Raw genomic sequence first — 506397 nt, 5'->3', positions numbered from 1 at the left:
AGAGAGGGAGAGAGACAGAGAAGGGGGAGAGAGGGAGAGAGACAGAGTGGGTGGGAGAGAGAGAAGGGGAGAGAGGGGGGAGAGAGGGGAGAGTGGGGAGGGGGAAGAGAGGAGACAGAGAAAGCAGGGAGAAGGAAAGAGAGAAAGGGGGAGAGTTGAGCTAATGGCATATCCAGTATTTTAATTTTTATCTGTTTTTTTCATGTCCCAGAATTCTTGGCCCTACAGATTTAGTTGTGGCAAGAGAGAATGCTACTCATCTGAACCTATTACTGAAGGAAGATTTTCAGAATTGTGTTGATCCTAAAGCAAGGCAAAACCAGTCAAACTCATATGCTCTGAAAAGGTTCTGTGAACATTTTTATCTTCTATAAAGCTAGCATTTGGGGGCTGGGGGTATTACATTTCCATTGATAGAGATTTGAAGTATTCAAAGGTGGCAGGTTCTCCAACCTTCAAAGTAGTTCTAGGGGAAGGTTTTACAATCTTCCACATGTCTTTGAGACAGAGAGAAAAAGCTATCTCTCTGAAGGAGCATCTCAGTCCCACTATTCTTTAACACCTTACCTTCATCTTAAAATTAGGGCATTGAATAAGTTAGGGTGGGTTTTTTTGTTTGTTTTTGTTTTTGTTTTTTTAATTTTTATACAGTTGTAGCCAGGAGAGTCTACAGCTGTGTGTTCCTTTCCCACAAAATTATTTCCTTGAGTTTTAATGTTTCTTTCACTCTTTTTCCACTTGAAAAAATACTTTGAGCAAGACTTAAAAGCAAATGGAATATGAGTCAGAGGCCTCTTCTTTCTCTTGAGAATTTGAGAGGCTTTACTTGGCAACTTCAGGTGGAGAAGAAAGGTGAGCCATTTCCTCATCTTCAAAGTCTAGCCAACTGTACTTAGGATTGTAAATCCTCTGGGTATTTTGTCCAAATACCCAGAGGTTTTATGAATGGATGCATTTTCAGAACCAAACAAAGTAACAAAAGTAAAACACACAGAACTTCCTGGGGGGTGGAGGGGGGGAGACTCTGAACTGTTTTCTTGATTTCAGCTGCTATGACACCCTTTTATTACAACTTGAACCAAAGTATTAATTCTTGAACTGAAACACACTTCCTTGTTTATCTCCTCACACAAATGCTTGTGTAATTTTGTCTTGCACGTAATCTTTCCCTGCAATTTTTATAGTAACTGAAAGTAATTTCCAGAATTACTTTGAAAGTCAAATGATGCCTCATGATATTTCTATGAGAAGTATTTGAAGAGGAGTTAGAATACTTGTTTTCAAACAAGAGTAAAGGCAAAGAAGGATGAGGCAATCGGTTAAGACTACACAGTGAATTATTATTTGTATTAGATTAGAATTTAGTTCATTCAGTAAATACTCAATAATATTCCCATTATCAAGCTAGTTTTTTTTTTTTTTAAGATTTTGTTTTTTTTATTTGACAGAGATCACAAGTAGGCAGCGAGGCAGGCAGAGAGGGCGCAGGAAGCAGGCTCCTCACTGAGCAGAGAGCCCGATGGAGGGCTCAATCCCAGGACCCTGAGATCATGACCTAAGCTGAAGGCAGAGGCTTAACCAGGTGCCTCCAAGCTAGTTATTCTTATAGTAGGATATATTTCTTGTGTTTTTGTCTTATATACCATGTGCCATCTTTTTTCTTAAGCAGAATAATTTTATTGTCTCACAGAAGTCTGAGATCAAGACATTGGTAGAGTTGGTTCCTTCTGAGAGTTGTTTGATTGTTCCAGGCTTCTCCCCAGGTTCTGGTGGTTTGCTGGTAATTTTTGACATCACCTTACTTGTAGAAGCGTCACCTGCGTCTCTGCCTTGTTTTTCTTATAGCATTCTCCCTATACGAGTATCTGTCTCCAAATTTCCTCTTTTTTAAGAACACCAGTCATACTGGATTAGGATCCACCCTAATTACCTCTTTTTAACTCTGTAAAAACTCTGTCTCCAAATAAGGTCATATTCTGAGGTACCAGGGTTAGGACTTCAATATACAAATTTTGGAGGGGTGTGAGGAGAAAAGCCTAAACCAAATAACGTGTAGTATAAGAGCAAAAACATGTGTTTCTTATTAATTTAAAGATATTTACAGAGCATACATTATATGCAAAACACTATACTAATATGCTTTTATAGGGATAATTTTGCCCTAATATTTTCCTACTCTTCCCAGCATATATTCCAAACTCACACAATCACATTATCAGGCGGGAATCTTTGCTACTACTCTGAATCAAAAAGAAAGAAGAGAGAAGAGCTAAGGAAAGCAGAAAAATTAACATAAGCCCAAGAAAGCACACTAAAATGATTTTTATCCTTTGGCTGTAATAGAGAAAAATGAAAGATTTCCCAAAACAGGACCAGGATTTTCCACTGCCAACATTTAACAATGACCTTTACACAAAACCTTCTGTGAAATTTCTCATTGTGTAACTCCTGATTCAGAAAAATCCTTGGTGTTAAAGACTGGGTAACTTCAGAAGATTAAGACCTTATTATAGCTAAAGTATCTATTTTAGAGAGAGTACAGTACTCTCCTGTATAAATTAAGAGGATGAAAAATTGCTTGAGCTATAAAGGACTCCTGAGAACATCTGCTTTAGGTAGGTAGTTTCCATCCTATGTTGTTTTAAAATAGGCTTATTGTTATTTAGATATGGTAGGGCCAACAGATCTGGAGACAGCTGCCACTAAAAGGGTAGTTTTTAATATTCCTAGATCCCAAGAGAAGGGATATGTGATGCCATGGGGGAGAGGGCTTTATCCCTCTGCTGGGAAAAAAGCTGTGATAACTTTTCCCAGAGGAAGCACTGAGGTTGGGCAGGAGAGAGAGGGGAGAAGTGTGGATAAGAACTGCAGGAAGAAACAGCAAGGCAGGGTAAGCAGGTTTAGGATTGACTAGTTTGAATAATTTCAGCAGAGTCTAGGGATTTAAGCACTATTCTTAGTTGTCTGGTACCTGGTCCTAGGGTGATTAGGACAGGTGGAGAGTGGCTCAGTGTGGCAGCCTGATGAAAGAGGTGATTTTGGTGTAGGCTTTATATTGGTTGGTTTGCATTTGAAAAGTGTGCTCCTGGACAAGTTGTTTCCTGTTTCTAGGAACTGACTAACCTTGAGAGGGGCAGTCCCTCCAGGGCCAGCAAGGCCCAAACATCAAAGTATCAGAACACATAAAATAAAAGATCTAATTAACATACATGTGTCGCTTCTAGTTAAGTGATAGGGATGTCCTAGATGGGATGTTGCTAAGGATCCTGAGATCATATATGGGTTCAGAAAAAGAGTTATGTTTGATTTTCAATGTCTGCCATGGACACTGGGGTAAGATGTGACCTTGTATTGATTGTCACCATGTAATCCAACTCTTCCTTATAAAGATGATGCAAATGGGGTTGAGTGAGGTAGACTGACTTGCCTAAAGTCACGTTGTTAGTTATTCACGGGCATGGAAATACAACCCAGCTCTTTTGACCCCTGAAGCAATATTCTCTGCTAGGCATGCTGGCTATAAACTACCCACAAAGCAGAGGTATTAGGTGTAGACCACAGCATAATTCCAGCACAGCCTCCCACAACATCCCCACCTCACCCATAATTTTTAAAGAGAGACCTCTTGTTTGGGTCCTATCGTTAGTTCATTATTCCCAGGATGTTTGCTGCAAGTTCTTCTGTAAGCTGTGACATCCTTAAAGGTCTGTATAGTTTTTCACGATGATCATGCATACCCTTCTTAGTTGATGAAACTCCAGGCCTAGTCAGAGACCCTCCAACTCATCCAGAGTAGTGGCTTTTCTTCCACGCCACCTGGACAGCATGAGCAGAGTACTGGAGAGTCTACCCTCCTGTTATAATTAGTTGACTGGTTCTTTTTTTTTTTTTTAAGATTTTATTTATTCATTTGACAGAGATCACAGTGGACAGAGAGGTAGGCAGAGAGAAAGGGAAGCAGGCTCCCTGCTGAGCAGAGAATCCTGATGTGCGGCTCCATCCCAGGACCCTGAGGTCATGACCTGAGCCCAAGGCAGAGGCTTTAACCCACTGAGCCACCCAGATGCCCCTGACTGGTTCTTTTATCAGACTTTCTCCTGATTTTCAGCTCTTGACATCAGTTTCTCCTCTTGAGATGCCTTGTCCTGGCTGCCTTATTAGTCTCCTCCATGGTCAAAGTGATCCTGAGATATATTGTGACTTCTTGAAGAAAAGCATTTGTCAGTTTTCTAGAACAACACCCAATGTTCGAAAGACAGAATTATGAATATTCAGCACTATTTATTCATTTACTGTCTGTTAGGCAAACATGCAGTAGTGAGCATGGACTATATATAAGGTACTTCTATAAATATTCTGGGAGATTTGAAAATGGGTGAAAAATGGTCCTTATTACTAAAATTAATCAAAAGGGGAAGATCAAATAAATAGTGGCAGAACTAAGATTATGGCAAGGACTGTCTAGCTGGCCACCCAACCTATTTCTTTTTCTTCCCTGATACAGTGTTTAATTAAATTTCTCAGGCTCCCATATAGTTAGCTGTAGCCAGAGTTTTGAGTTCTAGTCAAAGGAATGGTGAGCCAAACTTCTATGCATCCCTTTCAGATCTGGCCAATAAAAACTAACTTTAAAAAGCAAAAAATTGGGGTCCTGTGTGGCTCAGTCAGTTAAGTGGCCAACTCTTGATTTTAGCTCAGGTCATGATCTCAGGGTATGAGATCAAGCCCTGCACCAAGGAGTCTGTACTCTGCAGGGAGTCTACCTGAGGTTCTCTCTCTTCTCTTCCTCTACCCCTCTCCCCAATGCTTGCTCACACACTCTTTCTCTTAAATAAACAAATCTTTAAAAAATTAAATAAAAGGGACACCCAGGTGGCTCAGTCATTAAGCATCTGCCTTTGGGTCCTGGGATCGAGCCCAACATCGGGCTCCCTGCTGAGCAGGAATTCTGCTTCTCCCACTCCTCCTGCTTATGTTCCATTTCTCCCTGTCAAATAAATAGTCTTTAAAAAAATAATTAAAAATTAAATAAGTTAAAAAATTCTCTTTTGCTCTTTCCTTTTAGCTTGATACTGATGAACCTAGCAATCTTGGAATCCACATCTTAAAGATGGCAGAGCCACAGGATACCAGGATCCTAGGTCCTTGTATCACCACTTGGAAGAGAGCAGCACATCAATCAAGGAAGCACATTCAGATTTTCCTCAATGAGAAGTAAGATTCTATTGTATTCAAGCCTTTGTAGATTAGGAATGGGTACAGAGGATAACATCATCTCAATTAGATAGGCTAGAATCTAAGTCTTCTGACTCCTAGTTCAGTTCTATTCTCCCCAAACCACAAATCCACATGAAATAATTTGGTAATGCCCAGATTTTGACCCTATATAAAAGTCACATTCTAAGTCATTTAAGAGACTATGTGAAGAGTCAAATAAATTAGTATTAAGAGGGATACCTGCAAAGAATGAGGGTCTGTGTGAAACAATGGAGGAACAAACCCAGTGTCCAGTTTATTATACAAAGTTAGTACTTGAGGCATTGATCGGTCATTGATGGATTCCAAGGTTTAGCAGAGTATTCTTAAAATTATAAAAGGAGGTTTCCCTTGGTCGATCTGGATATGGAACACTACAAACTCCTCTTCCAAGGCTCATTGTTTCTACCTCTTGAAATCCCATGTTAAATCACCAAGTGCTAGTGAGTCCCATGGTATGGGACAAACTATTTAGACATAAGGCTGACCCTAACTGCCTTCTCAAGTACAACTGATGAACACTAAAACCGATCACACAGATCATGGGCCAGAAGCAAAGGAAAATCTATATGTGGACATAATTTTTCTTCAATATATTAACATTTTACTTTTAGAAACCTTCCCCACACTTCTCATACTTTCTGGAACATGCATTCTGTTAACTAGATGCCCAGGGTCCCCAGATTCAGCCTTTTCACTGGCCCTCCCTTTTTGAGTGTTACTGCCCACCTCATCTTTTATTCTGCCGTTGAAAAAACCTACCCAAATCATGAACTTAAAGAAACAACAACAACAAGGTGAGTGTGGGAGTGTCAGCTAGGTTATACATGTTACATTGCCTTGAAGAGAATCTACTCCATTAGGTTACATCTGTCTACAATGAACTGGATAACCCCAATTAGCTGGGTCCAAAAGGAGGTGATACAACTCAGAATTGTCAATGGAATAGGAATAGGAATAGGAATGCAGAGACCTCTAGGTAACCATGTCCCTGGCTGCTTGGGGGTATGTTGCTGGGAAAAGGGCTGTGATAACTTATCCCAGAGAATGTCTTGCAAAAGAGAAGTGAGAAAGTGTTACAGCAAATATTGCCTGTTCTGCTCAAGAACAGACCTGACTTTATGACCTCTTTTCCCCAAGAAAACATGTGTAGGCAAACAGTAAACTGTACACACCCAAGAGAATTGAACAGATAATCTACTTTGCACAATGCAAGTTTAAAAATGCCAAAGTTCATTCTTATGCTGTAATATTTAGCATCAATAGTTAAGAATGCCCTTGGTAGGTTATTTGCCTGACTGAAGAAAGAGCATCCTGTTTTTTATAAATATTTCGAGGGGATGGAAATAATGGCTTTTGTCATTTTGTCTTGTTTTTATAGGATTCTGTTTGAGACTAGCTTATGAATTTGGGCTTGTTCTGATTTATAAGTGACCTTTGGATGAGTCTGCAGTTGTTCCTGGAATTTATACCACAGGGATTCCCTTTCTGTCCTCCTTAGTTAATTATTCAGCCTATCACACATAAATGCAATGAGAAGGCAGACAAACATTTAAATTACTTTCAAGAGGAAGCTTATGTTGGAAAATATTTGAGCTACATCCATCTTGTGGATTTCTTTTGTCTAATTCAAGCATTCTTTCATAATTCAGACTTCCTGATAAATTATTACTCAAAAGCATTTAAGCTTATTGTTCTTTCTTCAGAGTACTGGTGGTAACCCAACACTCATTCAGACATTTCCTCTGACTTCAAGGTTTGGTAACCTCACCACACTATTTAATGAAACGCTTTGTGTAAAATGTCACCGTTAAGATTGCAATTCCTGAGAGGGAAAAATTTCCTATTCTGCTGACAAGTTAGTTTCTAAGATCCAGAATGGCAACTTGTGTCCTTTCTTTGCATGGAAAACTTCAGAAATAAGAATTGCAGAGAAGATGATGCTTCTAGAAGCCATGGAAATTTGTCCCTTTGGTGACCTTAATGACAAATCTGGGTAGGACAGGCAATGGGAAAGTGATCTGCCTGCCAGAATATCAGCAGATGTCCTCCTGGATGCCTCATCTGTATTGTACTAAAAACACATGGAAGTTGTTTTCTACAGAGGCAGAGCTCTGCCCCAAACTTGGCACCAGATCAGCTCCATACTGGGTAATTACTGGGAAAGTTTTTCCCTTCAATACCACTGTCATTATACCACTTCCTTGCTTTAAAATATCCCATAGTGTGGTGGTGCTATTGTCTGAATATTTGTGTTACCCGTTCCCCTCCAAATTCATGTGAATCCTAACCCCCAATGTGATGGTATTAGGAGGTGGGCTTCTGTGAAGTGATTAGAGAAGAATCCTCATAGGTAGGATTAGTGCCCTTATAGAAGAGGCCTGAGAGAACTCCCTTGCCCCTCCACCAGGTGAAAACAGAATGAGAAAGCACCGGCCGAGAACCAGGAAGTGGATCCTCAATGAAACACCATCGTGCCAGCACTCTGACCTTGGACAGCCTCCAGAACTGTGAGAAATGAATTTCTGTTGTTTATGAACCACTCATCTATGCTATTTTGTGACAGCAGCCCCAACAGATCATCACAGGTAGGCAGAATTATGGTCCCTAAAAAAATGGTAATGTTCTACTCCCTAGAACCTGTGAAGTTGTTGCTTTACATGGCACAAGGGCCTTTGTGGTTGTGATTGAGGTGAAGAACCTTGAGATGGGAGATTAGTGTGGATATCCAGGTGGACCCAATATAATTATAGGAATCCTTAAAAGCAGATAACCTTTTCTAGCTGTGATCAGAGAGAAAGTGAGAAAGAGAAGAAATGTGGTAACAGAAGAAGGGTCAGAGAGGTGAGGTGGAAGGAGAGAGTTGAAGTATAAAAGAGACTCTCACTGCTTTACTCACCGTCCTCCAAACTTACCCTGACTATTCCTACTACTACTCCTCTGCTTCTCCCATTTGAGTCTTAGCAACTTGTGGGCTATGTGCCATTCTGGAACAAAGCCAGTCCAACCTATAAGGTTTCTCAATTTTGTGCTCCGGCACCACTTACTGCTTTATTGCATTGTACACCTAATTCAGAAATTCTCAAACTTATTAGTCTAAGCATTTTACTTTCTTAAGAATTACTAAGGATTTCAAGGATCTTCAATTTATGTGAGTTATATTTATAACATTTATTGTATTAGGAACTAAAATTTTTTAAACCATTATTAACTTATTTAAACATAACAATAGCTCCATTTCATGCTAACCTAAGTAACATATTTTAATAAACATAGCTGTGTTTTCCTAAAGAAGAGAAGTTAATGAAAAGCGTGGCACTGCTTCAGTTTTACAAATCTCTTTGATGTCTCGCTTGAAAGAAAATAGCTGGATACTCTATCTATTGCTATATATCATTTTGGTTAAAATATTGGGGGAAAATCTGGCCTCAAACTGATTGCACTTGCAAAAGGGAAATTACTTGAAAAGCATTTCCAGATAAGTCTAGATATTCTTCTTTGATATTACACCAAAACTCAATAAGTAGCAGTTTCTTAAAGATTAACTGCAATATAGAATATGAAACTATATCAATAAACCAATTAATACTCTATTACATTAAAATCCATTGATTTTCCTTGCACTTTGAATGGAGATTTTCCCCATGCATGATTTTATAGCATACATGATTGGTCATTTGGAAAATATCGGTTTATTCAGTTATGTAAATCTTAACAAGTGTTGACACAATTTATTATGCAATATCAAAAAATTGTGTTTATTAAAATCACCACCAGTCTCATCAGAAAAGTATTTATGTATTGAGAAGCTGTCAAGTTCACAGTGGTGGGTACAAGATTTCAAAAGTTCTAATTTTCTCTTGAAAGCTTAAATTTTATTGTTGTCAACAAATATTGTCAGTTATTTTGCTTGATGTGACAGCTCATTTCATTCATTTTTGAGAAAAAAATTCTGCCAAATATCACAGTCTGAAAGCCCAAACTGACCTAATTTGTCAGTCCTTATTTCATGAAAAAAGTGGCAAGTCCAGCTTACAAGTCAAACTGCAATGAGGGAAGTCATTGACATCCAATGAAAGCCATGAAATGCTTAGATCTAGAACAGATTTCCCTACAAGTTTCAAGGAGCCTGGTCAGTGTTCCTTAACTTAAGAGTAGTCACATTCACACAGGCATGTGCCAACCCAGGAGAAGTGGGGAATGTTCCCATAGAGATCATGCTTGGCACAAGAGAGTAGGGAAGCAGAGTTGTAGGCAAAGTCATGGTGATCTCCCATTTTTTTCTACATCTTCTCCATTGGAGTGATAGAGATCAAGAGGTAAGGGGGTGGGGCTATCTCATGAGCCAGTTCAACTTCTTGATGGCTAAGACTGAATAAAGGGAAGATGAGATCTGGAGAGGAGTTCCAGTAGAACCAACTGAACTGAAACTATGGGCTTCCTAAATTCATCCCCATCTCTTCCCATTCTGTTCTATAAGGATACTGGGCCCCAACCAGAGAGATCTAATCATCAGAAAAGAACCAACATAAAACAGAGGCCAGAGAGAAAGCAGAGTGGGGATGGGGAGAAAGGAAGGGAAGATTAAAAAGAAGGTAAAGATAAATTTAAAGAAAAAGATAAAAAATAAATAATTCAAACTTGGTTAGACTTTCAAAGAAATTTAAAACTTAAACAGGCTCAATAAGAGATAATAAGAGATTACAAAACAATGGAACATGATAAGCAAATTCATAGAGCAAGTTGGAAAAGAAAATATTACATATAGAGACATCAATGAAATAAAAGTAGAATAAGTACAATTTGAAGTGAAATTGAGAGTATAAAACATCCTGTAGAGAGATATACAGAGCAAATGAAGGAAAATCACAAAAGTATCTATAATTTATAGAGAAGACAATTATGTGTAAATTATATAGAATACTTCATGTTCCTAAGGAACACAGGGGGAAAAAAAGAAGGAAAAGTATTCAAAAATCTACCAGAAGGAATTTCCTTCAAATAAAGATTTGTAGAAAGAAAAAGTATGCCTGGTGCCAAGAAAAATTAATACAAAAAATTACTGTGACACATTCTGGTGAGATTCCTTAACTTTAAGGATAAAGAAATAGTACAATCATTCAAGCAGGAAAAAAAGTGTAGCGTTAAAGGGGAAAATTGGGTCTTCGTCAAACTTGTCCATAGTAGCAATTCTTACTACCAGAAAATAATGGAGCAGTGTTTATAAAACTGAAGGGAAGTATGACCAAGGAATTTTATGCCCAGGTAACTTGTTTTTCAAATACAAATGCACCAGGCATCCTCAAACATGCAAAAACCCATGGACTAAAGCACCCATAATTTGTTCTTCAGGAAAAGAACAGCTTCTTAAAAATGAAACCAGACTAGGATATGAAGCAAAATTTAAAACTTGGAAATAGAGTCCATGGTTAAAAAAAAAAATTGTGGTATGTAGTAAACAAATTTTAATCTAGAATTAGGGCTAAATAATTATAAAAATATGGTTATAGTAAAAATAAGCTGTTACAAATCTTTACATTACAAAAATAATATAACAAAGGTCAGAAACTAGAGAGAGGGTAAGTTGGAATAAGACGGAAGTGCGCTGATTTTCTGTTCTCTGATAGCAAGGGACCAAAAGATGAAGCCTGCCTCTGTATGGCATATTTCCTTCACAGGACAGTGCATTTGATTGGTTTCTGAGGATATTATCAACAAATCTATTGACCAGCAGTAGTAACTTTGTGGGCAGGAGAAAAACAAGTTATCTTCCCACTTCCATCTCCACAGTTAAGGGCAAAAAAGACTTGAAGAGCAGAGATAACCAGGCTTCATCCCAAGAAATGGATCTGTTCAGAGGCAAATCCATGGTTAATAGGATTTTAATATTTTCTTCATCTAAGAAAGGATGTGTATAGATGAAGAAAATGTTTCATGTTCTTCTTTGATTACTAGGTTTTGTAAGGGCTGTCAGCAAAATGCTTGCAAGTTTTTTCTTTCTGATTTTGTTTATGGTTTTAAGAAGAGTAACCATGTTGTCTAGGCCAACTTTACAATTGGTGGTCATTTTTTCCTGTCTCACAGTGTTATAATTGGATACATGAGAGTGATTCATATGACCACACTTATATGACAGCAAAAGCAGAAAAATAGTACATGAGTACATGTGGTATAACTTGGCTAGAGAAATGTATAAATATAAAATTACAAAGGAAGATGAAATTTCCAGTGAGTAAACAATTTTTCATAACATGTCCTGACATATAGATAACTCAGAGGAAGCACAAATAGAAGACGGACTTGCACATTTGGTTAGATTTCACTTTAGAAATATAGCAGAGCTAAAAGCACATGGGCACTAGCATCACAGATGTCTGATTCTAAAACCCGGTATTACTCTCATTGACTGAATATGTTTGGACAAATTAGGCAATAGTTTCCTCATTTATAAAATAACCTGACCTACCACGAGGTTGTTGTAAAAACTGGTAAAATCATAGATGTGGTGAACTCTATATACCTCAATAATGGCAGGTGGATATGGCCAATTAGGAAAGAAAAAAAAAATGAAATGCTTTGATCTAGAAAGCAGTTCTGGAAATGTTTTTAACTAGCTGGAAAAGACCCATCATTTGCCTTTCCGTTCACATTGCACAAACTGTCAACTGGACAGGAGTCACGTTCTAACCCTAAAGCCTCCACTGATGCTCTGTATGGCCTTGGACAAATCATTTATCTTCTTTCATCCTTAGCTTCTTTGGCTGTATGATAGGGAATCACTACTTCCTGATATGTTGTTAGAGCCAAAAGAAATTTAGAAGGCATACGAACTCTGAGAAATACGGCATTGTATACCAAGGTGAGAAGACAGGAACAATTATGTTTTAATTTCTACTTTTTCTCTTCATTTCCCTTTGTTATTCTTTCCCTTGAACTAAGGAACTAAGAAGCTCTGTGCTTTAGGATTGGGGCATTTTCATGTCTCTGTGCCCCCCCCCACCCCAAAGATTGATGAAATGGAATATCCTTCCCCTGTTGCACAAAAGTCCTTCTTTATCCCTCAGGGTTCAGCTTAAACAGTCACTGTTCTTTGAACTCCTCCTAACTATCCCTTATCTGTGTTCTCATAGTATACTGTCACTTTTGCAACTCTTATTACATTGTCTGGTGGTTATTTCTTTATAGCTCTGCTTCGCAGTACCATATAGCAACTAGAACATGAGTTGCTTATAGTACAGACTTTTTCTATCACCATCCTCTAACAGTGTGAGTGGCTTAGAGAAGCATCTCAATAAATGTTTGTGGGGAGAGACAAAGCTAGAAGTACAGAGGAAATGACCAGTTACTGAGTATCTAGTAAGTTTCAGGCATGAACCAAACCCTTTGTATACAGTATCTTATTTAATTCTTCTATCACTGACATTTTGTATTCACTCATTTAACAAATATTTATTGAGCCCTATACTATGTGTCAGTCACTGTTCCAGATGTTGGGAATATAGCTACTCTTACATGCTTAGTTCCAAGTGAGGAAAGATAGAAAACAAATTAGCAAAACTGTTAAATGGTGATATATTCTGTGCAAAAAAAAACTGGATAAGAAAACAAGGTTATGGAGGTTGGGATAATGTTCTGTTTCAAACTGAGGACCAAGGAGACAGTTTGTGATAAGGTGACTTTTAAACAAAGAACTGAATGAAGTAAACTGATGAGCTATAAGTACCTGGAAAGTGAGTGTTCCCTAAAGAGGGCTAGCCAGTGCAAAAGCCCTGAGGCAGAAGCACATGTTGTGTTTGAGGGCCAATATGAAAGCTGCGGAGAAGAGTGGTCACAGAGCTAAAGGTTTGTGAGGTCAGAGAGATAATAGAAGTATGTCACATAAACCCTTATGGGGAGATCATGAGAAGACTTCATAATTTTATTCTCCATGACCAGGGAAAAGGTGGGAAAATTTTGACCAGAGAAGTGATCTCCTGGATGCTGTGGGAAGAGATTATGGAGGAGCAAGGTGGCTGGGATATTCCTTTATTGCAATTGTCAAGGAGAGAGGTGATAGCAGATAAGGTTAGAGTGATAGCAGTAATGACCAGGTACTGAATACAGTTTAAGGTAGGGCCAAGAGATAGGCTGATGGATTGGAAGTGTGCAGTGAGAAAAAGAGGCGTTGGGCCAGAAAAACTAGACAAGTGAAGAGGCTACATACTGAGATTGGGAAGGTTGTGGAAAGATTAAGTATGGAGAAGAAAATGAGGAGTTTGGTTTGGACATACTAAGTTTGGGATGTCTATTACATACCTAAGTGGAGTTGTTGAGTTGGCAATTTGATTCTGGAGTTTAGGTTTCAGGGGAAAGTTTATGGCTGGAGATACAAGCTTTTGTGAGTCCTGAACATGAAAGTGGTACTTTCAGTCAACCAACTGGATGAAATTACCTAGGAAATCAGATTAAAGAGGTGAGAAAAGAATTCTGAGGGCTAAGTCCTAGACACTCCAAAAACTCAAAGTTGGGAAGGTAAAAAGAAATTTGAAAATGAGGCTGAAGGAAAAAAGAATTTTGAAAATGAGGCACCTGGGTGGCTCAGTGGGTTAAGCCTCTGCCTTCGGCTCCAGTCATGATCTCAGGGTCCTGGGATCGAGCCCTGCATCGGGCTCTCTGCTCGGCAGGGAGCCTGCTTCTCCCTCTCTCTCTGTCTGCTGGCTCTGTCTACTTGTGATTTCTCTCTCTGTCAAATAAATAAATAAAATCTTGAAGAAAAAAAAAAAGAAAACTGTACTGTTGGAATTGGCCATTTTAATAAGTAGCCATCTTTATCCCTCTTTGTTGAGGTTCGAAAGGATTTAAGGGGCATCTGGCTGGCTTAGTAGGTAGAGTGTGCAACTCTTGATATCCAGGTTCTGAGTTTGAGTCCTGTACATTGGGTGCAGAGGGTTACTTAATATCTTTTATAAATGAGTGAATGAATGAATGAAGTCTTAAAAAAAAAAAAAGATTTAAGCAACTTGCCCAAGTTTAGACAGGTAGAAAGTGAGAGTTATGGCTGAAACACAAATCTGCCCTCTTGGAAGCTAGTATTCTTTTTCCTCCTCTGGTCACAGTTATGCAGGTTGTGTCCTGCACAAGGCACCTAGCTGCAGGGGCAACAACGGACTGAAATCTAGCCTGTGCTCTGCTCACCAAACCCAGTGCCCTGAGCCTGGGGAGCAATCTGACTTGGGGAAATCTCTTTCAACAGAGGCAGGAGAAACTTGGGCATTGGTAAGAAGAGTGATAAGAAGTTGGTCATGTCAAATGAAAAAGATAAAAATTAACTTAATAAAGCAAATCTGAGAATTGGCTATGTATCAAGATTATCTATGGATATTTAAAAATGTACAGATGCTTAGGCTCCACTCCAGACTTATGAAATCAGAATCTCCAAAAATGAGCACCCTAGGACTTACAAGTAGATTGTACATTCCAATATCAAAAGACTTGAAGAGCTTTTCACACTGAAATGGTGTCCAGAAAATTGTGGCTCTTTAAACTTGAGTGGAATTTCCAGCCCACGCAATAACCCAGACCAGTAGAGAGTCTGGAATGGATTTTCTCACTCTATTCTGGATATCCCTACTCCTGTCCCCTCCAGTATAATCCAGGTATCCACTCTGGTGGTCCCATATGCCAACCCCTGTGATCAGCAGAAAACTTCTTTGGGCTTTCTTTTTCCTTTTCCCTCTCCCAAGGCTCTTCAGATTATATACCTGGCCCACCCTCCTTCACCTCTCATCAAAATCTAATCATTTATATCTGGTTGAGCTCTGGATTCTGTGAGAGGAGTGGAGAAAAAAAAAGTATGCTCTAAAGCATTCATTCTCTAGTCTAACGTCATGGTGATTATTTAAAAGGCTATAAGACCTTTCACATAGAGTTAACTACCTACAAGAATAGCTCCCATATAGTATGCTCAAGGAATGTGTCTCTCCTTTCGTCATCCTAGCTCAGAGTGTGCCAAACCCCAGAAAGGTTGTGGGATGGTGGGGACTGGAAGAGGATGCAGAGAAATAAATCTGAACCATCATATTTAAATTTTTCAAAATCTTCAAAAGTGAAGATGTTGGGAATTAGATTTGATAACAACTGATAGGATCTAACTCCCTCCCTGACTCCCATCTCCTTATAGGTATAGAAGTTGAAGCCTGTGAGATTTAAGTGACTTAGGCAATGTAATATTGCAAGTTTAGTGGCAAATCAAGGGTTAGGAGTCAGGACATCCAATTCTCAGTCTGGAATAGGACAAAGATGAATATAATCTAGTGGAAGTGTAGTACTGTTGGTAAGTTCTTGTTACCTAGGACACTGCCCTAATACCTGGCCCCACCAGAGATTTTGTTATAATAGCATGGAATGGGGCCTAGGAATCACAAAACCTTTCTGATGCTCAGCCAGGTCCAGGGAACTAAGATACAAAGTGATCAGTTGCAATCAATCCTGTGAGCTTAGATTCCTCTAGTTGGAATTTTCTAGAAAAAAAAAAATCCTCATAAACTGAAAGTAAAATCAGTGTAAATAGAGACTGAGTGGTATAAAGGGACAATGAGCAGGATGTAGGTAGGGGAAGAGAATAACAGATTTGACTCAACCTTTTCAAGCTCAGTCTCCTTTTGAAGCTTGACTGAAGACTTTGGGTTTTATGGGTTATCTCTATTTAGGAATTATCAAGTGAAACTGCATAGCAGAAATGAGATGACACCAGAGGACAGTGAAAGGACATGGAATTTTGGTTTCTTGAGTCTCTGGCATGCATCTAGCTCAGGCTGGCAGGCACCACAAGTCATTAGCATGAATTGAATTTCCTGTGGTCATAGTGAGCTCAGACCTGGACTCTCTCCAGTTCCTGGGAGACCAGCATCTCAACTAGCACTAAGGGTCTTGGAAGGGTTCTGAAAGGGCCAATCAAGAGGGGACCATACGGGCTTTCTGCTCCTGATTTGGAGAAGAAGTATCCCTGGAATCAATGAAGATTGACAACCCCTCAATACAGGGTTTCTGCTTTGTCTTTCACTTTCCATAGATTATGCAGCTGCCTTTTCAATTTTCTTCCAAATAGCAAGAAGTGATTTAATATGGCTCCTAATACAAATATACCCTGTTCTTAAGATCACTCTATTTTCTTTTTACTTAAATGAGTTATTAAGCCCCCAGCTCCTGACATAGTGTCTAAATAAAGGTTGTTTGCATAACCTTTTTGTATGGGAGTAACTGAAACTTGAAACCTACACAAACTAGTGGGACCCCATGCCAAGGTGTTAGAGTGCAGTCAGGGCCAGCAACAAGCAGACCAAGAAAGATAAACCTATCCTTCAGGATGCCACATCAGCAGTGGGACCATCTCAGGTCAATGTGCCACCGTCACTGGCCAAAGCTCCAGTAGATAGCTTTAGAAGATGGAATTCTCTCCCAGAGCTATCTGGAGCTAGCAGAGAAACAACAGCAGAGTTGTCTCTGTATTTTCCATGTTGCTATAGTGAGCCAGTTCTGGCTTTCCTGAATGTGATTGTGGCCCACCTTGTCCATTCGTGAGGTAAGAATCAGACCTGCCTAAGATAGGATAAGTAATTGCTGCACAGTTAGGAATAGGACCTAAAGAAATCTGACCTCACCAATAATATCTCTCCCCATGGTCCTCCCAAAACTTTGTATCCATAGGACTACCTCAGAATCATTCGTAGAACTTGTAAAAAAAAAAAAAAAAATGCAAATGGTAGGACTCTATGCAAAGATCCTGTGGCTTAGTGAGCCTGGGGTTGGGCCAGCCAAGCTGAAGAACCACCACCCTTAATCGGCCTTCATCTACCTCACTTTTTTTTTTTTTTCCTTTTTATGATGTCAGCTGTCTGAATGGCTTTTCCTTACAAACACTTTTCACTTAGAAAGATAGTCTGGTCTCCCTCATTGGTCTTCTAAGCTGAGAATAGAATAAAGCAGTAATAGTAGATTCAAATGAGAAAAACCTTCCTGAGGTAAATTAGGCAATCCATCTCCCAGGCCTGAGCCTAAAAGGAGGAGAGCAGGATTTCTTGAAGTGGTTCAGTTACCAGTGGTTGAAACCCTGACTCTTCCTGACCCCTATTGTCTTTAGGCCTTAGAATTCTGTCAGTCTCTGAAAATATGTAAATAAGTATCCAAGGAAAGACAAATTTGAAGTAAGAGATGCTTGTAAAATGGGAGCTCTTTGTGCCTTATTAGTAGTGGCAGAGTATGACTGGTATCATGGGGAGTGGGCCAGATCAATCAAAAAACCCAGCTCCAGAGCCTTTCTAACAACACAACCATGCTGAATGCCTATCAGAGATAGGAATGGGAAGGGGGTTAACAAGGAAGATTTGTAAGGGATATCTCTTCTTATTCCCCAAACACTTTGATGATATTTAATATTTTTACTGACTTGAATCTGCTCAGTGTCTGAAAGGATACAAATCTGAAAACATTTCAGCATGTAGTTTGTATCAGACCCTAATTGGTCCAATATTTGAACCAGTTTGGATTTTCATTTAATGAATTCCTTATCCAGACCCAAAGGATTCTGGAATCATTTCCAAGCTTGAATTGATTCAAACTGTGACTATTTCTGAATGATGTCAGGCTGGTTGGTTATTTCATGGAGCCCTGTGGAGCTATGTGGGAGGGCCGGGACAGGAGCAGCCACAGGGATCCTTTCACATGGATCTCTCAGCAGCTAAAGGGTTCTGTAGCTGGATGATACAGTACCCCTAAGCCAGAGAGCACAGAACTATCACTTGCCCCATTGTGGAGCCTGCCACTGCTGTGACACATAGTAAAATATCCTGACTCCTCCATCCCCTACTCCCTCTTATCGCCCTCCCTCCACAAAGAGAAAATAAGGCCAGTTTGTCTCCAAAGCTCTCCTTATATTTTTCATTTGTAGGAGGAAAACAAATCCAGGCCTGGGGTTATGTTTGCATGAAAGAGAATCATGTAAAAGCCAGATCCCACATTCAGAAGAGATTAGAACAAGTAGAATATCACAGGCTGGTGATAATCAATGTTGCTCAAAGAATGCAACCAATGACTTTGACCCTGTAGAACAGGTTGTTTTCTACAGAAATAATCAACTCTCAAGGACAACAGAAACAACTTTGGAGAAGATACATGATTTTTTGGAATCCTGAGATTATAGACAACTTGGACATAGATATTTAGATAAAACTTTTGTCTAAAGACTTGTTTCCATAAGAGAAGATGATGCACCCATTCTCATGTCTAGAATGTGAGCCACTTAATTACTCAATAAGACATCAAAAATGTAAAAGTAATAGTTGCCATCTTAGGGCTTATGAGCAATATCCAAGTGAATTATGTGAACTTCTTAAGCCAAAAGAACCAACTGGTATCATGTGTTGCTTTATACTTCTGTATATGCTTAGTAGGATTCTGATGAGAACCGTAGGATCATGATCAAATAATTTTGTTTTTCCTCACAATTGTGGCCCTGGGTGAAGGTCAAAAGTGAACCGGCAATGTTGCTTTATGTATTTAGCCAACACATAACAATATTTATTCTCCCTGTTCAGTTCACTTTCAGTAAAAAACAAGACAAGTTTATAGCTTTAGTGATTTGCATAGAAAACATTTTCTCTGATGAGTATACAATTTTGTTTAAACTTCTTTAAACTTTTCTTGTCACTATTTGAAATTTTCTAAGAGTATTGATCAAATTAAACTACAAATTCATATTTTCCTTTAGTTACTAAGCTATCTGAACCAAGGCAGAAGCTATCATGATTTCTTTATGTTCTTCAGATGGTAGGCCTCAAATCTAGTAGGTTTTTTCACTGGTTTCTAAATATGTTGTAGGTATCTTCACAAAAATTGAAGGCCAATTGCTGGTATCTTTTCTTTATTCCCTTAAAAAATATTCATGTAAATCTCAGGTCTCAGGGAAGTCCTACCCAGCATTTAAGTCTGACTTTATAAAACATAAAGATAAGAGCACCACCTTTGATATCTCTTCAACATGTTCTAATTCATTATGAAGATCTTATAAAAGGACTTTGCTGGGAGTTTCCATGTTCTATACTACAATTGTTAGCATCCATACTAAACAGGTTTCAATACTTGTGGTAACACCTGGGGCTTTTAAATTCCTTTTTCTCGCTGGAGTCCTGAGAGAGACTTAATTTGGCTGGAAATACTCAAATAAGAACTACAGTGGATAAAATGCACTGATTTCTTCAAAAGTCACTTTTCTGCCACCACCTACAGCAACAAGTTTATTTAGTTGGTGGAACACTAAATCTTGAATTCCTACTGGTATGAACTACAGCAAATCTTAAGTAGTACTTGTGCGAGAACTTTGGAGAACACACAGGATGCTGTCTCATCTTTTCCTTTCTATTCTGCTGAATTTATCTTGTAAAAATGAGCTTGATCCTAATTCTCCATGCCTCAGTATTCATATCTGGAAAATATGGCTTATTTATCCCCTAAGGCTCCTGGGTGTGAATATAGCATTAAAAAATAAATGCAAAAAAGTAGGGAATTGTTCACTTATAAACAGCATGAGGAATCTTCACTACAAAGCAGTCCAGCTTCAGATTTCATTTACTTAGCAGAGTTTGGACTATCCACAAATTTAAGATATGATGATAGTGATTTATTCCATAGATTTTTTTGTCCAGGTCTTCTGGTCTTATCTCTTTGACTAGCATAAAAATAAATCCATAGAGAAGCAGATCTTGGGGGTGGGGAGGGTCAACATCTCCTTTTAAAGTATTTGTTAGTATCTATAAGGATTTTCTAAAATGATCAAGAATGTGCGCTTAATTGAAGTAGATCTAGGTGACGACAAAAAAGAAAGCAAAAAATAAAACAAATTAAAAAAATAGTTTCCTGGAGCACCTGGGTGGCTCACTTGTTAAGCGTCTGCCTTTGGCTCGGGTCATGATCCCAGGGTCCTGGGATCAAGCCCCACATCGAGCTCTCTGCTCAGTGGGAAACCTGCTTCCTCCTCTCCCGCTCCCCCTGCTTGTGTTCCCTCTCTCGCTCACTGTAAAAAAAAAAAAAAAGGTTCCTCACCAAGGAGGTAGCAGTGTTTTTAAATACTAGGCATTCTAGTATTTAATAAATGTTTGAGTCAAATCTAATAAAAATATCTCATATAGGCATCTATCCTATCTCTCAAAATTTGGAGTGGGGTTTGAGTAATGTTTGAGTCAAATCTAACAAAAGTATCTCATATAGGCATCTATCCTTTCTCTCAAAATTTGGAGTGGGGTTCAAAGCTCAAAACAATTCTGCCTGTCTAGCTATTTGAATATTAAACCTGATAAAGGAAGAACAAACAGTGAAATAAGAATTAAGTATCTAATAGGAAACAGGGAGATAATCTATATGAACTCTCAATGTGACTATGAAAATTATATAGATAGTAGTCCATTAGCCTGTTAATTGCATAGATGAATTAAATGCAAGAGATTGTTTACTTGATGCAAAGAAATTAGTCAATTAAAAGAAAAACTCCAAAGCAATATTTTTTGTTTAACTAGATTGAATACATTTTTTGGTTAAACACAGGTGCTAAGAGAAGGTTGGAAAACAGAAAGAATTAAGATTTGGGTTTTTTTTTTTGATGGATGCATAGTGTTTCATTGTATATATATACCACATCTTCTTTATCAATTCATCTGTTGATGAACATCTAGGTTCTTTCCATAGTTTGGCTATTGTAGACATTGCTGCTATAAACATTCGGGTGCCTGTGCCCCTTCAGATCACTACATTTGTATCTTTAGGGTAAATACCCAGTAGTGCAATTGCTGGGTAATAAAAACTTTTTGAGGAACCTCCATACCGTTTTCCAGAGTGGCTGCACCAGCTTGCATTCCCACCAACAGTGTGGGAGGGTTCCCCTTTCTCTGCATCCTCTCCAACATCTGTTTTCCTGACTTGTTAATTTTAGCCATTCTGACTGGTGTGAGGTGGTATCTTACTGTGGCTTTGATTTGAGTGATGCTGAGCAATTTTGCATGTATCTGTTGGCCATTTGGATGTCTTCTTTGCAGAAATGTCTGTTCATGTCTTCTTTCCATTTCATGATTGGATTATTTGTTCATTGGGTATTGAGTTTGGTAAGTTCTTTATAGATTTTGGATACTAGCCCTTTATCTGATATGTCATTTGCAAATATCTTCTCCCATTCCGTCGGTTGTCTTTTGGTTTTGTTGACTGTTTCCTTTGCTGTGCATATGCTATGGTGAGTGCTGTGAATTCTGTAAGAATGAGGATTCACAGACCTGTACCCCTGAAGCAAATAACACATTATAAGTTAATTTAAAAAAAGAATGCAGTCTTAGTTAATACAATGAAATAACTAGAACCATAAGTATTTTCAAGGATCCCAAAGTAGGGAATTTTAATGATTTTAAATGTACATAAGCGTTAACAAAATTAGAGTCCATTAGACTGAGGGGGTTCTAATGCATTGGCAGCCTAAGTAAACAAACTGAAATTTAAGCCAAAATCAATTCCTGTAAATGTACCAAGGTTAAGAAATCAAAACTTAAGAACAACCAATCACAGCCAACTAACCTTTCCCAAATAAGGCAATGACTTAAGCTACAGCCAATCAAATAATTCCCTTGCTTTGCTTCTGCATCTGTTCTATAAAAACCTTTCCTCAGGCCCTGTTGCTAAAGAGCTCCTACACATTTGTGGTTTGGCACTGCACAATTCAAATCAATGTTTGCTTAGACAAGCTCTTCAGAATTTTAATACACTACAGTTGGCCTTTTATGAAGAGGATTTTTTTTTCCCCCAATGGGAACCAATCTCAAGAATTAGAATACATTTCAGTGGATAAATATAATCTAATATACAAATATTTGCTTTAAAAACAACATATTTGGGGCACCTGGGTGGCTTAGTCATTAAGTGTCTGCTTTTGGCTCAGTTCATGATCCCAGAGTCCTGGGATCAAGTCCCACATTAGGCTCCTAGCTCAGTGGGGAGCCTGTTCTCCCTCTGCACCTGCTCTCTCCCTGCTTGTGCTCGCTTGCTCTCTCTCTCTCTCTCTCTCTCTGACAAATAAATAAATAAAATATTTTAAAAATATATTTAAAATTTACTCATTCAGTTGGCTGGATGATAGTGGTCAGAAAATAGTGTATCTCCAAAAGACTAGTCACATAGACTTTTGTGGGTTAGACCAGAAGACTTAAGTACTTAGAGGTTTTACATCTTGCTAAGGAAGTGTCTTTGCAGGGTTGCATTAGTAACAGAGGAATCACTAGAAGAAAGTATTAGGTTTAGCATCATCTCCAAGGCAAAAATACAGAGTAGTAGTCAGGCAAGAGATTAGGTAAATATACCTAAAGGCTGATGGTCAAGAAGGATCAGGAAGACTAAAGTGGTGATTCAACTTAAAAGTTCTTTAAGATATCTGCACTGGAAAAACTTAATGAGTATAAAAAATAATTGAGGAAAGGACTTCACAGAGTCTGAATTCAAGGCCAGGTAGCTGCTCAGATTGGGCAAAAAGATAAAAAAAAAAAAAAAAAAGTACATGATTCCAAACACAAAGATCATAGTTGAAATCCCTAGAAAGAAGGCAAGAAATAGTTCCACCATATGAAATGTGCCAGGTGGTACTCTCCATACTTGAACAAAAAAATCTGGACAGCCAATATGAAGCTCTGCAATCCTAACAACTTCTATCTCATTTCACTTCCTGCTATAACAGTCAGTTCCAGGACATAACTAATTCAGAGTCTTCAGGCTATAGCAGATAAATCAACTCAAAACAAGTATCTTGGGTGAACTGGGGATTATGAGAGCAATTCAGTGAGCATGGACACTTTAATTAGTTCATTTATTCACCCATTCAAAAACACATACTATGAATGTCAATAAAAATGGAGAAAGAACATCTAAAAAACCTTGATATGTGGAATTTAAGAAACAAAAGATCATAGGGGAAGAGAGGAAAAAAACAAAATAAAACAAGACAAAACCAGACAGGGAGACAAACCCTAAGAGACTCTTAATCATAGGAAACAAACTGTGGGTTGCTGGAGGGGAAAGGTGTGGTGGGATGGGGCAACAGGGTGATGGACATTAAGGAGGGCATGTGATGTAATAAGCACTGGGTGTTATATAAGACTCATGAATCACAGGCCTATACCTCTGAAACCAGTAATACATTATATGTTAATTAACTGAATTTATATTTTTAAAATGTTTAAAAATTTTTAAAAAATAACTTTTTTTTTGAAAGTTAAAAGAACATTGGCAATAACACAACAGAATTATCAAAATCAACTTTTTTAGAAGTCTGGAAACTAATCAAAGGTTTGGCACAATCTGGGGAGCATTCATTAAAGGAAAATAGCTTAATCCTGAAAAGCAAACTCCGTGGTAATTTAATTTGTCCTGTTCTCACCCCAACCTTCCCATTGCTCCTAGCTTTGTGATAGCCTTAAAACCCAGCAGCCTGCAATCATTATGAAATCCAGCCACCTGGTAGCTAGTGGAAGAGACAGAATGGGATTGGAACTTCTACAAAGCCACCTTCCCAAAATATCATTATTTGACCTATCTGGTGGTTCCATGAAAGACCCCATTTTAAGTCTGCCTTTATTTGACTTGACACAGAATTTGCCCTCTTCCAGTGGGGATTTGTCAAAAACAATCACAGGTTATTGTGGCTACCTGAAGCAGTGGGTAACATTTAGGACAGACAATGAGCTATTTACAAATCATACATCTGATAAACATCTAATATCCACAATATATAAAGAAATTTCACAACTCAACAATAAGAACCAAATTTTAAAATAAGCAAATGATTTGAATATACATTTCTCCAAAGAAATATACATTTCTCCAAAGATTTCAACTATGATGCAATTCTTATTGAATGGCCAATAAGCATATGAAGAGGTGCTCAACATCATTATTTATTACATAAATGCAGATCAAAGTCACCATGAGGAAGGTGGGGGTAGGCAAAATGGGTGCAGGGTGTCAAAATATAAAAATTTCTAGTTATAAAATAAGTCATGTAAGTATGGTGATTATAGTTAATAATACTGTGTTGCATATTTGAAAGTTGCTAAGACAGTAGATCTTAAAAGTTCTCTTCACAAGAAAAAAATTTTTGTAACCTACGATAACAGACATTAATGATTTATTGCGGTGATTGATATGGTTTTGGAATATAGGAGAGGTGTGGTGGCGTGGGGTCCAGAGCTGATGGCCAAGAAGGAATTCTTGAGATGTCTTTGGTGCAGAAGGTTTTATTAAAGCACAGGAACAGGACTTATGGACAGAAAAAGCTGCTGCACCTGGGTGGCTGATTATATGCTTTGGTGTTGGGAGAGGTAAGAAAAAGGGAGATTTCAAAAAGGATTTTCATATGTTAAAGACGACTCACAGGATATTGGAGACCATGCTGTTGTCAGGTTAAGGTTGTTTTTCCCTCTAGCAAGACATTAACATTAAGATAGTTGGGAGCTTCCTGGAAGAATGTCCTACATTTCCCACCCAGGAGTGGGGGTTGGGGGTGGAGGTTGCAGGGTGTCATCTTGTGCTTTGTCCTTAGCTAGACTTCTGCTCCCTCATCAGTGATCATTTTGCAAGGTATACAAATACCAGATCATTATGGTGTGCTATTTACAGATCAGATGTATGATTTGTAAATAGCACCTGAAACTAATATAATGTATGTTAATTAGGCCTCAATTAAAAAAACAAAAACCTGAGACCCACTAGGATAGCTACAATAAATAAGACAGATAATAATAAGTCTTGGAAAGGATTTTGAGACACTGGAACCCTCATACACTGTAGGGAGGAATGTAAAATGGTACAGCAACTATGGAAAACAGTTCGGCAGTTCCTTAAAGAGTTAAACATAAAATCTCTAGAGATTATACTCCTATACATCCAAGAAATTTGAAAACATACATCTGTACAAAACCTGTTACATGAATGTTCAGAGATATTATTAATATTAGCCCAAAAGTGGAAACAAGCCTAATGTCCCTTAACTAGACAACCAAATATACTATATCCATACAGTAGAATATTATTCACTCATAAAAGCAATGGAGTGCTGATTCATGCTACAACATGAAAGAACCTTAAAAGTTTTATGATAAGTGAAAGAAACCGGACACAAAAGGCCACCTATTGTATGATTCCATTTATTTGAAATATACAAAATAAGAAAACTTATAGGTATAGAAAATGGATCCGTGGCTGCCAAGGACTGGAGAGCGGGTAAAACGGCAGGTGACTGCTATTGAATATGGGGTTTCTTTTTCAGGGTGAAGAAAGTATGTGATTATATAAGAGTAATGCTCATACAGCTTTGTGAATAAATGAAGGGACCACTGAGCCGTACACTTTAAAAGGGTGAATTTGATATCGTGTGAATTTTGTCCTTAAAAAAAAAAAAAAATGTACTGGGGATCTAACAAGTTGCTATTTGGGGCACTAAAGTTACCAAGAAGACTAATGTATACCTGTACCCTTGTAGGAGTCTAGTGAGGAAGAAAGATGACATAAATAATGTACAATGATAAGCACTACTGTAGAGTACCATGAAACCAGAAGAGGAAGCATGTGATGTTGCTGGGATAATCTAGGAAAAGCTTCACAAAGGAGGTTAATATTTTTGAACACTGAAGCAGTTCACCAGAAAGGCAAAAGGGAGAAGGAGATTCAAGGCATAGAAAAAAAAAAAAAATGTTCAAAGGTCTAGAAACTTGACACAGCAGGCCTCGACAGAAATTCAGTACATAACACAGTGACTTTTTATTTCTAAGTTTACTCTAAGAGAGACACTTAAAAATGAGACAAGGCAATGAAAAATGTAACTGTCTCATCAGTTATGTCATATCCCCAAATAGGAATTCATGTTAAAGAACTGTTTATACCAGTCAAGATTAGCTACATGTATACAGTGAGGCTTTTGTCAAAATTCACTTCTGGGTGACCATCTACATAACAGGCAAAAAAAAAAAAAAAAAAAAAAAAAAAGATTCAGATAAATAAATGAAGTTGTTGGCATACCTTTATATGGACTAAAAATTTGTGAAATTCAGTCCCTGGGATCTCACTAAATATAGACTCAGAGTAGTCTCAAGTTTTGTATGCTTTAGGTGATTTTTTTTTTTTATTCAGACAATGGGTGGGTTAACAGTGAAGAGGAAGAATCAAAGAATTAACTATTTTTCATATAATGAAGTAATTTCACTTATTTATCTTTTCAACATTTATTTTATGTTTACTTTGTGCCAGATGTTGGGCTAGTTGTTTTTCAGTTATCTAAAGCTAGATAAAAAGGAATAAGGATGAGAAGAGGAGTGAGGGTCATACCCTTCTTTATATGTATAAAAATCCACAGACATTGTTAAAGGCACAATAGGATTATGGGAGAAAGGATTACATACATAATTCTGGTACAAAAACTTTTATCAAAGCTTCAAAGATGGGCGCCTGGGTGCCTCAGTGGGTTAAGCCTCTGCCTTCCACTCAGGTCATGATCCCAGAGTCCTGGGATCGAGTCCCAAATTGGGCTCTCTGCTCTGCAGGGAGACTGCTTCCTCCTCTCTCTCTCTCTGCCTGCCACTCTGCCTACTTGTGATCTCTGTCTGTCAAATAAATAAATAAAATTTAAAAAAAAAAATCTTCAAAGATTAAAAGATAAAAGATCTATTTGGAAGGTTTGAATAAAGAATAATTCTAGGAATAATTTATGTTGCCATCCAGGTAGAGGTCAGACCAGACCTCAGGACCAGGTTTTATGTAGAAATCATTGGACTTTCTTTCTAAACAATATACAAATTCCAAATCAATACAACCAGAAAGAATATGCATTTCTACTTCTAACTATGACAGATTGAGAACAATTATAAAAGCTGGACAACATACCCTAAATAAGTACACTCAAAAAGGAAAAACAGAAGTAACTGTTGTGGGAGATACAAACAAATAGTGTTTCAATCAATAATATAATTCTTTGGGTTTTTAAATATGTGTAGAATTTAAATACACAATAACAAAAGCACAAAGAGTAGATAGTTAAGTGGAGTCCTTGAGAGTATTGTGCTAAGTGGAGTAAATCAGATGGAGAAAGGCAAATACTGTATGATCTTACTTATATGTGTAATCTAAAAAAACCAAACTCATAAAACGGAGAACAGAATGATGGTTGTCAAAGGTGGAAGGTGATCATAAGGCACAAACTTCACGTTATAAGTTATCTCTAGTGATACAATGTATAGCATGGGAACTATAGCTAGCTAAACTATATTAAAGTTGCTTTTTAAAAATTATGTTCAGTTAGCAACATATAGTACATCATTACTTTTTGATGTAGCATTCGGTGATTCATTAGTTGCGTATAACACCCAGAGCTCATCACGACACATGCCCTCCTTAATGCCCATCACCTCGTTACCCTCTCCCCCCGCCCCTTCCTCTGTAATCCTCAGTTTGTTTCCTGGAGTCCAGAGTCTCTCATGATTTGTCTTCCTCTCTGATTTCTTCTCATTCAGTTTCCCCTCCCTTCCCCTGTGGTCCTTCATGCTATTGCTTATGTTCTGCATATGAGCGAAACCACATGATAATTGTCTTTCCATATGACTATTGAAGTATTGACTTACTTCACTTAGCATAATCCCCTCCAGCTCCATCCATGTTGATGCAAATGATGGGTATCCATCCTTTTTGATGGCTGAGTAATATTCCATTGTATATATGGACCACATCTTCTTTATCCATTCATCTGTTGAAGGGCATCTCAGCTCCTTCTTAAAAGTTCTCATCATGAGGGAAAAAAATTTGTAGCTATGTGAAGTAACAGATGTTAAATAAACATATTGTAGTTATCATTTCACAATATATACATATATCAAAATCATTATGTTAGACACCTTAAAATAAGACAACATTATATATTTATATCTAAATAAAACTGGAAAAATATTTTTAAAAAATGTTGCAAGTTTCTTTCATGGTCCAGAAAGTTGATAAAATATTAATTTAAAGTAAGTTCTAATCAAAGATGCATGTTGTAATAACAGGATGCAAAGTAGAAGAGTATTAAAAATTAATAGAGGGAAAAATCAGATAATTAAAAATACTTTATTATGCAGTATTACTAGAGATAAAGTAAAATATCTGTATGCAATAATTTTAGAAGAGTTAATTTTGACAAATCCTAAAAGAAGTTTTAATATTTCTAAATATTTTAATATTTAATGTTATTAGATATAATTATTTCATTATTTTGTATTAATAGCAATAAAGGGGGACATTTTGTAGTGATAAAATGGTCAATTCAAAAGAAGATTTAATAACCTAAATATATATACACCTAATAATGTAGCCTTAACAATTCTAAGACACAATGTAACAGAATTAAATGGAGAAATAAATTCATAGTCACACATTCAGTAACTACAGAATACACGATATTTTCAAATGCACATGGAAGACTTACCAAAATTGAGCATATGCTGGATAAGAAAGCAATTTTCAATAAATGATAAATAATTGAAATCATATTTTTCCTGACCGCAGTGGAAATAAACTAGTAACATATAAATAGATTATTCCTAAAATAACTAGAAAATAGTATTTAAGAAGGGCGTTTAGCAATAAATAGACTAGAACATGTTCTTCAATAACATTGGGAAAATGTAAAAACCCTTGGCTCAGTCACTGTCTTTTCATCTGAATTTTTTTTTTTACTTGTCTGTATGCTTCAACTGTACTGCAGTTGTCAAGCTTGATTCTCCCCTCCTTTCAAATGTTGAGTGCTGTCTTGCACAGCAGAGAGAAAAAGCTCTTCTGACTTTTACTGAAAGTCTCCCCATTTTTATACATTTCTACTTAGAGAAAATTTTGTAAGTTTTTAGTGTACATTTGCACGTAAGTGTAAAAAAAAAAAAAAGTCAACTGGACATTGGAAATAAGTTAAACCAGGCTATGTTTAGTAGTTACAATGGACAGATGAGCCCCTGGTTTTCTGGAGAATAAGTCTGACCATACTACAAATTGAGAGGGCCGGTATGACAAAATTTCTGTGAACAACCACACTAGATAATGAATAAATTCAAGAAAACCATGACCAGGAAATCTCTTTTCTTGGATTGTGCCCTGGATGACTTAGTGAATGACAGTACATAATTAGGGTGCAGCATTCTTGAATGAGGAGTCAATGAGTCAAAAATCAAATTTGATTGGATTTTGACTGATTCAACCACCATAACCAGCAAACAGGTTGGGTGGGTACCCATCGCCTCAGTTCTTCCATAGTGTGGAAGAACTTCCTGGCCAGTTCATTTTCTGCAATAGATTGGTCATCAGGCTAAAGAAAAATGTAGGACCTGACTCTACTAGATTATTCAAGGGACCTCTTGGGAAATAATAGGGGTTAATTCTTCACAGAGTTCAGAAAATCTACCATCCCTTCTTGTGAGTCTTGGTTCTTAAGTTCATATGGCTACAACTTCTCCTCCTTCATGGCTCTCTGCCTCTTCTCTTGCTGTTTCCTTTGCCTAGAACCCTCTTCATTTCTCAGCCAAGTGAGATCAAATTGTACATAACCCTTCCTGGCAAAATGAATGTCTACTTCCTCTGGGCTTTACCGTATGTTTTTTGTACGTGTTGATTATTGCACTTTTGTCTTCATGTAATTATCTATCTATTTGAATGATCGCCTTTCCCTTTATACTATGAACTCCATAAAATTAGAGACCATGTTTAAGCAGCCCAGAAATGTATGTCCCCCTTTAGTCTAATCTCTGTGTAATCCCTGGGAGGTTTGTGTTGTCACTGTAGGGAAATACTATTACTCTGGAGTCAATTTTGGTTTTGGCTGATAGTCTCATTTTATGAGGTTTATAACCCTCTTGTGTCATTGGTTGTTTTGTTTTCTATTCTTAGAGGCCTTGCCAATAACAGCATTGCATTGAGATATAGGTACGATGCTGCTTTTCTCTGTCTGTGAAAGGAGGAACCAGAGCAAGTCCCAACAGTGCCTGACAGAGCTTTCTCCTGTAGGGAAAGAGATCAGGGCAACTGAGAGAACTCTCTCAGATCTACTATTCAATCTCACTGCCATGGGCCCATTTGGGAAGAGTGGGAATAATGAGAACAGCCTTTTATTTGGATAGTTTGGATGACTATGGAAACTCACTTTATGCCTGCACCAGGAGTATAAGGATAGGGCTGTCTTCCCAGACAAATGTTCCTCTTAGAGCCTGGGAAAAGGAATGCAAAGCAATTTCAGAGATGCTACCGGCCAATTATTTTTCCCCCTTGCTTTGTCATTTTTTTCCCCTTTCAGTTAAAAACTGGTGCATTGGCTTTCTTTCCCAGAAAAAACAACAACAACAACAACAACAATTCTTCTCCTTGTAATGCCAACCCCTTGGCAGAAGAGAGAATTGATGCAGACACATGCAACTGAAGCAAAATTTTTTTAACTACCATTAATTTCCATTCTTTGATCTAGGTTAAAGAGTGGGGAAAGTTAGGAACTTGTTCCCTTCACTTTTTATGTTACTCTTTTTTTTCTGTGCACATTTCATTCTACATTAATAATCAATGTCTCAGATACATGTTTGGAGTTTTTTCCCACTCACTAATTCACTATGTCCTGACCTCAGGGACTGTGTTCTACATATCATTATTGAAAACAGTTTTCTCTTGCTAATAAATACTCTTCATATGTATGCAATATTGTGAAGCCCCAGGCCTTTGATAGAACTTAGAATATTATGAAATTCAAAAAGAGTGGTTGTTGGGACCCATTCCAACAATTGAATGGAAAGGTTATTGTGGTGGAACTCTGGTTTAAGGCCGAAGGAGTGACTAGGTCCCAGCAACAGGTGCATTAGCTTTCTTCTCTCCTTTGACCCTAATTTAATCAACATGTCATCCCAGCTGCCAATGCCCCCAGTGATGATTGCTCCTCTGCCTCCAATGAATAGAAGTTGAAGGAAAACTATCTTGAGGATCTCTTCCTCTTCATTTGTTATGGAATTACTAGAGGTTTTTAAGTGTCCAGAGTCTGTTGCTCTTAGTTTTTTGACTAAAGCTGTATCCACACTCAGATTTATCCCTGCCGTACCTCCATCTCCCATTATATTTCAAAAGGTCAGTCCCTAGCCCCAGTCATAGGCACTCCACTTTCCTATTGAGTGTGGGTCTCAGTTCCTTATTTTTATAAGCTGGTAATGATACAAATGTCTTCCTAGGCCTGCAACATGCAACGCAAAAATAAGCCATTTAAAGTCTCAGCATTATGGACCCTTTCTGAGCACCAACTAAAGTTGAACAAGGAATTGGCAACAGGCACCCGACCCAAACTTGACAGGCTTAGTGAAAGAAACTGAAGAAAAAATGTCTTTATAAAAGATAAGATTCATCTCATTGGCTGTACCAATGTCTGATGGATTCTATACCAAATATGTTCCTTAACTGGTCTCAAACTTTGACACATAATGCCAGTTAGCAAAAGGAAATAAGAAAGTTCATATGCTGGAGAATGGTAGAGGAGAGGATAAAGGAAAAGTATGGACTCTGGGGTCTGTAAGACCTTATTTGGAAGTTTGGACATCTCCATCATTATTACCTCCATGATCTGAGCAAGCTCCTCAATCTAACTCTGTTTCTTTATCAATGAAGTGGGAATTGTAATAGAAACTCCCTTTCTAATCCTCATCTTTCTCTGTATAAAATGGGAATTATAATGGTTCCTACACTGAAAAACATACAGGATGTACCCTTTAATAACTATTAGCTATCAGCTTTGTTTTGGTTTTGGTTTTTTAAAAGTAAGAAAGCTATCACAAACTCAACCTAGAGCAAAGGTTATTTTGATCAAAGACAATCATATTTCATTAAGAGGTTCATTTCAAAATATCTGTTAGATATTAGCAAAAGTAAAATCCAAATCTCAGAGACTGAAAAAAAAAAAAAAAACAACAACCAAAATGTCCAGTGACTTTCTCTTAGTGATGGGCTTATGGGAACTCTTTTTTTCTTTAAGCATTTGAGAAATTCTAAGTTTTCTACAGTGAGCATATGGTGCTTTCATATAGTCAGGAAAAAATCATTACCTTTTATAAATATAGATATACACAATTATCAGATGGCAGTGCATGGACCTTAGCCTCTCTCCTCAATTTCTCCTACTTAATTGGATACCCAAGGTGGTCTTTGCTGGGTTCTTTGGTTAAATGTGGTACCTAAAGATTGGAGGGTTGATAAAGTGTAAATGTGTGTGTGTGTGTGCATGTGTGCATGCATGAATGGGTGCCTGTATATTAGTCTGATTTCAATTTTTTTTGCTCTATTTCATTTTCAAAATATCAAAACATAAAAATAACCCACTCTCAGTAATGATCAGACATTACCAGTTAGTCCTTTTTGCTTCAGATATTTTGTCTATATAAATAAAATAGAGTATTACAAACAAAATTCAAGTTCCCTTTGTTTCTCTTTCCAAGTTCCATCCCCTTTTCTCTTTTCTAGGGGTGGGTGGCCATTATTATGAGTTTGGAGGATACCACTTCAGTTCATATTTTTGTATTTTAATTGCATGTATGTGTTCTATGAGTAGTAGATAGTATTGCTTTACATGTTTTGTAGGATTTACATATTTCTTCTATATTGTATCTATCATTTTGTAGCTTATTTATTCTAACTCAGATTGTATTTTCTAGATCAGTGATCTCCAGTAAAAATATAATATGAACTATAATGTTATAAATTTTTCTAATATATCAATAAAATGAAAAAAAAAACATAAAATTAAATTTAGTATAAATTTATATAACCCAGTATATCCAAAATATTATTCTAAAATATATCTTTAGCCACATTACAAATGCTCAGTAGCTTTATGTGGTTAGTGACTGTCATGTTGTAGAACATAATTTTAGATCTACTATATGATACATAATCACTTAATTGTTGTAGAGTATGTCACTGTATATATGTAGTATATACATAGTACATACCGCATAGTATATACCATAGTAAATATGTACTCTGTGTGTGTGTATGTGTGTGTGTACCACAATTGATTTACCCATTCACTGATTGATGGACAATTAGGTTTTTCCCTACTGCAAATAATGTTCACTGAGCATTTTTGTCTATGTATCCTGTTGCGTATATATGAGTTTCTCTTAATGAATATCATGGGTGGAATTTCCAGTTCATCTGAATGAGCATCCAATTATAGGCTGTTGCCAAATTGCTCCCCATAGTAGTTGTACCAGTTTCCATTCTTAACAACAGGGGCTGAAAATGCTTTATTCCTACATCTTCACTACAGACTACCAGAGTGGAATCCCACCTCTACTTCTTAACTGGGAGACACACTATTTCACTTCTGTTTATCTGTGAAATGAGGATAATAAAAATAGTATCAATCTTGGGTGGCTCAGCGGGTTAAGCCTCTGCCTTCGGTTCAGGTCATGATCTCAGGGTTCTGGGATCGAGTCCCGCATCGGGCTCTCTGCTCAGCGGGGAGCCTGCTTCCTCCTCTCTCTCTGCCTGCCTCTCTGCCTACTTGTGATCTCTGTCTGTCAAATAAAAAAATAAAAAAAATAGTATCTATCTCACTGTCGTTAGTATTAGATGAGTTAATACATGGAAAAAAGCACTTAGAACAATGCCTGAAATTGGGAATTCCTCAATAAATGTAAGCTATGGTTACTTTGTCATCCTCTCACTTGTTCTTCAAATTGTTCTGTATGGTAAGCAGGACAATATTATTACTACCAAGATAAGAGATTGAATAAGACCCTATCCATGTCTGGGATTTATTAAATGATGTTAAATGTCATAGCTACAAAGCAATAATTTCATCTAATCTTCCTATTGCTTTAGAGAAGAAAAAAAATTGGATTTCCTGGGATTTTAACTAACAACTAAATTCTCCAAGTTGGTTAGAGTATTAGAGTCTAGAATATTAGAGTATTCTTACTCTCAGATATTACTAGTTGTGTAAATCCTTACTTTTCTCCAGAAACATTGGAGAAAACATAAATTGTGTTATGATCAAATGCCAAAGCTCATGGGAAATACCATAGATGTATAATTTATTTTAATTAGAACAAAGATTTATAATACCTTCTTATATCCTTATATTCAGTTAGAATTTCACTTCTGTCTGCCACCACTACCACCACCATCACTAACATCACCACATGACCAATGCCATTTTTACACTCCTCCCCAATGAGATCAGACCTACTTCAGCTGAAATAAATGATGTTGAATAGTTATTGACTGTGCCTCCATAATGTTTAGTGAGTAAATTAGAGCCTCATGCTTAGATAAAAATGCCCAAACCTAGACAGGTAGGAAGGATGCTAGGGTTAGGAGAGCTTTCTCTTTTCTCTCTTAAATTCTATTGTAATTTCTCCTCCTTTTCCATTCATTGTATATATTTTTTCCCCTGTTTTGGAAAAATTTACTATGGCTGTGCAGTTTCTATCACCTGGATCCTCTCAGGGTCAGTTTCTATTTAATGCTTTTTTTTTTTTCCTGAGTATTGTTTATGTTTTCTTTGTACATCCTATGATTTTTGATTGACAGCTGGACATTATGAACTATACAAGGTAGGATTTCTGAATTTTATTAAGGTCTTTGAAGAGTAATTTGTTTTAAAAAGTAATTAATTTGGATAGACTCAAACTCCCAACTCTGTCTTGTGGTGAACAGCAAATGACTTCCTACAGTTCATTCACCTCCCAGCTACTGTTATTTTTCAAGACCCCCTGAGGCCTTCCCTAGAACATGTATAGCAGTCATCCTAGGTTTTAGGCAGATATTTTATATGTTTGTGACTCTTCCTTTGTGTAGTTCTCTCGTTTCCAGTATTATCTTTCTAACTTTCTGCTCTGCTTGCCCCAGACTGTGTCTGATACCTCAAATCAGTAATATGGTGGCTTTCTACTGTTGCAGTTGTATAGGCAAGAGCCTTCAAACCTTCAAATCTCATTCATGGAAATTCTTCTTTCAAGGATAGATTTTCTTCTACTTTTGAATTTGGTTTCTTTCCAATTTAATAATTAAAAAATATATATTATCCAGATTTTATAACTGCCCTCTGAAGGAAAGTTAGTCCAACCCAGATTCTCTTCTATTTCTGAAGGTATAGCACCTGGTAAGTGTCTGTTAACCTAAAATAGTTCCAACTTCGATGCTATTTACTCAACTGAAGAAATCAGATAAGAGTTGAAGGTGGATGAAGGCATTTGTTGTGTTCTCTCTCCTTCTGAAATTGCTTGAATTTTACCTTAATAGAAAATTTAAAATGAAAAGATTACTTCATGAGTGGTACTATATATTTCCTATTATTTGGCAAAAAGAAACATAATATTTTGTTGTTCTACTTTTAACAATATTAAAACTACTCTACCTAGCTGGAGGTTTCAAGCAGTCTAACTGGAAATCAAGATCTAAGGGAGTGTTGAAAGGAGAACATCTCTCAGTGGGATGAATCATTGCATGCACAAGTGTGGGGCCACAAGAAAGAAAACAAACTTTTGATTTGACACATTATTCTCTGCATTGCCTCTGAGAAACCTGTAAACTCAGGTCAGATGAGAAGAGAAACACAGTGATCCAAGAACTAAGAGGAAGTCTGACAAAGACCCGAGAAAGCCCTTATAGAAGAATTGTCAGTAAAATTATGGAGTACTGAGAATCGCTGGAGTTTCATAATGGAAAGGGCCACATAAAGCCACATAGTTCAGTGTCAAGAGCTTCTTGAAGGACATGGTGTTATTTTCCTGTGCTGCCTATTCTTCCCTCTTTGGTAGGATGATATCAATAATCCCAAAGGTGCTGTACATCTCTAATAGTTTGTGATTTTATAATCACCCCATCCCCTCCCAACATTATACTGATAGGGAACGGAGGCCACATCTTGAGTTCATGGCAGAACTAGAATACAACATGAATTTACTCTCTTCCACCAAGTATCATTTCCACAAGAAGAGGGGCTAACATTTATTCAGTGTGCTGAGCATTTTATATATTTATATATATAACTTACTTTATATAGTTATATATATCATACATCACTTAATCTTTACTATAACCTACTCTAAGGTAGGTACTATTACTATCTCCAGTTTTAAAACGATGAAATTAAGACACAGAAAACTAAGCAGTTTGTCAGATACGCCTGCAAAGCACATCTCTAATTCTTCAATTTTTCTCACCAGCACTGTCACTCTCATAGTCCAAACTGATACCAGATGTCACCTAGATTTCTGTAATCTAACTGCTACTTGTCTTACCCCCTATTCCATGCTCTCTCAGCAGCCAAAGGAATCTTCCAAAAATGTAAATCAAATTATGCCATGCTTCTGCTCAAACTCTCCAATGGTTTCTTACTGCACTTAGAATAAAATGTAGACTCCTTATCAAAGCCTTTGAAACCCTCTAGAGCCAGGCTTTTATCTATCCTTCTGACCTTACCTCCTGCCAGCTGTCCTGGAGGGTGCAACTACAATTGCTGTCTTTACATTCCCCAAACGTGCTGCTCTTGTGGGGCTCCAGCTCTTCACATCACCCAGCCTCCTCCTCCCTAGTGTATGTCCATCTCATCATTTGACTTTCAGCTGGAATACAACATCCTCGGAGACATCCTCCCCACTGACGTGAGCTAAAGAACCAAGTGCCTTCTCCCCAACCCCCATCCCTGGCAATCAATCTATACCACTCTGCCATTTTGTTATCTTAAATAATCATCACTATCTGAAATTACCTTATTATTTATGTGTTTATTTTCTTGTCTTCTCCACTAGAATGTATACTCCATATGTTAGTCTAGGTTCCCTAAGAAGCAAACACCAAGATGGGATTAAGTGTGTGCACGGATTTTTAGTATGAGAAATGCCTGAGAGAGAAAATGGGGAGGGAACACCAAGTTTGCAAGAGCCATCAGAACTTGGAGCAAGTCTGACCCTGAGTGAAGGAAAGAAGGCAGCATGGGAAGGAACTAGACCACTGTGCAGTGTAAGGAATGTTCAGCAAGACCATCAGTGAGTTCTCAAGCCATAATCAACCATTTATGAGTACTAGGTCTCCCACAAATGGACTTAGTATCTCTATCAGTCAGTCACTGGTAGAAAGCAGCCCATAGCAAGTGTGGTCTTGTACAAATGGTAGAGTGGATTTCAGAATCTGAGGCCAGGGTGCCACTATAGTTGGCATATTTTCATGCCTGCCACCCTCTATAAGAGCGAGGGCTGTGTTCTCCCCCTCTATTACCAGAACTTTTTGTAATGTCTAACACAGATGATACAAAAGATATACTTGGGCAATGAATGAATTGAATAAACAAAAGAATGAACAACCTTGCCCAAGGTCACATAGGTGGAAGAACAGAATTTGGAAACCAGTTTTCCCAGTTCTAGATAATTAGTGCTACTACTGCCTTTATCTATGCCCACTATATTCTACTGTCTCTGAAACTGTCAGCAAGAAATAATAAAATCAATTATGTATCTTTGACTGGACCTCTGAGGCATATTTACATCCCTTCTGTAACATATTGTCCAAATAGTCTACCTTCAACACACTACCTTTTTTCCCTCATGCCTGACAAAAAAGTTTACCTCCACCATGCAGAAGAAGTAATATTGTGTCCTCCCTCCCTTCAAATATATTGGATATAAAAAGTGTAATCTTTTTCTTCAAGAAAATCACAAAGGGGAGAGAAAAAAACAGAAGAAACAGAAAGAAAAACAGAAAAAACAGAAGCCAGTGCTCTTCCAGAAAGATTAAGAGTGGGCATCAACTCTGCACTCAGCAAATATCACGTAAGGAAGAGCAATATATTTGCATTATCACTGTTTAATACACTAATTAAGTCCGGGATATGTGTATAAAGGAGTTGTTGAGTTTTATCACAAAGGACAAACATCTAACTTGACCATCTTACAAAAATGTTCAAAAACAGAAGAGACTTTTAAAAACAAGCTTCAGTTCATGCAAGGCAGGCAAAATAATAGAAACCACATAAAATTATTTTTAAATGTTATACTTTGAAGCTGATAGCTTGAGATCAAAGACAGTGATGAAGTGCTTATCTGAAATATCTTCTCAGAAATTTGGATGGCAAAAATAAACAGCTTTGCTCTAGGCTTTAATAGTTTTCCCTAAAACCCAAACAGGATAATACTACTTCTCCATACACAGAGTCCAATGTAGTAACCAAATAAAGAAACACCAGTGCCACATAAGAAAACTTGCTACAGTGACTTGTGTGATGCAAAAGAGCTAATCTTCTGTTCATCTTTGTTTTGAAACCCTGGGGCTTCATTCTATGTAGTGAGTTGGATCCTAGAGAAAGAATGTCTTTATGATTAGCCTGAAATCTTTGAGTTGTTTTGACTCAAAAGGGGTTGGAGACAGGTGAGAAGAAGTGAAGTAGAGAGGAATGACTAGTCACAAAAGAAGAGGTGGAATTTGCTTTTGTGGATCACCATGATTTGCATAGATGGAAATTAGGCAAGTGGGAGAGGATTTAATATGGTGTAAAATGGAGAGAGGAGAGCATCCTGATGACGGAAAGTTCTAGTGGAGGCAAGGATGAAAATGTTAATTTTGCCTAATGCTATTGTTTCTAATCTTGATTTATATGTAATTTCCCTGTGCTCCCCCTCAGATTTACTAAATCAAAATCTCTAGGAATGGGAATGAGAAGTAAACCCCCCTCCCTTTTTTTTTAAGATCAAAAAGTAATCTGCATGGTCATTCATGGTCATGGCTGACTGGCTCAATTTGAATTCTAGGTCTCCAGTTATTAGGCAATTAATTTCAGCAAACGTTACCATCAGTATAGATACAGGCAATATACACTTCCGTTTGTACAGCTGAAACCAGTAAGAATACCCATGAGCCTACTGCTTTCATTCCTTTAAGACGTCTTTCTGAGATTTGACAGTGTTGTATTCCTGTCTCCTTATGTGGTGGAAAGGAAGGAGGCTGAAGTCAGACTGGAGATACCACACAGGTATTTCAAAGGCAGATAAAGATGAATAGAGATGATTGCCAAGCCAAAGAAAACAAAACTGATCCACATTTTTAACAGTTTCATTGACATAGAACTGACTTACAAACAAGGGTATATATGGAAAGTGCACACTTCTTTAAGTTTTGATATATGTAAATATAAAATCATCACCATAATCAAAATAAGGAATATATCTATTACTCTCCAAATTTTACTTGAAATCCCTCCCTTCCGTCTTACCCTGTTGCCCTTTCTTGTCTCCAGACAACAATTAATCTGCTTTCTACTAGTTTAGTTATAATTTTCTAGAGTTTTATGTAGGTGGAATCACTGAATGTTCTCTCTTCTGTCTGCTGTCTTTCACTAAGCATAAATAATTTTAGATTATATTCTTATTGTGTCAGTCATTCATTCCTTTCCTTTTCTAAGTCAGATTCCATTGTATGGACACACCAGTTTATCTATTCACCAGACGATGAACATTTGAGTTTCCAGTTTTTAGCTATAACAGATCTAAAGCTACTATACACATTCATGATAAGTCTTTACTATGGACATAATTTCATTTTTGTATAGTAAATACCTAGGACTAAAATAGCTGGATTATATTGTAGGTGTGTGCATTACTTTTCAAGAAACTGTTAAACTGTGCTCCAGAGTGGTTATACTATTTCATATTCTTGCCACCAATGTATGAATGTTCCAGTTCCTCCACAAGCCAAATGACACTTGGTCATAATATACTATCAATTTTTACAAATAGCTGGATTTTGTTTGTTAAAACTTTGTTCAGGATTATTGCATCTATGCTCAGGGGGTATACTGATCTATGGTTATGTTCGTCTGGTTTTGGTGTCAGGATAATGCTGGCCTAATAGAATGAACTGGGAAATATTTTCTCCTATTCAATTTTGTGTAAGAGTTGGTGTAGATTTTGTATTATTTCTCTGTTAAATGTTTAGAAGATTCATCAGTGCAGTCATCTGAGCCTGGTGTTTTCTTTGTCAGAAGTTTTCTTTAACTACAAATTAAATTTCTTTAACAAATAGAAAACTATTTAGGTTATTTCTTCTTGAGTAAACTTTGATGATTTGCATCTTTCAAGGAATTTGTCAACAGTAACTTTGAAAGCCAGAGAACAGTGAAGCAATGTATTAGAAATTCTGATAAAAAGGTATTTTCTATTCGTGGTCAAACAAGCTTGAATTAGAATAGATATTTCAGCCATGCAAGCTCTCATTCTCCAGAAGCTACTGAAGGATATGCCCCCCAAAATAAGAGGTTGAATCTGGAGGAAATGTGAGAACAGGAAAAAAGCTGTTCAGCATAGGAAATATTAGAGTGATGGCTATACCTAGAGAAAACAAGTCCAAATGAGAGCTAAAGAACTTCATGATGGAGACCTCCAAAAATTAATTAGTTTATTAATTATAAATAAATAAACTAATGCTTTTAATAATGCACAAAGTAGAATTGAAAAAACATTTTGGTATTCATTATATTTGGGGAAATTAATAGGTATATTAATATTAATATTTATTAATTATATATAATATAAACATATCAAATTAGAATTATAAAATATAAAATAAAACATATTTTGCAACACTGTCAAATAAAAATGTATTTTATAAAATGATATAATTTTATTTCATATTTTATAATTATAAAATATATGTTAATTTTAATTATATAATTAATAACTAATAAAAATCAAAATTTGTATAAAAAGAAAATATAAAATATGTCTAATAGTGAACTATATATATATAGATATAATAATATAAACACTGAATGTTCATTTAACCAAGAAATATTAAATTGATAATGTCAATTATTAAATTGACAGATTGGGATAAAGGGATATGAGATAGAGAAGAGAAACAGGGAGACAGAAAAATTCTTAACCTGCCATAACATGAAGTCAACAGATAATTTTTAAAGTAGATAAATATAAAGAATATAAATGTTGTATTTATAAATATGAAGATAAATTACAGAACAGAAAGCTAAGAAATAGTACTTACTGGGGCACAAGTAGGTGCATAGCCTGGGACTACATTTTTTTTCTTTTAAGCCTTACAGTACTATTTCATTTCTTAAACCATGTGCATTTTATTATTTTGTTAAAAATAAAATTAATTTTATATAGACTAAAGTTGTCACTATGTTCCACTACAATAATCTTGACAGGAAACTTACTAATGAACCTTCTTTATTATATTACAAAATTTACTAATAGTCTACACTATTTATGGAACAAAGATCCTAAGCTTCTTAGCTATTGCTATTGCTGGCTAATAAACCACCCTTAAATACAGTTGTTTGAAATTATAAGCATTCTCGCAAGTTTATAGGTCAGCTGTGTGTTTATCTTACTACGGCCCACTCATATGGTCCAAGTAGGCAGTTCTGCTAATATAGAAAGCATTCTCTCACAGGACTGGAGATTGCTGGTTCTTGGCTAGTCTAAGATGGCTTTGGCTGGGACAGCTGGGCTCTCTTCCACATGGTCTCTCATCCTTCAGCCCGTTAGCTGGGCTTGTTTACATGACAGCTTCTCAGGGTTCCAAGAGGGTGAAAAGGGGTGCAAGACTCTTTTAAGCCCTAGGCTCAAGAGTGCCACATAATTATTTCTGCTATTTCATTGGTCAGGGCAATTACAAGGCCAGCCCAGATTTAAGAGGTAAGGAAATAGATTTTATCTCTTGATGAGGAGGGCTACAAAGTCACATTGCAAATAGCATGAATATGGGGAGGAGCAGAAAATTGTGGCCATTTTTTGCACTCAGTCTCCCTCAATATTCAAGCTCCCACTTTCCTTCTTATGTGAGTTTCCCAAGTTCGTATACATTGTCTTAGTTCAGGCTGCTTTAACAAAAATTACCGTAGATTGGGTGGCTTAAACAACATTTATTTCTCACATTCTAGAGGCAGGTAAATCTAAAATCAAGGGTCTGGCAGGTCTGATGTGTGGTGAGGACCTGCTTTCTGGCATGTAGACAGTTGTCTTCTCATTGTACCTTACATGGCCAAGAGAGATCATCTCTCTCACGTCTCTTCTTATAGGGGCAGTAATCCCATTCATGAGGGTTCCCCCTCCATGAACTAATTATCTTTCAAAGGTCCCACCTCCATACACCATCATATTAGGGATTAGGGCTTCAGCGTATGAATTGTTGAAGAACACAAATACTCATTTGATAGCATACATGTAGACCTTCATGTTGTCTCATCCAGAGGGCTTTTCCATACATTTTATAAGATATTAAAAATCTCTCCTTCCACTAGGAATCTAGATCAAGTCTCTTTTTCCCTTTTAAGCCTTTCCTGGCCTTTCCAAGCTTTTTGTGATCTTCTATTTGTCACCTAATTAAATTTATCATAGAAATATATTAGCCCTTCCTTGAAACAGGAATTGTATCTTGTAACATTTAAAAAATACTGCCTTTTTCTTGGAAGACTGTCCATAAAGTTTTGACGGATGGATGGACGGACGGAAGGACAATTACGTTACCTCCTCTGACTTGGGAGACTACTGCCTATATTGTATCAGATGGAAAGAAAACTGGATAAGCCTCATACTATATAAAACCATGATTCTAGTGTGTGTAAGCTGAACAATTTCCTGGAATACAAGGGGGAAAAGGAAGAAAGGGAGGGAGGGAGGAAGGAAGGACAGAAGGAAGAAATAGAGACTCCCTCTTTCACCCCCACAAACATACAAAGCACACTAATGTAGGGTCACTGAATCTCCTTCTGTACTATAATTATGAATGTTGCTCCAGGATCTCTTGCTGAGAGTGTCCTACCTATCTCTATTATGTTGGAAAATGCCCTTCTGTCTGGGCTCCACTCTGGGCCATGTGGAAAGGGGGCTGAATAGAGGCATATTGAGAGGCTTTCTTGCCTTTCTCGTGCTCCTTTCTGATGCATTAGTGTCTTGGCCCAAGGCACTTTGGACAGTCTCATAAGAACTAGAGACTAGGCGTCCAACATTTTTTTATTGGTTATTATGAGAAGTTGAGTGCCAGTCTGCAGAGAAATTGGCCTTCCTGCCAACTACTGGCTTCCCTTCAGGACAGAGAGAACCTATTACTGTGTCTCTCAAGCTCTTTTGCCAATCTGCTGTTTTTAAAACCTCCTCTCTTACCCATCTGTATTTGATCTGTAATATATTTTGTTGCTCATTTTCTGGTAAAATATTTTAAAGCTTAGATATTTGTTTTTTAGTGGCTCTTATATGCATTCCATTAATTCCTCTAAAGGTACCATCTTTTCTATTTAACTCGTGGAATTTGCTGCTGGATTGTGCTGTCACCACTAGAGGTTCTGACAATCTTTCTTTTCCAATTTAAACACAGGCTGTCAGCTGCTGAATGGGTTTAAGATTCTTTTGACTAGTAATAAGACCATCCAAATCAACTCCACTCCATAAAATTAGAATTCTCCACAGTGCTGGTCAGTCTGCAGAGCTGGCACCATCTTGGGCCTTTTATCCCCCCTTCTTTGCCACAGAGTTTAAAAGGGACATTGCAGTTTTGTTTAATCCTACATTTTGGGGTGTTTAAAACTAGTTGTAAAAAATCTGATGAAGATTAAAATGTTTTCAAAGTTTAAAATGTTCTACATGTCTCATGAAAGTTCCCTAATTCACAAGTTCAGACATCTCATTGTTTTGATAGTTAAGTATCAGTTGAAAATAAAAAAAGAAGAGAGGTGGGTAGTTGAATTATCCTGGATGGTTTGTATTGCCCATGGTAAAGATGCATATAAAACAAAATATAATTAGTAGAAACCAGAAGGGAGAATAAAATGTAGCTTTAGTCTGGATGTTAACAATCCTTATCTGTCCTTTCAGATTCTGGGTAAGAAAACCACATAAGTAGTCCATGTGGCCCTGGGCACTTCTAGGAATTTTTTTTAAAGAGTATCCTGGTGTTTGAGACCATGTACACGTATGAACTTCTTTCTGAATATTGCACAATACCACCTAGTAAACTCCCAGTAATTCCTCTGTGTTTTATTGGCCTCTTCATATCCCCTTCACTTCTCTCTCACTAACCATTTAGTCTCTCAGCATAGAATCTCTCAGGGTTATATGTCTATTTAGTAGTTAGATGGGAAAAAAAAAATGTAAACTGTCTCAACCAGGGAAGGATTTTCTATAAAGCCAGTGAAGCTTCATCTCAAGATTTCTCCCTTGCATGAGCTTTTCCAAGGCTCTAGACCTAATTTCATATTCATATTATTTTTCTTAAAAATGCTCCCCTAAATCATTTAAAATTCATTTATGCTTCTAGTCATATATGCTCAGATATGCCCTTGTTCTCTTCTCACCCCTGGACTTCTTAACCATTACTCAATTTAAAATCAAAATACAATCAAAGAAATATCAAACTTACTTTCTCTTTGAGTTTCTCCATTAAACAATTCATCAAAAAAAATTTTTAAAGGCATCTTCTCTTTCTTCCTAAATTCTTTCCATAATTACATGCATCATCCTATTTTATTGACTGAAAACTTTTAAACTGAAAACTTTTAGTTTATCCTGTCAGTTCATTATCTTCAAGGTAGAGAGTTAAGTCAGGGTGGGGGACAGCTCTTAGCTTTCCATCATGACTCAGGGTACCTCCAGTTTCCAAAGGGAAGAATGCAGGGAGGTGCCATTTAAGATGTTTGCCTTTGTAAAACGATAAAATTTTTTTAAAAAATTTGAAGATGTATGGGGCGTCGGCTTTCTCAGTCAGTTAAGCATCCACTCTTGATTTTTTGGCTCAGGTCATGATCTCAAGGTCATGAGATGGAGCTCTGCATTGGGCTCCCTGCTGGGCATGGAGCCTGCTTAAGATTCTCTCTCTCTCTCTTCCTCTGCCCTCCCTCCACCTGTCACGAATCCACCCCACCGCCAGCTTACACATGTACACTCCCTCTCTCAAAAAAAAAAAAAAAAAAAAAAAAAGATGTGTGCTTTTGTAGTTCCCAAACAACTGGATACTTTCTACAATGTATCATTTCCTTTCCCTTAGAACTGGGGTTTCAAAGTCCTTTTGAATTCAAATTGAAAATTCTTTTCATTCAAAGGAATGAAAATGAGGTCATGATCCCTAGGGTCAGACTTTCTGCACATAGAAAAGGCCCTAAATCCATAGTTTTGTGATGACTTTTTGCCAATGTTTATTCACAAGCAAGTCTTCACACACCTGAATAATTCATACCAGGCGAGGAAATAAGAATAATGGGAACAGGGAGTCATGACCTGTCACTATTAACTACCTATACTGAGTTTGATAATCAGATAGGCTGGAGTCCAGGGTTGAGCCTGAGGCCCCCTAAGTAAGGCACTCTGAGGATGGGGCAGCAAGGCAAATGAAAGAGGCAGATCCTTACAGCTATATGTGGCCTCCTTCCTCTGAGCAGCCCGTGTCCACTCTTCAGATACCATAACTTGTGCAATGCAGTTCCCATCTTAGAGCTTTTATTTGGCCTTCTGATTTTCACCCCTAGTTTTGTTTTAGGAGCTCTGGATACAACAACTCAAGAATCAGAGTTAGGAACATAGGTTAGGCCATCCTGGGTTTGCTCCTGCCACTCATTTTGGCCTTGGGTAAACCATATGAAGCTGCAGGTTCTTTATGGATAGAATGGGGCTAAAATTAATGTGGTTTTTAGGAATTAAATCTGTAGAGTCCTAAGAAAATGATAAGCATTCAGTAAGTATTAGCTATTGTTTTCATGATTATTTTTTAAGAGTCTCCTAAACAAAGTGAATTGTTAGATATTTGATAGGAAAGAGCCAAGTGATACAAAATCAAAGAAGATGGGAAGACATGCCTATTGCCCACTCACTCTATCCTTTTCCTAGACCACTAGGGTACTGGAGATGGGGGCAGACTGTGGGGGCCATAAATAGATGGAAATAGAAGGAAACACAGAGAACATCAAGTGTGTTGAGAGGATATGAATCCTCAAGGGCTAGAATTTCTGATGACCACTGGAGGAGTATTCTTAATGAATACTGAGAACCTTCCTCTTAGTCGAGAGAGGTTCTTCCTCCAGACAAGTTTGATGAGTCTCAAAATCTGAGAAGGACACCAGAGACAACTGTAGTCTGAAGAATAAGTTCTTCTTTTCTATTGGCAGAAGAGTTCTGGTTAAGTCAATTCAGATAAGATATATCTACTTATTCAAGCTAGCAGGTTTATGACATTTTAAAAGTAGAAATTATCGATCTATTTCATTAAAAAAATTATGAAACCACTTATTAAATTCAATATAGGTGTCACAAACTTGTATGGCTAGAAGGAAATTTAAAGACAATTTGGTTGAATCCTGTTGTTTGTAGGATGATATAACTCAGGTTCGGAAAGGCCAGAGGACTTGCTCATAGTCACGTTGCAATTTTGACCAGATAGCCAAAATAAAAATCAGCTAAGAAAGACAAACAGTTGGCTTGGCTTTTAAATTTTTATTAACTCAGACTTGATCAATCAAATTAGTTTTGAAATGTAAATAGAGATTAAGAAGTACCAGTAAGTAAATGGAAAGAAAATAAAGACTTGGATTGTATTTATACTGCTTTTTTCTTTTCCAAAGGATAATATTTATAAAGACTTGTTTGAGAAGGTAGTTTTACTTTTTACTCCTCAATTTTTTTCTTTTTCTTTGAACATGGGAGAACAACGTGGTAGAACACAGTTTATTTGAGTCCTGTTATTCCCAGACCTCCTCCGCTCCTCTCCTGTCCATCAAAGAGGAGCCTGACCCTCCACACCCTACCTCTAATCAGCTCCCCAAAAGGAGAGTAGTCAATCTAGAGAAACAAAATTGAGTGTAGGTAGAGGAGGAAGAAGAAAAGGCAGAAAAAGTCTTAGTGGTTCTAAAAACAAAGTTCAACTGAGTAAATTTGACAACCCAAGTGGCTTTATTCAATGATTCATGAATCAGGGGACATCCCATCTGGCAAATGGAAAGGCACTCCAAAGGACTAAGAAAGGGAAAGGTTTTTAAAGGCAGGACAAAGAAGTCATAAACAAAACAAAACAAATCATTTCAGGCAAGGTCACCTTCTTTTGGGGGAACTAAAGGGTCTTACCAGGTGTATTTCCTTACCTGGGCTGACTAGGAAATTCCAGACTGACTGATTAAGATTACATTCCTGGAGAAGGTTGAAACTGCAATTAGGTGAGATATGGAGCCCCAGTCTTAGGCCTAGCACAAGAGATTCCATTTTGAGTCTGTGGTTTTATTTTTTTAACAGTGGTTTGAGGGGGAGGAAGACAAATTTTATCAGAGAGTTTGAGTAATCTGTTTGAAACTGTATATTTCAGTCTCCTTCAATAGCCTCTTACAGAATTTCTTTCTGATTACTTTTGCTTTTAAAATCTGCTTGTACCGGGGCGCCTGGGTGGCTCAGTGGGTTAAAATCTGCTTGTACCAAAGAGCACTACTATAAAACTGAACCTCCCTAGAAACCGTTGTGCAGGTTTATGAGGGTTATAAACTAGGTTTACTGAAGCCAGCTTGTGTTTGCTCACAAAAGCAAATTCTGTGCATTTCTTCCAAATAGCATTTAGTGGCTTCTCATTGGTAGCCTGTTATTGGCCATAGTGGGAATATTTACACCACAGAAATTGGCAAACACTGCAAATTAAGATTTGTTTTTCTCCCCCTAGAGAGCCAGTTTACCAGTATACCACTGGACAAAAAAAGCACAATGAGAAAAGAATCCTCCTTCCAATTCTCACATTCAGATTTTTTTTTTTTTTAATCAAGATAGCTGTGTTCTCCTTTGGACTCTCCCCATTTAAAATAAATGCTTCTAAAAATATAGCATTGGGAACTGGAAGATAAGCAATAGAAAGCTAACTTCTCCATTCTTTCAAGTAGTAACGCTAGTGCCATTTGCTGTAGTTAACTCAGTGTGTTAGAATGTGTCACTAACAAAACAGAAAAGTCATTGTATCAATCCTGACAGTCCAGTTTTCTTCATTCCAAGAGAAAAACTAGACTTTTTCCAAGGTCACTTTCCATACACCAGAACATTAGCAGTTAGTTGTTCGTTTCAGGAACACTGAACAAGTGAGATCAAGGAGGAGAGGTTGGGTAATGTCTATAGTTCATTCAAACCCATCCCCCACCATTAAAATCACAGTATGTGCTATAACAATTAATGAATAGCAACTCTTAGCATATGAAAACACTTTTATTTCTTAAATACTTAAATTTATTATTAAATTTATAGCATTCTTCTAGGAGCCTTGGTACCTATAAAATATATGTTTTTTTAAATTTAATTATTAGAGAGCTAGAGATGAGTTGGGGGAGGTGGAGAGCTGCAGGAGAAGAGGACTCCCTGCTGAGCAGGGAGCCCAGCAACTGTGGGGCTCAATCCCAGGACCCCAGGACCATGACCTGAGCCAAGGGCAGACTCTTAACCAACTGAGCCATTCAGGCGCCCCACCTATAAAATATTTTTTAAAAGGATTCTTGTCCTCTTTCTGTCATAAATACCTTTGAAAATAATGAAGTGACATACCCCCAAACTGGAAAAACACATAAAAGTGTGCCTCCAACTTCAGTTAACTCCAGGCTATGAACCCTACCTGTAGGTGAGGTCCCTGTTCTCTAGGCATTTGCAGTCACCTTGGGGGAATGTTTTTGGAGAACTTCTGATCTGAAAGTCCCTTAAAAATCTATTAACACATTTTGTGCATGATTTTAGAAGTTGCATCATTTTCCTCTTGGGTAAATTCAACTTACAAGAAAAAAAAGTGAAAGGCTATTTGGCACCAAAGTTGATAAATCAAGTGGGCAAGGAAATAAATATTACCTTTTTTTTTTTTTGGAAAAAAAAAAGGCAGAGAAAGAGTTAATAGTGCCTTTTCTCTTTCTGACTCATAAACTTGCTCTATCACAGACTCCAAAAGAAGATTTCTGGAAAAAGATCTGGGCAATGTAACGTCATCAGAATAAGTGGGTGTCTTCTACTCATCTCTATAACAAATAGTTATTGGGCAGATGACAAGGGAAATTGCTCATTTGGATGCTTAAGTTCTTAATTCCCATGTCTTTAACTGAAAGAAATCAATCTTATTACTATAGATCCTATTTCTAATAGTTAACATGTATCAAACTTTCATCATAAAGCAGGTACTGTGTTAAATGCTTTCCATGCATTCAGCTAAACTCTGTGAGTTAAATGTATATCACTGTTATCTTTAATTAATAAATGAGAAACCTGAGGCTTTGAGGGGTTAAGTAAGCAGCAGCCTGGAATTTGAGACATGAGTCTTCCTCTCAATCTTGTGCTCTTAAAACCATTAAGAGTGCTTCCTCCTGTCCACATATGAAAATTATTTACCACCTTCCATCACTAAATGAAAAGCTATCACAAAATGAAGCAGGTGAGAACTGAAACAGAAGTTCAAAAAGAAGTAGCCACCTGCCTAGGCTGTGATGTAAGAGATCTGGGTGGAAGAGGCAAAACTTCAGCTCAACAGAATTAGGACAGAGGAAAAGGGACTGGTTGTGGGCAGCAGCGGTAGGAAGGGCAAAGGCTTGAGGGTAGGTACAGCAAGGTGATTTGCTAAGGCAGAACACAAAGGAACAGAATAGAACAAGCAGAATGGCAGCAGGAGAGACAAGTAAATCCTAGTGGTCATGGTAGCTAAGAGAGACAAGGTAGCAATTACAAAACAAAAAAGAGCAGCCATGTTGCCATCTAAACTCAGGAGCAGAAACCAAGAAATCACATCTAAGACAGAGGTTTTTCACTCTAAAGTTTTAGGGAAACTTAAAAAAAAAAAAAATCTCAGTCCTGGGCCCAGATTATACCCCAGATCAATGAATCTGGATTTCTAGAGATGGAGCCCAAGCCTCAGTTTGTTTGGTTCATTTTAAGTTCCCCAAGGATAAAAGTCACTGGTCTAGTACCTTTAGTTAAAGTAGATGAAGTAGAGAAGAACTGAAGTTTCAGTATGTGAAACACAATTTGGCAATCTGAGAAGCAGACCAGGAAGAGGGACATAAACAGAGAGGTAGGATGGACACAAACATGGGCTGGTGCCAAGAGACCAGATGAAGTAGGAGAGCCATGGCAGAAGTGGACCCTATGTGTATACAACAGGTACTTGGATTCAAACCAACTCTGCTCACTCCAAATGGATAGAGAACTTCAGAGAGTACAGACACTTGATTACAAGGAGAAACTCTACCCATGTTAACTATGGGACCCTAGGCAAGTTACTTTTGTAAGCTTCAGTCCTCTCATCTATAAAATGGGAGTGTTAATTATCTCTCCTTCAGGAATATACATGCGTGCAAGGCATAGGAGGAAGAGTATAAGCTGATGGTCCTTTAGCCTCAAGGGGTCAATGGTGGAAAACTGAAGTGAAAAGTGCACATTCCTGAGAATGAGAAGATGGTAATAGAAAAGTAGATTGGTGTCAGGTAGTAGGAGAGCCCACTCACTTTTTTGTAGTAATGATGGGGAAAGAGAAGCACATTTTTGGAAAGCACTGTGGAAAAATACATCACAAGCCAAAAAGATGTTTATACCATTTTATCCAATAATCCCACTCTTGGAATTTATCCTAGAGAAATAAATCAACAAGAAAAAGGAGCTGCAGTGTATAAAGATCTATAATGTAAAAGAATAGAAACAACCTAAACTGCCAAATATAGGTCAATGCCTAAATAAATTGTTACACATCAATTCAATGGAATAGGAATTTCGGGATTAAGCAAACTTATCTGATTCATCTTCTAATTTTTAAAAATTCATCCTTACTTATACAAACAATTCTTAAAAACATTTAAAAATAGAGGAAATGCTGAAAGTCCCCTTGACCAGTATTAGTTTCCTATCTAAAGATGGCCACAGTTGGTATGGACTCTCCCAGACAATTTACATATTTACACACAAACACACCAACTATATATATATATATATATATATATATATATTCTGATATATGCATATACACATATATACTTACATATTTTTTTAACTATCCAGCTATATATTTCGTTCAGAGAGTGTGTGAGGATAATGCTGTCTTGCTGTACTTGTTTTTCTGCAACTTTTTGTTTGCTTGTTTACTTAGCAACAAGACTTGGAAGTATTCCATGTCAGTATTGATCAAAAGATAGAACACATTCTTTCTAAGAATAAATAGATCATAATTTATGTAACATTTCCAAATACTGATGAGCACTTATGTGCTCTTCAATTTGCATGATTACAAATGTTACAGTACACATCCTTGGTTTTGTCTCCTGAAGCACGTAATAGCTGTTTCTTGAAAGTAGATATGGAAAAGTGAAATGGTTGGTGTAGAGGATCTATGCATTTAAAATGTTAATAGTTAAATGCCTATGGGCACCTGGGTGGCTCAGTCACTTAAGTGGCTGTGTTTGGCTCAGGTCATGGTCCCAAGGTCCTGGGATCAAGCCCCATATCGAGCTTCCTACTAAGCAAGGAGTCTCTCTCTGCCCCCCTTTACCCCTGCTCATGTTCACTTGCACTCTCTCTCTTTCTGTCAAATAAATTAATAAAATCTTAAAGAAAAAAAAAAAAAGAATGCCATTCTTTAAAAAAAAAAAAAATAGTTAAATGCCTGCACTGGCTTGCACTTGGCCAGCAAGAGAGGGAAATATTCATTGTCCTACATCTTACTCTAAAGTGGATATTAGCAAACTTTTTACTGTTGCCAATCTGCTAGGTGAAAATAGTAACATTGCTTTAATTTGCATTTCTTGACTTTTTGTTAGGGTAAGCCTCTCTTTTGGCCATTTATATTTCCTCTTTGGTGTGCTTCCTGTTTATCACCTTTGCCAGTTTGTCCATTTTATCATCATTTTGATATCTCTGTCACATAGGACAGTCATTTTTAAATAAGTGCTGAACTATTAAGTGAATTAAATTATACTATTAAAAATTAGAGGTAACGCCTCCATAGAAACAGAGTATTTATGACACAGTGTTACAGTGAAAGGAATATAAATTATGTGCAACATGAAATGACATCCATACATTTGGACATAGGCTGGAAGGGAACACCTAAAATAACAATAAAACCAGAAATAGTTGTTAACATTTGTATAGTGCTTAACACGTGCTAAGCACTAAACAAAATGTTTTACACATATTAATATCTTTATTCCTTACAACAGTCCCTAGTAGATTTCTCTGAACTTGCTAAAGATCACATTTTGCTTAAGTAGAAAAGCCAAGACTTGATAAACCTGGGCACTCTTGTTCCAGAGGCTGCATTCTAAACTACTGCATTACACTAACATAACTTTGTTTTTGATTAAGCAATAATTTTCAGTTTACTAGATGGAACAGACTTGCAACATAGTCTGCATAATATAGCTTTTTAAAAAAATATTTCTTTAGCATTTCATGATATTTTTACAATGGGAAATATCAGTGAGAGGTCAGGGGGCCTTTTCTCTGATGGTTCTTTTCGGTCAGGGTATCTGCACCCTCTGAGAGTCATTGTGGTCCTCTCTTTGGCAAATTCATAAACTCCAACTTGACAGTATATCCATATGGCGAGAGCCCAGGGAACTGAGCCATGTTAACCACACCCACAAGAGACTGACTAATAATCCAGAGCAATATCAATTTTGTTCACTTATATGGAGAGCTTTCATTGCCAAAAGAAATGCAATTTTCATGGTAGTCCAAGCATGTTCTTCTTGCTGGAAAAGTCTAAACTAAAGTCTAAACTAAAAGTCCAAACTAAAGATTAAAAAGTTGTCCCGTGAAAGCAGAGTCAAAGCAAAGGTAACTGAATGAGCTTGGAAATAGAGTCATCATAGAGCAGTTAGAAAGAATCCCAGTCTATCAACACAGGTATATAGGAAGAATGACTCTTTTTTATAATTTATAAAATATATACTCTTCTTCCTGCCACAAAGCTACCAGGAAATCTAATTCCAGCCATTTTCTTGTTTCCCATCCTCTCAGTGATTTCTGGAATCTTATGCAAAGCCATGCCCATGGAGGTGGGGCTGGGTCACATTGCACATCATGAGATCCTCCATCATCAGGCCACCAAAGTCGCCAGTGAGATATCCTCCATCTTTTCCAGCATCTGCTTCTGTGCCATTCCTGGTGTGCCTCTGCTCAGGGCCAAAGCTCCCTGGTATAGTCTAACTGACCATCCCACACAGTCATTCCTGTATATGTCCTCTTGATTAGGGACATGGTAGCCTTCTCTCACTTCCCAAACTAGAAGAACTGCTCTTCTAGGTTGTGGAAAATCCCGTCTTCATGGTTCTGGCCAAACAACTTTTAAATACTGAATCCAGTTCTCTCTCTAGGCTTGTGTACCCAAATCTAAGATGACTATTAGGACAGTTTCTTGTTTTTGTGCTGGTAGACCTCTCCCCTGACATAATGAATACAGAGACAACCGTTGACTTGGAATTGAGGTGGGAAGCTAAAAATACTAAAAATCAAGTACAGATCTATGCAGATTAGATAGGTAGATATGAATAATAACTCAAGTTATGCTGCCACATAATCTCATTTAGGGATGAGAATATCCAAGGATCTCTCTCTCTTTCTTTCTTTCTTTTTCTTTTTTTTTTTTTTTTTAAGATTTCATTTATTTATTTGACAGAGATCACAAGTAGGCAGAAAGGCAGGCAGAGAGAGAGGAGGAAGCAGGCTCCCTGCTGAGCAGAGAGTCCAATGTGGGGTTCAATCCCAGGACCCTGGGATCATGACCTGAACCGAAGGCAAAGGCTTTAACCCACTGAGCCACCCAGGCACACCAAGAATCTCTCTTTCTTGGACACTGTTGGTACAGTTAGGTCTCTAGTAGCCACTGTCTTTTTTTTTCCAAGTTGTACAAATCCTCTGTCCTTCCTTGGCTACTCTGAGACACCTAGTGCATTCATTCTCCATCACATTTTTATTCTGTTGCCGTTCCTGCAGCTATCCCATGGACAACCAGGGCCATCTGCCTACATAACTATTTTTGGGATGTAGGGAAGTCTCATTTGTTCCCCATGACTCAACAAAAGGGTAGCTGGAGTAGCACTATTGGGGTCTTGCTCCCCTAAGGATAGAGCCAACTTCATGCACATGCAACCTATACAGTCACATAGGACACTGCATTTGGTTTAAAGCATTTCTATCATCATCCTTAAATTATTTTTCTTTTTTAAATTTTTTTGTTAAAGATTATTTATTTATTTATTTAACAGAGAGAGAGATCACAGGTAGGCGGAGAGGCAGGCAGAGAGAGCCTGATGCGGGGCTCAATCCCAGGACCTGGGATCATGACCTGAGCCGAAGGCAGAGGCTTTAACCCACTGAGCCACCCAGGCGCCCCTCTTTTTTAAATTTTAATTCCAGTATAGATAATGTACAGTGTCATTTTAGTTTCAGGTGTACAGTATAGTGACTCAGGGTTCATCATGGTAAGTGTATTCTTGTTCCCTTCACCTGTTTCACCCATTTCCACCACCCCACCCCCACCCCCCAAGAATCATTAGTTTTCTATAGTTAGAAATCTGTTTTTTTGTATTTTTTTTCCTCTGTTCATCTTTTTTGTTTCTTATATTCCAAATATAAGTGAAATCGTATGTTATGGTCCTTCTCTGACTGACTTATTTCACTTAACATGGTACCCTCTAGATCCATCCCTATTGGAAATGGCAAGATTTCATTCTTTTTCAAGGCTAAGTAATATATATACATATACATATACATATGTGTTTGTATATATGCATATAAAATCACTTTTTAAAAAGATTTTAGTTTTAAGTAATCTCTAAACCCAACTTGCAGCTAAAATTACCAACCTGAGAGCGGTTGCATGCTCTACTGACTGAGCGAGCCAGTGCCCCTGTGTACTGCTTATTTACCCATTCATCTGTTGATGGACATGTGGGCTGCCTTCATATTTTGACTATTGTAAATAATGTTGACATAAACATAGGGGTGCATGTATCTTTTCAAATTAGTTTTTTTTTCATATTCTGTGGGTAAAAAATAGTAGAATTACTGGGTCATATCGTATTTTTATTTTTAATTTTTTGAGGAATCTCCATACTGTTTTTCAGAATGGCTACACCAGTTTGTGCTCCCACTAACACTGAACAAGGGTTCCTTTTTCTCCATATCCTAGCCAACAATAGTTGTTTCTTGTGTTTTTGGTTTTAGCCAGTCTGACAGGTATAAGGTGATATCTCATTTTGGTTTTCATTTGCACTTCCCTGATGATTGACATTGAGGCTCTTCATGAATCTGTTGGTCATCTGTATGTCTTTTTTGGAGAGGTGTCTGTTTATATCTTCTGCCCACTTTTTAATTGGATTATGTGGGGGGTTTTTTGGTGTTGAGTTGTATAAGTTCTTTATATATTTTAGATACTAAACTTCTATCAGATGTGTCATTTTCAAATATCTTCTCTCATTTAGTAGGCTGTCCTTTAGTTTTATTGATTGCTTCCTTCATGGGTAGAAGCCTGTTATTTTGGTATAGTCCCAATAGTTTATTTTTGCTTTTGTTTCCCTTGCCTCAGTAGACATACCTAGAAAAATGTTGCTATAGCTGATGTCAGAAAAATTACTGCCTGTGCCCTCTTCTAGGACTTTTATGGTTATGGGTCTCACATTTAGGTTCTTGATCCATTTTGATTTTATTTTTGTGTATGGTATGAGAAAGAGGTCTAGTTTCATTCTTTTTCATGTGACTATCCAGTTTTCCCAACACATATGTTAAAGAGACTGTCTTTTTCCCATTGCATATTCTTTCCTTTGTTGGGATACTGATTAACTATATAATTGTGGGTTTATTTCTGGGCTCTCTATTCTGTTCTAATGATCTGTGTGTCTCTTTTGCCAGTACCATACTGTTTTGATTACTACAACTTTGTGGTGTATCTTGAACTATGATACCTCCAGTTTTGTTTTCCTTTTTCAAGATTGTTTTGGCTATTCAGGGTCTATTGTGGTTCCATACAAACTTGAGGATTTTTTTTCCTGTGGAAAATGCTGATGGTTTTTTGATAGGGATTGCATTAAATCTGTAGATTACTTTGGGAAGTATGGACATTTTAACAGTATTCTTCTTACACATGAGCATGGAATATCTTTCCATTTATTTGTGTCAGCTCCGATTTCTTTCATCAGTGTCTTACAGTGTTAAGAGTATAGGTCTTTCACCTCCTTGATTAAGTTTATTTCTAGATTTTATTATTTTTGGTGCAATTGTAAATGGGACTGCTTTGTTAATTTCTACTTCTGCTATTTCATTATTAGTGTATAAAAATGCAATGGATTCCTGTATATTGATTTTGTATCCTATGATGTTACTGAATCCATCTATCTGTTCTGAGTTTCTTGGTGGAGACTTTAGGGTTTCCTGTTTATAGTACCATGTTATTTGCAAAGAGTGAAAATTTTACTTCTTCCCTTACCAATTTGGATGCTTTTTATTTCTTGTCTGATTGCTTTGGCTAGGACTTCTACTGCTATGTTTAATAAAAGTGGTGAGAATGGACATTCTTATTCCTGATCTTAGGGCAAAAGCTCTAGTTTTTCACCATTAAGTATGATGTTACCTATGGGTTTTTCACAAATGGCATTTATTTTGTCAAGGTATGTTCCCTCTAAACCTACTTTGTTGATGGTTTTTTCTTTTTCATGAATTGTACTTTGTCAATTACTTTTTCTGCCACTATTGAAATGATCATGTGACTTTTATTCTTTCTCTTATTGATGTGATGTATCATGTTGATTGAATTATAAACATTGAAGCATTTATTCCAGGAATAAACCCCATTTGATTGTGGTGACTAATTTTTTTCACTGTATTATTGGATTTGGTTTGCTAATATTTTGTTGAGGATTTTTGTAGCTATGGTCATCAGAGATATTAGCCTGTAGCTCTCTTTACTTGTAGTATCTTTATCTGGTTTGGTGTTAAGGTAATTCTGGCCTCATAGAATGGATTTGAAAGCTTGCCTTCCTCTTTGGATTCCTTTTTGGAGTCATTTGAGAAGAATAGGCATTAACTCTTCTTTAAGTGTTTGGTAGAATTCACCTGTGAAACCATCTGGTCCTGGATTTTTTGTTTCTTGGGAGTTTTTTGGTGACTAATTCAATGTCAGTGTTGGTAATTGGTCTGTTCAAATTTCCTATTTCTTCCTGCTTCAGTTTTGGGAGGTTATATAATTCTAGCAATTCACCCATTTCTTCTAAGTTCAATTTGTTGGCCTATAATTTTTCATGATATTCTCTTGTAATCCTTTGTATAACTGTGGTGTTGGTTGTTTCTCCTCTTTCATTTTTTGTTTTATTTACTTGAGTCCTTGCTCTCTTTCTCTCTCTTCTGGGGAGTCTGGCTAAAGGTTTATCAATTTTGTTGATCTTTTCAAAGAACCAGCTCCTGGCTTCTGGTTTCATTGATCTGTTCTATTGTTTTTTGTTGTTGTTTTGTTTTGTTTCTGTTTTTAGTTTCTATTTCATTTATTTCTTCTCTAATCTTTATTATTTCCTTCCTTCTTCTGGTTTTGGATTTTGTTCTTCTTTTTCTAGCTCCTTTGGGGGTTAGGTTATGTTGTTTATTTGAGATTTTTTTCTTATTACTTGAGGTAGGCCTGTATTGCTATAAATTTTCCTCTTAGAACAACCTTTGCTGTATCCCAAAGATTTTAGACCATTGTGTTTTCATGTTCATCTGTCTGCATGTACTTTTTTTAATCTCCGTTTTGATTTCTTGGTTGACCCATTTATTATTTAGTAGCATGTTATTTAGCCTCCATGTATTTGTGTTTTTTTCCAGACTTTTTATTGTGGTTGATTTCTAGTTTCATAGCATTGCAGTTGGAAAAGATGCATGGTATGACTTCAATCTTTTTAAATTGTTGAGTCTTATTTTGTGGCCTAATATGCGATCTGTTTTGGAGAATGTTCCATTTACACTTGAGAAGATTGTGTATTCTATTGTTTTAGGATAGAATGTTCTGAATGTATCTGTTAGATCTGTCTGAATTGATGTTTCATTTAAAGCCACTCTTTCCTTGTTGATTTTCTGTTTGGGATGATCTATCCTTTGATCTAAGTGGGGTGTTAATGTCCCCTACTATTATGGTATTATGGTATTACTATCAATTACTTCCTTTATGTTTATTAGTGGTAGCTTTATGTATTTGGGTGCTCCCATGTTGGATGCATAAATATTTACAATTGTTATAACTTCTTGTTCGATTGCTCCTTTTATTACTATGAAATATCCTTCTTTGTCTCTTGTTACAGTCTTTGTTTTAAAGTCTATTTTGTCCAATATAAGTATTCCTACCCTAGCTTTCTTTTCACTTCCATTTGCATGATAATTGCATTTTCATCCTTCCACTTTGAATTTCGAGGCATTTTTAGGTCCGGAATGAGTCTCCTGTCCATAGCATATGGATAGATCTTGCTCTTTTTATCCATTACATCACCCTATGTCTTTTGATTGGGGCATTTAGTTCCTCTACATTCAGAATAACTATTGACAGTATGTACTTACTATCATTTTGTTACTTGTTTTATGGTGTTTTTTGTAGTCCTTCTCTGTTCCTTTCTTCTCTTGTTCTCTTCTCTCACAGTGGGCTTCACTAAAGAAATACTATCAGTAAAGAAATACTTGGATTCCTTTCTCTTTTTTGCATATCTATTATGAGTTTTTGATTTGTGGTTATCAGTAAGTCTATATAAAATGTCTTATGCATATAGTTGTCTATATTAAGTTGATGGTCACTTAAGTTTGAACCCAATTTCTATTCCTCGTCCTTCCATGTCTTAGGCATATGGTGGCATACTTTAAATTCCTTTGTTTTTTGAATCTCTTGCAACCAAGGGATTTATTTTTTTGAAGGTATACTTAATTTTACTTGAGATTCCTACTTTTTTTACTCCTACTTATGGCTTTTCCTTTCCACTCAAAGAGTACTCTTCCATATTTCTTGTAGGGCTGGTCATGAATTCTTTTAACTGTTATTTGCCTGGAACTCCTTTTTCTCTCCTCTATTCTAAATAATAGTTTTGCTGAATAGAGTATTCTTGGCTACAGAGGTTTTTCTTTCAGCACTTTGAATTTATCATGCCAGTCTCTTCTGGCCTTGAAAATTTTTGCTGAGAAATCAGCAGGTAGCCTTTTTGGGTTTCCCTCATATGTAACTATTTGCTTTTCTCTGCTGCTTTTATATAATTTTTTACTTTTTTATTAACACATAATGTATTATTAGCCCCACAGGTATAGGTCTATGAATCGCCAGGTTTATGCACTTCATAGTATTCACCATAGCACATACCTTCCCCAATGTCCATAACCCCACCTCTCTCTCCCTACCCCCCCCCCACCTGGCAACCCCCAGTTGTTTGATGAGATTCAGTCCCTGATGGTTTGTCTCTCTCCCGATGCCATATTATTTCATTTATTCTTTTCTTACCCCCCAATCCCCCCATGTTGCCTCTCAACTTCCTTATATCAGGGAGATCATACAATAATTGTCTTTCTCTAATTGACTTATTTTGCTAAGCATAATACCTTCTAGTTCCATCCACGTTGTCGCAAATGGCAAGATTTCATTTCTTTTGATGGCTGCATAGTATTCTATTGTATATATATATACCACATCTTCTTTATCCATTCGTCAGTTGATGGACATCTAAGTTCTTTCCGTAGTTTGGCTATTATGGACATTGCTGCTATAAATACTTGGGTTCTCTGCTGCTTTTAAAATTCTCTCTTTATCACTACTTTTTGCTGTTTTAATTACTATGTATCTTGGTGTGGACCTTCTTGGGTTGGTTTTGTGGAGACTCTCTGTGCCTTGTGGATATGAATTTCTGCTTTCTTCCCCAGACACAGTAAGTTTTCAACTATTATTTCTTTAAATAAATTTTCTACACCCTTTTTTCTCTCTTCTCCTTCTGTGAGCCCTATAATCCCAATGTTATTACACTTAATTGTGTTTCTGACTTCAGTTAGCCTCATTTATTATTATTTTCTCTCATAATAACCATTTATTATTATTCTTTTCTCTCTCTCTCTCCTTGTTCAGCTTGATTGCTTTCCATTACTCTGTCCTCCAGGTCAGTAATCTGTTCTCATGCATTCTCTAGTGTACTAATTATTCCATCTGGTATATTTTTAATTTCAGTTATTGTGTTCTTTATCTCTGATTTTTTTAATGTTTTCTATGTCCTTTTTGAGGATCTCATTGGTCCTCCACTCTTTTATAAAGTCCACTGAGTATCTTTATAACCATTTCTTTTTTTTTTTTTTTAACATTGCTTTAAATTGTCTATGAGGCCTATCACATATCTCTGTTTCATTTTGGTCTCTTGCTGTGATTTTGTTCTATTCTTTCACTGTGGCATTTCCTCTGTCTCTTCATTTTATCCAACACTTTGTGTGTTTCTGTGTTTTTGGAAAGTCAGCTATGTCTCCTGCTCTAGAAAGTAGTGTCCTTATGAAGAAGAGGTCCTGTAGTGCCCTATAGTACAATGTCCCCTATTCATCAGAACCTGGTGCTTTAGGGGTGTCTCCTATGTGTGTTGTTGGCACCCTGCTGTTGTGGCTGACCCACTTTTGCCTTCAGTCCAGTCATCTGCAATATCTCTCTTTGCCTGTAGGAGGAGGGTTTGGTTCCTGTCTTACTGGCCAGTCAGGGGGCTGCCTGGACTTGACATTTCCCTAACAGTAGGACTGAACTGTAGGGCAAATGCTGGCGCCACAGTTGGACTGGTGTGGATGGTTATTTTACCCCTCTCCCTGGTGGCAGGAGTCACTTTGGAAAGGTGTTGGTCTCTGTTGAGGCTGCTTTCACACTGCCAGTCCTGTGGCATCACTTGGAGTGGGCTCCAGCCAAGGGATTATCGGAAGGGGCAAGTGGTAGGAGTGTGCAGGGGTGGTGCGCACAATGCCAACAAGATCCACTTTGGTCTACTGTTGAGGGGACCTTCAGTCACCTGCAAAAAAATGTGCTGAGACTTGCCCAGTTGGAGAGGGTGGATCTACAGAAATGGCACAGAGCAGATTGTTAGCAAACTTGGTGGAAAGTATTGGAGCTGCACTGGTTCCCAAAGGCGTCTATGTGTGTAGGCTAGGGTGTGAGGGAGGGAAGTGGGGCTTCCCTACTCTTTTATTCTTGGAGAGGTCTCCCAAAAATCCCTGTCTCTACAGCACAGGTTCTGAGATTAGTAAATAAATCCCCTTCCCATATATCCCAGGGATTTTTCAAACTGCTGCTTCCATGCTATATCCTGAGGGGCTGTTTGTTGTGTTGTCTCTTTAAGGCAATGACTCTGCCCTCCTGGCTTTCCTAGAACTGAGCCTGCTGATTTTTAATGTTCCGGATATTAAGCCCCATTGATTGTTGAATCCCTCTGGCTTTCAAAGCCAAGTGTTACAGGGATCTGTCTCCCCATGCAGGTCTTCCATGCCTAGGGTGCCTGGTATGGGGGTCAGACCCATGGCTTTCCTCCCTTTGTTTGGCTCCCAATGGTGTCTATGCCCTTCCTACCCTCTTCAATGTGTCCTCTTCTCTACGTTTAGCTGTGATGAGTATGTTCTGCCAGTCTTCAGGTCATTTTCTGAGGTATGTACACTGATACAGTTGTTATCTTGTTGTATCTTTGTGGCAAGGTGAGTTTAGGATTTTCCTACTCTACCATCTTCCTTGGAAGTTCCATCTTTAAATTCTCAACAAATTTTTAACAGAGGGTCTATACTTTCATTTTGCAGTGGGCCCCACAAATTTTGTAGCTGACTCTGCCAAAGGGTTATCATTTCAAAAGGGAATTTGCCATGTCTGCATCTGGAGACCTGTGTCCAGGGTTTCTGAGACTGAGAAACTGTGAAGAGAAATATGATTTTGATTGCATTTAAAAATTCAATTAATAGATAATTTTGTTAGGTTTGGTCTTTTTTTTTTCATTTTTCAGGTCATTTTTTTATGTTCAAAACTCTTGAGCTTTTAGAGTGATTTTAGTAATTCTAACAGTTCCATTTGTGAGCTTTCTCTCTTCTTCATTTATGTCATTTCTCTCTTCTTCATTATGTATCCATACTTTCATTTATGGGTGAGACCCTATATATATACAAACTGATTAGAATAATAGAATGTTTGCAGACTGTATGGGGGAATTAATTCAAACAACTATTTTTAGAATGAACAGTGGTTTACTTAGGTGGTGTCTTTCTGCAGCCCAAATGTCCACGGAAGCCTAACTGGACCAAAGCCATGTCAATTAAGTTTCTGTCCCATGCTGACTCATGGATCAATAGGTATCCCTTGACCATAAGCTTCCCATTAGCTGTGGCATTGGCCTGAGACAAGAGCATGACTCCTAAACTTTGGGATCCCTGATAAGGTTCAGAGAAATTGTCAAGAATCTGTTTTATTAGCCAGTCCTGCTCTATTCCATCCTGGTAATAAAACACTCAAAGAGTTGTGTTTAGGAGTTGTGGATAAAATTGTAACTTCATGTCTCCAAGGAGTTATAGTTTTAAAAATCATTTATGTTATTTCCTGTGAATAACTCAGGAATGGAGGCTCCAGATCAACATATTGTTATGTCAGCTTGAGAGAGAAGCCACCCTTTCATCTAATATCTATACTTATGGGAATCAACAGATGATTCTGTCTTCAGATAAGGACCTTTGTAACCTTTCAGAGAACTCAGAATGTCTTTCATCACAGAAGGAAGAAGCTGTAGCCTCACTCCCAAGATGATTTATGGCTCTTGAAGATGAGTTTGGGTGCCCAGCCTTTGGCTGGCATACACTGACTTCTGCAATTAGTGCCATGCTGAATTACAGATGTCAAGGGCATGTATTGGCCACCAAACCAGGAAAGTCCTGTCTTCTCATTCACACTGTTTCTCTTTCTTTATTAAGATTTCTTTTATCTGCCAATAAGGAAATCAGAGGGGTTTTGTTGTGCATGTTTATACAAGCTAGATAGAGATGTGTTATGGTCTAATGAATGCCGTCCAGTGACAAACTCTGAATTAAGGGACTTACAAAGTGGTGGAAAGAATAGTGGGAGCCAGAACTCATGGATTTAAGGATCATTTCCCTTTACCAGCTGTCTATCCCAGGACAAGTTATTTAACCTCTCTGAGAGCTCTAATTTTCAAAAGTATTCAAACTGAGGTTAACATACAAATATGCAAATAATACACAAATTCAGACTGTTTAAAGGGGTTGTTTTGAGGTTTGACATAAATTATTTTGGTGAAAAAGTTTTGTAAATGTTCATCTTGACAACAAATGGTTATCAAAAATTGAGACAGGTATTATGAAGGGCACATATTGCATGGAGCACTGAGTGTGGTGCATAAGCAATGAATTTTGGAACACTGAAAAAAAATAAACAAGAAAAATATTGAAACAGGAATATTGTGTGGGTTTTATTAATTCTTAAGACAGTGGTCCTCAATCTTGTCTGGTTTTAAAATTCCCAATGTCCAACCAGCATCCAAATCAATTAAATCAGAATTTGTGGTATGGAATTCAGAGATCAGTATTTTTTTTATCATATAGTATAATTTTATTTATATAAAAGTTGGAAACTGAGGGAAACTAAATTATACTCTTTAGGGCATATACATAGTCTGCAAAATAATAGACAAGAAAAGTTTTATCACAAAGACAAAGATTACCTGAAGAGATCAGTATTTCTTCAGAAATTCTCTAGGTGACTCCAATATACAGTCAAACTTGAAGACAACACAAGGGGGAACAATAAGTGGGAAAAAAAGCCACTTTCATGGTTTGCTTCATATAGCCTGACCAAGCAATTGGTTATAGGTTCCTTCGAGCACCTGGAAGGCTGCTAAGCAAATTGCAGTTGCTAAAGAAATATTTTTTGATAACTCCTCCAAATGACTATGAAGAGAGGTGAAAACTCTTCACAGTAAGTTGGTATTATTGCAACTCTTTTTTAGCCAGTTATCTGGGGAGAAAAGGGCAGTAGTGCCTGTCAAAAAAATTTAAAGGACTCCACATGAAAAATCGGGTGGCATGTTGACCACAACCACATAGAAAGTAATGAAAGAAAGCAGGAGAGAGAGACTATGCTGCCCCGGGCTCTGGCCAGCATGGGTGTGTATGCAGCTTACTTTGCCAGCATGTGGTGTGCAGTAGGCAGGCTTTGGTATCTGGCTAATCATGAAGGATGCCCAGAGTAGTGTGAAAGCCTTATAAATGTGTCCACTGAACATCACTGACAAGCAACTGGACTCCAGCTCTCCCATCTGTCTCCAGCACCATTGCCATCAGCCTTCCAAGTCTAGAAAAGCAGCTGTGTAATAAATCACTCAGCAGTCTGGGAAAGTCAAGAGTTTTCTCATGGTGGAGAGGTGGTTACCCTCCCAGTGGTGGTTATCTATGGGAGAGGGACAGGTGTCAATGAGCAGTCCCACACAGGAACTAAGTAAAGGCTTAGGAAGGGTCCCCAAAAACCCTAGAAGAAAGATATTGTTGCACTGGGCTTGGAATTTTATATATGTGATCACATTTAATGTTCACAGCAACTTTCAGGTATTTTGTGGTCTCTATTTTGCAGATTCATAACTTAAGGGTCCAAGAACTTAAATCACACTCGGCAGATCACATAGCTAGGAAGTAACAGAGTGGGGGACTTAGCCAAGTTGGCTCTCTACAAATTTGTGACTTCTCTTTCGTAAGGACCAAAGTCACCCAAAGGTGATGCATCAATCAACTCTCTTCACTCAAGCCAAGCAAATCTTTGAGGTCTCTATCCATGCTTATAGCCATCTCCCACCCTTTACCATTATCTATATTCTTTTCATCCCAAAGAGCAAACCAATCTATATGACTGTGTCGTATCACATAAAGCTTTGTTACTTAGAGTGTGATCCAGAAATCATGAGCAACAGCAGTTGGGAGTTTAGTAATGCAGAGCAAATCCTCTGTACTTTAGGGATTTAAAAGTTTAAAAAGTACTGACCTACACCATAGAGTTCTTTATCTGAAAAAGCATTTAGGTCAATAGTTCTCAAATTTGTTTATATTAGAATTACTTGGTGAAAGGGGATAAAAATGCAGATTCCAGATCCTTTGCCCAGGGTTGTTGGGTTTTGGGGAAGTTTGAGGTTTTTTTTTTTTTTTTAATTTATTGATTTGAGAGGGAGAGTGCACATATGCATGCATGAGCAGGGAGGGGAGGGGCAGAGGGAGAGGGAGAGAGCATCCTCACACTGACTCCCCCGAACGTAGAGGCCCACAAGACCTCATACCAGGACCCTGAGATCATGACCTGAGCTGAAATCAAGAGTTGGTCATTAAACCAGCTGAGCCATTCAGGGGTGCCTACCCAGGGGTTTTGAATTTGGGAGCCACAGGGTGGGATCTGGGAAATATGTGTGTTTTAACAAGCAGTTCAGCTGTTTCAGCTAGAGGTGATCTGAGAAGAAGACTATGATTAACATTGTCTCAGGAAGTATAGCTCCTGCCTTCAGTTACAGATAATGAGACTGAGCTCAATGCAGGGGAAGTGATGACAAGATCATGCAATGTTGGTGACAGAACCAAGATGAGGACTTCAGTCCTTGAAGCAGACTAACCACATCTGGTTCAGGACTGTGGGCCTTGGAGAAAATCACTGCCAATGTTCTGCCCCTTTATTCTCTCTAGAGCTTTAGAATTCTTGACCTAATTGCAGTTGATTGACTCCTTGCTGAGAAAGGAACATTCTGCACATTGTGTTGGAGGAAACAGTGGGTGTCACTGGATCTCACTAAGGTCTTTTTCTTCACAGATGTGGTTTTTAAGTGTTGTTTTGTTCTTAGTGAGTTAAGGGGTTGCTTTACCATGGAAGAATTGGGGAGCATAGAGACCTGAGTGAAGCAGTGATACTTGCACTTACATCTGTATGTACTTATGTGTACATTATCTCATTTAACCCCTCAAACAACCCTATGAAGTACACTTTTACAGCCAGTAAACTGCAGTCAGGGATGGAACTCAGCCTTCTGGCTTCAGGGGTTTCTCTGTTGTGCAATTAGCACCTCCTGGGGAAAGTTAGGAAATTCCAACTAGAGAGTATATGAAGTTGGTGGACCATGGTTTGCAAACCCAAGAGACCTAATTAAATTCATGCTTAGATCATTGTTTTAATTTTATTGTCTTTACCATAGAAATTTAATATCATCCCTAGCACTTTACTACATCCCTTAGAAAGGCAAGAAAAAAGAAATCCCATCTGTGGGATGCTTTTATTCAGAAATCATTCTTTTCTTTTGGGGTGTGCCATGACATAATGGAAAAAGCATAATTTTTGGTAAAATCATGCCTCCTCCATTTATTATAAGATACTGGACAAGCTTTTCTCATCTGTAAAGTGTCTCATTGTGAGAATCATGAAGATATTGTTAATATATATTGCAACACAAAGCTTGGGACCTAGTAAGCATTCAGTGTCTCTAAATCATTGCTGAAATGGAACCAAAGAGTTGAGAATTTGTTCTCAATTCTTACTGCCTCACCTTTCATACTCAATGTTGGTCAAGACTATGGATATATAGTAAAAAATTGTGTTCATAAATTTACTTACATTTATGTATTTATTATCGGTATCATGATTTTAAATTTTTTTAATGGTTTATAATTCATCATTGTATTTAAGTATTTTGGTGCTCCAATTATCCCAGGTTTGGCTAGTTGTAATTCTTTTTAGCTAGCACTTTGGTTCTTGTGACAAGACCTCACGATTTTTAAAAAATGCTTTTTTTACATTCTTGAATAAAAACATGTTCCAGACTCATATTTTACTTACTCTGCTCCCTTCCTGGAGTCAGCAATTTATCCAGAGACAGCCTTGGTTACTTTTAGTGGCTAACAGTGTTGGAGACCAAGATTTGGGTTTCAGATAAAATCATTGCTACTGGGGCATCTTTCATTCTTAGTCCTTTCAACAGAGCTAGGAAATAGTTCTATGTATATAACATCCTTCCTTTCTTCCCTCTCCATACAGTGTGGTTATCATATTTATTTGAAATACAGTTTGTTTCTTTCTATTTTCAGGTTTAGGTTCTTCTTTCCTTTCCCTTATTGATTTCATTTTAATTTTTGAATACGTAGAACATTCACATGCTTTACAAAGTCAAAACACTTTTTTCCTATGCAAAAATTAACATACTTTATATGTTCTTTGCTTTTTTTACTTAACGTTATCACCTGGAAATTACATCATATTTGTTCATCCTCATTCATGTTGATAGCTGTACACTACTGTATACTACTATAATATGTAAATGGATCTTTCAACTAAGCTTCTTAGATATCTATGTAGTTTTTTATACTTTGTAATAATGCTACATTGAATAACTTTGTGTATATGTATTTTTGTATTATTGTACATGTATGTCCAGAGCAAATTATTAGAATTAGTATTACTGGTTGAAGGGTAAATGCATAATATAGTTTTATTACATGCCTTGAAATTCTTCCTCATGAGAAAATTTACTGTTTTCCATTCTACCAGCAATGTATGAGAGAGCTTGTTTCTCCACAGCATTTCCAAAAGAGTCAATTTCCAAGCCTTTGAATTTTTGCTAGTCTGATAGGTAAGATTATCAGTATAATTTTTTCTATTTTTTTAAAGTATTTTATTTATTTCTTTGATAGAGATACAGCAAGAGAGGGAACACAAGCAGGGGGAGTGGGAAAGGGAGAAGCAGGCTTCCAGCTGAGCAGGGAGCCCAATGTGTGGCTTGATCCCAGGACCCTGGAATCATGACCTGAGCTGAAGGCAGACACTTAACTGACTGAGCCACCCAGGTGCCCCTATTAATATGATTTTAATTTGCACTTTACATATTATGACTAAAGTTGAACATCCTTTTTGGATGTTTAAGGGCCATTTTCTTTCCTTTTGTGAATTACCTATACATTTTGCCCATTTTCCTATAGCATTTTGTGTTTTTCCTCAATTGTTAAAAGTTCTTTATTTTTTAATATCATTTTATTTCATTGTTTTTCATCATGATAAGTGTACTCTTTAATCCCCATCCCCTATTTCCCCTATCCCCTCACTCACCTCCCCTCTGGTAAACATCAGTTTTTCTCTGCAATTGAGTCTGTTTCTTGGTTTGTCTCTCTTTTTTTTTTCCATTGTTCATTTGTTTCTTAAATTCCACATATGAGTGAGATCATATGGCATTTGTCTTTCTCTGACTTATTTCACATGGCATTATACTCTCTAGCTCTATCTATAGCATTGCAAATGGTAAGCCTTCATTCTTTTTTATGGCTGAATAATATTCCAACACACAACACACACACACACACACACACACACACACACACACACACACACCCCACATCTTCTTTATCCATTTATCAATTAAACACGTCATTTGCTTCCATAGTTTGGCTATTGTAAATAATGCTGCAATAGACATAAGGGTGCATGCATCTCTTTGAATCAGTATGTTTTGTTTTTGTTTTTTGTTTTGTTTTGTTGATAAATATCAAATAGTATGATTCTTGGGTCATAAAAAAATTCTCAATTTTTTGAGGAATCTCCATCCTGTTTGCAACAATAGCTGCACCAATTTGCATTCACAGCAACAGTGCAAGAGGGTTCCTTTTTCTCCACTTCTTCACCCACAGTTGTTTCTTGTGTTTTTGATTTTAGCCAATCTGACAGGTGTGAGGTGATATATCATTATAGTTTTGATTTGCATTTCCCTGCTGATAGTGATGTTGAGCATCTTTTCATGTGTTTATTGACCATCTGGATGTCTTTGGAGAAATGTTTTTTCAAGTCTCCCACCCAATTTTAAATCAGATTATTTATTTTGGGGGATATTGTATTAGTTCTGTATATATTTTGGATACTAGCCCTTTATCAGATATGTCATTTGCAAATATCTTCTCCAATTCAGTAGGTTGCTTTTTAGTTTTGTTGATTATTTCCTTCGCTGTACAGAAGATGTTTATTCTGATGTAGTCCCAATAGTTTATTTTTTGCTTTTGTTTCTCTTACCTTAGGAGACCTATCTAAAGAAATGCTACTTTAGGCAATGTCAGAGAGATTACTGCCTGTGCTCTCTTCTAGGATTTTTATGGTTTCAGGTCTCACATTTAGGTTTTTAAACCATTTTGAGTTTACTTTTATGTATGGTATGAGAAAGTGGTCCAGTTTCATTCTTTTGCATGTGGCTCTCCAGTTTTCTCAGCACCATTTGTTGAAGAGACTGTCTTTTCCCATTATATATTCATTCCTCTGCTGTCAAAGATTAATTGGCTGTATAGTTGTGGGCTTATTTCTGGGCTTTCTGTTCTATTCTATTGATCTATGTGTCTATTTTGATGCCAGTACAATACTGTTTTAATTACTACTACTTTGTAATATAACTTGAAATCTGGGATTGTGATACCTTCAGTTTTGTTTTTCTTTTTCAAGGTTGCTTTGGTTATTTGGAGATTTTTTTTGGTTCCATATGAATTTTAGGATTGTTTGTTCTAGTTTTGTGAAAAATATTATTGGTATTTGGATTGGGATTGCATTAAATGTGTAGATTGCTTTGGGTAGAATGGACATATTAATAATATTTGTTCTTCCAACCCATGAGCATGGAATGTCTTTCCATTTCTTTATGTCATCTTGAATTTCTTTCACCAGTGTTTTATAGTTTTCATAGTACAGGTCTTTCACCTCTCTAGTTAAGTCTGTTCCTAAATATTTTATTGTTCTTACACTTAAAGGAGCTAGAAAAGGAAGAGCAAACAAAACCTAAGCCCATCAAAAGGAAGAAAATAATAAAGATTACAGCAGAAATGGGCACCTGGGTGGCTCAGTGGGTTAAAGCATCTACCTTTGGCTCAGGTCATGATCCTAGGGTCCTGGGATCAAGCCCCACATTGGGCTCTCTGCTCAGTGGGGAGCCTACTTCCCTGCCCCCACCCCCAGCCTGCCTCTCTGCCTACTTGTGATCTCTGTCTGTCAAATAAATAAATAAAATCTTTAAAAGAAAAGAAAAATTACAGCAGAAATAAATGATATAGAAGCTAAAAAAATAATAGAACAAATCAATGAAACCAGGAGCTGGTTCTTTGAAAAGATCAACAAAATTGATAAACCTCTTGCAAGACTCATGAAAGAAAGAAAGAAAGAAAGAAAGAAAGAAAGAAAGAAAGAAAGAAAGAAAGAAAGAAAACAAAAGACCCAAGTAAACAAAATAGTAATGAAAGAGGAGAAATAACAACCAACACCATAGAAATATAAACACTTGCAACAGAATATTATGAAAACATATATGCCAACAAATTGGACAACTTAGAAGAAATGGATACATTCCTAAAAACATACAGTCTTCTAAGACTGAATCAAGAAAAAAATACAAAATGTGAACAGACCAATTACTAGTAAAGAAATTGAATCAGTAATCAAAAAATCAAAAAACTACAAAACTACAAAAGTCCAGTATCAGATGGTTTCTCAGGCAAATTCCACCATTTAAAGATGGTTAATTCTTATTCTTCTCAAACTATTCCCAAAAATGGGAGAGGAAGGAACATTTCCAAATTTGTGCTAGGAGGCCAGCATTACCCTGATACCAAAACCAGATAAAGACACCATAAATAAAGAGAACTACAGGCCAATATCTCTCATGAATATAGATGCAAAAGTAATCAACAAAGTATGAGCAAACCAAAAGCAGCAATACATTTTTAAAAAAATCATACACCACGATGAAGTGAGATTTATTCCTGGATTGCAAGAGTGGTTCAGTATTCACAAATCAATTAACATGATACATCACATCAATAAGAGAAAGGATAAAAACCATACGGTCGTTTCAATAGATGCCAAAACATTTGACAAAACACAACACTCATTCATGATAAAAACCCTCAACAAAGTCTAGAGGGAACATCTCTCAACACAACAAAGGCCATCCTTGAAAAACCCATAGCCAGCATCATACACAATGGTGAAAAACTGAGAGCTTTTCCCTTAATGTCAGGAACAAGACAAGGATGCCCACTCGTACCAGTTTTATCCAACGTAGTACTGGAAGTCCTAGCCATAGCAATTACACAGCATAAAGAAATAAAAGGTATCAGACTGGTAAGGAAGAAGTAAAGCTCTATGTGCAGAAAACATGACACTATTATAGAAAACCCTACAGATTCCACCAAAAAAACCTATCAGAACTGATAAAAGTTATTTAAATATTAGGTATATTAGTCCATTATCTGTGATATTTCACAGTATTTCCTCCCAATTTGTCATTTGTCTTTTACTTGGTTTATGGTGGTATTTTTTGCCATTTAAAACATTTTGATTTTTGTATAGTCAAATATATCTTTTCTTGGATTGCATCAGAATTTTTAATCATAGTTAGAAAGCTTAAGTTTTACTATGTGATTTTAAGGGCTATGGAAATATGCTAAAAACTAGATATATCACAAAGGAAAACAAGGTCTGTCATGGCAGAAAAGGCAAAGTATTTGGGGGCTCTAAGAGTTGCCAAATAAAATAGAGTTTGGCTAGTTAAACTTGAATTTCAGATAAACAATGATTTTTTTTTTTTTAGGTATAAGTATGTCCCAAATATTGCATGGGATATACTTACACTAAAAATTATTTGTTGTTTGAGCTAAAATTCAAATTTACTGGGTGATTTGTATTTTTATAAATCTGGTAATCCTAGTCCTGAGGAAGATAATTCCCTAATCTTGGCATATCTTTGTTGCCCATTTAGGTTCTTAGATCAGTTAAGGGGTGTCTGGGTGGCTTAGTCAATTAAGCATCTGACTTTGGCTCAGGTCTTGTTTTCAGGGTCCTACAATTGAGCCCCACATTAGGTTCATGGCTCAATGGGGAGTCTGCTTGTCTCCCGCCCTTTGCCCTTGCCCCCTGCTTGTGTGCTCTCTCTCACTCTCTCTCAAATAAATAAGTAAAACCTTAAAAAAAAAAATATCAGTCCTCTTGACCAAGTCCTCTTGCATTCCATTGTTCTCTTAAGGACATTGTTTTATCTATGCATCTGCTGTGCCTTCTTTTGTCAGATGATTTCTGGTCCATCACAAAAATAACAATTTTCAGAAGTCAGTAGGATGGAGGGCATAGAGCACAGACCTGGATTTTAATTCTGGCCATATTGCCCTGGAAATGTTATTTATTGCATTTCACCCTCAAATAATACTATGTCATATAACTAAATTAATTAAATAGTGTTTACATATTATAAGTAGTCCATAGTTTTTATCTATTACTATTTGTTAAGTTCATAATTTTGACAAATATAGATAAGATAGGTCTTTTCATCAGCAAAAGGGAGATATAACGTCATAGTATCATAGTTTGTTAGTGAGTATACTCATTTCTCAGATCACACAGCTCATCATCGTGGTTCTGGGGGCAGAGCTCTTCAGTGATGCTTCCGAATGCAAAGATCAGCCCAGCAGTGAGATGGGAGGTGGAGCAATTCTTTGGGGCAACTCGAGATGGAATATGGTATTGGGAAGAGTGAAATGGACACAGGACAGAGTAAGGGAATGGAGGGCAGGAACTGACCAAGAAGTCAAGACAGACAATGGAAAAGATGGAGAGGTAAAGAGAACAAAAGATTAATGAGTAAGGGAAATACTTAAGGAACAGAATAAAAGGACAAAAGCAAGGATGAATGTGAGAGGGAAAAGGAATAAAAACAATTAAGGCCAATAAGAGGGAAAATGAGATTATTTTGGTTGGAATAAACGGTTGGACAAATAAGCGGGTAAATAAGAAATCAGTGAAATGAAGATGACCATGGGGAAAGGGTGGGTTCACATATTATATTTTATAAAGTAACTTTTACCTATAATAATAATCTCCATGGTAACTCTGTGAGCAGTGAGAACTGTGGATATTACTTTTCCCATTTTACCAAGTGAGAAATCCAAGGCTCATGGAAGTAGTTAAATCACTTGCTCAGGATTACCATTTGAATCAATGCAGAGCTGAAATTAGATCCCAGAGCTCCTCCACCCTCCTCCACACTAAACCTTTATCCTTGGGGACTACATACAGTAAGGGAATCGAAAGGCATGAGATCTAAATGAATCCAGAGAATCTAAAGAATGCAGGCATTTGGTATGTTCTACCCAGAGAGGGTAGAGAGAGACTCTACCCATAGAGTCTCCCTTTATGGCATAGACCAGTAGTCAGGTTCTGAATTGTTCCAATCCTTGTAAAAATACAAATGGAATTCTTTCTGGTGCCAAAATGAGGAAGCATACTCCTCCAGATTATTTCTCTTTGATCTAGGCAAGCCTCTACTATTTGCAAAGTGAACCGTAAATTTGGTTTCACTTCACCTCTTCTCAAAACCTGCAGGCTATCCAATTGTCACAGAACCCAGAGAGCAACCTCCCATCTCCAAGCTCATCTTCCAGAGTTTAATCCATGTCCTTTTGACAGGGCCAATGTATTAATTGGCAGACAACCAGAGGAAGCAGAATTTTCCTATATCCATTCTGAATTTCTCCTTTGATGTCCAGTTACAATTCTCTCCACATGCTGCAGTGCATACAATTTCATCTGAATCAAATCTAGCTCTGATAACCCTGGGAAGCTACAATGTTGCCTGGGGAGAAAGATTTATATACATAATTCTTTTCACCCATAAGAAGAAATTGTGGTAGAAAAGATTGTCGTCAAAATAATGGTGCTTCTTTGCAAAAGCTTTCTGCAGTCTGTGTGAGGTAATCTTGTTCTTATTTTGGTCACAGTCTTATCAGCACATGTTCAGAAGAGAGTTAACAAAACAAATAGTCCCTAATGACAATAGGAATACCATATTGGGGTAGCAACAAAATACCCTTGTGATCCCTTATGTGACCTGCACTTCTCTTGACTTTCAAACGTGGCTGGCCTGGGCTCCTGGGTGGTTCAGTTGTTTGAGTGTCCCACTCGTTATTTCTGCTCAGGTGGTGATCTCAGGGTCATGGGATTGAGCCCCACTTTGGGATTTGTACTCAGCAAGGAGTCTGCTTGGGATTCTCTTCCTCTCCCTCTGCCCCTCCCCCCACTCTTTTTTCTCTCTCTCTTTCTTTCTCTCTCCCTCTCTCAATTTCTCTCTAAATATGAATAAAACTTTAAAAAGGTGAGGATAGGGAGCCTGGGTGGTTCAATCTGTTAAGTGACTGTCTTCAGCTCAGGTCGTGATCCCAGGGTCCTGGGATTGAGCTCCATACAGGGCTCCCCACTCAGTTGGGAGCCTGCTTCTCCTTCTCCCTCTGCCTCGCTGGTGCTTGCTTTCTTTCTCTAGTGCTCTCTGTCTCTCTCTCAAATAAACAAAGTATTTTTTTTAAAAGGTGGGGGGAGGCTGGAGAAAAGACCACAGAGGTGGTAAGTAGTGGAGTATGGCAGGAATCTTGTGAGATCCAGGAACAATGGACTTCTCAGTGCTTATGCCTGCTCTCAGAGCATGAGTTTGGTAAGTGTACCTATGTCAAAATTCCGCCTATCTCCTTTGTATCTCTTCCTATCTTTATCACAGTTTTCTCTCTCTGTCTTGATGGTAGTTCCCAAGACAGGACTGAAGCAGAAAGTAATGCTTTATCACAGTATTTCCACTTGAATTTATACCATGTGCAGGACTCTGAGCCATGTTCTTGTTTACCTTGTCTCTTATGCCTACTAATTAGCCTTAACACAACTAACCCTTGAAATGTAAACATAATAATTTTATTCTTCTTTCCAGTTCTAACTGGCACCAGCCATCATAGACTGTGTTAGGCAGTGTCTGAAATATAGTCCCCTCCCCACTATCTATGACTTCTTTGGAATTCTCTCAATTTGAGTGTGGTCTGGATCTAGTAACTTGCTTCTAACTCATGGAATACCACAAAAATTATAAGATGTTACTTCCAAGATGAGGTTACAGGAGGCTGTGATTCCTGTCTTGCTCTTTCTCCTTTAGTTGTACTCTCCTTGCCCTCTCAGTTGCTCACTTTGATGAAGCCAGCTACCTTGTGAACTACCCTGTGAAGAAGCCTTCAAGGCAAGGAACTAAAGGGGGTCCCTGGCTACTAGCCAGTGTGGAACTGAGGCCCTCAGTCCAGTAGCTCATAAGGAACCAAATCCTGCCAACAACCATGTAAGTGAAATTGGAAGTGGACACTTCTCCAGTCACGCCTTCAGATGAGATTTTAACTCCAGCCTTTTGAGGACTCAGAGCAGAGGACCCAACTAAACCATGCCCACCAAAACTGCAAGACAATAAGTGTTGTTTTAAGCCACTAAGTTTTGAGTAATTTGTTATGCAGTAATTGAAAAGTAATAAATAATCTTTTACTCAATTGGGCCACTAGTTGACATTCTAAAACATCAGTTCTATCATCACCTCTACCTGCCTTTCCTCACCCTCATGAGTTAAGCCTATTCCATTCTGTATACCTTGCTTTCTAACAGTATTCAGTTTCCATGTTTGCTTGACCTGCTCCTTTGTCTACTCTGCCATCACCCAATATAATTTCTGCTGTTATCACCTTAATAGCTCATAACATTTTTCTTTCTCCTTATCCTCTGTTAACCTCAGCACATTCTCCCATACTAGATTCTCATTAAATAATTATGTACTGATATAAATGTCAACATTCATTTCAAATAATTCACTAAAAAGATTTATTGAGTTTCTAATACATGCTAGGTACTAAGGAAGAAGTAGTGAATGAATAATAGACATAAGCCCTGCCCTCATGGAGTTTACTCTCTAGAGAGGAAGTCTGATATTGACGCTGGGCAATTACATAGCAAATGTGTTAGGTATTAAGTTCCCTAAAGGAACAGTAAATAAATGTGCAGCAAGAATATGAGAAATAAAAGGATTTTTCTGTAGGGAGGAAAATCAGGAAAGGCTCATTGAAAAAGTGGTAACTGAGGTAAATTCTCAAAAGTGAGTGGGAGTTAATTTGGCAAAAGTGAGCAGGGTATGTGTGGGAGGAGTGAAGGGTGGGAGAAAGCTCCTTCCAGACAAAGGGAAAAATGTGTACAAAGTAGCATCTGTGAAGTACTTCAAGAGAGCCAGTAAGTCTTGAGATTAAAGAGTGAGGAGGGGTACGATGTGAGATGAATGGAGAGGTAGGTGAGGACCAGACCTGATCCTATCATATTCTAAGCCAGCTTTTTAGGAATATCCAGAAAGTTCCTATAACTACTGCATTATCTCAGTGGCATTATAGCCAAGCAGGGGTCAACTATTCTTTGGCCCTATTTTAGGAAGTTGTTTTTGAGACTTGTTTTAACGATACCCTTAAAAGAAATCAGGACCATAAAAGAATGAAAAGACATGGTGCCTGACCACAAAGAGTGTGTATTCTAGCTGGAGATTGCTCATTGAAAACACAACAATCTCTGAGTCACAACTGTACAGTACACATAAATTAATCCCTAACTGCCATAAGAGAACTCACAATTAAATAACCTAGGTACATGGAAAGGGGAGATGAGTGAGGAGTGAACCCCATTTAGTCTTGGATACACCCAAGCCCATTTTCAAGTTTTTTTTTTGGCTAAATAAGGAGTATTTAGCTCCTCATTTGGCTAAATGAGTATCAAGTCTCTTCAAGATACAGCACAGTCTGGATCACGAGAGGAGAGGAAGAGATCTCAAAAAATAAAAATGGAGACCAGGTTCCATAAAACTGGTGGAAAATGGCAAAAGCAGAAGGAACCAAGAATACTTATAGGGAGTTTGTTGCTGAATGGCTTAAAGCAACTATTCTCAAGAATGCTACTGCTATTCTCATTTTATACAGAAATCATAGAGGTGGCAACCACATGTAACTCACAGGCCTGACACAAGTTGATGCTCTGTAGATACTAGTTGGATAGTTTGGGGAAGGGTCATTCATTATACAGGAGACCCTTCATTCACTATGGAGACAGAGGTTTCCACAGACAGAATCACATGGTTTATGAACTGAATGTCCTGGAGCCTTGCTGAGACATCCTATCTCTTTCTCCTCTCCATCTAACTTCAGGATGCAGCCAGACTGTGTGGATGACCCCACAAGACCTCCTATAAGGCTAGGCTACTGCAGCAGCCTTCTGCCATGGATAGAAGTGGTATGTGAATGCATATGTGGAAGTTTGGCTCATGAACTCTGGCCATATGTGCACAGGGACCCACCACCTGAACTCACTCCTGAATACTTGGAATTTCAGTGGATCTTGGGCAAACCTAACAGTCTTCAATGATCCTTACTGCAGGGTTATAGACTCAGATTCAACTGTCAATAAAATAAAAACATGAATAGTAATTATGCCATAATTTTTCAAAAAATTCCCCCTGGAATTTTTAGGCATATGCAGGTTTTCACTGATTAAAAATGGCTGCCATTTGTTAATTACAGTGTTCCTGGAACAGTTTATCTCAGTCCACATACAAAATCTTTAAAGATGGTGCCATTGTCTTCATTTTACAAGTGGAGAAACCAAGGCTCAGACCGGTTAAAATAACTTCTCCAAGATCACAAAGTAGCAGAGGTGGAATTTTAACTTACATGGGTCTGTCTCTGCAAACCAACATCATCTCCTCCTTGAAGCCTTGTGTGATCTCCCCATCCACTATGTCCCATTGGACTTTGAACCCACTTATATTATAAACTGAAAATACTGTCTATTAATTACTTAAAATTTCATGAAATTCTCTTTTGAGGTCATTCCCTAGCACTGTGCCTGACATATACTGCCCCTCTAATATAAAGGTAAATTAAGTCCTTTCTCTAGGAATAAGGCATGGACTAATTTTAGAGAAAAGAATAGCAATTATGCTATAGAGCCAACCAGAGTTGGCTCTATAGCATAATGTCCTCCTCTTCTGACCCCAGAAGAGAACTTTCTTTTTTAAACTGATACCCAGCCTCATCCATAGCTACCAGAGGGCCTTTGAAGCCTCCAGAAAGCTTGAACCCCTCGACCCCACTCCATTCCTCCCCCAGGCCTCTATCAGAACATCCTATTCTGAGCACAGAGCCTGGGGACCTAGGCCCAAATTCTCTCTCTTCTGTAGAAACACCTTTCTCCATGGGGTGAGACCCAAGAATGACTTAGCATGACTCAGTGAGAGCCCAGGGAAAGTGAGGGCTGCTGTGGTTTCTCCTTTCTGTGGAAAGGTCAGCCATTCCTGGGCCTGGGCTCTCCCATGGGGCCAGAGCTGCTAGTCTGACGTCACTGCTCTATTGGCTTGGTCCCAAAACTCTTCCTTCTGTTCCCTCAGGGCCAGGATGATACCTCAGTAGACTCATATCTGAATCACAAAAGGAAGTCTGAGGGAGGAAATGAGAGGCGAGGACACATGTTCCTTCACCAGCTGGGTGAATAGTTCTAGTAGTCATAATAACTGGCAGTCTCTGGCCATGTACGTCACGCCAGCCACTGTGTGAAGGGCTGTAATGCACAATTAATGTTCTTCCTTTTACTGAGTACTTACTCTGTACAGTCACTATTCTAGGAGCTTTACAAGTATTAACTCATTTAATCCTCACAATAGCCCTATGAGGTAGACCCTACTAATCTTATTTTACAGATCAGAAAAGTGAAGCAGAGGAAGAAGAACCATCTTACCCAACAGAGCTGCAATGTGGTAGAGAAGGGTTCAAACCCAGGCAGAGTGGCGTCAGAGCCCACTCATTTATAAGATAATCCTTGTCTCTGCAGTTGCTATACCATTCTTCTCATAGACGAGGAGGCTGAGGTTCTGAGTACATGAAATGATGGGGTTAGATATGAAGCAATGGACTAGATAGGAAGAATTTGTTCTGCTTCCAGAGCCTGAGCTCCTTCTGTGGCACTGTGTTTAACTGAAGCTCAAATGGAGTCTCTAACAAGAAATATTGTTTACAAATCACCAGAAATCCAGGGATTATTCTCTAGATGATTCCAGGGCTGTTACTTTCATCCTTGCAGGATGCCCTATTCTCAGATTGGCTGCTGCTACCACCCATTGACCTGCCAGAGGAGAGGCCCCTCCTCAAAACTCTCACCAGCATGGCAGACAAGCCAGCCTGGCTCCCAGCTCTACCCAACATGCCTCCAGGACCTAGGAAAGAGCTCAAGGACCAGGGCACAGGCCATCTGCACTCCAGCTCCTATCCAGTAAATCCATAATAAGAAGCTAAGATGCCAAATGAAATCCCCCAGGTATATACTACTTTCCTTCTAATTTCCAGCCGCCTCTGCTGTTTATTAAGAGTAAAAATGCATAGCTGCCTTCTAAGGAGGATTAGGGGGCCTAGGCCAAGTTCACAGTGATTTTCAGCTCTGATGTTTGCAATTACTCTACAGGTTTGACCAGTGCCTGGTCCATGGAAGGAGGGGTCATGACTAAGACAAGAAGGTGCCACTTGTGTTTTGCCTCTGGGGTAACTATATTCTCCTTGACTCCTCTCCAGGCATGTGGTTTATGTTACCTTGGCCAGAAACAGCAACTGGGGCCTAGTCTGCACTGTGTGCATAGGAAACTTCACAAAGGTTTACGTATGGAAAGTATTTGGGGCTGTGTCAATCTCGGCTATGGGGACAGGTGGGGTGCAGCCGGCAGCTCTGCTCTCAGCTGCCAGGCTGCAGTGAGAGGCTCTTGCCTCTTTCCACAAGGTGTTTCCAATAAGAAGGGCATATTTCCCTCAATAGAAATAAAACAAACACAGATTGATGATGTTATGGCATTTCTTGGGAAAAGAGGAAAACGGTTTTCAGATGTCCCTGTTGAGCTCCTCTCATGTGCCTGTGGGTAGGGCTGGTAGGGGAAGGAAAGAAGTATATTTATGGGGAAAGCTAGAGGAGCACCCCCACAATTCCACCACTTAGCCTGGCTCCCCAGATGGGGACCACGGGGATGATGCCTGCTGGCTATATCACAGACATCAGGGCTTGTAGAGGAAAGAAAGAGTCCAGCCTCCCTATTTAGCAGATGAGGACACAGAACCTAGGGATGCCAAAGACCACCAGCAATCAGGATAGAGCTATAGGTAGAACCTGCAACTCTTAATCCCAGTCCAGTGTGTTTTCCAGCATATTGCATTCCGTACAACCACCTCAACAATAGAACACCATCTATTCATGTGTAGTTAATGCTCTAGGGAAATGGGTCTCAACCTGGATTTATGTAATAAATGCCTGGGAGGCTTTGCAAAAACACCATTATACCCAGGCTAATACCCTGAGAGTCCTGTGTAATGAGACTGGCATGTGGCCTCAGCATGGGTAGTTTTAAAAGCTCTCTAGGTGATATTCATGGAGTTGAGAGCCATCAGGATTGAAAGCCACTACTAAGGAACAGAAAGATTAAAACAATGTGTTTCCTTTCTTCCAGCAATCCACAGAGTGACAGATGTATATAAATAATTTCCAAGCTCCTGTGCTAGGTGCTATACAATGACCAGGAAAAATTCAAGTGTGATCATAACTATGCTGTCTACACCCAGAGAACCAGTTTGGGTAAACGATACTGTTTATTCCACCTAAGCAAAGCTACTCATTTTTCCAGGTCTATCTCAAATCACCCTTCTTCCATGAAGTCTTTTTAACAAGACCCCAAATATAGTTCATATTCCTCTTCTCTGAATTCGTATACTACCCACAGGCTATAAGCAAACAAAATTTAGCACCAAGTTATATACAGTTTCTGTTGTTAAGCCATATTAATCACAAAGTGAAATCTTTTACTTATTCAGTGCATACTTTGTGCCAGCTACTCTACTTCATGCTTTCTGTCCTTTGCCACCAATTTTCCTAGGAGCTCTACCATGCTCCATCTATACCTGTTATACAGATTAAGAAACTGAGAATCATAGGTGTCAAGTACCTTGCCTGAAACCAGACAACTAGTAAAGACGTATGAATCCAGGTCTGTATACCTCCAAAGTTCTCTTCAATGCCCATCACTTTGTATTAAATATAAACACTATTTCTTCATTGTAGCATGTACTCCTGATATTATTGTACAAGTGGTAAGCTTCTTTGATGTTCATTCTCTTATTTAATCCTGACTGCAGCCGCACTATTAGCTCTATTTGACAAGCAAGGGACTGAAGTCTGAAAAATTAAGTAAAAGGCTCAAGATCCCAGAGCACGGCCAAACCCAGGTGTTCTGATTCCAAGTGCGGATTTATTTCTATTGCTCTCCTGTGCTGAGTGCCAAGCTCTGTTCCTTGTCAACCTGAAGTCCCTTGAGGGTCTAGGCTGTTTCACACTGTTCCTATATTCCCCACAGATACCAGATACGTAGTCTATTGCTTTATTAATTGATTTTCCAAGAAGTAAGAAGAATGTCTTCATGAGGCATTCTGTCCCTCAGGACCTGAAGAACAAAACACAATTCTTTTGGGGCTGGAAAGAACTGCTGAGGAGGCGTGACAGGTTCTTTTTAGTACGATGACTAAGTCACTGTTCTTCAAGAAAAAAAAAAAAAAGCCTTCCAGTCAATATTTTGAAGGTACGATTTTTCAACTATTTACGTCAACTAGAAGAATCAAAGAGTAATGTGAATTAAGTGACCTACCCGGGATCATGGAGTGGACCATGGAAGAGGTCCATCTACCTCCTCCCGAAGTCTCTGATTTGAATTCCATTCACCCACCTAGGACATAGCAGTATTTTTAAAATTTATTTAGTCATATCCCCTCTCATTTTCCAAAGAATTCAAAGTGACTTGCCATATGAATAGATACAATAAATAATGGTAAAATATAAACAAGTAAAGACAACCAAGACTGGGGAAAATGTATATATAAAAATTCAGTTCAAAGGAAAAATACTTTATTAGAGAGAAAACATTTGCCTTAAAGCCCAAAAGACAGCAGTGCATTTGAAATAGATATTCTGTGTGTGGGTGCAGTTGATGAGGTATTTTTAAGGACTTAGTAACTCCTGTGGGCTTTCACTCTATGCCGGATATTGACCAAGAAGAATGATTAAAGCAGAGAAACTATAGAATTTATCCCCAGGATGTGGTCAACACACAATATTCATGCCTCCGTGGTTAAGTGGGAGATATGTTTTCCAAATCTAATGTTGCCAAAAAGACCACGTCAGTGCCTTGTGCAGAACAGAATTTTTATTTTAAAAATAAGTCTGAATCATGACCATTCATTCATTTAGCAAATATTGTGACAATAAATTATCTGCCAAGAACTGTGCAATGCACTTGAAAATTCAAAGGCAAATATGACATGGAAACTTTCCTATAGGACTTCTCTGTCTAGAGGAACAGACATGCTTAAAATATATAATCAGCACAACTATAATAAGTGTGATCCTGCAGATATGTATAGTGGTCAACCATTTCACTGAAGTTGGCTAGTGTATCTTATCTTCTAATCAACACTCATCCAGTCAGAAGAATATCAAGGTTCTGGTGCCATCCTTACTCAAGTGAACATTGGGGGGTTACAGAATAAATGACTTACCTTTGTATCTTGCTAAACATCTCCATACTTGTGACTTGATTGTATGGAGAAATATGGTAAGGAAAAGGCAGCAATGGTGGCCAACAGGAACAGAATGGGGAGATGTGAAGAAATGCTAAAACAATTCTTTTATAATAAACAGATTAGTGAGACTGATTTTTTGGCATGGCATAGACATTTTGTTCTTGGCAATCTTTCATATGGTAAAAGTACCTTCAGAGCAAAAAAAAATCAACTTACTAGCAAATTATGCATCCATTCAAAACACCTATGATCACATATAAAACAGAAATCTAACAACTCAAGAAAGATGAAAAATTGGAGGTTTTCCTGCTAGTGATCAGCGCTAAAAACTAGAAGCCAGTAGCCGAAAGTGACCCAAGTATTTTAACCCTTCAGGGCTCTAGTGCTGATTCAAAAATTTGGAGCAACCTCTTCTGGCTGACCTAGCTAAAGAATACTTTAATGGCCATAAAAAAAAAAAAAAATCGTGTGAGTGCTGAACAATTTACAAAGCTAAATGGGGGAAAGCAACCTGCATATGGAATTTACTGTGATTGATTCCAGTCTTTGTGTCTGGAGAACCCTCAGAGCAGGGCTCCATAGCATAATTGACACATGCCTGGTATTAGCTCAAGGCAGGTATTGACTTTCTATTATAGGAACAAAAGTAGATAAACTTCTAAGGAAAATAACTTCCCCTTTTCTTCCTTATATTGACTCACAGGTTGATAGTTGGGTGGAAAAAAAATGTCAAAAGAAAAAGCTAAGGAATGCCAAATACAGGATATGCTGAGGAATTAGAAAAAATGAAGAGCCTTAATGAGAAGTGTGCACACTTGTGACCCAAAGGTAAGCCACCCAGGAATGAGAAGGATTGAACATATGGTCTAAGTGTATGTGAGAGATGGCATTGGATTAAGAGCACATGAGTAAACCAGACTCCCAGGGTTGATTCCCAGTTCCTCCAGGGACTTCATACCTCTGGGTTTGTTACCTACCCTCTCTGGGGTCTAGTTAGTCCTTTCACTTGAAAACAGGGATAATTATGGTATCTACCTCACTGGGTTGTTATGAGAATTGGATGAGATAATGAATGTGAGGCTTAGTACAATACCCAGTACTTAATAAAGGCTTTAAAAAAATGCCAGCTATGTTATAATCATTCTCTCATGTAATCCTCATTTTCCCAGTGGGGACATGAGCATAGGGACAATAAGTGTCTTTGCTAAATGGTCCCACAGGGGACTTTCTAAGTCATAGCCATATCCTGATTTCTCCTCTCGTCCTTTTCCCAGGAAGCCAGACTGCACATAGTGTAGATGGTCTTTCATGTCTTTCCTAAACCATGCTGTCCCATGGTTTTCTCCCCAGAAACTCCACCACTTCTAAGTCCCCCCACAATCCTTGCATCTCTCCTTTTACTAGGGGAACATTTTCCATGTTGTTGCTGGCTTTTGTTCCTCAACTAATCATATGCCAAGGGCACACAGGACTACCCACACTAAGCAACAGTACCAGTGAAACCCTGTGACTATTTGGAAATCAGCTTGCCAGTCTCTGGAAATGCCTCCAAATATTGCCTTTCCCTTACTTTCTATTTTTCATATTTTGTCAGCCTCAAGGCACTGCCTCCGAAATATAGACAAGGTGCCCTGGAAAGATGAAAATATTTGAGAGATCTGGGGTGATTCCAACTTCTATCATTCTGCAGTCCACTTTAGGATTACAGGCAGTCAATGGAAGATGTGATGTGATAGAGTAGAATGGAGGACAGAGGGAAGAACCCCTGTTTTCTAACAGTCAGGGGGCTGTCATGAGGACAGACTTACTCAGTCTCTTCTCCAAAGGCAGAAACAAGAAAGGGAGTTTACTGATTCAATTTCATTGCTGCTAACTGGCCTTTTCAAATTTTCTACTTCTTCCTGATTCCAGTTTGGGAATATATATGTTTCTAGGAATTTGTCCATTTCTTCTAGGTTGTCTAATTTGCTGACATATAATTTTTCAAAATATTCTCTTACAATCCTATTTCTATGGTGTCCGTTATTTCTCCTCTTTCATTTCTTAAGTCCTCTCTCTCTTTTTCTTTTTTTGATGAGTATGGCTAGAGGTTTGTCAATTCGGATCTTTTCAAGGAACGAGCTCCTGGTTTCATTGATCTATTGTTTTGTTTTGTTTTGTTTTTGTTTGTTTTTTAGTTTCTATTTCATTTATTTATGCCCAGTGTTTATTATTTCCTTCCTTCTTCCGGTTTGAGTGGGTTTTTTTTGTTTTTGTTTTTTGGTTTTTTTTGCTCTTCTTTTCCTAGCTCCCTTGGGGGTAAGTTTAGGTTGTTTGAGGTTTTTCTTGCTTCTTGAGGTAGGCCTATATTGCTATAAACTTCCCTGTTAGAATAGCTTTTGCTGAATCCCAAAGATTTTGAACCACTTTCATCTTCACTTATCTCCACATATTTTTAAATTTCCTTTTTGATTTCTTGGTTGGCCCATTCATGGTTTAGTAGCATGTTGTTTCAAATCCATGTATTTGTGTGTTTTTTCAGGCTTGATTTCTAGTTTCACGGTGTTGTAGTTGGAAAAGGTGAATGGGATGACTTCAATCTTTTTAAATTGTTGAGACTTGTGGTCTTACTATGTGATATGTTCTGCAGAACGTTCCATGTACACTTGAGAAGATTGTGTATTCTGCTGTTTCAGGATGGAATGTTCTGAATATGTCTGTTAGATCCATCTGGTCCAATGTGTCATTCAAAGCTACTGTTTCCTTGTTGATTTCATGTTTGGATCATCTGTCCTATGAGTAAGTGCAGTGTTAAAATCCCCTATTATTATTATACTACTACTGATTACTTGCTTTATATGTGTTATTAGCTGCTTTTTGTACTAGAGTACTCCCATGTTGGGTACATAAATATTTATAACTATACCTTCTTGTTGGATTATTCCCTTTAAGATTATATAGTATCCTTTTCTCTTGTTACAGTCTTTGTTTTTAAAGTCTATTTTTTTAAATGTTTATTTTTTATTAACATATAATGTATTATTAGCCCCAGGGGTACAGGTCTGTGAATCGCCAGGTTTAGTCTTTTGATTGGAGCATTTACTCCCTTTACATTCAAAGTAACTATTGATGGTATATACTTATTGCCATTTTGTTACTTAGGGTAATTTTTGTCGTTCTCTTCTCTCACAGTGGGCTTGGTTTCTTTAGTGACATACCTGGAATCCTTTCTCTCTACTATTTGCATGTCTATTACCAGTTACTAGTTGTTACCATTAGGTTTATATATGACATGCTTATAGCAGTTAAGTTGATGGTCACTTAAGTTTTGGGTTTTTTTTTAAGATTTTATTTATTTGACAGATCACAAGTAGGCAGAGAAGCAGGCAGAGAGAGAGGAGGAAGCAGACTCCCTGCTGAGCAGAGAGTCCAATTCGGGGCTTGATCCCAGGACTCTGGGGATCACGACATAAGCCGAAGGCAGAGGCTTTAACCCACTGAGCCACCCAGGCGCCCCTGGTCACTTAAGTTTAAACCCGTTCTTTACTCCTCTCCTCCCCCCACCCCACTTTTTGGGTTTCACATTTTATATCCTTGTATTTTGTAAATTCCTTCATTTTTTTTTTAAAGATTTTATTTATTATTTGACAGACAGAGATCACAAGTAGGCAGAGAGGCAGGCAGAGAGAGGAAGGGAAGCAGGCTCCCTGCTGAGCAGACAGCCCGATGCGGGGCTTGATCCCAGGGTCCTGGGATCATGACCTGAGCCAAGGCAGAGGCTTTAACCCACTGAGCCATCCAGGCACCCCAAATTCCTTCATTTTTATAGAGACTTAATTTTACCACTTTCATGATTCCTCCTTGTCATATTCCTACTTATGGTCTTTCCTTTCCACTCAAAGTAATCCTTTTAACAATTCTTCTAGGGCTGGTTTAGTGGTGATTAACTTTTGTTTGGGAAACACTTTATTCTCCTTCCACTCTCAATGATAGCCTTGCTGAATAGAGTCTTCTTGGTTGTAGATCTTTTTTCTTTTTTTTGAGATTTTATTTATTTGACAGAAATCACAAGTAGGCAGAGAGGCAGACAGAGAGAGAGGGAAGCAGGCTCCCTGCTGAGCAGAAAGCCAGATGCTGACTCAATTCCTTGACCCAGAGATCATAACCTGAGCTGAAGGGAGAGCTTAACTCACTGAGCCACCCAGGCGCCCCACGTTTTTTTCTTTATATATCATACTTCTCCCTTCTAGTCTGCAAAACTTTTGCTGAAAAAGCAGATAGGCTTGTGGGATTTCCCTTGTATGTACCTGTTTTCTTTTCTCTTGTTGCTTTTAAAATCGTCTGTCACTATGTTTTGCCATTTTAATTACTATGTCTCTTAGTGTGGCCATCCTAACCTGTCAATGCCTCCTGAATCTGGATTTCTGTTTCCTTCCCCAGATTCAGGAAGTTTCCAGCTGTTATTTCTTCAAATAAGTTTTCTGCTCCCCTTTCACTCTCTTCTCCCTCTGGGATCCCTATAATGCAAATGTTATTATGCTTGATGATATTGCTGAGTTCACTTAGTTTATTCTAATTTTTTTTCTCTCTCCTGTTCAGCTTGATTGCTTTGCATTACTCTGTCCTCCAGGTTACTGATCCATTCTTCCACTTCCTCTAGTCTACTATTTATTCCACCTAGTGTGTTTTTAATTTTGGTTATTGCGCTCTTCATCTCTTATTAGTTCTTTTTACATTTTCTATCTCAGTTGAAGCTCTCATTGTGTTCCTCCACTCTTCTCAAGTCCATTGAGTATGACCCACTTTATATTCTCTATCAGGCATATTATCTCTATTTTGTTTAGCACTTTTGCTACGATCTTTGTCATTTTCTTTCATTTGGCATGTATTGCTCTGAATCCTCATTTTGCCTGTTTCTCTGTGTTAGCAAAGTCATCTAAATCTCTTGTTCTTTAAAGTAGTGTCCTTATGAAGAAGAGGTCCTGTAGTGCCCTAGAGTTCAGTGTTCTCTGTTGGCCAAAACCTTGTGCTTTATGGGGTCTCCTATGTGTGTTGTATGTGTCCTACTGTTGTGGCTGAGCTGTGTATGCCTCCAGACCAGTCATTTGCAATGGCTTTTTGCCTATTGTGGGCAGAGTTTAGTCCCTGTGTTATTGGGCCAATCTGGAGCTGCTCTGGGCTTGAATTGAGGCAACCAAGTGTTTGCCAAAGATGTAGTAGCCCTGAACTACAGGGTGCTTCCCCTGTGTTGTCCCCCTCAGGAACCTTGGTGGACAGGGCCTGCTACCAGACCTGATGTCTGCCCCCACCTCAATGCTGGGGCTGCAGTTGGATTGATCTATGTGTGTGATTATCTTCCCCTCCCTAGGGCAGAGGTGCCCTGACTTTGGAGTGGCGCCAGTCCCTGAAGGGGCTGCATGTGTACTGCCAGACTTGTACAAATATATCGGGTGTGCTCCTGCCAAGGACTATTGGGGGCAGCTGGGGGGGGGCGGGGGTTGTCCACAGAAGAACTCACGTGTGGAGTGCTTGGTGTTAGCAAGGTTTATGCAGATCTCCTGTAGGAAATGATCTGGACCAAAGGCCTAGATGGAGGAGCCATGTCCACAGGGTCCACATGGGTGGGGCTGCAGTGTTAACAAGGTTTGGACAGGCCTCCAGTGGGAGACCAGGAGCCAAGGCCTGGCTGGAAGGGGTATGTCTGTAGTAGAATGCAGTGGCAGGGCGTGCTGTTAGGTAGTAAGGGAAATGACACTTGCCAGCTCCTTTGTTCCTGGAGAAGTCTCCCAGGAAGTCTCCCAATACATGCTCTGAGGTTAGCATATAAACCCCTTCCCCACAATTGACTAGGTATTTTTCAAACTGCTGCTTCTCTGCTGTATCTCCACGGCGCTGTTCATTTTGCTCTTTGAGGGCAGGGACTGTGTCCTCTTGCCTTCCAGGCTCTTCCAGAGCTGAGCCTACTGATTTTAAGTTCTAGGTGTTAAGCCCCACTCCTTGTAGGAACTCATGAAATTATGCCTCTCTGGTTTTCAAAGACAAATGTTATGGGGATTCGTCTTCCCTGTGCCTGGAGTTTCTGGTATAAGGATCTGTCTTTACCCTTCTCTGTGCTTGCTGAGTCCCTCCCTACTGCAGACAGTTCCCTGGGTTTATTTAGCTCCCAATAGTGTCTTAGCCCTTCCTACCCTCTCGGACATGGCCTCTTCTCTACATTTAGCTGTGTAAATTCTGTTCTGCCATTCTTTGCATTGTTTTCTGTGTTATTTACATTGATATTGGTGTTATGTAGTTGTATTCCTGGGAAGAGGTGAACTTAGGATCCTCCTACTCCACCATCTCCCCCAGAAGTCCTATTTTAGAGGAAGTCTCCAGGCCATTTGCTAGAAGATCAGGTAGAAAACCCATGTCAAGGGTAAATGGCAGTTATTAAGAGTGAATATCCAATTGGAAATAGCCTTTGGGAGCTTAGACCTGATAACCTTGATTTCAGTCTAGTGGGTAGACTAGACTGAAGTCTAGTAGGAACACTACCACGGTGTGGGTAAAAGGACAGCACAAGAGCCCTACAAGCAGCTTGTATAGACACACATACTTCATTAGACTCCTTCTCTGAATAAGCTGATAATGATAACTATTATATAAAATAGTGAATCAAAGAATTATTTAATGGGTATAGGTTTGCTCCATAGAAGAACGATATAAAAAGTGTCATATTCTTTTACCTTTCTATATCCAATTAGACTAGCTCTGAATCTCCAGTCTCCCTACTCCATCTCATTGTCTCTTAGAAAAATTTCAGGTCTTACCTGGTTCCAGCAACCTTTATTTCCAAGGCCCATGTGTCACTATGCTAATGTCTGGCTCTGCATATCTGGGCATAGCCATGCTCCCAGCTCCATACTGGGCCCAGACTAAGCTGTAGAGGACAGAGGTCATTGCTCTGAATGTCTTAGTGACTATACCCCAGGCACAGAGGTGTTATTTTACTTGCCATCTCTTGGGTCTCTGCAAGGCATTGGGATTAGGGTCTCTACTACTCAAAAGAATACACTATCCCTTCATCTCCCAGGTTTAAGAATTCCACATCTTTCCAGCATTCATTCACTGAGGCTTCTCCTCAACCCCTAGAGTCCCTCCTTCTCTTCAACAATCTACCCCTCTCTAGCTTCTATAAGCCCCAAATTTCAAAACAAAGTTATGTTAAATCTCTGGGCATGTGAAATGCAGCTCTCTGGAGTACAGACCCCCAATTGCTCTTTCTGGCAAAGTGGACAGCTTGTAGTTATTTATTTAGCTTTTTGTGTGAGCTAGGCACTATGACAAGTGTGTTTTGCAATAAGCATGGTCTTATCTGATCCTCACAGGAGCTATATGGGTAGGGAAGATTACTATTCCAGTCATATATGTAAGTGAAACTAAGCCTGAAGTGATAGTGAAGGCACTCGCCTAGAGTGGAGCTAAATCTGAGCTACTCATTCCAGATCCCAGACTCCCAATCGCCACACCACCTGCCTTCCTCTCTAAAATTAATAAGCAGATCTCCTTTTCTCATTCTTCTTGTGAGGATGCTCTAGCAAAAAAATAAGATATAAGTAAATTAGTCAGATTAACTTGCCTAAATGATACCGATTAAATCCTAGAGACTTCAGAGACTACACAGCAGGTTCTAAGAAGGAAATGATGTTCTCTCAGCACTGGGCAAAGCCCATAGTTCCTGTGAAGCTGCCACATAGGTTATTTATCCTATGATGCTGGGAGAGAGTGAGGAGGGGGGCGGTCAGTTGTAGTAGTTCTCTCCTTGTTCTAGGCATCGCCAGTGCTCTGTGTCAAGGCCATCTGTTAGTTTCCCTTGGGAGAATGCCCTCTTGCTCCTGCCTCACCAGGCTCTCCCTTTTCATTGTGCGTTTCTTTTTCCTAAAAGATAAAACTTTTCCTATCCTGAATAACTAGTGAAACTAATAACCCCTTAAAATATCTTAGAATAATAGGTACCATACACTATAGTTTCTCACCAGCCATTTCTCAGTTGCTCCAATGCAACAATTACCATATTTTGTATTTTGATAGCTCTTAAATTAGGAATACAAGCAATAGCAGCTTTACAAAAATAATGGGCAATATTGTTTTTGTTTTCAAGCAATATACAAATTAATAGTGCATCTTTGAAATGAAAGCATCTTGAATTTAATGAACTATGGTAGATGTAAAGGACAGCAGAAAAATTCAAGATTAGAACATCTCCAAGAGCAGGAAAGAGAAACTGTTTCTCCTCCTCGTGTATCTTATCTGCTCCTCTCCCCACACTCTATGCTTATTAGCCCAGTGGTGATGAGTGTTTTAGCACATTTCATCTGAGATGATGAAATTACTGGAAGTAGGCAATATATAAACCTCACATTGTGAGAACCCTGAGGAAGAAACAGAACCGTAAAACAAAACCCTGCCAATCAAAAAGATATTTCCAGTAATCTTTTCCTTCATCAAAAATTTAAACTCCCAAACGATAATTTATAAATGTTTTACTTATAAAACTATTTGATCAATAATATCAGTAATTCATATAGATAAGAAACTATTTGCAATACTAAAGGATATTTGGTCATTAACGTTGTGCAGGTAGAAGCTATTCCTGTTGTTCAAGACCCACCTTACAGCTATTAGAAAACAAACTATTAGCTGGTATAAAGCAATACCAAGAAAATATTTGGACCTTCCCTATAGTATCTATAGATTTCTTGGCTTACAAATCTTGTTTTTATCTGGTTCAGACCAAGTAGGCACCTTATAAAGAAAGATAGGAATTGTTTCCATATGCTACTTGGAATGAGTGCCAGCCACCATTAGCGGTGAGGCAGCAACAGTTATTAATGGCCCACGTCCATTCTTATTGTCAATGTCCCTTATGAACTGATTAATAATTTTAATATCTCCCCAATCACCTAATTATCCCAAACTAATTCTTCTTCAATCATCACTTAATGAAAGTGACATCATCTCAAGAAAATAACAGGAGTTTTATTCAAACATTTTTCTGAGGATGTGCTGGAGTCAGAGAAATTCTTATCTAATCTCTGTACATCAGCTGTATTTATAGATCTCCGTAGTGCTGTACACTGAGAAGTAAAGTCATCAACCATTAAAGAAGTATCCTACTCACTGCTCATATTTACATAGAAGAAGACAGGGAGTATAGAAAAATTTGCAACAAGAATGAAATGACTAGATTTCTCCTTAATCATTACTTTCAAATTAAGTTAACAATCATCTCTCCATGTATCCTGGTTCAATAAAATTTTTTCTGTATAAGCCCAGGGCTGCAGTTTATTAAAAAATTTAAACTTGCCCTTCTAAATCTTACGGGAATCCAAACTGAGATAGCCAGAGATTCTGGCCAAATCATCGTTATTATTTCTTGAACTCTGGACATTTACTTACGCAGCTCCAAACTGATTTGCATTCTGCACCAGTTACAGGAATAGATGTGCCAGGAAGTTTTGAAACACGAGAACAGATAGGCCCCTTTCTTGGTTAAGTCATAGCTCCACACGTACAGATTAACCCAGCCAGCTCCTCCAAATATTTTGCAATGAGCATTTTGAAACACATGGGTCATTTAGTTCTGGTTTCCAGGCAGTTTGGCGAAATGCTTAGTCTGGAGAATTGCAAAAGTTTATGATTTCTCACCAAGGAATGAAATGTGACGCAGTAAAGCAAACTTCAGACATTTAATACCAGATGTTAATGTAAAAATTGAAAAATTATGGCCCCACATGATTTTCTGACCCCTGACCTACTAAAGCCCATCACAGTCTGGAAGCCATCATCATTTCTGGTTTCTTCTACTATTAAACTTTGTATTTAATTTTTTAATGTAAAATAATTGAGGATTTAATGGATATAATTTGGTCATATTAACATTGAGGCATTCTGTGTACACACTAACAGAATAATACAACTCCTTACCATAAAATTCAGAATTACAACCTTTCTGATTTGTGGTACTTCCCAGAAATTTTTAAAAATAGTTTGAGGCATGATTATTTCCCCTGTCTGCACTCCACACCCATTTAACTTCATGAAAGGGGAAAGAAAACAGGGGAGGAAACCTTGCTTATTTGCACTGAGAGAAAAGATAACACCTGAAATATACCTTTCAAAATATGTTGACCTTTGTTTTCCCTTCTTCCCTGAATCTGTACACTTTGAGAAATTGAATTACTACTTTAGAAGGAGGCTGGACTATTTATAAATCCCTTGTCTATGAGGAGATCCTGGGAATGAGGAGTTAAAGCTAAATAACTCTGGATTTAGTGGCTTTTCTGAGTGGATTCTATTTTCTGTGTGCTATTGGATAAAGCACTTAACCTCTCTGTGCATCAATTTCCTCTTCTTAAAAATAGATTTAACATGAACATTCTGGAGGATTTCAGGGGGAGACTGGAGTAGGTGGATTCAAAGCCCCCCTCATCCAATGCATACAACTAGATAATGCCCACATCAGTGTAAATGACCCAGAAAATGACTTCAATGCTAGCAGAACAAGACTCTTCACAGATAAATGTAGAGAAGAGGACACATCAAAGAGGATAGGAAAGATGGAGATGCAGTCAGGAGGTAAACAGACCCAAAAGACTGTGTTGAAGGAAAGGAATCCTGTGGGCACAAAGAGGGTAAAGAAAAAGACCCCCAACCCTAGGTACAGGAAGACAAATCCCTATGACATTGGGCTTTGAAAACCAGAGGGGCCAAATTTTACCAGTTCTTATAATGAGCAGAGCTTAACACCCCAAACTTTAGAATTAGCAGGAGCAGCTTTAGGAGAGCTGGGAGGGCAAAAGGAAAATGAGATCCCACCATTAAAGAAAGAACACAATGAATAGCCCTGTGGAGATAGAGTATAGAAGCAGCAGTTTGAAAACTATCTGGGAAATAGGGAATGAGATTTGTTTACTAACCTCAGAGCATGTACTGGAGGGACAGGGATCCTTGGGAGACTTCTCCAGGAACCAAGGAGCTGGCAAGTACCATTCCTCTCCTCTGTCCCCCGACCTAGACACACCCACACCTGCAGAAACCAAGACTACACCAACACATGCTACCTAACTTGCCAGAAACATTCTATCCCTACAGTATGCTGCAGACACACTGCCTCCATCCAGGCCTTGTCTCCAGGTCCCCTCCCACAGAAGACCTCTCCATACCTTGCTAAAACTGCATGTTCCACCCTGACACTCTCCTATAGACTTTCCCCCTCCAATATCCCCTTTTCTGGGGATCCTAGAGCAGTGCTACAAGACTTGCAATGTGCAAGCAGCCCTTGCAGGGACCAGCACCACTCCAAAGTAACTCCTACCCCAGCGAGAGGGGAAGATAGCAAAACACACCCATCCAACTGGGGCCCCAGGGTGGACTGGGGAAAAATACTTCATTTGACTGCAGGCCCCACACACCAATAACAGCTTCTCAGGGGACAACAGGGAAAATGCCCTGCAGTTCAATGCTACTGTACCTTTGGTAAACAAGTCAAGGTGGCACCAAGAACCAAACCCTGACCACAACAGGTGAATGTGGACTGAAGGCCAGATTAAGGTACACACAATACATATAGGAGATACCCCTGGAGCTCCAGGTTCTTATGAAGAGGAGACATTGCACTGTAGGGCATTTTGGGACCTCTTCTTCATAAGGCCACTACTTTCAAGTACAGGAAATGTAGCTGACTTTCCTAACCCACAGAAACAGAGTTAGACAAAATGAGGAGACAGAGGATATATGCCAAATGAAAGGACAAAATCAGAGCAAGAGTCATAACCAAAATGAAGATAATATATCCAGTAGAGAATTTAAAGTAATGGTCATATGGATACTCCTGAGACTTGAGAAAAGAGTGGACAACCTCTGTGAGACCCATAACAAACAGAAAAAAAAAAAGAGAGATGAAGAACTCAGTAAATGAAATTAAAAACACAGTAGATGGAATGGCCAGTAGACTTCAGGAAGCACAGGCAGAAGACTGGATCATGATCTGGAGGATAGAATAACGGAAAGCAATAATAATGAGTAGACTTAGGGAACTCACACCACCATCAAGCACAGTGACATTCACGCTAGAGGAATCCTAGAATGATAAGAGAGAAAATTTGTTTGAATAAATAACAGCTGAAAATTCCTGAACCTGGGGAAGGAAATAGAAATATAGATCCAGGAGGGACAAAGAACTGGCAACAGTATCAATCCAAGGAGGTCCATACCAAGATACACAATAATTAAAATGGCAAAGAATTTTAAAAGCAACAAATGAAAACCATTATATACAAGGGAAATTTCATTAACTTCCCACTAATTTTTCAGTGGAAACTTTGAAGGCTAGAAGGGAGCAAAATGATATATTCAAAATGCTGAAAGGAAAAACATACAACCAAGAATACTCTATCCATCAAGGCTATCATTGAAAAATAAAAAGCTATCAGAGGGGAAAAAAAAAAAAGGTGGAAGGAGAGAGAGTTTCCTGCACAAACTGAAGTTAAAGGAGTTTGTCACCACCAACCCAGCCTTCCAGAAATGTTAAAGGGGACAGGTGAGTAGGCAGGAAAACCATAAGTAGGACTAAGAAAAGTGGGAAACACAAGAGCAGTAAACTTAATTGTATCTATAAAAATAAGCTAAGGCATTCATAAAGGATGTAAAATGTGACACCATATACCTAAAAGTGAGGATGAGAGGAGTAAAGAATGGATTTAAACTTAAGTGACCATCAACCTAATACCAACCGCTATGAATAAGATGCCATATATAAACTAAATGGTTAACCAAAAATCAAAAACCAATAATATGCAAACAATAAAGAGAAAGGAATCCAATTATATCACTAAAGAAAACCAGCCAACTGTGAGAGAAGACAGCAAGAAAAGAAACAGAAGAACTACAAAACCATCATAAAACAAGTAACAAAACAGCAGTAGTATATACCTATCAACAAGTACTTTGAATGTAAAGGGACTAAGTACTCCAGTGTAAAGACACAGGGTGATGGAATGGATTTTTAAAAAAAAGCAAGATCCACCTATATGCTGCCTACAAGAGACCCATTTCAGACCTAAAAACACATGCAGAATGGAATCTGGGGTAGGAAGACTTCTATTGGACAAAATAGACATTAAAAACAAAGATAGCTTTGTGCCTAATGATTTGGATATCATGAAACTGCTCTTGTACGTATGTGAATCAGGGTAGATTTGTTTTATGCTTGACTTACTTTGGAGGAAAGAACAGCAATGATTGTGAATTGCTTTGATGATTCAAATATGCTTGAAGAGAAACCCATACAGGGATCCTTAGTTTACAGTAATTATTTTTAAAAAGTATAATTTTGAGCCAGATTATTTGTCATTTGTTAACTATTTGATTTGATTAGTTATAACAGTAGATATGATGACTTCATGGCTTCATTTTGAGGACTACTAACATTTTCTCCCCTATTAGATATAAGCATGTAGAGCTGTGTTGAGAAAATTTTTATTTATTTATTTTTCATGAAGCTAAATTAAAAAGAAAATGTTTTGGGGCTAACTAAAAATTATTATTTTTCTAACTATAAATATATGTATTCACTGTAAAATTAAAATATTAAACATACAAATAAAAAACCCACACATTATCTCAAAAAAAAAAGATAGCAACAAGAGACAAGGGACACTCTATAACCACAAAAGGAACAATCCAACAAGAAGAGAAAACAATTGTAAATATTTATGTGCCCAACAAAGGAGCACCCAAATACCTAAAGCCACTAATAGCAAATAGAGGAAGTAATTGATAGTAATAAGTAATAGTAGGGGACTTAAACATCCCACTTACATCAATGGGAAAACATCCAAACAAAATCAATGAGGAAACAGTGACTTTGAATGACACATTGGACCAGATAGAGATAACAGATATATTCAGAACATTGCATCCTAAAACAGCAGGAGACACATTGTTCTCAAGTGCTCATGGAACATTCTCCAAAACAGATCACGTATTAGGCCACAAAATAAGTCTCAGCAAACTAAGAAATATCAAAGTCATGCCATGAAACTTTACTGACTGCACACTATGAAACTAGAAATCAACCACGATAAAAAGTCTAGGGGAAAAAAAAACTACAAAAGGAGGTTAAATAACATGCTACTAAACAATAAGTCAACCAAGAAATCAAAGAGGAAATTTAAAAAAAAAAAAACATGGAGATAAGTGAAAATGAAAACACAGTGGTCCAAAATCAGATTTAGCAAAAGCAGTCTTAAGAGGTAAGTATACCCACCTCAAGAAGCAAGAAAGATCTCATACAACCTAAACTTAAACCTAAGGGAGCGAGTAAAAGTAGAGCAAATAAAACCCAAAACCAGTAAAAGGCAGGAAACAATAAATATTAAAGCAAAAAATAAATAGATGGGGCACCTGGGTGGCTCAGTCCGTTAAGCGTCTGCCTTTGGCTTAGGTAAGGTTCCTGAGGTCTGGGATGGCGCCCCCAATCAAGCCCCATGTTGGGCTCCCTGTTCTACAGGAAGTCTTCTTGTCCCTCTCTCTCTGACTCTCCCCTGCTCTTGCTCTTGACCTCTCAAATAAATAAGTAAAATCTTAAAAAAAAAAAAAGAAATGAAATAGAAACTAAAAAACAAATCAATAGATGAGTGAACCAGGAGGTGGTTCCTTGAAAAGATCAACAGAATCGATAAACCTTTAGCCAGTCTCAAAAACAGAATTTAAATAAAATCAGAAATGAGAGAGGAGAAATGGACACCACACATAAAAGAATATCATGAAAAATTATATGCCAACAAATTAGACAACCTAGAAGGTATGGATAAATTCCTAGAAACATATAACCTCCCAAACCTGAATCAGGAAGAAATAGAAAATTTGGACAGACTGATTTCTAGCAATGAAATTAAATCAGTAATGAAAAAACTCCAAAATAATACAAAAGTTCAGGACCAGACAGCTTCCCAGATGAATTCTATCAAACATTTAAAGAAATATTAATACCTGCTCTTCTCAAACTATTCCAAAAAATAGGAAAGGCAAACTTTCAAATTTATTCTATGAGGCCAGCATTACCCTGATACTGAAACCAGATAAAGACACTACTAAAAAAAGATAACTACACAACACTATCTCTGATGAGCAGAGGTGTAAAAATCCTCAAAATATTAGCAAACCAAATCTAAAAATGCATTTAAAAAATAATTGATCAAGTGGGATTTATTTCTGGGATGCAAGGGTGGTTCAGTATTCACAAATCAATGTGATGCATTGCATCACAAGAGAAAGGATGAAAACCATGTTATCATTTTAATAGAGGAAGAAAAAGCAATCAGCAAAGCACAATATCCATACATGATTTAAAAAAAAAAACAAAGTAGGTTTAAAAGGAACATACGTCAACTTAATAAAGGACATCTATAAAAAATTCACAACTAACATCATACTCCATGGTGAAAAACTGAGAGCTTTTGCCCTAAGATCAGGAACAAGACAAAAATGTCTACTCTCACATTTTTTTTCAACACAGTAATGTAAGTCCTAGCCACAGCAGCCAGAAAACAAAAAAGAAAAGGCTTCCAATGGTAAAGAGGAAGTAAAACTTTAACATCATGCTATATATAGAAAACCCAAAAGATTCTGCCAAAAAACCTATTAGAACTGATAAATTCACTAAGTCATAGGATAAAAATAATCAATGTATAGAAATCTGTTGCATTGGTATGTACTAAAAATTAAGCAACAGAAAGAGAAATTAACAGTCCTATTTACAATTGCACGAGAAATAATAAAGTACCTAGGAATAAACTTAACCAAAGAGGTCAAAGATCTGTACTCTGAAAACTATAAAATGCTGATGAAAAGACATTAAAGAAAATCCAAAGAAATGAAAAGACATTCCATGTTCATGTGTTGGAAGAACAAATAATGTTATAATGTCCACACTACCCAAAGCAACATACAGATTTTATACAATCTCTACCAAAACACAGCTGCATTTTTCACAGAACTAGAACAATCCTAAAATTTGTATGGAATCACAAAAGACGCCAAATACCCAGAGCAATCTTGAAAAACAAAATGGGAGGTATGATAATCTCAGATTTCAAGATATACCGCAAATCTGTAGTAATAAAAACAGATGGTTCTGGCACAAATATAGACCCACAGATCAATGAAACAGAATAGAGGACCCAGAAATAAACCTATGATTATATGGTCAATAAATCAACAAAGGAAGCAAGATTATACAATGTGGGAAGTACAGTCTCTTCAACAAATGACTTTGGGAAAACTGGACAGTCACATGCAAAAGAATGAAACTGGGCCATTTTCTCACACCATACATAAAAATAAACTCAAAATGGATCAAGGACCTAAATGTGAGACCTGAAACAATAAAAATCCTAGACGAGGGCACAAGCAGTAATTTCTCTGACATCAGCTGTAGCAACATTTTTCTTGATAGGTCTACTGAAATAATTGCAACAAAAGCAAAATAAAACTAATGGAACTATATTAAAATAAAAAGCTTCTGAACAACAAAGGAAACAAGAAAACTAAAAGATCGCCTACTGAAAGGGAGAAGGTATCTACAAATGACATATTGGATAAAGGGTTACTATCCAAAATACATAAAGAACTTAAAAAACTCAACACGCAAAAATAAATAACCCAGTTTAAAAATGGGCAGAAGACATACAGAGACATTTCTCCAAAGAAGACATATAGATGTCCAGCAGACACATGAAAACATGCTCAACATCACTTATCATCAGGGAAATGCAAAACAAAACTTCAGTAAGATAGCACCTCATACGTGTCAGAATGGCTAAAACCAAAAACCCAAGAAACAAGTGTTGGTGAGGATGTGGAGAAAAAGCAACCCTCTTCCACGGTTGGGGGAATGTAAATTGGTATAGCCACTGTGGAAAACAGTAGGGAGTTTCCTCAAATATTTAAAAATAAAACTACCCTGCAATCCAATAATTTCCCTACTGGGTATAAATAAATGAAAAATATAAAAACACTAATTCAAAGGGACATACACACCTATGTTTATACCAGTCTTATCTAGAATAGCCAAATGAAAGAAGCAGCCCAAGTATCCATTAGTACATGAATGGATAAAGAAGACGTGGTACACACACACACACACACACACCCCTACTCACCTATAAATATTACTCACCTATAAAAAGAAATCTTGTCATTTGCAATAGTATGGATAGAGCTAGAGTGTAATGCTAAGGGTGATAAGTCAGAGGAAGACAAATACCATATGATTTCACACATACGTAGAATTTAAGAAAACCAGCTAGCAAAGGGATAAAAAGAGAGGAAGAAATAAACTTAACTATAGTGAACAAACCAATGGCTAAAGGAGGGGAGTTAGGAGGGGAATGGGTCAAATAGGTGATGGGGATGAAGGAATGCGCTTGTGATGAGCACCAGGTATTGCATGAAATTGCTAATCACATTATATGCTTGAAACTAATATAGTGCTGTATGCTAACTATACTGGAATTAAAATAAAAATTAATAAAAATAAATAGAATTACCATATAACCCAGTAATTCCACCACTGGGTATTTACCCAAAGTATATGAAAAACTAATCTGAGAAGATACATGCACCCCTATGTTTCTTTACATTATTATTACATTACTTACAATAACCAAACTATGGAATCAGCCCACATGTATATTGATAAATGAATAGAGAGGTGTGTGTATATACACACACACAAAAGAATCTTATTCAGCCATAAAAAAGAATGAAATCTTGCCATTTTCAACACCATGGATGGAGCTAGAGGGTAAAATGTCAAGTCAAATAAGTCAAAGACAAAACACCATATGATTTTACTAATATGTGGAATGCATGAAACTAAAAAAAAAAAAAAAAAAGACAAACCATAAAACAACTCAACTATAGAAACAAATTGATGGTTACCAGAGTGGGGGTGGCAGGGAGGGAGAATGGGTGAAATAGGTGATGGGGGTTAAGAGCACACTTAGGTTGATGAGCACTGAGTAATGTACAGAATTGTTGAATTACTATATTGTACACCTGAAACTAATATAACACTGAGTGTTAAGTATACTACAATTAAAGTAATAAGGAAAACAAAACAAACAAACAAAAGAACCATGAATATCCTGACCACTTCACAGGGTTGTAAGGCTCAAAAAATCCAATTTGTGTAAGTATACAGACTGGTATATAAAGTGAAACATTTCAGCTGGTGCATAAACTTAAAAGTTCTACATAACTATGAAGGAATGTACTCCAGCTCTGTTGTTTTACCTTAAATCGTAAGGAAGCAGAGTCCCAAAGAATCCCCTTTAAGCCTAGGAACAAGGTAGAGGGGACTTTCAAATGGCCCCCTTCTTACTGGGCATGAGTAGTTTACCATGTTTCTGTATACTTTTGATATTTAAAGTGGCAGAGAGGAAAAGTGAGTGTGGTTATAAGATCTTAGTGAATCCTTAGTAAGAAACTGAGTGTGTTCAACTGACCCACGCAAAACACAACTATAGTGTTTAGCACCCCTGTGGTGAACTGACAGAGACCTGAAGACATTAGGACTCCTAGGGCTGTTCTAGAGAAACACGAACCAGTACAAGACCCAAGCCTTGCACTCAAGAGAGTGCAAGAGAGCATCTAGCCTAATCTTTAATCTCTCTCTCTCTCCTCTTTCCAATTAAAAACATTTGCAAATACATTGTAGGCAATACAGGTAAGAACAGGGGCGCCTGGGTGGCTCAGTGGGTTAAAGCCTCTGCCTTCAGCTCAGGTCATGATCCCAGGGTCCTGGGATGGAGCCCCGCACCGGGCTCTCTGCTCAGCAGGGAGCCTGCTTCCCACCAACCCCTCTCTCTGCCTGCTTGTGATCTCTGTCTGTCAAATAAATAAAATCTTTAAAAAAAAAAAAAAAGATTAAAAAAAAAAATACAGGTAAGAACAGCTCATATAGTGGGTGACCATACTGCCCCCTTCGTCCCTTGATGGATTGGGACACTAAGGCCTGGACAAGTCAGGTGGAGTCAGGGGGAAGCCCCACTTCACACAAATCCGTGGTGTTACTGTGAGGAAAAGCCAGAGTTCTTGGCCCCCTTTCAGATAAAATTTTCTTAGTCTCACACCAACTATGAAGGAGGTTTTAGTATTCACTTCTCAATCTCAAATACAATCTAATTTTATTCTCTAAGAAATTAATTTTTCAGAAAGTCATATCACCTTAAGAGGGAAATAACTGGAAACCCTGTTCTCCCTTCCTTCCTCCTTCCCTTCACTCCTTTCTTCCTCTCTTGCTTTATGGCTCTTGTTTTCTTCAACCCTCTCTCTTCTTTCCTTCATAGGTATGTATACCTGTAGGCAGAGGAGAGAGACAATGATAGCAGATTTAAGTCAAGGAAGTATGATTTTCAAGGGCCTATGAGAGCTCAAAACTTGGGACTGAGACTTTAAAACACAAGGTTATCAACTTCAGTCCTGAATCCAGAAAGTTTGTTTTTTCCCAGATAATCTGAAAACATCTATGTAAAATTAAATTTTTATTATTCCCCAGTATATCACCATCATCTCCCACTCCTCAGGCTCTTTATCTTCAGGTTCTAAGTAATCCCTGGCACTTGGAATTGAATGATCTCGTAATGGGTGTGGCAGTTTATTTGGACCTCATGGGGCCAAAGTAAACTGATTATGTGTTTTTCTCACAATCATCCACATTATCTGTTTTTAAACAGCCTTATTTAATTTGAACTGAACTTGCAAACTTGGACCATTCCTAATCTTTCCCATTCCTAACTCAGAGGTCCAATCAGTTCATTTGATTCTTGACCCTGATCCTAAGAATGATATGCATTTTCCTCAGGCATGTAAAGGAGAGGGAAAAAAAAAATCAGTTGACCAATGTGACAAAAAATCTCCCCCATGAGTTCCCAATAAAGAACATACACAACATCAAACACCAATAATGCAAAACATTTATGAATTTGTTCAGATCTTTCAAAAATGTTACAAAAAGCAAGCAAACAGTGAAACTAATGACAAGCTGGACACTGAAAACTAATATCTGGGTAAGTCCATGCAGGCATGTGGGGAAAGGGAACATCTGAGTATTTACTATGATTAGAACACTGTATTAGGGTCTTTTACATATATCTTATTTGATCCCATTCAGGAAAAAATTATCCTAGACTAAGAAAGTATGACCCAAAAAACCCTAACAAAACAAAACAAGAACAACAAAAAGAAAAAACAGATTGTGTCATCATGCTAGCCTGTTATCCATCAAACTCACCCAAGGGCCATCTGACTCTCTTGGGAAAGATAACTTGAGTAATAATTCAACAGAGACCAGATTAGGGTGAAGTTGGAGGTTGACTTACAGAAAATTGATAAAGCATGATGACGTTTTATTTGTATTTTCTGATAGAGAAATTTACCTCCAGGGTGATAGTTTTATTTCTCTGTAGGATGCTAACCAGTTTTAATATCTTACTTTGCAATCTCATTTTATCAAGGTCTTTCCTACTGATCAAATTCCCATTCTTCACATTCTCTTCAAATTGCTGTTATTCTGATGATGAGTTAAGTGGAACTCCATTCATATGAGAATTATATTTTCAATGATTTAAGAATTTATGCTTTGATAATCCTCAAAACAACCACATGAGGTAGGTAGTATATCCTCATTTACAGAGGAAGAAAGGAGTCTCAGAGGAGGCACATTACCTGCCCAAGGTTATAGAGGTAAGAAGTAATAGAGCTAGAGTCTGAACACAAATCTGCCTGAATTCTTTTACAGGAGCTAAACTGGTGACTCACATGTGAACTGAAAATCTGCAGTGGAGCATCTCCAGAAACTAACCTTATCTACATGTGTTTATGTTTGAATTATAAACATGACAGCTAAGTATCAAAAGCAACTAACTAGGAAAGACCTAAGTCTGAGTATTTAAATAGTAATTGAAAAGGTTGTTTATTAATTTGTTAGGTTTCAAATCTAAGCTTTTTAAAATTGGAAATATTGAAAATATTTACCCATAAAATATTTGGAATATTATCATTAAAATGTGAAATTCCAATGCTATGCTGGTTTCATTAACAGTTCTGTGTGATGCAGGGTAAGTTACTCCTGAGGTTGTCATAAAAACCATTGATAAGTGTTTGGAATACTTAATAGAGAGCCTCTCTTGGACATTTCTGAACATGTCCCTGAGAGCTTTGTGAATACATGTCACTAAATTCCCAGCTTATCCCACTGTTAAGATGCTCCAATCTACTTTGTCCATAGGCCACTGAAAAAAATGAGGAACACCAACATGTTTTTCTATTCTTCAGACCATGAAGGTGAAGTGTTGTCCTGGGTAAACACACAGGTATGTAGATACCAAGACTAGAGAGTCACAAGCTGCTCTTAGTCTGAAAGCACCATACTATACGTTGTACATCTTAAAAATGTATCTTGGGAAAGGTTGATCTTACATTTGTTTACTCCATCAAGAGGCATGCTGTTCACAGCTGGGATGTATACCTTCTAAATACCTTCTAATAAATATATACCCTTTTTATCCACTTGAAGATCCATTCAATATATGTGCAGATTTACAAGTTTTTCTCCGTAAATAAGATCCTAAAGTTTAGGTCAGTTGGTACCTAGGCTGATGAAAATTTCTGTATTGTGATGTCTTTGCACAGCAAATCACGACTTAGTGACCATATGGCCTGGTTTCCCATAAAGTGTACCCCTATTTCATGGGTACTGACAGCTGTCTGCCTCAGATTTAAATAAAGTGAGGCAATCTGTCCCACCCCAGCTCCTGACCCCAAACTCTGGAGCCAGATGAATTTCAGCTTCAACTGAAGTGAAAAGTCACTATGTGGTTCAAATCCATCTTGACTCACAGTTTCACTGTTTTATCCTGGCTAAAGCAGCTCACTGTGTCTGTGGTTTTCTTACAGAAATTTTCAATCCAGCTAGTGCTATTATACAGTGTCTTTTCCAACCCTGATGTCAGGGGTGGATTTTTAGCTCGCATATTTTTTCCAGATGTGATAAGCTCTCCGTAGCCCTCTTGGTGAGCAAAAGCATATCCAGATCTTCTTGAGCTTGACCTGCGAGTCTGAGGCCTTCGGCTACGTAAGGGCCTTGTCTTCTTTTGAGCTTTTTGCCTCTGACGGATCTGGAGAGAAAGGAGACACAGAGTGAGATGATACATCCAAATGACACATTATAGGGCCTGGGGTACTTTTTGAAGAGAAAGCTCTTTCAGTAGAAGCATCAACAATAACAAAATACTCACCTTCATTGTAAAAAGAAGCATTTCACAGAAAAAAAAAATTTCCACTCAAAAAATTACACTGAGCCTGGTCAGTTTTTATACTACCAGGAGACTATTAAATAAGAAAGAAGTGTTAAGACAAGTTTCATTACTGTGTTCTTTTTATGCATCCATCTTAAATTAATAGGAACATATTTTTGTACAGAAGGCTTTTCTAATATGCAGCATCCAAACACAGTCAGTATAACAATCTATAGTCCCATTCTCCCAAAATAGGCCTTTTCCCTCTCAAGGGAAATTCTCAAGATCCAAAAAGACTAAGAGAAGATTTAGATAATGAGAGACATGAATTCTCAACTCTTGTGATAGGTCAGTATATCATGATATTTTCAGAGTTTTGATATCTTTTGGATTTTTTTTGTAGCCCTTTGAAGAACTTAACATCATGTGGGTGGGTTTCCAATATTTCTTTCATTTCCTTGTAAAGAATGAAGAGAAAAATATCCAAGGTTTGGTGCAAGCCGCCTTGTTCTCTGATTTGGCTGATCTCTTAGAATCTGACTTTCATGTCTGGAGAAAGCCATTAAAAGCAGAAGATCATGATCTGGAAGAAATGAGCATCATCTTCCTTCCTTCAGCTCATCCATCATTTTCTGGGTTTACATCAGAATGAGCTCATGGAGCCAAAAGGAAAGGACAGACCTAACAGGGGATCTGTGAATCATTTCAGAAGGAATCTTCACATGCTCTGGCCTCAGAATGTGGGAGATATTCTGGTAAGGGAAGTTCTGCCTCAGTCCCTCTCAGTATCATTGGCCTGGTCACTCACCCCACCAGTGTTTGCCCCTTCTTATGATACAACCACAACTGTGCATCTCCCCTTTCTTTCTCCTTTTCTCTATCTGGGTCCTGACCTAACTTGACATTATCTTGCTTCTACTACTCCTCTCATGGGATATGTATTATTAATCCCTTGGCTTAAGAATTTCTACAATCTGTTCTGTTTTCCTTTCGACTTTGTATTTTTCAATCCAGTCATCATATTGCTGTTCCCTTAGATTCTGTTCAGAAGGTAGCATCTCCTTATGTTTCTAAATCTGCTACCACACTTCTATAAAAACTGAGTCCTTCACCCATACCTTGTCTCTCTTTTACTCTATCCTTTACTTGCCCCATCTCAATAACTTTCCTTATATTTTGCCTTTACCTTAGAATAGCTGTCCAAAATGCTACCAGCTTTTTTTTTTTTTAAGATTTTATTTATTTGACAGAGAGAGATCACAAGTAGGCAGAGGGGCAAGCAGAGAGGGGGCGGGGGGGAGGAAGCAGGCTCCCTGCCTAGCAGAGAGCCTGATGCAGGACTCGATCCCAGGACCCTGAGATCATGACCTGAGCTGAAGGCAGAGGCTTAACCCACTGAGCCACCCAGGCAGCCCACTACCAGCTTTTTTTAAAGTCAAGTTTGAGAAATGTTCAACTTAACTTGTAATTCATGACTCCCCACCCACATTTAGTCTAGACATTTACCTTCATTAACATTCATAAAGCTACTATATTCATATATATACTATATGGGCGGTTCCATCTACTGATAAGTGATGCTGTATATTCCTGTGGGTGTTTCCACTGGGAAGTTCACTAATACTTTCCTGGGCTTCCAAATCAAGCAGAGAAGGATATGATTCCAAGACCCAAGAATCAGCCCCTCAAGTACTTACGAGCACTGCAACATACCTGGTCACTCAGGGTTGGGCATAAATCCATCTTCAAAAATCTGACTATCACCACAGGCACAACTGAAGCCACTGTTGTTAAGAGAATAACAAGCCAGATGCACTTCTGAGTCAAAGAATGTCGTACATTTCCTATTATTAAGAAAAAATAGACATAATTATACAAAACATACTGAGTTCTTGAATAGATAGGCTCCTTGTCTATTCCCATAAGGTCTTTTTTGAAATGGTGAGGGTTGGGCTACCTAGGGAGAACCACTAGGTGTCTTCCCCAGAATGTAGTATGTTCAGAGGTAATGAGAAGGCAAGAGTGGTATGATCACCACCCTTGGGAACTGCTTCATGGCACAATCACTTGGAGAGAGCCGATCAGAGCCAAGTATTCTCCAATCCAGACTCAGTCCAGCTTCGCTCATGAAGTAGATTCTCTCATGGGGACTCAAGATTCCTCAACTACAAAGCAGCCCTTATTTTTGAAAAGTACATTTGCTCTTAGAGATTCTTGAATAAAACTGCCATATCAAAACTACACAATATATGTGTGGGGTGCAAGCACAATCTTAATACCTCTGGTGACGGGAGAGCTTTACCTAAAATGGGCCAACCTTAATAATTCAGGCAGCAGCCGCAGAAAACCTGCCTCAAAGGACTTGCTGATCTCTCTGACACTCACTTGGTTCTGAGGAACTCAAGATTCCATGGAGCTCAGAGATGCTCTTGAGTTTGTGAAAAGAGCATTCCTCTCACTGGCAGACTGCAAATGCAGCCATCCAACATGCTAGTGCAATACTGTAGTGAAACTCCTTCCCAAGTCTGAAGCCAGTTTTCTTACTTTATATTCACACCTCATATACTGAGATGTTTGTTTAAACAAAACAATGATGGTCAGTTAAGCACACAGACAAATTCTACAGGAACATGCCAACCCTGTTTATATGCCCCAAATAAACTTTTGTCCCTGTTGGTTTTCTAGGGATTTGCCACAATACCTCCAATTATCTAGGTCCCCTCTCCCAAAGCTGAAGTGTTAACACCATTTAAATGTGTTTTGGGTATGAAGGCTTGGCTACTGATTGGTATGTCTGCATTTTCTAGCTTTGGAAGATAGAATTTGCCCACCAAGAGCAGTAGATTACAGTTGCCTGGGCAGAAACAAACTTGACTCAATAAATTAAATGTCTCTTTGAGCTCCTTGAAGCTTAGTACCCCTAGGCATGGCTGGGAAAACAAGCTTCACTTTAAAACCACACTCCTGCTTGCTGCTGGCTACTAAGGAAAAAAATTTTTTTTTTCTTAAACCCCAATGTTGATCTAACTTTTGAGAATTCTCATTGGAGTTCAGTAATTAATTCCTGGAATGGCATGTGCTTAGCTGGAGAGAGTGGTCCCCACACAAACTACTTTCTCCAGTTGAGGCATTCCAGGCTCATTATGCATGTTAAAATGATCTCTTAGGACTAGAAGTCTTCTGGCCAATGCACTGAACTTTCAGATTTGGAAACCAAAAGAAAAAAAAAACAAAAAAGGAAGAAAATAAAAAGAAAAAAGGAAGGAAAAAAACCCCTAGAAATAGTTAAAGGTCATTCTTTTGTAGTATGCTTATTCTTATTCATAACCATCAAGTTTCTACATGGCTGCAATCTTTTGGCAAATAAAGTATTAATGTTACATATTAAGTAAGAATGGTGCAATTTAAAGATTTCCATGTACATTCAAAGCAAGGCAAAAGATGAAGAACAACATTATCAGGTATATGTATACATTTAATTGGAATTACAATTTCCGGTGTCTTTGCATCAGTGGAAATATATAACCTTGTAGTTGCTCTTATTTTGCCTTCTACATAAGTCAGTTGTCTAAGAATTATTTTTCTGGATTTCTTAGACTAAATTCCTTAACTAGTGGATGCAAATCTCAGTCTCACCTGATAAAGATCAAGAAGGTTATAATGTGCATCTCTCTTGTCCAGTTTGCTGGGATGAACTGAGAAATGCCACTGTTACCAACTTATCTCACACACATTAGAGATTTCAAAACTTCTGAGAAAGTATATTAATAGCCTCATTGTGTGGTAAAGCTCAGTGGCCCTCTGGGAATCATTTTGAAATGTGGAATACAATGATGGTATACTCCATAGATAGACCAGATGTACATTCTTTGTTGTATTATAGAATCTCGGGGTTTTAAGTTATTTTTGGAGTTCCTGTGCTCCCCATCTGCTGTTCAAATCAGTCTGCAGTGTTACCAACCAGTAATCAAGACACAGTTGCTTGAATCATCATCATCATCATCAACATCATTATGGTTACCATTTACTGAAAAAGTACGATGTACCAGGCTACATGCTAAGCATTTTATATGCATTGTCTCATGTAACCCTCACATTTCCTCTGAAAATAGAAACTATTTTCTATTAATATCTCCAGTTTAGAATTTAGACATCAAGACATGAAAAAGAAATCTGCCCAAGGTCACCCAGCACTTAAGTGGCAGAGCTGACATCTGAGCCCTGGCTGTCTAACTACAAAGGCTCCTCTTTGTGCCCCTTATGAACTAATGTCCAGCAATTCTTAGAGTGCTCAAAATTATACGTAATTTCTTTCCTATCTAAATGCAAGTAACTTCTACAGGTGAACTTTGGCAGTGATAGTTGTGATAATGTGGGATCAAAGGAAGAACCCAAGGTTTCTTTCTCTTCCTTCTGTTATACATGAACTCTTTTTTACAGGCCTTCAGGTAGCCCTGATCTATGTGCTATGTCTCGTGTTTGCAAAGGGACGATCTATTACATCTGGGCTGTTGGGAGCCTATAAGCAGCTATCACAGTGATTCTTCTACATCTGACAGGAACAGCAGAAACTAATCTTTTGGAGCTCTTCTCAAGCCTGAAAAACTTCAGATGCCTGGCTCTGTCCATTCCTAGAGAAAAGATTATTATTCATCCCTAGTCCCACCCAACACAGAAAATACACAGAAAAATAAATAACAGCATGATACCAGTCCCCATAGGTAATAGGATGCAACTTACCAACAAATGGAAACTGGTTTGGGAAGATGCCAAAGATGCCATTACTGTGCATCATAAATAAAATGGAGAAATAAGTGGCAACACTGCCCCAGATGAAGACATGATTAATGACAGTCCAGTAACTGGTATCCAAGGCTATCTGTGAATGAAGTCAAATGCAAAGGGGGAGATCTTTGAGGATTAGAAGAAAACCATTTTATGGAGTGATACGCTCCCGGAACTGCTCTGTGAAGAGATGGTTGCACATATCTACCAGCCAACCACAGGTACTCTTACTTCCTGCACTGCACTGGGAACTGACCTGACATTTCTGGTAGACAACTGACTTTAAAAATTACATCTTCAAGCCATTATAGTTACCAAGGTCGAATCAGAATCAGGGGATAAAATGTTAACCTTTTACGTGAGAAATAAGAAAACAGAATGACTTCTACTTTCAAAGTTCCTTTCCTAGAAACCTATAAACTTCCAGGACTTTCCAGGTTGCTCTTAAAGCATTTCTGTTGGGGAAAAAAAAAATCTTCAGTAGTGAGCAAGTGCAACATTTATAATCTGTACGTAAGTTTTCACATGACTATTTTACATGGGCATATTCTGTTTTACATCAATATTCTAACTCATTTTGCTGATGTTTATTCTTAAATTATTTAATAACAAAAAAAAATCCTTAATCCTCTTTTGTCATAGAATTCAGAAGCAAGGATTCATGGTGACCTGGGAGCTTGTTCACAAGCTCTTCTCTCTTCCAATAACTTGTGGCAACACACTAAAAAGGGCCTGCTACCAGGGAATCAAGGGTGCCACTGGCAAATATGAACCCTGAGTTTTCAGAGAAAAACAACTAGGTTCTGGAAACAATATTTGCATCTCTGGGGCCCAAGTGGTCCAAGTGAAGGTTTGCACTTCTAGCAGAGCCTTCTTCAAGACCACAGATTTCTCACCTGCCTGAGGGGGTCTGACTTACACAGTAAATAGACCTTTCTCTGCATAGGGAGACACACTTCCACTTCCCACTTGAAGTTAAGTGTTTTTTAAAATCTTGTCCTATTAAAAAAATGTTGGCAGCCTTGGATATAAACTGCAGGGGTTATAAAAGGACAGCTTTTTTCTCTCATGAGGCCTGAAAACAGACAGCCCTGCCATCTATCCTCAGCAAAGAGATGCTGGAGTTCCAGTTCATTTGGCTGCCAAGACATTAGGCCAAAATCTTCAACTGTACCTTCCACCACCTGTCAATTGATCATCAGCAAGAGATACCAACAGCGTGACCTGTATGGGTATGAGTACAAAAATCACAACCAATTAAACAGGATTCAACTGGAAAAAAGAGAGAGAGAGAGAAGAAAAAGGGCGGGGGGGAAGGTGACTCCTATTGAGGCAGAACTAATGGAAAAGACAGAGAAGCAATATAACCAAAATAATAATAATAATAATAATAATAATGGGAACTCTTAAGGGGATACAATTAGATCACAGAAAAATAAAATGCTGGAATAAAAAAGCATTATTTCTGAATTTAAAAATTCAATAGAGAAACCAAATAAAAATAGTCACTGATGAGAACTGAATTAATATTCTGGAAAAAAACAAATGGAAATAATATCTCACAACACAGAGCAAAAACCTTGAAGAAATGGAAACCATGTGCAAAAAGATATGAGACATGGATGGCAAATCCATAGATTACAAATCCATGGGCCTAACATATAAATAATGGCATCTTAGAGCAAAAGAAAGAAAGAAGTAACAATCAAAGAAATGACAGAAGAAAACTGCTCTGCTATCGTGAAGAAATAGCAAGATTTTCAGATGGAGAGGGCACTCTAAATCCTAGGAAAATTGAAGAAAGAAGTTACATTCTAGTTACATTTGTGAAGCCCCAAGACAAAGAACACAGACTTCCAGAGAGAAAATATATTATTTAGAAAGGAAAAAGGATCAAGCTAAGATCAAACCGCTACAACGAAACTGAGTATAAGCAGAACAACATTTACAAAACACCTAAAGCAAAAGTCTCTAACTGGAGAAGCTCATGCCTACGCAATGTATCATTTAAATGGAAAGGAAAAAAAAAGCTTTGAGCTCAAAAGTATACTCAAAAGTATAACATTTAGACACCCTTTCTGAAGAAATTACTCAAGGAAACTGCTGCAAATAAAAATTCAATTAGGACTAAGACTTCAAAAGCATGGAAGATGAAGAGCATAAAAGTGATGGTGAGCAATGATTCTTAAAATTTGTGGTTGGCTCTAAATGAGTAATAATGTGAAGATGAGCTAGAGTATTAACTTACCAAAAAATCTGCAATGGTCAAAACATATGTTAAAGGAACATTTAATAATACAATGGAACTACAATTCTAGATGATTAACATACAAGAGGGGAATAGGAGCAGGGAGGAAGAAATAAGTAGATACATCTCCAAAACTATTTAACTTGGAAGTGGACAAGGGAAGGTGTGAACAAGATGCAATTTGCTGAAACATTTGGTGAAAGATATAGTTATTATTTAATTTTGGTATATCACTATCGAAATAGAGATTTAAGAGACTATGAAAATGGGAGTAATCACTAGTAAAATGGGAATGTAAATAATAAAACTCGTAAATTATTTATGACAAATGAGATATTTAAAAATCATGATGCATTGAGTATGAAAAGGAAAAAAATGGAAATAAAGAATTTAAAGTAATCATAAAATAACATGAAAGGAGCAAGATAAAATATATGTTACTACAATAAAAATGAGTAGTTTAACTGCCTTATCAAAGGAGAAAACCCAAAAGAATGAGATAAGAAAGCAATGAAAATGAAAGGATGGGTCTAGATTACATCAGGTATATGCAGGCTAAGAAAAGCAACAGAAGTAAAACTAATATTAAAAAATGAAATTTAATTAACATTTTATCATAAAAAAGATTAAAACTATAAATACTACAAATAACAATCCAGAACATCGCATTGCAAATAACATAGCCTCAAATTAAATAAAATCTCTTAAAGTACAAGAACTTGGTAAGAATCGTAAGCACAAGGAAAAAAGTTAATACACTTCTCTCAGTATCTGACAAGCATGGTGGTTCTCTGAAAATCTGTGGCTAACCTGGCATCCAGTCCTCAGTGTGATCAGAGCCAAGCTGTTAAGAGGTAGTAATCATGTTTTCACTACAAAAATGCAACCATATGGCTGGGTGTTGCTCCCAGAGGTGCTATGCTTGGCTGTGGTTCTCCCTGGTTCATTTGTCCTCCTGAAGATTCTGGAGCTTCTGCAACTATAATTCTTTTTGGAAAGTAATATAGCAATATTAATGAAACTTAAAATATACGTATTCTCGGACCTAGCAATAAAAAAAACAAAATACCATTCTTCATCCATCATCTCAGTAAAAGTTAGTTCTGACTCCAGAAATTTCATTTCTAGGAATTTATGTCAGTACATAAAATGTATATTCTAGTATATGCCTTGTAGCACTGTTTCAATAACAGCAACAACAAAAGAAACACCCTGGATGTCTATCAATAGAGGGCTGATGAATAAATTATTATATACCCATATTGTGAAATTCTGTGCAGCTCTTAAAAAGAGTAAGATAGCTCTGAATGTGTTGGTTTGGAAAGCTGTTCAGAGTATCTTGCTAAGTAAGAAAAGCATATTATAGAATAATATGCTAGCTATGCTGCCTTTTTCTTGAATACATATGTGTGTGTCCCAAAGCAAAGAAAAAATATGGAAAGAGTTAAGCTATAGTAATCATAATAGTAGTTAACCAGGGGAACATGGGGAAGAAAAGGAAGGTGGTTCATTTTATTTTAAACACTTCTATAGTGTTTGAAATGTTAAAAGGAGCATTATATGATTCAAATAACAACAACAACAAAAAAAAAACCTGATTTTTTTTTTAAATAGAGACTGCTAAAGTTTGGCCTATGGCATCAGCAGGACACATAAGATTTATAACTGTAATTATAGACCATGGAAATTTTATGGGGGTTGTTACCCCAATGACAAGTCAAGCTTAGACAGCGAGGAAAGGATATTAATGCTGCTGTCAAAGTGAGCTTATTCACAAACTCCTGAAACTTATTATCCTATATATTAAAGACAGAAGTTTCTGCTTGAAGCCAAAATTGCAGAGTTTTCATGGCTATAAACATTTATGAGCTCAGGTCTAAGAATTCTATGGTAAAGCAGACATTTTCAGGGCTTCTGAAAAATATAAGTGGGAGACTAAAATGACACTAACTGGGAATCTACATTCCTCAAGTTGAAGTTTTCACATTGAAAGAAGACCTGTGTGTAGGTGTCCCCTCGTGGAAGACAGAGGTGGACCATGAGTTCCCTGTAGCATCCCACTTCTCCCTATAAAGAAAGGAGGTTCACACAGACTTGGAGTTGGGGACCTGAGATCAGATCTGTGTTCAAATGCTGGCCTGCCACTGTCGGTGTGATTTGAACTCTAACGAGTCTATTTTCTTATCTATAGTAATAGTATTTATGTTTCAGAGGACTGGGAAGAGGATTAAATGAAATAATGGGATTATCTGAGAAATAATTCATTTGTATAGTAAATATGCAATTAATGGGAGCTGTTGTTACTCTGAAAATCAGAAGCCCTGACAGAGGCAAGTAGGCCAAGTTTGCTTTCAGTAACTCTGAGCTCTCTTCTTTATTCTCCCAAAGACTCTCTTTTCCCCAAACCCCAGTGCTTCTAGCTTTAGGACTGCTTGCTTTTCTTTCTTTCTTTTCTCTTTCTTTCTCTTCCTTCCTTCCTCCATCCCCCTTCCTCCTCCTCCTTCTATACAGACAAGAAAGTATCTGATATCTTCCTTTATGTTCAGTCTAATCTTTATTCTCATACGTCCTAAAATTTGCATTTTAACCAGTCTTACTGTAGAGTAAAAGACTTTGCCCCAGACCACATTGGAGTAAGAGAGGTCTGGGTTCCAACCCAGGATCAGGGACTCACTTTGTGACCTCAGGCGAGTCACTTACCCTCTCTGACCTTCATCTGTAAAAGGGGACAATAATACCTACTGAACAGTGACACTGAGAGGATTAAGTATAATTCATGGTATCGTTCATAGTAGTGATGATGACACAGGTTTCTGAAGGCTCCCATCAAGGACAGGCCTGCTTTGGTAAGGGATAAGATGGGCATGTAATTAAGACAGGAGAGATAGTTATGTACCTCAACCAAATTCTTCTCACTTCCTTTCTTCAACTTTCATCTCTCTCTTCATATCTTTCTGCCCTTACATCCATTCAACAAAAACTGATTTGTGTCTGACACTGCAGTTTAAGTTAGAGTACAGCAGTAAACAAAGCATGCCACAACTTGGAAATTGGTGTCCATTCTCACTCATACCTACTCTGCTCCAGACCTCCATCTCCAGCCTGGATCTCTCCTACATTGTCCTCTTGCCAAAAATGTCCTCCATCTCCCAGCTGATTCAGGACCCTCCAGCAGTCAGAATTAATTGCGGAGTGTATGGGTGAGGGAAGGGAGAAATCAGGTGGAGTAGAAATCTCTGGGACAGGAGTATGTGGATAAGATCTAGAGGACATCAATTTGTACATGGCGAAGAGGGAACAGCCACCCATTGGTGAGACCCAGCATCTCATCTTTATGAGTACAATTCTGTGTGTGCATTACTGCTTCCCAAGTGTGCCTAACTAACCCGTAGCCCATAATAATTGTGTTGTAGGAAATGCTTGCCCCACGTTTTTCATGGAACACTCACAAATGCCTTTATTAAAAATCACTGACAGAAAATAAGACTACTGGGTCCTTGTCCTAAACTTGCAATGCAGTCACCATGTGATCTTGGGCAAATCTTGGGCCCCAGTCTGATATATGAACTTTATATTATACTGCTATGGTTTTAACATATGAGAGCCAATTCTTTGAAATTCTGCTAAGAAATGGAGCTTAATTCTCTCCTTGAATGGAGTGGGCTAGATTTAGTGGCTCACTTCTAATGAATAGAGTACAAAAGGGAAACGTGGTTTATAATGGAGAAACCTGAAAATCATCATCTTAACAAGTAATCAAGGTCACTGTCACCAGTAATAAGTCATGCTGATATCACATGATCCCTGACAGGATGTGACAAGAAGGTATATCACCTCTTTGTGATTCTTCCCCCAAATCCCCAATCTCAATCTATTCCTAAGAAAACATTGGACAAAGCCAGAAACATTCTATAGAATACCTGACCACTGTTATTCAAAAGTGTCAAGGCCATGAAAGACAAGGAAAGACTGTAGAAAGTCAACTGCAGGAGACTAAGGAGGCATTACAGCTAAATGCAATGTAGGACCCTGGAACAGACTAACGGTCAGTAATGGAGAAAGTGAGGAAATGTGAATTAAGTCTGTAGTTCAGTTAATAGTATTGTACCAATGCTATGTCTCCTTTTGTGAATAAACAATGTTTTTAAATTAGATTGTTTCTGTGCTCTCTCAATTTGTGAAAAAGGAGAAACGGAACTATGACATCCAACAGCAACTGTGTACTTTATGGGGAAAGAGCTTCTAAATCTAAAATCAGTATAAAAACACAGGACTGGCCTTGCTATGACAGCATATAAGAAAATAAATTATGGACAAAGAAAAAGAGAAAAAGATACATCGGAATATCAACAAGGTTTTTTTTAATTAAAAAGATAATGTTAACCAAAAATTGTAGAATTAATTATGAAAAAGTTTCTCTAAGCATGAATGTCCCTCATATCCTTTCCAGCTAATTTTTTATCCTTACTTATATAGCAGATGATGTTAATGACAGTTTGAAGAATATTTCCCATTTGTTTCTTACTTCAGATATTGGGGTTGTTTTGTTTTTTTTTTTTTTTAAAGATTTTATTCATTTATTTGACAGAGAGAGATCACAAGCAGGCAGAGAGGCAAGCAGAGAGAGAGGAGGAAGCAGGCTCCCCGCTGAGCAGAGAGCCCGACGCGGGGCTCGATCCCAGGACCCTGAGATCATGACCTGAGCCGAAGGCAGCGGCTTAACCCACTGAGCCACCCAGGCGCCCCAGATATTGGGTTTTTTATCTCAGTTACTGCCTTCCAAATGATCTCTTGGAGTACCAAGTAAGAAGCCTATCCTGGTGAATAAGCTGTTACCACTAAAGAGATGTCCCAAAGCAGTCCTCCCCATCAGGAGGAGAATCCAGAGAACAGGAAATGTGCCTTCATGGCGAGGAGTAGATCACCTAATTCTCTAGGCCAGAAATATAACAGTATACACAGTCTGCTCAGTGATCAAAAGGCAAAAAATAAAACACGTTGGAGTGTCTAGTATAACAGTAAGAACTATAAGAAACAATGGAACAATAGCTTCTTGTGAGGTGATATTCACCCTGTCCCAGTAATAGACTATCAGAATGAGTGTCTTAGCGATACAAGATGCTTTCAAGTTACTCCATTATTTCCCTCTCTGCCAGAGAATTAACATAGGGGAACTAGACATGGAGGGTTTGCAAAGCAACAGCATGCTTTATTTAGTTATAAGAGAGACAAACAGAACTTTCTGAGCGGAGAAATCTGGTTCTGTTTTTGGATGCTACCTGTCTGATTCTGAATTATGAACTTCCAAGATGTCAAGTGTTAGATAGCTTTGGTATAGATTTAATAACACTCACTTAGATGGACCAAGGAATAGCAGAAATGTCCTTTAAAAGCAGTATGTTTACATTGGTGGCATTTAATGCAATGTTTATTTTTGAGTCATGAAGAGAAAGTCTGGGGTTTAATGAGATTCTTTTTTGGAAATGACCAGCTAATACTTGTAAAAAAACAGATTGTTTAAAGGATAGAAAAAGGACTGACCAAAGGCAATTTAAACTCTAAAAATGAAGTCCTTGACTGATATTTGCTCCTTCAAAAAAAAGAAAAAAAGAAAAAAACAGGTCATATTGCCTACTGTATCCACCCAGAGATACAAATTTTAATGAATAAGAAAGCTTTTGTGAACTCTAACTCAATATTGAATGGTTTTGCCTACCATTTTCATTAAGAAGGAAATAGAAACACTCAAAAAAGCCCAGTGAGGTCAATGGCTCATCAAAAACATCCCTAGCAGTAGAGCTTCTCTGAATGTAAGGTTCAGATATGTCAAAATATAACACTGAACTTCTTGAATAATTTCACAGATATGTATTACCAAATAAATTTTAACTCTCACTTTAATGCCTGGAAATTATTAAGTGATAGAAATCATGGGAAAGTTTCTCTCTGCTATTGTTGGAAAACTTCTCTTTTCCAAACCCAAGAAAGAAGCAGTAGTGTAATCATTTCTCTTTATATACTACACTCCGTCCCAAGAAGTAATTAATTGTGAGGTTTCTACTAACAGAGAGGTTATATGCTAAATGCTAATTTACCACATCTGGTCATTTACATTAAAGCTTTCTGTTTTTATCTCAAAATGTGTAGTTAGAAAACTCCAAAATTCCTTTAGGGTTATTATTTTTTGCCTCAACAAGTAGACAAAATCAGTCAACAAAGAAAACGAATTTTAAAAGTTGTAAAGCCATCAGGTTAAGACATTTTCAGCAACAGGATTACCTGCACACTGACCACAATGACCAAAGATGTAGCCATGGTAACTGCAAAAGACTGGTAGTCGGCTATGTGCTGCCCATCCTCTCCAGCCGCATTGTAAAAGGCTCCATAGGGGATGAAGAAAAGGGCCAGCGAGGTGTAGATGCCATGTGCCATGCAGATGAAAAACTGATGCTTGTTAAACAGTAGGTTCAGTTGTCCAGGTTTGTAGAGCTGGGGATAGTCCATGCTGTTCTGGTCACTCACATCCTATCAACAGAGTTACTTCAGTGGAAGAGGTTTGAGGAGAAGTTGGAAAGGCCCTGAATTCCCCATCTCAGGAAACAGCAAGTGCATTTCTAAGCATACCTTATAAACATGATTCATTAGCTTGTTTTCATTCCCATGATAACCCAGAAGATAATCAAATGATCCCAATTTTATTGAAGAGGAACTTGAGTCGCCAAGTGATACTCAGGAGAGAGCATATAGCTTTTACAACAGAACCAGAATTTGCACCCAGATCGTTGGCTTCAGAATGAAGCTTCTTTCCTATCCTCTCTTGCAGCTGCACTCATGCTCCCAGGATCCAATACATCATATGCACCCAATGGGGTCCAGGGATTAATTGCCAAGACAGGGAGGGTAGTGGCCAGGAGATGGCAGCAGAGAGCTGCAGAGTTGGACTTGGCCAGTCTGAGTTCCTGTGAGAGGAGGGAGGAGGGGAAGGAGAACAGGGAAAGGAGAAAATTGGAAGTGGGATTCCAGGGGGAAGGAAGCTGAACCTGAAGAGCTGAGTGTTCTACCCAGTGAGAATTCTGATACCAGCTGTTGAAGACATAAAAACTGAAACAATGAGAAGGAAAGTTTGGCCCCAAACAGGGTCCTGGGAGAAACTTAAACAGTGCTTCTCAAACTTAATGTGTATACAAACCACTTGGGGAGAAAATGATGATTCAAAGGTTGGGGTTAGGGTCTGAAACTCAGCATTTCCAACCAGATCCCAAATAATGCTTTGAGCATCAAAGCCAAATGCCCAAACCAAAAGGAGGCAAGGCCTGACCACTGAGGACATCAGAGGACCGGAAGTAGAGGGGAAGCAGCTAAACAAGGAGCAACACAGGTATCAACTCTGGGGACAGACCAAGGTCCACTTCCTGCTTGTGGAATGGCCGTGGTCTTGTTGAATGGGGTCCCATGAAGAACATGACATACCCTGAGTTCAAACCGCAGTTCTGCTGCTTAGCAGGTATATGGTTTTAAACCGGTTATGTAACCTGTCTGAACCTCAGTTTCCTTATCTCCAGACATGCAAACAACAGCCCCTCTCTCATAGGACCACTGTCATGATTAAGTTCATATATTCAGGAGAGTTCTTGCCACTCCATAAGTAATAAATAACAGATGCTTCTATAAATAATAATACATAAATTGATGATGATGATGATAGTAAATAATAATAGTGGTAACAGCAGAGCAATCTCAGAGTCACGTGGCCTGGTACTAGGCTGAATTCTGTCACACACTGGCTGTCTGGCTTTACAGCAATGACTTGAGCCTTGGTTTCCTCTTTATAAAATGAGTGGATCCTAGACAGTCATGGAGGCCTTGCAGCATCACATTCCATGACCGTGTGATCAGTTTAGGGGCCAAAGTTGACAAAGTGGAAAAGGACAGAGGCAGACACTCAACTAGATGGCAAAAAGGGGCCTTATTATATATATTTTTTTGAATTGCACAATAAGCATCTTCTCCCAGAAACAGTCTTATTTTTATTACTCTATTTCACATTCTGGGCAGTTAGGAAGCACCAAGAAAAGAAACACTTATAAACATGGGCACTTGGAAATGAATATGCTTAATCCTTTACATCTACGGTTTTCAAGAGTTCATTACTTTTTTACAGAATTCCACAAAATATGTTGTTCACAAGCTGCCCTTTTTACATATAAGAAGTGAGACAACTAACTAACAGAGGCACAGAATGGGAGAGTGGAATGAGCTCATAACGTGAAGATTTATATTTTGCAAAAGACAGCTAACTTTGGGCCAGAAAAATGAGGCCTAGATAACAGGTCTAACACCAGCCTGGAGAAAATCTGGTCTCCTCAAATATACTTTCAAAAAACTTTTTTTTTTTAAATAATACACTCAAACTGTGCCATGGAAACTCCTCTGGCTATCCTTCCACTTCCCCACAGGATGCCAGACATCTTCCCCCTTCCAGGAAGTACCTTCCAAGGCAATAAGTATGCCAAGGATCCACCATTTTTGTAACTGATCGCCTCCCCTCTCTCTTCCCAAGAATTCTGAGCTAGAAAAAAGACTGTGCCCTTCTCTCCATCACTGTGGGGCTTCATATCTTCCTCTGCCATTGGCAGGGTATTCTATTGGCCTCTAGTTCCCATTCTAAGCTGTGCTGGCCAAGGATATTTCACCACAAATGCGGGCCCTCTGCCTTCCAATGATGAGTTCCATCATTTTCTATCTATCACTGCATGGTTCTCTGTATTCAGGGGCTAGTGCATCATTTCCCAGTGTTTCAACGACAAGGCACTAGTTCTGAGGCATTATTAATAGGTGTTATATAAAAAATACATAAATAGAAGTATAGTCATATAAGCCTGGGAAATGCTAGACTAAAATTAAATTAGAGACCATTTCATGTAGGATATCTCAGAGGCCTTAGGTAAATAATGTAGGGTGTGAATCTCAAAGAAGAGGGTAGCCTAACTTTGATCAGAGAACCATTTGGTGGGAGAAGGATCTGGAAGGGTTTTAGATCCATGCAATACCTGTTAAAACAACTGAACTTCTAGGACTCTTTCCATGATTTGTGCTTTCTCCTTAGAAGCTAAAAGCAACTAAAAAGCATCCAGAGAGCAAAATAAGTTAAAAAAACAGAAAAAATATATACATACCTGGTCAAAAATGCCCATGGCTAAAACAGGCAATGATGTGTAGACAATGTTAAAAAGGGTAATAAACCACTGGTCATAAACAGTCTGAAAAGAAACAATATATCAGTGAGAAACATCATCCACGGAAGAATATTCCTTTTTTAGGTTTTTGGGTTAAATATCTCAATTTCCTGAGATTGGGGAGAGTTTGATATTAGAGACAAACACGAGTTCTCCCCTAGGCTCTCTCTCTTATCAGCTCTGCTGTCTCATTGGAATACCAGATCCTCTAAACTTCAAATTCTTCATCTCTAAAATAAAGCCATACTCTCCAGTTGTAGTGGGATGAAAGGAGACCACATATGCAGAACACCCAACATGACACTAGACACATGGAAGGCCTAAAATCCCGTGGTGGGGTATTTAATTCTTCAGGTCTTCAATGGCTTATATAGTTAATCCAATGATCTGACCTAAGTGACAAACAAAGGATCCACTAAAATCTTCAGAGGGAGATGCAGAAATGAACCTGTCAGCCCAACCCTGTGTTCAAATGGAGAGTTTTTTTGAGGGGGGAATTGATTTAAAGGAAAGTGGGCATGGAGCTAGTTGCTCAATACACTGGTTATAAACAAGTTAGACAATTAAAATATCCCCTAACACTTATTTAGAGTACTTCCTTGCATGAGCCTCACTAAAAGCCAATGAGGCATATGAAACAGTTGTTATATCCCCATTTTGTTGGTAAGCACATACAGATGTAAAACAAAATGTAATAAATATTAGAGAGCTTATGATATTCAAAGGCAAAAACTAAACCCTAGGTCTCTAGCTCCTAACCGACAGTCTGGTCTACCATTCTGTCATCCATTCATCCATCTATTCATTCAGTATTTGTCAAACATCTGTGATGTGCCAGGTACTAGGTTTTAGGCAATGGTAATTCAACATGCTATAATCACGTACAAACTCTTCATAAAATTTGCATTCTGTTGGTGGAAAAAAATAAGCAATTAATAATAAATATTTATATATTTATATTTATATGAGTAAGTAAGTAGATAATAAATACTAGGGAGGAAATGTGGATAGGAAATGTTGGAGGACTGTAATTTTAATAAGGTGACTGGAGAAAAAGCTCACCAAGAAGTGACATTTGGAAAAGATCTACAGGATATAAGGGAACAAATTATCAAATTATGCAGCTTTCTGGGACAGAAGCACTCCATACTGCAAGTAGATCCCAAGAGAAAATCCTGAGGAAAGAAAGCATCTGTTCAGAGGACAGCAGGGCAGCCCAACTGGCTATGTCAAAGGAATAAGGAATTGGATCCTATGTAGGTAACCATGGTTTATTCCCTAAGTGAAATGAGAAGACTCTAGAGAATTTTGAGCAAAGGAACAACCTGATTTATATTTTAGCAGAATCACCCTGGATTCTTGCACTGAGAACAAACAGAAGAGGGGCCATGATGGAAGCTGAGAAACCAATTAGGAGGCTAACACAGTAGCCAGATGGAAGAGAGAGGTGGCTGGGTCAAGTGACCAGCGGGCAGGTGTGCTGAATTCTGAATATATTTGGAAGGACATATTATTCTTAGAAAGGTTCTGAAAGCAATGAGGAACCTTAAATGCAAATGTTCCAAATAGAAACTAAAGGTAGATTCCATATAGTTATATAATTAAGGTAATCCATTAAATTATGTCCTGTGCATGTCGGTTATATCAAAGAGAAAATATTTTGGTGTCTTTATTGCTAAATCTTGATTTGGATTACCCTGTCTTCACTTCATTGTTTATTCTTAAAATGGGTGTATGTTTGTTCAAGGAAAAGGGAAACGAAGGCCAGTTTTCTAATGCCAAATCTCAACCTGGACTGTTCTGTTGAAGTTTCACAGGTGGCTTTATTCAACACTGAATAGACCAGGCACTGTGAAATACACTGATTACTGTATTCTGAGCAAAGTCAGCCCAATGGCAAGAAGTAAGGAAGTAAGGACATTCCTGCTGTCAATCATCATGGGGGGAGTTCAATCTTAGGGCAGGGAAAAAAATGAGAACAGAAAGGGGAAAAGGAAGAATGGGGTAGATGAGATAGGGAAATTGTTTTCTCTTTTGTGTGTCTCAGAACTGAGGTCTGCAATCCACATAAGAAAGATCGGCTCAACATCATTCTCTTTGAGGGTAGGTCAAAGCAAAGCAAAAAAGTTTAATTCTACCACCAATAAATAGCCAAACTAGGATTTAGACAAGGCAGCATCATTAGGGACCATACTGTCAAGAGGAGTGGGCTTACAACTAAAAATAACCACTTCTAATAATCAGTTTTAAAGTTCTCTAATTGATAATTCCCTTTATAATTCTTTGAGTCCTATTAAACTGTATTCTTGGAGTCCATTTGAACTCTGCTGTAAGGGTTTGAAAAGGTATCCTACATCCAGTGATATGTTAGGTATTCAACAACTGGATTTTTTTTTTAAAAAGCCCCTGTATGTAGCATTTGCCAATTTCCATGGTGTAAATATTTCTCCCAAACCTGTTTATGCAGTGATATCACTAAATGTGGAGTTAAGAAGAGATGTGCTACAGTACACCATTACAGAGTACTTCTACCATGTATATTTAATAGATCAAATAATCTCAAGTGCATAAAGAGTAAAACATGGTAAAATAATTAGGAAGTGATATGTGTTGAGTATTTATAAACTCAGTTTCTAATGTAATTTATTTAAATTGTAAGTTGATATAATTCAAAATTTTTTAAAGATTTTATTTATTTATTTGACAGACAGAGATCACAAGTAGGCAGAGAGGCAGGCAGAGAGAGAGAGGAGGAAGCAGGCTCTCTGCTGAGCAGAGAGCCCGACGCGGGGCTTAATCCCAGGACCCTGGGACCATGACCCGAACCGAAGGCAGAGGCTTTAACCCACTGAGCCATCCAGGTGCCCCAATATAATTCAATTTTTAATAATGGTTGTGTTTAAATACTGGTTCCATAATATTTCTCAAAATCAAACAGTCAACTCTTATGAACCAGTATGGGCCAGCTCTAACACACCACAGCCTATGTCCATGATTGGTGCAAAGTAATAGAAAACAGCCACATCCACCTGAAGAATCACAGATTTAACATGGCGAGAGAGAACCTGCAGAAGGGCAGAGTAGTGTCCTAGAATGTCAGGCAACCATGAAGAGAGACTAGAAGGGTCTGTCATCATTCCTTGGGAACCCCCAGGGTAATTTTAGCAGAAGTATATGAAACAAGCCTGCATTTATGGTATTCATATAGGATGGGGCATGTGCCAATTGATTCATACCAACTTCCCACTGAAGAAAAAAAGTTGAGGAAAAAAACAAAGCAGAGCACATCTTCATCAAAGCATCGGTGAACTACTCTCAAAAGATGCTGAAAAAGCATTTCACAAAGTACAGCATCCTTTCTTGATCAAAACTCTTCAAAGTGTAGGGATAGAGGGCACATACCTCAATATCACCAAAGCCATCTATGAAAAACCCACCGCGAATATCATTCTTGATGGGGAAAAACTGAGCGCTTTTCCACTAAAGTCAGGAACATGGCAGGAATGTCCATTATCACCACTGCTATTCAACATAGTACTAGAAGTCCTAGCCTCGGCAATCAGACAACAAAAAGAAATTAAAGGCATCCAAATCGGCAAAGAAGTCAAACTATCACTCTTTGCAAATGATATGATACTATATGTGGAAACCCCAAAAAACTCCACTCCAAATATGCTAGATAGAACTTGTACAGGAATTCAGTAAAGTGTCAGGATATAAAATCAATGCACAGAAATCAGTTGCATTTCTCTACACCACCAAGACAGAAGAAAGATAAAGAGTCAATCCCATTTACAGTTGCACCCAAAACCATAAGATACCTAGGAATAAACCTAACCAAAGAGGCAAAAAATCTATACTCAGAAAACTATAAAGTACTCATGAAAGAAATTGAGGAAGACACAAAGAAATGGAAAAATATTCCATGCTCCTGGATTGGAAGAACAAATATTGTGAAAATGTCTATGCTACCTAAAGCAATCTACACATTTAATGCAATCCCTAGCAAAATCCCATCCAGTCTTTTCAAAGAAGTGGAACAAATAATCCTAAAACTTATATGGAACCAGAAAAGACCTCAAATAGCCAAAGGAATATTGAAAAAGAAAGCCAAAGTGGGTGGCATCACAATTCCAGACTTCAAGCTCTATTACAAAGTGGTCATCATTAAGACAGTATGGCACTGGCACAAAAACAGACACATAGATCAATGGAACAGAATAGAAAGCCCAGAAATAGACCCTCAACTCTATGGTCAACTAATCTTCAACAAAGCAGGAAAGAATGTCCAATGGAAAAAAGACAGTCTCTTCAACAAATGGTGTTGGGAAAATTGGACAGCCACATGCAGAAAAATGAAACTGGACCATTTCCTTACACCACACATGAAAATAGACTCAAAATGGATGAAGGATCTCAATGTGAGAAAGGAATCCATCAAAATCCTTGAGGAGAACACAGGCAGCAACCTCTTCGACCTCAGCCACAGCAACTTCTTCCTAGGAACATCGCCATAGGCAAGGAAGCAAGGGCAAAAATGAACTATTGGGACTTCATCAAGATCAAAAGCTTTTGCACAGCAAAGGAAACAGTTAACAAAACCAAAAGACAACTGACAGAATGGGAGAAGGTATTTGCAAACGACATATCAGATTAAGGGCTAGTATCCAAAATCTATAAAGAACTTATCAAACTCAACACCCAAAGAACAAGTAATCCAATCAAGAAATGGGCAGAGGACATGAACACACATTTCTGCAAAGAAGACATCCAGATGGCCAACAGACACATGAAAAAGTGCTCCACATCACTTGGCATCAGCGAAATACAAATCAAAACCACAATGAGATACCACCTCACACCAGTCAGAATGGCTAAAATTAACAAGTCAGGAAATGACAGATGCTGACGAGGATGTGCAGAAAGGGGAACCCTCCTACACTGTTGGTGGGAATGCAAGCTGGTGCAGCCACTCTTGAAAACAGCATGGAGGTTCCTCAAAAAGTTGAAAATAGAGCTACCCTACGACCCAGGAATTGCACTACTGGGTATTTACCCTAAGGATACAAATGTAGTGATCCGAAAGGGCACATGCACCTGAATGTTTATAGAAGCAATGTCCACAATAGCCAAACTATGGAAAGAACCTAGATGTCCATCAACAGATGAATGGATAAAGAAGATGTGGTGTATATATATACAATGGAATACTATGCAGCCATCAAAAGAAATGAAATCTTGCCATTTATGATGACATGGATGGAACTAGAGGATATTATGCTTAGTGAAATAAGTCAATCGGAGAAAGACAACCATCATATGATCTCCCTGATATGAGGAAGTGGAGATGCAACGTGGAGGGTTTGGAAGGTAGGAAAAGAATAAATGAAACAAGATGGGATCGGGAGGGAGACAAACCATAAGAGACTCTTAATGTCACAAAATAAACTGAACTGAGGGTTGCTGGGGTGGGGTAGGGCGAGGGTGGTGGGGTTATGGACATTGGTGAGGGTATGTGTTATGGTGCGTGCTATGAAGTGTGTAAACCTGGTGATTCACAGACCAGTACCCCTGGGGCTAATAATACATTATATGTTAATAAAAAAATTTTTTCTTTTTAAAAAGCATCAATGAACTAACAATCCAGTGGAAATTTGCCTGTTAAGATTAGAGAGAGAACTGGAACTTAAGAACTACTTCAAGGCCTAGGATAATGTTATCTTTCTCCAGAAACTGTTTACTTCCTTTACCAGCTGCTGAGAATGGAATGAAGGCCTGATGATTTGGGGGCCAGCCAGCTGTCCTGCCATAGCACAGTCCGCCCTATTGTCAAGAGGCTTCCCTTGGGTCTCAGCCCAGAGTGGAATGTTCCATCAGGATCTCTACCCTTGATGGGTGTTGAAACTTGTCCCTCTAGTCCTGGGAAATGACCAAAAGCAGATGATTACAGCCTTCTCTATTGCCTCCTATAGACCATCAACAGTCCCAAGGCCTGTGGCTCAGAGCAGTATAAACTTCCAGGCTCCCAACCCAGAGTAGGAATGATAACAGGGTCCCAGACACCAACTCCTGTCTACCCCAAGAGTCCACCAAAACTGCAGCTTGGACTCTCTTTTCTCTGGACAAGCAACAGTTCCATATCTCAATGTATGTTCAGAATATCTGCCTTCGTGCACCAGGAGACATAAGAAAATGCTCACAGCAGCTCTGGTTGTAAGAGTCCCAAACCAGAAACAACCAAAAACATCCATCAGGAGTGGAATGGAGAAAGACACTGTAGTATATTGATATAATAGAATACAACAGAATAATGAAAAGCAAGGAATTATAAAACCACACGTGAATTAAAAAAAATACATAAGGTTGAGCAAAAAAAGCCAGACAAAGAAGGAAGATTCCATATTAGTAAAATTTTAAAATGTGTCAGACTGATCTGTGTTGTTTAGGGATTCAAGCTTATATGGAAAAATTATAAAACAAAGCCACAGAGTGATTGTAAAATTTCAGGGTGATGGTTACCGCTACACCATTGGAAAAAGAGCATGACTGAGAAAACGTAAGAAGAGCTTTAGGGGTCTGGCAATTATCTGTTTCTTGCAGTCAATTATGGCTACATAGGTGCTCATTTTATAACAATTTGTTAAGCTGACATTTATGTATTTTGTACTCTGTAGATTCATTATATTTTATAATTAAAAAAAGGGAAATATGTGGCCTTCTGTTTTAGTCATTGCCTGGTGAGACTTAGGACACTGGAAGGATTTTTAAAATCCTGAGCCCATATCACACCCCAGGCCAGTTAGTATCTTTTGGGATTGGGATGATCAAGGTATTGATAGTTTAAATTTTTTTTTCAGGTAATTCTGCTATGAAGCCAAGATCAACAATTTCACTTGCCCCTATCCAAAAAGAAAAAGAAAAAAAAAAAAAGCTGACACAAATGTTCAAGAATTTGATGATGGCATCTGACTTTCATTCCTCCAATATATCAATTCATGTCACAATTACAGTTTGGAAAATTTTCTAAGGGAGAAGCCATCCAACTGAAGTCTTGTAGCTCCAAGCAAAACCTGAAGCTATCAAATCACTTCTTCTTCCATCTCCTCCACCATTCAGGGGCCACTTATGGAGAAGAGATGATTTCAGGGATTAGGAAGAAAGAAAGAATCTGGGAAACTATGACATGAGGTGCTAATGGTCTGGCATGAAGTGCCATCATCATCACAAACAAATCAGCATTAAAACCCACAGCTCTTTGGCAGCAGCATCTGCAAGTTGCTCAGATCTGAAACCTCATTTCACAGCTGGAACAAGAGAGGACAGGAAGGGAAAAGTTAGTGAAAATAAAGTTTAAACAAGTTTTTGCAATTCCTTGGAAGAGTTTTTACTGCCACTCAGAATCACAATAACAAAAAGAACACTAGCTGACCCTTACTGAGCACCTACTATGTACCAGGCACCATTTTAATGGCTTAACATATACTGACTCCTTAAACCCTCACAAGAGCCTTCTGGGGTTGGTACTACTAGCAGCCCTCAATATAAAGATGGGGAAACTGATGCCCATCTGACCTGGTCGGAGATTGTCCAATGTCATACCTATAACACAAAGATTTTTGAAGTGTGGCCTGAGGAACTCTCAGGGGATCTGCACATCAAGACTACTTTCACAATGATACTAAACAGTTATTTATATTCCCTTTCTACTCTCGTTCTCCCATGAGTGTCTATGACTTGTGATGTCATAACCAGCTGGATACAGAAGCAGATATCAGAACCCAGCTGTCTCCTACTGTGCCAAATAGTAAGAGATTAAGTATAAAAAAGTGCCACCCTTGGGGGTGCCTGGGTGGCTCAGGCGGTTAAGCATCTACAGCCCAGGTCATAATCTCCAGATCCTGGGATAGAGCAACATCAGGCACTCTGCTCACTGAGGGGTCTGCCTCAATCTCTCTCCCTGTGCCCCTCTCCACTGCTCATTCTCTCTCTCTCTGCTAAATAAATAAATAAATAAAATCTTTTTAAAAAATGTTACTCTTCTCACTTAGTTTTCGTTTTGGAAAATACAATTTTCTTCTCATTAAAAAGTGCCGTTTAGGTAAATATGTCATGGGTTCATTATTTTCTAAAGAATTAATGAAGGAAATATTTCAGTGTTTTCTCCATTTTAATTTTTTATATGAAAAATATTGGTAGATAGGGTCCTAAGGTCATAAAAGTTTGAGAAGCGCTGGCTAAGCAAGTATCAGGACCACGTTCCAGCCTGGTACCCTGACATCAGCATTCATAACACTGACCACTGCATGAAACTTCATCTTTTTAAATTATTAACACTTAAGGTATTATTTATTCCAGGGTTACAGGTCTGTGATTCCTCAGTCTTACACAATTCACAGCACTCATTATAGCACATACCCTCCCCAGTGTCCATCACCCAGCCACCCCATCCCTTATACCCACCTCCAGCAACCTGAAACTGGCTCTCTCAATCAGTGATATCACTTGGCAAGTTTCCTTAAAGGCTGTTTTCTCACATCACTTTATATAGTTGAGAGTATACAATATATACAATTTGTATGCTGGACATTTGATTTAAAATGATACCATTAACACTGACCCAGGCCCAAAGCCTCCAATGGACATGGGATGAAATCCACACTCTACCACAGCCTATAGCATTTCTTGATCCCACACCTGCCCACCTCTTCAGCTTCACTCACTGTCCTCCCTTCCTCCCTTTGCTTCACTGATTATCTTTCTCTAGGTCCAGGCTCATTCCTACCTCAGGAGATTTGCACTTACTATGCCCTTCACCTGGAGTATTTTAACCATATGAAAGTTTCCTCTGAACAATCAGCTCACAGCTCCCATGTTACCTCCTCAAGGAGCCATTTTTTGAGGCCCATTCTTTCTTAATAACAATTCTGAAATTATCTTACTTATTTACTTCTTTATTATCTGCCTTTATCCCACTAGGATATAATCTCCATGAAACAGAGACTTACTCACATCTGTAACTCCAGTGCCTAGAGCAGTGTCAGCCAATAGTAGGTGCTCTATAAATATTTAATTATTTTACACAACTCTTTGTAACTATTACATATTTAACTTGCTACAAGATGCTGTCTTCAGGATGTGCCACCATTCCTCAAACTCAGTATGTCCAGATCCGAACTCTTTCTCATGCTCCTTTAACCAGGCCCTTTTCCTATGTTCCCTATATCAGTTTCTGACTGCTACACTTACCATAGAACCCATGCCAGAAATCTGGTATTTCTCCCTCTCTCCAACACCCCACATCAAATTAATCTCCAAATGGCATCGCAATAACCATGCACGGTAGTTTCTGTTTCTGCCCAGGCCATTTTTACCTCCGTGACTCCTCCTGATGTCTTCCCTGCCAGGAGGCCGATCTTCTTATTTCTTAACTGCTTCACTATGATTGATCCTTGAAAGGTCAACCCAGGGACAGAGCTTCTAGGAAGACTTTCTGAGCCCTGCCCACTCCTACCCTCTAGGCTTGGGTTCTAGGCCACTCCTTGGTGGTCCCATGACGTTCACACCTCACCGCTTCATAATTATCAGCTTGCAATTATTTATGTGCTGGTTTCTAGCCCCATCCCATTAGGATGGGAGCCCCTTGGGAGCATGTTATAGGATTATCCATCTATTGGAGCCCAAGGATCTACCTCAGTGCCTGACACATAGCAAGCATTCCACACAAGGATGCTGGGGTCCTAAGCATAAGGGCACTGGAATCAGAAGACAGAACTGTGTAAGATACTCTATCTCTCTGAGTCTTGGGTTCCTGGGTTATAAAGTGGGGATTTGAGGGAGGCCTTTAGTGTTCAATGAAATGAATAAATGCCAGTACAGCAGCATCTGACAAACAGTGCTCAGTTAGTGAACACCTTTCTTGTGTACAGAAGGCAGGGAAGGAGGGAGAGAGGAAGGAAGAGGCAGGGAAACAGGAGGGAAGTTGGGAGGAAGGAGCATGCAAGGATCCAAGCTTCAAGTGGTAGGTTTAATGGATAAAGAAAAAGGTGTATTTATCCACTAATGATAATTTTTATGGAAAATACAATTCTTTACTGCTATAACTATTTATTTTTATAATAAGATACTATGTTAATGAAATAAGTACAAAATTAGAGAACAAGATTTAAAGAAAACTAAATATCTTGATTTAGTCAAGCATCTTCCTCTTATAAACTTAATCACTCCTTAGCTCTAGTTTTGCCTCACATTGTACCAAAATGTGTTAACCTGAGTCACTCACCTTAAGAAAAAAAAAAAAAAAAAACCACATTCCTGGGTTATGTGCATTGGTTTAATGTAGTTTAGAGGTTTGGGGGCTTCCACAAAAATTAAAGTTACAGGCAGTATTTCTTCTACAACAGACTTCTTCCTCCCCTTGTAAGAGGTTTCTAACTACTCAAATAGTTATCCCACTTCTCCTTAAGGCTTTTATATACCCTCAGAAGGTTTTTTTGTTTTTGTTTTTGTTTTTTTAATTTATTTTTCAGCATAAGAGTATTCATTATTTTTGCACTACACCCAGTGCTCCATGCAATCCGTGCCCTCTACAATACCCACCACCTGGATCCCCCAACCTCCTACCCCCCACCCCTTCAAAACCCTCAGATTGTTTTTCAGAGTCCATAGTCTCTCATGGTTCACCTCCCCTTCCAATTTCCCTCAACTCCCTTGTCCTTTCCATCTCCCCTTGTCCTCCATGCTATTTGTTATACTCCACAAATAAGTGAAACCTATGATAATTGACTTTTTTAAGGTCCCCTCTGGTGACCAGGACCAGCTGGGAGGGGCACACTAGGCCAGATGATGACCCACAAGGAACCTGTCCTGGTTTATCCCCTTCCTGGTATGCTCAAGCTGTCTACCACCTACCTCCACCACCTCCATCTCAAACACACATGCACTTACATGTTGGTTGACCAGATGCCTCAAAGAGACTAGATGGGAAAATGATCCCTCTGGAGCCTCTGCTGTAGAAAGCATTCTGGCTTGAGACTAGACCAGACCAGTCAAATGGTGGCAGCACTCTGACTTTGGGTAACTCAAATGGTGTATATAAACAAAAGCTCTGCAAAAAAGTATTTGTCTACAGCCCTTGTACTCCTAGGAGCAGCCATACCTGCTCCCCCACTTCCAAATTTTCTTTTCCCATCTCCAATATTCTGAATCAGAGAGAAAAGCCATGTTCCTGCAACATACCACTAGTCTGTTTGGAACTGTATAAGTGTCTCTTCACAGATGAGAAAAAAAAGGAAGAGTTCTCCATTTTTCCAACTTTACTGTTTTACCATTTAAGGAAAGCTCCTCCTCGCTCACTTCTCTGTGGGAGTAATTTATCAACCTTATCAACCATTTTAGATAGAGTAAAAATACTCCAGTTACAAATTACAATCCAACAGCTTGAGGAACACACAATCTATGATTTATAGAATGCCACGTTTAAATAGATCTTAAGACTCTTAAACAATTACAAAGGGCTTTCTACTCCGAGACTGTTGGCTTAGCTGCTTGTTCAAATGACAGAATGGACTACCTCTTTGGAGACACATACACCACCCCTTTTGCTGAGTGTTGTAGCAAAAAAATTATATAGTGATATTTCCTTTTGGCCTTAAAAAACATTTGTCATTTAAAGAAAACACATTGTGGAATAAATATGAGGTGCTCAGTCTCAGCACATCTGTTCCTGATTTGTGTAATTAACAGAAACCCACTAGCAGGAGCCAGGAGGAATGGCCCCAGCCTGAGCACCCACCCCTCCCTCGGTTTCCATAGAGCACATCTGGAAGGCAAGGGGGAGAGGAACTGCCATGCCAGGTTGAGAAGGACTCACAGGTACCCACATCCATGAAGTCATCAAAGCCTGGAGATTAGTCGCACTCTTTCACGTCACTTTCCAAATTTTTCATTGTGAGTTTTCTTATATTGTTTGACAGAACTAAAGTTTTTCTGGACTTGACAAGATAATTGTTTCCATATCACAACAGAGTTTGAAAAAAAAATACACAGTCCTGTATCTCACTGACAATGATAAATTGTCATCAGATAATATCATCCCCAAAAGTACACAGTGCCAGTAGTTACATAGTTTCAAATGTGAATTTCTTAAATAGGGCTTCAACCAATGGTGGATTGTGTTGGGTTTTGTTTGTTTGTTTCTGTCCCTCATTGGGAACAGTTCATATTTATTAAAAATCCCGAGGTTAGGGGTGCCTGGGTGGCTCAGTCATTAAGCATCTGTATTCAGCTCGGGTCATGACCCCAGGGTCCTGGGATCCAGGCTGGCGTGGGGCTCCCTGCTCAGTGGAAGCCTGCTTCTCCCTCTCCCACTTCCCCTGCTTATGTTCCCTCTCTTGCTGTCTCTCTTTGTTAAATAAACAAATAAATAATCTTTTAAAAAAAATTCTGAGCTTATAGGTTACTTTTAAAGTAAATTACTCATATAAGTACTGCACACAAGCCCACACTACATTCCATGAAAATCATGCAGGCTTTATAACAGCTTGGGAGAAGGCATGTCCTTAAAAAGGGTCCATGATTCAGTTCAGAGACTTCTCTGACCTTCATCCAAACCCCTCAGGTCCAGAAATCTTGGAAATCTCACCAGGACAGTTTATATTTAAATTCTTGCTCAGTGGCAGTTTGGTAGGAGTGTTTGCTGGAAGGGGGAGGAGGGGGCTTCAAGCTTCTAGATGATTCCAGGAGGCAGTCTGCCCTTTCTAAGTGCCTAATCTGTGAGAACCCCCACCCACCCACCCACCCACACACAACCATGACATTAGCGCTCAGTAAGAGCTGATTTTCTCCTCATAGTCCTATTATACTGAGTGTTGTGGAATGTTTCTCCTTTAGATACCAAATAAAGCAAACACTTGCCTGATGAGGGGTGGGGTGAAAACTGTTTAAGAAGATATAGCCATTCTCTCTTCCAATCTGTGACAATTGCCATGGCCACTTATCAAGCAGAGTAGAGGAAGCACTGAAGAGAGAGTCAGAAAACGTGATTCCAGGCCTAGCCTTGCACACCACTGACCCTCAGGTCTTTCAGGACTCAGGCTCCCCATCTATAAGAGGGGGGCTGGACTCAGTATCTCTGATGTTCCCTAATAAAGCAAAGATTCTAGATTTCAACAAAACATACATTTTTTTTTTCTGTGTCCCAGAGGTTTCTCCAAAGAAAGTCCATCCAGCAAAGCAAGCAAAAGGGGTATGGTCCCTCCCAAGCAGATTTTTTCCCCATGGGTCGGTCCCAAAGCAACAATAACAGAGCTAGGGTCTTGAAATTAACCAGAAGGTCCACAAGCAAAGTACAACCCAGCCTGGGTTACATCATTTGAGATGTCCAAGGTCACTACCATCTGACAGGCAGTGAATGGTTCCATCCCCCAGACCCTTGGAGCCTCATACACCACAGCTGGATTGGCTTCCACATCTGCCCCAGCCCACCTACCAGGATGGGACATTGGTGGGAATCTCCTGGAGCTATCATCAGAAAATAAGAGTCTGCATAAAATTCACAAGGCCTCCAGAGACAGGCCAAGGTAGTAAAGAAATAGCACATGCCACTTCATTAACAAATTAAACTGATGTTTTTAAAAGTCAACATTTTGTCTAAGAAAGCATAACCTGTTTCCATCTGATCAGATGTTTTCAGCTGCAGAGTGGATTACTTCAAAGCAATCTGTTGAGAGGTGCAGGAAAGAAGTACCAGGGTACTATGAATCATGCTGGGATTAGACAGGATTGGCCCCAAGACATGACTCATTCATGACAAACTTAATTCAAAAAAAATTCTTGGTGGAAAAATCCTTATTTTCTACCAAAGGTCACTATTCAACATCAGTTTCACATTTGTGAAAATAAAATCGTTTCCAGACTGTAAGCTCCCTGAAGGCAGGAACTACATCAGTCTGGTTCATTCTGGTGTCCTTGGAGAGCCCTTGGCTCTGAACTGGCCCTCACTTTATTCTTGTTAAATGACCGAGAATTCAAAGACTCCAGGTTGTGTGTCAGCGGGTGTGTGTGTGTCTCACCCCTGTCAGGTTTAGACAGACAAGTGATTGGGGATGAAACCTGCCAGGAAAGGGCCTCTAAACACATGCTTGCTATTCCTGAATCTGCTAGGCTCTAGGGTTTTTATTACTACTGGCTGCATTTCCCCATGGAGCTTTCAGTTCCACTGAAGCAACTTAGGGGGAGGGATGTCAGGGGTAGAAAGACCTCAGATGGCCTACTTTCGCTAACAGACTGGAACTAAGTGGTTATCTAATGGGCTTTAAGAGCTAGGAAAGCCTTGTCACCCAACACATTGCTTTGAAGGCCAAAGCCAGCTAAATAATTTCAGTGCAGGGTGGGGGGGAAGAAAAAGCATTACTGCAAAAATGTCCCGTATTCAAAAATTCTCATAATCTGTAGACAAAGATGCAGAAAAATACGCTGTTTTCTTTTCAGCTGCCTTGTTTATAGCATATTGTCTTGGGAAAAACAGAGCTAAAAAAAAAAGCCAAAGGATTTTTCAGTTACACTTGTTACTAATCAAGACCTTCTAGCTAAAGATGAATAGAAAAGAGACAACAATCCCTACCATTCCCAGTTCCACATCCATGTTACCCTCACAGCCAGTCCCTGGACTGCTAATCCACTGGAGCATTCACATATGGGTGGGGCGGGGAGACACCAGAGTTTCCATCCTCAGAGTGGTATAACACATGTTCTCTAAGACATCTTGCTGTCCACAATACTGTTAAGTAAGACCTCCCCACTGCCAATGTCACACAGCTTTTTAAAAGGGTTTCTGAATGAGATGGTTTTATTTATTTTCTTTTATGTTCAGTTAGCCACTGTATAGTACAGCATTAGTTTTTGATGTAGTGTTCAATGATTCATTAGTTGTGTATAACACCCAGTACTCATCACGACACATGCCCCTCCTTAGTACCCATCACCCTGTTACCCCGTCCCCCACCCCCCCCCCCTTTGAAATCCTTAGTTTGGTTTCTGGGGTCCATAATCTCTCATGGTTCATCTCCCTCTCTGATTTCTTCCCCTTCAGTTTTCCCTCCCTTCCACTGTGGTCCTCCGTGCTATTGTTTATGTTCCATATATTAGTGAAACCATATAAATGACTTTCTCTGCTTGACTTACTCACTTAGCATAATCCCCTCCAGTTCCATCCATGTCGATGCAAATGATGGGTATTCATCCTTTCTGATGGCTGAGGAATATTCCACTGTATATATGGAACACACCTTCTTTATCCATTCATCTGTTGAAGGGCATCTCGGCTCCTTCCACAGTTTGGCTATTGTGGGTACTGCTGCTATGGACATCGGGGTGCATGTTCCCCTTTTCATTCACTACATCTGTATCTTTGGGATAAATACCTAGCAGTGTAGTTGCTGGGTCACAGGGTAGCTCTATTTCTAACATCTTGAGGAACTTCCATACCATTTTTCAGAGTGGCTGTACCAGAGTGCATTCTCACCAACACTGTAAGAGAGTTCCCATTTCTCTACATGCTTACCAACATCTGTTCTTTCCTATTTTAATTTTTGCATTCTGATTGGTGTAAGGTGGTTATCTCATTGTGGTTTTGAACTGTATTTCCCTGGTAGCTAGTGATGTTGAGCATTTTTCATGTGTCTGTTAGCCATTTGTATGTCTTCTTTGGAGAAGTGTCTGTTCATGTCTTCTGCCCATTTTTTGACTGGGTTATTTGTTTTTTGAGGTGAGTTTGAGTTCTTTATAGATCTTGGATACCAGCCCTTTATTTGTAATGTCATTTGCAAATATCTTCTCCCATTCTGTGGGTTGCCTCTTAGTTTTGTTGACTGTTTCCTTTGCTGTGCAGAAGTTTTCTATCCTGATGAAGTTCCAATACTTCATTTCTGTTTTTACTTCCTTTGCCTTTGGAGACATGTCTTGAAAGAAGAGGCTGTGGCCGATATTGAAGAGGTTACTGCCTATGTTCTCCTCTAGAATTTTGATGGATTCCTGTCTTCACACTGAGGTCTTTCATCCATTTTGAGTTTATCTTTGTGCATGCTGTGAGAGAATGGTCCAGTTTCATTCTTCTATATGTAGCTGTCCCATTTTCCCAGCACCCCTTATTGAAGGGACTGGTTTTTTTTTTTTTTTTTTTCCCCATTCGGTATTTTTTCCTGCTTTGTCAAAGATTAGTTGACCACAGAGTTGAAGGTCCATTTCTGGAGTCTCTATTCTGTTCCACTGGTCTATGTGTCTGTTTTTGTCCCTATACCATGCTGTCTTAGTGATCACAGCTTTGTAATATAGCTTGAAGTCAGGCAACGTGATGCTCCCAGCTTGTTTTTCTTCTTCAATATTCCCTTCACAATTTGAGGTCTTCTGGTTTCATAGAAGTTTTAGGATTGTTTGTTCTAGCTCCCTGAAAAATGCCAGTGGTATTTTAATAAGGATGGCACCAAAAATATAGCTTGCTCTGGCTAGGGTAGACATTTTAACAATGCTTATTCTTCCAATCCCTGACCATGGAATATTCTGCCACCTTTTTGTATCTTCCTCAATTTCTTTCATAAGTGTTCTGTAGTTTCTAGAGTATAGATCCTTTACCTCTTTGGTTAGGTTTATTCCTAGGTATCTTATGATTTTTGGTGCTATCGTAAATGGAATTGATTCCTTAATTTCACTTTCTACAGTTACATTGTTAGTGTATAGAAAAGCAACTGATTTCTGTGCATTGATTTTTTATCCTGCCATATTGCTAAATTGCTGTATGAGTTCTAGTAATTTGGGGGTGGAGTCTTTTGGGTTTTCCACATAAAGTATCATGTCATCTGCGAAGAGAAGAGTTTGACTACTTCTTTGCCAATTTGGATGCCTTTTATTTCTTTTTGTTGTCTGATTGCTACTGCTAGGACTTCTAGCACTATGTTGAACAACAGTGGTGATGTTCCTGACCTTAACGGAAAGTTTTCAGCTTTTCCTCATTGATAATGATATTTGCTGTGGGCTTTTCATAGATGGTTTTTATGATACTGAGGAATGTTCCCTCTATCCCTATACTCTGAAGAGTTTTAATCAGGAATGGATGTTGTATTTTGTCAAATGCTTTTTTGCATCAAATGAGAGGATCATATGGTTCTGAATGAGTTAGTTTTAAATGGAATTATAGAAATTGAAATAAGATTTCAAATTCAGCTAATCTTTAGGTCAGTTGGAAAGAGTTCAGATAGGAGGAGAGGGTCTTACTCCTGTTCCTCTGCAGTTTCACACCTTTATACAAGTCAGCCCCTAAATCCCTGCTGGGTAGGGAGAGTTCACACCTTCAGACCTCCACTCAAATTTTGAAATATCTTGGTGGTGATATTAAGGAGGGCACATTTTGCATGCAGTACTGGGTGTGGTGTGTAAACAATGAATCTTGAAACACCAAAAAAAATTAAATTTAAAAAAAGGAAGAGTCAAATAATTTATAATAAATCTGTGTTTCAGAATGCCATTAAGAAAAATAATATTTTTTTAAGGAATGTAAAACCAGAGGTGTTTCTCAAGAAAGATACAAATAGTATGGTCTCCAATATATAAAATGTGATACATATTCACACATAATTATTTTTATAATCAAGAAGAAACTGAGGATACTGGAAAAGACTACAGACGTTTAGATGTAAACTCTCTACTTCAGTGTATGAAAGAAGGCTATTTTGTCCCCCCTGGACTAGAGTTAATTTAAAAAACAGAAGTTTTTGAAAGGGAGAAACATATAAATAGCTTATTCCTGTGGGGATAATATTTTTAGCATCATTTTTGTCCTTCGTACATCTTCCTGACTCCAAAACACTGGAAGCAGGGTAATGTCAGGTTTTGCAACAGTTGCTGTAGAGACATCTATTCCAGAATGTCCCAAGTGGATTCTGTATGACATCTGTTCTAAGTACATTATGCATTTTTGGTTGGAAAAGTGGGGTTCCATACCAAATGAGTTTGGGTAATAATACCAAATCTCATTGACTCTAACACACTATTTATTATGACATCATTATTGATCCCAAGATTAGACCACATGGGGAATCTAACATTCTCAGAAAAGTAAAAGGAAGAACAAATCTTTGTGCTCAAAGGGAACGCCTATGTGAACCATGGCACTAGCTCAAAAGAAAACACAAAAATTTTCTCCTGAAAATTTAACCCATAAATGGTATTCACCAAGTTCACAATTCAAGTTCAAAAAAAATTCTGGAACAGAGAAAGAGGTCACAGGTAGGCAGTATCCCCAGAAAACTGGTAGAAGCCACAGAAATGCTCCCTGAAAAAAAAGTGACTTCAAGAGTGATGCCATCAAGATGGTAATGCAGGTCATCCCCTGCTTCAGTCTGCCTCACGAGAACACCAACAAGCAACCACCTACAGACTGGACGCCATTGTGAAAATCCCAGAACCAGGGCCTGAAGCTAAAGCACAGAGACTGAGAAGGACACATTAGAAGGACAACAGGAGCAGCTCCATTCTGGCCACATCCCCCTCCCCAAGGCTGGCATAGTGCTTCACCAAGATGGCCCTTTGGGTCTGTGGTTTCTCCAGTGAGAAAAAAGAACTAAACCAAGGTAGACATCTAGCTCTTCCAGCATTGCAGGACACTTCCCAGGAGCCCTACTCAGATCCTGTCTCATGGGGATCACTGGGGGAATCTGCAGGGCTCCACCGCTGAGGATCAGATGGAGATGGAGATAGGAGGTAAGGCGTACACCAACCAGCACTCAGATCTTAATGGACCTCACTCCTACTGGCAGAAGCATGGGAGCAGAGTTCCCTACTGGGGGTTCTACCAACCTGCAGAGCCAAGTCAGTGGTTATGTCTGGTTGGGAGCTTGGTAGGCTGTTCTGCCTGATTTGGGTACCCAGCCGAAGAGATGTATTTACTGTGGAGCCCATCCTATGATCTCACCTAGTCAGGGAAGAAAATTTACAGCTCCACCCAATTGCTGAGTATCACCTCCAACCCCAACCAACCAGAGATCCCAGATAGCCACAGAGCTCATCCCACAGCCCTATTATGCAGGGACCCAAACCAGCAGCCCCACCTTATAGTTAAAGTATAGTCTCTGGCCCCACAAAACCAGGGGCCCTGAACAGTTCCCTGGACAGACTCAAAGCACAGCTGTGGTACCACCCAATCAGGGAACCCAGCCTCAGTTCCACCCTACAGCAGAGTTCAGCCTATAGAAATGCCAATTGTAAAACATAGCCCGTAGCCCCATCTAGTCAGGGAGCCCAGTCAGTCATGGAGCATAGCCTGCAGTCCTACCGGATGAGGGAGCCCAGACAGTGACCCAGCCCAACTTTAGGGGCATACATTATGGTCCTGCCTGATCATAAGGCATAGGCTGAGGTCCCACCTAATCACAAAGCCCTGTCTACAACACTGCATGAACACAAAGTCTAGCCAGTAGCACCATCTGGTCAGGGAGCTCAGCTTGACACCTTATTCAACTGTGAGCAATTGCAGATCCTAGTCCATAGCCCTGCCCCATCATGGAACCCACCCAGGGTCAGTCCCTCTGATCTCAGAGCACAAGCAGTGGCTTTACCCAACTGGAGATCCTGTGGGAAGCCCCACCTACCCATAAATGTTGCCACCTGACCAATCCAGTATTCCAACGGAGCTGAGCTGTCCTTCCCTGCTGAAGCAAACCTACAAAGTCTGGAATTAGACACCACTTACTCAAATATGCAAATACACACTCCAAGAGTCAAGGGCCATGAAGAATGAGGTAAAATAACACTACCAAAGGAAATGGATAAAGTGGCAATAATTGAATATAAAGAAATGGAAATCTATGGACCAAAAAAAAAAAATTTTTTTTTCAGAATAATCCTCCTAAAGAAGGTCAATGTAGGGACACCTGGGTGGCTCAGTGGGTTAAAGCCTCTGCCTTCAACTCAGGTCATGATCCCAGGGTCCTGGGATCAAGCCCCGCATTGGGCTCTCTGCTCAGCAGGGAGCCTGCTTCCACCTCTCTCTCTCTCTCTGCCTGCCTCTCTGCCTACTTGTGATCTTTGCCTGTCAAATAAATAAATAAAATCTTAAAATAAAAAAGGTCAGTGTACTAGAAGAACACACAGACAATTAAATGAAATTAGGAAAACAATGTATAAACAAAATGAGAAGTTCAACAAAGAAATAGAAATCATCAAAACAAACAGAATCCTAGCCTGAAGAATATAGACTGACCTGAAGAATTTAATAGAGGACACCAATAACAGAATCAACCAAGCAGAAAAAAGAATCAGTGAACCTGAACATGGATCAACTCAAATTTCCCAGTCAAATTCATAGAAACGGAAAGTAGAATAATGGTTTCCAGTGGCTGAAGGAAGGGATAAAGAGGAAGTTGTTTTTCAATGGGTTGAGGGTGTTGGTTTTACAAGATGAAAAAATTCTGGAGATCCAATGCACAACAATGTGAATATTCCTAATACCATTGAATTGTACACTTAAGAATGGCTAGGACATTAAACTTTATGTTATCTGTCTTTGACCACAATTAAATTTTTTAAAAGTACTTTAAAAATAGCTGATATAGACCATGATTATAAAACCTACCTCATATGGTTATTGTAAATATTGAGTGAATACAGGCAAAACATTTAGACAATGCCTGGCACACAGTAAGTGCTACATAAGTGTCTGTTATAATTGCAATTTATTTTATCCCTACTTGTTGGTGTCAATGATATAATGGGTTTACCTAGAAGATGACACTATAACATTGATGCCATTACATGGGAATTGTCACTGATTTACTGCTTTTTCCTCTCCAACAGAAGATGACAAATTACTACTTGCCATTTTCCTGACAAGCTCATCTACTTCTCTGACAAGTCTGAAAATCAAATCTTAACTTCTCCACAGTATGGATAGCTCTTAAAATTTGTGGGATCGCACTTCATCATGGCCATCAAGAATGCATTCCTTAGGGCACCGGGTGGCTCAGTGGGTTAAAGCCTCTGCCTTAGGCTCAAGTCCTGATCTCAGGGTCCTGGGATCAAGTCCTGCATCGGGCTCTCTGCTCAGCAGGGAGCCTGTTTCCTTCTCTCTCTCTCTCTGCCTGCCTCTCTGCTTGCTTGTGATCTCTCTGTCAAATAAATAAATAAAATCTTAAAAAAAAAAAAAAAGAATGCATCCCTTAGACATCTTTACCATGCCAAGCCCCAGCAGGCACCATGGTCTGACACATACCATGGGTTTAATAAATATTCATCCAATGAATCAAAGTCTTAAATAGTGGAACCAAGGGATCCTGTTCAGTAAGTATAAACTGGAATCCCAATTTGATCAAATCATCATAAAAATTAGAGCACAAAAGATAACAGTCCAGGACTCCTCCTCTGTAGCTCAATTGGTTTTAGGTGGTGATTGCTCTTCTGCCTAAAGAGGATTTGCCCTGCCCAATTTAAATCAACCAAGACCCAGGAAAAACAAAATAAAACTGAAAATTTAGCTACTGTCAGGCCTGACTGGCCTTCTGTGTTCTCTCCTGTGCTGGTGAGTTGGGCTGGAAATCTACTCTATATTTTTCCTATAATAAAGAAATATATGAATAATTAAGAAGTACATCATTTGTGGTCCAATTAACTACCATATAAACACAATATAACACATACAAAAAAAATCACTCTGCATTCTGATATCAAAGCCATTATCACATTGGGATCTTAAGGCACAAGCCCCTTTCCCACAGTGCTCGTCAAGCTGTACACATTTACACAGAGGGCCAGGCAGGACTGACAGTAGTCTAAAAAGATGGTGTAACAAACCAGAGATTTCAGTGTAATAAATGAAGGGAGGGCAGGAGGGAGGAAGGAAGGAAGCAAGCTAAGTTGAACCAACCATTTAAGAAACCTAATCATAGACTGGTGGTATGTCTTACAACTAGATTTAAGCATTAGGTACTCATGTCTTTGGAATGATCACTGTTCTCCCATGGTGTTCTCTCTTAAAAGGTAAATACTGGTGAGAAGATTGGAAAGCTAGTTGCTTAACATCTGACGCTGGGCCAGTTTTATCAGATCTTGAAAGCAGAGCAGAAAATCACCTAAATGTAAAGGTTAGAAGTCACTGAACGTTAGTTTCCAATTTCACAGTTTAACAACAACAACAAAAAAACCCAAAAAACCCTTGGCACTAAACCTACTATCTAAGCTCTGTGTGTCTGTAAATAAAAATTACTGGCCACTCTTCTGCATCGTAAGAGATCTAAATGAGAGTCTAGGTGTCCCTTCATAGTTCTGTGATTTTTCAAAAGCCCCAAATCTTTGCACTATGAAAATCGTGACTCTTGTAAGGACTGCTTAGTGAATAGCCTGCTTCATTTTTATGTGGAGGAAAAGCCCATTCTCATTCTCACATTTGTTTTTATTGGACAAGGTGAGATTATAAACAGGTAAGTCCCCCCTCAGCCTTCCCTGAAGTAATGCTAATACTTCTTTCTGAGAAACTAAATCAAGACTTTTGCTTTACTTCAATGTCTGGAGTTTACAAAATATGTCAACAAAAATATCAACATAGTCTGCTTTTAGTTCTGGGCATATTATCCTTAAAAGAGAACATTAGGAATGAGTATAGGTGTTCCTCATTTTAAGACACCTCAACCTCTCGGATAAAGGGAAAAATACACAACATCTATATTCATTACAAAAATTATTCATTAATCTCCCTTGGCACACTTAAAATAACACAAAATGTTATAATTTAATTCATACTCCGTTGTTTTGGAATAAAATGACTGAAAAAAATAGTTTTATGCATATCATAGAAACAAATAATTAAATCCAAGATGAAGGAAGAACAGTAGAAGAACTCTCTCATGAGAGTTATGGTTACCATGTCATTCTCTTTCTCTCTCTCTCTCTTTTCTTTCTTAGAACTATATTCAGATGCTATTGGCCTGACATTTCACAGTTGATACCTAGGGTCAAAACTTTCCTGGTATCCAGATATGGGGTGAAATAACTAGCTATCTTTTAAAATGGCTATGAATAGATAGAAAAATAGAATCCTAACTTATGAACTGCTAATTTTTCTTCCTTGTCACCAACATCATCTATTATATTACCATTATCTATTTTATCAATTTTTATCTGATGAAATGCTATCAAAACCTCCTTGATGTCAAGGTATCAATTATTTGTCCTGAATTTAAAACATATTTACTCTCAGCCCATACACAGTTTGTATGTTGGGTGAGTGACCATCTTCCCAGAAATACATCAACATGTCTTGTTAGTGTTTCTTAGGCTTCTGTCCTGAATGAAAGCTCCACACCAAGCTTACCTGTCATCATACCAAAATATTTCAATAAAAATTTAAACCCCACAGGATGGAGATTCATTGGTTACCTATATAAACAAAAATAAATAAATAAAATTCCAGCTAAATGTATATTCTTTTTGTGTTTCAAGATCAAGTCCACTATAGTTTCATAACTACCATATGGTGATCTCTATGAGACATATAAAAATGTTACTTATTAAGAAAGAGCCATGAAGAATAGTCATCTGCAATTCAGGGGGACCTAATAAAAGAAAGAAAAGCACTTTTTTTTTTTTTTTTTTACCAACCTGGGCTGAGAAACCACAGAAGAAACCAAACCAGAAATGCACAAGTGTGAATGCAAAATTCTTATAGAAGAAATAGCCTAAGAATTTGCACATTCGGAAATAGGACCACCTTCCATGAACAAGGAGAAGCCTTTGGAGGTATCTAAATTGTGCAAATGAATAGTCACTGGCTAAGACAGCCTGCAGTCCTTCCTGGCCGCTGATGCCAACGCCAATGTGAGCACCTGCAAAGGAGGAGAGGAATGCTTTCATTCCCTAAACAAAGATACAATCTCTTTTAAGTCATGATTTATCTATAGAAATCTTATAGCTATAGCATTTATAATTGTTTGTGTGTATTATCTTACGAAATATCATTAGTTAGGTATTTATCCTAGTTTTCCAAAAGAGATAACTGGCCCCAAAATTTCATTAATTTGCATAAGGTTTTACGATTTGTAAGTGGCAAAGCTGGGACTAACCCCAAATGTCGGGACTGTGGATCCAGTGATCGTTCCTTACACCATAGCTAGTTACCATATAATACAAGGTGATCAATATCCCTTTTTAGTCTAAAAATACACAGATGAATTAATTAAAGACAAAGGTTCTTCTATGAATGCTAATAATGCCGAATATATTAGACCCAGGAGTTATTGATTTTAGAACCAGTGATAAAATTAAATTACAGTGTAATCTCCATTGCATCTCGCCAGATGATGAACCCCAGGACTCTGGTCTACAGCAAACCCTACTGAGTGAATATCCTCTTACTTTTGATCATGCTGACATCATTGGCTCCATCACCTATGGCCAAAGTGACAGCATTCCTGTAGTTCCTCACCAGCTCTACTACTTGGGCTTTCTGGAGTGGAGTGACTCGGCAGCAAACCACAGTCTTACACATGCAGGCGAGTTCTAGGAGATCGTTTTTGACATCACTTTCTAGGGCATGGGCCTATATTATTAAAAAGAAAAAAAAAATCCAGATCACAACAAGACCTAATCAATGAGAGATGTCATTCGGGAAACAGAATTCTTGTTTCTCAACTGATCTCTTTTCTAAACAGTTTAATTCATTTCAACAAGTTATTCAAACCAGAGTCACATAAACAACTAACTAAAGAAATGAGCACTAAACTCCTACTAAGTGCCAAGGAATTTTAGAATAAAAATAAAATGACACAGGGCCCTTGTGTGTCCTCTATGACACATTATCGCGCTGTATGGGTAAGATAAAACTCAATGCCAGAAAAGTTCCAGAATCTGCTAAAATAAAGAAAAGCAACAGCCAGAACTTGTCCACCATTTCACCAAGTTCAGAATGAACTACAAAATGATGGGGACTTCTTTGTTCTATGTGATGGAACTTTTGTTTCCTTTGCATTGCTGTTTTGTATGTTTAGTGTTTGTTGTTGTGGTTGGTGGGGCAAATGAAAAGCAGATGACCTGGAGATTAACCTTTGAAAAACAAAGTGATTGAAATGGAGAGAGGCCTGTGCAAGAGGGGGGCTTGCATGCAACCTGCATCTCAGGGTTCCCAACCAATTCCAGCCTTGTTCCTCTCAAAATATGCCAAGAAATGACTGAAAAATAGAGTATAATCCTTTGTGGTTAACTGTGCAATTTGCTTTCTAGAAGACATCCCACTGTACATTATTTAATAAACACATTAGAAGGAAAGCAATCCACCTGAACTTTGAGTCTTCAGTGTCTCTGAATGAATCTCTAGCAAGATATTCACAACCCATCATAATCTGACCCCTATATTCCTATATGGTTATGGTCTTCTACCAACACCTTTAAGTTTACTTTGTACTCTCATCATGCCAAATTGCTTGTTTCCATTATGTGATAGGTTCTTTCTTGACTCTATGCCTTTGTACTTGCTGCTTCTGTGCCTGGAAACATCACTTCCTCCAGGAAGTCTTCCCTGACTTCCACACAAGAAACTAGATGTGTGTGCCTCTATACTCTCAAAGCTCTGTGTTCATTCCTCTATATAGTATTTGTCATACTACTGTGAGATTAGCTTTCCCACTAGACCGCAATCCCTAAAACAAGAACCATGTTCTAGTCATATCCTTATCCTCAGGTTCCAGCATCTTGACCTGGGCATGTAATAAATGTTAATGGTATCAATGAAAGGATGGGTGAATGAATGTAAAACATGACTCTGATGTAGAAAATTCTTACGTCAAGGCCCATGATGCCTGGGGGAAACAGTTAATTAGCTTTCTCAAATATAATCGCCCTTTCTGAAAGAGAAAGCATGTAACTGGTTGTCTTGCTTAGAATGGTCCCCTTTTCTCTTTTTCTTCCTTATTATCAACAAGTAAAAATCTAAACTCAGACTCTGATAAAGGACTCAATTACATTCTGCAAAGCATTGAAATTTGAAACAAACTAGAATCATGATTTGATTTTAAAAAAAGCGTCTGACCATACCAGCAGAAATGTGGTCAATTCTCCCTAAATGAAAAATAGTATTTCATGGTTTCATAAGCTTCAGGCTTTGAAGCCGAAAGGGCTCTTAAAGAGCATCAATCTTAGCTCTTTCTTTCAACGGATTTAGAGACAAAGAAAAAAATAGCATATATTATCACCTGAGTACTCTAACTCACCACACACTGGCTTCTTTGAGCCTGAGGGAAAGTCAAAGCTCAACTCATTAGAAACCTTTCCATATTCTAGTCTTCTAGTCCCTGGACAATTCAGCTTGGAGGCCACCAGCTTTAAGTCCCAGTTGACAGGCTTATAATTTTCAGTTCCTGCTCATTTGTGCAAAGGAGAAGTTTGTGTCATCTGGACAAGTTTTCAACTGAGCTTGGCCTGCAGCTGAGCTCTGTAACTTTCCATGGTGTAGAAGGCAACACATCATTACGTCTGGAATCCAGCTGGATAATACCCTAAGCACTAAGAGCTAACAGACAGCTGATCACAAGGGGGAAAATACAATATACTCATATCCAACTTCTTTTGTCCTCTAAGAAACTATCTACAAGAGGACATTTATTTTCCAAACTCCAAAAGTGAAAAATGATCATCAAAGCTAGGGAAAGATGTGAGATTAGCTCTTTGTGCATATAAATGATAATTTCACTGGAGTGCAATCAGAGCTTTTGTTTTTTAAATTAGAAACTCAGAGGAGTGTTTTGATATTTGTTCAAGATTTGGAACCTGAACTACATTAAAAGCACAATGCAAGTTTATTCTATTACGACAAGAACCAGATTTCCTAATCAAAGCAAATTGTTTGGCATTGCTGTAAAATACTGCTATTTAGAAAAACCACCAGAGGTATCTTAATGGCAATAATTTGGTGTGGTAATTATATGAAGATCAGGTTGTGTCTGCCAAATCATAAACATCAGCAAGAACAATAATTGCAACAGTTGCATTATTTTAATTAAATAACAGGGAGCTGCGACACTCTCTCTTAGAAAGCACTTAAACAATACTGCTAAATGGTCTACAGTCATTTAGACAAGATTGATATTCTGTGAACACAGTATTTCTTTAGATCCTCCCTTTCACTGTGGTGGTTCAAGCAATAATGTATGAAATATATATCAGAAGCTTCCTTTTCTCTTGCAAACAGGAAATCATTATGCATACCCTGTTTCTAGTGGTATCAATTGTTTGGAAAACACAAAAGGCGATCTCATTATGACAGCACAAAAGAGACAATTATTGGGATAAAGAAAAAGAAAGAACAAAAGCCTTAAGCAAACTCACCAAACTGTGGCCATTTATGATTAAGGCATAATCTCCTGTTATGGTTTCTTCTACAACTGAGTCCAGCTCCAGCTGCTGTTTTTCAAAAACTACATGGCCGTTGGAAGAACTTCTGTTTTGTCCAAACAAATTTTCCTTTGCTTTTCTTGAAGGCGGGGGGGGGGAGAGAAACAAATCATAACAAGTATACAGAGCATACCTATTACACTAACAAGAGACTGGCCTAGAGGTAAATTCATTTCATCACTATTCGGAGAGACTACAGCATAAGATTTGGTTACGATAAAGCAAGCCGGATGGTTCTTTGTGATGGGGAGACCATAGCAAGTGTGTAAATTCCAGGAAGTAGGGAAGTAAACATAATGAAAACAGAATCATTTGGAACTTTTACAATTACCTTAAATCTAAATTACCATCTTGAGTTGGGCTGAAGCTAGGTGCTCTCGATACATTTGGCATATAAGGGTGTCTGAGCTTCAGGGGCTTTAGAACCACTGGTCTGGTGTGCAATATTGTTAAATATTGAAAAGGGAAAGACTAAAGACAATTGATGAGATCGTCTAGGAATTCCAGAACATCAATATATAAAATAAATTCATTCATTCACAGAACAATGTCATATGACCTGGCTTAAAACAGCAGTCTTTTAAGAAGCACATTTTCTAAAAATGTGACAATAAAACTAAATGATGGCATTTACTGAATTGGCATAGTCATTAGAATATAATGGACTGTTTTAAGTGAAAATTGCACTCATCAGCTCACACGATACAATAAATCTTCTCAGAAAGCAAATACGGACACCAAGAGTAGAGGGTCTTTCCAAATGGAAACTCTTTCCAATGCCCCAGATCTAATTAGCAGTAGAAATGGCCTCCTCATACCCATCCATGTCTTCTACTTAAGAGGAAGATTGTATGGTCACTTAACATGCTTAGAAGAGGCATTTTACTCTTCTCTTCCAAACGGAAAGATAATGCCTTCAATGGAAGGGAAATGTCCTCTCTGAGGACCCTCAGATGACAGGCTTTGAAGTAACATAAAGGCAAGCTAACACAACTCCAGAACTTTCAACCACAACCAGAGAGCTACATGGCAAATGCTCCCCAAAGATGAGTGGCAAAGCCAGCCACCAATATGGCAGGCCACAACTTGCACCCACAAAATGAGTGCCCTGGAGCAAATGGGGAGTGGGGGGCCAGGAAATGGAGGTTTTGGTATACAGCAAAATGAAATGGTTCCCCAAAGGCCCATCCTATATAGAAAACATTTATAAAAATGGTTTTATGATGTAGAAAGAAGAGAATGTTCACTGTACAAAAACAACTATTTTAGCCCTCAGCTTTCAATTTGAAAATGTAACACTGATTGTTCATAAGTAAAGTCTTAAAAAAAAACAAAAAACAAAAAACCCACAAAACACCCTTATCTTCTGGCTCAACATCTCCTTCTGCTGTCCAGGACCAAAAGCACAGCGGCATTTAAAGAACTCAAGGAACCCAGAGATTACATGACCCTGGCTCCAAGAATGACATCATGCACTTAACAATCAGTCTGCAGAATCAAAGAAAAAGATTTACAAATTCAGAGTGTTACGTGTGAAATTTAGGGAGTTAAGGTGGGGGAAGGAGTGAAGAACAGACAAGAAAAATCATTGTTTAGTAGGAGAATCAGACTTTTACATCAGATAACCATGTCAAGGAGTCCTCCTAACAGTGATGAAAATTTACTGTCCCGTATAATGAAGAAAGCTAGAGAAACAAGCTCCTCAGAAGCGAGCATTTCTCTGACAATGTTGCAGAACTCATAAATTGGGTCTTAAGGAAGCACCAAAGGGCAAACATCTCCCGAGGTTTCCTTTTTAGTAAAGTTCTCACTTGCTGTATAAATGACTCAATCTCTGTTTTCCCCCCAGAGAATAAAAACATTCCAAAGAAGGGTGAAGTTCATGAAAGTATTGGCTGAAATTCTATTTACTTAGGATTTTTTTTCCCCCTAAACTGTCTTCCTAACATCTCCAGGCAGAAAAGGAACAGTTTTTTGGGCTCGGCTTGAATTCCCCCTGCGTTCCCTCCACAGAGGCCAACCCCAGACAGAGCTCACGTATTTTCAGACCTCTGCCCATGCTTTATAGCTATCATTTCTTTCTCTTCCTGGAACTTAGGTCTTACAACACTAGCTGATTCTCAAAAAACAAACAAACAAACAAACAAACAAACAAAAAAACTCCACAATTTATTAGGAAGGGAAAAACTACACGTGACTCCCTTTATTGAATAGGAACTATACATTTCTGCAGGCATAACACACAATGCTTAACCACAGAACACAAATAACAAATGGTAAAACAAAAGGAGGCCTGTGTTTAAAAAAAAAAAAAAAAAAAAGCCTGTGTTTTCCCAAGCTGTGTTATGAAGGGCAGAGTCTATTAGAAGGCTGGCATGCAGATATACATTAGCGGCTGAGATGACTGTGGCATTAAAGGTCCGGTGTCACCACAAACACAGCAGAGCACAGCTGGGTACACGCTGGCTTGCATGCACTCTATAAAGAAAAGAGATGGCATGCTCTTAAGGCACTCTGGGTTCAAACATGACATGTTAGGAAATGAACTGAAACCATGGCATCATGTTTAAAAGAAGACAATCCTGACTTCGATATAAGAGCACTGAGCTTGGAACCTGGAGAGCTGGGCTCAGGCTCGAAGTCTTGCGTTGGCATCTCATTTGCCCACAGCTGGGTGATCTGACCTCTAGCCACTTGACAAGTCAGTTACAGACCCAGCATAAAACCCAGGTCATCAAATTCCTAGTTCACGGTCTGCTGCACTAAACTGGTTGACATATAGAGTCAGCCACAGGCTGCTAGAGGAACACGTATGGGACTTAATCACACTGACAACAGCAGAGAAAGGGAGGAAGTCCATGATATTTTTATTTTAAGCCCCAGTTCCATCCCTTACCAACCATGCGATCTATAAGACACTCAACCCCTAAACCTGTGATTTTTAAGAAATTAGGCGAATGAGACTTTCCCATCAGGCTGGTAGATAACAGCTAAGAAAATGTGGGCAGCTGCACCAGTGTGGATTAAAACATTGCCCATATTCCTTAGTACTCTAAAATGTTATGGTTTATGATAGAAACCTGACCTACTAAAACATTTTGCCTGAGTGACTAGCAGCTGGAACTGAGGAACGAGATGCATGTTGCTTGTCCTGCACAGTGTTTTTAAAAAATCTGTGTAAATTGACGGACATCATGATATTCACCTTCACCAAAGGCTCCACAACTCCCTCATGTCTCCTATATAGCCCAGACCACACAATTGTTACCTGCCTGGTTCTGGAGCCCTTTGCATTTGAGAACTCTGCTCATTCAAACAAGTAACTTTCTACCAAGTGGTCCTCAAAAAAAGTGCAACATATATTTTGCTGATTAAAGAAGAAATACCAATTCCTAGGTATACCACCAGAATATAATTCAGAAGCAGTACAGTCACTCATGGTTTAATTAGTTATAGGACCTGAATTTCTCCAACAAAACATGGGACCAATACAACAAAAATGAAACATGGAGTGAGTGTGCCTGTCAGCACAAGCAAAATTACATTCCCAGGCTATCTTCCTTTGGGCAGAAGACATATGTATTGGTGAAATGTAATCAATGCAGTAATCTTCTGAAAAACCATAGCAGGGTTTAATTGTAGATTTATGAGCATGTCTTTAATACTAAAACAGCTATGGGGCCAAAGGAACCCAGGACTCAAAGTCCCTAAAACAGTTTCATGACATTAAATTTGAAACAAGCCATATGCATGATATGCATAAAAATTATATATTGATGTTTATAAAATAATCTAAAGGCATTTGTTAAGTTTAAATATATCCATTAAATTAATTTCCTTCTAATAGCTACTGTCACTTGGATCCTGGTTTTTTTGATGCATTTTTTGGGTTGTTTTTGCATAAACTTCCACTAAACCCAAAAACATAACACAAGAAAACTGAATGGTGCGATTCATGATTTTATTTCATTTCCCAAACTATGTGTTTAGATATAAGTAGCCCAGATGAGGATTAGAAAGAGCACCTTTGGCAATAACTTTTCTTGGATGCTCTGTTTCCCCCAATCCTAATATTAAGGAAATGCATACTACAAATGTATTCATTCCTTTTATACAGAATTTCTACCATGCATTGTCTGGTAGACTCAGAGAATGGTATTACCTTTAAGTCTGGGTTAAAATAAACATTATTTGCTAGCCAGTTAAGCAAGATGGCCTCAAGGGTCCTGAAATAATTAGTCTAGACAGAAATTCCTTATTTTTCCCTGTGAATATTTTTCTTCTCAGTAAAAACTTTTGGCTTTTCCTCCCAACTATGAAAATATTGCATGAACACTATTACAATTTCAAATAATGTAAAGAGCCATAGAGACCAGAGCCAACATGATCCATAATTCTAACACTCAGAGAGAACCACTGCACATGTCCTACAGAATTTGATTGGTAGGTAAAGGACAGATATGCATATAGATGCATAGTGTTTTATATATATATATATATATATGTATGTTGAGTGTATTCTCGGCTGTGAAAGACAAGCTAGTAATGACAGACTCCTACTTCTCTTCACATCCAAATTCTGAATCCTATCCATTCTACCTCCAAAAGAGTTGTCAGTTTCATTTCACTCTTTTGGCTTCACTGCCTTAGTTCAACCTCATCATCTCTAACTTGGTTGTTCCAACATCTTCCTGATGCAACTCCCCAAACCATTCATTTTCCCATCAAACATACCCCATCTATCCTATCACTGGAGTGTGACTTCATAAATGTAGAACTGGGTTTGTTACTCATCTGCTTAGAAGCCATTCACATCCACCCAGTAACTTTAGTATGAAGTATAACCACTTCCACTTGCCAATCAATCACCAATCTGTCTCTGAAAAAAGGGTCCTCGCCCTTAGTTCTAACATACACTCTAGCTACAACATGGAATATTGCTTCTAGAATAGAACATGAGGGGCACCTGAATGGCTCAGTGGATTAAGCCACTGCCTTCCTGACTCAAGTCATGATCCCAGAGTCCTGGGATCGAGACCCATATTGAGCTTCCCCTGCTCTGCGGGGAGCCTTCTTCTCCCTCTCCTTCTGCCTGCCACTCCCCCTGCTTGCACTCACTCTTTCTCTCTGTCAAATAAATAAATAAAATATTTTTAAAAAATAGAACATGATTTCCTTCCTGTTTCTATGCCTTCAGGTGTGCTGTTCCATCAACCTGCAATAACCTTATCCAATGTAACCAATTGAGGAAGGGATTCATAAAGGTTGTAATAGAGGTCAGAGTGTTGTTTTCAATATCCTAAGAAGGTTAATAAAAAATATGGATTGCTCTATGGTAAGAACATAGAGACTCACCACTTTTTCTTAACTTTTGTGTTATTTTTAGCTACCATTACATCAACTGGGTATAGAAAGCTGCTGTATCATGCTGATTAGCAGCTGATTGATTGCCTATGCCTTTGCACAATACATAATGGGAAATCTAATTAATTATGACTGATATAATTTTATTATTATTTATATAATTTTAATATAGACTCCATAGGATCTATTGGGGAAATGTTAATAAAAGTAGTCCCTGTTGTGGGAACAATGGCTGAAGAAAAGAGATAAAGGGGAATGGAGGAAGTGAAAAGAGAGGGGGAAGGCAAGAAGGGTGCTAACTGAATAGCCACAAATCTTTACATTCCAGCCTCTTTTAATATCCTGAATAAAATAATCTTCAGAGAAGATATTTGTATATTTTCCCATTTACAGATAAGGAAACAAATCAAAGAGAGGCTGAACAGAATATTTACAGTAATTCAGCCTGCCAGTGAGTATGAAGCCAAGATCCGAACTTGGGTCCAGCTAACATGAGCTCCATACCCTTCCTCTTACATCTGCTGTCTTTCCCTGGAATTTATTCTGCTCTCATCACTACTCCTGTGTGTGTTGACCTCAAGGGAAGCAGTAAGATGCCTCAAAAATTACAATTCTTATGTCAATCTTTTTTTTTATTGTGTTATGTTAGTCACCATAAACTATATTAGTCATTTAAAGGGAGTAAAAACACATCAAATATGTTTAGAGACACACATGGCAAGTGATTCGGTGAACAGGCTCTGGGACCAGGCTATTTTCAAATACCAGCTGAACCACTAGCCAGTTATGAAACTTCAGGCATGTTATTTATCTTATCTATGCCTCAAATTCTTGATCTGTAAAATAAGGAAAATAATAATGCTTAACACTGGGTTGCTTTGGGAATGAAATATAATACATGTATCCTGCTTAAAACAGTTCCACCAGCACTGGCTCAAAGCATTTAGCACTAGGCACAATACAGTCTAGATCTGCTCACACTCATCTTCCTTCAGGAAGAGTTAACCCCCCCGCCAAAATAAAGGTCATTTAAAGAGATTTTCTTTTATTATTATGTTATGTTAGTCACCATACAGTACATCATTAGTTTTTGACATAGTGTTCCAAGATTCATTGTTTTCATATAACACCCAGTGCTCCAAACAATACATACCCTCCTTAATACCCATCATTGGGCTAACTCATTCCCCCACCCCCCTCACCTCTAAAATCCTCAGTTTGTTTCTCAGAGTCCATAGTCTCTCATGGTTTGTTTCCCTCTCTGACTCTCCCCTCTCTTCATTTTCCCCTTCATTCTCCTAATATCCTCCACAGTATTCCTTATATTCCACAAATAAGTGAAACCATATGATAATTGACTTTCTCGGCTTGACTTATTTCACTCAGCATAATCTCCTCCAGTCCCATCCACGTTGATACAAAAGCTGGATATTCATCCTTTCTGTTGGCAGAGTAATATTCCATTGTATATATGGACCACATCTTCTTTAACCATTCATCTGTTGAAGAGCATTTTGGCTCTTTCCACAGTTTGGCCTTTGTGGACATTGCTGCTATGCACATTGGGGTGCATATGGCCCTTTTTTTCACTAAATCTGTATTTTGGGGGTAAATACCCAGTAATGTAATTGCTGGGTCATAGTGTAGCTCTATTTTTAATTTTTTGAGGAACCTCCACACTGTTTTCCAAAGTGGCTGTACCAACTTGCATTCCTACCAACAGTGTAAGAGGGTTCCCTTTCTCCACATGCTCTCCAACATTTGTTGTTTCTTCCATTGTCAATTTTAACCATTCTAACTGGTATAAGGTGGTATCTCAGTGTGGTTTTGATTTGAATTTCACCAATGGCTATTGAGGATAAACATTTTTTCATATATCTGTTAGCCATTTGTATGTCTTCATTGGAGAAGTGTCTGTTCATGTCTTCTGCCCATTTTTAGACTTGATTATTTGTTTTTGGGGTGTTGAGTTTGAAAAGTTCTTTATAGATTTGGATACCAGCCCTTTATCTGCAGTGTCATTTGTAAATATCTTCTCCCATTCTGTGGGTTGCCTCATTGTTTTGTTGACTGTTTCCATTGCTGTGCAGAAGCTTTTTATCTTGATGAAGTCCCAAAAGTTCATTTTTGCTTTTGTTTCCTTTGCCTTTGGAGACATGTCTTGAAAGAAGCTGCTGTGGCCAAGGTTACTGGTTATGCCAGTAACAGAAGTTACTGCCTATGTTCTCCTCTAGGATTTTGATGGACTCCTGTCTCACATTGAGGTCTTTAATCCATTTTCAGTTTATCTTTGAGTATGATGTAAGAGAATGGTTGAGTTTCATTCTTCTGTATATAGCTGTCTAATTTTCCCAGCACCATTTATTGAAAAAACTTTTTCCCATTGGATATTTTTTCCTGCTTTGTCGAAGATTATTTAACCATAGAGTTGAGGGTCCATATCTGGGCTCTCTATTCTGTTCCACTGGTCTACGTGTCTGTTTTTGTGCCAGTACCATGCAGTCTTAAACAATTCATGGAAACTAATGAGAACAAAAACACATCAGTCCAAAACCTAGGGGATACTGCAAAGGCAGTCCTAAGGGGGAAATACATAGCCATCTAAGCCTCAGTTAAAAAAAAAAATAGAAAAATCCTGAACATACAAACTATCTTTACACCTTAAAGAACTGGAGAATCAACAACAAATTAAGCCTAACCCATGCACAAGAAGGGAAATAATTAAGATCCTACAGAGATCAATGAATTAGAAATCAGAAATACAGTAGAAAACATCAACAAAACTAGAAGCTGGTTCTTTCAAAGAATTAATAAGATTGATAAACCACTGGCCAGACTTATCCAAAAGAAAAAAGAAAGGACCCAAATTAATAAAATTATGAACAAAAGGGAAGAGATCATGACTAACACCAAGAAAATAGAAACAAGCACCAGAAATTATTATCAACAACTACATGCCAATAAATTAGGCAACCTAGAAGAAATGGATGCATTCCTAGAAACCCATAAACTTCCAAGACTGAAATAGGAAGAAATTGACAACCTGAATAGACCAATAACCAGTAACAAGATTGAAGCAGTGATCAAAAACCTCCCTAAAAACAAGAGTTCAAGACCTGATGGATTCCCTGGGAAATTCTACCAAACTTTCAAAGAAGAAATAATACCTACTCTCCTGAAGCTGTTTCAAAAAATAGAAACAGAAGGAAAACATCCAGACTTATTCTATGAGGCCGGCTTTACTTTGATCCCCAAACCAGACATAGATCTAATCAAAAAAGAGAATTTCAGACCAATATCCCTCATGAATATGGATGCCAAGATTCTCAACGAGATACTAGCCAATAGAATCCAATAGTACACTAAAGAGATTCTCTTAAAATACTGGTTTTTAATTATTAAACAAATTAAGAATATTTCCCCAGTTTCCCAATGTATTTGGCAAAGATTTGCAGTCTGTCATAGCTTCCAACCAGCATGTACAGCAGTTTTCTACTGGGAGTAAAAAAGTGTGGAAGTTGGGAAACCTGACCTACAAGTAGCAACTGGTGGTGCGGACAGTTAAGACTTCCTTTCTTTTCAAGGTTCAGGAACAAAAGTGTAATGATGGAGACAAATTAAGGAAGCCCATAGTGTTCTATTGTTGTGTTGAGGGGCAGTTAGCCTCATCTAGAATGTAGCAAGATACAAGCAGTTTGTCTCTAATACAATAATGTGCTTGGCCAGAACCAAAATGGATTGAGCTTAGAGATGCTACTGCAAGCATTAGTAAGCAAATATTGTCATGAGACAGCATTTTTTAAAGGTCTGGGAAAATAATTAAGCAGACTTTTAAAATATTCTTCTTAAAATGAAATAGTAAAAAATGAAGAAAATGGACAGATTTTAAGAAACGTTATTTTTCAAAATTTAATGTTTGTCCACTCGTGCCTAATCTCAGCACGTACATATTTTCCAGTATTTGTAGCAGTTACACAAATTTCACAATATTCTATCTCTCATAAGCATTATACCCTGGGTTTAACAGTAACTAGGCCAAAATACCTACTTTCTTTAATGCTGAAAGACTCTATTCCAACTTTACATGCCATTTCCTGCAGCTGTGTTTTCCAAATTTATCTGATCATAATTTCATCTAGGTGTTTATGAAAATACAAGTGCCCATCCCCCATCCCCTGGAGATTCTTAATTTGGGGGCCAGAATGAAGTTAGGGAATTACTATTTTAAACAAATGCCCTCACTGAATCTGATCACTCATCATATAAGAGCTACTCACCAATGCATATTTTAAAGGATAATTCAACATAAATGATTTGAAATCCTTTTCTAAAAATATTTGGAAAATGTTGGAGGCCTGAAGACAATGTTTCACTACTGATGTCAAACTTTTGAACAGGAGTTTAGGAAGAATTCTCTTCCAAAAATAAGGTCACAGGAACTATAAAGGGCCTTTTTACTTTCTCAACTATCCGTCCCTCCCTCTTCCTTTCTTCTTTCCTTCAGCACTTACCTGAGTTCTTCTCTGACTTCCACTGCTGTGTTCCCTGCTACAATGAACACGTCATTCATGTCATCAGTCAGCATATTGCAGGCATAGCCAATGTTGATGGCAGTTTCTGATACAAAAATAAAACCCACATCAGTTAGAATATTACTTAATAACACAAGTACTTTATCCATAAAAGTTTTGAGGCATTACCCCTTAATGTCAGAGAGAACATGATGAGAGATAAAATTCAAGAAACCCAGAGCTAAATTCAAAGATCCAGATTCCATGATCAAACTTACCCCTTATTAAAACTGTGGAGAAGTAGCAATATCTATGAATTCTCAGCCTTCTCATCTAGTTTTTTGAAAAAGAACTTCTTGATTCCCCAAATTAGTATTTATGAAAATACCCTGAGGCCCTGTGATATAGTGAAATGTATAAATAAAAAAACTTTTTACCTGAAGTCCCAAATACTGACTGTGGAGAGCTAAAATACTTAATTTAGTTATTATTCAATCTGATGTGATAGACACATTGAAAACACTCACAAATTGTTCAGTTGAACAGCAAAAATATTCTTGTAATAGCTTTATAGTTCTCTCAGGTACAACGTTGCCATTTTCCCATTAAGCAAATTAAAGTTTGGAATTTGACTATCACCTCAAACACCACCAGGACTGCTGCGACTAGGTAAGTGGACAAGTACACAAAGTTGAGCAATCCTTCCTCCACTTCTGTAGAACTGGACACTTGGGTAGTTAGGTAGCCCTTCCATCCTCAACAAGGTCATTTGTTTCTCAGTCCATTGAGTCATTAGGCTCTTGCCAATTTGTGGGATAATTAGATTTGCCCTAAGTCTGTAGGTGATTGATAAAATCTTAGCATATCCTTTGTATAAGCCACAGAAATGAAAACTAAATAAGAGTAAACCTGTGTATATTCCTAACTAAGTGAAGAGTTATGAATGTACCCTTTGATCAACATCAAACTCTAGGAGGTGTCTACTAACACACCACAGAGCTCAACTCTCTACTGTTGATTTTTTGTAATTAGTGATTTGGCTGAATACCTGGAGAACAGACTTATCATATCAACGGACAAATCCTCCGATGTTCTAAAAAATATGTAACAAGTAGATAGAATCTTGAAAACGTACGTGTGCCAATTTACTAAATATTCTGGTTTATAGATGACCAAGAATAAAATCACTTTTGTTTTAACTATCACTGCTAGCAATGGATCCAAAATGTACTGATCCCTTTTCCTTCTTAGGAAACACAATACCCTGAACATAATGACTCTTCATCTGTTGACCTGGTGTTCTGTCATGTCTGAAAGTGGGTTTGCTCTTATTGTACCACTACATGGGCAGTCCTGGAATTTAGCCTGGTTGCACTGGTACACCTGTGATTATTGTTAAAGTGCTGGAATATTTCCCCATCAGTTGATAAACAGCCACTTCCCTGAGTCTCCCCAAAGCCTGCCTACCATCCTGACCCCATCCCTAATATCTCCAAACCTCCCTACCACCAAGAAACTAAAGAAATAGCCCCTGAGATCTTCCAATGCCTACTTCAGTGCTGTGCCTCTCTCTGTCCTAACTGGGGTCAGTGCTCACACGAAACAATAAACATTTTATAATACCATCGTTGTCTCTAGGTGAAATTATTATATTTAAGAAGCAAGTCAGCTGAAACTCAACTGACTGAAAAGTATACTATAGAAGATAATTCATTAGTTTTTGTTTTTAAATAATAAATTTTTGTAATATATCAGTTTTCCTTTTTATATTTCAACTCTTTCCTATGTGAAGGGCTATGCAAATATCTAATTCATTCAGCTTTCTGGTTAATTAAAATTTTACCAGAGAAATTATTGCCCCCCCTTCAAGACGTCATCAACATCCATGTTCAATTTACCTTGTTTGTCTCCTGTTAGGACCCAGATCTTAATATTAGCTAGTGATAAACTTGCAATCGTTTCAGTAACACCCTCTTGCAACTTATCTTCTACAGCAGTGGCACCTAGTAGCTATATTGAAAAATAGAGAATACCTTATGTTAATGCAGGCAAACAACAACCACAATGTATCTATGGCTTTAAATCACAGAGTTTAGAGGTCAAGGAACATGAACTGAAGATGGAAGTTATGAAGCATTGATATGGCAAGCATCTTATTATATGCAGTTTTGGGCTAGGAAGGTCTTCAAGTGGAGGTTCCCAAATCAAGCCTACTGAGAGTCACACCAATTAATGACAGAGATCCTGGAGGTCAGAATTTATGAGGGGTCTGATATGCTCAGGTAACATATAAGGATAAACCATCAGAAGCCATTTGACCTTCTGAGAACTGAAGACCTCCCCAGCCTCTTCCCCACTTATATAAACATGGAAAGGTCCAAAGTAGAGCCCTAATCTCATAGTAAGGGTCACAAAAAAGTAGAGCCATTCTCCTAAATTAACACACCAGCAGATGCCATAAACTAAAAAGTGAAGGGTCTTGCATAGTATTTCATCCAGGGATGAATATAACATACTCCTTAGTACCTCACGATTGCTAACCATCCTAACTACTGGGGCCTCAGGGAAGAGCAGTTCATACTCTGGGCAGCACAGAAATCATCAGAACCTCAGGGCCTAGGATGGTTTAGAGTTATAGCTACACTTCATGCAAAGTTTTAGATCATAAAGCAGGGAGAGAAAAAAAAACAAAAACAAAAACAAAACAAAACATAAAATCAAAGACATACCAGAGGCTGACAAAGAATAGAGATGCCACTATCTTCTACTTTGGGGAAACTTCCAATTGTATAATCTACTGCCAATAGAAATAATCCTCTAGGCTCTCTAGGGCCATACACGGCAAATGTGAAGCCAATGTATAAAGCATGACTCAGTGTTTGAAAGGGTAATATCTGCTATGTGCAAAATGATTTGGCAATGGGTTATTCCTATGCTAGATCTCTAAACACGTACTATCCCTTCTGTAAACACAAACCATCATGCTTCTAAACTCATACCATTAAATCCCTTTCAATTTCTTCATATAGCCCAGCTATCCGTTCATCCCTCTCATCCTTGAGAGTGTTTGCATCTTCAAGCATCTTGTGCCACTCTTTAAAGTAGTTGTCATCCAGATCTCTGTATGCAATGGCCAAGGTTCGAAGGCCTTCCCCTGCAAATTCCTGCCAGAGCAGACACAGATTTAGGAACCATCACAGAGTAGTAACCACAGAAATAACAGCAACAATAATGGATAAGTTGTTCACTTACATTCATTTTGTCCCAAAAGTATTACTTCGCCATCCTGACTCCCAACTTTTTAATCCCCTCAGAAATGGGATATGTTTATATTTGGTATTTTATTTCTATGGGGTTAAAACATTCAGGAGAGCTAGCCTTCTCCCTCAAGACAGCGGTAATGCCTGCTGACATGTCCCAGGTGAGAAGTGATCAACAACACCCATGACTTGAAATACACGTTTGAAGAAATATATATTGCTTTCAACCTACTCCCTGCATAAAGGAAGCACTCCTGGCAGTAAGAAAGACCCAGCCTGTTTCATGGCACATAGCCCTTGACTTCCAGTGGAGAGGAAAGGATCCTCAGAGGAACCATAGCTCTCAAATTAAAGGCAGAAACTCTCTCAAAAGATGGCAGCATGACATTTCCCCAGTCTTGTCATGTTCCACCTAATAATACAGCTATGTCTAAAATTAATTGAGTCTTACTTTTGTTTATGCTTGAAATCTTCCATAATAAAAAGCTAAAGTCAATTACAGATGAATAAACATTGGTCAGGTAACAGAAGTTGAAACATATTAAAGTTATAAGAATAATATCTAGGGGCAAAAGGGAGAGTGAGGCAGAAAAGTTAAAACAAATATTTGTTTCTGGGAAGCAAGTAGAGGCTGACTTTTACTGTTCATTCTGGATCATCTAAATTTTATTCCTTTTTCTTATATGATAAGTTTTATTTTAATAATGAAAATTCCTAGAAATTTAAAAAACATCAAGTCATGTTATTTTTAAAAATTACTCTTTTTGAGAAATTGATTTCTATGGAGTTATTATTTAATAATTGGTCAAATTAATTGAAGAGTCATACTTTTCCTTTAGTGTCTCAGTAAACTGATGATCTCAAATGATACCTTTGGTGCTTTATCCTTCTAATAGGAAAAATAAATAAATAAAAACAGGACACTGGTGTTGCAAAGTGTCTCACATAGCCACAATAGCTAGAAACATATGTAGATTGCTTTGGGGAAATGTAAAAACCTCCCACTTTGTGTAGGCCTCCAGTGGTCATTTTATGGGCCTCTACACTGCAAGTGTTTTTAGAACATTTCTGCTCCTTTGGGCATTGCCACTGAGCATATCCTCTCTGTTGTGTTTTGGCTTATAGAACAGACATAGGTTCGTGATCAGGCACAAGTTGCACCATGACACACCCTAACTGGGTAAATGGAAAGTAAATTCAGTGCATGCTGCAATAATGTGGTTTCACCCACAGAGACCATGAAAACATTATCCGAATTTATCTTGTAGGCAATTGGTAGCACTCTGGACATTGTAATCACATTTTGCAAGACCACCACTGGGTCCCCTACTGATCTGAAAATCTAGTTATTGCCTTGTAATGATCTTTTGTCTCCTTAATTCACAGAAGCACTTCTTTGCCTTTAACTTGCAACCGCACTGGGCATGGCCAGTACTTTCCTCCCTGTTCTGTAAAACAGTGAATCAACTCTAAGATGGCATTACAAAAGGAAACAGATGATTTAAGTTATTTAATTAGTGCATGAATCACAAGTTTAATCCTAAATGAGCATTTGAGCAAGGTCGTTTCCTACCATTAAAGAATTCAAAAGCAATTATTAAATATAAATTGAAAACTTCAGAATTTAAAGCCAAACAAATAAAGTGAATGAAGGAAAGAGCAAGTCAAATTGATATTACCTGGAAAAAATCTCTTTTGCAAAGAAATGTAAAAAGACCAAATTAGACTTCCTACACTTTAGTATGAGAGGAAAACATACGAAAATCCAAGGCCTTTGGTGTTTGAGCAATGGCAAAAATCAGATACTTATGATTCTAATGTTGTTTTCACACACACAAAAAAAAAATTAAAAAGACCATGCCGGCCTTCTGGAAAAGATTAAAAGAAAATCAAGAATGCTCTACTGGAAAGACAAAAACAATAGCTATGTTTGTAACCAATATTACTAAACCATCATTCTTTAAACTTAAAGTCAGGCAGAATTTTGTTTTGTTTTATTTGTTTGTTTGTTTTTTAAAGATCCAGGGAATGTTTTGTATTAAATATAGGGCTTGACAAAGGACATGAATCCTCAATAATTGTTTTAAAGGAGAGAAACCAATGAGGATAAGGGAGTTTTGACCAGTTGCCCTTAAAGTTCATATTTGGTTAAATGGAACCTCTAATAAATATTAGAGAGATGCTTGAATCTTCAGGTTTAAACAGGTTAATGATCATATTAATTCATAGACTCCTACTCTTTTGCCAAAATATATGTGCCAAATTTATATGGCATAAATATATATGCCAAATATCATTCCTGCTCCCTTCAGAAAGCTTTTGTAAAGAAATTATGCATAGTCTCAGAATGTGTGCATTTGGTAGCTTCAACATAAAGAATATAAGTGACTCATCATGATTTACGACCTGAACAGAAGGACCCCTGGAGGAGAAAGTTGGCTGCTATTTCCCTTCGGCATGTACGCAAGACCCTAAGCTATTCCCTGGGGTAATCATAAAAAACTCCATTGGTTTCAGACACATTAGAACCCAAGGGAATGCAACTATCCTGCTTCTCTTTTCAGAGCCAGTCTCGAAGAGAAAAAGCCTCAAACTGCAGGGGAGTTTGGGCAGGTTTCCCTAGGTGTCCTGAGCCTTTCCCCGGCCAGAGTTCAGGAGCCTACACTCAGCAGCTACTTCAGAGCTGCTGTGTATTAATACATCTGTGGTAAGACTGATCAGACTTTCAGCAGGGCAACTATAGGTGTCCATGTGCCAGTTCCAGACATTCTCTGGCACAGTTTCCTGTGCTTTCTATTTCAAAAGTCAGATCATTTCACTGATACTTTAAAAATAAGACCTAATGAAACAAGTTGGGATTGGGAGGGAGACAAACCATAAGTGACTCTTAATCTCACAAAACAAACTGAGGGTTGCTGGGCAGAGGGGGGTTGGGGGGGGCGGTTATGGACATTGGGTAGGGTATGTGCTATGGTGAGTGCCGTGAAGTTTGTAAACGTGGAGATTCACAGACCTGTACCCCTGGGGGAAAAAAATATATATATATGTTTATAAAAAATAAAATTATATATAAAAATAAATAAATAAATAAGACCTAATCATAGCAAGCGGCCAAAGGGCCATTGCGCTAACCTTCAGTCAGAAGCACTTACACTGAGATGGTCTGTCGTCAATGTCAGAAGGTCTTCATTGGATGGATGAAGTTTTTCAAACAGAATGGTGTCCGCTCCTTTGGAATAAAGTTTTATCTGGCCTTCTGGGTTTCGAACTGAAAAGAAAAATTTTGCATAGTAGGTAATCAACGAAATCCGTCAAAACTAGACTTTCCTAGGGCTCCAGCCAGGAAATTTGGAAATGGGCATAACGTTTTAGCCAGTAGTAAAATATTCAGTGCCTTTAATTAGAAGGTCACTATCTAAGTCACTTGGCCATATTCCTGTTCTATTAACTTAGAAATATTCCATCTACTGGAATCCTTTGATTTCCCAAACTCGGAAACAAGTGTTTTTATTCAGATGTGAATGACCTTACCATTTTCCTTGCCTACTACTTTGAAGGATTGATAAATTCAAATTAAGTCTTCTGGATTGAACAGAATTGAGAGCTTTGCCTGCAGGTCTCCTGGGGTGAAACTCAAGTCCTACTGTGGAATCAGCTACCACTGTTATGCCAAATGATCTCCACATGGAATTCTAGCCACTCAAAGTCATGGTTTATGCACTAGTTTTCCATCCTTGCTGATGTTTTTCTTTACCCTCTTTACTCATTGGAAAAGCCCTTTCTTTCATTCTTGGTGGTTGATTTTTCAGTCACAATCCTGGCCTGCAAGCATACCTCACAGAAGGCTTTCAAAATTAATTTCTATCTTCTTTAACTGGAAGTCTGTATCAGTTAGGGCTATGTTTTTAATCTGTCACCCCTCCCAGGTTTGGGAATGACAGCCCTGAGGAGTCTGCCCTCCCTTCATTTCCAGTCTTTAAACCTTCCCCTGGCTGTCCCACATATTGCCGTCAAATCTTATTTTAAACTACGAAATGCTTGACCTACATTTGTAGGCTTGGCTTTATAGCTTGGCACACATTAGGCCCTTAATGATTTGTTGAATGAATGAATGAATGAATGAAGACAGGACATGACATGACATGACATGACATGACATGACATGGCAATATATTTCTTTCCAGGAACTACCTACAGTTTAAGACAACTTTCTGGGTCATGATGTAATGGTCTGAACAATGACCTTCACAAGTTTCATCATATCAAAGATTGTTACATGCTTTCCAATCAATTGTACCTTTTCTCTAAAAATAGAATGTCTCAAAACAAATGAACATAAATATTGACTACTATTAATTTAACAGAATATAAAATTTAGAGCTTGACTTAATGGAATATAAATACCAAAGTACAATAAATTAATTTCCCTTCTTTAACTACTCTTACTTCAGATTTCATCTATTCTAGTTTCCTCCTGGCTTTGAATATATTTAATACACCCTGGAAACTTTTGTATTGGGACTTGTCTAGGGCTCGTCTTCTCTCCTAAAACCCTTGGTCAGCTCTCCTAGTTACCAGAACTCATGCAGTTCTTCTTGTACTCTGCCTCTAATTGCCCATGTTGGGGAAAAAGGAAAAAAGCATATATAATTTATCTAATTGTTCAAGCTGGAGGGGGTTGGGAACATTTAATCCTAGCTTTCTTTTGCTTTTCTTCTACAGCAATCCAATTTAATAATTTTCCCCATATTTTCTCCCTTTCATCACCAGAGCTAAAAAGGCCAAGGATGGGCATCCTACTTTTACCAGTATGACTTCTCTTTGACTATTGTTTATAGGCTGGGCTAGGACATCAGTTCCCAAACTTTTTGGTCTCAGAACCCTTATACACTATTAAAACTTTGTGAGAACTCCAGGGCTTTTTTGAAGTGGGTTTTATTTATTAATATTTACCATATTAGAAATTAAAGTTGAGAAATATTATTATATCAATGGTCTTATGATAATAATTATATTACCATAATTATGACTATTATAATTACAATAATAAACATTTTACATATTAACATAAATAACATTTCTATAATTATAAGTTCCACAACAAAAAAAATGTAGCTTGGGGAGTGGCATTGCTTTACATGATAGCAGTTCTCTTTAACTTCTGGCTTAAAAGGTGTTTGGATTCTCCTATCTGCTTCTGCAGTTCAATTGGTTGTGATATCACACATCATGTGGCTTTTATAAAACTCTGCAGTACACTCATGAGAAAAATAAGGAAAAAGACAAATAACATTAGTATTATTATGGAAATGTTTTTATCCTTGTGCATTCTCTGAAAATCTCCCAAGTTCTCTTAGGGTTCCCTAGACCACACATGGAGAATCACTGGTCTAGGAAATCACAAGCCAATTATGATTTGTGGAAATCCCTTACCATCTCTTCATCTCAGTTTCTACATATGAAAAAAAGGAGATATTTAAACACTGTAACTATTAAGGTCCTTTTCAATCTACATTTTTCTCATTCAGTAAAGATTCCCATTTCTTCCACATTTTTTTCTTAACCCAGCATTATTAGTCCCTTTAAATTCGAGTTCGTATAAATCTAGTTTCATGGAATCTTGCTTAATTTTACTCACTAAACCTTTCCTTTTGCAGCTCAGCAGGTTTTGCGTCTCTTTATTCAAGGCTTCTAGTCATATCTACTAGGAAATTTCAAGGCTAATCAAGTCTCACTCATTTCAGAAGTTAGCTTTTTCAAAATAAAGAGAGAAGTGCCTGGGTGGCTCAGTCAGTTAAGCATCCAACTCCTGATGTTGGCTCAGGTTATGATATCAGAGTCACAGTATTGAGCCCCGTGGTGGGCTCCATGCTCAGTGGCAAGTCTGCTCCAGATTTTCTCTGTCTCTCTGTGCCTCCCCCTCACACACACACACACACACACACACTCTCTCTCTCTCTCTCTTTTTCTCTCTCTCTCTCAAAAAAAATTAAATTAAAAAGAACATAACAGTTTTAAATGGTCAAGGTAACATGTGGGCAGAGTCTGGAAAAAAATCGAAAATCATATATTTTTTAGTTATAAATCTTCTCCCATTGCTGGTCCTTTATATATTGGTGTTCTTTAAAGATTTTCCTATGATCTAATTCCCCTTTTACTCTCCATGTAGTCACATTCATTTCTATGGCTTCAGGTTCCAGTGACAGACTGACTGATTTTAAGTGTACATCTCCTGCCCAAATCTATCTCCGGCACTACTTTCCAATCTGTACATCCAACCACCAACTAGTTATCTCCTTTTGGATGTGCTCAGGCACAGCAAACTCAAATTGGACACATTATCTTCCTCTAATAACTATGTATTTCTCTTAAGTCTCCATCTCAATAACAAGCTTCACCATTCACTCTGTCTCCCAAATCAGATATCCAGCCATAATCAAAGCTCCTCTCCCTCCACCACCCATATATCCAACTGCAGCTATGAATTTCTCCCCTCTTGCCTATATTGTCACATTAACCCAAATGGTTTTACTCATTTCAACACTGCTTCTATCCAAACTCTACTGTAATCCTGCCAGAGTCATCTTCACATTATTGCTTAGAATCCTGCAATTGCCTCCCTATATACTCCCTATGTATGTAGATCAAGTTTGGACGCTCTTAACATGTCATAAACAGGACTCATTAAGATCTGTCCTTTTCCAGCCCATTTCCTACCCTACTTCACCATCTTCTCCTGGGTGCAATCACACAGAACACTTCAATTCCACATTCTCCCTTAGCATCAAGTCTCTGGCGCATGATAGGCACTTGCTAAATATTTGCTTGAGTTGAATTATAATTATACAAAATTCATTGAAAGCAACAGTTATGCCTTTGTGACATAAAAAGAAAAAGAAAAAAGAAGTGGTTTCCAGGTGTATGCCATAAGAGTAAATACAATAGCAACACTGTGAAGGGTGATGAATAATTCTATTTTGCCGTATCTCAGTTGGATGGTTGTTCATATAACCACACAAAGAAATGGCTGTCATATGGCAGTGTGATCTGTATTTTGATCATCTCTAAAAAGTTTAGATTTGAGCAACTCTTACTAAAGATCTTACAAGAGTTTTTCAAGGACCTAGCTTAATTTTTGCTTCCTTCCATGTTTATGTGCCACTTGCCTCTATTAACAAGTATCTTTGAATTTTATCTCTGTATTTTTATTTACACAATGAGAATTGGTCCTTTTAAAACTGTATAACAAGATCTATATGTTTATCAATATAGTAGATTCTACACCCTCTGACAAAATTCTTTATAGAAATCTATTTTTATTTAAATAACTGAATTAAATTAGGGCTTTTGCCCTGGAATGAAAGTAGCACTAGTATCAAAACTATACATTCATGATTCAATGAATGATAATTCCCCCTCAAAAAAAAAAAAAAAAAGGAAAGAGGAAACAGAGGTGGAGAAAAAAGAAGAGGAGGAAAAGAAGGATGAAGAGGAAGAAGAAGAAATAGAGGAGGAGGGGGAAGCCAAGAAGGAAGAGGAGGAGGGGGAACAAGAGAAGGAGGAGGAGAAAGAGAAGAAAAGGGGCAGCAGGAGGAGCAAATATCTGAGTCCTCACATCAGGGTGTTGTCCCCACAGACCAAGCCATGTGACAGTCATGAGACTAGCACTGTTTTTTATGCCTTATTATCAAACAGAGTTTTCTACCCTATTGGAGCCCCTCTTTCAAATTCCTCCTGATTAAAAACCAAACAGAACCAAAATAAAGCCCACAAGCTTCCATGCATTCTGTGGTGGAACATTACCTTTCTTCATATGGGATCCATTAAGTCAAACATCTGAAGTTTGTGGTTAGGCTGTGATTTCTCCACAGCCCATAGTGATGACTGATGCTGGGGAAAAGCCAAAAGTTTTCCTGTGTAGCAATTTTAGGTTTTTGTCAACACCCTCATAGCAAAGGGAAGCCTGTTCTAAGCCAACCCAACATTAGTAACACCTCCCCTGAAGCTGTAAAAAGAAGATTACTTCTGCTAATACATCATTAAGCCAACGCCTAGAGCAGCATATGTGCTCTTCAGCAGCACCAATGAGGACTGCTTACAGCCTGTTCAAAAAAAAATAAATAAATAAACATAAACATCCCCAGATGATGTTTGGCTTTTACCTGCTGAGCGCAATCTCCCACGGCTAGTTTCCAGTAGTTAGAGGCCAAAAACCTGACCATGTATACACATGTTTTCTATAGTAGAAACTGATTTAATATGATGATCAGGGTATTCATAAGTTACAAAGTATCGGGTTAAATCTTATTTAACAAACATTTATAGTAAATCTATTATGTGCCAAGCTCTGTGCTGGGCCTTGGGCATTTTAAGATGACTAAAACACAGTCTGGCCTTCAGGTAGCTCATACTCTAACACCTGGGAAGCTGATGAGTATCACAGGGCTGGTATCACACTGGTTTATGAACAAGGTGCTCTGAGGAAGAGAAGAGAGTGCTGCTATTTGGAGAGTAGAGAAAGAATTGAGAGAATAAGGGACACTTAAGTTGGACACTTAAGTTTCCAGGTGAGTAGAAGTTTTCTAAAAGAAGTAGGGAAGGGATGCCTGGGTGGCTCAGTCAGTTAAGTGGCTGCTTTCAGCTCAGGTCATGATTCTAGTGTCCTGGGATCAAGTCCCACATAGGGCTCCTTTCTCGATGAGGAGCCTGCTTCTGCCTCTGCCTGCCTGTGCTCGCTCGCTCTCTCTTTCTCTCTCTCTGAGAAATAAAATATTTTTAAAAAAAGAAAAAAAAAGAAGAAGAAGTAGGGAAGAGGAAAGTCCAAGTAGAGGAAATAGCACACACAAAGAGTAAAAGTACACAATGCATGCCTGAAATGGCAAGATCTAGGGAGACTTGAAAAGTTTGGAGAAATAGAAGAAAAGTAGATTGAGGTCAGATTGCAAATAATCTTGAATGTCCTGCTAAGAATGTTACCTTCTAAGTTCTAAGAAGCCACCAAGGATTTTATGTAGGTGATGGCAAAATCAGGCCAATGTTTTAGAAAGAATGCCCCCATATTGACACAGAGTATTATCTTAAAGGGAAGTAGTTTTGAAGATACTGCAATAATACAAGCAAGTGGTGATCAGAGCCTTAACTAAAGCAATTATACTGGGAAACATCTCTAGAAACACAAGGAGTAGTATCTGAGGATCTATTAATTCTCTGTGTCTCAGTTTTGTTAACTTTAAAATGGGCATAAAAATAATAGTACTTACCTTATAGGGCTGTTGTGACAGTTAAATCACTTAATTCATGAGGAACATCTCTAACAGTGCTGGACTTAATAAGCACTTGTGATATGTTACTATACTTATTATTGCAGTGTTAAGGCTAAGTTGAAAATGAAAGGCGTTCATAAAGTCACAAAAAACCCAAAACACAGCTCTCAGTACGTAACTAAGAGTGAAATGAGAAACAGCAATGTAACGAGTACTATCAAAAGATCAAACATAATCTCAGTTACCGCCATACCTATGACAGACATCCTTTTTCTGATATTGTTGAAGTCCAAGAAGGCAAGCAGTTGGTAAGTAACCAGTGTTCCCAATTCTTCTACTGTTATCGTGTCTGGGGTTCGAGACTTAAAAATGAACCCAAAATTCCTTGCAGCAGTCACTAAAGCCCCCTCATCAGGTGACTGAACTTGGTAAATCAGCTGCCCTAAAAGGAAAAGAAATTACTGTGTTAAACAATAGCACAAAAAAAAATCTATTAAACAAAAAAGGAAAAGAAACAAATGCATTAATACTGAGATTAATGGCTAAAATTCATGGAATGCCAATACTAATGTCAATTCATTCTGTAACATTGAACTCAAGCGTTTGTTCCAGAAATCAGAACTTTTCTACTTGCCAACCAGCTGGACCAAGCGCCTGTCCTGCGAGATACTATAAGACACCATGCATACCACAAACACAGCCCTTGTCATCTCATACAAAAATGTCCATTTCTACATCTCCCTTTCCATAATACCGGAAGTTTCTTAGATCAGAGGCTGAATCTTTGTATTTTCAGTGACTAGAATTGTGCAGTGGAAGTTTCACAAACTAAAACACTTAATATGTGTTAACTCACATAATCCTCACAGACAGACCTGAGGTAGGGATTATTAAAATTATTTTTTCCATTTTATACCACTGACCTATGACTATGAGGTTATATAATTTGCGTAAGATCATATAGCCAAGAGTAATGGAGCAGATATTCCAAATTCCACTTGAGTCTGCTACTAATGACCATTTCATGAGAATGCATACAAGAAACTCTTAAAATGTAAGAAATCAAACTGGTATGTTCATTCTTGGTGGCTGATATTGTGAAAGTATTAGGCTAAGAATAAGAGGGCAGAAGAAAAAGAATGAAATGAGAAAAACAAAACAAAACAAAAAAGCCATAAAAATACAGCATGTATAAGGTAAATCCTTCTACATAAAATTGTATTATCTTTGTAAAAATACATCAGAAAAAGTAGGCAGAGTTATAACCATATTTACTGAGTTATAGTACTGTCCAAGAAAAATTCTTAGAAAATGAATTACATATTAATGTGTATACTATGATTCCTTTTCATCAAAAACAAACCATCTGCTTATTATATATATTCATATATATATATGCACAAGGAAAGGGTAAAATGATGCACACCAAACGTTTTCACTGGTTTTCACTGTAGCGGTGAGATTGCAGGAGTTCATGGAAGGAATTATTAGCTTTGCCTTTATAAACTTGGTACTGTGTGGTTTTCCCTTATATAGTAGGCATAAATTAATTTTGAAATTTCAAAAGGAAAAGGAATTAAAACAATTACTTGATTTACCTATGAAAAGATATAACTTCCACTTCCGGCAACATAGTAAACTAGGTGCCAGGACCAACTTCCCTGCTACAAACAATTACAATTCCATATAAAACATTTTAATTTTTTAAATACATTTATGAAAGAGGTACTGGTAAGAAAATAAGAATTGTTCAGGTCAAAGACTGAGGAAAAAAATAAAATGAATAAAAGAAGACTGTAGCCAGCTTTTGCCTTGAGGGCATTTTCTCAACCAGGAGAACTTCATCGTTGGTTTCCAGCCTGTGAAGGTTCATGCATATTTGCACCCTAAATTCACAATATCTAAGTGGCTTAAAAAAATCAAATAGAAAATTTAGTTTAATATGTTCCTGGGTTAGAACGCGGACCAAAGCAAAGCAAGTCCTCCCTGGAGGAACCAGCCTTCACCTTAGGACCCAAAGGATTTCTAAAAACAAACTTCCAAGTAAAATGGTCATCTCAAAGTGAAAAACTATTAAAATCCCAATAAATAAGACACAATGAGAGCCAACAGAAAGAAAAGAAAGAATAAGATCTGCAAAAACAGCAGATATTGGAATTATTAAAAATAGCACACAAATAATTAATAGATTTCAGAAAATAAAAGAGGCATAAAATTAAGCAGATTTGATAAAGAACAAAAGACCTAATAGAAATTAAAAATTAAAAGCAGCAAATTAGATACTATTAGAGAAAGAAGTAGTGTACTGGGGGAAAAATGGAGAAAATTCCAGGATATATCCCAAAGAGACAAAGAAAGGGAAAAAAGAGAGACTTCTTAAAAGACAAGAACAGAGTGAAAATGCCTGACACTGAACATCTAACATGAGAGGGGAAAATGAGTCAGAGGCAACACTGGAAAAAATACATGGCCAAGGAAACTCCAGAAATGATGAGAGAGGACATTCTACAGATTCAATAATCTCAATCAATTCTAAGCAATATAAATTTTATAAAAACCCACATCTACAGTGAGAACATGGAAGAAGAAATCTTAAAAATAGCCAGGAGGAGAAGACTGATGACCTTCAGTCTGACAACTGGACTGAGAGCGGACTATACAGTAACAGAAATAGTGGCAGCATACAATGGAGTACCTTCAGTGTGCTGAGAGAAAATTGTCACCGTTAATTTCTGCATACAGCAAAATCTTCAAGAATAAGAATGAAATAAATTTGTTTTTCAAACAAGTTTTTGAAAGTTTACTACCAGGAGGTTCTCCCTAACAGAAATTCTAAAGAATACACTTTATGGCAACAGATCAGAGATAGGACAAGCATTAAAAAGCATAGAAATTAGTAAGTATATAGGATAAATCTAAGGAAACACTGACTATAAAAACAATAAAAAATCTTATGGGATTAAAAAAGAAAATACATGACAAGAGGACTATATAAGTCTTCTTACAGGGTTGATTACTGTTGAAGGGTTCTAAAGCCTTTGTTTTGTTCAAAAGAAGGCTTAGGCTTTGGTAATTTCATTATGCCAAAACTTCTAGGCTAACCGCTCAAATACAAATAAGGATTCCAAAACAGCAGCAGTAAAAATAGAATAAATCCATAAGAGGGGGAAAAAAAAAAGAAGAGATTAAGACAAAAGATGGGGCAACTATAAAGTACAAATAAGATGGTAGAAATGAACTAAATACACCACTAATCATATATGAAATACTTAAAATTTAAATATATCGATAATCAATAAAGGTGATGGACTAAATGTTGCGCTTAACCTTTCATTCTGTCAAACTAAGTATATTTTTAAATGTCAAAAATTATTCCACTCACAAAAGATGTGTCTAAAACACAAAGAAAAGATTGACAGGTAGGCTGGCAAGAGATAGTGGGAAAAAGTAAACAATGCAAATATTAACAAAAGCAAAACATCTATAACATCTATAACTATATTCATGTCAGCCAAAATAAACTTTAAGGCAAAAATACTACTGGAGATTAAGAGAATCAATGTATACTGATACAAGTTCAATTTAAAAAGACATAAGTCTAAATGAGTATCTAACTAATAACATGACCTTAAAACATAAAAAGCAAACATTGACATAGCTACAAATAGAAACAGACAAATGCACCACAATAGTTGATGATTTTAACATACTCACTAATTGTGAAATCAAGTACTCAAAATAATCCACAGAGAGGTAGGAGACTGAACAATTAACAAATATTATCTCATGGATATATTTAGGACCCAGGACATAATAACCGTAGAATGTACATTCCTTTCAAGCACACATGAGACATTTATAGGAACTGAAAACATACCAGGCCATAAAGCAAGCCTCAACAAATTTTAAAAGACCAATATAATGGGGCAATAAGGAAAAAAATTCTAAATTTGTTATCTTTTTAATTGCAATACACAAAAATAGAAAAAAAAATCCTATCAAAAACTCTCATACTTTCCACTTTCCTGCTTCTAAAATTTCATCCTGATGAAGGAAATGAGAATGTCAACTTCCCCAAATGACTTCTTCATGAAACAGCACACATTTAAAATTAAAGCAATAGCTTCAACTATTAATTATACAATTACAAATTTTAAGTTTATTAGATTTGGGTTCTACTCTTTTCCATAATTAACATTCATATAAGAAAACTTTGTTTTTCAAGGTACTTTAACATATGGATTTAAGCTATCCTGTAATTAAAGGTTTAATAAGAGAGCAAAATAATTTCCCCCACTCAGGGATGTAAATCTTCACTTAGAATTTGATATCTTAAAGCAAGAGATAGAAATAGTTAAAAGGATATATACATCTATATCTCTTCACTTCAAAATACCTTTATATGACAGGGTATTACCCAATAACCACCAGAATGAGTAAAATTTAAGAATGATAATACTAAATGGTGGCAAGAATGTCAAGGTACTAGAACTCTTGTACACTGATGGTGGAATTTGTAAAATGATACAACCACTTTTGAAAGATAGCTGGGTAGTTTCTTATAAAATTAAACATATACTATGACCTGGCAATTCCTATTCATAAGTGTTTACCAAAAACAAATTTGTTAAATATTTTTAAAGACATAAAAACATTTATGGTAGCTTTACTCCTAATAGCCCAAAGTTAGAAACACCCCAAATGTGCATGAACAGAAGACTCTAAAATTATGGTACACTTGCATAATGTAATATTACTCAGCAATAAAAAAGAATGAACTATTGATTGATACGACAACACGGATGAATGATAAAAATGTTACATTATATGAGGGGTGCCTGGGTGTCTCAGTCAGTTAAGCATCCAACTCTTGGTTTTGGCTCAGGTCATGATCTTGGTCAGGGGCATGAGATTGAGCCCCACATTGGGCTCTGTGCTCATAGTGGAGTCTGCTTGAGATTCTCTTGCCCTTTCCCTCTGCCCCTCCCCCAGCTCACACATACTCTCTCTCTCTAAAAAAGGAATAAATCAATCTTTAAAAAAAAAAAAAAAACTGTGTGAAACAAGCCAGACACAAAAGAATACATGTTTTATGATTCCAGTTATATGAAGTACAAGAACAGTCAAAATTCATCTCTAATGATAGAAATCACAGCAGTGGCTGGCTGGGCAGGGGTTGGGATTGTAGACAGAAAAGGGACAGGAGTAATCTCTCTGGAGTGACAGAAAGGGTTTACACCTTGTTGGGGTTGGGGACAGGGGCTACATGGGTGTATACAATTGTCAAAACTCATCAAACAATACACATAAGATCTGTGTGTTTTATTACATTTAATTATATCATATTATAAAAAATTTTAAGTGATACTAGAAAAGAAGAATGAATACTATCAGTAAACTAGAAGTTTGAGAAATGTCTGCAAGATAAAAAGTAGATTTAACCACTGAAGAAGAAAGAGAAAAACACAGCTCAAAGCATTTGCAAAAGGAAATGAATACAGAGGTATGAGAAATCCCCAAAAGACTCTCCAAACTCAGAGTCAGCAAATGAGAAGAGTAGTGCTCTGGGGGACATCATTAATAAAATTAGTTGAAGAATTCCACTCAGCACTCCAGCCCATTTGAGTTCCTTCTTCTGCCAGCTTTCTCTAAACAGTTGCCACCAGAACAAAACCTGGAAAATGTTCTTCTAAAGAAATTGTACAATCCACCTAAAAAAAACCTCAAAGATTTGAGTGCTGCAGCTAGAGACCAAAACTAAGAGCCTGAATTGCTTCAATTCAATTCCACAAGGATAAGAGAGAGAAAATGAGGGAAAGGAGCCCAATGGTTGACATTTTCTTCCAGCTCAGACGTTGAGTACAACTCTCCCTCAAGTGGGAGTTTTGACACAGACTCCTAGAACTAGATCTGAGAAAGTAAGATGGTTAAGCCCAGATATCATATGAATTCCTGGAGGGAGGAACTCCACACCCAGAAGATGAGCTATGCATTCTATCTCTCACCCACAATCTGGGGAGATTGGCCACTGTAATCAGAATCTACATTCACCAAGGGACAAACAAGGATTCTCAAATACAAAGAAGAACAGTCATCTCTAAATAAGCAATTGTAAACAAACAAACAAAAAGAACAGGCAACCACAAGTCATCAAACCTTTGAGAAAATGAAAATTAGACACAGAATTCAAAAAACAACATTCCATAAAATAAAAAATCATAGAGGAAACAAAAGAAAATTTCCAATTAAGAATAATTAAGATCCTCAAAGAGCTCTAAGAAGGTATATAACATTAAAAAGATTACTATTAAAATAAAAAAGTTTTGGAAATGAAATAACCTCAAAGGGCAATGATAAAAAATGCCTTACTTAAAGGTGTTGTGATATCCTCAGATAAAAATATAATTAATCATTGGCCTTAAAATTATAAAGATCAGTTTGAGTCATAAATATAAAAATGTAAATCCTCACAGTAATTAAAACTGGGGGAAAATGTTACTCCAGCATCATGGAGGACAAAACTATGGCTTGAATGTAATTGCAAGAACAGAAAAAATAAAGAAAAAATAGAGAGCGAAAAGACATGTAAATATATATATATGTACATATACAATACAATACAATATACAATATATAATATACATATATATTACATACATACATACATTCAACAGTCTTTATATATATTTCACTTTGCAGTTGAAATTACTTGGGTGGTAATATTTACTCACTCACTGGTAGCAGAAAGAAATAAAACTCACAAATGGAATAGATTGGACTCAACTGAAACAAGAAGTTGATTCACTATACCATTATCTACCTGCCTCATCACTTCAATATTGAAGTGGCCCAGCTGATTTTGTTCTATTCTATGAACTCTGAGTCCTAAACAACCATCTTAATAGTGTGAGGACTTGTTCATAATGAGAACTAAGAGTATCCCACTATCTGTGTGCATCTATCCCCCACTACTGGGAAAACCCATTCATTCTACACATATGCATGATCATCATCTGCACCTATTAGTTGTTCGTGTTAATGATGAGAGCTAAACACCGGAGCTATTATTTTCCTGCTTGTCCTGGCTACCAGGAAGCTCACAGTTAAATATGGTACTCAATCGTTAGAAAGATTTCATCCCCTTGTACTTGCACATTTGGGCCTCATCTTTCCATTACTCCTATTTCTCTTCTTTTTCTCTCCTTTTCAGTCTCTTCATAATTTTTGGAAAATAGTATATGAATAAAAGCAAAGAAAAGCTAGTGATAGGTAAACCCCTTATGCAATGTATTCTTTTAATTGAACATCCTTCTAATTCCAAATATTTTAAATGAAGTATCATTTCTGATTTAAAAAGGCTCACCACTGGGACATACTTTGTACTTACCTGCACTATTTTCCTCTGACATTACAGTGTGGCAAAGGGCAAGTAACCTAAGAAATTCATACACTTTGGAATCCCCCAGTTTAACAGATTCCATCAGACGGTGGTCAAAGAACTGAAATGTTCTATCTGCTTGGAGATTGACTGAGAAGTCCATAGGCTCATTTTTCTGTAGAAGAAAAATAGGGGGAAAAAACTATACATCTCAATCCAATAATAATCTTTTAAAATTCAAAAACACTTCCTCTATGTATTTTTAGTGCTTGTATGATTTTTCAGCCCCAAACATCTGGCACTACAATGGCTTTCTGTTTCTTCCTTACTGTTAAATATTATCTTCTCATTTCAGAGCCAAGCACCAAAGCAGTGACCCCTCCAAAACCATAAGTAAAAAAAATGCAATGGCTGTACAGATCCTCAAATACTTATTGCAACTCCAACATACAAAGAAGCCCTAAAAGTGATGTCTTTTTCAAAACCTACTCAGTGGCAAAACCTGACCTGACTTGAGTTCATATTGGCAGCAATATCTGACCTAAAATGGTATGTGTCTAATTATAGACTTTTTTGAGTCCACTTAGTATGAATTAATATTTTCCAATGCAAAAATAGTAATGTGTTTTATTGCAGCATACTTTCTCAGATCTTTCTGGAGGTACTGCATAAAATAATGATAGGATTAAAACTGGGATCTTGAAGGGATATTTGCACTCACATATTCATTGCAGCATTATTTACAATAGCTAAGAGGTAGAAACAATGTAAATATCCATCAACTAATGAATGAATGAAGAATATGTGCCATACAGATACAATGGAATATTATCCAGCCATAAAAAAGAGAATCCTGTCTTTATGCCACAACATGAATGTTGAAGGCACATGTTTAAGTGAAATAAGTTCGTCACCAAAGAATAATTACTGAATGACTCCACTTACATGAGGTACCAAAATAGTAAAACTCATAGAAACAGAAAGTGGAATGGTTTTTTCCAGGGGCTGGAGGAATGGGGAAATGGAGAGTTGCTGTTGAATGAGTATAGGATTTCCATCACGCAAGATGAGAAAGTTCTAGAAATCTACCGTACAACATCATGAGTATTTTTAATAACAGTTAACTATACACTTTAAAATGTGTTGAGAAAAAGAAAAACATGATAAAAGAAATACGGTAGAACAAAATAGTGGAGGAGGATTCAATTGTGAAGGTCCCTGTTATTCAGTAACTTCCAGAAAGCACAGAATGTACTTCTAAAAGTTTATTACTGAAAGCACTAATCTTATGATAGTGTCTTGGCAAAATAAACAGTTGATGGGAAAATACTTTTAATATGTACTTTGTTTTGGAAACTATAGAATATTTTCTATTATATCCAAGTATTTGAGAAGACCTGCATACAGGACACTCAGTTGTGTATCCCAGAATCACAGAGACTTATTTAATCATAGATTGGTTCATGTAAGAAGTTTTGAAAACAACTGCATTTGGAGAAAAAATGATAAAGTCACTAGTAAGGAGTAAAATACACACTGACCTTAGACTTCCCTAACACTCCCAGCGAAGAAACTGTGACTCAAAGAGATTATAACCAATCAAGCTCTCATTTGAGTATAAACTCAGCACACAGTTCATTATTATGAACCCTTCTTGAAACTAGAAGATGAACTTCATCCAAATAAGAGATAACTGTGAAAATCATTAGTAAAGGACTAGTTAAGGGTGAGCACTATATCCCTTTAACTGAAGGATGAAGTCTAAAAGAAATAGAGAGATTAAGATGCCAAAACAAAATGTCTATATTATATACCTTGACTATGCAAGATGAAAAGACAGCTAAAAAATTGGAAAATACGGATTTCCTCATTTTATTTTTGAAGGTAAGATGATATTTAAAGTTTCAAATCAACTAATAAAAATCCATATGTATTTAGAACTAAGAAAAATATAAAATATAACAATAGGAAAATATGAGGGAAAGGAGAAATGTAATTTCATCATTGTTTATGTTGGGAAATTAATAGACATTGCCTTAAAAAAAGTATTAAGAATATTACATAATCTCTTCAAAGTATATGGTAGAAAAACAATGAAATACTTTCCTAATATTCCCAGACATTGTAAGAAATGCATACATACAGAATAAAGAATCCATATAACAAATTATTTTAATGTTGGACACAAAATGCAACCTCAAATATTATAACTAAGACAATACATACCCCTATGTAGATGGCCCAAATTCAATTATTAAAAGATTGGAATGCAAAGCAAATTCTAATCTTATATATGCTATACATAAGCATGCTATATGCTATACACACAAGACACGCATAAAATCATTCAGAAACACAGAAAATAACAGGTGGGCACATGCAAATGAAAAGAAACCAGAAGTCATGACATTAACATCAACTAAGATTGAATTCAGGCCAAGAAGAATTAAATTAGTCAAAGGAGAGCAGTTTTAATGCTAAATTATGTAATTCACAATAAAAATGTACTACGATGAGTATCAATTTATCCTCAAATAGCATCAATACTTCCAAAACAAATATTTCAAGCTATATAAGAGCTATATATATAGAAAGATTTTCAAAATACTTTAATTGTTCTCTTTTATGCTAAGAGGTGATATAGATAAAAGATAATAATGAAATAGAAGACCTAAATAATATAATTTACAAGGTAGAAATACCTGACATCTAGCGAAATTTATACCTTGAAAACAGAATATACATACACTTTCTTTTTAAAAAGCCTGAAATGCTGACAACAATTGACTATATTAAGTCACAAAGAGAACCTCATAAATCCCAAGAAAGTAAAAAGAATAAATATTTGTTCTTTTATTAAAAGTACAATAAAGTGGAGGAGAAAACTCTATGCCCTTGGGAATTTTAAAACTCTTCCTTAAAAACCTGTGTTTCAATGTGGATATTCAAATTGATATGACAAAAATAAAATTAGTTTAATAAACTACAGGCCAAATCTATGTGATAAAATTAAAGAAGTATTCAGAGAAAAATTAAAAAACAAATATTTGTATATAAAAAAGGAAAAATGAAGTTATTAAGCTTCCAAGTATGAAGTTAGAAAAAGAAAAAAATCTTCATAAATGAAGATAGATGGCATTAATAAAGAGAAAAGCAGAGACAGGAAAATATATACGAATAATAAAACCCAAAGCTGCACTTTTCTGTGGAAGAAGGGGGCAACTTTCTAATGTAATCAAGATAAAAAAGGAAAAGGACAGACAAAAATAAGAAATTATTTTTTTTAAATAGCCACAAAGAGAAAATTAAAAGGATCATAAGAGACTTCTTTACTCAACTAAGGCACAAATCATTCTGATGTTATATAAACTGTCCCATGGAATACAAAAATAATGAAAAATAGGAAAAATTATTCTCTTTCCAAAGTAAATATAATATTGGTAGCAAAACAGACTTCACCTCCTCCCCCAAAAACCACTGAGGACTGATGTGTCTTACAAACCCATCGGCACATATCTAAATAAAGCATTAGCAAACAGCATCTAGCAGCACACAGAGAAAACAGCTTAACACCAGTGACATATATTTGCAGAAACCATGAATGGATTACAAACCAACAGAAAAATGGGTAAAGATGAAATAGAATCAACTATTAACTATATAAAAAGGTGTCCAACCTCACTTATAAAAAAATAAATTAGAACAAGAACCATATTGACATATCATTTCACATAGTCTTGTCAAATATCAAAAACTCTGACAAGGGGCGCCTGGGTGGCTCAGTGGGTTAAGCCTCTGCCTTCAGCTCAGGTCATGATCCCAGGGTTCTGGGATCGAGCCCCCGCATTGGGCTCTCTGCTCAGCAGGGAGCCTGCTTCCTCTCTCTCTTCCTGCCTCTCTGCCTACTTGTGATCTCTCTGTGTCAAATAAATAAGTAAAATCTTAAAAAAAAAAAAAAAAACAACTCTGACAAAACTGTGTTGGTAAGAGTAGGGGAAAATACTCTTGTACATTGCTTGTGGCAATGTAAAAATTTTAAAGGAGACAATGGCAATATTTATTAATTACAAATGTACATACCTTTTGATTTAGCAATTCCATTTGCGATTCCACTAATTAGTGGAATTCCAATTCCACTACTCTAGAAAGATCTCAAATATATCATTGAGAAAGTTAAGAACAGCACAGAGAGTATGCTACCACCTATGTAAAATATGGAGAAAAAATACTACCTTGTATACTTTGAAATATCTCTAAAACAAAACAGAGGGAACTCTGTGATTGAGGGACCTCAATAGAAGGGATTTTGAACCATCTAAATCTATTTTTTTTAATTATATACTAAATATTTCATCTGGTCACAGTGGAAATCAGGCCTCCAGGAACTCCTCATTTTTTTAAAAACACATGTACATGAAGTATACAATTCACTGGCAATTTACAGACCTGTACCCCTAGGGCTAATAATACATTATATGCTAATTTTTTAAATTTTAAAAATTTAAAATTAAAAAGAAAAAAAAGAAACACATGTACAATTTGAAATTAAAAGTAAGAATGAAATTTATCACCTCCACACCTTAGGTATATCTGTTTTCTGACCCATGTCTTCAGGAACTTCACCTGCCAAAACAAATTGAGAATAGTAAATGAAATTAAAACTAAATTTAGACATTTCATTTTAAGGAATACACTTATTAAAGCACCATTACTAGATGGCATTATGAGTTCAAAGGTAGACTTTTTAGGAGTGGTTTCAAACTATAGGCCTAGACATAGTGATTAATCCAGAGAAATACCCAGGTTTGCCCAAGACAGAACTAAAATGCAATATGCATTAAAAGAAAATATAAAGCACATGATCATGTACTTCTATAAATTTTATCATTCTGCTATCACATTACCTATGATGTTTGCCAGAGGCAAATTTTTGTTTTCCACTTTATCCTGGGGCATTCAAAATGACATCCTAGACAGACCAATTCTCACCAGTATTAGAGCCTGGTGAGTACATCTCCATCTTGGTTTGGGCCAGGTACAGCTATGTAATATCAAGGTCAAATTAGCATGTAAATGTTAAACAGTGTCCATGCCCCCTATAGTCAGAAAGCATAGACAAGTATGTGCCAAATATTTAAAAATAATTTATCTTAGTATAAAGCCAATATATCCTTATTATAGATAAATTGGAAAATACAAGATGTTTACAGTAGAAAATAAAAATTACTAATAATTCCACCCCCTAGGGATAACAAATATTTATAGTTTCTTTAACATCGAGTTTGTGTGTGTGTGTGTGCACGCAAATATATATTTATCACAGAGTTCAAAAATGCCTGCTTCCTGCTGTTTTTAACCTAAGAATTTGTGAGAATTTCTCTGCTCATTAAAATTCTTTGTGAATCTAAATTTGAATGGTTGTATAATAGCTGTATAGCATAATTTATTTTAGCTTTCTCCTCTTCGGAAGCTTTTAAGATTTTTCTAATTTTTGCTTAGCATTTGAAGATTTAATGCCATTTACCAAGACTATATTTCTTGCAAAGATAGTAAGAATTTCTTGGATCAATCCTGTGCCAGGCACTTGTATTATCACTCATCTTCATAACAAACTTGTGAAGATTTTTCACTCCTGTTCTACGAGTGAAGGAACTGGAGAACAGAAATCCATGGGAAGTTACTAAACTGAGGCTAAAATTTCAGCTTCGTATGTTTTTGAACCTGAGTCTCTCTCTTTTCACTACACAACGATATGACCCAGAAAAGCCTCTGATGAATCAGTATTTTCTGTTTTTCTGGAGCACTGGTCTAAATCTGGACCACTGTGTGACTGCAACATGGGCAGAATCCCCAAGCCACTGAATGAAACTTGACATGTTCCTAGAATTTAAATCTCAAACTCACTAAGATTATGCTCCAGTCATTGTGCAGTAAGGCAGTAACTCATAACTGATAAAAATGAAACAAAGCTGTGCCTTCCTGTAAAAGGACACCTCAAAAGGGAGCATGCTTATAAAGGTGGTGATGAAAGTGAAGAAAAGTTAAAGATGTTGAAGAAAATAAAAATTCTGAGCTAGAAAACAGATTTAAATAAATCAGAGTAGAATGCCCAATTTTCCCAAGGCTGGATATATGATATAAACAAGACCAATCTGTAGGAAAACAAGAAAAAGTGATTCTTGAACATTCTGTGAGTACTTTAGTAAGAATATATTTAAATGACATAAAAAATACATTATAAATTACAATAGTATATAAACTAAGGGTATAAAGAGGTTAGTTAAATATTTCAGTTCTGCATTTTACTAGGGAAATTGCAAGCGTCATGGGATTTGGAAATTTGGAAATTTGCAAAGGTCTTGGGATATATATACTTGTGAAAATCAAGGGCCTTTGCTAAAAATAGACCTGTGACAAACATCTCTACAAAGAAATCCTGGTACACATGTCTGATAAGTTACTTAGGATTATTTCCTAAAAGTGATAAAAAGTGATATTATCATTATTATGTTATTATCAATATGTTCCATGACAAAAACAAATCCAAAATGTCCTCCAAATTAAAAATATCTCTGTGGGGTGCCTGGGTGGCTCTGAGGGTTAAAGCCTCTGCCTTCGGCTCAGGTCATGATCTCAGGATCCTGGGATTGAGCCCCACATTGGGCTCTCTGCTCAGCAGGGAGCCTGTTTCTCCTCTCTCTCTCTCTCTCTCTGCCTGCCTCTCTGCCTACTTGTGATCCCTGTCAAGTAAATAAATAAAATCTTTAAAAAAAAAAAAATCTCTACTACTCTGGCTAAAATTTTCCCACTTAAACTACTCTTTGGGTTCAGCCAGTATTTTTAGAAAGCTCCTAAAAATTATGTAAAAAAAAAATTTTAGGGAAAGTCTCTATTTTACCTACAAGTTACTGTAATAGTGATATGAGAAAAGCACAGTGTAACTGAGGGCTTATGGAAGGCCAGATTAAGAACTGTCTGGTTCTCACCCAGAAAGGGGGGAATTAGAGCAGAGGAGAGGTGGGTTAAAGGAGTGGGGGTAGCAAAGGGAGGTCAAGAGGCAGGAGAGTATAAAAATCAACTTCTTGTGTTTCTTAATTTTGTTCAAGATCAAATCTTACTTTAAAATACTTGGCAATGTGTAAAGCTTCTTATCAGGAGACAAAGGGAAGTTTTTCCTCTCTTTCTCGGTTATTTCTTCTTGAAATTTCTGTACCGAAAACCTGGGCACTCAGAGTCAGTGAAGAGAGATCAGGAATCCGAGACACCCAATGAAAACCTTCTGCTGATCTCCCATGCTTTCAGTAGAACTATCTAATAACTGGCCAAAATCAGAGTGACAAGGGTCACATATAAAAAGAATGCCTGAAAATCTTAATTCAGAGCAGGTGAAGCAAAAGCAAACAGGAATTGGATATTAATGATATAGCTTGCCTGGTCACTCAAAATAGTCCTGTGCAGTGTGAATTCTTAGGAATAAACTGTAAATTCTTACAAACACAGGCCCTAACATCACTTCCAGAGCTGTTAGGAAGCAAGTATGAAACACTGCTTTTACTGAGCAAATTAAGTTTGCAAAAAATTTTTCCTCCCTGGGATATGGGCATATTAAGCACCATGGAGCATAATCACACAGAGCACCAAAAGCAATCTCAGATAGTATCAGATCTAACACCTATCTCTATTCCCAAATGTTAACAAATACAAAGTTTCATCTCAATTATTCAACATTCATTGAACAAATATTTAGTGAGTGTTTATTATATGCTGAGCACTATGTTAGATGCTGGCAGTGCCCATATTAATAAGAAAGCCAGCAATAAATGGTTTGTCTTACAAAATAGAGTTGCTTATGGTCTTTAAGAACTGTTAACAGTATCAGTAAGAGGGGCGCCTGGGTGGCTCAGTGGGTTAAAGCCTCTGCCTTTGGCTCAGGTCATGATCCCAGGGTCCTGGGATCGAGCCCCACATTGGGCTCTCTGCTCGGCAGGGAGCCTGCTTCCCCCCTCTCTCTCTGCCTGCTTCTCTGCCTACTTGTGATCTCTGTCTGTCAAATAAATAAAATCTTAAAAAATATATATATCAGTAAGAAAGAAGAACTCTTTCCCTTACCATAGATTTTCCCATTAATAGAACATTTTTTAAAAGTCATGATGTTTTGAGTGAGGGTTCCTGTTTTGTCAGAGAAAACGTATTCAATCTGGCCCAGTTCCTCATTGAGAGTAGTTGTCCGAGCTTCAGCAGGTGTGGATTTTCCAGAGTAATACATCTTCCGATCCCAGTTTATAAAATAACTGTGTCCCAGACGAATCACTTCCATACTTCATCCATTAAAATGGAGAAAAAGAAATGCTCCATCAATTTCAGAACACACAAAGCTTTGCCAAAGTAAGAAGACCATCAAAGTCTTCAGAGTGTAGGAGAAAATATGGATGCTCCATCCCCAGGTTCTAGTGACCTGCTCAGAATCATCTCAGCAGAGTCTGATTATGAACCTGCCAAAGTTATTTCCCTGAAACACCATGAAAAAATAGATGGACTCTGCATAAAACCTTGGAGAATGTCCCATGGGTCACCATTTATATTAAACAGGCCCAGTAGAGATTTCCTAGGTAACCTAAGTTGGCATTTCTCTTATATCTTAGGAGAAAGTGACTATGATTAAAGATGTTTGTCAGAAAGAAGATCTAAAGAAATGTGTACGTTGAGGACTTTCTCTCTAATACATAGTTTGATGTGCTTTGCTTTGTCAAAAGAGATAAAAGCAGTAGCTCTATAAAGCACTAAGCAAACCATAATAGATACTGAGTAAATGTCAATATTATAATTATTGTTGTTACACTACTTTGCCCCTTTGTCAGGAAAAGAGCATTGCCTCAGGTTCTAGTGGTAATTTATGACTTTCCAACTCTAGAAGTGAAATTTCTATGGCCAAATGTATGAACTTTTAAAATCTTTGTCATATATAAGACTAAATCAATCTCCAAAAATGTTAACATTGTAAGTTTGTGCCGTTAGGTTACTAAAAATTATCATTTACTATGTATAATGTATATACATACACATCATAAAAATGTTACCAATTTATCGCTTATATTTTAATTTTGTTTCCACTATTTTTGCATGAAGAAGTTTTCTTTTTAATTGATCAAATTTATCAATAGTTTATAGTTTCTCTTTTGGGAATTTTGCTTAGATAGGATTTCCCTATGCCAAGATTATATATACAAACATCTTTATTTTTCTCCTGGTTCTTTACTGAATTTTTCCCCATTTAATTCCTTTTCACAGTTGGAATTTTTATAAATATGATGTACATAGAAGGTGCTAATTTCAATTTTTATGAAGTTTTTTCATCATCATTTATTGAACAACAAATCCTTTCCCTTACTGTGTTGGGATGCTCCCATGCCACGTATAAATTATCTTCCTCACTAGAATCTACTCTAGGCATTTCACTTTTATTCCTTAATATGTCACTTAGTGGGGGAGAAAAAGATAGTGGAGGAGTAAGTGACCCTATTTCAAATGGTCCCCTGAATTGAGGTAGATATCTACCTGACCATTCTGAACACCCACAAAATCAGCCTGAGATGTAAGAAGATATATTTAAATCTCACAAACAGACTATCTCTGGCAGTTGGTCTCGAGGTATGAAGTGGGGAGCTGTGACTTTTGTGGGTAGATATTCAAAGATAAATGGAAGTGGGGGAGCCTCTGGGATCCTGCACCGCTGGAGTGCAAAAGGCTCCCATGCTGGGGCCCAGGCACAGACTCACAGACCAGTAGTGGCAGGGAAAGGACTTTATGGCAACCCCCCAGACTGAAACCTCATGCTGCAGGGGAGTGCATGCAAATTGGGGGTGGCTATGGATTTTAGAAGCACAAAGGACAGAGACGCACCTGGACCTGGAAGCAAGGGCTGGGAGCACTGCTGCGGGATGCACAACCCAGGAATCTGCAGTTTTAATAGCACAGACAGAAACGGAGATAGTGTGACATGGAGAGCTCAGTGGAAAGCAGATTGAGAGCTCTCTACTCTGAGACAGAGGTTTGGTTATGGTCACTTCTGCTCTGACTCTCAGAAGAGACACAAAAGCCCCGAAATACCAGTTTTCACTGAGCTCTTTCCCACCTCCCCCCAAAGGGGGCAGGGCAACTCTGCCCAAACAGGGTTGCCTGAGTAACAGGATGGCAGGCCCCTCCCCCAGAAGACAGTCTGGAAGAACAAGAGGAAGCCAATCCTAAGGTCCCTATAAAACAGGTGCATCTTGCTTGGGTTGTGGTCAATAATTTGGACTCTGTACATTCCCTCAACCACCCCTCAATAGAATGACTAAGAGAAGGAACCCCTAAAATAGGAAAGATTCACAGACTGTGACCTCTGCCACAGAACTAATGGATATGGATATAAGCAAGCTGTCAGAAATAGACATCAGAGAGTTATACAGACAATAGCTAGGATGGAGAAAACCATTAATGGCAACACAGATTCTCTAAGGGCAGAAATGAGAGCTAATCTGGCAGAACTTAAAAGTGCTATCAATGATATTCATCTAATCTAGCTGCTCTAACAGCTATGGTAAACAAGGCAGAAGAACGATTTAGTGATCTAAAAGACAAATTGATAGAAAAGAAGGAACAGGAGGAGGCCTGGAACAAACAGATTAAAATCCATGTAAACAGAGAAATAGATAGTAATATAGCAATAGTAAAAGAGAAATATTAGTAAAAGAGAAATAATATTAAAAGAGAAATAAATAACACCATGAAACGTTCCAACGTCAGAATTATTGGGATCCCTAAGGGGATGGAGAGAGAGAGAGGACTAGAAGACATATTTGAGCAAACTGTAGCTGAGAACTTCCCTAACCTGGGTAATGAAACAAGTATTCCTGTCCTAGAGGCAGAGAGGACCCCTCCCAAGATCAAGGAGAACAGAACAATGCCCTGGCATGTAATAGTAAAACTTGCCAATCTTAGAACTAAGGAAACCATCTTAAGGGCAGTTAGGGGGAAACGATTCCTTACATACAGAGGGAGGAACACCAAAATAACCTCAGACCTGTCCACAGAGACCTGGCAACCCAGAAAGGACTGGCAAGACATATTCAGGGTACTAAATGAGAAGAACATGCAGCCAAGAATACTTTATCTGGCAAGCCTGTCATTCAGAATGGATGGAGAGATAAAGAGCTTCCAGGACCTACAGAAACTGAAAGAATATGTGACCACTAAGTCAGCCCTATAAGAAATATTAAGGCAGGATGGCTTCTATAAAAGGACAAAGACCCCAAGTGTGATATAGAACAGAAATTTACAATATATAGAAACAAGGACTTCACAGGCAACATGATGACAATAAAATCATATCTTTCAATAACCACTCTCAACGTAAATAGCCTAAATGCTCGCATAAAATGGCAGAGGGTTACAGATTGGATAAAAACACAGCACCCATCCATATGCTATCTAGAAGAGATTCACTTTGAAACTAAAGATACATCCAGACTGAAAGTGAAGTGATGGAGAACCATCTTTCATGCTAATGGACATCAAAAGAAAGCTGGGGTAGCAAAATTCTCATATCAGACAAATAAGATTTTAAGCTAAGACTGTAGTTAGAGATATAAAAGGACACTATATATTCTTAAAGGATCTACCCAACAAGAAGATCTAACAATTATAAATATCTATGCCTCCAAAATGGGAGCAGACAACTACATAAGCCAACTGTTAACCAAAATAAAGAAATATATTGATAATAATACATTAATAGTAAGAGACCTCAACACTCCATTCTCAGCAACTGATAGAGCATCTAAGCAAAAAATCAACAAAGAAATAAGAACTTTGAATGACACCCTGGACCAGGTGGACCTCATAGATATATACAGACATTCAACTCTAAAACAACAGAATACTCACTCTTCTTGAGCACACATGGAACTTTCTCCAGAATAGACAACATACAGGGTCAGAAATCATGTCTCAACTGATACCAAAAGACTGACATTATTCTCTCCACATTCTTAGACCACAACATTTTTAAACAGGACCTCAATCAGAAAAAAAAGTTTGGAAGAAATTCAAACACCTGGAAGTTAAGACGGTCCTGCTCAAGAATGTTTGGGTCAACTAGGAAATCAAAGAAGAACTTAAACAATTCATAGACACTAAAGAGAATGAAAATACACATCAGTCCAAAACCTACAGGATATGGCAAAGGCAGTCCTAAGGGGGAAATATATAGCCATCCAAGTCTCAGTGGAAAAAAAAAAAAAAAGAAAAGAAAAATCCCAAATACAGAAACTATCCTTAAACCTTAAAGAACCAGAGGATCAACAACAAGTTGAGCCCAAATCATGCACAAGAAGGGAAATAATTAAGATCCTAGCAGAGATCAATGAATTAGAAATCAGAAATATGGTAGAATACATCAACAAAACTAGAAGCTGGTTCTTTGAAAAAATTAAGATTGATAACCCACTTGCCAGACTTATCCAAAAGAAAAGAGAAAGGACCCAAATTAATAAAATTGTTAACAAAAGGGAAGAGATCATGACTAACGCCAAGAAAATAGAAACAATCACCAGAAATTATTATCAACAACTACATGCCAATAAATTAAGCAACCTAGAAGAAATGGATGCATTCCTGGAAACCTATAAACTTCCAAGACTGAAACAGGAAGAAACTGACAACCTGAATAGACCAATAACCAGTAACAAGATTGAAGCAGTGATCAAAAACCTCCCAAAAAACAAGAGTCCAGGACATGATGGATTCCCTAGGAAATTCTACCAAACATTCAAAGAAGAAATAATACCTACTCTCCTGAAGCTGTTTCAAAAAATAGAAACAGAAGGAAAACATCCAGACTTATTCTATGAGGTCAGTATTACCTTGATCCCAAAACCAGGCAAAGACCCCATCAAGAAGGATAATTTCAGACCAATATCCCTGATGAATATGGATGCCAATCCCAACAAGATCTTAACTAATAGGATCCAACAGTACATTAAAAGGATTATCTATCATGACCAAGTGAGATTTATCCCTGGGATGCAAGAGTGGTTCAACATTCACAAATCAATCAATGTGACAGAACATATTAATAAAAGGGGAGAGAAGAAACATATGGTCCTCTTAATTGATGCAGAAAAAGCATTTGACAAAATACAGCATCCTTTCCTGATTAAAACCCTTCAGAGTATAGGATAGAGGGAACATTCCTCAATTTTATAAAATCCATCTATGAAAAATCCACAGTGAATATCATTATCAATGAGGAAAAGCTGGGAACCTTTCCCTTAGGGTCAGGAACATGACAAGGATGCCCTCCCTTGCCACTATTGTTCAAGACAGTAGTAGAAGTCCTAGCCTCAGCAGACAGACAACAAAAAGACATAAAAGGTATTTAAATGGGCAAAGAAGTCAAACTCTCTCTCTTCGCAGATGATATGACACTTTATGTGGAAAACTCCACTCCCAAATTACTAGAACTCATACAGCAATTCAGCAATATGGCAGAATACAAAACCAATGCACAGAAATCAGTTGCTTTTCTATACACTAACAATGTAACCATAGAAAGAGAAATTAAGGAATCAATTCCATTTACAATAGCACCAAAAACCATAAGATATCTAGGAATACACCTAACCAAAGAGGTAAAGGATCTATACTACAGAACACTTATGAAAGAAATTGAGGAAGATACAAAAAGATGGCAAAATATTCCATGTTCATGGATTGGAAGAATAAGCATTGTTAAAATGTCTATCCTGGCCAGAGCAAGCTACACTTTCAGTGTCATCCCTATTAAAATACCACTGGCATTTTTCAAGGAGCTAGAACAAACAATCCTAAAACTTCTATGAAACCAGAAAAGACCCAAATCACCAAGGGAATGTTGAAAAAGAAAAACAAAGCTTGGAGCATCATGTTGCCTGACTTCAAGCTATATTACAAAGCTGTGATCACCAAGACAGCATGGTATAGGCACAAAAACAGACATATAGACCAGTGGAACAGAACAGAGACTCCAGAAACGGACCTTCAACTCTGTGGTCAACTAATCTTTGACAAAGCAGGAAAAAATAACAAATGGGAAAAAAAACAGTCTCTTCAATAAGTGGTGCTGGGAAAATGGGACAGCTACATATAGAAGAATGAAACTGGACCATTCTCTCACAGCATACACAAAGAAACTCAATATGGATGAAAGACCTCAATGTGAGACAGGAATCCATCAAAATCCTAAAGGAGAACATAGGCAGTAACCTCTCTGACATCGGCCACAACAACTTTTTTCAAGACATGTCTCCAAAAGCAAGGAAAATAAAATTGAAAATGAACGTTTGGGACTTCATCAAGATAGATAACTTCTGCACAGCTAAGGAAACAGTCAACAAAACAATAAGGCAACCCACAGAATGGGAGAAGATATTTGCAAATGACACTACAGACAAAGGGCTGGTATCCAAGATCTATAAAGAACTTCTCAAACTCAACACCCCAAAAACAAATAATCAAGTCCAAAAATGGGCAGAAGACATGAACAGACACTTCTCCAATGAAGACATACAAATGGCTAACAGATATGTGAAAAAATGTTTATCCTCATTAGCCATCGAGGAAATTCAAATCAAAACCACATTGAGATACCACCTTACAGCAGTTAGAATGGCTAAAATTGACAATGGAAGAAACAACAAATATTGGAGAGCATGTGGAGAAAGAGGAACCCTCTTACACTGTTGGGAATGCAAGTTGATAGAGCCACTTTGGAAAACAGTGTGGAGGTTCCTCAAAAAATTAAAAATAGAGCTATGCTATGACCCAGCAATTGCATTACTGGATATTTACCCCAAAGATACAGATGTAGTGAAAAGAATGGCCATATGCACCACAATGTGCATAGCAATAATGTCCACAATAGCCAAACTGTGGAAAGAGATGAGATGTCCTTCAGCAGATATATGGATAAAGAAGATGTGGGGTGTGTGTGTGTGTGTGTGTGTGTGTGTGTGTGTGTGTATGATTATAAAGAAGATGTGGTGTGTGTATATATATATATATATATTTGTGTATACACACAAATGCATGCACATGCACACACACACACATACATACATACATACATGGAATATTTTTCAGCCATCAGAAAGGATGAATACCCAACTTTTACATTAACATGGATGGGACTGGAGGAGATTATGCTGAGTGAAATAAGTCAAACAGAGAATGTCAATTGTTATATGATTTCACTTATTTGTGAAACATAGGGAATAGCATAGAAGACATGAGGAGAAGGAAGGGAAAAATGAAGACGAGGGGGACTAGAGGAGAGAGACAAATCAACAAGAGAGACTACGGACTCCAAGAAACAAACTGACAGTTTTGGGGGGGGATGGGTTAGCCCGATGATGGGTATTAAGGAGGGCACATATTGCATGGAGCACTGGGTGTTATACACAACTAATGAATTACTGAACACTACATCAAAAACTAATGATGTACTGTATGGTGGCTAACATAACATAATAAAAAAAAGGAAAAAATACATCTCTTATTTTCCTTATTGCAGCTTTATAAAATTTGGCAACACCTGGGAAGATATGAGAACACTTATTCTCTTTAAAAATTCTTAACTATAATTACTCACCTATTCTTACTGATAGAATCAACGTGTTCATTTATGCAAACTTTAGAATCAATGTACCGGATTTCTCATAAAACTTATTAAGACTTGTATTAAGTGTACATTAAACTTTTAATTATTGGAAAAGAACTAATATTTTACTATATCAATGCCACTTCAAGGAGAAGGATAAATCTTTATAGTAATTCGATTTTGAAATTGGTATTAGGTAATACCTAATTCTATTGGTAAAGAGTTTTAGTTTAGTTTTGGTTTGCCTTTGTTTTTTATATAAGTCCACACCATAGCTTGATAAATGTGTTCCTGCACATTGTATCTTTTTATTAATGAGATCATTGTTTAAATTGTTGTTGACCTAAAGGAATGTCTTTTTTTTTAACATTAAAAGCTTTTTTCTAATAGTAAGAAATGTGATTATGACACAGAATCAGACATTTAAATGAATTATCTTACTAAGAGACTCACAGGATTATTCACTTGGATTTCCTAGGTCTATAATCACATTGACTATGCTCTTACTTTCTAATAGAGTTATTATCATTTCAGGTTCATGACATCTCTTCACTGATATTTTGCTACATGTCTTAGTACATTAACAAGGTCATCCAGAAGAGTGTAACACAGTAATGACAATAGCAAAGACCCATTTCTGATCTTAATGGGAATTAAGCCTTCATTTTCTCATCTGTAAAGTGAGAACATTTATAGTGGCCTGATTATGCTAACTCTGAACATTTGTCTCCCTGAAGACAAAAGATGAAACCAAAATCCTTTCTAGCATTACATTCTATGCTTCTAATATTTCCCTCTCCAAAAGTGGTATGGTGCCCATTCATTTTTGACCTATTTAAATGGTAACACATTTTTTCACCTAAACTAAAAATCACACTATGACTCTGTAGAATCCTACAATATAAAAATAAAGTCATATTCTGAATTTGTTTATATATTTTCCTTTTATAGTTTACCCATCTGTACCCCCCACTTCTCCCCCACACACACACTTCCTTGTAAATTCCTTGCTAGCTTTTCTATTTCAGCTTTGTTTTCCTTATTTCAGTCACTAAAAAAAAAAATAGCACTTATAGTGGACCAAGCACAGTGCTTTACCTGTAATAAGCAGTCCATCAGTGCTGAATGAATGAATCCTGACCCTAATTTCACCAGTAAGGATATTAAGACCAAGAAGTTAAGTGACAAACCAAAGATGATAGAAATAATCAACCACAGAGCCAAGACAAGAATTCAGGCAATTGATAAAACCAATGCAGACCTGACCTTAAGAATGGCATTACAGAGGTAGCTGTACAAACAATATGAAGATTTCATCTTTCAGAAGTGAGAGAGCTCCCTGAAAACTCAAAGCAAAATGAATGCAATAACATCTGATCCTTCTGTACCACACTTCAAACCAATGGAAGTATTGCAAATTAATTTGGACTCTTAGATCTTAAAATAGTCTGTGGAGAGGAAGGGTATCCTTTTTATTTGGGAAAGAGGATTTAGGAGAGTCATAGTGGAACATTCAGCTCTTTGTCTTGTAATGTCAGAAAAAAGGAGACAAATGTTCAGAGTTAGCATAATCAAGTGCTTAGTGTTTTCTGCCTGAATGCTCAAAGAGCAGGCTTATGATTCCACCCATTCTGTGGCTAAACAAGCAAAGTCGAAATGAATTCTTATTGCTTTGGGGAAAAAAAAAAAACAAAAAACAAAAAAACACCCAACATCTAATTCCTTGGGAGTACATGGATGCATTTCTTAAGATGATGTATTAAAAAACTGTAGCTGGGTATGCTTTAATACTACAGATAAACAAACTGACAGCACAGAAATATTTTTCCAACATCAACACCCTCTGTTCATGTGGAATTGTTAACCATTCAAAGTAAATTCAACACTTTTACCCTCGAGTGACATACAGTCCTAATTTATTCTTTGTACCTAGTTGAAAGCCTAGAGGAAGATTTTATAGAAGGCCTCCCTTCCAAAGAGAAAAACCTGAGGGTTCTCTTCTTGTAGGTCTCAGTCTTTAGGACTGAGCAACCTGAAATTCCTTGGAATGCTCCTCCCCTCGTGTTCAGATCAGAATCACTGCTCTTGTTTGTTGAGAGGAAAGCTCACATTTACCCTCATCATTACTATGCCTTACAACAGGTACAGAGCTTAGACTCTTTTCCTTTTTTTGATGTCTTCACTGAGTAATAAACCAGACACAGTTTAGGGAGAGAAGAAAAACACAGTACCAAGTGTCAGAAGTCGTGCTTTGGATCTTGGTTATATCCCTAATCAGCCCCATGAGCTTGTACAAATAATCTCATTTCTGAAAGAAGTTGGGCAGTAACTACTTTAGAAGGTTGTTGGGAGGCATAAGTAAGATAAAGTATATGGAAGCACCTTATATAAAATATAAAATGTTATCTGGGGTAAGGTGGTGTCATTTGGAGCAGACAGGAACTCAGAACAATTATTTTAATCCTGCCATTTCACTGAGCAGCACATAGTTCATACACAAACTAAGACACAGAGAAGCCAAGTGCTTTCTTCAAGGTCATGCAGCTATTTGTGGTCGTGCCAAAACCAGAACCTGGGTTTGAACTATTCCACTTGGGTTTTCTTTTCATTACTGCAAGAGATACATTAGAAGGAAAAGGAAGGCTAACCTGGGAATCTAGCCTTGACCTCTATAACACCAATCTTTCAAATCATTAAGTGAAAAATGCCAACGCACTTCAAAGAAAGAACATGCACAGAATATACTTCCTTTGTGAGGACATATGAAACTGCACATGTACAGATGGTAAGCCACCATGAGCATTTATGGTTCGTTTAGGACATAAAAGGAAAGCTATAAAAGCTGACCGTAGCTCTTCTGGCAAAGAGCAGGATTTACTACAGACTTTATAATTGGATACAAGCATTAGAGGTCCTCGGAATCAAAGATGAGCCAGTAGGATACAGTTTAAATAGACTGCTCTGACCACAGCTCCAGAAGGCCCAAAGCAATTTGCGGTGTTGTGGCCACATGCCACTACTTCAAGTAAATTTCCCACAAGTTGACATTTCAGTTTCCTGACTGCTATCCAAAACAAGGGTGGATTTTGTGCATTGAACTTCCCTTGCTTCATCATAGCCAGGATTTTGGAAAGAGAGAAAAAGAAGCTTGTAAAAATTAGTGGGGATTTAGAGCCGGTAATTTTTTTGTATTATTAAAGTACTGGTGATGAGGGACGTCAAACAACCACGTCTCACCCTGGCTCCAGTGCCTTTGAGATAGTCTGGTGCAATCTTGGTAGGATTAGGATCAAAAGTATCTCGGCTACACACTCTAGGGCCAACTTCTAAGCCTTATCGAATACACACACACACACACAAATACACATATATGTGTGCCTATACAGTATTGTGTGTGTGTGTATGTATGTTTGTGTGTGTGTGTGTGTGTGTGTGTGTGTGTGTGGAGAGAGAGAGAAAAAGAGAGGTCATTTTAGCTCTTTTTTGTGAGACCAAATCTAGAAATGACAGATGGTGTTGTGGTGGGAGTTATGACTCATACTTAACAATGGACAGGCGCTACCAACTATATTTCAACTTCTTTATGTTATAGTTACAATAATAGGAAAAATTAACATTTCTCAAGCTCTTACGATATGTCAGACATTCTTTTAAGAGCTTTACAGTCTGTTTACTCTTCACTATTAAGTAAAATACTATTTTCTTTTCTTTTAAAATCTAGGAAACTGAGGACTGGAAAGTGAAATAACTTGCCCAAGGTCATGGAGCTACTAAGTGGTGGAGCAGAATCCAAATCTGTGTATCTGGAGCCAGACTAGTGGCAGGGAGTCACCATCAGAATAGATGTCCCCAAGTATTGTTCCATTTCTTACCCAATATCAACCCGATTCTAACTGATTAGGTTGCATGAGACACTATAGTCCATTTTTCCAAAGAATAAGATCCCTAAGAAACCAGATCAAATCAAGGATAAAATAAAATGCATTTACTATAATTTGAAAATGTAAAAGTTAAGCAGATTAAGCAGTTTAGTTGCCTGATTTGTAACAGATGTAGCAAATCATAAGCAGTTAAAGCAAGACATCGACCACACTGTCATCATTTTAAAACAAAAATGATTACAGAACATGATTATGCACAACAGCCTTTTGACAAAGTGGCTTACCTATAGTATAAATTCTCATCTTACCTCACATATAATGAAATGGGTACAACTGTATTGAGGATTATAATATATGACCAGAATGTTAAGAATCCTGAGAAGACAGAGTTCTTCTCTCCTTCATTCCAAAAGAGGAAAGTTCTGAATTGGTCTCCAACTTGATTCTCCCAGATTGAATTTCCTATTGCAAGAATAATTCCCAAGCATACCAGAAACCCAAAAATCTGAAATGAGAATAGAAGTCTGGCTAAGGTTAACTTGAACCCAAAATTCATCATCCCAACACAATACCGTTACACTCCTAACTCCAAGAAATGGTCATTTGAAAAGACAGGCCAAGCTCTTCTTACTTATCATTAATCATACAAGTAAAATTCAATATTTTCATGTTGGAACTTGGTAAAATATTTTACATGCATTTTCTCACTTAATTCTCCCACTGATTGTCTGAGATAGGGACAATCATTATTCACAGGTTAAGAATCAAAAACAGAACAAAATAAAACAGAAGCACAGAAAGATTATGTAACTCATCCATGGTCACAAAGCCAATAAATTCACACCCTTGATTTGTGATGAGTGCATATACTTAAGTGGCTTAAGTAAAGAAGGTCATATGTCCTGATTTGCCCTGGTCCTCCCCAGTTTATATCTGTTGTCCAGATGTCATACTAATTGTGTTTTCTCCTTTCCCCTTCAAAAGTGTCCCTGTTTGAATTATAAATTATATGGTCACCCAAGGCATAAAAGCAAAAGGAAGAAAATGTCAGGGATAAAGAATAATATGAGACTAGTCAAGACTCTTGGCCACAGATCTAGCTGCACAATCCTTATTTACAGTCCACAAGATAAAGAAGGATTAATTAAAATACGGCATGGCATGTATGTTTTTTCTTTTGAGATTAAAAAATAGTGGGAAGCAATCTGAAAACTGTTAGCCAATTCTTAAATTGGGATTAGTATCAGGATTAGCAAAGCAAACATTTTGGAGGCATCTAGAAAGGGAACAAGGTTCGCTCAAATGCCAGCATTGGAAAGGAAAGACACAAAGTCAGTGAACAGGTAAGACCTGAGCCGAAAAAGGGATTCTGAGGACTTTGTTTTGCTAAGTGTCATACTGTGTTAAGAGACAAGACCAACCACTGTTGAGGGAGGAGTGAAGCTAGGGAATAGAAATGTATTGAACTTATTTCCTTTTTCCTCCAAGAAGGAATATTCTGGCATTCTAGGACTGCTTTCCTCTTTATTCATTCATGAACAAAATATACATGTAGAAGACATTTATGTAGAAAAAAAAATATGGAAAAACCTGACTTACAAGTACCTTAGAAAACCATGTATTAGAGAAAAGTAGAATTGTAAATTCCTGAAATCCTACCAATTTGATACCTGTATCATGGTATCCTCTTTTATTTCAATGATTAATACTACTAATTAATTGAAGTGAATTACTTTAAGAGCATTAAAATTGGTGGTACTTGGCATTAAATGCCCTAAGTAGGATGGACTCAGTTTCTAATTCTAATAAGGGATTATTCGATTTTCTAGTATGAAAAGCTGAGATAGTCTCTCCTTCACAATCAGTAATCTTACTCTGTGGTGGACATACATACAATTTCCATGCAAGCCCAGAAGTGGGGTTAGGGCCATTTAAATAGGGAATTCCAGGAGGGGACACAAGCTAAGCACGTCCCCTTGGCCCTGGAGTCTCTGCCCCGAGGGGATGGGTGTAGTGGGAGGAAAGCCCAGTTCTGAGGATACCAAATGTAAAACACAGAGCCTGTCCAGTATTTTGTGCCCAGTAAGAGTTCACTTCCTTCTTTCTTTATTCAGAGTCCCACTATCTTATATCAGTTAGGCAAATATATATTGAGCTCAGACTCTTTATAATTGATTGTGAGTCTGCGATTGGGGTGGCGGGGGGGCTTGGTTCAAAGTCATTGTCCTTATATTTAAAGTCAATGTCTTCCAACTTAATTCCAACATAAGGAGGCAAAGCAGTATTACACAAAAAGTCAGATAACAATCAGATGCACAGCATGAGGAAGCACAAGATTAACTGACAAAAGTGTAGCATGCAAGGAATAGTCAACTGTTTTTGGTAAATGGATGGTAGGAAAAAAATGTCAAAAAATGCAGAAAAGAACAAAAATTCAGAGGAAAGAAATAATCCCATGTTAAGGAGGTTCAGAAGTTTTGTGAAGGAGGAAAACTGTGACCTGGCCTTAGAAGATTCATAAGCAGAACCAGCTACACAATTTGTGGAGCCCAGTGCAAAATGAAAATACGGGACCCCTTGTTCAAAAATTACTGATAATTTCTACATGGTGATAGATGAATAAACCATATATGAGGCCCATTTGAGTGGGGAACCTGTGTAATTACACAGGTCACATATCCATGAAGCCAGCTCCATCCACAAGCTATGTTGAAAAGACATGAGCAAAGGTAAGACAACAAAAGGACTGAACTACCTCAAAAATTATGTTTTCTTTTTTAAAAACAAATACTTGAAACATGGAGAACTTGCAAGACCATGACAGCCTCCATAAACACTATCTTCCCTCTCATGAAAAATTCCACCCATGGTTGTGAAATTATAATCTAGAAAATAGAGGGCAATATAACTAGGCCCCAGAAGAAAATCACCTAAAACAAATTACACAAGGAGAATGAAGATTTCTGAAAGAATTCCCAGCAATATATAAGAAATATATTAAAATAAAAATGACAAGTGATTTTCCCCTAATTTTGTTATAGTATCTTACCCATAGTACTAGAGTATTCAACAGTTTATCAATGCTTGTCCTCTTAAACTTTGTCTTACCGCTGTTCTGCATTAATTTAGTGTCAGGACCTGCCAAAAAAAATTAAATAGCAACTTTAAAATGATTTAATGATGTCTTACTACCATTAGTATTTCTTACCATGTCAAATGTTCCTGAAAGGAGAATAACATGTTTTTCAAAATAATGTAACTTTTATTAAGAACATGGGCCATTTTTAAGTTGTATAAGATTCTCAACTGGTAGCTTAGTAACAACCCTGGAGACTGCAACCCTGGATTTGTCCTTGGAATAGGACAAATCCAGATAGAACCTGCAGCTGAAATGTTTGAGAAATGCTATTTTTTCAAAAATCTGTGTATGGCTGTGGTTGTAGTTGAAGAAATGAAAGGTAACAAGGCCAATCCAAGTGAGGAATAATTTGACATGTTAAAAAGAATGCAGTAATAAACATAACTCAGTACAATGAGATCAAAAATGGAAAGTTAAAATCGGCAATCAAATTCTGGATCTGTTTCCCAAAAAGATCTGGGGTGCCTTTATGGAGAAACTGGAATAAATGCAAACAATAAATACATCAGCAAATAAGTTAAACCTTTATTGTATATTGCACAGTGTGCATATAATATACACTTTTTGTAAGGGCAGGAATTGAATCTTATGTTAGCTTTATTTCAGATAAATGCATTCTCTCATGTTCACTAAGTCCCTTGCTCAAGTAATTCTTTTTTTAATTTTTTTATTTTTATTAACATATAATGTATTATTAGCCCCAGGGGTACAGGTCTGGTGATTTGCCAGGTTTACACACTTCACAGCACTCACCATAGCACATACCTTCCCCAATGTCCATAACCCAACCCCCCTCTCCCAAGCCCCCTCCCCCCGGCAACCCTCAGTTTGTTTTGTGAGATTAAGAGTCTCTTATGGTTTGTCTCCCTCCCAATCCCATCTTGTTTCATTTACTCCTTTCCTACCTCCTCAAACCCCCCACATTGCCTCTCAACGTCCTCATATCAGGGAGATCATACGATAATTGTCTTTCTCTGACTGACTTATTTTGCTAAGCATGATACCCTCTAGTTCTATCCACGTCGTCATAAATGGCAAGATTTCATTTCTTTTGATGGCTGCATTGTATTCCACTGTCAGGTAATTCTAAGAATTATTATTAACTGCTTTCAAGTTAGATAACTAGATGATTAACAAAAGAGAATATTAGAATATATTGTTAAGGAAATTCCACTAAATGGAAGCAATTAAGCTTTAATTACATCTGATTCCTCTATTGTTCCTCTCCACATCATCTTCCCCTTATTGTCATCAATCCATGTAGCTATTTTAATGTAGGAGAGAGGAAAATTGGAAGAATTAAAGGAGAGAGGCACACACAAAATTTTATCCCATACTAAAAGTCAGGGAAGAATGAGCACATCCTTAGAAGACTTTCATTTACTTAAAATACAAATGGAAGAAAAGACTGGGGTCTCATAAAATTCAGTCTGAAGATGGAAATTATACCCCACTGTCCTGTTCCCAACTACTGCTGTGTAAAGGAAACCACCCACACTTTCTCAGAATTGTTTATTAAAATCATATGGACACTGAGGGTGGGAAGCATTTCTTGTATAGTAAAGATCATAAAGGGCAAATAAAGTCTGTGATTAGTAAAAGCTGAAATACTGACAGACCCCAGTTTTGTGCTAAAATTTTATATTTCTTAGGCATACCTATACACAGAGAGCAGCAGAGAACACACCTAGGGGATTTTAATCATTTGTCTAAATATATCTACAGATGCTGATTCACACATCTCTTCTTCCACTCATAGCCACAGATCTTGAAAGAATTTCTGTACTCAGCAGCCTGTTTTCTCAGCTCCTACTTATTACTCAGCCCAGTTTCAGATGTAGTGTTATTATCAAAACTCTCCATACACCCCAACCCCCACTGATATACTCATTCAGGGACCTGCTATTTACCAACCTTACAAACACCATGGGCAATAGTGAGCTTTTCAAATTACACACAAACACACACACACACACACACACACACACACACACACACACCATCTGTTTGAAAAACCTAACAATTTCTTCCCAGTGCTCTTAGGATAAAGATCGAAGTTCTGGATACGGACCACAAGGCTCTTTATGGTCCAGATCCTATCTACATCTCTCATCACATGTCTATCTTTATTGTCCATGTTCTCTATACTCCACACTCGCCTTAAGTTGTGTTTTTGTTTTTGTTTTTTTTAACCTCACCATTCTCAGGCCTGCTACAGGGACTTTGTCCACAATGTGACTTTTAATTAGCTTGCTCTTTCTCTTTACATTCCTCCACGACATACTCATGTGAGTACATGTTCTTTTTTTTTTTTTTTTCAGAGCACTTATCTCAGTTTGAGGTTATATATTCATTACAACAATTATCTGAGATTAAGGTCTCTTACTTCTACTGGAGTCAAAACCACAGGAGTGAATGGATTTCATTAGTCTTTGCTCACATTCTTAATCAGAAATTAATAAGAAGTATATTGCCTGCCACACAGTAGGCACTCAATAAATAGTTGATAAATTTATTAAGTACCTGCTATGTTTTTAGGTGATGTGCAGATATGCTTTTCATCTATTATCTCAATTAATGCTTAATATAATCCAGTTAATTAGGTATTATTACCCTTAATTCACAATAATGAAACAAACTTAAAGTATTTAAGTAACTTCCCTGAGATTTCTTGTCTAGTAAGTATCAGAACCAGAATTCAAACCCAGATATATCTACCTCGGAAGTTCTTTGCTCTTTGTCACTATTTTTAAAACTATATGAAATACTCCATTAATTCATTAATTCATGGACTCATTCAATCAATGTGTATTTAAGACTAAGACTCATTCAGATTCCAAACAGGAATAGATGACACACTGGACAAGGATAACTGGAGAAAAAAAATTTTTTTCAAAAGGGACTCTTTACAAAACTGTGGGTAGGGGTGCAGGGGTAGAAAATGTTCATGCAGTAACCAAAGACTTAGCAACAATCAGGATGTTTCTCTATCTAAGCTAGAAGGAAGTGGTTACTGGACCCTAAAGGACAGTATAGAGTTTGCAGCCTTTAAGAAAGAGTGACTTTAACAATTATATGATCTCTCGGATAAGAGGAATTTGAGAGGCAGGATGCGGGGTTGTTAGGGATAGGGAAGGAAAAAATGAAACAAGATGGGATCAGGAGGGAGACAAACATAAGAGGCTCTTAATCTCCGAAACAAACTGAGGGTTGCTAGAGCGAAGGGCAGTGGGAGGGATGGAGAGGCTGGGTGATGGACATTGGGGAGGGTATGGGCTATGGTGAGTTCTGTGAAATGTATAAGACTGATGATTCACAGACCTGTACCCTGGGGCAAATAATACATTATATGTTAATAAATAATAAAATAAAACTCACATTTCCAAACTCAAAAGAGAAAGAAAGAAAGAAAGTAAGAAAGAAAGAAAGAGAGGGAGGGAGTGACTTTAGGTTGAGGTACCCAGTTAGCCTGAAGTGACTACTTCCGGAGGAAGTCTGGGGGAATAAATATCAGAATCTCAGTCTTCTTTCTCCCTTTGACCTCTTTCCATGACAATGGAAAGCCTAACTACAATAACAGAGCCTAACTATAAGTCAAAATTCAAGGAAACCTCTTAGTGTAAACCATACAAATCAGCTTCCCAAGGCAGAACGAAGAGTGAAAAAATGGGACAGTAGATCTGGAGGGGCAAATTAAAAACATCCAACAAAAAAATCTACTGTACTGGTGCTGACTCCCATGAATTTCTTAAATGAAGACATCTCCTCCACTCAGAAACAAGACTTCCTCCTCTCTTGAGCGAAAGAAAAGCTATTACTAGGGAGGCATGGCCTGGCTGTTAATGCATATTAGACCCTTGAAATTATAGATTTGTAGAGTAAACCATGTCTATGTCAACTATATTCCTTACACAATCCTTAGTGATAGTTATAATAAGAGTAATAGAGAAAGAATAGTTAATAATTCATTTTGGATAACTTTCATAAGATCTAAGTGTTCACCTGGAACTCGTTCTCCAAATTAGATGTCCTAAGATTTGGAGGTTCTGAGACACTCCTCTGTTCAAATCTGACATTGACCAAATCAACCATTCCTCTGCCTGTCACTGTTCTAGCTAAGCTTTCTGTTAACATCCATGCCCAGACTAAAGTCAATGCAGGCATTCTCTGCTTTACAAATATCTGCCTCATGAAGAACATCTAATCCATAACACAAAAAGCAAAGGATATTCCCCCACTTCTGCCTGCCAAGATCCAAAGAGCAGTACATCAGACCAATCCTCAGTCTTTGAAGCAGGCAGTGCACTCAGAATTGATGCTGGATGGAAGAAGGAAACAAAGTAATATTTGTCAAGCATCCTCTGCCATATGAACGTTCTTCCTGAGTCTTCACAGTGACTCTCTATTATCCCCATGTTATAGCAGAAGAAACTAAAGCTTGGGAAGTTCAAGTAACTAAGGCTTAACATCGTACAGCTGCTAAACAAATCTGAACCCAGCTCTGTCCAATCCTAATTCTGGGAGCTTTCTGATATACTTCTTGAGGAGGGGGAGGGGGACCTGTTCAATTTACCATCCAACTTCCTTCTATGTAGGCGCATTCTCCCAGAACGAAACTTGGGCAGAAAAACGTGGCCCCTGAGTGGCTCACACAGCTGTCCTAACGTTACATGCTGTAATTGAGCCATAGTCCTGAATTAGTCATTCTAAGCAAGTTCACAAAAATGCAAACACAACGTTGAGCTATAACCCATTCCTGGGATGAAGCCCCCCACAACTTCTGTGATGACAGGAACCAAACCAGGAGGACCCTTCCCACTAAAGGAGTTTCAAAAATTCTCCCCCTCCTTATGTGGGAAGATAAGTGGAGGCTAATATATAAGCCTAGCTCTTTTTCTTAATGCAAGAAAGATGCAAATAAGAAAATATGTGACCACAGGTTTACTTCCCTAATGAGTAAAAATATATGATAAGCAAATCATGAAAGCAGATGCATCCCCAGATAAAAGCCCACATACTGCCATCCTTCTAGGGATTTCCCAAGACCTTACAATGGCAATACCCTAAGCAGCGAGAGCCTTGCTGACACCCACAGCTGAGAGTATTTAGGAGAAATTGAGAGGACTTTTCTAGGTTTGGAACACTTTTGAGTCTTTAATAAACATTTGTTGTTGTTGAGGAAAGTCAGTTAGGAAAAACATTCCAATTCTGATTGCACATACAGTCAATGGACCCAAAAACACATCTTAATTTGATGTCATAATAAACAGGATTTTTAAAAATCAAGGACTGGCAATGGAAGCCATGAGTACGATCTGAGTGGCTTTATGTAATGGAGCTACTGTTAGCTTCCTTAGCAGAAGAATGCCACCTTGGGCCTGTAGAGATAAAGTCGAGACAGGAAAATTGGCCAGCAGGAAGAGTAAAAGGCAGTTTCCCTCCCTCCCAGCCTCCTACCCCTTTCCCTCCGTCGTGCACAGTCTTTCCAGGCCCCACTGTGCTGCTGACAAATAGTAGAAGAAGCTACAGAGTATAAACAGAAATGATTGCAGGATCTCCAAGAAATCTCTTCCAAAAGGGTCGCTTGACCTCTGCAAACTACAAAATTAACAGCAGAGCAGTGTGGGGTGGGGGGCTTCTTTCACACACTTCCCCCACTTTAAAGGCAGGTAGATTCATATATACATGATGGGAGTGATTGAGATGAAGTTCAAGAAAGAGAAATTAAACAGTACCTAGCACCCACCGAGCAACTAAAGCCCAAGCACCCCTTAAGAATGGGTTCCTGGGGGCACCTGGGTGGCTCAGTGGGTTAAAGCCTCTGCCTTCGGCTCCAGTCATGATCTAGGGTCCTGGGATCAAGCCCCGCATGTGCTCCCTGCTCAGTGGGGAGCCTGCTTCCCTTCCTCTCTCTCTGCCTGCCTTTCTGCTTACTTGTGATCTCTGTCAAATAAATAAATAAAATCTTTAAAAAAAATTCTTAAAAAAAAAAAAATGGGTTCCTAATGCCAGTGGTTCCTCACACGGCACCCCCGACCCAGTCCAGACTATTCCCAGGGCAGTGGTGCTGCCCTCTGCTGTCAGCCCAGAGCAGCACCTTGAGTGGAACAAAAGCACCTTCCTCATCCAACCTGGAGAGGTGAAGACAGCCCAGGCAGACCTCAAGACAGGCTCCCCCATAACCAACACAGGGCAGTCAGCGGTACCTGCAAAAATAACCATTCCAAAACACCAGCTGGTATTTCTCAGGATGCAGCCCCTCAGGATTACATTCTCATTGTTGAGGGTGTGCTTGCTGTCCTTCCAGGAGAGAACTCCCACGAATTTATCTAATTTGTTGTTGGGCGCCTCACAGACAACAACCCCTGTAAAATAAAAAACAAAAACAAAACCCTGTTTATGACTGACCTCAAACTCTCTTTAGCAGTCCACCATACTGTGTTACCACCCTACTTCTAATACACAGCATATTTTTATTTTCCTTCTCTTTTTGACAGGGCAATGCTATGTATACAAGACTGTGCTAGAAAAAATAAGCTTGGTGGTGGCGGTGGCGAGCGGGGGCAGTCTGCTGCAGGGCAGGGGTACAAAGATGGAAATCTATCAAGTGTTTTAACACAGTTTCTGCACTTTCCAAGTAAGAATGAAAAAGTTGAGAGCCATGGATTTTTTTCCTTAATTAAAAATCACTCCCCTCTACGTCTAGTTTGCAACAATGATTTCTGAAAACATAAAGCAGGGACTATCTTAAAAGTTTTTCTTCCTCTCTTTTTACTTAATGTGAATTTTCAAATAGGTTAAGATGGCACACTTCCAGCTTCACAACCAAAGTTAATTAGGTCTTTCTAGGCTCATCATCAATAATTCGGGGGCGGGGGAGGGGGTCCTATGATGTTCCTCCCCCTGGAAACCTGGGCCTTATATGCCACATGTGTCTGAGAATGCATGTGATTCCTTTCAGCTGTTGTATGCTTCTTATCTTGATTAGATGCAGAGTTCTGGGGACCCTCAAAGCTACCATATAACTTGTCCCAACCTGGCCAGAAGACATTTTTAGTTTTTTTAATTCCAGGCCCATTCCAAACCAAGGGTATGCCCATTCCAAATCAATAAATCAATTCGTTCCGTTATTACAATAAGAAAATACACTTTCAGAGTAGGAGTTCTTTTGACAGAAAGCGAAACCAGAAATAATGTTGCAGGGACCCTGTCACAACCTAAAACTATTAGATTAAATACGTTTGCATTACAAATGGTTGGGGTTAAACTTTCATAAGAAATGAGCACTAAGACTTGAAAGACAGAGGGAGAGATGAAGGAAAAGAGGAAGGAATAAAAAAAGAAGGCAGTGGATAGATCCAGATGGGCTCAAACCCAACTCAGGGGTGAGATTAGCACCTCTCAAGAACAATAAAAAATACATGGATTTAATCAAACCCAAAGTGTAGGTTGGAACCTGAAAAGTGACATTTTGAAACTTAAGAAAGAAGTCTTCAGCACTGATTGAAGAAAAAGGAGACCAGCCCACCCTAGAGACCCTCTGTAGTACTCACACCACTGACTGAGCACCTGAACTTAGGGGCTTACATGGACACCCTTCCTTCCTGCAATGGTATTTGCTCCTTTTAAAGCTCTTAGAGGTGACAGCAGCCAGTTTTCACATGGCCTGATCACTCCTGACCAACCAGATCACTAACATTGGATCTTGCATGAAAAATATAAAAACAAACAAGAAACAAAAAGGAGTGAAGGACTCCAGCCCTCAGGACTACTCCTTCCAAACTCCATTTTCCCTTTCCCAGTTGTAACAAAATTGCTGCCTAAACGGCCCCAACTCAACAACATTCCCTGGCAGCTTTCCAGACATCCACCAGTAAATGAGAGTGCTGGCAAGAGGATGTGGGCAAGGCTAGACAACCAGTACAAAGTCATTCTTCATACAAAGGGATGTAGCTAAATTCTGGTTGCTCCCATTGTAGCCTATCACTCATATTAAAAAGCAAATTGAGATTGATTTCAGCTGGCCCAACTTGTTTGGACAATTAGGTTGTGGAAGAGGGGATTTTTTTTCTAAATTCTAAGAATTCGTTACCTTTTTCTTCTTGACCAATAATTTTAATTCTTAAAAATTTCAGAAGCTTAAATTTAATATCACCAGCAAAACCTACAAAAATATTGGGTGATAACAACCCTTAGAACTTATTCTAGTTTCTAACCAAAGACTCAATTTCTCAAGTCTTCAAAGTTGGTCACCAATAAAGAAATAAATAAATTAATTAATTAATTAAAAAATGTGTTTTCTGCAAAAACAACATGATACCCAGTCCCTGCCAAAAGGAATATAAGAAACAGGCTCATTTGGTCATTTTTATTGTCGCAAGCAGTGACTGACAGGGAGACAAATACAGCCTTGAACATGTTGGCTCACTCCTCCCTAGCCTCAAGGCTCATCTACTTCTGGCCTGACACCAAGGGTGTGGTTCTAGACAGGAACAGGCAGTAAGGCCAAAGTGTTCTGCCTAAGCTCTTGAAGGCCAAGCCCCAATTCAGACTTTCTCAAAGAGTGTGGTCCCACTGATTTAAGTACTAAATACAGACCCTGGACAAAACAAAATGGGTGGGGGGACAAAGCCAAAATACTTATTTTGTCTTCAGAAGTGCTCAGCCTCCCCTTTCTTAGGCTTGTTAGCGTCAAATACTTCCAAACTTCTATTCTTCCCTTTTCTAAAAAAGAGTGACTCCTTTCCTCTGAAGGGAGTACTGTATTCATTTCTGTATTCCATAACTTACCATAATGCTTACACAATAAATATTTGTTGGAGAGACAGCAAAAAAAATTCATATGGCTTTAAGAGAAGTACGGAAATGAGAGGGGAGCTAGAGTAGATCTAAGATGAATGAAAGAAGTGGGTATATTTCCATGGTAATAATGATAAAGAGGATTGGAAGGCCTAACAGCCTTGCCATCTTGGGAGGCTTAGGTTGACCTAACTCTAAAAAGATACAAATAGATCTGGAAACAAAAGTGAGAACCTTTAAAGTGCATTAGAAGCAACCAAATACGTACTCTAACCATAAAGCACAATAAGGAGTAGGGGAAAACTTAAGACCCTTCTACCTTTTCCTAATAGTATCCAAGAAGAATTAGAGGCAGTAAACAGTTTGACAATGGTTGAGAAGACAGTTTAGGAAAAATGGCATTTTCTCTCAGACAGTTGTTCACTGAAAATGTGACTTTGTGCTCTAAACATCTTAAATGGGAGATAAAACAAATGGGAAAAAATCATGTCAATAACAAAATAGAAATATAATCAAACTACCTTATTTACTTGTTTGCCCCCTGAAGAGAACAGACAAGAAAGCAGACAGCAAGTCACTCAGTTCACAATCACACAGAAATGTTCTAGGTCCATCCTAAACAAAATTCACAAGATATCATTCTCAACCTCCCTCAGCACTCTAAACTGAGTCCTCTGGGTTTGGGGTTAATTACCAACCTATCAACCTTCTTCAACTAGAGCATTATCTCAAAGTGGAAATCTATAGTTTATCATGAAAATGGAACTCAGTACCCAATGCTCCATCATTTTCCAGAGAAGCTGGCTTTATTTCTTTCGATGTATTATTATTAACAATATTTCTTTCTTTTTTTTTTAATATTTTATTTATTTATTTGACACCGAGAGAGAGAGAGATCACAAGTAGGCAGAGGAGCAGGCAGAGAGTGAGGGGGAAGCAGGCTCCCTGCAGAGCAGAGAGCCCGATGTGGGGCTCGATCCCAGGACCCCGAGACCATGACCTGAGCCGAAGGCAGCAGCTTAACCCACTGAGCCACCCAGGTGCCCCTATTAACAATATTTCTTGATTATCTGCATGGCAACTCTTTAATAAGACAAATTATCTGTTGAACAAGACATCATCATCATTGTCACAAGAGTTTCTCCAGTCAAGAGTTTCTCAGAGTTTAGAAGACTGCCCACTATTGTTGCTCTAATGATGTGATAAATATATATATTTTTTTTTCTTACAAAGAAGAGTATCACCTTTCTATTTTCTAAAGCCTCTTCATTCTTCAAACTTCAAGCTTCAGCCACACATCATTGCTATCATAATTGCCATATAAATGCTAGCAGTAAAGAGGGAAGTTATTAGTTGGGCTGTGCTTCTGTCCAGGTGAATGGGAAAGTGTCTAGTAAGTAAAAAGTCATAAGATGTTAATCAAGCCTTTTTTTTTTTAACCAAAAAGACATGCTTGTGTTTGTGTATTTAAATTACACACATGCTATTCTTTAGAAAGGACCACAAAATACACAAAGATTCCTGAAATAAAGAGTCAACCTTTCCCTGATTCAGAACTCAGTATTAAGAGTCATACAAAATATGTAAACTTGTCATAGGCTGCAAAAAAACAGATCCTAGTTCAGTCAGTAACAATATGCAACAGATTCTTAAACACATTTGGACAATTTACATCTAGGGCTTTCCCCAAGGCATAAAAATGTCCAGTTTATAAATGTATAATTGACAACTATCTCCAGTTACTTATTTATAAAAACCTTTTCTATCTGCATAAAACTTTAACATGAAAAATTGAGGCTCACTCTATTTTTATACTTGTTCTAATATCAGATCAAGTTTTTTTTTCTTACAAAATTTAACAATATATCAATTATTTCCTGATGTTTTCAATAAATGAAAATATTTATGCGACAATTTTTTAAATAAATAGGTTTACCTACCAAAACTCAAAACTATCTTGTGTGTACTCTCCTCTATTTGGCCAACTCTTCTATACTATCTTGTCAGGAATCCTGACATTCAAGATCACTGAGAACATTGCTGCTCTTTAAAAATATGATGTCATCTGAGTCCTGGATGGACTTGATCTCTGGTAATTAATTTTGTATCTTTAGATTCAGAGTATTCTTAAAATTTATTTCTTATCCTGATCCTATCTAAGTTGTCATGCTAATCCCCTCCCTCTCCAATGCTGCCTTTCTTGTAGTTTACAGCCTCTTAGGGCCTTCCATAGTATAGGCTTTGCCAGCAATCTTGGGTTCATGTTCTGGCTCCTTCACTTAGTCACCATGCGGCATTGGAAAAAGCATTCAATGTATCTGAGTCTCAGATTCCTCGCCCATTACCTGGGGGTAATAATCTCTTCATCTCAGATTTATAAGGATTTCATAAGATAATGTGTGCAGTTACTTAGCACAGTGCCTCATGTCAATCTCATGTTGAAGGCCTGAGAACTTTAGGACCTTTACCTAATTAAAGGCTTCTTTGGGAATGAGCACTTATTCAAGTCTGTCTTCTCTGCTGGGCTTGGGCTCTTTGAACGCAAGGCCTGAGTCTGACTTATCAACCACTGTATCTGCAGACTTAGCTAATACCTTGTCATTATGTTAAAGATACGTTTACTAAGTAAATGAACAGGTAGGTGACTGAGAGAATGAATAAAAGAAAAAAATGAATGAAAGCCCTAAAGAAGCCACTAGCAAGATGCTGTCCTTGGGTTTGGGTGCAAAGGTCGGAAGACAGGGATACTCACAAGGGATATCCTAAGGCCCTTGCCATCTCAGTTTTGAGGCTTAGTGTCCACAGTGGGGACTTCTCTAGGAATAGCACTGGGAAACTGAGGTCCTCAAATACTTAGAAGATGTACACTTATGACTGAAGAACAAAAAACTGTAGTTTGGTCCTAGAGAAAGTATTCTGGCCAAGACTCAGAAGAAAAACCACATGGTAACTAGAAGCAAAAATAATACCATACCCAGATTTGCCCAGAAGTCACAAGCTAAAAGATATACTTAGCCCAGACAGAGCATGGGAAAGGGCGTGCCTCACATTTCTGTCTCATCTATTAGACCATGCCACAGCTAGTCAGGGCATTTCCAAATGTACACAATGTTGATATCGTGCTTTTAGTTTAAACTAAAGGATGCAGTATGTGGCTTTAATTCCCATGACTCAAGGAAGTTTTTTCTAGTCCCCAGAGGAAAACCTAAAATCTACCGATACTCATTACGACAAAGGTATACAGAGAAGACTGGAAAAAAAAAAAAAAAAAAAAAAAAAGAGGGAGTAGGAAAAGAATGTAGTAAAAGGATCAAAAGAAACCAGATAATACATATGGAGATATTTTATAATCCTACACAGTTTGTACAGCATCTTGTCCCTAGGGGATGCTTAATAAATAGACTTCATAAGCTAATTAATATGGACAGAGGGATGGAAAGAGAAAAGATGAAGAATTACAGAAAACTAGACAATGCATGTACAGAGCTAACATAAGTAAACTAAAAAAAGACTGGAAGAGGAAGATGAAAACAGTAAGAAAGAATGCCAAAAGAGAGGAAAGGAAGGAAGGAAGGAAGGAAGGGAGGAAGGAAGGAAGGAAATGGTGGACTGGGTAAAGAAATGTGTGTGTACAGTGTATAATATGTGACTGCATGTGTCAGAGAGTCAGGGAAACGCTGAAAAGAACATGCCTAAACTAGGGCTTAAAAGCAAGAGCATCCGTGGGAAGAATTTAGTGTTTACTAAGTGTCCCATCTCTTTTAAGAATTTCCATACTGCATCTTACATCACCCTCTTGGGCTTTAAATTTGGCTGCTAACAGGGGAAATCTAATTTGTATATTGTATCTAATTCATTTCCCCTTAATCCCTCTATCCATTTCAAGATACTTTCTTGGAAACAGGAAATTATATTTAAACAAAATTAAACCTATAAAATACCATATTGCCTTAAACTTTAAGGTAGATTGAAATTCAACCCAAAGTTCAAGAATGAAAGAGTAAATTCAGCAAAAATCTGGTTCTTAGCCCAGAAGTATACCAGCCTTATGAATTTGGGATTATGTGTTTTCTGAGAAGTGACCACAGTTTAAGTATAAATGACTAAAAGAAAAAAAGAGAAGTCTGTGTTGTCTTTGAGAAAACAATTATATGACAGATTTATTGAGTTACCTATGCTCTGTGAAGCAAATTCAAGCCACATCTAGTAATAACTGTTAACACACTTTAAAAATAAATTGTATGACATATTTTAAAAGACTAGTTTATATATAAGCAAGTTTCTTAATCTTTCAGGATACTCCATCTGTGAGAAAGGAACTGTTTTAGGTGAGGAAATGTTTTCTGGCCTCAATCTGAGCAGCACCACTTGTATTGGCTTACATTTTGGGTTTCTGTGTTAAATTTTGTTTAAAAAGGATTCTGAAGAAAAGACATTATAAAACCACCACATCAGATGATCCCTCTCTCAGCCGCCTGTCTTCCAAGAGGAGGGGACCCAGCACTCTTGCTTTATCCTCCAAGTTCCCATCAGGAAGCTGCTGTCTCACCCCATCCTTCCACCCACCATTCCCAATCCCTTTACCTTGGGCCCCTCTTCCCTGTCTTTCTGGGGCCTGATGTTGATCCTGCCCTCTAATTTCTGGCATTTGCAACCATTTATTCATGCATTGAACAAGTATTTCTTGAGCACCTACTATACACTAGGCATTGTTCTAGGAACGTGTTATATATCAGTGAGCAAAACAAAGATCCCTGTGCAATTTGCATTGCAGCAAGTAGAGATGGACAATAGAAACTTGCTTAGAAAATAAGCAAGTTATGGAGTATGTCAGATAGTGATATCTGCTATGAGAAAAAGAAAAAGCTGAAAAGGGTAGAGGGGATTGAGAATAAGAGGAGTCATATTCTGACTAAGGAGGAGGATTTGTGGCCCCATTCCTGCAGTTGCATGTAAGAAATCAACCTTATTCCATCCTGGCCCTTGATACCCTATCTTGGCAGTGACCTACGATCAGAGTTCTTGGAGAGTATGGTAAAGACAGTGCTCAACAAATATACCTCCCTGTTATTTCCCAGCCTCCCTTGCAGTTAGGCCAGGCCCATGTGGCTCATGCTGGCTAGTGAAACGTGAGAGGAAGAAGAAGGTAAAAGTCAGCATGTCCCCTCATCTAGTCATTGCTTTAATGTGGTAACCTTAGAGGCCATTAGTCTAGGCACATGGGTCTAAGATGGAGAAGGCTGCCTGACCTAACATCAGAATGTGACATGAGCAAGAAATAACCTTCTACTGTTTACACAACTATTTCAGGGTTGGCTGAACTGAATCACAGTAGAGGCTCTCTGTGCCACTATCAAAGAAAGTGAACTAGGTAATTTCAACAATCATTTTCTGCCTTTTTATGGTAAAGAAAACCAAAAAGCATGAATTTTTACTCCTTCATAGGTTGATAGAGGACTAAACGTACAGTTCTGCCAAGAAAGAAATTAGTAATGGGAAATTATATTTAGGTTGCCCCTTTAGGACTTTGTAAATATTCTATGAAATATTTTAAGCTAGTATTTTGATTCATGAACACAGCTTACTTTTGTTGGATTCTTAGAACAGTAAAATTTCATTGAAAAAATTACTTAGTAGAAAATATTGTAATTTGTTTTACTCTAATCAAAATATTTCTTGGGCAATTCATAGTTTCCTGGCTATTCCCCTGACTTAAATCCCAAACTAGAGGAGTATTTTTTTCTATAAACATGTATTATAACAGCACTCATTTAATAGATTAAAATATTAACAGAATCCAGACAGAATTTATAGGTGAATGCAAAGTACAGGCAATATAAACTCTAAGCTGTGCATTGGGTAAATTTTATAATAAAAATTTTCCTGCACTTTAACTCATGTGATCATGCTAAGACCGTTGACCACATTTTTCTTTGGTGGATTCAAAAGAAAACATTTGGATGATAGTCTCAAACTCAAAGAGTCATTAACAAATAAAAGAAAGACCACCTGTACCCCAATGTTCATAGCAGCGATGGCCACAGTCACCAAACTGTGGAAAGAACCAAGATGCCCTTCAACGGATGAATGGATAAAGAAGATATGGTCCATATACACAGCGAAGTATTATGCCTCCATCAGAAAGGATGAATACCCAACTTTTGTATCAACATGGATGGGACTGGAAGAGATTATGCTGAGTGAAATAAGTCAAACAGAGAGAGCCAATCATATGGTTTCATTGGGAGATGGAGCAGAGAAGTGAATTGGGGGAAACTGGAGGGGGAGACAAACCATGAGACACTGTGGACTCTGAGAAACAAACTGAGGGTTTGGGGGCTGTGGGGGGCGGTGAGCCTGGTGGTGGGTATTATGGAGGGCACATATTGCATGGAGCACTGGGGGTGGTGCATAAACAATGAAATGTGGAACACTGAAAAAAATAATAAAACAAAATTTAAAAAAATAATAATCTATATGGAAATATTGATATTCAAGGCCAGACATACAAATGTGTAAAACTAGAGATCACTGAGCAATGGGAGGAAGACCCCGAAGATTCTCCCAAAGCTTGTCACGGTGCCTACAGTCCTGCCACTAGTGGTTCTTCCCTTTGACTTCTGAAGGATTTTGTTTCTCTGTGAGAGCTTTAACAGACAAGAAAAAGACCTAGCTGGAACAGAACAGGCAGAAATGGTTCCCCATGCTGAGAAGAAGGGACTGGGTTGAGAGGTGTGAAGATGGTGATGAGGAAACCATGGTCTAAAATAAAAAGTGACTGATTAATAAACTAGAATGTTCTTCCTGAATACTTTCTACATTTAAGACATTATGCCGGGCATTTTGCACGATACAGAAATACATGAGGCTGGATTATCGTCTTGGTGATGTCTGTAGTCTAGTATTTGGTCTTTGAAGATTTTGTTTATTTATTTGACAGAGATCACAGGTAGGCAGAGAGGCAGACAGAGAGGGGGAAGCAGACTCCCTGTTGAACAGAGAGCCCAATGTGGGTCTTGATCCCAGGACCCTGAGATCATGACCTGAGCCAAAGGCAGAGGCCCTAACCCACTGAGCCACCCAGGTGCCCCAGTATTTGGTCTTTGTTATGGAGCCAGAGAAGGGATGGATGGCTAGACCTAGTGTTAGAAATACAAGTGTGGCCTGTGTTCATGCTCAGCAAATTGCACAGGGCCCCAGGGAGGCCAAGGTCAGGCAAGGAAAGGGTACTGTGGGACTAGAGGAAATGAGATCTACCGAAGAGGGAACAAGGATGAAATGAACAATGAATTTTTAAAGCCACTATCCCCTTGGTAAACATTTTTACTCTTTAGCATGAGAAGAGATTACAGGCTTTGATGCCTGCAGAATTTTATGTCCTTCCACCAAATAAAAGGGAACATGAATTGGATTTCAGATAATTAGTTCTATTACTTTTGGGTTTTGAGGTTTTTGTTTTTCTGTTTTAAACACTTACCATCAAATTTTGCAAGTCTGCTAAAGTCTGCTCCAAGCTCTGAGGTAACTGATAGTGCATGGCGGACTTTAAGGTTTGTTTCCCTGTGAAATTAATTGACACGACATGAATTTTTATATGGAACAGCCCAACAGCATCTTACATAAAGTAATCAGGCGGGAGCAGCACATGCAAAATCCAACACAAGAGATTCAAGAAACGCCCTTCAAATGTCATTCACACCTCTCAGTCAAGTGGACTCGGTAAAGTGGACAGGGCTTTGCATGCTCCTAAGAGTTGGCATTCCACACATGGCACATCTGTATAACAACACAGTAATCTGTTTTATTTGAAAGAACAGAGGATACAATAAATATGGTTTCATTCGAATCCACTCAGACATCATGCATGAGTTACAAATCATATTAGGAATGGGAACACAGTTGCCAAATAAAGGAGGCCAGTATCACTCTGGAGTCTACTATCTACATAGGAATTTTAGTTGTAAAAGATGGTCATGGCTAATTTCACAGTAGCTGAAATTTAAATGGGAAAAGGAATACAGCTTTCTTTCTCATGGAGAATCAAGCCAAAAATCCTGTAAATCTGGGATCATACAACCAAACAGTAATTCGGCAGGTCACAGTGAGCTGGTCATCTACTTCCAGGCAGAACCACACATACATTGGATGGATGACCCGCTGTCATGATTCTATGGCCATTGCTCACATCTTGCATACAAGGGTTTGTCATGCCAGTTTTCTCACTGAGTTCAACCTAATTCTCTTCTACTGTAGCTTAACATCATCTGTCAGAGTTCTATCTTTTATGGAAGTGTTTAGCAGTGAGTTCATTCAGTCAACAAATACTGATTTGAATACATACCATAGTCACCCATGAGATTCAGTGCTGCCCCCACAAGGGTTACTGTTCTCTTGAGGGAAACAAGTGGTAGGTAAAAAGCAAATATCACCATTTGTAAGTACATGACAAACCATGAGATAACTGAATTTAGAGAACTGAGAAGCAGGTGCTCAAGGGGGCACTTAATTTAAATTTCCTGTAAATGAATTTCATGATGATGTTAAGATAACATGAAATCAATCCAAGGAATACCCTTTGGTTAAATAGCTTTCTCCTGGAAACACTAATTTGGATATATAATTGAAGTTAATTTGCTTAATAGTAATCTCATGGATCACTAATTGCCAAATCTTTCAGTTCCTAGGATGCAAAAATATGTAGGGGTTGAGATACTCAAGAAGAACTTCATAACTGAGGCAGAAACTGAGCTGGGCTTGATGGACAAGAGTGAGATAGTGGTGTTGAGGTTAAAAGACCAATGTATCCATTCATTTAAACAATTTTTTCAAATAATTGAAACATTCAGTGATCCCATCGAGGCCAGACAGCCCTCATTCCTTAACCCAGCTCTATACATCATGTCATTCAGCAAGGTTTATCATCATTTTAGGTTACTTCCTCAGGATTCTCTTCAATATCTCACTTCCATCTTCAGATGTGGAAAATTGAAGGAAAGCATAATCACACATAGGACTTACTGATTAAAAAAATTTGCCAAGACTTCTGATTAATATCTTGTGTCATGCCATACTCTTTCTTCCTTAACATGCTTCATTATCTTGACTTCAAACTTCAAAAAGATTTTCAGCATAAGAATACAAAAAATCCTGTGTACCCTTTACTCAGTTGCCCTTAATGGTAACATTTGCAAAACTGTATTACAATATCACAATATCACAACTGAAACTGACATAGTCAAGATGGGGAACATTTCCATCACAAGGATTTCTTAGGTTACCCCTTGTAGACACACCCACTTCCCAGCCCCTTCCAGCCCATCTTTAATTCCTGGTAACCACTGATCAGTGGTCCCTTTCTACAGTTTTGCCATTTCAAGAATGTTATATAAGTAGAATCATATAGTATGTGACCTTTAGGGATTGCCTTTTTTTACTCAACATAATTATCTGAAGATTTGTCCAGGTTTTTCTATGTATCAATATTTCATTATTTTTTTTTATTGCTCAATAGTGTTCCATGATATGGATAGCTTGTTTGACCTGTTAAAGGACATATAAGTATATTCTAATTTGTGGATGTCACATATAAGGCTGACATAAACATCTGCGTACAAGTTTTTGTGTAAACATAAGTCTTCATTTCTGTGGGATTAAATGCCCACGAGTGAAATTGCTGGGTTATCTGGTAGTTGTGTGTTTAGCTTTTTAAGAAACTGCCAACCTATTTTCCAGAGTGATGGTAGTATTTTACATTACCATCAGCAATGTGTGAGTGATACTGTTTCTCTACATCCTTGCCAGCATTTGGAGTTGTCACTATTTTTAAGTTTAGCTATTCTGATAGGTATGTATCTCCTCGTGGTTTGAATTTTAATGTCCCTAACAGCTAATGATTTTGAACTTTTTTTTTTTTACATGCTTATTTGCCATCTGCATGTCATGTCTGGTGAAATGTCCATATCATTTGTAAATTTTCTAATTGGATTGTGTTTTTAGGATTGAGTTTTGAGCAATTTTCATACATTCAAGATAAAAATCCTTTGTCAGATAAATGGTTTGTAAATATTTTCTCCTAGTCTATAACTTAATTTTTCATAATAGGGTCTTTTGTACAGCAACAATTTTTGAATGATTTGATGAAGTCTAGTTTATCAAATTACCCTGTTATGAATTGTGCTTTTTTGTGTCAAGTCTAAAAACTCTGACTAGCCCTAGATCTTGAAGATTTTCTCCTATGTTTTTCCCTAAAACTTTTATAGTTTTATGTTTTAAATTTGAATTCAATTTCCTTAATAGTTACAGGGCTATTCAGATTGTCTATTTCATATTGAATTAGTTGTGGTAGTTTGTTTTTTGATGACATGGTCTACTTCATTTAAGTTGTTAAATTTATGTGTATAAAGTTGCTTGTAGGATTTCCTTATCCTTCTGATATCTTAATGATCTGTCATAATATCCCCAGTTCATTCATGATATTGTTATTTTGTGTCTTTTTTCCTTTTTCAGTCTTCCTGAGGTTTATAAAGTTTATTGATGTTTTCAAAGAATCAACTCTTTGTTGTGTTAATTTTCCACTTCTTGTTTTTCGGTTTTCAAGTTCATTGATTTCTGCTCTTGTCTTTATCTCCTTCCTCCTGCTTGCTTTGGGTTTATGCTGTTATTTTCTAGGTTCTTGAGATGGAACATTGGAATATTTAAGACTCTTTTTCTTTCCAAGTATATACATCTAGTGTTATAAATTTCCCTCTCAGCACTATTTTAGGTTCTGCCCAAACCAAGGGTAGGATCACACATGTCACACTCCATTTGAATAGCCCAGTAGAACAATGATTTGGGAGGCAACAGTTAAAAACAGGGGCTTTTTTGTCAGACTATCAGGTATGAGTATTGGCTTCATTTTTGAGAAATTTGGAGTAAATTACTTAGTATCTCTAAGCCTTGTCGACTATACAATGGGGCTTATATACTACCTACATCAGAATTAAGTAATAAAATCCATCTAAAGAATGTAATAGTACTTTTAAAATGTAAACATCCAATAAATGTTTTTATGCCAGCCATATTGAATCCACTGAAACAGAACTGCTATGTTCTCTATAACTTAATTTTTCGATTAACATTAATTCAAAATTCCATTTCTCTCTTCTTTCTTCACCTTCATTTCACCCAGTTCCAAAAGATTGCCTTCTAAAGTAACATCAATGCTTCTTTCCTCAGAAACTCATCAATACTCCTCTAATTTTCCTTGGAGAATCATATAAAATTAAAAAAAAAAACTAAAACAAAACAAAACTTTTCTAAGGAATATGAATAAAGAGTCCTATACAATAATTCACACAGACATGTTTAACTTACTGCTTTGGAAAGAAAATAAATTCAAGAGAAAAAGAGCTTTCAAAGGAGCCACAAAGTAATTAACGAATGGAATTTTCAAGTTAGACTCTCATTTGTTCCAAGAAAATTAAATGAGGAATAAGGTTTAGATTGAATACTGCTCCTAAAGCTATTACTGCTAAATTAAAAACTAATCTAAATAATTATTCTAACTTTAAAAACTTACCCATCAAGCTCAGCAGTTTCAATATAACAGAGGCCATGTGGCTCACTACTTGATAGGAGAAGCAGATCAGCCTTTATTTAAAAAAGAAAAAAAATCATAACAAATATATGAGAAGGGAAGACTGGTTGAAACCCTTCTTTGTTATACTACCCTTACTAACTAATGAGCAAGGACAGCCTTAGATTAAAAAAGTGAGAGAGGTAGAATCCTGTTGCACTTCTCTGCCATATATGCCCCAAATCAAATCTTCCCTCTCCTTCCCTGTTCCTGTTGGGTCCACCCCCTTCAACATCAGAATATAAGCAAGAGCAGGAGATATCATATAAATTAATAGCCAATTCATTTACTTTTTTTTTGCAAGAAACAGATAAAATTCTACATTCTCATCTTGATAATTACTAATGGAAAATATAAAATTTTCCCCAATAAGTGAAATAATTGGAAATGTTTCCATACACATACTTTAATTCTCTAGTATTGTGACTTAAAAGTAACAATCAGGCAAAGCTGACAGGGAAAGGATAGAAGTAAAGTAGGAGTAAATGGAAAACCATAGGAAAAAAAATAAAGCAGGCAAGGAAAATTTAACAAGAAAAATTAAAAGAAAAAATTAAAAACATAAGAAAAAAATGATGGGGTATAAAAAAGGGAAAAGAGAAAATAAAACAGGGGCTAAGCAAGAGGCAAGAAAGAATTAGAAAATGCTCCAAAAGACAGCAGAAAACATTCAGAAACCAAGTTGTGGGTCTTTCAGAGACATAAAATCATTCCAGTCAGCTGTCCATTTGAGCTTCGGAAATGACCTATCACAATTCAGTTTTAGAATAATGGGTGCTTCCTATATTGGGGAACATTTTATTTCAAATTTCATTTTAAAGTAAGGGTTTTTATGAGATTCTGAAAGATCTGAAGGTCTAAAATGAATTGACTAAAATTTTAACAATTTATTTTGACACATGAACAATTGTGTAGAATTGTCCCAATCTCAAGTTAAATTTAGAGGTTAAATTTAGAATCAATCCACTTATTTCATTGTCTCAAGCTTTTAAATTTCCAATTCAAATTTAGATGGGGAGGAGAAGCATATACATGTGTGTGTTCAGTTTTGTCTGAATTGTGACAAAACAGAATTGAAAAATAACTCAATGACAATCCTCTAAAGGAATAAATAGGTTTATATATCAAGACTCTTCCTCAACTCTAACAACAGTCACAGAAGGCTGAGGAGGAAAATTATTTTCTGAATAGTTACAATGTGACTACAGCAAACCCACTACAGAGAGAACATTTAAAGAGTTGTACACAATCTCTCATGGTGAAGGTTTGGTTGGGGGGGTGGGGGATGGGTTAGCCGGGTGCTGGGTATTAAGGAGGGCACATATTGCATGGAGCACTGGGTGTTATACATAAACAATGACTCATGGAACACTACATCAAAAACTAATGAGGTATTGTATGGTGACTAACATAATGATAAATTTTTTTAAAAATTTTAAGAAAAAGAGTTGTACACAAATCTTGAGCCAAAAATTACACACTTTGATTTTAAAAAGAAAAGAGTATTTTCAAAAATTCATCACAGTCTTACTTCTCACATTGAAATTTCAGTGGATATGACAGCAGTACAGCTTCATGCCTCTCCTCCCCTGAGCCTCATAGGACCATTTTAAGTAAAATCTAAAATTTTCCAATTCTCATCTTCTGTGATTGAAAACAGTTATAAAGCTCAGAGAAAAAGCCCCATTTATACCCAGAATTGCTTTTCTTCTAAACTCTGCACCGTAAGGATGATTTGATGCTACTATTTAGTTGCTCAACACTTAGATGTTAGTAGACAAAGGGAGGATCGGCTGTCCACTACTGGCTCAGAACACGTGAGTGAGGCACCATCACTACCTGGCCACTAGATTCTGTCCTGAGCACTAACTTAACTTCCTAAAGACTGCTACTGAGAACTGTAAAGCCCACAAATTCTGAGCTAACTCCTCCTGCCCTGTCTACCCCTTGGGAACCTGGATCATCTACCTTCCTACCTTCCACCTTCCCCACCTCCTCCTGTACCCTCTGTAGTCATCTTTTCCTTTGATGTCCCTGGAACCTTGCTACTGTTTCCCTACTCCCTAATCCCCATCCTGCACACCCCTCATTCATCCCTATTCTCCCTGCCCCACTGCCAAGCTTCGCCATTCCCTTTTCCTAACACCTCCCCTTCGAGTTTTTAAATTCATCACAGTTGCGGAGGAAGTGTGAAGGGGCAGGACTAATAGGGGCTTCCAGAAAAATAAGGAGTCCACCACTCATCACACAGTGCTCCTATTTCCAGGTGTACTCCGTAAGAATTCTAAAATTCTGTAAGAATTCTAAAAAGAAAAGAACAAGAAAGCTGCAGTAGGGCAAGAGAGCCCTGTTAGTTCCTGGTCATCATCATTTTGTCAGAGGTTCTGGGCCATGAGTGCAACAACTCAGGGGTGGTCTTAGAACCCCACCAGCTCCATGACTCTGAGTCCCAGATCAAGCCTCCTCACACTGACCCTTTCAGTATCTCTCAAGGTACCCAATTCCTAGTTGATCCAGAAACCTGTATTTGAGTTGTAGGGGTTTATAATACTGGTATTTAGTGAGGGCTTACCATGTCTGTGGTACTATCCTAAGAGCTTTACATGCAATATTTTATTTAACTCCCACCAAAATCCTATAGTGTAGGTTCTATTGTTATCTCCGCTTTACAGATGAGCAAAGTGAGGCCCAAAGAAGCTTAGTAACTTGTTTGAAGTCACAAAGTAAGTGACATATCAGGATATGAATCCAGACAATTGAAGGCACATAGAGCTGGAATACTAAAATGAACAAAAATATCTTTCCTTCAAGGATTGTAGAGTTTAGTACAGGCAGAATATGATAAGGCTTCTAAAAGTCTGATTACCAAAGTGCTATGTGTGGAGTGCCAATGAGGAAGAATATATTAGATTGGTAGCTGACAAAGAGCCTCATGGCTCTGAGTCCTCACAACCAACAACACTATCTTCATAGGTTTATTAGGCATAATTACTGTTTGCTGATATAAAGAATAAACCAAAATCTCAAGCGATGATAACACCAAAAAGCTACATAATTCTTTAAGAGTTCACAAAGCACTCTCTCACAACTGTGTCACTTTATTCTTTCAATAACCCTGTGAGGAGGTAATTTTGTTCCTATATGTGAATAAGAAACCTTGGGAAGATCATCTCTGGCTCACAAGCAGTAGATGAACTAAATTATCTCATGTAAAGTCCATAGCCTTTACAAAGTCATGGTGAGAGCTTCGTCACTTCTAAAAGGCCCTAAGAGATTAAAGGCCATACTCATGGCCACACAGAGCTTAAAGAGCAGAGCTAGAACTAGAATTTATAGCTCCGATCCCAAATGTACACTCTTTCCTCTGCTTGGATACAAATTCACTGGAATAGAACCATGAAAAACAAAGTGTTTTGCTTTGTTTCATTTCACTCTGTTCATGTTCAAAACCCGAAACCACAATAGTGAAGAATATTGCGGTACTGACCCCATATCCTGATGGAAGGATAAATTTGTAGAATTGGAACGCCATATTCAAATCTCTCTTGTAAGCCATTTCCACACATAAAGTTCTTCTTTATCTTCATTAACCTCTACAATATTATCTCCTTTTTTGTAGTCTAAAAATGGCTCATGCAATATGGTTATACTTACAGTATAATGATATGCAATATGATTATACTTACAGGAAAATAGGTTTGATATGGACAAAAATGAGGATGAAGTTGTAAAAATGAAAATGTGTAAGATTGTAAGTAATATTTTTATTTAAAAATTAAATTTCAGGGGCACCTGGGTGGCTCAGTGGGTTAAGCCGCTGCCTTCAGCTCAGGTCATGATGTCAGGGTCCTGGGATCGAGTCCCGCATCGGGCTCTCTGCTCAGCAGGGAGCCTGCTTCCCTCTCTCTCTCTCTCTCTCTCTCTGCCTACTTGTGATCTCTCTCTGTCAAATAAATAGATAAAATCTTTTTAAAAAATAAATAAAAATAAAAATTAAATTTCAGATCCAACAAATATATGCTGAGTGTCTACTAGAATCTAATACATTGTTTTGGTTTTTATAATTAAATGAATTTGATATGAATAAGAAAAAGACGGGAGAAAGAGCAGAAGGTGGAAAGGAGACTAATAATGGACATCATAGTTTTTACTCATGGGTCCACCCCTTCTTTAGTAAAAAAAAAAAATCCTTGCCTTATATATTTCACCCCCACAAATTAGTAATTGCTTACTAACAGAACATTGGCCATGTACTGCAACATGCACATGCAACATGTAGAAAACACACGTTGCACCTCTAAATTTCACCAAGAAGCTTCTTTTTCAATACAGCTTAGATAAAATTTTTTTAAAAAATCCGTCTCTGGAAATTTTCAACTTTCTACTGTCTCACATATTTTTATTTAAAAATAAAAGAGAGTTTATTTACAACAATTAGTGTGAAACAAGTAGCTCTGGCTTGAAGCTATAAAATTTAAAATAAGAAAGAGGGCAATTAGACTGCCAAACAGCTTCTGGGGAAGGACCAAGGTTCTAAGAAAGGTTAGATGAGTCAAAGATTAGAAAAGAGGAGATGGGTCAAAAAGAGCCAAAGCCCACCCTCAGTCAGGACTGCAGTTTAGGTTAGATTCATCTTTCTAGTTCTTTCATTTCTGAAGGTGAAATTTCCAATCCATTTAGCCGAAGAATTCCTTTGTTTTAAAACAAAACCTTTACGGTTGTAAACACCTCAATGCCTTTCTTTTGAGGGTGAGGGCACTCTTTTAAGTAAGCTAAACCACTAAATTCATGTAATGTTCAAATATGTTCATGTCCAGTGGGGGGTTTATTCCCCCCAGATAAGAAAATCAAAACACAAGATTGCTTCCATCAAATAAAGAAGGAAAGTGTGCCTGGCTCCCAGGGTCCAAGTCTTGACAGTATCAAGAGCTTTGTAGTAGGTTTTTCTAATAGTTTACTCAGTTCTTTTAATGCATGTTGGTCTTGCAGTGACTGAATCACACTCTACATCCCACCCCCTCCCCCACATTGAAAATAAAACTAGGAGTTCTGGAAATTCAGCCCAAATATGTTTTAAATTTCTTTTTAAATGAAGGGCAGTGAGGATTTCTTATCTGGAAAATAAAGGTGAGTAACTTCGGAATATGCCAGCTAATTGCTCATCTCAGGAAAGCTCCTTTCCTTACTTAAAATGTACTGATAAGCTGACATAAATTAATTTAGAATTCTAAATTTGGACAGCTAGAGGTTATGCATCAGAATTAGGTGCAACATCCTCTGGTCGCTTCAATTCCAGCATCCACGCCAGAAGGCACTAATGCTGGAAGCCCAGGTTCAAGGCAATTAGGATGACAACTTTAATGGAGTAAGGAGCAGCATATGGTAGCAATTAGGAGTGGAATTAAAAGCCAGATGGCCTGGGTTTAACTCCTGGCTCTCCTATTGGCAAGCTATTTGATGGCACTGTTTTCTCCTCTGTAAAATGGGAACAATAATAATAGTACATAATCTGCCTTCACTGAGCTACTGTAGAGATTAAATGAGTTAAACCTCAAAGAGTAGGAGGTATATTTATACTTCTAAGTGATTACAGCAATTCATCCATAAAAACATTTGTTTGCCCTTAAAAAATAGTTTTGTAGGTGCCAAGTAGTTAGACATAGAAAAACTTTGAATACAGTGGACCAATCAAGACATATCGCAGAGTTTTGGCATTTGGAGGACTCCGTTCCTTACTGACCCAAAGATTAAACCAATAAAGCTCTAACTGTAGGAGTCAGACCAAGATCAATGGAGATAAAAATTTCATCTTTGGGGGTACCTGGGTGGCTCAGTGGGTTAAAGCCTCTGCCTTCGGCTCAGGTCATGACTCCCAGAGTTCTGGGATCAAACCCCATATTGGGCTCTTTGCTCAGTGGGGAGCCTGCTTCCTTCTGTCTCTCTGCCTACTTGTGATCTCTGTCTGTCAAATAAATAAGTAAAATCTTTAAAAAATTTTTCATCTTTGTTATTAATAAAGCTGTGGAGGGACATCTGGGTGGCTCAGTCAGTTAAGCGTCTCTTTTTTTTTTTTTTTAAAGATTTTATTTATTTATTCGACAGAGAGATATCACAAGTAGACAGAGAGGCAGGCAGAGAGAGAGAGAGAGAGAGAGAGAGAGGGAAGCAGGCTCCCTGCTGAGCAGAGAGCCCGATGCGGGACTCGATCCCAGGACCCTGAGATCATGACCCGAGCCGAAGGCAGCGGCTTAACCCACTGAGCCACCCAGGCGCCCAAGCGTCTAACTCTTGACTTCAGTGCAGGTCATGTCTCAGGGTCCTGAGACTGAACCCTGCATCAGGCTCTGCACTCTACTTGGAGTCTGCATGTCCCTCTCCCTCTGCTCCTCCATCCCCCAACCCCCATCCCCCTAATCACTCTCTCTCTAAAATAAAATAAAATAAAATAAAGCAAGCAAGCTGCTGGAGGCCAGGCTATAGGTCTGTGGACTCAATGGGCTTGCTAATACTTGACCTGTTAGACTCATCTAGCTATTGATAAGGGAGGCTCTGAACTATCAGGACCCTCCTACCAACCCCATCAGGAGGATCTGCTCCTGTAAGATTGCTGGAATGAGGGAGCAAGGCAGAAGCTACTGTGCACACAGGCAGAGTCCAAAGAAAAAGGGAAGGAAGGAGGCTCTGGGTCCTGCACACTGCCCCCACCCCACCCCTCCACCCCCACCCCAGACAGCAATTAGAGAAGTCACTATTGGGGCAGGGGAGAGTGAGCAAGGAAGTTTAAGAGACTTGAAGTGTTATTTTGGGGCTGTCCCTCCAAGTGAAAATGTAAAGAATGAGACCTAGGAAGAAGTGGAGAATAAGCATTCCCATCTCATCATGTAGCCACAATTAAAACGCCACTCTGTGCCATCCAATCAGGTAGCCACAAGTCACATATGGCTATTTAAATCTAAACTTAAAAATCCAAATTGGGACACCTGGGTGGCTCAGTTGGTTAAGCATTTGCCTTAGGCTCAGGTCATGATCCAGGGGTCCTGGGATGGAGCTCCACATTGGGCTTCCTGCTCAGCGGGGTATGTGCTTCTCCCTCTCCCTGTCTCTCGCACTCTCTCAAATAAATAAATAATTTTTTTTAAAAAACCTAAATTAATTAAAATTAAATACAATTTTAAATTCAGTTCTTCAACTGCACTAGCCAAATTTTAAGGGCTCAGTATCTACATGGGGCTTTTGGTCTTCACATTGGGTGGCACAAAGTTATATTTCCCTCACTGCAGAAAGATATATTGGACAGTGCTGGGACACACAGATCATGACCTCATGGAAACTTGTCTAAATGTGTAATTCATCTTAAAGCAATGCTAATGATATGCCCATTGGACTAGTTTTGTTCTGCCTGCTGCTTGCATGTACACTTGCCTTCCATACCTCAATCCATAGACAGTTTTGCAAGAACATGCAAGCATGTGTACTAAAATATGGAAAATACAACTAAATTAAGAATGAAAACCAAGAGAAATACAAACTACAATACCAAGTCTAGAGGGCAAACTGGAGCACCGATAAGCTGGCCCTGAGGTCCTACAGAGTTAGGAGATTTGAGACATACATTTGATTCCTGCCTTTCTCGGACTCACTCCAAAGAATGTGATAAGTGAACACACTTATACTTAATACTTGTGGAGTATTAGTGAACAAGTGATTTCAATCTATTTATCCCTGTTAGAGCATGTACAGGGGGCTCTTTAAATGCACAGTTTTTATGAATACCTGAAGTAGGAATATACCTAGCATTGCCACTGAAATATTCAATTCCAAATAATACAACAGTTAAACGTGTGGCATACTTTAATTGTTGCTAATTCCTCTATAACCTGACACCATTTCTGGCATAAAGTCGTTGCCCAAAAAATTTTTAATGCATACTTCTTAGAATTCCATGTATGTCAGTTTAAAAAAAAAAAAAAGTTGAGGGTTCAGGTTAACTATCTAGCTGCAGCAAAACTCTTTCACTGTAATCATTTTAATTGAAAGTAGAACTCAAACAAGTTGCATGAAGCCCTTTCTTCTTAAGCAAAGAATCCTGACTATATCTTAGCTTTTTTCTTAATTAGAGCATGTAGATGTATATTAGTACCCCATTCATCCAGAACACCCTTAATTTTTAAAGTTTTTAACCATTTTCTCCCTCTGTCTTCTTTCTTACAAAAGACTGACATTCATTCAGCTGACACTTACTGTCTGCCCCCCTACGATCCAACACGGCACTAGGTGTGAAAGAGCCAGCAAATCAATATGCTCTTTGCCTTCAAGAATCTGTAGTCATCTCAGTTGAGACAATCACAGCACATAGGGCTGGAAGGTATCCTGCTATCACTGAAGGAATGGAGCAGACCCAGCTCCAACCCAGTTCCCTTTGGTGTCCTTCCACTACACAGATATCCCCAGCTTTTTGGGCATTTGCATTATAACACTTCATTTTACAGAAGACCTACATTAGTACTTGTTTTCACTAACTGAAAGAAACCCAAAAAGGATTTTTACTTTTATGGAAAAAAAAAAAAAAAAAAAGCAAAAATAGCATTCAGCCTTTGCTTTGCGGTAAGCCCTTACAAAGGTCATGTGCACCAGAGAGCAATAACAGCCCCACCATGCTCTTTCCCAGGGGAGCTAATCTCAGCATTTTGACATCAAGTCGTCATAACTTTGAATGGTCTGTGAACATTTGTGTTTTATCTCATTTTGTGCATCCGCTAGCAAGATGTGTCCTAAGGTATCAGAAAGGCCTGAGACATTATTTTGGGGCTCTGGGAATACTCAAAAAGTTGTCCATATAAATTAATGGTAATTGTTTCTTTGTTTTACATCAGATTGGCTTATTCAAGGCTTCATAGAAATGCTCTGCTTTCAGATAACAAAGGATACCTATATCTGTCTCCATCTTTCCTACAGGGTGTTTTCTTCTAACAGATGCCACCCCTAATGTACTGTTTTTAATCTTTAATGAGCTGGGAAATAAGCTGGATAAGCTAATTTAAATTGTGTCTAATATTAAAGTAAACACAGCTGACCCTCCAACATGGGAGTAAGAAGCACCAACCCTCACATGCAGTTAAAAATCCGTGTGCGGGGCACCTGGGAGGCTTAGTTGGTCAAGCATCTGCCTTCGGCTCAGGTCATGATCCCAGGGTCCTGGGACTGAGCCCCACATTGGTCTCCCAGCTCCATGGGGAGTCTGCTTCTCCCTCTGACCTTCTCCCCTCTCATGCTCTCTCTCCCCCATCTCTCAAATAAATAAATAAATAAATAAACCTTTTTTAAAAATCCATGTGTAACTTCTGACTCCCCCAAAGCTTAACTATTAATAACCTCTTGTTGCCCAGAAACCTTACCAATAACATAAACAGTGGATTAGCACTTATTTTGGTATGTTGTATGTATTATACATGGCATTCTTAAAATAAAGTAAGCTAGAGAAATGAAAATGTTATTAAGAAAGTTGTAAGGAAGAGAAAATACATTTATAGTATTATACCATGTATATCGGCGGGGGGGTGGGGACCACATACAAGGGGACCCATGCCATTCAAACCCATGTTGTTTGAGGGTCAATTGTAAAATGTGAGAATGCAGCAGACTGTCCTATGTACAAGGAGCAGAGGCCACAGAACACGGACTGTGAGACCTCTGTCTTGGCTGTGCCAACACCTTTGTGCTTATTTTTGGTTTTCAGCTATTTTCCAAAGAACCGAGGTTGTTAAGGACATAAACCCTTTTCTCTTTAGAGGGTGAGCTCTTTTGCAGCTGGCCGGCCCCGTGTCTCCTTAGCACAGGCTATTCTAGAAGATCAGAATGCACAGACGGTGCATTAATGAAAAAATTTTCTGAAAGGGAATGGTTAGGAGTCTCCACTGAGCTATTCTTATAAATAGATCTTGGGACAACTTTTTCCTGTGGGAAAATGTCTCAAATTTAATGAAGAACACAGCTTAATACAAAAAACTGCACTGAACACAAAAATTGTCATAAGTAATCTAGTGTGTATTTGACATAAAGACTACAATAACTTGAATTTTTCATCTCTGACCTGGTTACCTTTTACTGCCCTTCATTTAATATGAGCTACAGTTCATCACATGTATTATCGTCATTGAACTAACAACCTGAATTTTAACAAGGAAACTGTAACATAGGCAGCTTGAGAATATAAATTATAGTGCATTTGATACATATGTAAAGCAAAAGTTCATAAATTGCATTTTATTAGTTCAGAACAATCAAGACATTTTCTGATTGTGGTCACTCAGGAAGAAGCACATACTGCCTTTAACTATATTGCAAATTAGCAGTAATAATTCTATTACTGAGGGATAGGATTCAAAATATGTGAGGAAAAAAATTGCATTCCTAAAGTACTCTGGAGCATTTTAAAAGCTCTTATTTATATGAAGTGATTGACAACTTGATTTAAAATCTTTTGTGTCTACTAATTTAAAAGATCACAAGGAAAATTGAAAAAGAGGTAATTACTCAGGTTTATCTGAGTTACCACACTATTCAAAGTAATTAATCAATATGTTTTTAACAGCATTTTATAATTGAGACTTTTTACTAATACATTCTGGTATTCTCTTCTTAATTATTATGAATTAGCATAAACTTACCAAACTTGCAAATGTAAATGCTTCAGTACATATGCTATTTTAATCTGAGATAAATTCTGTAACAATACTAAATACTCACAGCAACAAATTGGTTATTTTCTAATTTAATGATGTCTCCCACTTTGACATTCATCCATTTTTCATTCTGTAGTCTAAGAACAAAAACAAAATTAATTGTTTTCAGGAATAGAGAACAATCAAGATAATGTATTCACAATGGTACATCATATAACAGAAGCAGATAAGACCTTTCTAGAATGCTAAATTCCAAGGACCTTGCAAAACAAAATCTTTCACCTGAGTGGTGTGGGAACTAAGGCTCGGAGAGGTCAAGTGATTTGCCCAAGGATACCCAGTGAGTTAGGGGTATCCCTGGGACTAAACTCAAGATGCCTAACTCTTGGCTGTGTGATCTTTCCATCACCCACGGTAACAGCTTTAAATACCAGCTATTAACTCTTGCTTGTGTTTCCTTGACCAGAACAGTGGCCAGTTGTGATGGGTGGGGAGCAGTAATAAATTCAGTCACTGACATTCTTTTCAGACTCCATATTAATAAAATAGAGAAATAAAACATCACTGCCATTGTCTCCGAAGTCTGTTTAACCAGAGGCAAAAGAAAGTGGTCCATGGCAATAGCTAAAATACAAGTAAGAGGAAAAGGATAAAAATTTTGGAAAGGACATAAACAACAATGAATGATAAAAACAGCCTTGGAAGACTGAATGAGAAAGAACACCTACCAATCATCCATCAACACTGTGGCTAAAGGACAGGCTTGGTGGCAATTTAATGGCTAGAACCAGCAGCTCAGAATTGAGAACAATGGGGCCAAGATGCTGCCCTGCTTTCTTTTAGGCTTATTATATAATGGAGTCCCTAGTCTACCCTTTGCCAGATTCAAAAGGGTTTATGATAAAAAGCTATTGTGTTTAGTTGGTTGAGCCCCCTGTGACACATAAGGGAGATAGGCCCTCTGGAAACAAACCACCTGTGGCAGTCTACCATGATGTTAATCACCCCTTCTGAAATTCCCTGAAACATAAACCAGCTTTGTTTTCTGAGTTAAAAGCTTTCCGCACACTTCTTTCCTAGCAATCCCCTTTTAAAAGAATGGGCTGGGATGAGAAGGACAGGTTCCCCAACAAGTGAAGGTGGGCATATTAATTTCATTCTGCAGTTAAAAAAAAAAAAAACAACCAATTTACTTATTTTATAGGCTGGAAAACAGTTTTAAATATTTATACAACTGTGAAATATGCCTCACACTATCAACCCTGCTGGGTCATTTGGCTTAAACACTCAAAGGATTTTTCTTTAATACGGATCCAAGTACATGTTGTTCTGGAAAGTTTTCAATTGCAGCATTTTCATCTCTAGCCAAAATTCAATCGCTTTTCCAATGCCACACTTTCCTGCACTTTATCTAGCTTGACAACAATGGGAGAACCTAGGAAGCCTTCTCAATCTCGTTTTATTTATTTTTACAGATATGGATTATGTGCTGGTTTATTCCTCCCAGACACCACCTCCTTTGGAGCATTAGTGACATTTCTCAGGGGACAATATCTCAACTAAAAGTTGATATGAACGGACTGAGATAGAGACCCTGTCTTTATTTATTCAAAATGCACTGTTACTGAATTGCCTTTAAGTCTCTACTGAAAGTGCCATCTGCTTTAAGAAGAAGATCAGATGATATTAAGTTTCATTTCCAAACTTATTCCTCCTTCCCATCTACTATAAGGTCTAGGAAAGACTGCACCCTAACTTTTCCACCCAAATGGAAAATCAACCAAAGTAAAAAGAGAACCAACTCTACAGGATCTCTTACACATTTCAAAATTCATGTTTTATAGTTAAGTTTGAACAGATAAACAGCAAAAGTCACTATTTGGGAGAACAAACCAAAACCTGAGTTTTCTCACATAAGTTCTCTCTAACTTGTTTTTCTCAAGTCTAGTATCTTATTATTTCCCTCTGTAAAACCAAAGCAATTGAAAAAAAATTAGTATAAGTGTGCTGGTGTCCATGGGAATTACAGTAAGTCATGTGTGATACCTTGGCCAAACCCCTTATTTGAGTATATATCTGTCAAAAAATCTGGTAACCCCAAACAAAGGAGGCATTTTCAAAAATATTATTTCCTAGTCTATCTTGGCAGTAATGATAATACTAGGATCTCAGAGGTATATTTCAATGAGCATTCAGGATCATAGCTACAAAAGTACCCACACTTACCGAACAAGTATAAGCTGATAAAGACCTGCAAGTGAATTTAAATCATCTGTATCCCACCATTTTTACTGTCCTACCCACTACTAACACCACTGATGACACAACATCAAAGACAAACCAGCAGGAGCAGCAGACAGGAAGATTTGCTTTAAAGCTCATCTTTGAAATATTTCTCGACTTCTTCTAAGATTTTAGCTTAAACAGCAATTGCATTTCGTCATCATCCTGAAATAATGAAAACACGCTCCCTGTCTCTCCATGTGTAGTGCAGCTGTTCTTGGGGCTCGTGTTTGAATCAAGCTTGCATCACAGTTCTGTGAGGGAGAATAGGATGGCCTCATGGGCTGTGATGACGACACCCAGCTCCACAGACCTGCACCAACAAACTGCCTTTACCTTTGTCAGGGAAAGCTCTTCTGCTCTCATAAAGGAATTACAGTATATGTATATTCCAAAAGCAAGTTAATTTATTTCATTGCACTGAATCCAGAAATTCCAAAATTTTAAAATAAGCTTCAGTTTTCAGTATCATCATGTAACTATTCCAGGTTTTGAAATGATATAATCTAGTTAATGGTTCTTTCAGTCAGGCTGTGGCTGCCGTAATGAGAGAGACTTCGCCTTAGTAAATTCACAAGCCAGTTGTTAAATAATTAGCCAAAATTCCAGAAAGTGATTCATGAAATTTAAATTCCAAAGTCACCATAAAACATATGAAGTTAAACTGCCACGGAATGGCAACTAGAATTACCTTAAGGAATGAACTTTTAAAAAATATACCCACTAACTACATGCCTATTCTTAGAACGTCAGAGAATCTAAGTTCTGAGAAAATGTGATGAGAGTTGGCAACTGTATATAGTAATAGTTTGATAAATTGGTCTGAATCTGCTTCCTCCTGATGAGACATCTAGAGACTTGAGAAAATGTAATTCTGAGTGAGATAGCACCTACCATGCTCCCTGTCATTGAACTATTAGCTCCAGAGGCTAGAAATCAAGCATTTGCTCTGAGCAAGATACCAAGTCCATTGCTGAAGCATAAGGGCTTCATATTGTGGGCTCCATAAGTCTCCTGTCATCCTTTCCATACTTCAATACTTCTGACTGCCTATTGGCAACATAGATTCCTGAAAAGATAATTTCCTCAAAGCTACAGATGACATGTTGGCGTACTAAAGAGACAATCAAGAAGGTCGACATAACTGACCTCCCCTCATTAACCAGACAATCCACATACAATGAGCTTGGTTTCTTCTTTAATCTCAAGCCCACGTAAGACCTATAACTTACAAAAATATTCTCCTGCCCAGACAGATCTTGCTTTATACATCACTGCATCCTCAGGACCTAGAATAATGCCTAATTTCTAGTATGCACTCAATAAATTTTGTTGACTGAATGAAAATACAGAATCATTATTGCCAAAAACACTTGCTGAGTGACAGCATTTCCCTGAATGCCTAATAAGAATTATAATAACCAACATTTATTTAGTGCTTACTGTATTCCAGGGACTGTGCTGAAGCCTTCATGTACAAGGTTTCCAAATAAAACAAGTGATACTCAATTAAATTTGAATTTCAGATAAACAAGTCATTTTTTAGTATAAGTGCTCCTATACAATATTTGGAATATACTTATACTAAAACATTATTATTATGGACTTCAAATTTAACTGGGCATTCTGTATTTTAGTTTTCTACACCTGGCAACTCCAGTCATGGATCTTATCTCATTTAATCCTCACAACAACCCTACAAGATAGGTACTGTTTCTACTCCCATTTTATAGAATAGAAAACTGAGGGTCAGAGAAAGAGAGACATTTGCCCTATTTTGCAATATCTATCAAAAATTTTAATGCTCACCTACTTTGAAATAGATATTTCCTCTTAAACAACTGATGGGATTTGTTTTAATAAGGATTAGAGAGACATGCCATGGTATACCTATTTAGTTATGGCTCATCTACTCAACAGAATGAATACAGTTCAAAAAATAAAAATTTTATTCAAAACAAATAAGATAGGTCTATATGTGCTAATATAAAATATCCTCTCAGTTACATACTAGGTTAAAAATAAGCATGTGCAGAACACTGCATATAGACGGTGATATTCTAACCGAGGTTTGAAGCAGGAACATACCTACATATAATTCTGTTCTTACATACATAGAAAATTTCTTGAAAGACACAAGAAACTACTCAGTAATTGCTACTAGAAAAAGGAAATGAACAAAAACTGGAATGGAAAGCAGACATCATTTTATGGTATACATTTGTGTGCTGTTAGAATTTGGGGTGTCACATATATTGATTAAAGGACAACTGGGGAGGAAAAAATAGAAGAAAAGAAAACTCTTCCAAGGTCACATGTAAGGGGCAGAGCCAAGACTGGAACCTGAACCTGTCTGACTACAAAGCTCATGTTCTTAATACATCTATATTTATTATTTTTTGCTACATTTTCAGTGATAATTATGTTTTGCCTCCTTAGAAAGAAAATGAACCCTAAAGAGCTAAAGGGATTTGATCGCAGCAAAGTACATACTACCGTATTTAAAATCTGCTGATCCCAAGACACCTTGCAGGCATGGGGCCCTGACACAAATGCTCAGTGGACAGCAGCAATTTCTGTTTTTTTCTAATTCCACTGCTGTCAGAACCACACTAGAATAAGACATAAAGCTTGGCCCTAATCCTCTAACAACAGACTGGTGAACAGAATCTCATTACATTGAGAATGAGCATAATACTCATATCTTTGGAATCTATTTATTTTGAAAAACACAGATGTTACCCCTCCTTTTTCTCCCTTCTTATTCACACAGTGCTTATGCTGTGGCATAGTCACACAGGGAGGTCTGAAATCAGCTGCTGAAGGATGCTGTCCTATGGCAGTGGGGAGTGAGGGGTGGCGGGAGGAAGGCAAGGTAATAAAAGATGTAGTCCTTCAGCACGGATAATTTAATGATTTGTTGAGGAAAAGTAATCAAATGTATAGATGTCCTGCCTAATTTATATAAATCCTTGCAAATTCTGTTGTGCGTTATTTGGATGCACAAACACACATATAATTTAGCCTTCCTATTCTTAAAACAGAATAATCAATTTGCTAAGTTTCACCTGAACAATAAGCCTATTAAAAGTTGTACAGAAAGTGTGTTCTCTTTAATCATTTCCCTAAACTGAAACCCTTCTTCTGAATCAGCCTCTTAAGGTCCTGTCTTCCATAAAATTTTAGTAGGATTCTATTAACAGATGCCTAATTGACGATAAGACCACAAGAAAATTGGAAGAAAATTATTTCAAAGGAAGAATATTACATCTGCTCTCATATATGAATGCTGAAGGAAATGCCTTACATGGAGAAAACAGCCCTATTTAGGTATAGTCTGATTTCTGGGCAGCAGATTCAAAAGATCATCTATGTGCAAGAAGTTTATCAGCGAGAGAGAGGAAGCAAAATGACAGAGGAGTAGCAGACTAAAATATCGTCAGGTCCCAGGAGTTCAGCTAGATAGTTACCAAACTATTCTGAGCACCTATAAACTCAACAGGAGATCAAAGAGAAGAAGAACAGCAATTCTAGGAACAGAAAAGTGACCACTTTCTGAAAGGTAGGATGTGCAGAGAAGAGAATCCGGAGCAATGGGAAGATAGACCGGAGGGGGGAGAGGCTAGCTCCTGGCAAGTGGTGGAGCAGCGGAGCACAAAATCGGAACTTTTAGAAGTCTGCTCCACTGAGGGATGTCACTCCAGACACTAAGTGGGGGGTAGAGCCCTCACAGGAACAGTGTGGTCTCAGGACCCATGGAGTCACAGAAACACCAGGGGTGTCTCAGTGTGGCAGAGCTCCCAGGTATTGGAGTAGGAAATCTGGCTGCACAGACAGAGCCGAGGTGGGGGCTGTCAGCTCAGGGTTACCTTAAACTGTGATCCAAGGCACAGTCAGACCACTGCTCTTTGAGCAGGGTCCCCATAAGTGGTAGATCCGGAGAGACCCCCTTCTTCCTCTTCTGGGAGGAGCAGCACAGAATCACGCTGCAGGAATCTGCTGGGTTTGGAGACTCCAAATGGATCAGTGTAGCAGAGACAGAAATGCTTGGTCACAGGTCAGGGGAGCTCAGAGTGCAGCTGGAGACCAGGGAAATGGGAGGGATTGACAGCTTTTCTCTGAAGGCACGGTGAGGAGTGGGGGCCCGAGCTCTCAGCTCCTACAGGGCTGGAGGTTTAGAGGCCACCATCCTCATTTCCATCCTCCAAAGCTGTACCAAAAGCATTCAGGGAACAAAAGCTCCAAGGAGCAAACACCAGCAGATTACTTAGCCTGGCCCCTGGCAAAGGCAGAGCAATTCCCCCTTGCACATAGATACTTGAGAATCACAACAGGCCCCACCCCAGGGGGGGTGGAGACCAGCAAGAGCATCCAGGCAAGGCCAAGTTCACCAGTCACTGAGAACTGTGGAACTCCAGAGCTAGGGGAAAGCAACACACAGAAGTCATGGCTCTTTTCCCATGATCCTTTAGTCTTTCAAAGTTAAATTTTTTTGATTTTATTTTTTTGTACTCTGTTTTCTTAACTTTTCTCTTTCCTATTTTAATGTTTTTTAACTACCTTCTCTTATCAATATATTTTTTAAAAATCTTTTTAAATATTCATTCTTATAATCATATTTTATCCCTTCATTGCATTTAACCTTATTTTTTGTATACATATAGGAGTTTTTTTCTTTAAAATTTTGGGATACAATTTCCTCTAATAAATCAAAATATACTCTAAATCTAGAGTATGGCTTTATTCTAGTCTTGGGACTGATTGCATTCTCTCTTTCTTTTCTTTTTTTTTTTTTTTTTTTCTCTTTCTCCAACCAACTTCTTGTCAATTCCTTTTTTAGAATCATTTTTAATTTTCGTCCTTACAGTCATATTCCATCCCTTCATCATGTTTACTCTTACTTTTATATAAGTTCTTTTTTTCTTTAAAATTTTGGGAGGTAGTTTCTTCTAAAGGACCAGAATACACCCAAAATCAAGTAGGTGGCTCTACTCTATTCACCAGTCATACACACACACACACACACACACACACACACACATATACATACATACATACATTTTCCCTCCTCTTTCTTCTCCCCCTGGTTTTGAGTCTCTTCTGATTTGATTAGCATATATTTTTCTGGAGTCTTTGCCAACCTTTTAGTACTTTGTTCTCTCATTCATCTATTCTTATCTGGATAAAATGACAAGGCAGAAAAATCACCACAAAAAAAAGAAAAAGAGGTAGTACCAATGGCTAGAGACCTAATCAATATGGACATCAGTAATATCTCATAACTAGAGTTCAGAATAACGATTATCAAAGTGCTATCTGGATTCAAAAAAAGCATGGAAGATGTTAGAGATTCTCATTCTGGACAAATAAAAGAACTAAAATCTAACCAAGTTAAAATAAAAAACAAAATCTATTAAGGAGGTACAATCAAAAATGGAGGCTTTTACTGCTAGGATAAATGAGGCAGAAGAGAGAATTAGTGATATAGGAGACTAAATGATGGAGAATAAAGAAACTGAGCAAAAGAGAGACAAACAACTACTGGACCATGAGGGGAGAATTCGAGAGACAAGTGATACCATAAGACGAAACAATATCAGAATACTGGGATCCCAGAAGAAGAAGAAAGAGAGAGGGGGGAGAACGTATATTGGAGGAAATTATACTAGAGAATTTCCCTAATATAGTGAAGGGAACAAGCATCAAAATCTAGGAGGCACAGAGAACCCCCTTCAAAATGAATAAAAATATGTCCACATCCCATCATCTCATAGTAAAACTTACAAATCTTAGTGAAAAAGAGAAAATCCTAAAAATAGCTCGGGACAAGAGGTCTATAACATACAATGGTAGAAATATTAGATTGGCAGCAAACCTATCTGCAGAGACCTGGCAGGCCAGAAAGGACTGGCATGATATATTCAGAGCACTAAATGAGAAAAATATGCAGCCAAGAATACTACATACAGCTAGGCTGTCATTGAAAACAGAAAGAAAGATTTAAAAAAAATAATAAAAACTTCCAGGACAAACAAATTTAAAAGAATTTGCAAACACCAAACCTGCCCTACAGGAAATACTGAAAGGGGTCCTCTAAGCAAAGAGAGAACCTAAAAGAAACAGACCAGAAAGGAATAGAGACAATATGCAGTAAAGTCACCTTACAGGCAATACAATGACACTAAATTCATATTTTTCAACAGTTACTCTGAATGTAAATGGGCTAAATGCCCCAATCAAAAGACACAGGGTATCAGAGTGGATTAAAAAAAAACATCAATATGCTGCCTACAAGAAATTCATTTTAGACCCAAAAACACCTCCAGATTTAAAGTGTAGGAGTTGAGAACAATTTACCATGCTAACGGACATCAAAAGAAAGGTGGGGTGGCAATCTTTATATCAGACAAATTAGATTTTAAGCCAAAGAATATAATAAAAGATGAGGAAGGACACTATGTCATTAACTTAAGGGGTCTGTCCAACAAGAAGATCTGACAATTTTAAATATCTATGCCCCTAACATGGGAGCAGCCAGTTATATAAACCAATTAATAACAAAATCAAAGAAACACATTGACAATAATACAATAATAGTAGGGGACTTTAACACCCCCTCATTGAAAGGGACAGATCATCTAAACAAAAGATCAACAAGGAAATAAAGGCTTTAAATGACACAGTGGACCAGATAGACATCACAGATATATTGAGAACATGCTATCTCAAAGCAACAGAATACACATTCTTCTCTAGTGCACATAGAACATTCCCCAGGATAGATCACATCCTGGGTCACAAATGAGGTTTCAACCAGTACCAAAAGAGTGGGATCAGTCCCTGCATACTTTCAGACAACAATGCTCTGAAACTACAATTCAATCACAAGAGGAAAGTTGGAAAGAACTCAAATACATGGAGGCTAAAGAGCATCCTACTAAAGAATGAATGGGTCAACCAGGAAATTAAAGAAGAATTTTTAAAAATTCATGGAAACAAATGAAAATGAAAACACAATTGTTCAAAATCTTTGGGACACAGCAAAAGCAGTCCTGAGAGTTAAGTATGTAGCAATACAAGCTTTTCTCAAGAAACAAGAAAGGTCTCATTTACACAACTTAACCCTACACCTAAAGGAGCTAGAGAAAGAACAACAAAGAAAGCCTAAACCCAGCAGGAGAAGAGAAATCATAAAGATCAGAGCATAAATCAATGAAATAGAAACCAACAGAACAGAACAAATTAACAAAACTAGAAGCTGGTTCTTTGAAAGAATTAATAATACTGATAAACCCCCAGCCAGACTTATCAAAAAGAAAAGAGAAAGGACCCAAATTAATAAAATTATAAATGAAAGAGGAGAGATCACAACCAACACCAAAGAAATACAAACAATTATAAGAAAATATTATGAGCAACTATACACTAGTAAATTAGACATTTGGAAGAAATGGATGCACTCCTGGAGACATATAAACTTACTAAAACTGAACCAGGAAGAAATAGAAAACCTGAACGGACCTATAAACAGTAAGGAGATTGAAGCACTCATCAAAAATCTCCCAACAAACAAGAGCCCAGGGCCACATGGCTTCCCAGGGAATTCTACCAAACATTTAAGCAGAATTAATACTTATTCTCCTGAAACTATTCCAAAAAACAGAAATGAAAGGAAAACATCCAAACTCAATTTATGAGGCCAGCATTACCTTGATCCCAAAACTAGACAAAGACCCCATCATAAAGGAGAATTACAGACCAATATCCTTGATGAATACATATGCAAAAATTCTCACCAAAATACTAGCCAATGGGGTCCAACAGTACATTAAAAGGATTATTCACCAAGACCAAGTGGGATTTATTCCTGTGCCGCAAGGTTAGTTCAACATACACAAATCAATCAGTGTGATACAATACATTAATAATAGAATGAACAAGAATTATATGATACTCTTAATAGATGCTGGAAAAGCATTTGACAAAGTACAGCATCCTTCCTTGATCAAAACTCTTCACAGTATAGGGATAGATGGTACATACCTCAATATCATCAAAGCCATCTGTGAAAAAACCACTAGGAATATCATTCTCATTGGGGGAAAACTGAGAGCTTTTCCGCTAAGGTCAGGAATGTGGCAGGGATGTCCACTATCACCACTGCTATTCAACATAGTACTAGAAGTCTTAGCCACAGCAATCAGACAACAACAACAAAAACAAATTAAAGACATCCAAATCGAAAGATAAGTCAAACTCTCATTCTTTGCAGATGATATGATACTTTATGTGGAAAACCCAAAAGACTCCACTCCAAAATTCTTAGAACTTGTACAGGAATTCAGTAAAATGTCAGAATATAAAATCAATGTACAGAAATCAGTTGCGTTTCTATACACCAACAGCAAGACAGAAGAAAGAGAAATTAAGGAGTCAATCCCATTTACAATTGCAGCCAAAACCATAAGATACCTAGGAATAAATTTAACCGAAGAGGCAAAGAATCTGTATCAGAAAACTATAAAGTACTCATGAAAGAAATTGAGGAAAACACAAAGAAATGGAAAAACATTCCACATTCATGGATTGGAAGAACAAATATTGTGAAAATGTCTATGCTACCAAAAGCAATCTACACATTTAATGAAATCCTATCAAAATACCATCAACTTTTTTTTCAAAAAAAATGGAACAAATAATCATAAAATTTATATGGAACCAGAAAAGACCGTGAATAGCCAAAGGAATATTGAAAAAGAAAGCCAAAGTCGGTGGCATCACAATTCCGGACTTCAAGCTCTATTACAAAGCTGTCATCATCAAGACAGCATGGTACTGGCACAAAAACAGACAGATAGATCAATGGAACAGAATAGAGAGCCCAGAAATAGACCCTCAACTCTATGGTCAACTAATCTTTGACAAAGCAGGAAAGAATGTCCAATGGAAAAAAGACAGCCTCTTCAATAAATGGTGTTGGGAAAATTGGACAGCCACATGCAGAAAAATGAAATTGGATCATTTCCTTACACCACACACAAAAATAGACTCAAAATGGATGAAGGATCTCAATGTGAGAAAGGAATCCATCAAAATCCTTGAGGAGAACACAGGCAGCAACCTCTTTGACCTCAGCCGCAGCAACTTCTTCCTAGAAACATTGCCAAAGGCAAGGGAAACAAGGGCAAAAATGAACTACTGGGACTTCATCAAGATCAAAAGCTTTTACACAGCAAAGGAAACAGTCAACAAACCAAAAGACAACAGAATGGGAGAAGATATTTGCAAATGACATATCAGATAAAGGGCTAGTATCCAAAATCTATAAAGAACTTATCAAACTCAACACCCAATGAACAAGTAATCCAATCAAGAAGTGGGCAGAAGACATGAACAGACATTTCTGCAAAGAAGACATCCAAATGGCCAACAGACATATTAAAAAGTGCTCCATATCACTTGGCATCAGGGAAATACAAATCAAAACCTCACACCAGTCAGAATGTCTAAAATTAACCAGTCAGGAAATGAAGATGCTGGTGAGGATGCAGAGAAAGGGGAACCCTCCTACCTTGTTGGTGGGAATGCAAGCTGGTGCAGCCACTCTGGAAAACAGTATGGAGGTTCCTCAAAAAGTTGAAAATAGAGCTACCCTACCACCCAGCAATCACACTACTGGGTATTTACCCTAAAGATACAAATGTAGTGGGGTGCCTGGGTGGCTCAGTGGGTTAGGCCTCTGCCTTTGTCTCAGGTCATGATCTCAGGGTCCTGGGATAGAGTCCCACATCAGGCTCTCTGTTTGGCAGGGAACCTGCTTCCTCCTCTCTCTGCCTGCCTCTCTCCCTACTTGTGATCTCTCTCTGTCAAATAAATAAATGAAATCTTTAAAAAGAGAGAGAGAGAGAGAGACTCTTAATCCCACAAAACAAACTGAGAGTCACTGGGGTTGGCGGTTGGGGATAGGGTGGTTGGGTTATGGACATTCGGAGGGTATGTGCTATGGTGAGTGCTGTGAAATGTGTAAGCCTGATGATTCACAGACCTGTACCCCTGGGGCAAATAATACATTATATGTTAACTTAAAAATTGAGAAAGATATATAGAGAGAGTTTTATTTAAGTGTTCATGTTTCCTTCAAAATTAAAATTTTAATGGCAAGAGTAAAAAAGAAAAAGGAGAAGAAGAAGTTTATCTGCAAGTCTTCTTTACATTAGCATTTGTGGGAGAGTGGAGGAAACAGAGGGGCAGAGGATGGAGCTGGGCTGTTGATACTATAACAAAAAAAGTGTTCAGCCAAATTTATGGGGAGATCTGGAGATGGAACAGGCCTTTAGAGTTGGATCAAGGGTGTTAGATCATTATACTTTGTGATTCTCACTGATTGAATGCAGTGTGACTCCAACAAGAAGAGGTGACTTTAGAAAAACAGCTCTCCTCAGCTGATGGGTTCCCAGAAGGGACTGACAGCTGAGAGTTGTATATATGCAGCATTCCTGGTAGCTCGGGAAATATGTTCTGCAGTCTGGAAGGGGACTGTGGGTGGCACAGCAAAGCAGCCACTACAGAGAGCCCACTTCCCAATTTTACCACTGACATGCTCTTGTAATTAGAATGTTCCTTTTCAATTCTAAACTATTTCACCTTTCTCTATTTCCAGTTTCAGTCCTCTTAAGTCAATATGAGCAGCTGGCATGAGTCTGTGAAATCCCCACTCCATTTTACGAGTTTTGGACAAAAGTCTGTACAAATTTGGGTATTCAAATTCACTCCTTTTTCCAATGATTAGTAAATGAAGTTGAAAGATGAATTTTTAGTAGCTCACCATTAAAAAATACTCTACCGATAACCACCGACTACTCAAATATCCTAGAATTTCTACAGAGGGAAAAAAGTCACTATTCCTGAAATATTCCTCATATGAAGAACATATTTTAATTAAAAAATTTTAAAAGAAATCACCTTAGCCTGTGTAGATCAACCATTCTCTTCATCGAATTGCCACATCTTGGGGCACTTGACTCAGTTGGTTATGCATCTTTTTGTTTGGCTCAGATCATGATGTCATGGTCCTGTAATCCAGCCCCAGGGCTGGCTCCATGCTCAGCAGAGAGTCTGCTGGAGAACCTCTCTCTCTCATTCTCTCTCTCTCTCAAATAAATAAATAAGTAAAATATTTAAATTGTCATACCTTACTTTGAGAAATCAGAGAATATGCTTTGACCAAGCAACTCTTGAAAAACACCTCAAGAGAAAATAGCTCCCAGTGGAGGAGAATGAAACCTGATTATCTTGGTTCCAGGATAAAAGACTTACATTATATTTCCCATTGCTATTTTTTTTAATATTTTATTATTATTTTTTTAATTTAATTTAATTTTTTCTAAACATATAATACATTTTTATCCCCAGGGGTACAGGTCTGTGAATCGCCAGGTTTACACACTTCACAGCACTCACCTTAGCACATACCCTACCCAATGTCCATAACCCCACCCTCCCAATCCCCCTCCCCCCCTCAACACTCAGTTTGTTTTGGGAGATTAAGAGTCACTTATGGTTTGTCTCCTTCCCAATCCCATCTTGTTTCATTTACTCTTCTCCTACCCCCTTAACCCCCCATGTTGCATCTCCTCTCCCTCATATCAGGGAGATCATATGATAGTTGTCTTTCTCCGATTGACTTATTTCGCTAAGCATGATACCCTCTAGTTCCATCCACATCGTCGCAAATGGCAAGATTTCATTTCTTTTGATGGCTACATAGTATTCCATTGTGTATATATATCACATCTTCTTTATCCATTCATCTGTTGAAGGACATCTAGGTTCTTTCCATAGTTTGGCTATTGTAGACATTGCTGCTATAAACATTCAGGTGCACGTGCCCCTTCGGATCACTACGTTTGTATCTTTAGGGTAAATACCCAGTAGTGCAATTGCTGGGTCATAGGGTAGTTCTATTTTCAACATTTCGAGGAACCTCCATGCTGTTTTCCAGAGTGGTTGCACCAGCTTGCATTCCCACCAACATTGAAGGAGGGTTCCCCTTTCTCCGCATCCTCTCCAGCATCTGTCATTTCCGGACTTGTTAGTTTTAGCCATTCTGACTGGTGTGAGGTGGTATCTCATTGTGGTTTTGATTTGTATTTCCCTGATGCGGAGTGATATGGAGCACTTTTTCATGTGTCTGTTGGCCATCTGGATGTCTTCTTTGCAGAAATGTCTGTTCAGGTCTTCTGCCCATTTCTTGATTGGATTATTTGTTCTTTGGGTGTTGAGTTTGCTAAGTTCTTTATAGATTTTGGGCACTAGCCCTTTATCTGATATGTCATTTGCAAATATCTTCTCCCATTCTGTCAGTTGTCTTTTGGTTTTGTTAACTGTTTCCTTTGCTGTGCAAAAGCTTTTGATCTTGATAAAATCCCAATAGTTCATTTTTGCCCTCGCTTCCCTTGCCTTTGGCGATGTTCCTAGGAGGATGTTGCTGCGGCTGAGGTCGAAGAGGTTGCTGCCTGTGTTCTCCTCAAGGATTTTGATGGATTCCTTTCTCACATTGAGGTCCTTCATCCATTTTGAGTCTATTTTTGTGTGTGGTGTAAGGAAATGATCCAATTTCATTTTTCTGCATGTGGCTGTCCAATTTTCCCAACACCATTTATTGAAGAGGCTGTCTTTTTTCCATTGGACATTCTTTCCTGCTTTGTCAAAGATTAGTTGACCATAGAGTTGAGGGTCTATTTCTGGGCTCTCTATTCTGTTCCATTGATCTATCTGTCTGTTTTTGTGCCAGTACCATGCTGTTTTGATGATGACAGCTTTGTAATAGAGCTTGAAGTCCGGAATTGTGATGCCACCAACTTTGGCTTTCTTTTTCAATATTCCTTTGGCTATTCACGGTCTTTTCTGGTTCCATATAAATTTTATGATTATTTGTTCCATTTCTTTGAAAAAAATGGATGGTACTTTGATAGGAATTGCATTAAATGTGTAGATTGCTATAGGTAGCATAGACATTTTCATAATATTTGTTCTTCCAATCCAGGAGCATGGAATATTTTTCCATTTCTTTGTGTCTTCCTCAATTTCTTTCATGAGTACTTTATAGTTTTCTGTGTATAGATTCTTAGCCTCTTTGGTTAGGTTTATTCCTAGGTATCTTATAGTTTGGGGTGCAATTGTAAATGGGATGGACTCCTTAATTTCTCTTTCTTCTGTCTTGTTGTTGGTGTAGAGAAATGCAACTGATTTCTGTGCATTGATTTTATATCCTGACACTTTACTGAATTCCTGTACCAGTTCTAGCAGTTTTGGAGTGGAGTCTTTTGGGTTTTCCACATATAGTATCATATCATCTGCAAACAGTGATAGTTTGACTTCTTCTTTGCTGATTTGGATGCCTTTAATTTCCTTTTGTTGTCTGATTGCTGAGGCTAGGACTTCTAGTACTATGTTGAATAGCAGTGGTGATAATGGACATCCCTACCGTGTTCCTGACCTTAGCGGTAAAGCTTTCAGTTTTTCTCCATTGGGAATGATATTTGCGGTGGGTTTTTTCATAGATGGCTTTGACAATATTGAGGTATGTGCCTTCTATCCCTACACTTTGAAAGTTTTGATCAGGAAGGGATGCTGTACTTTGTCAAATGCTTTTTCAGCATCTATGGAGAGTATCATATGGTTCTTGTTCTTTCCTTTATTAATGTGTTGTATCACATTGATTGATTTGCAGATGTTGAACCAACCTTGCAGCCCTGGAATAAATCCCACTTGGTCGTGGTGAATAATCCTTTTAATGTACTGTTGAATCCTACTGGCTAGTATTTTGGTGAGAATTTTTGCATCTGTGTTCATCAAGGATATTGGTCTGTAGTTCTCTTTTTTGATGGGATCCTTGTCTGGTTTTGGGATCAAGGTGATGCTCAAATGAGTTTGGAAGTTTTCCTTCCATTTATATTTTTTGCAACAGTTTCAGGAGAATAGGAATTAGTTCTTTAAATGTTTGGTAGAATTCCCCCGGGGAAGCCATCTGGCCCTGGGCTTTTGTTTAGAGATTTTTGATGACTGTTTCAATCTCCTTACTGGTTATGGGTCTGTTCAGGCTTTCTATTTCTTCCTGGTACAGTTGTGGTAGTTTATACGTCTCTAGGAATGCATCCATTTCTTCCAGATTGTCCAATTTGTTGGCGTAGAGTTGCTTATAGTTTGTTCTTATAATTGTCTGTATTTCTTTGGTGTTAGTTGTGATCTCTCCTCTTTCATTCATGATTTTATTTATTTGGGTCCTTTCTCTTTTCTTTTTGATAAGTCTGGCCAGGGGTTTATCAATCCTACTAATTCTTTCAAAGAACCAGCTCCTAGTTTCGTTGATTTGTTCTATTGTTTTTTTGGTTTCTATTTCATTGATTTCTGCTCTGATCTTTATGATTTCTCTTCTCCTGCTGGGTTTAGGGTTTCTTTCTTGTTCTTTCTCCAGCTCCTTTAGGTGTAGGGTTAGATTGTGTACCTGAGACCTTTCTTGTTTCTTGAGAAAGGCTTGTACCGCTATACATTTTCCTCTCAGGACTGCCTTTGTTGTGTCCCACAGATTTTGAACTGTTGTGTTTTCATTATCATTTGTTTCCATGAATTATTTCAATTCTTCTTTAATTTCCTGGTTGGCCCATTCATTCTTTAGAAGGATGCTGTTTAGTCTCCATGTATTTGAGTTCTTCTCAAATGTCCTCTTGTGATTGAGTTCTAGCTTCAGAGCATTGTGGTCTGAAAATATGCATGGAATGACCCCAATCTTTTGGTACCGGTTGAGACCTGATTTAGGACCCAGGATGTGATCTATTCTGGAGAATGTTTCATTTCCATGTGCACTAGAGAAGAATGTGTATTCTTTGCTTTGGGATGAAATGTTCTGAATATATCTGTGATGTCCATCTGGTCCAGTGTGTCATTTAAGGCCTTTATTTCCTTGTTGATCTTTTGCTTGGATGATCTGTCCATTTCAGTGAGCGGAGTGTTAAAGTCCCCTACTATTATTGTATTATTGTTGATGTGTTTCTTTTATTTTGTTATTAATTGGTTTATATAGTTGGCTACTCCCACGTTAGGGGCATAGATATTTAAAATTGTTAGATCTTCTTGTTGGACAGATCCTTTGAGTATGATATAATGTCCTTCCTCATCTCTTATTATAGTCTTTGACTTAAAATCTAATTGATCTGATATAAGGATTGCCACTCCTGCTTTCTTCTGATGTCCATTAGCATGGTAAATTCTTTTCCAACCCCTCACTTTAAATCTAGAGGTGTCCTTGGGTTTAAAATGAGTTTCTTGTAGGCAACATATAGATGGTTTTTGTTTTTTTATCCATTCTGATACCCTGTGTCTTTTGATTGGGGCATTTAGCCCATTAACATTCAGGGTAACTATTGAGAGATATGAATTTAGTGCCATTGTATTGCCTATAAGGTGACTGTTATTGTATATTGTCTCTGTTCCTTTCTGATCTACTACTTTTAGGGTCTCTCTTTGCTTAGAGGACCCCTTTCAATATTTCCTGTAGAGCTGGTTTGGTGTTTGCAAATTCTTTCAGTTTTTGTTTGTCCTGGAAGCTTTTAATCTCTCCTTCTATTTTCAATGATAGCCTAGCTGGATATAGTATTCTTGGCTGCATGTTTTTCTCATTTAGTGCTCTGAATATATCATGCCAGCTCTTTCTGGCCTGCCAGTCTCTGTGGATACGTCTGCTGCCAATCTAATATTTTTACCATTGTATGTTACAGACTTCTTTTCCCGGGCTGCTTTCAGGATTTTCTCTTTGTCACTAAGACTTGTAAATTTTACTATTAGGTGACGGGGTATGGACCTATTTTTATTGATTTTGAGGGGGGTTCTCTGAACCTCCTGGATTTTGGTGCTTGTTCCCTTTGCCATATTGGGGAAATTCTCTCCAATAATTCTCTCCAATATACCTTCTGCTCCCCTCTCTCTTTCTTCTTCTTCTGGAATCCCAATTATTCTAATGTTGTTTCGTCTTATGGTGTCACTTATCTCTCGAATTCTCCCCTCGTGGTCCAGTAGCTGTTTGTCCCTCTTTTGCTCAGCTTCTTTATTCTCTGTCATTTGGTCTTCTATATAGCTAATTCTTTCTTCTGCCTCATTTATCATAGCAGTGAGAGCCTCCATTTTTTATTGCACATCATTAATAGCTTTTTTTTATTTCAACTTGTTTAGATTTTAGTTCTTTTATTTCTCCAGAAAGGGCTTTTATATCTCCCGAGAGGGTTTCTCTAATATCTTCCATGCCTTTTTCGAGCCCAGCTAGAACCTTGAGAATCGTCATTCTGAACTCTAGATCTGACATATTACCAATGTCTGTATTGATTAGGTCCCTAGCCTTTGGTACTGCCTCTTGTTCTTTTTTTTGTGGTGAATTTTTCAGCCTTGTCATTTTGTCCAGGTAAGAGTATATGAAGGAGCAAGTAAAATACTAAAAGGGTGGCAACAACCCCAGGAAAATATGCTTTAACCAAATCAGAAGAGATCCCAAATCGTGAGAGGGGAGAAAGGGGATAAAAAGAGGTTCAGAAAGAAAAGAAAAAAAAAGAAGAAACAATTAAAAAAAAGAAAATGAATAAAGAAAAAATATATATATATTAGATAAACTAGTTAAAAAACATTAAAAAAGAAAAGGGTAAAAGTTAAAAAAAATTTGGCAGAAGAAGAGAAAAAAAAATTGAAAAAGAAAAAAAAATTAAATTAACTGCAAGGCTAAAGAATCATGGGGAGAAAGCCATGAGTTCTGTGCTTTGCTTTCTCCTCCTCTGGAATTCCGCTGCTCTCCTTGTTATTGAAACTGCCCTCCTTGGTTGGTGAACTTGGTCCTGCCTGGATTTCTTGTTGATCTTCTGGGGGAGGGGCCTGTTCTAGTGATTCTCAAGTGTCTTTGCCCCAGGCGGAGTTGCACCGCCCTTACCAGGGGCCGGGCTGAGTAATCCGCTCGGGTTTGCTTTCGGGAGCTTTTGTTCCCTGAGCGCTTTCCGTAGAGTTCCGGAGGACAGGAATAAACATGGCGGCCTCCCAGTCTCCGGCCCGGACAAGCCAAGAGCCCGGGGCCCCACTCCTCAGTGCGCCCTCAGAGAACAGCGCCCAATTACTCCCATCTGCCTGGCCTCCGGCTGCGCTCTGAGCTGACTTAGCCTGCGACCAGTTCAAGGTAACCCCGAGCTTAGAGCTCACTCCTCGGCTCTGTCTCTGTAGCCGGCTTCCCCGTTCTAATACCTGCAAGCTGTGCGACACTCAGACACCCCTGATCCTTCTGTGACCCTGCGGGACCTGAGGCCACACTGACCCCGCGTGGGCTTCACCCCAGTTAAGCCTCTGGAGCGATGTCCCTCAGCGGAACAGACTTTTAAAAGTCCTGATTTTGTGCTCCGTTGCTCCGCCGCTTGCCGGGAGCCGGCCCCTCCCCCCACGGTCTATCTTCTCGTCGCTTTGGATTCACTTCTCCGCCAGTCCTACCTTTCAGAAAGTGGTTGATTTTCTGTTTCTAGAATTGCTGTTCTTCTTCTCTTTGATCTCCCGTTGGATTTGTAGGTGTTTGCAATCTTTAGATAAGCTATCTAGCTGATCTCCTGCTACCTGAAGTAGTCTTAGCCTGCTACTTCTCCGCCATCTTGACTCCTCCCCAAGATTTTATTATTTATTTGACAGACGGAGATCACAGTAGGCAGAGAAGCAGGCAGAGAGAGAGGAGGCAGAGAGAGAGGAGGAAGCAGTCCCCCCGCTGAGCAGAGAGCCTGATGCGGGACTCAATCCCAGGACCCTGGGATCATGACCTGAGCCAAAGGCAGAGGCTTTAACCCACTGAGCCACCCAGGCATCCCCCATTGCTATTCTTAATCAATTTTCCTACATGGGACCAGGTTAAGCCAGAAAAGAAATATTAGTTGGTTAATGTGCCAAGTAATAACATATGCCATACCAATATAGATAAAGCAATGGTGTCTCTTGTGTGATTTGATTTGCTCTAATCAGAGAACCTAATATTTCTGGAAATAGGATTCCTGATTTCGTGGCACAAAGCACAGCTATGGTTATTACTGGAAGATCGTGAGTTTATTTACATACTAGATTTATAGTCACATTAAGTCTTAAACACTTTTTAAGAAAGTTTTTAAATGTTACTTTAAAGTAGGTCATAATGTTCATCATTGTGAGTTCCTCAGAAGTAGGATAGTATGTAGGTAGAATTCTTAATTAGATCATCATCCAGTAGCATCACCCTTCATTAGTGAGATCTAGACTGCACCATATCTGCAAAATGAACCCTCTGAGCCAGGGGCTGTGTGTCAGAGCGACAAGTAGAATTAGATACAGACTGTAGTTATCAAGGAACCTAGAGACTTTTGGGAAAATACAAACCTGGCTCTTAAATAACACTAGTTAAATCATCTTTGCCTTCTGATACCTGGAGCATGTAGTCTGCAATGAAGAATACCTGTGCTCCAGGAGAATGATCTCAGTATGAGACTGTTTGCCATACAGCTATCATCAAAAGCCCAGCAAGAAAACTGATAGACCAGAGAAATTGTCTAATAAACTATATATTAACTTTCACTCCTCAGGATATTCCCAGCTTTGTCCCCTTATACAGTGAGCTCATCAGAAAACTATATGCCTGGACTGTATTACTCTGGTCCCTCTAGACTTGGATTGTCATGAATTAACATCATGCCAACAGATTTCAGTCAGGATTTACTTGTGGTCATGAGTAAAGTATCTCCTCCTTTTGAGGATTCAACCATTATGTCATTTATATTTCTCTCAGGACCAGAATAAATCTTATTGCTCCCAATTACTAGAATGCTTCCTTTCATTGGGCCATCAGTTTTGTACCCTAGACACTCTCATTATGAAGACAGACAAAGTTCAAGGTAATGTTTCAAGTTCATGAATGACAAATCCTAATGGATTATTTAAACAAAAGGTTAGACATTTTATAGTAAAGACTCTGTCCTTTGGAGATGACACTGTACAGACAATATTGATACTTTCAGAAACAAAATATTATTCAGAAAGGACAGGAAATTGGAATCAATTTTTTAAAAAATCCTTACATTCTTAAAGAGGAGAATCCTGACCTCCTATTTATGAAAGAAACAATGTAACATGGTAGAAAGTCTGTGTCCCTAGATTCAGAAGATGGTGGACTTGAGTCCAAGTTCACCACCAATCAGCAATGTGACCTGGGAAAGAAGTTGATCAAAATTGAAGTTTCCCTCTATGACCTACATTAGTTGGCTCAGCCAATCCCTCAGAATGCCTCCTTATTCATAACACTAAGGTCTTTAAAAAGGGATAAACTCATCTGACATTTCAACACCTATCAGGACATCTGTGAATGTCATGTAAGATAAATTTACGTAACCATTTTTGCAAACTATAATATATAAAGTACTGTGACTGCTTTTTATTATTATAAAGTATCTCAATATAAGGATGGTACTTTCTGATTTTTATTTCAAGTCATCAAAAGAGCTATCCATATTCAGTGTCTCCACTTCCTGACTGTCTGTGCTTTCTCCAGTGAGGATTTTTTCTCCACCTCTCCAACTGCAACCTCTCTTCAAGCTACTAAATCCAAGGATGAGTTCTCAGTCTTCACTGAGTTTCAACCACCCATTCTACATCTCTGCAGAACGACTAATATCTCAATAGAATTCTGGTCTCCCGGGTTACCCAAAGAAACAAAAAACAACAAATAAAACACTACTGCAATAGCATCCTCCTTCCCAGTATTTCCCATCCTTGAACCTCAGATAAGAACCATGGACTTCCAATTTCTTCCTTCACAGACACCCAATATGGCAGCACTTTCATTTTCATCAAAATACATTTTAATCTTTGGGTTTTAGACAACATGAAGGGACTACTGCTACTTTATTGGGTACAGTAATGGTATTATGGCAAAATATATTTAAAAATATATATATGTATACATATATATGTGTGTATATATATGTATACATATATATGTGTGTATATATATGTATACATATATATGTGTGTGTGTATATATATATATATATATATATATATATACATATATAGTAAGCCCTTATCTGTTCAAGACAAATGCTAAAATATTTACTGATAATGTGATATGACATACAGGATTTGCTTCTATAAAACCCCAGAATATAAAAAGTGACAAAGGATACAAAAGTAACAGAAAGTTAGTGGCTCTGGCTGAGTAATACCTAAATGAGAATTCATTGTACTATTCTATTTTCATGTGTTTGAAAATCCGTAACAATATATATTCCTATTTTTTTTTATATCCTACATTACTATCACCAAGTCCATGGCATCATCTCAACTGAAAGATGGTAGGAAATTCCTGATTTGTTATCTTAATTCTGCTCTTGCCCCTCTCTGCAGTCCATTGTCCACACAGCAGCCAGAGAAATCTTTTTGTCATACCATGCAATTCTCCTGACTAAAACCCTCCAGTACCTTCTCATTACATTGAGTATAAAATTAAAATTCCCCTCCATAACTTCCAAAACTTCACTCTTGCCAACACCCCAGGATTCCCCTTTATCATAAGACTTTAGCCACAGTAGATATCTTACTATCAAATTCATTTTGGCTTTGGTGCTTTTGTACTTGCTGTTCCTTTTACCCAAGATTTTGACATGGCTAGCTCACTCTCAACTCAAATTTCACCCACTCAAAGGTTCTTCTCTGGTCACCCTACTTGAAATCACTTCCTCATCTCTAATCCCATTACTCTCTATTCTATTATCTTACTTTATTTTCTTTGTTATAGTTATAACTAACTTAAATCATATTATTTGCTTGTATTTTGCTTATTATTTGTCTTCTCCCCTTATAGTAAGCCCCTTAGGGCAGGGATTTGTCTGTCCTGCTCATTTTTGTATCCCCAATTCATAGGACAGTGCCTGGCTCAATACTTGAGTGGATTATTTACATTGTCATTCATGCTGTGTGCTTAGCACATTTAGCTGTGGGGCTGAAGTGAGTAATAGTTCCATATGGCTACACCTGTTGGGGAGGCTCTAAGAAAGTCTAGCAGAGGTAAATGCAAAATACGGGAAGAGAGTAAGGGTAGGATGAATCACTTCAGGCAAAGTTTAACAGTTTAGAAAATAATAGCATTATTCATTTTGCCCAAAGTGTTAACTTTTGACTTACACTTCATATAACTACAAGGCAAGATGTACATTCCACAGGCCTGTCAGCTTTCTTCGTGTCTTTAAATTTCCAATTTCTTTATTATTATCTATGTCATGAATGTATGTTGCTAGTTGAAAGAGTAAGTAGATTCTGCTGACTTCAACAAATATTGAGCACCTACTATACATCAGACACAGCCAAGCGCTGGGGATAAACACAGTGTAGTTTCTGGTATGAAGAGAAGTCAATGGGAAGCCTAAAGTGAACTAAGTATTAAAATGGTGTCGTTAACTCTAGCCTGTGGGAGCACTAAGAGGGTACTGATTGTTCCACCTGTCTGACAGAGATATTGAAGAGATTTCCAGAGATGATTAACAGAGAAGCTGAGCCCTGTTGGATGAAGAAGGGAGAAGAGAAAGAGCACAATGCACGTTTAAAAAAGTTAAGTAGTTCTGTGTGATTATAGGCAATGATAAAAAGGCTAACTGGAAGCTTAACTGCAATAGGTGCTTTGATGGTAAGAAATGGAAATGGGAGTTACAAAGGAGTTTTCAGCAAGAGTATCTTTGGATCTGAGCTATTTTACAGAAAGAGAAAGGTCAGGAAAGTAGATGGCTTAGTACAACCTGGTCCTGCTTAGAGAAACTATATTCAAGGTACACACTATACCAGCAAAATCCCTGAGGCAGTATGTCTGTACACACAGAGCAATGTCATTTTTTCCCCACTGGAGGTATTTATTAGAAGACAAAATTTAAACTATATTCCTAAACAGATTGCGCGCACGCACACACACAGGCTATATATCAGCAATAGGCAATGAATATAAATAGGTAAGTTACTGAAAAGAGAAATACGGTTAATAAATATTTAAAAAATAATAATCAACCTCAGTAGGAACCAATTAATTTTTAAAAGAGCAAGACACCTGTTAATATTTATCTAGTTGGCCTAGATTTTCTAAAAGATAATACTCAAAGTTGTAATGATACTGTGGAATAAACACTCATTTGTTCAAATGAGAGGATAAATGGGCACAAACATCCTCAAAAGTAATTTAACAGTATGCATTAAGAATCTTTTTAAAAAGGCAATGTAGATTCCTTAGAAATATAGCCTAAAGAAAGAGATGCATATGAAGTTTATAAAAGATGTGCCTCTGAGAATTACTTACAAAAACAAGAAAATTAGAAACAAAAAATTATCCAACAACAGGGGAATGCATCTACTATTTAGCTAATAAAAGTGTTTTCAAAAAAATGTTTAATGCCATATATGAGTTATCATGTTAAAAAAAAGGTGGAATACAAGTTATATATATTGCATGGGTTTTTGCATCTATGCATACTTGCAGAAACCAAATAAATATAGAGGTGAGTGTTAATACTCTTCTCTAAAAAGTAGAAATTTTTACTGTTTTCAGTTTCTTACATTTTTAATTGATTAATTTTAGTTAAAGACTGATCTCTTCCAGGAATTCTCCTCTGATCCTGAGACTGGGCTAACTACCTGTCTTCAGGACTTCCATGGCAGTAAATAACCCCATCATTACACACATCATACTGAAACTATACATTTGTTTATCTCCCTCCTCCAAATTGTTGAATCCATAAAACAAGCAATGGCACATTAATCATCTTTGGTATACTGAAGATACTCAATATTTGGGGAACTAATGCAAACCTAAGCATTCTCTTTTGGTTCAGAGCAGCCATACGTCTGGTTTTAATAGTACCAGAACAGTAATTCAACTGGACCCATAAGATTGACTCTATTGTTGAGTCCCATCAGTTTGTCCAATTCAAGCCATTAGGTTTGGGGTATGAGCAGGAACTACAACATACTCACCTGCCACAACCTAGGACAAGAACTGGAGCTCCCAAACTAATCCACTATCCCTGGACCCTGAAGGCCTAGGTAAATCTGACTTTTGGTGAAGGTACTTACACCTTCACGGCCCCATACCCCATAGACCATAATTCTATAGTCCCTCGAACAGCTGACAGCCTTGGGTTGAGGGTTGATAGATCAAATGGTGTTTCCATTTCTCATATTTTAGAGGAAAGGGGGAGGACACAGTCCTTCTAAAACAACCCTTTTATTTCTCTCTAACATTACTTAAGTTCCAAAGTCTCTAGAATTCTCAGCATCCTGCATATAGCTAGATGATGGCTTTTTGCCTGGAGTAGACTTTCTGGCAGAAAGTTGCTTTTAATTGCTTTCTGGTAAACATTCTATATTGTATATTCCACTGTTCTCCAGGATAAAATTTTTCTCCTTCAGAGTAATGACAGGTTGTCCTCACACTCTCCCCAAGCCCTTGAAGTTTTCTAGCTATGGAGAGGTTTCAGACCTTATGGTTTTATTTGTAATCTGCAAAAATGTATTTAAATATATGTGTAAGAAATCTTCTCTCTTCTGAATTTCTTTCCTAATCACAAGAGCCACTGCTGGGAATTACATTTTTTACTTGGTTAATTGGGAGATCTCATGCCTGGGATGGTGGCCAATAATTAGGTACCATTTGAATAGAACTTATATTAGTTCAACATTATCAGCACCAGATTAGAAACTCAACATCCACAAATCTGCATGCCAATTCTAAGCACTTATGCTGTGGTCCTTTGCATACTTATTTGTATGACCTCTGCTATAATCTCTATCCAAGAGCAACATCTAATATTTTAAAGTATTCTCTACTTTAAAGGTCCTATATCGAATATTGTTTTTCTATCACTTTGCACCTTGATACCAGTGTTCTTTCCTCTTTATTCCTAAAGGAAGAGTGAGAAAGAGATATAGAGAAAGGATTAAATTTAGACTACAAAAGGGATAAAAAGGAGAATCTGAAGATTTTTGCTACTTCAGAATGAAAGGTTATCTCTGTTAGTCTATACATAAGAAAGAGTGACAACATCTCTGTGCCTTGACACCCACAAGAATTGAGGACAAAGGCAAAGAAAAGAAGAAGAAAAGACTTATGGAACTACTTTCTATAATGAAGGATCAAGTGAAGAAAAAAGAGAAAGTCCAACAAAGAAAACAGGACATATGCTAAGCAATATTTCTCAAAGTGGGAGGCAATGTTGTACTGTTACCTGGTGGGGAGCAAATAAAGGAAGCCATGACCCTTTTCCTGTTTTTCTTTTTCTTACTCTTACTAGAAAATTAGGCTCTGTTATTAAAAAAATTTTAAACTATTTCTATCACCCAATTTCTAGAACGAAGTACTAAGTGAAGTAAGCCAATTTCTATTAAAATCATATACCTGAAAACTTATGGTGCATAGCTGTGATCTCAGAACCTATTTCTAATAAAGCAAGTGTTGGCAGAGCTGAGTCCTCAAGGGGGTTAAATCTGGCTGGTCCGGCCCCAGCTGATAGAGACAGTAAACAGGGTATATGGTAGAAGTCAGTAATTTCTAACAGATACGTAATAACTAAGTCTAGAGAAGAAGGGGGGACAAAAACACCTCAGCTCTCCCCTTTTGGCAGAAAGCTTTACTTTTTTACATTTTAAAACTATTTACAGTTCATATGGTTTCCAGACCCGCTCCCCAGAAGCGAGGGCACAATTCCTTGCCTGGGTCTATGAGCTCTCCACATGTGATTTCTCAGGCAGTCAGCCAGATGATCATTTGATTTGAAAATTAAGCCTTAAATTTAGCAGTGTGAAGAGAGAAAGTATGTCTGAACACAAATGCCTGGAAAGGGGTAAGATAACCAGATGAGGCAAGCTGAATTAACCAGATTTGTTAGCCAGGCAATTCAGAAAGTCCTGCCGGAGGGAAACATCTGATGCAGACACAAAGAAGCCCATCTCTGCTTCTCTGTTCAAGTGTCTTGGGCACCCAGGTTACCACATGTTTTGCTTTTCTGAGATGCTATAGTCTGTGGGTAGCTGAAAAAGACACCATAAGCATTGCTTCAATGAGCTCTGCTAATGCAGAAATGAAACCCAGATGAAACCTCAACCTCTCTCTTTCTTTACACAGTCCCATGCATGTTGAGTTACAGTGAGGTCAGGGAGACTCTCTGTAACCCAGAGCACCCGGATTAAAGACAGGTTTGGTAGCCAACAGTCCCACAACAGACAGCACTATCAAGTGGCAATGATGGCAGAAAATGATGTGCACAGAACATGCAGCATATGGATACTTCCCCTTACCACACACAAGCTGCAGTAAAGAAAGGGGGAAGAAGAGGGAAATGACTAAAAGAAATTCTGATCTTGCCTCAAAATGATTCATCTAATTCATCTAAATGCATTTGGTTCATACACCATGTAATTATAGAGCACTGGCTACATGCAGGACATTGTTAAGTTAGGTGATAGGAATACAGAGATTGTCTCAGGTTCCAGTAATTCACAGTACTGTAAGGACAGACAGGTAAGTACAGCAGTCAGCAGCCATCTCTCTCCACATCTTTCCTGGAGTTTCTCCACTGTTCTTCCATGAAATAGTCATGAGCCTTTCCAAAAGTAAATCCTTCCATATATTTCTTCTGTTCTTAGGGAAAAGACACAAGTTCTTAGCATGGTCTTCAAGTCTTGCAAGATCTGGCCTCTGACTGCTTTTCTAGCCTCAGCGCACACTGCTCTTCTCTCAGCCATACTCTCTCTGCTTCAGTCCCTGATACTCACCATCCTCCTTCCCTCTGCAGAGCCTTTGCTCATGTTATTCCCTCTATAGTTCTTCTTCATCTCATTGCTCCCCTTGCCTAATGAACTACTAGCTGTCATTAAGTTCTCAGCTCAAATTTACTACTTCCTCAAAAAACCCATTCCTAAACTGCCTCACCTCTGCCCACTCCTTCCCCCACATATAAACCCTTTCTTTAGATCCATAATCTTTTCCTTAGCAGCATTTCCTTCAGCATGTAACTATACTTAGAATCATTATTTTATTGTCTACCTACCCCTTCCCAGACACTAAGCTCCATGATTGCACAAGATCATGTCTGTTTGGATTCACTACATTTCTAGCACTTGGAAGATCCTATAAAGTTTCTCTCTTCTTTCCCCAATCCATTCTGTAACTTTCTCTCTTATATCTGACTCCTCTCTTCCACCACCACCACCATCATTGTCACCTTCATAATCATTTTTATTAGCATCAGATCCATCCATATACTTCTAACCTCCTATTTTCTGTTAAATCTCTTTACCCTATAGGACCACTTACTGACTTCTCTTCTTTGGTGCCTCACTATCACAACAAAGTTGGAAAGTATCAGAGTCATAGTATTTGGGGGCTGGGAGGGACCTTGAAGTAACTGGCCCAATGGTACTCAAACTTCAGTAAGAGTAAGAATTCCATGAGGTGTTAATTTAAAATAGCACCTTTCCCAAATCCTCCTCTTCTCCCTGCTCCTCTCATCCCACCATTCAATTACCTTTTCAATGGCTGACCTTTCTTCTATGACTTAGTCTGAAATAATAATATCCTTGCTACCAGCCTCCCAAAACATGTTTTGGAGTCCTTCCATGTGGGTGCTGCCAGAGCAATTCCTGCTTCCTTTTATCCTGGTACTATTGCTATAACAGAAGTCTGTTTATTTGTCCCCCTCTTCCCTTGGACTTCAGGCTTCTTGAAGGAAGGAACGTGGGTCCTAATAATCCCTGTACCCTAGTATCCTGCACAGTGGCTGGAACAAACCAGTGTTACATAAATATAGGTGAATGAACAGATTAGTGGAAAACATGGATCCCTGCCACTACTCTCACTGCCCCTTTCAAACTTCCATTTCATGTCCCTGATGATGCCCCAGCACATGCTGATTGACACAGATCAAATCAGATCATCTGAATGAAATGGATCCCCTGTTGTCAACACAGCTCCTTCAATCTTCACTAATATTCATGTGTTCGCCATGAAGCCCTCTCCAGCCTCAATTCCATTTCTCAATGTTGCACTTTCCTTCTTTTCCGTGGGAACTCCCCCATACTGAATTTAACACTGGACTCTAGGCACATTTAAGATCCAAAAAAGATATGGTATGTATATACAATGAAATATTACTCAGCCATAAGAAAGAATGAGGTCTTGCCACTTGCAACAACATGAATGGACCTAGAGGGAATCATGCTAACTGATATAAGTCAGTCAAAGACAAACACCACATGATTTCACCCATATGTGGAATTTAAGAAATAAAACAAATGAACAAAGAAAAAAAGACAAAAAAAATAAACTCTTAAAACAGAAAATAACTGGTGGTTACCAGAGGGAAGGCGGGCAGGGGATGGGTGAAATAGGTGATGCAGATTAAGAGTACACTTACCATGATGAGGGCTGAGTAATGTATAGAATTATTAATCATTATATTGTTAATATAAATTAATATAAAATATGTTATTTATGTTTCGATTTAAAAAGAATCCAATAGGTATTTGTTGTGAAAGAATGCTACTTCTTTTCCAAAGCTTACAGAAAGCATATTCATTTTACCATATATTTTCCATTAAAAAATACTATCAACTTTCTTCACATCTTCAAAATCCATTCTTTCTCCATCATTAGAGTCCATTTCCTTCCTTCTACTTTGCATTATAATCTCAATTACACTTTTTCTTCCTTATCTCTAGTAACTGGTACACAATGCCACTCCCAGAGTTTTCTTTCCCTAGGTTGCTGACAATATCACTCTTACAGCAAATATCACTCTTGCCCAAATATCACAGGTTCCTTTGAATCTTTGAATCTAGTTTAGAGATCAATACTTTTACTTTCTATGCTCTCTGCACTTCTTAATTTTCTTCTGTTTTTGCACATCTAATCCTCACTAAAGATCAATAAGAGAGAATTTTTTTAATTCCTGATATTCAATAAGGAAAGAGATCTTAGTTTTTGAAAATAGTACTCAAGTTTAAAGGTAGTCCAATGTTCCCTTGAGTTACAGCTTCAAGACACAATTTCCAAACAGCTTCCCAAATTCTACCAAGGCTTTCTACCACCTGGCATAGCTCTGTCTACAGAGTCTGTGTACTGAAAAGAATTTCTGGAAGTTGGACATCCTAATAAAATGAGTCATTCTTCTCACTTATCTTACCTACCAGCAAAAACAATGAAACGTGAGAGCATCATGGCAATGTTAGAAATAAACTTGCTGCATACCATCTATGTATGATTATATTATATTTGAAGCAGAAATTGTCTTATTTAACTCTGCATCCCCAGTATGTAGCATTTTGCCTGACACATAATAGGCATTTAATGTGTACTCAGTGAAAGAATGAACAAGTGATCAAATACAGAATCTCTCAATTAAAAGCTAAGAACAACTCAGTATTATTTTCCTAGATCTGCTCTAACAGATTACCACAAACTAGGTGGCTTAAAACAGCAAAACTTTATCCTCTCACAGTTTTACAGACTAGAAATCCAAAATCATCATGTCAGCAGGGTGGTGCTCCCTCCAGAAGATCTAGGAAAGGCCTCTCTCTCAGCTCCTGGTAGCTTTAGGCATTCCTTGACTCCTATCTCTGCCTCCATCTTCACATTAATCTTTTCTGTGTATCCGTCTTCCTTTTCTTCTCTTACGAAGACACTTATGACTAGATTACCAGGATAATCTCATCTCAAGACTGTAATTATATATGCAAAACCCCTTTTTCTAAAAAGATAATTCACAGTTTCCAGGGGACATATGGGGGAAGGGGTAGCTTCAAACCACAACAACAGGATATGATATAATCTCAAGTATTTTAAAATTAATATTGTGTAGAGGAGTGGGGAGGAAAAAGCAAAGATGGAAGAGGAAAGGGAGTGATAACATTGTAGTTTGCTCTGGTCTGGGTGACAGAATCAAAAGTAATTTCTGTATTTTACTTATAGTCTTAAGTTTTCTTAATTCTCTTTTTTAAAGATTTTATTTATTTACTTGACAGAGAGAGAGAGATCACAAGAAGGCAGAGAGGCAGGCAGAAAGAGAGGGGGAAGCAGGCTCCCTGCTGAGCAGAGCCCAATGTGGGGCTGGATCCCAGGACCCTGAGATCATGACCCAAGCCAAAGGCAGAGGCTCAACCCACTGAACCACCTAGGTGCCCCAAGTTTTCTTAAGTCTACACTCACAACATATAGATAGTATACCAATCTAAAGTACATGGAAGAAATTAATCCATTGAGATTATCTCAGGAGCTCTAAAGAAAATGCCACTATAGTAGAAATGTATGTATAGTTAATTAATGATAAATAGTCAATTGAGAATGTTATTAACATTTGTTTGGTTTGGTATAAACAACCTGTGGGCTCTGATGAAAACCAAATTTACTCACTGTAATACTATGATCTCATTTGGCTTTCAGATTTTAAGATCTTAAGAAAACTTCGCCTCATTAAAGTTAATGTTCTAACAATTCCAATGCCTTTGTGACTTAGGTGTAGGTTTGTTTTTTCAAAAGAAATCCTATGACAACTGAGAAGAGATGCATAAGCCTGTTTTTTAAAAGAGAGAGAATCAAGCTTTAAATGTTACATAGAGTTTGATGTATTTTTTACTTTCATTATTATCTAAGATAAGTGGGTCCTAGTTACAGAAGGCTCTTCTATTTTGGTAAGCAACTATGACAAGTTTGAGTTCAGAGCCAAGGAAGAACCAAGATACTTTGAGTAATAAAAGGAAGATAAATATGAGGGGCCCCAGACACTGAGAGAAGAGACTGGAGCCAACTACACTGAACACTGAATGGGGGAAGGGGAGATTACAAAGGCTAGCAGCAGAGAAGAAGAACTATGAGAAAACGTTAAACTAGGATTTCACATTGTTAGCTGTGGGGTGTGTAAAATAAACTTGCTAATTTCTATCCCCCCCCCCCTCAAATCTTCAGTCAACTTTACCTTACTCTCTGATGTCTTTCTGGGGAAAAGGGCAGAGGAGGTCTCTGAGGGAGCATTAAGAGAAGGCAAGGGGAGCAGCAAACATCTGGGTTACATCAACTTTAAAAGAAATTAGGGGATGCCACCGAAAAGCTCATGTGCAGAGTTTTGAAAGTGTTATAATTTCCTATTATTTCAAGATGAAGCTCATTTGGGGAAATGGTCACCGTTTAGAAATCCACCACTTTAAAAAATTATATTCATACAATATAATAATTGATTACAATGGAAGATCATTTATAAGAACTATAACAATGTCACAGCTTTGTGGCATTCCATCTGCAAAACACAGAAACTTCCCAAGAAATTATCAATCCAAGACTTAAGAAACAGAAATTGAGGGTGAAACTATTTTTGAAACACTTTTACTGTGAGTTAGTAGCATGAGCTAAAAATTAAGTTAATTTTTTATTCCCTCCCATTGAATCCAAAAAGTATCAAGACTACTCCTATTAGCTTGCTTTTGAACTCACTGTTATTTAAACCCATAATGGTGTGTTTTATTAACATTGTTTAAAAAAAAGAAGAATCAAGATTTTTGCCTCAAATTTTCCTTTTAAATATGCAGACCCTAAACAGCTGTCCCCTAAACCTAATAGTACCATCATAACATATAAATTTTCTGGATAAGCCAGACATTAAATCAGAGAGTTTGTGTTTTGCCTGTGCTTAACTACAGAAGTCTCTACTCCAGTTTCAAGCCCACAAACCCAGATAAAGAGGAGGAGGTAACTCAGTGCATATTGGCCCTCCTATGGGATCAGCAGAATCCCAGAACCTCTCTCCCACTTACAAGTAGCATACAGACGCACTACATATGTGTCCCCTTCAGGATCATTAAGTTGAACAACTTTTTTATTGCAGGTGCCCAAGGAGAAAAAGAAAGCATATTTAATAAGAACAATAATCCACTCTTACTCAAGACTGACATTTGGAATCAAATCTAGCAAAGGGGAATACCATATATGAAGTCTCCCTCTTCTGGGTAAGTTGTTTTTTTTTTTTTTTTTCCCAAGAATTCAGCAGCAAATGATAGATCTTTTGACTATTCTGTTCATATACCGCTAATCTGGCAGGACAAAGAAGGGAAGAGTTCCTTCATGGCTGTCTGAAGGATCTGCTAACCACACTTTTGTATCACTGCCCCAATTTTCTTTAGGAGATCTGCAGTTCAGAACTGATAGATGTACTTAATATATGAGTGCTATAGAGCTAGTAATTGTAATATAAAACTTATACTCAAACTGTTTCAAATTATTGATGTTTGTGGGTTTACATGTGTCACGAATCCATTTTTTTATATTTTATGTGAGAGACAGAGAGAGAGAGAGCATGCACAGGCCAGGGGGAGGGCAGAGGGAGTAGGATTGGGAGCGGGGCTGATCTCAGATCACAACCCCAGCCTAGTCAGATGATTAAACAACTAAGCCACCCAAGCCCCAGTCACTAATACATTTTTTAAAGAAAAACGTGGGGGTTTTTTTTGTTTTGTTTTCATGTTGTACTAAGAAGAGATAAACTTGGAACTTGGTGGTGATGGTGTGACAGCCACCCACTCGGGAAACAATCATGTTTGGTAGAAGTGAAACCTCCCAGGGTTCAGTCAATATGCTCAACCCAGTCCTATGCATACTTAGTTCCTGGATGCTCTGATAAAGCATGATAAAATTGTCAGAGGACTGAGGAATAATGCTTCAAGTTCTCATTACCTCACATAGAAAATAATGTATTCATGTAATCATCCTAGCTGGCTTTTATAAATCAGTCTTATGGAAAGGGATCAATTCAGAAAGATCAAGAAATCATAGTTTAAAATTGAAAATAGACTAAATATCAAGCAAAAGGAAAATGGATTATTTGAATTATGAGACATGCACTCAACCAAATGTTATACAGCTCTTAAAAATGATGTGTATGCAAAACAGATAATCATGTCAAAAAATGGGCAGAAGACATGAACAGACACTTCTCCAATGAAGGCAATACAAATGGCTATCAGACGCATGAAAAAATGTTTTAGCCATCAAGGAGATTCAAATCAAAACCACACTGAGATGTCACCTTACACCAGATAGAATGGCCAAAATTAACAAGACAGGAAACAACAAGTGTTGGAGAGGATGTGGAGAAAGGGGAACCCTCTTACGCTGTTGCCGTGAATGCAAGTTGGTGCAGCCACTTTGGAAAACAGTGTGGAGATTCCTTAAGAAATTAAAAATAGAGCTACCCTATGGCCCTGCAATTGCACTACTGGGTATTTACCCCAAAGATACAGATGTAATGAAAAGAAGGGCCATCTGTACCCCAATGCTCATAGCAGCAATGGCCACGGTCGCCAAACTGTGGAAAGAACCAAGATGCCCTTCAACGGACGAATGGATAAGGAAGATGTGGTCCATATACACAATGGAGTATTATGCCTCCATCAGAAAGGATGAATACCCAACTTTTGTATCAATGTGGACGGGACTGGAAGAGATTATGCTGAGTGAAATAAGTCAAGCAGAGAGAGTCAATTATCATATGGTTTCACTTATTTGTGGAGCATAAGAAATAACATGGAGGACATGGGGAGATGGAGAGGAGAAGGGAGTTGAGGGAAATTTGGAGGGGGAGATGAACCATGAGACACTATGGACTCTAAAAACAATCTGAGGGTCTTGAACGGGCAGTGGGTGGAAAGTTGGGTGAGCCTGGTGGTGAGTATTATGGAGGACAGGTATTGCATGGAGCACTGGGTGTGGTGCATAAACAATGAATTCAGGTACACTGAAAAGAAATTTAAAAAAAATTTTTTTAAATGATGTGTATAATGACTGTACTAAAGACATTGGGAAAATGGTAATGATATGATGTAAAGTGAAAACAGAAGGATACACACACACACAATTATAAGAAATCTTGGCATAGAAGAAAAGACAATAAGGAAAAAAAATAGTAAGATAATTAGAAGTATGAATATTATTTTATTCCTTCTACTTTTTCTTATTTTTCAAATTTCTCTTAATGGACATATGTTATTTTCATAACAGAAAAAAAAAGATTTTTTTTCCTTTTTCCTATTAAAGGAAAAAATGAAACAAAATTTTCAATCCTAATATCCAATGGGAGTCATCACTCAATCAAACTGGAAAAGTTGATTAAACAAAAAAGAAAATTTTTTCCTACTGAAATTTGTTTTCACAGTTATGCAGCAGCTAGGATTACCAGACTGGAATAGTTCAGAGACAATACTCGGCAGTAGTAAAAGAAAGTCCATATTCTTCCCTATAAATACACACAGTTTCCAAAAGAAATAGAAAAAAGACTGAATAAGATTGATGGGTGTTTCTATGAAAGAGCTTGATAGACTTAACAAAATTTACTGAAGCTCAAGAAAGTATAAAATGGAATGTGATGCACAAAAAGTTGATGGTCAAGAGCCATTTAAAATCTAGAGATGTCAAGGAAACACCCAGTCTGAAAGGGTAATCTCACTGCAGCATCTGAACCCACATTGCTCTAATGCAAAAGTATAAATTCAGAAGATGTCAAGGAAATAAAATATTAAGAAAAAGTGATACTGAGCCTATTTGTTAATGGTGACACAAACCATAATCCTGGCAGCCTGTAAGATCTCACAGGGCATCTTGGGCTGAGAATCAGACTAGGCTGATAGCACAGAGTTCATTTTCTTCTCTGCTCAGTTCTCTCACAGGTATCCAAAGGTGGTGTACTAAAGCAATGTCATTCAAAAGAAACAGAATGCCAGCCACAAATGTGAGCCATGTAAGTAATTTTTCAAATTTTCTAGTAATCACATTCAAAAAAAATTTTTTTTAAACTGAGAGCTTTTCCCTTAAGGTCAGGAACAAGACAAGGATGTCCACTCTCACCATTTTTATTCAACATAGTACTACAACTCCAAGGCACAGCAGTCAGGGAACAAAAAGGAAAAGGCATCTAAAAATGATGAGGAAGAAGTAAAATTTTCACGATTTGCAGATGACATGATACTATATGTAGCAAACCCTCAACTCTACCAGAAAACTAGAACTGATAAATGAATTCAGTAAAGTTGCAGGATACAAAATGAATGTACAGAAATCTGTTGCATTTTTATATACTAACAATGAAGTAGCAGAAAGAGAAATTAAGAAAACTGTCCCATTTATAATTCTACCAAAATAATAAAATACCTAGGAATAAATTTAACCAAGGAGCATTACAGAATTATTTCTATGTAAGGATATTTATTATGTGGAAAAACCATGCTTACCATTTTAAAAACTAACATAATTCCCTTCCTTGGATATCTTTTAAAATTAAAGAAATATAGAAATAAAGATACATATATGGACATAAGGATGGCTTCAATTAGGAGTTCTCAACTCTACGTGTATAAAATCACCTTGGAAACTTAAAAAAACACTGGGATCTCAACTCCAAGACCCTCCTCTAATTAAGCTGGGGTTTCTCTGGGGCTCTGATACAACATGCAGTCCAGGTTGAAGGGCGCCAGATTAGATGACCTCTGAAGGGACTATCACAAACCCTCACATTGTCCTTCACCTGCCCAGTTGCTCCCAGCCTGGTCAAGAATGTTAGCACAATTTGAGACACCCTCTCAAGAAACACTGAGATAGCTACTGGTGTTCATACATGCCATTAGCAAATGGTACAGTAGTCCCCCTTTATCTGCAAGGGACACATTCTGAGACCCCCAGTGGATGCCTAAAACCACAGATAGTACCAAATCCTGTACTATGTTTTTTCCTATACATACCTATATACAATAAAGTTTAACTTCTAAATTAGACACAGTAAGAGACTAATAACAATAACTAATAAAATAGAACACTTATAACAATACACTTAATAAAAGTTACATGAACATGGTCTCTCTCTCTCTCAAAATATCCTATTGAACTCACCCTTCTTCTTGTGATGGGATGAGATGATAAAATGCCTACATGATGAGAGGAAGTGAAGTAAATGACATAGGCACTGTGATGTAGCATTGGGCTACTACTGACCTTCTGATGATATGTCAGAAGGGGGATCACCTGCTTCCAGACCATGGTTGAGCACAGGTAACTAAAGTCACGGAAAGCAAAAGTGCAGGGAAATGGGGGGCTACTGTATCTCATAGCCTGGTACAAAAGTGTGCACTTCCTATTCAGCAGTCCCATTAATTTCTACAATACAGAATCATGCCACCTCTACTTAGTTTTAAAACTAAAGTCAGCAAATTTTGTTAAAGGCTAATATAACATGTATCTCTTAAGCACTTTCACATAATAGATTTCAAATACAGAAGACAGGTCCTAATCCGAAAGGAATATGAGTAACAAAACAAAAAAAAATTGAAAAGGTTATAAAAGGAAGGGTTTTATCACTCTTATTTTGTGACTTAGGTTTATAGTGCTTAGCATTACAGCTTACACAATGCTAAGAACATAGATGAGTAATGTGTATAATACAAATATATACTACATACAGATAAACTACATCTATATTATGTAATTACGTTTATATTCCTACAATTGTATACAAAGCCCTTCAAATACAAAATAAATAGGGTAGTCCACACTTACACATCACTCATGAATGGGAAGAATTCTAATTTAGGCTCTTACTTCCATGGGACCCTGAACACGTCACTCCCTTTCAGGACCTTAATCTCTTCATCTCTAGAATGGAGCACTATTACCCACACCTTGGGTTTTTTTTTTTTTTTTTTTTAATGAAAGTTAAATGGAGAAGCCCTAGAGCTCCCACATGGTAGTTGTGCAATAAATATGTATTGAATCTGAATGTAGCTGCCCACCTTCCTCACTTCTGAGCACAGCAGAAGAGAGAACTACAGCCTAGAAGGAAAATTAATAGCTCAAAGTCAAACAGTGATCACTGACATGGAGCCAGATTTCCAGACTGGTGCTTTCATCCCACCTCCTTCCCCTCAAATATGTCGACCATGAGAATGAGGCTGCCTCCCAATTCCAAGACTTCCTGCCAAAGGAGGCCACAGGTACCTGGCTGTACCCACCCTACTATGATACACTCACCTCTGGCAACATCTGGACTTCTCTGATGCACTCCAGGCATCTTACTTCATTCCTGGATCAGGACCCACAGGTGCCAAGGATAGACCCAAAAGCATTTCCTAATATTTTCCATTAACATTGCAATAGGATCTAGTAATAGATTAATTGTTAATTGGTGTTTCACATCAGGTTCCCTAGAAACAGATCCTGAGATAAGGATTCATGTGCAAATGATTCATTTGGGAAGTATTTCCAGGAGCAACTGGCAAGGGAGGGAAAATGCCACACAGGGTGTGACTGCAGATAAAGTCCCATCCTCTGTCTGATCTCAAGGAGTGCTTAAGTGTACAAACTAACCTCAGAGCTTGCTCAACTTGAGGCAGGGGCACTGCTCTTCTATACTCTTGCACCCATCAGACTTTGGCTCCTGTAACTCAAGGGCACTACTTGAAGAAAACAACAGATGCAAGCACTTACGAGCAATGCACAGAGAAGCTGGAGATGAGCATAGAAGACAGTGGAGATCTAGGCAGAACCCCAACAGTATCCTCTGCAACCAAAAGCTCCAAGGGAGGACTCCAAGCTCCCTGGGATTATCTCAGATCTGAGCCCAGTTGATCGCTCCAATTTTTCAAAATCTAAAAAGTAGAAAGCCAGTCTCCATAGCCTGAGTACACTGTACAAAGACCACCACCCCAGCCATTGTAATTGGCCAATGATGGAACTCAGCAAGATTAGACACATCAAGCTCCTCTGGAAGATTGTTCTTTCAGAAGTTCTTACTGCTCAGTTTGAAAATTAAATAAACATCATGCTAGGCTCAAGGGACACAGATGTGTTCAAGAGATGACCCCTGTCCTAGAGGAGCTCACAGTAATGGGTAATCTTAAAAAAACAAAAATCTTGCCTGATTTCCTACCGAATCCTAAAGAACGCTTCATACTCAAATGATACAGGTTTCTCCCTTAAACTTTATAGATCAGGAACAATACATCTCAAAGCATTATACCATACTGAATTACAAAGAGGCGCTGCTTCATAAGGACTCAATGGAAAGCTAAATGAAACCACGAGAAAGTAACACTAACACTGCTTCTAACAATAATGATAATGAGAGCACGTGTGGAAGGCATATAATCAACAAATTTCTGAATATGTAAGTGCCTGGGTTATTACCATGGCCTCCAAGTAGAGGCCCCAATATCTATCAGTGTCCAGGTATTGCCACAAGATTTAACTGGTAATTTAAGGGACATTAAAAGATATGCTAGGGGCATTACTTCAAATCCACTATGTAATTGTACATATTTTAAACATACTTTGTATGAGATGATACTTGAAAGGAATAAGATTTATTATCAAATGTTCCTTGGGGAATTAGTCATATCATATTAATGACAGATCTAATACACAGAGCCATAAGACTTGAGAGAGTCCAGATATGCAACAGCACAGCTCAAAGCCACACACCACATTAGCTTACAAAGATTCACCACCTCTTAGAAACTTGCTCTAGACTACAGAATTATTTAGGGTCAAGACTAAACTCATCCTCAAAGTCCCTCTGAGCACAAAATCCATGCTTTTAAACACCATACTACAGTGGCAACAATTAAAAACCTGCTAACACTGGAAATGAACCACATGGCTCTAGGCATCTTTATGGCTTATCCATGTCACACAGGAATCACACTTTCAGAGGCTCTGTCTTTACCACTAGAATTTCAAAGTATGATCATTTTACTTCATTAGGCACTTAATGCGATTTTCTAAAACAAGCAAATACAAAAAAACTGTATGTATTCATTATGTTATTAGTGATCAGTCCACATTTTAGTTCTGGAAAGAGACTAATTACTTCAATCCTACCAATTACTGTCTAGATTATACCTAGTCCCTCTTGATATCTTTATCATTTCTTGAAATTTCCCATCCCATGTGATAAATTCATTTTATGATATTCCCTTTAAAAACTATATTCTTCATAGTATCCAAATGATTCAAAATCATCGGCAAATGTGATTGACTGCCAGAATGAAGTATATTTTAAGTTTACTTTGTTATGTTATTATTAGCAGAAAAGGGACAAAGAATAAGAAACAATGGAATAAAGGTTTGAAATTTACTTTTGCTAACTTTTATTATTTTTATATATACATAATTTATATATATAATTATTAATTATCATTAGTGTGTAAAGACATGTTTTAAAGAATTTCAAATTCAAGAATCATTCTCATAAATATTTATCAATTTAAAAGTAATGAAAATCTGTGTTATGGTGGATAATCTATTCTAAATTAAACTATCAAGTAAATGTGAGATTCTTATCACTATCACTTGATACAGTAATCTGTCAAAGTCTCTTATCAATGTTTCCCAGAAATTTACTAATTAAATAAGTTAATACTTATGAGATGTTGTCTATATACAAGACATAGCATAAGTGCCAATTTTAAGTAGTAGTAGATCTAAAAATGAAGTGATAGTTATGTGTCTGTGTTCCACAAAACCAACTTCATAGGGATTGGAAGTTGAATGAGTAGCACAAGCAAGAAATGAAGATAAAATTGACTTACTTTGTAATTGTTAACAAATTGAAAGGGAAAAGTAACATGTACTTAATTAAAAGAGAAAACCACCAAATGTCAAGACTTGTTTTGTGGTCCCAGAAATCTTAAAAATAACCCAAAGAATTTATTTCTTACTTGCTGTCGATGAGCACCTCAGATAGCCGATTATTCACTTGGTTATCACTCTTATGGCGAAACTGAAAGTCAAAATGTTTGTGAAAAAACATATTTAATCATACTCTGTCAGCGCAAATAGGAGCACTAAAAATACTTTGAGATCATCTGTTTGGACAATATCACCATCAATCCAAAATTAGCAAAGTTTATGCTTACCTGGAACCCAGCTCCATGTGTTCTAAATCTGAGTCAATACCCTTCTCACAAACCCTGGAGGTAACCAATGAAACAAGTCTAGCCACATGCTCTTCTAATTCCCACACATTTTTAAATGCGTCTAAGATGACAATACGCTCTTTACTCTGCCACACAGTTCCAGAGAAAACTATATATTTTGAGATCTTCAACAGGGAAAGGAGCCTTCCATTTCTCTCACATATGTGCTCAATACTTCATTGAAACACCAGTCATTCTTTTTCATGGATTTCTTTGAAACCACTAAGTTACTTGTAATAACATATATTTTTATTCTCCAGAAATTCTAATTGTTAACAGTAATCTTATGAAACACTGGGTACTTAAAACAAAACTCAAATTGCAATACCGAACCACATTTGGTACGGATTTGTTTTTTTATGCCCAAGTGATACCATTTCTTATTGTACATTCCAGTAATGTAAACATCATATACTGCTTAGAAGAATCCAAGTATTATGAACACTCTATTAAACTCATAAATTAACAGCCATTCAGATAAGACTACCATCAAAATTAGTGCATTTTCATTTAAAAAATTCAAAATGTTATATTAATATCACAATATGTAAAATGTTTCAACCAGTCCTTCTCTTATTCAATTTCCTTCCCAAACCCATCCCATTCTCTCTACTATGCTATGCCTAGTGTATGCAATTACCCTGACGGCCAAGTATAAGTCAGTGGATATTATCAGGAAAAATACAATCCTTAGCATTTTCTAACATGAAAACATTTATAATATCAGTAGAGAACTAAATTAACTCAGCCCATCCTTGGCATGCAAACTTCTCCTTCCCAATAGAACAACAGAAATATTATTTTGTCTGCGTTTGTTCCTCTATATCCACACTCCATCTTCTCCACTCTGCCTTGTTATGGGAAGCTAACCTATAAGGTCCTTACCCTCTGGCTCCTGGTTTGATTTGGCCAATAGGTTGTTCTGGCAGAAGATGAGAGTAGCCAGAGGAGAGTGAAATGGGGTATATCCCCGCCCCCTGGCTTCCTTCAAGCGGAGTGAGCTTGAAGGCAGAACCAGTTGTCATGAGCAGAAGTCAGATACAGGTAATTGCTTCCTCCCATTGCCCCTTCAGACAGAAAAGTAGTATTGCCCTCCATGTTGCTAAACTATGTGCTTTTCTTTGACAACTTTTCTTTTGCCCTTTTGTAAATAGTACCTTTGTTATTAATCTTTCTCCAACCTTACTAATTTCAGGGTGACATCTCTTTCCTGCCAAGACCCTGACTGATAAATATATCTGGTTATTGAACCCATACATGTTATCAGAAAAAAAAGCATATTCAAGAATTAACCACAGTAGAGACAAAAGGAGATTTAGTACTTAGTTGCATCTCTATCTAACCTGGAAATAACCCCCAAAATTGACTAGCTGGGAATCACAGAAAAGGACCAATTAGTTCATCCCCTGAAAGCTGAGCTGCCTATTCTCTGGGCCTCAAAATAAGCCACTCTCACTTCAGTTCAGATTTTGCCAAGAAGTCTTGGTATTGGAACAGAATCTGGTAGGACTAGAAATGGTTGTCTCATGCCCAGGCTGACTCTTCTTGACAATTTCTACTCTAAAAACAGATATGAAAGCGTAGAGAAGAACAGCAGAGGAACTTCCTCCTTAGAAAGGAGCAGTGATTTTATACCCATTATGAGACAGGCTTGTGCAAAGTGCTTTACACACAGCATCTCATTTTGTCCTTCCAAGAGTTCTGGTGTCATTAGCCACAAGATACAGACAAGGAAGGATTCAGAAATGTTGTTTTACTCATATAATAGTGTTAGAACATAACAGGATAAGGTGTCTTTCTTCCAAGTCCATGTTCTTTCTACTCTACCATTTTGCTCTACCATTAAGTGTGACTATATTGAATAAGACATTTAAAGCCAATATGTAGAAACTCAAGCATCTAAATAAATACTATTTCCCTGAAAGATCAGATATTGTGGAAAAGACACACATTTACTCCAAAGTTGTCCTTACGGAAATCATTATTAAAATTGTATCTCCTAGAACTACTCAGAGCATTCTTTGGAATGTCATCTTATTTTTTGAAGATGGGGCTATTTACCCTTAGAAAAGACATGAAGGGATGTCTTATGCTTGGAAATATGCAAAAGCTTCTCTTAGAAAGCAGGTAAGGTAAATATGTGTTTAGGGGCTGAGAAATGGCATTTGTTTCCAAAGCTGGGTGAACACAAAATTACAAGATTGGCTTTCTTCTGTACCTTGTACACTGATCATGAAGGCAATTCTGTATGAAGAGTTCCAATGTACTTTGAACAATGGCAACCTCACAGGAACGAATAAATTCCAAAATTACCACTTGTAAGTGACATGATTCATTAGTATGAACAGGTCCTATGTGTTAAAAATCCTGCATCAAAGGTTATAGTCACAATATGAACCATGAAATACATGAGGCACTTCATTAAAAATGAAAAGAGTCATACCTTATCTGTCCTACAGAAACATGGTATACGAAGACAAATACATTATGCACATGGATAATTTTCAAATGAGTCACATCAAATTGTTGATTTATCAAAAAATTATACATAAAACAACTATGAGGAAGGATCATACGAACCAACTTGATAAGTACAAATCTCCCTATCTCACTTTCCCATATTCAACCCTCTCAGGAGGGCAGGGTTCCCACAATCTCCATGAAGCCTTCCCTAATTCTCCTTCACACACTCCACCTCCACTACCAACTAACCTTTGAATGGCATCTTCTTCCCACAAAGAATGAAGGTGCTTTTTTTATTATGATTCATAAATTTTTTACATCACATTATTGTTATTCATGTCCATGTCTCATCTTCTCTTGCTGGATCTTAAGCTTATTTTTTAACTTCAGATTCTGTGTATGTTTTATTTTTGCATCTCCCGTATAGCTTAGCACAGAGGGGTCTGCATAAAGGCCAGTGTTCCAAAGCCAAACCAATTCAGGTAGACTATAAGTTAAAAACCCAGAACCACTACTGTTCTACAAAGCCAGTAATAAAGATAAGAAGGATTCACAAAAATACTCAGTCTAAAAGAAGAAAAATGGAACAAAGAACCAATGAGGCATAAAGAAAGCAGGAACAAGATGATAGATTTAAACCTAATCATAATGATATTCACATTAAATGTAAATTGGTTAAACATTCAGAGTTGCCTGGGTGGCTCAGTCATTAAGCATCTGCCTTCGGCTCAACCCATGATCTCAGAGTCCTGGGATGGAGCCCCACATCTCCCTGCTCCATGGGGAGCCTGCTTCTCTCTCTCCCACTCCCCCTGCTTGTGTCTCCTCTCTTGCTGTCTCTCTGTCAAATAAATAAAATTTTTTTAAAAAGATTTTCAGACTGTATAAAAAATCATTACCTAGTTATATGCCATCTACAAGACACCCACTTTAAAGACATAGATAAGTTAAAAATAGACAGTAGGAAATATAGGTATGAGTTCACAGGAGAAGCCTAGGCTAGGAATATAAATACGTAAGTCATTGGGATACAGATAGTTATTGAGGCTAGGGCACCCAGGGTGAGATATAAACTTTCTACATTTAGAATATTTGGTTTGTACAAGACCATGTTCTAAATCTTTGTATTTTAATGACCTCCCTTAGCTTATGCAGACTTCAAAATTCTCTATTGTTTTAGACTTCACTTGTTTACATTAATTGCCTGACTTCTGAAGTGATTTGATTTTCAACTCATGCTATAATGACCATAGGATGTGAGAGTACCTAACATTTACCAATTCCTAAAGCTTAGAGAAAGACATATGATATAGGATAAATAATACTTCACTGGGTAGAAGCAAGTTTGTGTTCTAATTCTGGTCTTACCATTAATTGATTGTATAATCATTAGCAAATCACTAGTTCTTTAGAGTCCTTGGTTTCTTCATCTGTAAAATGAGGGAGTAAGTCTAATTATTCAAGCCCTCTTGCTTTTAACATAAACAGGCTCTGGTTCTATGAAATCTGTATTAGTCACTAAAGAAATAGCAAAAGAGTTTTATTTAATACTGATCAAAAGAGCTCCATTCAAAAATTCCAAATGGATCCCAATTTTTTATCTTTGAGAGGTCACAATTGAAATTGAGACCTCAAAAATGCTCAAAAACAAATACTCACATAGTCATCTGTGGCATCTTTGACAGCTGTCATAGTTATCACCAGGACCAAAGGCACAATAGTGGTAAACCAGGTCAAGGAGGAGATTTCTGGAATCAGCTAAAACAAACATTTCAAATAGTTTAGGGCTTTTAAGTTAGGAAATATATCTTCCAAATTTTGTCATAAGATTCACAGAAAGTAATGGGATTATATCGTTATTTATACAAATGCAGAATAACTTTCAATAACTAAGTATTTGCATTCACTTATAAGACACACAGAAGTATCACTGAACCAATTTTTAGGCTACTTGACAAAAAATAAAATTTGTATACCAACTTGAGAAGTAAGCTTCTTGAAATCTTCCAGATAATCTTTTCCCAGGACATTTGTCACTTGTCTTTTCTCTGCTTCTCATCTCAACTTTTAACAATTTTACTAACTTCTCACCAATTCTAAAAGAGGGTTTCTTTGAGTATATACTTTATACCAAAGATTGTGCCAAGTACTTTCCATATTTTATGTCATTTGACCCTCAGAAAGTTCATTGAGTTAGATTCTGTACCAGATCTCTTTTGCACGCACCCAAAGGATTTGTATTCCATGTAAATAGCACCCCCAGTGCACAACATAGAATACATTGTGAATAGTGCCCTAGAGTCGGGAAATGCTGCAGCCCTAGATATCATTTTCCCATTTTGTAAATAAGTACCTGAGAGGTCACCCTGCTAGGTCAAGAATACACACTGCTAAAATTTGAAACTTAGATCTATTTGACTCCAAAACCACCCGCATGAGACATAACGAAAGTTGACAGGACTCTCTTAGGCGGTTTTCAAATGGGGTTTGATACGGAGCTGCTTCAGAGCCATCAGGTAGAAAAGAGTGGGGTGGATATGGTCAGTACGTGGAGATCAGGCACCATCAAAAACAGCTCTAAACTAAATCAATCTTATACAATAGCTTCCATAAAATTAAAAAAAAAAAAAACTTAAAAGCCTCTGAGGTACCAATAAAAACATTGGCCTGAGTGGCAGAAAAGCTGGATTCTAGTCCTAGTTCTATCATTGACTCATGGTAAAAGTTTTACACATTATTTATCCTTTTTGGGTCTCATTTCCTAATAAACAGAAGAAAGGAGCCTGCACCAAACCATCCCAAAGTCTCCTTCCAGATATAAAATTCTGTGAACAAGAGCCTTTGACTATACATAAGAAAGCCATTAAAGAAATGAGCTCAAAATTCTGGAATGATGTAAAGAGTTATATAAAGAAACAAAAAGCAAATTCATAAGGGGAAGAAGGAAAAAGAAATTGGACTCCAAAGTCTTTTCAATAAATTGTAAGGTATACATCAACTGTGGAGGTTTTGTTGTTGTTGTCTGGTTTTGTTGTGCCTGTTTAGCATCCATTTCTTCTCAAGTAGAAATTAGCCTTGTAAAATTATCTTGGGAATTATCTCACCCCTTCTACTGTCAGTACATACAATGTTGGCAGACTCGTTCCACTCTGGCTCCACACTTTGGCCTGTGATCTAGGTCAAGACAACTACTGTTACAAATTCTTGAGCCACCATGATTAGTTAAAGAATAGGGATGTAACTCAGCATGGTCCAGTGAGAGCTAATCACAAGACTTGTTGGAACAACCAATTAAAAAAAGAAAAAAGACTCATTCTCTTTTTTTTAATCCCTCTATCTCTCTCTCTTTAATGCTGGAGATGAAGCAGGAGAATAAAGGTCTAAAGCTTTCAGGGGCGACCAGGTAGATTGGGCCTGCCCAAGTAAGGCCAACATGGAGGAAAGAGAAGTCACATCCTATCGAAACAGTTTGCCCATAAATCCAGTCATATATGAAATGATATAATCCTAAATATATTTCCTTTTTGCTTTAACAAATTTAGGTTTCTGCCACTTACAACCAAAAGCTTCTTAATACAAATATTTATTATTCTGGACTGTTCACATCTAATCCATCTTTTTAACCTTCTAAAATTAACACAGCGCCCTGTGCATTTTGAATGTAACATTTTGGTCTGATTAAATTACTATAAAATAAATATTAGGTAAATAACCAGCTCTCATGAACTGTTTATGTATATTCATTGATTTATGCATTTTATTCCCTAAAATATCAGTAAAAGCTAAAATTTCATTTAAGCTAATATTTTAGTCAGATGGGAGAAAAAATGAAGTTTATTAACTACCAATTAACCACCAAAAACTGTTAAAAAATGGTCACTCTACAGTGAAGATAGAGCATACATCATTTGTTATATATAGAAAAGATGTCATTGTTCTTAGAAACAAATGAAATTTGCCCAATTAGGTTCCACTAACTACCACTCAGCTAGACTACCTCAACTCTGGCAACACCCACACTGTTGATGTGAGAAGGAGATAAAGAAAAGAGGGAGGCTATGGACAGTAATTATTAGGCTCTGGTTTGGTTCAGATAAAGTGCATAGCTGCATTCTAAAATGACCTCAGTGTTTAAAATGATGAATGTACTAGTTTTTACCCATTACTAGCCCTCCCACATTTGTGAAAAGAAACAGCAAAAATAACAGTCAAAATCTGATAAGAATGGTTTTATCTAATCAAGAACACTCAGTTGAGTGAATTAGCATACTTTTTCAAATTATATAAATACTTTTAACAAACAGATGATGAAGAGGAACAATCTAAACATTACCTGTAAAATCAGAAGGAAAAGGAAATAGGCATTTGCCACTCTTTGGAACTGTTCAAATAAATTAATTGGCAAGAAGGTAAGAATGTTGTATTTGGATGTGTGGATACGATTATCCTGAAAAAGAAATACCATCATGTTAGATTGGGGCAAGGTATTGCTCATTATCAGAACAGCTCTAAAACTTACAAGGCTAAACATGATTTTGCCAGAACAAGACAGATAAACCAATTATGTAGAAAATGTTAAGTTCTCTTGGCTCAAGGTCTTCATTTTTCCCAAAGATGACACTCTCCTGATATAGGTGAAATTACTGGCCAGTGCCATAAAATCATCCATGACTTAAAAATGTATCAAGTACAATACCTGCCTCTGAGATGTTTTACTCTTATGCATTCATACATTTGGCAAATATTGCTTGAACACCTACTATATGCAGACACTGAGTTTATGCTGTGACTGTGAGGTTGGAAGAAACTTCAGGGATTATCTGGTCCACCTTCCTACCCTTTAGATAACTTTGACAAGGGGATCCTAGGCTTGTCTTTGAAAGTCTTCTGTGATGGAAAACTGACCACCTCACAAACCAGCCTATTTCTATTTCAGATTTGGAATTGCTAGAAAGGTCTATTATGAGAAACCCAAATCTGCTTTCCTGTAACTTTTTACCATGTGCCAATTTCCATCCCCATGGTCACCTACACCAAGTCTAAGCCCTTTATATGTTGGAAATCTTCAAATATTTGAAGACCATTCACAGGACTTCCCAAAATCTCTATTCTGATCCAGGCATTCTCAAACCCCTCAGCCACTCCATGACTTATTTAACAGAAATCTCTTCCTGAGCAGTTTCTTTTAGATTTATCCAACCTCTCTGTATCTCTCTTAAAACATGTTGCACAGAACCATACACATATTGCAGATCTGAGTCAGCCAGCCCACATACAGTAGAGACTTCAATGTTCTATGTTCTAGACTATTGTATTAACATACCTTAAAATTTCATCAGCATTTTGGCAATTGTATGTCACTGTTTATTCACGGAATTTGGATGAACTAAAATCTCTAGATCATCTCTTCATAAATCACTATGAAATCAGGTTTCCCCTTCCTAAATACTTATAGGTTGCTTTTTTAAAATACTGATGTACAAGGTCTTTCATATATTTCTACTGTACCAACCTATTGAAAAAAAATTTTTGAATATACCATCTTAAATTATTCAATATTTTCTGCCATCAAAAAATTTCAAACATGTGCCTTTTATATATTCTTCCAAAGCTGTAGACTAATACATTACAAAGGATATGACTAAAGACCAAAAAAATTTTTTTTAATTAAAAAAATAGCTTTCTATGCTGATGGTACTCTTGGAGAGAAGGAAGGAGGAAAAGAACAAGGAGAAAGGAGTACATCTGGAGAATCCACACAGCATCTTTAGTGCTGAACATGGTGAACATTTCTTTTTTTTTTTTAAGATTTTATTTATTTATGACAGACAGAGATCACAAGTAGGCAGAGAGGCAGGCAGAAAGAGGAGGAAGCAGGCTCCCCACTGAGCAGAGAGCCCGATACGGGACTCGATCCCAGGACCCTAGGATCATGACCTGAGCCGAGGCAGAGGCTTTAACCCACTGAGCCACCCAGGCACACCCATGGTGAACATTTCTAAAACCACCAGACTTTCTGCAAGAAGTGTGGTAAGTACCAACCCCACAAAGTGACACAGTATAGGAAAGGCAGATTCTCTTTATGTCCCAGGAAACAATGTTATGACAGGAAGCAGAGTAGATATGGTGGGCAGACTAAGCTGATTTTCTAGCAAAAGGCTAAAACTACAAAGACTGTGCTGAGGCTTGAATATGCTGACCCCAACTACACATCGAATGGAATCTAAGATGGCTATTAAGAGATGCAAGCAGGGGCCCCCAGGGGGCTGAGTCCCTGGAGCGTCTGGCTCTTAATTTCAGCTCAGGTCATGATCTCAGGGTTGTGAGACTGAGCCCCGTGTCGGGCTCCATACTGGGCATAGAGCCTGCTTAAGATTCTCTCTCCCTCTTTACCCCTCTCCACTATCCCCATGGGCATGAGCATTTTGAACTGGTAGGAGATGTTCATTGGCAAACTACTAGAGACCTCTGCAGAGATTAACATCTTTTCAGTTGTTCACACAAAATGTTCGGTTGAATTTAACCATTTATAAATGTACCTAACTATACTCCCACGAGACTTAACTCCATCTTATCTACAAAGATAGCAAAATCTGGGGTGATAAGTCTCTCTGAAATTCTGAATCAATACGCCCAGAGATTTTCCACCCACTCATATTTTAAAACTGAGATTAGTTGGTGTGACTTAGTTTAAGTGAAACTACGCTTCCAGCAATCATTGTTACTGTTGTTAAAGAAAATGAGTACCTACTAAAATAGCCTTTTTTTTTTTTTTTAAGAGACAGAGAAAGCATGAGCAATGGTGGTCAGGGATTGGGGAAAGTATAGAGGAAGAGGGAGAAGAAGAATCTCCAGTAGACTCCATGCCCAGCACAGAGCCTGACATAGGGCTCCGTCTCACAAGCCCATGATCATGACCTGAGCCAAAATCAACGGTCAGTCACTTAACTGACTGAGCCACCCAAGTGCCCCTTAAATAGCTATTTTAAACATTTACCAGAAATCATTGTGTCTAGCTCTGTGCAACAAGCTATGGCACAGTAAGAGAGGTGTCAAGAAAAATTTCCCAGCTTAGCTGGTCTGATACATAGTAATGTACTTAAAACTGTTCTATAAGCTGATGAGGAGGGAGGAGTATTTTGCAGTGAGCTATCTACTCAAGGTCTGGGCTAAAAGGAAGGCTGTGAGAACTGTCAATGATGAAACATATTTCTGATGAAGGGATTGGAGAAAATAGTAGGGAGGAGAAAAGCTAAGGAGAAAAAGCAGTTAACTAAAAAAAAAAAAATCACATATTCCTGTTTTATATTTTCTTCTAAGTTGAAACTAAAATGAGGTTGAGCCTGTATCTCGTAAAAGGACAGATGGAACATCTGCTGGGAAGCTCAAAACCATGACTGGAATCATAAAGAAACTCTCCTACAAAACTGAATCCCACATAGGTGAAAAGACAATTGAGCAGGACAAAGTGATAATAGTCACAGGTCTGTGACGATTTTCTCTTATTTAACTTAACATATAACAATGATTGTGATGTTCTGGCTCTGTTGTGACTTGATCACAGATGATGCAAACCCTCATAGCTATGCCTGGGAACAAAGAACGAGGGCTCCCCCTCCTGGAGTGCCATTTACCTGTCTTTTTTAATTGAAAGGAGAAAGCGTTTCTATTTCCAGGGCCTTATCCAAGGATGTGAGTATAGGTAAGACCTTAAATATTCTGTCATTTCACTGAACCACCTATTGGCTTACAGTCAAATTTTAGTACAGTTCATTCCATAATACAGCACAGAAGATCCCCACCTCTATCCCTTCAGCATGACTTTTCCACCATGAACCACTAGAAACACCCCTATTCAAAAGAATTGAGGAGGAGGAGAAGGAAAAGGAGAACAAGGAGAAAGGAGTACATCTGGAGAATCCATACAGCACCTTTAGTGCTAAAGGAAATCAGGCTGGAAGTCATGGCTTTCATTTGTTAGCCAGGTGGACCAGTTAACCGGTCCCACAATGTGGTAGATTAACCATGCGGCCATAGGCCATTCTGGAGCAGGGGAACCTCCCATGCAGTGTGAAAGGGGTCTACCCCTAGAGGAGCATCAGAGAATATGTGTTCCCTAGAGGGAGCTTACTTCCAAGAGGAAGAGGGCAGAGCTGAGCTGCTGAGGCCCAGATATCCCTCCAACACTGACCCATCAAAACAAATAACTTCACTACAAAGTAAAGGGGTGGTAAGAGAAGTGTCACCCCAGTAGAGATCCCTCCATCAGGAAGACAACATCAGGATGAGAAGAAAGCATTGCTCCTCTAAAATATATTAATACAAAGGTGCCAAGGTAGGCAGAAGAGGGCTCACTTGGGAGTTTACAAAAGGGGCCATGAGGTTGTACAAGAGGTCAGCACAGACTGAGGCTAGATAGGGTAGTTCCTTGGAATCCACTAGGAATTTTGGACTTTATCATAAAGACTAAAAACCTAAATGAAGAGGGAATTACTGAAAAGTAATAAGCAAAGAAGCAACTTCTTGAGAATCTAACTTCAGAAGATTACCCTAGCTACAGGGTGGAGAACAAGTTGGAAATGACACAAAACAGATGAGAGAAGACCAATGAGAAGGTTTTTTAATTAGTCCAGGTGACAGATGATGGGTGGCTTGAAATGGGCGGTGACAGAAAGGTTGACAATGAATAATAATAATAATAATATAATGGCAACTGATATTTATCAAGCTCTTCCCATGTGTACTATTCTAAGAGCTTTACAGTTCATAGCTCTTTTTATCCTCATAATATCCTTATGAAATAGGTACTATTATCCTTATTCCTCATAGAAGAGGAATCCCGGATTTAGAGAGATTAAGTAATTTAAGCAAGGTTATACAGCTGGTAAGTGGTGGTACCACGATCTGAGCCCAGGTACTCTGCTTCCAGAGCCCACCCTTTTCAGCAGTGTTCTTTGCCAATTCAGAGCCAGACAATTCTCTCTTCTGTTTTCAGATCAATCAGCCCCTGCTCTCTCCTCCACTCTGAATTTTTGGCCTGCTGACATTTTCTTACCAAGGAAAATAATACCATGTATCTACATTTTCCTCTTGAGTCAACCCCCTCTGTAGGAGCTCTGCTTATCTATTGCCTGCTGTATGATTACAGTTTTCCTGTGTTATCTTTCAATACCCCTCCAAGAGTGACTCTCTTGGTCCTTGACAAAGTTCAACACAAGTAAATAGTACAGATAACCCTTCCTTTAGTTTAGTTTTCCAACAGAAGCAGCAGTGGCCAAAGTCCTTTATGTTTTAACATTAAGTATTTTTTACAGGAAAGGAATAAAGTAAAAATGAGAAGTTCTTCAAAGGTGGAACATCAAACTAGATATTAGCAAAATGAGAGGCATTATTTTTTATAATGAGATTTTATTGTGTAATCGTATTGCTTAAGAAAATAAAGCAAATAGAAAAATAACAAACATTGCTAAATTAGTAAACTGAGCATTTGGGGAGTTTACCTCAAATCTTCCATGGGAAAGACAGAGTTACTAATCCTTCTCACCTACATATTTATAGGACTATTGTGGAGATAAAACGAGACCACATATGTGAAAGCATTTTTGAGTTGATTTTTATGGTGAAAGAATCACATAAATATAAGATTTTTCTGAGCAATCTCCAAATAATCCAAATGGATTTAGAAAATTCAATGTACTAGGCAGAATAAACTGGGTATGCCACAGTAACAAACAACTCCAGAATCTTCATGGCTTGAAATAATAAAGGCTTATTTCTTGCTCATGCTACTTATTCAACATCAGCCACCAGGAAGACTCTGTTCACCATTGTTACTCACAATGGACCAGTCGCCATCTCAGATACTTCCAACTGCATTTCCAAAGGGAAAGAGAACGCTCTGTTTCGTACATATAAGTCAATGCTTCAGCCCAAATGCTCACAACTCACTGATCAGAAAGAGTCACCATGTGCCCAAAAGGTAGAAAGCCAGAAACACTGATGGACACCACAACCAGAAATGGAAACTAAGCCTAATATTTGGAGAGTGTGAGATACATCAGCCATAAAAAATAAGTATCAAAAACCAAACTTAGCACTACAAATCCAGTCTTATTTTAATGCTAGGTGTAACAGACATTTGACTATTTTCCCCTTCCCCTCAGCTAACAGTGCTCCAAATTACCTAGTCTTGTGGTCTGGATGAATTCATTTCTCATCTCTAACTCCAGAGTCAGACCCAGATTAGTTTGAACCAACTATATGGCCCATCTTCCTGATTAAAATTTTGAGTTCAGGGATTAGCATATGACCCATGTCAATTCTGGGAATTTGCTGGAGATATTGGCTTTCTCTTTCCTACTGGATTCCAACCTAGAAACAAGTAGCCCTAGGGATCACTGACAGCATCTTGGGACCATGAGTGGGGAAGCTGTTAAAAATAAATTCTACACTGAAGATTCAGGGCTGGAAAATGCAGAGAAAGAAACTAGACCAAGCCTCTCCTAAGGCTAGCCCTATTTCCAGACTTCTCAATTATATGATTTGTTCATTTATTTTGTTGTCTAAGTCAATTTCAGTTTTTCTTTTACTCCCAATCAACAAAATAGCAGATAAAAACATTAATACATACAAGATCAATTTACATTTTTATACAGTAGTGTACTTTCATCTCTATATTTGCCTTAAAGAATGAGTCATAGAAGGCCAAGCCTAAATGCATCTGGTGGTTGTCCGGGGACATTGCCTGCGTCTGTGATCCCACAGGCCAAACCCCAGGAGCTTTCGCAATGAGTACCACAGTTTCCACACTCTCACAAGATCTTCCCTCCCACATTTGATGAAACATTTTTGTCATGACAGCTATAAAAAGTAACTGTCAGGAGCTTGAGGTGGGGGAAAGAGCCTAAAAGTCTTGCCATTAGAGGAGACAGATATATGGTACAATATGGATTTCAGAAAGAGAAATAGTCCTGACTCTTAAAGAGAAATTATCTCTAAACCATAAAATAAAACCCAAAAAGAGACGGCATCCACAGAACACTTGCATAAAAAAAAGGAAGTGGTCTAAAGGCATTTGTGCTGCTCAGGAAATATGTGAAACAGCCATGTTTTATGCAAAGGTACCAAAAGAATTCATGTATGGGGCAAATAAGCCTGGAGATTGGGTGTCTGGCGCCTGACACCAGGCAGAACCACATCTCCTCTGTATTAGTCAAATGGTGCCCAGGAAGAGTGTACAGCATTCAGGGCTGGGGGGCATGGCAAGATGATAGCGCGTTCCTCTATGAACACTGCTGAGTGAGGGCGGAACCACAGAAGAGGCTTTACAGAGAGCCACCAATAAACGTCATCATTGTTCCCACCACCACCATCTGCATAAGGTTCTCCAGAGCCTGTGCTCCACAACGTGAACCAAAGCACTTGTGGGGAGGTAAAGAGGAGAGGGTGCATTTCCCCCAGTGTTCATCCATTCATAAAACAAGGGCCTTTCACGTGACGGCACTGTCATTGAACCAGGACTACAGATGTGAATAGATAAAGTCTCTATCTTCCTAGAGCAAGTTTGCATTTTAGTTGTGAGGAGAGAGGCAGGAATAAACAAACGTATAAACTTATCATACAGTTAAAGAAAGTGATCAATACTACGAAGAAAACAGTGAGCAATAAAAGAGGAGCACGCTGCCTGCCGAGACTCCCTTAGGAACCTGCTTATTTGACATTTCAGGTTCACGCAACCTCAAGATGACTATCTGATGAGACCACTGGGCACCTGTTCTCCAGGGGAAGCACAGCAGTCCTTCAGGCTATTTAAAAAAAAAAAAAATGGTAACTTCCATGTATGTTTTAACAAAGAAATTTAAAGCTGAGGCTATTAATGTTTGATGCACAGGTTTTCTTGACTACGTATATTCACACATACACATGATATTTATGTATACATACTTATATTTAATTACATACATACAAATGTATGTATTATGTATTATATATATGTATTATATATGTATTATATAACTACATACATACAAATACATAAAGTAAATACATGTATATTGGGAAGGTTCTCTTTTTTTCTTGCTGGGTATTTAATATGGGCAACATATTTGGATTTTTTATTAAAGTATAATTGAAATACAACATTAAATAAGTCTCAGGTATAGGACAGTGATTTGACAGTTCTATACATTACTCAATGCTCACCACGGTAACTGCAACCACCATACAACGTTACGACAATATTATTGACTATATTCCCTATATGCTTTACTTTTTATCTCTGCAAATTAGAACTGAAAATTTGTACACCTCCTACTTTTCTTTACCTATTTCACTCATCCTCCCACCACCCTCCACCTGGCAACCACCAGTTTGTTATCTGCATTTAGGAGTCGGATTCTGTCTTCTTGTCTGTTCATTTGTTTTGTTTTTTAGATTCCACATATAGGTGGTCTTTCTCTGACTTACTTCACTTAACATAATACCCTCTAGGTCACAAATGGCAAAACTTCATTCTTTTTAATGACTGAGTAGTCACATTACATCTTTATGCATTCATCTACCAAAAGATACAGGAAGGTTTTCTTTTTATAAGTAGGGAACATACTCAGAAAAAGCTTGAAAATTGCCAGACTAAACTGTTGTAATCAAAGAAAATGAGTATGACCCATGTGTCACCAAGTCTTGGATGTGAAATGAAGAAAGTATGACTCTTCGTGTAATGGTGTTGCTATGTCATACAATGACACCTGTTAATATGTATTGTCTCCCTACACAGGCCCAGCACTGTGCTGAGCACTGTGCATACATCATCTCAGATAATCTTCAAAAAATCTAATGAACTGTTTCTACGTCAGCACCACTTTGCAGATGAAGAAACTGAGGCTTAGAGCAGTTACAGGGCTGCCCATAAAAGCTGTTTTGTAGAGTCATGTGTTCTCCCAAATGGTATGTGTTTCCTGGGAAATGAGCCAGAAACAAGGAATATCTAGACTGCCTCTTGATTAGACAGGATCACTGACCCTCCTACAATATTCCTTGGTAAAAAAAATTAAAAAAAAAAAAAAAAACTTTCTAAACCACAGGACAGTGAAAGATGCACATAAATTCGGTCAGCTAGAGCAGTCACTTTCCATACCTTCAGTCTAAGGAGAGCATCACCAGCCTTGTCTAGGGAACTTCATTTCCCATCTAGACCTCAGAAACACAGGCAATAGCTAGGCAGGATTTCGGCCTCAGTGCGCCTCCAAAGCCAATCTGCCTGCTGGTAACATAAACCTTGCTTTGTTTTCTTTTCTATCCTCAGAACTTTGTTTCATGTTCCAGCTTCTGCAAGACTGTTCTAGAACTAGTAAATGGTCTATGAATAGTAATTTATCTACAAAGAACTAATTTTGGACAATTACCAGGGGGACAAATTAAATTTCCCTCTGAGATTAATTTAATCACACTAATTTTTTTTCCCCTCCAGGGCATTTAGATGCATACAACATATAAAGGGCTCTAACTAGGTCCAAATAAAATGTTAATTTTTCTTTTGTGACATCTGAAAAGAGCAAAAATGCTCTTAAAATTACACAGGTTGAGAGAGAGAAAAAGACCTAGTATACACTGTCTCCAGAGAGCTAAGATACAAAACAAAAGGAAGCCATACAAAAGAGGAAAAAAAAGAAATCAAAGGTTGTATTTCGGTGGGACTTTCATAGTCCCATAATGATTTGTTTGCTGATTTCTGCTTTACCAAAACTCTTCTGTGCCTCTTCCCTGTAGATCTGCCATCTGCAGGGAAGCAGGTCCTTAGCTTTGGCCTATTTGTCTATCTCATGCTAGAGCTTTAGAGGCCCTGGACAACCAGATTGGACATTTCTTTGAGTTGATATGGAGCTGGCTTTCTCGGGCCCATTTCCTGAACCACGAGTCTTTGAACAACATAGGGCATATGAGTTGCTTTGTTTACTAGGACTAAAAATTAGACCACGTTCACACTGCTATGCCATCTGGGAACAAGGCCAAATTTCAGGCAAGACCTCAGCATTTATGACAATAACAAAGGCATAATGGAAAAGTCCAGTTAATGAGGAGACACCCATAATGAATTTCCCCGAAGGGCCAAGGGGTTATAATAACACACTACAAATAGTCTAATCCTTCCTAGAACTCTATTTCTTATAATAGGGTGCTACACAAATAACATCATGCAATTTTCTCCCGAACCCGTGGGAATCAAGTGAGAAGTGTGTGTATCTCTGCATTCCCACCTCCAGCAGGATGCAGGAGAAATTAGGACCCATGGCCAACTTATGGAGATGCCCTCCTACAACATTTCTACCTTTTCTTGGTCTCCAGCCCATTCTCATCCAGAGTGGGGCAATAAATCTAAATTTAGACAAACCCACATCACCTGACTTTGTGATTTTTTTGTATTTCGAATAGTTTTTACTTGAGAGTGGAGTTGTTGAAAGGGAGGATGAAGGACCAGTTAGGACACAAGGAAAAGAAAATTCTTTACATAGACTGGGAGAAGAGCGAGGCTTTGAAGTATGTTCTATAACTTAAAACACAACAACAACAATAATACTTGATAAATAAATTGAAGTGCCAATCTCTTATTTTTTGTGATCACATCATCTACAAAGAGTTTAATGAATTTCCAGCAAATCTGGCAGTTTTTGCTTACGATGGTCTGAGTTAGACAAAAACTGAATTTGCTTCAGGGAACTGGAAATGGGGCTCCCTGGTGATGTACATAAAAACAGACAGTTGTCTTGTAGGAGCTGATGGAGGTTCGGTAAGAAGCTCATGTGAGTGCTGAATAGAGTAAGAGCTGTCGTGATACGGAGAGAGAAAATGCACAGTGAGTTCAAATGGGAGTTTCTGATCAAAACTCACTAAGACATGTTCTAAGTCACTGAACTGATTTGCAGCTGAGCTGCTCACAGAACAATTCTAAGTACTCCAGGAGGGGTTCCAGTGGGGATTTGTTTATTTAATAGTTTGTGATTCACCCAAGCATCACCAGGAGGCCAGCGAGGAGTAACACTGAGTACAAAGAGCAGACCAGATCCTTTCCCCTGTTTTCTGAATGAACAAAGAAATGAATGAATGAATGCATGCATGCATGGAGAAAGGAAGGGCAGGCTCCTAGTTACATCACCCACACCTTCTCCACCATCTCATTCCACTTCCTTCACATTCCTCTTTCCCAGTGCCTTCCTCTTATACATTCCTCCTCCTGATTGACTACCTCTGGAGGAAGGGTTCAAAACATTCATCCAGACTCCTATGCAAGTGTGTTGGTTTGGGGGGCGGGGGGACAAAGAGTTTGGTGAGTTTGGCAGAGTAGAATTGGGAGGCATTTCATGGGAATCGAGGCCTGTGCTCTGCAACCCTGTGGTGATATAAATAAGAAAGATGTGAAGGGGATGGAGGATGGGAAACTGAGGGGTCTGACTATGGCACATGGCCTGTGGATTTTATGAGAAACTGGTTTTCCCAAATGGTTATTTTACTTCTAATAATGAAGGAAAGGGTGTCAAATCCATTTTAGATATTCTCTTCCCACAATAGTCCTTTCCAGGGAAACAATTTGCCTATATCCTCAGTAAAGAAAGTGACACTCAGAAAGGCTAAAACCACTTGAAAAGACCAAGCCAGTTATGGGCCACAGCACCCCCTCCCTGGGCTCCTAGAAAATATTCTGATTCCAAACCTGAAGAAGGGCCCACTGGACTCTGAGCTCCTTGAAGAAAAATACTGTCGAGTCTTGTTCACCCTTATGGACCTCACCCCCGTCCCAGGCACACAGCAATTCCACAATAATTGTTGCTCTTTATAATTTTTAAAAATACTTTTAATTTTTCTTAATAATTTTGGTTAAATAAATGCATGTATAAATGAATAAAAACAGAGTCAACTATAGCAGTGATTCAGAGAAGTCCTCTACCCAAAATATTTACATACCTATTATATGACTATATATTACAGGTCAACTCTTTGGGTCAAACACATTCTCTGGTCATTTTCTCCCATTTTGACTCCATACCCAAAGAAGGATACATTAATTTCTAACCCTTCAGTGTGAAAAATATTTTCTTCCTAATAGGAAATATCTTGGAAACAACAAGTTTTCAGGCAACTAGGTGGAGCTGGAAAGTAAGATATGGGGAGGGAAACTGGAGAGTAGAAGTTATGGCATATTCCAACCCTAAATAGCTTCACCTAAAAGCACTTTACTTACGATTGCATATACTTCAGGAAGAAACTAATCACAGCCTAGATCACCAACATTGTATACCATCCACATGGTGAACTTAAACCTGATTTTGCATTTGTGAATAAACCCCACTGTTTCTCTGAAAATGCTATTGAAATATGCCAGGTTTCTGTTGCAAAAATTACATGTTTTCAACATGTGCCCTCTTACTCATGACAGAGACAACTATTTTGACAGAGGCCATTATAAAGGAGAAGGAGGCAAAGGAGAAGGAGGCAAAGAACAAGATATGGAGAAAGATGAAAAGAAGGAAGGGAGTTAAGAAGGCAGACATGCCCAGAATGGCTAAAATTAACAAGTCAGGAAATGAAAGTAGGCCAGGATGTGGAGAAAGGGGAACCCTCCTACACTTTTGGTGGGAATGCGAGCTGATGCAGCCACTCTGGAAAACAGAATGGAGGTTCCTCAAAAAGTTGAAAATAGAGCTAACCTATGACCCAGCAATCGCACTACTGGGTATTTACCCTAAAGATACAAATGTAGTGATCTGAAGGGGCACGTGCACCCAAATGTTTATAGCAGCAATGTCCACAATAGCCATACTATGGAAAGAACCTAGATGTCCATCAACAGATGAGTGGATAAAGATGTGGTCTATATATGCAATGGAATACTATGCAACCATCAAAAGAAATGAAATCTTGCCATCTGCAATGACGTGGATGGAACTAGAGGGTATTATGCTGAGTGAAATAAGTCAGTCAGAGAAAGAAAATTATCATACGATCTCTCTGATATGAGGAATTTGAGAGGCAGGATGGGGGGCTTGGGGAATAGGAAAGGAAAAAAATGAAACAAGATGGGATCAGGAGGAAGACAAACCATAAGAGACTCTTAATCTCACAAAACAAACTGAGAGCTGCTGGGGGGAGGAAAGGTATGGAGAGGGTGCTTGGGTGATAGACATTGGGGAGGGTATGTGCTATGGTGAGTGCTGTTAAATGTGTAAGCCTGACAATTCACAGATCTGTACCCCTGGGGCAAATAATACATTATATTTAATATAATTAATTAATTAAAATTAAATTGAATAATTTAAATAATTAATTAAAAATTAACATAATTACCATAATTAATTAAAATTTTTAAAAGGCAGACATGTCCTAAAGAAAGGAATTACATGTAGAAGATGACAAATCAAACTTCCAAACTTAAAATTCATAGATTAAGAAGATGCTCCTTACAAGCTACCCCTAGTTTCAGAAAGCTTCAAGAGCTTCTTGAAGACATTTTCCAAAAAAATCTAAGTCATAGTCCCAAAAAAGAAACAACAATCTAGTTAATAGTACTTAGTGAATGCCTATGGTCCCAAGAAATAATTGAGTATTAGGAAAAAGTGAGGGCTTGGATTCCTCAATCTGCATGGTGACTCAACATTTTACCAGCTAAGTAACCTTGGAAAATTATCTCCTAGTCCCTGTAATCTTCAGTGTCCCCATCCATAAAATGTGGGTAATAATATCCACCATGCATGTGTGCATGTGAAGATTAACTGAGAACACATTTAAAGTATTAGCATTATGCCTGATAATTAAACACTTTTTTTTCCCTCTTCACCTCTTTGTTTTTGTTACAATCTTCAAAATCTTCATCTAACTAAAATGAAAACAGAGGATTGGTCTATTGCTTCTGAAATCCAAACGTATATATGAATCCTTTGGGGATTTTGTTAAAATGCAGGTTCTGACTCAATATTTGGGGAAGGAGGACTAAGATTCTGCATGTCTAATAAGCTCCTGGTAAAGCCAGGGATGCTGGTCTGATATCTGTGAACCACACTTCAAGAAGCAAAGTATTAAATAACCTCTGAGAGTATTGATAAGCACAAATTTCTGTTATATAAGCAAGGCTGCATGTATTTTTCAAAAGGCTATGTAAATAATTAGATTACAAATCCAAAAACTCCCAATTGTGCACTATAGATTATGAACTTTCAAAGAACACTTGATTTCACCAATAGACCGTGGAGCTGAGTCATCATAAATTAAATGCCTTGCACCTAGAAGACTTAAAGACAAAATGTCCTTTTGGCTCAGCTGAAGATATTCTTCCAGACTTCTCCTTTAATCCTTCAAGAAAAATACACTGAATGAAAAGAAAAATCATTGGAAAAAATGGAGATTTTTTTCACACATTTTCAATTTAAGCTCTTGCAAATAGATCAGACCAAGCATTAGGTTGGAAAACACAGGACTATGGAAGAAATTCCACAGGTGTGTGAAAACAAGGGGAGAAGAAATGGGAGTGCAAGAAAACCTTTTATTAAAATGCTGAAGTGTAAAATGAAAAATACTGATCATTTGCACAGGCAAGAGCATATAGGCCCTATATGGCTTCAGGAATTTATTTATAATTACTTGTTCATAAAACAAATTCAGAATTATTCCTGATGTTAAAGTATTTGAAGTATTGTTTTCAGAAATTATATATATGTATATATTCACATTTGAGTTAAACAAAAACATTTCAACTACCTTTCAGACTCAAAAAACTTAATTCCAGTATGCCCAGGAGTACTTTTGAATGAGCTCATCATTTTCTTCAGTCAGTTTAGGTTGAGATGGGCTAAAAGGTGACTGACATTTGACTTTTGGCCCAATGGTTCCCCAAATTCAGACAGACCATTTTTATATAAATGCAACATAGTATTTTAACATTCTTTCATAATTTTTAAAAGACATTACCAATACAACTTTAAGAAAATGATCCATCTGTTCTTAGAAAATTATCTTCCTTACCCATATAGTGAAATGCTAATTATAAGTCTAATACTATTCATCTTCATACTTAATATCGCAATGTCTTAAACTGCTATTTCATCCATGTATATAAAATACTCTCAAAATCCAAGGAGACAGCAAACTCTTGAAGAGCTAAGAGTTGTTTTATACTTCAAGTCTCAAAAGTATTTAACAAAGTGACAAACCCTCAGTAATTACTCAATACAAGGCTGAAAACCCAACTGGAAAAAAATTCAAAATGCATGAGGGGAAAAAGCAACTCCATTTACCAAAACAAAACATGAGCTAATATAATTGTTAGTAATTCACAAAACAAACCAGTAATTTCCAGTACAAAACCTAGAGAACCACTTTTACCAAAATAAGATTGGCACTAGCATACATGCATATTTTTCATATTTTTAGCACAACATCTTCATGCAGTTTATGAACTTTACCATATCAGAGAGCAAGGGAGAAGAAAAGTCAAACCTTTCTTTAACTTATTTTCTCACCTAGAAAAGTCTGAACAATGTTGTCTCTGCAAAACATTATGAAGAAGTTCAGCCCATTTGTGCTTCTAACCTCAAAAATGTCTTGCGTAGAACAATGGCGTTTTTGTGGCATTTGGGCTACAAGAGTATTTAAAATATCGCAACATGGAACTAAGTGGTTTGCAAGAATCATAGAAACAGGACTTGGAAAGCAATCTAAAGTTCAATTATTTATTCCGCCCTTCTGTTTCCATATAGAAACCACCTAGCCAGCACTGTAACAACTTTTTTAAAAAAAATTCTGCTTATTAAGATAAAAATCAATAATATACTTAAAAATTAGATTGGTAGCAAGGTTGGTTAACTATAAAGATTGGAAACTAGGTAAGTCAGAAATTCATAATGATTAACGGCCCAATGGCAACTCTAGGGAGGTATCTAGTGATAAGCTGTCCTCCACTGTGTTGTATTCAATATTTTTATTACTAACTTAGAACAGTGATTCCCAATCCTGTTTGCTCATTGGAATCATCCAGAAAGCTTAAAAAATATACCAGAGGTTGGACTCCACTTCCAGAGCTTTTGATTTAACTGGCCCATTGGATTAGGTATCAGTGAAGATACAGAAGACATGCTGGAAGTCTTCATATGACACAATAATGAAAGGGATATTTAATGACAGAGGAAGTGGTATCTGCTGTGTGCCAAGTTCTATGACAAGCAAGATAAAGAGATAAATGTGACATAGTCTTTGTCCTTAATGATGAAAATGAGATTAATAAGAGATTAAGGAGGTGTCAGCCATCACCAAAAAGCTAGTACAATCTTAGACTACTGTAATAATTCTTCTTCTACTTCTAGCTGCTCAAACAACTTCTAGAATATGTTGTTTGACTCCGGAACAACCCACTTTACAGAGTTGGTTATAGAAAAGCTGAAGCTCTTTGCGGGGGGGAAAGAGGGGTAGGAATTGTAGGTGACTATACCGGAGATAAGTCTAATCAATGAACCCAAGTTTGGTATTTTAATACATTATCAGAAGGTTTATCATGTGAATCAGGAGACATGTTTGCTTGGCTTTGGCGTCAGAAGGAAAGCTAAACGAATAGATAACAGAGCAAGAGAAAATCAATTTGGCTCAACTGAAGGAAAAACTGCCTAATAATTAAAACTATCCAAAGACAGAGCCCCAGAGAAGTTCCAAATTCAGTCAATAAATACAAAGGTTGAAAATGGGTTATAGATAGAGTGACAGTCCCAGTTTAGGCCCATTGTCTTGGCAAAGTAACCAAAGGATCCCCTTTCATTCTCAAAAGTAATCTGGTTTAGAAGACAAATTATCTATTCTCCCTAGTTTGAGAGCATCATCAGAATAATTAAAAACTGAGCCAGATGGGACCCCACACTTCTCACCCTTTCCCACTAAAGAGAGTTGGTGAATTGCCCTCTTGTAAGGGATATAAACAAAGATTGGGTATGCAGTCAGTGAGAATTCTGTGGAGAGAACAGGATGGAAAAGCTTGAAAGGATAATTGCACACTGAAATTCTTATAATGAACTTAAGCTAACTTCCTTGCAGTACCAGAGAAGCCAGTCGGGTTTTTCCATTTGTATAAGGCAACTCTTTTTCCCTGCATTTTTTCAACCACTGGTGTGGAATGATGTCAGCATCTGCAACCTATCCAAAAGGCACCTGGATACCCACAGCCATGACGTGACCTTATTTCACAGCAAGCTTCACAATCAAGGAGCATGAATGAAACCCAGAACAATTAGGGCTGCTAGAGAAGTCAAGGCACAGTACAGGAGATATTTATATCTCTGATCTAGATACAGGAATCTGATTGCTGTCCTGTGCTTTATTCCTCCAAGAACAGGCTGTCTGGTCAAGCAAGAACATTTTTACAAAGATGTATACACAGAGTTACAACTACAAACTTACCTACATGCACATATTCATGCAACACACATACATTTATACCCATACATGTAGAGCTCCTAACCAACTCCTAAGATCAATTTTAAAATATCTTCCAATATGATCTTCATGCCTAAATAGCTTACCTTTATAAGAAACTGCAGAAATAGCCACATACAAAATACAATAATCTGACCACTGGTTTCATAATTGTAGACATGAATTTGAGACATTTTTAACACAAATGATTTAATTTTCCAACTACAAAATGTAAAATATGGTAATTGCCATCTTTTCATAATATGATTCACAGAACCACATTATTTGGTCCAGTAAAGAAAACTACAAAACAAGATAAAAACCACTTTGAAACCGTTGGGGTTGGTGGTTTTTCTGTTAACTTCTCAACTGTTACTGAACTTGCCCAATTTTATCCACATGATTGATTTATGGATAACTTTCATAAACCTTTTGCCAACAAAGGAAACTGCATTTGTGGTGTCCACTCCACACAGGAAGTTATTTCTCTTCCTGCGTCTTTTCATTTATTGGTCTTGGTTTAAATTTATACCACTGTGTCCTCGCAATAATGAGCTCTAAGATTCTACTGCCAAAATTAGCTTATTTTAATTCTTCTAATTCCAGTTAGATAGTGCTTGGAAACTTTTCAATTTCATATCATTGCAATGAAGAAAGTAAAATTTTTAAAAATCTGTTTTTACTTGAAATTTACTTCACAAACAGATGAAACAGAACAAGTTTATGAGCACACGGAAATTATTTCAAGCCAGGAACAGGTAAATAACAAGCAAACATTTCAAAGTTTAACTGGAGTTTAACTGAATAGAGTTTAGAGTTTAACTGGATTCTTTAATTACTTTAATGCGCCTTTTTAGAACATTTAGAAATCGGAATTCAGATGCTAAAACAAAAGATTAAAACAGACCAACCAAATTAAAGAAATAAGGAATCAGACAACTGCTTAGCCAAATAACACTATGTAAATAAATCAGATGTCAAAGAGATAAAATATTTATACTTTTAAACTCTTAAATCCAAAAAGAAAATGAAGTCCAAAAATTACCTTTTCTCCTACAAGTAGATTATTCATAAAGGAAAAAGTTCGGTCACATAGAACATGGAATAATTTACAAAGATATTAACAGCACACAGAACAGAAGACATTTTCAATGTCTGCTAAGAAAAAAAAGAAAAAAAAAAAAAAAACCCTACTGTTGCTATGGGAAAACCCCAATACAAAGCATAGCAACCAACAACCAGAAACCCATAACAAATGCAAGTTACTAGTACTTTCCACAACTAATTCCAACTTGTCACACTGCTTGTCATCATCTGTACTCTCCAGTTCGTGCCTAAATTGCTCCGGTAATCAGGCCTGCTGGTGAGGATCTAGGGCACTTCGGCACTGCAACTATGTTGCTCAGGAAGAAAAGAAAGAGAAACCCAAATTTCGTCAGGCTGGGGATTAAAGCAGGACTCAGGCGTCCCGCATGTTGATATCCCAAGTTTCCCCCTCAAAAAAATACTTAAGAGTTTTACCTTCCAATGGATTTGGATAGCCAAAATATGTGAGAAGAATTCATTCAAAAATGTACTTAATTTCAGCGAGTCTGAAAGCTTCTATACTACTTTTCTCCTTTTTATTGCAAATTATTAATTGAGTGGACTATACCTCTACACCCTTATCTTTTGCATATTTTTTTCTGCCCTTTGACTTCCAAATCTCAACTTAAAAAAAAAAATTATACAACTATTTTCTTTAGGTCCTCTAATCACTCCCTTCTTGATAAAGATGTTTTTCTTGGGGTGCCTGGGAGGCTCAGTGGGTTAAAGCCTCTGCCTTCAGCTCAGGTCATAATCTCAGGGTCCTGGGATCGAGCCCCACATTGGGCTCTCTGCTCAGCAGGGAGCCTTCTTCCCCCTCTCTCTCTGCCTGTGCCTCTGCCTACTTGTGATCTCTGTCTGTCAAATAAACAAATAAAATCTTTTAAAAAAAAAGATGTTTTTCTTACCATAAGGAAGTCCCTCAAAAAAATAAAAATAAAAAAGGAATACCATATGGTCCAGTAATTCCAGTACTAGATATTTACCCCAAAAAAATGAAAATACTATTCAAAAAGATATAGGCATCTCTATGTTAATTGCAGCATTATTTAAAATAGCTAAGGTATGGAAGTAGTCTAAATGTTCATGCACAAATAGAGAAGGAGGATGTGATATATATATACATACATACATATAGATATATGCAATTGAGTATCATGCAGCCGTAAAAAGAATCTTGCCATTTGCAACAACATGGAGGGATCTAGAAGGTATGACATTAAATGAAATAAATCAGACTGAGAGAGACAAATACTATATGACTGCACTCACATATGGAATCTAAAAAAAAAAAAAAAAATGAAATAAAGAAACCAAAAGCAGAATGAGACCTATATAGAGCAAAGTGATGGCTATGGGGGACGTGGGGGAAGGATGGGCAAAATGGGTGAAGGGAAGTGGAAGGTACAGTCTCCCAGTTGTGTAATGAATAAGTCATGGGAGAAAAAGGTAAAGGCACAGGGAATATAGTAAATGGTATTGTTAATAGCACTGTACAGTGACAGACGGTAGCTACACTTGTAGTGAGCATAGAGCTTTGTCCACTCATTATGTTGTACACCTGAAACTAATGTAACACTGTGTGACAACTATATTCAAGTTTAAAGATCTTTAAAAAAAATAAAATAAAGGTGTTTTTCCTTAGTTCTTAACCTCATGAGCATCTTGCATTAGATATGGTTATCCACCCCCAATTTCCTGAGAGACTCCTTTCTTCTGGCTTTCATCTCATTGTCCTCCCTTTGTTCTCAATCTCTGCTGCTCCCTGCTCCTTCTTGGGTTCCCCACGCCCCTAAGTAAATGTGGGTTTCTACCCCCATACCACACAGGTCAGCCATCACTCCTCAACAAATTCTACTTTTTTCCTAGCTTTAAGCATCTTCCTCTAACTGATATCCCTGTTCTACAGCCGTAAGCCCACCCAGTTATATTCTGTATTACCTGGGGATCCCCATTTGGATATCTAGTCTATTTTATCTGGAAGACAAACAAAATTCTTTTTTCACTTTGTGACTCCTCAACTCCTGAGAGCTATTACCTCATACTCCAATTTTTTTGAATAATCTCACCTACCTGAAGAATAATTTCCTATGACACACCCCTCACCCCTAATTAGGTCCAACTATGGGACTTTGCTCATTTCTCCCTTTTCTAATGTTGACATACAAACAAGGCTCACATCAATTCCCATTTTTTCTGGCAAGACTTCCTCAAACACTTTCCCTAACATTTACAAGCCACATCACACCATTAGGACTTAGCATTACTTTTCCTTGGTACCTATTACCAAGTTTACTCTTATGGGCTAGTCTTCTGTCCTTGAGTAGATCATATATGCTCAGGTAGAGAGCAGAACCTATACCCCCTGTCCTGGTAATCCCAGTAGCATTAAATGCATTGGCATTCTAAGCAGGGGCCTTCTGGCAGGTACTTTGGGACCCACTAAAAATAGCCTGCTCATCTCAATTTCCTCGTTTTTTTTAATTGAAGTATAGTTGACACAAAATGTTACAATAGTTTCAGGTGTACAACACAGTGATTTGACAACTCTATAGGTTACACTATGCTTACCACAAGTATAGTTCCCATCTGTCATCATACAATACAACTCCATTGACCAAATTCCATATGTAGTACCTTTTATCTCTGTGACTTACTCATTCCATACCAGTTTCCTTGTGTATGTTAATGCCTCTGAGCTTTATATTCTTCTTGTACACAGCCTCAAATCTTCTTTGGAAATTAAGTCAGTCAATAAACATGCATGTTTCTGGCTTAGAGCAGGCACATTGTGAGTATATTGAATTTTGAAAGTCATTTTTATTTCTATAAAAACAAACAGGGGCACCTGTGTGGCTTAGTCATTTAAGCATCTGACTCTTAGTTTCAGCTCAGGTCATGATCTCGAGTGTCATGGGATCAAGCCTCCATCAGGCTCCATGCTTAGAGGAGAGTCTGCTTGAGATTCTCTTTCTCCCTCCCCATCTGCCCCACCTCACTGTCCCGCACATGAGTGCACATATACCCTCTCTCTCTCCCTCTCAAATAAATAAATAAATCTTGGGGTGGGGGTGGGGAATGGACAGTGAACCTTCAATTTCACTCCTACATACAGGAACACAAGGTTTTACTGTTATACCAGCCTGGCCTCAGAAACACAGACACACCACTATAATATGGCCCTAAAGAGGTCCTTGTAACCTCAGTCAAGCTCACATACCCAGAAGAATGGTGGGCCATATTTTTCTACTCCACTCTTAATCACCTAAGAGAAAAAAGAAGTGGAAACATATAAAACCCTGTATAAATGGGTGGGAGGAAAAAAGTTTGTTTTGAAGGGAGTCTTGGTCATGTCATTGTAGCACTAACAGCTGAGAGTCAGAGACAAGATGTCACACTAATGAACACTCTTTGGAAAATCCAAATCATCATTGTTCTAGCAAGCACAAAAATCACAAGACCAACAGCAAATTCCCATCCAACAACCATGATATTGACAAAACATTTTAAGATTCTAGGAATAAGTCAGGGTATCAAAATTGCTATTTTTGGATGGAAGGCTTTCTTTATAAGCATGCAAAACTATTTGGTCACGTTTTTACCAACTTATCTAAGCCTGTGCAATTCCTAAATGGGATCAACAATTTAGTTCAAAAAAAATCTTTTGGAACTTCTAATCTACATGTGTGCATAAAATACATACAGATATTAAGCATCCAGCTTGACTGAAGCTTCTGAGTTTGAGGCAGGATAACTTCCTCATGACTCAAATGAGTTCATCTGCCTTCTCAGATTCCGTTGAATTTGAGAACTGAATGAAGATGGTATGTGCCTGTGCTTTTTTAAAAACGGGAAAGAAGAACCAGTGGGAAAACCAATGTCATTTCTTTATTTTTAAAAAAAATCAGAAAATAGCCATAATTAATCTAACACTTTTTCCTGACTTTTTTGACATCAACACATCTTAATACAACTACAACTGTTTTCACAGCTTCCACCATTCACTTTGAACTCCTTTTAATAGGGATAATGGGTCTGGATGCTTGGCTCACTTTCACAATTTTTCTAACATTTTTAACATTAACATATTTTAATGCAACCACTGTTTTCATTACTAGCATTATTCATTCCTATTATTAACCAGGAAAACTTTGAACTCCTTTCTAATGAGAATAATAATTCCAGCACTTGGCCAGCTCTCCCTACACTCTCCAGTCCTGCTTTACAGTACACGTCTGAGCAGTCCAAAATCCTGCTTGTAATTTTGTTTTCTACCTTCCAGTTTTCACAATATCATGTCTAATTTACCAATTAATTTCACCTAGAATCATTAACCTTGCCTTTTGTTAATGTTCTAAACCCTTTATCTCTTAAAAGCACTTTGATCATTTTTTAAGCCTATGCTGTATCCTATAACATGCCTTGAAGCTTTAGGCTTCATTAATAAATTAAGGTTCTCCAGGTATTGAAATACCTTCCTTTCAGCCTTCAAACAGAAATGTTTGCTTGGCCAGGCTTAGGGCTTATGGAAACCACACCATTTATCTGAGCTTTGTGTAAATTTTTCTCCCAAGTTCTCATTTACAAATGCTAAGGGTAAGATTTAAGGTCATTCTCAGCCTCCCATTTGTAAAATTTTTTATCTGCTTTATTTGCCTTTGTCTCCAGAGTACAAATATTTTATAAGTAGATATGAGAGGGAAGGAGAAGAGATTTAGGAACTTTTGTTTGTTTTGTTGGTGTTGTTTGTTTTGGGGGATTGGTCAAAACAACAGCATGGCATCATGGGAAAAACGTGTTTTGGAATCTGGCCAATCTGAATTAGAATTCCAGCTTCACCATCTATTAGTTCTGGAAATGGAGACCCACTTTATTTTGCTTGGTTTTGTGGCCTGGTATGGAGCTGGGCAAACCAAACACCTGGTATGTAGCTGGACACATAGCTATAAGAATGGGAGCCACTATCTCACTATGTGACCTTACCAAGTCACTTGAGTAAGATCTCTGTGTCTCAATGTTTTTACACACAGATAATATAAGTGCTCTGAGATAATATAAGTGCTCTTATTTATAGAATTGTGGTGAGGTTAAATAGGTTTAATATAGTAGAGTGCTTAGATCAATGCTTTTCATATGGTAAGTACTCCAGGTGTGTATTAGTTATTAGTGCCACTATCTTTATTACTATCTCTGTTAGTCATGCATCTACCCATCAATATCCATGCCAAGAGCATCAGGTCAATTTCCTAACCTTGTCAAATGCTTTGTACAGAGTAGGTAATCGATAAATACCTCCTTGAATAATTCTCATTTCCACATGGCTTACTTGACAGGGCTGGGAGGGGGTCTTTATAACCACAATCATTTACATACACTGTTAGTCTTGTTTCTCTAACCCTTGCACCATCAGCAACTTCAACACCTTCAGTATCACAGAACTGCTAATTTTTCGGCATGATATTTACTGCAAAAACAGCTTCTACTACTTTAGCCAATTTTTCAGTATCTTCCTAACGTTGCTATCACCACTATCTTATTCTATCTGATGCTTCATAGGGAATCAATAATTTATTGTGACTACTTGCCCACCAACATGTTAGTTTTAAGAGAAAAATCCATATAAAATGTTTAGCACAGGGCCTGGTACACAGCAGGAGATATGTATATATGCATGTATATTTGCTAGTCTTGCTATTATCAAATATTTTATATAATCTTTAAAAATGGTCCTATGAGGAAATACCCTATTTCACAGAAGAAATAACTGATAATTAGAAGCAAATTGAGTTCACAAGTTAGCAAATGAGAAAGGATTCAAACTATGGTCTATTTTATCCTAAAACACTCTTTCTATGACTTCACCAGTTGTCCTTGTATCTTTTTCATAAAAAATTTCAGTTTATTCCCACTCCTTTTTAACGTTAAAGTGAGAATATTGCTTTTTCAATTATTAGCATTCCAAGTTTTATTGAGGTCTCTTCAAATCTACTTACATTTTGTATAATATCCTTTAAAGCTGGGTGAGGTTAAGCAAAAGGCACTAGGCTTCCACCTTTCTTACAAATATATTCCATATAGCAAGTGATTTAAAAGCCTTAAAACCAGACATAGTCCCATCTCTACACAGAAAGCTCATAGAGTCATTGTGTGTTACTCTACTTTAATCCTTACAAAACTCTATAGTACTTGTATCACCCCCAACTTGTAGCCAAATAGACTAGGTCTGAGAATGGCCCCACAGTTCACCATATGGTCAGCCATCCAGTTGGGAGTTCCCAAATCAAGACAATATCAGCTTTGTCTACTGGGGACCCATGACCATTTATGGAGGCCTTCCTCATCCTTGAGCCATAGCAGTAATTAATAGACCAAGGACACCTGGGCCCCTCTCTGCTCTGCAGCCTCCCTTTCTCAACTCTTGTCCTTCTTGGTTTTGCCAGCTCATAATGCACTTTGTCCTTTCCTTGAAAGGTTGTTTCTTAGAGACCAAACTGCTTATTTGATCTGCTACAGCCATAAAATATTGTTCTATCATTTTGTTGTTAGGAAGCTCAAGAGAAAACACAGCTGCTGCCACAAATCTGTGTGTTTTTGTTCAATATCATGCAAGCTCAAAAGAAAACCATCTCTGTATCATTGGTGATCTGAAACCATCATGGCCAACTGTTAACATCTATTTAATCTGAGTGGTAGGCACACAGGTGTCATTTCCTATTCTGCTCTGTAAATTTGAAATATTTCATAAATTAGGTAAAAATAACTTAGAAAAATCTGTATGGTCTCACAAAGGCAAAGAAAGTATGGCTTTCCTTATAGAGTTACTACTCACAGAATTAAAATACTTGTTACACACTAGAAAACAAGTAAACACAGCCATATACTTAAATGCATAATTACCCCATAGCAGATTGCTTATTACTGTTTTCCTCAAGGTCTTAAAATATACACATGTCTAGTCCTCTGATTTGGGGTTTGGTGGTCATGGCTTTCAAGAGTTATCCTCTACAGTTAAAGGACTAGCTATAGAAGGGATATAAAGGCATGGGGCCAATTCTGATGATGATGAGAGAAGCCAAATAACTAAAAGCCACACAAAGTGGCATTAATCACCATGAGGAATTTTAGCCTCATTCTTTAAGGCTAAGAAACATGTTCATTACCCTCCTGAGAAGGATTCCTTCTCTCAAGGGCAGACTTCTGTTAACCAAGCTTATAAGATTAACAAAGAAAATCAGAGTTCCAATATATTATTTTATAATGAGAAATCTGTCAAAGAGCCAGCATACTAATTCTTTGTCGGAAAACTTTCACTGATCAACAAATTATAATTAGATGGTTAGCACAGTATGAAAAAGAGGAATTGTTAGCTACCTTTGTTGAATATTTCATAGTACCAAGCTATAATAGCCCAATGCATCCATCTCCATATATGAGAAATACCTGCCAATAAGAACAAAATGCTAAAAATTATCCATTGGGCAAAACTCTGTCATCTTGCTAGTGCCTAAATGGATACTGCCTAAGTTTGCCTGCCTTCATAGTTATCAAAACCATCTTTGAATTGAGACTTTCTTTCATGAAATGTGCTGCTGTACTCGATCTTATAGTAAGTCTTACGAGCCAAATGTCACCCACAAAATCAATTCTCTTAGTTATCTTTCTTAGAGCTTATAAAAGATTCCATGTAGCAACTTAGGTTGAGTCATAGAAAGATGAGAAGATCTTTATGAGGGCCATCCTGTAATTCATGAAGTTGTTCATCAATGTATCACAAGTTCCTAGAACAGTGCCAGTGACTTAATAGATAATATTTCTAATATAAATGTAGAAAATCCTCATTTAAAATTTTTTAAAAAGTAGTTCAGTATAAACTTAAAGCCCATACATTTTAACTAATCATCACTTCTCACTTGATAAACACAATCATTCAGGACCTGGAAACTCTGTCCTACACATACTTCTCCAAATTCAGCCTGAGTTACTTAGAGAAAATCCCCCAAAGCTATTTATATCACCCATCAGCCAATACCACCACTTTTATCACCAAGAATAACCATAGAGGTCCATGTTTATATTTTCCTATGTATTCTAGTGGCCAAATCAGCACTAACATCACTTCTTTAGAAAGAAATTTTATCTTCTTCCTATACCAAAGGGCATACCAACCACTCTTACTGTAGGACAAAAATAAGTGTATACATAATGTTAAAATCTGTATTTATAGAAATATATAGGACCCTGATACTAAAATGGGCCTAAACATAGTAAGTTTTTGGTGAAGTCATAAAGTTCTAGAAGGCATGAATTCAACTGTCCTTAAGGTAAAACCCATCCCAGCGTGTATGCGCTGTGTATGTTTTACTCACTGCATACTGGAACTTTTCATTATATTCACGGTCATTGGCTTTCACGATCCGTTCCACTTCTAAAGAGAAAGAGAAATCAGGCTGGAATTAAATTTTTGACACAAAGAAACATATAACTCATTAAACTAATATCACTTAGGTTACTCTGATTGTCTCAAGGTTTCAAGAATTCTTTCCTTTAGAATTTGAAGGGCATTGGTTTTTTCCAGCCTAAATGTTGAAACATGTGTTGGAAAGTCCCAAAATGGAAAGCTGAAATGTGTCTCATTGTAATTCTGATGCCAGCCATAAAACAAAACATTATGTGTCTCCAATTTCTACATCCCTTTAGCTCCACAAAGACCCTTTCTCTTAACTCCAAGTAGTTCCTAAAGGAGAAGCCTGATCAAAGTCAAACGCCACCTGGGAAGGGATTTTTTTTTTTCCCTATAAAGTGAAAAAATACAATATAGCCAAACAAAACCATAATGAAGGGACAGGTGCAGTTACCGACCTTATGGTCACTGCACAAAGGTGATATTTCTAAACAACCCAGGCATAGTGAGAGGAACTGCACATCACCAGAAGATGGAAACTTGCCCTTTGCTGGAAGTAGCTTAAAAAATACCTTCGGGAAACAAATGCAAACACCAGTACAAATAACAAAATAAAAGAACAACAAACTCAAAGATTATAATGGTGCATAAATTAAAATCTGCAGAGGGAAAGAAGAGACAGTGCTCCCCAGAAACACTAGCAGAATACATTTTTGTAGTAGAAGTAGCAAGTTCTTGCTCCATTTTACTGAATTCAGAGTTGACAAAGGAGTAATGATGGAAAAATGAAAGCTATTGGATGAAGACCAGCAAAAAATTTACCAGATGTCAATGTTGAACACTCATGGAGTGACTTGATCATTTCACCTGGGATTCTCTTAATCTCACAGTTCTCCACCTGGGTAAGTGATAGATGGTAAAAAGTACAGGGATAGTGGTAAGAGTCCAAGTTTGGAGAAGGTACATACAACCACAGAATTAAAGAAGACTGGAAGATAGAAAGTAACTTAGAGTCATATATTAGGGATGGGGGAAGGAAGAGCAAGGGGAAAGCAATGAGAAGGAGAGCTAAAAGTAGAAGTGAGAGGACAAGAAGCAGGGGGTGAAGAGGGGAAGAAAGAAAGGAATATATTTTATCCCCATAACCATCCTCCAAACACCAGGCACCGTGGCTTGTAAGAGTTGACTATTTTTTCCTAAAAGTCCCAGAGGAATGTTAATGTCTCTACAGTCTCTTTGGTTCAAGTCTCAAGTATGACGTGTTCACTTCTGAAAACTGCTTCTGACAAATGACACCCTGTCTTTGGTTATAGCTGAGTTTCTACCTTTGCAGAATGTTTGTCTGACATCCACCTACATGACTCTCTTCTTACCTATGTATTAAAGTCAGATCTCTGTGACTGCTCATGTTTTCAAGGCTAGCTCACCTAATTTCTGGTAAGAATGATATTGGACTGATGGCCACAGCTAACTAACCACACTGAGTGGGCTTGCCCCTAATATATATAACTCTGAAATCCAAAACTCACCCGGAAGCAACCTCGTAACCAAGCATCCCTCAAATGAACATTTCAAACCTTGGTTATAAAGATATCATCCTCCCTTCTTACTGGATCCCTAACAAAGAGCAAAAATATCAAAGGCCAAAATGGTATTTTGGAGGGTGAGGGTACTTAAGAAGCTTGGACAATTTGTTTATAAACATCCCTACCTTAACACAGGCATAGTAAAACTGCTGAGAGGAAAAAAAAAACAGATATTATTGGGAGGGTGAAGGCTGGGGGCACTCTTCTGCAGGGCAAAGGTCAACCTGGCCCACCTGGCATCCTGCTTATAATGTAAAGATTAGCTTTAGCTATAAGGCAAAACTTGGATGTGTTAATTTTTATTTCTTCAATTGCCTTTAGTTTACATCATACACATTCAGATGATGATCATTTTTAAATTTCTCGTTTATACAAAGCATATCCAGGGATAGAATTCTATAGTTCTGCAGCTAATTTTACTCACTCCAAAAACCAGAATCTTGACTCCTGTCCAGTGTCTCCATGTAACCACCCTCCCCAGGAACTATAACCCTTTCCCAAAGCGGCCAGAAGAGTAATTTCTATACTAGGAAAGTTTGAATGTTCTTCTGGGTGTCCACATTGCTCTTGTCTCTTAAGACTTTGTTAGAGCCAGCAAATCCTCTTTTGGTTTCTAAATCATTATTGAATCTTTGATCTGCACTTCCCGTAGGTACACTCCTTCTGAACAGAGTCTTTATAAATAAACTATGGCATATTTTCTATCCCCTCCATAAGCTCTGCAACATTCTGGCTTTGTTCTACATCCCTACAGACTTCTGCCTTTAACTTAACTATGCTAAGCCAAGAACTAACAATCTTCCATGTGCTAGGACAGTGGGTGAGGGGATAGAAACCCCTCTTGGCAATAAGTCACATCCTATAAGTAAGGGAAGCTGAAAATGAATCCTCCATAAACAACTCCCATTGATAATTGCTCAGAGGTTCAATGACTTAATGCTCAAAATTTCATAGGCATTGCAGGACACTTCCAGCTATAAGAATACTGAAAGAAAAGTACCCACCAGGAGATTTAGGATCTACTAGGGTAAGCTCACTGTTACATAATTGTTATCACTGAATTTGTGTGGTTCCAAAAAGAAGTAAAGTGATACACAGGATGTATAAAATATAGTGAGCCAGCATATGTTTAAAGTGAAGTTCAAAGACCTTCCAGTTCAAGATAGCAAACCAAGTATGTCCCTCTACCTCACTTCCCACCCAGGTCTCACTAAAATAACAGCAATATGTTTTTTAAAAGAATAAAAACATAACAGTGCTGGAAAACAAGAATAGAAGCTTGCAGATGTTCATTAATTTTAAAAATTCCCAGTGAGGCCCCAGAAAAGTTCCAAATTCAGTCAATAAATACAAAGGTTTAAAATGTGTTATGGAGGGGCGCCTGGGTGGCTCAGTAGGTTAAAGCCTCTGCCTTCGGCTCAGGTCATGATCCCAGGGTCCTGGGATCGAGCCCCGCGTCAGGCTCTCTGCTCAGCAGGGAGCCTGCTTCCCCCTCTCTCTCTGCCTGCCTCTCTGCTACTTGTGATCTCTCTCTGTCAAATAAATAAATAAAATCTTTAAAAAAAAAAAAGTGTGTTATGGATAGGGTGACAGTACCAGTTTATGTGTATTGTCTTGACAAAATAACTTCTCACTTTCAAAGGTGTCTTGGCTTAGAAGATAAATTATCTGTGCATTCTAGTTTTGGAGTATCACCAGAATAATTAAAGAAAATTGAGCTAGGTGGGCCCCCCAAATCCTCCTACCCTTGCTCATTAAAGAGAGTAGGCAACATGCCTAGGGAGGAAACCAAGAATGGGTGTTCAGATCTAAGAAAGAAGAAGCTCTAAACCTCCACATCAGCTACGGGAGACTCCGGTCCTAGTAAACCCTGCCTTACTGAGGCAGTTGTGGGATTTGCCAGGCTACAGACTGAATGTTTATGGTCCCCCCAAATTTCTGTGTTGGAACATTCCCCATGAGATGATATTTGACTGCATTTGGGAGTGATTAGGTTATGAGGGTAGAGCCCTCATGAGTGGGATTAGTGCCCTTATAAAAGAGGTCCCAGAGAGTCCCCTGCCCCTTGCATCATGTGAGGACACAGCAAGAAGACAGCCATCTAAGAACCAGAAACCAAGCTCTCACCAGACACCAAAAGCATTGACTCCTTGATCTTGGACTTCCCAATCTCCAGACTGTGATAAACAGATTTGTTGTTAATAAGTCACCCAGTTTATGCTATTCTGCTATAGCAGCGAGAAAAATCTAAGACATACAGAAAAATCTCCCTGCGAGCTGGTAACATCACCAGATTTCCAATTTAAGGGAGAAGGCTAGCCAGGGGAAAGACCTTTGCAACGGCCCTCTTATGTAAACACAAACCAACTGTAAGTCAGCAGATGTCTGAGAAAACTCAATACCACAAAAGACAATGATTCAAGAAGAAGAGATAATGCTGAAAATGGATGGGGAAAATTGTTTTATGCTAATTAGTACCTTGAAGTTATTCAAGACATAGCATCCATGAAGCAAGAACCAGCTGATAGGAATAAAGATAACACAACAAGAAAGAGTTCCGAGAAATTAAAACTACTTAATGGAAAAATAGGTAGGATAGACAGAAAGAAAAACAAAATTGAAGAAAACTCTTAAAATACATAGCAAAATGACAAAGAAGAGGAAGATGTGAAAAGAACACTTACAAGAAGGGTACATAAACAATGACTAAGTAGAAATAATCAAATAAACAGAAGAAAATGTCCCTATACCAGAGTAAGAGCTAAGTCTTCAAAGTGAAAAAGCCACTGAGACCCAATCAGGATGAATGAAAAGGGACCCACGGTTATCTACAAAATTTTGAGCTCCAAAGACAAAGAAAGTATTTTAAAATTCCAGAAGAGAAAAAAAAAATGGTTAGCCCTAGAGACCTAAGAATTGGCCTAACATGAAAATTCTCATCAGGAGAAAGGATGATAGAAGACATTGAAGTGACGCCTTCTAGTTTTAAGGAAAAATATGTTTGAGCTCAGAATTCTATACTCAGCCAAATAATCAATCAAGTGTGAAGGAGCAATATTTTCAGACATCCAAGAGTGTTTACATACAAGATCATCTCCAAAACAATGACTCAAGAATGTAAAACAGGGTAATAGTTTAAATGTTAAAAATAAAGGGAGTCAAAGAAAATATAGAAGCAAGGATGATGACCAACTAAAGTCAACAATGAAAATAAAACTACCTGATGTGATCACCTACATACCTGTTCTAAGTGAGCCACAAATTCTACAGAAAAAGGAAAGGCTTGTCTATTTCCATTTATTTCACAGCCTATAGGGCAAAAATAAACCAGTTTCTCAGGAAAAGTACAATTATGTATTAATTCTTGGCTCAAACAATAATTTCTCTGAGAAGTCCTCATAAGGAAGTCATTGTTTGATACAAAGAACATAAAATGCGTTTTTAAGAGCTGTGTTTTGTAAAAATTCTAGAGATCTCATTCCAAACACAATTCAGAGGAGCCAATGATAGGGTTTCATACTCAGTCTCTACCTAGCTGATTAAATTCATGTATGTATTTTAGGATATTTAGATGAATAAATAAACTGCAAGTCCTTCCATAAATCACCCTCATTATTATTTCTCTCACCTGCACTTGTGCTAAATGCTAAATGACTGAGTTTCAGATCAAAATTCCTGAAAAATACCTGAAGAACTGCTATGCTGTGTTGCTAGCCGAGTACAGATTCTTGGAACAGAAAATCAAGCTGGTAATAGTGTTAACATTCCTTTGTGACAGCTGAGGAGCCTAACAAAGACATTTACCTAAATAGGAAGCTATCCTTCATCATTTCAACAAGTAAGGAGAAGAGCCATTAGCAGAGGTAGAATTGTCTTAGACACTTATTTTGAATCTACTCTAGAATACAGAAAAATAGGCATAGTAAAAAATAGGTAATTAAACCCACGAAGACCTCTTCATAGAGGATAATGGAAGTAGCCTGTACTTTCCAAAACTCAAAGGCCTGTATAATTTGATGCCTGCCTCAATCAAATAAAAGATCAATGAAGCACTCATAGAATGCTTATCTTTGAGCCATATGATTACTGTTACCTTATCCCAGATAACTAAATAAGGATGCCTCATTTATTTTATGAAGTGGTCATTTAGAAATCAGTTAAATGTTAGGAAACATTTACCAAAAAGAGTAACCCTAGTTTTAGGATAAATGACAGGTAGTCTACCCCGTCCCTCCCTACAATAATTATCTGATCCTGCAGATGATAGGTTTCAGATAATAAAACCACATCCACTTATGTATGTACATATGCTTGTCTTTCCATTTGGAAGAAAGAGTTTCATCAAAAACATCCAAGTGTTGGGGCACCTGGGTGGCTCAATTGGTTAAGCATCTGCCTTTGGCTTAGGTCAAGATCCCAGGACAAGATCTCAGGGTCCTGAGATCAAGTCCAATGTTAGCATCTCCTTCTTCCTCTGCCCTTTACCCTGCTCATGTTTTCTCTCTCTTTCACTATCTCACTCTCAAATAAAAATCTTTATAAAAAAGTTAAAAAAAATCCAAGTGTCATCCAATCACTAAAACACAAGTTTGAAAGACAGGAGGGATGTTACACAACCCTACTGGAAATTTTTAACCTCAGTTGAGATGTTGTTCTTTGTTACCAAGACTTTTGGGACCCATAAAAATGAGAATTTGATGACCAAGCATGCATAGAAGAGGAGGAGGTCTGGATCTTTAAGTCAGAGACCAGAGATCGTCCTTCTACCAACTATGCGTGTGAGCATGTTTTAACTCATGACCTCTCCTTATCTGTGGTTCCTCAGAAAAATAATGCCACTTTGTGTTGACATCATTATATAAGAAAATATATGGAAAGCACTTTGCAAACAGAAAAAAATAACAAAAAAAACATTTTTCTAAAAAAGAAATAGCAAATAAGTGAGAAAAAAATCACCCAAATTGGGATAGTCAGTCTTAAATTTGCTTGTATTATTATTTCTCAAACAGATCTGAAGTAATTTTCTAATTTTCTGAATATTCTTAGTGGAAACTGGCAAATACCCATTGATTCTTCCACAAGTTGTTGGGGGCAACACCCAATGCCTAATCTGGGCTCTTCTCCTTCATACTATAATAATTTAGACAAAATCCAGCTTCTATTTCCAGCAGGCATCTATGTCTTTTTTTCTCTTAGTTTTTCTATGAACAACTCCCAACACCTTAATATTTAAGACTAGTTGGTGAATTCAGTAGCTCTGTTAAAAGACCAAGAGTAAGAGGGAAGATTTAGGAGGCTTCCATTGGACCCATAAGTGATCACAGCAACTACAAATTCCTAATTAATGAACACAACTGTCTTTCTTCAATTAAATCCAGAGCATTTTGTCCTTCACCAAATGTGGTTTGGGAGACAGTCTTCAGGCAATTGGCTTTATATCCCCAAAATCATGAAATGATGAAGCACCACAAAAAATCTGGGGGCTCTGTATAAACCCTGATGACAGGAATTTGTACTTCCTCAACAAGGTTGGTCCCAATCCAAAAGCTGAAGAATGTCTCCAAACATGGAGTGTCATTTGGGGTTTGGGGTTGTTGTTGGTTTTTTTGGGTTGGGTCAGAAGTCTCAGAAAAATACCCTCAAGCCAAATCAATAACTTAAGCTTTTTCCTTTCTGTATTTTCTTTCATTCTTCACAATCTGGACTTGTGGTTGGGAGCCAAAGCAATTCATTAAAGACATGAGGAAAGAACAATGAGTGGAGAGAGCTTTAAAGAAAAGAGTTCCCCCACCCTCCAAGATTTCCTGATTTGACTCCAAAAGCACATTCTGATACAACTGAAAAATATGTGTCCTAAATCGGGGTTTCCTATTGAAACCCAGTGGTGACCTGCAGCTGCTGGGACTTATTGACATTTGAACAGCAAACTAAAGAGAATTGAAGCAAAAGAGAAAAATCTTCCCACAAATTTTTTTTATTCTTGTCCTGACAAAAGAGCTTGGAAACAGAGTTAGGGGATTCAAACAAATACTAAAAAGCCTTGGGTTTGTTTTCCTCTTGGCTGAGCCAATTTGCTCATCAGGTCCAGATATTTGGAAAATTTGATTTATTGGAAGCTCTATTCCTCCCATGGTTTACTATAGCTTCACAAAGAAACATAAAAATTTTTAACCAGTTCATTCTTCTTCCACCATGCACGAATTGGATTACATAAATTACAAGTAAAAATCAATAAAATCTTCATATAAGTCTGTGGTATATTGCTTTCTGTAAGTATAGATTCCACAACTAGAGAGTTAAGAAATACCACAATATAATGTTAATAATAGCAGCTAACATTTATTGAGCACTGATTAAAAACTAGATACTATGAGAACTGTTTTGCATACTTTATTTCATTATTCCTCAGAATAATCCAGGTACCAACAGGTATATGCTATTATTAGTTCCATTTTATAAATGAGGAAAATAAGTCCTCACAAGATCATGCAATACGATCAGATTTCAAACACTGAGCTGCCTTCTTATGAAAGCAGTGTGAAAGAGATTTGGGGTATCGGGAGATGTTAGATGGCACTGTGTGGAGTTGGCTGGGAAAATGCAAATTGCTGTGTGCCTATATTCAGAGGTCAAGGAGAGGAAGAAGAGGACTCTGTTATTGAATGCCATGCTCCATGGTCTACCTCAAACACACACTCCCTTCCCATTAACCTTGCAGCCCTGTGACCTCTCACTTTCCACTGCTTCTAGGCTTCTCTCTGCTGCCTGGTGGAGGCTGCCTCCTCTTCTTGGAGCCTTTGGGCAGTCCTTGCTGAGAAAACTCTCCCAAAACCCTGTTTAAAACTTACTGCTTTCTTTGCACCCTTTCTCATATGGGCCTAATGCTAGACTATTGGTTTTTATTTCTATTCTTTTATAATTTAATTATAAAATTATAGCAAAAAAATGCATTTTTATGAACTGGGCCAGGGTCAGAGTATTTTCTGTGAAGATGAAAAATAGCTGTGTCTTCCTACAGCATCCCCTTTCAGAAAGAAAAATAAAATAAGGATCTATCCCAAGAATCACAAGAGCCTAGAAGAACCTGGAGGACATTTAATTTTCCACTCTGAGACACATTCTGGCCACCCAAGGGAAAGCAAGCCACCTGTCACCAAGTGAGAGCAAAGAACCCCAGGTAGAAAAGAAAGACACAGGACAAGGAAATCGAAAGACATCTCTTTTCTGATATCTCAGGGTTTGCACAGGAAGCTGTGTTTTTCAAAGCTTAAATTTGTTATTTTGAGATTAAGGGGGCTTATAAATTGGGTTTCTTTAGTACATATTGGTTTCTGTGCCACAGACCCATGAATCCATGTGGCAATAAAAATCTGCTGGAGCCAAGACAAAGGGATTTATTCCAGAAATATTTATGGAGCTCTTTTGAGCAAGGCTCTACTGTAGACAGTGAGGAAAAAAACAAGACAGCAATAGCCTTCGAAGGGTGAACATGCCCACAAATACTCACACGGCATGGAAGCAGAGGAGGGGCACAGGAGACATGGGAACCAGAGAAAAAGAAAGTCAGGTCCAAGTGGGTGGAGAAAAGGCATCACCACCTATCTCAAGTAGCTCTGAAGGGAATTTATGCAGCTAGATACACACTGGGGAGTGTGGTAGGTTGTTTTGCCAAGCTCCTTATCCATGCCATGTACTGAAAAAGAAGGAATTTAGTAAAGGTGGTCTGCCACCTAAGATAAAATATGGACTTTTCAAGAGGACATCTCCAGTTCCCCAACCACTGTCTCTTCTAGCAAATAGTGGACCACATGTGAAAAGACCAAAAGAAAAATTAGGAACCTCACTTTATTTACCTACTAGTGAATATGTGGAGAACATATGTTTTAGAAGAGACACAATGGAGCCAGAACTTTGGGCAAAAAAGAAATCTGCCTACTTCTCACACTCCCCTCCCACCCTACCTATCCACACTCTGGTCCAAGTCACCTTTTCGCTGTCCTCCAGTTACTGCAATAGCCTGCCCTGGGCCTCCCAGCTTCCTCCCCTGCCCACATAATCTATTTTTAATAGGACAACCAGACTGATCCTTTTCCAATTGTATTTGTTTCCTATTGCTGTTCTAGCAAATCACCACAAGCTTATAACAACACAAATGTGTGATCTTATTCTGGAAGTCAGAAGTCTGAAAACGGAGCTCCCAGAGCTAAAAATCAAGGTGTTTTATCAGGACTGAGTTCCTTCTAAAAGCTGTAGGAGAGAATCCATTCCTTGCCTTTTCCAGCTTCTAGAAACTGCCCACATTCCTTGGCTCATGGCCACATCACTCTGACCTCTGCTTCTATTGTCATATCACCTTCTCTGACTCTCCTGCCTCCCTCTTATAATTACAGTGGACCTACCTGTATAATCCAGGGTACTCATCCTATCCCAAGATCCTCAACCGTATCTCCAAAATTTATTTTACCAGGTAAGGTAATATATTCACAGGTTCCAAGGATAAGACATGGACATATCTGGGGAAAGGGGCGTTAATGTGCCTACCACAAGAATCATCTTTTCTCTGCTCAAAATGCCCAATGCTGCTGCACCTCAAGAAACAAGCAAGTTCTTATAGAGGAATTCAGGGCCCTGCTTGATCTTCACACACTTACCCCGTTACAACCACCAAAAGCCCACGGACAGTGAAGCTAATAAAGCTTAAGCTTCAGAGCACCTCACTAGCACTTTCATTCCAAAACCCTGGGAGTCACACGAGAAATGTGTTTGTCCAGGAAATCTTACTGTTTCCAACAACATAGATGGGCCTTGGTGGCATCATGCTAAGTATACTAACTCAGACTGAGAAAGACAAATACTATCTGATTTCACTTATATGTTAAACCAAAACGAACTCACAGAAAAAAGAGACCAGACTACTTGTGGTTATGGGGCAGGGCAAGGAGAGGGAGGCACAAACTTCCGGTTATAAAATAAGTAAGTACCAGGGATATAATGTAAACACGATGACTGTATGACATATGCGGTATGATATACAGGAAAGGTGTTGAGAGATTTTTTTCATTTTTTTGAAGATTCTATCTATTAATTTATTTGAGAGTGAGTGAGAGAGCACAGGAGGGGCAGCACCAGAGGAAAAGGGAGAAGCAGGCTCCCTGCTCAGTGGGGAGCCTGATGTGGTGCTTGATCCCAGGACTCTGGGATCATGACCTGAACCAAAGGCACAAACTTAACCATCTGAGCCACCCAGAAGCGCCAAGAGAATAGGTCTTCAGAGTTCTCATCACAATCATAAAATTGCAGCCCCTCAAATGTACAAAGTAACTTACTTATTATTTGATTTTGTTGACTAGCTTTCTTCTCCCCCCACAAAATTGTAAGCTCCATACAGGTTGAAGCTTTTTTTTCTACTTTTCAAAAATCTGTTTTGCTCACAGCTATATCTGAAAACTTTGGAACAGTTTCTGGCACAAAATAGATATCCAGTCAATACTTGTGAAATGGTTGGATTGATAGATAAACAAGCAAATAAATGAATGAACTACCACTAAAAGTTCTCATTATCGTAAGACAACCAAAACTACCATAGTCAAACAAGATCATTCCAGCTAAAATAATTGACACATGGTATTTTCATCAACTTATCCACCTTAAAGAATGTAAATTTACAATTCACAGTAGACAACTGCTGAGTTATTAAGGGTACTTTTCTTTATAGAAAATACCATTTTGGGATTACTTCATAAGCTTTAAGATTTTATTTCACCATTGAAAGATTTCAAAGCATATTTCAAAGTTAAGCCCAGAAATAAAAATTATAGTTTCCTTTAAATTAGGAAGTTCTGTTTGAACAAATAGCAAGCACAACATAACACAAGAACAGGGTCCAGCAGGGGACTATAATTCAAATAGCACTTACTAAAACTACTCAAAATAATAACAATCACAGCTACAAATAAGAATTTGACATATGCCAGATACTGGCTCAAATACTAAATTAAAGAAGTGTTCTAAGGTTTGGGTCCATGGAAAGGATCTGAAAGTATTTTTTAAAATAAATGACTATAATTCTAGGAATAAAATTAAGGATTTTTCTTTTATAAAACCAAAGTATGACAAATAGAATATTATTGGGAATACTAAAGAAAGAAATGGAGAACTGGAACAAATGCATTTACAAATATGTTCTAAGTCCAATAAGTATATATGACATACAATGTTGTTCTAAGTATAATTTTATTATTCACTATAATGAGGTAGTTCATAATAGACTCATTTTTGTGTATATGTCATGGCTAATATTTAAACCTATTCTAGCCAAGAACACTGATTTACATATTCCTTAACCATTCCTTAACCATTATTTTCTTATTCAATTCACTATTCTTTATTCCTTATTTATACTTCCTGATATATTCAAATACTCCTATAACTACTACAGAACAGTAATATTTAATGTATTCTCCTGGTAAGCTTATAAAACATTATTAAAAATGTGTTTTTAAGTTTCCCATTACAACAGTGTAAACTGTGTCAGGATTAACTCATCTGCTGAGAACTTTAAGAGCTAGATGAAATATACAAAATGTTTGTAAATGTTTGAAAATGTTAGAAAATACATAGAACAAAATCAGACAGAACATGAAAGGCCAAGAACCAGAAAAGTACTGAGGTAACCCTGATATTCTCTACCATTCCCCTTAAGGTATTTTTTAATTCCTCAGCTTCCCAGAGGTGAGAGAAGACAACAATTAGAGTTCAGAACCTAGCAGGGAAGAGGAGCCTTGGTAACACTCTAGGTTTCTAGCTGACTTCTGAAGGACTGCGTTCTAGGAGTAAGAACTAACAAAATTAGATGATGCCTTATAAATATTGAAACCCAGACTCGTACTATCTCAGTCTCTGACCGTATCAAGATGATCTATTCCTTCTCTAATTGTGTCTGAGAGGAAAAGTAAATTTTCCTCAAGGAAGATAACATTATCCAGATCCCCTACAATTTTTTCATAGGCAAGTTCTAGATTTTAATAATAAATTAGCAAGTATGGCAGGGCACAATATCAAACTATCAAAAACCAAGAGAAAAAAAATAGGAAATAGAAACTGACCTACATATGATCTAGATATTGGAACTATCACACATGGACTTTAAAATAATTGTAATTAACATGTACATTAGAATAGATGACAATATACAAATTACCAAATTACACATAAAACAAAAAACAAAATGTATAGAATTTGAAAATACTACAATTAAGCATTCAATATAGGAGTTTAACAGCACATTAGACATAGCAGAGGGAATAGTTGTAAATTAGTGATTAGAAAATATAAAAACTGGACAAGGAAGGAAGAAAAAAGTTGAAAATATCAGAAAAAAGCATAAGCACATAGAGACATGGTAAAAGTTCTATCAGATGTATAACTGGAGTCCCACAAAAGAGACCTGAGAGAATAGGAAGTAGTAACAATATTTGAGGATATTCTGAGAATTTTCCAAATTTCCAAAAGAAATCAAGGTGAAAAACTCAGAATCTCTATAAATTGCAAGCTTGTTAAATACAAAGAAAACCATACCTATACCCAGAATAGTAAAAATGCTGAAAAACAAAAATAAAGTTTTTAAAATAGCCAGAAAATATATCAGTTCAACAAAAGAATAACAAGAATGTCAGCTTACTTTTTTTCTTTTTTTAATGTAATTCTATTTTTTCAGTGTTCCAGGATTCATTGTTTATTCACCACACCCAGTGCTCCATGCAATATGTGCCTTCCTTAATACCCACCACCAGGCTCACCCAACTCCCCACCCCTTCCCCTCCAAAACCCTCAGTTTATAGTCAGTTTACTTTTTAAAAGAACAAGTGGAGATCTGAATGTGACAGAATAGTACCTTTAAATTGCCAGAAGAAAAGACTACCAACCTGGAGTTCTATGCTCCATAAAAATATTTATCCAGGGGTGCCTGGGTGGCTCAGTGTGTTAAAGCCTCTGCCTTCCACTCAGGTCATGATCCCAGGGTCCTGGGATCAAGAGCTGCACATCTGGCTCTCTGCTCAGCAGGGAGCCTGCTTCCCTTCCTCTCTCTCTTTGCCTGCCTCTCAGCCTAATTGTGATCTCTGTCAAATAAATAAATGAAATCTTAAAAAAAATTTTTATCCAAATATAAATGCAAAATAAGGATCTTTTTCCTAATAAAAAGTGACTGAATTCACTATCATTAGTTCCGCATTTTTTAAAAAATGAAATCTTCAGGCAGAAGGAGAATTACTCTAGATAGAATCACAGAAATGCAGAAAAATGAAAGAAAAAACTGAAATGTTGTAGGTAAATCTACATAAATAATGAACATGTTGACAATAACACAAGTTATTTGTTACTGCTGTAACAAAACTACTGTTTTACAATACACAATGAATTAAATACATGATAACAATGGCACAGAAATAGATAAGGAAAGTTAAAATGCTCTAATTGTTACATGGCTCACAAAGTAGTAAAAGTACTAAAGTTAATCAAATAGTTATGTCGCAATCCTAAAAATAACCACATAAAGAACACTAAAAGAATGATAAGTAACAAGCTAATAGATGCTTAGAAATGGTTAGAATACTCTAGAAATAGAAAAGCAATAGAAATATTGCTTATGCAAAGAAAGGCAACAGAAAAAGAAATGTAAAATAACAAATAGTAAGACAATAGATTTAGCCATAAATGTATCAGTAATTATATTAACAATAAATGAACTAAATACTTCATTTAAAAGTCAAAGTTTGATGGCTCAGTCATTAAGCTTCTGCCTTCAGCTCAGGTCATGATCCCAGGATCATGAAATCAAGCCCCACATCGGGGTCCCTGCTTGGCAGCAAGCCTGCTTCTCCCTCTCCCACTTCCTTTGCTTGTGTTCCCTCTCTCACTGTCTCTCTCTCTTTTAAATAAAAATCTTTTTTAAATAAATAAATAAAAGTCAAACTCTGTCAAACTGTATTTTTTAAAACCACAATATATCACATCTTAAATTTAAGACATTAAAGGGCTGAAAGTAAAAAGAAAAAATATATAACATGTAAACATTAATAAAAGGAAATCTGGTATCACTACACTAATACCAGATAAAGTAGACTTCAATATATAACAATTGCTAGAGATAAATAGGACCATTCCATAATAATATAAAGATCTTTCTTCTAGGAATATATAACTCTAAATTTGTATACATCATAATGTAACCTAAAAATATATAAAGCAAAAACTGACAGAACTAAAAGAAGACATAGACAAAGTTAAGAATATCTTGATAAACTAAAATATGGCTATAATGGTTAATTTTAATGTGTCAACTTGATGGGGCCATGAGTTGCCTAGATAGTCAAACAACATTCCCCATGTGTCTGTGAGAATCCTAACATGAAAAAGCCTTTAAACATTTGATAATCTTTAATGCACGTGGCAGAATAGATACTCTGTTGTTCCAAACTACAGAACAGAAAGTGAACTCAAGGATGTGAAATTCTAGTTAATATGTAGGCAAATTTACTGTCCAGAGGATGATCTAGCTCTTACAGTACATGCTTGAACATGTTAGAGTAAGTAATCAAGGAAAATATTCAGCAACACTTCAGGAATAGATTGTCAAGTTGGAAGAAAATTTGGACAAGATGATTTTGAAGACCCTCCTAATTCCCAGGTTTTATCATTCTATACAACCTGAAACTATATTAACAGAATGATTAGATTAAAAGAGTAGCAATTAGAAATAAGGTGGAACATTTAGGAAAGATGTCACGATGGACACCACAGATTTAAAAGTTATCTCCACAGAGATGAGTGGAAGCCATGATAGAAGAGCACTCCTCTGAGGAACACACTATACAGACAGAAGAGGATAGAGGACAGAACCAGGGGCAATTCCACCACTGAGGTCCAGTGAAGGAGACAGGGTCATAGCAGTCTGAGAAGCAAGAATTTCCACAAGAGTTGTGAAGACCAAGAAAAAAGAGTGTTCAAGAAGAGAATATATACCCCACCTCCAAATCCACAGAGGTAATAAAGGATGGTGTTGAGGAACAGCGCCTTTAGAGAGTCTCCAGTGACTGGTGATTTTTTTTAATAGCAGCCCAAACTAGACTATATCCTGAGTAATAAAACACCAGATTGCTCAAAGCCTACATAATACCTCAAATAGAGCAGCACACAACTTTTGGAAGTATATGAGAGCCAGAAGAAATCTCTTTCTACACTTTCTATTTGTAACTGTGCACAATGACTATGATAGCAAATTTTTAGTTATATAGTGTACTCTCTGTACAAAGAAAAAAAAATACTTCTTTTTCAAAGAAATTTAAGCACAGCATAAAAATCTAGACCACAAGGTGGACTAAGAATACCAATGCTACCTCTTCCTTCCCTCCCAGTTAAAAAGCTGATGAACGAACAATGGGATAACTTATGCCCTACAATACTTAGGATGAGAAACAAATATTCAATGTCTGGAATAATTTCTATCATGTTTTGGCACAGAAATTTAGTAAAGTGAAATGGAATGGATTAGGCATTTCTCCCTCATCTGTAGTGGTACCAAATAAAATTTCCCATGTCTTGTTCCCTCTAGATACCAAAAAGTTATGAAAATGTGCAGGAAAACTAATTAGAGAATACTAACTCCAATGGTGCCTAGGTGACTTAGTCGGTTAAGCAGCTGCCTTTGGCTCCAGTCATGATCCCAGAGTCCTGGGATCCAGGCCCACATTGGGTTCCCTATTCAGCAGGGAGTTGGTTTCTCCCAAACCCCTGCCCCTGCTCATGTTCTCTCTTGCTCTCTGTCTCTCTCTCTCAAATAAATAAATTTTTAAAATCTTTATTAAAAAGAGGAAGAAAGAAAAGAAAATACTAACCCCAAAGTTTTAAGAGTTTTTGTAAAACTAACACTGTCTTAGTATGTCACTGACTGGCAAGTACTGATTATCACTTCATTCTAATGACCTCATTTTTGGTTTACTAAGAAATTATTGAAAAAATTATATCCATTTTTTTAAACAAATTATTGTATTAGAAACCAAGTTCAAGGGGGTGCCTGGGTGGCTCAGTGGGTTAAGCCTCTGCCTTCGTTCAGCTCAGGTCATGATCTCAGGGTCCTGGGATCGAGCCCCACATCGGGCTCTCTGCTCAGCAGGGAGCCTGCTTCCCCCCCCACGCCCCGCCTGCCTCTCTGCCTACTTGTGATCTCTGTCTGTAAAATAAATAAATAAATAACTCTTTTAAAAAAAAAAGAAAGAAAGAAACCAAGTTCAAACAAAAATTAATACCTTCACAAGTATAATTGCAAAAGTACTTAATGAACTTTTGGATTTGTTGTTTTTCCATAAGGAATAAACACAAGCAGAAATAACACTCCTTAAACACATACATTAATATACATGTACTTTTATATGCATTGATATGGTGCCTATAAGGGTAGGTTCCATCTTACATATCTTTTATATCACCAACTTTCTACTGCAGGACCAACCCACTAAGTAATATAAGCTCGCAATAATGCCTAAGAAGCTGGAATATAAATTCCAACCAAAAAGCTATTTATTTTGTAAGCACAATAGATATGTCACCTAGGGCCCATAATACTTTGAGGGACACAAAAATATTTAAATTTTTATTTTAAAATCAGAAGAAAAAATGAATATAATAATGGATTCATAATAATAAACTTAACCTTATAATCTTATAAAGATGGCATTTGTCTTTATAACCACACAACTGTAAAATATATTTTTTAATATTTTTTGGAGGAAGGGGCCAACAAATACCAATGATAGACATAATATGACCTACTCCACACCCCCATAAACATACAGAGGAATTCCCTGTGGAGTCATGCGTGCTAGGTCCACAACCTCCACATTTTGGAACCTGGAACAGTTTTAGCCAGTTTAAAGACAACCTGTAATTATCCACCTCTCTTCCTTCCCATGTTACCAAACTACAGGAAATCTCATTTAAGAATTTTACACAAGAATAATGGTCTTCATACACTTGGAAATGATTTGTCTTGGACCTCCCATATGACCTATATAGAAAGGACATTTACCAAGAACAGAGAACTTTGGAGAAGATAGCGCAGGAGGAGAACCATAAGCTCACTTTGTCCCCAGAGAAACAAATCAGATAACACAAACATGAGTGTAAATAATCCAGAAACCACTAGAAGTCTGGCAGAACTGACTCTCCACAGCTAAATGCAGAGAGGAGGATACATCAAAGAGGATAGGAAAGGCAGAGGCATAGTCAGGACTTCAAAAGATCTATGGGACTATTCATGGAAGGGGAGGGACACCATGGGTGCAGGAACTGGAAAGAAACAGACTCTCACAACAGGCATTCCAGGTCCACAGAATTCCCATAACATTTGCCTTTGAAAACCAGAGGGGCATAATTTCTCAAGTTCTTATAATCAGCAAAGCATAACAACTGGAACTTAAAAATCAACCTGCTCCACTCTGTAGAGCATGGAGAGAGTCCCAACGCTAAAAGAGATAGCACAACAAACATCCCCAAGGACATACATAACCTGAAGTTTACAGGAACATGACTTGTTTACTAATCTCAGAAAATGTATTGGAGAAGCAGTAGTCCTTGGGAGACTTCTCAAGGAACACAGGAGCTGGTGGACACGAATTCCCTCCCCTCCCCTCATTCTAGACACAGGGATCCCTATAGGAACCAGCATAGCACCAACACCTGCTATCTAGCTTGCTAACAGCTATGCCCTGCTGCTGCATTCTCCAGGGTCCTGTCCCTCCAACCAGGTTCTCACTCAAACCAGACCCAGACACAAATTTTGTTAACACCAGCACCCTAGCCCCAGCACTTCTGTGGATCTGCCCCTTCCAATATGTCCCCGGCCAGAACCCACCCAAATTGATGTCACAAATGCTTGCAGTATGCAAGCAGCCCAAGAGGGGCTGGCAGCACTCCAAAGTAATTCCTGCCCCCAGGGAGAGGGGACAATAACCACACAGACCCTTTCAACTATGGCCCCAGGCAGACATGTGGTCTGACTACAGGCTCCACCCACAAACTTTTTGAGGGGACAATGCAGGGAAAGTGCTCTGCAGTTTGGAGCAATTCCATCTCTGGCAAATGCCTAGTCTGACTCAACTTAAGCCCAAGGTAGCCCCAGCCTGACCCACTAACAACAGGATTTGGTTCCCTGCCCACTATAGGCAAAGAGGGCCATTGCAAATGACTGGACTGAAGACAAATGTGGCTCAGCCACAAGAGCATGGTGCACATAATGCACATAGGAAATATCTCTGAAGCACTAGCTTCTGGTGAAGAGGGACATTGCACTGGACAGCACTAAAAGACCTCTTCTTTATAATGTCACTACTTTCAAGAGCAAAAGATCCTGCTAACCTTCCTAACACATAGAAACAGACACAGAGAGTTACATAAAATGAGGAGACAGAGGAATATGCCCTGAATGAAACAACAGAACAAAATCACAGCAAGAGACCTAAACAAAATGGAGATAAGTAATACACCTGATAGAGAATTTAAAGTAATGGTGACAAAGATACTCACTGGACCCGAGCAAAGAATGGAAGACTTCCCTGAGACCCTCAACTAAGAGAAAAAGAACTTTAAAAAGAACCAATCAGAGATGAAGAACTCAATAACTGAAATTAAAAATACATTAGATGGAACAAGAAAAAAAAATACACTACATGGAATAAATAGTAGACTAAAGGAAGAAGAACAGATTATCTACCTGGAGGTCAGAGTAATGGAACATAATCAAGCTGAACAGGAGAGAGAAAAAATAATTTAAAAAAATGAAAATAGACTTAGGGAACTCAGTCCCCATCAAGCATAATAATATTTGCAATATAGGGATACCAGAAGGAGAAAAGAGAGAAAAGGAGGAAGAATATTAATTTGAAGAAATAATACCTGAAAACTGCTCATATCTGGGAAGGAAACAGAAATCCACCTGCACAGAGAGCCCCCAACAAAATCAACCCAAGGAGGCCCACACTAAGACACATAGTAATTCAAATGGCAAAAATAGTGACAAGAAAACACTTGAAAAGCAGAAAGAGAAAAGAAAACAGTGACGTACAAGGGAAACCCCAGAAGGCTATCAGCTGTTTTTTTGGCAGACACTTTGTAGGACAGAAGGAAGTGGCATGATACATTCAGTGATGAGAGGAAAAACAAACAAAAAAAGAAAACAACAAAAAACTACAGCTAAGAATTCTATCCAGCAAGATGATCATTCAGAATAGAAAGAAAGATAAAAAATTTCTCAAACAAAAACAAAGGAATTTATACCACTAACCCAGCCCTACAAGAAATGTTAAAGGGGACTCACTGTGTAGAAAGGAAAACCACAAGAATGAGTGAGAGAAGTAGGAAATGCAAAAGCAATAAAAAATAGATACATTTTTACAAATCAGTCAAGAGATCACAAAATGAAAAGATAGAAATTATGACACCATATATCTGAAACCTGGGCAGGGGGATGGTGAGAAGACTAAAGAATGGGTTCACACTTAAGCAACCATCAACTATTATAGACCACTACAGGCGTAAGATGTCATATATAACCTAACAGTAACCACAAAAAACTGATAATATATATGCAAAAAATAAGAGAAAGGAATCCAAGTGTATCATTAAAGAAAAACAGCAAACTGTGAAAGAGAGCAAGAAAAGAAAGGAACAGAAGAGAATTACAAAAACCACCATAAAACAACTAACAAAACAGAAATAAGTATATACATATCAATATTTACTCTGTGAATAGAATAAATGTTCCATTCTCACTGCTTTTATTCAACATAGTACTGTAAGTCCTAGCCACAGCAGTCAGGCAACATAAAGAAACAAAAGTCATCCAAATTGATAAGAAAGAGGAAAACTTTCCCTATTTGCATATGACATGATACTATATGTAGAAAACCCTAAAGACTCCACCAAAAAACTAGTAGAGACAGAGCACCTGGGTGGCTCACTCAGACACTCAGTCAAGCAGCTGACTTCAGCTCATGTCATGATCCCGGAGTGCTGGGATTGAGCCCCACATCAGGCTCTCTGCTCAGCAGAGAGTCTGCATCTCCTTCTGCACCCCCTTCACCCATGCTCATTTTCACTCACATTCTTTCTCTCAAATAAATAAAATCTTTAAAAAAAAACTACTAGAACTGATAAATTCAATGAACGCACAGGATTAAAAAATCAATATACAGAAATAGATTACATTTCTATCACTAACAAAGTAGCAAAAAGAGGAAGTAAGAAAACAGTCCCATTTATAATTGCACCAAAAATAATAAAATACTTAGGAATAAACTTAACCAGAGAGGTGAAAAACTTGTACTCTGGAAACTATTAAAATGTTCATGACAGAAATTGAATTTAACACAAATGAAAAGATATTCTTTAGTGTGTGAATATAAGAACAAATATTGTTAAAATGTCCATACTACCCAAAGCAACCTGCAAATTTAATGCAATCCTTATCAAAATGCCAAAAACATTTTTCACAGAACTAGAATAATCTTAAAATTTGTATTGAAAGATCCTGAGTAGCCAAAGCAATCTCGAAAGAGAAGAACAAAACTGGAAGTATCAAACCCCAGATTTCAAGATACACCACAACCCTATAATAATCAAAAAAGTATGATACTGGCACAAAAAATAGACATATAGATTAATGGAACAGAATAGAAAACCCAGAAATAAATCTACAATTATATGATCAATTAATTTTTGACAAAGCAGGAAAGAATATGCAATGGGGAAAAAAGACAGTCTCTTCAACAAATAGTGTTGGGAAAACTGGATCGCTACAGCTAAAAGAATGAAATTGGACCACTTTCTCATACCATACACAAACTCAAAATGGATCAAGGACTTAATTGTAAAACCTGAAACCATAAAAATTCTAGAAGAGAGCACAGGCAGTAATTTCTTGGACATTAGTGGTAATAATATTGTTCTAGATATATCTCCTGAGGCAAGGGAAATGAAAGCAAAAATAAACTACTGAGACTACATCAAAATAAAAAGCTTCTGCACAGCAAAAGAAACAATCAATAAAACTTAGAATACAGCCTACTGAATGCAAGAAGTTATTTGCAAATGATATATCCAATAAAGGGTTAGTATCCGAAATATATAAAGAACTTATACAACTCAATGCCAAAAAAAAAAAAAACCCAAATAATCTAATTTAAAAATGGGCAGAAGACATGAACAGACATTTCTCCAAGGGAAGACATACAGGTGGCAACAGACACATGAAAAGATAATCATCACTCATCATCAAGGAAATTCAAATCAAGACCACGATGAGCTAACACCTCACACCTGTCAGAATGGCTAAAATCAAAATCACAAGAAACAATGATTTATGGTGAGAATGTAGAGAAAAAGGAACCCTTGTGTAGTGTTGGTAGGAATGCAAAATGGTGTAGCTACTGAAGAAAACAATATGGAGGTTCTTCAAAAAATTAAAAATGGAATTACCATATGATCCAGTAACTCCACTACTGGATATTTAACTAAAGAATATGAAAACACTAATTTGAAGGGATACATGCACCCCTGTTTATTGCAGCATTATTTACATTGCCAAACTGTGGAAGCAGCTCAGTGTCCTTCGGTAGATGACTGAATAATGGAGTAGTATATATACCTAATATAATATTATTCAACTATAAAAAAAGAATGAAATCCTGACATTTGCAGTGGCATGGACAGAGCCAGAAAGTATAATGCTAAGGAAAATAAATCAGCCACAGAAAGTCAAATACCTGACGATTTCACCCACTTGTGGAATTTAAGAAACAAAATTAAATGAACAAAGAAAAAAGGGACAAACCAAAAACAGACTTTTAACTATAGAGAACAAACTGATGGTTACCAGAGGTCAGGGGTGGGTAATGGATGAAACAGATAAAAGAAATTAAGAGTACACTTATAATGAGCACTGAGTAATGTATAGAATTGTTGAATCACTATATCATACACCTGAAACTAATATAACACTATATATTAACTACACTGGAATTAACATTTTAAAAAAGCAAACAGAACATAGACTATAATTATAATGTTTGAAATATCTGAGTCAATTAGCTGGAATTTTTTATATCTTGAAGAATGTGAGATTTATATGAATATGGTATTAACAAATAATAAAGAATATACAGGAGAAAATTATTATTTCCCCACAACATCATGCTCAGCTTGTTGTATTTTCATATGTATCCCCTATGGCCCAAGCTTCCTGATGATGTTGTGGAAGTTTATATAAATGAAGTACACATTTGTTGCAGATATTCAATATCTCATTGAGGTGAAATATCACTTCATGATTTTTCCCCTTAACAACCCCAGGCTGATTAGAAGTTCTCTAGTTGGGTTCCCCTGGCAAATATACCACTTGTAGCAATGTTTAGCAAACTATTTTTAAGTTATCATTGTTACTATAAACTTAACAATTGTGTGAGGATACATACATTTTATTGGAATGTAAAAATCCACATTTTTACATGGTTGAAGGTTGGCACTTCCTAGCATATCACAGGGGCTCAAAATATTTGTTGACTGACTGCATAGCAAATGAGTAAGTTATACCAGTTCCCCAGTCTATGACGGAATCTGTAGGAACTGATGTAATCCAAAGATGGGTCATTCCCTATCATGATGATGCTGATGGTGTCAGTTTTCTCTGAGAATCTGTCACAAAGCAGATATAGACCCACATATGTGGCCAAAACATTTAGCTTCATTACACAGCAATGACTAGTGATCTGTAAAATGAAATTCTATATTAGTAAGACCAGAAAGTTGCATTCCTCATAAAAACACTGTCAATAAAGTCATTGCCCATTACAAAGCAAATCTTTTTTTTATTTTGGTGCCAAATCTATTTAGCAGTTGGACTGGACTTTTCCAAAATTCTATATAATGAAAAACAGTTCTAAATTAAAAAGAAAATAAAGGGATTAAACACCAAACACAATGTGTGAACATCTATAAGACATTGTACCAAGATTAAAAACCAGCTCGGAGAGATAAGATATTTTACAGGCAAATGGAGGAATTGAAAAATGGAATCTACGTTATTTATCAATGTTATATGCCTAGGGTATAGTGAAAATATTGTGGTTATACAGAATATCCTTGTTCTTAGAAGATTCTTCCAGGAATGCAAAGACGATTCATATCTACGAATCAACCAGTATAACACACCACATTAATAAAATGAAGGATAAATATATGATCATATGCAAACGCAGGGAAACCATTCAACAAAATTTTTCATTCATTCATGATAAAAACTTCAACAAAGTGGGTATAGAGGGCACATATCTCAACATGATAAAGGCCATGTATAACAAACCCAGAGCTAACATCATCCTTAGTGGTGAAAAGCTGAAAATGTTTCCCCTAAGATCAGGAGCAAGACAAGGATGTCCACTCTTGCCACTTTTATTTAACATAATACTGGAAGTCCTAGTTACAACAATCAAATAAGGAAAAGAAATTAAATGCATCCAAACTGGTAAGGAAGAAATAAAATTGTCACTATTTGCAGATAACAATGAATAATTGGGATTATATCAAACTAAAAGGCTTCTGCCCAGTGAAGAAAACCATTAACAAAATGAAAAGACAAGGTTGCCTGGGTGGTGCAATTAAGCATCTGACTCTTGGTTTTGGCTCGGGTTGTGATCCCAGAGTTGTAAGATCGAGCCCCAAGATCTGCTAAAGTTTCTCTCTTCCTCTCCCTCAAGCCCTCCCCACCCCAGCTTGCTCTAAATTAAATTTTTAAATCTTGAAGAAAGAAAGGAAAGGCAGAAAGGGAGGAAGGGAGGAAGGAAGGAAAAAAGAAAGACAACCTACTGAATGGGAGAATATATTTGTAAATGATGTATCTGGTAAGGGGTTAATATAAAGAACTCATACTACTCAAGATTAAAAAAAATCAGATTAAATATGGGCAGAGGACCTGAATAGACATTTTTCCAAAGAATATATACAGACGGCCAACAGGCACTTGACAAGATGCTCAACATCACTAAGCATCAGGGAAGTGCAAATCAAAACCACAATGAGATATCACCTTACAACCATCAGAGTAGGTAGAATCAAAAAGACAAGAAATAAGAAGTGTTGGTGAGGATATGGAGAAAAGGGAACTCTCATGCATTGTTTGTGGGAAAGTAAATTAGTACCACCACTATGAAAAATGGTACAGAGGTTTCCCAAAAGATTAAAAATAAAAATACCATATAATCCAGCAATTCCACCTCTGGTTATTTACCCCAAGAAAACAAAAACCCTAATTCAAAAAGATATATGAATTCCTATGTTTATTGCAGTATTACTCATAATACCCAAGGTGAAAGCAACCTAAGTGTCCACCAATAGATGAATGGATAAAGATACGCTACACACACACTCTCTCTCACACAGAAATACTATTCAGCCATTGGAAAGAATGAAATCTTGTCATTTGTGACAACGTGTGTGGACCTAGCAGGTACTAAGGTTAGTGAAATAAGTCCGACAAAGACAAATACTGTATGATTTTACTTACATGTAGAATCTAAAAAACAAATGAATAAACAAAGCAAAATAGAAACAGACTCATAAGTACAGAGAACAAACTGGTGGTTGCCAAAGGGAAGTGGGGATGAGGAGATGGGCAAAATAAGTGAAGAGGATTAAAAAGTACAAACTTTTTGAAGAAGTCCAAGAATATAAAGTATTGCATAGCAACTACAATAATATAATAACTTTGCATGATGATGGATGGCAATTATACTTATGATAAGCATTTCATAATATATATAAATATCAATTCACTATGTTATACAACTGAAACTAATATTGTATGTCAACTATACTTCAATTAAAATAATTTTTTAAAGGGCACAAGAGAACTTTCGGGGGTGATAGAAATGTTCTATATCTTGTTTTGGGGTAGTAATTAGACAGGTGTATACCACTGTCAAAATTCAAACTGAACAATTAAGATTTATGTGGGGTTTTATATATAAATTACATGTTCACAAAATAAAATGAAGTGAAATTTTTTTTAATTTTTTATTTTTATTTATTTATTTGACAGAGATCACAAGTAGGCAGAGAGGCAGGCAGAGAGAGAGGGGGGAAGCAGGCTTCCCGCTGAGCAGAGAGCCCAATGCGGGCCTCAATCCCAGTACCCTGGGATCATGACTTGAGCCAAAGGCAGAGGCTTAACCCACTGAGCCACTCAGGTGCCCCTGAAGTGAAATTTTTAAAAGTAAAATAAAAATTAAGTCATGTTCACTTTGTCATCTGAAGAGCTTACCAAGTGATTTCTTTTTACTGCAGAACATTATTGTATCTGTTTATGTTTCACCAGGTTTCACCAGTTGGCCTACATAGGAAACAAGAAAAGTATACAACATCAGTATTTTAAAAATGTTCATTAACCACAAGTTTCTACCTTTTAACTTTCTTCCTAGTCAAATCTAGATGGCTAAGGAGTCATTGGCACAATAACGCATAACAGATTCCACTTACCAGGTTTAAATTTAACTGGATAAAAATAACTACACAAAAGTAATCTATTTGTATTATATGCTATGTGAAACAACATAAGATAAGCTCAAGTGTGCCATTCAATTTGGCATTAAAATTGAGCCAAATTTTCTTTTTTTAAATTTTTTTATTTTTTTATAAACATATAATGTATTTTTAGCCCCAGGGGTACAGGTCTGTGAATCGCCAGTTTTACACACTTCACAGCACTCACCATAGCACATACCCTCCCCAATGTCCATAACCCCACCATCCTCTCCTGACCCCCCCTCCCCCCAGCAACCCTCAGTTTGTTTTGTGAGATTAAGAGTCTCTGATGGTTTGTCTCCCTCCCAATCCCATCTTCTTTCACTTATTCTTTTCCTACCCCCAAACCCCCCACGTTACATCTCCACTTCCTCATATCAGGGAGATCATATGATAGTTGTCTTTCTCTGATTGACTTATTTCGCTCAGCATAATACCCTCTACTTCCATCCACGTTGTTGCAAATTGAGCCAAATTTTCTAATGTATCCCGAACACTAAAAATCAGAGTATATCAGGGGTGAAGCTACAGCATCTGCTTTTTATTCAAGAGTCATTAGATGACTCCTTCCCAAAGCTAGCACTGAGAACCACTGCTGAATCACAGGAGAGAGGCTGCCAGGTTCACACTTCAAAAATTTTCCTCCATTCATTCTGTGTAGAGTCTTCTCCAGGTAATTACCAAAAAAGCCAGAATAATGTCAATATCACCTTTCCATTTTTCCCTATGAAGGATCTAATTATGGTAAACTCTATTAGAAGATTTAGAATAAAGAAAGGGGCAAATGATTTCAAAGATTTAAAACCTGACAGATGTTAGAAATGAACTCAGGAACCTTTGCAAACCCATGAGACGGTAGGCACATGCTCGTTCAGGCTGAAAGGGAAATGACTTACTCACTTCCTGTTCAAAGAAGATCTGTGGCAGGATGCAGTGAACACACATAAAGAAGAAGTTGGTCATACAGAGACCAGAAGAGAGGAACAGTCAACGCTTATAGTTTAGTAGTTACAAGAAAGGAGGATACAGAGGAAATTCATCAACAGCCATTGCTCTACTACAAATCTCTCAGAGTCTAAAAAGACTGAAACCATCACTATTTCTCCCTGTCATGGCCCCAGATCCATAATTTCCTTCCTGCCACCCCCAGGAAAAGCAGCAACCTGCTGATGGCACAGCTACTCCTGAATGTGTCTGACAAACAGGACCACTGACACTTTGTGACACCTGCTGCTTTTCTAGGGACTGGTTACTAAAAACGATGAAACTGCACAAGAAAATGGGGGAACTGCAGCCAGGTGCTGCTAGAAGAGGGATAAGTCCTTAAATATTAAATATAATCCATCACTAATTCTTCTGTTTCTCCCCCCAATACTTTCTACCAACTGTGTTGCCTAAGATGAGCCCTCCCACCACCACCACAGCTCCAGGCATCTGGTTGTTTCTAGGAATGCTTGCTGATGAGTGATTGCTTTTCCCTGCATTGTTCATAACGGTTTCTCTGCTCCAGCCTTAGCCACCTATAGACCAGGGTCCACCCTGAAGCAGAGTCATCTTTATAAAAGGCAAATGGCATCCTGTCACACCCCTGAGGAAAACCTTCCAATCACTTCCCTGTGGCCTTGGGAAAAAAGATCAAATTCTAGCATGACTCCTTGGACCCTCCACAACCTGGTCCTTGCTCATTTTTCTAGCCTAATTTTCCATTGGTCTCTTCACTGCCCCCATGCCTCCTTGTACCCCATCATATCTATACTCAAGAAACACTCAGCTCAGCTTCTTTCCACCTGGGAGCCCACCACATGCTCTTCACTCTGCCTATAACCACCTAACCCACCCAACCCCTTAACCTAACTCCCACTTGTATTTCCCATATCAATTAATATATTACTTCCTCTATGAGGCCTCTCTGATCCCCCAAATCAGAGATAGGGGCACCTGTATGTGCTCTCATATAATCCAGAACTTCCCACGAGAGCCCCTATCACTCCAGAACATATTTGCCTATTATTACATTATATTGCCTGTGTCCTCATTAGTCTACAAACTCCAGTAGGACAGTGACCTCATCTGTCTGGTCTACAGCTATATTTCCAGTATCTAATGCATGAATGGCATATAATAATGCTCAATAAATATTCGCTAAATGAACAAGGAATGAGGTCTTTAATTTCTATTAGGAAAAGACCAAGGACTTTCAGACATTAAAAGGCTCTTCCCTTTTTAAATTTTTTGTAGTGAAGTATATATAATTAAAGATTCATTTTTTGAGAGAAAGAGAGTGTAGAGGGAGAAGGAGAGAATCATCAAGCAGACTCCCCACTGAGTGCAGAATACAACATGATTCCATGTCCCTGAGATAATGACCTGAGCTGAAATTGAGAGTCAGGCACTCAACCGACGGAGCCACCCAGGCACCCCTTTATTGAAGTATAATGAACATACAATGTTGTACTAGTTTCAGGTGTACCACATGAATCCAAGTATGGATTCGACAATTCTATACATTACTCAATGCTCACCACAGTAAGTGTAAAGCCACTTCCCTTTTAGCAACTATCCCTTCCCAGGACCCAACCCCACATGCCAGAACGTCTTAGATCATCCCAACCTGGGAACTACCATGCCTTTCTCATCTACTCCCTCCTTCTGGCCCATTCCCATCCTCTTTTTATACCGCCATCTCCAGCCTAGGAAAAAACTCAAGGATGAACATTTGCTTACCAGAAGAAGAGTACTGCAGGCAAACTAAAGAGCAACAAAAAGAAGAGAATTTCGCAAAGCTTGGAGGAGAACAAAAGGAGGCACTCCAGCTATTTAATAATAATTTTTTAAAAGATACATTGAAAAGATTTTTTTCTTTAGAGGTAAGGCCTTCCTGCAAGAAATAATAAGAATAGGAGCACCTGGGTTGCTCAGCTGGTTGTGTCTGCCTTCAGCTCAGGTCATGATCCCAGAGTCCTGGGATCAGCCCTGCATGGGGCTCCCTGCGAGCTCTCTCCCTTTCTCTCTCAAAGTTTTCACATGAACAGATATTTCTGCAAAGAAGACTTCCAAATAAATGGCCAACAGACACATGAAAAAGTTCTCAACATCACTTGGCATCAGGGAAATACAAATCAAAACCACAGTGAGATACCACCTCACAGCAGTCAGAATGGCTAAAATTAACAAGTCAGGAAATGACAGATGTTGGTTAGGATGCAGAGAAAGGGGAACTCTCTTACACTGTTGGTGGGAATGCAAGCTGGTGCAGCCACTCTGGAAAACAAAATGGAGGTTCCTCAGAAAGTTGAAAATAGAGCTACCCTATGACCCAGCAATTGCACTACTGGGTATTTACCCTAAAGATACAAATGTAGTGGTCAGAAGGGGCACACGCACCCCAATGTTTATAGCAGCAATGTCCACAATAGCCAAATTATGAGAAAAGCCTAGATGTCCATCAATAGATGAATGGATAAAGAAGATGTGGTACATATCTACAATAAAATAATATGCAGCCATCAAGAAAAATGAGATCTTGCCATTTGCAATAAGGTGGATGGAACTAGAAGATATTACACTAAGCAAAATAAGCCTATCAGAGAAAGACAATTATCATATGATCTCACTGATATGAGGAATTTGAGAAAGAAGACAGAGGATCATAGAGGAAGGGAGGGAAAAATGAAACAAGATGAAACCAGAGAGAGAGAGACAAACCATAAGAGACTCTTAATCAGGAAACAAACTGAGAGTTGCTGGAAGGGATGATGGTAAGAGGGATAGGGTGGCTGGATGATGGACACTGGGGAGGGTATGTGCTATGGTGAGTGCTGAGCATTGAGTAAGACTGATGAATCACAGACCTGTACCCCTGAAACAAGTAAGACATTACATGTTAATAATAAATAAGTAATAAAATAAAGTCTTTAAAAATAATAAAATAAATAAGTAGTAATATGGTTAAATGTGTGTTTTCATCCAAGGACTCTTTGTTCTAAAAAAACAGTCACAACAGATACAAAATGGGAGCAAGGAGAAGGATGAATGGATTCTGTGACATTGACATCTGAATCTGGTGGCCCCATCTGGCCAGACAGTTAAGGCTCATCTTGCAAGTTCTAAGCCAACTTGTTAGGGCTTTAAAATTCTCTCCTGAGACTAAGTCAACATGTGTTTTCATGGGCTCAGAGTCCCAGGAGCAGGTGAAAGGAAGAATGATTCTTTAAGAAAGAGGGCAAAAGGGACTCTACACCCTGACAGGTGGCAATTAGAATGTAGGCAGAAGAAAGAAATTCAATCTCTCAGGAATTTAATGAGAGTACTGGCCACTGGCCAACTTATTCTGTCTTCTTAATGGTTTGCTACATTGCTTTGATGGATTAATACTAACAGACAACCAGTTCAGAAGACAAATATATAATATAAATGTAACCAAAATATATATATCTATGATATCATCCCTTCCTCTCTTATTTTAGATACTTCTGCAAACACTTCTCATTTTAACAGCTCCTAGGCCAACAAACATAAAGCAATACCATATCCTTTCTAAATCTACCTCTAAGCCATACAGCTATTTCATGTTTTTAATTTCTCTAATATCATCTTCCAAAATGTCTTAAAACTTTTAAAGATACTGAGTTAAATTCATTTTATGAATTTTAGCTTTTTTCACTAAAAATCTTCTCTACTTTATAATTAATCCAGAGTGATATAATCATAATCATATAAATTAATAGTTCTACAAGACTTGTGAAAGTTTTTCTTATTAGTGACCCTATTCAAGTGTTTTCACTCACTAAGACATAAAGTTACAGCAAAAAATTAAGAATTGACCTTCAGGCCCATGTTTCCTCCAATCCAGTATTTTCCTTGTAACAGCAACAATTCCAGGCATGATTAACAGAGGATTCACACTAATGTAGCAGATTCTAGTTCAACTTTGAGGAAGTGAAATTTAGTGCTTTCTTTCTTGGACATTTATCAACTCACCAAAATACCCCAGCTGACACTCTAATTCTAAAAGATGTCAGAGTAAAGAAAAAGCCATCTTTTGTTGAACTTTCAGACCAGCTAAGTTCAAAGGAAATAGAGTAGACAAATCAGGTGGGAGAAAAGGTTTCCTAATGTGGAATCTACCTCTAGAAGTAGGAGCTTAAGATTCTGAAATTCAACCATTTCCAAATGCTGAACAAAAAGTATCTATATGAATACATTCCTTGTTTTTTACATCACCCCAAAGTAGAGGAAATAGAAAAAGGAAAGCTGCTGATAGGTCTTACTTAATTCTTGGTTTCATCTTATGCAAGGGATTAAAATGGTGGCTTCCTTGTGTGAAAGTCATGGGGCAGGGGGTAATAAGAAAAAGAGTTATAGGGGCACTTGGGTGTCTCAGTCAGTTAAGTATCTGCTTTCAGCTCAGGTAATGATCCCCCCCAGGGTCCTGAGATCGAGTGCCACGTTGAACTCCCTGCTCAGTGGGTAAGTCTGCCTCTCCTGCTCCATTTACCTCTCCCCTGTTCATGCTCTCTTTCATGCTCTCTTGCTCTCAAATAAAAATATTTACAAAAAAAAAAAAAAAGGAGGTATGAAAAAAGAGGAAGACAGAAAAAGGAATAGCTAATGTCTAAGTAACAGCAAAGAGCTTTTATGTATATTAATTCATTTTTAAAGGCAATGAGTGGCTTTTTTGAAAAGATTGAAAGTTATGCTTCCATAAGATTTTTTGTTTGTTTTTACATTTTCAGTTCACGTTTCAAATTTTGGTTACAAAAAATAATTCTTCCAATGGAAAAAGTAACAAAGTCAAAGGAAGACTCTGGTTTGTTCAGGGAAAATAAGGAGCTGGTTTCAGACACCTTGAGCCTGAAGGTGATAACAAGACATCCAAGTTAGAGATGTTACTTAAGCAGCTATATGCAGAAGAGAGCATCCTGTCTGTAATATGATTTCACAAGGTCTCTACTTGTAGTGGAAATGGGTACACCTGAATGCAGGTGGCTCAACATTTTAAACAAAGGATTAAAATGGAGATTCCCTTTAATGATCTGAGGACATTCAATAATCAAGTTATTATAGTTAATTCCCCCTGCTCCAATTCCATGATCACCAAGCAACCTGCTGATAATAACTTGCCTTCCCACAAAAGTCTGTCTACAGGGAAAGAGCACACTAGTCATGCCTGCTGAAGTGAACATTCTGGTCCTCCTGACAGTTATATTACACGTTTTAAATTAATAAATTGTCATTCTTATTTTATACTACCAGTCTCCTGAGCTAATATTAGTCTAACTCAGAAACATAAATCTGTCTTTAGTATGCTGTTGAATTACAGTCCAAAATTTATAAGATAAACAACCCATTCTAGATGCAGTAAATTCACCAAGAGGCCTCCAAGGGAACAGCCATCCCAGTGACCTACTTAAGGGGCAGCAGGATGTGGTGGCTGGGAGCTAGCTTGTCCTTTGGAGTCAAGCAGACTAACCTTAGATTCCTACTTTTTCCACTAACTCATTGCAGAATCCAGGTCTAATATACCCAGAACCTACTGGATGGACTGTTGGGGATGGTGGCACGTGATGAAAAAGCTCATTAGACATTAGTTATCTTGAAGGCAAGATAGTTCCTCTGAATTTTGTCAAAGTATCTAAATAAACATTAGGGTGAAATGTCCTCATTTCATCCTAACTTTCTTCAAGACATTCTACAATAAAACAAAGGAGGTAAGTGTGAACAGATAATGAAACTTTAAAGAGGAGATGTGCTTGTGATGGGGGCACAGCCCTGGGGATAAACTAAGGGGAGGGAAAAGAGTGAAAAGAGAAAGACTGAAAAATACAAGGTAGAATGACAGAAAAGCAAAGGAGGAGATCAGAAAAAAAAGGGGCAAGAAAGGAGCTGAGATAGTTGAGGAAAACACAGGAGCAGTGGAAGCCAGGAAAGCAACATGGAGCAGATTCCTGGCAGCTTCTCCTTACTTACTTAGAGTGCTGCCCAGGTGAGCCCATCACTGCCAGTCTTCAAATCAGAATCTAGGAAGGAAGCAGAGTGCCCTCCTGGGGGAGGTCCTCTACTCCCTTTGAGCAGTGGGTTCTCTCCAGTTCTCAGGACTCAGGGAGAAGATGGGCCAAAGGGGAAAGGAGGCGCACAGCTTCAATAAGCCCATCCCCAGACCTCACCCCTCGTGAGACCTCCCATCCTCTTCTCCCTCTTCTCTACTCTCTTTTCTGCTCTGCTTGCCTTCCTCATTCCCCAACTCTGCTTTCTCTTCTTTTTTGGAAACACTGTACTATACAGGAGACACTTTTAGGAAAATAGATTCCAATCCCAGCTCAACTAATTTCTATCTAGTGTTACTTTGGCCAAGTCACTTCCCCTTCCTAAGGCTCAATCCTGGAATCTGTAAAATAAGGATAATAATGCCTTCCTTTTAGAGTTGTTGTGAGGGTAAATATACATCTGTATATGGTTCATTCCATAAAAATGTGTTCCCTTCTCTCCGCCCATTTGTCTTTTCTTCTACTCCCTCCCTTTTTTCCTCTTTCAATCTCCCAGTTTCCCTTCTCTGTTTTCTTAACTTTCCTTAATGTTTTTCAGTCAGGCACTTGCTTCCTAACCTAATTCACCTGGTCTCTGAAGAATACCCCAACTAAGAACAGAAGGGAAGGCGGCTGACCAGCACCAGGGTAGGTACAGGTAAAGCTTGAAAACCCTGCCTGCCTGAGCAATAGTGGCATCTGAGGATGGAAAGTTGGAGGGCAGGATTAGGGAACCAGCCCCTTCTCTCCTCCCTCTTCTGCCCTCCAACTTCTCTGGTCCTATCCTTTTCCCTCTCCTTCTTCTGGCTCTGGGTTCCCAAAGCCAAAAAAGCAAAGCCTCAGTAAGTCCTCTCATCCTTGGACAAGATGACCTTGTGGTCATCATCAGGCGTCATCAGGTAACCCTGCCCACAGGCCCAAGACTATTCCATAGGGCCCTCAATGCCAGGGCCCTCAGTGCCAGGACCCTGAAGGATGGGGGAGGTGAGGCCAAAACATAGCAATAAGACCCAGGAAAGACATCCTGGTGCAGCAGGGAAATCTCAGCCTTGAAAAGAATGCCTGAGCTCCTGTCTGCAAGTGTGCAACGTTGAATGTGATGTGTGGGTAGGAGGTACAGATAGTGTTTTAATCATATTTAGTGTCAGTGACAGATGTCAACAGCCACAGGACTTGTCAGTTGTCCATAATGGACAAAAGTAGAAGTGAACAGAATTTAAGCCTGTGTGTGTGTGTGTGTGTGTGTGTGTGAATCATTGTACAGCCAAATTTATAAACAGCTTAGTAATTAGATATAATTACCATTCCCTGACAATAAATTATTGTATTTCCCATATAATGTATATTAGGTTGATTTTGTTGTGAGTTGTTATGTCAACACCACAGTCTGTTTATATTCTGTTAGGCATGCAGCTGTTACCCAGCCACAAGATTCTGAAGTGGTGGGAACTGTGCTTCCCTTCCTACTCTTGTTTATCCCCTGCTCACTTTCATCCTTGCTCTCCCCTCATTCCTTTCCCCATTCTCAGTCTTTCCTAGCCTGCTCCTGCTGCTCCTCTAGTGCACTTTTGCCCTCATGCTGCCTTTCTCTCCCAAACATGCCTCCCCCTGGCTTAGTCTTCTTCCTTCCCCTCTCACTTCCCCTTTCTTCCAACATTCCATCAGTCAGACAGCTGGGCTTGGTCCTAAGAGCTCTGTAACCTCCAGCAAGTTCCCTCTTTTCTAAGTCCCGGGTTTCTCATCTGTAAACAGGGACAACTAGAGTAACTCACAGGATCATTAGGCATGCCTACAAAGAAATTAGCACAGTGCCTTCCTCTACAAAGTTAGGACTCAAGAAAGAAAGGTTTTTGTTTTTGTTTTTAATATATGTTTCAGTCTCCACAAGTAAAAAACCTCCTGTCAGGGGCGTCTGGGTAGCTCATCAGTTAGGCATCTGCCTTCAGCTCAGGTCATGATCCCAGGATCCTGAGATGGAGCCCCACTAGCCTGCCTCTCTCCCTCTGCCCCTCCCCCTGCTTGTGCTTTCTGTCAAATAAATAAAATCTTTTAAAAAAACAATCTGAGGGTTTTGAAGGTGCGAGGGGTGGGAGGTTGGGGGAGCTAGGTGGTGGATATTATGGAGGGCACGTATTGCATGGAGCACTGGGTGTGGTGCATAAACAATGAATTCTGTTACACTGAAAAGAAATTTTTTAAAAAAAGAAAAATCAAAAAAAAAACCTGTCAAATTTGAACATCAGTAGGGATGGATCTCTATCATCAAACATTTATTGGGTACTTATTCTTTGAGATTTTTATTTATTTATTTATTTGTTTATCTCTTTAAGAGAAAATATGAGGAGGGGGCTGTTATAGAGAATCTTAAACAGACTCCATGGACTGAGGGCAGAGCCTGATGCAGGGCTCAATCTCAAAACCCTGAGATCATGACCTGAGCTGAAACCAAGAGTCAGAATCTTAACTGACTGAGACACCCAGGTGCTCCAGCTGGGTGTCTATTCTATGTCAAACCTAGGTGGGTAGAGGGAGGCAAGTAACATTAGATCCTACCTCTGTCCTTTAAGTGCCTCTAGTCTAGGAAAGATAAATACATAGATCTTTTGAATGGCTATGATGGAAGCAAGGACTGAGCACCACGGAGACAGAGGGAAGGGAGTCACCAAGCTTGCTTTGCAGAGTCAGCTAAGACGTCACAAGCAGTGATTCTAAGTTGATCCTTTTGAAAAGGAAAGAAGAGTTTGCTCAGTAAAATGAGGAAAGGTCAGACAAAAGGAACAGCTTATGGAAAGACAAAGTATTGTGAAAGGGAAAGGAAGGTTTGGGGAGCAGTGAAATTCATGGCAATGAGATTATAGGGGGCATGAAGCTGGCAAAGTAGATTAGAAATGGATTCTGAAAGAACCTAGATGTCCATCAACAGATGAATGGATAAAGAAGATGTGGTGTGTATATATATACCATGGAATACTATGCAGGCATCAAAAGAAATGAAATCTTGCCATTTTCAATGATGTGGATGGAACTAGGGGGTATTATGCTGAGCGAAATAAGTCAATCAGAGAAAGGCAACTATCATATGATCTCCCTGATATGAGGAAGCGGAGATGCAATGTGGAGGGTTTGGGGGGGTAGGAAAAGAATAAATGAAACAAGATAGGATCAGGAGGGAGACAAACCATAAGAAACTCTTAATCTCACAAAACAAACTGAGGGTTGCCGGGGAAGGTGGGGGAGGGAGAGGGTGGTGGGGTTATGAACATTGGGAAGGGTATGTGCTATGGTGAGTACTGTGAAATGTATAAACCTGGCTATTCACAGACCTGTACCCCTGGGGCTGATAATTCATTATGCTTATAAAAATTTAAAAAAAAAAAAAAAGAAATGGATCCTGAAACAAGTGATCATCTTCATCATTGTTGTCATCATCATCACTTCCATTCCCTGGGTACTTGGCTTTGTGCTAAATACTTGACATGTATCATCTCATTTAATCCTCACCAAAACTCTATAGGCAAGGACTATCATTGACCCCATTTGAAAGATGATGTGATACAAGGCAGGGCTGTGTTCAAGACCCATGGTTCATGTGTTCATTACCATGGTTAATCCCCATGGTAATGGGGAAGTGGAAGGTAGAAGAGGTCTCTCAAAGAAGGATATGGGTAGAATCCAGCCCTTCTTGTCCATGGTCATTGTACTCTGTGTCTCTCTATGCAAGCACAGGCTATCAGCACTTTTAGGAAGGTTACACTCACAACATGGCCTGACATGGAAAGAGTTGGGGGAGCAGTGACAACAGACAAGTGAAGCTGGATTCTAAAAATGGTTCTGCAGTTGAATTGACAGTTTTATAAATTGTCCATATGTTGAGGTGCAGAACAAGGAGGAATCTAGGGTAACTTCTAAGTTTTTGACTCAGGGCAAAGACAGAGGTGCCACTGAAATGACAAGTATAGCATGGAAGGGAGAAGAAAGAGAAAACAGAGAGGCAGAGATTGGGATGGGAGAATAATAATTTCAGTTTGAACACATTAGTCTTGAAATTTCTCTTGATTGTTGAAAATATCCTTAGCACTGAAGAGAAAAAACAGATTTGTAGATTTGGAATTGTCAACATATATGCAAGCATTGAAGTCATGGGAAATGAATGATCTCACTCAGGAAGAACAAGAATTTAAAAAAGTGAGAGGACAGAGGGGGAAGATGAGTCAGTAAACAGTTGAGGAGGCCCTAGGGAGCACTCAACTTCAAAAAAAAAAAAAAGGGGTCAGAGAAGGATATATTGAAATGAAACGCTCAGGCTTTCGTGCTGTGGTGTCTTCCTCTGGACATCTAGCACAGAGTCTACATGGGGTAGGTGTTCAACAAGCTGGAGTTGACCAAAGAAATGGAAGAGAGAGAAAGGAATAAAAACAGTTCCAAAAATGCAATGACCAATAGATTTAATATTTACATTTAATATTTAATCAGAAGTTAATATTTGAAAAATATTTAACATTGCTAAGAAGTCAAATAAGATTTTAGGCATAAGGAACACATGGAGGTTACTATTTTCTTGGACATCTTTTTGTAAGAAATCCTGAAAATACCAGCATCTACTTCTTATATATGCAATACAAACATCTAGAATACATGCATTAACAAGATTTCTAAGAGAGCTACAATTTCTAATTTACTTTGAAACAAGAGGTTAAGTCTTTTCCAACTAAATGAAAATTTCCAATTTACCAGGTAAGAACAAAATAAAATCCTCCCGTGCACAAACAAACAAACAAAAAATTCTCCAGGGGCACAAAAAATTACTTGACCCTTCATTTTTAAAGATGCATGATAAAACAGTATAAAAGTACAAGATGGATAAATATAGGTTTTTAAAAAATCACTCGGAATTTACATTTTGCAGTAAAGGCTAGCATAGAACACCTGAGCAAAGGTGACCATTCAGGGACAGATGCTCATAATTCCACACACAGTCCTATATTTTCCTCCTCTCCATTCTAATAAGCCTTCAGCCCCCAATTAAAATTTCTCACCAATTTCCTTTCTTCCCAAAACAGCAACCTAAGACACTCTCATGATCAACCAAATAGCTATAGGTATTGATTTCCCAGGTTAGACAAATCTCAGCCCTAAAAACATACCACTCCAGCCTCAGAGAGTAGTTTAGTAAAAAACTGTTCATGTTCAAAGCATGAATCAGTCATAGAATAAACAATACCTTGAACAGGGAAGCCAGATACAAACCCCTTTTAAAAAAAAATGAAATCAACTACTCCAACACCCACAAACAAAAAGAAATGAACCTCACTGCTACTCCCATTGGCCATTTAATAGGTGGTGCATGGCGCCTAGGTGGCTCCATCAGTTAAGCATCTGCCTTGGGCTCAGTTTATGATCCCAGGGTCCTGAGATCCAGCCCTGCATCGGCCTCCCCGCTCAGCAGGGAGCTTGCTTCTCCCTCTCCCACTCCCCCTGCTTGTGCTCTCTCTCAAATAAATAAAATCTTTATTTAAAAAATAGATGAAGCTAACAGAATAAAAATTTGAAAAACGAAATAAAGAAAATGTCCTGTTTCTAAAACCCAACGACTTTCCAAAATTTTTTTTCTTAGTAAGAGAATAATAAAGACTTTGCTAAACCTCAACCATACCCAAGGTGAAAACAGCAAAACAAAAGAGCAACATAGAAAAGAGAAAGAGAAGGCTCCAGACAGCCCTGAGCAGACTCTCCTCTTGGCCTCACCAACCCTTGAATGCTCCCCACAGACTCACCTCAGCCTGGACCTAACCCTCTCTCCCAAAAGGGAGGATTCAGGGAGAATCAAACAGGTACCCATTCCATGACCAGGTCAATGAGAACAATGAGAAAAGCAAGGCTATTCTAAAAGCTCTAGCAATTACATAGAAAACAAACTAGGTCTCTAGGGGACATTCTTGAAAACCTGAGATCAACTCCCGGAAAAACACTCTTGACCACTTACCGCTACAGGAAGCTGCTAGATGGCAGATCAGAATCAGCATCTCATCAGAAAAAGAAGGCAGCTTTGTAGGAAAGCAGCTACCCTACCAGTGAGGAACTGGGGGAGAAAACCACTCCTTGGAAAAATACCAAAAGCCCAGAAGAGTCTCTCCTTCTAGGGTTGCCTGCTACCGCTGCCAGGGCAGAACTGGTTAATCTTGAAGAAACAAAAGGAAGCTCCCTAGAGGCGGGCTTCAGCAGGATGGCTTTCCTCTGTGGGAACCAAGAGTTCAGAAGGATGGAGGCGGACAACAGAAAGAGTCACAGTTACCACTTCTGCTTACCAAACTTTCATCAGCCCTCAACGAGGAAAATAAGCAAATGTCTTTAGAGTTCCCACCTGTTCTTCCCCAGAGATGAAGGAATTCATATTTTTAAAAAATCATTGCAAGGGGAGTTTTACTATCTCATGGATGAAAGCTAAGCACACGCAAGCAACATTTAATATGAAGAATGAAGACACTTTCTCCAAACATCCTTAATTTCAACTCAGAGTAAAGCGAACAATTAACCCTTGAGGGTGTCAAAAAATAAATGCACATTAGGAAATGGATTTAAAGTTTTTAGTTCAGAATCACTTTGAGCCCATTCTTGTTTTTAAGATGGGATTAGATGAAAACAAAATATTTTGGTTTGTGTCTATTTTTAAAAGAAGAGATTATGTCTTCTTTTAAGTATGTCTAAACCCATTTATGGGTTTTCCAGAAGTTGCATCAGATTTGCAGTTAAGTACTAAAGCCAAATACATTTTTTAAATGTTTTTTCACATGTTTATTATTAATTATGTTCAGTTAGCCAGCATACAGTACATCATTTGTTTTTCATGTAATGTTCACCCATTCACTAGCTGTGTGTAACAATCAATGCTCATCACAACACATGCCTCCTTAATACCCATTGAAGGGAGGGGTGCTGGGGGATGGGGAAACCAAATACATTTTAATCATGTCTCTATAACCAGAGCAGGTTGATCCTCTGCACACATCAACTCCACTCTCCTGGAAGATCCTGGTGCTGAGCCCTCACACCTCTACAGAGAGCCAGATCAGAGAGAAAGGACGATTTTCCCTGCCAAGCCTCCCCAGTCCTAAGAAACTGCAGATTTCTTGAAATGAGAGTGATGGCTTTCTTCCTTGCATGGTAGAAAGAACGAAAAACAGCTTTTAAAAAAAAGTAATCATTTCTTTATGATATTTAAAATGAAAAACACTTCAAAAATGTTTTTAAGTATAATTTCTATACCACTTTTTAACCTACTATATTAGCAACTACTATAAGTTTGGTAATTCCCTTTGTTGAAGAAGATATAAAGAAATCAGCATCTTGGGCCGCCTGGGCGGCTCAGTGGGTTAAAGCCTCTGCCTTCAGCTCAGGTCATGATCCCAGGGTTCTGGGATCAAGCCCTGCATCAAGCTCTCTGCTCAGTGGGGAGCCTGCTTCCTCCTTTCTGCCTGCCTCTCTGCCTACTTGTGATCTCTGTCTGTCCAATAAATAAATAAAATCTTAAAAAAGAGAGAGAGAGAGAAATCAGCATATTCTCCTATACTATTACTATAGAAGTTGGTAAAAAAGAATTTATTTTTTAAAAGATTATTTATTTGACAGAGAGAACACAAGTGGGGGGAATGGCATAGGGAGAGGGAGAAGCAGACTCCCCACAGAGCAGGGACCCCCCCGCAACATGGGACTCCATCCCAGGACCCCGAGATCATGAGCTGAGCTGAAGGCAGACACTCAACGAACTGAGCCACCCAGGCACCCCAAAGTTGGTAAGATATTTTTAAAGGGAAACTAAGTAGTGTCTATCAAATATAGAAATGTGAATGTTTCCATCTCTTAGGAATTTACCTCACAGATGATCATAAGCACATCTGTAGAAATGTTCATTATAGCACTGTCTGTGACAGGAAAAAAACTAAGAATGGCTTGAGAATACAGGACTGGCCAAATAAGTGAAGGTACATCCATGTAAAGGAGTATTATGCAGCCATCAAGAGAGAGTAGAACTGAAGTGAAGGATCAGAGGGCCTGGGTTCAGATTTGACTCCAGCAGAGACTAGCCAGGTGACTCTGAGCAAGTTCCCGAACCTCTCTTCATCTCGGTACTTCCTCTATAGTAAGATGAAAATTACAGTACTTATCACAGAGAATTACTTTGACTAAGACAGTGCCTAAAGTACAGCAGATGCTCAATAAATATTAGTGAGTACCAGTTAAAGAGGTAGGCCTCTTTTTTAAATATTTTTTAAAGATTTTATTTATTTGACAAAGATCATACATAGGCAGAGAGGCAGGCAGAGAGTCGGAGGAGGAGGGAGCAGGCTCCCCAAGGAGCAGAAAGCCCGATGCGGGGCTTGATCCCAGGATCCTGAGATCATGACCTGAGCCTAAGGCAGAGGCTTAACCCACTTAGCCACCCAGGTGCCCCAAGAGATACGCCTCTATAAACAGACATGGAAAGATGTCCAAGATAGACTGTCAAGTGGAAAAGAGCTAGTTGCAAGAGTATGCATAGGATAATTCCATTCTGTAAGATATTTTAAATGTGCTTGCCGTTGACTGCCTGCTTCTTCCCAGTAAAATATAAGCTCCTTGAGAGTGGGGACTTCTGTTCACTGTTGTATCCCATTTCCATAACAGGCATTCAATTAAGAATTTGTTGACTGGATGAATAAAATTAGGAAGGATAAGCAGAAAGAAATTTTTAACTGTAGTTGCCTCCAAAAAAATGGTATGGGGGTGGAAGGGCTGGTGGGCCCTGGTAGAAATAGTTCATTGATTCTTAGAAAAGTACCATTTAAATTTTTTTACAGTGAGTTTGTATGTCAACCAATAAAAATGGAGTTCTTAGAAGATAGTGTTTTTGTTTGCAGGGTGCATCTTAAGACCTATGGGTGTCCCCCTCTAACAAAGGACCCAATGAGGGAGCAAGGGATGATCTCCCTACTATCTGATAAGTTAATGAGTCAGAAAGTAACTTATAAAAGAAGGAAATCATGGAGCTCTCCTTTTCTTCTTGGCCTTCTATTGATCTTTCCAAAGTTAACCTTACAATCTCCAAGCCAGATCCTCTGTCCTAATCCATTAGGACCCCTCTCCTTTACTTAAACATCAACCATACTTCCCCACAATGGCATCTCTGCCCAGATCATCCTCTCTCCCTGAGAGACATTTTCCTTCATCTTCTTACTCCCAAACTTGTCCATAAAGGACTGTTTTCTGATTCCCAGCATCTCTGGCCCCTCCCTCTTGGACACTGCTAGAGACTAGGTTTGATATCATCCACTGGCACTTACTCTACAATGCCTGCTATCTCCCCTCCCAGTTTGAGATGAGGTCTATAAGGATTGAGTCTTCAGTTTTGCAACCCCTTCTTTCTTCCATGCATGCTTTCTCTCCCTCCCTCCCATGCATGCATGAAGTCCTATACTATATTTAAAAAAAAAAAGACTGCCACATTAAGGAGCTATGTGTTGTGATTTTGTTCCATTTGCCCAAAAGTTTATCACACCAGAAAGAAGTCACCAGCCCTGTCATTCTCCCTGAAATGTCAATACTAGGGATATCTTTCTTTGGCTTCCTCAGTATATTCTTGTTACATGCTTCTGAAAGTTCTAAATGGATTTAAAATGCTCTAGTTCTTCATGTACTAACTAGTCAGAACTAATTTTTGTTCCTAATTAACACCACTGATGAAAGGAGAAATGCTAATAGCAGAAGAAGGTGAGATGGAAGGGCTTACCCCACTCACAGTAAAACCACAGGATGACTGCCTCACATTCACCTCACACACAGAAGCTCTCATAATGCATGCACATGCATGGGCGGGGGGAGTTACTAGCAAAGATTTCGTATCATTTTGAAATATTCATTTTAAAATGCAAGTATCTTGCCATTAAATACTCCCTTGCTGATAGATATTGGGGTACTTAAAAAAGGATTTTACCAGTTCATAGAATTATGTACTTAAAATCACAGAGCATTACTTTAAGTCCCAAAGCTCTTGACCCATCTCTGAAATCTAACACTACAGCAGCTGCTGCTGCTAGTCCTCAGCCAGGCTGTCTTATAGCCCACATGTCACCTTGACTCTCTCCCTCACTTCATTCAGATCTGTGATCCAAGTGACCAACTCTGAGAGGCCCCATCTGGACAGCCTACCTAAAACAACACACACACACACACCCATACCCGTCTCTCTCCATCCCTTCTCTTGCTTTATTTTTTCCTCCATAGGAAAACACACACTTATTACACAGTATATTTCCTCGTATATTGTCCAATTCCCTCCACCAGACAGTCAGCTTTAGGATAACAGAGACTTGGTCTTTGGATATACACCCAGGGCCTAGAACAATGTACAGTAGGTGCTTGAGGGATGCTGCATAAACCAATGACAGTAATAGCATTGTTGTGTAGTTTGTTGCTTACTAAATACATATGCATCCTCCTCCAAAATTTGAGCTGCTCAGAAACAGAGCTCTTGTCTCTTTCCCAGTCATCACCAACAATGCCCAGCAGATAGTAATTTATCAAATGAACTGAAGCTGAAATCTAAAGTACAGTTCTCTGTATTACACTTTCCATTTCTACTAGATTTCCATTTATAATGTGCCCTCAAGTTAATTTTTCTTAGCTCACCTTAATCTGTCATCCCCAAAGTAGTGCCAGTTGATGGACCTAATTTGAGTAGACTTTGTTACAGGCATAGAGTGGTTAGGGTCAGATTTCAGACTCCTTTGTAACTGCATCTTGCAGTATGAAATTCAGAGGTAGAAGAGAAGCCTAGGGAAAAGGATGGAAATCTATAGCAAGTTGAAGATGAGGAAAGCAACCACTCACTCTTTATGGCATGAACAGAGGAGATACACTTGCTCTGGATAACCTAAAAAGTATAGGGGAAAGGAGGGTTTAAAAACTCTGCTTTATTGGGACGCCTGGGTGGCTCAGTTGGTTAAGCAGCTGCCTTCGGCTCAGGTCATGATCCCAGCGTCCTGGGATCGAGTCCCACATCGGGCTCCTTGCTCGGCAGGGAGCCTGCTTCTCCCTCTGCCTCTGCCTGCCATTCTGTCTGCCTGTGCTCGCTCTCTCTCCCTCTCTCTCTGACAAATAAATAAAATCTTAAAAAAAAATAAAATAAAATAAAAACTCTGCTTTATTAATTTCATAAGTCATTCAGTAAAAGTCTGCCGTGTGATCTTAGTACAATTAACATATTCTGTATTATTTCAGTCTTTCAAAAGATTTGCCTTATAACCCAGTATGCAGACAATTATTAAAGAGATATGTTGTCTAGATGAATGGATAAAGAAGATGTGGTGTATATGTATAAAATGGAATACTATGCAGCCATCAAAAGAAACGAAATCTTGCCATTTGCGATGACGTGGATGGAACTAGAGAGTATTATGCTGAGCAAAATAAGTCAATCAGAGAAAGACAACTATCATATGATCTCCCTGATTTGAGGAAGTTGAGAGGCAACGTGGGGGGTTTGGGGGAAGGAAAAGAATAAATGAAACAAGATGGGATTGGGAGGGAGACAAACCATAAGAAACTCTTAATTTCACAAAACAAACTGAGGGTTGCAGGGGGGAGGGGGGAAGGGAGAGAGTGGTGGGGTTATGGACATTGGGGAGGGTATGTGCTATGGTGAGTGCTGTGAAAGGTAAACCTGGCAATTCACAGACCTGTACCCCTGGGGCTAATAATACATTATATGTTAATAAAATTTAATTAATTAATTTAAAAAGTGAAAAGAAAAAAATATATGTTGTCTATATATCCACTTGGTCACGTTAATTAAAATTTTCATTTAAATCAGCTTGTTCTACTATGGAGATTGATACATCTAAAATCTCCCATTATGTATAGAATTGCTTATTCTTATTCTGTCAAATTTTTTGCTTTATATTAAATCTAAGTTTTAGAGGATAAAAAACTTACAGTTACTAATTTTATAGTCGATCTGTTAAAATTATAAAGTCTAATATTTTTATTATAAAATATAACCCCTTTATCTTTTATACTGATTTGGCCTTAAATCTATTTCATCTAATTACAATAAAGCTATTCTTTTATCTTTTATCTTTCATCTAATTACAATAAAGCTAAAACTTTTCTTTTGGTTAAAAATACATAAATAAAAATTAAAAAATAAAATAAAAGGAAAGCTCTACTTTTTTCCACTTGTAGATAAATACCAAAAGAACAGAAGCCAGAGGCTCAAACAGATACTTGTACACCAATATCCATAGCAAAATTATCCACAATAGCCAAAAGGTGAAAACAACCCATACGTCCATTGATGGATAAAGGGATACACAAAATATGGTATACAAATTCCATGGAATATCAGTCGGCCTTAAAAAGGAATGAAATTCAGGACACCTGAGTGGCTCAGTTGGTTAACTGTTTGCCTTCAGCTCCAACGATGATCAGGGAGTTCCCAGATGGAGACTCAAATTGAACAACCTGCTCAGCGGGGAGTCAGCTTCTCCCTCAGCCCCTCACCTGACTCAAGCTCTTTCTTGTGAACTCATACACACTCTCTCTCTCAAATAAATAAAATCTTAAAAAAAAAAAAGGAATGAAATGATCATACATGATGCAACATGGATAAACTTTGAACACATTATGCTAAGTGAAATAAGCCAGAAACAAAAGGAAAATATTGTAATAATTCCACTTGTATGAGGTACCTAGCATAGGTAAAGAACAGAGGTTGCCAGGGGTGGGGAAGAGGGGAAATGGGAGGGTATTTACTAGGTACAGAGTCCCAGACTGGGATGAAAACATACCAGAGATGAACAGCGATGATAGTTACACAGCACTGTGAATGTATTTAACATCACTGAACTGTACACTTAAAAATAGCTAAAATGGTAAATGGTATATATTCCCACTGGGTAATATTACCTGACCAAGGCTTAAATTTTAATCTTCATTATGTAGCATATACATTGTCAGAACACTAGAAGTTCCATTTTCTTAAAAAACCTTATTTTCCCTTTAAAAATCTTACTTTTTAGAAATGTCCCTGTTTGTAATCTAGAGTTTCCAAATCTAGAGTTTCTCAATGATCACCTCAATTTGTCCTCACAACACTCCAATGAATTATGTTAATGGAATTTTGATTAAATATCTGAGCACTTGAGAGAAATGTTTTTCCCAATTTACTCACTCTCTTACCTTATCTTCCAACTTTGTACATATTTCATCAAAATGAAGAGATGGAAATTTTTATACTTAATATGAAGCCATGCAGGTTTTCTAACCAGAACAAATAGCGCCATGTTTCTCAAATCAGGTAAGTCTAGCTCTACTTCCAACACAGCTAAGAGAGCCAACAAATTACCATTTTAGGTCAACAGATAAACCACCTATAACAACCAGGATACCTGATCCAATGTTTTCATTCAACAAGGGCAAATACTTTGCTAGCCACTTTGTGTTCACACAAAGATGAACGAAATGTGATTGCTACTCACGAGACACTTCTGTGCTGGAAAGAGTCAGACATGCAGATGAGAGGATTCTACAATAAAAGGTGGAAAACAGGCTCTGTTGTTGAGAATGGGACCACCAAGCAAATTTAGCCCCTTGTGTCAATTCAATCTAATCACAATGAAATGAACTAATTAAGATTTCATCAATTCCCTGAAATTTAGCTATTACAAGAGTTTCAGGAGTTTTTTGTTTGCTTGCTTTTAATGCCAAGAAAGGAAGGTTGAGCTGACTAAAATATCAAACCAAGCCCTGGTCTCAGCCTGAACAGCAGAGAGGTAACTCTGGCCTAAAATTATGATTTGGACACATATAACAAAAAAGAAAACCAGAACAAAGTATTCCCTGATTATGTAAATGCTTTCTTGAGCAATCCACCTGTTGTGAGCAGACTAGAAGCCAATTTGAACCTACTGAAGAAACCTCTCTTTGAGAGGGGCCCTTGAGTGTATGTTATGCACTAAAGCATGACAATTGCAGAGGTACAAATCATGCAATGTCATACATATTACTTAACTGCTTTAAACTTTAGCTTCCTGAGCAACCTAAGTATTCATCAATACATGAATGTATAAAGATGTGTGTGTGTATGTGTGTATGTATATATATAATATAGGTTATATATTATATATATTATAATACTACTCAGCCATAAAAAAGAATAAAATCTTGCCATTTCCAACAACATGGACAGACCTAGATGTTATGATAAGTGAAATAAGTCAGACAGAGAAGGACACATACTGTATGATTTCACTGATAGAAATGTGGAATCTAAAAAAAAAAAAAACAAAAATGAAGAGGCAAAACAAAGTGAAGAGGCAAAACAAAACACAAACAGACTACAAATAAATACAAATTACAAACTGGTGGCTGCTGGGGGTGGAGGAGTATGCACAAAATAGGTGAAGGTGATTAAGAGGTACAAACTTCCAGTTATAAAATAAGTAAGTCGGGGCACCTGGGTGGCTCAGTGGGTTAAGGCCTCTGCCTTCGGCTCAAGTCATGGTCCCAGGGTCCTGGGATTGAACCCCACACCAGGCTCTCTGCTCAGCAGGTAGCCTGCTTCCTCCTCTCTCTCTACCTGCTACTCTGCCTATTTGTGATCTCTGTCTGTCAAGTAAATAAATTTTTTAAAAAATAAAAAAAATAATAAAATAAAATAAAATAAGTCATGAAAATGTACTGTACAGGATAGGGAATACAGTCAATAACATTGTAATAACTTTGTATGGTGATAGATGATGACTAGAGTTATAGTGGTGATTATTTCTTTGTGTATACAAATGTTGAATCTCTGTTATATATCTAAAACTAATATAATATCATTTAGAATGTCAACTACAGTTCAATAAAAAAATAAAATAACTGTTAGCTTCCTGGTGGTAAAACTGAGAAAATTAAAACCTTCTTCTCAAGCTATTCATGAAGATTTAATGAGATATTCAGTAAATGAATATTAAATTCATAAAAGAACAAGTGTATGTGTAAGTTACATATGTAGTGATATAACAAGAAAAATACATAACCCAAAGCCTATAATACAATTATTGCCCAGCAAAGGTCAATGTCCTTCCTGCTCTCTCCAGAATCTTCTCAAATGGCTACCACATTTCTTTCATTAGAAGAGAAGGAAGACCTCTGAGTTCTGAGCTATTCCACCTTTCCAGTTCTTTCCGTCCTGATACAACCATCTGCCTTCTCCTCTTCTCTCTGAGACAGTAGTTCCCAGGAATATTCTTTCTATACACCATAAAACAGCACAAGAAACAGACAGCTTTAAATGATTGATGAAATCAATCAGGAAAAACTGCAGTTTTAGTATTTCCTTCCTGCACCCCCAGAGGATTATTTAAGAACAAGGACAAGTTTCAGCCAGTGACAGAAGAACACTAAAAATGTTCCTGCCGACCACACCCTCTTCTCTTCAGTGCCTGAAACCTACTCACTTTCCATTCAGAAACAGTTTCACCAAAACTTGAAATCATACATACCTTTCTGGTCCTCAATATCTAGAAACAAAGTAGAATTTTCCAACCTCTTCTGGTTTCATGTACTATCTGGCACTTTCTGTGGTGTGTTTGGTTAAAGTTCACCAAGAGAAGGTAACCCAACTCCTCCCCCAATCCCCAACAATGACTTCCTCTTTGTTAGCCTTTTGTGTAAGAAAGTAGGTTTCCTTACATTGGCCAACATAAACGATTGACCCATTGCTGGTGGTACCATTTCCTATGTGGGACTTTCCATCCTTAATGAAAAGACTAACAGTTGAGTTAGTTATTACTCAACCAACTCACAAAAAGAACAAAAAGAAAATCAGAAAATGCAAGAAGACATTTCTTTAGAAGTTAAGTCCTGGATAAGGATGTAGATTTAGAAACAGAAGAGTTTCCTGCTCACTGTTTACATTTCAGGAATTAAAAGTAAATTAAAAATAATATAAACATATCACTACTTAAATTAAGCAGGTATAATTTCAAAAATTAAAAAAAAAATAGCTAAATTCCTGGGTCCTAAAAGTCACCTCTGGGTACCTGCTCCCCCTAATAATTTGGATTATCCCATAAGGGCTCTCCTGCATACCCCTTAGAATCCCAACATTCAAACACAAAGCACAACAGTGGGATCCAGAAAGTGATCCAAGCCACTGCACCCAAACCAGGTGATTTGCATTTAACTTGCCCTTTTAAATTCCTTCTGAACCATGTGTTCCAGAATTAGATGACCCAGCTCTAAACCAAACAGCGTAACTCCAAGCCAGACAATTGGTATCCCTAGTTATAAAAGTCATTCTAACAGTTCATTTCCAAATGATGAATGCTCCATACCCAAAAATGAATCCTGGCACTGACATTGGCACCAGTGAGAGAAACCCTTCCCTAAATGATATTGCTTGCTATCAAGAAAGCAGTGTCTTCTTTGCATATAACAAGTGCCCAGGAAATATTTTAGGCTCCATTTTTTCATAGATTGGCATCATAAGAAGTCCTTATGACAATAGTAGGTGTCTACCAAAAAGGAGTAGATCTGTGTCAGTGTCAGGGCTCCAATGGTTCTTGCTGTCTCAGACCCTTCAAGACAGAGGAGCCAAATACTCAGAATCTTCTAACATTCACTCCAGCCCCACTTTCTCAACAGACTGTCATCCCAACAGAAGGAAGGGCCGGGGCCACAGGGTTTTAAAGAATCTCTTACCTTTATCTCTTCACCCTGTAGACCATCCTGTGCATCAATAGGTATGAAAACTCCCTACCCCTTACAGGTCATTTGGAAAGGGCAGAGTCCAAGACCAAAGGAGTTCAGGCGCCTAATCAGGACTATCTCTAGAATATTTCATACTTTCATCACCATTTTTCAAGCCCCAGTTCTGCACTAATTCCTCTCCAAGGTGCTGGGATCAAGATAAAGACCTGATCCCTGCCCTAGCAAGAACTTTTCTAGTGGAAGGGAAATGAGTTGTCAGTAAGTCACTGTGATACAGTATGGTAAAAACTCTAACAGAGGTATCCCTGACCAAATACGCGTTGGAACTATTAGAGAAGGCATACTTATTTCTATGTGGTTGTGGAGGTATCACAGGAAAACCTCAGGATTTGAAGCTGAATCCTAAGAGATGAACAGAAGATGAAAAAGCAGGATCTGGTTAGTTCCACAAGCTAATAGTCCATGAGAATAAATATTACTGATAGTTTTTATCTTCTCCTCTCAGCTACTACTCTATCCCACCTAAGAGAATGGCAGCCCTCCACTACCACCTGAGTTTCCATTCCAAATGGCAGGGTGAGTCAAAAACCCACATCCTACAGCATTTGTGAATGTGGAGGCCAAAAGGGAGTTCATCATCACTTCAGTACATCAGTAAAGGTACTTACTAGGTCATAGCAGATCAAAGGCCAGGCAAGGATTAGACAGGAATTGAGTTCTGAATGAGTCAAGTGCTGCCTTGGACACTCCACCTCTGAGGAAAGCATGCATTCTTTCCTAAGGTGCTACAGCTGTGCTGTACAGTAGATTGTAAGAAAATCCACTATACTATGAAGCTGGAAGACTGCACTGGGATGTGATACAGGAGGTGAAAGCACAAGATGGCAGGAGGGAGGCAAAACTGTCTCAGGTGGCTCCAGAATTACCTGGCCCTCCAGAGGTACTTCATATCTAATGAAGAGTAACAGATCCTATTAAAGGCTTTCTCTGAGTAAATGTTAATTCCAAATGAATAATTACAAAGTGTGCATCACTCCAGTTCTGGACACATCCTCACCAATGCGGAGCCACCTTTAGGTGGAACATGGTCCAATCTCAAGTGCTGGGACCTACGGTGCCTGAGTGGATGATGAAGCTATGTCTGGCTCATTCTCACATTCTTATGCATCCTTGGGTAAGGAAGAGGTTTCAGATTTTCCCTTACTGGTAAGCTAGTGTTTCATCTTGTATCCAGTCTATCAAGGGGAAGGGACATAAATATCTTCCCAGAAAAGGAGGTGAGACATAGGGTTAAGTCATGCCAGAGACAGAGAGACAAGGGAAACAATGGATACAGACACCAGAATCCTGGTTTTTCCTACCTTGGATCCTAAGCTTCAGAGGGTGCTGACAATAGAAGCATCCAGAAAAATGTGGAGGCACCCAGGATGGTGGCCTGTTTCCTCCAGCTCTAAAGAGTGTCCTTGTCCACCACAGCATCAAATTCAGGAAGACTGGAAGCAATGGTAAGCAACGGAGGAAGAGAGTGACTCCAGACACTTGAGGCTGTGTTCCTGCCTCCTTGTGATTGACAAAAAGCAAGGCCCAGGTCAAGATGAAGAGATCTCCTTAAGCAAAGGGAAACCAGAAGACCTAGCATGGACACAAGGCTCCTACCTATCACAGAGCCAAATGAGTCCTCCATTTACCCAGATGCCTCCCATCTTGGAGAGGAACAGAGAGAGGAGAAGGACACCCAAAGGCCCTAAAGACTAAATAACCAAAAGGAGCTTATTTGAACTTAAAAAGACTGTGATACATAAGTTAGCTAGTTCAAGGTTTGTTTGGGGGGGGGGTTAAATTTTTTTTATTATTTTTAGAGAGAGCAATGCACATGTGAGAGAGAGCAGGGGGAGGGGCAGAGAGAGAAAGACTCTCAAGCAGATTCCACACTGAATGTCTTGCCTGACATGGGACTCGATCTCACAACCCTGAGATCATGACCTGACCCAAAATCAAGAGCCAGATGCTTAACTGACTTAGCCACACAGGTGCCCCTAGCTCAGGGTTTGTCAGAGGTTATTCTTCCCTACATAACCATGAGGTTGTGTGAGCTAGTGAGAAAAAAACAAATTCTTTATAAAAAGTTAAACAGCCAAATTTTTAAGGCCTATGAGCAATAAAGTAAGTAAACTGTGAACCTGTTACACTCATTTCCATCACTGAAATGATGTATCATATAAGATATAAGAAGATATAAGAAGGTATATCTATGCAAGCCTTCTTCTTGTCACCTAAAAGAGTTAAACTCACCAAGAATGCTATATTGGTTTGCTAAGACTGTAACAAAAAAATGAATACAAACTAGGTGGCTTAAAACTGAATTTTTTCCCCTCACAGTTCAGGATGATAGAAGTCTGAAATCAAGGTGTTGCCAAGATTGTCTATGAGTAACTCCAGAAGAACCCAATCTGTTTTATGCCTTTCTTCTAGTGTCTGGTAGCTGCTGACAATCCTTGATATTCCTTGGTTTGTAGACTCATCCCTCCACACTCTCCATGTCAGATGGTGTTTTTTGTGTGTCTCCTCTGTATCTTTGTGTCTTCACATGGCTTTCTTATAAAGATACCAGGGACTGAATTTAGTGCCCACTTTAATCCAGTGTCTCCCTGCTGAGCAGAGAGCCTGATGCGGGGCTCGATCCCAGGACCCTGGGATCATGACCTGAGCTGAAGGCAGAGGCTTAACCCACTGAGCCAACCAGGCACACCTCCAGTGTGTCATTTTAACTTAATTAATCACATCTGGAAAGATACTATTTATGTATAAGGCTACATTCTAAGATTCTGGGTAGACATGAATTTAGGAGGCACACCCAGGACAAATATAATAGGAAGTTTTAATAGGCAGCCAGTATTGAAATTACAGGATAGAGTCTAGGAAGATTTTAATTTACTTCAAAGAAAGAGGTCTCCACTCTTTGGCCGGACTGGACATATTTTGCTTCTCTATACACATTAACATGCATGTTGGGACATTTGTACACACTGTCCACTTGCCCTTCTCCACCTCCGTTTACATAGCTAAATCTTCTACATCTGCTATCTATCCTTCTAAAATTCATATGCTGACACCCCTACCATCTCCCCACCCTCCCACCCCCACCCCCCTACACACACACACACCTCCAGGTGATGGTATCAAGAGGTAAGGCCTCTGGAGATAATTAGGATTAAATGAGATCAGGAGGATAAGGCCCTTACTGACAGGATTAGTGACCTTAGACACACTCTCGAGCTTTCTTCCCCTGGACTTTCTACCACATAAGGTATTAATGAGATGACAGTAGTCTGGAAGAGGGCCTTCACCAGAACTCAACCATGCTGGCGCCCAATCTCAGACTTCCACCCTCCAGAACTGTTCAGAGATAAACTTGTGCTGTTGTTAAGTCACTCAGTGTATGATAATTTATAACAGCAGCTCAAACACACTAATGCAACATCTTTAAGGTTTTACCTGCATATCATTTCCCCTGGGAACCCCATTTGGAGACTAAGAAATCTGGAACTGGAGGTGCCTGGGTGGCTTAGTGGGTTAAGCCTCTGCCTTCGGCTCAGGTCATGATCTCAGGGTCCTGGGATGGAGTCCCGCATCAGGCTCTCTGATCAGTGGGGAGCCTGCTTCCCCCTCTCTCTGCCTCTCTGCCTACTTGTGATCTCTGTCAAATAAAATCTTTAAAAAAAGAAAAGAAAAGAAATCTGGAACTGCTCTGAGCTCCTGAAAGATGCTGCACTTCTGCATCGTGGCACATTACCTGCTGTAATCACCACCTGTCCACTTGTCTGGGCTTTCAGTATCTGAGGATGGTAACTCAGTGTCCCATCCAGGGCCTAGCACAGGAGATAAGAGAACACACCCCTGTGATGAGATTAGCTAGGCTCTGAGGAACATTGGGATCTTACAAGTCACTCAACCTCTTTGGGTCTCAGCTTCTTCATCTGAAACAATTTCAGACTAATAATGTCCAACATTCCATAAAAATAATGATGGGCAGGAACTCCTAATAGCTAAACACAACTTACTATGTTCTAAGGGCTTTACATAGAGAAACTCAGTTCTTTCTTACAACAATCCTGTGATGTAAGCCTTTTTGCAAATAAGGAATCAGAAAACAAACGTCAAGGAAATTTCATAAAGCTGTAGAGCTAGAAGGTGTCAGAACTGGAATTTGAACCTGGCAGTCTCATTCTAGAATCTATGTACCTAACCTATCTACTTTTTCTGCTTCTGTATGATGGCGCTTCCTTTCATTCTATATAGGAGCTGGTATGAATTTATTCACCCCCCAGAGCCTAGATGTGTCTAATTCCCCACTGATATGCTAGAAATATAAATTTTAGCTCATTACAATTAGGTAAAGAAAGAGAATAGCATTCCAATACCTTATAATTTAATTTTTAACATCAATATCTAAAAGCATTGGTGTATTTCAATAGTCTTTTCTTCAAAGTCTTAGTAATATTAGGACTAATACTAACAACACTTACATGTATAATTATCATTAATTATAATAAGGTTAGTAATAATCACACTATAGTAGCGATTCAACAATTGGCCTATGGTTTGGCATCCAGGAAACTGACATGAAAATAGATGATTTTTTGACACTATTTAGACATAGGCTCTTTCCAGAGTTGCATGATTTGCATAATAAAAAGCACAGAACCAACCATCCTAAACTTGTGTCAGAGACAAAGATTAATTATACATAGATTCTTATGTTTAAAAGTTGGAGTGTAATAGAAGAAATAAAGCATGACAAATTATGCAATGATAAGTGCCCCTATAAAGGTAAAAAGGTAATTGTAATGGGAAAGAAAAAAGAGCAAGAAGAAAAAGGGCTCATGATCAGGTTAACTTTGGAGAACAGAAAGCATTTGCACTGGGCTGTGAAGAGCTAGTATGACTTATGTATACAACGAGGAGTGAAAGCCAATCAGGGAGTGAGAATTGCAGTAGCACCGTCAGAGAAGTCAAAAACACAAGAGTATCTTCAAGGATCATCTAATGCTATGCATCAGTCTATCTTGCAAATGGGAGCATAAAAAAGGAGATAATGGAAAATAAGAGAGAAAAACATGTTAGAGGTAAATTATAGCCTCTGACAATTATCTTGGCAACTGATAACAATAACATAAATTAAGTCAACATCAAAGGGAATGGAGAAAAAAGTATAGATTCAAGAATATTCCCAAGATAGACACAATAACATTTGGCAACAGGAGGGAAAGGAGAGGGCAAAAGTCAAAGATGATGCCAAGTTCTGAGCTCAGATGTCTGAAGGAATGTTGGAGACATTGAAAAAATTGGGGGCGGGGGAGAGGAAGCAAATTCTGGGTCATCTATGTGAGCTCCTTGCACCAGTCTCAGCTAGTATACCATCAAGGAGGAGGAGAGAATATCTCAAGTTCAATAGTCATTCTGTGACTCATGAGGTGTGACGGTAAAGTTATTTTCTACTCTTTTAGCAGTAAAACAAAACCTACACATCATTAACCAGAACCTACTGAATGTTCAAGTAGGAGGTCTACAATGACTAAGTCTTAACTCAGAACCTTAAAATCTAACCTTAAAGAAAGTTTTAAAGGTTTTATGTTCCCATCCTTCAACTCTTAGCTGGTTAAAATTGGAAAGCTATATTTTCTCTTTTTGAGGTATAGTTGTGACATATTCATTTCCAAACTATCTTAGTTTCATCTGCATTCAATATTTAGTGTGACAAATTCTCAACTTGTAAGTCAATCAAGGAGGCACTCTAGAGTTCATTTGGATTTTTCCTTCTATCAATATTCTGAAGAGTCTTTTCCTATTGCTAATAATCTTTAATCACTCCACCATCACTTGATGGTGTCACACTTCAGAAAACATTTAATTTTAACCCTGTTTCCATGAATCATTTCCACTGTGGTTTGTGGGAATCATTTGAATGCCCAGAACATTTGACATGTCACATCTGTCCATCAAGATCGCTTTGGGTAACCTTTGCAGTGCACACTTATCTAAGCTCCTAGACATTCTTTGAAATTTAAAACAAACTGGTCATAACTGCTAAATTTTACAAGTGTGGGGAGCAAACAACTGAATATCCAAATGTAAGAATTCCACATATGATTTAATCTAGCCACACCGTAAGTAGATACTTCTGCTAAGTAATGAATTGGGGTCTACCTCCTAGACATTTTCATAGGTCATCATATTTGAAACCTGACATACATAAAACTGTAACTAAATACTGATGCCATTGGAGCAGAGCATTATAAAGAAAAATGTCCTAGGCTCCTCTTATATCTGACTAGGAAACATTTGGTCCAATTAGGGGAACACAGATGTAACTTCAAAGGGCCTCCAAAAAAGTGCAAATTCTCACTTATCTCCCCATGAATAAACTGTAAAGTCCCCAGACATTTAACAATTCTCTCATGTACATTTCAACAAAGGTGAAGCTGGGTTGTTTTTTTTTAATCCAACTTTGAGCATGGAGACTTTCTTCTTCTCAATTATTGATACAAGCATGGCATTTAAATGCACACAACAAGTAGCAGCAAATCTGTTTGGATCTCCTGATCGTGTCAATTACTGTGATGCTAACCATGCCCATTCCATCCTGGAGTTTAAGTAAACAGGACCACCACTCTCTGCTCTTAGCTGAGGATTTATAGGGGCTGTGTGTCTGGCACTCAAGGAGATGTTGGCTTGCTCTCACCCACGATTACGTATACAACATTGTCATATAATGTTCAAAGACTTCAAAGCTCACAACCTTCTGTGAACTTGCTATCTGGGCATGTTTATCACGGCAAGGAATAAAGGGAGAAATGTTATGCAGAAACTTCAAATTAAAAGCACTTCAAACATGCATTCTGTATGTCTATAAAATCTCAAAATGTTCAGGAGAAAAATGAAAAAGGCCTAACAGTCTACCACCCATACAGGGGTAAAACCAGGCTGGAGCAAATGTGGCTTACATGTTGGTTTGGAAGAACTGTTTGACTTTTCCATGATTAAGATATTTTATCCTAATTGTTTCCTTTGCTAAATGAGTAGTGTTTAATTGGTAAGTAGGAACGAGTTCACTTCCTCCCCTCCTTTTTTGAAAGTGGCCTGATGTCTCATTTGGGGGAATTTATCCTTATGACATGGTACTGAGAATACAGAACAGGCCTGTGTGTCTAAAGAGGCCACCTCATGTGAGTATCTGTGTAGGGACTCTGAAGTCCAGCTTGCCTGTAGGTGAAGCCTGGCTCGGCCACCTTATAGTTGAAAACCACTGGATAATTTCCCTATACGTCTCAATTGTCGTATCTGTAAAATGGAGGTTATAATAACAGAACCTACTTCATCAAGCTGGGAGGATGAAATAAAATACGTGCCTAGTACATGGAAAATACTCATTAAATATTATCTTATTATTATAATTGAAACATTAGACAGGAGAAATAAAAGTACTTCTTTTCAGCTGAGGGATTAACCTCTGAACAATCAATAAAAATTTTCTTGTTGGGGTTCTAAATTGTTTTCCCCATAGCTTTTGTTCATAGTTTACTGGAGCACTTAAAAAATTGACATTTCCCTCTACATCAGGCATTGTGCAAGAGACTTGTCATAGTTATTACAGCCACAGAATCAAGCAATGTGTTAGCACTGAGACAATGTCAATCTTCCTTGAATACTTTCCCATTCATTCTCTCATGATATTCCATTCATTGAATAAGGACCTATCACACGCCAGCCAATGGGCTACACAAATACAATGCCCCAAATCCCTGACTCTTACCAATCAATGAGTCAACTTTTCTTTAAAAAAGCAACATTTTGGGAGGCGCCTAGATTCCCTGTGTTAGCCAGAATTATCTGAGGACTCAACCCAAGGGATCACATGCTATGCATCTATCTTTCGGTACAGTGTTGGCTGAGGAGAGCCACTGCATCCTTTAAATGCTGGCCATCATAGTGCGTCATCACGACTCTCAAGTAATCAATCACCAAGTGACATTTAAACACCTTGATTAACTACCAGCCACATTTTCCTGCAGTTACTGGAAGCTTCTCAAACTGAATGTACCCTTGGGATAAGAGCTGAATCACTGTCTCTGAGGGCAACAGTGCATATTGCCCGGATATGCCTAACAACTGGGGCACAGGAAAAGTCTCACCTGTGTCACTCCTCACTGTGAGGCATCTGTTGTCTCTCCCTCATTAACAATACTCACCTTGCTTCTCTTATGAAGTCACACACAGACCCTTATAGCCATATACAGGGTTAGACATGGGAGGAGTACCATCTTAGAAACAAATGATAGTCAAAGAGGGGAATGGACAGAATCCAACATTTATCAATTCCAGGCTTCCTAACTGCCACTTTAATGATCTTTCCACTGTACCACACCTGGTGATAAGATTTCAAGATTTTCTGCTCAGAGTCCCACTGATCAACTCAATTAACAATATTTTGGTAAAAGCTGTGAGCACAGCCTGCCAACTGTAATGATCACCTTAGCGTCATTCTAGCAGCTGGCTGAGAAAATCTATCACATACACATCCTTCCACAATCTATAAGCCACACTGGGACAGTCTCTCTCATACGGTAGTAGTGAGAGGGTGGACTGACACAGCCTTTCTGGATCTCAGTCCATCAGTTTCTTAAATGCTTCATATATGTGCATACCTTGATATTCAATTCTTCCATTGTTGGGAATGTACACTTAGAAATGATCAGAGAGGCAACAAACATACGTGTACATGATTAGCAAGAGACAGAGCATCACTTGTCCAAACATAGATACATATAAAACTGAATGAAATATACTCGGTCATCAGTTAGTTACACTTGGACCTAAAAAGGTGTCAGATACTAAAATTGAAGGCACAATGCCAAGAATGAACCATCAAATCGAAGTGTATCTTGTAAAGTCAACAAAATTTCACTAACTGCAAATATCCCTTCAAGCCAGAAATTAGAAATGATTTTAATAAAAAACATCCCTTTCTAATCACTTTTTATTTATCCTTTTCTCCTTCTGCTGCTTTTATATCCACCCATACAGCCACCATCACCTCCAACTACCAAGAAGCCTGTCTGCATTATAAATCCTTTTTTTTTTTTTTTAAAGCAAATACAGGGTGCCTCAGTGGCTCAGTCGGTTAAATGTCTGCCTTCAGTTCAGGTCATAATCCTGGAGTCCTGGAATCGAGCCGTGCATGGGTTCCCTGCTCAGTGGTGAGTCTTCTTCTCCCTCCTCCTCTCCATCCGTTTTTGCCCCTCCTCACCACCTGTGCTCTCATGTTCATGTTCTCTCTTTCTCTCTCTCTCTCAAATAAATAAAATCTTAAAAAAAAAAAAAGTCAAAGTACAGATAAACAGGACTTAATTGCTGCTATGGGGGAAATTGTGTGACTAAATAAGGTAATTAAATGTATCCATTCTATACGGAGGACTTGGAGCGACTTCAATATATCAGACTGAATCTAATAGTTCCAGTACTAGGTAGTTCTGTCAAACATCTTACAAAACCTCAAATTCATACTTGAGAAAATCCACTGATTATCATAGACTCCACATATTAGGGGAAATAACTTCATTAACTATGTTCTGATTAAAGCTTTTTTTCAGAAATCACATTTTATATGGACTCTGGGAGTTTATCTGCACAGCAGGATGTTTTCTGTTTAATACGTAGAAATTAAACCTAGACAAACACACTAGGTAGCATCATAAAGAGAAGATAATACAACAGAAGGAAGAGATTACACACAGGGGCTCTGAGAGAGAGTACCTAGAAACATAAAATCAAGTTTCCACTGTCCAGGGCTGCTTTACCAGCCTCCTCCACCCTTAGGCTCTTCAATGTGGCCCCCATCTATAAGATCCAAGGACTAATCTAGTCCTTTTCTGATCCTGCACTCCTTTGTCTTACTGAAACTAAGCCTGAAGGCTCTTATATTTCTGCAGCATACTGTACACTTGTAACTCTTTAATTACTTGTAGTTTTCTGTTTAATGATGTGTCTTCTCCTTAAAACTCTACACTTCCTGAGAACAGAGATTGCATCTAGCTCATTCAGGATTTTATCCCCAGTGCCTAGCACAATGCCTAGAATATTGTTGGTGCTGGATGAATTTTGTACCCATGAGATTGTGATTTGTAATAAAAAAAAAAATCTGACTTCATCCCTATATCTAACATAGAACTTCTGAAATCCTTGGAATTGCCAAAATGGAGAGAGAAATGAAGGTGTCATTTTTAATGTTAATGAGGCAACTTTTGGAAAGCATTTAAGGATGGGACTGGTTGCCAGTGGAGTCAACCATGAGATTAGAAGGTTGGAGCTTTCAGTCTCACTGCCTGACCTCTAGGTACCTGAGAAGCCAGGTAACTTTCTCTCCCACACTCAGCCTCTCATGCCAGCCTCCACCTGGAACATAACCACTGAAGACCAGGAGCAGGGGCAAGGCTCCACCTTATTCTCACCAGGGAATTCCCCCTCCTCAAGGGACAAAAGTGCATTCCCTGAATGTCCTCAGGCTTCGGAATCATGCTGAATTCCTCCCTAATAGTTCCACTCTCCCCACTCCCTGCAGCTGAATCTTCCCCCAGATGAGGGCCCCATCCCTTCACAGGTTGCATCTACCTATGAGGTCCTGGTTCCCCTTTGTCTGGCCCCTCCTGGTCTGGCCTCTTTTCATACCAACAGAGCTCCAGTTCTGAGTGTGGGGAACTAAAGAGAGCTAACAGACCCTCAAAGTACCCCCAAATTCAAGACCTGAGACCGTGTAGAGAAAAATATTATGATGAGTTATCAAAGCAAACAAAGTTGTGTTAAGTCACCCACTATAGACTGAACCGTCCTAAACTCCAATAAAAGGCCAATAAGAGCATTTAAAGCACAGCCTATTTGAGAACATGATTTATTCACAAATATGTGCTGAAATATTTTTAAACTTCACAAACAAAGCAAAGTTATATGCATGTTAAAACAATGCAAATTGAGAAAAGAAATTACCAATCACTACTTTGTCCAGGGAGGGACTCAGGAGAGAGGAATGACTGCTAGTTGTTCTTAGAGTAGCGGAAATGGCCTAATACTAGCAGCAGCTAGCCCTAATCTGTGTCCACTGAGGGCTAGTCATTGTACTAGTTACATAAGTTAGCTCAGATCATCTCCATAAACTTGCAGAACAGGTGACATCCTTCTTTTAAAGATGAGAAAAGGGAGGTTAGTAGCTCTCCCCCATGTAACATAGCTTGTCAAGTGTGGAAGAAAGATCTAAACCAGTGTCCATCTGAGACTAAAGGCTACGCCTCAACTCAACTCCACACTGCTTTCAGGAGAAGAGTTTGCTGCTGGGTGACATCACTCACCAAGAAGAAGGAACTTCTTAAGGTGGGAGTCACAGAAGAAAATGTCCACTCTATCCATCTGGCAGGAGTGGGAAAGTTGCTTACCAAGACTGCAAGCCCCGAGTTTGGTGAATAAAAGGACCACCATTTGAGGGTATCGACAATACCTCAATAAAGCTATTCTAACACTGTTTTTTAAGTTACAACTTAGACCTACTAGCACTGGCTATAAAGAGCTTCGGCAGCCTTTTGAATTGGGCAGTGACCAAGAGAAGGGAATTCTTCATTGGAAACTGTGTGTAGAGTGGGATTGAACAAGGAGAGTAGAAGCAGCGCACGCGCGCACACACACACACACACACAAAGTCCTTGTGGGCAGGATGAATGCAGACACTGAAAGAATAGGAAGGAAAAGGAGGGGGTGAAGAAAGATGGGAACTATCGAGGGCAGGCAGAATGCAGCTGTGAGGAAAGAAGAGCATAAAGAGAGAAAGATTCTGATTAATGTGCAGGGAACTTGTATGACCTCACTTAGAGTTATTTGGGTGAAGAAGAGAGGAAAGAAAGAATATAAAGACCAAGAGAAAGTTGAGGCTGCAGTCAGCTGTTACAGATCATTTGATCTAAAAGCCTCGAAGGAAAATGAGAAGAGTTAGTAGCTGGTTGGAAAAATTAGTTTGGGGTTTTTTTTCTGGTGTAACTGAGAGTTTAAATATAACAGAAAGAGAACAGGTAACAAAGATGAATACATGGAGACCTAACTGATCTCCAGGGCATCACCCAGGATGACCGTGACAACACCAGAGCAAGGTAAACACACAAGCTTCCAAGCACTGAAGACCACTGTGCGATGAGCCAAGCTGGGTCACTCCAGGTCCTGACTCCTGCCTCTTCTAACCATTGGCCTTGGGACACTGGATAAGTCACTCACAATTCATTTCCTACTGTGTAATGTGGGAGCCATAATCATTTTCCTGTCTACCCAGCACTGTTCCCAATCAACACTAGGAGATCACTAAATATTCCTTGCTTGACTCTTTTGTGGAGTAGTTATGAGGATATAGATAAGATAGTACATGGGACTATTTCAAGGTGCTATAAATGTCATTATTCAGTAAATGTTATTTACTACAGTAGATCAATAGTCATCACGTGTTACAGCCATAATGTGATTTCATTTATTCTAATTACTAAACTTCAAATATAACACCCTGTTCTCTGGGGGAAATTATTTCCACGTAAGTTTTAACATATTTAGAGCAGTGATTCCTAAATATCCACCTGAATAAATTGCCAGAGAATCAACAGGGGAACTTTTCAAAATATAGAGACATTTGCGGCCCCCTCCTGGAGATTCGGATTCTGTCCTGGAGACAGACTGGGGAATCTGTACTAAAGTTCCTGAGGTGATTCTAACATGCAGACAGCTTTGGGAAGTACTAACTGAAAATGCTTTACAAAAGTATTGAGCTCTCTCAATTATTAGACTGTCCTCCAAAGAGCAAAAAGCCACCGGTATGTTCTAGAACCCTACCATGGAAGCACCTGTGGGTCAGATAGCCCCATCCTACTCTCTGGGAGCCCTGAAATACTATTGCCCACTCCTGCTCCCTGGGCCCACTTCATTCTGTTGCTTTTTTTTTTTTTTTTTAAAGCTGCCTCCACCTACCCCAAACTTTGTGGTTCCCCCCTCCTTCCCAAGATCTTTTCTTCTTCCTGCTTTGTTGTCCCTGTAGATAAGGATTTCATTGGTCCCTTCCCTTTTAAGGGATGTTAACCAAGGATTAGGACGAAGGTGAAGGAAAACAAAAGGCAACAAACCTGGGGGAGATAAAGATTCCAGACTCTCCAAGATCTTACTGGCATGATGCTGGGCCATGGCTCTTGATTCCCATCAGAGAGTGAGGCGGGTGGCAACTTTGAGGGAAAAGAGCTGAGAGAAATGTTCTAAACCAAGATAGCGGTGTTGGAGGATCCTGGGCTCACCTTACCCCACAGTCACACTGGATAGGCAGCCAGGTAGGGAACAACGTCTCCGGGAGGTGGGGGGGGGGGGACCTACAAACTGAGTGACCCCTTCACCTCAGACAGAAAAGACAAGACCCCACAGCAAAGCAGGTAGGAGAGGTTGAACACCATCACACATTCACTCCCCCAACCTCTCATTGGTGAGAGGCACAATCCGGAGGGAACTCAAAACCCAGAGCTTCTCCCTGAGGAGTGAATGGTTTGGGAACTCTACGTCAGGCACCCCAGCTTTTAAGACCTGCACCTAAAGGCAAGCCCCTAAAACACTGACCCTGAAAAGGCACAGGGCTTGACCCAGGAAACACACGAGCACCTAATCGTCTGAGAGCCGCCCTTAAATAGCCACGCCCTCGGACTCACCTGCCCCTACTCAGCGCAGGGCTGTGAATAAGGCTCACGTGCTTTCAGCAGCCCGAGAGGCAGTCGTCTCATTTAGCAGCATCTGGGGCCTGCTGGTTGGCCTGTGCTTCACCCCTGCTTTGCTGTAGCCAGTGGGTGCCATCTCCTTTTTTTCAATGCTAGACATTTTTTGTCATTGTTCTTTTCCCTCACTCTCTTTTCCTGCAGGCGCTATCTAGACGCTCTCCTTCTGCTACTCTAGAATGTCAATATTTCCTGGAAGGGAGGTTTTGCACACATCTTCTTGCCTTAAAAGCAGCAAGAAAAAACAACCAATGACATACAAGGGAGCCCCCAAAGGACTATTAAAAGATTTTCCAGCAGAAACTTTACAGGCCAGAAGGGAAGGGTACAATATACTCAAAGAAAAAAACTTCCTACCACAAATACTCCATCCAGCAAGTTATTCAGAATGGAAGGAGAGATGAAGATTTTTCCAGACAAACAAAAGCTAAAGGAGTTCATTGCCACTAAACTGGGCTTAGGAGAAATGTGAAAGGGACTTCTTTAAGCTGAAAGGAAAAGGTGATAATTGGTAACAAGAAAACACATGGACGTACAAATCTGACTGGTAAAAGTAAATATACAGTGAAGATAGTGGATGAATCACTTATGCAGCTAGTAGGAAAGCCTATAATATGATGTTGCTAGTAGAAAGACGAAATAGGAAAAGAAAAGTGAAATATTTTCAAATAATTCTAGCAAATGTGATGTTTGCATTCCGAGTTAGGTCATGTTTTCCTTCATTCCATCATGGAGGAATGCTATAATGGAAATGGCGTGATTTGCAAATATCTGTATTTCCTTACCTATTTCCCCCATCATCCCTGTTATAACCCAGCCCAGTCCAGGACTATCATAAATCCATGCATGTACCTCAGCAGCCAGCTAGAAAGTGGGAGACAGCAAAAGAACAGGATGAAGAGCAGGGAATCCTGCAGCACCTGGCTTGCAGGTTCCGGGCTTCTTCCCACACCCTCAAATACGTAACTTTTGGCAAGAAGACTGATTATAGACCTGCCGAGCTGCTGGGGTGAGCCCACAAATGGAAGAAACTTAGTCTATCTTAACAGGACCATAAAATGCCACAACTGATGTTAAATAGTATTTTTTGCAAGATCTGCTGAATTAATCAGGGGTATGGTGTTATCTCTATGGTTTCTAGAAATAACTGCCAGTTCCTAATCTGAGAACAAATTTGGCTATTTAATTTACTTTTCAATTTTGTCTATTTGTTTACTTGTTTTTAAAATCAATATCAAAAAAATAAAATAAAATAAAATCAATATCAAACAAAATTGAACTGAAAATAAAGTTAGGATGCTTTTAATAAAGAAAGATTAACTGGATTTAGGTCTAAAAACACATTTTACTGAATCCTAAAATTATTTTTAATATTTGCTGTTCATAGCATCTTATCTGATTCGAGATTATCTATATATACATTGATTCAGGGTCCAAGTCCCTTTGTTTTTTGTGGAATAAGATGAGATTACTGAGGGATAAACAGTGTTGAGAATTAGATTTTAAAAGTTAAATTAGAATGGTCTGAAGAGTAAATCCATTTAAAAGATTTCTGCAGAAGAGAGATTATACTTGGCCACCCTCTTTCCCAGTAGGTTTATCCCTTTCCCAGAACACTTAGGAGCCTTATTCCTGGGATGTTACTGCCATCTAGTGGAAACTTCACTAAATATGAAATAAATGCTTTTTCTTTTTCTTTTTTTTCTTTTTGAATACTGTTTGTAGTAACAATGTGAAATAATTTGAACATGTGACATACCTATTTTTTTTAATTTTTTAATAAACATATCATGTGTTTTTATCCCCAGGGGCATATCTTTTTAAAACATATGGTGTATTATTTGTTTCCGGGATACAGGTCTGTAATTTATCAGTCTTACACAATTCACAGCACTCAACATAGTACATACCTTGCCCAATGTCCATCATCCAGTCATCCCATCCCTCCCATTGCTTTCCTCTCCAGCAACCCTCAGTTTGCTTCCTGAGATTAAGAGTCTCTTACGATTTGTCTCCCTCTGGTTTTATCTTATTTCATTTTCCCCCACCCCATGATCCTCCATTTTGTTTCTCAAATTACTCTTATCAGTGATATCATATGATAATTGTTTTTCCCTGATTGATATATTTCACTTAGCATAATACCCTCTAGTTCCATCAACATCATTGTAAATGGCAAGATTTTTTTACTATGACTGCATAGTATTCCGTTATATATATGTATAAATATATATGATACACACATATATGTACATATATACATACCAGATCTTCTTCATCTATTGATAGACACCTAGGGTCTTTCGATAGTTTGGCTGTTGTGGACATTTCTGGCATAAACATTGGGGTGCAGGTGCCCCCTTTGGATCACTACATTAGTATCTTTAGGGTAAATACCCAGTAGTGTGATTGCTGGGTCCTAGGGTAGCTCTATTTTCAACTTTTTGAGAAACCTCCATACTGTTTTCCAGAGTGGCTGCACCAGCTTGCATTCCCACCAACAAGGTAGGAGGGTTCCCCTTTCTCTGCATCCTCACCAGCATCATTTCCTGACTGGTTAATTTTAGCCATTCTGACTGGTGTGAGGCGGTATCTCACTGCGGTTTTGATTTGTATTTCCCTGATGCCGAGTGATGTGGAACACTTTTTCATGTATCTGTTGGCCAATTTGTCTTCTTTGCAGAAATGTCTGTTCATGTCTTCTGCCCACTTCTTGATTGGATTATTTGTTCATTGGGTGTTGAGTTTGATAAGTTCTTTATAGATTTTGGATACTAGCCCTTTATCTGATATGTCATTGGCAAATATCTTCTCCCATTCTGTTTTCTTTTGGTTTTGTTGACTGTTTCCTTTGCTGTGCAAAAGCTTTTGATCTTGATGAATTCCCAGTAGTTCATTTTTGCCCTTACATCCTTGCCTTTGGCAATGTTTCTAGGAAGAAGTTGCTGCAGCTGAGGTCAAAGAGGTTGCTTCCAGTGTTCTCTTCAGGGATTTTGAAGGATTCCTGTCTCAAATTGAGGTCTTTCATCCATTTTTGAGTCTATTTTCATGTGTGATGTAAGGAAATGGTCTGGTTTCATTCTTCTGCATGTGGCTGTCCAATTTTCCCAACACCATTTGTTGAATGAGAATTCAACTGCCCAATTTTCCCAACACCATTTGTTGAGTGAGAATTCTTTCTTTTTTTCCATTGGACATTCTTTACTGCTTTGTTGAAGATTAGTTGATCATAGAGTTGAGGGCCCATTTCTGGGCTCTCTATTCTGTTCCGTTGATCTATGTGTCTGTTTTTGTGCCAGTAGCATAGTGTCTTGATGATTACAGCTTTGTAATAGAGCTTGAAGTCTGGAATTGTGATGCCACCAGCTTTGGTTTTCTTTTTCAACATTCCTCTGGCTATTTGGGGTCTTTTCTGGTTCCATATAAATTTTAGGATTATTTGTTCCATTTTTTTTAAGTTGATAGTATTTTGATAGGGATTGAATTAATGTGTAGATTGCTTTTGGTAGCATAGACATTTTCACAATATTTTTCTTCCAATCCATGATCATGGAATGTTTTTCCATTTCATTGTGTCTTCCTCAATTCCTTCATGAGTACTCTATAGTTTTCTGATACAGATTCTTTGCCTCTTTGGTTAAATTTATTCCTAGGTGTCTTACAGTTTACGGTGCAGTTGTAAATGGGATTGACTCCTTAATTTCTCTTTCTTCTTTCTTGTTTTTGATCTATAGAAATACAACTGATTTCTGTGCATTGATTTTATGTCCTGACACTTCACTGAATTCCTGTGTAAGTTCTAACAGTTTTGGAGTGGAGTCTTTTTGGTTTTCCACATAAAATATCATATCATCTGCAAAGACTGAGAGCTTGACTTCTTTGCTGATTCAGATGCTTTTTATTTCTTTTTGTTGTCTGTGAGGCTAGGACTTCTAGCACTATGTTGAACAACAGTCATGAGTGTGGTCATTCCTGTCATGTTCCTGACCTTAGGAGGAAAGCTCTCAGTTTTTCCCCATTGAGAATGATATTCACAGTGGGTTTTTCACAGATGGCTTTGAGGATATTGAGGTTTGTACCCTCTATCCCTACACTGTGAAGAGCTTTGATCAAGAAAGGATGCTATTCTTTGCCAAATGCTTTTTTAGCATCTATTAAGATTATCATATGGTTCTTGTTCTTTTATTAATGTATTGTATCACATTGATTGGTTTACAGATGTCGAACTAAACTTATAGCCCAGGAATAAATCCCACTTGGTTGTGGTGAATAATCCTTTTAATGTACTGTTGGATTCTATTGGTTAGTATTTTGGTGAGAATTTTTGCATCCATGCTCATCAGGGATATTGGTCTATAATTCTCCTTTTTTAAATTTTTACTTATTTTTTTAAATTTATTTTCAGTGTTCCAGAATTCATTGTTTATGCACCACACCCAGTGCTCTGTACAATACGTGCCCTTCATAATACCCACCACCAGGCTCGCCAGACCGCCCCTCCAAAACCCTCAGATTGTTTTTCAGAGTCCATAGTCTCTCATGGTTCCTCTCCCTCTCCAATTTCCCTCAACTCCCTTCTCCTGTAATTCTCCTTTTTGATGGGATCTTTGGTTTGGGGACCAAGGTAATGCTGGCCTCATAAATTGGGTTTGGAAGTTTTCCTTCCATTTCTATTTTTTGGGGCAGTTTAAGGAGAATAGGTATTAATTCTGCCTTAAATGTTTGGGAGAATTCCACTGAGAAGCCGTCTGGCCCTGGGCTCTTGTTTGTTGGGAGATTTTTGATGACTGCTTTAATCTCCTTACTGGTTATGGGTCTGTTCAGGTTTTCTATTTCTTCCTGGTTCCATTTTGGCGGTTTTAAATGTCTCTAGGAATGCATCCATTTCTTCCACATTGTCTAATTTGCTGGCATATAGTTGCTCATAATATGTTCTTATAATTGTATTTCTTTGGTGTTGGTTATAATCTCTCTTCTTTCATTCATTATTTTATTAATTTGGGTCCTTTCTCTTTTCTTTTCTTTTCTGATAAGTCTGGCCAGGGGGTTATCAATCTTATTAATTCTTTCAAAGAACCAGCTCCTAGTTCCATTGATCTGTTCTACTGTCCTTTTGGTTTCTATTTCATTAATTTCTGCTCTGATCTTTATTATTTCTCTTCTGCTGGGTTTAGGCTTTCTTTGTTGTTCTTTCTCCATCTCCTTCAGGTGTAGGATTAGATTATATATTTGAGACCATTCTTGTTTCTTGAGAAAGGCTTGTATTGTTATATAATTTCCTCTCAGGACCACCTTTGCTGCATCTCAAAAATTTTGAACAGTTGTGTTTTCATTTTCATTTGTTTCCATGAATTTTTTAAATTCTTCTTTAATATCCTTGTTGAACCATTCATTCTTTAGTAGGATGCTCTTTAGCCTCCATGTATTCTGGCTCTTTCCAACTTTCCTCTTGTGATTGAGTTCTAGTTTCAAAGCATTGTGGTCTGAAAATATGCAGGGACTGATCCCAATCTTTTGGTACCAGTTGAGACCTAATTTGTGACCCAGGATGTGATCTATTCTGGAGAATGTTCCATGTGCACTAGAGAAGAATGTGTATTCTTTTGCTTTGGGATGGCATGTTCTCAATATATCTGCAATGTCCATCTGGTCCAGCGTGTCATTTAAAGTCTTTATATCCTTGTTGATCTTTTGCTTAGATGATCTGTCCATTTCAATGAGGGGGTGTTAAAGTCCCCTACTATTTTGTATTATTTTCAATGTGTTTTTTGATTTTGTTATTAACTGGTTTACATAATTGGCTGCTCCCATGTTAGGGGCATAGATATTTAAAATGGTCAGGTCTTCTTGTTGGACACTCTTTAAGTATGAGATAGTGTCCTTCCTCATTTTTATTATAGTTTTTAGATTAAAATCTAATTTGTCTCAAGATGGGATTGGGAGGGAGACAAACCATAAGTGACTCTTAATCTCACAAAACAAACTGAGGGTTGCTGGGGGTAGGGGTGTTGGGAGAGGGGGGTGGGGTTATGGACATTGGGGAGGGTATGTGCTATGGTGAGTGCTGTGAAGTGTGTAAACGTGGCGATTCACAGACCTGTAAAAATATATGTTTATAAAAAATAAAAAATTTTTAAAAAATCTAATTTGTCTGATATAAAGATTGCCACCCCACCTTTCTTTTGATGTCCATTAGCATGGTAAATTGTTTTCCACCCCTTCACTTTAAATCTGGAGGTGTCAGGGCGCCTGGGTGGCTCAGTGGGTTAAGCCTCTGCCTTCAGCTCAGGTCATGATCCCAGAGTCCTGGGATCAAGTTCAGCATCGGGCTCTCTGCTCAGCAGGGGGCCTGCTTCCTCCTCTCTCTCTCTCTCTGCCTGCCTCTCTGCCTACTTGTGGTCTCTCCCTCTCTGTCAAATAAATAAATAAAATCTTAGAAAAAAAAATCTGGAGGTGTCTTTGGGTCTAAAATGAGTTTCTTGTAGACAGCATATTGATGGGTTTTGTTTTTTTATCCATTCTGATACCCTGTGTCTTTTGATTAGGGCATTTAGTCCATTTACATTCAGGATAACTATTGAAAGATGTGAATTTAGTGCCATTATATTGCCTGTAAGGTGACTCTACTGCATATTGTCTCTGTTCCTTTCTGGTCTGTTACTTTTAGGCCCTCTCTTTGCTTAGAGGACCCCTTTCAGTGTTTCCTATAGGGCTGGTTTGGTGTTTGCAAGTTCTTTTAGTTTTGTTAGTCCTGGAAGCTTTTTATTTCTCCTTCTATTTTCAATGACAGCCTAGCTGAATATAGTATTCTTGGCTGCATATTTTTCTCATTTAGTGCTCTGAATATATCATGCCAGTCCTTTCTGGCCTACCAGGTCTTTATGGACAGGTCTGCCGTCAATCTAGTATTTCTACTGTTGTAGATTACAGACGTCATGTCCCAAGCTGTTTTTAGGATTTTCTCTTTGTCTCTGAGACTTTTAAGTTTTACTATTAGATGATGGGGTATTGACCTATTTTTGTTGATTTTGAGGGGGGTTATCTGTGCCTCCTAGATTTTGATGCTTGTTTCCTTCCCCAAATTAACAAAGTTGTCCACTATAATTTGCTCCAATATATCTTCTGCCCCTCTCTTTCTTCTTTTTCTGGGAACCCAATTATTCTAATATTGTTTCATCTTACAGTATCACTTATCTCTTGAATTCTCCCCTCATGATCCAGTAGTTGTTTACCTCTCTTTTTCTCAGCTCCTTTATTCTCTATCATTTGGTCTTCTATATCAGTAGTTCTCTCTTCTGCCTCATTTATCCTAGCAGTAAGAGTCTCCATCTTTAATTGCACCTCATTAATAACTTTTTTTATTTCAACCTGGTTAGATTATTTCTCCAGAAAGGGATTCTCTAGTATCTTCCATGCTTTTTTCAAGCCCAGCTAGCACCTTGATAATCATCATTCTGAACTCTAGTTCTGACATCTTACTAATGTCCATATTGATTAGGTCTAGCAGTCAGTACTTCTTGTTCTTTTTTTTTTTTTTTTTTTTTTTGAGTTGAGTTTTTCTGCCTTGTCATTTTGTCCAGAGAGGAATAGATGACTGAGAGAACAAAATGCTAAAATGGTAACAACAACCCCAGAAAAATATACACTAACCAAATCAGAAGAGACCTGAAACCAGGGGCAGAAGAAAGGAAAATATTATATATTATGTATATTATATAATATATACTATATATAATTATATATATATTATATAATATACATAATATATAATATATAAATATAATATATAATAACATAACATATATGTAATATATTAATATATAATATAATGTATGTAATATATTATATATATTATATATTATGTATATTTTTTATATATATATATATATAATTAGGCTGGTGAATAGAACAGAGCCATACACTTGATTTGGGGTGTATTCTGATATGTTAGAAGAAACTGCCTCCCAAAATTTAAAGAATGAAAAACTTATAAATACAAAAATAAGGGTAAACACGATGAAGGAATGTAATATGACTGTAAAGATGAAAATTTTAAAAGATTTTTAAAAAAGAATTGATGGGCGCCTGGGTGGCTCAGTGGGTTAAGCCTCTGCGTTTGGCTCAGGTCATGATCTCAGGGTGCTGGGATCAAGTCCTGCATTGGGCTCTCTGCTTGGCAGGAAGCCTGCTTCCCCCCCACCCCCGCCTGCCTCTCTGCCTACTTGTGATCTTTCTCTGTCAAATAAACAAAATCTTTAAAAAAATAATAATAATAAAAAATAAAAAGGAATTGATAAGGTAAGTTGGTTGGGAAAAGGAAGGGGGGAAAAGGGAGAGAATGTAATCAGGCTGGAGACTAGAACAAAGGTATATGCTAGATTTAATGTATATTTTTTTCTGTTAGAAGAAACTGTATTCCAAAGATTTAAAGAAAGACTTTTATGTATACGAAAAATAAGGTTAAATACAATGAAGGGATAGACTGACTATAAAAATGAGAATTAATAAAGATTTTTTAAGTATTAATAAAATGTTCATTAAAATAGGAAACAGGAAAAATTCAAAAAAAATAGAAAAAGAAAAATAATGCAAATTTTAAAAATTTAACTCTGAAAGACTAAAGAATTATGGGGGGAAAGCCATGAATTCTATGTGCTATTTTTTACTTCAAATGCTGTTTTGCAATCAGTAAACTTACTCTTGGCTGGATGTTCTTGCTGATCTTCTGCAGGAGGGGCCTGTTGCAGTGATTCTGAAGTGTTTTTGCTGGAGAGTGAATTACACCCCCTTTGCCAGGAGCCAGGCTAAGTAATCTGTATGGCTTCCATCTTGGGAGTTTTTGTTCCCTGAACACTTTTTGTAGAGCTTTGGAGGACGGGAATGAAAATGGCGGCCTCCAAATCTCTGGCCCCATAGGAGCTGAGAGCTTGGGGCCCCACTCCACAGTGTGCCCTCAGAAAAAAGCCATTAATCCCTCCTGTCTTCCTGGTGTCCAGCCACGCTCTGGGCTCACCTGACCTATGACCGAGCGCTTCTATCTCTGGCACAGGGCCCTGTTTGGAATCTCCAACCCAGCAGATTCCTGCCACGCACTCCCGCGCCCTCCTCCCAGGGAAAAAAGGGGGGGGGGGGAGTCTCCTGGATCTGCCACTTGAGGTGTCCCTGCTCAAAGAGCAGTGGTCTGACTGTGCCTCAGATCGTGATTTATGACAACCTCAAGCTGAGAGCCTCCTCCCTGCTCCAATACCTGGAACCTCTGCCACACTCAGACACCCTTGGTTTTTCTGTGACCCCAAAGGTCCTGGGACCACACTGTCCCAGCAAGTGTTCCACCCCCCCACCCCCCATCCTCGCTTAGCCACTGAAGCAACATTCCTCTACAGAGCAGACTTTTAAAAGTTCTCATTTTGTGCTCTGCTACTCTCTCACTTGCCGGGAGCCAGCCCCTCCCCCTATAGTCTATCTTACCATCAATTCAGATTCACTTCTCCGCATATCCTACCTTCCAGAAAGTGGTTGCTTTTCTGTTCCTAGAATTGCTGCTCTTCTTCTCTTCAATCTCTTGTTCAGTTTGTAGATGTTCAGAATGGTTTGATAACTGTCTAGCTGAATTCCTGAGACAGGATGAAATTTAGATTTCATATCCTCCGCCATCTTACCTGATATAAATAAATGCTTTTTCAAGGCCAATTTTTCTCCCCATCTTCTGCCCCACCACTCTCCTCACCCATTCTTTTCTGTTTCTCTTTCTTTTTGTCACAGGTGCCCTTAGGCACCTCATTGGTATCCCAGAATAGAAAATGGCCCATCATTGGGAACTTCCTTGAACTTTGGGGCTTTGTGCCACAGGACAATATTTCTATTCAGCCAAAACTGATTTGTCAGAACCACAATAAAAAGAGAAATTAAAATGTTGTTTGTATAAATGAAAAAAAAAAAAAGGAAAAAAATGAAAAGTACGTATGCTATGCTACCTTCTATAGGAAAGAAGGTGAGGGGCGCCTGGGTGGCTCAGTGGGTTAAGCTTCTGCCTTCAGCTCAGGTCATGATCCCAGGGTCCTGGGATCAAGCCCCCACTGGGCTCTCTGCTCGGCAGGAAATCTGCTTCCCCCTCTCTCTCTGCCTGCCTCTCTGCCTACTTGTGATGTCTGTCAAATAAATAAATAAAATCTTTAATTAAAAAAAAGAAAGAAAGAAGGTGAAATAAAAAAATGCATCATGGTAGTGGCCTTGTTCTCCGCTTTTCTCCCAACGTTCCGGAGGCCGCTGTGTTTTTATCAGCCTCTGACCCGCAGTCGGCCTGAGACCTAGCACCATGCCTTCAATTAAGTTGCAGAGTTCCGATGGAGAGATATTTGAAGTTGATGTTGAAATCGCCAAACAGTCTGTGACTATCAAGACCATGTTGGAAGATTTGGGAATGGACGATGAAGGAGATGATGATCCAGTTCCTCTACCAAATGTTAATGCAGCAATATTAAAAAAGGTCATTCAGTGGTGCACCCACCACAAGGATGACCCCCCTCCTCCTGAGGATGATGAGAACAAAGAAAAGCGGACAGATGATATCCCTGTTTGGGACCAAGAATTCCTGAAAGTTGACCAAGGAACACTGTTTGAACTTATTCTGGCTGCGAACTACTTAGACATCAAAGGTTTGCTTGATGTAACATGCAAGACTGTTGCCAATATGATCAAGGGGAAAACTCCTGAGGAGATCCGCAAGACCTTCAATATCAAAAATGACTTTACTGAAGAAGAGGAAGCCCAGGTACGCAAAGAGAACCAGTGGTGTGAAGAGAAGTGAAATGTTATGCCTGACACTGTAACACTGTAAGGATTGTTCCAAGTACTAGTTGCACTGCTCTGTTTATAATTGTTAATATTAGACAAACAGTAGACAAATGGCAGCAGCGAATCAGTTGTTTAAGCAGAATATTGCCCTCCTTGCATGTGTAGTTTGAGTACAGATTCCAAACTTATGGCTGAGTTTCTTCTAGTACGATCAAAAGTTTTTTTTTCTTTGCTCTAAATAAACCTGAACTGTGAGTTCTCTGTAGAAGGTGGCATTTTGGGCTTTCCCTCTCTTTGTAAAGCGATTTCTGCCTAGTTTATTGTCTAGTTAACTTTAGTTTAATGACCTTTTAAAAGTTGGCATTGTAAATAAAACAAGTTGAAAAAAGTTTTCTGAAATAGAATTAACAACGTATTATCTTTATTCATGAGTTGGAAACTGGAAAAAGGCTACTTGAGGTAAATGCTTTGAGTGGGATTATTAGGGTGTCTTCCAGCTTCCTGGAGTCAAGGAGTACCACTGGTATTGATTAGCCTGTATGTAGCAGGGCTCCCTTAATTGGATCTAAGGACTTGTTTTTGCATTTTTAATTCTCGGCTTTGAATATGTTGGCTAGAGACTGAGTTACTACTAAATTTGTGGTTCGGGGGGAAATGTAACTAGCCAGTCTGTTAGCTTTTCGATTAAAAAAGACAAATAACCCAAAAAAAAAAAAAAAATGCATCATACATCAAGTGAATCTCAATACAACTGGGGGCAAAAATATGGGCTTATTTATGCAAAATGAAATGCAGGGAAAATAAACCAGAAACCTAAAGGGAAAAGATGAAAAAGAGTGGGAAAGATAGGGGAAACAATGGAACCAAAGCTGATCAAATTTTTATATTTTTCATGGAATTTTAACTCTTGAACCATGTAAATGTTTTCATTTTCAAAATACAAAATTAAATCCAAAGGTTGAATTGATTCTAAACTGAACAGAAACAGAAACAAACCAGCATAAGTATGATCACATCAATAGCATGACCACTTGAAAGAAGAAAAATAATGATTCCAAGTAATCTTTGAAGGCTAAACTAATTTTCCATCATATAAGTTTGTTGTTGGCAGTGGTATTGATCTGATAATTCTGAAAATAATTTTCCAAATAAATAGATATATTGATGTTGGGAACCAGTTTTCTCCACTGTGGGAGATTTTTGTTTAAGATATGGAACAGAGGAAGAAGCAGCAAACCCTGTGGCATTGGATTAAGGAAGTAGTAGTAGCACTACAAATTCATGGTTTTAAAAAGTATATATTTCCTAGCTTCGTCCATTGAAAGATCCTAGAAGCAATGACTCTTCAGTAGCAAAGAATATGCTTTGTATCCTGATTTCAGCATCTAAATACCAAAGTCCAACAGAAAGAAGCAGGGTCACATAGAAAAAAAAAAAAAGGCTGATTCCAGAGCTAGGTCAGAGAAAATACAATGTGACTTGGGACATATTCTTTTTGCAGAACTAACAGCATGCTCAAAGACTGATAGGAAACATAAGAGAACATGGCAATCAGCAAAAATAAACAAATGAAAAGAATTTCAACATGCTGAACTTTTTAAAAGTCCATGAGTCTATACCCCTCCTTAAAAAGAGAGGAAAAGGGGCACCTGGGTGGCTCAGATGTTTGGGCATCTGCCTTTGGCTCAGGTCATGATCCCGGGGTCCTGGGATCGAGTCCTACATTGGGCTCCCTGCTCAGTGGGGAGCCTGCTTCTCCCTCTGCCTCTCTCTCTCTCTCTCTCTCTGACTCTCATGAATGAATAAACAAAATCTTTTAAAAAAAAAAAAAAAAGAGAGAGAGGAAAAGAAAAAGGATAAATGCATGTGGAAGGAGTGATCTGCAGCCAAGAATACTCTATCCAGCAAGGCTATCATTCAGAATAGAAGGAGAGATGAAGAGTTTCCCAGACAAACAAAAACTAAAGAAGTGCATGACTACTACCCTAGCCCTTCAAGAAATCTTAAAGATTCTTTGAGTGCAAAACAGAGACCAAATGTGACAGACAAGATCAGAGAAAATCTCCTGAAATACATATGTATCAATAATTACTTTGAATGTAAATGGACTGAAAGCTCCAATAAAAAGACATAGGGTGTCAGAATGAATTTAAAAAAAAAAAAAAGATCTATCTATATGCTACCTACAAGAGATTCATTTTAGACCTAAAAACACCTACAGACTGAAAACAAGGGGGTGGAGAAATATTTATCACAAAAATGGATGTTAAAAGAAATGTTGTACAAACTAGACTTTTTTGTTCTTGTATTGTTTTTCTCCTGAAAAACAGGAGAAGTATGAAGTATGCTTTGGTATCAGATTAGTACTGGCCTTCTAGAATGATTTTGGATGTGTTCCCTCTATTCCATTATTTGTAATATTTTGATTGTCATTTGTAATAATCTGATTGTCATTAATTGTTTGTTTAAATGTTGGGTAGAATTCACCAATGAAACCATGTGGCCTTGGGGTTTTCTGTGCTGGAAGGTTTTTGATTCTTAATTCAACTTTTTTTTTAAGATTTTATTTATTTATTCATGAGGGACAGAGAGAGAAAGAGGCAGAGGCGGAGGGAGAAGCAGGCTCCCCAAGGAGCAAGGAGCCAGATTCGGGACTCAATCCGAGGACCCCCAGGATCATCACCTGAGCTGAAGGCAGATGCTTAACCCTCTGAGCCACCCATGCACCCCCCTAATTCAACTTCCATGCTTATTATCAGTCTAAGAAGATTTCCTACGTCCTGGATTGAAGATTCAGGATTCAATCATGGTAACTTGTGTGTTTTTAGGAATTATCTGGTTTTTTTCTTACGTTATCTGATTTGTTAGTATGTAATTATCACGTTATGTATTTCTGTGATTATCTGTTGTATTGTCTTTGCTTCCATTTCTCATTTTGGTTCTTGAGACCTTTTTTTTTTTTCTTAGTTAATGTAATTAAAACATTGTAAATTTTATCTTTTAAAAAAATGGTCATTACTTTCTTTTTTTTTTTTTTAAAGATTTTATTTATTTGTCAGAGAGAGAGGGAGAGAGAGCAAGCACAGGCAGACAGAATGGCAGGCAGAGGCAGAAGGAGAAGCAGGCTCCCTGCCAAGCAAGGAGCCCAATGCGGGACTCGATCCCAGGACGCCGGGATCATGACCTGAGCCGAAGGCAGCTGCTTAACCAACTGAGCCACCCAGGCATCCCTGGTCATTACTTTCAATGTTATGTTACTGGTTAATCTGGTCACTATTTCATTTATTTCTGATTTTTCTTTGTTATTTTCTTTCTCTACTAGCTATCAGCTGAGTTTCTTTTTCTAGTTCCTCATGGTATATATAATGTTATCTGCTTCAACTTTTTATATATATATATATATTTTTTTTTTTTTAAGATTTTATTTATTTATTTGACACAGAGAGAGAGCACAAGCAGGCAGAGTGGCAGGCAGAGGGAGTAAGAGAAACAGGCTCCCTGCTGTGCAAGGAGCCCAACACAGGACTCAATCCCAGGACCCTGGGATCATGACCTAAGCCGACGGCAGCCACTTAACCGACTGAGCCAACCAAGCTTCCCTGAACTTTTTTAATATAAGCATTTATAGCATAAACTTCACTCCAACATCTGCTTCTGTTGCATCCCATAGGTTTTAGAATATTGTGCTTTTTTTCTTTTGTTTTGAGACATATTTTGATTTGTTGTTTGATTTCTTACTTGGTCCATTGCTTGTGCAGTAGAGTGTTGTTTAATTTTTATGTATTAAATACTTAATATTCATAGATTTTCCTACTTTGTGTTATTAATTTTTTGTTTTTCACCACTGTGGGTGGAAAAAGATATTTGGAATAATTTCAGTCTTCAAAAATTTGTAATATTTATTATATCTTTTTTTTTTCTTTTAAATCATTGAAAACTTTTTTCTGTTTTTATTTTTTTATTAACATATAACGTATTATTAGCCCCAGTGGTACAGGTCTCTGAATTGTCAGGTTTACACACTTCACATACCCTCCCCAATGTCCATAACCCAACCACCCTCTCCCTATCCCCCTCCCCCAGCAATCCTGTTTGTTTTGTAAGATTAAGGGTCTTGTATGGTTTGTCTCCCTCCCTATCCCACCTTCATTTTTTCCTTCCCTACCCACCAAACCCCACTTTGCCTCTCAAGCTCTTCATATCAGGGAGATCATACGATAATAGTCTTTCTCTGATTGACTTATTTCATTCAGCATAATACCCTCTAGTTCCATCCATGTTGTTGCAAATGGCAAGATTTCATTTCTTTTGATGACTGCACAGTATTCCATTGTATATATATATATATACACACCATATCTTATTATATATCTTTCTATGTTATCTAACAGGAAATTCTTCTGTGTGTACTTGAAGAAATGTGCATTTCATTTTTCTTAAGTAGAATTTTAAAAAATATTTTATTTATTTGACAGAGAGAGAGCAAGAGAGCAGAAGTGGGGGAAGCAGCAGAGGGAGAGGGAGAAGCAGGTTTCCCACTGAGCAGGGAGCTGATGTGGGGCTCGATCCCCCGGTTGAGAATCATGACCTGAGCTGAAGGCAGAAGCTTAACCAACTGAGCCACCCAGATGCCCCTGAAATGTTTTATATATATCTTTAAAACCATGTATTCTGGGGGCGCCTGGGTGGCTCAGTGGGTTAAAGCCTCTGCCTTTGGCTCAGGTCCTGATCCCAGGGTACTGGGATCGAACCCCACATCGGGCTCTCTGCTCAGTGGGGAGCCTGCTTCCCCCTCTCTCTCTGCCTGCCTCTCTGCTTACTTGTGATTTCTGTCTGTCAAATAAACAAATAAAATCTTTAATAAAAAAAAAAAAACATGTATTCTGAAGTATGCTTCCAGTAAAATGTTCTTATTGAAATGAAAATTGGGGGCTCCCTGCTCAGTGGGGAGTCTGCTTCTCCCTCTCCCTCTGTTGCTCCCCCAGCTTGTTCTCTCTGTAAAATAAAATCTTTTTTTAAATTTTTAAAAATTAGTGCTGTGAACTGTGTAAGCCTGACAATTCACAGACCTGTACCCCTGGGGCTAATAATACATTATATGTTTATTTTAAAAATTTAAAAATTAAAAAAAAATATTACCTGAAAAAAAAATTTAATTAATTAATTATTAATAAATAAATAAATAATAGGGGCACATGGGTGGCTCAGTGGGTTAAGCCTCTGCCTTCAACTCAGGTCATGGTCTCAGGGTCCTGGGATCGAGCTCTCTGCTCAGCAGGGAGCCTGCTTCCCCTTCTCTCTCTGCCTGCCTCTCTGCCTACTTGTGATCTCTCTGTCAAATGAATAAATAAAATCTTTTTTAAAAAACTGTTCAAAAAATAAATAAAAACTAGTAACTTTAACTCAGGGTCTGTGTTTAAAATAAAGCATATCAGAGGGGAAGTGGGAAAGGATGGGTGAAATAGGTAAAGGGGATTAAAAATACATTTATCGGAGGGAGGAGTCAATATGGCGGAGAAATAGCAGCTGAGACTACTTCAGGTAGCGGGAGATCAGCTAGATAGCTTATCTAAAGATTGCAAACACCTACAAATCCAACGGGAGATCAAAGAGAAGAAGAACAGCAATTCTAGAAACAGAAAATCAACCACTTTCTGAAAGGTAGGACTGGCGGAGAAGTGAATCCAAAGGGACGGGAAGATAGACCGCGGGGGGAGGGGCCAGCTCCCGGCAAGCGGCGGAGCAACGGAGCACAAAATCAGGACTTTTAAAAGTCTGTTCCGCTGAGGGACATCGCTCCAGAGGCTTAACTGGGGTGAAGCCCACGCGGGGCCAGTGTGGCCTCAGGTCCCGCAGGGTCACAGAAGGATCAGGGTGTCTGAGTGTCACAGAGCTTGCAGGTATTAGAATGGGGAAGCGGGCTACAGAGACGGAGCCGAGGAGTGAGCTCACAGCTCGGGCTTACCTTGAACCGGTCGCAGGCTCGGTGAGCTTGGAGCGCGGCTGGAGGCCAGGCAGACAGGAGTAATTGGACGCTGTTCCCTGAGGGCGCACTGAGGAGTGGGACCCCGAGCTCTCGGCTCCTCCGGGCCGGAGACTGGGAGGCCGCCATCTTAATTCCCGTCCTCCGGAACTCTACGGAAAGCGCTCAGGGAACAAAAGCTCCCGAAAGCAAACCTGAGCGGATTACTCAGCCCGGCCCCTGGTAAGGGCGGTGCAACTCCACCTGGGGCAAAGACACTTGAGAATCACTACAACAGGCCCCTCCCCCAGAAGATCAACAAGAAACCCAGCCAGGACCAAGTTCACTTACGAGGAGTGCAGTTTCAATACCAAGGAGAGCAGCGGAATTCCAGAGGAGGAGAAAGCAAAGCACGGAACTCATGGCTTTCTCCCCATGATTCTTTAGCCTTGCAGCTAATTTAATTTTTTTTTCTTTTTCAATTTTTTTTCTCTTCTTCTGCTAAATTTTTTTAAACTTTTACCCTTTTCTTTTTTAACGTTTTTTAACTAGTTTATCTAATATATATATTTTTTTCCTTTTTATATTTTTTTCATTATTGGTTTTCTTTTTTTATTTGTTTCTTTTTTCTTTTTTCTTTTTTTTTTTTTTTTCTTTCTTAACTTTTTTTTTTCCCCTTCCCCCCCCCTCATGATTTGGGATCTCTTCTGATTTGGCTAAAGCATATTTTCCTGGGGTTGTTGCCACCCTTTTAGTATTTTACTTACTCCTTCATATACTCTTATCTGGACAAAATGACAAGGCGGAAAAATTCACCACAAAAAAAAGAACAAGAGGCAGTACCAAAGGCTAAGGACCTAATCAATACAGACATTGGTAATATGTCAGATCTAGAGTTCAGAATGACGATTCTCAAGGTTCTAGCTGGGCTCGAAAAAGGCATGGAAGATATTAGAGAAACCCTCTCGGGAGATATAAAAGCCCTTTCTGGAGAAATAAAAGAACTAAAATCTAATCAAGTTGAAATCAAAAAAGCTATTAATGAGGTGCAATCCAAAATGGAGGCTCTCACTGCTATGATAAATGAGGCAGAAGAAAGAATTAGCGATATAGAAGACCAAATGACAGAGAATAAAGAAGCTGAACAAAAGAGGGACAAACAACTACTGGACCACGAGGGCAGAATTCGAGAGATAAGTGACACCATAAGACGAAACAACATTAGAATAATTGGGATTCCAGAAGAAGAAGAAAGAGAGAGGGGAGCAGAAGGTATATTGGAGAGAATTATTGGAGAGAATTTCCCCAATATGGCAAAGGGAACAAGCATCAAAATCCAGGAGGTTCAGAGAACCCCCCTCAAAATCAATAAGAATAGGTCCACACCCTGTCACCTAATAGTAAAATTTACAAGTCTTAGTGACAAAGAGAAAATCCTGAAAGCAGCCCGGGAGAAGAAGTCTGTAACATACAATGGTAAAAATATTAGATTGGCAGCAGACTTATCCACAGAGACCTGGCAGGCCAGAAAGAGCTGGCATGATATATTCAGAGCCCTAAACGAGAAAAACATGCAGCCAAGAATACTATATCCAGCTAGGCTATCATTGAAAATAGAAGGAGAGATTAAAAGCTTCCAGGACAAACAAAAACTGAAAGAATTTGCAAACACCAAGCCAGCTCTACTGGAAATATTGAAAGGGGTCCTCTAAGCAAAGAGAGAGCCTAAAAGTAGTAGATCAGAAAGGAACAGAAACAATATACAATAACAGTCACCTTACAGGCAATACAATGGCACTAAATTCATAACTCTCAATAGTTACCCTGAATGTTAATGGGCTAAATGCCCCAATCAAAAGACACAGGGTATCAGAATGGATAAAAAAACAAAACCCATCTATATGTTGCCTACAAGAAACTCATTTTAAACCCGAAGACACTTTCAGATTTAAAGTGAGGGGGTGGAAAAGAATTTACCATGCTAATGGACATCAGAAGAAAGCAGGAGTGGCAATCCTTATATCAGATCACTTAGATTTTAAACCAAAGACTATAATAAGAGATGAAGATGGACACTATATCATACTCAAAGGATCTGTCCAACAAGAAGATCTAACAATTGTAAATATCTATGCCCCTAACGTGGGAGCAGCCAACTATATAAACCAATTAATAACAAAATCAAAGAAACACATCGACAATCATACAATAATAGTAGGGGACTTGAACACTCCCCTCACTGAAATGGACAGATCATCCAAGCAAAAGATCAACAAGGAAATAAAGGCCTTAAATGACACACTGGACCAGATGGACATCACAGATATATTCAGAACATTTCATCCCAAAGCAACAGAATACACATTCTTCTCTAGTGCACATGGAACATTCTCCAGAATAGATCACATCCTTGGTTCTAAATCAGGTCTTAACTGTTATCAAAAAATTGGGATCATTCCCTGCATATTTTCAGACCACAATGCTCTGAAGCTAGAACTCAATCGCAAGAGGAAATTTGGAAAGAACCCAAATACATGGCGACTAAACAGCATCCTTCTAAAGAATGAATGGGTCAACCAGGAAATTAAAGAAGAATTGAAAAAATTCATGGAAACAAATGATAATGAAAATACAACAGTTCAAAATCTGTGGGACACAACAAAGGCAGTCCTGAGAGGAAAATATATAGCGGTACAAGCCTTTCTCAAGAAACAAGAAAGGTCTCAGGTACACAACCTAACCCTACACCTAAAGGAGCTGGAGAAAGAACAAGAAAGAAACCCTAAACCCAGCAGGAGAAGAGAAATCATAAAGATCAGAGCAGAAATCAATGAAATAGAAACCAAAAAAACAATAGAACAAATCAACGAAACTAGGAGCTGGTTCTTTGAAAGAATTAATAAGATTGATAAGCCCCTGGCCAGACTTATCAAAAAGAAAAGAGAAAGGACCCAAATAAATAAAATCAGGAATGAAAGAGGAGAGATCACAACTAACACCAAAGAAATACAGACAATTGTAAGAACATATTATGAGCAACTTTATGCCAACAAATTTGACAATCTGGAAGAAATGGATGCATTCCTAGAGATATATAAACTACCACAACTGAACCAGGAAGAAATAGAAAGCCTGAACAGACCCATAACCAGTAAGGAGATTGAAACAGTCATCAAAAATCTCCAAACAAACAAAAGCCCAGGGCCAGACGGCTTCCCGGGGGAATTCTACCAAACATTTAAAGAAGAACTAATTCCTATTCTCCTGAGACTGTTCCAAAAAATAGAAATGGAAGGAAAACTTCCAAACTCATTTTATGAGGCCAGCATCACCTTGATCCCCAAACCAGACAAGGATCCCATCAAAAAAGAGAACTACAGACCAATATTCTTGATGAACACAGATGCAAAAATTCTCACCAAAATACTAGCCAATAGGATTCAACAGTACATTAAAAGGATTATTCACCACGACCAAGTGGGATTTATTCCAGGGCTGCAAGGTTGGTTCAACATCTGCAAATCAATCAATGTGATACAACACATTAATAAAAGAAAGAACAAGAACCATATGATACTCTCCATAGATGCTGAAAAAGCATTTGACAAAGTACAGCATCCCTTCCTGATCAAAACTCTTCAAAGTGTAGGGATAGAGGGCACATACCTCAATATTATCAAAGCCATCTATGAAAAACCCATCGCAAATATCATTCTCAATGGAGAAAAACTGAAAGCTTTTCCGCTAAGGTCAGGAACACGGCAGGGATGTCCGTTATCACCACTGCTATTCAACATAGTACTAGAAGTCCTAGCCTCAGCAATCAGACAACAAAAAGAAATTAAAGGCATCCAAATCGGCAAAGAAGAAGTCAAACTATCACTCTTCGCAGATGATATGATACTATATGTAGAAAACCCAAAAGACTCCACTCCAAAACTGCTAGAACTTGTACAGGAATTCAGTAACGTGTCAGGATATAAAATCAATGCACAGAAATCAGTTGCATTTCTCTACACCAACGACAGGACAGAAGAAAGAGAAATTAAGGAGTCCATCCCATTTACAATTGCACCCAAAACTATAAGATACCTAGGAATAAACCTAACCAAAGAGACTAAGAATCTATACACAGAAAACTATAAAGTATTCATGAAAGAACTTGAGGAAGACACAAAGAAATGGAAAAATGTTCCATGCTCCTGGATTGGAAGAATAAATATTGTGAAAATGTCTATGCTACCTAAAGCAATCTACACATTTAATGCAATTCCTATCAAAGTACCATCCATTTTTTTCAAAGAAATGGAACAAATAATCCTAAAATTTATATGGAACCAGAAAAGACCACGAATAGCCAAAGGAATATTGAAAAAGAAAGCCAGAGTTGGTGGCGTCACAATTCCAGACTTCAAGCTCTATTACAAAGCTGTCATCATCAAGACAGCATGGTACTGGCACAAAAACAGACACATAGATCCATGGAACAGAATAGAGAGCCCAGAAATAGACCCTCAACTCTATGGTCAACTAATCTTCAACAAAGCAGGAAAGAATGTCCAATGGAAAAAAGACAGCCTCTTCAATAAATGGTGTTGGGAAAATTGGACAGCCACATGCAGAAAAATGAAATTGGATCATTTCCTTACACCACACACGAAAATAGACTCAAAATGGATGAAGGACCTCAATGTGAGAAAGGAATCCATCAACATCCTTGAGGAGAACACAGGCAGCAACCTCTTTGACCTCAGCCGCAGCAACATCTTCCTAGGAACATCGCCAAAGGCAAGGGAAGCGAGGGCAAAAATGAACTATTGGGATTTTATCAAGATCAAAAGCTTTTGCACAGCAAAGGAAACAGTTCACAAAACCAAAAGACAACTGACAGAATGGGAGAAGATATTTGCAAACGACATATCAGATAAAGGGCTAGTGTCCAGAATCTATAAAGAACTTAGCAAACTCAACACCCAAAGAACAAATAATCCCATCAAGAAATGGGCAGAAGACATGAACAGACATTTCTGCAAAGAAGACATCCAGATGGCCAACAGACACATGAAAAAGTGCTCCATATCACTCGGCATCAGGGAAATACAAATCAAAACCACAATGAGATACCACCTCACACCAGTCAGAATGGCTAAAATTAACAAGTCAGGAAATGACAGATGCTGGCGAGGATGCGGAGAAAGGGGAACCCTCCTTCAATGTTGGTGGGAATGCAAGCTGGTGCAACCACTCTGGAAAACAGCATGGATATTCCTCAAAATGTTGAAAATAGAACTACCCTATGACCCAGCAATTGCACTGCTGGGTATTTACCCTAAAGATACAAACGTAGTGATCCGAAGGGGCACGTGCACCCGAATGTTTATAGCAGCAATGTCTACAATAGCCAAACTATGGAAAGAACCTAGATGTCCATCAACAGACGAATGGATAAAGAAGATGTGGTATATATATACAATGGAATACTATGCAGCCATCAAAAGAAATGAAATCTTGCCATTTGCAACAACGTGGATGGAACTAGAGGGTATCATGCTTAGCGAAATAAGTCAATCAGAGAAAGACAACTATCATATGATCTCCCTGATATGAGGGAGAGGAGATGCAACATGGGGGGTTAACGTGGTAGGAGAAGAGTAAATGAAACAAGTTGGGATTGGGAGGGAGACAAACCATAAGTGACTCTTAATCTCACAAAACAAACTGAGTGTTGCTGGGCAGAGGGGGGTTGGGGGGGGTTATGGACATTGGGTAGGGTATGTGCTATCGTGAGTGCTGTGAAGTGTGTAAACGTGGAGATTCACAGACCTGTACCCCTGGGGGAAAAAATATATATATATATATGTTTATAAAAAATAAAATTATAAAAAAAATACATTTATCATGATGAGCACTGAATAATGTATAATTTACTGAATAACTATTTTATACACCTGAAAGTAATATAACACTGTATGTTAACTATACTGGAATTAAAGTAAAAAACTTTAAAAAAGGAAAAAAAGAAAAAGAAAATATTAGACACCAATAAATATATAAATAAATAAACAAACAAACTAAAATCCATGAGTCTATACCCATCCTTAAAAAGAAAGAGAGGAAAAGAAAAATAAAGGATGCCAACCGATGCTTGTAGTAAAAATGATAGAAATAGAAAACCATCATTTTAGAACCACTGTAGGAATAATAGATTCAGGCAAGAATCATCAAAGTGTGCTTAAATCACTGAGTGAAAAATTGGGGCATAAAGGAATATTTATACAGTCTGAAAGTATTGCTTCAAATAAAAATACAATGAATCTGGCAGTTAGCACTTTGACTAAATGATCAAACTTAATACCAGACTTACTAATGGGACAATCCAACAGCAGTTGCCTCTTGATATGACACACTGAGGATACAAGTCACTTCTGTGGTATTCCTGTCAAAACTTCATGACCTGAGTCTAACCTTGAGGAAATATCAAGTAAACCCAAACCAAAGAACATTCTATAAAATGCCTGGCCTGAAATCCAAAAATTTCAATGTCATAAAAGCCTAAAAAAAAAGCTGGAGAGCTGCTCTCGATTAAAGGAAACAAAATAGACAGATAACTAACTACAATGTGTGTGATCCTTGATTATCTCTTGGGTGATTATAAAATTCTAATAAAAGATATTATTGAGATAATTGGGGATATTTGAATAAAGTCTCATGTTAGGGGATAATATTAAATATATTAGATGATAGAATTGTATCAATTTTAAATTTCCCAAGTGTTATATCTCTATTTTAGATACACTAGAGCATGCTCTTGTTTTTATAAGATATAGGCTGAAGTATTTAGGAATAAAAAAATATCACAATATCTACAACTATCTCTAAAATGGTTTGACATTATCTTATCCATAAATATTTTGTGTGTATCTCAAAAATATAAAAGCACCTTAAAAAATAACAACATGACATGCAGTTTTTAAAGCTTCCCTGGAGGGGCGCCTGGGTGGCTCAGTGGGTTAAAGCCTCTGCCTTCAGCTCAGGTCATGGTCTCGGGGTCCTAGGGTCGAGCCCCGCATCGGGCTCTCTGCTTGGCAGAGAGCCTGCTTCCCTCTCTCTCTCTCTCTCTGCCTGCCTTTCTGCTTACTTGTGATCTCTATCAAATAAATGAGTAAAATCTTTAAATAAATAAATAAACTTCCCTGGTAATTCTATTGTCCAACTATAGATCAATACTATATAAATGATAAGCAAAACTAAATCAGAAGTCAAATCTGATAACTTGGTCATGGCATCTTAGAGCACTGTGTTAACAAAAAAAAAAAAAAGAAACAAAACAAAAAATTCTGATATATGCTTAGGCTCAACCAAAGAGAATGCTAAGATTGATTGGCTAGGTCTGTCTTGGTTTTCAGAAGGTCCCTGTATATTATCTGGGTCACACTATAAACATGAAACAGGGATGACACAAAAGAGCAAGCTACGGTCTAGAAGATGAAAACGAGTTTCTAGCATCACTAGTGAAGTTCTGAATCTATCTTAGATAACTGATTTCCCCAGTCTTGAAGAAATCAGGACCAGACTTATTTTCCTAGTTACTATGACTAACATTATAATGAAACAAAAGTCAGGTGAGGGGGGGAGGGGTGCGTGTATATGCATTAAGCTTTGAAGAACTCTTTGATCATAACAACTCCACTCATGTGGGTAGGAAAGAACTATAGGGAGGAGCTCTTTAGAGTAACAGCCATTTTTTTTTTAAATGTATGAGTAGATGGGGACTATCAGCAGAAATGAAAATGATAAGAAAGAGTCAAATGGAAGTGCTAGAAATAAAAAACACACTATCAGAAATGTAGAATTATTTAGATAGACTTATTACAGCTGAGGGGAAAAAAAACTCAGTAAAACTTGAAGATAGGTCAAGAAATTATACAAACTGAAACACAAAGAGAAAAAAGTGAATAAAAAACTGTGCATCCAAAAACTGTTCCACAAAATCAAATGGCCCAATATATGAATAATTGGAGTCATAGGAAAAAAGAAAGGGAGGGAGGGAGGGAGGGAAAATAGGGCAGAAGAAATATTTGAAGAGATAATGACCAAGAGATTTTCCAAAATTATGAACGACATCAAGCCATAGACCCAGAAGTTTACAGAATCCCAGAGAGGATAAATTAAACACACACACACACACACACACACACACACACACACACACCCTTAGTCTAACTGCTGAAAACCAAAAAAAAAAAAAAAGAGAGAGAGAAAATCTTGAAGATATCCAGAAAAAATAAATAAACTATGTACAAAGAAACAAAGATAAGAATTACAGCAGTCAGAAACGATGTAAGCCAGAAGACAAGAAAGTGGCATCTTGAAAGTACCAGAGAATTAAACTAACACGCAAGCCTTCTTTACCCAGGGAAAATACCATTCAAACTTGAAGGTTAAATAAAGTCTTTTTCAGAAAAACTAAAGCTGAAGTAATTCATTGCCAGAATAGCTACAACTCAAGAAATGTCAGAGGAAGCTCTTCAGGCAAAAGGACTGTGACATCAGACAAAAACTTGAATCTACACAAATAATGTTGCCATGTAAGTAAATGCTAAATTATGAATTATAATTTATTAGTTAAAAGAAGTTAGTTTTCCACAACAGCTGTATATAGTAGTCAGAAGAAGGAATTACAATCTGAAATAAAGACAATGAAGACATTATAATCTGAAATAAACAGAAAGATAAGTTAAGCTAATTAATGTATTTTACCAAGTCCTTAGTCCCTTTAGAGGAAAACTGCCAAGTCTCTACGAGTAAGACTTAAGTACAGGGACCATGTTTATGTAATGAATCGGGAGACTCCATTGGCCTCTCTATTCCCAGCTCCATGTGTGCTCCACAAATCACACAGCTGATTGGACCAGGACTATGCACCTTACTCAATTACAGGAATTTATAAGCTGGAAAGCAGCCCCTGGATATATAAGAATTCTATATAGTCGTTTTTGGGTAATTCTGGGGGGCTACGAGATCTACTCAAGAATACGAGCTAGAAAACAGGGATATAATTGAACAAAAAGGAAGGTAATAGTGAAAGACCTGCAAGGAGAAGGGAGTAACCACATGTTAGGCAACAGAAGACATGAGTTTAAACAGAATTGATGGGACAGGCAGGAAAAATAATTTACAGAACTGAAGGGAAAATTTGTGGCAGAAACTACAAAACAGGGATAGAGAAAAGCTGAATCATCATGACAGCAAATGATCCATGAGTTTTAAGTTCTGGGGTCAATAAAGTGACCCCAGACTGTGTGGGAAACCAGACTCCCAGATCACAATTTTACATCCCATGAAGCCTATTACATGAAGATTCTTTTTTTTTTTTTTTTTTTTTTTTACAGAGATAGATCACAAGTAGGCAGAGAGGCAGGCAGAGAGAGAGAGGGAGAAGCAGGCTCCCTGCTGAGCAGAGAGCCCGATGCGGAGCTCGATCCCAGGACCCTGAGATCATGACCTGACCCAAAGGCAGAGGCTTAACCCTCTGAGCCACCCAGGTGCCCCTACATGAAGATTCTTATTGTTCCAGTAAACTCAGTAGGACTTACTTCAGATCTTCATACTTTTTTCTCTTTTGTCAACTGCTGGACTTTTTGACCCACTGTGCCACCCAGTCTTGAGGTAGGAATCCTAATTTATGTGAAACACAATGTGACTCAGTATATTAGTTTCCTAGGACTACTGTGAAAAATTACCACAAACTCATTGGCTAAAACCACAGAAATTTTTCCTCTCACAGTTCTGGAGGACAGAAATTCAGAACCAAGGTATTGGCAGGGCTGGTTCCTTCTGAAGGCTCTGGGAGAGAATCCATTCCAGCCCTCTCTATCATCCAGTGGCTGCCCACAATCTTGGGTATTCCTTGGATTAGAGAGGCATCACTCCAATCTCTGCCTCCATTTTCACATCCCCCTCTCTTCTGTGTATCTTCCCACCTTCCTTTCTCTTCTAAAGACAATTATCATTGGATTAAGGCCCATGCTAGTACAGGACTTTCTCATCTCAGGATCCTTAAGTTAATTATTTTCCCAAAAAGGTCACATTCACAAGTTCTGCAGCTCTACTGAGTAAATATTTTGTTGGGGGGTGGGGTGGGGGGGTGGATGGATGAGGAGGCATCATTCACCCATGACACCTAACTATGAATTGAAAAAGAGGTTTTAGTCTCTGCTCCACAATTAACTTACTTGCTGTGTGTGACCTTTGGCATATTGGTTAACTTCCCTGAATCTTAATTCACTCATCTGAAAATGAGAATACATGCCCAGCCTTTTTTCCTATGAAGTAATGTGTATCTAGTACACTTAAAATAAATGCTAAATGAATAAATTAATAAATGAGTGATTGAATAAATGAATTCACCCAGAGGTGTTTGTTTTGCCATTATGAAACGACTTTCTGGCACTCAGGAGAGAGGTTAGGGCTGCATACTCAGACTCGGAAGTCTGCAGCATCAACAGGAACAAGGAAGACCACCTAGAGAGAAAAACAGAAAAAAGGTGAAGAAACAACCCTATAAACCTTACCAGTTAAGAATCAGACAAAAAGATACACCTGAAACTAATACAATAAGATGTGTCAACTATACTTCAACTACCAAAAAAAAAAAAAAAAAAACTGGACAAGAAGAAAATAATTCAAAAAAAGGTAAAGTAAGAGCAAAGAAACCAAAAAGTAAAGAATTAACTAACCCACCCAGGGATGTAGAAGAGTGACCGGGAAGGGGCCTTGTGGCTTGTAATGGGATGCTGAAAGGAGAGAGGGCTGTTTAATAAGCCGGAAAAAAAATCTTGTGAAACACACATACCATCACTAGAAGCACCAATCATTTCACTATGACTTTTCCCTCAATTAAAATTCTACCCTAAATCAAAGGCATTCCAGTCAGAACTACTGAGAACAAACACCTTTTTTTCAACTTGTATTTTTTTTTAATATTTTATTTATTTATTTGACGCAGAGAGAGAGATCACAAGCAGGCAGAGCAGCAGGCAGAGAGAGGGGGGAAAGCAGGCTCCCCACCAAGCAGAGAGCCCAATGTGGGGCTCGATCCCAGGACCCTGAGATCATGACCTGAGCTGAAGGCAGAGACTTAACCCACTGAGCCACCCGGATGCCTCTCAACTTGTATTTTGTATTGATTGTGTAGTAAGCAAGCACAACTGGGATGCCAAAAAAAAAGAGGAGGAGCCCTGCTCCCTCATGTCTAATACCAACAACCTATTTGTCCCCAGTCTCTACCCTCTTTCATTTCTCCAAGAGGGGCCAGTCTCAGCGTATGCCATCCCCACTGATCTTTTACCATTTCCCTCTCTGAATAGCTACACACCTGTAAACCTGTCCCCAAAGGCCACCCATGCTGGCTATTCCACAGGCAGTAGGTACCCCTTGTTTCAAGAAATGTGATTGATTCATGGAAGGCAACACAGTTGGAGATAACCCTTCTCATAAGCCATTGAATGAGTCAATTACAAAATTCCTATGCATACTAAGTCAAGTCACAAAATGGCAGGCTTCATAACATGCAAAACACATCGTTGCTGACTATAGCCCCTGTGCATTCACTACCTCAAAGCCTACAAAATTAACATAAGGTACCAGCGTCAGCATTTTCTGGTAAAGGTGAGTTAGGTCAGCCAATATGTAATGAACAAGCACTTGAACCCAGGTCCTCTGACTTCAAGACTCATGCTCTTTTCTGTGACTTCATTCTGGAAAGCTGAATTCTATGTGGGAAAGGCAAAGCTAACAGACACAAAATCAAAAGCCAAGCTGTGTGGTGGGTTTATAAGTTCAGGACAAGAAAGAGATCCTCAGGAGTTCCAAGATGTATAGGATTAACTCTATCCCAGCTTCATGGGTGAGTCCTGATTAGCTTAAAGCAATCAACATTACTGTTCCTAGGCCACAAAGACTGCTCTGGGGATGGGCCCAGAACCCAGAGATTTTTTTTTCCTTTAAATAAGAACTAAGAAAAAGATTCTTATACTTCTGTCAGAAGTTGATGTGAGAATCATGTAGCCCGAGGGTTGGCAGTCATCTTTGGATGATGAAGGAGAGCCTACATGAGAACAGAGGAGGTGGAGCAAAGAAATGGCGGAAGGGAAATGGGGTCCAGGTCTTAGCACTTAAGCCACCAATGAAGGCTCATTCGGAGCCTGTCCTACCCTGGACTCTGACTGAAGTTGCTGTTTAAATTCCTATTTCTACATAAGCCAGTTTGGTCTGGTCTTCTTTCACTTGCAACTGAAAAACTGCTGATGCACAAGGCTAGAGTGATCCTCACAATAAGAGGGAAGAAAGGGGCTTTTGCAGTAATCCAGCACTCTGAGAAGTGCTATTCAAAGACATGGCAAGAGAGATCTAGGAGGCTACTGAAGCGACTAGTCAAGGGCACGAGGGTGGCATTGGGACTTTAAGGAGGGCTGGCTCTGAGCTTCAACATGAAAGAAAAGGTACCCACAAGAATGGTTTCTGTCCTGACCCCGTCTTTGATTAACACTATAAGCCACTCCTCAGGGATAACCAAGACCCCCAACCCATCCCCAGAGAAATGATGCAACCGGTCACTCGAGAGTAGCGGGATCTGCCATGAAAGATTCAGAAAAAGACAAGGAAGGAAAGGTTGCTTGAGAAGGTCCCAGGAGTAAAAACAGGGCACCAAAAAAAAAAAAAAAAAAAAAGGAGCGGGGGAGGAGGAGAGATTGTAGAAAAAAGGAAAAAAAAAAAAAAGAAAAGAAAAGAAGATTGCTGAAAAGAACATGGATAGAAACCTAGAGAATAAGAGGGCAACATAAGGTGTTGCTAAGGGAGGGCCCCAGGGCCAAACAGATACCAGTCTCAAAACCCATGCGTTGCTTACTAGCTCTCTTAATTTACCCAAGTGTCCCATTCCTGTCTGTAAATGAGCACGAAAGTTCCCCCTTTAGATGACTGTGATGCTCCAAAAAATATATATTACAGGAAAGCCCCTAGCAGAGTGTCTGGCAGGAGTAGGTGTTCATTACTTGTGGCTATCCCCTAAGAATAAGACGATGAATGTAGGAGGACAGGAGAGGAAGAAAGAACACTGCTTTACTTAGAGCCGGACCCTCTTCAGTAGCAAGCAGCAAGTATTCCCTTTATAAAAGCAGCACTAAGGAAATTAAAAGAGACGATCACACTAAAAAAAAAAAAAAGGCTTTTGAGAAATGCGAATGTTTACTTAATGTCCTCTGTGTTGCAATGTTCTCTGATAGAACCCCTTAGTAAATGTTGAATCGGGCTAACATTAGTTGAAAATCTTCAGCATACAAGAGAGAAAAATCACTTAGAGCAAAATATTAAAAGTCAAACAAGCAAACAAACAGATTAAAGTGTAATATCGCCAGAGCTTGATTTCAGCCGGCAGAGTGTGGCCTGCCTCACTCCCAATCTGGACTCGCTGGGCCGATCCTTAACGCACAGCGGAGAACCGATAATGCTTCTTTTCAACCTTGAAATCCTCACCACGGGAGACCACCCAGCAACTGGGCTGGGGGAAGGGCGGGGTGGGGGCGACAAATCTGAAAAACAAAGAGAAATGAGGTGGAAAACCTCTGGGACCAAGAACGGACGGGTAGGAATCCCATGTGGCGGTAGCACCTGGTACGCTTTACTAATTAATAACGAGACTCACATTTATAAGGCGCTTTACCAATACTAAGTCACTTCTACAAGGCACTCCGCGGGTGGTAGCAATAAGTAACTACCTACGCCTACATTATCTCCTCTAATCTTCCCAACGTCTGCGAAGTGCGTCTTGTCATCACCATTTGACAAGGAAACTGTGGCTCCTCGGTCACAAGACAGAGACCCGACGTCGCGCCGAGCGACCGCCGAGACCCTGGGGAGTGGCCAGGCCGCCTCCCGTGCCCGGGAGGACCTCTAGGCGGGCGGGGCGCCCAGGTAGCTGCACACCCACAAGGGGGCGGGGTCAGCCGGCCTCTCCCTCCTGGCGTCCCCGCAGTCCACAGACCGCTCCACCTGCCCGAGAGCCCGCTTTGGTGCCGGCATCCCAGGCGCCCCGCTGTCGCCCCAGCCTCGCCGCGCGACCCTGCGCAGCCAGCACGCCGTCCGCCCGAAGTCCTCCCCGCCGCCGCGCTGCACGCCCCAAGCGCACCCACTGTCCTCGCGGGGACAGGGGGCCCCGCCACCGTCATGCTGCCCGCCATCTACACGGCACTGGCGGGGCTGCTGCTCCTGCCGCTGCTGGTGAACCTCTGCTGCCCCTACTTGTTCCAGGACACGCGTTTCTTCCTGCGGCTGGCCGTCTTGGCCCAGCGCGTGCGCAGCTACAGGCATAGGCGGCCGGTGCGCACGCTCCTGCACGTCTTTCTGGAGAAAGTGCGCCGGATCCCGCACAAGCCCTTCCTGCTTTACCGAGACGAGACGCTCACCTACGCGCAGGTGGACCGGCGCAGCAACCAAGTGGCGCGGACGCTGCGGGAGCACCTCGGCCTGCGCCAGGGAGACTGCGTGGCTGTCTTCATGGGCAACGAACCAGCCTACGTGTGGCTGTGGCTGGGGCTGGTCAAACTGGGCTGTGCCATGGCGTGCCTCAACTGCAACATCCGCGCGAAGTCCCTGTTGCACTGCTTCCAGTGCTGCGGCGCGAAGGTGCTACTGGCCTCGCCAGGTGAGCCCCGGGGAGCGCCGGCCCTGGCAATGGGCTCCTTCGCGCCGTGACAAACGCCACTGCATGGTGTAGAGTAGAGCTTTGGAAAGGGACGTTCAGATACCACCTGGAAGTGTAGAGGAAGGGAATGGAAACCCTTCCTCATGCTAATGATCTTTAGAACAACCTGTTGTGGAAGCCCTGCCAGGCACTGTATTAAGCACTAAGTGTTGCCTTTAATCCTATCAACAGATAGGGTTTACTAGACCGGCTTTGTGGATGAAACCAGAGACCTAACGCCTTACGCCGCAGGGGTCACAGAGCTGGGGGGAGAGGGGTTAACCACAGAGTCCAAGCTCTTAACCAATATTGACAATCTTTGCATTAAAATGCAGAGTCTTGAATGTGAATTCCAGAGGATCCAGAATGTTCTCATCTCTGCTGTTTGATTGGCTATGTGATCATGAGAAAGTCACTTTCCCTCCCTGTCCTTTGGTTTCCTCCTCTAATACAGGGTCTTCATGGCCGCTTCCAGCTCTCAAATGCAGTTAGCCTTTCTAGAGTCTCACTGCAGAGAGAGAAGACCTGCTCCCCAAGAAGATTTTAGGGAACTGCTGCAGTGCCCTTATCAGCCCCCATTACATCTGTAGCCAAAGTGACTTCTGGTTCACGAGTTACCTCTTGCTATGCTTCAGCAAGACCTGAAATGGTAACTTCATGCTCCAGGAGTGACTGGGCCAGGAAGAAACAAAGAATCTGTTACCCACAGGACTGTTGGCTTTTCCTAGAGAGGAAATAAGGACTAGGAGTTGCTTTTCACTCTGTCAGTAAGATCAGTAAGGGGAGGGGCGCCTGGGTGGCTCAGTGGGTTAAAGCCTCTGCCTTCGGCTTGGGTCATGATCACAGAGTCGGGCTCTCCGCGCAGCAGGGAGACTGCTTCCTCCTCTCTCTCTGCCTGCCTCTCTGCCTACTTGTGATCTCTGTCTGTCAAATAAATAAATAAAATCTTAAAAAAAAAAAAAATCAGTAAGGGGAGGCCCAACCAGATAGGAGCTGAAAGACCTGAAAAAATAGGGAGCTAGGAAGCCTCACCTTTCTGAAATACCTTTCTGTGCCAATGCCTATGCTGAGCGCTTTTATTACCCTGAGAGATAACATGTCATTACCCTCTGTCAGTTGAGAAAACTGAAGCTTAAAATTCCAGCCCAGGTCCATCCAACTTTAAAGCCTATGAATTGCCCCACATTGTGCTGCCTTCTTCTACATAGATGTTGGGCTAGAGCTGGAATGGATTAAGCATCCTCTGCTGTCCCCCTGCATTTCACAACTAAGGAAACTGAGGCAAGCTAAGCATCTGGCGTAGGGTCACAGAAAGATGTCTGCTCCCTTGTGGGAAACCAAAAAACTTACCCACCTGTTTCATGTGGTATAAAATAATCCAAAAAATGAAGGCTTTGTATAAATGTTTAAAAACGGGGTCAACTTAACAACAGCCAAGTTACGTATAGCGGATGGTCCCTTCAAGAAAATTCCCAGCAATTTCTAGTTGCCTGAGCAAAGAGATAACTTAACCTCTTAGTAATTGGAAGACTCTTAAACCTATTACTTTGCCTTTTGGTTCCAAAGAAAGTTACTATCACAGTGATCTTTTTACCACTGGGCAGGAGAGACTTAAATACTGTTTACCTGCATAGTATTTCAGGCTCCCTGTGAGGGACGTCAGGAACTGCAGAGATTGGTTCTATTGAACAAACAAAGGCCCTGAAGGGTGATATCCATTGCCCAGAGTCACATAGTGGGTTAGCAACAGAGAGCTGGGGACGGAACCCACATGTTTTGTCTTCTTTTGTTTTGTTCACTTCCAAGGCACTTACTCTACTACACCACCTGAACATCAGTACATAAAAGTGAGACTTTTATGGGTCAGTACGTAAAAGTGAGACTTATATTGGAAATTTTGGCATGACTACCATTCAACAGGGTTTGATTCTGTGCTTTGAACTTCAGCCTTAGGGCTTGCGGAGTAGTAAGAGCTCTTGAATTCCCACTAGCTGTCAGATTCTGGAGTCTAGCTAGGCAAAAGACCAGCACCATGGCATTTATCATGAAGATTGATCCTGTTGTCATGAATTTTGGTGAATTTTGATAAAGCTTAACAGGGCTCAACCCTGTCAGGAATATCAGTACCCAATTATAGCTTTGGAATTTACTCTACAGGAGCACCCATCCCTCAGAAAATATGATGTTCTCTCTGTAGTACATTTCAGGTCCTTCTCCATAGAAGGGTATGATGGAAGTAATTACATGGAAACATTGCCTTCAGCTATATCCCGTATTGATTTTGTCATTGATAGAAAACAGTTTTTTGGGCTGATAGTTTTTTAAGCAACTTCCCAAACAGAATATGGGTGAGATAGGAAAACATGCTGGAAGACCCCTAAAATAGTACATTTTCTCTGTTGCCATTTATGCTAACATTCAGATCATCAGTAAATTAGTTCTTCTACTGGAAGGCTATCCTAGGTCTCCTTCATCAGCTCACTGGCCAGGCCTACACTGCATGGCTCAGCATAACTGTGAAAGGCTCCCTTAAGTAGTACTCTTTCACAGACTCTAATAACTCTTAAAGATACTATCTATTATAAGACTGAGATCCAGAGATCTGTAAAATATTCCAAGTTACTTTTGACCTGGTTTTGCAAGGTTGCAAAAAATAAAATTGGACCTCCTTTGAACAATGGGATGAAGGAAAATGCCTTTAATAACTTTCAAAAACATTTGCGTCATTATAATAGTGGAGCATTTTGTTATAAAACTAGTGTCAGGACCAAGGAGAAGTCTTGTCAGACAAACTTGAGGTCAGGTTGAGAAAAGCAGATGGACCAACAACTTAATTTGATAGCAAGAAACATTACGGAGTCCTTGTGCAATTACCTTGTACAAGGTACAAGCTGATTGCCATGATAGGATAGGGAGAAAAGAAGAGTTCATTCGTTCAAGGATCTTATAGTCCAGTAAAAGAACTAAGCCACATACTCAAATGACTATGACATCTAGGAGGATGTAAAAAGTATGTTAAGTCTGCTGAGAGAGATACAAAGTGCTGGGGTCGGGGTGGGGGCTGGTGAACAGAGGGTGAAAGCTTCTGGGGACATTAACAACTGAGCTTGGCAAGTGCAGTTGGGGACAGGGCATCCAGGCAAGAGAAGCCCAGAAGCAGTTTTCACCAGGTTCATAACACAGATGCTTCATTAGAGTTTTACTGTGTGAGGACAACAGCAGGCTGGACTTAAATAATGGTAATTTTTAAAAGCTGTTTACAGAAGGGACTCCACTGTAGAGAAAATAAGGATGCAGAGAATTCAAAGAATGGCCAACAGCAGTGGTCTCACTTCCATGGAGGGATATGATTTTCCAATGCCAACTTTAGCCAAGGGTCAAGGCAGATATTCATCTCCTCTCCTCTCTCTGGGCTGCTCGAGGTATAACTTAGATGCCTTGCCTCAGTGTACTTTGTCTCAAAGGCTTAGAATTCTCTCCTGTATCTTTGAAGAAGGCCCTAGTAATACCTAGCACATAGTAGTCACTCAACAAATGTTTGTCAGATTAATGAGTTCCATTATCCTGATTGGCTGTGATAGGCTTTCTTCTCTGAAGTGTGAGAACTGTTGGGTCAGGCATGAGGACATGAAAAATATTGTAAAAAATTTAAATATATCCTGATTTGAGAAAATCCATTTAGATCCAGTTCCCTCCAAGCCCAGCCTCACCCTACCAGACTTGTTTACCTCGAAGTTTACCTCTGGCAATGGACTGTAGGAGAGAGATGCTCTCATGGGGTCTCATTGCCAGAGAGGAACCTGGTCATGAGCGTAGGGTGGGCTGGGACTGTAGTCATGAGGGTCTCTGCATAGGATGGTGGAGGACAAAAGCCTAGGCATCAAATGAGTAATGTACTCAGGGTCTGGGATCCCAAGATGCCCAAGGTCTGAACAGAGAGCTAGCTTAAAGAGGCTCTCTAAAATTTTTCTTCTTGCCCTGCTCATAACTAAAGGTTGCAAGGGGGGTAGTCTATCTCCATTCAAAATAAACTACCATGTTGCCAGTGTATTTGCAAACACTAACAGCTCTTTTTCTTTAGAAACAAGAAGGGAGTGAAGGTGTGAAAACAAAAGCCACTTTAAATCAGGTGTTATTGTTATTGAAACTGAAGAAGGTTATGGTTCAGATTATTCTGCACCTTGAATGTAAGTGGCCAGTATCTGAAAAGGACCTTCCCACAAACTCTGACCAAAAATAAGGAAGCAGATAGCTGGTAGAGAGGTGACAGGGTTGCTTATGGATACCAATTATGTAAGTCCTGATATGATCTGACAGCCTCCTAATCAAAGAATTAACCTTGATTCCAGGGCTATTTAGAAAGCAAGGGTTCCCCTAAGTAAGAACTTTAAGAGAAATGAAAATAGTATTAAGAAGTTATATACATGCATAAAGGTAAGATGAGTGTTTATTTCCCTGTTAAAGATTTACCTATTCCAGGTGGGCTTAACCTTCATTAAACATGTTTCTGACCTTAGGGTGATTTGTATTGTGTGGGGAGGGGGAGGGGTAAATGCATGCCTCTATCCGCAGGGTGTTCTAACACATACGGTGTTGACGTATAGACCAGACTGTAGGTTATTAAATGCTGTAATTTCCAAACTGCCGATGTTAAAAATGCAAAATCACAGTTACAAATGGCATTAGAAAACCTGCTTTCAGACTGTCTCCAAAGATTGTTAAGAACCAGTTTGTGCGGGGCGCCTGGGTGGCTCAGTGGGTTAAAGCCTCTGCCTTCAGCTCAGGTCATGATCCCAGGGTTCTGGGATCGAGCCCCGCATCGGGCTCTCTGCTCGGCGGGGAGCCTGCTTCCCCCTCTCTCTCTGCCTGCCTCTCTGCCTACTTGTGATCTCTGTCTGTAGGATAGATAGATAAAATCTTTAAAAAAAAAAAAAAAAAAGAACCAGTTTGTGCTTCAGTTGCCTTTTTGAGTGAAGAAAAGATAAGCCTTCAATCCTGACTTGTGCACCTACCAACCATTTCACAATCATCCTGAGATTTTGATCAAAACACATTTCCTTTCACGGCCTCCTTTTCAGATCCTGCTTTGTTGAGATAAGCATTTGGAGTGTTTTCTAACTCAGTCAGATACTCATTCAATGAGACAATCGAGTAGCAGAACTAGCTGCTAGATTGAATGCCTTTCCCATCAGAAAGCTGCAGCGTTAGCCAGTAGCACCTTGCCATCTTGGTGACAAAGACTGGTTCAGCTCACCAACCTGTATGTCTCCCTGCTCTCTAGGAATGGGCCATGTGTTCATAAATTCCTCTTCTTCTCTTATTTAAGAAAGAAAGGAAAGGAAGGAAGGGAGGGAGGGAGGGAGGGAGGGAGGAAGGGTGGAAAGAAGAGAGTGAGGGAAACTTCATATGCTACCTTGATTTCTTTTTTCTATTTTTAACAAGGCAGATTTTAAGGGAGGGGAAATGTTATCCCTCAATATTCCCTCACTCAAGTATGCACTGCTTTCTCTGAGGTTCTATTTCAATCCACAACTTAAACCTAGACTAATGAGAAACCAACAGATCTACTCTATACCATTCAGACCCCTTTCTGTGAATACTGTTTTTCACACCCAAGCTTCAACAAAGCTCAAGGTTATGCTTTTCAAAGAAGATGAACAAGAGATTGTCAGTATTGCCCTTCAAAGGTAGCTCCACATGCTTTATTTAACAAGAACTAAGCAGAAGGACAAATAGACAATATCTTCTAAAAAGTAAGGCACTCTCAAAACTTGAACCTGAATGGCTAGTATAAGGATGCAGCAGGAATCCCATAAACCCAATATATTTCTGTTTATTTTGTATGTATCCTTCCATACATAGGCTCACTGAGTTTCTGTCTTCGTTTGTAGAAACAGGATGACTGTATCAGTATCACAGGGTTCTCGTGAAAATTATATGATGTGATATATGTAAAACTACTATACAAACTGTTCTATACAAATAGAAACATTAAGGCTTTGTTATCAGTAAGGATGCAAGGTGTAGTGGGTGTTGTTATGGACTACCCAAATGCGCCCTTCAGTACTGAGATGTTCATTCCTCCGCTGCTGGGAACATGGGCAGTGGAATCTCTTAGCCAGGACCCTCTCCAGGACTTGCCCTTACTTCAAGAGAGCCACTGTGCCAGACTACCAAAAGGATCAGAGAATCAATTGAACGGGGTCTCTATGTGGCTGCATCACCGTTCAACCTTGCCCTCTATCTAGTCTGCTTCCCTTGCAACCTGACAGGTGTCATTGCCAAGTGGACTCCTGCATGTATATCTCAGAACAGAGAGTTCTCAGGAACTCAGCCCGGGCCGAGTAGAGCTTTTATGTCCTGGTTGATTGCCACTTTTAAGTAAGCAGACTTTACAGTAATAACACACACACTGGACAAAATTTGTGAAGGAGAAAACATATAGGTCCAGTTGTATTTATAAAGGGCTTAAGGAAAGATATTAAATATCAAATAGCTGGTTAATAGAAATCCAGAATGTCCTTTCAAATTTCAGTTTTTATATCAGCATCTCTAGTTTAAAGGAAGAAAGGCTGCTGCCATCGGGTATGTTAGGTGTGTCCTAATATGTTTGGTGACACTGGAATCTCAAATCAATGCCCAAATGCAAATTTTACACCAACAGTACAGAGGACATGTAGGGAAATTGTTGGGCAGGGTCAATGGCCTTCCCTTCAGATGAGATGACTTCTATAAAAGGTATCACAAACTAAAGGCCTGCAGGGGGCTGGGTAGCAACATGAATGCAGTAAAAGATGCATGATGCCAAATTGCTTGAACTGTAATCTAGCATGACACCAGCTTAATTACATTTCCTTTTACCTTTTTAAAAAATGGGATGTAAATTTCAGGCTGAAAAATGTATCATGGTCTTACCTGCAATCCATTTGCCCTGACTTACACCAGGGACTTGGTCCCTACCTACATTCTAGACTCTTCTCCCAACCTTCTTTTCCCCAGTCAACTTTAGCCACTTTCAGCTACATTGACACCATGTTGTTTGCCTCTGGACCTTTGGATAAGCTGTTCACTCTGCTAGAAACAAGCTCAATCAATCTCAGCTGGTCCTCAACTTGCCAACTCCTGTTCATCTTTCCGGTCTCCACTTAGATGATACTGCCTCTGGGTTGTCTTTGTGCCCCTCCCAAAACGCCATATTCCCTGTTGTGACACCTAGGACACCTTACTTAAATGGATGATTTCTTCGCCTCCTCCCCCATTAGGCTATGTAGAAACAGGGACAGTATGTTTCCTTCACCGTTATATCCAGTGCTTAGAACCATGCCTGGCACACAGGAAGCCCTCTTCAAACAGATGATGGATAAATGTTGGGAAAGAGGGAGGCAAAGGGGAAAGACTAATCAAGGTAAATTACAACACAGTGTTTGAATATATAGCTTCAGGGGAGGGAGAGGGAGAGGAGATTTCATAATTCTTGATCCTTAATCTCAACATTTTCACCAATAGAGGAGAAAAAGAACAAGCAAGTCACACAGTGTACTAATACTAATGCAGGCCCCTGTGGGAGCACCCCTCTCGGCAGGGGAAGGGAAGGCAACAGAGAGAAGTGTTGCCAAGGCTGAGTCTTATATGCTCGAGTTTTCCAGGTGACCAGGATAGAGGACGGCACTCAGAGTAGGTGAAACTATCTGGACAAAGGTCATGAGATGTGGGAGTATGGGTACATTCAGTCCACATAGATCAATGTGGTTAGAGGAAAGGGGGTAAGAGATGGTACTAGGAGATGACATCAGTAAAGTTCCCAGGGGTTAAACTGTGAATGAGCTCAGGACTTCACATGCTGCATAAGGAGAGTAGACTCTACCATAAGGGATTAGCAGCCATTGAAAGATTTTAAGCAGAGCAGTAATAAGAAACCATAGTGTAACTGCTAAGTTGGAAGCAGGGAAAGAGTAGAGGCAGAGAGATTGGTCTGGAAGCCTATGGGGAAGATCGATAAAGAGGACCTGAACCAAGGCAATGGCAAGGGATGGGTTGTTACCATTCCAGTTTTTATAAGAGGAGTATTTTTTGGTTAATATTTTGAAGTGCTGAAGGACCAGAAAGCAATCTCATCTGGTGGAGGTGGAAAACAGTTGAAGCCAATAGAATCTTAAAGGATTTTCTTTCAACAGACACACAAGGAGAAAACTCCTCACGAAAGGAAACATGATTATATAATGTGTTACTCTGCTCTGCAGTGAATAATATTTACATAGTCATAATCTTGTTGACCCTGGTTATTGGTGCCCACTTCTAGAGCCAACCCATAAACAAGGCTGGGAAGATGGAATTATAGTCTCAGAAAAGATGTAAATTCTATGAACCTAGACAGCATAAAGTGGGGATAGTGACTATTGATGGACGGGGGAGAACAAGAGTGGGGATCAAAATTGATAGGTCAAGAGGTAGCAGGAAAAGCACATTATTTGGTGATACAGAGGCAATTGTTAGAAGAAACAGATTTTTAAAACTTGAAAGTGATCACCTCTAGGTGGCAGGTTTAGTTTTGAAGAGGCAAGGGGAATGGAACTGTTGGTTTTCATAATAAACTCTTTCGTACTATTTTATTTCTTTTTACCAGGTGCATGAGTCTTCTGGTTAAAATGTTTAAAATATTTTTTAAATGTATGTGGCCTGATGGTATTTCTTGTTTTGATGGAGCCATCATACGTAAACAAATGAAAAACAAAGCATATAAGATGAATTAGGGATGGCCTCCCCAAGGTAATTCCCTGGGGTATTGGGTCAGCTTCCTATTAAGAATAAGTATATTCAGTTCAGTTATCTCAAGGTCGAGACAAATAAGCTGAAAGGCCATCTTATCTTGTGATTGAAGGGCACAGAAATCAAGCAGCAAACATGAAATGTAGTTTATATATTAAATCAGTACCTTTTAAATTTTTTGACGTTGGCCTACAGTAGAAAAATGTATTTGTTTGTGATGGTATACACACACTCATACAACTGACTGAAAGCTGTTTTTAAAAAAGTAATATTTACCTCTTCCTATGTGTGATATACTCTGAAAACATACTTCATTCTACTGGAATTTTTAAAATTTTGGTCACTTCAAATGATTTTAAAAATCCACCACTGTATTGTGACCCACAGTTTGAAAAACACGCTAATTGGCCCTGTTTTTTTCTCTACTGGAATTTTTAAAATTTTGGTCACTTCAAATGATTTTAAAAATCCACCACTGTATTGTGACCCACAGTTTGAAAAACACACTAATTGGCCCTGTTTTTTTCTCAGAGCAGAAAATATGCTTATGAAATTTGGAGCTTCTTTCTCAGATGAGTTGAACTTTCCTAGGGAAACTATTTGTTCCTGATGTGTTAAGAAATATATCTGTATGTGTATATATAAAGTTGGCTTCTGTCATCATTATTAGTTAGCATGGCTGCCTTGCTTTTGTTTCTTGTCTCCTACTTTAAAATTTTCTTTTTTTCTTTTTCATCATTGGGACACATATGTTGGGAATAACCAAATTCATTTCTAGAGTATTTTGAGACATATACCAGACATGTATATAAGTTACGCACTTATATATCTTGGTTTTTATCCATGTGTCAGTTTGTTTGAAATCTTCAACCAACTATCTGATGCTAGGAACCCATTAAAACCCAGTCTTCCCCCAAAACTTGGAATCTTGTGAAATTTCCAAATCTAGCAAATTCCATGCTTAAAACTGTATAACTATAAGTACCCCGTGTCATGTCTACACATTTCAGCAAAAATTATCCTGGAAACAAAATCAATATGAAGCCTGTTGCACTAAGAGAACTTTAGTGGACTAATATAATTCATTTGGATTTTCTTTCCACATTAAGAACTACAATACGCTGTTGAAGAGGTGCTGCCAAGCCTGAAAAAGGATAATGTGTCCATCTATTATGTGAGCAGAACTTCTAACACGGATGGTGTCGACTCTTTACTAGACAAAGTAGATGAAATGTCAACAGAAGCTATTCCAGAGTCTTGGCGGTCCGAAGTCACTTTTTCCACTCCTGCCTTATACATTTATACTTCTGGAACCACAGGTAAAAATAAAGGATTCTCAAAGAAATGGACTTAGCCTGAAGGAGTTAAATGTTGGGTTAGGTTTTCAAATGTTCTTTCCCTTGGCAAAACTTATCGGATATCTAATACTTTAGAGGATTTAGCTCTTTGCCTGTGGGAACTGGTCTTATTTCATAGCATGTGATCCTATTTGGGTGTCTCCAAGCTACCCTTATTTCCCCCTCGCTGGTATGTAGAACAGAGAAAGAAGTTAGCCAAGAAGTACAAAAATAGTTATGATAATGGATGAAATTTGGCACTGAATAGGTTTTGGGAATTTTTTAAATGATGGTTAGATTTCAATTGTCTTATATCACAAGTCTATACATAATGTATAGCCAGTTATAAATGGACCAAAGTTATAAATGCACCAAAGAAGATGAGAAGACAATAACAGAGTTTTATTTACATAAATGCTTTGACCATTATCTTCCCATGCAACACTGACTGGGAGCTGTTTGGTGGTGTGGGTATAGAATGGCTCTAGCCCAGGGCCTGAAGTACTGTATTTCACCAAATCTAAGATACCTTCAACTATAAGCTGCAGCATAATTTTATGAGCCACAAAGAAAAAAACACTGCCAATTAACAGTGTTATTAGAGGGGCGCCTGGGTGGCTCAGTGGTTAAAGCCTCTGCCTTCAGCTCAGGTCATGATCTCAGGGTCCTGGGATCGAGTCCCGCATCGGGCTCTCTGCTCAGCAGGGAGCCTGCCTCCTCTGCCTGCCTCTGCCTACTTGTGATCTGTCAAATAAATTTTTTAAAAAATCTTTAAAAAAAAAAAAATTTTTCAAAAAAAAACCAATGTTATTGGAATAACTATATGGAACAGGCAATATCAAAGATAGAATATACTAGGCACTCTCCTATAAGCTTTAGGGTCTTGTGTTTATACAATTCTCCCACCATCCTTAGGATGGGTACCGTTCTTATTCCCATTTTACAGATGCAGAAACTCATGCTTAGAGAGATTAAGAACTTCTCAAGATAATTTGTCAGGATTCACCTTGGTTGGAAGACACTACAGCTCACCCATCTGACCTCTCTGCCACAATACCTCCCAGTTTTTTGATTTAACAGATAATGTGGTATTTGCCTACTGTAGGCCAGAGAAAACATTATCAAAATGTAATAATATGAGGCCATATGGATATATTTAAAAGGAGGACAAGAAGCCAGTGCCAGCATGCTGATGATTATTATTAATATCGGAAAACTGAATATGTGAATCATTTCTCCTTTTGATTAAAATTTTAATTTAATTTAAGCAGGTAACGCATGCATGCATTTCCTTGTAAAACCATCAAACATTATAGATAAGGTTAAAGTTTCCTTTGAGCCTTTTATCTCAACACCAGCCTATAAACACTCCCTTCTTTTACCTCAACAGACCCTCAGCACCCATCTGTTCTCCCAGGTCCTAGACCTGAGTTTAACATCAAGATGGACTCCGTTTTGTACACTTACTTTCATTAAGTATTTTCTTTAAGTAAATGAAGGGAGACTGGGCATGACATATTAAATCCAGTGCCCAAAGCTTGTCTATCCTCTTTCTGTAAGAAGTTAATATATTGCCATGTCATCAGAATGGTGGGATGACATAGTTAACCAAATGCTTCCCCAACATACAGACAGTACCTTAATATATGGGAATTTATCCTCATTTATCCTCATTTCTTAATAGAATGGTAAAATTAAGTTGTGAACTTTGGGAAATAATTGAGAAAAAAGTCAGCCCTCGGTTAGTTACAGGGAATTCTAGTTAATGCTACACAAGTATAGAACTTCACAATGTCGCTTTTGGCAGTCAAATATAAAACCTACTTTAGGGAGAAAAAGACATTGAACTCCCCTTAATTTAATCCCATAATTCTGAATTTATATTTAGTAGGAAGGTGATTGGGTTGATGTTTATTTTGCTTTTCTCCTTATCTCTAAGTAAAATATTTGTTAAGTAACTCTTGTAAAAATTAATTAAAAGAACTTGAGGCACCTGGGTGGCATAGTCAGTTAAACATCTAACTCTTGGTTTCAGCTCAGGTCATGATCTCAGGATCATGAGATCAAGCCCAGTGTTGGGTTCTGTGTTCAGCAGGGAATCTACTTGAGGTTCTCCTTCTCCCTCTGCCCCTCCCACTCATGCTTGCTCTCTCTCTCTTTCTCTCTCCCTCTTTCTCAAATAAATAAACCTTTAAAAAGAAGTTTAAAAAAAAAGAACTCACTTAAGCAATTGGAAAACAAGATGTTTTCCCTGTTCCTCAGTTATTAGTACAAAATTATGTAGTAGTTACCATATACTCTTTTTTCTTCATTAATACAAAATCTTAAATTAGGAAATTTCTGAAAGTACCTCAAAGCAACAAAGGATATGTATTTCCTTTTTTAAAATATATTTTAGGGGCTCAGTGGGTTAAGCCTCTGCCTAGGTCATGATCTCAGTGTCCTGGAATCGAGCCCCGCATTGGGCTCTCTGCTCAGCAGGGAGTCTGCTTCCCCCGCTCTCTCTGCCTACTTGTGATCTCTCTCTCTGTCAAATAAATAAATAAAATCTTTTAAAAAATGATTTAAAATATATATATTTTAGGGTTTTTACTATCTGTATGATTATTTTCTGTGGTGAATACAATTGATTATCAATGCTTTCTTCTATTTCTTAATATTAGTGTAGAATGGAACATTAATACTAACATAATGCCATTGGCCCACTGTCAAAGAAAATGAATTTTGAATTGCGTTCACAGTTATGACGGGTTTCTGACCACGCTGCTTTACCTTATAATGAGTTGCTATTACTTAGGCCATACCTAGCTAAGCTGCCATCAAGTAAGTATGGAAGGATCTGAGTCTACAATGAATTGCCTTCCTCCTTAAAAAGTCCATTCACCCACTTAAGTCTTAACCTCTAGCTCTGGCCCCTTAATAATGGCTTCAGGACCAACACCTTCCATGAGAAACAATATAAATAAATCCTTTTAATAGAGTTTTGCAAATATGCTATATAAATTATATTTAAGAAAATACAATATACTAAAACTACACCGAGATACTGTTTTTCACCTTTCAATTTGGCAAATATTCCAACATTTGAGAGCATACCTAGGCAAGGCTATGAGGATCAGGTCCACTCAGATGTTGCTGGTGAGAGAGTAGATTGGAACAGCCCTTATAACTGGCAATATGGCGCTACCTATCAAAATTACAAAGATATGTTATCTTTTGACCCTACAGTCTCACTTCAGCAAATTTATCCTACAAATACAGCATCACTCAGTATAAACTAGCATGTGGACCAGGCTGGAATAGCAAAAGAGTTAAATAAATTATAACACACAAATACAAAGACTTGATGCAACCGAGAGAAAGAGAGAATAAATGAATGAATGAATAAGGAAAGTTTCATTGTATAAATATGGACAGTTCTCAACCATCCAATGTTAAGCAGAGAGAGAAAAGTGCAGAAGTTTGTCCATATATTTAATGGAGGAAAGGGCAAGAACAAAATAAGCAACTCTTCTTATTTGCTTGTATTTATATAAAAACACTCTAGAAGAGAAGCTAAGAAATTCATAAAAGTGGTTATGAAGAAAAGTGATAGGAATGGAAAAGTATTCAATCTCTCTGAATCTCCGCTTCTCCTCTGTGGATTCGAGAATATAAATTTACTGATCCTGTTAATTATGAGAAATAATTGAAATTTTGAAAATACCTTGCAAGGTGACAGGCATAGAGCAAAAATTCAACAGACATTCATGGCTTTCTCTTCAAATTACTACTGGAGTAACCATCTAACTCGGTACAGCAAGCAGTGGTCTGCGGGCCAAATATAGCCTCCCCTCCCTGTTGTGGCAAATAAAGCTTTCTCAGAACACAGCCACATTCATTCTTTTATATGGCTGGCTATTATCAGCTACAATAGCAGAGTTGAGTATTTATAACAGAGACTGTATGACCATGCAAAACCTAAAACATGGACTCTCTGGTCTCCTACAGAAAAAAATTTGCTGACTCTTGGTGTAACTGATTATGGCCCCATGCAATTCTCTAAGCACTGGACCATGGATCTTCCTAAGCCAGATCTCTCTCCCGGACCACATGTCTGCGAATGGCCAATCTTGGCTCACCCTGCCTTCTCTTGTATCTTTGCAAAGGTCTCCCGAAAGCTGCGATGATCAATCACCAACGCCTGTGGTATGCGACTGGCTTCGTTGGTGCCAGCGGGATTAAGGAAGATGATGTCATTTATACCACCCTGCCCTTGTACCACAGTGCTGCGCTAATGGTTGGTCTCCATGGATGTATCCTGTCTGGTAAGCTTTTTCTCTAAAGGCACTGGAGTCTGGTACACAGTCACACGTGCTCCATGGGGAAAGTAATACAAAGTCAGCTACTTTCCTGTCTGCCAGGAACGGCATTTGATTCTATGTTAGTAACAAGGGTATTTGGCTCCCACATCACCAGTAAGTATCTAGAATAATTTATATTTTCTCATGCCTGCTTATCTGATAATATAGTGCTACAGTTTTCAGGATATCAAGGAGGAAATTTCTTTAAAATGTTCTGGGTGTTCATCCAGATCAAGACACTTGATTCTTAGGTCATTTCCATCCTCTGTCATTTCCATCTTCAGAAATCTGCACGTAGACCTCCGTCAGCATCTGATTTAAACTTCCCCCTTAGTTGTTCCCATCCTACTTTTTCTTCTCTGCTCCCACAGCTCTTCAGCTCTTGTCAGAATACTGGCTTTCCATCCCTTCTCTTTCCTTCCAAAATTTTACCATACAAATTAGAGTTGCCATCTTTCCTCCTTTCAGTAGGCTTTATGCCCTTTGTATACATCAAGGCTCAGTCTAACGTCCACCTCTCCCAGAAAGCCATCTCTAACTCTCTAAGCTAAAAAAACAAAACAAACAAACAAAAAAATACCCTAATTTTTTCTTCCATGTGACATTTCATTTTAACTAATAAATAATAAACATATATATAATAACATGTATGCATATACATATGTATGTGCATGTGTTATGGCCCAAGCCTCTGTGTCTTTCCCTCAACATATTGATCAGTTATAAAATATTTACCCCAGCATCAGTACCCACCTCCACACTGGCCAGGAATGATTGATGGGACCCGATCATATACTTGGGCTCATCAAGTACAGAGGGCCTCTGAGGTCCCAAAGGGAAAACTCCATTACTCACACATTTGCTTATACGTTCTTTTTTTTTTTTTTTTAAATAAGACGTTTGAGGTGATAGCAATGTACTTTTTTTTTTTAAGATTTTGTTTATTTATTTGACAGACAGAGATCACAAGTAGGCAGAGAGGCAGGCGGGGGGCGGGGGGTGAGCAGGCTCCCCGCTGAGCAGAGAGCCCAATGTGGGGCTCGATCCCAGGACCCTGAGAACATGACCTGAGCCAAAGGCAGAGGCTCAACCCACTGAGCCACCCAGGTGCTCCCCGTAGATACATTCTAAAGAAGAAAAAATAGTATTTTAAAAAATGCTGCCGGGGCGCCTGGGTGGATCAGTGGGTTAAAGCCTCTGCCTTCAGCTCAGGTCATGATCCCAGAGTCCTGGGATCGAGCCCCGCATCAGGCTCCCTGCTCGGCGGGGAGCCTGCTTCCTCCTCTCTCTCTGCCTGCCTCTCTGCCTACTTGTGATCTCTGTCTGTCAAATAAATAAATAAAATCTTTAAAAATTAAAAAAAAATGCTTCCTCTTCTAAAACAGTGAACTTTTGTATACTTAGGAATAAAGCTAAACTAAAAGCACGAAAAAAAATGTGAGTTTTTTAATTTCACTTTACTACATTTCATGCCTATAGTTAGGTTGGGTCTAATATATATTATTTTTACCCATTATATTGATTTCCTATTGCTATTGCTATTGCTATTCCTAATGCTACTGTAACAAATTACCACAAACTTAGTGGCTTTAAAAGAATACAAGTTTTAATGCTGTTTTGAAGGTCAGAAGTCTTAAAACCAAGGTGTTGGCAGGGCTGCATCCCTTCTAGAAGCTCTAGGAGAGAAGCCATTTCTTTGCTTTTTCCAGCTTCTAGAGGCTGTCTGTATTCTTTGGCTCATGGCCACTTCTTCAGTCTTCAAAACATATCATTCCAACATTTTGTTTCCAATATCCCATCTTCTTCTGCCCTTGACCTGCTTGCCTTCCTGTTATAAGGACAGCTGTGATTTCACTGGGCCCACCCAGGTAATCCATGATGATATTCCCATGTCAAAATCCTGAATTTAATCACCTCTGCACAGTCCTTTTTGCCATGTAAGGTACCATATTCACAGGTCCTATGGATTAGAACAGGGACATCTTTGGGAACCATTATGTCTACCTCACCCATCAAAGAACAATTTTCCTGCTTGCTCAAGACCCTAGTACTCCATTGCCTGCAGAGTTAAGCCTGACTCTTTTCACCTGGCACTTCCAAGTTCTCCATGATGGCACCCCTAGCTGCTTCTCCAGGTTCCTCTCCCATGACTCACCCACTCTTCATCACTCCAGTCACGATCCAGCTGAGTCTTGGCTATCTTTCCACGCCTTCTGGACTGCCCTGTCTTTATGTTTCACATTGTTTCCTCTGCCTGGAATTCTGTCATCTTTCTTCATATTCATTGCTCAAGAAATCAAGTCCTACCTCTTCCAAAATATGCCCTTCTCAGCACTTACCCCCAAGCGCCCAAATTAATACACACAAACACCCTCACTCACATTCCTTGAGAGATTCATTTGAACATCCTATTTATTGCACACTGACTTTTATTAGAAAGACATCTGCATGTGTCTGTTGCCCACCAGATTGAAAGCCTCTGTAGGATAAAACCATGCCTTATTGATTTTCATCTTGACTATAAGCAGTACTCAAAACTCGTTTGTGAATATAATTCATATTTAAATTTCTACCTTTCAAAAATGACAAATACAACCAGGGAGTTTTTCATAGCAATTCTTTTTTAACACTTTATATACACTTCTCTGTAGGTTCTACTGTTGTCTTGCGGAGCAAATTTTCAGCCAGCCAGTTCTGGGATGACTGCAGGAAGTATAATGTCACTGTCATTCAGTATATTGGTGAACTTCTTCGGTATTTATGCAACTCACCCCAGGTAACACTCCCCAAGTTTCATTCTTTTTGAGATGGGTACGGGGAATTCCCATTACTCTGGGTCATGCTGGCTTCAGCTGAGACTTACCTATCTACCAGTTTTCAGTTTAGACTACAGTTGTTCATCGAGATTAAAGTGCCACACCTATCCTATAGAGGGGATTTACTAGGTGTCAGTTGTTAATATTATTTTTGCCTACTTTTTTACCTGTTCTCAATTCTTACCCTCTACCTAGCAGATCCTCTCCTTCCCTAACTGTCTAAAGCCTACTCACTCTCAAAGCCCAGTTGAAAGGATACCTCATACGTTAAACCTATTTGGGTCACTCCAGCATTATTTGATTTCTTTCCCTCACATCATTTAATTTCTACCCACTCTGGCCCTGTCACCTTGCATGTATTTGTTTTCATACCTTCTATCCTCCCTAAGCTGCAAAGTCTTTGATGGCAGGGACCACATCTTGTATCCTTACTTTGTCTTATACCACAGGCTTACAGGAATCATTTACTTAATGTTGCTTGAATAAATCGCCATGTGGCCTTGAAACCATCTGACTAAGTCTGTTAACAGGCTTGAGCAGATGCCCCAAGGTTAGTCCAGAGGCCTGGGATCTACCCTGTTTGCAGATATCCACATATCTTGATGGGGTTCTTTGAAAGAACTTCTCCTGCCCCACCCCTCAAGTATTATCAGAGGCCTGACAGCCTGCCTGAGGACCAAATCAAGGGTTCGCAACAGCAGCACTGCTGACATTTTGGGCGCATTCATTCTTTGCTGTATGGAGTTGTTCCGTGTACTGTAGGATGTTTGGTATCGTCTTTGGCCTTTATGCAGGACATGCCAGTAGTACCCTGCCCCTCCCCCCCGCCAGGTTATGACAATCAGATTGTCTTCAGACATTGCCAGATGTCCCCTGGCAAGCAAAATCAGCCCCAGTTGAGAACCACTAGACTAGATAATGCAATAAACTTACCAGATCCTGCTTCCTGTAGTCCTTTCAATCAAAACAAACTCAGAGGATCACTAAGTTGATAAATTGTTATTTATAAGCACCTGTTATCTTCAACTTCTATAACATCTGCCGTGACATAGGAAGAAGCATAGGATGCTCTGGCCCCCGTTCTTCCCATCCTTACTTCATTCAGTCTCTGCTCACATGTCAGCTCATCAGAGAGACCCCTCCTACTAATCAACAAGTGTTATCGCCTCGCCCTTTACCATCCATCTCATGGGTGACTGCTTTTCATGGGACTGTACCTCCTGACATAGGACAGGTTTATGTGACTATTGTCTGTCTCCCCCAGTTGCATGAAAGTTCCACGCACCAGGGGCTTCGTTCGCTGCCAGATCTCTAGCCCTGAGATCTGTGTGTGGCATATTCAAGGCAGCAACAAACTTCATTGAATGAACCTCTAAATTCTGGCCCCTGAAAGATGTATGACTAACTTTAGAGAGGTAATACGGTTCCCCTAGGATGCTTAGACTTTGCACATATTATTCTGATCTGGGCAGCAGATTCACCAGCTTTGTGAGAGTCATAATTAGCTGTGAGCTGGATTAGGACCTTTCTCACAGCAATCTCTGTTGAAGTCATTATTGAATTTTTTTCACATTAGTATCCCATCTGGCCTCAAGATTGCATGCTTCACTATTAAAACTCAGAAATCCATATGGGGCCCTTCTGTTTGGCTTTTCTTCTCTGCCTTAAAAGCCCCCTCTGTCAGTTAGAAGTCTCCTGGGGGAGGGTGTGTGGACTTGAGGAAAATAAACATGTTTGTGTAACTCTTTCAAGCTTACACACACTCACACATATAAACACTTCCACCTTTCTCCTTCCTCATAACGTTGTTTCAGATGCTGAAAACTAAAATTTGATTGGGGCTTTCTATCTCCAAAATATATTATGATTTATTGTATAATTCACAGATGACCTCAAATCTAGAAGATACAGAATTTCTATTAGCTCTTGCTTCTCCCCCACCCCTCAGTTCTGGGTTGTCTTAAAAATACTTACAAGAACTATAAAGAATGATCAATGTTACCTAAAAAAAAAAAAGAAAGAAAGAAAGAAAGAAAGACCTTCAAAAACCTTCAGTCAAAGACTTTAAAAATGATATAAGCTTATATAAAGAAAATCCTTAAGACAGCAAAACCATTAGTACTAATAAATGAATTCAGCAAAGTAGCAGGATACAGAGTCAACACACAATAATCTGTTGTATTTCTATACACTAACAATGAACAATCTAAAAGATAATTACAAAAACACTAACATCAAAAAGAATACAATACTTAAGAATGAACTTAACCAAGGAGGTGAAAGACATGTATAATGAAAACTAGAAAACATAGATGAAAGAAACTAAAGAAGACATAAATAAATGAAAACACACCCCATGTTCACAGACTGGAAGATTTAATATTGTTAAAATGATGCTGCTACCCAAAGAGACCTATAGATTCAATGCAATCCCTATCAAAATCCCAATGACATATTTTGTGAATACAGAAGAAGACCTATCCTAAAATTCATATGGAGCCTCAAGGGACCCCAAATAGCCAAAGCAATCTTTTATTTTTAAGATTTTATTTATTTACTTGACAGACAGATCACAAGTAGGCAGAGAGGCAGACAGAGACAGAGAGAGAGGGAAGCAGATTCCCTGCTGAGCAGAAAGCCTGACATGGGGCACTATCCCAGGATCCTGGGATCATGACCTGAGCTGAAGGCAGAGGCTTTAACCCACTGAGCCACCCAGGCACCCACAAAACAATCTTGAAAAAGAACGAAACTGGGGGATTTACACTTCCTAATTTCAAAACTTACTACAAAGTTATAGTAATCAAAACAATATGGTACTAACATGAAGACAGATGTATAGACCAGTGAAATAGAATAGAGAGCCCAGAAGTAAGCCCTTGTCAATGTTAATCATTGCCAAATGATTTTTGACAAGGGTGCCAAGACCATTCATTGGGGAAAGGACAGTTTTTCAACAAATGGTCCTGGGAAAACTGAATACCCACATGCAAAAGAATGAAGTTGGACCCTTATCTAACATGCTTATACAAAAACTATCTCAAAATGGAAAAAAGACCTAGGGGTACCTGGGTGGCTCAGTTGGTTAAGTGTCTGTCCGACTCTTGATTTCAGCTCAGGTCATGATCTCAAGGTCGTGAGATGGAGTCCCATGCTGGGCTCAGCACTGAGTGTGAAGCCTGTTTGAGATTCTCTCTCTTCATATGCCCCTGCCATTACCTTGCTCTCTCTCTTTCTCTCTCTCTCAAAAACAAAACAAAACACTAAATTTAAGACCTAAAATAATAGAACTCTTGGAAGAAAACATAAAACAGAACTTTATGACATTGGGTTTGGCACTGATTTCTTGAATGTGACACCGAAGGCATAGGCATCAAAAGAAAAAATAGACAAAGTGGGCTTCATAAAACTTTCAAAATTCTATGCCTCAAAAGACACTATCAACAGAGTAAAAGGCAACATACAGGATGGGAGAAAATATTTGCAAATCATATATCTTGGAAGAGATTCATATTCAGAATGTATAGAGAGTTCCTAAACTTTAATAACCAAAAAACAACCAACCAACCTGATTCAAATATAGGCAAAGTACTTAAATAGACATTTCTTCAAAGAAGATATACAAATGGCCAACAAGCACATGAAAAAATGTTCAGCATCACTAATCATTAGGGAAATGCAAATCATAACTATAGTAAAATACCACTTCATACTCATCAGGATCGCTTCTATTAAACACACAGACACACAGAGCAAACAACAAGCGTTGATGAGGATGTGGAGAAATTAGAACCCTCATGCACTGTGGGTGGGAAGTAACTGGTTCTGCCACTGTGGAAAATAGTACGGCAGTTTCTCAAAACATGAAAAATAAAATTACTATGTAATCCATCAATTCCATTTCTGGGTACCATGCCCAAAAGAATTGAAAAGAGGTTCTCAAAGAGATAGTTGTATATTCATGTTCATAACAGCGTTATTCATAATAGCTAAAATGTGGGAGCAACCCAAGTGCCCAAGAATGGATGAATGGGTAGGCAAGTGTGGTATGTACACAGAGTGGAATATTATTCAGCCTTAAAAAGGAAGGGAGTTCTGCAGTGTGCTATAACACAAGTGAACCCCGCGGACAGCGTTAAGTGAAATAGCCAATCACAAAAAGGCAAATGCTGTATGATTCCATGTATACGAGGTATGTAGAGTAGTCAAAATCATAAAGACAAAAAGTAGAATGGTATGTTGCCAGGGGCCAGGAGCGGGGGAGCACAGGGAGTTCTTGTTTGATGGGTACAGGGTTTCAGTTTGACAAGATGAAAGAGTTATGGAGATGGATAGTGGTGGTGACTGCACAACATTGTGAATGTATTTAGTACCACTGATGTGTACATTTTAAAATGGGCAGGATAGGAAATTTTGTTATGAGTATTTAACCATAATTTTTAAAAAAATAGGTCACAATAGACGACCCAAATTCTATGGATTTAAAGGAGCTTAAAGAAAGATTGCATCAAAAGGTCTTCTCAAACGGAGTGGATAAAGAACTAGAACTGGTGGTGGAAGGCTCTGGACCAATGTAATCAGGAAGTTTTGCATCCTTAGAGCTGTCTAGAATAGGCTGTCACTGGAGGGGCTAACACCCCCCATCCTAAGCAGTGGATATTAGGGAGGAAACTCCTGCCTCAGCCGAGCAGATAAACCAAATGACCCCCGTCCACAGACTTGGCACTGCTTCTCGAGAAACTCTGGAACAATGTCAGGGAGGTGGAGGCTCCTCTGCTTGTCCCTTGTCTTAATCCTATTCAGTAGATCCTTTTTTTTTTTTTTAATTTATTTTTTCAGTGTTCCAAGATTCATTGTTTATGCACCACACCCAGTGCTCCATGCAATACGTGCCCTCCTTAGTACCCACCACCAGGCTCACCCAGTCCCCCACTCCCTTCCCCTCCAAAATCCTCAGTTTGTCACTAGCTCCTTTGATCGAGCAGACGACTAGGGAGGCATGTCACCAAGCCACCCTTAGCATAGGAATTCAGATTTGGCTCAAGCGAAGAATGTAGTGCTTAAGAACCAAGACTCAGGGGTCACCAGGCCTGAAACCAATGACCATGTGAACGGGACAGTTAAACTCTCTCTCACTTTCCTGTCCTCCAGCAGGGTAAACAATAGTACCTACTTCATAGGGGGCTGTGAAGACAAAAACGAGATGATTAAGAAAGTACTGAACAAAATACCTGATGCTTAGTAAATAATCAACAAAGAGTAGCCATTATCATCATCATCTTCAGTGCCTAAGAATGTGTACCTCCTAGTAGGTGCTCCATATCTATCATCAAATGAATCAGAGAAAATTCTGGCTCCACGGGTGGGAAGGAAGAAATGAGAGGACATTCAAATGAGTCAATCACGCTCATCTAAAGTTGAGTGGGGCTTGGATAACAAAGCTGCTGACTAGTGCTTTTACAGTGTTACTGTAGAAATTTCTTGATCCATCTTACCTGTCTTCCATTGTTACGTATGGGCTTTAGCGTCCAGGATACCTGTTTACTATGGAAGTCCAGTCTGGTTCAGCATGCAGCTGTCATCTCCCATTTTGTTTTGTGTAGTTGCTTAAACAGCAATGCCATTTAGGAAAAAGATAAATTTATTGGAACAAGATACTGCCAAAGCTCAGTGTTTCTCTGCTCCAGTTCGGGACTAAGCCATGGAATGGGTCTCAATGAGGCTTCGTACTGCTTGCCCGGGGTATGTATGACCAGGGCAGTGGGAGGAGAGGGAGAAGGAAAAGGGAACCAGAAAAGAGTTCCAGGGGCCACACATAGAAGTCATGGTATTTGGAAGGGGAAGTAAGAACCACTGGAATTCTGAGACCGCTGAATAGGCTCAACTTACTTCCCTACTGTTACCTCCTCGAGTCATCTGCCTTCCGTCCAAAATTAGATAAGCTCCCAACCTCACATGTCTGTCTCTGCATCACCTCCATTCTGACAGAATGTAGAGTGGAGGGTATTTAGCAGCACGAGTAGGCAGTGACCAGTTTGACCTCTCAGGGGCAAGCTGGGGCAGGGCAAAAAAGGGAAAGGAAAGCAGAAAAATGAAAGAGGTAAAGAGAGCAGAATCAGAGAAGGTTTCCCACAGAAGGTGAGTTTCGAGGGGTGCAGAGAAACTTACCAGCCGTGCAATGAAAGAAGGGCTTCTGGTTCCCTGGAACAGGGTGTGCAGAGTGGCGTGAAGGACTGGCATGTTGGGAGCTGCAAGCAGTGTAGCAGGAGGCAAGACTGGATGATGGGGCCAGGTGACAAGGGCTTTGCTGTGCTGAGACTTAAATGTGAACATAACAAAGCATGGAAGGACCTTCCATGGAAGACTGATGGGGAGACAATGTTTTTAGACAGTCCCTTTGGCTTCAGTGAGAAGATGCACTGGAGGGAGAAAGCCTTCTCTGTAGAGCAGAAAAATTGATCCTCTTCCTTTCATTCCTGTCACTGGGGGTTTTCTTTTGTCCTAGGGGATCCAAACAGAAGTATAGCATATTAGTTGTTAAGATCAGGTACTCTGGTGGGGTGCCTGGGTGGTTCAGTCAGTTAAGTGTCTGCCTTCAGCTCAGGTCATCATCTCAAGGTCCTGGGATCGAGCCCCCTGTCCATCTCCCTGATCGGCAGTGAGTCTGCTTCTCCCTCTGCCCCTCCCTCTTCCTCTGCCCCTTCTCTCTCTCTCTCTCAAATAAATAAATAAAATCTTTAAAAAAAAAAGATAAGGGACTCTAAAATTTTTCTTTTTTTTTTTTTTAAGATTCATTTATTTATTTGAGAGAGTGAAAGAGAGATGAGAGGGAAGACGGTCAGAGGGAGAAGCAGACTCCCCGCAGAGCTGGGAGCCCACTGCGGGACTCAATCCCGAGACCCCGGGATCATAGCCTGAGCTGAAGGCAGTGGCGCAACCAACTGAGCCACCCAGGCACCCGGGACTCTAGAATTTTTCTAAGATGGTGAATGCCTCTGTTTTTTCATTTCTTAAAAAATCTCCCCAAAACAAAGAGAAACTAAGAGACATTGCAACAGGAAACTACATAGTATAGAGAACTGAAAGATGAAGGTCACTGACATCATGGGATTGAGAGAGGTGAAAGCTAAGAAGCTGGTACCAAGAAGGAAGTTGATTGACTTCCTGAAACCTGAGAAATCAGGGGCATCAAAAACAACTAGAGATGGACTGAGGTTTCAAGCTTGAAAACAGGAGGATTATGGAAAATCTGTGTAAAAAATCCCTAAACCTCTGCTCCCCTCTCCCACCCTTGTGGTAGACTGGAGGTTTATTCTCTGGAGAACACCTAGAAGAGCTCTGAAATCAGGGACCCTACAAGGGGAGGTGGGCAGGGTGAAACACTGAAAACAGAGATTGAGTAAATATCTACTTATTAACCGGAGAGGGTGCCAATGCCCTTCCCTTGCACAGCTTCTAGAACTCCAGTAGCCAGTTTATGCTTGTAGGCAAAAGAATCTAGAAGTCTAATTCTCAGCTAGAACTACCCTGTCATGGAACAGTGCAGAAGCTACTGGCAATAGCCTCAGTCAGTTAAGTATCCAACTCTTTTTTAATTTTTTTTAATTTTTTTATTATCATATAATGTATTATTAGCCCCAGGGGTACAGGTTCGTGAATCGTCAGGTTTACACACTTAACAGCACTCACCATAGCACATACCTTCCCCAATGTCCATAACCCCACCTCCCTCTCCCTACCCACCTCCCCCGCCCCCCACCTCAACCCTCAGTTTGTTTTGTGAGACTAAGAGTCTCTTATGGTTTGTCTCCCTCCTGATCCCATCTTGTTTCATTTATTCTTTTCCTACCCCCCACGTTGCATCTCTACTTCCTCATATCAGGGAGATCATATGATAGTTGTTTTTCTCCAACTGACTTATTTCTAAGCATCCAACTCTTGATCTCCAGTTAAGTCTTTTTTTTTTTAAGATTTTATTTATTTATTTGACAGAGAGAGATCACAAGTAGATGGAGAGGCAGGCAGAGAGAGAGAGAGAGAGAGGGAAGCAGGCTCCCTGCTGAGCAGAGAGCCCGATGCTTGACTCGATCCCAGGACCCGGAGATCATGACCTGAGCCGAAGGCAGCGGCTTAACCCACTGAGCCACCCAGGCGCCCCTCCAGTTCAGTCTTGATATCAGGGTCATGAGTTCAAGGCCCACACTGGGCTCCATGCTGGGTGTGGAGCCTACTTTAAATAATAATAATAATAACAATAATATTTCTTGAAAGTGAAATGAAAACAGTAATGGTCAACCTATCTGAAAAAAAAATGCTGAAGAGAAACAACTTTTTAAAATTAAAAAAAAAAAAAAGAGTAAAAAAGGAAAGAAGACTTCCTAGAGCTGAAGGACAAATTGAAAGAGCCAAGTGAGTACCCAATGAAATGAGTGCAACTTAAAAATTTTAAACACCAGGATGAAATATAAAGCTACTAAAAAAGAGAGAGAGAGAGAGAGAGGAAAGAGTCTGTAAGAGTAACATTTGACTTGGCAACAGCAGTACTGCAAGCTAGAAGACAAAAGATCAATGCCTTCAAAATTCTTAGTAAAAAGTACTGCCTATCTAGAATTCTATATCCGATCAAATTATCAATCAAGTGTACAGTAGGAACATTTTCAGACATTCAAAATCTCAAAATAGCTTACCTCCTATACACCCTCCTTAGGAAGTTACTAGAGAAAGTGCTCCATGCAAACAAGAGAATGAGAAGAGAGAGCTGAGGAGCCAGGAGAGAGAGGGAAAGGGATCTCCAGACCTGGAGAGCAACCAGTCCAGATTGGAGCAGAGGGCTAACAGGAAAGCATAAAGGGAAAAGGAAATTATGGCATCTGGTGAATATCACCATGAAGAACATTGTATTTCCAAGCTGTTGGGTGGTGAGGAAAGACCTGTGAATAGAAAAAGAAAACAAAGCAAATGGGTAGGTGGCAGTGAATTGCAGGAAAAATAAAAATTGCCTCAATAATTGGATCAGAGTGTATTCCTTGGCTCATCAGTAGTATATGATGAGCAAAATGTGAGCACTGAATATTGAGTTAACTAAAAACTGCAATATTGGAAAAACTGAAGAGAATGATAGAGAGCTTAAACTTCTTCCAGCACAATAGAAAGTCAACAAATAACACCTAAAATTGATTAATCAAAAGATAGCAGTCTAAGCATGTAATTTAGAAGCCGGAAAGAAGAGAAAGAAGTTGACATTGGATTGGATTGGCACTGATTTCAAGAGTGACAATGGCACTGATTACAAGAGTGGACAGTGTAAGCCTCCAGGTGGTAGAGAGGAGGCAAAGGATGGAGCAATCAAGTAAGGAGACAGCATCCACCATTTAAAAACCTTTCAGTGCTTGGACTGTTAGAATGTAAACTGCACATGTGCCACTTTTTTTTTTTTTTTTTCGAACCAAGGAAAAGCATTCTCTCTGAAGTCACATGCATTTGGATTTGAATCTTGGAGAACTATGTTGCTACCTATGTGATCTATAGCAAACTATTTTCATCTTTTTGAGACTCTGATTCCTGAACTGTAATTGAGGCAATTTTTTTTTTTAAAGTAGGCTGCACACCCAACATGGAGCCTAATGCAGGGTTTAACTCACAACCCTGAGATCAAGACCTGAGCTGTCAGGAGTCAGACACCTAACCGACTGAGCCACCCAGGCACCCCAGGGGCAAATACTTTTATTATCTATCACATTTTGGTAGGATTCTATAGAAATCTGAGCAAGACCATGAGAGTCAAATGCCTGGCACATAGTAGTAAGACTCTCGATGAAAGTTTTCTGTTTACCTGGTGCTTTTCGTTCCTCTCTGGACACCCTAACCTCTCACCTTTTAGTCATCAAATCCTAGTGTGGATTTCAGTCCCCCCGGGTGTGTGTGCATGTGCCCTCACCTCTCTCATGTGGAATCAAAAGTTTGATCTCTGTTAAACAAGCAGATGATTCTTGACGTAAAATACAGCTCCCTTGAGGAGTGAATTTGATGATCAGGAAACACGGTTTCTCACAGGCAAGGAAAACTCAGATCACACCCGGTATGCTCAGCCAGGGGCGAGGAAAACTTGGGTGAGAACCAGACATGGCAGAAGGTTCCAGGATCTCCCAGTTGGTGCACGAAAACACCTCCAGCTTACAGCCTTAATCCCTTCTGCTGGTGTAATGAGATCCCTCAGTTCATGATGAAAACCGAGCTTGTGGTATTGTGACTCTCATCCCAACTAACTGCCACACCCAGGTGACAGCTGCTCCTGTGAGGCAGGTTGGCCAGTTGCCCAGACACCCGAGGCACCTGCCGCCTGCTGTGCCCTATACTGCCTTTGGGCTGCCTGCCCTTGGGCTGATGTCGGGACCATTAACTGTCCAACAGAAAGCTTGAGGGCTTCCCGGTGGAGGTTACTCCTTCTTTGATTGCAGCGATTGGACTGTATGCAGAGTCCAGGTGCAGGCATTGCCGATGATATAGAGATCCACTTGGCCTCAGAGGAGTTTATAATCCCATGGGGGAGAGCAACGTTCACCACCCATCAGAAAAGGAAATGATCTAAGAGGGTGATTATGGGCTGCACGTGGATTTAGTCAAGTCTCAGGTTTACACACTGGAATGCTACTTTGGAGCTTCTCACACAGGCTTGGGAGCAGGTTAGCCCCAGGTCAGGACATTATTTTTTAGAGCAAAAGTCAGTATTCTTCGAATATTTATGATGTTTTATTCCTGGAGGGGCAGTGAGGGACAGCAGTGTGGGAGGCAAGGGTAATCTCTGAAAAGCTGACAATCCTTAACTGGGAAGAGTGCCTTGTGGAAGGGTGACCCTCCAATTCTCTGTTTAAAAGGGGACACTTGGGAGTGAAAGGAGTGTAATTAATAAGCACATCAGGACCACGGGCATAAACCAGGACTGGCCCTGACAAACCAGGCATATGGTCTCCCCGCTTCTAGGTACCTTCTAATTCTAAAAGGGAATACAGATAGTCCCCAACTTATGATGGTTCTGCCTATGATTTTTTTTTTTTTTACCTTACCGTGGTATGAAAGTGGTACACACTCAGTAGAAGCCATATGCTGAGTTTTGAATTTTGATCTTTTCCCATCTAGCAATAGATACTCTGCTCCTCTCTCATGAGGCTGGGCAGCCTCAGTGAGCCACAGCTCCCAGTCAGCCATACGATCACAAGGGTGAACAGCCAAGACCCAGACAACCATTCTGTGTCTCACTTTCAGTACAGTATTCAATCAATTACCTGACATCTTCAATACCGTATTATAAAGTAGGGTTTGTGCTGGAGCTTTGCCCAGCTGTAGGCTTATATATGTGTTCTGAACACGCTTAAGGGATGCTAGGTTAAGCTATAATGTCTGGTAGAGTAGGTGAATAAAAAGCATTTTTGACCTAGGACATTATTAATTTATGGTGGGTTTATTGGGATGTAATGCCATCAGAAATCGAGGAAGATCTGTAGATTCTGTGACCTATGGACCTAGCTTGCTGATTAAGAGAATAGGTTCCCGCTCAGTCAGAATGTTGAAGTTCATGCTACTAGCATGAGACCCCTGGGCTCTACACACATTTCCCCCTCAGAAGGCCACACAAGGGACCCAGTTTTTACAAAAACCAGTATCTGTCCACTTTGTTGGTTAGGACTCCTGAGAACACTTCACCACCTGACTTTTCACCAACAAGTACTCAAAAATGAAAGGCATCTATACTGCTCCCCTGACCCACTGCCTCCTCTCACGTGGAACTCAATTCAAGCTTTGTTTTGGTTTGGTTTTTATCCATCTTATCAAATGCCCTCCCCTTACCAGAGAACGGCCAGTCTCTCAATGCCAACATCTCTTTTCTAAGAGGAACTCTTATCCCAAAATAACTTCAGAGTGATTTCACAGAATAGGAAATAAGGTAAGAAATGCTCTTTAGAAGCTTTGCCCTCTTAAGCAAATTTGTTGTCCGATCCAAGAACTTAACATTTGAAGTGAGAGGTCTGGTTACCAGGCACTTTCACCCATTCCATTACATTTCCTGTTAAAGGTCATAGAATTACAGAATTTGCAAGTTAAAATTATACTTGTTTACCTTCCTCTCCCACCACCAGACTATGATCTCCTGGAGAACATAAATTGCATTATTAGTATATTATAGTATACAATAAATTGTATTATTAGTATATTATTGGTATAAAATATTATTGAAATTACTACAGATTTGGCGTATTTATAGGGGCCTCACAAGCAATTGTGGTTGAATGGAAAGCAACCAGGTCCTAACTCCACCTCTCCCGCTGACACAAGCTCTCCTTTCAGTTCTTACACTCAAAACAATTTTTCCTTTGTGGGGCGCCTGGGTGGCTCAGTGGGTTAAAGCCTCTGCCTTTGGCTCAGGTCATGATCCCAGGATCCTGGGATGGAGCCCCGCGTCAGGCTCTCTGCTCAGCGGGGAGCCTGCTTCCTCCTCTCTCTCTCTCTCTCTGCCTGCCTCTCAGCCTGCTTGGGATCTCTGTCTGTCAAATAAATAAAACCTTAAAAAAAAAAACAATTTTTCCTTTGTGATTTTTATTTATAGCAAAACATATTCCTCCCAGGCCACCCAAGGCAACTGGGAGCCAGCTTCCTCTCTCTCTTCCCCTTCCCAGTCCCCCTGGGACATTTTCATCGTCGTGGTTCAGCTTTACCTGGTTTTGTGACCTCTGGGTCTATGAAATGAGGACATGATCATGAGTCTTCTCTCCAGAGGCACCTGGCTGGCTCAGGCAGTTAAGTGTCTGCCTTTGGCTTGAGTCATGATCGCAGGGTCCTGGGATCAAACCCCAAATCAAGCCCCTAATCCAGCTCCCTGCTCAGTGAGGAGCCTGCTTTTCCCCCTCCCTCCCTTCCCGCACTCATGCTCACTTTCTCTCTCAAATAAATAAAATCTTTAAAAAAAATCTTCTCTCCACCCCTGAGACCCTAACAGTAATCACTCTGTAGAAAATCATTCTCTCTCCTTACACTGTGTTCCCAGTTTTCTTCTTCCCTGTCAAGTGAAGATGGTTGTGAGCCTTTGGTAGATCTTTCCCATATGATCCCTCCTCTTTGGTAGTTCACTGAAATTCACCAGCCCCATCAAGAAAACAGTCAGTACCTTAGTCTAGCTTCAGAGTGGACGTGGATTAAATGTTGGCCTCATTTAGTTCTATCAAATCATCTCACCTTACCTTTTAAAAATCAAAATAGGAAAAGCCAAGTCTTTGGGTTATTAAATCGGAGTTCTAGCTGTCGGCCCAAACCACGTGGGTTGGCGAGGAAGGTGCGTGATGTGGTGTGAGTAACAGAAAAGGCGTGCACTAAGAGGTGAATCCATAACCAACATAAATGTGTAGAAACGTAATGGCGATTACAAGGATATAAGTGCAGTCTCCAGAGAGGATTTAATTTGGTCTCTCCTTCTCCTGCCACAGAAACCAAATGATCGCGTCCATAAAGTGAGACTGGCCATAGGAAACGGCTTGCGAGCAGATGTGTGGAGGGAATTCATCAGGAGATTTGGGGACATTTGGATTTATGAGTTCTACGCTGCCACTGAAGGCAATATCGCCTTTATGAATTACACGAGAAAAATCGGTGCTGTCGGGAGAGTAAACTACCTACAGAAAGTAAGTACATTGAAAGATGAAAGCGTACGGGACTGCCTTTCAGAATACAGAGACTTCTTAAAAGCTGTGTCATGACGATGTTCTCAGAAGCTCGTACCGCATCAGAGCCATGGTCAATCCGTGTCTCCAAGAGAGGGTCTGCTCATTCTCTATGACAGTGAATGCAAAGTGACAGGGCCCTTTCATTTTTAAATCTCAGTTTCTCATAATAACAACCTATTACGCCTTTGCTACCTGCAACTTCTGCGCAATATTCCCAATGCATTTATGAGTGTAGATGACCAAATACCGGAAGCCTACTGGTTGGGTAAGTTGACCGCACACTGTGAAACGGGGTATTTCTCTCTCATGGTCCTGTGTCTCACAGTGACGGGGGGACCTTTGTACGCCTACAGGGACAGGGTGCCACCCCCTGAGCTCTGGGTCCCATGGTTCTGGAGCAGGGCACCCACATCAGTGTTTGCCAAAAACTGTGACGCCAAGATTCAGAACCACCATTTGGACCTCCCAGAGAACTGGAACGTGCCCCGGCTCTGGGATCTCACAAACATTCATATTTCCCCGAGGACTCCACCAGAATGCTAGTTGTTATTTTTCGGCCAGCTCCCACAGCAGTCTCTGCTCCCACTCAGGTGTTTATTGTCTGGTGTCTCCAGACGTGTCTCTTTGCCTTTTTTGTGTTTGAGCCGTCAGTCTTCCGGGTGATCCCGTCTTTCAGCAATCCCAGGAATTTTCAGCGAAGGCTGAGTCTCCACTGGCTGGAGCGGTCCCAGCTGTCACTATTCCACTGGCAGCCTTTCCTGCCTGGCCCTGAATGGTTACACCAGAGCTCCCAGGCAACAGGATGGGCTAATCCTTAGAGTCCAAAGGACAGCAATTTGTGTGCATAAGAGCTGGGCCTCAAGAGATCAAATTTCAGCACGTTGCATACTGACTGGGCGACCTTGAGCAAGTCACTTCTGTTGCTTAGGCCTCCCTTTCATTGTTTGCAAAACAAAGATAAAAAGAGAAAATGTGGGGCTCCCGGGTGGCTCAGCTGGTTAAGCAGCTGCCTTCGGCTCAGGTCTTGATTCCAGGGTCTTGGGATCGAGCCCCACATCGGGCTCCCTGCTCGGCGGAGAGCCTGCTTCTCTCTCTCCCTCTCCCTGCCGCTCTGCTTACTTGTGCTCTCTCTCTAGCTCTCTGTCAAATAAATAAATAAAATATTTTTAAAAAAGAGAGAAAATGTAGAGCCTAGTGCATCTGGCCCAAACTCTGTATTTATAGAGGGGAAAGGGTTATTGAAAGAATTAAATAGCTTGGGAAAAAAGTCCTTAGAGGCTATAGCCCAATGCCTGTCATAAAATAGCCGTGAACAATTATTAGCTATAGCTATTGTGCTTATTATCATCCCATTCCCCATATTCTGGCCTTATCTCAAGGCATTCTCAAGCCCCAGGAACCTCTCAGACACTGACAGCCACGTCTGTGCGACACAGGTCCTGCCACCGTCCTCCACGCCTGTGCCATCTGGCTCAGTGGCCACTAACTATATGTGGCCATTTCTATTTAAATGATGTAAATGACATTTTTAATTCAGTACTTCCCTCTCGCCAGCCACATTTCACATGCTCAGTAGCCACATGTGTTTCATGGCTACTGTGTTGGGCAGTTCAGATGTAGAGCATTTCCATCATAGCTGAAAATTCTACAGGGCAGAGCTGCTACAGGGCTGAGAATCCATTTCTTACTCCCCACTGCAACCATACCTGATAAGGTCAGTCTTCTCTAGCTAGCTTCATTTCAACCCACAGCAGCCCAAACCTCGGGTACCCAGGTCAAATGCAACTCAGAACAAGAAAGGGTAGGAGGCTGAGTTGATTGAGACATGGTACAAGACATCCATGTCATTACTACTGACCCTCAAAAAGACAAATGTCAGGGAAACTCATTTTAAACCAGACCTGAGGACCTTAGAAGTTGGTGCCATATATTACTTAGTTCTTGGCCTCTTATCCGTTGATTGCCATGTTTTATTGTCAATTTTTCGGCTTTAAACAAGAAGGTATTTTTAATAAGATTTTTTATGTATTTATTTGACAGAGAGAGATCACGAGCAGGCAGAGAGGCAGTCAGAGAGAGAGAGAGGGAGGAGGAAGCAGGCTCCCCACTGAGCAGGGAGCCCGATGTGGGACTCGATCCCAGGACCCTGAGATCGTGACCTGAGCCGAAGGCAGAGGCTTTAACCCACTGAGCCACCCAAGCATCCCGGTATTTTTTTAATTGGGAAAAAAAAAAAAAGTGGGAGGAGGGAGAAGATGCCCCTGCAACTGATGTGGAAAAAAACATTAGTTACCAGCCCCAAATTTTTTATACCCTTGCAAATAAACAAGATCTAACATTGGCAGACTATGAATGCTACTTGCTTTGTAATGGTTATCTGCTACTATTGAGGCATAGGACTGGTTAACTTATCATATAAACTTAAATCTGAAGCGGACACAGTCTTCCTGGCTAATAATTACTTCTAAATACTGTCAGATTTAGTAGAGGAAATAAGAGTAGAGAATATTAGTAGAGAAAATCATATGTTTATTTCTCTTACTGGACTACATAAATTTAAATTCTTATGTCTTTGAAATGTATATGTGAAAATGGTGGAGTTTTAATCATTTGATAGCCACACGCATGAAATAATTATAGCACTGAGCCTTAACTATATTGGAAAATATGTGGAAACGTGAAACATCTAACAGTGGCATACAGGTTTTTAAAACCCCCTTGTGATAGGTCTACCAAAACACGTGAGAGAGTGTTCACAACATCATCATTTGTAAAAGTCTAAAAACTGGAAACAGTCCAAATGCCAATTAACAGGAAGATAGATCAATTGTGGTGTATTCATACAAGGAAAATCCCGTGGCAATAAAAAATAAACCATTGGGAAAAAAAAAACAGCGTGGCTAGACGAGTAACAGACATTATACAGAATAAAAGCGGGAACAAGGGCACATACTTTATCTCCTTACCTCATTTATTTGAAGTGTAAGATAATTGATGGTGATATGTTAGAATAGCAGTGGACATGACAGAAAGGGGCAAGAGGAGACTTTGACAGTATATGGAAGTGTTTTATTTCTTGGTCTGTGTGGTAGTGACATGGATGTGTCCATACGTAATTTTACCAAACTGGCTGTTTAAGATTTATGTACTTTTTGTACTTAATGTATGCCATGCCACAATAAAAGGGGAAAGATGTGAAGAAATTTATATTTAAAATGATATATTTTGGGGCTCCTAGTTGGCTCCGTCAGTTAAGCATCTGCCTTCAGCTCAGGTCATGATCCCAGAGTCCTGGAATGGAGCCCCGTGTCCAGGTTCCTGCTCAGCAAGGGTCTGCTTCTCCCTCTGCCTCCACCCCTCCCCATGCTTGTGCTCCTGTGTGCACGCTCTCTTGCTCTCTCTCAAATAAATAAAATCTTTAAAAGTAAATAAAATAAAATAAAATTATATATTTTAATTTTTCTAGAAAGTCATAACTTACGATCTGATTAAATATGACGTGGAGAAAGATGAGCCTATGAGAGATGGAAATGGATATTGCATCAGAGTTCCCAAAGGTACCGGAGAGTTCTGTTCAGTTAACCTCGGTTTTTTTACCATTATCAAGTGACTATTAAGAACTAACATACAGGGGCGCCTGGGTGGTTCAGTGGGTTAAGCCTCTTCCTGTGGCTCAGGTCATAATCTCAGGATCCTGGGATTGAGCCCTGCATCAGGTTGTTAAAAAAAAAAAAAAAAAGAACTAACATACAGTTGCTAAAATGAATACGTGGTAAAAAAAAAAAATTTTTTTTAGGGTGGGGGAATAAAAGAGATTTATTTAATACCCTCAGAAATAATTAATTCCAGGAATTCCAAAAGGTATTAATTTACCACTACATGTAGCATAGTTATACTTTGAAACCTAGCTTAACAACTTCCTGTCTGTGAGGTATTTCGTGGAAAGGGATATGGAATGATGGTTGCAAAATCTAGTTCAATTTAGTGGGTCTTCCTTCACTTTCAAGCTTAAAATACTGTGCATTTGTCCAATGATGTGTGTAAGTCATTATTCGGTAAAATACTAACATTTTTAGAATTACAAATGTGTGGCCACATAGACTTCTGTACTTTGTGTGTACAGTGTCTATACATGTGTATATGAAGTGTATGAATATGCATGTACGTGGGCATGGAAAGAGACCCTTCCTACAGCCAGCATGTTGCCAATGGATTGTATGGCAACAGTTGTTTTGTTTGTTTGATTGGTTTTCTTGGTTTCTTTCTTTTTTGTTCTCTTGCATTCACCACTTCTTATCATTGTGTTATTTTGCTCCAAAGCTAGGCATTTTTTTCACATTTCTACCAAGGAATGAAAACAACAAAGTTGCTAATTGAAAATTCTCAAGACCTCTATCACTCTTACTCTAGGTTTACTCGGCATGTTCCAAAACCCATTTTTTTTAAGATTTTTATTTATTTATTTATTTATTTGACAGAGAGAGAGAGACAGCCAGAGAGGGAACTTAAGCAGAGGGAGTGGGAGACGGAGAAGCAGGCTTCCCACCAAGCAGGGAGCCCAATGCGGGGTTCAATTCCAGGACTCTGGGATCATGACCTGAGCCAAAGGCAGTTGCTTAACCAACTGAGCCACGCAGGCTCCTCAAAACCCCCTATTAAAGCCAGGTTTCACACATTTCAATATAAATGGCAGAGGGGAACCTGGGTGGCTCAGTTGGTTAACCAACTCAGGTCATGATCCTGAAGTCCCAGGATCAAGTTCTTTATCGGGTTCCCTGCTCTGCATGGAGTCTGCTTCTCCCTCTGACCCTCCCCCCCTCATGCTCTCTCTCTCTCTCCCTCTCTCTCTCTCTCTCTCAAATAAATAAATAAATAAAATCTTTAAAAATATATAAATATAAATAAAAATAAATATAAATATATTAAATATAAATATATTAAACATATAAATATAAATATATATTTATATAAATATATAAATAAATAAATAAATATATAAAAATATATAAATATTTTATATATTTAAAAATATATAAAATATATAAATATAAATATATAAAAGGATAGGTTTTAAAAACATTTTCTTAGCTTGGTGTTACTTAGATTTTATTATTTTAAGTCTATGGCCATACCACCCTGAACACACCCGATCTCATCTGATCTCGGAAGCTAAGCAGGGTTGGGCCTGGCTAGTAGTTGGAAGGGAGATTTTATTATTTTAAGCCATGCGTTAGCCTCTTTAAAATAAAATGTGATCAAAACCCAATTACAAGAGTTTGAAAAGGCACAGGAAAACCAATGAGTTTCAATTTCATTACAAATTTTAAAATCTGGGAGTAGTCTGAAAAAAATATATGCTAATTTCAGCCCGGGGTTATTTGCTAACTGGGGCAATGTCCATTGGCAGGACTTAGGGTTATGCACATGAGGGATAGGCATATCTTCTGTAAAATGGGATAAGAATTATTTGAACACGTCACTTTTGGAAGAATTTTAAGATCCACTTGAGGAACAGATATATACGGAGTTTCAAGATCTAGAATTTAGAAAATCTGTGCATTTGGTCAATCAAAATAGATTGAAAGAGAATTTTATAAGTTTATGTCTTGGAAATACTATAAAACTAAGACAGAATGATAGGGATGTTTCACTTGGGAGTTGTCTTAGGTAGTAGAAAATGAAAGGTTGAGGTAAAGGAGAAAATATCTTCCGTTTGCAAGTTCAAAAACTGATTCCAAATACTGTATGCAAATTATTAAAATGATAAGCATCTGAATGTTACCACTGTACATGGAAAATGAGATCAATGTTGTGCCAGCTTTGTAAATGATTTCTAATAAAGGTAACCGAAAATGCAACCTGAACATCGCACTACATTTTTCTGAGAGTATTTTAATTATAAATAAAGTCTTTAATTTTTTCATTGTGGAAGACAGGCTTAATGCCAGACCCTATAACATTAAAAAATGGCATTTGAAAATAAAATTAAATAAATAAAATTACATTTAAAAATGGTACTTTCAGCAGGTTTAAGGGCCACACGTGAAGATATCCTTTTCTGAGTTTATGGCAACAGTTTCCAGAGAATGTTACTAATAAAATTTGCCTGCTGCTAGCAGATAAAATAATAGTTTACTCTCTTCTGTCCTAGGTGAGGTTGGACTCCTCGTTTGCAGAATCACACCACTTACACCCTTTTCTGGCTATGCTGGAGGAAATACTCAGACAGAGAAGAAAAAACTGAGAGACGTCTTTAAGAAAGGAGACCTCTATTTCAATAGTGGAGATCTCTTAATGATTGACCATGACAATTTCATCTACTTCCACGACCGAGTTGGAGATACTTTCCGGTTGGTTTCTCTGAATTATTGAGCAAAAAAACTAACACATGTACAATTTGGCTGCCTCCTAAATTGGAACTGCATTCTACTTTGGCTCTGATGCTCCCTTTCCTTCTGTCTCTCGGTGCGTCAGTTCAACCTTCTGTATTCCCAGAAAATAAGCAACAAAACACAGAAAGTGTCACTCTGCAACGCACAGTTAACTTGCTTGAGCAACACCAGATGAGAAAAAGGCAGAAAACTTGGGCCCGACTTTTGAGGCCCAATAGTCCATCCAATTCCTCTCCTTTATCCTCCATTATTACCAGACACTCGTAGGACAGCCAGGAATTTTCACACTGTTTCCAATCATGGGGCCTTTCTTCAGGTAAAACCAAAGGCAAACTCATGTGGAGTTGATGGGCTGAAGAGGAGGTGGAGTGTTCTGAGCCCCACCTGTTTCCCTCCCTCCCTCGCTCCCTCCAGCCCTAACCAGGTGGTTTCCCACAGAAACCCAAGTCAGCACCATGAAGTTTGGAGGTCATTACAAGAAGACCATGAAACTAATTCCCAACCGCAGCATGGGCCCCCAACCTCATGACACTTGGGTTTAATCAGCTTGCTTCCTGTGTAAGGTCCTTGAGGCCAGGCCCTGTGCCTGCTGGTTCACCCCCCAGCACCTAGCTCGGAGCTTAACACACATGAATGAATGAATGAATGAATGAGGAATGGATGGAAGGTGTCTGGCTGCAGTAGGAAGAGCAAGAATAGGAATGAGGAGAACCAAGCGCCTAAGCTCACCTCTCCTCCTGACCCAGCTGTGCTATCACGGCAGGTAACCTTTCTCAAGCCCGATTCCTTCACCCATGAAATAAGGACCTGCCAGGCGAGGTGGTGCGCGCCTATATTCCCAGCTACTCGGGAGGCTGAGGCAGGAGGATCGCTTGAGCCCAGGAGTTCTGGACTGTAGCGCGCTATGCCGATCGGGTGTCTGCACTAAGGTTGGCATCAGTATGGTGACTTCCTAGGAGCAGGGGACCGCTGGGTTGTCTAAGGAGGGGTGAACTGGCCCAGGTGGGATACAGAGCAGGTCAAAACTCCCAGCTGATCAGTAGTGGGATTGTGCCTGTGAATAGCTGCTGAACTCCAGCCTGGGCAAAAGAGCAAGACCCCGTCTCTTAAAGAAGAAAAAGAAAGAGATAAGGACCTCAGTGATCCTTCCATCTCTAGTATTCCATGAGTCAGGATCCATACCATGATTTTATGCCACCACCTTCATGTTACTAAAAAGATACTTCTGGGAGATCTAAAGAATTTTTCAATGTAAGACAAATTTTAATTATTAAGAGGACAAGTAGCCCCAGGTTGGGCACTAACATTATAACTTCCCTGCAAATAAAGTATATCTCCTATTCAAAGCTTTCCCTTTGCCATGAGACCCTGAAATACAAGGACGAAATTCCATTAAATTGAATTAAATAGCAACCAAAGTCAGTAAGAAAAGTGAGAGACCTAAACACATCAAAAAGTCATTGAGACTTATTTTTATTTCCTCATCCTTTCTCAGGCCAAACCTGTATTTCAACACTAGAACAACACCATTCTTTGTGTCATGTTTCATGTGGTGAGGTTGGAATTTCACATTTTATTATTTAGTTCTACGCCTTTGTCTTTTGTTTCTCAAGCAAGGTGCCTTCCCATGACTGAGTCAGGGGCATCTGGGGGAAGAGAGTGGAAAATAGGTGCTGATGCCCTCCAGAGGTCTCGGGCCGACACCACCTGCCCTGTCCTGGCAACCTGGCCAGGGACCATCAGTAACCTCTGCTAACCTTGCCTTTTCTTCCAGCTGGAAAGGAGAAAACGTGGCCACCACTGAAGTTGCTGATATAGTAGGACTGGTCGATTTCGTCCAAGAAGTAAATGTTTACGGAGTGTCCGTGCCAGGTATGCACAATATAAGTCTAAACCTTATGCCTAAATCCATACAGTAACGGAACATTGTTTTAACCCCAGAGCAAAGTTTGTCATCACTTTTGCCTGTCAGCTGGAGAGTTGAACAACTCTTTCAGCCACCTGGCAGTAAGGAGCTGACGTCTGGTTTATGGTCCATTGTAAATCAGCCAAGTCAGTACTTCTGAACCTGGCCTCCTTCTGTGGTTCAAATCCCCGGCTGTCCTTGGGTTCTCAGGCAAGCCAGATCTCTCCAAGATGCATGGTCCCACACTGCATTTGGCACCCCTCAGGCTTGATGGCGGAGAAATGGTACCTTGGCCTCTGAACCGGGAATCAGAAATAAAAACAAGTAGAATTGCTAGGAGAAAAAAACTGAAAAGGAGCTGACTTTGTCCAGACTTCTTTTAAAAGAGGTCCTTGACTTCAGCCCACCCCATGAGTTTCAGAATCATCACACAGAGTGGGGTCACCAAGCCTTCATGTGCGGGTCTGTTTCTGCCAGCAGAGTGGGGAGTGCTGAGTTCTGACTTTGGGAACTTGGCTGCAGTACCTGCTGGCTGTTTGACTTTGGGCAAATCACTAAAATTTGGGGTAATACCAGCCCTGCAGTTGAGATTGTCAAGAGAACGCATTCATTTCAACTACATAAATACTAAATATCTGTTTACCAGATATATCCAGGAGTGTTGTCATGGGAAGAAATCATTGTCATTATAGATGACAGAGGATTAAAACCTGCAAATCACTGTCCAAATATAAGGTGCTAGGGATGTTATTAATGTTCCCCCAGAACTCAATATTTGGGATTCTCACCTATTTTCCAAATGGAAATCCAAAAGTCTCTCTTTCCTGAGCTGTGATGGTTTCCCATGACTTTGGGCTGTCTTTAATTTTTTTAAGAATATTTGAGACTTTCTCTTGCCTGTTCCTCTCCAACCCTATGGCAGTGCCATGAAGGGATGTGCAGCTGCATCCCAGGTCACAGAGCATGAGGGGTTCAGCACACTCCTCCAATATTGGAACGTGGTCTGAATTCACACAAGGACGCATGTCCTTGTTGTCCACGATCACGGCATGCTGGGCCCTCACAGACCCCACCTGAAATGTTGCATGCACTTCTAGCTAACCACACAAAGAATGTGTATGAGAAGGTGAGAGAATCTGGGAAATGGAATGGAAGGATCGAATCCAATGCTCTTCAGGGCGGGGTCACTCGGGAGCTTGCTCACAGTGTGATTTCTCAGGCCGACCCCAAACCTACTTACTGAATCAGAATCTCTGGGGTGGGGCCTGGGCAGCTGTGTTTTAACAAACCCTCCAGTGATTCTTAAAAACAATGAAGTCTGATTTGGAGGTGACAAAAACGTTCTAGAACTAGATACGGGTGATGGTTGCACAACACTGTGAATGTACAAAATACTGCTGAATTGTACACTTTAAAATAGCTAAGATGAATTTTATGTTATGTGTGTGTGACCATAATTTTTTTTAAAAAATTCTAAATTCTGAGAAGCACTGAAGCCTTGTCTGGCCGATCATCAGGATCATCTGAGAAACTTTTGTTTCGAGTTTTTATCTAAGTTCCAGTTAGTTAACGTACAGTGTAGTATTAGTCTCAGCTGTACTGTATAGTGATTCAACCTGGGAAACTTTTTAAAGCCCAGATCTAATAGATCAGAACCTCTAGGGTTTGGGACTAAGACTCTTCATCCCTTCTTTTAATCCCCAAGTGACTCTAACAACTAGTAAGATCTGGGAATCACCCATCTAGAACAAAAAGAAGAGGAGGTTAATGGTTTTCAAATGATTTTAAGGCAGTCAGGTAGAACAAAGAGCAGGTATGCAACACCAGGGAACAAACTTTCACTTGACATGTCTCCTATAACCAGAGGCCAACAGCAGAAAAAGCCTGTCTCCTAAGGCAGGGAATGTACCAGTGACTGGGACGTGTGAAGAAGCTGGATGTCCATGTGACGTCCTGGGAGGATTCTGCAGCATTGAAAGCTTCGAGATGAGCTGAGACATGTCTCTTAGCTTTCAGGGTCAGAGATTCTCGATATCTTGCCTGTGGCTGGCTGGTCTACGAGGCACACAGCCAACTTCATTCCAGCCTAGAAACATAGCAAGACTATCTAGAACAAGCCAGTCTACCAGAGTGATTCTCAGTAGCAGAGAGCTCAGGAGGACCTTCACACATCTCAGCTTTCGACCAGGAAGGTACTCCAAAGTTTGGGTCTGGTTGACATTTATTAGGTATCACACCAGAACTTCCCAGCTACTCTCCAGAACTTTTTGTTCTCTATAGACCTTTCTGCAATAATGAAAATGTTCTGTGTCTGCACTGTCCAATATGGTGGACAATGATCATGGCTGCTAAGCACTTCAAATGTGGCTAGTACCACTGAGGAATTGAATTTTTTATTGGATTTTATTATAATTAATTTTAAGAGCCAAATGTAACCAGTGGCTGCCACACTGCACAATGCAACTCTATAGAGACTCTGGCCAGAACAGCTGTAAACCAGAACCTTCTTCCTTCTGGAGCTGAACCGGCCCCAAACCAAGTCCTGGGAGCCCGGGCAGAGACCGGAGACCCAATAGGACTATTCATGTCTCAGCTGGGCATTGCCTCTGTCAGAGCAAGAGGCAAAGAGCCAGTCAGCGCTGAAGATTTCTGTTGCATCAGACTCTGCCTTGATTCTAAAAGAAGTTAACCAGAGACATTTGAGAGTCCTGAGATGGGTGCTCTGGAGAGAGCTCCCATTGTGGGGACCCCTACAGAAAGAGGGTCCAGTGCCCTTCCTCCCTCCTTCAGCTAAGAGGCAAATTGTACAGGTGTGCACCTCCTTTCTTTTAATGTTTCCTCTTGCTTCCTGCCTTCTTTAGAGCCACAGGTAAACACACAATCACCATGGGAGAGGTTTCAAAATCTGGGGCCCAGGTGACAAAGGACGGGCTCCTTCCTCTCTCTGATTACAGCTAAGTAGTTCAGGGAAGTGGACCTAGACTCCCGCTGGGTTTGCTGGGTCAGGTAGAAGATGTATTAAGACCTAATTACCACTATCATCACAAGAAAACAGTTGAGTAATTGTTCTAAACTCCTCTCCACTTACGTTGCTGCCTGACAGGGAGGAAAGAGCTGCTGGATCTCCGTGGAGACACGGCCTCTAAGGGAGTAAAGCTTATCAACCGGAGGGCCCACAGCAGCTCACCCTTGTGCCTCCCATCACCCTTCCGACCCACAGCTTCTCTGAAATGCGGAGAGACAGAGCTATTAAGAATCTTGATTAAGGGGTGCCTGGGTGACTCAGTTGGTTAGGCAACTACCTTCGGCTCAGGTCATGATCCTGGAGTCCTGGGATCGAGTCCCACATCGGGCTCCCGGCTTGGCAGGGAGTCTACTTCTCCCTCTGACCTCTTCCCTCTCATGCTCTCTTTCTCTCTCATTCTCTTTCTCTCTCTCGCAAATAAATAAAATATTTTTTAAAAAAAAAAGAATCTTGATTAAATCAGTAAGTCTCAAAGGTGGTGTTTGTTCCCTGAAACACAACAGACCTGACGCTGCACACCGAGCCCAGTGGTTCATGACAGAGGACAAAGGACTTTTCACCAGAGTCCAAAAACCAAAATTCCCTGAGCCACCAGTGGGACTTGTCTCCCTCTCAGGTGTTTTCATGGAGGCCACTAAGAAAGATGACCACTTGTCTCAATCCAGTGTCTCACTCTGCCTATTATTTGCTGTGTGAACGTGAACAAATTCCTTAATATCTTTAAGCCTCAGGTTTTTCATCTGTAAAATGCAGATAGTATTTCTACCTCTTCATAAGGCTGTTGTGAGGGTTAAATGGGGTAGTCCATAAAACACACTTAGTATAGGGTCTGGCGTATGATAAAGATTTAATTGGGACACCAGGGTGGCGCAGTCTGTTGAGTGTCCTACTCTTGGTCTCAGCTCCAGTCACGATCTCACCGTCTTGAGATCGAGCCCTGCATTGGGCTCCAAGCTCAGTGAGGAGTCTGCTAAAGTTTCTCTCTCCCTCTCCCTTCGCCCCTCCCCTCTCTCCCTCTCTAAAGTGAATAAACCTTTAAAAAAGAAGATTTTAATTGGCATTTAGCTCTTGTTGTTGTATTTGCTTTAGAATGACTTCAACATATATCTGAAATAAAAATTCCAACTATCCAAAAGAAACCCATGTTCTCAGTCCCCGCTTCTTTGAACTAGGAAAGCGTCATAAATAGCACATCTAATGTTTTCTCATTTGATTTCTAGGTCATGAGGGTCGAATTGGCATGGCCGCAATCAAAATGAAGGAAAACTGTGAATTCGATGGAAAGAAAATATTTAACCATGTTGCCGATTACCTGCCCACATATGCAAGGCCCCGGTTTCTAAGAATACAGGTGAGACCTCTCGCTGTGGAGTTCATTTATCCTCTCTCTCAGAGACAGCTGTCTCTGAGAGAACAACTCCCTTCTACCATGGCAACCCTATTAACCAAATTTTCACCACCCCTAACCTGGAAGCTCAATAAGGAAGCAGAAATAATCAGAAAATAGAACTAGCAGAAGCCGAATTCTGATCCCTTTCTCACTAAAAGACAGACCAGTTCACTCAGCAGCAGCATTAGCAGATAACTCACAAAGTCTGTGTTTGATGAGACATGACAGGCACTTGAAACAGAAATGCTCCGACCCTCCTCTTTGTTGTTTCCAGTTCTAAAGAATGGAAAAATCCACTGTAGTTCTACATCTTTCTAAGGTGTGAAATTTAACTGGGCATCATTAGCCGGTTGGAACTATCAAAGGCTTAAAACTCTCACCACAAGAGGGATTTTTTTTTTTCTTTCTCAAACCTTAACCCGTTGGTTAGCTTAACACTCTCACTTTTGGACTATGAACTCTATGATTCTGTAGCTGGAGACCTGAGAAAAGAAATATTAGATTACCTGCTATTGCAGAAGTTATAGGGTTATTTCTGTTGATGTTCATAAAGCACTGACATTTGCTTTTATGACGAGAATGGCTGAGAGATGTGAACATTGAAATACCCTCAAGTCTGCCATCACCTATCAACTGAAGAAAGAAAAAGCCGTCTGTGTGAAGATGATTCCCTAGCCCCGCCCCTCCATAAATTAGGATATTCTAGTAACACCTGGAGCTCAATAAGCAGTTCTACTCTGCCTTTCACCATCCACAGCCCCTCATGCCCCACAGGTGATTTTAAAGCCTCAGGGGAATGAAAAACTACCTCTACAAAGGCCAACCCCCCACCTTGTGGAGCTTCTGTAAACCCAAGGTATTGATACGTGGAACTGCCCTTCACAGGTTCCACCTGAACCAGCCCTCCTGTCCCACCTCTGCCCCTTGGCCTAAACCCTCATCTGTTTACAAAACCTTCCACCAATGTGGACTGTTTGCTGTTTTTCAGGACACCATTGAGATCACTGGAACTTTTAAACACCGCAAAGTGACCCTCGTGGAGGAGGGCTTTAACCCGACAGTCAGCAAAGATGCCTTGTATTTCTTGGATGACAAAGCAGAAACGTATGTGCCGATGACTGAGGACATTTACAATGCCATCAATAATAAAGTTCTGAAACTCTGAATATTCCTGAGAGGCTAACTCACATTTCCAGAAAGAAACTGAATGAACCCAGTACAGCCATTTGGTGTAATCCAACCTTAATTTGATTGAACATTGCGAGATGCAATTTTTTTATGCATTCCAAAAAGGGAGGCTTTTTAAAAATTACACCTGAACCTTGACATGTGAAAATATTTAGAGATAAGTATTTTTTCAATTTGCAGAGCAAGCTTGTTAGAGGGTGCATTATTTTCTAAAATATATAATAAAATAGATGAATGCCAACCGATGTGATGACATTGTCTCTTTCTTGACTTTTAAGTGCAAAAACCCTGAGCCTAACAGTGTCATTGGCAACTTTTCATACATATCCTAACTCATCATAATAATAATGGCATTGTAGATTAAAAAAAAGTAAAGACAAAAATAAATTAAAAATGGCAAGAAGCTGAAAGGTAAGGGGGCTGGGTCACTAATGAGCAGTCCAGTGGAAATCCAGCTCCAGTGTGAGGCCAACTCTCCCCTCCTCAGAGCATCTGGGCCACTGTCTACAAACTGCATTCTTCAGCAGGTGAGAAGACCACCTTGACTCCTTAAAGGAGCCTAAGCCAACAGTATCAGAATTCTATACATGGAAGGTGTTAGTAGACATTTCTTAACTACATCAAGGATTGTACACTCACGTGTCTTCAGGATTCACATTAGTAATGGGGATGAGATAAACAGGTCGCGAATGTGGCAAACTTGAGGGCAGCCACTACTGGGTTTCAGTTGGCTGATGATTGTCCTGTGGGGTTACAGCTCGGGCACTTCTAAGATCTGATTATTCAGAAAACAGAAACCCAGCTATTTGTGAATCCTCCAGTGTTTTAAATGTGAAGGCTCAGATTTTATAAGGTTTCCATGGACCTGAACAAAATGTTATCTGTGGGCCAGATAAGTACCAGATCTCCAGTTAGTACCCTCCCCGCCAAGTCCCACATGCTCCTCAAACCTGAGACGATTTCTCTCCACAGCCAATCTCCTGACAAGCAGCCTGTTTAAGGACCTAGGCCCCCTGGGCATGATGCGGGAGGGTTAGGAAGCTTAGAGGAGGCTTTGCAGACAGGCTCTTTCTCCTTACACTTAGCCAGCTCCCTTCTTGAGGAGAAGTCTTTAACCTCAGCCTGTGTCAGTTGTACAGTCTTAGGAGCAGGTCCCTGGTAGTGGCAATCAAGACAACATATTCTTTACTGAAGCTTATCCTAGGAAACAGGAACTTCATGGTTACTAAGTCCATGTCCAAAAAGTGTAATCCAGGTTCACCCCAGTCTCCCTAAAAGAAGTGGAATTTCCTTCTCTAGAGGACATCTTCAGATGACCAGGAGCTGGCAAGGAGCCCCAATGCTCCCCCAATTTAATCCTCCTAAGGCCCCAGGAAAACATATTCCGGGATCCTCCATGATAGATGACAAGAGGGGTCACCACCCCCACCCCCAACACAGTTCTAGAAATATTTATTAAACTCTCTCCATTTTTTTAAGTGACTAAGAAGACTTGTGACCAGAATCCTTGCCCCTACTTATTATGCCCAATGATGAGTAGTTCCTGAGCACTTAATATGCCTAAAGGACCTGAGGATGGCCCCAGGAAAACCCCAGATACCCCTGTGTATTTGTGAATTTTGCCAATAATTTAGAACATTGTTGCTTGTGGGTCAGCACTTAAGAATTTTTGCAAAATTCTAAATAATCTCTGTCTTTGCTGTACTGATCTCCTAGGGACAATTTGAACACAAATGATGGGAGAGAACATGACTTTTGTTCTTGGAAATACCACATTGTGCAATTATGTGACTTCTGATCTTGTTAAAGTAATTCTGGTTGTAAGCAGAGGTTATATTAAAGCATGTGTTCTCAGATGAGAGCTCAGTACTTACACTGTTATCCAGAACATTCATTTTTCTGTAACCAGAGCCTAATGGGGCCTGACCACCTTTTTTTTTTTAATATTTTATTTATTTTAAAGAGGGAACCTTGAAATGTACTGAAGGACTGGGGGGGCCTGCTGGACCGTAAGCTTCTGATCAGTTATGGCACGATGGAAATAGCATGGGCTTTATTGAAGACAAGGAGACCTGGCTTTGCCCATTTACAAGCTTTTGTGACCGGGGGCCTCAGTCTCCTCATTTATAAACCATGAGTCACAGTGCCTGACTCAGACTGCCTGCCTTCTTCATACCAAGTGCTCCTCCAAAGTCATTCTTTCAGAGTTAAATCCACGTCTTCAACATCCTGAAAAGTAGACTCCGTAAGCACATACATTAAGGCTCCAGGATGAGCTCTGATGAATTAGCCAATGTCTCAGTGGTCAATTAAGTCACACAGGATATTTTTTCAGGGACAAGTACAATTTATTTCTACATTGTATCTCATATCACAAGCTGAACCACAGAAGGTGCCTGTCAGTACCCTTCCTGGGGTCCTTTCGCTCTGACGAGATGGCTGGGACCTTCTAGAAGTACCATGCTGGCTTAAGCTCCCCCATTTGTATCGTATCATGGGTCACGAACCTCTGTGAGAATCTGATAAAATCATGGGCTCTCTCTTAAGAAAAATGCACATACACATAAGCGCACAAATTCAGCATATAATTTTGAAGGGCTCAGCAATCGCCTGAAACACGTTCTTGGATTCAGGCTGAAACCCCTGGTCTAAACTAAACCATTGCCTGCAGAGGGCAACAGGGTAACTGCAGCCCACACTGAGAGCTACATTCAGGAAAGCTTGGGACACTGTAAAACTTGATGAGTTTTTTGAAGGCACTTTTCTTCAGCATCATCATCTCTTCTGGGAACCTAGAGAAGATTCTGGCCCTAGAGGAGCCACCATTCTTCACAGAGCCATCCGTGGGCAGCGGCTTCTGAACACTCACAGGCATGCTGTTGCAACTGAAGGAACGCACTGCCTTCTTCTTATTTTGCACGGACAAGTAACTGAACAGGAAGGAGGACAGCTTGTGCTTGGTGACGTCTGGAGCCTCTTCAGAAAAGCAGTCATCATCAAGTGGGTCCAGGAGCGTTTCAAGATGGCAGCTGTCTTCCCTTTTCATAGGACTGGCTCCTACACGCTGAGGCTGCTTGATGATCTTCCTGGCCTGCGCTGGGACAGAGCCCACCCCATTGGAAGACTGAAGGAACATTCCATTGGCCAAGGCTCTGGGGCCTGTGGTTTGGGGGATGAGGTTCTCAACCTGAGGGCTAGGTTGGGAAGTACAGTGCTGACTCAGGACGAGAGTAGCAGCGTCTTGAATGAGATTCCAGTCTCTCAGGATGTCCTCTCTGGTGGTGAACTGGGATGTCACAGTGAAACGGATGATCAGTTTGTCCTGGATAGTGGCCGGGATGAGGAAGAGACGGCCAGCTTTAGCTATTTCCTTTAATACACTTTCTGTGAGACAATTAGGACCCTGTTTAAAGAATAAAGAGAAATGACATCTATGTCACATCCCCCTAAGCATCCCCAGAAGCCCAGTATTTATAGATCCAAGAGGCTGAACAACCATCAACTGACATAATTATAAGCCATGGGATACGGCATTACTGGCATTACCTTTAGACGAAAAACCACCAGGCCAAGGTGCCTCTTGGCAGGAATTTCAAAGAAAGGGTCATTCCTGACCAGAGACTCAAAATATTTTGCCATTTCAGTACCCTAAAATTGTAAATATAGAGAGAACTGAGATTAATAATCAGGAAAGGGACAATTCCACATAAAGTTTCACACTGCTAAATGGGTTTAAACGTGACATCTTTGAGCCAGAGTTCTGAATGGCTTCTGCCTGATTCTCTCCATTTGATGTAGCTCATATTCCAAGCTGGGAAACCTCCTGTGAGCAATGTCCTATGGCTTGTCATCATCAGATCCACCTCAGGAACTCATTTCTGAGGGCCCTCTTTCAGCTCAGCCCCAGAGCTAGAAGGCATGTGTTTTGCCATCTGTGAAATCTGGCCTCAGATCCTGGGCTTCACAGGTTTCTGACTGGTCAAGGTGGCAAGCGAGGGCCAAAGTCCAGCCCATTGTCTGCATTCCCAGCTAGGAACTTTGTATAGGCTGGATCTGCCCAGAGGAAGAGATTCTTTTCACAGTATGTAGAGGCACCATGTGGGTTCTCAACAGCCCTGTCCTTATCCTAAGCCTACGTCTTTCCCTTGCCTCTCAAACCTTTTCATACCTTCCCTATACCTCACACGCTGTTTCATGACCCCCTCTTTTTTTGTTCCCATTCCACAAGGAATATATTTTTTATACATCCTCCCCACATACATCATAGAAAACTCTCAGGGCACCTCGGTGGCTCAGTCCATTGAGCACCTGCCTTCAGCTCAGGTCATGATCTCAGGGTCCTGGGATCGAGCTCCACATCAGTTTCCCTGCTTGGCGGGGAAGACTGCTTCTCCCTCTCCCTCAGTGGTCTCTCTCTCTCTTAAATTAATAAAGAAAATATTTTAGGGGCACCTGGGTGGCTCAGTGGGTTAAAGTCTCTGCCTTCAGCTCAGGTCATGATCTCAGGGTCCTGGGATCGAGCCCCACATCAGGCTCTCTGCTAGCAGGAAGCCTGCTTCCTCCTCTCTCTCTGCCTGCCTCTCTGCCTGCTTGTGCTCTCTGTCAAATAAATAAACAAAAATCTTAAAAATATATATTTTAAAAAAAGAAGAAGAAAGAAAGAAAGAAAGAAAGAAAGAAAGAGGGAGTGAAGAAGGAAAGAAGGAAGGAAGGAAGCTCTCTGCACCAGTTTAACAAGCACAGAATTTCTCTTTGGGATGAGGGAGAAAGTTCTGGAAATAGTAATGATGGTTGCAAATATTGGGAGCATACCTAATGTCACTGAATTGTACACTTAAAAATGGTTAAGATAGGAGTTCCTGGGTGGCTCAGTGGGTTAAAGCCTTTGCCTTCAGCTCAGGTCATGATCCCAGGGTCCTGGTATCAAGCCCCACATCGGGCTCTCTGCTCAGCATGGAACCTGCTTCCTCCTCTCTCTGCCTGCCTCTCTGCCTACTTGTGATCTCTGTCTGTCAAATAAATAAATAATTTTTTTTAAAAATGGTTAAAATTGTCATTTTTACATTAGGGATATTTTCCAACAATAAAAAGAATTTTAAAACTTTGTACCATATTAATCCTTCATTGAAGTTTATGTCATTTTTTATTTCCTTTTTTTTAAAACCTAAGATTATTAACTAAACAAGGACAGGACTTACCTTTTCTTTCATTTCTAAAAAGTTTCTTCAAGCATCCAGAAGGATCTCAATAAAATATTTGCTAATTGCTCTCACCTGGTTCTCATTGAATCACCTGGTTCTCAGACTTGATACTCAATTTCAAGAGAACTCAAAAGATTTTAGCTAATCACACCACTTTTGCCCCAGTTTCTCAATTTCAGACATTACACAATCAGTTTATACAATGCATACACTTGGCATACAGACAGTCCATCACTGACTGCACTAGGTCAAGTTTAGTTTTTGTTTTTTTTTAAAGATTTTATTTATTTATTTGACAGACAGAAATCACAAGCAGGCAGAGAGGCAGGCAGAGAGAAGGGGGAGGAATCAGGCTCCCTGCTGAGCAGAGAGCCCGATGCAGAGCTCGATCCCAGGACCCTGAGACCATGACCCGAACCGAAGACGGAGGCCTAACCCACTGAGCCACCCAGGCACCCCCAAGTTTAGTTTTAATAGAAAAGTTGATAAAGCTGATATCAAGGGACACCTGGGTGGCTCAGTCGGTTAAGCATCTGCCTTCAGCTCAGGTCATGATCCCAGGGTTCTGGGATCAAGTCCCATGTTAGGCTCCCTGCTCTGCGGGGAGCCTGTTTCTCCCTCTCCTGCTCCCCCTTCTTTGCTTTCTCTCCCTCTGTCAAATAAATAAAATTTTAAAAATAAATAAATAAGGGGCACCTGGGTGGCTCAGTGGGTTAAAGCCTCTGCCTTCAGCTCAGGTCATGATCTCAGGGTCCTGGGATGAAGCCCCATATTGGGCTCTCTGCTCAGCAGGGAGCCTGCTTCCCCACCCCACCCCCCCGCCTGCCTCTCTGCCTACTTGTGATCTCTGTCTGTCAAATAAATAAATAAAATCTTTAAAACATAATTAATTAATTAATTAATTAAAGCTGATATCAAGCAGGATGTGGTCAGGTGGGCCCAGCTGTTATACCAGAAGAAAAAGCAGGAAGGATGTTGGAGGACCTCTCTTTCCTTGAGTACACTGGGGTCTTTCTTTTCTTTCTTTTTAGGTTTTGATCTATTCTCTTTAAGCATCTAATCTCAAAGACTTATCATACCCTACATGGTCACATATTTTCTTACTTTCTTTTGCTTCCCCATGTTCATGCCACACTCTTGTTCTTCGGTCTTAACTTCTCCATTTTCTAAAAGGGGTTCAGGGAAAGGGACTTCCCCGAGGTACAAGGGGCAGAAACCAGGTCTCCTGATCACCAAGTATCTGCACTTTCCACCATGTTCTGCTTGCTCTCCCACCTCCTGGCCTACAATGTAAGCTGCTTGTGACAAGGTAGATGCAGGGGCCAGGGGAGAGGGGAAAAAGCTCAGCATCCTTGCCACCAGAAACCACCTTCACGGATGAAGAAAGCATGGCTACTACCCGTGCCCTGAACCAATCTAGGTTGAGGGCGGGCAGACTAGAGCTGCAAGGCCAAATACAGCGCTTTCCTGGAACATAGCCATGCCTATTTATTTTTGTATTGTCTACCGTGGCTTGTGTGCTACCGTGTCAGAATTGAATAGTTGCAACAGAAACAGTATGGCCCGCAAAGCCAAAAACAGTTACTGTCTGTCTTTTACAGAAAAAGTTGGCCAATCCCAACTGTAGGTGGTAGGAAATGATGAATGATGATGATGATGATGATGTTAATGAGAACAGTCATCTGTTACCATTAGAAGAAGGGGGAAAATGGAGGAGTGGGGAGGGGAAGAAAGAGGAAGAAGCAGAGGAAGGAGGAGGAGGAGGAAAGGAAAGAAAGAATATTCATTGAGTACTTAACTGTGTATTAGGTCCTGTACTGTGTATTAGGTCATCATTTAATCATCACCATTAACCTTTGAGAGGTATTATCATTTTCCCATCTTATAAATCAGGAAGCCAAACACAGAAAGTTTAAGTAATTTGCCCAAGGTCACCAAACAGTAAAGGGTAGAACAGAAAAATCAATCCCAGTTTCCATTCTCTAAAGCATTATGGTATTACAGAGAGATACACATCTCGGTTTTATATAACCTCCAAGAGCTCACGTAGTAGAAGATAACCCAAAATTGTGCAGAGAAAAGGCCTTCCACTCTTGAGCGGTGTAATTACCATCTCTGAGCCCCACTTATAATATGGGGCTGGTCAGGGTGCCCACTCCAATCTTTGTTGTAAGAATCTGATGAAACAGTAGGAGGTATTTTTAAAATTTAAGACACTATGCAAGTAATAATTATGATCTCAGTCAAGTTGAAGAAATAAAATTAACTCACAACAATTCTGTTTTGGTCTACCCCTTACTGTTGTGGGACATTGGTAACCTGTGAGCTCCATTTTAAAAGAGTGCTTAAGTAGGTGATCTTAGGAATGCCAAGGAAGCCGTGATATGACTGCGGTAGACAGAATAGTCAGGAAAGCTCCTGGGAGAAATGAAACACAAGCCTTTAACAACATTTGGAGAACAGAAAGCAATCCAGAAGGGCAAAGCACAGGTGAAAGTGCAGAGGCAGGCTGAGCACACAGCTGTAACGGGTCGGTGAGAAGCCTGAGCTAAAATTGAGACTGCAACCCGGGTCCTTGACAGCCAAGACTAGAAGTGTGGGTCTAGTGTCGGGAGTCGGGGAACTGATGGGAATTCAGAGGTTTGACTTGCAAGAGGAGCATTAGGGGAGTTGGCCAGACCTACATGCTGGATATCCAGTCCTAAGTTGTAAGCAAAAATGCTTTCCTGGTGACTTGTAACCTCCACTGTCTCATTTCCCGGCCACTACCTCCAGTCTCGAGTCTGAGGATCTAGAGAGAGGACCAAGTGCCTGATGTCCTGCACTACATGCCACATGACAGCCACTCACTGATAAACACCCAGTCTCCAAACACCTGGATGTTTATTACGAATGTAAAATCACCAGCCATAAACCAGCCATGCTTACTGCTTCGACCATTTCATTTGGTTTTGTGTTTATCTCATGAGGAAGAAATTCCCTAAAGGGAAGGTGGAAGGGGAAAGACAAACAGAGTAATAACGACAATGTCTTTGAACTTTCCCATGGCTTTTATCAATGGCTTTGCCTTACTCATAGGCACTCAGAGAAATGAGTGAAAAGTGCTACTCGGGGCCCCTGGGTGGCTCAGTTGGTAAAGCAGCTGCCTTCAGCTCAGGTCATGATCCTCAAGTCCCAGGAATGAGTCCTGAATGGGGCTCCCTGCTCAGCCAGAGAGTCTGCTTCTCCCTCTGACCCTCCCCACCTCATGCTCTCTCTCTCTCCCTTTCTCTCTCATTCTCCCTCTCTTAAATAAATAAAATCTTTTTTTAAAAAATGCTACTAGCCAAAATTCTTAGTGAAGTCCCACCTCTATCATGAAGAGTACAACAGAGAGACGGTGCCTGTCTCACTTACTTCTGGGTTTTATTTCTAGCACAATGATTCTGTTGCTGTTGCTGTTGTTGTTGATTTGGGTTAAAATAAAATGTACCAAATAGACCTTCTGTAAATAGGCACCGAAATGATGCAGAGAAATTTGTTCCAGACTTGGTAGGTCTACATGTCCAAGCCAGAAGAGCCATGTCTCAGACATAACCATAAGGGACACAAATTTTCAGGCTGTTGTGATAATCAGAGTAATTTATAGAAAGATATGTTCCTACCCCGGACACACAAGCTGCCCTTTGATTTATTTGCTTTTTCTCTCTGCAAAACAGGCTCTCAGGCCATCACTACCAGGTGCATGGTGACTAACAGAAGGAATAATGAGACCCTCCTGCAGGGGAGCAGACAGCAGATAGCCCCCCCGCCCCCGGTGTCGTGTTCTTGCTCAGGGTCCCTCTAGCTAACAAAGAAATGGCTACCCTGAATAATCAAGTCCCAGGAGCCCAAGAACAGGCCCAGACACCTGAGCCATACACCTCAGGTCCCCTGGGCAGAAGCCAGCTTTCCTCCCCACAAGGACACACAGCAAGACTACGTACATGTCTGACGTGCGCTTGAAGATTCTTCACACCAAAGGACCGAATCACGAACCAGAGTTTGATAGAGCGAAACCGGCGGCTCAGGGGGATCTGCCAGTGCTAGAACAAAGGCACAAGGGCTGATGAATACAGGCAAGAGCCCTGCTCCCTCACACACTCCTTCCTCTGCCTGTCCTGCCCTCCAGGGATAGACGGTGTCACCATGACTCTGGAAGTTGTTGCTAAGAAGAAGCCAAGACTAGTTACCCAAAGGATGTCTTGTCAAGGGACCAAATCCTGGGGAAGGTGGCCAATAGCTACCCTTGTCCAAGCGCATGGCAAGTGGAAACCAAGTCCATGACTCTGAACCAAGGAGAAGCCATTTTGCTTCAAATGCTACTTTCAACATTTCATCTCAGGCCAAAATTCAAGATGGGGCAATGTATTTTTCTTCTTGAAAAGAACCTAAGTTGCTCAAATTGCAGGGAATGTAGTTCTATTTCTATCACCCCCCCCACCACCACCAAAATGTAAAGAACAGTGCTCAAGGGCTGGGACGCTATAGCCCCGCAGACATGGGTTTCTTCTCGAGCTCTGCCAATTCCTGGGTGATGCCCACCCCACCACCCAGTAGGATGGTGATGCCACCCCACTGGCTCTTCGTGAGGCCAAGAACGAGCAGCACCTCCGATGGAAGTGGCAATGAAGGAAATCAATTGAGAAGAGCTTCGCCAGAAGTCATCAGCAAGCGGTGGCTATTTAGGTGATAAAAATGCAAGCTACAGATAGATCACAGCAGTCCTTCTACCTAGAGCCCCGATGATCATTATTTAATCTCACTGTCTGGTCACGACTTCTTCCTGGGACACTCCTGTGACATTCCTGTGCCCTCAGGAGCCATGACTCCAGCTTTCAGGTTTCAAATGAGCATCCACATCTGGGCCCCTGTGAAACTAAAATTGACCCTTTGTTCCTGGTAACCAAATCAACAGAGCTTAAAGTTCAAGGCATGGGCACCCTAGATTGAAACATTTTCAAAACAATTTCAAATCGGTTTCACACATCTGGAAACAGACCAAAGGGTTTGGAAAACACTGACGGTTGCCCTGATGAGTAATGTGTTTTCTAGTGACCTCTTCTTCAAATGCCAGAAAGCTTCACCAAAATTTCTGTTGACTGGAAATAAATATTTGTCCCACTGGTATTTATGTACTCATCCACAGGATTGCCAAAACCTCTAAAATGTGATCACCTTCACCCTTCACACTCACTTCCTGACCTGGGCAGGGGCACTCTCCGTTTGGGGACACTGCTCCATTGTGGATGGACAATGTTTCTCCTATGTCAAGTACTAAGCCTCTGTTTTCCAGCTTGGGGACTTGTTTACCAGCAGAGGGCATCAAAACCTGAGCACAGGACAAAATCCCTGGGACAGGGAAAGCATCCATCCCTTCTTAGAGGAACACTCTAGGAGAATAACAAAACCTGGCTTCCCAAACGGTTATGGCTAATTGGCTACTTTATCTCACCAGCAAATTAAAACGAGAGGCAAAGACTACTTTATTTTTTATTTCTTCACACTCTATTCGTATCCCCGGTTGTTCCTCTTGTCACTATTCCAAAACCAATCCATGCTGACCCAGCTAGATGATATTCCCAGTTAGAGCAGGAAATTTGGACATAGAAAAGGTGATGTGGTGCTTCTTTAACTCAAGACATCCCCAAGCCTCCTCTGTGTCCTTCCGAGGTTTTGCAGGTTTCCCCAGCCACAGGCAAGACAATGCCCCATCCACTAGTGGGAGCTTGATGTTAGAAAATGTAGCCCTGATTTTAGGTGGTGCCCGGGCTCAGGGATGAAGTTCCTAAACCTTCTCTCCCAGGATGCTGCTTATTTCTGGCTCATCTCAAACATGGCTGCGATTCTATTTAAAGCTACAGACACCTGGGGACAAAGAGCCTGGGTCAGAGCAGCAGTGAAGACTTTCAGGATCACAACAGATGAAAGCTTCCATTTTCTAGAAGTTTCTTTGAGACTTGGAAATGGAATTCAGAGATTTAGAGGTGGGGGAAGGAAACGCATAAAGCCATACCTTCTGGAGGGGGAATATAAATAATAATGTTCCCCAGACCACTGTTAAGAAAAGTAGAATTCAATATTTTTTTTATAAAATGTTATCGAGAAGAGAAAGAACACCATAAAATCTCCAAACTGATGGGAACAAACCACAGAAGACCTTGGGACACTGGTGGGAACAAACAAGCAAACAAAAGGTAACAGGAGATCTAAAATGGGGGAAGGTAAGATAATGCTCTTAAGTGATGATGATCCAAATACACTTATAGGAGAATGAGTATCATTTCCCATTTCACACTCAAGAAAGAAACTTAGAATTATCCCTGAAGAGATCTGCCCCTTAGGATGCTGTGGAGATGTTTTTTAATTAAAAAATTGCTGAAAACCTACCAGACAGAGCAATGAAGATGAAAGAACCATTATTTGTCTACTTTTATCAGCCTCTCAGGGGTCTGTAAGCTTACAGACCCACTCCAATCAAAAAAAGAAAATATGGCGGTGGCGCCTGGGTGGCTCAGTGGGTTAAAGCCTCTGCTTTCGGCTCAGGTCATGATCCCAGGGTCCTGGGATCGAGCCCCACATCGGGCTCTCTGCTCGGCGGGGAGCCTGCTTCCTCCTCTCTCTGACTGCTTCTCTGCCTACTTGTAATCTCTGTCTGTCAAATAAATAAATACAATCTTTAAAAAAAAAAAATTAAAAAAAAAAAAAAAAAGAAAATATGGCAATGTACATTATAGATGACATTGACAATTTCCTGGGGGGGGCGTGGCAGGGAGGAATCTTGAGTCTGTTACTAGCTGACACCTGATTCCAAAGGACATTTAAAAAGCAACAGCATCAATTACAAAGTGTATGGTAGCAAGCATTTTCCTCACTAAAAAATTCTCCTCCTTGAAAAAATAAGTTTGTATTTGCTGATCAAAATGGACTTGAGAGATCTGCCATGAAAAGCCCAAGCTTTTCCTTTGGGGGCCCCTTCCCCTCATGAACCTCACCTCTAAAGGTAACCAGAGTCAACCACTTGTGAATAAAGGAAATCTTGATCCCTTTTAAAAAATAAAGAAGAAGAAGCAGACTCAGAAATGTAAAGGAAGCCTGAGCTGGTCTGAGGGAGAATAAGCAATGCAATCAAGAGATGACAGAGCTATTATTTTAGGACTAAAAGGCCAAGACAGTTCAGTTGTCCAAGGAGACAAGACAGAACCTTCTCTTTACAGACTGAATCATGGACCTCAGGCACTGTTCTCTCTGCCTCGCTGCTTTAATTCATTTAACCTCATGACAAGCCTTGGAACCCAATATTAGTATCATCATCCTCATTTTACAGATGAGGGACCAAGACAGAGAGGCGAAGTCATTTGACCAAGGTCACACAGGTTAGTAAATGGAGGAACAACAGTCCAGCTGGCTTAAGGACCTCAACGCCTAACCATTCTCCAGCGAATCTCTGTAGCTTCAAAGAAGAATTTTTAGCAATATTACCCCTACCATTAATTGAGTAATTGCCACATTCCTAGGACTGTGTTAAGTGATCTACGTGTATGTTCCCATTTCACCCTCACAGCCTCCCTGTGCCCATCTTACAGATGAGGAAGCCACAGCTCAGAGAGGGCAGCTGAGTTTCCCAATGGCCCACAGCTGGGGTAGCATTTCAAACCAAGCTCATCTATTCTGCTCTGCTGCCTCCCCTTGGCCACAGATATAACTTGTTCACATCTCTGTCTCCTCTACAACTAAAGGAAAGGTTCCTCTTCAAACTGAGGGGTAAATCTCAAGAATTCATTTCCCCAGGAGTTAGTACATGCTGAGAATGTGGGCAGATTCAAGAGACGGATGTGCAGCTAGCTGAGAAGGCCACGACTAGTTGGAGAGGCTCAGGAAAGGTGCCTGTGCCCCACCCCCTCCCGTGGAGCCTCCCACCTTGACGTAATGCCCTGGGGACAAAAGATGAAGGAGATTCAAGCAAGGAGCCTCTTTCCCTACCCAAGGAGATTCTCCGCCCTACCCTGCTGCTGGGCACTAAGCAGAGCAGATTATCCAAGCTGGAGACAGAAAGGAATGGACCCACTCTTCGTAGAAGAGGCATCTCTGGGGAGTAAGGAATGCCACGCATATTCAGGAAATGGCCATACTGCCTCAGAGGTTGGTCTCATTTTCTAGGCTTTTTAACAGTCTTCTGGGTTTCATTCTATATGCTTAGAAACCGAAGGCATACAGCAACATATTAGGGGATGGGCTCACAATATGCCAGTTTCGGACAGAAGCCAACATCAAGGAGACCTTCTGGGGTCAGGTGCAGTCCATCCCAGAGGCTGCTTCTGGCCACTCACCATGAAGTCAGTGGCCATGCCTGAGTTGGCATGCCTGAGGTAGATGGGGTTCACACTGAAGGTCTGCTGCAGCTTGTACTTGTCCTTGACCCTGTGGGTTACCAAGCAGGCATTAGTGGCTGAGGCCTCTCCAGAGGGAGCAAAGCTTTCCCAAGTGCTGGAAGCTTGGCTGCCACACTCACCAGAAGCCAGTACAGTCAAAATGCACCATCATCCACTTAGAAGGATTAAAGGTGAAGGAATCGGCATACTCGATGCCCTTCAGAAACCCCCGGAACTCAGGGCACAGGAAGGCAGTGCCTGCGTAGGCAGCATCGATGTGGAGCCACAGTCCCTCACTGGCACCTGAGGAGGCAAAGGTCACCTGGCTGGGAGGCAGGACTGGGGGTGGGGGCTTGCCACCAGCCAGCTCAAAGTCATCTCTCGCCTGGTACAGAGGCTGGTGGGCTTCAAGAGAAAAGAAAGGCTGGCCCGCTCTGGCTGGAGGAGCTGGCAAGGCACAGGGAGATGAGGGTGGGGACAGGGGCAGGGGCCTCCTAAGGGAAAATCCATGGAGCCACAACTGGCCTTTTGCTCTCACTGGCCAGAGCATCAGCACTCCTGGGCATCAACCTAGAAGTTCCTGGCACAGAAAGCAACTCCCTCCTGGCCCGGAGGGCAGGGGTAAGTCATCTGACACAAACGTTCCAGCGGGGATATCTCTCTCTCTTAGAGGGTTTCTTGCTTGGGGATTTTACGAAATCCCAAATGGGATTTCTTCTCCACCTATATCTTCCCTCATGGTTTCCCCCACCCTACCATTTTCCTTTCCTTAGCCTAGAATAGCAAATGTTCCATGGTGCCGCCTTCACCCTGTGTTTCACATATGGCCTACTCTAGGTTTGGACATACACGTGAGAGGGCAAGAGAACCTGAGACTCTCCCACTGTTGCTTCCTTGAAAGGATGCAAGGCAAGGGCTGGGGGGATTTCTAACACCTGGTCCACTGCTGGAAAAAGCAGTGCTCTGGCTTCTGTGGCTCTTCTTCAGCTCTCTGCACCGACCCAAGAAGGGGAAGATAATGCCACAGAGCTAGTTTCAGGTTCTTGCTCTAAGGGAACATTCTAAAGTTCATGACTCATACTTGTCTTCCTAGCCAGACAGGGCAGACACTTACAGATGGGGCCCAGCTCTGACAGGCAGTCAAATGCACAGACCCCAGTGGTCCCCAGTGTTGCACACACCTGAAGAAAAATCAAGGAAGTTAATGGTTAATGTGGGAAGGTGGGCTCATGTGACACAGTTGGCCTGGAAAAAAAAAGACTGAACCACAGTATTATCTATCCTACCCATCCCACTGGAACAGCATGTATTTCACATTACACTTCACCATGACCCACAGTAAGAAATACAATTTATATAACAATCTAGTACAAACATGCATTTGAAGGAAAGTTTCACCAAACCATACTACTCTGGTTACAGGAATGCACTCTGATAGTTTCTATTCTTATTTGTTTCACAAAATTTATTTCTTAACACACCAACGAGTAGCAATTCATAATTTGTAAAATGTTGTACTTTTTTTTTCTTTTTTGCTTTTCTTTTTTTTTTTTTTTTTCAGCATGTTACTTGCTTAAATTCTGCCCAAATTCCTTCCTCGCCCCCAGGTCCTATCATTCTAAGCTAAGAACTCATTCTAACTTACAAAAACAGGCACCAAGCCCCGTTCTTTGTCCTCCTTGATGGCTTTCTGAAGAGCTTCCCCTCGGAGTGAGAAGTTGTCATCCACAGGCAGAAACTTCATCTTCACCAGGGAAATCAAACCAGCTTTCTCCACTGAGGAGTGAGCCTAGAAGGACCATGGAAACCTGTTAGCCGAGTCCCCCCGGGGTTGCACACCCCCCAGGAACTACTGAAGCCAGACTAGGCGAATCAAAAATAACATTTGCTGTGTGTCCTAGAGAGGACCTCTGAGGCCTGTGCCGCCCTGAGCTCCAGCCTACTCGTGTCTAGAAAAAAATTACTCAAGAACTACAACTCCACAAGCCAAGCACCGACCTCAGGATTCGGCCTGTATTGGGCAACTCACCTGGTCAGAGGCATAGGCAATGAGCCGGGCGTTCAGGGAGGACTCATCTGTCCCAGGTTCAGATGCTTTCATTTCCAGGATTTTGTCCTTCCTTGCTGCCAGCAAGGCGATCAAGGTGGACTCACTCACTGTGCTCTGTAGTGGAAGAAGGATTATCAGGGGCAGCCTCTTCCTCTGGGGCCTGGGCATATTCCCCTGGCTTCTGCCTAAAGGGCTGTCCTTTCTCCAGACTCACAGACCTGTCCCACATTCTCCATTCACAGCACCCTGTGCCTCTCCTCCAACTGACCAGGGAAGTAATGAAAGCAAATTTGCACCTAATACCAACACCTTTATTAGAGAGGCCACAGAGACCAAAAAGAGAATGTTCAGCCTCTGCTAGATATAAATTTGCCTATAGATATGTTTGCTCCCCATGTAAACTTGCTAAAAATAAAGAGTTTTTAATTTATTCATTTTAGGCATGGAAATAGAGCTTGTTTCTAAAGGGACATTCCTGAGAGAGTGGGTCCTATTTTAACTTGAGAGTCCGGTCACTCTGGCCTTGGCTCTGTTGCAGATGGTTCCTGTGATCTCGGGCTAACATTGCCCCTCTGGGAGACTCTTTTCCATTTATAAAATGAAAAGCATCCCTTCCGCTTGCCTCCCAGAGTGGGAGTACTGATTATCCAAATGAAGGCTGGATAGGATTTTGTTCTGGCCATGTCTGTGGGTACCCTGTGGGCCCCTCAGCAATCTCACAGAATTCTTACAGGTTTCTCAACATTCATTCACTCGGTCTTTGGTGTCTTTTCTTTTTGAACTCTTCCTACAGTTATAGCTCCCTGCTAAAAAGACCTAGCAGAGGGTGTTAACAGCAGAAGAGTAGTAAGAATAACAATGCTACCTTCCAACTACATAGCTATCCAGGGTCTACAAAACGTTCTGTCATCCCACTGGCTCCTCAATAAACTGCTCTGAGGTGCTTGTGATTCCCATCTACAGAGGAGGACAGCAATGCTCAGAGATGTTACAGGACTGAACCAAGTTCTCAGGGCCGATGATACAGGAGGAAGCATCCCTTGGATGTAGATGAGCATGTGTTTAAATCCTTTCTTTCACTTACCAGCCCGCCAGCTGGGGCAGGCTTTCAACCTCCCTGAGCTCCAGTGCTCTTATCTCAAAGATTGGTGATGATACTACCTACAGAGTCCTTGAGATAATTAAATGAAAAGCAAAGTCACGTACAGCAGACATTTAGCATGTCCCCCAGATACACTGTCTGAAGTTGTAACTATCTCCACACAACCCAGAAGGTCCACAGCATGCAGCAATTTTCCTTCAGTCTCGTTGCAAGACTGCAGAGAAAGAGCAAGTCACTGAGCTAGCAATGAGTCCAGCAAACTGTCCAGGTCTCAACCCGGAGCAGCATGGCTATTTTTATTTTAAAGAAGGTCTCACTTAGGGACATCTGGGTGGCTCAGTCAGTTAAGCATCTGCCTTCAGCTCAGGTCATGATCCCACAGTCCCAGAGCCTGCTTCTCCCTCTCTCACTCCCCCGGCTTGTGCTCTCTCTCTCTGTGTGTGTCAAATAAATAAATAAAATCTTTAAAAGAAGGAGGAGGAAGAGGGGGAGAAGGAGGAAGGGGAGGAGGGGGAGAAGAAGAGGAGAAAGAGGAGGAAGAAAAAGGGCTCATTGAACGTTCATGAGGAAAATATTGTTGCTATATTATTTGTTATTATTATCTCTATCTTATAGTTTATAAAACCAGGAAAATTGTGTATTAGAGTAGAAGTCAAGAATTGATGGGTCCTCAAAGGTCTCACAACCAATCCCTCATAAATGTAGAGGGTTTCTAGATGCAGAAGTACCCAGCAGTATGCATAGTCTATGCGAGACACCCAGCAAGCTATACCATATGGATAGCTCTTAACAAGACGAGAAATCTTTGAGGAACTATCATTTGACAGATACCCAAATGATAGGGCTGTAGGATAAGATAAATCAATTTATGGAGCTCATTTTTCTCACTGCCCAGGGTCTCCTGGACCCAGGAGGGAGGGCAGGAAGTCTCTACTTGCCTTCTCTTTTCCTTTCCCCAAAAGGTGGTCAATGAGACAAGGAAGGGGAGGGGTCGGGTGAGAAACGAAGACACCTGAATCCAGCAATACTGGAAATGTGATCATGGGTGGACTTCTGAATCTTTTTAGAAGAAAAAAGGGAAAAAGGAAGAGTGGAGGTGGCAGCCTCCGTGAGAGTGGTGACCGCGGCAGAGGCGGTGACTCTGATAGCGGACTAGGCAATTGTGACGGCCATCAGGATAATGACAACGGTTAAGGGCAAAGGGATGATGGCAGTGATAGTGGTGGAGGGGGTGACGCGGGGGGACCTCTGTGGAAAGTAGGAGAAGGCCCTCTGTGGGGTTCAGCTTATCTTTCACTCTTCTGGCCCCCAAGCTGGGAGGAGCTCTGCCGAGGTAGGCACCTGCAGGACGCCTCCTCCCTGGCTGCCGGGATGGTGGTGCAGAAAGTGCTCCGGGAGTCCCAGCATTTTCGCCAGCCAGTCCATGACGTTCATCTCCAGCTCCGTGCACGCAGGGCTGGAGGCCTTCGAGAGAGAAAGCAGCTTCACCCAGGAAGTCCCCGGACACCAAGATTGCACCCCTCCCCCTGCCCCATCAGCCCCAGAAACACATGTCTCTGCCCTGGCCCTCCCCAGTCCCCATGCTATCAGTGGGAACCTGACCTATCTTCCCCCTGGACAAGGGCTCAGTGTCAGGCCCTATGCCCCATTCTCACCCCATCCTCTGCCAAACTGTAGCGGGAAAAGACATAGGGCTTTGGATCGCTGCCCCACCTCAACCAGCAGGAGTCTTTCCTAACTCCCACAGTTCTATGGAGAAACAGCCCTAGAAATGATGGCTTGCATTTGGCTTCCCTAGTCCCTAAAATACCCAGCTGAGCATCCTGAAGGCCAAGAGCAAGCTTTAGGACTAAGAAAGAAAGCAGTCCTTCCTGGAAAAGATAGCAGCTTGCCTCAGCCTCCGCTCCCAGCCATTCCTTCCCCTGACACACCCTATAATAGGTCAGGTTTAAAATATCTATCTGTTCTTGGAGGCTTCTGGCGCAATTTAAAGCCGCTCAGCCCTTAGGGAATTATTAAGGGGAGCCTGAGGATAGATCCCTAAACCCTCACAGACAAGAGCACAGAGGAAGTTGTACCCACAGGCGCCAAAGTGCCTACTGAGGATCACAGACTGTGGCAATAACCAGATCTCAGTCCAAATGTCATCTCTGTCTCTATGCACTGTGTGATCCTGGGGAGGTGAAGTTATCCAAGCCTCAATTTCTTTACCTACAAAAAAATGGACCGCTACTCATGATTCCCTAGGGTTAGAGGATAAGATGAGGTAGTTTCTACAAAGTTCAAGCTCAAAGGATATAGCCATTGTTCATATTTAACTTAGAACCCCCATTCAGAGATCAGGACAGGATATGCCTGCCCCAGCATGTCACTTTCTGCTACACGTCCAGCGGCCACCAGTTAACAGCTACGGCCATGGTTACTCACCCAGGTGAATCCCAAGCAGTTGATGGCATCGGCCAGCATGTCCCCCAGCAGCGATGGCCAAGAGGTGAGGGCTGGGTAGTAGGCGTGCATGTGGGGACTTTGCCAGTGTACCACCTGGAGGGACAGCATGTCCATGTGTGGCACCGGGAGGCTTCCCTCTACCAGAGACCCTCCCTGGCCACTCTAGAGATGGGCTGACATTTGTAAGACAGTCAAGTAAATGACACAACTCCATAAAAATAAAACATATTCATGGTGTTCTTGTCACCCACCCCCATTTCTCATCCTCTATGCTGTTTCATCAGTGGAGCCCGTGTACGTATGCCAAGACCAGAAGGGAATATGCAAAATGAGAATCAGTATAGTAATTAGGGTTGTGGATTTTGGAGAGTGCTCACGTTAGTCTCCACTGCTTATCCCCCATGCCATCCCTGCCCAGCAATAAAAGGAAGAGGAGACTATGAGCTCCAGAAGAAGAGGTTGCTTGTCCCATCCAGTTTCTTGCAAAAAGCGTCCTTTGTTTTTTGGGTCTCTAAGCTCTCTGGGCACACAGCTCCTGCAGAGAGTCAGTGTGAATGGATTCAAAGCTGTCCTTCATTTCCCAGTGAGGTTGGGGAAAGGAGAGAAAAGGGCAGGGAACTGCCGGCTCACAGGCCTGGGACCCCTACCTCCAAGTTAAGCCCTAGGCCCACAGTCAGACTGAGGAACCAGATGAAAGAAGAAGCCAGGTGGACAGAGAGGGTCCCACCATAACAGGCTCATTGGCCTCATTAATTATCTAATCTGGCTTCATCTCCCTGTTGATGAAGATGCCCTGTTCATTTCTGCATTCATGCTTTTGAGTAATGCTATGTCTCCTGACAAGCAGGCACGTCCCATACTCATAGGACCTTCCAAAACCTGCTAATTCCTAGAAAGCTACAAAATACTCATTTCCTCCACAAACCCTTTCCCAGTTCCCCAGCCCCTCTGAACCTTTCTCTGAACCCATGGAACCCTGTCATTCTAGATGTCCAATCCTACTGAGAACTCATTAGTCAACATCTTAGTGTATCAATATTTAGTGTGCAGAAATTCTTGTAATCCCTCATTGGCAAGGACAGTATCCTAGAAAGTGTGTGTGGTAGAAGGAGCATAATATTCAAGTCCAAGGACACAGGTTCCAGCCCTACCTTTGTCCCTAACCAGCTGTGAGACTTTGTAGGTTTATCGTGAAGCTAAGGAACTTAAGCTCCAAGGTCCCATGTTTGTATGGGTCTTTCTGAGAAAGATACTTAATTTCATTTTCTTACAAGGGATCTCAAAATGTATATATGATGCAGATCCCATTAAAAACAGGATACTCCTCTGCACTTTTCTTAACCTTAGTCTCCCATCATAAAATAAATCCAGGAAAATAAATGTTTCCTGGGGTTGTCATGTGGACTGGTCTGGGAGGAAATTTGCAAAATGTAAAGCACTAATGTTAATGGTGAGTTAATCACATGGTGATAGACACATCGTATAATCTGACTTGACTCTTAGATAATCAGACCTCTTCCTCCGATTTTCGCTAGGCGAAATGTGTGGAAGGTAATGACGGTATCTTCTGTTTTCCCATACTTCATCTTATTTAATTCTCACAGTACCCATGAGATAAGTTCTCCCATTACCCACATTTCACAGATGAGAATCAGGGCCAGCCAGTGCGAAGCAGCATCCCCATGATCACACACACCTCACAGGGACAGATGACAGTGCCAAGACAGAAACCCAGGGCTATCTGCCCCCAGGACCCAAGCAAGAAGATGCCCTGCCTTCTCTCCCTGTGCTGCTCTCTCTCCCCCATGAATCACAGAGGAGGTTTTTCTAACCAGAGTCAGAATTAAAGCAGAAGGGAAGTTCTTCTCTTTGTGTCTAGGTGATGGCAGGGAGGGAAAAATCAGTCCAGTCTTCAATGAGGTGCTGGTCAACATGAGAAAGCAAAGGGCCAACCGATTTCAGGCCGTCTCTCAGAGGCGTTGGAAGACTGGGCCCTTTTTATCGGTGTCCTTAGTGACAGTATTTTGGAAACCCCAAAGAAGGGCTTCCATCCCCTAACCCTATCAAGACACAATTATCTGTTCTTGCAAGATAAATATGATAAGATAAGCCAGAGGAACCCTTATCAAGAACAGACAGAACTCTCCTTCCAGAAATGAGCCTCTCTGACCACACCCCCAGCAACTGCGGGAATTGCAATCAATGAATCAGCTCATTTCCGCCTCCTCTGACAGTTGCTCTCAGCCTCACTACCAAATTACAGTTGGTCCCTCAACAGATTACATTTTACAGAATGAAATCCATGAGATAATCTTATCGGGGCACTAGCCTCCTGGGTAAAGCTTTACGATATGGAAATTTTCAAAAGATGCTTGTGAAATAGGCTGAGTGGTCAGAGAGAGGTGAGTAATTGGCTTTATTCAAACTTGCCAACCAATACGGCTGCACAAACTTATTCTGAGTTTGGATAACTTGTCATCCCTGCCTCCAGGCATATTTCTGTCCCATCAGAAGCTTTTAGGGGATGATGGAAGCAAATCCCAAGTCAGTCCTTGAAGGTCTCTGAACACACGCGGTCCAGGACACCAATGCCCCAAGCAGACAGAGTGAAGGGAACAGCCTGTATGTTGGGATCCCACTGAAGGGCGGCGCCTGGGTGCACAGGGTCAGGCTGGAGCATTCAGTCGGGGCAGATGATCAGTGTAGGAGAAGGAGCCTATGGAATGAGACTGGCTCAGGGCTAAAATCTTGGATCCACCAGCCTACAAATTCTGTAACTTTGAGAAAACAATTAACATCCCCGAGCCTCAGGTTCCTCATTTGTGAAACAGAGAGTATAGGATCACTATAGGATAGAACAAGCCAGCCTGCAACGTGGCTCGTCCAGGGCCCGGCATGTGACATGGCGCTCAGTAAAAGGCAGCCCTTCTGAGGGAGGAGGACTGGTGTTCTCACTTTTAGCATGAACGCCTTGGCACAGTTCGTTGCCCCTGGTGGCCAGGGACAGAGTCCCAGCCCACAGAGGCCACAGCTCAAGCAACAGCTGGTCTCTGTCTGCTCCCTGGCCCCGCCGGTGCTGTTACCAGGCTGGACTCCTTGTCACGGGAAGCACAGATGATTCAGGGAAAGCTCCTTTCTACTCTTCAAAAGCAGCTCAAGCGTGAGACCTCCCCTTAGTGGGGAAGGACACCGTTCCTACCTCCCGGAGGAGAGAGGAGGGGGTGACAGGTCTCACTCAGCTCCCTGGGCCTCTCTAGGTGACAATCAGGGTACTCCCAGGGAGGGTGTTGTCTCGGCCGCCTTTCCTCCCTTCAGCCAGTCTCCGCATTCTGTGGGACTGCAGGGACTGTCTCCAGCCTCCTCTCTCTGCCTTGCTTTCCACATTGGCCTTTCCCCTCAGGACCAATTTTCATTCTTACCTCATCCCATTCAATTTCCATGCATCCGTCAGATGAGACTCTGAGGTGGAGTGCTAATGCCCTCCGGCCTCCCATCCAGCCCCACAGGGCAGCCCGGGCATCAGAAACCTAAGTTCAAAGTCCTGGCCCTCTACATGCCCACACGACAGGCTGGTACATTGGTGCCCCAGTGGCAATCTAACCCACGACAGGCCTCTCTTCAGGCCTACTGCCTGCCCTCCACTGCCCCAAAACCCAGAATCGCCCTTGTGGTGACTGTAACTCACCCCAGGCATGATGATTCGCTCGATGTCCCCAAAGATGCTGTCCCAGCTGTCAGGCTCTTCGGGTGCACTCTCAGGCAGCTGGGCTCGCAAGTAACCAGGCCGGACATCCGGAGTCACACGCCGCTCCCGCACGGTGCTCAGGTACTGACAGATGTAATCCACCATCTCTTTTCCTACAAGAGAGGAGGAGACAGCCGCCTCATGTCCCCCCACTGGGCCTAGCCAATCCTAGCCCCTTGGGTCAGGAACAAGAGACCTGGTGAAGAAGGAGGTGGATTCGTGGACTGATGGGGAGAAGACCTGATCCCTAGCACCAGCCGTGTCTTCAGAATTTAAAAATAAGTGAGGGTGGCGGTGCTCAGTCAGTAGAGTATGCAACTTTTGATCTCAAGGTTGTGGATTCTAGTCCAGCGTTCGCTGGGGGTAGAGATTACTTAAAATAAAAAATGGGTGGGGGGTTGCCAGTTAGGCTATGAGCTCTTGGTTTCAGCTCAGGTTATGATCTGAGGGTCATGGGATTGAGCCCTGCATCAGATTCCAATTAGTCGGCTTGGAACTCTCTCCCTCTCCCCATCTCCCACTCCACGCAACCCACCTCCCCAACTCCCTCTCGCTCCCTCTCTCTCAAATAAATAAATAAATCTTTTTTAAAAAATGAATGAAAAAAATAAGTGAGCGCATGAATGACTTGGGGGGGAAGTGTGTGAGTGAACAAATGAACAAGAGAGAAAATCATGAACTATAAAACTCAAGCACTAAAGTAAAATACTTATTTTTCCTCCCCTTTCTCTAATCCATATCAACTTTGACTCTCTCTCCTACCTTTCTTTTCTTCTCCAAAACAGAACATCTCATTAATTCTCTACCTTACAGGTTTAGTAGAAACTCTGTAGCTCTTTCTGTCCAAAAACTGTTACACACACACACAGAGATACACACACACACACACACACAGACACACACAGACACACACACACACACACACACACACACACACACTATATTCTTCGTTAGCACAGAAGCTAAGCTCCCCTGCCAGGTTCTGACACAAGCTGAAAAATCTACTTGCTCACTATTCCCGTTGGACCAGTAATTTCTCACTTTTGGACCCCATGGACTTCTTTGAAAATCTGATGAAAACTATGGGCTTGGACACACACACACACACACACACACACACACACACAGTGTATAATTTCTGAGGTTCATGAAATCCCTAAAGCACAACCATAGACCCAGACCAGGAACCCTGTACTAGCCTGAAGTTCTGGGGAAATGCAATGTCTTTTTGTTTATTTGTGTCAAGTGTTAAATTCCTGCTAGTTGGCATATAGTGTATTATTCGTTTTGGGAATATGCAAGACCAGGTCTTAATAACTCAGTTTCCCTCCCTCTGTTTGCACCAATACCTCAATGCTTAGGACATTTCTTAGATGCTTAAAAAAAAAAAAAAAAGCAAATGAATGAACAAATACATAAGGAAGAAAAATAGCCAACCCAAATACTCTGAACCGCCTCTAAATTATTTACTTTTTTCTCCCCTTTCATTTCTCCAGGACGGGGCTTCAGTCTTCAGACAGAGTGTCTGTGTCTCTCCCTCCCTCCAAGTCTCTCTGTCTCTCTCTCTCTCTCTGCTTCTCTCCCTTTCTGCATATGTATGTTCATCTCTCTCTCTCCCTGTCTCTCTCAATATCTGTAATTGCTTCTTGGTATTCCTTAGGCTTTTCTTCCCCTGCAAAAAAATAAAATAAGATAAAACAGAGAGAAGAAGGAACCTGATTTCTTGCCTCTGCACCAGCTCACACAAGATTCTCATGAGTGGGACCAAACTCAGAAATAAACTGGGAAAGGGACAAAGGGAGATTTGAACACCCTTCCCTCTCCTCCAATCCTCCCACAGCCACTGCCTCTCACGACTGCAGTAGCACCCCAGCAGGGCTCTAGAACACTGGACCTGCCCATCACTGGTCCAGGAGCAACAAGAAATGTAATTGTGCTCAACACAGAGGCTGGATGGGAACCTGCTTGTGGCTCTTGGGAAGCCCGGGGAATAAGCAAGTGCAGGCTTGAGTGCAAAGACTGCTAGCTACTTAGTGAGTAAGGTGCGGATGGAGGAGAGAGGAAAAGCTGGACCTAACATGGGACAATATCTTAAGACAAAGAAATTTCAGGCAACATAACTTATCCCTGAGGGGGAGGATATAAAAAGTCCCAGAGAGAAAAATTAGAAGTCGCTACCTCCTGCCCACTTAAGGAATGATGCCGGGAAAACAGGCTAACCATTTGGATTCTCCCATTCCTCAAGGCTTGCGATATAGTAGCTACTCACTAAATATTTATGAAATGAAGGACTAAGTGAAAGAAGAGCACTGACAGATTCACACATAGAGACATGAATATACAGAAAAGATTTTTGCAGTGACTACAGAACACTTGGAGAAATTGTTTTCTGCTTCAGAATGTGAATAATCCCTTTTCCCTATTAAGTGGATCAGGAATCCAAATCCTCTCTTTGTGAGAAAGGGGACAGGACAACTGAAACATGGGAGAGTGGGAGAAGGACAGGGAGAGGGAGAATGAAAGAGAGGTTGAGAAAGTTTTCAATTCTGGGGTCCCGCAGTCCTTCCTCAGGAAAAATTTTGTGGAAACCAACTCTCAGAGGGCAATTTTACTGCTCCAGTCAAACGACAGCCCCCCACCCCCAAAGCTAAGGGCAGACCACCAGCCCTGTTCCTAGAGAGTAACAGGGGTGCCCCCCCTCACCTCTCTCTCTGTACTCCTCGGGCTCCATCTTCTCCCTGGGGCTACGGCTGCGTTGCCTTCTCACAGACAGACTCGGAGGAGGTGGAGGACGTACTACTGGGCAGCCACTGTGGGACCTTTATTTAAAAGGTTCCCCTTCCTTCCACTTTAGCCCCACCCTTCAAAGGCCCTTCCTCTAGGCTTCATGAACCCCACCCCTTTTTTCCCCAATTCTGATCAAGAGATCCAGGATAAAAGGCCCTTCTAAATTAAACAGTGCACTTAGCAACCCAAACCTCCAGGCAGCCTTTCCACCCCCGACCTCAGACCGCAGAACCCACCCCTCACCCCCCTCCACGCCCCCCCACCCCGTACCCCGCCTTGGACAGAGCTCAGGCTCGGTAGCCAAGAACAAAGCCAAGGATATGCAGAGTAAGTGGCCCGAATGATGGGTATTATGCCTGCTATTCCTTCTCTCTCAGCAGCGGGGAGGGAGGGAGGGACAGGCACTTAGAGAGCCGCTGCCCTGCTGGCCACACCGTGCTCAGGGACACGCAGATGCTATCAGGTAACACAGTGAATTTTCTAAATTACCACATAACAACTTACTGTTGTAGAGAGATGAGAAAACACAGATAAGCAAAAAGAATAAAAATGGAAACATCATCCAGACTTCATTGTTTTTAGCATTTGAAAGGATGAGTGTGTGTGTGTGTGTGTGTGTGTGTGTGTGAGAGAGAGAGAGAGAGAGAGAGAGAGAGAGACAAAGAGACAGAGAGAGAAAGGGCATGCAGACACTACTGTGAGGAGGACAACATGACTCTTGGAGCCTCCTTCTGAGGAGAAAGGGGCATCAAATGCATGCTCTGGTTTCTCTTCAGATGGCATAAATCTCTTGCCTTTTGCAAAAGATTTCTGTGGAGAAGGAAAAAGTAAAAAGTGATCAAATGAAGGGGACCTGGGGGGTCAGTCGGTGAAGTTCTGAACTCTTGGTTTGGGCTTAGGTCATGATCTCAGAGTTGAGAGATGGAGCCGCATGCCAGGCTCTGGGTTTACCGGGGAGTTGGCTGGAGATAATATCTCTCCCTCTGCCTCTGCCCCCCTCCCTGTGCTCCCTCTCTCTCTCAGATAAATAAATCTTTTTTTTTTTAAGTGATTAAATGCTTTCAAATTACCAAATAGAAGTTTTTGTTTCTAATCTTCATCTTTCTTATCCACTTGATGGTATTGGACATCAATACCATCTACTACTTCCTTGTCCTTGAGGCATACAGCCTCTCAGGGCTTTCCGGAAATGGCCTGTCACACCCTCCTTTCTACCTCTCTGCTGTCCGCTCCGATCAGGTTGTAGATGTTGGCATGCTCCAGGGCACTGCCCTACTCTCATCTTTTTCCCTAGGTGGCCTTTTCTGTTTTCGTGGCTTAAATGTTACCTATGCGATATCCACATAGATACAGAGCCCATGTCAAGTTTATACCATGAGGCCCTCCCAGTTTCTAAGCTCTAAAATCTCTTATCCAACTGCCTCCCTAGCCATCCGTCTGCATGGTGTCAACAGATTCTGTATGGGAGGAAAAGCTTCTCCCTGGAAGCCTTCTTGGTATCTCCTCCCCTGGCAAGGAAAGAGTGCCCTAGTCTCCTCCTCTTCTCATGAGACTCCAATCCCTTTACGAAGGCTCTACCCTCCAGAACTTACCTACACCTAATTCTCTCCTAATACTACCACTTTGGGTGTTGGGCTTCAACATATGAATTTGAATAGGTAGTCCATAAGAGAGTGCATCTTAAAACTGGTGAAATCTGACTTAGGCCTATTAGCAGTATTGTACAGATATCAGTTTCCTAGTGTTGACATCTTACTAAAGCTACGTAAGATGTTACCATTAGGTAACATTCAGTAACAGAATGATTCATGGATTCTGCACTATTTGTGCAACTTGTTCTGGATTTATAATTATTTTGAAATAAAAAGTTTTTTCAAATTGCTACTGAAAAATTTATGGTAAGATACCACTTCACACCCACTAGGTGGCTATAATCAAAAAGACAGATGAGGGGCTCCTGGGTGGCTCAGTGGGTTAAAGCCTCTGCCTTCCTCTCGGGTCGTGATCCTGGGGTCCTGGGATCAAGCCCCACATCGGGCTCCCTGCTCGGCGGGGAGCCTGCTTCCCCGTCTCTCTCTGCCTGCCTCTCTGCCTACTTGTGATCTCTGCCTGTCAAATAAATAAATAAAAGCTTTAAAAAAAAAAAAAAAAGACAGATGAGGGGCACCTGGGTGGTTCAGCTGGTTAAGCGGCTGCCTTCGGCACAGGTCATGATCCCAGAGTCCTGGGATCGACTTCTGCATCAGGCTCCTTGTTCAGCAGGGAACTGCTTCTTCCCTCCCTGCCATTCCTCCTCCTGCTTGTGCTTGCTCTCTGTCTCTCTCGCTTCCTCACTCCATCAAATAAATAAATAAAATCTTAAAAAAAAAAAAAAAAAGGTAAGACACTTGGCTGGCTCAGTCTGTAGAGCATGCGACTCTTGATCTTAGGGTGGTGAATTCAAGCACCACGTTGTATGTAGAGACCACCTTAAAAAGAAAAAGAAGAGAGATAATAACAGGTGTTGGGGAAGGTGTGAGGACATTAGAATCCTCATATATTGCTGGTGGGAGCATAAAAATGACATAGCCCTTTTGGAAAACAGTAGTTCAAAAAGCTAAGCATAAATTCCCTTATGAATCAACAATTCCACTTCTAGGTATACCCTTAAGAAAATTTATGTCTACATAAAAATTTATACATGTTATTCACAGCAGCATCATTCATAATAGCCAAAAAATGTCCATCCATGGATGAATGGGTAAATAAAATGTGGTATATCCATACAACAGAATATTATTCCATAAGAAAAAGGAATGAAACACTGATCCCTGTTACAACAATGGATGAACCTTGAAACCATGATAAGTGAAAGAAGCCAGTCACAAAAGACCACATATTGTATGATTCTATTTCTATGAAATGTCCAGAATAGTCAGATCTGTAGAAATAGAAAGCATGTGACTGGTTACCAGGAGCTGGGGCAGAGGGGGAAGGAGTCAGAAGTTGACAGCTAAGGTGAACAGGGTTCTTTGCGGGGAAGGGGTGAGGAAAATGTTTTAAAATTGATTCTTGTGATAGCCACACAACTCTGTAAATATACAAAAAGCACTGAATTATTCATCTTAAGTGGGGGATTTATTTGGGAATTATACCTCAAAAAAAGCTGTTGTTTAAAAAAAAAAAAAGATGGAAAAGAACAAGTATGCCTGGGAAACATAGGTCTTTGGGGGAAAAAATGGCCTGGTGAATTTGGACCCCAGCAATACTGCGAATGGTATAAATCTTTCATGGGACCAGGGGTGGAGAAGTAATATTGACGGTGTAAACAGCTGACATTTATCTAGCACATAAAAATCACCAAGCCTGGGGCTTGGGTTAAGCTGCTGCCTTCGGCTCGGATCATGATCTCAAGGTCCTGGGATCGAGTCCCGAATCGGGCTCCCTGCTCAGCGGGGAGTCTGCTTCCCTCTCTCTCTCTGCCTGCCTCTCTGCCTACTTGTGATCTCTCTCTGTCAAATAAATAAATAAAATCTTTAAAAAAAAAAAAAATCACCAAGCCCCAAGTTAGGCATTTTAAATAGAAAAGTTTGTTACTTTCTCTTCAAGTGTTGTATCTATCCATTATCTCTCTTCTCTCCTTCTGCAACTCCAGTTACACTATGTTAAACTTTGTCCCATTACCTCATATACATAATATATATAGTATTTATGTGTGTATTATATGTTATATAAATTACATAGATATATGTTATATATATATATATAATATTCTTTTCTCTATTTTTTATCTTTTTGCCTCTCTGGGTTTCAGATGAAAATTTTTTCTGCCCTATCTTTGAGTTCTCTTTTCAGATGTATCTAATATGATAATAAACCTGGGTATTGATTTCTTAATATGTTATTGTACATTTTCAGTTGTAAAATTTTCATTTGGTTCTTTTTTTTACAGTTTTTAATTCCTTACCAAATCTTTTCATCTTGACTATGATTTCCTTGAGCATAATAAACTTTTTTAAATTGCCACTGGATAATATAAAAGGCTCATAGAGATGGAAAGACATACCACATCTTCAGAGAGAAAACCCACGATCACAAAGATACCAGTTTTCTTAAGTTAATTTATAAATTTAACACATTCCCAGTGAAAACCCCAGTAAGCATTTTAGAGATTCTGTTTTGGATTTCATTAGCTACTTTTATCATTCACAGGAAAAATAGATAAACTAAAATAGTAAGGAGCACTCTGTAAAAGAAAAGTAATTAGCAGGTTCTGTTATTACCAAGAAGGTATTAAAATATATTATGAATCTTCAATAATTAAAAGAATGAGAAACTGATGTATGAATAGACAAAAGGAAAAATAAATTCAGATACATACAGGAATTTAGCATATAATAAAAATAACATCTCAGCTCAGAGGGAAAAAGATGAACTATTTAATAAATAGCAACAAGAAGATCAGAGGGAAAAAGATGAACTATTTAATAAATAGGAACAAGGAGAGCCATCTGGAAAAAACTAAGTTGGATTCCTCACACCAAGAAATTAGATTTTTCTTTTAAATCAAAGATTTAAACTTAAAAAATAAAGCCATACAGTCACATGAAACCATCACCATAATCAAGATTACGGTTTCACAGATGCATGCCTATGTCCAAACTCATCAAATTATATGTATTAAATATGTGCAATTTTTGGTATATCAGTTCTGTAGAGGCCACTTTTGGCAAACAGGCTTGAGCAACGGGAAAGTGGAAAGAGCCCTCAGGGATCCCCTGGCTGAATACAGACAGGCCCATCAGATGACCCACCTGGAAATCTCCATAAGCCCTAACTGACCCACAGGCTACTTCAAACCAGGCACAGTTATCAAAAAGGAGGAAATTCCATACATGGCCATACTGCCTCATCCTCCCTCTTTCTAAAGAGCCCCGTCCACTGCTTCTGTGACAGATAGCCTGTCCTCTGTTGTGTTCCAGCTCTCTTGTGATGATTCAGTAAACTTCTCCTTTGTTCTGCCTGCAGTGAGTTCTTTCACTGCCTGCCCTCCCTCCCTGGGCTTCCTTCCCCCAGATCATCACTCCACATTTGAGGGCCCTCATCTGATTGGGAGATACCACATTTAGATGCCACAAATCATACTTAAATGAAGCTGTTCGAAAAAAAAAAAAAATTAAGATGGAAATACCATGGAGAAAATTCAGGAGCTCTGATGCTCAACCTCAAAGTGAAGAATATATCCTAACTATGACTCAAAATCCAAAAGTCATAAATTCAATCATAGTAAAACACACACACACAAGTCGAGTCAAAAGATAATGACAAACAGAGAAAAAAAAATATTTGCAACTCATAGTACAAGGGCAAGAAGAAAAAGACCAGCACCCTAGTAAAAAATTGGACAAAAAAATAGTAACAGAAATGAGCAGAAAGGGAAATAAAGAACCCATAATTGAGAACATCAACTTAAATCTACAATGAGCTACCATTTTTTCCCCTAACAAAATAGCAGAAGACAGGCTTGCTAATACACTCTGTATGCGAGGCCACAGGAAAACAAGCATTCTCATACCCAGGTGTCTGCAGGGCATTCTGGAAGTACCCACCGGAACTGAAAACATACCTGCCTATTCTGCTTCAGGATATGCTCGGATGCGTGTGACAGGACAAGTGTTCTTTTTTGTGGCAGCACAGTTGTAATAACAACACATCGGAAACCACCCAAATGTCCACAGCCAGGAGCCTAAGCAAACCAAGGGCATGTGCATACAACACAACCACACAAAAGAATGAGCACATTCTGTCAAAAAAGAGACAATGGGCCCAAAACAGAGTCACTTGTGCTCAGTTCCCCATCATCTGAATAAGACTTAATACCAAACTTAATTACAGTTTCAGCCTCTGAGGAATTGGGATCTTAAACAAGTCAACCTAGAATTCCTTGGTCAGCACTTGGTAGGTAATCAGAGTGGCTGACTTCTGCCATCCCTTAAAGGAAGGTTACCTTGCCACTCTAATCCCTAAAATCGTTTTCCCACTCCCTCCTGCCTGTACAAATCTTTCATTGTGTGGAGCTCCTCTGAGCTCCTATCTGTATGCCAGGAGGGATATGGTCCAATTCATGAATTGTTGAACAAAGCCAGCAAATCTTTAAAATTTACTCACTTGAATTTTACTTCTTAACTGCTCCAAGGAGCATCAAGGAAAATGCCAAGTTGCTGAACAGTGTCTACCTTTCGTGTAAAAAAGGGAGAGACGCAGGTGGGTGGCTCAGTCAGTTGGGCGTCCCGCTCTTGATTTCGGCTCAGGCAGGGTGGTGGGATTGAGCCCTAGGTCAGGCTCTGAGCTGGGCATGGAGTCTTCTTATCCCTCTCTCTCCGCACCTCCTCTCTCAAATAAGTAAATACTAATATCGTTTAAAAAAAAAAAAACACACACATAGAAAATGAGAATACAGCTTTTATGTCCCCAGAAAATCTGCTGGAATTCTTGAAAGCCACTAATAATGGTAGTTACCTGGAACAGGAATTGAGTAGATGGGGCCAGGAGATAGGAGGAGGACTTCTCACAGATGCCTTTTACAACTTTATGTTTTACTGCATTTATTGACTGACCGACTTAATATGCTCATTTACTTATTTATTTAATGAGAATTTACTACCTATTAAAAATTGAATCAAACAATTTTTTATATTGTAATTATAATAAAACCTAACTTACTTAAAATGGCTTTGAAGGATTTGCACGGACTGACCCCTGTTCCCCTCGGCTCCTATCCTGGCCACCCTATACGCACACCCTGCTCACTTCGCCACAGCCTCAGACCTGCTTTCACCTCCTCAAAGAGGTCAATTTATTTCCCATTTCAAGGACTCTGTCACCAGACAGAACTTAAAATTCAACTTAAAAATCTCTCCTTGGCTTTTTTCTTGACTTCCTCACTCTAAAATTTGTATCACTATCTCCTGCTATTGTCATCCTTTTCTTTTTTCCCTTTTTTACCACTTAGCTTAATTTGTAATTAACCTTTGGTTTAATGGCTAACCCACAACTTCGGGGGTGTAAATTCTTTAAGGCCCATATGGATCTTGTTTACCACTTTAGTACCTTCCATCTTGCAAAAAGTAGGTGACTATTAAATACTAGTTGAATGGAAATTTTTAAAATCCTGGTTGGAGGTAAAGAGTAGAGAATGGGAAGGAGGGCAGGACAAGGGCAACAACCGTTACTTCCGGGGAGTGGAGGTCAAATTGTCTTCCCATGGCTCTCTCCTTTGTTATAAGATTACTCAAATGTGCCACATAGTTTCACAAAAGAACAATGAAGACCCTCAGAAATGGATTTGAGCGTTTTCTGAGTACAAGTGGGAGAGGTTGCAGAAGTCAGCCTCTGATGGAGAAAGTCTGTGATTGTCTGAGAGAAAGAAATCCTCCCTGTGTCTATATTCAGACCTCCAGGAGCCTAGGCATAGACGATCTGCTCTGGAATGTGTTAACATTCAGAGTCACCCAGGGTCCACGGGGAAAGTTTGAGAGCAGGGGATTGCAGGAAAGGGAGGATCAGAGCAGGCTCCATTCCACCTCACCCGGGGGGGGAAAGATGGTAAAGAACCAGGCTGGCCTGGGTCCAGCTCACTTCAGTTTGATCCTGGTTATGCTACCCTCAGGTTTTTGGAGACCGAGCAACCAGACTTTGGGAAATCTGAAGCTACTGAACAACTGGAAGAAATTGCCCTGGAGGAAGCAAGAGGTTATCTCTGGATGCAGTGGACATCCTTCTGAAGAAAGGAAATTAGGACTGAGGGAGATATTAGAGCAGAGGGCATTGAACATGGGTCTGCAGAGGTTGTTGGCTTGCTCAGGGGACATGCTCCCAGTGTGGGGAGGTGGACTGGCTACACAGGACAGCAGATCAAGAATTCTCAGGGCTGGGGTTGGAGGGGTGGGGCACAACCATGGGAGTCCCTGATAAGGTTAGATACACTGGGTCCACATCTGGTGGCAATGAGAAGTTTTCTCTCTGTGTTTCCTTATCTCTCTCTCTGTTTCTATCTGTCTCTCTCTGTCTCCCCCCCCCCCACCCCACTCTCTTTTCCCTCTCTCCCTACTACATTGTGCTTTTCTTCTGAAACCCCTACCCTCCAGAAAAAATCTTGTTGTACAGGTTACAGCTTGGTTTCAGCTGTGTGATGGGAAAGAGAGAAGGGTTTATGGACAGCAAGAGAGGAGAACAGCCTACAGTTAGGAAAACCTAGCCACAGGATGTCATCTAAAGCCCTCAGCCAGTTTGGAGCCAGCAGGAGGTAAGTGATCACAGATTTGTGGAATATGAAAGTAGAGCAAGCATTCTCCAGGGGAATTTCCAAAAACACACTGGCAGGGAGTTGAGGAAAAGAGTCAGGTGAAAGACTGGATGTGGTGGTGGGGGATGGGGATGGAGGTTAGGGTGTGCTATCAAGGATGGGGATGTAAACCATTTTAGTGTGGGCATTAAAATCTATGTGTGCAGGGATGCCTGGATGGCTTAGTCAGTTAAGTGTCTATCTTCGGCTCAGGTCATGATCTCAGGGTCCTGGGATCGAGCCCTGCGTCGGGCTCTCTGCTCAGCGGGGAGCCTCCTTCCCCTCTGCCTGCTGCTCCTGCCGTTATCTCTCCCTCTCTCTCTGATAATGTTGGGTCCCCCAAAAGCAGGGTACCCCAATAATGGGTCCATGATTAAAGGAGCGAGACTGATACAAAGCGAAGGTCAAGCAAAGCTTTATTTCACGTCAAGCATCAGGAATCAGACCGACCATCAAACAGACCGGTCGGGGCCGCCCCTTATAGAGAGGACGACCCCTCCCTGCTTTCCAGACTAATTTTTATAGAGCAAAGGCCATGTGGTTGGGCCTGGCCACACACAGGTGGCCAATGAGATTGTAACACACACAGGAAACTCCACAATGATGCTAGGTGACCAATTGAATTACAATTTACCCTAGTAGACATTTGAACCAGCCTATCACCTAGTTCAGAATTGGCGCCCAAAAGTTGCCCAAAGGGCGGGGCCCATACCCCTTGGTAGCTAGGAGACAGTATGTGCCCCCACTGATTGAATACCTCCTCCTGGCCTGACCCACCTTGTATCACCCTTGAAACCAGTCTGGGACTGGTTTTCTGGACTTGCTTTTTTTTAATAAGTTCCCCTGGGGTGGGGGGGGGGCAAGGTCAATTTAAGTTTTACAACAAAATGGCAGTTCAACTGGGGTGGGGCCACTCTGGCTGAAGAGGCCCTTACAATAAATAAATAAAATCTTTTTTTAAAAAGTTATGTGTGCAGTAACAGGCACGGGATTATTTATAGTACCATTGTTTGTAACAGCCAAAAGCTGGAAATAACATAAAATCTTAGAACGGGCACACTGTTGATATCACAGAGCAGTACCTCACAGCAGTGAAACAGCCAGAGGTTTAAGCAGCAACATGGATAAATCTCAAATTTGATGCTGAATCAAATAAGCAAATTACCAAAGAATGGTTCCATTTAAGTAAAGTTCAGAAAGAGATCAAACAGTTGCTCAGAGGTGACACACAGATGCTAAAAATATACAAAAAAGGCAAGGAAATGATTATCACAAAGTCAGAAAACTCAGAAGCATATTGAGGTCTGAGGGTAAAGACGTTGCTTCTGGAATCCTGGGAGTCTATTATTTAACCTGGGTGTTAAACTATACATGTATGTACACGACTTTAAAAAAAGAAAAAAAGAGGGGTGCCTGGGTGGCTCAGTGGGTTAAAGCCTCTGCCTTCGGCTCAGGTCATGATCCCAGGGTCCTGGGATCGAGCCCCGCATCGGGCTCTCTGCTAGGCAGGGAGCCTGCTTCCCCCTCTCTCTCTGCCTGCCTCTCTGCCTACTTGTGATCTCTGTCAAATAAATAAATAAAATCTTAAAAAAAGAAAAGAGAGAGAGATTACTGTTTCATACACTTAAGTTAGCATACCGGCCTGGATATCCTGAACGTATCCTGTTCTGTAAAGCTGAAGTGTTTACTTCACTATGTATATTGAATATCTTTGGCTATCAATGATATTCTTCTAGGGCATCTTTTTTTTTTCTTCCAAGATTTTGTTTAAATCCAAGTTCGTTAACATAGAGTGTAGTATTAGTCTCAGGAGTAGAATTTAGTGATTCATTAGTTGCATATAAACACCCAGTATGCTCATCGCAAGGGCCTCCTTAATGCCCATCCGCTATCTAGCCCATCCCCCATGCACCTCCCTCCTGCAACCCTGTTTGTTTCTGAGAGTTAAGGGTCTCTTATGGTATGCCTCTCTCTCTGATTTTATCTTATTTTTCCTTCCCTTCCCCTAATGTCCATCTGTTTTGTTTTTTAAATTCCACGTGTAAGTGAAATCCCACAGTACTTGCCTTCCTCCGACTTATTTGTTTTGCATAATGTTTATTTATAATGGAATGCTTCAACCACATCATTGCAAATGGCAAGATTTCATCCTTTATAATATATATAGACATATACCACATCTTCTTTATCCATTTATCAGTCAATGGACATGTGGTCTCTTTTCATAATTTGGCTATTGTTGATAATGCTATCATAAACATTGGGGTGCATGTATCCCTTCAAATCAGCATTTTTGTATCCTTTAGATAAATACCTAATAGTGTAATTGCTAGGTCATAGGGTAGCTCTATTTTTAACTTTTTGAGGACCCTCCATGCTGTTTTCCAAAGTGGCTGCACCAGCTTTCATTCTCACCAACAGTGTAGGGGGGTTCCCCTTTCTCCGCGTCCTTGCCAACACTTGTTGTTTACTGTGTTGTTAATTTTAGCCATTCTGACAGGTGTGAGGTGGTATCTCCTTGTGGTTTTGATTTGTATTCCCCTGATGATGATATTGAGCATTTTTTCATGGGTCTCTTGGCCATTTGTATGTCTTCTTTGGAGAAACGTTACAGCATCTTTTTTAATAGTCATAATTTACTTAGCCAATCCCTATTTTGAGCATTTAGGTTGTTCTTAGTATTTTACTGCTATGACTTACGCAGCAGTGAGCATCCTTGTAGTTTGATTTTTGCACTTATCTTTCAAAATGATGATGAAGAAAAAGCAAAGACTTAGTTTAAGTGTGGTGTTGTGGAAAAAGAGATTAGAGCAAGTACAAGAGACTTCCTGGGCTGTATGTCTGGACACCTGAGTGTCTAAGTCATGTTAGACAGATATGAGCTAATATCTGGAAAGGGCTCAGAACAGGCAAGTGCTATGTAATTGTTTGCTATTATTACTGGATTTGGTAAGAAATAGAGGGAGCTAGCTCATGTTTATTATTATTTCAATTCCTGCCACCTCTTTTTTCCCCAGCTTTATAAATATAATTGACATATAACATTGTATCTTGCTCCCTAAATAAGCCCTGGGTCCAGATGTGAGCTGGGGTCACTCTACTAGAGGCTTCATGGTGGGGAGGAAGATGAAGTCCACCTTCTCTTGGGGAGGAGCCTGCTGCACCAAGAGTATTCAGGCTTAGGAGTTCACTTGGGAAAGTAGCATAAGGATAGAGTTGGTAGGCAAATACTGCCTTAGGACAACAGAAAATCACACCTTTTTTGTCCAGAGGGAGGGAGTCTGGCTAGAATAACTGCCCTTTGCATACTTTCAATAGAGTTCTGCCTCTTCTATGTATTTCCTCCAAGTAGAATTAACAAATGTTGACTCAGTACTGACCACTATGCCTTGTAGTTTTTAATCCACACGACTGGATTCAGTCTTCAAAACCACCTGTGAAAGTCATCTTCTAGCTCATCTTAGAGAAACTGTGTCCCAAGGCCATTAAAATGTTTGGCTAAAATTACACACAATAATAATTGAAGGGTTAAAGTTTGAAGGTAGCATTATCTGATCCAATGCCCATGTTCTTTCCATCACACCAAGATGTCACTCAATTTTGTTATCTGGTACTCTTAAGACACCAGACCTCTAGGAGCAGTAGGCTAGTGAAATTCAGATTTTTGGAGGCTCTGTTCAGAGCTCCCAAAGACTTTACTAAACATCATGTGCAATAATCCAAATACTTATTATTCTTTTGAATATAATTTGAAATAGACAACTATAAAATATCCAAATATAAATATATAAAATATAAATGATATGAAATATCAAAAGTTAGAACAAGAATTGAAAAAAATTATCTTAGATAATATATTACATCTCTTAAATCTTTCCCTTACCACATACATAATAAAAAGGAAATTGTATCAAATTAAAAAGGATCAAATTATATATTAAAATTTCATCCCACCTTTAGTTATAGACTCCTTGAGTGTTAAGACTCCTATCAAACTTGGGATTCTCCCTCAGCCTGGCACTGAGAATCACATATAGTAGACATCCAGTATATATGTACTAATCAAGATCATATAACAAATTTTTTTTAAAAAGACAGTGGGAGAAAATATTTAAAATTCATACAACCAGCGAAAGATCAGTTTCCAGGGGCACCTGGGTGGCTCAGTTTGTTAGGCGTCCAACTCCTGATCTTAGCTTAGGTCTTGATCTCAGGATTGTGAGTTCAAGCCCCATACGGGGCTCCAAGCTGGGTGTGGAGCCTACTTAAAAAAACAAAAAACAAAAAGCCAGCCATGAACAGGCAATTCACAGAAGAATAAACACTAATGGACAAGAAACAACAGGGTAAAAATGTTCAACCTCACTAGTAATAGGAAACTGCAAATAAGAAGAACAATCTCATACGAATGAGGGTTGCCAAGAATATTCAAGTGTGACAGAATCAGGTGTTGGTAAAATATGAGAAAATGAGAAAATGAGAATTCTCATTACTCTTCACTATTCATAACCACTTTAGAAAGGAATCTGACAGTGTTTGGTAAAATTGACTACCCTAGACCAAACAATTCCATTTTCTGGGGGAAACTTAGCACATGTATGCCTACAGTACAGAGAGTACTATTTGTAATAGCAAAAAAATTAGAAGTGACATATCTATACATAGAACAAAGGACAATTCAACTATATATATTCTTATTTCATTTTATATAATAGTCACAATAAGTATTCAAGTATCAATATGAATAAATGTCTAAAATTCTGATGAATTGAAAAACTCAAAATGCAGAATGAGATATGTACAGAATGACAGCTTTACTAAAAAGTTTAAAAACCACACAAAAATCTACCATAAGCGTAAAAAATTCGGTGTGTAGTAAAAACATGAAAATATGGATAGACCGAAACATCTTGACCTCAGGATAGTAGCTGTCTTCTGGTGGGAGGGGGGAAAATGGGGATAAGGAAAGGGAACAAAGGGACTTCAACTACATCTAGAACATTCTGTCTGAAAAGATTTGAAGCAAACAAGGTAAATGTAAGATTTATTAAACTTGGGCAGCAGGTATATGATGTTTGCTGTATTGTTGTTTTGTGCTCTTCTACAGCTTTCGTTAAGCCAACAGCATAAATAACGAGTACTGAATTGTACCTAACAAAGGTAGTGAGGACACTTAATAATATGCTTCAGTGTTTGATGCCAAAGTCTCTATGATATTAGACAGAGATACTTGGAAGTAGAGTCACTTCTCTGGCAGACCAACAATTTTTTTAAAAAGGAGACTACGCTCACTCAAGTATGAGCTTTCATAATATATACTATTTTTCTATAGCAAAATAAGTAAATGCACTTTAAACTTGAAATAACTCCTGAGTTATGATAAGGAAGGCAAATCTAGAGTAATTATGAAAATTGGAAATACAAAAGTGACTGACACACAAATATATAAGAAAATTATTTTCTTTCAGAGAAGTCATTTAAGTAATCTAGAAAACATATATCAACTGTGCACATGAGATCTAAACTACTTAAATGAAAAACTAGGTAAGCAATTAATAAAGCACAGTGGACAGAACTGCAGAGACCACATCTGAATTTTTCAGAAAGTAAAAAGTAGTTTTTGGGGGACGCCTGGGTGGCTCAGTTGGTTAAGCCACTGCCTTCCGCTCAAATCATGATCCTGGCGTCTTGGGATCGAGTACCACATCGGGCTCCTTGCTTAGCAGGGAGCCTGCTTCTCTCTCTGCCTCTGCCTGCCACTCTGCCTGCTTGTGCTCACTCTCTCTGACAAATACATAAATAAATAAAATCTTTTTTTTAAAAAGTAGTTTTTTGGAAGTTACAGTATTTATCTAAAAATGAAGGGGCACCTGAGAGGCTCAGTGGGTTAAGAGGCTGACTCTTGATTTCAGATCAGGATGTGCCCTCAGGGTCCTGGAATTGAGCCCCATGTGAGGCTCTGAGCTCAACCAGGAGTCTGCTTCAGATTCTTGCCTTCTGCCCCTCACCCCAACTCCCACACTCATTATCTCTCAAATAAATAAATCTTTTTAAAAAATTAAAATGAAGAGCCTTCAGGAAATACATCCAAACTATATTCCATATTTATCATCCTTTTTTTAAAAGATTTTATTTCTTTGAGAGAGAGAGAGTGAGAGCATGAGAGGTAGAAGGTCAGAGGGAGAAGCAGATTCCCCATGGAGCTGGGAGCACAATGTGAGACTCAACCCCGGGACTCTGGGATCATGATCTGAGCCGAAGGCAGTGGCTTAACCAACTGAACCACCCAGGCACCCCATATTTATCATCTTTAAGTTGAAATATTTTTAAAGGTGCTCAGGGTATCAAAATGATCAAAAACTCTTAAGACCATCTCTCTGTATATCTCTATATTAGGAAACTAGTTTTAACAAGTCTTAAAAATATTGATACAAAATTTTTGATTTGGAACCAAAGCATATTTCCAGTGACAATACTGTGTTTTCCACCATGGGTTCCACAAAGTAACCTGAGAATGAATTCAGGGAGCTTACTTACGTCAAACTGAATCCACGTGCATTGAGATGTTCTCATTTAACACCGAGAAAGCAAATAGCAAACATTATTCAAAACTACAACAGACTAGCTATCTATAATGAAATCCCAGTACAGTAAATATTACTTAATGAAATAACAAATTTATTAGTTAGTTCATTCCTAAGTTGATCTGACATGCTGGAGGAGTTATTTACTCAACAGAAGCTAGGTGAATAGAAAAAAAAAAATTTTTTTTTTCTATTTGCTATATAAGCCTGAGTGCTAGTGCCTTGGGAACCCATCCAGATGGGTTCCATATGGAGCTCATCCACAGAGGTTCCTCCAATTGTTTTGTGATTATATCTGAAAAGGTTTTTCTTCTTGATAAACATTTTTCAAGGTCTTCCAGGTATTAAGGTACAAAGACAACTTTATAGATTTTATCAGAGAGAAACTATGTAAAACAGGAAAAAATCAGTCATATCAGCACAAATCATCCATGAATAGGTCTATCAGCTCATCAGTTCCTGTTATAGGCAAGGGTTCCTTCTAATTTTCAATAAATAACATAATAAATGATCATGTTGGAGAAAAATATACTGCATAGATTTTCATTAGCAATATGTTTTGGATAAAACAATACATACAAATCTTTTTGTCATAAACAAAAATGGCATGGGACTTCACATTTATTCCCTCGCCCATTTAACCTCGTTCTTTTGGCTGTCACAGAGAAAAGCTTCCCAACTCCCAGCACGCCAGCACCATAAAGAAACAGCAATTCAGTAAAAGAATAGAGTACTAGTCTGCCATTCATATCATGAAAGATGGCCGTAAGAAAATTATTCCTAAAAGTCAATAAAAACAAGCGGTATTACAAGCCCTCATGGGAAGTAATTAGGATATAAACAAAAATAAATAACAATAAATTAAAATTAGTTAAGCACAGTCCCTGCAGATACTACTTGCCCGAGGAGACTTTGCGGAAGCATCACAGATCCAACTTAGACTTTGTAGTCCTTGAGTTCCAATGACTATACACAGGGAAGTATTAAATCTGAACCAAGTGATTAGGTAATCAACCTCTAATGAGCTCCACGTCTAGATAGTAGGTAACTATTCTAGATGCACAGGAAAGAAGCAAATTCATTACAAGATGTTAATTCTGTAGGCCCTAACATTTAGGACATTAGGGCTTGATTCCCTCCCAGAACCTTAGTTGAGCAAGGCTGTTCTGAAAGGTCTTTGTTAACAAATCAGTGGAAATAATTAACCATTGACGTGGTAACCAAATGATCTTTAACTACAAAGCCATCATTAGGTAGAGGAAACCCATTAAGTACAGATTTCTGAAAACTTCTGTATTATTTTATCCTGTCAGATCCTTTAATCTTCTGCTCAAAATACCACCGAGAATTAGACTGCAAAGCTTTTCCAGCCTGCCTGAAAACAGAAGCTAAAAAAAAAAAAAAAAGTCATTTGAAATGTGTTATAAATTCTTGTCTATTGATTTCGCAGCACACTGGATCAGGGATAGATGACTGAGGAATTATACAAGTCCAACATAACACTCTGAAAAAAGTGAACATCTACCAAAGACACCTGAGTATTTACCTGATATTATCATAGATATATTCCTTTTAAGTACCAATTATTTTCTCCCGTCTACATCAAATGTTACTACAAATCAAAACTCCTTCTTGTACCAGGTAAAATCCCTAGCACAAGAGGAGACTATGAATCAAAAAGAGTATGAAATCAGCTTTCAGGAGCTCATTTCCAACTGTCTCAGGGCTCTTTGGGGCCGAGCTGATCTGGAAGCAAAGTGTACAGTGGCTTGCACTCTGAGGTAAACCTACTGGACCTTCCCCACTCCAGCTCTGCATATGTCAAAGGCACTGCCTAACCAACCCATAAATGCACTCAAATAATAAGACATACAAAAGTAGCTTCATGCTACTGAAAATATGGCCTAGCATTTATAAAACCTAGTTTTAGGTAATTTAAAATCTATGTCAAATTCAGTGGTAAATTTTAAAGGTCTTTTTCTCTTCTTTCTAGAGTTCTTAAATTTGCTCTCGAACCTTTCTAAGTTGCCAAGTATCAAGTATCAGGCTGATGGGTCACAGATCCTTTCATTACCTTAACAACTATAATAATTCCCGTGAGAGAGCTAGCAACTTCCCAAGAGATTACCTCCAGGATTTGTAAGATACAGTGTGGAGTGTAAGATACAGTATATATTCTCATTCTGGCAGAATATGGCTGTAACATAAAGAACAAAATTTTTAATGTGTGGTCAAAATATAAGTCTACACGGAATGTATGTGGAAAAGATATTTAATTGTAAAATAGAAAAGTAGGCCAGAGTACAGTTTTAAAGGTAATTGCTTCTTTATACAGATAGGTAATCTAGAAGGGTTTTGGGGTTAAACATTTTCATAAAGCAATAAGACATTAAAAAATAAAGCAAGAAAAAAGAGCTTGAAGTTATTTTTACAAAAAAGAATGAACAGTATGTCAGAGTTTAATGTCCATACATTGTGGAATTCAACAATATTGTGATGAGAGCAAGTCACAGCACAGACATACAGCTTTCACAGGGAAAAGTAAAAGTTATGTTAGACATACCTAGCATCACTGTAGTACAAAAAGTTCTTGTTCTACATACAAAAGCATATTTTTCCGTAAGAATAATTTCCTGGGGGAAAATGAGTCCATGAAATATTTCAGAAACCCATATGCTCTGAGTATTCCAAAAACATTATCTTAAAATCCAGTGCCTTAAAGTGCTTTCATGTGGAAATCATGATGGAAGGCACAGAATACAGTTTCACGTCCCCACTATGAAATTTTCAAAAAAGCATAGATTTTTGCAGTTTGCAAATTCAAGTTACCTTGTAAGCTGCTCCTTCTAAGAACATTGTCATCCCAATAAAACCAGCTTCTAGCTTACTTAACTTTCAATGACCTACAGAATAAAAGGATTTTTTTCCCCTAGTTCACTTTCATCATCTTTGTGGGAAAAATACCTATGCAAGTGATGCGTTTTGAAATTATAAAACATGCAGAATATGTACAAACAGAAAGTTTAAAAAATATTTGCTTCATATACATGTAAATCTACTTGGGCATAGCTGAAATTGAACAAATATAAAAATTTGCTTTCTAAAAAATGTTTTCAGAGAATCTGAGACAACTTAAAGCTGTACAAAGATTTCCTGGGAGAAATCTTCTCTTCATATAGAAGTTTATACCTACAGGAGTAATTCCAGCATCAGTCCACCACATAATTTTTACATAACATTTGGTCTAATCGACAACGATCACCCTTAAAACTGTTCTGTTTCTGAGAAATCAAGGTTCATACTAAAATCATAAAGAATTCACAAAAACAGTGGCTTATTGTGTTTTTGGATCTCTTCAACAATCTTTATAACTCATCTGGAACTGTAAAAAAACAAAAACTATTTACAGAATTCAGTTTTAAATACATTTCACAACTTCTAAAGTAGAGTTTTATGTTACAAGGATTCAGAGCGCATGGCTTAAGTCCGATCGTCAATCCGTAGTCTCCTCTGTTATCCTGGCTTCCTGCGACTGCGCCTTGTGGTGTACAGTTCAAGACTGTGTTCTTTCTTAACCAAAAGTAAATCCAACTACATGTTCGTAGTTAATTAAACAGCTTCTTTATTAGTCTGAAGACGAGTCATCGCTTCTAATTTTTGTCTGTAGGCCTCTGCTTCCTGTTCTTTCTTTAGAAGCTGCTGTCGATATTTTTGTGCTTCTCGATTTGCCTCATCCAGCTGTTTCTGAAGAGCTTCTCTCTCCTAATTGAAAGAAAAGGTTTTTTCAATGTTTGCATGAATACATGATTAAGACACATAAGCACGCATCCCTCAAACTGAAAGATCTGTAGGAGCTAGACGTAGCCACCTATTGATATTTCCCAAAATGTCTTGCCTTGTCAACTAATTCATTAATAATTAAAGCCCCAAATTTTGTGTTCCACACTCTGACAGAGATTAGTTTCTGACCTCAAGAAAGCATTCCCTAATTAAAAGTGGGATTAACATAACGAACCCAGATTGTCAGACATATAAAGGTAGAGGTCCACAAAGACCAGTGAAGAGCTTTAAGAGAGAAATATACCTCTTCACATCTCTGTGATGTTTTTATGTAAAGGTATAACAGACTATAGAAGTTAGTACTTATTGAGCACTCATTATGTAACTAAACAAGGTGATGTCCAATAACAAGCCTGTAAGACAGAGATTATGCCCATTTTACAGATGAGGAAAACGATGCTCAGAGATGATGTAGCCTTTCCAAGGTAACACAGTTGGGTTTATGAGATTCTAATATTACTGCTTTTAATACTATCTTCCTCTCTGGTAACAAGCTAGATTCCTCATCTGTGGAATGAAGAATGTCCATTTAGATTAATATTTCCTAATTATCCCATTTACAAACCAATAAAATACTAATTTCTCTACCGTGGAATTCACTAAATTATACAAATACAAAATATATGTATTAAATTCCTCAATAAACTGAGAGCTAAACACAAATCTAGTCCAATGAAAATGATACCTTTTCCCTACTCAGTTGCCTAAGGGAAAACCCTTCAAAGGCTCCTTTCTCATACCTCTAGTATGCACATGGACAAAAGTTCGACACGCACAGGCCCAAGCTCAACCTCATTACAGAGGCCCGGGACCTTTTAGGGGGATGAGGACTCAGGGTAGGAGGGCTATGAATGATCATAACAAATGCCAGGGTTCGGGCGCCTGGGTGGCTCAGTGGGTTAAGCCTCTGCCTTCGGCTCAGGTCATGATCTCCGGGTCCTGGGATCGAGCCCCACATCGGGCTCTCTGCTCAGCGGGGAGCCTGCTTCCTCCTCTCCTCTCTCTGCCTGCCTCTCTGCCTACTTGTGATCTCTGTCAAATAAATAAAATACTTAAAAAAAAATAAAAAGGAAATGCCAGGGTCACTCTGGACAAGACACTTGACTAGATGGAACTGAAGGTGAGGGTCAGGAGCCTACTGGGGAAAAAGACAGTTTGAGGGTCTCTTCCTCTACTTCCTTGCCTCCTGTCCATTATGAACACCAAAAGATTCCCTCCCCTTCACTATTCACATGGTCTCCAAGGAGGAGCAAGTGTAAGACTCTTTCCTTCCTTCGATTCCATTCCCTTCCCCATACTGGGAATGAAGCTAAATTCATCCTTTATTTTTCCCGAGTCCACAAAATGTGGGAATGATTGATCACATAAGTAGTCTTCAAATCTTCCATTTACACAAAATGTACAAGAAACATATGCGCCCTTCATCTCCAATTTAAGAAATGCCCACACCTTACCCTGCTACCCTTTTCTTATCCTCTTCTTACCCTTTCTCCAGGCAAGATGGCAAAGTAGAAACAAGTCAGAAAAGACAACAATCAAGAGATGAGCCTCAGGTAATAATCAACACCACTACCTTGGCAGTGAACTCTGGAGAATTTAGAGCATGCCAATAGAAAGAACGGGAGAAGGGGGCTGCATCTCCAGGAGCTAGACCACCACCTCTGGCAGGAGCACTCATGGCCGCACATAAGTGTTTTAAAATTTTACATGTGTTAAGAAATAAGATCCTTTGATAACACAAGTTTTGAATTTGGTAGGAAATACTGGAATACACTCTCTAACTCTAAGGCATCTCCTTGTACTAGCTCTTCATTAACATTAGAAACAGCAATGATTCACACTCAGCAAATGAAAGCAAACTGAGTGAGGTAGTGTAACAGTAAATATAGTTTATTTTCCTTATAGCATATTTTTATTTCAATTAGAGTATATCTTCCTATAAATGAAAAGATAGCTCTCTTTTGCCTACCAGGCCAAATAAAAGATTCATATTACACTGCCATTTCTTGACTGTATCTGTAAAACCTGAAAGATAAGTATACTTATCTAAGTATACTTAGTCCTCCAGACTGAAAGCACACTTAACATTATTAAAGCTCTGGTTTTTTTTTTAAGTGTTTCCATTTTTTACTTCTCAAGAATATAGGTGTTTGGGGAGAGAATCTTCTTGCCACCTCACTTTTCAAAGCAAATAAAAATCTCTAAAAAGTGGAAAATATCACTTCTTATTTTACTCAGAGATCCTTTGTTTACAAATTTATTTGTTAAATGTTTACTGAACATATATTATATACAAGACATTTCCTTAACATAAACAGTAGTTTGGTTGTTTCACACGTGAATAGTCCAACAGACTGACATTTGAGGATTTATATTTAAATAGAAATACCAATCCTATAGCTTTGACCTTTTCCAGTAAAAGCACAGTAAAAAGGACTTTGACATTTGTGAATAAACACACCTTCACCTAAAAATATGTAATACTAAAATATTTTTCCTTTAACAGTCTAAGAATGAAGAATTCCAAAAAAGTAAATTCTGACAATAATCACGATTTGGTAGCAACTGAGAAGATATATTTATCTTACACCACAACTCCAAACCCAAGCAATGGAATAACAGGGCAAGGGAAGATTTGAGTTTGCTTTTTTATCTTCAAACAAAATTCTTGAATTTGGATTCAGCTGGTAGCAATTCTGTCGAAACAGTGATACCATTTTTAATTTTCTAGTATTCAAATTTATTTTTACCTTAGCTATTATAAGGCAAAACATCAGTATAGTGGTTCATGTTTTACCATACTTCTCTATAAATTTTGGAAGATAATAAAAGCAACTAACCATGAACACTTATTATAAATTCTACTCCTTTACATGTGTTCTCATTTAAACTTTACAAAAATCTGATAATATAGGTGCTGTTATTTCTTCCCTGTTACTGATGGGGAAACCAAGATTTAAAAGGTTAAATATTTAAACCTAACCAAGATAACACAATCAGAAAATTATAAAACATATCCATATTCTTAACCATTAAATATTTGTTTAAAAAGAGAGAAACTGGGGGCGCCTGGGTGGCTCAGTAGGTTAAAGCCTCTGCCTTTAGTTCAGGTCATGATCCCAGCGTCCTGGGATCAAGCCCCGCATCAGGGTCTCTGCTTGACAGGGAGCCTGCTTCCTCTTCTCTCTCTGCCTGCTTCTCTGCCTACTTGTGATCTCTGTCCGTCAAATAAATAAATAAATAATCTTAAAAACAAAAAAGAAAAAGAGAGAAAGAGAGAGAGAAATTGGGGCACCTGGGTGGCTCAGTCGATTACGCATCTGCCTTCAGCTTGGGTCATGATCCCAGGGTCCCAGGATTCAGCCCCACATTGGGCTCCATGCTCAGCCAGGAGTCTGCTTCTCCCTCTGCCCCTCCCCCTACCACTTGTGTTTTCTGTCAAAAACAAAATCTTTAAAAAGAGAGAAAAACTGGGCAGAGTGTGTAAGCTATTTCTTTGTGTATAAACATCAATTTTCCAAGTGCCAGGGCCAAATATGATCCTGTTTTTATAAATAAAGTTTTACTGAAATAAGGCATGTGTACTCATTTTCAAAGTGTCAATGGCTACTTTCCCACTACAATGGCAAAAGTGAGTAGAGAAGCACAGATTGGTCAGCCCACAACACCAAAAGTATTTGCTCCCTGGCCCTTTGCCTACTCCACCCTGAAGAAAAAAACTTATCTATAAGAGATAGGAGGGGCGCCTGGGTAGCTCAGTCTGTTAAATGTCTGCCTTTGGCTCAGGTTGTGATCCTGGAGTCCTGGGATCGAGCCCTGAGTAGGGCTTCCTGCTCAGAGAGGAGTCTGCTTCTCTCTCTCCCTCTACTCCTCCCCCAGCTCATGCTCGCGCTCTTGCTCTGTCTTGCTCACTGTCTCTCTCAAATGAATAAAAACCTTAAAAAAAAAAAAAAAAGAGTACAGAAAATTTTCAACTCTGATAGATCAAAAGAATATCAATAAAAAGAAAATAGATTGAAAAAAACTGCATCAAATCAAACACTGTAAAGTTTACAGGAAACAATTTTTAAAAGAACAGTAAGGATCTCAATCCATCACTGGTTAGAAGACACAAATATTTCATTAAAAATAAACTTGCTAAGGAGGGCACGTATTACATGGAGCACTGGGTGTGGTGCATAAACAATGAATCTTGAAACACTTAAAAAATAAAATAAAGTTATTTCCTGAATTCACACAAGTAAATAACAGGAAAGAATCTGTTACTCCTAATACACTAATTGTATTTCTTCCCTCCCACATTACAAAAGAATTCACTGATTCATATATAGCACACTGCTTCTAAAAATATCTTTAGTGCAGTAATATCAAGGGGGTGATATGATATACATTATTGCAATTTGGTGTCTTATTCATACCTCCCCTTTGAAAAACAAATCAATTTCATTTCTTATATTATTACAATGCAGATATAAAAACTGTAGCATTTATAATACATTTTCTACAATTTAAACCAATTTTGTAGAGATTATTAATAAACCTCTCCAATGTTAGTCGGGAAACTGTAAATATAAATTCTTTTTTTTTTTTTTAATCTTTTTCAAAGATTTTATTTATTTATTTGACAGACAGAGATCACAAGTAGGCAGAGAGGCAGGCAGAGAGAGAGAGGAGGAAGCAGGCTCCCCGCAGAGCAGAGAGCCCCATGCGGGGCTCAATCCCAGGATCCTGGGATCATGACCTGAGCCGAAGGCAGAGGCTTTAACCCACTGAGCCACCCAGGCACCCCTGTAAATATAAATTCTTAACACTTGACTTATAAACACTCTCTTTGGTAGTTGTAGACACACACATGCAGAGAAAACTCAAACATGTCAGATTCTGAATAACGAGTTAATTCTTTAATTCCCACAGGGCAGAGTTCCTCAATCTCAACATGGATGTTTTTGGACCAGATAATTCTTAACTATGGGGGCTGTCCTGTGCATTGTAGGATGTTTAGCAGCAGGCCCAGCCTCTATCCCCTATAGGTCAGGGGCATGCCCCTAGTTATGACAACCCAAAATGTCTCCAGACACTGCCAAATGTCCCCTGGGATCAAAAATGCCCCAGCCACTGCCTGCAAGAAACTTTTTTAGTTAATGGTTAAGTTGTCACTTAGAGTAGAAAAGTCTGCCCCCAAGACAACTCCACTGGTCATCTAAGAAAATAAGTTCAAAAGTACCACTCTATGTATTATAAGGAAATGATTACCTGGTTTGATGAAAACACTGGAGGCCTCTTTTCATTCTATATCCCCAGCCCCCTCTACCATCTAGACTCATTGTAGCTTCAAGGTGTCTCTGTAAGAGCTCTAGAAAGATCATGCAATGTTGGCTTGAACATTTCTGGTGATGGAGAATGAGAGTTCCATGACCAGAAAGCTCTAATTACAAAAAACAAAACAAAACACTTCTTTAAACCAAGCTAAAACTCCATCTCCCTAAAGTTCTAGCCTTGGTTCTAGTTAATTTATATACCTCAATTCATACTTTCCTATTATCTGTAATTATTCTCCCAGGTCTCTAAAAAGACTAAGTCAGGGAAGGAGGGATCAGGCTGACCTTTGAGGAAAACAACACTTAAGGGTTATTAGGTAAATAAAGGTACAAGATGCACATTCACTGTTTTAAATATATACTATGTTGAATTTAGTAAGCTTATGTTTAATAAAAATTCAAGTAATTTAAAAAGATTTTATTAAACAGTTAAAGCAAAAAAAAAAAGCAAAGTACATGACAAAATTTTTTCACCTGATGTGCCAGAAAAAATCGTCTGACATCAAAAAACTTTTTTTTAAAGATTACTAAATAACAAGTATATTGATACTGTTAATGAAAAAAATTGCTAGTCTGTAAGAACTTCTGTCTACTAAATATCATTTTAAATTTTGAAGAAACAAAACAACTTACCTTCAGTAATTAAAGTCATACTTTTAGCAAACATTCTGGCTAAGCCATGAATTGGATTCTTGTTAACTCAATAATATATTCTTTGTGATTGTAGCTTAAAGATGTACCAGCATTACACTTAACACGAACTGTAGCAAAGATACATTCTAGTTGTCCTCAGTCAGAATTATGTTGCTTTTTAGTTACTTAAAAAAAAAGAAAGTCCTCTTTTCGATGAAACAAGACATTAAGAACTCTTAGACATTCACCAACATTATTATTATTTAAGATATTCAACAACATTTACTGGTTACAAATATCAGGTATTACGAGTATATGTGTATAATGAGTATGCTGACTTTTTAATTCTGGTAAGTTATCCAAATGCAGAAAGTTATCCAAAACTCCAATTTGAAAGAAAATAAAACTGCAATTCAGGAAGGTAAGATAACTTGCCTCAAAGCTAACGGGAAAGAGGTGGGATTCAAATCCAGCTCATTTAATTTCAAGTCCAATGTCCTTTATACTGCAATTGATCTTCTGAAGTTATTCAAGAATAATTTTGTTTTCACTTTGTATGAGTTAATGTAAAATTTAGGGAACACAGTTTTATTTACAGTCATGTGAGACAAAAAATTTGTGAGGCATTCTGGTCTGGTTACACTTCCAAACTAGTTTGGGAGGAGGGGAAAAAAGCTGAATCCTATCAACAGCTAATCTAAATTTAAATTCCTTCTTAAAGAACTTAATAGTGAAATAAGCAGTTATGTATGGCTTTTTAAAAAATGACCTAGTCAACAAACATCAACCTTCTTTAAAAGGATCCTCCAGCCCAAACAGGCATTTGTATTTCACTTTCGAAAGAAAAGAATGTTTTTTGTCAATATACAGTGACATTTCCTTCAGTGACTTGTGAGAACGATGCATGTAAATTTAATAGAAAATAAAGGATGGAGTGCAAGAACCAAATTCATTACAATGTTACCATGATGACAGACTTTGTTATAAACAAATTCTTCACTCATTCATTCATTCATTCAATATGTATTTATTGAGGGCTTGCTTTATGTATAAGCAAATAATTAGACAAAATAGTACTATGTACTTTCATTCTGTATCAAAACAACACTGTCAGTAATAAATATAAAAGACCAAAAATATATATATAGAAAAGCAAATTGAATTTATTTTGGATGACTGCAGCAAAACACACCGGGTAAAAGACTCCTTACTTCTATTTCTGCAGATTCCACCCGGTTTTCAATTATTTCGATACATTGTCTCTTGGCTGGTGGTTCTTCACTTATAACAGTTTCTTCAGCAATGTCAGTTGCTGGTACTGTTAATACTAAAATTAAAAAAAGTGCATGTTACTTCATTTAATAAAACTAGTTGTAACATTGTTGATGCAACTCATCTAAAATAAAGATGTCCCAAAATAATAATTTACAAGCATTAATTTTCTTTTTATGAGGATATCCATATTTGTCTTCAGGGTGCATTTTTAAAGAATACTATTTATTTTTAAAGTACCTATTTTTTAAAAAGATTTACAGATGACATATTCACTACATGGGTGAAAAACCAATTACCATAATAGAGAATCACATTTATTGGTTTCTTGTTATTGTTCTTGTGTTAACTTATATAAAAACAAACATGAACACACATTTTCATTTTTCTGTCTTATACAAAAGGCAGCATACATACAACAGAGACACTGTTCTCCCTCCACTTTCTTCACTCCATGTACCAAGGGTATCTTCCATCAGCACATACAGTGCTCACTTTCATCTGGCCACATAACAGTCCACCGCATGGACACGCCATTATGAACGTTGTCTGTGTATAACCTTTGCTTGTTTTTCTTTTGGCTTGTTGGACTTTGTCCCTAATTTTTAGTATTTCTTTATACAGATATAAACATACAGAGAGAGAGAGAGAGAGAGAGAGGCTGTCCTTGCTCTGCATAGCAAAGCAGTACGGACCATAGAAATGAATGTGAGAGCTAGAACCATGCAAAGCAATTTTAATAATCAATGGGGAAAATTATAATTGTGTAATAGCCTTTAAAGTTTTTTATCAAAATATTAAAAGCTCTGTCAGTTATAAATGTAAGCAGAAATGAAAAAAAGTAAAATTTTTAGTACACTGAAATTTAAAACATTAGTGATCTTGAGAATTAAAGTCTTGTTTCCTTTAACTCATACTACATTACACTTATAAATTAACCCAAAAAGAATGGAGAACCTTGTATCTGCTTCATTGGACTGTCTGCATAGTCTGTATATATTCATATGTCAGTTACACATTTTTTAATTACTGAGGCTTTAAAAGTTTATCTTAATACTCATTAAATACCTCTCATTGCTCTTCTTTCCCAGAGTTTTCCTTAATCTTCTTCCCTTCTCCACCCACTAATATAACTTAAGAATCTGTTTGACTTGTTGCAGGAAAAAAACCTGTTAGTCTCTGTTATGGGCTGAATTGTGTCCTCCTCAAAATTCAAATACTTCAGTCCTAACCCCCAGTACTTCACAGTGTGACTGTTCATTTGGAGATTGGGCCTTTAAAGAGGTAAATAAGGTAAAATGAGGTCATGTGGGTGGGCCCTAACCCAGTATGACTGTTGTCATTTTAGAAGGAGAGATTAAGACAAAGACAACACAGACTGAGGGACATCCACATGAGGACACAGTGAGAAGGCAGCCATCTGCAAGCCAAGGAAGGAGAAAGCCTCAGAAGAAACCAAATTTGCCAACACCTTATCTTGGACTTCAAACCTCCAGCACTGTGAGAAGATAAATTTCTGTTGAGCCATTCAGTCTGTGGTATTTTGCTGTGGCAGCCCTAGCAAACTAAAACTTTTTTTTTTTTCCCTGTATCATATTACATTTATAAATTAATTCAGGGAGAATTGCAATCTTTATGAGAGTGAATCTTCTCAACCAAAAACATGACATTTCTTTCCATTTGTTCGTGGGTTGAGAGTAGTCTGTCTGTGTACGGTCAGGTATTAGAAACATTCTATCTGCTTCATACAAATTGTGAAAGTTTTCTTATTTCTATAAAATTAGAATGAGTTCTTTGAAGCTTTGTGAAAGCATCTGGGCCTGACCCAAATTTTGAACTAGCCATCAGCAGATTTCTGCAGAATGGAAGAGAATGGCCTTCTAGGCTTCACGGGTCAAAGGGCTCCTCTTCTGCTATAGAGACAAACTTCTTCCCTGAGACCTGGTCACCCTATAGTGCCATACCTCCTCTGTCACTCTAAACCAAACCTCTAGCTCTAGCCCCTCCCTCCCCCAATTCCTTCACTAGCCATGAAGGGACACAGTCTCTGCAATCCTAATCATTTTCTAAAAGGTTATGCATGTGCACACACTTTTTTTTTGTTGGGGACGGGGGTCCTGGGTACCTGGCAATGCTTGCTCAGATAGGAATTTTCTGCACCTTCTCTTTCTGCTTCCTCCAGCATTCACGCCCTAGTCTACCTCAGCCCTGCTTACAGCACCTCCTACATAGCCTGGGCCCTGTCTTGCTGAGTGTGTATTTATTGCTAATTTCTGAGCTCAATCTCTTCTCTTTTCCTGATGCACCACTGTGGGATTTCATGAAGGTTCTCTTGCCCTGATGCTAATGGACTTAGATGGTTTGCGCAGCACTTAAAATATGGAATTTTATGGTTTTCTCAACCTTTTGTTTAATCTACCTTACTGCTTTCAGTGGTTTCCAAGAGGGAAAAAAATGGGAATGTTATCAACAAAGGTGCTAACAGTGGCTACCACGTTCCTACTACAAGTCCTAAGCCCAACTTCTTTGTAAGGAGCCTTTTCTAACATGGTATTTTTAAAAGACTATATGATATCAGAATTGCAATAAATGGCATAAGGAATTATTGTCCAAAGCAGATTCTGAATTGTTTACTTAAGCTCATTTTCCAAACAGAATACTTTGGAGCCAATTCTTTTTACCACCTAGTATATACTTAGAGATACCAAGTTCATTTCAATACTAATCCAAGCAAATAAAACTAGCCAATCACGTCTGTTGCGAAAGGTTACAAAAATATAATTTAAGGCATAAATAAATACTTTGAGAAACACCACAATTTCCCGAGCATTGAGAATAAATTCAAACTTTATGCACATGCCTACTACCAACCTTGTTGTCCATCTGGCATGGTCACAATGATGGGCTGACCTATTCCACTGGTCGGAATGGAGTGCAAATTTCCAAGCTGAATTCCATCTGTGACTATTGTGATGACTTGCTGACCCCCTGAGCTAACTACTTGCTGAATGGCACCATCCACAGATTCTGCTGTAACTACCTCCTCCGTAGCCACTACTGGAAAAAAAATATATATGTAAAAATCAGTGAACATGTACAAAAGTATGACTAGAAATTTATTTTTGTTTTGCTGCTTTTGTTTTCCCTGCTTTTTTGTGTGTGACACAGAAAAGCTACTACATGGTTTTTATTAAATTCACTCTGCAGTGGTGCTGTACATATCTATGTAAACCATCACCTACAAGTCCCACAATTTACAATTAAGTGAGTTCTGGCTATGCATGTTATGCATTTTAAAACTATCTCTTCATTCAGTTATACGAGGTACAGAAATTATAAAACCCCCCAAGGTCACAGATATAACAAGAGTTACATCTGCTTAAGAAAATTCTGTAATCCAAAAAGAGAATTTTGTATGTGATTACACTCCATTTATATTTACATAAGTAGATACACATTTCCATATTTGATGAAACAAGAAAATCTGTATTTTTCAAGTAAGCAGAATAAACAGTTTTCCCTTTTTGGAGTTGCCTTGACAGTAAGTGGCACACAGATCGAGTACTCTGTGATAGTGAATAATACAATATATTAACATTTATTTAAATAAAATCCAAAACTATGTTCTTAATATTTTGTGAGAGGCTCAGAGAGGATTCTGGCAGCTGAAAACAGCACCCCTGCCTTTGCATGGGTAAAGAAATCACAGTTTAATGCTGCCAAAATCCTTGCCCACAGGCAATCCTAGGCCAACTACTGCTCCTAAAAGACACATGTACAGCAACACTCATAGCAGCTTTACTCATGATAGTAAAAGACTTGAAACCAACCAGGTATCCATCAAAAGGAGGATGGATAAACAGACTATGGTAGATTCATACAGTGGAATACAACACAGCAATTAAAACAAAATATAAAACATGGATAAATCTGACAAAAACCATGCTCAGTGATATAAGTCAGATACAAAATATATACTCTACTCTTCCCACTTATGAACTAAGCAGTGATTATACAGGAGTAGTCACACTGACATAATTCATTATACTCTATACTTATTAGCTGTGCATTTTTCTGTGTATGCATATTACACTTCAACAAAGAAAATGGATTCCAAAGGAATAACGATGGGTATTAAAGAGGGCAAGTGATGTGATGAACACACTAATGGATCACTGAATGCTACATCGCAAACTAATGATCTACTCTATGTTGGCTAACTGAACTTAATTTAAAAAAAAAAAAAGGAAAGAAAACAGAATAATGGTAATAATGGATTATAGCACAATGAATCTTTAAAAATCCATCTGCCCATAATAAAACTTCATGAAGAAGGACAGAAAGGGGGAAAGAGGAAAGATCTTGATAGAAGAATGATATCTAATTAACAAAACAAGAAAAATTATCATTATAACCCCCAATGTAATAATCCAAACAAGGGTCACCAATAGGTGTTAAAACCACTGAAATATTTCAAGAAACAAGATATTCATATATTCTCAAAGTATCACACCAAAGATTAGTAGGGGAAAGGTACCTATAAGGACTGGCAGTGACCACTCTCACCAACTGGTCATGATCAGGATGGCCTGACAAGTGCCTCCTGATGTGATGCAACGGGACATTACACAACATCACTTGTGTTCTTCCTGAAAAATGTCTGGCCTGCATCTAATTATTACTAAACAAATGGATCCAGAATGAAATGTCTGTGCACACAACGGGTACAGAGTCTACAAAGATTTCAATGTCAAAAAGAACAACGGAAGTGGTAGGGGCTGTCCTGGGCTGGGGGAGACCGAAGAGACACAACCAAATACAATGCGTGAACTTTGGATCCTGGGTGAAAAACAAACATTTTCTAAAGGATATTTGGGGGCTAACTGGGGAAACTTGAATGTGGACCACATGTCAGATACTGTTACTAAATTAATGTTGATGTTTTTAGGAAATACAGTGAGCCATGAATATGTAACAGGCTGTCCTTGTTCCTGGGAGATATATGCTGAAGTATTTAAGGGTGAGGTGTCATGATATCTGTCCACCTGCAGATAACTGGGGATAATAAAAGTGCACCCATGTGTGTACATGCAGGTGTGGCAAGTTTTAACAAGTGGTGAGGATGGGTGAAAGGTATAAATAAAGTTCATCCTCCAATTTTTCTATGGGCTTGAAAACTATCAATCTAAAAAAAAGTTTTAATATAATATTTAATACATATAATTCTGAAAAATAATTACAAATAATTGTACAAAATAAAGAACAATATAATTCTAAAAAAAGAAATCACATAAAAACTGTTTCTAAATAATATGGGTTTTTTTCATGGATTATTTGAGGGAACACTTTACAAAAAGCTTAATTAAATAAAACCATTCTCTCCTGAGCCCTGTTACCTACCATTCAGACGTACGGGTGCTCTGAAACATGCTAAATGGCTACCAACTGCCAGCAGAACATCAGAGGTATTAGTGGGCTCCTTTCTAAAAAAACACAAGTATGGGTACCCTAGTTTTCAAAGATGTACTCCCGGTATAGCCACAGACCTAGCTGCAACCCTATGATTCTGGAATTTGTAATAACTAAGGGTCACAGTACAAACTGCAGAAAAGAATACTGAAAATGTTTCGAGTTCTCTCATTTTTGTTTCTCTTAAACTATAATTGGGCTTTATCACCAAGCACTTAAGAAAATTCCAGGAAGATAATTATAAAATGAAATGTAGGACATAAAACAGTAATATATTCAACAGAACTACTACTAAGGTTTTCAAACACATTAGTTATTGCTTTGATTTTTTATTAAAAATATCCATATGAAAAAGAAATGTTCAGTCTGATTGAATGCTAAACTACAAGTAGTAAATACTTTAAAACATAATCATACATAAGAGATTTCTGAGATCACACACAATCAAGGCACAACTCAAGAACTTTCATCTTTGCACTATCTTGATGACTATCATTAAAATAATAAGAGTTCCTCCCTTTCATCTAAAAAGTTTTCTTTTTAAGTTGTGCTGTAGTAAGGAATTTGAGAAAAAATTATAGGAAAACCAATTATGTAGGAAGACAAAGTGTCCCTCAGAAATCCCAAGAACAACCCAACAGTGAAATGTTGAAACATGTAAGAATAAAAGAGAAAAAATAAAAACTTTAGGGATGCCTGGGTGGCTCCGTGGGTTAAGCCTCTGCCTTCAGCTCAGGTTATGATCTCAGGGTCCTGGGATCGAGCCCCACATTGAGCCCACATTGCTCTCTGCTCAGCAGGGAGCCTGCTTCCCCTCTCTCTCTCTGCCTGCCTCTCTATCTACTTGTGATCTCTGTCTGTCAAATCAATAAATAACATTTAAAAAAAAAAACTTTAAAAAAGACTTATTTAAAATATACACACACACACACCCTCCTCCCGCCCCCCCGGATAAAAAAAATAAATAAGTGTAATATTTATTGATCTAAATCAAAAGTTAGATTGTAATATATAAAGAAAGCCTAGATAGCCTACATCATCACTGAAAATATCAGAGATCTCTTGTTGAACAAGACTTAAATATAATGCCACAGAATTCAAATAACACAGAGAAAAAAACCTGTCTTTAAGATGATCTGAGGACTGAAAATTCTACATATAAATGTTTCAATGTGAGAAACTGTGTTCACTGAAAACATTTCAAAGGTATTGAGCCTACAACTGAACCGGAAATTAAAAACAAAAAAGCAAAACCAACACAACCTTATCAAGTCCAGGAACTTATCCCTTAAAGACAATTCACTTTTACTGTCCTATTTTAGGAACAGCAGAAAAACAATGTACAGAGGGGACCTGATTCAAATTTCACTATTAGAAGAAAGGAGGGAAACAGCTACCAGACGCATTACTCCTCTGGAAAAACACCATATGAACAATCAATAGAAGTTGTTCTAAAGATTAAAAAAAGGATGGTCACAGACGCCTATTTAATCAAGAGATTATATAGCTGGGCCACAAAAAAGAATAAGGCTAAGCAAAACAAAATCAAAATAGGACTTCAGGCTAGAGCCATAAAACAGCGTTTTATGAAAGAATTTACTTTAGGAGCGCCTGGGTGGCTCAGTGGGTTAAAGCCTCTGCCTTCGGCTCAGATCATGATCCCAGGGTCCTGGGATCGAGCCCCACATCGGGCTTTCTGCTCTGCAGGGAGCCTGCTTCTTCCTCTCTCTCTCTGCCTGCCTCTCTGCTTATTGTGCTGTCAAATAAATAAATAAATAAAATCTTTAAAAAAAAAAAAAAAAAAAAGAATTTACTTTAATAGGACCAGACAGGGACGCCTGGGTGGCTCAGTTGGTTAAGCGGCTGCCTTCGGCTCGGGTCATGATCCCAGCGTCCTGGGATCGAGTCCCACATCGGGCTCCTTGCTCGGCGGGGAGCCTGCTTCTCCCTAT

At 38.9% G+C, this 506397-nt stretch overlaps 5 protein-coding genes across 17 annotated transcripts in view; 2 read left to right on the top strand and 3 right to left on the bottom strand.

Moving 5' to 3' along the window:
- Nucleotides 1-102096: 102096 nt before the first annotated feature.
- On the bottom strand, nucleotides 102097-355973 carry ATP8B4 (ATPase phospholipid transporting 8B4 (putative)). 7 transcript variants are annotated; one of them, XM_032856523.1, is made up of 30 exons: nucleotides 346333-346636; nucleotides 345571-345598; nucleotides 333065-333133; nucleotides 307077-307135; nucleotides 280517-280630; nucleotides 277843-277941; nucleotides 273463-273524; nucleotides 232436-232508; nucleotides 221633-221703; nucleotides 217550-217632; nucleotides 207480-207638; nucleotides 201184-201272; nucleotides 198443-198639; nucleotides 186687-186895; nucleotides 183157-183200; nucleotides 178587-178752; nucleotides 171453-171641; nucleotides 165089-165204; nucleotides 161676-161840; nucleotides 160575-160686; nucleotides 158677-158782; nucleotides 148736-148880; nucleotides 145772-145955; nucleotides 145019-145242; nucleotides 121322-121405; nucleotides 118425-118670; nucleotides 109853-109991; nucleotides 106826-106956; nucleotides 104715-104992; nucleotides 102098-102173 (listed from the first exon to the last, which is right to left on the bottom strand). In XM_032856523.1, the coding sequence occupies exons 3-30, from the start codon at nucleotides 333090-333092 to the stop codon at nucleotides 102158-102160; spliced, it is 3588 nt and encodes a 1195-aa protein (XP_032712414.1). In that variant the 5' UTR covers nucleotides 333093-333133; nucleotides 345571-345598; nucleotides 346333-346636; the 3' UTR covers nucleotides 102098-102157. The 7 variants fall into 7 exon arrangements, with proteins under 7 accessions (XP_032712416.1, XP_032712414.1, XP_032712412.1 ...); XM_032856521.1 differs by lacking the exons at nucleotides 345571-345598; nucleotides 346333-346636 and adding an exon at nucleotides 355871-355973; XM_032856522.1 differs by lacking the exon at nucleotides 345571-345598.
- A 25162-nt stretch (nucleotides 355974-381135) lies between these two features.
- LOC116867126 (S-phase kinase-associated protein 1) lies at nucleotides 381136-382423 on the top strand. Its single transcript, XM_032856520.1, has one exon. The coding sequence runs from the start codon at nucleotides 381225-381227 to the stop codon at nucleotides 381714-381716; it is 492 nt and encodes a 163-aa protein (XP_032712411.1). The 5' UTR covers nucleotides 381136-381224; the 3' UTR covers nucleotides 381717-382423.
- Nucleotides 382424-401787: 19364 nt separating this feature from the next.
- SLC27A2 (solute carrier family 27 member 2) lies at nucleotides 401788-447399 on the top strand. The gene is made up of 10 exons (XM_032856519.1): nucleotides 401788-402369; nucleotides 412284-412493; nucleotides 416660-416818; nucleotides 419506-419630; nucleotides 433146-433340; nucleotides 436849-436939; nucleotides 439534-439732; nucleotides 441549-441646; nucleotides 445926-446056; nucleotides 447084-447399. Exons 1-10 carry the CDS (start codon nucleotides 401892-401894, stop codon nucleotides 447258-447260), a joined length of 1863 nt encoding a protein of 620 aa, XP_032712410.1. The 5' UTR covers nucleotides 401788-401891; the 3' UTR covers nucleotides 447261-447399.
- Nucleotides 447400-449936: 2537 nt separating this feature from the next.
- HDC (histidine decarboxylase) lies at nucleotides 449937-472950 on the bottom strand. Its single transcript, XM_032856518.1, has 12 exons — nucleotides 472923-472950; nucleotides 470160-470332; nucleotides 466454-466567; nucleotides 465368-465490; nucleotides 462904-463038; nucleotides 462520-462663; nucleotides 461989-462055; nucleotides 461015-461177; nucleotides 460833-460923; nucleotides 456450-456548; nucleotides 450830-450931; nucleotides 449937-450686 (listed from the first exon to the last, which is right to left on the bottom strand). Exons 1-12 carry the CDS (start codon nucleotides 472948-472950, stop codon nucleotides 449937-449939), a joined length of 1989 nt encoding a protein of 662 aa, XP_032712409.1.
- Nucleotides 472951-490169: 17219 nt separating this feature from the next.
- GABPB1 (GA binding protein transcription factor subunit beta 1) overlaps nucleotides 490170-506397 on the bottom strand; it is a 67237-nt gene continuing 51009 nt past the window's right edge. For 4 of the 7 annotated variants that reach the window (XM_032856511.1, XM_032856509.1, XM_032856513.1 and 1 more), the window contains exons 7-9: nucleotides 501848-502033; nucleotides 498916-499031; nucleotides 490170-491675 (exon numbers count right to left, since the gene is read on the bottom strand). In XM_032856511.1, coding sequence (XP_032712402.1) covers nucleotides 491523-491675; nucleotides 498916-499031; nucleotides 501848-502033 — 455 coding nt within the window. In that variant the 3' untranslated portion in view covers nucleotides 490170-491522. Of the gene's footprint in view, nucleotides 491676-498896; nucleotides 499032-501847; nucleotides 502034-506397 lie in introns of all 7 variants that reach the window. The other 3 variants (XM_032856510.1, XM_032856514.1, XM_032856515.1) reach the window with 2 other exon arrangements.

The sequence above is a fragment of the Lontra canadensis genome, unplaced genomic scaffold (assembly GCF_010015895.1).
Source record: "Lontra canadensis isolate GAN:19392208 unplaced genomic scaffold, GSC_riverotter_1.0 scaffold12, whole genome shotgun sequence".
NCBI classification, from domain to species: Eukaryota; Metazoa; Chordata; class Mammalia; order Carnivora; family Mustelidae; genus Lontra; species Lontra canadensis.
The sequence above is the reverse complement of the archived record's forward strand: the minus strand, read 5'-3'. Positions and strand labels throughout refer to the sequence as shown.

Bases quoted from the DNA above. Each gene is read 5' to 3' on its own strand.
- LOC116867126 (XM_032856520.1), top strand. From the start codon at position 381,225: ATGCCTTCAATTAAGTTGCAGAGTTCCGATGGAGAGATATTTGAAGTT.
- ATP8B4 (XM_032856521.1), bottom strand. From the start codon at position 333,092: ATGTTCTGCAGTAAAAAGAAATCACTTG. The intron at 186,896-198,442 runs GTAAGATGAGAA...TAATGGATGAAG, and splicing joins CCCATTTCATTATATGTGAG to TATGGAAGTGATTCGTCTGG. The intron at 118,671-121,321 runs GTATGTATATAT...CTCTGTTGATAG, and splicing joins CCATGGGCATTTTTGACCAG to GATGTGAGTGACCAGAACAG.
- SLC27A2 (XM_032856519.1), top strand. From the start codon at position 401,892: ATGCTGCCCGCCATCTACACGGCACTGGCGGGGCTGCTGCTCCTGCCG. The intron at 439,733-441,548 runs GTTGGTTTCTCT...CTTTTCTTCCAG, and splicing joins CGAGTTGGAGATACTTTCCG to CTGGAAAGGAGAAAACGTGG. The intron at 441,647-445,925 runs GTATGCACAATA...TTTGATTTCTAG, and splicing joins TTACGGAGTGTCCGTGCCAG to GTCATGAGGGTCGAATTGGC.
- HDC (XM_032856518.1), bottom strand. From the start codon at position 472,950: ATGGAGCCCGAGGAGTACAGAGAGAGAG. The intron at 466,568-470,159 runs GTGAGTTACAGT...CTGTCCCTCCAG, and splicing joins AGCGAATCATCATGCCTGGG to GTGGTACACTGGCAAAGTCC. The intron at 462,664-462,903 runs GTGAGTTGCCCA...TGGTCCTTCTAG, and splicing joins TTGCCTATGCCTCTGACCAG to GCTCACTCCTCAGTGGAGAA.